This window comes from Acipenser ruthenus, chromosome 11 (genome assembly GCF_902713425.1).
Source record: "Acipenser ruthenus chromosome 11, fAciRut3.2 maternal haplotype, whole genome shotgun sequence".
NCBI classification, from domain to species: domain Eukaryota; kingdom Metazoa; phylum Chordata; class Actinopteri; order Acipenseriformes; family Acipenseridae; genus Acipenser; species Acipenser ruthenus.
Window position 1 is genome coordinate 39,235,674 of NC_081199.1, and position 426,163 is coordinate 39,661,836.

The following is a 426,163-nucleotide window of genomic DNA, read 5'->3' on the forward strand; positions in this document are numbered from 1 at the left end:
CAGCAGGTCTTAATTACAGCTAATTAAAAACAAAAGGAGAATGGCTAATGGATTACAACCTTTAACACCTTTTCAAAATGCCAGAGTGGAACACAAGCCTCCAGCATAAGGAATGCATGCACAGTATAGTCACGTGATTCTTTTCATTTACATTGGTAGAGAGGGTAACCTCATCAGAACACCATTTCAGGTTTAGACAGTGAAGATAAAAATTATAAAAAACAACAACTGTGCACAGAGCACTGATAAGTACAAAACACAAATGAGTACAAATAAGAATATTGGATTATATTTCTTATTTGTTTTAATAATACAAGACAATTTCGTCTCTCAAAAACAAATATCACTGTTATCTTTCATAGCACTGCCAAAAAGTGCAGATACCAAAAAATACCAAGAAACTGTATGTGTGCATGGATGTCACGAAGATGGGTTACACCCGTATTTAGTGTGATAGATGCAGAGCACCCTGTCTTACAGAGCACATTGTTTTAGGAATTGCCTATGTTTTACTATAGTCTTTTTTTCTCCAAAACAGGTCTATTGAATTCCAGGTAATTTGCCCATGCTCAGTTTTTACATAAAAAATGTTTTGTGCTTGCAACAGCACATCCGCATATTCAAGGGTATCCATTAAAAAGCCTTGTCTGTGCTGTGATGTCCTGGCCATTCCTGAATACAGGGAAGGCATTAATACAAGACAACATGAATAGACTCTAGTCAGTTGTCATTGCGTGGTTTCAGCAGTAGAGATCTTCTTTCACACAGGCTTGTAACGTGGAGCCATAATCCCAATCTTTGCAGGGATGTCATCAGAACTGCCACCATCAGACAGTGATGAAAGTTCCCTTAGAAGATAAAGGGGCCTGGGAATACAATCATACCTGCTTGTTTCAGGTCCAGCTCCCTCACTCGTATTTCCAATGAGAAACGTGACCTCTGCCAAGGTGTCAGGCCGCTTACTCTATTCAGGGTTTCTGGTCTGTATCACTTCTTTGATGTCTCGAAATCATAAATCCATGTTTCTGAAAAGCTTTCAATTCTCTGAGTGGCCTCTCTATGTTATTCCCTCAAATGCTACTTGAATATAAGATGACTGCATTGCCCGTGTTTGAAGCGCTCTACTTCAGATGATGCCTTCAAAGGCTACCAAGGACAGTCTCCTCTTCTGTGAAAGATATATGACCTGGGAATAGGAGAAACTCTGTTGTCATCAGCTGGCAATTCATCACTGAGATCAGTGAGTGCTGAAGGGATAAGCCTGTATATCTGTGTTTTTACTTAAATTTGCACTTCCAAGAGATATCTGTGAGTGAACTCTGGCAGAACCAGCTGTTTGACCATCTAAACTGAGCAAATGAGTAAGTGGTGGTTGTTGGTAAGATAATCTTGGAAGAGTACAAGCACACTACACTGACATTAGACTAAGTGGTGGAACGAAAATCTTGACTTAGTCAATAGAATGTTCTACAGTGTATTTACACCCTGGACAATCATGGGCCATATTTTTAAAGCATTTACCCCAGTCTCGTATTTTTTTAAACAGGTAAAACATCTGTTAACTTTAAAAAACTAGAACCAAACAGCTAAAGCCCTGTCCAATTAAATCATATCAGTTGCTTATAAACTGGCTTAAAGGGGCTAAATATGGTTAGCATCTACACTACAGAGCGTTTTATACCAGACTGGAAAGCCGGACTCCAGACCCCTCAGAAGGTGTATATGACCACAGTGCTGTTTTTGTCATGCAGTTATAGTTTCATTTGCAGTTATAGTGTTTGGAGTTATACTGCTTTCTTGTTGTTACAGCTTTCTATTTCTAGTTATATGCCATACTGTTGCATTTTTAACAAGCGCTGTAGCAAACTGTTTACACAGACCCTGTTTATATTGTCTTGCACATTGTGTAGTGAACACACCATTCTTAAAGGTTTCCTTCATTTGTATGCTGTGCAGAGCAAAACATGTTCAGGGCAAAATACGATAAGTGTGTTTGTTTCTCAGCCTCCAAGGCAAGGTGTGAAATGTGTATCAAGTATTTGAGAACCTGGCAACAGAAAAACTTCAAACAGGGAAGAACAAATGTTGGTGTTATATAATAGTATTTTACTGATCGTTATAGAAGTTTTTATTACAAAAATGTGCATTGATTTGCACACTAGTGAAACTGTAGATTAATTAACCAACAGATGACCCAATACTATTGGTATTTTCTGTGGCAAACCTTTATAATGATTGGTTCATATATCCTAGGATATATGAACTAATCATCATAAAGGTTTGCCATATCCTAGGATATATGAACTAATCATCATAAAGGTTTGCCATATCCTAGGATATATGAACTAATCATCATAAAGGTTTGCCATTGAAAAGTGTAGTAAAGCCTAATAAAGCACTGGAAAGGATGGTGCTGCATACTGCAGTTAGGAACTACAGTCATGGGAAAGTACCTGTGTGTTAAGATTGGAAGAAAAAAAACAATGGAAACAGCAAAACAGCACAGAGCAGAGATGTTTTGCTAATTGGTATGGTTTCTTAGTTTCACCTTCATCAAATACAACACAAGCCTAATGTGATTGACCAGCATTTTATTATTTATTTATTATTATTTTCTTGCAGAGCTGAACTTGACAGTTACATCTGCTAGGGGGCCTACATCGCCATCTCCTGGAATCGAACTGAAACCGCAGCAGACAATTTAAATACTGTAGCTCTATTATTATTATTATTATTTGTTTATTTAGCAGACGCCTTTATCCAAGGCGACTTACAGAGACTAGGGTGTGTGAACTATGCATCAGCTGCAGAGTCACTTACAACTACGTCTCACCCAAAGGACGGAGCACAAGGAGGTTAAGTGACTTGCTCAGGGTCACACAATGAGTCAGTGGCTGAGGTGGGATTTGAACCAGGGACCTCCTGGTTACAAGCCCTTTTCTTTAACCACTGGACCACACAGCCTCCTTAACAATGTGATCAAAACAGGGTTTCTTTTCAGGATATTCTCAAAATACATCAAACATGGAATGTTTGTGTCTAGAGCCTGAATCGAGAGCTCAGAACCAGAGGGGTGAAAGTGACATTTTTGTCAAAATGGCATATTATATATCAAATTAAAGCTCTTGATGAGATCTATCTATTGCCAAAAGGACCTGACTACATCGAATAAAGTGAGAACGTAATGAAGACACAACTGCAAAATCTAGGTAAACTTAGTGACAAGAGGGTGTAACTAGCACACTTACACCCCCTGGCACTGAGTGTTGCATTGTGGGATGGCTGAGTGACAGAAGATGAGTCAAAATGGCTGAAAGAAGCAGTAAAATAAAGCTTTGTGTAAAACAATACCTAACTTTTGTGGATATTTGAATTCACTACAGAATAAGAACCAGACCATGTCAATTGCAGAAAATCTTGTAAATTATATTCTACAGTAGTATTTTTTAAGTATAATTTATTGTGAATTGTGTATATGTGAATATTTATATTTTAAAGACACATATTGATTTATTAATTGTTATTAAATTGAAGAAAAACAAGTCTGGGGTAGAACTAGTGAAGAAAACCACACTTTTATCTGCAATGGGTATTCATTGGAAAATCTAACTTTTAAGCAAAATTTCTGGTGCTGTTATTACTTTTTGAAGTTTCAAATTAAAAAAAAAAATAACACTCTTTCATTTTCTTCAAAATTATATTGACACTGTGCATGTACTGATAAATGGCAATTGAACACAAACAATGATGAACAGGCATTTAGCGTTCTATTTGACACCCTCCTAAAGATACATCACAATAACCCTTCAGAAAACTAGTTTTTCTATATACTGTATTTCAATAATTCTTATTTGCTCTCATTTTTCAGTGACATGTATATCCACGGTGAGGTCATGTTATGGCCGACATACTGTAACAATACGGATTACTCTCCCAACAAATGCATCTATATAATGAATGTGCCAATACTGTATATTACTGCATGCAATGAAATACAGTCATCTGCAGTGTAGTCTTCCAACAGCAGAGGGCTCTGTACTCACCTTTAGTTACTCTGGACAGGGATGGAGGGCTTTGCAAAATAACTGGGTTTCCTGATAGATGATCAATGATGGTTTGTCTGCTATACTTGTTGTTAATAACAGCCTTTATTGGCAGGTGACAATATGTGGTGCAGTGGCTTAACCTAAAAAAAAGTAAATAAATAACTTTGTAAATGTATGTTATTAATACGAGTAGTTGTAGTAAGTCGCTGCGTAGTAGGTCGTCAGAGTGACCTCTATATATATGTTTACACGACTTTAGTTACTTTAACGGTACCATCTGCTTCCTTGCTACAGTGTATAGAGATACATGAAATGTAGCCAATTCCATCCCCCGCTCTACGAGTGTCTCACGCGTAGGCGGGACTTTACTCATTACGTCATCGCAAGTCCTGTCAGCCGGTTCGGGGGGTCACAGATAATGGCGGCTAGGTTGAGCCGCTGCTGGAAACTGTTTCGGTTATTCTGTCATTTGTATAGTCTATTACTTGCATCACAACTGGCAAACTGTCATACCTGTAAACATCGCGTACCAGACCCTTCTGAGGTGAGTAAGCTAAACCCTTCACAGTGGGTAGGAGAAAGATGGTATAAGGTGCCTGTAATCGGTGGGGTCATTCAACGCAGGAACCCGGCTAGTGACCAGTGTGATGGGATCAAGTTATCATTTTGCATCGAAACTAATACTATACACGGTACATTTTTAAAGCAGCAAATAAAGTACGTACGGCAATAGCTTCTGAACAGAAATTACATTACGCTGACAACATGTAGTTTCAATTTCATGAGTATTTTGAAATAGTACCGACAGTAGAATCTTTTTTTTAAAAAAATACATTATTAAATAAATAATTTGCCAAACAACCGTTTTTCGTTTAAACAGACACTGTTTAAAAAGAATAAAGTATTTAACAATTGCGATTCTGAGATATTTATATATTGCATACCGCAACGTATGCCAGAGGGTGTGGAGTAAAAAGGGTTTGAACCAAATCTTGGTTCTTCCGTAATGGTTTTATCCTGTACACACGTATTCATATTCTTTCTTGCAAGTTCTCCATATTAAATTAAATTCGGTTTTGAAACGGAAACATGTTGTACAAATAGCTGTCTACAGACGAATTGCCTACCTTTGCCATCTTTATCCCAGCATCTCCACTCCCAGGGTTTTTAATTTACCAGTACATTATTTTGTAAAGGCTTATTCATGTGTGTGCTTCGCTTGCTTTAACGAAGCAGTCTGCCTGGTGTTGTGTTGTATTACATGTGCAGGCTATATTGAATATGGGCAGTGTTGGGTTTGGGAGTCACTTGTCAACAACGGACAATATATAGAGCATGTTTGTTTGAGGCACGTACAGTTGACTCTGCAGACAGGTGTGTTTGTCATTTGTCCAGTGGTGAGATGAATGGATATTCAAATAGAACACACAGGCATATCTGCTCTTTTTTATTTTACTTTTATCCATAGTAACCTTGTTATGACAATATCACAGCAGCGAGCTTAAATTACTGTGATGATTAATAAAGACGTTGATTTCAAACCATATGTAAAATAATGAGTTCATGGGGAAAATACCAGTCACGTGTTACTGTCATTTTGATAAGTGATCTCGTGTATATTATGAATATGTATGCAGTTGTTGTGTGTGTTGGGTTTTTTTTTACATTTATTTAAGACTCCCATTGCATATCAATTTGATCCATTCCTGATTTTACTATGAATTTAATAAGACACACCTGAGCTTGTTACCTATACGCTGTGGCTAATCAAGCTTGTATTAAAACCTGGAATGAGAGAAACTGAATTTTAAAGATAATGTATTTATTTATTTATTTTAACCCAGGTTGTTTACGGAGTTCATTTGGAGTCGGAAAGGATAACCAAGAGAAGTTCTGAGCAACCCTTAAGAATAAAGATCATATATGATTCAAGCATGGAAGAGTAGGTGTTTATTTGTGGAGTGTGCAGTCTTATCCCAAATAAAGTCCATCACAATATCTGCATTGTTAATTTGTATTATTTTTTTCTTTTTGCAGTTTAGTACCAGAGAAAAGAAAACTAGTAACGGTAGGTACAGTATGCTAAACCCACAGTAAAGGCACGGGCAGTGTTGCAGACACAGTGTGGAACACTTTACAATACAAAATACCAAGCGCTGAATTCAAAATCATTTCCCTGTTCTAGATTATTTCTGTATTGTATTCAACTTGGAGTACATTTTGTATTGATTACGTCTTTGTATACGAATGATCTCTTAATGATTATGGGTTGCCAAGAATATTTTTACACATGTTTTTTTTAAAAAAGTGAATTAGTTTTAAAATAATATGCATGTCAACAATGTAAAACAAATCCATTGTTCATTGTCATTCTGTAGCAAAGTCATGTAAATACCCTTACATTTTATTCTGTTTGAGAATTTATTTATTTTTTTATATGTACCCCTTTTAAGCTTTTGCCAATACCTAATGAATGTTTGGTATGAAGTCCATGTGTAAATTAATTCTGTTCTCTTGATTTCAGGATGCACTTTTCCCTCAAGCTATTGATTATTTGCAAAAGGCATTCCAAGTTCGCAAGCAAGCTGGTCCAGTTCTGCTCAGCAGGTGCTCCCTCTTCCACACTATAAATATGAGTTTCTAAAATAGTTTTATAAGAATCATGCACGCACAATACAGCAGAGTAATCTGAGTTGTGTATTAAAAACAAAACATAGCGATATATATTATTTGAAAGCAAGGTTACATGGAAATAGTTCAGCATTCTAAAATCATCTCTTATACAGGCAATGTGCAACCAATCAGTACTTGAGGAAGAAAGATGACCCTCATCGATACTGTCAGGGAGCGTGTGCTGAGACCACACGGTGTGGTCCAGTCATTGTGCCAGAGCAACATCTACAGGTAAGAATAATTATGTTCCCATGGGCTTAGTTGCTTATTTGACTGTTCATGGCTTACACAATCTTTTAATGCCAGATAGCTAAATCACAATGCAGCACTGTATTTTCTACCTGACAAGGTGACATCAATTTGTGGTTAGAAGACTCTTGTATACAATGCAGAGTGTTAATCAACAACGTGTTGTAAATATACCACTAATATCATGTCTACTGCATGGCAATATAATAAACGGTTGTGGAATGGGCTTGTCTTCTTTGTAATTCCTGGGGAGTGCCTGTGTAACACTGCTCTTGGTTCCTCAGCAATGTAAGGTGTGCAGTGAAAATGGCAAGTCTTGTGGGCCTGCTGGAGAGCCTGATGGTGCAGGGCTCCAGGATGCTGACTTTGTGCTGTATGTTAGTGGATTAACCACAGAGCGGTGTGGACAGGAAAACATTGTGGCTTATGCTGCATACTGCCAACTGGAGGCAGCACTGGACAGGTGAGAAATTCAGGATTTAATGGAGAGTCTGTAAGCCACAGTGTGTCTCACTATGTTTTTAGCTACATCTTTGTATGCCGAGTTTATCCACACACTGTAAACGTGTCATGGCCATTTATTGGATGTTATACTGTGTAGCTGTAGGCTGGTCATGGGGTCTACTTTATCATAATACTGATACGTAATGTTTTTTATATCCTTGGTGATATTGCTGACATAGTAGACCATGCTTTTTTTTTGCATTTAGTTGTTTACTAAACTTTTCACCATACAAAAGCATAGTCATAATAAATAAAAATCTTCTAGGACTGAAATGACAAAGAGCACTGATATGCATTTGTTTCAATACCAAACCTTTTCTTCTTTCGTTTAGGCCCATTGCTGGATATGCTAACCTGTGTCCAAATATGATTTCTACGCAACCTCAGGAGTTTATAGGCATGCTGTCCACTGTGAAACATGAAATTATCCATGCGCTGGTAAGAAAGCCTTAACAGTATAAACTGCTGAGCTGGGAATAACCTTCCAGACAACCCTGATCTAATTGTGTGCAGTCTAATAATTGAATAGGTACAGTTTTAATCAGATTGCCATGTGGAGATCCTCTTAGGAAATATTGTAAGGCTATGTTTAGGTATTCCCAGAAGTGAAGCCGTTGTGGAGAGTTTTGTTTTTTTGTAGTGTGTGGGAGGTGGGGGTTGGGGGATTGACAATTATTGATTAGGAGCAGATGAGGTGGCATTCAGTTGCAGTTGTGCAAATGGCAGTATTAAAATATTGTGAAAACTAGGATATACTGCTGGGATCATTAGGTAATATCTCATCAGGGGTATTTGAAATTACTTTTATCTTACACTATAGCAACACTAAAAAAATCTGTGATGAGTGAAAACATTTTCTATATGCAGTTACTTGTCTGAAAGGACCCTCATTGTTCTTGACCAGGAAATTCATGTATATGTATTTTAAACAGGGTTTCTCAGCTGGGCTTTATGCATTTTATCATGATGATGCAGGAAGACCTGTGACACAGAGATATGCAAACGGACTGCCACCATTTAACGAGAGGTATATTTATAGTATTAAAGAAAACAGAAAATGCATGAGAAATTCTTTACTTGCTTATAGCAGCTCTGCTTTGAGACTTGGAAGCTTCATACAAAAATATGTGAAGAGTTTTAATCATTTCCTCCAATAACTGACTCTAACCAGCTTTCAGATAGATTTACTGCTGCTGAACTGGCCTTCTATCATGTCTTCGCTCCACAAAGTTATGATATTATCGAGTATACTATAGAGCAGCAGATGACACTCAAAATAATTAACACTAAAATTGAAGGTATTTATTCATAAATACATTTAAATAAAACATTTAAAGGTGGATTTCTAAATTCTTTCCCCCAGAATTAAACTTTGTATTGTCAGTTTTAAAGGAAAGTGTATGGTAATGCTTCCGATTTCTTTTACAGTCTGGGATTGTACCAGTGGAGTGATCAGGTGGTTAGAAGAGCGTCAAGGTTATGGGATATCCGTGGCAACAGGATGGTGCGTCATGAAGTGCTCCTTCTCGTAACACCTCGAGTCGTTGTAAGCATTCTATATTTCATGTTACAAAACATAAGGTTATATGTAACATATGGCAGCAGTGTGGAGTAGTGGTTAGGGCTCTGGACTCTTGACCGGAGGGTTGTGGGTTCAATCCCCAGTGGGGGACACTGCTGTTGTACCCTTGAGCAAGGTACTTTACCTAGATTGCTCCAGTAAAAAAAAAAAAAAAAAAAAACCAACTGTATAAATGGGTAGTTGTATGTAAAAATAATGTGAAATAATGTATAATGTGATATCTTGTAACAATTGTAAGTCGCCCTGGATAAGGGCGTCTGCTAAGAAATAAATAATAATAATAATAATAATAATAATAATAATATGTATGATTATACAGGGATGTAAATAAGCCTCTTATTGCATTGGAGTACAACTCATTCCAGGTTTTAATATGAGCCTGATTAGCCACAATGTGTATGTAACAATCTCAGGTGTGTCTTATTAAACTCCTAGTAAAACCGGGAATGGATCCAACTGCTATGCAATGGGGGTCTTGCTTCCATCTCTGTTATACTGTGTGCAGGCAGTCAAACAACAGTATATGTTGCATTATGTTTTTAGAGTTGGTGTCTGCATTACTGTCACATTCTAGACAGGATTTCATGTGTAATTTATAGGAAGAAGCCCGAAAACATTTTGACTGCCCAGTCCTGGAGGGGATGGAGCTTGAGAACCAAGGTGGTTTGGGGACAGAGCTCAATCACTGGGAGAAAAGATTGCTGGAGGTACTGTAACTGCTGCTGTTGAAACCTAGCTCTGTGAGCATGTCGTAAAGAACAAAGGATCAGCTTGTTACTGCCACAGTTCACTTTTTAGTGCCTTGTTTGACTGGAAGGTATAAATCAACTGAAAGTGAAGCAAAACAAGTTGATATTTTCTGAGCTGTGTTCAGTCTTAATGTTTGCTCAGTTTCACCGATATGTTGCTAGGGTAAATGAAGAAGTGAAAATGACAGATTATTTTGAAAAAAAAACATAATTAGCTTTTATGTGGTCTGGTTTCCTTATGTCAGCAAAGTGGAGGATGTTTTGTGTTTGTTCACAAAATGCAGTCCAAATGATTTTGAAGCTGAAAACATCATTTTCACTTCCATGGCAATGATATAGACATTAAGTTAAAACAAAATATATTATGTATGCTTAATTACCCTTTCCCTGTACAAAAAACACCTGACGTTTAGTTGACCATTTTAAATAATCTGAATGCTATTTCCTGTTCTCCAGAATGAGGCCATGACAGGATCTCACACACAGAACAGAGTGTTTTCTAGGATTACCTTAGCAATAATGGAGGACACTGGGTAAGCAGGAGGAACCTAAAGTTTTTTTTTTCTTGTCTTCTTTTCCAACATTATTTAAATGTATAATGAAATTATGATGGTGTTCCATGCATTTGCAGCTGGTACAGAGCCAATTACAGCATGGCAGAAAGACTGGACTGGGGAAGAGGAATGGGCTGTGACTTTGTAATGAAGAGCTGCAAGTTCTGGATGGACAAGCAAAGACACACGTAAGTCCTGTAATAAGGTGTAAATGGATACATTGCCACTTTTTTAGTTAAAACTTATCTTGGAAAGCTGTTAAGCATTGTGTGTTATAACTAAGCCAAATCCCAGATATGGACAATCTCTACTCCATTTTAGCACAGCTATTCATAGAACTTTTTTTTTTTTTTCATTAAAAGAAATTGGAACCAAGTGATTAAGCATTACTGATTGTCAAATGCATGATACCCACCTGTGTCGTCTTCTTTGTCTAGGAAGCAGAAAGCTGCTCCTTTCTGTGATGCTTTGAGGAGTAATCCTTTACAGCTCACATGCAGGCAGGACCATATGGCTGTGGCAGTGTGCAATTTACAGAAATATATGAAAAATATACCAGCGGAGTATCAGGTACAGTAATTGGGTATCGATTTCTTGCTGCTTGTTGAGAATCGCTTTGTTTTTGTGGCAACTAGCATTTTTTTTTTTTTTTTTTATCTCCAGTATTTCGATGGCATCCCTGGCATCCCTTTTCAAGATTTGCCTTACTACGGTGGCTCAGTGGAGATAGCCGACTACTGCCCGTTCAACCAGGAATTCAGCTGGCATCTGAGTGGGGAATTCCAGCGCAGTTCTAACTGTAGAATTGCTGAAAACCAGCCAGGTTAGTGGCACAGTGAAAACCTACATACTAACAAGCTGTCTATAAAACGGTTTATTTTGGTGGCCCCCAGTGGTTCACCTAGTAAAAGCACAGCTGATTGGAGTGCAGAGTGAGTCACAGAAGCTTTTGTTCAAATCCTGCTTGCGCCGCGTTGCTGATCTTGGCTGGTGGGACCCAAAGTGAGATCTGAATTGGCCTTTGCTCTCCCACAGGATTAGGGAGGAAAATAGCCTGAGCACAGTCATCCTCCTTGCACTGCATCAACCCACACTGAAGTAAGTCAGCTAATTCTAGAATTAGCTGACTTACTTCAATGGTCCCTTTTTGAACCTGCACTTTTTTCATTGATGTAGTTTGAACTGTTTTATATTTCATTTTATTGTTTTCATGGATTTTATATAGAAAATCCTAAAATGCATAGACCATTTAGGAATTTACATAAAAAATGGCAGAAGGTTGTGCAACTCTGAATGGAATTATTGAATATTTTGCACCACCAGATCAGTCTAGAAACTATGGTGCTGAGCAGTATGGCCCGGACTCTGTCTGCCTGCTGCAGGGATCTGCCTTTGTCATGGAGCAGTGCACAAGAAGAATGGCTTACCCAGACTGGGGTAGTGGCTGCTACAAGGTACTGCTCATTGAACTCAACACACCTCATCAGATAATGTAACATCTATTACATGCACCTATTGACATGCTACAGGTATGGAAATACAGTTGGATTCATGTCAGGTTTTACTTTTAGCTTCATTAACCACCTTTTATTAACCTATAGGTAACAAACCTCATGTATATAAGCTTTAATAACTAGTCTGATAGTAAAACCTGGAGTGGTTTAAACTGCTATGCAATGGAAGTCTTGTTCCCATCCCTGAGCTATGACGGCATCCCTTAAGGCTCAAGGTGGCCAAGTATATCATCCTTTTCCCAATAAAAAGCTTGGCTTGTTTGTTTTTTTTAGATCTCCTGTTCTTCCCAAGGGCTAACGGTTTGGATTCAGGACAATGCGTACTTGTGTAGCCGTGCCGGACAGTTGCTGATCATCAACGTGGAGATGAGTGGCTGGGTATACACAGGAAGCTTGGTCTGTCCATCTTGTTTTGACTTCTGCAGGTCATGTCCTCCTGAACGAGATCCTCCTCCCTTTAATAAGTCAAGACGCATTCCAATAGGTAACTTTTAAAGATTGCTAATTATATATATATAATACAGCGGTTTCAAATAATTTTGCTTTAAAGTCTCACTGAACCGACACATTTCAATTGAAAGCCAGTTAATCTTTTAAATCACACAGTTAGGTTGTGCTGTGTGTATAATCTCCAAAGTGATATATATTCTAATATTCCAGCCTTATAACATGTTTTGAGACAGAATGACATATTTAATGATCTGAATAACAACTACAGTAAGTATATATACTGACGTGGATTAGAAAGTTTAGTCTGGCTTGTGTATTTTTGGCTTAAAAAATATGTAAAACACCCAAAAAAAAAATTGGATCTATTTTAATGATTTAAGTGGTGGTCTATTTACCTCCTTGAGTCTCTTAATGTGAATAAATGTTATCCTGCCATTAAATCAGGTGCTTTACAGTATGCTCTGAAACAATTAACAAGCTGCTGCTGCTGCTGCTGCTTTGTACAGATCCGTGTTCCAGTTCTTCCAGCCTGGTGGTCACCCTGTGGCTGCTCCTGATCAATCTCATCCCCCTGCTCGCTGGATTCCTGCTGTGTGCCTGGAACTAAACCCCCGGTATGGGAACACAGACTGAATTAAGTTGTCTGCACCAGAACACTGCCACTGGTTTCAGAAGAAGCAGAGTTGTTTCTACCCGAAACACAAACAAGGTCTGCTGGAAAAAGCCATCACACTACTTGTAGTGTCCTTGCAAATTATGAAGTGCCACTGTCTTGTATATAGTACGAGATGGATACCTCAGTATAATTTAAGCTGTAAAACCTAGGAGGCAAGTTGTTTTGGTGCTGCTTGTTCCCCCACACACATTGCTGTAATGTGTTTCTTTGAGTATATTTGTGAGAGTTATTGGAGTCGTACCTGATTACTGGATTGAATATAATACAGAGTTTATTAGACATGGGATCGAGTTATTAGATTTGGTTAGGCATCCAGAAGTGAGGATTGCAGATACCAAATTGTTTGATGTACTGTATGGTGAAGGTGTGGCATTAATGGGCATTTAAGCTTTTTTTTATTTATTTAACATTATTCTTTCAACATTGTCTTTTGTATCTCGATGCATCTACGTTTTTAGTCTGAGAACTTTTAAAGGGTTGAATACCAAGGCTTTAATATCCAGTAAAGAACAAAAATAGTATGAATAGTTTATTAAGCAGATGCCTTTATCCAAGGCAACTTACAGAGACTAGGTTGTGTGAACTATGCATCAGCTGCAGAGTCACTTACAACAACATTTCACCCAAAAGACGGAGCACAAGGAGGTTAAGTGACCTGCTCAAGGTCACACAGTGACTCAGTGGCTGAGCCAGGATTTGAACCGGGACCCCCTGGTTACAAGCCCCTTTTCTTTAACCACTGGACCACACAGCCTGGATTGGATTTAAAGCCTTGATCATCACTCCTGTAGGTATCATTGCTGTTGCAGTATAATTTGAGATGTAACTTGCAGACCACAGATTTCAGTGAATCTGGATTGACATATCATAAATTGCAGCTTCAAGTGGAAACACTATTATAGGGCATAGCACATGGGCTGTAAACCTAGGCACTGTATATTTGTAAATAGGGATATGTAACTTTTACAGTTTTTTCAAATTATTAATTAAAGAAAATGCATATTTTAAATGACAACAGTTAGTGCACTAGCAGAAAAAAGCAGCATTTGCTGCACTTTTCCTTGAAGAAAATGTATTCAGTGTGAATATTGTCCTTATGCAGGATTGTGTTTATTTTATATAAGCACAACAATACACACACTGATGTATTTTATAGACTCTGATACTCCTGACTTTTAAGGGGCAGGAGTAACATTTTGCAAGACATTGTTTAGAAATGTAGTGTATTACAGCAGCTTGTTTCTTGCAATACTTGTGCAGTATAGCGTGCTGTACAAGCTCTAAGACAATAAACCTACCAATTATGAGCAACCCCTCATTCCGTCAATATGCCTAATCAATGTACTGAAAATCACTCGCTTACAATAATAATGCCCATTCATTCTCTTAAGCATGCCCCCTTTAACACACTCGGCATGGGCTAAGCCCACTGACTAACACTAAACAAGATTAACATAATGTTGAATTCTGCAAAGCGTTGTATGAAGTTCCTACTGTACAAGTACTCTGAAAATAGTTTCAAGTAAAAGTTTTGACTGTTGTACGTAAGCCTTACATATCTGACAAGGTAAATGTATCCTGGCCTGTCGGATTACTGGGGTTGATGCACTGTTCCTGTACCAGGGTGCCTACAGAAGTGTCATCTTAAGAAACGTATTGCACTCCTGGGTTACATTTATTTTTAAGCAGTTTTTAGTGATCGGTGATTGTTACAGTGAATTGATCTTCTCTTGACACTAAATATATTTGGTTACCTTTCTAGTTCTGTATGAACAAGGACCCAAAAAGGACTCTGTTTACATATTGAAAATATTAGCAATGATTCTTTTTTACAATTTCATTTTTGCACTGGTTTTATCGTAGATGCACATAATAGTGGGATTTCAGTATTACTTTTTGTTGCTGCTTTTTTAAATATTCATTATACTCAATGTAATTACCCTGCAATTTTGTTCAAACTCGCCTGCTTGTAAAGCTCTATGACCTGGTCTTTCTTTATCTGCACAGTGTTATTTACACACCAATATCTACAATGTTTTAAAACTACTGAAACTGTTTTAATTGCACATACCTTTTTAAGTCACATGTTTTATTTATTTTACTCATGAAATGTCTTCTTTAGACAACATTCTCTTTGGAATACAATATGCTTCTGTAGTGTTCCGTAGTGCCAAGCTTGGATAGCATGAAGAACATGGGATTTACACCAGTTACTAGCAAGGGGATCATTTTGTATATTTGTTTCCAGGCCGTCTGCCATACTTGAAGGTTTGTATTCAACAAAATCCCAAATAGAAAAATATATATATGGAGGAAATTCTAGATGGAATTAGTTATTCACCTTGCTAGATAATGTTAACTCATCTTCTACATATAATATGCTCTGCTTTGAAAGTATCATGTGTGCAGTCTAAGGTGGAATCCCTGTATTCTGACCACCTAGAGAGAAGCAGTACTGACTCGCAGCATCTTAAAAACAGCTTTTAAGAGCAAAGAGGAAAGATGTGCACCTTAACTGAGCTAAACCTGAACTTCTGCAAAGCTGGTGCAACTGAGCCCAGGTCTTTAGAAGAACGTGGACACAAGGAGAGTTCACTATGGTTGTATATTGTATTGTTGTAAAGCACCTTGAATGCTGTGAAAGACACTACAGTATATAGCTCCAGAATCTGTTACCAGAGCTTTGTTAATAGTAAATGACAACCTGCAAGGGCTCTGTACTCTAGTCATAGGTTTAGAGTTGTCTGCTATGTAATGAGACCAAAGACATTTCTATAGATAAATCTGAGCTTGCTTTAAAAAAAAAAAAAAAACATACTTCCACAGGATATCATTTTAGAGAAAGAGATGCTGCAATGGTGAATTTAGCCTCTTTGTCCTGCTTATTTTACATTAGAAAAAAAGGGCTAATTCTTTGCGTTGGGACTCATTTATTATTGTTTTGATTTGTAGCTAGTTGTATGCACTATGTTAGAAGTGATCAAAATAATGTGAATGTTGGAAATCTTTCAAATAAATGATTTGAAACAGTGTGTGCCCCTAATTAGTTGAAAATCAAGATTACTGTAATGAAAGACTTGCATATGGGTGTGTACATGGTCCCTATAACAACAAGTATTGGTGAGCATGTTTCTACTTATTGATCACTGCTTCACATGTGGCTTTCAAAGGTCATTCCAGTCCAGGACCTTATCCTCTGTACTTGTATATTATGAACCACTCATACGTCATATATTATTTAACACAATGCTTGAGGTTTTCAGAATCTGGTGGTGACCAGGATCTCTGGCTTGGGAATGGTCGTAATAATGGGAACCTGAATTTGCTCAAACATCACAACTGAACGTGTATACTTGTTTCTCACACCACAAGAGTGAAAAAGCATTTTTATCATTTGAATTCTTGATGGAGAAGTTACTCATAAATGATCAGAGCATCTTCAAAAGACTTGTTTTTTGGAATTCTTGCATGTTTTGTGTTATTAAAAGAAAGCATAAGGCTATCATGCCATTTTATGGATAGCTCTTAGCTTTTGAACCACCCCGGTTTCTTCTAAAAAAAACAAGAGACAGGCAGCAAGTAGGCCAATGAAATGGTTTAATGGTTAAAGTACAAAGCATTTAAAATGTAGGAGAGAACCATGGAGTGGGTAGAGTAGGATGGAGCAGGACCATGTGTTCCCCTGGTCACATGTGCTGGGGGTGGTTCTGTAAGCAAGTAATGAATTCTTGGACTGGCCTGCCCTCAAAGCAAATCAAATACACGGCAGTAAACAGTGGAAATCTGCAGAAAGAGAAAGAAAAGGGTGTGTGTGTGTGTGTGTATATATATATATATATGACACATACATACATACATACAATGTGTGTTACTGGAAGTTTGAGTCTGGCACTGTACTTTCACACTTGATCCCTTTAGAGGGCAAGTCCATACTGGCAGCGTGTCAGAATGATTACATCCCTCTTGTTCTCGAGCTGCACCTAGTTGGAAGCAGGCCAGCAGGGTTTAGTAAATTAAGCAAGTGCCCCCATCACCGAGATATCAGCAGGGCATGTCGCAGTCAGATACATGCCTTCCAATGCTTTTTACAAGCTCAGCCAGGCCATTTAAACAGATGCACAACTTCCACTCTCAGAGCAGCAGTGTGGAGTAGTGGTTAGGGGTCTGGACTCTTGACCGGCGGTTTGTGGGTTCAATCCCAAGTGGGGGACACTGCTGCTGTACCCTTGAGTAAGGTACTTTACCTAGATTGCTCCAGTAAAAACCCAACTGTATAAATGGGTAATTGTATGTAAAAATAATGTGATAACTTGTAAGAATTGTAAGTCGCCCTGGATCAGGGTGTCTGCTAAGAAATAAATAATAATAATAATAATAATAATAATGTTCACTTGTAACTCAGTCACAAGTTTCACAATCTACAGTATATAAGAAATACCTCAAAACTCTTTTGTTTCTGTTAGAAAGTATTTAAGCAAGTTATATATATATATATATATATAGATAGATAGATATGGTTTTATATATATATATATATATCTTAACACTTACTTGTTAACCATATTCTTATTTTTAAGAATCTTGTACACCTCTGTTGATGTTTGGGGACCCTGCAGCTTCTGTCCATTAAGCATTTCTTTTTCCAGCTCCTCTATGGACTAGATAGGAAAATACGTTGTTAGAATCCATACAGATGTATGCTCATAATTTCTCTTTGGGTTCCTGGTAATAAGATGCCACAAATTCTACCCCCATTCAGCATACAAAACAAAGCTCAGGAATAGTGCTCAAATCAGGATGTAGTTTTGCAATATTATGCCAATGAGTCAGACAGCACAACACCTACATTGGCAAAGAATTTAGAAGACAAAAAGTGAAACATACCCGTTTCCAGATGGCACTTACTTTTTTTGTTTTCACAAATGCTTCTGCTACCTTCCTGTTGCGACCTCCGTAGCAGGTGGTGATGAGATCGGCCACTCCGCAGCTCTCCAGGAAGGTGACAGAGGTTACTGTCCCTTTACAGAATAACTTTGCAAAGGCCACCATTTCCATCAGACCCAAGCGAATCACTGCCGCCTTGGTGTTATCACCCAAGCCCAGCCCATCACAGAATCCAGCGCCAACTGCAACAATGTTCTGTGAATGACGGGAAACACAGAGTGAAACGGGCAGCCACTCGTTTAGCACCAAGTCACTTTAAGAAAGTCTAAATAGTCTCAGTGTCGATAAAAAAAAAGGTTTGGTAAAGTTCACTTCTCACCTTCAAAGCACCACAGAGCTCTACAGTATCACATTCTTCCACCACTGTGATTCTGAAGTTTGGCGTCTGAAACAGCTCCTTAAAAATCTGACCATGCTGCACGTTTCTGCATCCTATATAGAAACAAGAAGACGTTCATTCGGTTCTTCTAATCATGACCCAACAAGCCAGACTATATAATTTCAAATTATGCCTCAAATGTGTATTGGGAAGTGTTACATTTGACATTTCTGTGCCAAGAGGGGTACATTAAAATTCTGACAGTGGTTTAAGTGTTCCATTGGAATTTCATGTAAGCATCCAACTATAAGCAATGCTTTATATAGCATAATGGATATTTCTATAATACAAGTAATCAGTCATGCAGTTAAACTTTTAGCAAGCAGTATTAGCCGTGTCTATATATAAAGGATGGAGAGGATACAGCTCCCTTGCATTTTTGTTTCATATGCTCCAATTCGTGTAAGGATTACCTATGGTTGTTTCACAGAACTTCTCATCGGCCACCTCACTAGCGATATTGGCGCCCATCAGCACGCTGACTTCAATCTCCAGTTTCTCTCGAATGATGTTGGAGATGAGCTTTAAGCCATCAGGACCTTCATCCACACCCTGCAGTCAGGAATGAAAACAGCACGTTGAATGGAGGGAAGCGGACTGACACCCCCTACTTCCAGACAGGGCTCTCAGCCTCTCAGGAGGAAAGCTAAACAGAGTTACAGATCGCTAGTTAAAGACTTAATACAATTGCAGTTATGGTTTATAGCTCATGAGCCTAGCAGAAAACCGTGTGCCTGTTTTCCAACCTTAATGAGTGATATTCCAAATGTCTCTGGTTTGATTTTGGGCTTGATCTGATCGCATAGTTTGGAAATAAACTGATGAGGGACAACGAAGACCAGAATATCTGCACCAGTTGAGGCTTCAGCTACATCTGGGACAGCAACCTGGGGAAAAAATAAATAAACATGGATCAGGTGTGCAGGAGGGGGCCACCTCACTTCAGTAGCAACGTTTCACTAACTTGAGTTTCTGCACTCGTTCCCTTAAATGCTGACTCTACTTTCTGCTGGTTTCACAGAGCCTGATTAGCCGCAGTCCTGGACTGTCTTACCTATGACAGCATTAAGTAGTTTATTAGGTATGGTCTGTGAGGACAGGAATTGGCTACACCTGATAAGTAACTATTTGTAACTTTGACTAGTTGCATGTTTTTCAAAATAAGTTACTGTAACTAGTTACAGTTTTGTTCTAGAAACTTGTAAGTGTAATGGATTACTTCCACAACACCGACCAAGTGACTGAGGGAAATTTGTGTTTTTACCTGGATCAGTTTGCTTTGGGACTGTGAAGGACCAATGAAAGCTTTTCAATTGTTATTCCAGAAGATAAACCAGAGTGAACACTAAATGTAATCAAAACTGAATAAGCTTTAGTCCAGTAGATACGGGTTTAAGCATGGGACATCTTCAACAATCAATTGCATTATGCCTTGCTCTTTGTTATGAAATACTGTGCAACAAGCCTCTGGAGCAGAAGTCAAAGTGTTGACAAATTAGACACTGCATCAGCACCATGGGTATTCATACTGCACATTACACGCCTTACCACATTTTTAGGCAGTTTGTGTCCCGGCAAATACTTCACATTTTCATGTTCGCTGTTGATTATCTCCGTCAGCTTTTGGCCATTAACCACCTCTTCAAAAACCCACATGTTCACTATGGGATCGAATCTGTTGGATCCTGTGACATTCTTGCCAATAATTTTGGCAATAGCTGATCCCCTAAAAACAAATGTATAGTGTTGTGGCAGGGAAATGGATTAAATGCAGTCAAGGTTAAAATAAAGAGAAAGATAAAACTGCAACACTGGGCTCATGAGGTTGGCACCGTTTCAAGGCTTGGGTATTACACCAATATAGGGCGAAGAGTAAGTACACAGGGCAAAGGGTGAGTGCTTTGATAAGCCCGTTGATAGACTGGCCCATCCCATGGAGCTCCCTGCTCTCATTACCGCATTAATTATAGTGAACTGTTCTTGAATCCCAAACGCAACTTTAATGGATACAGGAGACCAAGTACAGTAGTTCCACACTACGTACGAGTATAGGCAAATAAGTTAAGAAGTAATTTGGTGGTTGTTAAGTAATCTTTCACAAATTTGTCTGAAGTCTGATAGTCCCAAGTAGCGACAGTTGAAACTCAATCACACATTCGAGTATTAATTTAAAAATAGATATAAGGTGGATTTGTACAGCAACAACAACGAGTCTATAGTAGGTGGAGACAAATAATTTTTGAATGGCATGGTTTAGTATAGCGCTAATCCAAATAAACGAAGGTGCAGCTAAATTAACAACTGTAGACTACTCAAATTAATACAACTCACCAGTTTCCTGATCCAACAATGCAAACTTTCTTTCCAGGCATTTTTGTTACTTTATTTCTTTCACTGGTCGTGTCAGAACTTCACAAAAGTTATACTATATAAGTAGCCTGGGTGCAGCTCAGTACGGCAGTAAACGTCCTGCTTTCTGGTGATTATTCCAGTTGTCGATTAGTGCTATGCAGATCAGATTCCGTAGAGAAATAAAGTAAATTTTTAACTGTGTCAACATTCTGACTCCTCCCACCCACTGCTTCCCGATCCCTCTTACAGCTTTCTGCTTTTGGAATTGATTGAGGAACGGTAATTCCTCACGCCAAATTGTCAGCGAGAACGGACATTCGAGTTTAATGGCAATTTGTTTTGTCAACATGGAAATATACTAGGGAACTCAATTATTTTGACGTCTGTGTTATTTATATTAAACGATTTATTGATATTTTAAAATCGACTAGTCGCACGCATCGCACGTGTTTGGCTCTTTTTTTTTCGATATCTCCACTTTAAATAGCTGGGCACTTTTGATAACTTGGTGTATATTTTCTGTCTAAACTGTGGAAGCATGTACTAAAGATACACCAACACCTTTTATTATATATATACACACACACCACCCACTCCATATATCGCGGGTGTCGGGGTATAAATCCGCTATGTAGGCCTATCGAGGGCCGCGATATAGCGAGAGACCCATAGAAAAACAAATAGGCTAACAATACTGTACAACCACTCCCTCGTTTTTTATCGTGGGCGTCAGGGTCCAGTATAAATCCTTTAAGCAACCTACTTGTTCTCAATTTCCGTATAAAAAGCAGCACCCCGTTTTAATTCGTACAGCGGAATTGCTTCTCATCAACTTCAGTCCAATTAATTTGAGTCTTCCTCTCCTTTCTCAAATGCACAAGATGTTTAATTTGCTTTGTGTTGTTGTGCAGTAGGTGTGTATATGATAACAGTACGATATTAATGCTTTTTAATTGACTTGTATATTGTTGTTTGTGATGTGCAGTACAAAATAATACGAACAGTAATTCTAAGCCTATGTAGAGAGAGAGAGAGAGAGAGAGAGAGAGAGAGAGAGAGAGAGAGAGATGTAATGGGAACTGCAGCCCCAGAACCAATGCTATAGCTTATTTAAAATGTTATTTGATTCATATGTTTTGCTGAACTATAGGGAACTAGGAGGCTGGGTGATTGAGTGGTTAAAGAAAGGGGCTTGTAACCATAGAGGTTTCTGCTTCAAATCCTGGCTCAGCCACTGACTCACTGCATGACCCTAAGCAAATCACTTAACCTTCTTGTGCTCTGTCTTTCGGGTGAGATGTTGTTGTAAATGACTCTACAGCTAATGCATAGTTCACACACCCTAGTCTCTGTAAGATGCCTTGGATAAAGGCATCTGCTTAATAATAATAATAAATAACATTCAAAATTGAACAAATCATACTGTAAGTAGGCACATGGATGGTAGGCTATCCTACAGTAGTACTGTCACAATTAAAACTTGTTTAAGATTTATACATAAATAAATAAATAAATACCCCACTAAGATTCTTCTTGGGGGGGGGGGGGGGGGTTACGGTAATGAACCAGAGAATACCATTAAGCCTTGATTGATGAGTTAGCATTTGAAATTGAAGGTGTGGCATTTAATAACTTGATTATCTTGCTAAGTATGACTCACAGGAGATTTCATTTTACAGTAGCCCTATAATTTGTAAGTACTTTTTGATTGTCTCCTCCTACACAAGTTGTCGTTAGGAATAAACTATGGTAGGTGTGGACGCTGTGGCTGCTAGTTTCAGAGCTAGTTATAGTAGAGCAGGGTTCTACATTCAAGCAGTTAACTCAAGCAAATTGTACATGTGCCATTCCTAATTAGCTTTTTTGCAGGTTTCCTGCTATTTTAATAGTCCACCTCATGGACTGTGTGTTTGCTAATAACTAGGTTGTTTGTGGGGTAATTTGTTGCCTAAGTGAAGAGACTATCAAAGAAACTCAAATTGTGATTGGTTGATTTCTTTTACGTGACTTATAATTAATGATGCAGTAGGTTACGGAACAACATATCCTAATGTCAAAACACTGATTAAGGCATTTACCTAATAATTTACTTGAACTAGGCAAAATTATACCAAATAATATTAGCACTGCGTTGTGATGATGTCATGTCATTCCTTGCATGACGGTGTTGTGACATCATTATTTCTCACAGCAGCATCTAGGGTTATATGATGCATGCGTTCCATAATACGTTTCGTCCTTTATCAAGAATAACAACAGTATTTTTGTTCAGATAATGGCGAACCCCTGTTGCTTTTCTTAATTAAAAAAAAGTCAAATATAACCGCCTTAATGAAAACAATTAACTAAAATTATTCTTATGACATTTTTTCTAATTATCATTATAACATTACGTTGGTCGGATTAGTGTCACAGAGCTGCATTCTATGTCATAATGAGTTCTGAAAGCACTTGTGGCGTGAAAAATATTTGAATAATTAGTTTAAAAAAAATGTTAAATAATACTTGGCATACTTAAAAAAAAACCCGATATTATTAAAACACAAGATGCTGACCAAACCATAGCCTGCACTCACTTAGTAAAAATATAAAATACAGCTTTGTGAGCAATTTGTATAATTAGATAAATCATACGAGTCCAGTGTAGTATCCGTCTTGCGTCTATATGTTGGTGATTATCAATGTAAAATGTCTGCTACATTTCACACATTAACATTCATATACCTTTCGATGACAGACTATGTACCGATGATATTCTATATACATGATAGAATATCTTTGACTGTACCAGCACATCAAAAAATGACACCACTTTTCCGCCCTCCAATAGCTGACCTAGGAAGTGATCATTTGCCCGGAACGCAAAATCACGTGATTCAGTGAATCTTTTTCGAGTCATTTTCAAGGAGGGATGAGAGTAAGGTGCTTCTCACTGTAAAGAGTGATGGGAGTCTGACATTATTTCTGGTTTATACTGTGTTGAAGGTAGTGAAGAACCATTTCTAGCACGGTGCAGCATGGTGGTTTGTTCTACTCTATTTCTGCACCTTTCCAGTCGTTAATAACACACTGTGGAGGCTTGGAAGGAAGAGGCGAGGCCCCGTCGGTGGGGGTGGTGCTGTTTTTAACTGTGCGATACCCGCACAGACCCCTTCTCACTTTATCTGGGAGTTTAATCGGGGGTGATGCAAGCGGAAACGACAGCAATGCCAGTCTCTGAAAGCGAGGAAAAACAGGAGCTGTACAACCAAAATAAAACTCCTGCCGCTCTGAAGGGGAACTCAAAAGACTGGCAGTACAGGTGAGACTGGAAATCGGCCTGCGCTTTGTTTTGTTAAAATGCAGCAGTTTCACATCCCCAAAAAGGTTATCAGATATTTAAAATGCAATTTAGAGAGGCGAAGAGTCCAGGTGAATAACAATACTCATAGAATTGTACTGATGCAAAAACCACGATAGTGATTCTGATTGTTGTCAAGTGCGGTGTGACAGACACCAATAACGTACTGGAAAAATGAGCAGATGTGTCTGTGTAGCCCAGAGGTTTTCAAACTGGGGTACTGGAGAAAAATCCTGTAATGGCGGACAACAGTTTGTTTTTTTTATAACAACATTGTAGTACTTTGCGACTTAGCGATCGAGTTAACAACGTTGCATTTCCTTTCAAATAAAAGCACAGTCGTACTGGTGTACGTTTCCTTTCTGTTGGGCGAGGTTAACTATAAACACCTAACCGGCTGCTGACAGTGTGTGAGCGCACATGGCTAAATTATATATTTAAAACAGCAGGGCGGTGGTTCTGCAGTCTGTAGGCTAAAAAAATGGAAACAAATAGAAGGTTTAAAAATGAGTGGCATGTAACAACATAGGAGTGAAAAACTAAAGGATTAAATAACGGATGAATACAGAAAAACAAATAATTAAGGACTACTGTAGCTCATAAACATCTCATTACGAAAATGCAAACAACTAAGTTTTGAAAGCTTTGAGCCATGCTTAAGAGACAGCATTTGAAAGTATATATTAATGCTGTTGCAATCAGTGTTGTTTATAGTGATGTATAAAATAAATGTGGCATTCGACCTTTTTAAAATGAGTGGAATTTCATGGAATTAAATTATATTTCCTTTCCAATTCAAATTCCAATTCTGTATCCTGAAGGTTTTTTCAATTCAAATTCAAATTCTTGAATTGAATTGGAGTTTACCAACACATTTGGAATTGACCCCAACTCTGTTAATTTATAAATGGTATTGATGGTACTAACAGAAGACAAAAACTGTTGAAATAATACGCCTTGTCTGTTTGTTTCTACTCTATACAAACCAGGGTGTGCGGCACTGTTTACTGTTACAGACGAAGTATACAACTGAGGGTAGGCAACAACCATGTGCAATTGCATTATAAACTTGCGTTCAAAACATGGGTGATTTGCTAGCAATCTGGTGAACGGGTCCTGTGATTTATTGAGACATGTTGCAGAATTATTGCAGAGTGTACTTTTTGCTTGTGATTCCATTTGCCCTTTAAAGCCCTTAGATTTGATAGTGAATGCACAACATTTTCCATCGAAGCACCTACTGTGTGCAGTGAGGTGATTGAATGAGGATTATTTGGGAGGCAGTTATTGCAGTGGGAGCCACAGTATACTACCAGATCACTACAGTATAGTGATCTGGTAGTACTGGCATTTGTTTTGTAACAGAATCTGGACAAGGACTTTTTGAAACTTTTTTCTACATGGTATATTTCTTTTTAAAAGGAGCTATCAGTTGGCAAAGACACACAGGCTTTCTTCTTTGACAGATTTACAACCAGACCATTCTACAGTAGGTTAGGTACCTAGACTGACCAGACTGATTTGTTGAGCAATTGGTTGGACATGGATTAATTGACTTTTACAGTATTGCCGGTTGATTCACATTGATCAATTTTTTAAGTGTTTCTTGCCTATTGTTGTGGGTTCTGGTTAGGGTCTTGCCCAGATTATATTGACCCGGCTCGGATTGGGACCCTTGTCATCTTATGCCACTTTTCCACCTGCCACTGGGACAGACCTCAAAGCAATCTGATATCAGATCGATTCCATCAGCAGCCGATTTGAGATCAAACCAATTTCAATTCAGACTCTTTAGGATCTCTCCAACTTAGATTTGTGGAGGAACTTATTTAATGAGCGAAAAATGCAAAGGACTGAAAAATGGTAGGGTTACAGTAGGGTGGAAGGCCTCTAGTGTAGGAAATAGACCCAGCTTTAATGCTCTCTAATATCTGTTTGATCATTTGGACAGATCACGTGGGGCCCCAAGTCTATATGGGCTTCATACAGCTGTTGATCTTTGTATTGTAAACAGCACTGCTTTTTAAAAGTCGAAGGTTATTTCTGGAGGCACCCAGGACTGTAGCAGTTCCTGGTTAAAGAAAATTATTTTATTGTTATTGAGACTTTAGCCGGGATTATCAGAAACAACATTCCAAACTAAAACAGCCTGGACTGATGGAATAAAATTTTATTGAGATCAATCCTAAAAAAAAAAAAAAATAAGTTAGTGTTTTAGGTTATACAGTAAGCATGTAAATTAAATGTATTTAAAAATAAATAAAACATTGTTAGCAGTTATATTAATGTTACAGTCCCAGCTTCACATAGCAAGACAGTGTTTAGTTATGACCACTAGACTGCACTGTTTACTGTGTTTTTTTGTGTTTGTTAAATACGGAGAGCTAACCAAGGATTTCAAATCAGTTTTGCAGCTACTTCCTGATACATGTGTTGTGCTCACTCCAATGATCCAGCTACAACCTGTGATCTACAGTTAATATTAAAAAGTGAAAAAGATTCTCAGCTCCGTGAAAGTTGAAACATTATGTAAGCAACCTAAAAGCAACACTGACATTATTAGAATCAGTTAAGTCTAAATGTAATATGGTTAAGTACTGAATGGGCTACGGAACTGTCCTGTAAATGTTAAAGCACTGGTTTTTGTACTGGTCTAATGAGTTTTACAGTTCACAAAGATTTTGCTCATGGAGGTTTTAGTTTGCTAAATATGTTAAATCATGCTTAAATCATAAAAAAATGGAAAACGAACTTAAAGCTCAGCCACTCAACCACTCTTTACATTAGTCTTTGTTTTCTTGGCAGCAGCACATTGGCTGTACCAACTAATGCAGCAACGTATTATTTTAACTTTATTACAGGACACTTGTGTTTTATATGCATGTTTTAAAAGATCTCACAGCAGTTTCAAAGGTATGTTTTGAATCACAAAAACCTGTTTGCCCTCAACATTGTTTGAGTTGTCAGAATTCCAATACTTGGATTCGCCAGAACTATCTCTGTTATGAAAGGGTGACAAGAATGTGGCATCAACATTTTATACTGATCATACTCCTGGTTTACAACTATTATTGTATTGTATTCTTCATAGTGATCACATGGAGAACATCTGTGGTTACCTGATGAAATACACCAACCTCGTCACAGGCTGGCAGTATCGGTAAGTGTGATGCACCGCTGAGCGGGATGAAAGAAGCTGATCAATAGTATTCCCTTTTAGTGCCATGTCTCTCATTTCTAAGCTTAGCTCTGTGGCACAGACAGTGCATTACCATCGATCAGCTGTGCTTTAGAAGACAGCGCTGGATTTAACAGGAATGTCAATATGGGCTGATTCCAGATGCTCGGGAATGGGATTATAGGGCAGCAGTGTGGAGTAGTGGTTAGGGCTCTGGACTCTTGACCGGAGGGTCGTGGGTTCAATCCCAGGTGGGGGACACTGCTGCTGTACCCTTGAGCAAGGTACTTTACCTAGATTGGTCCAGTAAAAACCCAACTGTATAAATGGGTAATTGTATGTAAAAATAATGTGTAAAAAATAATGTAATTGTATGTAAAAAAATAATGTGATATCTTGTAACAATTGTAAGTCTCTCTGGATAAGGGCGTTTAAGAAATAAATAATAATAATAATAATAACCAATGTACCTGGGTAATACAATAAGGAAACCACACAAGCCATAATAAATGGAAAGTCATCTGGATGTGAAGGAGATTATATTAAAAACTGTCCTACCTTTTTTTTTTATAAAGTTTGCAATTGTTTTGCTAAAAACTGTTTTGTATTATTTTTTTATTATTGTATATAATGTATTAGTTTAGTGTTAGACATTAAATCTATTCAGTTAGCCTAGGACGGTTATTTTGAGCTCTGAAAGAGTGCTGTTTTTGATGATGCTGTTGTGCAGATTTTTCGTCTTGAACAATGAGGCGGGGATGCTGGAGTACTTTGTGAATGAGCAGTCCAGAGCTCAGAAGCCCCGGGGGACATTGCCGCTGGCCGGGGCTGTCATCTCCCCCAGCGATGAGGACTCGCACACCTTCACCGTCAACGCCATCAGCGGGGAGCAGTACAAACTGAGAGGTAGCAGTGTGGAGGGCTCCTCTCAGGCCAGGGAGGAGAGATGAGGCTCTTAGAACCAGGAGGGTTGGAGGTAGAAGGTGGTTTGACCCAGGAGATCTGGGCTAGACTCTGGACTGGCTCATTGATGGTCAAGCCATTTCAGCTAGAAACAGGATAGTGCATCTCAATTGGGCTGTGTTATTGCTAGATTCAATTGATTTAAACTGAGTTTGATATTAATGGATAAGCTTTTATTTTATTAACAACATTTTTTTTTTTTTTGCCGACACAGTCTGGTTCTTGTTTTTTAGTAGCTCCAGTAACTGGTTCCTATTATGATTTGCTTTCCAGGTACAGATGCAAAAGAGCGACAGCACTGGGTTAGCAGGTTGCAGATCTGCACACAGCATCACACAGAGGCCCTAGGCAAGGTATGCGTTTGTCAAAATTCTCTTCAAAAGGTACATTTAGTTTTCTTCATCGGAGCACAAAAATAATGTAGTTAATCTGTTAAATTCAGATATCACTTAACCCTTTCATGCATGGTGGCTGCATTTTTGGTCAATTTTAATAGTTAGCAGCAAAAATGTCTCTTCTCAATAATTTAAACATAGCATCGTCCTGTGACTGTTACATAAGCTATTAGTGAGATTTCTTTCATACTACATTTTTCATTCTTTTTGAAAATGTGTGACTGTGTATTTCATCGCTCGTTTTATTCCAGTGCAATTCTAAGTCTCTCGGAGTGAAGAATTTCACTGTCTGAAACAGGGAAACTATCTGTACAAGTTAAGCGTCTAATTGCAAGATACGTGTCTGATAGCTTGACCGGCATTTCAAAGTTTTTTGACTGATTCAAATTTCGCTGCAGATGTATTTATTTTCAGAAGTTTTCTTTTGGTTAAGTGGCACAGCCGTGGTCCGTGGTTTTTTTTTTTTTTTTTTTTTTTTTTTTTTTGGGGGTGTGTTTGCAAACCAACTGAATGTGATTTTGCAAGTTGTATTTGGTTGTACAGAGGAGTGGTGAAAAAAATAACTTATGCAAGGCTCTCGTTTCCTTCTGTATTGTGCACGTTTGTCTTTTTTGTGCATGACAGTTCAGTGTGAGAGGTAACGGCTGGACGTTTTAGTTGCACAGTGTTCAGAAATTAGGATTTAAGAGTTATGTTTCTGTGCATGTTGTACTGGTTTTACTCAAAAGTGATTCCTGTTCAGGTATTTATGAATGGGAATAATAAGAGACATGCACTTCTTTCTTGTTTGATGACCAAGAAAAATAACTGCATTTCTAAAATTCAATTATACAAAGGTACCTAATTTTAAAGGTTTGATAAGAACGTCTGTTTAGTTTTTGCAAGTTATTTTATTTACTAAAATTAGTGTTTCAATTTTTTTTTTTTCAGTCTATGTGGTTTCCATCTTTTACATTAATTATTCAAATGAATAAAGGACAGTTTATATTAGGTTTATTTATAATGGTACAGCTTTAAACATAGAAAACATATCTGACATTTTCCCAAGGAGTGCTAATACTGGGCTGCAGTGCCTAATGCAGCTGAACAGGTGGACCTCAGGTAAAGTTTGGGAACCCCTGCAGGTGCCATGTCATGCATCATTATCCTCTAGTGGTCAATGTTAAAATTACAGTGACTGCTTTCTGGACTCCTGTTTTTTTCTCCCCACATTTAACTAATTTAATCATTTGATTTTAATTATTTATTTTCTCTTGGTAGAGTAATCCCCCCCTGAAATCTCGGAGTTTCTCAATGGCATCGCAGAGCAGCAGTGGTTCCCCCCTTTTACTGAGGAGAGCCAGTCAGAACGCTGCCTCCTTCTTCAACGTGTCGCAACACAAAGGATCGTCCTCCTCGAGCAGGAGGACCCTGCAGCCAGACCACTTGATGGCTGTGCGGGAGGTCAGTGTTTTACACAAGCAGTCAGGCTATCATAGACCTGAGATTCTACAGTTTAGTAAAACACAATGATTGGGCATAACCAAATTGGGGATCGGTGGAAATACAAAATATAACTGGTGCGAATCATGCTAAAGAAAAAAAACCTTTACAGACTGTTTATCCCAGTATAGTTTTCAATATAATAATCCAGAAACAGAAAACATTGTTTTCATACCAGCAAACTGTTTCAATGGTACTTTGCTTAATACAAAATGTATATGTACCTATCCACCACCATTTTAGATGCCTGATTGGGGTTACAGCAAATAAGAAATTTAATGGATGATCTTGTGTATTGATTTCTGTATAATTACTGTACTTGGATCGCCCTTTGTTGAGCCTTCAGTTATGGAAGTCTCTCCCTTCATAGTCTGTACTGTTTCAGGTTTTGTCGTGTGTGTGTGTTTTTTGTTTTGGATTTAAGTGTAGTGAGTTTATCCAGGCACAGATCATCCTGGACTCAGTTTATCATTCATCCGGGTCAATGCGCTGCTCTGTAGAGTGATTATGTTTTTATAGAACAGACCTGACAGTTTATGACCCCTGAGTTCTCATGTGTCATTTGTATAGCGATCCGTCCCACCTGCAAGATGTTACCAAGGGCTTTTGTTACATTGCTGTGCCTTTTTGTTAGATTCTTTTCAGGGTTGGGCAGGGAGACTAAAATGTACTTTTATTATTATTATTATTATTATTATTATTATTATTATTATTATTATTTATTTCTTAACAGATGCCCTTTTCCAGGGCGACTTACAATTGTTACAAGATATCACATTATTTTTATATACAATTACATTATTTTTTTACACATTATTTTTACCTACAATTACCCACTTATACAGTTGGGTTTTTACTGGAGCAATCTAGGTAAAGTACCTTGTTCGAGGGTACAGCAGCATTGTCCCCCACCTGGGATTGAACCCACGACCTTCCGATCAAGAGTCCAGAGCCCTAACCACTACTCCACACTTCGCATGTGTGTTCACTAGGTCCAACATTTTATTTATTTTTTTATGTTAAAAATCTTAAAACCATTCTTGCAATCTGCTTTAGCTCATGTTTGAATTAAACAACATTGTAAGCTAGTACAATACTTTTATTGTTGAGTACCATATTTTACTAATGCTGAATTAGGCGCTGTTCGATATGTGGGACTGATTTGATTAATTTGTTTTTTTGTCTCAAATCTTCTTTGCATACTAACTCCTTTCTGTACTTGAGACATGTGTTTTAGTAATGCTTCTTCTCCCCCTCTTGTGTTTGCAGATGATGACCCAGGCTGAAGGGCAGCACAGGGACCTGATCCAGACAATAGCGAGCTTGCCTGCCTCTGGTGGGCTGGCTCCCCTGGACCGGGACCTGCTCCTGCTCAAAGCCACATCGATGGCAACCATGAACTGCCTCAATGACTGCCTCCACATTCTACAGCTCCAGCAAGCAGCCCAGCAGAAGTGCCCAGTCCCAGGTGAGAATGGGCCTGCATCACACTGTAGTGTGTCTGCTCTTCCAGTTTGGGATAGCACAGGGAGTGCGGTGGTTGTCTTAGGAATTCAATCGTTTTCTAGCTAGATGAGACACTGCTTAATGTTATTTCAGTCTAATTTATTATCACGGTTTCCATTTATTTAGTTTAACCCTTTTAAGGGCCGCTGTCAAGTATACATGATGTGGCCCACATGATAACCTGTGGAGCGCTATCGTATTATTATTATTATTATTTATTTCTTAGCAGACGCCCTTATCCAGGGCGACTTACAATCGTAAGCAAATACATTAAGTGTTACATTAACCTAAACATGTATGATTTCCCAGGGAAGCTGAGCTTATGAGATTATCTAATGAGCATTCATATAAGTACTTCGGCATAAAAGCAACCCCAAAAATGGATTCACTCACATGGATAGTTTTGTTGTTGTTTTGTTGTGCATTTTGGTTTCTAGCCTCTAAAGGAAAAGGTACACCTGGACAGACTGGTGCCTTAAAGTGATTCTATGATGAGCCTTTGCAGCCCTCCTTTTTCTGGTGCCTGAAGCTGAACTGTATAAAACATATACTGTTTTATTCAAGGCTAAAATGACAGACTTAATTAGATGGCTTTTGATTTACTTGGTCTTTTGAGGTTTCTGGGGCTCTGTGTAGTACTGGCTTTGAAGAAGGGAGCGGAATATTTCTTTATAATTAATGAGGAATCTTATCCACCTTGATAGGCTAGCTGCAGTAACCAGACACTGGGAGCCGTTTACTGAAAAGGTTGACAGCTTTCCAAATTGTACCCCGGCCTTTCTGTCATTAAACAGTGAAGGGTGCTATTATTAATTCAGCAGCCACTCATTCTTACTTTGTCAACTGAAACTAATAAGTTGTTGGGGTTTTTTTGTTTGCATTATATTTAGTGCTTAAATATCCAGGTTTAAATTGGTAACAATCTTTTTGTTTGGTATCCTCTTTTTATCAACAATTACTGAATTCACTAGCAACCTACCGATTGTCTTATGATACAGCTCACATTGTACATTCCTGCTGTCTGTACCAAGTAACACTTTCTCCTAAACCGAAGGAAAGCGTAATAGATTCGGGCATGGAACAGTTAAATAAGTTCTGAAAAAGCGCTGTTTATTCACGTCTGTCAGCCAGAGTTGGGTGTCTTTCAGGATCTGGTTACTCCCGTTCATATTTCATGGAGCTCTATTTGCATGAATTAAATGTGTTTAACCAATCGGGTGCTGTATTGGTTTGAAGCTGGGCGGGGCACAATGCTGCTGTTTTTTTGTTTTTTTTCCCCATCATTCCGTGTCTTCACTTTCAGGTTAAACCGCTGCCTCTGGTGTTTTGGCAGATGTATAGGTTGAAATTACAAGCTCTTACCCTTTAGACGGTTGTTCAGTGCTAGGGTTTAGGGGCAAAGCATGAGCAAGTTGGAGCCTAAACGTCCGTTCATTTCAGAGGCGACCATCGAGTGGCTGGAGCCCAAGCTGCCTCTGTCTGATCACCTGAAGAATGGCAACACCCTCCAGAGCTTCTCCACCCGGGAGAGCAGCAAGTCGCCAGACAACTGTATGGTCCAGATCAGCCCGGAGCCCTGCCACTTAAGTGCGGTAGGTCTTTGTTAAAGTCTCTCTGTACTAATCTGGTTTATGTTTTTACTTGCATCTGCAGGGCTGTTTTTTGTTTTTTTCTTCGCTATGTACCAGGTGTACTGCACTATTGGTGCTGGTGCCAGCTCTGCTAAAATACATAGCTGCTCCCAGGGCCTGTAGATCTGAAAAACAGCATTTAAAATGTTAGTCATTTCATATGGTGAAACAGGTTAGGGAGCCTCTGTTGGGATCTTTTTCCTATGCTACTATTTAATATCAACTGGTAGATATTACCAGCATTGTGATCAAAATATATCTGAGCAGTTAATGGTATTTATTTGACCGTGTATCATGATACATTTTATCCTGCTAGCAGTAGGTTGTATATCCATTCTAGGTTTTCACTATGAGCTTAATTTTCCTCTGTGACAAGTGGCAAGCTCATGCATGTCTTTAAAACTAGCAAGCACTAGAATAACTTGCATTGCTAGCATAAATGGAATAAAAAATCACTTTTCCACATAGGAAGAGTAAAGTTGTTTTATTGCACTTTGTGATAAATTGTTTGAAAGACAATAGTCCATATTAAACTTCCTCGGTTTTAGCCACGTATCTTGCTTTCTCAAAGCTGGCATCTCTATTTAGGATGTTGGCAGATGTCTACTATACTTTTCCTCTGATCTCATCGGGTTCTAATTTATGATATGGGACCAGCTCCAGGTTCTTAGTCACATTTCTTAGTTTCTTAAGTATATCTGAGTTACTTATTGTAAAGAACAAAGACATTCAGTATGCTGAACTTAATATTGATTTGGTTGCATTCTGGATTCTATAGTGTGTTGTTTTATTATTATTATTATTATTATTATTATTATTATTATTATTATTATTATTATTATTATTATTATTATTTAAAAGAATCTTTCCTTTTGAATCTATCTTTACCAACCATAATATAACAATAATAATAATAATAATAATACAAAAAGTTCTATCTAATGTAAATTGTGGTATCGTGTGTGTGGTGCTTTTAGCAATGGTATTGTTGCCAGGAGACCAGGTCACAAGCCTCTGCAGTTGCCTCTTAATTTGGCTGTCTCAGCGCGAAGGGAGAACTACAGGGTAATGAAAGCACAAGAGATAGCTCTGAGGAGTCTGGGCTGAGTTTCAGAGTTGTTCTAATTCCAGAATAGGTAAGGTTGATATAGGTACACTGTAAATGTATAACAATATAAAGCAACACTAATATGGGCTGGCTGTGTTTGTCAGAGAAATTGTCATAGTATAATATAATGAAGCAACATCACCGATCAGAAGCAGCCTTTGTAGGAGCTGTTACTAAGGGGAAGGTTGTCAGTTGTTCATGTCTTCATGTAGGGTCATGTTAAATGGGAAGTTTAATGTACTGCTCAGCAGAAGAAACAGTACTGATCTGTACTCCAGTGCACTGTTTGTTTTTTTGAGCAATTATGTAAGTATATAAATACCCTACAGGTCTTGTAATTTGACACCATTCATGACTGGGGGAATTCTGAAGCGATTTACTTTAATGTACTGTATTTCCCAAAAGAACAATGCAAACCTAGCTAGAGCCAATAACATCCTCCTCAGATAGTTAATTATATTATCAGAATAAGCTATGACCTCACTTGTGGGATGAGAAGAAAATCCTACTAAATCACCTGCTTATGCTATACAGCCTGTCAAAGTTTTCAAATGAAGCCTGAAGCTGCCTGCAAATAAAGGTTATTATGATGTCACCAGGAGTGGTTCTAAAGCCATAAAGCAGTGTCTGTGATGCTTCTCAATACTGGCCAACAGGGAAGCAGGACCTTCCTTTCCCGAGGCTTTGTATTCAATTCCTGGGTTTAGACCATAATTTAATCCAAAGAAATCCTGGTATTCCTCACAGGAACACGACGACATAGATCCAGAGGATGAGGTCGTGGATTCCTTTGTTGAGAAGGAGGATGAACTGGGGCCCATCGAGGAAGAGCGCAGCATCATCTTACACCTGCTGTCCCAGCTCAAGCTGGGCATGGATTTGACGAGAGTAAGTAATCGAAGCGTGGATCAGGTGATCAGTCCAGTTGGGACGAGATGAGCAGAGGGAGTTAATTTGACTAAACCTGTGTTGCTCCTCACGCATAAAAGAGAATGAACTTTTGTAGCTCTGGGACAAACAAGACCTAATCTTTGAACATCGATGCACTAATTAAAATTCAGTATGTTGAAACCCCTCAGCAGATGGACATACATGTTTAAAAACATGATACAGAGATCTAATCTAATCTACCAAGGTGGATCCCATAGTATTTAAAAGGGTACATGTAGGTTACTGTCTCTAGTTCAGCACGAAATATGGCACTGTACAATATTATCATTGCTTTTTATTTAAAAGATCACTGCAAACATTTTTTGTCTATGGTGTATGTACAAACTGTTTGGTTGTGCTTTGATTATGAAAATATTTGACATTTCTATTTTGTGATCCCAGGTGGTTCTTCCTACCTTCATCCTGGAGAAGCGTTCCCTGCTTGAAATGTATGCAGATTTTATGTCCCATCCGGATCTGTTTGTCGCCATCACTGATGGGGCTAACCCTGAGGACCGGATGATCCGCTTCGTGGAGTATTACCTCACATCCTTCCACGAAGGGCGCAAGGGGGCCATCGCCAAGAAACCTTACAACCCCATCATCGGGGAGACTTTCCACTGCTCGTGGAGGGTCCCCTCCCACAAGGGCAGCTCCTTGTCGTCCCAGGGCAGCCTGAACAAGGCTGGTTTGGAGGGGGGGAAGGAGGCCTCAGACTCTTATCACGTCCGCTTTGTGGCAGAGCAGGTGTCCCATCATCCCCCTGTTTCCGGGTTTTATGCGGAGTGTGCGGAGAGGAGGATGTGTGTAAACACCCATGTGTGGACGAAGAGCAAATTCATGGGAATGTCTATAGGAGTTTCCATGATCGGAGAAGGTAAGAATGCAAGGGTTTGTGTTTCCATGCCTGGATGTTAAACTTTTAATTGGCTGTATTGTACTAGTAGCAGAAAATGCATCAGAGATAGAGCAGATAGTCATGAGCCTTTACTTTACAGTACCACGGTTAAACCAACACCTGGTTTCACAGACCCAGATTAACACTAATCTTGGAGTACCTGCAGCTGGTTTCACAGACCCAGATTAACACTAATCTTGGAGTACCTGCAGATGGTTTCACAGACCCAGATTAACACTAATCTTGGAGTACCTGCAGATGGTTTTGCAGGCTGTGATTCGCACTAATCTTGGACTGCAGCTCTCCTACTGCCCTGATTCTGTTTCCCAGTCTCGTTTTATACCTCTTTCATATGCAGATTGATGGTGAATTCACCAATTACCCCCAATTGGCATCTTCACATGGATTACTTTCTCTTTATCCACGTGCATGCAGACTGCCGCCAGCATGCTCATGAGACTGGGCACTTCACAATGAACTTCAACTAGCAATTCAGAACAAATAAACACGTTTTACATTTGAGGGTTAGCTTCTTACTTGCTAATGGGAGGAGTGCAGCCTACTACAGGCTTCCCCCTCAGCCCATGTGGACCTGGTCATGTGCAGCGGAACTGCCACATATGTACCAATACTACAGTACCTGTACCACAGGCTTGGCACTGTCATCACAAACCTCTAAAACAGTACTATGAGACTTGAGACTGCAGACCTCATCGCAAGATGTTCCACAGATAGTAGATAAAGTCCTTATTTTAAAGTGTTTCTTCAAACACAAGCCACACACTACACATTTCCAACCCCTGAGTGTCTCATGAAATCTATTTCTAGTTTATGTTTGCCTAATTATTATTTGAAGTATTATACTGCTGTTCCCACTAATTTGGGAATTGACAGACCCTGGTCTGTCCCTTGGCTCAGTAGTGAAAGCACCGTGTCTGAGGTCATGTTAATGGTAGCAGTGTTAACAGATCCTCGCCAGTGAGCCACTGTGGTGCTGCTCTGGCTTGTCTGCCTCCTGAGCCAGGCCAAAGTTTAACACCTTTCTTAAATTTGAGGTGGTTTCTTGTGACCAGGTTCTTAGCAGTGTTCTCTTGTTTCTAATTCTTGCAGCATAGCAAATGTGTTTGACCACGTTGCTGCTTCTTATTCTAAAGATGTATCTTTTGGTTAAAGTTTTTTGGGGATTTCCTGCCATTCCAATTTAAGCAATTATTGTCCAAAACAAAAAAAAGGAAAGCTTCTCCCACTCATTTTTTTATTTATAAACACAATTAGGCAACACAACCTCTGAAAAACAAACAACATTTGAAACCAATCACAGTGTTGAAATCAAGTGGTTTATTTGGACATCATATTTATAAAAGTTAAATAATATCAATTGTAAATAAACAAAAGTCATCAACAAATCATTTCTTCCCACTATTATATTTGTTCCAAAAATATGTTTGCTATTCTTTTGCTATTTTTAAAATATTTGTAGTAAAATGAACTTCCTTAATTCCCAACAATATTTTATATTGTTACTAGTAAACTGTATCTGTTACAGAAAAGAAAGGAATTAAATGTCTTATTTCTCCCGGTTGCCCTTAATGTCTTAATGATAATTAACACTTGGTTTCTTCTACAGACTTTTATCATAGACTCTGCTAGACTCCTACAGTCCTTTCGTATTGTACTTGTATATAATGCTTGCAGTGCGTGATTGTTAATGCAGTGCTCTTTCCCCAGGTCTCTTGTGCCTGCAGGAGCACGATGAGGAATACACCTTCACCCTGCCCTGTGCATATGCTCGCTCCATACTCACAGTGCCCTGGGTGGAGCTGGGAGGGAAGGTCAATGTCAACTGTGTGAAGACCGGCTACTCTGCAGCCATTACCTTCCAAACCAAACCCTTCTATGGGGGCAAACTGCACAAGTAAAGTACCGCTAGCCATTAGTTATTTCAGCAATAGAATCCGATGACACGTTCATGTTTGCATTCATTGACTTTATTTTGTTGGTGCTAAGCAGTTGCTGACCGTCATCCAACCACGTTTAAACTTCTGCTTTTCTACCCAGAGTCACAGCTGAAGTGAAGCACAATCCCACCAACACAGTGGCATGTCGGGTGCAGGGGGAGTGGAATGGCGTCCTTGAATTCTCCTACAGCAACGGTGAAACCAAAGTGGTGGACGTCCCCAAACTCCCAGTGACGAAGAAGAGGGTGCGGCCCAACGAGAAGCAGGGATCCTACGAGTCCAGGTGAGAAGTTCACTTACCACTGACACATATCAGGGAATCTTGCACAAAAATAAGTTGGCCAATTATTAGGTTTTCCTTCATTAGGAACTATACCTTACATGTGTTAAACATTGTATTGCAAGAGAGCGTCATTAAGCTTATTTGAGTAAAGAACCAGATTCATGGTTTTCACTTGGGTTTCACATGAGCAGGAGGAATGTTTCAGGTCATGTGAACCTGCCTCTCGCTGCTCCTGGAGATGGATTTTGGAGTGCATCATTACTGCTTCTGTGTTTACACTGGAGTCACACAGTGAACTGTTTTGACAAACTCCAGCACTCCAGTCGGATATAGATAGTGTGTGGGCCCCTGCCATGAATGTCACTGACTTCCTGGAGATTCCTTTCAGCGCTTAATCCTTAAATAGAACTTTCCTTTGTTTCTCTTTTTTAATCCTATGTGCAAGTCACACATTATTAATGTACAAGAAGCATGAACCATGAAAAGTTAAAAGTAAAGAACTAATAAAGCCGTCCTGTACGCAGGCGACTGTGGCAACATGTGACCCAGTCCTTGAGGGAGGGAGATATAGAGAAGGCAACAGAACACAAGCGACTGTTAGAGGAGAGACAGAGGGCCGAGGAGAGGCATCGCACGGAGACGGGGGCAGCGTGGTGCACCAGATATTTTCAGAGTGAGGTAAGTCATTACAGCAGCAAATTAGATTGTCTGTATGGGGGGGGGGGGGGGGGGGGGGGAAGAAACATTGCAAAAATGTTTTTAATGAAAGTAAAAGCAGCAAAACCTGTCCTGACCTGGATACAAAGTGAAGCTGGATTAGGGGTCCATGTTACTAATAAGTATCGCTAATAAAATATATGAACTGATCATTGCTTCTTTCTCCCTCTATTTAGGGTGAAGGTTGGGTATATCACAAACCATTGTGGAAAACGTCGGGAGCAAGCGTTTAAATCCACTGACCCAAGAGTACAATACAACTATTCTTTTGAATGACTGCGTCAGGTTTTAATTTAGCCATAAGGTGTGGGTTTTGTTTTTTAATTATAACAACAAAAAGTTAACTCCCCTTTTTCCCTTAGCAAGGCTGTACTGTGAAAGAGAAAACAATATTATAGGGCACTTTAAATACAACACGACATGAGGTGCATATTTTATAACGATTCATGAATACTTTTGTATGTTCAAGTACTTAATGTCTTTGAATCAATCTGTGTTCTTGTACAGCTTGTACATTATAAGAGGTACTTTACTGATGCTGCCTTAAGATAGGCTAGATTTGAGCAGCTGCGAGCAATGTTGATGCCTTGGTTTTGTGTGATGAACTCTACTTGGAGATTACAAAGTTATCCTATCTGGGAGTTTGTGCACACAATGCGCCGTGTATGAGGAGTGGAAATGACCTGCGCAATTTCTTTTCCACCCAATATATGAAAGAACTGCCTGTCATCGCCAAGCAAATGACTGAGAGATTGTATTGCAAAACAGGATGCCTTCTCACTTTGCGATCAAGGAATAAGTAGCAGTTACTTTCAAACCTGACTTTTAGACTTTTTTTTTTTCTCCTCCATCATTATTGAATCTCACTGATGTCGAAAGACATAATCAAAATGAGAGATGTTTGCTGCCGAGGGATAAACTCCAGCTGCTGTTAAACTGAACTCTGAGATGACCTTCTGCTTGTTAATACCAAGGGAGAGGAAAAGCATATTGTCATTCTTAAGCTTTTTTCATTCTCCCCCACCACGTCCTTCTAAAACTGTATACTGTGGCGTTTGGGATCTGCTAATATCTTCAGCATCATGTTATGCTGTACTGGTGTGTGTGTATATAAAAAAAAAAAAAAAAAAATGCTGAAATGTACTTTTGTTTCAAAAGACTTAATCATATTTTCTATGATTACAAAATATACAATAATGTTGTATTAATTCAGTTCAGTTAATCTGGGAAGCAATCTTCCCAGCCTGATCCTTAGAGTCAAGACACTGAAATGTTTTAGAACAGGTATCCTACTAAACTCATTTATTAATCACCATTATGTGGGAAATTAGCTGTAGTGTTGGATAGATTTGAGGTGCCTCAAACCCCTTTACCCTCCCCACTAAAGCAAAACAGCCAGCCGTTCCCCGATATGTTGGGTCTTGCTGCTTAAAAAATGGGTTTTAAGATCCTGCTGTTCATTGCATAATCGACAGCTTCTGCTTTTGCTTTAAGAAACTAAAAGTGAACCACCTCAGGAAGGTGGTCACGATTCTGGATTAAACGTACACTATGTGATCAAAGTACCTCTTGGTACCTATATGAAAATGAAGGCTTTTATTTTATAACATTAACAGCAACAAACGCACACACACTGGCTCTTAAACTGAAAGTGTGGAGCGTGTTTGCACTGGTTGACGTCAGGCTTTTTTCTGTTTCTTTTTTGTTAATGCGATTCACAACTCAATCTTCAAACAAGTTTAATAGATATGAAGTTGATTGTTCACAAAGGGGAAACGTGGAGGGCATGGTCAGTTTGTATAGTGAACCAATTCTCATGGGGAAAAGGAGGAGCTTCTTTAACTCCACACAAAGAGGTTGGTAAAGGATGGTTTTCAATGTATTGATTTTCATTGTCATACGATACCTTAATCTCTCCAGCGTGGTGCCTTACACTATTTCTTCTTACATTATGTCTTCCAGTCAGTGTAAGTAACATAACCTATCAACTACAGTACTGAGGAAAGTGGTAAGCCAATCTATTGTTTCATCATGGATCATGAACAATATCATGGCGTCGTTTTGATATTTCAGAAATAGCAAGAACATCTACTTAGGGATCTGCAAACTTTAACAAACAAGTTTGTTTATAAAATGTATTCCTGTTACCTTTGAAAATGAGATGCAATTGATGGACATTGACTTTACAGATCGAGTGGTTTTATGCTCATTACTGGGTAAAAGAACCACTCTACGTTTTGCTGACCTGTGAAATGCACTGAAATAAATTAAGATGACACTCCTTGTAGTCTTAGATAAGTGTGAAAAATGAATGACCTATAAATAAATAAATAAAAACCACTCATGTAATCTATTGTGTTTTTTAGTATAACTTTTATACCAATAGCTGTTTTTAAGCTTTTAAAACTTAAGCGGCTATTAACCAGTGTGGTAGTCGTTGTGATGGTGCCCTCTGTTGGCTGCAATTAGACATTACTGTACTGCTTTTGTGGGTCCTTTCAGCCAGCAGAATTTAAATCCCAGTCCATTTAGACAACTGGTTCCCTATTTCTATCTTAAGTTTTCAGACAAAACATTAAGGCAGGGTAGCTCAACATAAGAAATAAGCCAAAATGCCAGCCCTAGAGCCAAAGCCTAAAAAATATGACTGTCTGAAATACAGTGCTATAGAATTGCAAGTCAGGTGGCAGTCCTTTTATTTACAGAAACTGGGCTCTGTTCTGCTTTAGAGGAATCTGCCTATGTTAGTGGTAATTCCGAGATAACCACAGATACTGTAGGTGTTTGATGCAATTCAGGACGATTCCCTAGTGTGGTGAAATGTTCAAATCGACCCGAGTCGCTGAGATATTCTGGCTGTTTACTTGTTCTCCTTACCACTGAAACAAAACTCCTTTGGGTTTAATTACTCATTTGAAATGAAAACAGTAAGAAGTCAAGGACAAAATAAAAAATACTTTATTTCATGAAAAAAATGCTTAATGAGATTAGTAACTTGCAATCTATTATATAAATTGTCACTGAATATAAAATCTGTACAGATGTGAAACCAGTTCACATTAAACAATGCAATCAATTGAGAAAACAGGTCAAATGTAACTTTGCTCTTTCCCCCTATTATACATAAAAACACTGCAGACTAATTCTATATCACTAGCATGTAAAATAAGATGCTTTAAAATGGATTCCAAGCTATCTTACAGAGCAGCATGGAACAGTTAACAGTGAGCTTATCTGATAACCCAGGAACAGGTGGGAAGTGACCTTGAAATAAAACACATTTTAACTTCCTGCTCTAACTGCATTTTAAATTCTAAACCAGAATCTCTGTGCGCTGTCCACTAGGCTGTAGCATATTGCTTTTAGGTTCCTGGGGGGATTAAAAGTTGTGTTTAGTAGGAGGTAATCAAATCGTTCCCGTGCCATCAGGAAAGCTCTCAATCTGTTATATTTAGAATTCACAGCCTGGCAGTGTATTGTTACAATAAATCGTTTGACTGAAGCAGTTTTTTCCACAGGCTGGCAGCCAGCAGAAAGTGCATTGCTCTGGAATACCCTGTGTCAAGCTTTCTCAGCTGAGAGGGAAGCCAACCCCAGACAGCCTGCCAGTTCTGAGAGCCTGCAGTGCTTTCCCACCCGGGCGGGCAGGCATGCCACCTGACTGAAAACAAGCAAATGCAATATAAAAAGAGCTCAACACAGGGTGACTGATGTTTGGTGCCTCAACAACTGTACATTTACCTTGTGGATCCAGTGCAGTTGCCATAACGTTGAGTTTCTTGTCAAGCTACAGTATGAAGTGGGATCAAGTAGGAATGGGCGTCTTGGGACTGGCTTTGTTCCCCGGCTTGGATGGAAGCTATTAGCTATAACCACTTGCTTTCCCTAAAGCTCAAGACTAGTGTACACTGTGAACCAAGGAGACGAGAGAGCTTAGGGCTGCACTGCTGCAGAAAGAACATACAGCAGCAGAGCCTTTAACATGGCATTTAAAGAGGAAGTAGCAGGGCTCCGAAAAATATAGCGGTACACGTCCCCCATGTGGTGCAACATCTGTTTAAATAACATTGTTAACATCCTGACAACGTTTTACACTTATAACTTTAAAGCCTGTTTCAAAGCTCTTTTCAAAATGGCCTGTCCAGTGCACTGGGGTTTGAGATCTGTTCTCTAAATCACTACAGGTGCGTTATTTAAACAGTTGTAGCACCACGTGGGGACGTGTAACGCTATGTTTTTCAGAACCCCACTACTTGCTCTTTTAATGAAGGTACTCTGAAGACCCTTACGTTCAACCACATGGTGAAGAGTATATTTCCAGTACACCGCAGCTCCTCAAGACCTGCAAGCACATTACATGTACACATTATATTAAATATTGCTTAAAATATTCATCTTCAAATTGCAAAACTAGAACAAAACATTTTGCTTTTGGGGTGTTATTATACATTTAAAAGACAAGAGACAGGTCTTCCAGATATAACTGGTGCAGATACTGCACAGACCTGTGGCTTGTTCCTGTCAGCAATCAAGTTGCATGCAATCGTTTACAAAGATTACGCTTTGCATGTTCCACTCAACTTTCCCTAGGTTGCAGCATGTGATTCATCTCGTAATGAGGTGGCATTCAGTAATTTATCACATACATTTTAAGGAGTGCTTTACTAGTAAGCCAATTCAAGTTTTGTGATACTTGATACGCAGCAATAACTGCTCTAGGTAAAAAAAAAGTCTGGATTATCTTCCTGTTTTGAAAGCTGTTATCATTCAGTACAAAATAAAATACAGTTTTTCCCGTTCTAGAGCTTCATGTTGGTTTGGATTGTTTGTGTTTGCCAGGGAGTGACAGCGCTATGATAATTGTTTTTCCACTGACAGTGAAAAATAAAAATGAATTTCCTTTTAATACCCGTTGGGGAAAAGAGACAAGATATACAGTTGCTTTGATGTAGGCCTATAGTTTGACAAATGCACTGCACACTGTTTTTATTTGCAGTTTACTATTTGAACGTAATTTAGTGCTTCAAATAAATGTCACTTTTAGACTAGGTTTGTCTAGTTTTAATAAGGTCTGAGATGAGGTTGGAAACTAGTTGCTTTTTACATGACAAACCTAGTCTTGCACATATGTTAATGATCTAAACTGTGCCAGAATCTTAACACCACGGTGCCACTGCCCTAAAAGTCGTTAAGACATTTCTTCGATGTTGAATCCAAAAGCACTGTTGCCGCATTATACCAAGAGCTTTGATTTTGCAGATGAAGTGTTGTAGATGTAAGGGATTATTCCGATAGGGATACAATTACATATTTGCACAAGAGTTTTACACGTAGTCCCTTAATGCCAGAGTTTAGGCGTCTATGCATTTACATCTGACAACACACTGTTGCACAATATCGGTCTAGGGTTTTATCTAAAAGAGTCCAGCCCATTGAATAAAAGCCTTCAATAAAGCAATGGCCTTTCTACATTTTTTAGTCTTGAAAGAAATTTCTTCAGACATGTGAAGAGAAGCTATTGCTGTACCGAGTGGTGTGCTGTTGGCCCTTTTGTGTGGCAGTGCTCCTTCACACCTCAGTCACCAGTACCCCAGATGGAAACCCCTGGAAGGGTGCTGTTTCCTGGGCATTGCTGTCAGGTTTCCAGGGCTCCGTGCCTGTGGTGCTGACATTGTGATTGTCCTTGTTCTCCATCTGCCCCATCACGCTGAAGCGCTCGGCCACGCAGTGCGCAGTGAGGCGGGCCTCAGGGTCGTGGTCCCAGCACTCCCCAATGGTGTTGCACAGGAACTGCATCCCCTGAGAGAAAGCCCACAGTGAGGAGTCAGGCTAATGAATAACAATCAGGGAATGTTTACATGACAACAGCGAGAAGGTACAAAACGTAGCCATGTGAGCTTCCCCAAAGTCAGTTTTAAAGCAGTCACATGGACAGCTGAGAGGCCTTAACAAATTACATTTCATAACTCAATTACAGTTCAAGCTAAAACCATTTTTTGCCAGAAGAAAAAACGCTAAATAGGAACATATGTATGCTATTATTGCCCCCTGGTTATGGGCATGTTCTATATTATTAAGACATTGAAAATTAAGGCAATTAACGTGGAGGGTTATGGGGGATTCAGGCCCTCTCATACCCCATAATATAATGCCCCTTTCACAGAGAATAATACTCGTTTATAATCCTGGTTTCTCTAAGCTTGTCCTGCTGTGCTCTGTTCTAATCAACTAACCAATGGCAGGCCTAATGCAGCTACCCTTTAATCCTGCTGGTTTCTCCACAGGGGTGATTTATTGACCAATTTAATTTAACATCATGAAATACAATACCCATGTGTGTCTCAATTCCCACCTATTGTGGGTCACAGGCTGCACCTGGGTACATAATATAACTGAACAGCTCAGCACAGTACTCCCCTACCTGGTGTACCAGCCAGCTGCTAGGGATGTCAGGCCGGCCCCGCTCTCGCAGGACCAGGTCCCTCATACTCTCCACACAGGGATGCTCGCACACCTGAGAACCAAACGGCAGCTCGTAGCTCTTCACCTCTTACAAAGGAGACAAAACAAAGAGTGAGTCCTTTATCTTTCCCTAGTACCTTAAAGGGACACTAGCGTTTTATAGCATCTAATGTATTCAGGTGGGAAAGCACATGAGCGTTTTCCTGATACTGAATGTATTATTATATTTATCAACTGTTTACTATCCTTTGATGTGTTCTGCGTAATACTGTCGTGTTGTTTCTGCTTATCTCAAGGTGGGGAAGCATATTAACATTATGCTGCGCACTTAAGCCTGTACAACAATGATATGCTTCCCCGCCTCACTTACCTACTATCATTCTTGATGAGTCTTTTCAGAAGCATTTTTGCTGGAATTGTAAGAAGCATGGCAAATACTGATCTAAGCAAAAACAACAACAGATAATCATACAGATAATGCATAACAGGATATTAAACAGGTAATAAATATAAACATTAGAAAACATGTAGATGATATACAGACGTGCTCAAATTTGATGGTACCCCTCCACAAAAAACGAGGAATGCACAATTTTCTCTGAAATAAATTGAAACTGACAAAAGTAATTGGCATCCACCATTGTTTATTCCATATTTAATAGAAATCAGACTTTGCTTTTGATTTTTTATTCAACATAATATTGTAAATAAGAAAACAAATGAAAATGGCATGGACAAAAATGATGGGACCGCTAACCTAATATTTTGTTGCATAACCTTTAGAGGCAATCACTGCAATCAAACGTTTTCTGTAGCTCTCAATGAGACTTCTGCACCTGTTAACAGGTAGTTTGGCCCACTCTTCCTGAGCAAACTGCTCCAGCTGTCTCAGGTTTGATGGGTGCCTTCTCCAGACTGCAAGTTTTAGCTCTTTCCATAGATGTTCGATAGGATTCAGATCAGGACTCATAGAAGGCCACTTCAGAATAGTCCAATGTTTTGTTCTTATCCATTCTTGGGTGCTTTTAGCTGTGTGTTTTGGGTCATTATCCTGTTGGAGGACCCATGACCTGCGACTGAGACAGAGCTTTCTGACACTGGGCAGGACGTTTCACTCCAGAATGCCTTGATAGTCTTGAGATTTCATTGTGCCCTGCACAGATTCAAGGCACCCTGTGCCAGGCGCAGCAAAGCAGCCCCAAAACATAACCGAGCCTCCTCCATGTTTCACTGTAGGTATGGTGTTCTTTTCTTTGAAAGTTTCATTTTTTCGTCTGTGAACATAGAGCTGATGTGACTTGCCAAAAAGCTCCAGTTTTGACTCATCTGTCCAAAGGACATTCTCCCAGAAGGATTGTGGCTTGTCAATATGCATTTTAGCTAATTCCAGTCTGGCTTTTTATGTTTTTCTTTCAAAAGTGGAGTCCTCCTGGGTCTTCTTCCATGGAGCCCACTTTCACTCAAAAAGCGACGGATGGTGTGATCAGAAACTGACGTACCTTCACCTTGGAGTTCAGCTTGTATCTCTTTGGCAGTTATCCTTGGTTCTTTTTCTACCATTCGCACTATCCTTCTGTTCACTCTGGGGTTGATTTTCCTCTTGCAGCCGCGCCCAGGGAGGTTGGCTACAGTTCCATGGACCTTAAACTTCTTAATAATATTTGCAACTGTTGTCACAGGAACATCAAGCTGCTTGGAAATGGTCTTGTAGCCTTTACCTTTACCATGCTTGTCTATTATTTTCTTTCTGATCTCCTCAGACAACTCTCTCCTTTGCTTTCTCTGGTCCATATTCAGTGTGGTGCACACAATGATACCAAACAGCACAGTGACTACTTTTCTCCATTTAAATAGGCTGAATGACTAATTACAAGATTGGAGACATGTGTGATACTAATTAAAGAAACTAATTAGTTTGAAATATCACTATAATCCAATTATTTATTATCTTTTCTAAGGGGTACCAACAAATGTGTAGAATAAGCAATAATTCATCTCTTTTCACAGCTTCTTTGCTTTATTCTATGACATACCAAAGGCATGCAAGTATACATGATAAAATAGCTTAATTTCATCACTTTTCAGGAGGAATGAAGCATTATTTCAATGAGCTGTAAGGGTACCAACAAATTTGAGCACGTCTGTAAATGAAGAACCCATTACTGCAACACAAAACATTTTACTACAATACTTTCCATTACGTTGTGCAGTCTTGTTTATTACTGTAGTGTTATTTTAGAATAACACTATGCTTGGTGAATATATACTACCTTGGATCAGGTGAAAAGTACCCTTTTGGACTATACTTGTATGCGCCAAAGATACAAGTGAACTCCCACTGGGGTGCCACAGGATCTGTTTTTTAATGAAGATCTGCTACAGCCCTTTTAATTACTATGAAGCATTTTATTATTATTTACAATTTAATAATACAAAGTACAATTTACATTTACTGTATCCAGGACCCTCACCTCCAATTACATCACAACGAGAGGCCATTTCCCACAGGACCAGGGCCATGGAATACACATCCATCTGCTTGAAGGACTCCAGCTCCTCCAGGTTCACACGAGACTCCAGAACCTCAGGGGCCATGTACCGGGCAGTGCCAACCTGACAGGAGGAAAGGCTTCAATGAAGCTTCAGACAAGACAGCTCTGGCTGGCAGTTGACATTCAAATTTGACAGAATTCTGGAACCTTCCAATACTAATAATTAGTAAAAAAATAAATAAATAAATAAATAAATAAATAAATAAAAAACATTAAAAAATACTAGGGTGCGGATCTAAATACGACCGGTGTTTAAATCATTAAAGGGGACTTTGACTAACATCTCTAATGGTGCGTGTGCATCTCTTGTGTAAGTAAAATGACAGATTAGGTCCTAATTTATTTTCAAAATGGTGCCGGTAATTGATTACCACTGTTTAGATAAACTGAACAGGCCCCTTAGGTCTATACAAATATTTCTGTAATTTTTAAATACCAATTAATTGCAATACAATGTAGGTTATACATTATAACTCTAGAATGTACCTAATTCACTGCATTGTACAGTACGTTGTGATAAAAGTGACCCTATATTGTTCATTTACCTGCCCACTGTTGGAAAAGTCCTCTACAGTGAGAGAAGGGTCCAGTCTCAAAGCCAGCCCAAAGTCACACAGAACACACTCCGTCTTGCTCTTCACCAGAATGTTGGAGCTCTTGATATCCCGGTGGGAAATGGGGATTTTGGGAGAGCCATATGCAGTGTAGTCACTGTGGAGATGGGCCACTCCACTCACCAGAGAACCTGCCATTAAGTGGAGCTCCGACCAGCTCAGCACATGGTTGGTCAGGTATTCCTGCAGGTTGCCCAGGCTGTGGTAGGCCGTGATGAGCCAGTATTGCTTCTGCGGGCCTGTGCCTCTCTCTTCGGCCGTCAGGAACTGCAACACGCTCTCATGCTTAAGGTTGGCGTCCGAGAAGATCTTGCGCTCGCTCTTCCAGGAGAGGTACTCCTCTGCAGAGAAGATCTTCACAGCCACAGTCTCGTAATGGCCCGAGGCATTGTGGTTCAGCCTGGCCCGCCAGACGTCTGCAAACCGGCCTTTCCCCACGACGCGGTCCAGCTCGATGGGCAGCAGCTCAGTGTTGTGGTTGATGTTGTTGGCGCAGGTGGACGAGATGTCAGAGTGGCTGTCGTTGATCATGGCAGGCAGCTTCCCATCGTATTCCGCAGGGTCCCTGTTCTCTGGAAGGTCCAGGGTTTGGCGTTGGGCGTGTTTTGCAGGCCAGGGTTCTTTCCTCTGCTGTCGGGTGCGGTACAAGTAAAAGGCCATGGTTGCCATTATGGCCACCAGAATAGGCGGAAGCAAGCTGATCACTGCCACAGGAATGACCTCTTTGCTTTGCAGCTTTGCATAGCCTAATGGGAAAAGAACATGCTGGTCATAGCATTTCTCTAGGATTCACAGTGCAGTTACCATCCAGGGGCTAAATGCAAAGACAAAAGACTGGAAGTATCATGTGATGTCACACTTACTCTGATTATTAACCATCTGCATTGAAACAAGAACATACATAAAGCTGCATTGGTCTGAAACGTATTTAATGTATTTAAAAGTATGATTGTTTAAATATAGAAATAATTCAAGTTGAGTATTTGTTCCAGGAACACCTGCCAAGTATAACATTCAGTGAAATAAGTGCAAGAACACTTTCATAAGAACATAAGAAAGGTTACAAACAAGAGGAGGCCATTCAGCCCGTCTTGCTCTTTTGGTTGTTAGTAACTGATTGATCCCAGAATCTTGTCAAGCAGCTTCTTGAAGGATCCCAGGGTGTTGGTTTCAACAACATTACTGGGGAGTTGGTTCCAGACCCTCACAATTCTCTGTGTAAAAAAGTACCTCCTATTTTCTGTTCTGAATGCCCCTTTATCTAATCTCCATTTGTGACCCCTGGGCCTTGTTTCTTTTTTCAGGTCGAAAAAGTCCCCTGGGTCGACATTGTCAATAATTTTGAATGCGTAGTCTTCTTTGTTCAGGACTGAATAGATTCAATTTTCTAATCCTGTCTGCATATGACATGCCTTTTAAACCAGGTATAATTCTGGTCGCTTTTCTTTGCACTCTTTCTAGAGCAGCAATATCCTTTTTGTAGCGAGGTGACCAGAACTGAACACAATATTCTAGATGAAGTCTTACTAATGCATTGTAACGTTTTAACGTTACTTCCCTTGATTTAAAATTCAACACATTTCACAATATATCCAAGCATTTTGTTGGCCTTTTTTATAGCTTCCCCACATTGTCTAGATGAAGACATTTCTGAGTCAACATAAACTCCTAGACCTTTTTCACAGATTCTTACTTCAATTTCATTATCTCCCATATGATATTTATAATGCACATTTCTATTGCCTGTGTGCAATACCTTACACTTTTCTCTATTAAACGTAATTTGCCATGTGTCTGCCCAGTTCTGGATGCTGTGTATATAATTTTGAATGACTGTTTGCTATTGCAATGGTGTTTGCCACTCCTCCTATTTTTGTGTCGTCTGCATATTTAACAAGTTTGCTTACTATTCCAGAAGCTACATTAATGTAGATTAGGAATAGCAGAGGACCTAATACTGATCCCTGTGGTACTCCACTGGTTACCTCGCTCCATTTTGAGGTTTCTCCTCTAATCAGTACTTTCTGTTTTCCAAATGTTAACCACTCCCTAATCCATGCGCATGCATTTCCTTGAATCCCTACTGCGTTCAGTTTGAGAATTAATCTTTTATGTGGGACTTTGTCAAAAGATTTCTGGAAATCTAAATAAACCATGTCATATGCTTTGCAATTATCCATTGTCTTATTTTTTATTTTAGTCGTCGCCAATTATTTTACCCCGATTTTCACCCCAATTTAGCATGCCCAATTATTATCTGTATCCCCGGCTCACCGCTCACAACCCCCGCGCCGACTCGGGAAACGGAGGCTGGAACACGCGTCCTCCGAAACGTGCTCCTGCCAAGCCGTCATTTTTCGCACTGCAGATCCACAGCGATGCCACCAGACCTATAGTGCCGGAGGACAACACAGATCTGGCGGCACCGCTGCAGAGCCACAGGGGCCGCTGATGCGCGGTGAGCCGTGGATTCCCCTGCCGACCTAAGCCCTCCCTACCCGGGCAGCGCTCAGCCAATTGTGCGCCGCCCCCTAGGAACTCCCGGTCACGGTCAGCTGTGACATAGCCTGGATTCGAACCTGCGATCTCCAGGCTATAGGGCACATCCTGCACTCCGCGCGGAGCGCCTTTACTGGATGCGCCACTCGGGAGGCCCTGCAATTATCCATTGTCGATGTTGCATCCTCAAAAAAATCAAGTTGATTAGTTAGACACGATCTCCCTTTTCTAAAACCATGCTGGCTGTCTCTCAGGATACTGTTACCATATAGGTAATTTTCCATTTTGGATCTTATTATAGTTTCCATAAGTTTACATATAATAGAAGTCAGGCTTATTGGTCTGTTTAACAAAGGCAGACAGGTGCTGCTGTATCCAGTTGTTCTCAGTTTACAAGAGCATAACCAACGAAATCACAGAATAGAGCTATTTTTCTTGGCAGGTTATGCAAAGCCTGGCTACCCTGTACAGTGCTGACATAGCACTACGAAATCAGGCAGCAGTAAAAAAAAACAAGAATCCATGAGCAGGAAGTCTGTTTCCAGGAGAAAATTGTAGTTCTGACCAGTTTTACTGGCTTGAGTAAATTTAGGTCGTAATGCTCTTGTTTTCATCTCTAACATACGTTTCTTTTTTGTTCCAGAAAAAAATAAATAATCAGACTTATTTTAGTGACCTAAAGCACTCCTGTAATGTTAATGAGTTCTCTTTCATTCTGTGATTACTTTGTAGAGCTCCCACTTGGGGGGTAATCAGATTTATTTCTACAGGTCATAAAAGCAACCAAAATAAATACAGCATACAAATGCTGGCTGAGAAACCACATATACAGCATCTCTGAAGCTGGGCATGGCTTCAATGCTATGTCATGGATTGGTGGAAAAAAAGATGTAAGCGGTCGGACGGGCACGAATATTCCAAACACAGACATGTGGTTTGACAGCGGGAGGTAACCTATGTACCCAATGAGACTGGAGTGTACCTTGCTTGTTAGTTTGCCACCCCAGCATCTTAGCAACTGAACAAATTGTTAGGAAGAGCAGTTCTAAGCTAATGTGTACACTTTGCAGTAACACAGTGACCAAGTTATTTTCAAAGGAGATGCTACACGTCTTTTGAAGATCTCTCACCGTTGTCTTCCTTTTCGAATATCAGCTTGTCATTGCACTCCTGTTCACCCATACACCCGCATATGTAAAGCGCTCCCTCCTCTGATGGCTGCTGCACCATTAGGCACTCTCTGGTGGTGTAATTGGGAACCATCGCGTTCTCCACTGGGAGCTGAGGGTCATGGCACATGGTCCTGACACTAATACTCTTGTTGTCCTGCTTCCTGAAAGAAATGCAAACAGACACAATAAAACCCACCTGACTCTGAGCAAAGAAGTAAGAATTAAAGGAGGATGCTAGTCCAAGCCCTATATTGTCTGGTCTCTGTCTAGTCTTGACCACTAAGGGTTACTGAAACGCGAGGAGATGATCGCTCCATAGTGACCTGCAGGAGGCTAATGCAGTGTCCTTACTAGGAGAACCACTAGGAATGATCTGTTTAGTGTTATGCCAATTTTTTTTAACTCATTTAAGTAACTACTGGAAAATTGTTAAATATGAATTCCTGTAAATGTTTGAAAAAATAAATCAAGTATTAGATCCAATTCCCTTCTTTCTTACTCATCGACAAACATAACTGAATTCCCTCCACCAGGTCCAAGCCCTTTCTGTGATGGTTTTGTATTTTTATTATGTGTGGGAGGGGAGTTTCTAATCTGAACTGCCAGCTTTCCATTTGCTTTTCCCAGCAATGTTTTTATGAAGCCAACTGGCTCAATTTCTCTCGCCTGAGTGAGGTTTCACAAAGTGCTGTAACTCAATGTGTATACCAACTGTAGCAATACCAATTGTAGTTTTCTTTCGGAAGACAAGTTGAGAAACAGGGAAGGATGAGACACAGCCTGTGTGTGTGTTGTACAGAGCTGAAATGTGTTTACCTTTGTTTTAGCATGCTGTCACTACACTGCGCTAACATGATATTCTGCAGGGCTCTTTTCTAAGGGACAGCACATACCATATCGCCACACAGATTTCTTTCTGGTATTCACAGAAGGAGCTGAAGGAACAGTTACTGTAGCACACATTGTCTTCACACACCGGGCTGGAATAGTCACACCACTGACATAAATTGCTCACAGGGACGAAATCTGCAAGGGTTAGAGCGTGGATATCTGTAAGAAAGAGAAAGCAAGAAATCTGAAAACGATCTTTCAGGGTATAGTGTAACAAAGAACCTTTTTTTTCAGGTAACATATTCTGTAGAAAGCTACTATGTCAAACCATTTAGGTACTCTGGATTTTGTTAGGTTTATTATTTATTTTATTTATTTCAAATTTTCAGCACCATAATGTACGTTTCTATTTAAAATTATATTATTACACAAAGGATTTCTTGTAGAAAGTTCTGTCTACAGAGACTTTTCAGTACTGCTGAACATTAGGTTTTTAAAGTTATTGATAATCACTTCTTGCTTGGTGTCCACACAGCTGGTTGATGAAAATAGCCTTGATATGATTAAGTTGTTTTGTTTTTGTTTAATCGGTTTAATGCAATATAGACCCAATTCACTCAACATTTGTCTTTGAAGGGTTTTGTAGGGAATGATTATTTTAATATAATTCCAATAGCAGGGGCCATGTTTTAAGGCACAGCATCCAATAGAGGGATTTATATCATCATGCCACAGAGGAATATGGTTCTCATGAGTTAACATGACCCCAAGGTCAAGCAGCAGATTATGACTCAATGCACAAAAGCAGTCCGATTTATGTATGCAGTGGTTTCTTTTTTGTTCAGCCACTTTGGGCATCCACCTCGACTGCAGGTTCTGGTTTTGTACTGGAGTTTAAATGATAATGAGCTTCGCATTGTGTGAGTTCTTGATATGATCCACACATTTGCTCTGCTCTGTCTGTGATTATTGCAACACATTATTTGCAGGACTCCCAATTGCACTATAAACAGGTTTCAACTGGTATTTCATCTTTTTCACCTGCAAATGCTAGGAATTGATGCTGGAGTGATGAGTGTGCAGTCTTTTACTTTGGAGTACAGTATTTTGGAGCTTTGTATGTAATTGTTAGAGGCAGGTATATGGTTTGGTTGTGCACGTTGGCAATGCAGTAATTATAGTAGAAGGGGTAGATCCATTAGCTACACTATCATATACATACTGTATATACCAATTACAGGGCACTTACATATAATATGTGCCAGCAGGTTTGAACCCCTGTTGTGGGAATACCTACCTGTGTGTGTTTTATTCAGACAACGTCCTCCAGACTGCACCCCAAAGACACATAGTTTTAAAATGAAGCACATATATGGATCATAAGAAAAGTGTCTTCCTTTAACCTGAATACCCGAGGGATGTCACCAGTGTTTTTTTCCTCTAGAGCTAGACTTAGAACTCATGTATGTATCTTGCACAGATTTTGGTTCTGTGTTTGTACTGTTAAAAAAGCAGCCAAAAACTCGACTTCCTCCCAAAAGGAGTAGGAGCAAGTTAAAGTTCTCTGGAGCTGTGGTTTTAATCTGGATTCGTTCCTTTGTGCTCTTGTCAGCCAGCGCTGTTCTTCCCCACGCTGTAACAATGCCAGATCTGTGTTGCTCAGTGTTGCTCAGTACCTGTCTTGCTCCTAATCAAGATTGATTCTAGCCTTTTGAACAGGCTTGCGAGCTGCATGCATTCAATTAACTTCCAGGCTCATAGACACAATGAAGCTGTGAACACGCTTTCATAACTCTATTTAGTTACAATACTTTTCAAATGTAACAGGGTTTAGAGTCACGCCTGTACTTTAATGACATTTTGATCAAATGGAAATGTACTCTATATTATTTGGCACTATACTTAAACATTGCTGAATGGATGATAGGCAGCCACTAAGGGGTTTATCAACTGTAGATGATGCTGTTGGTTGTAGTTTGTTTGAGATGGCTGATTTGCTCTTTTTAACATAATGTGTGGTGTTGCTGATACTGAAAGAAATAGATACAATAAGGACCCTTGTTTAAATATAGTACATATATACACAAAGACTCTAATTGGAGTGATATGCCTCTCAGAATGTGTTCTGCCAGTATATAGTTTTAGCTCTCAACAGGATTCCATGGGAACAGGTGGTTTATGCTTAAGTCACCAACTCTCAATCTCAAGGGCTCACATCTTAGAAAGCACTTTAGGGATGTATGTTACTGTGGGTTTTTAATGCAAGTGTTTTAGTGGCAAATTAACTTTTTTGTAGGAACCACAGCATTTATGAATGAATGCTTGCCTTATTATAATATACTATACATAAAGTCAAAGTTAAAGTCATAGGTTTTAGATTACAGGCAGTTGCCAAATTCATGCTACCCCCCAAACAGTAGTCTAGCACAATCACTGCCTGGCCATTTTTTTAGGACATGTCTACCTGATTGGATTTTGCATGACCCTGATGCAAATTAGGTTGAAAATGTGCATGGGTTTGCAGCAGCAGTATAAACATCCACAAGAGCATGCTTGGGATAAACTTGAACGACTCTCCCTACCTCTCTGCACCAATTGTGGGAAACATATCCCTTCAGACCCCTTCCAGCAGCTCAGGCCAAACGGTGGCCTAACCTGATATTGGGTGCAGGTCCTTATAAATTAGCCAGGCTGTTTATATACAGCAACAACTAAATACACACTATGGCTTCTATACCAAAATGAAATATGTATGTAATTAGATCACTTCCTTATACCGTAAAGTTGCCAGATTCAATCTCTAAAGTTTTGTTTCTGGAGAAAAAATCCTTCTTTCATATCACACGATGTATACATGACAGAACTGACATTAATGTCTTTTTTTCTCTGTATTATTTTCTTAGTGGCAAGCTTGGCTTGAAACGAGGACTTAACCAGAAATTATGCTTAAAAATCCAGAGGTTTGTGGCTTGACAAGGGGACAAAGTCGTCTTTGTTTAGAGATGCAGAGATGTGCTCTCTCTGTCTGAAAACCCAGGGGTCCGAAGATAGGGTTTGACTGCCACGTCACCCCTATTAATTCGAATTAAACCCAGATCAACCCCCTTCATATGAAAACTGCAGTGATCTAATAAAGCTGCACAAACATTAAAAGAAACAGTACACATCCATAAAGAGGTTCCAGATGTTACCAAATGCTAAACATCAAAATATAAACTTAAAAAAAAAAAAAAAAAAGCTGGATAAGCAAAAACTTAAAACTAATTAAAATCAGCAGTTACTGTTCCAAAAATAAATGAGATCCATAAGTGCCTGCATGAGCCAAGTAAAAAAGTTCAGTTAGTCAGTGAGGGTTTGCGGAGAATTTCGACTTGGGCCTGCCTGCAAGGAGACTGCTGATGTGGGTCCACCTTTGTTTCCTTTCAGACTAATCAGGTTTGTGCGAAGTGTACCATTAGTGAAGCTGACCAGGGCAAGGCAAACTAATGTTTTGCTTAGAATTCATACATATCTAGAAAAGAAACCTCTACCAGAGCTTTATGAGCTGTTATGAGGAGTGGTGTAGTCCTAAATGTCAAGGTACCGGATATAGATTTTCTTAAACAAGAATTATTATACAAACTTTATGTTTTCTGTGTGTCAGTGGCTTCCTTTGTGTTTGTGTCCACAGTCGTAGTCGATGCACTGTTGCTGTCGTCTTCGTCAGCATTGTTAACCTTCTCAAAGAAGTCATTTGTAATAGAAGAAGTTCCTAATGCTTTTTTTATTGCATGAAGAGGACTACTGACTGAATCAGACAGTTGTGTGGGAGATGCGAGTCATGGAAGTTAGCTTGCCTTGTATTATCTGAGTTCCGGCTTGACTACACCACTGGTTATAAGGCTGCCTGTCTGTCACAACAAATGGATCACTTGAAACTACGTACAGCGGCTCAAGGTGGATATGATATCACCTGTAACATACAAAAACCTGGAGATTGAAAACCACCACCCCATCAACCCCTTCTTTCCAGTTATGATTGCACCTTTACTGTAAGCTGCAGCTGTTTTTGCACATTGTCATTTTCGTGGATTTTGTTTCATCAGTGCATGAATGCGTTGTAATGTACTTCTTTTGTAGGCTTGTTCTTAAAGATGTTTTAATGATCACTTCTTTAAACGTCAACTATGGTAATTAAGGCAAGATTTTAAGGAAATTAATTGATTTTTAAAGGTCGATACTGAAGGGGTTAAGTGAAGTATAATGTACAATTTTCTAAGGATATGTTGCGTATGACATAGGGTGGGATTAGGATAGGTGAGTCAGCGTCCTGCTAAACATAACAGCTTCCCTAAAATGCAACAGAGACAATGCCCATACCTTCCCCCACAAATCAGCTTGTGATTTATGGTTCCCTTGGAACACGAGTAAATGATCTACTGCACGATCAAGATAACAGGTCTGCTCCTTTGATCATTCTACTCCTTTGATCGTTATCTTGTACATACACAAAACAGGTCTGCTTCTTTGATCATCATCTTGTCTGTGCACTGGTCATCATCTTGTCTGTGCACTGGTCATCATCTTGTCTGTGCACTGGTCATCATCTTGTCTGTGCACTGGTCATCATCTTGTATGTGCACTGGTCATCATCTTTTTTTTTTTTTTTTTATTTAGTCGTCGCCAATTATTTTACCCCGGTTTTCATCCCAATTTAGTATGCCCAATTATTATCTGTATCCTCGGCTCACCGCTCGCAACCCCCGCGCCGACTCGGGAAACGGAGGCTGGAACACGCGTCCTCCGAAACGTGCTCCTGCCAAGCCGTCATTTTTCGCACTGCAGATCCACAGTAATGCCACCAGACATATAGTGCCGGAGGACAACACAGATCTAGCAGCTCCACTGCAGAGCCACAGGCGCCCTATCAGCCACAGGGGTCGCTGATGCGCGGTGAGCCGTGGATTCCCCTGCCGACCTAAGCCCTCCCTACCCGGGCAGCGCTCAGCCAATTGTGCGCCGCCCCCTAGGAACTCCCAGTCACGGTCGGCTGTGACATAGCCTGGATTCGAACCTGCGATCTCCAGGCTATAGGGCACATCCTGCACTCCGTGCGGAGCGCCTTTACTGGATGCGCCACTCGGGAGCCCCACTGGTCATCATCTTGTCTGTGCACTGGTCATCATCTTGTCTGTGCACTGGTCATCATCTTGTCTGTGCACTGGTGTAAGAGGTTGTAACTTGTGATTATGTGTCAGAGAACTAACTGCAGACTGCCTGCTTTACTTCTCTCCAGAATTCTGTACAATAAACTTCGCTGTTACATCTACACACTCAAAGGCTATTTTGATTTCTTCTGGGTCCCTACAATAACTAATACATTTGGATTTAACCTCATTCAGTCACCTAATTTCTATGTAAAAGTAAACTGCAGTTACATTTTAAAAGCCAAGAAAAGAAACCATAATATTGTTTATTTGATGATCATCCAAATTACATGAAGGGATGCCAGTTTAACATGGCAGATCAAAAAATTTACACATCAGATGAATGGACAACTTGCAGAATACGACAAGCAACAACATGGGAAGTGTAACCGCATGTGTGGCTCATTGTTGCGACAATGTACTTCTGTGCATTTTTTTCTAATCTCACTGACAATATCTATACATTGACTGAATGAAAACAAATCTAAGGCACATGTTGCAGGATAGCCTCTAGACAGTCTGTTCCACCTCATTGCTTGCAGTTGCTAAATGCATGGCCCCTAAGAGCCTGACATAAGGTAATAAACAGATCCTGTTTGCTTGGTGAAAGATCTCTGTTGTATGTAGGAGGCTGCATGATTTCCTACCCAGCTAGCATGCAGTGTTCATCGTATGTTGTGCTGCTTGAGGTCACACATTGTGGTCTATTTTAATGGTCCAAACGGTGGCTGTTCTTAATACCGCTGCCATACAATTTATAACCCTAACTGTCTGAGGACCTGTTTTCAGTGGGCTCAGTTGCACACAAACTTTTAAAAAAATAAAATAGGAACATTTATGAATGTACCACAATTCATCCATTCATGAACTTTTAAGTTCTAAGAAGCGAACAGTGTTTTTAAACACCAGCTATAGCAGTATGTATCAGCAGCTTGTGAGTGCTAAAGGGTTAGTGCTTTGTGTCTAAGGGGACAAAGATTTCCCTGGTAAGGAACAGACAGTCAAACCGTTACATTCCAATCGAAAAATTACTTTTGGCATCATTTGTTAAAAAAAAATGATTACATGGATGAGTACATAATAAACTAGATGCTGCATGCATGAAAGCATGGTTGTTACAGCAGGAACCTGATATCTGAAATGGAATTTTCCAATAGGAAATACCTCTTGAAGTTTTAAACTATCTTTGCTTGGGTGTAATTAGGGCCACCATTCAATGGGAACACCTGGGCTAGTGACCGCCTTCCAAATTGGGAGGCTTGGCAGGAGAGTGGATAGGAACTGGACCGAGGGCACAAAGGCAACACCAGCACTTTCTGCACAAGCTTAACAGTTTAACTAAAAGGTTTGTAATGATGCTGAGTTCTCCAGGCTTTCAGCTGCCTTTCCTATATACTCAACAATGTTTATACACTGTAGGATCTTTAATCCTTTTATAAACATCATCCCCCTGCCAGGAATAACATTTGAAATAAGGTATATTTTAAGTGCTGCCAAGAATCTATGTGTTACAGCGACAATGAGACGGCTTTCAACAGCAGGGCTTACTGCTCCATCTGGAGAGCTCAGCTCTGGTGGAGTTTGTTTACAAGCAATATGTGGGAGGATAGAGGAACAGGAAATGAGAAGGGGGCATGCAATGCCAGATATGATTCCCTCAGATTGGGCTGATCCTACCCAAAACCTAACCAGGGTTTAGTTGTTAACAGATGCATGCAATCATGGCTACAGATCATCACAGGATCACACAGACACTTTTATTTGAGCCATGTCCACTAATGTATAGTACTGCACCAACATAAAATGTTAGGCTCCACAGATTAATTTACTAAAAACGAGGTACGTTTGTAACATACATATCAGACACCAAGGGTATAGATTACACAGTTTAGGTGTGAGTAGTGGGTCATCGGAAGCACGTAGAATAACACCCTGGCTTTAAGAAATCTGGACTGGTGTCTGTTTTATTGTTATTATTCGTGCTTCCCTTATAAAGGTTTACTTAGCAAGGAGTAATGAAGTGAGCGCATGGTAAATCATACCTACACATTATAAAGAATAATGAGGTATTGTAAAGCATATTAATAAACAGGGCAAACCAGGGTAAACTATGTTAAATGCATCATATAACCAAGGGAAAAGCATGGTGAAACTGCAAATACTGCACATAAATACAGTGGTAACATCTTTTATGGGTTTAATTGTGCTCAGAATCTTTTGGTGCTTCAGTTTTGTTTGTTTTTTTACCTTTATTCAGGACGTGTAAAACCTAGATAAACGGTTGCATACCTTTGCTGTAGGTCACACGGAACTTCTACACACGATGTGATTCGGTAGGAAGCAGCAGCAGCAACTCTACAACGTGCATAGCATTGTCATACAAAGAGTCAACAGAACCTCAGCAGAAGCAAAGGGGGCCGCAATTGTTCCAGTGTTAAAACCCGTTATTCCCCTTGACTCCATGAAGAAAAATCAAAGTCACGGTTTAAACAGAGGTAAAGTTAATGTTATATTGTAACCTTCCGTTATGGGTGGTATACTTGCAGAATGCTATCTTTTATGCAGAGCTGACATATTTAACCCCTGATTGTACCACAATTATAGATCATTTTTCACAGTGCAACCAGTGCTGTAATGGCTAAATGCCTCTAGTCTTACGATTTAAACTCGTAATTGAAAAAGCAGCTTTATCTTTAAAAAAACAAAAAAAAAAAGGAAGAAGAAATAAAACTTCACATTAACTCTTACCCGGTGAGACAATTCTTCCCAAGACTTAACAACTTCCAATACCTCCTTTAAAAACTTTTAGTGATAGAAAGGAAGCCCCTATACTCACTGAAAGAAAGGAACAGCACAGATGTCACACTTGAGCAAGCCCAGCACCCCATCCTCTTGGTAGCAATAACCAAAGATCAAACCCTCAAGATCCGCGGATCACAGCTGCTGTCCGTGCATATGAAACGGAGAAATATGAACATTTAAAGATAGATTCATTCTAGCTTTCTTGGGTTTGGGGTTTATTGGCTGTGGTTCACTGTGGGCGGATCCAGCTGTTTAAGAGCCAGCTGTGTGTGGGGGGCCCGCCCAGGAACTGGAGTTTATTAACATCATCGTTTATCAAACAAAAACTCCAGCTCGCGCCACCCAAACGGGAAAACACTCCCGATCTGCCTTCTTTGAGAATATCCATCTGCTTATTAATAACAAAAAAGCACAGGCTGTGTTTCAAAACCACAATGCAAAGGACTGGGAACGTCAGACTAAATGGCTGGTACAAATAAGTATAAAACAATAGAACAGATTTCATTCAATGTATTTCTAAAACTAGAATGTTAATGCTTATGATAATAATATAGATTACCACACATTTAGTCTCACTTGTGATTATATGTTGTTTCTAGTTGAAGCACAATTGTTAACTGACATATTATTGGGTTTTTTGCTTCATTCATATTATTTTGTCCGCGCGTTTGTCATATGCTGTAAACCAGTCATTTAGTGCAACGTTTGATTCGATTTCATACGAAATCCACACTGATTCACATTGGCAAAAAAACTTTTAACAGGATAAACAGCCATCCCTGATATCACAAAACACTGTAATTTAGTTTGTGCAAATCTACAATCAAAAGAACCACGTCGAATCTCTGTCCAGTGTTCTACCACAAAACAGAGCATTGCATTTGGAACTAATCCGGGATTATATCCCCCTTAATCATTTTAAACAATTTTTTTTCTCCTTAAGTGATCCCACATTTGATAAAAGAATAAACAAATGGCTTCTACAATTGAAAGGGAAAAGGGAGGGTGTGCTTGGCAGTAAACTGCAAACATATTTTATTTCAATCCATAAATTTTGGTAATTGGATCAGCAAATGGCCATGACTTTGTTTGGTATAAACAGGAAACCAAGATAGCTAGATTTAGAAAGGCAAAAGTGCAGTGCACTGTTACATTTACTGACTGAAATCAGTAAAGTGGACCACTAACTCACTCCCACAAAGTCCTGGAAATGTACATAACATTTTCCATTTTGGAATCACTCAGTCAGTATCGGTCATGTTGATGTTGAAACACCACCATTGTTGTATTGATGCAGTAGCTGTAGGGCAACCCAAACTGTATTAATTATTATTAGCCCATGCGCTGCACAATGAAATGATACAAGTGTAGTAGACCAATGCATTCAAGCCACAGCATGGCCTTGTGTGACACGCACATTTATATTATGTCACAACGGGTTTAAACAACGTGCAAAATACAGTGCATTTCATGTATTTGTAATACCATCATTATAACATGTTCAAATACCTACCTTCTGGAAAATCTGTGTTATCTGATTTAATATTATTATTATTATTATTATTATTATTATTATTATTATTATCATACAATTACCTACTAAAAGCGTCAAATAAAACCGGTTGGCAATACGACACTCCGTTATTTTGTGTATCAAACTTTTGTACGTGGCAACCACACAGTAAACTGTGCTGGGTTTGTGATCCAGCCAGAGCGCAACAACTGCAGTGTAAAATACTGTACTCGAGGCTGTGATCAGAAGTGTTAGTCAGTGCGCATGCGAGGTAGCGGAATACTGGAGAGGATGACGGATTCCGGGAACGAAGAGGTAGCAGTGATCGGAAATACCGACCTTACCGCCGCCGACCTACACAACAACACAAACAACACGGTAACTGGATATTACAGTTTAACAGTTAGACATATTGGAGGTGTCAGCCATTGTAAAAACCTTAGGAGATTCTGTACCGTATATCAGAACAGGCCTCACCCCCGTCCCCGCAGTTGCACAGGGCTTCAGCTGGAGCTACTCGGGCAAAGTTGTGGTGGTACTGTCCGCACTCACACTGGGGTCTCCGTTACATTTATTGTGTTGATATGTACAATTGTATCGCAGTCATATTATTTAAATGTGATTTTATGAGGGCGACTAATAATTAAAATGAATGGATATATAAACAGTATTTCGCAGTTTTATTATTAGACTTTACAATCACGCGTTAATGAAATTATAATATTGTTAATATAAATTACATTCAGATAGATTATAAGTCAGTATTTAAAGCATTCTGTGTTATGCAAGCTTGTACTGTTAAGTACTGTAAAGATGTGTAGACTGCCCACTCTCCGTGTCACACCCGGTCATCTGATCCAGTTTTTAAGCAGAAATTAGCTTAAATAGCATATATTTATTTTAACGCCAAACTGGGTATAATATATAAGTGGTGGTAAAAGATTTTTTTTTATATATATATAGATTTTTTTCGACTGCATAAAATATTGTTTCTTTGCAGCAGCACCACTGATCACCGAATGTATGTTAACAACAGAAGACTTCATTTTTAATGTTCATTACAGTGTGAATAGAATACAAATGAGGACGCTTTTATTTACATACGTTAAAAATATACAGACTCGTTTCTCGGGGAGTTCCCAAACAATACATGTATTGCAAACGTTTTATTTAATAAATCAATGAATAAACAATTGTACATTGCCTCTCTGGTTTTTCATAAATCATATGATGTATTGACTGTCAGCGTACACTGCGGAAAGGTCCCAATAAGGCATCATTTCTGAAGAACCTAGCAAAGCTGATCCCTGCAAGCAAGATGGAAGGAAGCCAGTTAGATTAAGCAATAGAGAGCAATGATTAAAAATAATCATTAGAGCAACAATAGCTTGATTGAGAACATAGAGGGGGAGGGTAAAAATGCACTGCAGGTATTGCAATTGCATTCTCTAGCTACGTTACAGCAGCATAAAAAGAGACAGCCCTGTGCTAATTGTTTTATTTATTTACGTATGTGTGTAATGAAAAGTTGTCATCTTTTTGTGCTGTACCAACAGATGACGGAAGAAGGGGTGCCTCTGCTGAAGAAAATGGAGATAAGTGTTTCAGAGGCAGAGAAAAGAACAGGGAAGAATGCAGTGAACATGCAGGAGATCTATACGGTCTACCTAATCGAAACACGGTAGGAGCAGTAACACAGGCCTGAGGTAGTATAGAACAGTGTTTCCCAAACTTTTTGATTGGCGACCCAAATGAACACAGGAATAATGAACCCACGACCCCAAATTATTCACTGTTCGGTATTTTAACTGAAATACCAATCAAAAAGCGACGTTTAATTTATTTGTAACTGCACTACACTAGATAAGCATTCAGGCTTTGATAGTATTACAGGTTGCTAAAATGTTTGCTTTTATCAAATTCATTATTAGTAAAAAAAAAAAAAAAAATGGTATTAAATTAACATATTGTAACGACGAGGCAGACAAACCTGGGTGGGTGTGGGTATGGTGCCACTTTTTGAGTTAAGGGTCCCCATCGTGGAGACAATGGGACTGCAGCTGATCACAGACATGCATTTGCAGGAGAGCCCCAGTGGGGATTAGTGGACTATTTGGGTGTATTGAGATAATGGGGGATGTGACAGGAATGCATGCTTGTGATTGGGGGAGCGCGCACGACAGAGCGAAATGTAAGCCTGTTAGAGGGAGGGGCTGGGTGAAGAGTGTGTTTTGGAGCTGTGGGAGAGAACCTGCTGGGTTGTGTTTTTTTTTTTTAAATTACCGAGTCAGACGAGAGGGGTATCTCTGCAGCCGGGATCCTCCAGCCGTGCAGTCATGCATGCGCAGGTTGTAATAGACGTCATTACTTGTTTTATTTCCTAGTTTCTTCGTCTGCTAAATGTCTGTAATAATAACGTTTTTAAACGATCTATTAAACAAGGTACGGTAAGGTACGACGTAATCATGTGATTGGGGTGTTCAGATGAATGACGGCTGTATTATGGTAAGGTACGATGTGATCGTGTGATTGGGGTGTTCAGATGAACGAAGGCTGTATCACGGTAAGGTACGACGTAATCATGTGATTGGGGTGTTCAGATGAATGAGGGCTGTATTACGATAAGGTACGACGTAATCATGTGATTGGTGTGTTCAGATGAATGAGGGCTGTATTACGATAAGGTACGACGTAATCATGTGATTGGGGTGTTCAGATGAACGAAGGCTGTATTATGGTAAGGTACGACGTAATCATGTGATTGGGGTGTTCAGATGAATGACGGCTGTATTATGGTAAGGTACGATGTGATCGTGTGATTGGGGTGTTCAGATGAACGAAGGCTGTATCACGGTAAGGTACGACGTAATCATGTGATTGGGGTGTTCAGATGAATGAGGGCTGTATTACGATAAGGTACGACGTAATCATGTGATTGGTGTGTTCAGATGAATGAGGGCTGTATTACGATAAGGTACGACGTAATCATGTGATTGGGGTGTTCAGATGAATGAGGGCTGTATTATGGTAAGGTACGATGTGATCATGTGATTGGGGTGTTCAGATGAATGAGGGCTGTATTATGGTAAGGTACGATGTGATCGTGTGATTGGGGTGTTCAGATGAATGAGGGCTGTCTTATGGTAAGGTACGATGTGATTGAGGTGTTCAGATGAACGAAGGCTGTATCACGGTAAGGTACGATGTGATCGTGTGATTGGGGTGTTCAGATGAATGAGGGCTGTATTATGGTAAGGTACGATGTGATCATGTGATTGGGGTGTTCAGATGAACGAAGGCTGTATTATGGTAAGGTACGATGTGATTGGGGTGTTCAGATGAACGAAGGCTGTATCACGGTAAGGTACGACGTAATCATGTGATTGGGGTGTTCAGATGAATGAGGGCTGTATTATGGTAAGGTACGATGTGATTGGGGTGTTCAGATGAACGAAGGCTGTATCACGGTAAGGTACGACGTAATCATGTGATTGGGGTGTTCAGATGAATGAGGGCTGTAGTACGATAAGGTACGACGTAATCATGTGATTGGGGTGTTCAGATGAATGAGGGCTGTATTATGGTAAGGTACGATGTGATCATGTGATTGGGGTGTTCAGATGAATGAGGGCTGTATTATGGTAAGGTACGATGTGATCGTGTGATTGGGGTGTTCAGATGAATGAGGGCTGTCTTATGGTAAGGTACGATGTGATTGAGGTGTTCAGATGAACGAAGGCTGTATCACGGTAAGGTACGATGTGATCGTGTGATTGGGGTGTTCAGATGAATGAGGGCTGTATTATGGTAAGGTACGACGTAATCATGTGATTGGGGTGTTCAGATGAATGAGGGCTGTATTATGGTAAGGTACGACGTAATCATGTGATTGGGGTGTTCAGATGAATGAGGGCTGTATTATGGTTAGGTACGATGTGATCATGTGATTGGGGTGTTCAGATGAATGAGGGCTGTATTATGGTTAGGTACGATGTGATTGGGGTGTTCAGATGAATGAGGGCTGTATTATGGTAAGGTACGACGTGATCATGTGATTGGGGTGTTCAGATGAATGAGGGCTGTATTATGGTAAGGTACGATGTGATTGGGGTGTTCAGATGAACGAAGGCTGTATCACGGTAAGGTACGACGTAATCATGTGATTGGGGTGTTCAGATGAATGAGGGCTGTATTATGGTAAGGTACGATGTGATTGGGGTGTTCAGATGAACGAAGGCTGTATCACGGTAAGGTACGACGTAATCATGTGATTGGGGTGTTCAGATGAATGACGGCTGTATTATGGTAAGATACGACGTGATCATGTGCATTGGTTATATGAGACCAGGAAGAAATCTTGTAAACACCACCTAGTGAATGAATACATTAAGAGAATTTTAGTAATATATACTGAGCATCAAAAGAAATGTATCGCTTATATTTGAGCATCAAAAGAAACATATCACTTATTTGAGCATCAAAAGAAACATATCACTTATATTTGAGTATCAAAAGAAACATATCTCTTATTTGAGCATCAGAAAAAACGTATCACTTATATTTGGATACCATTGACTAGATGTGAACGAAAAATGACAAACTCTGTTTTAGAGCAGGTACAGTGACTTTTTATTGTGCTGATTAACAATTGACATTGCGAAGATGCTGCAAAATGATCTGTTAATCTTGGGCAGGTGTTGTGACTCTTGGTCTCCCAGTTCGTGGCCTGTCATTGACAGAGTGTGTCTGGTTATACCGTCTCGCCAGGTTTGAAATTGCTGGCTGTGAGCACCCTAGACTGCGAGCCACAGTACGCTGCCCTAGTCCAGCCTTCAACATGCCGATTGCACGAAGGCGCTGCTCTCTTCTCATACGTGGCATATTGTTTTTTTTCTGTGATTTTCTTTATTGCTTTTATTCAAGCTTGCAATTCAACAGCTGAAATCACTCCATATCCAGTGTCCAATCAGCTGTCTCACTAATTAGTTGATTAAGTGCATATGCTTCAGTTATAGTCACTCAAGCGTGTCATGGTCAAGGATCAATGATTGAGTGATTAAAAAGAAACCAAAAACATTTCGTGTCTCAAGATGCCAACGGCTTAAGGTTTTTGTGAGCCAGTACAGTACTTCACAACAAATGACTCATGAGGACGCGGATCATCCTCGTCACCAATGTAAGAAAAACTGAAGCTAATATAAGGTGGTAATTGCGAGTGTTTTTTTTGTTTGTTTCTTTGAGCTGTATGTAGGATTAGACATTTTTTCGTTTTGCACCCATTTTAACAACTGTTTTCAAAATCTCAAGTAACCGCACATAAAACGTCACCTTATACTTAATTTTTTTGGTTCATATTTAAAGCAGAAGACTGGTGATAAAACAATACATTGAAGTAACAATACTGCATGTACTATTTCTAGGGCTTCTGTTTTTCAAGTTTTATGTAAATTGTTTTTTTCGGGGCTTTCGTTTTTGATATACTGTATGAAATTAGTGTTTTCGGTTACTTTCCAAAATGCTTTTTTTTTTGTGTGTGTGTCAAAATATGTATAGTAACTCGACAGTACTTGCACACTTAAGTTGTACCTTCTTTCCTTTGCTGTCTTCCACAATTAAATCCCTATGGTCACTGGCACATTCTTCTGGGGATTTTGTGTGTACGTATTTTTGTACATTTTACCACAATTCTGTTTTAAATCCTCCGTGTCTTAACTGTAATACAGCTTTAAATCCTGCTAACAAGCCTCCATCCTGATTGTAGTCTCCTATAGAAATGTAGGAATATACTGTCACTCAGTAGTAGTATGAGGTGCTGCTCTGTTGTCATTATGTTAATATTGATCAGGAGCCAGACAGCATTGCAGCACCTACTCTCTGATGGTTTTTACTGTACATGTTTAGGTTAACAGCTAAAAAAAACATGAATCTTTAAAATACAAGATACTATTGGCTAGTTGAAATGTATCTCATTCCTGTGTGGCTGCTGGAAGACTGATTGACTCCAAGCTCAGCATCTTCCTAAATTAGACACATCCAGTACAGTGTAATATCTGTAGCTTTTGGATGATTGAGTCGTCACCTTGGCCTAAAGTGTTTCTGTTCTTTGTGAAGATAAAAAGCTTTAATCCTCCCTATACTGTAAAAAAATACTTTTGAGCTTTGTAAATGAATCTGAAAAATAACTGAATTCTGAAGCAGGCTCAACCAAACATTGCTCACTGCTTCCTTTATAGTGGATGATACTAACTGTGACGTACTGATGAATAGATTTTGAGGGACACGTGACCAAGGCACTTACTAGACCCTAGAGACCAATTTAAATTTAATATGTAAGGAAGGACTGTGTAGCATTTTTTCCTTTCTTTTCCATTTAAAGGCAGGAAAAGAAAGAATCTGGACCCAATTACGCTTTCTTAAGTATTACAAAGTACAAGACAACTAATTTCAACCCACGCTGCAGCAGAATTCTAATGTTGTAAGATGAGAATTCCAGTATAATTGACTGTTCAGGTTTGGGTTTTCTGGTGCCTGTGCCAACCTCAGACAAATTCAATTGCACAGAGAACAACTTGCTAAAATTGAATGTAGTTTCTAGATCATGGATTTATTTATTCTGGAAATTAGTCATACAAGTAAACACTGCTTCAAATTAAAATTCCTTTTTATTTTATTTTATTTTTTTTTTATCATACCTGTATTGCACAAAGGAATACTGTCGAGTCAACTGATCTTTGAGTCTGTGGGTACTGTTATTTCTGATGAACTGATAGTTTAAAAAGTGATATATTTTGTGTGATTTGAAGTGGGAGGTGAGGTGTCTGTTTCCAAGTTCCGTAGTGCTTCACAGGGCAGCAGTGTGGAGTAGTGGTTAGGGCTCTGGACTCTTGACCGGAGGGTTGTGGGTTCAATCCCCAGTGGGAGACACTGCTGTTGTACCCTTGAGCAAGGTACTTTACCTAGTTTGCTCCAGTAAAAACCCAACTGTAAAAATGGGTAATTGTATGTAAAATAATGTGATATCTGTATAATGTGAAATAATGTATAATGTGATATCTTGTAACAATTGTAAGTCGCCCTGGATAAGGGCGTCTGCTAAGAAATAAATAATAATAATAATAATAATAACAGGGAAAGTCTTAATACTGCTGGCGGTGCTGCCCAATAGTCATTCTGAGTATTTTAGAGCCTTTGTAATTCAGACTCATTTCACCTCAGTGTTTTGCTGCTATCACTGTATTAGGCTGCTGTACTGTAGACATGTTGTTTTGAAGCTCTGTTAAAACTCAGGAAGTAAAACAGAAATAAAAAATGTCCTTTGTCTCCCCCCCCCCCCCACCCCCCCCTTCTCTCTGGCTTTTTATGCTGATAAACATTTAAAGGAGTGCAAACCAATGTTTTAAAGTGTTTCCTATTAATAGTATTGCTGGTCTGCCTGTTATTGTTCTGAGAATATTTTGGTTCTACACTTTTTTTTTTTTTTTTTTTTTTATATTATGATATGCAGATATTTCAAATAACGCAGTATATAGACTGCTGCATCCTGGTACCTTTTCTGTACGTCACAGGCTATTGGATTGAGTTTAAACTGCAATACAAGAAACACTTGCAACTTGATCTGTTGCCTTGTCTTTGTAACATCTGCATATTCCAAATTAAAGTAGACAAAAAAGCAAAGAACCACAAGATCTTGTGTAGCAAAAAAAGGTGATTCTATTACTAGTGCTAATAAGATGTAACAAATTGATTTTAAAATGGTTAGCAGTATTTTATTTGACACACTTGTGGAACTGATATGTGAACTATTTTCAACAGGGAATTACTTTAAATCAATGGTCTTGAGGAATTGGCACACCTGTGCCTATACCCCGCAAACACAGTTTAAAAAAAAAATACCATTACCCTAAAAATAATAATAAATCCTGTTACATTTACATGACCGGCTATTCCAAATATAACATCTTTTTTGACATTCAGCCATGACTGCATGTGTGCTACTAGAGAAGCAAAAGTAACTTCATACTCTCTTCTCAGTTGGCTCAGTTCATTTATCAGGGGCTCTGATAATTGTTTTGACTCATTCCTCCAGAGAGACTCCTGAGGATAATAAGGTTGGTCCTTATTGCCAATAAAATAATGATGACAGCAGACCTGCTAAATAAATCACTTTTTTATTTTTATTTAAGCTCACTCACACTGTTTTAAGTTATTGCAATGAATGTAAAGTTGTCCGTTGCGGTAGCCTTTGAAAATAGAGTTCTGGCAAGTATGTAAAGCCCCTTTTCAGATATTCAGAGCATCCCAAAGTACAGCGAGGCTTCAGCAAAACAAACATTCACATGAAAGGAAAACCCAGTCAATGTTTCTTGTGTGTAAGCCGCAATGAAATATCAAGCTAACAATTTTAGATTTCATAAAATAATGAAAACAATACTGCATCACTCTGTGCATTCAATTACAATGTGGTCGGTGGCACACTACATTTCTTTAAATGTGAAATTGCAGCCTGCAGAGTTTCATTTGTTAAACTTTTCTGACGGCATTTATTAGAAATGTTTTTGTTTTTTTTTTGCCAGTAGGTCAGTCAGGAAGCATAGAGCTATATTGTTGGAATTCATCTTAAAAAGAAACACATGTTTTCCTTTTCCGAATACAGCACAACTATTATATCAACATGCAAGGCCAATCTTTATTTACATTAGGGCAGCAGAAGGGCCATACTGTAATTGGATTCCTCATGTGGTCACGCATATGTGAGTTGAGAATGCCTTGACGCAAAACAGAAGTTTCTTTTTAGCGTGAATGTTAGCATAGGCCCATTATGGGGTTTTGTTTCCTTCTGGGAAATGCAAGTTTGAAAGGGTCATATTTCTTTAAAAACGTCACTATTGTTACATTGTCAGTTTGGGTAATACATGTGGTCTGAAAAGAAAAACAAAAAATGATCTTTATCTCCTAAATCCTATCAGCATAGTTTCCTCACAAACAGTAACAATTCCTGTTTTACTAGGCATTTGAGGTGCAGAGATTATTTAGGTCACAGTTGAACTTTTATAATGTGTTGTGATCTTAAAATAACCCAGTATTGTGTAAATCTTTATTGGCACTCCTGAATTCGTTCTGCCATTTTAGCAAGTATTCAATTGTCAATGTATTAACCCTGCAGACAGCGACTAAGATGGTTGCAAACACGAAAAACAATGGTGACCAAATGTGTGTGATTACTATTACCGTATAAAGCTGAACATTGTTTTCTTTGTGAACTCCAGCAAACCAGCGCTGTCTTCCGCCAGCCAAATCATAGGGTGCCTTAATGTTTTGAGTCAGCACAAACAGATTTTGTCGTCTGTTGCAACTTCTTTAGCAGCTGCACCTATCCCAGCTAAAATAGATTTGGTTTCATTGTTTACCATCAGGAGTTTAAGGATGATTTAATTGTGCAGCAGATTCCCTAGTTAGATGATGAACTGATAATATCTTTTCAGCAAAAGATCAGGCACGGTAATTTAAGACGTTGCCATAATGAAAAACAGTTATGTAAGGTGAGTTTTGTACTAAAGCAGGGTCAGCTGTTGCAGGGAAACAACGTTTATTTCTCAAACTGACCATTTTAAGAAAGGCGAAAGCAGAACACATTTGTTTAAAAAAAAAAAAACTGTTCTGTGTTTTTAAACTGATCATTGGTACAGTCAAAATATTTATTTAAATAACAATAAAACAAACAACAAAAATACGGTGTGTTAAACTGTGTTAGAAACTAAACCAATAACTTAGTGGTTTACAATAAAATAACTGGGAAAAACACAATCCAGGCTAGATTTTGTATAAAATTATTTTTGATAGCATTTTTTAAAAATAATTCTCACCGATATGCTCAAATATTACACTTCACATCCACTGGCGTCTGCTCCTCTTTACAAAGCAAAAAAGTTACCATAAAAAGTTTACATAGCGCAACGTATAGATATTTGAGGTATGTATACTTTTGACGACAACTTAATAATAAAACATAGATATTTACAAATACTCCCCAATATAAACCGTTAATAAATTCAAATTTTCAGGACGCTTGTGTCTCAAGTTGTTCTTCTCTTTTTGTGATGCTGAAACGGCACTGCAGCTTCTTCCTGTTTAGATTCCAAGTGGCACTAGCGTTGTGCGCGAGCTGTCCTAGTCGGCTGAGTTTATGCTGCCTTTCGGACAGACCTAAGCTGGCGCTGAGCCATGTCTTTAGTTGGCCGTTTTTAGGACAGCTGAGAGTAGGCCGTGTGCGTTTACACTGCAGAAAAAAGACCTGAGACGGCCCAAAGCCATCCTAAAAACAGCCAGTGTAAACGCACCATAAGTTACTGTTTTAGTGTCATTTTAGTGTCTTAGCAAGTTGTTGGATTTTAAGATGTTGGTAGCAATTGGATTTGGTGACCCTTTTTGTTTCTGGTGTAGAACAAGTTTGTGTGGAGCCCGGCTTAGTGGTTGTGAACTTTCAGGATCCCTCTTTGAGAAATTCCATAAACAGTCTTTTGTAATTATATCAGTAACCTGAAACAAGTTACAAATAAATATTTGAAGCGATCAATGCTGCAAACCATATATTATTGTTTTGTAAACTAGATATTTTTTTTTTAAACGCTGGTAGGTTTGCATCATTGGGTTGTTTGATATTGTCACTAAGAAGAATCAATATAACTTTCTGTATCTAAGTTACAGAAAGCAGTGTGAGTTTCACTTTTTTTGTGGTGTTTTGGCCAAATTCACTGGAAAGCTTACTGAAATTGTACTGATGTCTTATGTTTACGAAACTGCATTGGAGCAACAGCTGTGTCATTTGGATACAGAAGCAACCACAATGCTGTGATGTTGCCTTGTGGGATAAACATCTTCAAGATCAGCTGTCTGTTAGTGATTTTTCTCTGTGTCTTTTGTCAAGCTGTGTTCATCTTGTTTGTTTTTAATCCATGATGTTGATGTGTAGGAATGTTTATAAAGCACTTCATGTTGTCAGATTTTGCTGAGAAGAGGATTAGAGTCTGTGTGATTTTAATTACCAGTATGAAATGTGCTTGATCAAAAGGATGCTTGGGGGCAAATGGATTAAAACCACATTGAGTAAACATGGCTAATTTAGGCCTATTTATAATGGGAACATTCTTGGTGCTGTTGTCCAAATACTGTATAGGCCAGAAAACATGCATTATTTGAATCCTATTCTAGAAATAAAGTTCATACCGTATTGTATTGAACAGTTGTTAAAGTAAAAAAAGGTTTTATGTTTGTATAGAAAAATAAGAACATTGTGATTTTGTTTTCTTTATTAGCTAAAAAAGCTGTGCACCAACTTTTAACTGATTTTAACTAGATGACTATATACATCTGATTCTGCTTATGGTGTATTTCTTTAATGTTAAGTCTTCCTTTGCATATTAGAAATAGTTCAGTACTTTTTCAGTTTTGTGGTGCCATAGACCAATAATACATTTTTAAGATGAGAAGAAATACTTTACGTGTTCATTTATATAGTAAAGTATAGGCAGGTGTTTTCCGGAAATGAAAAGAGCCCTAAAAAAGAAAGACTTCGGGAACTGATTTTTTATTTTTTTTTGTTTGTTTTTTAAAAAGGAAATTAATATTCATGTACTCATTTATTATGTCTGTTTTTGGAAAAAAATGCGGGCTCTAAAAATCTGATACCTTGATAGCTATGGGCTTCTCTGTAGTGACACATTCTCTTTCCTTCTTAATAGGCCAGTCGACGCCATAACTGAAGGGCCGAGCGCGGCCCCAGACTCTCTCTGGAGGAGATACAGTGAATTTGAGCTGCTGAGGAACTATCTATTAGTTACTTTCCCGTACATTGTAGTACCTCCATTGCCTGAAAAACGGGTAAGAACGATCACCTCTTAATGTTAAACACAATCTTTACCTGCAGTGTGTTCATTGATTCTTTCTTCTCTCATTTGACACAGGCAGAATTTGTCTGGCACAAGTTGTCGGCAGATAACATGGATCCTGATTTTGTGGAAAGGCGGCGAATTGGGCTGGAGAACTTTCTGCTCCGCGTTGCTTCACATTCTGTTCTCTCGAAAGACAAGATATTTTACCTTTTTTTAACACAGGTACTCTTTACGTTTCTCCCAACAATAACCATACAGCAGGAGCAAATTAAGTCTATTGCAATTTTTAGTAAACCAGACGCATTTCTCATTGTTTACTGCAATTACATGTGTCTCAAAGGGAAGGTAGTGAAAGTACTAAAGATTAAATACCTTTTTTTTTACATAGGATGATGGCTGGAAAGATGTGGTGTATGATACAGGCTTTCAGGCAAAGGTAATGCAGCTATTCAATTTGCTTTGTATGCGTTTTGTGTTGCTTAGCTCCGCTTTCTTTTTTCTTCCTTGCACTATAATTCAGTTATGTTCACTAAGACATACATACAAAATATGAAGTCACCAACCAAGGTGAAAAGCCATCAAACTGTACCCTTGATCATATTGTAAAAAGAGCTATTCATTGTGTGAATTCTGTTAAAGTGGAAATGTGGCATTAATAAATACTGACACTTTGTCAAGAGTAATGTTTCAGCGAGGTTCACTACCTTTGAACTTTGTGTGGCCTGGGAATGCCCGCTCAGCAGTGTTTTAACAGTAAGGCAGGCCGGGGGGATTAGATCTATGACTCTGCTGTTCAAAACAATGGAAAAAGGATAAATCCTTTCTCCCCCTTAAAAGCTCCTGCAATAGAGAAAAGCTCCCACTTAGAAATAACAGTGATTTACAGCTTTATAGCGACACGTCTTTATTTGGTCTGCTTTGTAGAGCCATCAGAAATGAACATGGAAGAGTGCTTTCATTACAGTTTGTCAAGTCATCATTTGATTTGTAGTCTGCCAGTGATTAAAAAAAAAAAAAAAAAAAAAGTTTTGTTGCCATGTTGTACCTTACGTTGAATGCAAAGCACAAGCAAGCCAAGGGGGGGAAAAACATCAAGTATGCAAAGGTTTTGCCTAATACATTCATCAGTGATGTTGGGATAGATTCTAAAGGTTTTACAGTATATACAACTATTCAGAGCAGGATATGTGAAGACGTCAGTACTTTGTATTTTTATGTTTAGCAGTTGCGCTCCAAATGTTTAATAATTTTCTCAGGAGACAGGTATCCCATAAAGAGGGCCATTCATCATTTTTTTTAAGGAACAAGTCATCATTGTTTTACCTAAATTTGCTTTGACATGTAAATCAGGTTCACCGGTTACAACAGTTGTCTGGTAATATGTATAGCTACAGTATATGAATTTCTTTTGACTGTTTTTAATAAAGTAATTCCTTTGGCATGATATGAAATGCCATCATTGTTATTCAGTAAAGACACTGTTCTTTTCTCAGTTCTGGGATGCATGTACTGAATCTGGAATATTAGATTAATTCTCATATGTGTAATTGTTATTTTTAAAACTATTAAATAAAAAAATTTAAAAAAACCTAAATAATACAAAATTTACCATGTTCGTTGAAGTAAATTGAATGTTCTTGAGAGAAAAAATAATAAAAGCATTCTGCACAGTACACACTAACTTCTCGTATTTAATGTAACCCTACCTTTGTATACCCCTGGCCAATGAAATCAATGCCATTGTGATCATGCTTCTGGAAGCTTCATGATTGGGTCCATTACTACAAGGAGTAACATTTATGAGCAGTTAGTGGATACACTGATATACTGTAAAAAATTATGCTTGAAAAAGAGAAATGTGTGCTTGCAAGTTATAGAAACAACAAATAATGAGAATGCACGCAAAGTGGGACTTGCAGAGGTCTCCCTCTAACTATTTGCCACTTTGGTGTTAGAGTGTGGACTGTATTTAGTTATATATAGCAAAAGTAAAAGGAACAGGACTTCTTTGCAAGAGAAGATCCCTTATAAACCAGGCAAAGCTATCGAGAATGAAACTTTATTAAAGATAACAGCATTCTACAATGTGTGATTTATTGTTATAGAAATATAATATGCATGGCTTAGGGTTTAACAGAGAAATGTGTTTACACTGGGGCACACACACGTCTGCAGTGTTTGTTTTCTTTGGTAGTAGAGATACAAAATTCAGAGTGCCCAAGGTTTTTACCTTATTGTATCACTTAATAAAGGGCTGAGCATTTTTTTTAAATGTAATGTGGTTTTGTGTAAAACTACACAAGGGAGAACTTTTCCTGCTTTATTAACCTTGTGCTATATTTATGTGATTGGAGTTCCTTCCTTGTAATATATTTCTGGAATATGCATTAATTTCTGAGAGTAAAGTGCACTGAAAACAAATGTTGCTAACGATTTCCATCTGTTGGCCGTAAAGGTTGTGTGCAATGAGTTTTGGTAGTGTTTAGCCCCCTTTCCAGTTTCCAAAATTGTTTAGTATGCAGCCTTAAGGCTGTGTGCATTGGCACAGAGTCAGAATAAGAGTATCATAGTGTTTTATTAAATTATGTACATTGCATTATCAGTGCTAGTGGCACATGTTTAAGCATGGTTATTTTCAGGGTAGGGTTTCCATTGGCATCTAGTAGAAGTGTATTGTCTGCTTTGAACATAAAACCTACAGATTTTGTACCAGAAAATGTAATTAAACTTTAAAGTAAGAGCAGTCTGCAGTCTGATTTCACTGGTCAGTAAAATGTTGTCAATTTAATGGAAATGTTTTTCAGTGAGTATGTAAAGAAATAGAAACACAGTATTGCACATCATACAAAGTTTTTAATAAATTATGTGCAATTCTGTTTTTAGGCTGACTCCAGGTTGAAAGCTCTGAATGCTACCTTTAGAGTAAAGAATCCTGATAAGTAAGTGGTTTTTACATATTTACACAAGGTTAGACAAAGTAAGGTAAACAATATATAGAATAAAGTTTTATATAAAGAGTTCTCTGTTATCTTTTCTGTCTGATGGTTGTTTTCATTCTCATTTTCAGAAGATACACAGAACTGAAACACTACAGTGATGAATTGCAGTCAGTCATATCGCAATTGCTTCGAGTCAGAGCTGTAAGTGTGGTCAAGTAGGTTAATAGTACGTTGTATACGTAGCATGTCCAGGCCAGTCTACTTTGGAGCAGAGTGTGAGTGATGCACTTGACATTTTAGATTCATTTACATACATGTTTGTTTGTTTGTTTTATTCAGATTTTACCTTGTGCATCATATGCAAGTTGCATTTTATTTTACAAAGGGTTTTTGTCTGTCACGAGTGTTCTGACAGTGAATCCAGGTGTTTTAGTTTAAACCAGGCAGACACAGACTCTCTCTGAGATAATTGTAAGCTGCCAGTCATTGTGATTGAAAGGCTGCAACTGGTTTATGTAAAGGAAAGAGGTTAAGTTATCCAGAGGATATGCTCTGATAGAAATATATATATATATATATATATATATATATATATATATATAAAAAACAAAGAATCAACACAGCTGCTTTTGAGCCTCTCTTAGTTTTAGATAGCAAAAAATAAACAAACCAGATTATGCGCGCACCCTTAGTGATCTCTATGGAAAGCCATCTGGGACAAAAATGAACCAAAACGGTGAGTTTTTTTCCTCTTCATTTTACAACGCCATTTCCACGTTTGTTTTATTTGAAGTGTTTAAACTTAAATTTCAGTTTTTCATTTGCTTGTTCAGCTACAAAAAAGCACACGTAAACCTCATGTTATTACTTATATAGTAGTTACAATTAAGGAGAAAATAACTGTTAATGAATGCTTTGTTTTATTTAGACAATTTTAAGTTATTAATAAAAGAGAATACTTTTTTTTTCTAACGACAATGAAAAACATCAGTAAATGAGATACCCTTTTAAAGGACACTGAGAAAATATACAGTATAATTTGAAATGCATTAAGGTGAGTAATATACTGACTCATTATGATTTAGCAGTTGGTTCAAACAATTTAACAGCAAATGCTGGAGTTTTTCTGTATAATTCTGTGTAAATAAATATAAAACTATAAAGAAGGGGCAACAATATTAATCCAGAAATAGGACAACTGTTTTTTTTATGCTGGGTTGTTTTTTCGATGATGATAATAATAATAATAATAATAATAATAATAATAATAATAATAATAATACAATACAATCAAATTTCACTTGTGTAGCGCTCTTCATGCAAGCATTCCAGGACTCCGACAGAGTTCAAACACATTTTAGGGACTGTCGGAAGATTTGCATTTTCTGATCTCGGAACAACTAGGTCCAAAACCATATAAGGCCTTATAGGTAATAATAATAAGAACTTTAAAAAAAAAAAAAAAATAATAATAATAATAATAATAATAATAGCATCTGTAATAAAACAAACTTGAATGAGATGGATGCAGTATTTGTATCAATTAAATATGTGATTAAAACCAAGATTAGCTAAGATTAAAAATTTTAATCACGAGTTTAATCGCGATTCATTTTTTTTAATTGCTTGACAGCCCTGATAGATGGATGGATGAGGCCCACAGGTGAATATTCTTGTTTTTTAATATTATGTTGTTATTTACAGAAAGTAGCAGACCGTCTGTATGGGGTATACAAAGTTCATGGAAATTATGGAAGAGTGTTCAGGTAAGATAGAAATGGAATACTTGGCTAGACAGAGTCTGTACCTTTCACAATATCCTTAATTATTATTATTGTAGCTTTGACATTGGTCTATATTCAGATTTTAAGTGCACATGGTCAATTTTTGGGGTAGTTTTGTACCCCATTCTAGCTTCAGAGGGATGCAAAAAAAAAATATATAACATTTTTCACATCTCCCGGTTACTGGCAGAATAGATTGTTGAGAGGTCCAGGAGAGATGAGGGAGATGTAGAAAATGTGTATTGCTTCAAAAATAATTGATTTAACTCTACATGTATATCTTTTTTTGTCCAGTAGCCATTTTCATGAAAATGTGTGATAATACTGTATTTGATAACTGCAGTCTTTTCAGTGTCCTGCTTATCTGCTACAGTACAGTATTGAGAAATATTATTTTTATTATTTTTGTCTGTCTTTATGGAGTTGCAAAAAAGTTTTTGTTAAATTTATTATAATTTGGGTTTTTTTGTAAAAAAAAAAAAAAAAAAAAGCTTGTGATGTGACACACTTTATTCAATGAATAATATTAATATAAACCAGTTTTGTGTTTTTTTTTTTCTCTTTATAAGTTAACTACATTTATGAATGTGGGGTGAATTTGCACCCCATTCTGCCTGCCATGTGAATCCTATTAATCCTGCTGACGAAGGAAGGGTTAATCACCTATAACCATTACTAATGAACAATTCACATGCTATTGCTTTGTCTGGTAGTGAATGGAGTGCCATAGAGAGAGAGATGGGGGATGGGCTGCAGAGTGCTGGTCACCACATGGACGCGTGAGTACCCTAAAACACACATCAACTCCAGATGGTGTGTGCAGAATGAAGCACTCTGGGTTTTTTTTTTTTTCATTTTGCAAATTTAATGTAAAGCTTTCAAATCCTTTTTCCAGATAAGTTAAAAACTGGTTGAATTTCAATCAGGAGCCGGTGTAACAAGTAGCTGATCGTAGATCCTTAGGGAGTTTTCACTTTCTGTTAAATTTGTTCGTTTTTTTTTCTGGAACGCCACTAGATCTCCTTCAGCCACTGTGCCAAAGAAAACTGGTGACATAACTTAAAGCTGCTGTTTTTCAAATCTGATGAGTTCCAGATTGACAAGCAGTGTCTGATAAAGCCAGGTATCCAATCCAGTGGCATTGACTTCATGTATTGAAGTGAATGGACATACATACCCTTTGACACATTGTTATTTCAAGGATCAGTATTTATTACATTCGGGCATGATCACGTATACCTCCTGGATCCCTGAATTGTCCAAGAAACCTGCCAACATCTTCGGGTACTAATGAATAAGCACACCTTAGAACAGCTGGTTTCCTTTTCCTGTAATAAAAACAACATTATCTTTTACAGGAAATCCTAGACCATGAATAGAAAATCTCTTTTTTTGCAGAGCTGTGCAGACCTTTAAGAAACAGACAGGCAGAAATGTTTATATTAATCTGTTTAGTTTTAACAGAAGTGCTGTAAATCATAATTGGAAACTACTTTCATTATGACCTGAGCATTTGCCATGATTTAAATGTAGTGCTGTGTAACCCAATTTATGACAGAACGTATACTTAAAGACTTTAGTTAAAGAAGATAGGGGCTTCCAAGGAGCTAGATTTATAGCAACATATCTTTTGGGATCTATTGAGTAGATCCAAGTATGTGCGATATGGAACTAGACAGAGGAATTTAAAGGGATTTTGACTCTTGATTATAATAAACAATTATTATTATTATGTATTTTCGTCCCATACAGAAGTAATGTATTGTTTTGTCTTATAAATTGGCGCCTTTTTAATGGTAAAGCATAGAAGGAATGCATGTGTTGTCAGTTTTTCTAACAGAGGGACCCTTCATTCATTTATTTATTTATATTTTAATTCAAATTTTTATGATCCACTCACCCCATAAAATCACCCCTGTGTCGTCCATTACGACCGGAAATGTTAATGCCATAGCTTGAGCACATTTTCACTAAACAACCATAAACTTAGTAAAAATGTAATATAGAACCAAGGTCCAGAGCCCAATTGAAAAGCACTTGGAGGAGCCATCTAGGCTTAGTTTTCTATTTCTCAAATTGTCAAGCAAGGGATATTGCTGTCACAGTAGCAATGTGTGCATGTGAATGTTAGTTTAATTTAATTTATGTTTTTTTTTGTTTTTGTTTTTAATATTTTTAAATATAACTGGTAGAAGATTTATTTTTGTATAGTATATAGTCATTGTAGAATTGTCGAGGTGTGGATGTTTCTGATCCCAGATTGGGTCTGGGATGAGATTGTCTTTTGGAGTGATGTTGTTTTTCTGGATGTGAGGTTGCTGCTGTCTAGGGTTGTTTATCTGATGCTCGATCATATTCCCTTCTGTAAATGTTACTTTATTTGTATTTTATTTTTCTGTTTTTGTGTTTGTCCAGGGACTGCCAAAGAAAATGAGTTCATAGCTAAATTTGGGTGCAATACATCTTATGACATGTCATAAATGTTAAAAATTGTACGTTGCCCGTCAAATAATTACATAAATAAATGATTTTAGCTAGCGCACTAAGTAATGCTATCCAATACAAAATATGGGTGTAAAAGTTATCTGGTGTTATCCATTACTGATTTTAGGTATGCTGCTTCAGTGGATGATATACTGGAAGAAGAGGAGCACTATGCAGATCAGCTAAAGGAGTATCTTTACTATTCTGAAGCCCTAAGGTAATGGTGTCTGATTTTAATAATGGTCCCAGTGTACTGTATTTTAAGATGATGTTGAAAGAAATGCAAATATATCTCTTTACAGCAATGCAAAAGTGACACATGCTATCTTCTCTATCGGCATTTCATTCATACATTTACATTCATACTCCTTACCTTGCCTTCAGATTTTTGTGGCCTTCTTGTGAACTCCAGCAAATGCAACAAAATGAACATACAGTAACCTTTGTTTACATACAGTAACCTTTGTTATTCACTCATGAGTTTTTATATTACATCACGGCATGCAAGAATGGGATGAAAATAAAAAATACATTGCTGATATTCACTGTTGGGTAATTGATGAATTGATTATTACCAAGTATATAATCTCCTAAATAGACTGAAACCTTAAACTGGAACCTCCTAAAATGTTAAATGTATTTATTTAACCAGGATAGAACTCTTGAGATATACATCTAATTTTTCAAAGGGGTCCTTATCCCCAGTAGTGTCCTAAAACATATTTTCCCAATATTTTGAGGAATAATGCCCCTCTTTCCACATATGAAGTAGTAATCAGGGGTGTAGTGCGGGGGGGAGAGGGGGGGGTGCCGCTCCACCACTTCTCTTGGGCAGGGAGAGCACCACTTCCATACTTCACGTGTAGAATATTGACCTGTTTTTGCTCCTATTAAGGAAATATACATGTGTATAACCCATACAAATAAGCAAAGAATCCCTTGAGAGATAAGTAATGAAAAAAGTTTGACTATAGCGTGCCAGGTCTGGAACAACAGGTGTGAATAATTAACGCTGTGCTAAGGTGTCAGCGTTTTACAATTAGATATAATAGTTGTTTATTTATAGATATTAGCGAACCCTTGCTTCTAAATATAGCACTACACCACTGGTAGTAACATGGTGTTTTGCTCCTGTTTGTCATTGCAGGGCGGTTTGCAGGAAACACGAGCTCATACAGTACGAGTTGGAGATGGCTGCTCAAGATCTTGTCTCCAAGAAGCAGCAGCGTGAAGAGTTGGCAACCGGGGTGTGTGTGTGTGTTTGTGTTTTTGTGTGCCATGGGTGTGTGTCTGTGTGTGTGTGTGTCTTTTTTTCCATCTTGCTTTTCAACCACAAGTCTCAAGCAACTTAAGAATGAAAAATGAACGATGCTTGACATAACGGCATACTGACAGCTTAGGGGGGGTGATATGGAGTGCTGGGTAGGATTTAGATTTTCCAGCAACTTCAAGGCTGTTCCTGCCACAGTGAATTATATTGTTTACACAATTAGGTGAAAATCCAGAACTGATGAAAGCTGTAAAGTGCATAGAAATCAGTTACAGTTCCCCAAAAGGAAATTAAGTGTAAGTTCTTTAAGCACATATAGTATGCAGAAATAATTTGCAGGCATTTTGTTTCAATTTTGTTTGTTTTTTATCAGTAGATATGATTTCCATTCAATATTTTCATAACAGTCAAATGATCTAGAATACGCTCATTCCAATAAATAATGGCATATTAAACAAACCATACAATAAGAATAGTGATTTATATTATATATCCCTTTTTAATTTCTCTGTTAAAGACTGTGAGGACATTTTCCCTGAAAGGAATGACCAGCAAGTTGTTTGGACAGGAGACCCCAGAGCAAAGAGAGGCCAAGTTAAAAGTCTTAGAGGAACAAATAGTTGAGGGGGAGGAGTTGGTGAAGACCAGCAACGCAGAGTGCGAGTAAGTTGATGCATGTTCATGGTTGTTTGTAAATAAATCAGATGCTGTACTTGACTTAACAGTTATTTGATACACAGGCCAAAGCTTTGTAGGTTTTAGACTAGTCTTCAATAATTTCTTGCAGCCTACTATCAAAACAAATGTTTTCACCCTATAAATTATGCTTAAAGCTGCACTGTTTGGCTCCAGATTAAAATGTTTACCGGATCCAGCTAACTGCCCATGTGTGCTGCAGCTGTAACGTGCTCCAATTTCTTGACTCATCACTTTTATACAGCTTTATTTACCTCAGGTGGTTTACACGAGTGACCTGCATCCATTCAACATCCCATTTCACAGCACATGCTTTCTTTAACACCAAACTCAGAGGCCCACTTCTTCTTTGTTAAGACCTCAAATTGTTTGCATTCTGTTTCACTGTGAGGTACACTTAAATAGTGTTGCACCCCTTGCGCCATAGTGCTACCCCACACATACTGTAGATACTATATGTGAATTGAAAAATGGCAATCTGACTCTGGGGGTCCTATAAATCTTTTTTAAATTAACATGGGTGGTCTAAAGTAAAATGATATACTAAAAATTGGGGAGCTACCTGAAATGTATTTTTAATGTTTTTTACCATCACTAGTATCATCCTTGTGTAATTTGTTATTTTTCCTTTATCCAGTGAATATGTACGGAATGCTTGGGTAGACATCGATCGCTTTAAAGAGCAGAAGAACCAAGACCTAAAGGAGGCCCTTATCAGCTACGCTGTGATGCAGATTAGCATGTGTAAAAAGGTGGGCATTTTTGTTCTTAATATATAAAAAGTTGCACACTTTTTTTGTTCTGATTTTACAAATACCCAAGTCTTTTACACAGTTGACTGTCAAAACTTGACAAGTTAGAACTTAGAAATTCATAAATCATGGAAATTCAATATGAGAATACCCAAATGGTGTATGTGATAGTATTCTATTGATTTTGGTATTCATTTATTTATTTTTTTACAAATGAATAACACAAACCCAGAATTTTAGATGTTCACTTTGATGTGTACATTTAGAGTTCCATTGCTTTGTAATTCTCCTCTACTGTTTTATAGGTTACAATAATAAGGCAGACAAATCAACCATTTTGATTTGCATTTGTTCACTGAGGAGCTCCTATGTAGACCTATAAACATTTCTCTTGTGTACTTTTCCCACATTTTGTAGCAGAAGCAATTATTTTTGCAGAGCAAGCTCGGAGGAAGTCTTTTGGAATGACTGACTAGTTGGCTTGCTTCCAACGTAATTATTGAGTGTTTATATTAAACCTTTGGTGATTGCACTAGAAGACGATGCTGGGTTTCAAATGATCTGGTAGCAGGGGATTGCATTAATATACCTCAAACTTATCAGATCAAACTATTCCAGCATACAGCACCTTGGCACGCACAGCTGTAAGGTAATATACCTATCCGTAGTGCAAGACATCTTAAAATTGTACATCGCAGGCATGTAAAATAAAAATAAATGTGCGAAGATATGTCCAACAGAATGCAACAGATGTATCGGCTAACTGGATGACCAAAACCATCCAGGCATTGGTATGAATGTTTTAGCCAGTCAGAAATGTGTTATTTAGTACAGCTAAATGTGGCTAAATAGATTGGTTTGAATGCATCGCTGACTAGACAACTTGGTGAGTTGCTCTTATTTTAATTATTCAAAAATGAACATCCCTTCAAAAAAATCCTTTACTGTGATCCCTTTCATATCTTCCTCCCCAATCACCACTTAAAAACATCAACATACTTATATGCTTGTACTGAATGCTACAGAGCCCTCAGATCTGTGCAAGCTACAAAGAGCCTTTATCTGTTATATAGTTTTATTATCATAACCTTTGTCTCAGCAAAGGGTTCAATTAGATAGCAACCACAATTTAGGCTTTTCAAACTATTTTCATTACTAGCTTAAATTAAAGACAGTTTTAAAGATAGTATCCGTTTTCAAGGAATTCTTTACGTAAATAAACATTATTTGCGAACATATTGTCTTTAAACAAAAACAAAAATGCCAAGCACAACTTGGCTAGTGTTTGAGGTCTAAGTAATCTTTTAAATGGAGTTTCTTCTGTACAATGTAATCATAAATTAAGAAATACTGCTACTATTGTAGGATGTCTAGACTCACAGTTTTTATCAGATAAGTCGACTTCACAAAGACTCGCATCACAAGTCAGATACACAACCAACAGGAATGTCACTAGATTTGTCTTAATCACAGAAAAGAAGAAAACATTTCAGAGACAAAATATATTACTGTCATGGTAAAAAGGTAAGTTTTACAAAAAGATGTACCATATTAATTTGAATTAACAGCGCCCTCGAATTAACGCCTCACTCTTATATCAGCTTTTTAATAAACGCCGCTCTCAAAGAAACGTAAAGGTATTTTTTTTCTACCCCTGCTCAAAAAATAAAGAAAGAAACGAGCAACTCTGCTTATGTACATGACACCCCCGAAGAGACTGCAGCCTCAATCCACCATGTAATACAAACTAATGTACACACACCTTAGTAAGCACATTTTATTTTATGGTACAGTCCAGAAAGACAACCCAAGATGAACTACTTACAGCACAGCAGTTCTTCACATGCTGAAGATATCTTCTTGTAGGGGGTTTAGTTATAATAGTTATTTTGTTTTTTATTCAATTGGAATTTTACTCAGTCCTATACAAATATATAAAAAAAATTATATACGAGAAGATTTCGTTTTGGTTTCTCTTACAGAGAAATTACAAACAAGCAGGTAAATTTACAGTGAGAAAAAATAACAGTAGGATATATTTTAGTTTTAACAGAAATCAAACCGATATTGTAGGGGGTTTAGTTATAATAGTTATTTTGTTTTTTATTCAATTGGAATTTTACTCACTCCTATACAAATATATAAAAAAAATTATATATGAGAAGATTTCGTTTTGGTTTCTCTTACAGAGAAATTACAAACAAGCAGGTAAATTTACAGTGAGAAAAAATAACAGTAGGATATATTTCAGTTTTAACAGAAATCAGAGGTAATATTTTTCGTTAAGAAAAACTGCATCACACTCAACTACCGTTTTCTCTCCTCTCCCTGTCCCGCCCCATAGCAGCCAATACACACTCCTGATTCGCTGGTACAGTACTCCCCTGACCTCTCAACTCCCACTTAATAGGCTCTCATTAACTGTCAGTAAATGTACTGTATTCAAGCCCCCAAAAAATATGAGTATATTGCTGCAGATCGGAGGCTATCATGGCGGCGCTTCTAAAATGCCTTAAATCATGTAATAAAATACTGCACCGTTCAAAAACAATAATATTTGTGATAAACGCCACCCTCGAATAAACTGCCCTCAATTACGTGCCGCAGCCGTTTTTAACAATTTAAAATAAAAGCTGCAGCACTAATTTGAAGTAATACAGTATTTTGATTTTTTTTTTTTTTTTAATGTAAGCCAATGTCGCCACCTTCTGGTATGTAATCCTGTTTAACAAAGCTACCCCATACTGAAAGAAGAAATACCTACAGTAATTGAACATACTACTACTGGATCATTATTAATCACGTTTTAGTAAAGGAAAAAAAGTTAAATGGTAAAAAAAAAAAAAGAGAGAATATTTCAAACTAACTTTTCAAATTTCAATACTCATTTAACTTGTTTTCTTGTACAGTGAATAATTATAATCAGTTTTTGTAATTAAATGCATATTAAGGTTACAGTGCCAGCACACATGGCACCCACTGAAAGAACTGAAGGAGAGGTTTTAATTGGCAAATAAAAGTAATTGCTGAGAAACATTAGAGCATAAAAGCCAGTCGTTCAATTGACATAGGACTAGAAACAGTCTGGAATGACTCCAGTTAAGTGTTTCATATTGTTTGTGTACCAGTTCACTGGCTGACACAGAAAGATCACATTTCAGCTTTTAATTAAAAAGTAAGTATTTGGCCTTTCATTTTCCAAAAATGGAAGAATGTTGAGAAATAAATAGTCTTATGTACATGAATGGACAGATTAAAATATAAAAACAGACAAAAACCAACAAACCAAACCATACATCTGTCCAGTATTGCCGGGGCCTATGCATTCATAATCCATCGCCAGCTGCAGCTGAGATTTCCTGGTGATTTTCCAAGCCCCATTGAGAAGCATTGAGCAATGTTTACCAGGATCTGTGTCTGCAGCAGTCATGAGATCTAGCCTTAAGTATTGTTATGCAGTGGTGCCTGCTGCTGCTGTTTCATTTTTAGGTGGTGTAAAAATACAGTACAGCAGTAGTAATCAAAAAAAAAACATTGACTGGAAAGATATCAGACAGATCTAGTTAAATGCAGGCTTTTTCTTGGAGAATTATACCAGTTCTGGTTATTTCCCGTCGCATTAAGTTTCTTGACGGTGTCTTCCCCGAGTGTGGATTTGTTTTAGGTGAATATTTCCACTCTCCTTAAGATAATTATATGTTCCAAACATAAAGCAGAATGGCAAATGTTGTTGTTTCTTATTATTATAATGTACAATCTGGTGCACAAATCTTAAATGTATGCATATTAAACTTACTGCTGTCTTTTATTGAACATGGTTTTCAATATTTATTTTATATGATTTCTTAATGGTAACTTGTCTAATCTTTGACCTTATTATACGTGTTTAACATATTTCTTTATTTTTTTAAGGGGATTCAAGTATGGACCAATGCTAAAGAGTGTTTCAGCAAGATGTGACGCTGATTCCAAATCCTGTAACTTCAGAGGAGCAACAAACCACAGAAGCAAAGCCAATGATTACGGACACCGAGAAAATGTTGATGAAATAACACAAGACCTTTTCAAGTTGAGCACAGTGGATCTTATTTAACGTGATTGGTCCAAATTGTTTATTTCAGAAAAATTATAATTTTTTACAATAAGATGAAATCATGTTTTAGTACCCAATTTTTTCCATAGTTTGTTTTTTTTTGTGCACGTTTTCTGAGGTTTGTAAAGAATGTAGTTTTGGTTGAAAATGTTTCCCTCAGAATGGTTTTGGACTGCATACATATTTAAGTACATGGTTTCCATCATTTTTAAATATGAAAAAAGTTGTTTTGATATGTACTTATGGTCTTAATGATGTTTTGAATCCAGTGGTTTAACGTTGACAACCTATGCAAAAGACGTTGAACAGTGCTGTTTATGATTGACAGCTAACCCAAAACACACAATGAACTACTTCACATTTCAGTTAAAACTGATGAGGATTTGACAGAGATAGCCATTACACTGTACTGTTGCGGCTTACTCCTGATGTTTTTAAGAAGTGTTTAAAACTTTTTACACGATTGAAAGAAGTGCTGAAGGTGTGTTTTTTCCAATAAACCACACACAAGTCTTGCCAAAGTAGCTGGCTTCCAAACACTCTTGAAATAATCATTTTTATTGCAAGCACAGTATGTTCATGAGCACGCATCGCTGTCGGGGTGTTGCAAGCTGGAACAAAATCTTGGGACTGTTTTCCTTTTTATCATGGGAGTGTCCTACTTCCAAAGGATACGTCTCAATTCACTTTTTAAACATGGGTTATATGTTAGACCCATATAGACATAACCCATCAGGCATACCAGGGTGCAATAAATAAAGAATTAAAACTGACTGTAAATGCCAACTTCACAAGAGAACAAACATAGAAAGAGACTGATGCCACAGAGCTACGCCTTAAAAATACAATGTAGATATTTTATTTGATGCAGTTTGATTGCCTCTGCTAAATACAACTGGTGCCTGCTTTTGTTTTGTTTTTTGTTTTTTGTATCTTTTGTCCAGACTTCAAAGTTAGCACTTATTGTCCTGCCTGATTTTGTAGATAGTTGTAGTCAATTAGACAAGGGAAAGAATGTGTACATACGTTGTAAGCATTGTGCCAAAAATGATAAGGAATAAAGCTTCTAAATTGTCAGATTTAGCTTTTTTGTGAAAATGTACAAGATGGTTAAATTTATATATAATAACTACTGTCATATCTTCATGAATAAAAATGAATATTAAAATACATTAGAAACTTCAATATTCAATTCACATTGCATTTAGAAAGGATGTCAAGTTTGCAAGACTGATCTTGTTAAAAGATTGATATTGTATTGAAAAGCATTCTTTGAAGTACTGCAGCTGCCTCTCATACCTGGTTAGGCATTATTTGGGGAGTTACAATTTCCCATGAATCGGCAAAGATGAGCCACAGTTGCTTCACATTGTATAAATGGTTAGCTTTCTATCGGTCTGCAAATCAGCTATTTGGAGAAAAGACAGTAATACTTTTTCACCTTTCAAGGCTTCAATGATTACCCTACTACAGTATATCAACTAAACATACGTTGACAACTGTATGTTTTAACTTGTTTTGAATGTGACAATAGAAAGAAGCAATTCTGAAAACAACCTAGGCCATTTACAAGCAGAACATAGAGACGTTCAGCTTTTTTATTACACTTAAAACATGTGTTTAATATTAGGAATTGAATATATTTTAATTTTATATATATATATATATATATATATATATACGTTCTCCAGAGTATAGCCTTAGGCAGAGCTCATTTTTTTTTTCAATACTCTAGGGTTCTCATACTTTATGTTCCAGATACTGGGAATCCAGAACAGTCGAAAGAAAACGTAACAGTGATTTACATTGTATAAATACTGTACACTGTGTTCAGTAAATGCTGCCCTGTAGTGTCACAGGACGTTTTCAATACATGCAGAAGCTGTGAATGTATAGTTGCAAAAACACAAAATACATTAGCCTTGGGCCTAAGCTACCAGGTCAAGCCACATTAAACTTGTTATGAGCATTTTGAGATTGTGTTTTATTTAGCTCAAGTATTAAACTTTATCTGGCCACACAGCTCTGGGCACCCACATTACATACTATAAAGCAAGTAAAATATGAAAGTAGCCTAATAAATAACCAAAATCATGGTGCATACCGCACACCAAGGGAAACTGGTATGTTAGAGTGCCTGTTTTAGATGCTAATAATATTTGTGTATATATATACAGTACTGTGCAAAAGTTTTAGGCAGGTGTGAAAAAATTCTGTAAAGTAAGAATGCTTTCAAAAATAGACATGTTAATAGTTTATATTTATCAGTTAACAAAATGCAAAGTGAGTGAACAGAAGGAAAATCTACATCAAATCAATATTTGGTGTTACCACCCTTTGCCTTCAAAACAGCATCAATTCTTCTAGGTACACTTGCACACAGTTTTTGAAGGAACTCGGCAGGTAGGTTGGCCCAAACATCTTGGAGAACTAACCACAGTTCTTCTGTGGATTTAGGCAGCCTCAGTTGCTTCTCTCTCTTCATGTAATCCCAGACAGACTCGATGATGTTGAGATCAGGGCTCTGTGGGGGCCATACCATCACTTCCAGGACTCCTTGTTCTTCTTTACACTGAAGATAGTTCTTAATGACTTTCGCTGTACGTTTGGGGTCGTTGTCATGCTGCAGAATAAATTTGGGGCCAATGAGATGCCTCCCTGATGGTATTGCATGATGGATAAGTATCTGCCTGTACTTCTCAGCATTGAGGAATTGAGGAGACCTTTAATTCTGACCAAATCCCCAACTCCATTTGCAGAAATGCAGCCCCAAACTTGCAAGGAACCTCCACCATGCTTCACTGTTGCCTGCAGACACTCATTCGTGTACCACTCTCCAACCCTTCAGCGAACAAACTGCCTTCTGCTACAGCCAAATATTTCAAATTTTGACTCATCAGTCCTGAGCACCTGCTGCCATTTTTCTGCACCCCAGTTCCTGTGTTTTCGTGCATAGTTGAGTCGCTTGGCCTTGTTTCCACGTCGGAGGCCGCAAGTCTTCCATGAAGGCCACTTCTGACCAGACTTCTCCGGACAGTAGATGGGTGTACCAGGATCCCACTGTTTTCTGCCAATTCTGAGCTGATGGCACTGCTGGACATCTTCCGATTGCGAAGGGAAGTAAGCATGATGTGTCTTTCATCTGCTGCAGTAAGTTTCCTTGGCCGACCACTGCGTCTACGGTCCTCAACATTGCCCGTTTCTTTGTGCTTCTTCAAAAGAGCTTGGACAGCACATCTGGAAACCCCTGTCTGCCTTGAAATTTCTGCCTGGGAGAGACCTTGCTGATGCAGTATAACTACCTTGTGTCTTGTTGCTGTGCTCAGTCTTGCCATGGTGTATGACTTTTGACAGTAAACTGTCTTCAGCAACCTCACCTTGTTAGCTGAGTTTTGCTGTTCCTCACCCAGTTTTATTCCTCCTACACAGCTGTTTCTGTTTCAGTTAGTGATTGTGTTTCAACCTACATATTGAATTGATGATCATTAGCACCTGTTTGGTATAATTGTTTAATCATACACCTGACTATATGCCTACAAAATCCCTGACTTTGTGCAAGTGTACCTAGAATTGATGCTGTTTTGAAGGCAAAGGGTGGTCACACCAAATATGGATTTGATTTAGATTTTTCTTCTGTTCACTCACTTTGCATTTAGTTAATTGATAAATATAATCTATTAACATGTCTATTTTTGAAAGCATTCTTACTTTACAGCATTTTTTCACACCTGCCTAAAACTTTTGCACAGTACTGTATATATATATATATATATATATATATATATATATATATATATATATATATATATATATATATATATATGTGGAGGGAGGCTGTTTGGAGTAAAAGAAAAAAAAAACATCTGGGTAATATCCAATATCCATTCAGGAAGGCCTGGTTTACATGCTAGTTTGTTTACATTCACCAAATGTAGTTTTGGCGTAGGGATACAAGTTGTATTGCCCATTGTAACCTTAGAACGAAATAATCGGAAATGATGTTTGAAGTTATATATACTGTACATAAATTACAAAACAACATATAATTAAACAACTATGCGTATGAGAAACAGTGCGGCAGTGCTGGTAAAAAGTGCATTGTGTAATGAAGTTCAAACAGACAGAGAAACAGGGCATGGATTTCGGTTGTTGCGCTGTGGATGCAGCCGCGCAGGGATCTCAGAGATAAAAGGATCGCGACTTCCAAGCAGAGTTGGCAACTCAGCTGCTTGGCATAGATAGCATCATCCGAGTGCATTTTACCAGCTGGCTGAGACAATATGGGATTCAAGCACAAGACTTTTTAAAGCAGCGGGTCAAGCGAAATGTGAAAAATAAAAAGAGAGACTTTCTCTAATCAATAATAGCATATTAAATAAAAAAAAACATACCACACTAGTATTGACAGGAACATAAACAACCAGTAGCGTGGTTTTATTGAACTTTATTTTTTTATTATTTTTATTTTTTAACTGCCAATGTCATTCAGTGCATATGCAACGTCTGCAAGTACCCACCAATGTCATCGTAAAAACAGTTTTTGAAACAATAATTCTCTATAAAAGTATGAGATTGTGATTATCCTCACGTTTAGAAATTGACAAGCATCAGTCAGTACGTTTACATGCTATCAAGTTTTCAGAAAACGAATGTATTCGGAAAACGGAATCCTAAAATTGGGTAAATTCTGTATTTCACTGTTACAATGTTGCCTTCTAACCTACGGTGGAGCTTTAAAAAAAGTTTTTTGTTTTATTTTTTATTTTAAATAGTACAGTTACTACACCGACATTCCCAGCTGCGTTCTCTCTGTGCAGCACTTGTTGTGAGTTTATTTGAGACAATCAATTGCAATGCAGCTTTTTCTGCCTTTTCCACTGTCTCTAAAGATCTCGGAACCACCGTACAGGTGTAGGAGGACTAACACTATTAGCTGCCTGCCCGACTCAATTGCTTGCATCCCACAATGCATTGCGGTCAGAGCCACTGTGGAGCTGGAATGTTGTTGCTGTCAGTGGGAGCTTCACTAGAGAAACTTTTACAGACAAAATATGACTACAAAGCGGCTTTAATAGCTCTTACCAGACCCGGTACGTGACAATTAAACACAAACTACTGGCAGGGCAAGGAATAGTCGACTGTTCCGTTGTGACGTTCGAGCTGTAAAATGGCACTTTTTCGTGTTTGCGCTCCCTGTTGTTTTTTTTGTTTGTGTGTAATAATGATGATGTCAGGCAATCAGGCCTTCGTTTGGATTTCAGGTTCGTTTCCAAAACAACGTGTGCCGATAATAGAGATTCGGAAGATATCGAGTCTGTAGGGAAACGGAGCACTGCAGGGCCTTTGATTTCCTTTGTTGATGCTTTGATATATTTTAAATGCGAGATCATGCTTCTTTGCTAGATACCTAGTACCTGTCTTTGGGCGTGTGACACGGTTGTTTGTTGCAATGTGTGTGTGAAGCAAACAAAAACAAAACAAGGGGGGCCCAGAATTAGGAGCAGCTGTGTTTACATTTTGGCCTTCCGCAGGTAATGCATTGTTTGACGTTTGTATGGGAAGCGCCGATACTAAGAAGTAAGGGTTTGTATCACTTCAGATGCAGTGTGTCGTTGTATTGACTTGCTCAAGTACAGTACAAATAGTACAGTGGGTGCCCTTCAACTGCACTTCCCAAGTGATCAGTTCAGATTTGAATAGCACAAAACCGGATTGGCGTTGGTCAGTTCTGTATTTGACAGGTTTCAATTTCAACTGCATTTAAAAAGCATTTTAATCTATAGAAACGTTTGATCGTTTAGAAACCGTAAATAATAATGTTAACTTACAAAAATTCCGTGGCCTAACCATTTGTTATGTATATATAACAAAAAGTTTGCAGAATTGCATCAGTCCAGTGGGGTGGCAGGATATAGCTGGTGATGCAGTGATGGAATCTAGGCTGCTGTAAATTAGTGTAGAGTGAGATCAGAGGGTCAGAGGGGTAGATCAGCGGGGTCTACAAGTGCAGCCTTCCTGATTGGTGACATAACCAGACAAAACTATGCAAAATCTCATTCGTGAATCAAAATTAATAACTGTGATTTGCACATTCTTTTTTCAATAGAGTAACATAGAGTATTATATTCATGGTATTTATTATAATAATTCAGGAATACATATGGGCATAACAATAATAATGATACTAATATGGAAACCCATCAAGGTCTTTCCATAGATATTATCACATACGTACATGATAGTTTCTCGTTTTCACCTACGGTTCAGGGCTTCCGTAGTAACCTGCATGTGTAACACCCTACCATTTAACTTTGTCTAACCACACCCAAATCTACAATAGACTTAACCCAGCCAAATTTTGAGTTAGACTGTTAGTAAAGGTGCAGTTTTGCAAGGCGGACTGACTTGAAAACGTTCCACATGTTCGATGTGAACAGGAAAAGGTTTTTTGAAATGCTTATTGAGCAAAGCAGACCAGACTAATCAGCTGAACAAGCAATACAGGTTGTCCTGGTCTGTTACGCATTTAGTTAGAAGTGGGAAATACTAAGTTAAGTTGTAGAATGTACTTTACAGATTTTGTGAAACAAAACATCTGTAGGTTGCTGGACACAGACAACATAACGACTTCACTTTTGTAAATGAGAATTGTTATCTCTTGTGCTAGGTAGACACCCTTCACAGTTAGGTTTTGTAACTGGAAAGGGACGGGATGTGTGGGTTTGCAGCTTGCAGAAGGACATTTGGTAAACACGGTTTGTTAATTCAGCTTGTAAGCTGCTGGAGGCTTTGTTTTATATAAAAAAACAACTTGTGAAGACATTAAAAAGCCATCTAAGTCACTGATCGTTTTAAATGGGAAACATTGAGCGTAGTATTAGCCCTTTGTTGCATTCTGAACAATAATATCCTATCCTATACATGCCTGAGAAGCTTAAGGTTTTCTCAACAGTTGCATGCCAGGCGTGACTGATAAAGTGTGCCTCTTCACTATTGTATTGTCTTATTTATCTTATATTAGCCACACCTTGTTTTGGGGTGCTGAAATGGAGTGTGGAGAACCTTCAAACCCTGATTGCACAATGTCAAGAAATGTTCTGGTTGTACTATGTACCACAATGTTTCTGAGCTTGTCTGTATGTCAGTTCATTGACACAGTGGTCACAATGTCACAAGCTCAAGTGTGAATTCACACATTCACATAAAACTTGGAATTGCATGATCAGGTGACGTAAATATGACTAAATACAAATTAAAATGTGGTTGGATCTGGAGCAGTAAATAACAGTTCCCATCACTAAACATAGCAGTTTCTAAGATGAAAAAAAATTGGTGCATTAATTCTGAGATAGCTGTGAAGTGGAATCTCTGCACAGAATTCACAGAATGCATCATGGCAGTATTATGCAAAATGACTGGTTTCAGGCACTCTACTACAATGTATTTAGATATCCACTGATCATTCAATCAGATTAAGGTGTTTAATAGCTTTAATTGCTGGAAATACACCTTTTATTTTATTAACATATTTAAGGCCCTGCCATGTCAAGTCTTATTCTCAGAATTCTCAACTATTGAACTTCCCTTCACAGGAATATTTGTTTCCTACCTAGCAACTCGGCAATAGCGTCCTGTCTTAAAGAATGAACATTGAAGACAAGTTGGAAGGCATTTTTCTTAAATGCAGTAGCACAGCAGAGATGCAAACTCCCAGAGGTCTGGTTGCTCCAGAGCAGTCAATGATGGGTAAAATGGGGTGCCAGGATCCGGGGCTGGGAGAAAGTGACCTCCCCCATGATGTCATTCTGGGTGAGGAGGATGATGAAGACCTACAGGACAGCCATCTGCCTCAACAGGAGCTCATCCCCCACGATGAGCTCATGGTTCACGAGGAGACAGTGAAGAATGATGACGAGGACCAAGAAATGCATGACAGACTTCCCCAGGAGCTGCACTATGACATGCATTTACCGGTAAGATTCCTGTTTACCCCAACCTTCCCTGAGATGAGAATATGCACACACAACTCTGTATTGGAAGCTGTTTGCAGCATAGTGCTCTATCTGTCTAAAAAAACAAACAGCTGGAAAATAAGTAGGGTCCTATGCTGTAGACTTATGTATTTTGATGTCAATACAAAATAAGTACACTGTTCTTTCTTTTCTGTTCAGTTAACTATGGACTCCTTGAACTATGAAATTGTTAATTCTGCATACAACTTTTTATTTATTTTTTTAAAGCATGCAAAGTGTGGCAACGTGTATGTTTAAAAACAGTGCAGTACAACACTGGGCCAGCTTCCAGTGTTTTCTAACAGTACCAGTAAAAAGTTATGTTCAGATTCTTCAGATGCTCTTTCTAGTTTAGTGGCCACGTATCGTGGATGACAATACATGTAAGTAGGCCACAGTATGGCTAAAGTGTTTTATTTCAAGCTTCATTAGGCTAGGAAGCCATGTTTGTTTCGTGGTATAAAACAGTTGGTAAAGACTGTGGTCTGACACAAATACAGTATATCTCTCCATATAGGTGAGAACATGAGAATCTATCAATATGCCTTCCTTTTAGATAATGTGTGGTGTTTTGTAGGTACATGTTAAACAGGAAATAAAGTTATCAGAAGAGCCAGTACAGATGAAAAAGGACAGTAAACAGCCCAGAGACATGATTGATTGTCAGAAAAAGAAGAAAAGAAAACAGCGTTCTCCTGCAAAGGTATATGACCATTTCTAATGGTCATTTTAGCCCTTGAGGCAAGAATGTGTGAACTACATTTTTGGTAAAGGAATAGAAAAAAAGTCTTGTTTCAATACATGAAAATAAAGGGAGTTCTCCTGAGGCTAGCAGCAATTCAGATCAATTTGATTTGTAGTGCAGAACTTTTCAAATATGTTTATAATGATTTTTGGGCAAAATATGATTTGACATATTAAATTTACAATGCAATGTCTGTTTTTTGTCGGGTCATTGTGGTGTAAAGCTACCATTTGGCATTGTTAATACTGCAATGTTAATTTTTTTTTTTTTATTAATTTAGCTTCATGGTAATGTTTCATCATTTTGATTGGGACAATTTAGCAAACCTTCATACTCCTAATGGTTTGTGTTTTCTGTAAATTAGACATGTAAACCTTTGTGTGTTAGGCCTACCTGTTGAATATAGATTGCCCCTAGAGGACTTAATTTTTTATTTAAAATTTGCATTGAAAGGTATTTTATAATGGTGAATGTACTGGTATTCTGAGATTAGAATGCCCTGTAAAAGCCAAAGTATAATATTTATAGATCTGTTTTAATTAACGTTACTGATAAATTAGGCTATAAACTATGTTTTGTAGATTCTTACAATAAATGAAGATGGGTCCCTAGGGCTTAAGAGTCCAAAGTCTCATGTTTGTGAACACTGCAGTGCTGCCTTCCGAACCAACTACCATTTACAGAGACATGTCTTCATCCACACAGGTACTGCTCTCGGCGTGGATTATAATGGCTTTGCAAATAAAAGTAGCAAGACTAGTTTACTTAATAGGTAAAGTGAAAGAAAAACAGTAACACTTTAGTTAAGGATCCAATTTAGACAACTCATGATGCATCTTTAAATGTGTTATAAACAATATTAGACACTTCTTATTAGTAACAGCAAGCTATAGTAATACAGTGTTGTAAGAACATGCCACTATATATATATATATATATATATATATATATATATATATATAAGCTTACTATTTTTATAGCATGACATGAAGCTTTACACAGGTAATATGTTGTTAATAATCCTCAACACATTTAAAAACACGTTTAGAGAGATTTTATAGATGAATCCTTAAAAGTATGACTAGAAAAGATAATTGTTTTTAAATTTGTTATCTAAAGATATTTATGCTCTAAGAGTTGCAGCATTGCATTTCCAGACATACCAAGTCCCCAATTATTGGAGTAAGAGCACTGAAGACTTATTTGAGAATCGTCTAGAACTCGCACATACTTCAGTTTTTGTTATTTATCCAGGAAGCTAACACCCCTGCTGGCATTACTGACTGTTTATATACTGTATCATTTTTGAATGTTAAAAATCCTATTTCCTTGAGCCAGGTTTACATGTTTAATTATGTTAGCCTGGTTTTAGAATGGGAGCAGTACAATCTGTCTCCTATTGCAGTGGGCTGCTATGTAATCACCAAGTGTTCTACTGTTTTAAAGAGGGCAGTGAAAGATCTCTTGTCTTGTTTCAGGTGAGAAGCCATTTCAGTGCAGCCAGTGTGATATGCGTTTCATCCAGAAGTACCTGCTGCAAAGACATGAAAAGATTCACACTGGTAGGATGAGAATGGCTTATGATGTGATTCAGGTTGTACGATTTCATTGACTAAAAAATGTTCATCTCCTAACAACCCATTTTTAGAAGCTGACATTTGAGTATTGTAAGAAGTGAAATGTTCTTACGATGGTTTCTGCAGGTTAAATAACATTTTGTTTTGCAGAGTGGTTTGAAAAACGTACTTGAATATCTTTGCAGGGGTTATGGTTTTGCTTTTCTGCAGGTAGCAGCTATGATGACAAACATTTGCATCTCAGAAAAGTGGTTTAACATTTCTTTGATCTTGCCTGAAAGCCACCCACTCCTGAATTATGTTTTTTTCTTTCAACTCACGTAATCAGAATCCTCTAGTCTTTTACGCTCGAACGCCTTCTCCAGTCTGAATTAGGGGTGCTAGTTTCCGTTTTAATTTCATAAACGTATACAATTTAGGATTGAACATGTTAAAACATTTACATTAAGATATCAGGAATGTTTGATTAATCTGATTAAAACATCATAAGCAACATGTATTTGTGTAGAAAACTATGGAATACATTTGCCTACCCACTTTAAGTAACACCCACATTTGACCTGCATATTTTTGATTAAATGTGTGTGCAAAATTTAATTGGCCCTCTCACAACTAGTCCAACCCCTAGTATCCTGCTTTGACAATGTGCATGAACTGTTAGCTCTGCAGCAAACAATGTACTGATATGTTTTTGTTTTTGTTTTGTTTTTGTATTTAAGAAGAAAAAAAAAAAAACCCTCAAATGTTATTAAAGGAATGGCATTTTTTGTATTCTTAGGTTTTGTGAGTTTGCAACTCACCATACATGTAGCAACTAGGTTAGACAGTTTGGAGTTTGTACACAGAGTAAATTGAAATCTTACGTTAGGGCCACTGAGAAAATTGAATGAACTGCATCAATGATTTTGCTTATTGCTATTGAGCAGTTGTGTTTGAAGGGTCTGTGGATGACTACATTGTTTAAATGTTATTAAAATCCTTTCTGTATATGTTGCTAGGTGAAAAACCATTTCGCTGTGATGAGTGTGGAATGAGATTCATACAGAAATACCATATGGAGAGGCACAAGAGAACCCACAGTGGAGAAAAGCCTTACCAGTGTGAATACTGCCATCAGGTAATCAATATATAAGTGGTACAAAAGATGAATGGTGTTTGCTTCACAATATAAGATAATCGCCCTAGTGAGTGCTTTGCAACAAAAATACAATGTGCTGTAACAGGCAGCTTGTCAAGAGTGTTATTCAGTTGCTGAGATTTAAAAAAAGATATACATATATATTATTAACAAAGTCATAATGTATCTGAATACTGTTAGAATTAATACAATTTTAGCATGCTGGGGTGGATGTCAAGATATACAATTAAGACCATCCATGCAAATTAATTGCATTGGAATTTTATTGAAAATAGACTTCATGTTTAGATGATTACATGACATTTTTTTTTTTTTTTTTTGTTTAGTACTTCTCCAGGACTGACCGGGTACTGAAGCACAAGCGCATGTGCCATGAGAATCGGGACAAGAAATCCAACAAAGCTGCAGCTAAGGCAGGACTCTTGGGAAGTGATGAAGACTTGGGCCTCGCACCTCCCCCGAAGGAAAGCTCACTGCCAAAGAAAAAGAGGCAGAAGACCGGTGAGAAACCGAGGACTTTGGTGGCTCTTCCTGAGAAAGAGGATGGTGGAGAGAACCTTGAGCAAAAGAATGTCAAAAACGACTATTTGCCTTTGTATGCAATTGCCTCCAAAGTGAAAGATGAGTATATGGTGGCCGAGTATTCCGTAGAGCTGCCGCACTCCTCTCTTGGTGGTGGACAGTTGGGTGAATCGTCATCTCAGATGATACACCCTCCTAAATTAGTCCTTAAAAAGGTTACAAACAAGAGAACCCAGAAACAGCCCTTGGTCGAAAACCAGAATATGTCCCCTTTGTCTTCTTCATTTGAAGAAAGTAAAGTTACCAAATACTCTTTTGAACTTGTGGACAAGCAGGTTCTTCTAGACTCGGAGAGTAACGCTGACATGGACCAGGTAGATACCTTGCAGGAGGGTCCAAGCAAGCCTGCAGCCAGCAGTAATAACTATGATGATGCCATGCAGTTTTTAAAAAAGAAAAGGTATTTGCAGGCAGCCTCTAATAATAGCAGGGATTATGCCCTAAATGTTGGCACAATAGCATCTCAGCCCTCTGTCACCCAAGCAGCTGTGGCCAGCGTCATTGACGAAAGCGCCACTGTCTCTATTTTGGACACACAGACGTTAAATGTTGAAATGAAGTCTGGCCATGACAAGAATGTTATTCCAGACGAGGTCCTCCAGACTCTTCTAGATCACTATTCCAACAAGGCAAATGGACAACATGAAATCTCTTTCAGTGTGGCAGACACTGAAGTGACATCCAGCATATCAATTAACGCGTCTGACGTTACCGAGGTCAGCCAGGCTGAGACTGTTGGGACGAGTTCCCAGGCCTCTTCTACAGAAAAAGCCAGCATGCTCCAGGAGTATTCTAAATTTCTTCAGCAAGCCTTAGATAGAACTAGCCAGAATGATGCCTATTTAAATAGCCAGAGCCTTACTTTTGTGACCGAGAGCCAAACTCTTTCCAGCCAACCTTTGTTTTCCACAATTGATAAGCAGTATACCTTGTCTAACCGGTCCGGCTTTCGATCCGGGATGAACTCTCCATTGAGGTCCTCTTCAGAGAAGTCTCACTTTGGGCTAATTGTAGGAGACTCTCAGCACTCCTTCTCATTTTCAGGGGATGACACTAACCACTCTTCTGTCTCGCCTGCGGAAGACTTTTTAGAGCAGGTTACCTCTTCAAAAAAGACTGACACCCAGCCGATCCATCAGGCCTTTCAGATCGGTACTTTTGAGCAGAACTTCAGATCTCAGTTCCAAAGCTCAAGGTCTGGAATCTCTTCCCAGTTCAACACTGCCAATGGACAAGTGAGCCTGCGTGGACATGGGGCTAGCACAGACTTCCCTGAGTTCCCTTTAGTTAGTGTGACTGAGAGCAGAACCCAGATGACTTCACCAGATGCCACAACCAGCCAAACATTTGGTTAAATGAAATCTATATATAAAAGGCACTTTACATCCACACATTTTTTGTTACTTGGGCTGCACTATAATGGGTAAAGTACACCTCAGTAAGTTAGTTTTGGACTCGCATTTGTGGGAAACCTTTTTAAATCTGGCCAACCTACAGTTTAAAAGGGTTTGTTTCCCTTTTAACCTACCATTTCATCCAAAGGCAAGAAGAAAAATACCATTTTTATTTATCTCGCAATAGTTCATTTGCATGCCGCTTTAAAATTTTTTTACTTCTGGGTTTATTTTAACCTTGGATTTCCATACCCCAGATTGTCCTGAATAATGCGACCAGAAGTCAAACCTGCCAGTCCACGGTCCTGTAGTTTCAAGTATGGCATCACTGTAACCCCCTTCCCAAGACAGTTAAGGCTTAGCATTATTTGCAGTTTATTTAATAAAAAAAATATGTTGGTATTTGAACTGACATTTGGTATATTTCTCCTTATCTATTTTTATTTTTAGATTTTTTACTTTTAATAATACAATGTGTTTTTCTTTTTTGTTTTTTTTACTGTATCGTATTGGACCTGAACGTTGTATTTTGGAGACTATCGTACTGATAACTGACACCGTAACTGATGAACAGTTACACTGCGTTTGCTGTGGATTCATATATCAATTATTGGTAGCTGGCTGTAACTCTGGATTAGATCGGGGTAATTTCAGTGGCATTTGTCAGAACCTCGGTAAAGGAAAATATAAAACATATTGTAACTGGGCAATGTAGTATCAGACCTTTTAAATATATGCTGTAGAGGCAGTTATATAATGATTACTGTTGAAAAAGTAGAAATTAATGTTTATTTTGAAATAAAAAAATCAGGCACGTATTTAAAGGCTGATACATAGTAATCAGATTTGATTTAATTGCATTTTAACACTTTTTAAAAACTAATCATGAAAATATTGAAGAAATTGATATGATTTAATTTAGTTTCATTAAGTATGTTAAATACTTAATCTAAAACCCCAAGGACATTGGATTTGCACTTAATTGCCATTTTATATGATACCTTATAAATAAGGTATGTCAGTTCTTAGGGAGTACCACAGAGCATGATAAAACAAGTGCAATTGACCAAGTTTGTATTGCATAGTGCATGATATTTAGTTTCCTAAATGTTTTTTTTTTCTTTTTTTTGTTATGAGATATTATGGTGAATATGATATCAGTATTTTTTTTTTTATCAACTCTTTCAACACTGCAGGTCTTCATAGAGGTTTTGGAAATATATAAAGGTTATAATATTTGAAAGGCTTGTGACCCTTTCAGTCCATTCCAATTATTATTATTATTATTATTATTATTATTGTTGTTATTATTAGTTGTTTATTTAGCAGACGCCTTTGTCCAAGGCAACTTGCATAGACTAGAGTCTGTGAACTATGCGTCAGCTGTAGAGTCACTTACAACAATGTCTCACCCGAAAGACGGAGCACAAGGAGGTTAAGTGGCTTGCTCAGGGTCACACAGTGAGTCAGTGAGTTTGCCGGGATTTGAACCGGGGACCTTACAATCCCTTTTCTTTAACCACTGGACCACACAGCCTCCTATACCATGACTTTAATACGTAATTCAACATTTAAGGTTATCTTTCTGCAAAGTTGTATTTGAGCTTAATAATAATAATAATAAAATGAAACTAACTTTTATAAAATAATGCCAGACATTTTAAATACATTTCAACACAGCCAGTGGCATCAATGGAAAAGATGATAGACAAAATGTGGATTAAAACCAGACTCCCATTCCATTTTGAGCATTCCAAGTTTTCATTTCCCACACATGAGATTATTTATGCAAACCATCCCTACACAATATTCTTCCATGTGGTGGCAGTTGCTATATATCCATGTACATCTATTTTACCATCCCTGCATTGAATCTTGATATATGGCAAGCACTTGTTCAACTGACAAGTACTGTTAAATGCAATTTCAACAATGCACTACTCAGTGGTGAATGTATTTGTATTTCCCCTCTCCCCACATTAAACAGATTTTCAATGATAATTTGTATTCCATTGGTCATGTTAAAGCCATCAGTAGGTCTATGTTGTACTGATCAAATATGGTTTGGTTTTAAACGTGATCTTACAGTGGGAATATGAAGGGAAAACCCTCAAGTGAAGGAAAAGTAGATTTCAAAGTTTTAAAAAAACAGGACAGTTGAGTTTCCTATTAGACTTGTACTGTTGTGTTTTCAGATCCAAGTGATTTTCATGAATCAACTTCTTCAACAATGAGTCACTACACAGATAGATAACCCTACAGTACTAAGTCGCTTTCATTAAAACAAATAGTTTCTGTATATTTTATTTCCTCGACTGCAGTGTTGAAAGGGTTCCATTATTTATAGAAACGTGATAAGGGATAATCTAACTTCTACGCTGTTTGTATGTTCTCCTTTGTCCCATGAGAGTGCCTTTGCATACACAATCTTCATTTTTCATTAAAATTTAATCACTTTTGTTATTTGCAGCATAAAGGCAATGGCATTTTGTTGTATCGGTGCATTTAAATTCAGAATGTGCCGTATGTTCGTGGGAACATTTTCAACACCTAATGTATGACAACCTTTCGGATTCGTTTATAAACCTTATATTTTAAATCCCTTTTTAACTTTTTTTTTTTTTTAATTTCTAGTTTAAAGTCAATGGTGTTATTGATTGTGTACGGTTAACACTTTGCAAATGCAGATATCATCTGGAGGCTCGCTTTTAATAACTTGTCATTAAAGTAGTGCTGTATTCTAGTTTTTCTGTGTAAAAGGCTGTACATGTATCATATCCTTGAAGTGCAGAATTTTGTATAGAGCATAAAGTGTTAACCTCCTGCTATCTGATTTGACACTCTAATAATTGTAAATGTACAAAAAATTACAGTCAAGAGAGCATTTCAGATTCATTGTAAATTGAACTATTTTAGACTTATCTGGGCAACTGTATACTTTGAACACACAAAAAAATACAGCAATTGAATTTTAATTGTTTGGTTGGCCCGTTTTAAATTGTTTAATGCACACTGTTACCATAATGGCTGTTTTGCTTTGAGATGATAACATTTTTATGGCAGTCTTCCCAGTTTTTAACCCTGTGTATAGGTGTATTGTGAGTTATTGTTTTTTATCATGACTTGTACCCAGTGTTGTACTGTCTGTATCTACATTGTAAATATAAGAAATCATGACTGCTTTTTATTCAGACATTAAAATCTGTTCTGACAATCAAGGACAAGCAATTGTAGTTATGCATTCCATTTGGTTTAAAGGTGATTACAGAAGGAGGTTTGTGTTGCCTGTAAATATGTCATGTATTTGAATTTCATACTTTCGGTTTTCTGTAAAAATAACTTGTGTGAAGCCGGTATAATCTGATTTCAATAACAATGACGTGCTTCTGAGCAATAATGTATAAAATGTTTAACTGGATTCAAGCCAAGGGACAACTTCACATATTTAGAACGGACTGAAAATATATGTATTTTGTTAACTACGCAATACTGACTACAGTTACTAACTTGAAAGAAATTTATTTTAGCAGTTCTCACAAATTGACAGTTTTATTATACAGTTTCTACCCTGTTTAATATTTTGGAAACTTTCATTATAAAGTGCCCAAAGTATCTTGTATCCAGTGAATTTATTTCCATTATTGCAGTTCAGTGTTTATTTTTATTATTATTTTAATATTTCGTGTATTTGGCAATCGCATTAGACTTTTGCGTGGGTTTTCATGAGAAAAAAAAAATAACTGGATGAGCTGCATTTAGTGGAATAGTATAGATATTATATATCTATACAGAGCAGCCAGCCCTGCTTAAAATAATTATACTCGCACAAACCACATCCTAAATATGTTACATACATTTCATGGGAATATGTTTTAAAATGCTAGCTGTTTATGTTGTATGTGCTTTACAGAATTTGCTAGTCCTCTTTTTTTCTTTTGTCACTTTTAGTACACTGGTTATCTATCTTTGATCTGTAATGTAAGCTTTTTATTGTAGCTGATGCATTTCCGTAGGAAAAAAATATTTTTGCAGTATTATGTACAAGTTTTGTTTGTTAATCTAATTATACTGGATATCGTTTGCCTTTTTGTCACTGTGACTTTTTTTTTTAAACTATATAAAATTGAAGAGATTGTCAGAATGAAGTGTGATATGTGTGAATGTATATTACACAGAGTTAAACATTTGCTACAGAAAGGTGGTCTTCAGAATTCACCTTTTATAAAAGTATTCACTGACATTGAATGAAGAACAACTTGCAGCCCAATTTTAAAATAACAAGTGTATTACGTGACAGAATTATGAATGACTCTGTCCAAGGAGGCACCCTGGACGTTTTTAAATCATGTTTAACTTTTCTAATAACAGAATTTAGCTAGAATGGGTAATTTTTCATGTAGAAATGGACAAAGAGGAAATGTAGTACAGAGAAAATATAAATATCCATTGGCAATTGGTTTATAATTGGTGGATTTCCTACTTAAGGGAATCTTAAATAAGATGCAGTAGTATAAAAACCTTTCTCCATTAGAAGTAAAAAAGTTAGGTGAAACAATTTCAGTCGTCATTTTAAAGATGTGCGTATCATGCTTTATTTGAAAAGGCTGTCCATTTTTAGACAAATAGTGTAAGTAGTGTAAAGGCACTTTATAAGTCCTTTGATTGTAATCTGTATTGTCATTATGGCTTTTCGTATATTGTCATAAACCTTTAATAAAGTCTAATCAAACTAACACAATATATAAAATAAACCATGGAGGAAAATATGTTTAAAAAAGTAATTGGCATAAAATGACTTTGCAATTATTACAATAGCCGTGCTAGGTTTGAAAATTAAACCAGTCCTGCTCCCAGACCCTCAATGAAGTATATTATTTACATTACTGAGGACCACCAGTTTGAGCATCTGGACCCCTCTGTAAGCGTTGCATGAACAACTCCTAAATGTAAACCTGCAGTCTAAGTGTAGTAATATGCAGTTGATGTTTTGGGAGCTCCTGAAAGAGTTTGTTTAAATGTATAAATATTCCAGCACACGAAGACAAGAACACGAGGCAGATCTTTTACTGCATGTAACCTGTAATCTGAGCAAGGGGATGGTCTGGTTATACACTACACAGTCGTTTTAGGTCACAGGTCAAGGGAAGGGTACCAGCTGTTTTGCTAGAGGGGTTCCATAGCTCTGAAAATCTGAAGTTGCCATCTGAAATGGTTCATGAGATATAAGCAGGTGAAACAGTGGTGGTGGCAGTGTAGTTATTCAAACAGACAAGCCCCCTTAATAATTGCATTTCACAAAGTGTACATTTCACAACCATTGGAAGTCCTCGTTTGCATATTCGTCTCTAATTGATTAGGGCTGCTGCATTTTTTTTCCCCTAAGAAAACTAAAATATATATTGAAGAGGATCCTCTCTATCCACATTTTGTTACACAATGATGAAACAGAAAACAAGGTTTTAACAAAAATGTAAACTGCATATCTGGTCTTAGTTGTGTAAATGTAGACATATTAATATAGTTTGAGGTGGTGCTACTATAATGCAACAGGTGCCGTGCAGGAAACAATGGAATTGTTCTCTGGTTTGGAATAAGACGCTGTCCACAGGGGTAAACTGCCATAAGACATTTTACAAACGTTTTTTTTTTTTTGCTGTGTTTTTAGCGTTTTGCACACCTCAACCTGTTCTTTGTTAGAACTTCACATGACCCCAAAGCAAACCAATACAAATGTGCAAATACAGCAGATATAAATGACCGAAAGCAGTTTACCTGCATGTACACTCCCTGTATCGCATTGGCCGAAACAAACATTTACTCAGTGACGTTTCCTTTAGAACACGTAGCAATGCTGTCTCTTAAAACCTCCTGGGCATATGCATCACACGCTCCGTGTACGATGAGACCATCGCGGTTTTCCTTTTTAATACAGTCTTAAACAGCGACTCCTGTGATGGAATGCTTTTTTCCGGGCGCGTGTTGCCCTCTCCACGCAGAGACTGCGCAGGTGAATAACGTGCACTACTTACTTTCCTGTGGAACTCGGTTTTTTAACTCGTCTTTAGTTGCGCGTTCAAGGAATGCAAGTTGTAAAAATGTATGATACAGTTTGAACTACTATACGGATGAGTGCGTACCTTGCATTGTGGTCGATTTCTTCTCTTTTCTGTAATAATAATGCTAAAAATAATAGGATGTAGTTTTACTTGTAAAACGTATGGGCTATTTTGTATGTTTTAATGTATTAACGTATCAGTTATTATTATTATTATTATTATTATTATTATTATTATTATTATTTATTTCTTAGCAGACGCCCTTATCCAGGGCGACTTACAATCGTAAGCAAATACATTTCAAGTGTTACAATACAAGTACAATAAGAGCAAGAAATACAATAACTTTTGTTCAAGCAAAGTACAAGTGTGACAAATCACAATTCAATAATACAGCAGATAATAGTGATAGTTACATCAGGATATGTTGTGTAAGAGCATTCCAGGTGTTACTGTGTTTATTATTAGGGGGATTTAAGCAATTATTCGACTGCCATGTATTTATTTATTATGTATTTCTTAGCAGACTTATGTATGTATGCTTACACCTGCTACACAATTGATGGCTGAGTATAGCTAATTAAAAACTGTGTTTGTCAAGTGGGAGGTGATATGGAGGCGTGTACCGGATGCGTTTAAACATAGATGGACATTTAAATCCGGCCATCACTTATCGTACTTTTAGTTATCTTCATTTACACAATGGGGAAATTATTTGTTTATTTTAATTCTACTTTTCAAAAAAAGACAGTGTTGCCTGTTAAGTATACTGTGCAGGGCCGATCCCATTGAAACTAGCTGATGCGTTGTCGGGCAGGTATAAAAGGGGAAGGTTTATGTTGATTTTTAAATATCTGTTTCCAGGAAAGTTATGGCCCAGAGCAAGGCATCGGCCGAAACGGTTTCAGCGCAGTGCATAATAAAGACATTTCATTGTAAAACACAGGTGCCTAGTGAATCATTGCATGTAATCAGGTGTTTCCACATCTGTCAAATGAAGCAGGTGCAGACTTCAGCTGGTGTCTGTAATGTTGTCTAGAAGGACTGATTACCAAGGATAGGATACGGTGTTTAGCTGTGTTTTTAGTTCTGATAGCTAGTTTGGTGCTTGTTGACAGATACTGCACCTCATTCAGCAACATGGCATGGCGCGCACACACACACACACACAATCATCTTTTTACACAATACACAAGGAAACCAGGTTAGTATTAAAGAGATAACTGTTGCCTACAATTATATATTTTGTAACCAATATTGTTGTTAACCAGTAAATCATATTTAATACACAGTTATATGTGATTATTCAGCTTTTATTTAATATGTTACTACTACATGCATGCTAAACCAATTTCAAAATGTGTCCTAGGTGCTGACAAAATGTGGACTATTGTTCTAAGAATTCAGCAGTTTGGGGATTCTGGTAACTCAAAGAGCTGACACGTTGTGCCTGTACATCTTCTATTGGGCAATGGAGGGACACCCAGGGAACTGGTCTGCCCTGCACAGAAAGTCTGTGCGGGACAATGGAGCCTTGCTGGGGAATGACAGCAGTAGCAGAACCACTGGGCATGTGCAAGAGCTGTTTCATGAGGATGCACAAGCAAGTTCTTATAAATTATAATAAGCATAAGTTTGATGTTGAGGTTAAAGCAAGTGTTTGAAAGTAAGGCTTAAGTATAAAACAGCAGAGTTCTCTGACTAGCTGTCCCATCACCTTGACTGTAACAGTAAAGTGTGCAGCATCTTCATTTAAGAGCCAGAATGTCTCAGCATTAAAACAATAAGACACAGTGGCACAGACAGCTGCCAATGTGCACCCAACTCAGGATATTTCCACTGCACCACCAAGTCTCCAATACACGCTTTTCTCAGTCCTTTGGGTGTAACGGACACATTTGCAATAGGTAGCCTTTCACTGTATAACATTTGACACGTTTTCAAATATTTAGTTAGATATGGTAATAGTAATCTGTGTCTTCCTTCATCCTTTTGTTTAGAACATGTTATAATAATGGAGTACATCAAGTTAAGGTATATTGCATGATGCAGCAGCAGGAGAAATGGTTGCCGGGTTCATATCTGAATATTCAGGTCTGCACGTACAGTATGCATATTAAATAAACTGTTTGTTTAGGTGTCTCAGGCACAGGGTCAGCCCTGGTGGAAGGTGCAGCTGTTTGTTTGGGAACCTGTGCTGTTCGGGACCTGGGATGGGGTCTTCACCACCTGCATGATCAATATTTTTGGAGTCGTTCTCTTCTTGAGAACTGGGTGGCTTGTGGTGAGTGTTAGACCAAAGCATTGCTTTGGGAGCCTCATGGATAAAGCAAACGACTGCTGAATTCTGATTGCAATGCCTGTACCTGCTGCAGTCAGCCATACTTCATGATTAATTCCCTACGACCTCGTGGGAGAGGTGACCTTTTTAGCATCTTTGGGAATGTCATGCATTAAAACATGTCATGGTATTTTGTTCAATGTGAGATATTACAGGTAAAGCTAGTTCTTAAAATTGGACCAATATGAACAGGTCCAGATACTATTATACCTACCTTATTAATCCTAGGGGAATGACCCTCCAGGACTGGAGTTGTCTACTGCTGAAATAGTATTATCTCTAACAGGTGGTTAAAGATGTGAAGTAAAAGTTAGGGCATCAGTTCTCAGATCAGGCACTTGCTGTATGGTTTGGGGACAAGCTCCCATTGCATAGCAGTTTGAAACTGCTATGCAACAAGAGTCTCATTTCCACCCCTGAATTCTCTGTCCTTCTTTCCAAACTGTGATACTGCTTGCAAATAGACCCCACTGGATTGCTTGCATCTCACCTAAAGATTTCTGTAGGTTTGCAACTTGAATGTCAGGCTATGCCTTTTTGAGCATGAAAGCTACAGTACTAAAATGTATTAGCCTTTGGATTAGCCAATCCCAAAGAATTGCTTGCAAAGAATTGTGGTAGTATTAAGCATTATTAAACTTTCGATTGTACACACTATGCACTAACATTTATTTCTCTGTTTCTAGGGAAACACTGGTGTTTTGCTTGGCATGCTCCTGGTGTCCCTGGTGGTGGTGGTTGCCTTGGTAACCGTGTTTTCCGGGATAGGAGTGTGTGAGCGCTGTCGAGTTGGAAGCGGTGGAGTGTATTCCATGATTTCGACAGTCCTTGGAGGGAGAGTAGGAGGGACAGTCGGTCTCCTCTACGTCTTTGGACAGGTACATTAAACGTAAAGGCTGATCATGTGTATTACTGCTGATTCCTTGCCATGCTAATTTAATGAGCTTCACACATGTGAAGGCAAACGTGAACTATTTGAGTTTTCTAATTTGCTTCTGAACACTGTGTTGGATGCACTGTGATGTTGGAGGTACCGTCCTTCAGGTGAGAAGGTGTTTTACCTCTGTTAGAAAGTCATTATATTCTTTACACTGTTCTGGCCAAAAATATATAATGTATAAAAAGGAAAATCCTAGAGTATGCAAAGTAGTCCACATCCTGCCACATTGGCCACAAGCAGGATTCAGAGGTGGAGGAACTAACTTTGGGGAATGCTATCAAACAGGTCTGCTTTCTGATAGAGTAGAGTGCAGAGAAGACTAATGAAGTAATGTGGCAAACTGACACCAAGGAATAATATTTCAAAATTAAACATGATTGTGGGGTATCAGTGAACGAGGGAGCGCTGCATTCTGTTGATTTGCAAGCGTCGTTAACAGGGGGTACACACCTTAGGTAAAAACATCAGAACATTACTATTCAAAACAGCACCACATCTGACATTAGGTTAATAACAAACAGGCTACAGTAACAGAAGTAGATTATGGGGCTCATTTTCAAAGCTTTTTACTCAAAAGTGTAAATTACTCCATTAAAAACCTTTCAAGTTGCAAAATGATAAACTACTGAACTTGCTTAAACAAATCTGCCGTCTCTGCTCAGGGAGGGGTGAAGAACATGGAATACTGAACAGCCTGCTGCTCCCTACTATATATATATTTGTTATTTATTTGGACATACTCCAAGGTTCCTTCTCTCATTTTGGCCTTGTATATGTTTTAGAAGTGTGAGCCCCAATTGGGCAGGGCTGAGAATGTCTCCAGTGGTTGCTCTGTTTCAGTGTGTTGCAGGTGCCATGTACATCACTGGCTTTGCAGAGTCCATTGCAGAGGTGCTGAACCTCAGTAATATCTGGGCCGTCCGGGGGATATCCATGGGAGTGCTGCTGGGGCTGCTGGGAATTAACCTCGCCGGGGTCAAATGGATTATCAGACTCCAGCTGCTCCTGCTGGCCGTGCTCGCTGTCTCCGCCCTGGACTTCGTCGTGGGAACATTCTCTCACTTAGACCCAGGTACACCTTTCAAGAGAGCTCATCTTTTATTTAGATTTAATAAACGTGCTTAAAGACTTTTGTTTCAAAGCTTCTTCCGGGTGGCAACAAGAGAGCAGCAATACATAAAAAATGCATGAATTTTGAACTAGCCCTGTACCCAGTCCTGTGTTTCAGAACTTAGCCTTGTTTAGGTATCTTATTGAAATGACTCAGTGCCAGGCCGCTGGTACAGTAAATCTGCTCTGAAATGATCGCACCAATCACTGCGTGGTTAAGTCACACTTGAGTCTGTAGTTTTACTAAGAGGAGTTGTTCATGCAGCTATAAGGGAGGAACAATGCGTCTGATAAATCATGCAATGCATACGTGAGACACAACAATGATTTATTCATTTGCACTTTCACACTCCAGCACACTGTAGATGTTTTGTTGTTTTTAATCTCCATCACAGATTGCTGCACTTGTCAGTCTGTGGTGCTAAGAAGCCCAGTACTGAGTGTGTTTGGTTTATGAGACCCGGAGAGGTGAAAATGAATGAATTCCTGTGCTGCATCCTTTCACACAGTACCCCTGTTTTCTGAGGGTTCACTGTGTGTTGCACCACACTCTGTATGATACTTTGAGAGGAGCTGTTTTTTTCCTCAGATTCAGGCCCTGCCCTTTTCCATCTGGAAAACTTGTGACATTTCCAGCTGAAGTGAACCGCAGTGTCCACGTGACAGATTCTCTGAGTCGGAAGGAGCCCGGATATATATATATATATATTACACACACACACACACACATACATTTTGCCGCCTGTATCGCTGCCATTGCTTTCATGTGGTGTTGGACAGATCAACCCAGAACGATACCGCTAGTCCCGCGGTGACGCTGAGCGGTACCGCTCAAATAAAATCCGGAGCGATTTTTTCTGGCTACCGCGCGGTACCGTCGGCCGATTAACCAGTCACAGCCAAGTGCTGACAACACGTGTTTGCCAGGAAAAATCTTGAATGAAAGTGTCTGACCCCTCCCACATTTCATAAAAGGACTGGCAAGTCAGTATTTTATGCATCGCCCCTGATAAACGTCTGTTCTGCCTTTTTTAAATTATTTCTGTAGTTCACTACTATTTTTACTAAATAAATGCCTGTGAAAGGATATGTTTTCTAACACTTTAGTTGTAGGCTACTTGCTGTGAGCAATGTATTATATGTTTCTTTGCTAAGCTCAGTTCGCTCACTTAATACACCTGCATGTACATGACAGAAAAACAACGTTGAAAAACAAACCAGTGTTTTTATTTAGTAGATTATGTGGGGGGCATTACAGCTATGGCCAAAAGTTTTGCATCACATCCTATAGAATTAATAATGTTACGTTGACACATTGAAATTACATATCGCTTTGTAGTTTTCCAAAAATTGAAAGATTTCGAAATCTAACATGAAATACTGTAGGCTACTACTATTGTAGTTTCTGAGATACCATTTTGTAGTTTCTTGTAGTATCGAAATTATGTTCATATAGTTTGATTTTATTTTTTATTTTAATTATGTCTGCATCCTAATATTCTGCTAGGTAATGCAAAACTTTTGGCCATATATGTAAATAATATTCGAGTACATACACCATGGTGTGGTACTGACAACTACTGTACTGTACCTTTCAATTTTTCTATATTGTAAGAAAAGTCAGTCCGGTGTGTCTGGGTGCAGACAAGCGGTATCGCACAGTGAAAATGCCCAGCGGTGCCGTGCCACGCCTCTCAGACTTTAGCATGCAGTTATTTTCAAGTAATAATAGTTCATGTCTTTTTTCTCCAGCAGGTGTCTCTGTTGTCTGTAGTGTCATTTAGAGTGTAGTAAAGGCCACGGTAGTGTGACTCTCCGCCAGCTGCCAGTGCAGTGTCATTAATGCCTGACAGGTTTAGAGAGAGATAAGCGTTGTTCATGAAGTTAAACACGCTGTTACTGCCTTCTGTAAAGCTCCCGCACTAAATATTAGAACTATTGCTGCCAAAGTTCTCCTTCAGTTTGGACTTGATCCAGAAAGTAAACCGAGGTCAAAGATGTGATGATGTTTGATAGGAGGCTAACAAGAAAATAAGGTAATTAAGGATACTAAGGATTTTCCCGAACAAAAACTGTTTTTGTTTCGGCAGATAATACACGTAGTAGTTAACAAATGTGTTTTAAAAAGCAAATCTGTGTTTTTTTTTTTGTGTTTTTTTTTTTAATCTAACTGTAGGCATCAACAGAAATACTGTACTCTTTACTTGCTAGTGGGTTAATGAATTATTTTTATTATTCCATGCTAAATAAATAAACTAATTGCTTAGCACACATCTCAATCCCCAGGAAAGTGTGGGCTGCAACATCCGTCTTCGTTTGTGTAGAAACCTGTGTTTGTCGATGCGTTGATAGGAAGGATGTGTGTGTCAGCTGATGCTACACAGCTGACCCCAGGGTTTGCCCTTTGCCTGATTGCTGACTTCCTGGAGCACAGAGAAGTCCTTCAAGTTGGTTGGTCTGTGTTAGACCGGCTTCACTGCAGGGGTTAGGGGCTAGCGGGGACACATTACTGGACACCCAGGCTCGGAGCCTGTCAACGGGAGTAATACCCATCAGACAATATCGTGCTCGATTCGTGTTTGTTTTGAAAAATGAAAGTAGCAATTTTCGCAGGTTTTTCCAATTATACCTCCTCATTGTATTCATATGACATCACTTTTGAACGGGAGCCAGCCTTTTCTGTGGTTCAGCCTCAGAAATGCATTGACGGAGTGGTTACCTTCCAGTTGCGGAATATGAACTGCTGTGCAGATGTGTTTATGGCTTGATAACATTGTTAAGGAGCCTGCTTTAGGTGCTTGGACAGGAAGGGTGCATTCGAATGGACTGTCAGATCTCGAGACAGGATGGGTTGCTACGTTACCTCTAAGACTTTCATTTAGTTAGCTACTGTGGCTAAAGTAACATGTTTTAGCAACACTGGAAGAACTTAAGCCACTTAACAGTACTGTAAACAAGTTAAACATGCTCTTTTCACAAGGCAAAAACGTGTATTTTATTTGAAAACACGTATATATTTAAATGCCAGACCCTACCCTTTACAATACACAGTATATTTAAGGTGCACTCTAACTCTGATTCCCATTTAATAAATGCCAAACTTAGTCCCACATGAAAACATGTCAGTACAGATTTCCTAAATTCTGAATAGGTTTGCAGATATTCGTGTACTGCATAATCCTTTACATTATTTTGACAGTGGCGTGGTTTTTTCCACTGCAGGACACTCTTAGTGTATGTTAATATTAATGCCTACCTGACCAACCGCAGCTCTAGTTACAAAAGCTTACTAATGTAATTAATAATATTAGTAGGATTGTACAGCCTCTACTGTGTTTAATTTTTTTTTTTTTTTTTTGACCGTGTTCTTTTACTCGGGGCTATTGACAGTAATATTGCACCATTTCTGACATTAAAACTAATCATAGTTAGACGAATCCTTCTTTTGTAAATAATAAATGTGTTTATTTTTTTTATTAAATTGTTCCTCTTTCGAATCCACTCTGTGACTATTTCCAAAATATATTTCAACACATTTTAAAGAACAACGAAAATAAAAACAGCTTAGCTGTGATCTTTTGAAGCTGCGTGTTTCTGGCTTGCTGTCTGTGAAAATGTTCTTTCGGGACCAGAGGGTATGTTTGAAACCATGACTTCTTCACCTCCCTGTGACTATCACGCTCATATTTTAGTTGTGTGTACATGGTTGGTATTCCTTGGGGTACATCTTTCGGAACATGATTCTGGTCATTTGTCTGTACATTTTTTTTTAAACATGTCAAGAATTTTTCCGTTTGGATGCCATGTTGTTTTTTTTTAAATATATATATATAAATGTTTTTCAAGCAGCGGCGTCGGCTGACTGTTTCTAATTAGAACCTCTGTCCTCCCGCCAAACACAACGTTTGTGGCATACATTTTACGTGAACAAACTAAATGACTTTCATTGGGTGAAATGAAATCAAACTGAACAGTCTTGTATTGATTCATCTACCAGCACACGTTGAAAGTAATCGTGCTGGCAGTCTTACAAAAGTACGTTTTTCAACTTGGTGAGAAATAGTTGAGCCACAAGGGAAAACGTTTCGGTCGTGGCGAGCGGCTAGCGGGAACATACGGTTGTGAATCCAGGTTCAAAGAGATCTGATTTAGTCTAGGCATTGAACCAAGTCTATCGTCATAGGTGTCCGATTGTAAAATGACTATCTTTTTCTGTCTTGTTTTTCTTACATTTAAATATGATATCATTGCCATTACCATCTCCTTAGGGCGACCACCTTTTCAAAACGCAAAAACGGGGCTCCTGCCATTTCTTATGCTGGGGTATATTTTCATATTTTTTAAAACTTTTTTTTTTTAGTGTTTCCCCCGGAGAGGGGGGAGTAATGAGTCGTTGTAGTGATTGTGAGTGTAAAATGATTAGAAATGGAACCAGCATAAATAACATATTTCTTGTGAGCTAGATTTTCCTTTAAGTTTGTATTTCAAATATGTTTATTTGTAGCTTTTATTGTTGTGGACAATGGCTGTCATTGCAGCTGCTGTTCTGTCTCGATGGCAGCGCGCTGTGTTAATTCGTTTTTAAAAAGAGAAACTCTGGAAATAACAGAATAATACAGCACTCTGACTGAAACACTTTACAGCATGTTGATGCAGAGTCGTTATCGGCCTCAGATGAGATGTCGGTGTGCGGACCATGTGAAAGATTCCTGGGGGCGCTCCTGGATATATACATACCGTACATTTTTTTAATTGTTTTAACTGGCGACCGAGGGAGTGTAAGGCATTGCAAACTAATGCGGCAGGCGTGGTGCTGTGATGCGCTATAAATAGATGCTACTGTTTGACTGGCGCTAAACTGTAAGATTGCACTGTGTCTACGAATTCGGGACAAATGCCGTCGCAGAGACATTAAGTGCGGGACCGAGACTTGATCCTTACATTTCGGGACTGTCCCGCCCATTTAGGGACATGTGGTCACCGTAGATGTGTCCTATGTAAGTGGCTGGTTTAGCTTTCCCAGATTAGCACTGGTCTTTGACTGCCTTAACCTAGTTAACATTAGGTCGTCCAGGTTTACTGCTAATGGTCTATGAAACCAGCCTTTGGAGCCTAACAACACAACAAAAAAGATAAACCGGTTTATTCAGCTGATCTAAATAGAGACGGATCTAAATGCCTGGTTTCACAGACTCTGGTTAGCGCTAGTCTTGGACGACCATGTCTATGGTAGCATTAGGTTTTTACAAGATTAGTGCTAATCAAGGTCTGTAAAAACTAGCTGGCAGCCTTTTGATATTCTGTCTGTAAAAATATGAAAAAAAAAGCGACACTATTTTGATCTGCCACTGTTTAGGTCATGTGAATAGACCTAGGAGTGTTTAAATTGGATAAAATAAAACATTTGTTTCCTGTTGCGGAATGCAATTTTGAGATTTACTTAGCAAGCGGAATGTTCAGTCCTGGAATGGGAGTTCACACGGACTCCCCTGACTTCCAGTGCTTTGTATTGTCTATGCAGGAAAAACAGAGGCAGATATAGACTGCAGACTCAGTAAGGATGTCCCCAGTGATCCATCCCCTGGAACTGATAAACCCATTCTCACTGTTATTCACTGGCTTGCTAATGGCTTGGGTGTTGCCCTGTTTCACCCACATTTTTTAATCATGAGAAAATAAGATCAGAGATCCAGATTCACAACTGCTCTGACCCTTCCAGTTATTCCTTCCTGGAGCCAGCTCCTAGTCCAGGGCGCTTTCTTCAAATAGAGCACACATTTACCAGACACTGTGACATTGAACTTTTTGTGTATATAGTCTCTCGCTCAACTGAAGCGACCACAGTTGTTTGCCAACAATTAAAACAGACATTTTTTTTTTTTTTTGTATTCACAGAATGCCTGGTATATTGTCTTAATAATTGCTTTATTAGGCTTCCTAGCTGGCTTGGGAAGCCTATTGTTATTGTAAAGATTTATTTTTTGTTTTTGTATTTTTATTTTTATTATTGTCGTTTTTCCTCCCAAAATTAAAACTGTAAAATGTAGACAAGAAATGCATCAGGCCACCATCTTGGTTGATGCAGGAGCACAATTTTTTTGCATCTGAACAATAGGCTTCCCAAGCCAGCTTGGAAGACTAATGATAATCATCATCATCTTAGATTTTGATTTCAAATCTCTTTTAAAAATGATGCACGTCCTCTAGGGATAATGATCATTCTTTCCTGAAGTTTGGGGGTGGAAATCTGCTGTGTACTTTGCTTTCTGGAATTGTACCTAATAGTTTAGTACACTTTTAAGACAGAGTGTCCTCTGAGCACGTACTATCAGCCTTGTATAAAATTATTCTTTTTTAAGCAGTCATGTGAAAGACAGCACATTTACACAGAAGTGCAGTCTGTATGTCACAACTGTTTCCATTTTTTTATGTAAAAAAAAATCTCACTGTAGAAATCATACTGGCAAACAAACAAGAGAGAAAAGATGTTTGTTGACCTTATTGCTTTGTACCGTTTACAACATCTGTTTATCTGAGCCTCTGGGGCAATAATCCAGATGCAATATATTCAGACCTACAGTATTTAAGCCACCACATAAGACATCTGCTATTAATCTACATTTTTATGTTAAAATGTTATGATTGGATGACGGAAGACTGCAATTTTTCAGGACCATTGAATTCAGCTTATTTTGAGGAAAATGCAGATTTTAAAATGTAATTGCACACTCGCTCCTTCATCAAAAGATTTAAGACGGTCGGATTTGTTTACATTTTCAACTTCTTGTGAAATAAATCCCATTTCCATTCCTAAAGCGTATGTTAATTCATTGGTAGGGAATGTTAAAAGACCATCAGATGCAGAATTTATAAATGCTTTACTTTATTTTACACATGGTACTTTCAGACAGCTTGGGCAAGCATATGCAAGCAGGCTGAAAATACTCAAAACTCCAGCAATGGTCAGCCTGTGGCCCAGCTGGTTAGAACACAGCATGGTCTTTTAACAAGCAGGTACGGTTTTCTGTGAAGAAAATATTTTCTCAATCGGTGTTTTCTTGGAAAATGTATCCAATAAAAGCATTTGGAATATGGTAGAATTTGTAGGAGCGAGCCTGTTTGGGTCCCAGAGTGACACAATGCTGAACTGGTTTCAAACTGAGAGAAAAGCATTTGTCTAGGTGGTTTGATCCATCTAATTCAGGATAGTGAAACCAGCTGTTGGAGCCTAACAACACAACAAAAGAGATTAACCGATCTATTCAACTGATCTAAAAGGAGGCGGATCTAAGTGCCTGGTTTCACAGACTCTGGTTAGCACTAGTCTTGGACGAGCATGTGTATGGTAACGCTAGGTTTTCCAAGATTAATGCTAACCAAGGTCTGTATGAGTTTCTGTCTGTTTTTGATCTGACACTGTAGGTCTATTGAATAGACCTCAAGGTGTTTAAAATACATACAGAATTACATTTTGAGATTTACTTAGCAACCGGACTGCCCTGTACTGGAATGGGTGTTCACACTGACTCCACTGACTTAGTAAGGATGTCCCAAGTGTCCCAAAACCCCTGTAACTGACAGACGCCTTTTCTGTGACCAGGCTACAACCACCAGGATGGTCAGCAAGATCTGGTTCCTGATAAAGAGGAGTGCACAGAAGACAGAACTATGGAATAACATTGTAAACAGACCCCAGCAACATATACTTCGGTGTGAATCTGATTGTGGGGCACTGCACTTGTAACATAGCATGTTTTTTGTAAATGTAAACAGCATCCGCTGTGCCGAAGTGTGCTGAAATCTGTGTCTACTTTACTCACGTTACAGTTTCCCACCATCAGGAAATTACATGTTATTCCAGTTCCAATGTGTATAAATGATGTCAGTTTTAATGCTGCAATCATCTACTGATACAGACAGGCCGACACTTCTTCACAAAATGTGCATTGAAATGCGGCAGGATATTTGTGTTTTGCCTTGTTCTTTTAAAATATCCACCGTTGAACAGTTGCCTGTTTACTGACCAGTCTGACTGCATGAAACTTGCGGCTGCTCATACTCTTTCCCCATTATCTAATCTAAGAGTGCCAGACTTATTTATTTCCTGCTTAGTATCCACATTGCTGTTTTAATATAGAAGTCACCAACACCTGATTGATTGCCCTGGTGAAAGTGTATAATATTGATGTGTATGTTGAGCCAGTAGGGTGAAGCGTTTATACAAGCTAGCAAAAGCAGCTGAAGTAGCTGCTTCAGATGGGCTGTTCTATACACTTTTATTATTTATTACAGTTCTTTAGAATCGGGTTTCCGAGCTAATCCACCAGGTGCCAGTGTACTTCAAACTGCTTTTCTATTTAAAGCGTGTTTCCTTCTGTTGTGTGGCACTTTCTAAAAGGGAGAAGCTGTTCCAGTTTTCCCTCTTGTTCTCCTGTTGAGGACAATCGTGGCTGGAGCCCTGCTGTTGTGTACAGGGTTAAAAAAAATCAAGCAGCATGTAGTGGAGCAAAGGCAGGAAGTGGGCCTGTGAAGAGGAGGTCTGGGTGAGCAGCTCCACTCTGAGAATAGTAACTTGGAAGGGATAAACAGGCAGTGCTTCAGATGGGTGGCGACTTCCTTTCGGGTAAACACGTCATTAATCTGAGGGAACGCATTCTTTTCCATCAAAAGATAACCAAAGGGAAATTGCTTTTCTCTGGGTCCACTGTGTGTGTAGAATATTAAGGTGCTGGATAGTGTACTGGACTGTTCTGGGACTTTATTTAAAGCACTTACGTTGAGGGTGCCCTAGCCAAAACATTTGTCAATAAGTCTGTTACAAGGTATACAGAGATGTACTTGTAATTGTGGCAGTGTTACTGGGGTTTTAACACTACTGTGTAAATATTACTACAGTTTATCAAGGTGCCCTCAACTTGATCGCATCTAGTTTGTTGACATTTGGTGTCCCCGATAATTGTTAGTAGAGGTCAGAAATCTGGCCAGGCTAACCCCCACTCCCTTCTAACTGTATACTGTGTGTTCATATTTAATAAAGATTTGAATATCATGATCATCATCATGTACTGACATTCTGCGAGAATTCCTAAAGTGGCTGTAGCCAACAAAATTAGTACATAAAGGTACATCCATTTGTTACCATATATAAAGTAGGTCTGAATTGTGCAGTTTTGAAATAAACACATATATTGTAGCAAGCATGTATTTTCCTTTTAAAACATGATATCTGGTACTCAGTTGGTCTCAGTTTGCTTGTTATGTTCAGGATGCCTGTTACTGATGCACTTCCTAGGTCCCTTCACCTTGTCAGGGTCAAAGCATGTCAGTCAAGGAAGTGTAAGATTACCTGGAGGTTAGAAGATTTCTTTGACCTTGCGTAGTACCACATATCAGTCTTCGTGCACAAAGATTATCTCACATCGGTGCACTTCTTCTTTTTTTTGTAGTAGTAGTCGGCAATTATTTTGTATTATTTTCTCCCAATTTAGAATATCCAACTATTATTTAAGCTCAGCTCACCGCTACCACCCCCACGCTTACTCGGGAGCGGCGAAGACGAACACACGCTGTCCTCCGAAGCATGCGGCTCCAGCCGACCGCCTCTCGCCACATTGCAGATTCACCATGCAGCCACCCCGGAGCTACAGTGTCGGAGGACAACGTAGCTCCGGGCTGCCCACAGACAAGCCCACAGGCGCCTGGCCAGACTACAGGGGTCGCTGGCACACGGTGAACCGAGGACACCCCGGCCGACCCAAACCCTGGACCCAAACCATGCACCCTATAGCCTGGACTCGAACCGCCGACATCCGGGCTATAGGGTGCATCCTGCACTCCACGCGGAGTGCCTTTACCAGATGCGCCACTCAGGAGCCCCCACATTGGTGCATTTCTGTCTGTAAAACTGTACCGTGTAAGGACCCTATATTTTAAGGCTTTTAATGATGCCCCTATTTTTCTCCACCGTTTAGATCAATCGAATAGTTAACAGAGTTAACTTTGGAAAGACATTATCAATTGAAGTGACTTTTCCCTGACACTGAGTCTGCATTGTTCAGTTCAGTTAAGCGCTGAAGCATTTTGCTGTGGAGCATTTGCTTAAACTTAAACTTGTGAACAGGATTATTGAACTTGGCAGCCTCTGAATAATCAGAAACGAGCTCCAGTTTGCACGCATCTTGGCAAGGTCTGTATCCCCTCTGTGCAGTTACATAATGAACTCGCCTCAAATAACCAGCAGCCACTGGCAGAGCATTCCAAGGATCGCTGTGCTCTGACCAGACTTGTTGACTGGTACAAACCACAGCAGTGTGTCCGCTTTCCAGCCCGGACTCACAAACAAGTCCAGTGTGCCGCTGTAGAAAGCTGGGTTTCATTATTGCCTTCATTTTCTTCAGACAGATACATCATTGAAAACTATATGCAACTGCAATCTGGTCTTCTGCTGTTTGGAAGCACACCGTTTACCAACTGTGCCCAGAGATCCCAAGTCAACATTTGGCCTGTCTGCTCTGAAGGTGCTGCCAGCTTCTTTTTCCATGCCCTTAGTAACTAGGTGGCCTGATGCATCTTATTCAGACGCGCCACACTTTAGGTACTGTGTACCAGGCTGTTTTATTGACAGCATACATTTCTAAGCATGGTTGTTTCTCCAGATTTAGCTTGACATTTTGATCTCTTACCATCCTGTGAAAAGTAATCTTCCAAAATCATTATTTGTTTTCATGATCGTGATATCGCATCCCCAGAGCTGTCTTATACTTTACATACCGCACCCGCAGATTCCCAGCGTGTCAGTCGGACTCTGTGGGACGTGATATATAACTATGAATCTTATTTCATCTTCTTCCCCTCACTGTGTAAGTAACAGAATTTGATATACTTTGTTTATGGCTAAATCCATGCTTATTATTCTTTGTTCCTTTTTTGGAATCCATTTACAGTGCATGGCTTTGTTGGGTATTCAGAGGAGCTGCTCCGTAACAACACCCTACCTGACTACACGCCTGGAGAGTCCTTCTTCTCTGTGTTTGGGGTGTTCTTCCCTGCAGCCACAGGTAAGCCTGAGCTCTCCACTGATAACTGTGGTGAGCGGACAGCAGCCACAAAACGAGCAAGGTAATTGTCTAAAATGGTTTTGTGCTGGAGTGAAGGCTATTCTTTATATACAGCAGCAGCACAGGGGACAGGGTTTAGCAGCCCATGTTTTGCAGGTTCTTTTGTACTCGGGAGTCATGGGCCAGTGCTGGGTTACCCCTGATTATTATTATTATTATTTATTTCTTAGCAGACGCCCTTATCCAGGGCGACTTACAATTGTTACAAGATATCACATTATACATTATTTCACATTATACAGATATCACATTATTTTACATACAATTACCCATTTTTACAGTTGGGTTTTTACTGGAGCAATCTAGGTAAAGTACCTTGCTCAAGGGTACAACAGCAGTGTCCCCCACTGGGGATTGAACCCACAACCCTCCGGTCAAGAGTCCAGAGCTCTAACCACTACTCCACACTGCTGACCACAGCAAGTGGCATCTGAAAATCCAACAAACTGAAAAAACAGAGAATGTGAAAGTTATTTCAGGGATCTGGCCCTTCAGCTGTCTGATTTTCTTACTATGATAATGGCTTATTCTATAGGTCACAAGTCTTCTGTCTCTAAATACCCAATCATGAAACCTAATCCTAAAAAAATGTTAAGAAATGTTTTGACTATGTGGGTGTTCAGCAAAAAGGAAGAAAAAAAAATAACCAATGTGGATAACATCTGCATTCAGGCCAGTTCAATTTTGGAATAATGCAGTTTAACTTTCACAACTATTTTTCAAATTTTGTTTTTGGCTATGAAACCCTTTGATTCCCGTCTCTTTCCTTTACATCATCACTAAATTATTGACTCACACTGGCACATATAACCGCATCTCCCCCGAAAATATGCAAAACACAGTTGTAATCTAATACTGTATATGCCCTGGAAAATCCATTAATGCAACTGACCTTTATAGTACAGTAGCTACCTTGGATAGCATTAGAGAGCTGTTTAAGAATTAAACAGCCAATTCATTCTAAAGAATTAAACAGCCAATTAACTTTTACCCAAGATGTGGCTTTCAGTAACGGTGTTGTTCCAAGATTTTTATATATTGCATATTAACCCCAATGTCTATACATTTTCAGATTTATTTGTATTGATTTTAAGATTTTAAACCCCCTATACCCAAACCATATTTCATTTTTCAGATTACTTTGTTATGATATTCCGCTGGGAAACCACTGTAGAGCCACATCGGCCTTGGCGTTGTCATGTTCTGTGCTATAACAGCACTTGCATAATTATTCATGGGAGTGTGGTGCACTTATAAGAACATAAGTTGGTTGTTAGTAGCTTGTTGATCCCAAAATCTCATCAAGCAGCTTCTTGAAGGATCCCAGGGTGTCAGCTTCAACAACATTACTGGGTAGTTGGTTCCAGACCCTCACAATTCTCTGTAAAAAAGTGCCTCCTATTTTGTTCTGAATGCCCCTTTATATAATCCCCATTTGTGACCCCTGGTCCCTGTTTCTTTTTTCAGGTCGAAAAAGTCCCCTGGGTTGACATTGTCAATACCTTTTAGAATTTTGAATGCTTGAATCAGATCGCCGCATAGTCTTCTTTGTTCAAGACTGAATAGATTCAATTATTTTAGCCTGTCTGCATATGACATGCCTTTTAAACCCGGAATAATTCTGGTCGCTCTTCTTTGCACTCTTTCTAGAGCAGCAATATCCTTTTTGTAGCGAGGTGACCAGACCTGAACACAATATTCTAGATGAGGTCTTACTAATGCATTGTAAAGTTTTAGCATTACTTTCCTTGATTTAAATTCAACACTTTTCACAATATATCCGAGCATTTTGTTGGCCTTTTTTATAGCTTCCCCACATTGTCTAGATGAAGACATTTCTGAGTCAACATAAACTTCTAGGTCTTTTTCATAGGTTTGTTCTTCAATTTCATTATCTCCCAAATGGTATTTATAATGTACATTTATATTGCCTGCATGCAGTACCTTACACTTTTCTATATTAAATATCATTTGCCATGTGTCTGCCCAGTTCTGAATGCTGTCTAGATCATTTTGAATGACCTTTGCTGCTGCAACGGTGTTTGCCACTCCTCCTATTTTTGTGTCATCTGCAAATTTAACAAGTTTGCTTACTATAGGGGGCTCCCGAGTGGCGCATCCAGTAAAAGCACTCGCTAGAGTGCAGGATGCGCTCTATAGCCTGGACGTCGCCGGTTCGAGTCCAGGCTATTCCACAACCGACTGTGGACGGGAGCTCCCAGGGGGCGAGGGAGGGTTAGGTCGGCCAGGGTGTCCTCGGCTCACCGCGCACCAGCGACCCCTGTAGTCTGGCCGGGCGCCTGCGGGCTTGCCTGTAAGCTGCCCAGAGCTGCGTTGTCCTCCGACGCTGTAGCTCTGAGGCGGCTGCACGGTGAGTTTGCAGTGTGTAAAGAAGCGGGTGGCTGACGGCACACGCTTCGGAGGACAGCGTGTGTTCATCTTCGCCCCTCCCGAGTCAGCGCAGGGGTGGTAGTGGTGAGCTGAGCCTAAAAAAAAAATAATTGGGCATTTCAAATTGGGGAGAAAATAATAAAAACTAATTGGCAACGACTAAATTATTAAAAAAAAAAAAAAAAAAAGTTTGCTTACTATACCAGAATCTAAGTCATTATGTAGATTAGGAAGAGCAGAGGGCCTAATTCTGATCCCTGTGGTACTCTACTGGTTACCACGCTCCATTTTGAGGCTTCTCCTGTAATCAGTACTTTCTGTTTTCTACATGTTAACCACTCCCTAATCCATGTGCATGCATTTCCTTGAATCCCTACTGCGTTCAGGGACTTTGTCAAAAGCTTTCTGGAAATCTAAATAAACCATGCCATATGCTTTGCAATTATCCATTGTCGATGTTGCATCCTCAAAAAAATCAAGCAGGTTAGTTAGACACGATCTCCCTTTCCTAAAATCACACTGATTGTCTCCCAGGATACTGTTACCATATTGATAATTTTCCATTTTGGATCTTATTATAGTTTCCATAAGTTTACATATAATAGAAGTCAGGCTTATTGGTCTGTAGTTACCTGGTTCGGTTTTGTCTCCCTTTTCGTGGATCGGTATTACGTTTCCAATGTTCCAGTCTGTCGGTACAACCCCTGTGTCAAGAGACTGTTGCATGATCTTGGTTAGCGGTTTGTAAATAACTTCTTTCATGTCTTTGAATACTATTGGGAGGATCTCATCCGGCCCAGGGGATTTGTTTATTTTAAGAGCTCCTAGTCCCTTTAACACTTCTGCCTCAGTTGTTTGTAATGTCTAAAATAAGCATATTTGCAGGGAGTGTACAGAACTACGTGTGGATTGTTAGCAACTGGTTTTTGATTGACATTGTGTTAAAAAGCAGAATGAGCCGCGTGCTGTAATCGCTAAAATGCGCTATTTGGCTGGGAAAAAAAAAAAGGATTTGTTGCATTTTCTAAGTAGACATGGGTTTGCAGCTGGTATTTAACTGTTTATGCGGTGAATGTGCCCCACAGACTTTTCACAGTGTTGACCTGATAGGCTTTGGGACCACTTGTCTCTTTTTAAATGAAATTATGCATTTCTTAAGAGATTAATGTAGCACGTGCACACATAGACCTTCTTTTTCATGATACTGACATCTGTAACATGTTATTTATAGCCTTGATCGTCTTATTATTCAAGGTTTTCTGATGATAATGCCTCTGTATGTGCATTTATCGTCTCTCAAATGCAGGTGTGATGGCCGGGTTCAACATGAGTGGAGATCTCCAGAAGCCGGCGATCAACATCCCAGTGGGGTCCTTGGCTGCCATCGGTACCTCGTAAGTGCCCCATGAAAGTGTTTGCTTGCAGGATACAGAGCGGTAACCCAAATGTGACTAATCATTTTTATATTCCATCTGGAAACATCTGTCAGCGATTCAAACCTTCGTCCGGTGCAAAGCAGAGCTGGAGCGCTGCAGCGAGGATTCGTTACACTTGATTTGGTCGCCATTAACTCAGATCACAGGAATGTTACATTGGATAATAGCACTTTAGAAATGTGCTTGAAAGATGAATCTGGAGAGATACATGTGCAATATTTCCTGGATTCCAAATATTGTATGGTGCACCAGCTGCGTAGACAGCTTGCCAGCCTCACAGAGCTCCTCCTAAATCTAGCCCTGGGCTGAACAAAACTGCACTGGGCTTCACTCAGCCACTTCATTAATTATTATTAATTAGTCATTTAGCAGACGCCTTTATCCAAAGTGACTTACAGAGACTAGGGGTTGAACTATGCATCAGCAACTGCTGCTGCTGCAGAGTCACTTACAATAGGACCTCGGTCTCATCCAGAGCTTCCTAAAGAAAAGAACTAACTGTAAACATTTAGATCCACCGTCAGTTAAACAGGGACACATTTCATTTAGCGATGATGGCACATATTTGGTTTGCACATATTTGTCTTTATGGGCCAGTTAATACGTGTACAAAGCTACACTGTTCTAATTGTGCCTGTTCTCCAGATTCCTTGGAAGCCACAGGCTCCTGTAATTAACCTTTTCTACATGTGTTGTGATAAAAAGACAGCATTTCTGTATTTTAGGAATCTCTCTATCATAAATGCTAAGGTAAGAAATCATTTAGACGTGCCTTTATTAGAGTAGTTCTAGGAATCTACACCACACGCACAGCAGTCAAAGATCAAAGGCTGTTTTTCTTACTGCCAGTAATTATATATCATTTTGTAGTGCAAACTGTATTTCAGAATCTTTTTTTTATTCCATGTGGGAAAACCAATGAGAGTATTGTCTATTTTGGGTAATTGCAGGTGGTTCCTGTACTTGGTCTTTGTGTTCCTGCTGGGAGCCATTTGTACGAGGGAGGCGCTGCGATATGACTTCTTGTTAGCAGAGAAGGTAAACACTGGTCTGTTAATAACTCTGTCTTATCTCATGGTGATAATAATAAAAAACCCTAATAATAAAAACCTCAGTTCAGCTGTTTCCCTCAAGAAATGGGAAAGCATAGGAAGGATAATTAAAGCATTGTAAAAAAAAGAGAACACTGTAAGCACGGAGAAAGAATGATACACTCACATTTGCAAAGCAAATTTACAATTTCTTTATAGTATGGGTGTGTTTGATATACTTGAAGCCTGGTCTTTTCTCTAATGATGTTAGTGCTATTTTAAAGCAGGTCGTAATTAACATAAGAACATAAGAAAGTTTACAAACGAGAGGAGGCCTTTCAGCCCATCTTGCTCGTTTGGTTGTTAGTAGCTTATTGATCCCAGAATCTCATCAAGCAGCTTTTTGAAGGATCCCAGGGTGTCAGCTTCAACAGCGTTACTGGGGAGTTGGTTCCAGACCCTCACAATTCTCTGTGTAAAAAAGTGCCTCCTGTTTTCTGTTGTGAATGCCCCTTTATCTAATCTCCGTTTGTGACCCCTGGTCCTTGTTTCTTTTTTCAGGTTGAAAAAGTCCCTTGGGTTGACATTTTCAATACCTTTTAGAATTTTGAATGCTTGAATCAGATCGCCGCGTAGTCTACTTTGTTCAAGACTGAATAGATTCAATTCTTTAAGCCTGTCTGCATATGACATGCCTTTTAAACCCGGAATAATTCTGGTCGCTCTTCTTTGCACTCTTTCTAGAGCAGCAATATCCTTTTTGTAGCGAGGTGACCAGAACTGAACACAATATTCTAGATGAGGTCTTATTAATGCATTTTAAAGTTTTAATATTACTTCCCTTGATTTAAATTCAACACTTTTCACTATATATCCACACATTTTGTTGGTCTTTTTTATAGCTTCCCCACATTGTCTAGATTAAAACATTTCTCAGTCAATCATAGATTCCTTCTTCAATTTCAGTATCTCCCATATGATATTTATAATGAACATTTTTATTGTCTGTGTGCAGTACCTTACACTTTTCTCTATTAAATGTAATTTGCCATGTGTTTGCCCAGTTCTGAATGCTGTCTAGATCATTTTGAATGACCTTTGCTGCTGCAACAGTGTTTGTCACTCCTCCTATTTTTCTGTCGTCTGCAAATTTAACAAGTGTACTTACTATACCAGAATCCAAGTCATTAATGTAGATTAGGAATAGCAGAGGACCTAATACTGATCCCTGTGGTACACCATGGGTACCTCGCTCCATTTTGAGGTTTCTCCTCTAATCAGTACTTTCTGTTTTCTACATGTTAACTACTCCCTAATCCATGTGCATGCATTTCCTTGAATCCCTACTGCATTCAGTTTGAGAATTACTCTTTTATGCGGGACTTTGTCAAATGCTTTCTGAAAATCTAAATAAACCATGTCATATGCTTTGCAGTTATCCATTGTCGATGTTGCATCCTCAAAAAAATCAAGCAGGTTAGTTAGATACGATCTCCCTTTCCTAAAACCATGTTGACTGTCTCCCAGGATACTGTTACCGTATAGGTAATTTTCCATTTTGGATCTTATTATAGTTTGCATATAATAGAAGTCAGGCTTATTGGTCTGTAGTTACCTGTTTCGATTTTGTCACCCTTTTTGTGGATCGGTATTACGTTTGCAATTCTCCAGTCTGTCGGTACAACCCGTATGAAGAGACTGTTGCATGATCTTGGTTAGCGGTTTGTAAATAACTTCTTTCATTTCTTTGAGTACTATTGGGAGGATCTCATCCGGCCCAGAGGATTTGTTTATTTTAAGAGCTCCTAGTCCCTTTAACACTTCCTCCTCTGTTATGCTAAAGTTATTTAAAATTGGATAGGAACAGGTCGACCTGTGGGGCATGTTGCCCTTTCCTCCTTTATAAAAACTTGTGAAAAGTAATCATTTAATATATTTGCTATTTTTTTCTCTTCGTCTTAGACATTTAACCTCCTCTTTGAATGTTCTCTTGCTGTTATAATATTGGAAAAAAACTTTTTGGAATTGGTTTTAGCCCCCTTAGCAATGCTAATTTGTATCTCTCTCTTGGCCTTTCTAACTTCCTTTTTGACATTTTGAAGTTCCACGTACTCTTTCTGCGTACTTTGTTCTTGGTCCCCTTTAAACGCTCTGTAAAGTGCCTTTATTCTTTTGAATATTTTTTTTTAATTGATCTATTAAACCATTTTGGCAATTTTGTTTTAGATTTAGATTTGTCTACTTTTGGGATGTAACTGTTTTGCGCCTCTAGTACTGTACTACATTTTTAACAGCCATCCTTTTTCCGTGGATGTTTTCTCTATTTTACTCCAATCTACTTCTGTTAGTCTCCGTTTCATACCTTCATAGTTTGCCTTTCTAAAATTGTAAACCTTAGCTTTAGTCATTACTTTTTGGGTTTTAAAAAGCATTTCAAATGAGATCATGTTGTGGTCTGAGTTTGCCAATGGTTCTCTGTCTTCGTTATTTGAAAAGACTAAATCAAGGCATGCCTCTCCTCTAGTTGGTGCCTTGAGAAATTGCGTTAGGAAGCAGTCATTTGTCATTTTCACCATTTCAATTTCGTCTGTTGTGCTCCCCACCGGGTTTTCCCATTTTATATGGGGGAAGTTGAAATCCCCCATTAATATGGCTTCTCCTTTGCTGCACGCATTTCTAATGTCATTGTATAACAGATTATTTTGCTCGGTGCTTGAATTTGGCGGTCTATAGCATGCCCCTGTTGTTATGCCCTTTGAATTTGTGTCCGTTATTCTCACCCATATTGATTGTGCGTTGTTTTTTTCTTCCAGATTTAACACCTGGGCTTCAAGACTATTTTTAATGTATAGTGCCACACCTCTATCTCCTTTGTTCTTGTCTGTCTTTCCTATACAGAATATACCAAGTTTCTGTAACACCTATCACATCGTAGTTACTTGTTAGTGCAGTAGCTTCAAGTTCTAACATTTTGTTTCTGAGACTTCTAGCATTTAGATAAATACATTTAATGGCTGTCTTACTTGAATTGTTGCCCTTGTGTAGTCTCCCTTCTGTTTTTTTGTTGATTTTTTCCCCCTTCCTTTCTAGTTTTAAATGCTTCTGAACCTCCTCAAGGATCCTTTCTCCGAGTAGATTGGTTCCCTTTTTATTTAAGTGCAGTCCGTCCTGACTATAACTAACCCTGCTTGAACGCAGACCACCATACTTTTTACTGTGTTCAGCTATGGTAGTACGAGGATCTGTTTCACCCCAGGGAAAAACAAGAGTGATTAATTAATGTGTTAACCTGGATTTATCCAGCTTGTCACATTGAGATTAGAAGGGTGGCAGTATTTAAATTAAGCTCTGTTTAGATTCTTAAAAAAAACTGTTATACCTGCTGTAGTTACCATATTCCGTTGACCTGAAACATAACTTATAATATGCTGTTAGGCTGACAAAATACATACAGGGATTGAGGATCGTTCATGACACCTGTGTGGTGTTTTATCTGAATACATATACATTCATATTTATTTATTTCTATATTAGAAATTTTAATCAAAAAGAACAGTCCAATACCGTTAAAAACAGAGCTACTTTTATTTTTGGGCAGCAGTTTTATTAGGTTTCAGTGAATTCTTTGTGTTTCAGAGGACAAAGAAAGCAGTAAATCTCGGGGCGGCTGGCTGCTGGGCTGGCTTTGAAAGCTTGTTTTCTTCCATTCAACGCCCTTTCTCTGGGCTCCCCGCTCTCCACCTAATTTGTTTCCTTAAAAAAACAGGACCACTGATGGTGTTATAAGACTTTAATAGAAAGACTTTAATAGGAATATTAATAGCACTGGCATTATCTTTGATATACTGCATGTCACCGTCATTTTAAAATGCAGTCATGTTATAATAGCAGTACTGGAACCCTATATTTCTGCTAATCCCAGACTTGTATTAAAGAATGAAACGTATCCGCGCCTTGGGTATTCCAGCATATTTGTAAAGAGCTGCTTTCAACCATATTCATCCAGTGCGGCCAGCTAGAGCTAAGAGCTTTAATGGCATGTGTCCCACACATTTCCCAGCCTTTGCTCCTTTTTAATAAAGACATTCTCAAGGAATACACTGTTCGGTCACATTTCTATTGATGTTGCACAGAATACTTTAAAGATGATTTTTCCCTTCTTTTTAATTTAACTTCCAATAAGAATACATAACTTTATATTCCTGTTGAAATTCTGCATCGTTGCCAAACATAAGATTTTCAAGATATTAGAACAGGTTAGGGAAAAAAATATATATATCATATTGATTTTCTTATGAAATGCCAATGTTTCAGTGAGAAGTATGTTTATATAATCAAGCAAACAGGCACATTTAAATCAGGAAACTGGAGGTAAGTGGTAACAATGTAAGGATGCAATTGTGGCTTACTGTATACGGAAATACAGCTTTTAAATGCTGTTAGCAGTTGAATAATGGAACTTTGGCATTTGCAACCCTTGAAGATCTCCCACAAAGAGAAGACAACATGCATTTTGAAAATAATGACTTTTCAATTTCTCGTGAAAAACTGCAAGGATTATTGATGCTAATTCTGTATTAAGGGTTAAGGGAGTCTTTCTTCATTAAATTTGTCTTGGGAACGCTGCAATGTCATAACAGGATTAAGGAATTCCCTGCATTCCATATGTCATGTACTATAATTGTCATTCAGTGAAGCATGCTGTTGAGGTATACTGCAATCATGACCTACCAGCCTGCCGCTGCTGTAGCATGACAGCTTCAATGCAGCACGAATCTGTCCTCTGTGTGTCACAGCTCACGCAGTAAGCTGGCATCCCTGACTTTCTGATGTATTTTATTTCTTTGTATTGTTTCCTTATTTAAGTTTAATTCTGTCTACTTCTATGCCTTTGGAAGCTTTTGACGCTTTGGTTCAGCTGTAAAAATACAGTAATAATAAAGAAAGCAATCTTTCCTGATTATTAAAAAGCATATTTAAAAAAGAAACATGAACAATCGAGTCCTGTTTGCAGTATCTGGGTGGTGGATGGATATTATCATATAACAGATACAAACTGGTCTAGCTGGTGTTCAAGTGGGGCTTTCTCCTTGTTTGTATACTGCACTGGAATTGCAACCCTAATAATACCAGATCTTTCACAGATCTTGCTAGGAGTCTATATTTCATGTATGTCACCAGGGAAAGAGATTGCATTCATTTCTGGTTTCTGCATTCACTGATTGAACTTTGCGTGAGAACATGACCGTGAGCGAATGGCTCAGCACTGACTGGCTCACAGTGCTATGGTGCCACTGGGAGTGCCAATGTCTGTCTCTTTGTTTATTGCAGGTTTCCTTGGTGGGGTTCCTGTTTTTACTTGGGCTGTACATTTCCTCCCTGGCGTCCTGTATGGGTGGTCTGTATGGGGCGCCCAGAATCCTTCAGTGCATCGCACAGGAAAAAGTGATACCCATCCTTGGCGTCTTAGGACAAGGGGTGAGTAGATTCAACATGCTGGTCTATACCTTTCTGGATGTATTATATCAAGTATTGTATAAATGGTTGGAATATGTTATAATGTATTCTGCACTGTACTATTGAAAATTATACTTTCCTTAAACTAAAATATTTTTTTCCTAATAGAAATCATACTGTCTGACATGGGTTTTTGTTTTGGCACCTGTGACAAAGTGGTTTGTAGTGCACAGGTGTAGAGGTGATGCAGTGCTTAGAAACAACAGTCCAACATAAGCTTTATTAATGGCTTTTAAATAATAACATTGACTATACACAACGATGTGTAGTCAGTAAAACCACAAAATGATAATAACAATAAACACACACTTTAAAACACGATCACCAGTCCAACAGTGAGTGCGCCGGGTGCAAGTGGTGTTGTGAATACGTGAAATAGTGCTAACAGTGATGCAGTGTAGTCTGGGTTTGATGCTGGCTGAATAGCAACAGCTCCCGGATATTTAGCCGTCTACAATGGCAAATAACAACAGACAATACAGACAAGACAGACAATACAACACTAAACACTCACGGTTTCGTTTCACTCCTCACGGTCATTCTGTAACCATAACAGAGGAACAGATCGCTCGGCCACACACCCTGATATACCTTCAGTCACGCCCCCTTTGGTAGCGAGTGCAATCACGTCTCCTCCAATCCATGATTGACACATCGCCTACCGCAGTAAGGCGCTGACTTCTAGTATTGTGGCTTCACCCTCTTTCTGGATGGCAGACTTCCGACTGACCCTGGAATGAACTGTCAAACCATCCAGTCTGGGGCACACTGTTCCTGTTATAGAGCACCCTCAGGTCAGCAGGGAGATTGTTGCTTTATAATACCTTCTACCTGCTTCGATTGTCTGTAATTAATACATTCAGGCAAGCGTGACTCTGAAATTGAAAGCCATTTATATTCCTTGACGCTGCTGTAATGTTTCTAATTACAGGCCTGTTTGATATTCAGAGGACAGCTGGTCACTGTGGCTGGCTTTCAGGCACCATCTGCTTTATTAAGCAATGGATCTGATTAGGTGATCAAGCTGGGAATTGCTTTCTGATACTAATAGCTGGTATTACTAAAGCACTGCTCTCTGAAAAGGTCGGAGCTCCTAACTTTCATCCCAAGAACACCTGTATTTTCTTAATTGTTCCAGCTGGTACTGTAAAACAAGAGGATTCAGAAGGTAGATTTTTAAGATGTGTTAAATTGATACCCAAAGAAACAAACTTTCATATGGTAGTAAATATTGTTGCAGAAGGATAATGTTTCATACAAGTCAACATGCAGGTATTGTACATTCTTAATAGAATCAGAACTCTGAATATCCCTTCATTATTTGTAGCAGTGTATCTCATGACTGCTTTTCTAGTATAACTTTCCAAAACTTTCTTTAGATATCTCTGAGGCCATCAATGATAGACTCATGCAGCCTCGCTCTTTAGTGAACAGGGACAGTAAATACATTGATTAGAAAGTATACATGTAAAAAAAACAAAAAACAGTGGTTTAGCATGGGCCTGATCACTGGAGCCGAAGCAATTCTGAACAAGGTAGTTGTACCAAGCAGGCCTGGCTGCAGAACAAGTTCATTTGTAGAACGTTGTAAGCATTAAAAATCTATTAACCCTTTACTGCCCTGGGTAAGTTCCCATACCTATTTAATGCCTTTTTTCTCAATGTCACATATGTTGGACACTGGGCAACAAAGGGTTAAACAGGAGGCGGAACATGCAGACTAGTTTTTAGAAATGCAGGAGGATTGAGAATTGTTTTCTGCAGAGGCTGGGCATGCCTGCAGTCACAACGGCTTCATACCATGCCATGCTGCCCACGTACTGTATGCACCAGCTTGTTTCCTGAGCTGACTGAGGATGTCAGAAAGAGAGTTTTTTTCTGCTTTACTGAGTCGGATGCGCAGCCTGGGCTGAAAGAGCGAGTGAAGCCAGTGGAAATTTCAAACAGGAGGGGAATTCCTTCTCAAAGTTATTTTAAAGTAACTTTCCAGGTAAAGGAGGGTTTGCAGAGGAGTCTGGAGGCAGCGTCTTTGCTAAATATCAGAAAACATCTACATTTTGTTTTAAAGGGGGGGGAAGAAATGTTAATAACACCTGCATGGAACAGAAATGTAAATATTCTGTATATAGAAACACAAATGTGGGAAATTCAAGACAGGCATATATACCCACTGTTGTACTTCACAGTTTTCCTGGATAATTAATTTCAGCAGGGCAACAGCCTTTTTATAGCACAAAACGGCTGAATTTGTTAGATTGATGGTATTAGATTGATGGTATTAGGAGGCTGTGTGGTCCAGTGGTTAAAGAAAAGGGCTGGTAACCAGGAGGTCCCTTGTTCAAATCCCACCTCAGTTACTGACTCATTGTTTGACCCTGAGCAAGTCGCTTAACCTCCTTGTGCTCGTCTTTCGGGTGAGACGTAGTTGTAAGTGACTCTGCAGCTGATGCATAGTTCATACACCCTAGTCTCTGTAAGTTGCCTTGGATAAAGGCGTCTGCTAAATAAACAAATAATTTCATCATACCTAGATCAGGAAAAAAAAAAGATTTGGTTGCTCCTCACAATCTTATGTAATGTTCTTTACTTCCAGGCCCAGTTAGAAATCTAACGGCACTGTGAAGAAGATATACCAGGAAGGGGTCCAGAGAACTGCGATTAGTTATTTACCAGAAAATCAGAAACGCAGTAAATCGGTCTTGTTTCTAAACTCCAGCACATCCCCTCCCTTTAACCTTGTCTGCCCTTTGTTGATGCTGTGGTAAAGGCCCTAGACATCTCCTGCAGAATCAAACCACAGTGACAAAGGCAGGAAAAGTATGTTGGGCCAGCCTAGGTGGAGCTGGAACTGTGCCAGCCAGTACCAGGCATCAGAATGAAGCAACACAGTTGTTTGAGGTCCCATAGTGACCCGTCATTTTAATTATTAAACATTCCTTTTATGCCTGTAATGCCTGGTTGTGTATATTGGTATTACGGGAGTGTAATGTTTATGGATTCCAGGATCCCCTTGGGAAAATGAGACGTAGATCTCTAAGAGTTATTATTTAGGTTTCATGTTCTTTTTTTGTTTCTGCAGAGAGGACCAAATAAGACACCAATTGCTGCCATTTGCTTAACAAGCCTCATCACTATGGCATTCATCTTCATCGGCCAGGTTAACGTCCTGGCCTCTATAGTCACCATTAACTTCATGCTGACCTACAGTATCATAGATTACTCCTACTTCTGTGTGTCGATGAGCTATGACCTCCAGATGAAACTGACGAGGCCGCTGCCCAAGGAAGAGTCCAGAACTTTGATCTTCGGCAGACATTCAGACTATGGAACAGACGGTATGGTGAAGAACCGGAGAAACGGGACCTTGCTGGAATTCACAAAGGACATGGACCAGATATTCCAGCCTGTGGACCCTAGCATGGAGAACAAGGAACGAGAAAGAGAAAAGAGAGAGAAGGAAAGCGAACTGAATCGGAAGAGCAAATCGTGGAGAACGCGGAAGCCAGCCAAGCAAACGCTGATGGATAGTTTTCGGCTGGATTTGGAGAGGTCTGCAGCCTCAGTTAAAGAATGTGCCAAGACCTCCAACACTGAGTCAGTGAACTGCAGTGAAGCCGGTGCTGCTGCCAATAGCGCTCAGGAGGAACAAGACCTGATGGCACAAGCCTTCGACAGTCAGGAACAACAGCTGGTGTCTGTGGTTCTGGGGTCTGACCCACGAAATGACAAGGCGGAGTCGGCCTTTCAAAGACAGAGCTCCAGAGACAGGGATGACTCTCAGGAAGGTACGGACCCTGCCACTGCATGGATGTTCTTTATATTCATAAACTTTGGGACAAATTAGCCAACTGATCCTATTACCTTTAAGATGTTTTAAATTAATTACCTGTAGATTGTTCCAGTCATCTAAACCCGATCTCTAAACTTCTACTGTTGTCTTGCATAATTATTGTTGTTAGCAATATTAAATGTTTGTTTGTTTGTTTTTTTTAACATTATTTTAAGTTTATTTCAAGGAGTCATGTATGGCAATGAAAAATAGCTGCCAATAAACACAAATGTATTTGCAGGAAGGAGCAGTTAAATGTTTTTATTATTATTATTATTTATTTCTTAGCAGACGCCCTTATCCAGGGCGACTTACAATTGTTACAAGATTTCACATTATACAGATATCACATTATTTTTACATACAATTACCCATTTATACAGTTGGGTTTTTACTGGAGCAATCTAGGTAAAGTACCTTGCTCAAGGGTACAACAGCAGTGTCCCCCACTGGGGATTGAACCCACAACCCTCCGGTCAAGAGTCCAGAGCCCTAACCACTACTCCACACTGCTGCCCTTTTATACCATGCTTGTTTTATACCATTAAAATGTCTTCATTATTATTCTCGTTTAATTTTCCCTTTTGTCTCCTCACCAGATTTTACTGCCAAGCAGAGACTTCAGGGAACTGAAATTCAAGAAAAGCCAATATCGTTTTACTCCAGGCTCTGCAATCACTGGGTGTCTTTAGTTGGTGTAAGTGAGAGACGCCCCCCGTTTTCTGTCTTTTTTCCATTTAGGTTAATTGAACTGAAAAGGTGCATTATGGGAGGTGGTAGTGCTGTGGAAAAATGTCCTGTAGTGTTGGGCAAACTTTCCAGGCACACCTTTCCGTGTTTTTCCCTTAATCTGAGTGACTTGGTACAGTGGACAGATTGATAAAAGAGGTGGAAATCTATCCCAAACGAGCACATTGTGTCTTTGTTCAATCAACCAAACGAAAACCCATTTTAATGTGTTTTTCCTTATCTGCATGCTTCCATGCCAGCGGTCTACGGGCGTAGTTTTGTTTCAAAGAGTTTCAAGGCCTGTGCAATCAGAGTGCTTATTTTTCAGCAGCATCTAAGGCTGAAAAAACTGCGGCTGGTGATAGGACCCATAACCACTTTACACAAATGAGCAACACAAACCACATCATATGTAATTATCTGCATCACTGAAGCCGTGCATTTGGCATATAACATTTCCCAGATCTGCACAGCATGTTATTATTATTATTATTATTTATTTCTTAGCAGACGCCCTTATCCAGGGCGACTTACAATGGTTACAAGATATCACATTTTTACATTATTTCACATTATACAGATTCACATTATTTTACATACATTATACAGATATCACATTATTTTACATACAATTACCCATTTATACAGCTGGGTTTTTACTGGAGCAATCTAGGTAAAGTACCTTGCTCAAGGATACAACAGCAGTGTCCCCCACTGGGGATTGAACCCACAACCCTCTGGTCAGGAGTCCAGAACCCTAACCACTACTCCACACTGTTGCTCAGACATAACAAGTCACACAGCGCCTCTGTTGCTGTGACAGTGTTATACAGTCTGTATATACAATTGATCAAACTGATCCTGATAGATTGTTTAGCAGCACATAGGGAATTCAGGCAGTAGAACTCAAAGGAATAAACAAAATCTATCTACATACATTTCCGAGGATTGAAGAAGATGAGACTTTGGCTTGATGTCAGTATGCATAGCAATGATTGAACATCTGGTTAAGTCAGGCTTGTCACGTTGCTTTAATCACCTATGTGGTTACTGAAGAGCGATATCTATATCTGGAGTGTGTATTTTTGTATTCTTTTGAACTTGTTGGTTGTGTGGGTGGGAGGTTTATACCAACACTTGTTTGAAGTCAGTTAGGAGCTGAGTAAAATATTTTAGGTGCACTATAATAGTCATATAGACTCCTATATACAGTACAGACTGCCTCCAACACAGGAAAAACATTCCATTCACTGAACATGGATACTGTTAGAGCTCAACATGTAAACTTCTTTTAAAAATGGAATACAAAAATAATATAGAGGTCAAATGATCTCTATATATTTTAATGATTCACACCCCCACTGTCTTTACAGGCAGTAAGCTCAGTTATGATCATGTTTGTAATCCAATGGATCTATGCCTTTGTGAACATTGGAATGGCAATACTTCTCTACTTCTACATTGGAAAAGTGAGCCCTGGTCTGCCTCCAGGTAAGTTAACACCGACCAAGAAACATTTCACAAAAGATAAAATAAATCATTCCTAAAAAGATGATACACAAAGCAACAGAACTCGTAGCAAGATTAGTGACATTCAACTCTATGAGCACTGTGGCTTTTCCAAATTCTAACATAGCAGTTCTTATACTAAGACTGATTCTGTGGTTCCCTTGGTACGCATTGCAGTACCTAGCGGTGATCAAAACACTTTTCTGAGTGTGTGAAACAAAGCCCTGGAATAAACACACATACAGCAATGCTACATGACCCTAAATAGTGTGCCTGCAAAAGGGAAAACAAGCTGTAAACAGATGTCTAGGATCAACACCTTTTCTTTTTTAAATCAATAGAAAAGAAATGGAAGCAAAATAAAGCGCTTTGAGCCGCTGTACTCAACAGTGACTGGTGCTGTCCCCAAGCACGAATTGTCTTGACAGATTCTGAAAAATGAAGTGAATTTAAAACCACACAATGTGTTTGTTGTTTTTAGAGCTGTTAAGCTAATTTCAATGTCTTTGACCTTTCATCTAGTGCAGGACTATCATTTTGCACATGAGATGGATTCTTTTGCGATTATTGTAAGGAGTCAGATTGTCATGTTATGTAGTACAATTAATGGTGCTGTTTCTTATGCAGTTTTTTTAACCCTGGATTCCATCCAGCACTTGCAGTTTTGATATATGCATTATAGAAGTCCTTTTGGCAAGTTGATTTTGTCATTTAAGATGAATTGGAGTACTGTATTGCAAATGGCAACAGCTAACCAGATTTAAGTTATTAGATGCAATAACTGCAAAACAACGGTCCTTTTTTATTCTGGAGAAAAATACTTGCTTTGTTTGAGCTCCAGCTTCGGAACTTTGTTTAAAACATTTTCCAGAGAAGCTCACATGTTGGGCCGGTGTGGTCTCCTGTCTTCTGTACAGAGTCATGCAGCTGCTGCCCCAGACAGCTGACATATTCTCACAGTCATTTTTGCAGCTCTCACTGATATATAATCACCCTTCACAATTTCATGGGTCACAGTTTTTTTACGTCCTGCGTCTTTCAACCTTTGAGGTGGTCAGATAGTACCCAGTGCTGACAGCTGCAAAAACAGCTTCTGTGTGTTTGCTGTAACAGAGGAACGTTAAGGATGGTTGCTGAAACTTAACCAGGTTAATAAAAGTGTATCTAAAAGCCAGGCTCAGAACTAACATTTTGTAATTGAAAACAATACAGAAAGCAATTGCTCCACTGAAGTACAAGTCATTATGATTTATGTATTGTTTTCAATAACAAAATGTTAGTTCTCATCCTGGAATTTGTTTTAATTTGGTCTTAAACGGAACAATCCAAATCTAAAAGGAAAGGGTCAATTATTAGTTAATACACCTATCCCCTAACCTAGAAAGTGTCATGTTGTTGATTTCTGCTTATTGACTTACAGGTGTAATAAAATCCCACATTTCTAATTTGATTTTCCAACAGGAGTAGCTGCACACTTCAGCTTCTTCAAATGGATCCAATCTTTGCTTAAAAACATAGGAAGGTATGTCACCATGTAATCTATGCTTATGTCCATAGTACATACAAATAATTGTGTTACTTTTCTCCTCTATGCATTAAAACTCAAAACACAGCCAAACACAAAGCGCCCCAGTGTTTGTGGCGCAGTGCAAGACATTCTAAACCACTTGCTGCTAGGTGTCCTAGTAGCTCTGATCACAACAACACTGTTGCGCTATTGGCACAGCCAGAATGGCTGGAGACTGAGCTTTCTTCACACTCCATTAGGTTGTCAAGGCTGGGTTGAGACACATTGACCGGTCATTACAGGAATACTTGGCACCATGCTCTGTGGCCTAGTCTGAGCTGCAAAGTCACCTACCGTTTATTTCAATATAATAGAAGAAGGAAAATGATGCAACTGTTACTTACTTTACTTGTTTTGACTGGAAATGTATTAGCGTTACAATTGTACCATTTTAACAGTGAATAAATAAACCATATGCATCTTGCTGGGGCAAAACAAGTATGAGGTCATAGAAATACATTGGTGTCTTTCAAAGGAATGCGCAGACCAGTTACAGAGCTGGTTTTCTGCACTGCGAAAGCAGATAAAACAGCAATTGAATTATAAAGGGGGGGTTGGTAATTGTTATGCAGAAGTGAGCCAGGTGTCTTATCCGTTCATTTCAGGAGAGGACCAACCCCTCAAGAGCAGATTGTCGTGACACCCTCCTTTGCAAGAGTTGGCATGGAGACCACGCAGCTCACTGAGGAGAATGCAGACTTCGCCTCAAGAGACCGCTATCACCATTCTTCCATCATCAGCGCAGAGGAATTGAATCACCCGCTCCATTGAGAAAGAAGCGTCCGGCTTTGTAAGACCGTCTGACACCGGACCCGTTCCCCTTTTCTCAGGCCTGGTTTTACACCGTGAAACTAAAGAAAAGGAATGCTAACAATACTCCCTCAAACTGTTGTTATTTTTTTAGTTCACAGAGGAAAAAAGTCATTGTAAAAACTAATTGTAGAAAATATTGACTACCCCTCTGCTCACTACATGCTCTTCTGAAGTGGCATTTTTTTAATGTCACAAAGGAGCATATTTAACCCAAAAATTTGACTTTCTGTGTGATTCTGATTTTGTATAATTTAATAGAGATGAGATATTGTATTTAAACTATTTTGGTGGCTTTAACCCATATAGTGTGTATATATATATATATATATATATATATATATATATATATAATATGTGTATGTGGCAAATTATTTTTTTGCTATTCAGGAATGTTTTCAATTGAAAAATATGCAAGATTGCACTGACCAAACTGGAGAGTGAAACTCCTTTCATGAGTAATTTTTTTAATTTAATTTCTTTTAACTATACACACTTTTCAAAACCTTGGTGAAATTCAGATTTCCATTTTATGAGTTCATAAACTGAGCCTCAGGCTCTTGTGTGCAGTTGTGATGTGTAGATGAAGAAGATGAAGATGAAGAATGTTGAAACAGGACAATGGCTAACAGGAGGCTTGCTGTACACCTGGTAAAACTCCCAGTGTTGAAACAGTAAAATCCACCTGTCAGAAACACTTTAGGAATGGGAGTTCATTATATTATTGAACAGGGTCATTTTGGTACGTTATCAAACAGAAGAACATTTCAAAAGCATTAAAAAAAAGATGACAGATAAGCCTGCATAATAAAAACATCCAGCCCAGCCACCCATCCACTTGATAAATGCATGTAGTGTGCAGTATTGCAAAACTAGCACATATTGTTGGGACCAGTTTTGTAGCAATTCTACTGTAGCATTTAAAAGAGGGACTTACAAGTTTGAGCTGGTTAGTTGAAATATTGTCTTCTTTATTATAATTAACCTGTAAATAGGTTGGAAATGGCAATAGTAGTTCACTTGGATTTATTTTTTATATGTAAAGCACCGAGTCTGTACGTTTTCCTTTATCATCTTTTCCTGGGTGTTTCTATAAAGAATGCTGGTTAGCGCCTCATTAACATAGTAATTGAATTCTTGTGGGTCTCCATCAGTGTCAGAACAAAGGCCTGCAGTACAATCTCGATTTTAAAGTTATTAAAATGCTAGTCAGCTGCAACTGTAGTAACAGCCTACGTATCTGTGTTCTTTTCTTTTGCAGAGCACAGCCCGCATAAAGGTTTTGGGCTACCAGGATATCTTAAACATTTGTGGACTTGCTAGAAGTTCACTGATGGTATGTCAGCATAGAGATATGAATCATGATGCCTCTGCTGCTGTTGCAGCTTGACTCTGTTACGGACGGAGTGTCGTTGAGGTCAAGGCGTGCAAACAGCGCCTGCTAACTCCAGAGTGTTAGTACTGGTGCAGGTGACATCACAAACCCCGCAATTATGGAAGGTTAATTTGTGGAATACCAGAACACTTTATACACACTCTCACACACATGGGCAACTTCTCTGTGGAAGTCCAGGCTCATTCTTTGAAATATAGTTGATTTCTTGCAATTGTAACACCCATGCAAATAACAAATACTTAATGTTTAGTACTTTTACACATAGAATGAATGAATGAATAAATAAATAAATAAATAAATAAACAATTAAACTAAATTGAACTAAACAGTGTGTAACATGCAAACCCCCCCCCCCCCCCCCCCGAAATACAAATAAAATGAATAACAGTTATTGTTTTATGGTTTATAATTGTCACAGGGATAGCAAAGTAACAAGTTTAACCAAAAAAAAAATAAAAAAAAAATAAAAAAAGGCTCGGTCTACCACTTATTACAATACTTTCTTTTTTAATGACTGCGCTGTAAATTTATTGTAAATTAAATATGTTTTTGATCACTTATAAAATATTAACTAAGAGAGAAACTGTTTTCATTGTTTTTACTTATTTACTTGTATCTATATTCTCTGCAAAAACAGTGCATGAAACATTTAATAAAAATGATATATACACACAATAGCCGGGGTAGCCTGACCTGTGTAGAAAAAGGGTGGTTGCTGCTGCTATCGCTAATGTCTTGTAGGAGGAGTTTGGGTGATCGGATGTAAGTGCTTCTGTGTTTGTCACTTGCAGGACTAAGCCTCCTCTGAAAATGAAGTACCGTTATTCCTTACAATGGGGAGCAAGGAATAGCAACCGCGATTTCTGATGAAGAACGGTAAAAATGGACAGCTTTCCATACACGACCTGAACAAACTGCGATATTATTTATTTGGGGGTTTAAGTCTCGGTAGCCGAGTCCTTCACAGCATCATGGCATCGTGCACTTTGATATACCGAGCGGGTGTTTTTCTAGTGATGGTGCTCGGTCTTTTTAAACCTCTCCGTGCCGAAGCATACTCTAACAGGACCGATGTAGCCAGGGCTGCATCTAGTACAGATATCTCTTATTTTACTCCAAATGTTACGGATGGTTTGAGAGGTAGCACGGATTTGCCATCGGAACCCGGCATGAGTTCCATAACCGCCTCACCTAGCGCCTCCGAAGCAGGCTGGGGCGACTCAACAGCAACCGGCGGCACTGACTCCATCTCCGGCTTTTCAAAGGATAAGGAGCCGCTAGAAGAAGCCAGTACTGGTAAGGAAACTCTGGGAATCATGTATTGTGTTTTATTTGGCATAAACAACATTGCTAAGCCTTTTTAAATGAACTAATTTGATTTGATTAAGAAGCGATTTCTATGTAGCAAGTTTAGACCTCGTATAACTTTTTTTTGTCTGTAAAACCAGAGTTGCATGATTTCATTTCCTTTTTCGATCAAAAACGAATTGCTGTCGAGTCGTTTACAATACATAAGCTGCGTTACAGGAATGCCTGCACACAGTTAAAATGTAATTGAATGTAATTGAAGCCTTATCTGTTTTGTTTTGCCAGCTGCTCAATCCAGCTGGTTTACATTATATTCTACTGCAGGTAAAAATTGAAAAATAATATGTCCTGCTGGAACAATACAAGTTAGATTGATAGTGTGCTGCCCCATGCACTATTAATGTGCGCCTGGTTTCGTGCATATAGCGTGTTTGCCATGATCAGTTGTCAGCGAATCTCTCACAATATCAGTGCGATTTGTGGTCCTGAAATGTAGTCGTCTATCGTTAGATTGAGGACCGCCGACACCAAGTGTTAATGATGGAGCTTCTGTGACACAAGAGCGCGTTGACACCTATGATCGATCTTGACGCCGTAATCCAATGCAAAACCACAGACTGGTGTGCAAAAGACGTGAACCTGAAACACTGCTCTTTTTATTTGTCTCTATGCATCTCTTCATACAGGCGATTTATGTACTTAATACTGTGTTGTAGCCATGCAATTTGCATAGTAACATGATCTGCTTTAGATTTTATACAGGCAATAATTATGTGATCTTTCATATCTGATAAAGCTATACGTGCTTAAATCATATTGTCACTTTTTTTGTTCTGTTTTCAGTTCAAGTAGCTTTCTTTTATAAATAAAATTGCTGAGGTTTTTTTTTCTTCTTCAAAACCTGACTGAAACTATTTTTTCAATGGTTATACTACACATAGTTGTATGTTTTATAGTAAAACAATTTTATTTAATTGGGCATTACATGGGAGCTGCATAATATAGCAGACCACATTTATTTCAAATGTATTGAATATCGTTGGATATACATGTACCTGTTAGGCATAAGTGTAATTGCCATGTTAATGAATCAAGTTTCCTTTTGTATTTCTGTCAATGCTCAGTACCTGTAAACAATACCTGTACACTAGCTGGTGCCAGGGGTACTGGAACTAGGGGTGCTGAAACTAGGGGTGCAGGGGGGGAATTGAAGTGCTGTGCACCTGCTTCCATCATATACAGGGGTTACAGTTTTGTTCAACGGCTTTCAGCACCCCCACTATAAAAATGTTTCCAGCGCCACTGGTGCTGGTGCTGACAACTATGCTGATCTAGCCTGCATTACATAGTAAAAATAACATTGCCAACTAGAGCTGGAGAGCTGCTCCTGAACTGAGGACAGAGTATATTACAATTGAATTAAACACAAATGTGTTTCACTCCCATAAGAATCACTCGGAATGTTCAAAACACAATCAAGAGGTAAGGAAAGTACATACATTTCCCCTGGCATTTACGTAGAATTGCATGTACCCTCCACGGATATTCTTTATATGGAGTGTCTGTCAGAAACTTCTATGAAACTACATAAAACTCCATCTTTATCTGAACTGTACGAAATCACTATAGTGGGTTTAACAAATGATATCAATAATAGCAATTATGATGAGATTTGCCCAAAACATCAGTTATGGTATATCACGGCTATTGTTTGTTTTGCTGTGTATAATCTTTTTTAAAGCCTATAGCGGCTCCAGAATTGAAATGTAATCCCAGCCAGGATGTGCAGAAGCAGGTGTGGACCACACACATTGATAGCATGCGTCCAGGCTTGTTCAGCATTTCTTGACAGTCTTTGTTTATAGCGGTTAGACAATATTGTTGTTTTTTTTTGTTTGTTTTTTGCCATCTATAGGTTTTAAAAACATTTCCTCTCTGGGAGGTACATACAGGGACTTCATGCACTATATGCAGCTCTGGCCAAAGGTTTTGCATCACCCTATATATAGAATTAACTAATTTTGCTTCATAAAGTCGAATGAAACCTGCTGAATAATGTTACGTCAACATACTGAATTACATACCGCTTTGTAGTTTTCCATATACTTAAGGAAAAACTGACAAATTAAAACATGTGACATTTTGTATTGTACATGAAACACTGTAGTACTATTATGGCTTCTGGTAGACTTTTGCGATATCATTTTGTAGTTTCCTTGATTACATGATGTAAATAAATTATGTTCATATAGTTAAAAAAAAAAAAAAAAAATGGCCATAACCCTAAAATTCTAGGTGATGCAAAACTTTTGGCCATAGCTGTAATTTGGGGCTGTTGTCGTGTAATACAGTATTGGGTTGAAATAACACTATATATATATATATATATATATATATATATATATATATATATATATATATATATATATATATATATATATATATATATATATATATATATATATATATATATATATATATATATATATATATATATATGTGGAGTAGTGGTTAGGGCTCTGGACTCTTGACCGGAGGGTTGTGGGTTCAATCCCCAGTGGGGGACACTGCTGTTGTACCCTTGAGCAAGGTACTTTACCTAGATTGCTCCAGTAAAAACCCAACTGTATAAATGGGTAATTGTATGTAAAAATAATGTGATATCTGTATAATGTGAAATAATGTATAATGTGATATCTTGTAACAATTGTAAGTCGCCCTGGATAAGGGCGTCTGCTAAGAAATAAATAATAATAATAATAATAATAATATATTAGTGTGTGTGTACACCCAGTCCCAGGCACCATGGAAGTAGTTGTATTGTATTGTATTGTATTGTACTGTACTTTGAGTGCTTGTAGTAATGTCATCTCCGCTGTGGGTTGATCTGTGTTTTTAAACTTTCAATGAGGTCACATTGCAAACTAGCTGTAACAGAAGAGGAAGAAAGATGAAATGTTCCACCCAAGTGGGAATGGGTTGTCCTTGCTGGGTGGGAATGGGTTGTCCTTGCTGGGTGGGAATGGGTTGTCCTTGCTGGGTGGGAATGGGTTGTCCTTGCTTGGTGGGAATGGGTTGTCCTTGCTGGGTGGGAATGGGTTGTCCTTGCTGGGTGGGAATGGGTTGTCCTTGCTGGGTGGGAATGGGTTGTCCTTGCTGGGTGGGAATGGGTTGTCCTTGCTGGGTGGGAATGGGTTGTCCTTGCTGGGTGGGAATGGGTTGTCCTTGCTTGGTGGGAATGGGTTGTCCTTGCTGGGTGGGAATGGGTTGTCCTTGCTGGGTGGGAATGGGTTGTCCTTGCTGGGTGGGAATGGGTTGTCCTTGCTGGGTGGGAATGGGTTGTCCTTGCTGGGTGGGAATGGGTTGTCCTTGCTGGGTGGGAATGGGTTGTCCTTGCTGGGTGGGAATGGGTTGTCCTTGCTGGGTGCTCATTTGACTCGCAGTCTTTAATGAAAGGCATGGTATTCCATGGAACCCCCGACAGACCAAACTTAATTTCAAGGGGCCGCCCAGCGCACAGGACTGCACCAGAACTATAAGAGTGATCTCCCCAACTGACAGTGAATTGGACTAAGCGGTCCTCTGGGAATGATTTTCAAGAGCCAATTATAAGGTTATAGATTCCCATCTATTAATCTTCACACACTGTAAAAACAAAATATTTCTTTACTCCTAGTATCTTAAATCTGGCAATCATTGACCTTAAACCCGGGAGAAACCTTTGCAGTAACTGTCTGGTCAGGTTACTGCTGTCATTAAATCTAAGCAGGCTGTAATGAAATGCAGTACGCAGTGTGGAAGAGCTGAGAGAGTAAGAAAGAGATGTGTTTATGTTGCTGCCCACTGTACAGGGTCCCTGACACTAATACAAAGCAGTACGAGCCCCAGTGGTGAGTGCTACTGATGCTGTTTAATGATCTAGTACTTTTTGTTTTATTCAAACCCATTTTGTTCTCGCATGCCGTATGAAAATCCTAAGTGGCTATACTAATCCTTTTTTACTTTTTTTAATTTCAGGTACGTGTTTCAGGTACAAATTACTGCTCTTTCCGAGAAGCATTCTTCTCCTTTTTGCATAATCAGCCTGTCATTGTATTTCAGCTGTATTCAGTTATAAGAAAGAAAACACAACCATAACCTCTGGATTGCCATCCTCAGCTCAAATACAGCGCCTCTTAATACCACGGCATTTACATGCGTCAATGTCAGCTGCACGGTGTGGCTCTGCAGTGGAAACACGACCAGGCTCCTCCTAAGCTGGGCTGGCTCGCTTGTACAGTGGAAAAGAGGTGTATAAGTCAGACAGAAAGAACTGTGAACTGAAAGCTCTTTGGAGACTGAAGTTTGTGTGCCTGCCAATGATTTTCTGGAGCTGTAGAATATATCATTTATGTCTCAGAGAGGCAAGGTTGGGGAACGGCATACAAAAAGAGTGACTCATATTCAAGTATTTGTTTATTTATTAGGTATTGAAATCCAGATTTAAAACTCGGAGATGGATAATACCTAACCTACAGATCTGGAAATCCAGTAGAGTATTTAAATACTATATTCTCCGACTAGCTCAAGGTTTTAGTGGACATTTGTTATTGTTCATTATGCATTCCTTTTGAGTTACAGTATTATGTTTGTCACTGCAGTTTTTTTTTTTATTGCTGTTTCCTAGACCTTCATGGGAGGAAATGAATAACCCTGGCATACAGTACTGTATATACCACTCTGCTTCTTAAACAGTAGCTTTTGGGCTATATCCAAGTTAATTTGAACATCTCTGAAACATTTGTGTAACAGATTGGTACAGCGAAAAAATAACCTAAACTACATTTCTACTGGAGACAGTGACAGACACGCATTAAAAAAATCCAAGGGGGAAATTAAATACTCAAGTTTCTTGTTTCAGTACAGTGCAAAATGAAAAGCCAACTATGGCCTAATATGATCTAGGATCTCCCTTGATCAGGCCATCTTGAAAATCTAATCTGAAAATCAGATGTTTTTGCGGATTGAAGCAATCGTGGTATCGAGAAAAAAAACACTGGTGAACAGTGAGACGGTGGTGGATGTTCAACAGTACCTTCAAATAGGGTTTGGACTCGCAGTAGAAATCTGACTGTTTAGGAGCGAGGACATATTGAAGCTTGTTTTTGCATCCTTCTGTCATGAAGGTTATAGGGAGCATATACCAGTAATACTCCACTCCACTCTCAGACCACCATTGAATTCCTCAAATTCACTGTGGTCTGTCGCTAATGAGAAGGAACTTTTTTCTACAGTACACTGAAGTGATAGCACAGGCCTGGGTGGTTTTCCTTGTTGTTGGTATGAAACCTGCAGTGGGGAAAATTCCTTGTTTTGTGAGGTAGCCGGGACACTCCGTTCATCATTGTTGAGGTGTCTTTTTAATTTCAACCCAGGTCTCTAACCCTCAATACCCTTTACAAGACTGTCAGCCTCTTCGTCAGAGCGAGGCTGGCAGGTAGGTAGTCACCAGCGGGCAGCCAAGAAGCCCTGAGGAAACGAGGGTCCCATAGCGCCTCAGTTCTGACAGGAGTTTGGAATTACCAGATAAAGGCAGGCTTGCTGTATGTTTTCGTGGAATAAAACAGATAACTGCAGCAGCTTGTTGCAGGACTGTGTTACTTTTGTAAAATGCCCTAAGGTGAAAAATAACATCTATTATTTTTCTCTCTTTTAATTTTGAGAGTTCTGATAAACATCATGGGAAGAAAAAAAACAAAAATAAAAAATCACCCGCTTTATGAAACTATTTAATTAGTGCCCATCTTGATGAATGGAAAATAAGTTTTATGTTAATCCTTGGGTCACTTGTTGAGGGTGAGAAAGTATGGACACTGAGTTGTGGTATTGCTGTGTATTCTGTAATAATTAGGAGCTGCCCGGCTCTAGTGTTCCACAATAATCATCGCAATCCGCGTGGTCCACCTCCTTGCCATCTGTTGCCCAAATTTAGTTTTACTGGCGCACACTGGGCCACATCAAAGCAGTGCACCCTCTCTGAGGCCCTCCTTTCCACTTCATTCCATCCCAACAGAACCACTGGATAAATACCACCGAGATACCATTATAACACCAGTGTGCTGCCATGAAGAAGCCCCTGCAGAGCCATTAGCAGAGCACAGCCCTGCCAGACGAGCACACTGACCCTGATAATGTAGCACAATGGTAGTGTTGTGATTCCGATTGTACTGGTAAACCAATGTGATAATATCAGTATGTGCTACAGTGGTATTCGCCAGTGGTTCATATCTGTGCCACCATTGTCTTTAAATCATTTTTTTTTTTTTTTTTTTTAATCTTCATTTATCCATGCAGTCAGGCCCATTGTCATGAAAATCTGTTTAAAAAAAAAGATGAGCAAAACTCTTATGAATGTACTGTATACAATTTGTTATTATAAAATTATAAGTAGAGAATTGATGCAGTACAAAAGTTTGAATCCTACAAATAGCTCCAACCCACAGTGAAGTTTGCCTCGAGTCATGTCACAAATTATACTGTGTTCTTCCAGCAGCAAGTACAAATTATATGTGACCTGACAAAAACCTAGCCTGACAGGGTCGACCTAAAGCTGATTAAACCCCAAATGCTGTCAGATCAAGTTTTCTTCCAAAAAGAGTTGAAACAAAGGCTAAAAATCCAACTAAAGTAACATTCAGAAAAGGATTAAGAAAAATGACGCCCATTATAAAGCTGCTGTAGAGAGTTGCAACAAAAGAATAGCCGTGCATTTGAACAAAGGGAGGAGCGGGTGAAGCTCAGTCCGGGTGCGTGTGCGTTTTGAAGGGCGGGAGATCTTTGTCGTTTTAGCTTACTGTATGTGAGTGAGTGGACTGGGCTTGGCTGTTCAACCCTCTCTTCCATGTTGGTCTGCAGGCATTAAAAGCCTTGTATACTTGAATGAAAGATACACCCAAAATGAACTGCAGATACTCTACAGTGACTCTGTTCAACTATTTAACAGATCCCAGTCTTGGGTAGGACCCTGTATAGGTCTTACTTATATCCATGAAAGACACTAATGAAACATGCTGATAGCTTTACTTTACTGGTCTAAGACACTGAACGTATCGAATTGGTTATTGTAGGGTTTCTGTTTTTTTTTTTTTACTGAAAGATGCTGAAATATTTAAATATATTTATGTATCTGTATTGGGGTTATCTTTCTGTAAAATGACTCGGCACTGAAAAAGTTCCTCATGGACATTTTCAATGTAACCTATTTCACGTTTAACACTGGTATGCACCTGTCCTGCAGTTTAAAATAAAGCAGGGTGGTGCTGCTTGTATTAAGTGGGATTTGTCCAGCAAATAACCCTGTCTGTAGTCCCCATTTTCCCCATTTGTATTTTGTGTAAATAACATTACATCCTTGGCTTGGCTTGTTTTTAATTGCAGTAAATAACCGTCTCAGTACATTATCCAGTCAAGGTCCTTATTTTCTGGGCTAGGAGTCCCAGAAAATAATTTACATAAGAGAAACAAGTGCTGATTCTATACAGGGTTATGAAAATCGGCTCCATCTTAAGGGATCCTGTTGGGTAGCATTTTCTCAAAAACATGTCAGCACTCAGGGGGATTAGTGGGTAAAACTTATGCTAAATATTTTGAGCAAATAGAACCTGGGAAAAAAAACAACATTTAGAGCGATTCTAAGAATTTTACTGAATGAAGATATTCTCTTGCTAACTGTTTCTTGTTTGCAAATCTGAAAGCAGGCATTGAGCAGTTTAAACGATTTCTCTATACTTTATCATTCCTCAGGTTTATATACAGGCGGTATCTTGTTTGTAGTCTGAATGCTAAGCATTACAAAAGGAGGTGCATTCATGTAAACAGGCTCTTTGGAGTCTGTCTCCAAAGTGTTTTGTTTTCATTTGGGTGTTGTGAGCAAGTGCTTGTCTTCATTCTCAAGTGCCACTGGATCATCGCAATTAAAGCAGGACATGTGACACAGCACTTAAAATAAGTCGAATATGTTCCCAACCTTACTAAGCCAATAGGAACAGAGAACCATATAAACAGAGACAGAGGAACGGCTGTTTTCCATCATGTGACATTTATGTATGCCCACGAATCCATTACCAAATACCTTTGAATAAGCATTTTGTTTTGCAACTCTATAAACTTTTGAGAACGACTTCTTGTCACAATGTCTGTCACTGAAGTGAGTGTTTCTTCTGGTTCTAGATGCTATTTCATTGTCTCCTTGTCTTTGCAACACCTCTGCTGTAAAATATGTGATTGTCCTTGATCATGCATGCTCTGTTTGGCTGTTCAGTGCTACAGTACATAATTACAGTAGCTTCTAACCCTGGCTGATAAAAGTTTTAATTGAATGCGGGATAGAAAACTGAATTCCCTTTCCTATCATTTCTCGCAGTTGTTTACAGTTATTCCGAGAGTACTAATCCCATAGATCCTCCGGTGTGTCTTTTCCTGAGTCATTGATGCTGTAATTCAGTAAGACATCACTGTGCAGAAGAAGCAACACAAAGGGGACATAAAACAAGCTGCATCACAAGCAGAAATCCATTCTGTCAGGCTCTAACCTATATAAACCGCGTAAAGCTTTGAGGTGAGTTTAGAACTTGTGATTTGTTGTTTTACCAGACTGATTATGTAATAGTCTGCTGTATATCAAACATATGCCATTTGGTGCTTGTCTGAAGCTCTCTCCTGTAGCGCTGTACTTGAAACCTGGCTAGGCAACCTGGCAAGTATTGGATACATAGGAAAAACAGAGTAACTTTGAGCTGAGATTTGAAGAACACCGCAGGGTCCATTCGATTGATCTAAACTGCGGCGGATCTTAATACCATCGCTTTTTAAATCATTAAAAGCAGTGTCTCAAACAGTATATGTGAGGTACTTAAGTGTATTTTTGCCTTTTAAAAGTAAGTACAATACAAAAGTTACGCGCTGTACAATTCCAGTGCACAGGATATTGCATGTTCTTGGCTCATGCAGCCCTAAAACTCAACTGTTCTTTCCTACATTTTGACATTAATAGAGGTGTGACAGCTGGCAGCTCAAAACTGAATTGCAGGTTTGTATTTAAACTACATTAGCTGTGTAGCAAAAACCTTACATTCGATTCATAGCTATAGCACGATAACAAAGGGAAATGCTCTTGTGAACGAGTCCTCATGGATTCTGTCCAATGAGATTAGCTGCCTCACGGTGGTGCTGGTTTTGTGGTGTGGGTCTCAGTCCGCTATTAATTAAGCCCACTGCTGTTCATTTAACCTCAGACAAAATTCTGCTTGTGAACTCTTCTCTGCCCTGCTCACTCATGTTTTACAGCCAGGATGTTTTTTTTTCTTTTCAAGCTCCTGCCTCTATTGTTTCACAGACCCCTACAGCCTAGCTGTGGTGGAGCCCTGCCAGCCAGCTTTCCCTCTGTGCAGTCTGCTAGGCTCCAATACATTGGCTGCAGATCTGAGCAACACTTAATTGAATAACCTTACAGTGTATCAGATTTTGACCCTGTTTACATAATGCAGTGCAGGTCAGGTTTAACACTAGAACAAGGAACATTAGCAGCTGATTTTTTGTCGTCTTTGTATAAACCATTCAAGCCACTGCCGGCCCCCAGCAGAATTTTCTTTTACAGTACATATGTGCAGCTTATACCTTGCAAGGTCAGAGCATGTCACTAAACAGTGTTTAAGTGGCATGCACAATTGAACTGGTGAGCTAAAATGTTCAATTACAGTTAGCATACAGACCGCAACTGTGTTCCAGGTTTCAACACAGGAGTCGAGTACAGAGATCCAGGAAAGATCACTCGGAACAGCAGCCTGGTAAACTGGTCTCGGGTAGAAACCATTTACAGTATAATATTGTGATCATTTTCTCAGTTGAGACACTGTTAAAATCGTTATCTTTTAGGGTTATTTTTCTGTCTGGTTAGTTAGTTAGTGTTGACAAGATGAATTCATGTATGTAGTACAATAGAGGTTTATTAGTTGTCTTTCTGCCATGGTAAATATGCCTAGTTATTTTGCTTTTCCTGTGCTGTATATTATTATTATATATTATGCTGAATCTACATGTTTTAGCCATGCTTTTTACCATGTATGTTGCTATGCTTTTGCCATCAACCCCAAGACTATAAAATTAGAAATATCAAAATACTGTGCTGGTCTAGTTGTAATTATAGTTCTATTACAGAAATAATATATACCCGAGTGTATCCATCAAAAGAGCTTCAGAAATAATGTGCACATACTTGTAGATATACCTTTCTGTTGTATATGCTGTTTCCATTATTTTCTACTGGATTTACTGGATCTAAATCCCAGATTTGGGAAGGATATCAATACCTGTTTGTCGTTCACATAGAAGTGAAAGTATGGTAAAGCATATTAATACAAATGATAAACCAGGGTAAACTATGGTAAATGCAAAAAAAGGGTTTTCTTTTATACATTTTAATTGAGATTTATTTTATTACATGTGAAAATTATACGTTTCCTGTCAATGTCCTAGTAATGCCCTTTTAGTCATAAATAAATCAACAGAAACAAACAGAAAATTATGAACACTGGTTTAAATAAATACACAGTATTAATAAAGAGTAATGATAACAGCCTCTAGTGAATGAATCCCATTTTGTTTTGAACGGCATCAGTACCTGCATGTAATCTCGGTTTGCGCTGTCAGGGTTAATTAATTATTGTGAATGTTTAGCACTCACTCTTGTAGGGTCTGCTTGAGGAAGGAAATTTGAAATCCCACTGCACCCAGTAACCTCCATTTTTAGGGCCCAAGCTTTTGTTAATTTAGCCAGCCAATTGTTCTCCACCCATAATCATTACATCCGCAGCAGCTTCTCAAAACATTCCACAGCACAGAACGTACTTGGTATTAACTGATAAGGGACCAGGCAGAGTCAAGTGCCCTCTAGTGGAGCTCCAGAGGTTCTGCAGGCTGACTGAAGGAGACTGAACCTCTTTTTAATGAGCAGATCTTAAAAGTTGGTAAGCTGGCAAAGTAAGGGCAATTTTGAATACATTCGCTCACTTGTATTATTATTAAGTCTGTGTTTTACTGTGTGTTACATTGTAATAAACACTCTGAATAAACCTATGACACTTAAATACACCTTTTCCATAACAGTGGTCTACATATTTATTTAGAATAAATGTACACAAAAGTTTAAGGAACTTTTAAATCTAACCGTATAATACTATTAAGAAACTACTTGCTTGCAGGTAGGAGTTTTTAATTAATTCAATTTGTGTATTTTTTATTTTTTCCCCTAGCTTTATCTTATAAATCTTTTAAGGTTACAGTGAAGTAAAGGAGCCACAGTGCCAAGGCACACTAGAAAATCTAAATCAAACCCGAGGCGAGAACAGATCCTCTTGAATTGTGTGTGTTATTTTGGCCACGCATTTTCCATCGTGGGCAAGCTTTACTGAAATAAGTAACGGCGTGCACGGGGTCAGCTTGCCCACAGTGGAAGACGCGAGCAGCTGCAGCACTTCTTGTGCTCGGGACGTATTCATATTTGCTCAGGTTGAGGCTGGAACTTTCTAGAGGAAAGCCTGTGGGGGTGGGGAAGAACGTCAAGCAGTTCAGAATATAGATTGCTCTGTATAAGAACTGCAAGACAAAAAGAATAGCAATAACCAAACTAGTGTAACACCCAATACCATTGTACAATATTAATCATTTTAAACATTTGTCTTCTCTGTCCCCAGCCACCGGACAAAGTGGGCAGTCCAGCACCTTCGCTGATCTAGAAAGCTGGGAGTCCCCCTCTCAGACTGACAGCACTTACATTTCTACAACTTTCACAAGAGCCGGGGAGAGGACTTTGTTATCCGTAAGCATGAATAGCACATCTCCCTATACTGGGGTCTCTGACTCCTCACAGCCTGCACAGGCTGATACCACTGATGTCGAGCCCAGTGAAAGTGGGGAAGGCAGCTCCCCTAAACAGTCTGAGTTTGTGGTAACTTCCACAGGACCCACGTCTAGAAATACTTCTGAAGGGCTGATTGAGTCCACCACCGAGCTCTCACAGAACGAAACATCAGGTGGTAGCTTTCCAAATGTAACGCAGTCATCCACTGACACCACGTCAGTCAGCACGCCCAATACCACTTTACCTTTCACTTCTCCAAGCAGTAAAAACACCACCACCACCACCACCAGCAACACTTCTGAACAGACGGATGCTGCCGGTACATCGCTGTCTTCCTCCACCTTAACCACATCTTCCTCATCGTCTTCATCCACCTCGGGTTCATCCACCTCGGAGTCGCTGCCACCATCATCTTCTGGTGACAGCGTTACAAACGGCACGCAGTTTTCAAGCGACTCCTCAGCAGCCCCTGTCACAAACACAGCTGTCGTCACTGAATCTTCACCAGGGTCTTCGTTTACCGGGACGGAGGATTACACGGAGAGGCCCCTGTCGCACACTGTAGAGAACAGCACTGGCTCAGCTGTGACCACTGTCCCAGAAGTGCAGACAGACACTGAGAGGCCGCTTGACGACTCTTCCACCAAACTCAGCTACTCCGGTCGCACATCCACAAACAGCTCATCCGTGGAGCCTTTCCCTACCGAAACCAACAGCACGGCTGAAACGACGGACATCCTCGCTACAACCCAGGGTGGAATCACACACAGGACAACAATCTCTGACACCACGCAGCTGACTAGCACTGCTTCACCCATGACAACCCATCTCTATCTGCCCAGCACAATGGAGGAGTCTGAAACCGACGGAACTACTCCATTCACAACGCGAACGACTTTTGAACCTCAGACAACCGGCGGTGCTTCAGAACATCTTACAAGGACTGACGGTGCAAGCACTGATAGCTCCACAAGCCCTAGTGCTTTCTACACTGATGGGACAACTCTAGTGTTTGAAACGAGCACTGCCACCCCAGGAAGAACCTCCGAAAACAACGAGCCTACCACCGTAACTTATAGGACAACTGCGCCTAGCATGACTACTGAAACGCTGTCCACAACCGCACAACTCACTGAAAAGGCAACGACAGTGGTCCAAGTTACCAGTACCAAAGTGTTAGTGACTACCACAGTTACACCAGGTAAATTTTATGGGCTTACTTTTCTGACATATTAACAGAACAGACCCTCCCATCACTAGTACTGGTACCTTCAGTGAACACGTGACTCGCATAGACAGCTGTGAAATGTGCCTTAGAACATTAGGCTTTTTGCAGTGCTCATGCCCAAAAAAGAGTGTCTGTACCATACGTGAAATATAAGGTACTGTAGCCTCACAGGGATACTGTACCTGCTGAAACCTAGGATGCAGCAGTACTGGTCTCTTTTTAACCAGCCTTCAAAATCTTTAACCTGTGCTGCTGACCAAATTCTACCATCATCTTATGTGGCTATTACAAGAGACATCCAGAATAATAGCATCTTTAACTTTAGAGCTACTGGTATTTAATGACAATGTCTGAGATGTTAATACAAAGTTATTGATTTTCATTTTTTTTGGTAGAAAAAAAACAGATATCAGTATTACAAGACTAGTAAGAAATAATAATAATAATAATAATAATAATAATTACTCTCTGGAGCCATCCATAGGGTTTAAATGCCTGTGTCCTTTTCTATGCCTGTGTCCTTTTTAATTTACAAGGACAGAGACCTTGAAGACATGTCTTTGCCGAAAAGAGCAACTGCAGGAAACGATTATGAACATTTGGATAATTTACAAAATATGCATTTATTTACCCAAGGCAGTATGTATGTTTTCTAGGTTTGAACATCCTTCACTATTCCTACTGTATGTTAATTAATTTAATGTATTGTAAAAAAAAAAATACTGAATAATCTTATTATTCCAATAATAATGTGGCTGATGGAATCTGCTTTGTGAGGTGTTGGTGCATCCTACTACAAGCTGTTAATCATGGATCCCTAATCTATGTTTTGTAAGTTCTTACTGAGCAGCCACTGTGTGAGAGGCCTGTCTCAGGATGTCGATGAAAACCGACACAGAGCTAAAGTACTCACTCCCAATAACAAAGGACTTCCTTCTCTGTCCCACAGGGCTCACACCCTTCCACTGTACTTTCGTCCAAAGTTCACAATTAAATTGACAGCAGAGTTTACAGCCGCAGCTTAATTGCTACAATGAAAAAAAAACACTTCCCTTATAAAGACTGTTTCCCTTATAAACCCACTTCCCTTATAAAAACAGTTTCTTAACAAAATGTACCGGATGATTACCTCAGTCAGAAGGCAATAGCTAGGGGCTCCCGAGTGGCGCATCTGGTAAAGGCACTATGTGTGGAGTGCAGGATGCGTCCTATAGCTTGGAGATCGCCAGTTCGAGCACCGCCCGGAGTGGGGAGGGCTTAGGGCCAGGGTGACCCCTGTAGACTGGCCTGGCCCAGAGCTGCATGGTCCTCCGACACTGTAGCTCTGAGGTAGCTGCATGGCGGGGCTGCAGAGTGAAAAGAAGCTGACGGCACACATTTCGGAGGACGCGTGTCTTCATCTCTCCCGAGTCGGCGCGGGGGTTGCAGCGGGAGCCAGGCATAAGAATTGGGCATTTCAAATTGGGGAGAAAATGGAGTAAAATACAATTGGCGATTCCAAATTTATTAAAAAAAAAAAGTCTTGCATGAGAGGCGTATTACATACAGGCACAACATGGCTTTATCATCGCAGTCCTGACACTGCTGTGTATTGTGATCGACCATTGATGGTTAAGCATCATGCAAGTCCTGAACATTGTTACTTTTTATTGCAGCAAACTCTGAAATTGTCTTTCTTGTTCCTGTTTGTGCATCCGTGAGACAAAAGCATTTAAAACGTTCGAACACAGCAAGCCTTGTTGGAATGAATATTACCAAAAAATGTAAAAAAACCCAAAAAAAAACCAAAAAAAAAAAAGGAAATTCTGTTGCACGCTATAAACTGTTAAAAGTTATTTCTAGGTCTTGCAGTACAGAGTGGGCCAAAAGTTGCTTTCATATACTGTGTGTGTATGTGTCTGAAATAGCAAAGCCAGGAACTTCGTGTTGTGCCAAGGTGGCTTTCTGTTCATTCTCGTTTTATATTAGGACAAATCAGCAGCCCTGCTAAGCAAAGAGAGGTTTTATTTTCCAGCTGCAGTAGTGACTAACTGAAATGGATCTCATCTATGTAGCATTGACTACTGGTAAATCTTGTAGATATTCTGATCATTCTACCTAGTAGGACCGAGGATAAACATTGAATCATTTTGTTTTTCCTTTTTAACAGTGAGTATATGCAAACAACACCCTTGCAACAACGATGGAAAGTGTGTCCTTGAGAATGGAGGCCGTCGCTGCAGTTGTCCACCGGCCTGGCAAGGGGATGACTGCAGTGAAGGTACTGTGTGAATCACTAACCCTTGTGTGAGCAGCTTCATGCCTTGTTTATTTCAGTGTAAAACATGCGTATTTTATATTAACCCATTGTGTTTGATAACAACCAGAAACTGTTAACTGCCTGCATACTATTTAAAGTTAAAGTGCATGTCTTTGATGCAGTCATTTCTTCACTTGGCTCAACAGCTGTCTCTGAGGCCTTGTGTCTGTAACTTATCATTCCTGAGAAACCTTGTGATACTGTGACTCTGTTGGTCCCTCCTGTTGTATGATCTAGTGCAGAAGTGTTTTTAAGCTGGTGTTGACTTGTCTCTTAAAGGATCTGAACATCATAATAACCCAAATTAATTTATAGAACAGTGCCAGTTTTACTACTGTAGGATTTTCACCACCAGTGAACTGAAATCATTGAAATACCACACAGGTTTGTTCAGATTAGACTGTTAACAGTTATGAAGATTTAACATCAGTTTATGTAGCCAAACACTGAGGGAAGAGGTGACACACACTCCTGTGCTCTTTGTGTTAGTTTTGGGTGAATGTTAGCTCTGAAAAGGATCTGATATAGGTCAGTGTCAGGTTTGACATGGGTGAAGCGCCGGTGTTAAATGCAGAACAATTTCTTTTATTGTGTCTAATAATTAGTGTTAGAAGTTTAAAAAGTAATCCATTACATTTACAATTTACTTGAACAAAATTGTAACTAGTTACAGTAAATTATTACTTTTGAAAAAAATGTAAATAGGTTAGCACTTGTCCTTTCACTAAAGGTAACCATGTTCTTTCTTTCACATCAAATTGTAATGCGTTGTCACATTTCATTACCTGTCTGAACCATTACAGTTACAAGTTACTGAAAAATGTAATCCGATTACAGTTACAAGTTACTGAAAGATGTAATCGATTACAGTAATGCGTTACATGTAATCTGCTACTCCCCAGCACTGCTAATAATGAACCTCCTACTGTTTGTGTTGTTCAGATGTGGACGAGTGTTTGTCTAGTCTGTGCCCAGCGGACTCCACCTGTGTCAATACCCACGGTTCTTTTACCTGCGAGTGTCCGCTAGGCTACACCCTGGAGGAAGGAAGGAGATGTGCACTTGGTGAGACACGAATACACAAAGCAGCACCACAAGGATATTACACTTCGCCACAATGTCTTTCAATCTGCAATCTTTTGTTAAAAGTCGTTCACAGAGTCTATTTTAATGATCTAAACAGTGATTCATTCTTATCCCTAAAATGTATAAACCTGATATTGTGCATATTGTATCTCCTTAGTGATGTAAATAAGGTAGTCAATAAATCACCTCCAGGGGGAAACGCCAGAGGATGTAATATGGAGTTAAGAGATGCAGGGAATTCCCTACCACCCTATCACAGGGTGAGGCAGAAGTCAGTGTACAGATGAGATGAACTCATTTATTAATTGATAAACACAAGAGTTACAGATACTGTTCAGACTTGTCCAGTGACTTTTGAATCACTCTGTATTATATACGGTATGGGGACAGTGTTGTACTGTATTATTATTATTATTATTATTATTATTATTATTATTATTATTAATAATAATGTAATTTTATTTGGTTTTCCCAGCCAGGACATTCCTAGGCACTTTCCTTCTAAACGACACAAATATCCGGATTACAGAAACTCAGGAAATCCAAAGAGAATTACTACACATGGTAAGGTCACAGTAGGTTAGGCACACTAATGGTGGTAGACGCTGCAGATGTGTTGCTGGTAATAGAATATAACCCTTATCAAAGTTCACTTCCGTGTAGCAGGATAACAGCACGTGAATCATAATGAGAGCTTGGGAAAGCACAGGCACATATGGTCACAGATGGTAAAACACAGTTTATAAAAGTTGCACTTTCCCCATGCCTTTGCCATAGTCATACTATGCATTAACCATTGTTTACCCTGGTTTGCCTTGTATTTTAATATGCTTTACTATACATCTGTGCTTTACAATGCTTACCTGTGCTTTATCATATCTGTCTGTGCTTTACAATGCTTACCTGTGCTTTATCATACCTCTCTGTGCTTTACAATGCTTCCCTATGCTTTACCATACCTCTCTGTGCTTTACAATGCTTCCCTATGCTTTACCATAACTCTCTGTGCTTTACCATACCTCTCTGTGCTTTACAATGCTTCCCTATGCTTTACCATAACTCTCTGTGCTTTACCATACCTCTCTGTGCTTTACAATGCTTCCCTATGCTTTACCATAACTCTCTGTGCTTTACCATACCTCTTTGTGCTTTACAATGCTTACCTGTGCTTTACCATACCTCTCTGTGCTTTACAGTGCTTCCCTATGCTTTACCATACCTCTCTGTGCTTTACAGTGCTTCCCTATGACTTACCAGACCTCTCTGTGCTTTACAATGCTTTCCTATGATTTACCAGACCTCTCTGTGCTTTACAATGCTTCCCTATGATTTACCAGACCTCTCTCTGCTTTACAATGCTTCCCTATGATTTACCGTACCTCTCTGTGCTTTACAATGCTTCCCTATGCTTTACCAGACCTCTCTGTGCTTTACAATGCTTCCCTATGCTTTACCAGACCTCTCTGTGCTTTACAATGCTTCCCTATTATTTACCGTACCTCTCTGTGCTTTACGTTGCCTTCCTTCTGCTTTACCATACCTCTATGTGCTTTACAATGCTTACCTGTGCTTTTATAAGGGCCAGAGAAACAGAAGTTGTGAAATATGATCGTAACTTGTAGAAGACTGTATTGGGAGTCAGGTTCCATGGTCTGAAAGCATGGACTCTAATGAAGCATGGTAGCTAACGAATTTCACTTTTTATAAATGTCTTTCAGCTCAACACATCTCTCTCCCACTTTAGAGGCTATTATAGATCTACATTTACTATCACCAGGTGAATACATGTTTTGAAACTTAATCATCTTTATCTTTTATAATTATTTACTGGAACACAAATAATTGCAATCAATTCATCTTTTTTTTTTTTTTTACAGGGAAGCTAATTGGCTGAACATTTCTGCTGTGAACTTGTTTTCCATTGCCTCTAATGTGACCTCACAGGAAGTGCTTGCCAGTGTGCAGCAGTACATGAGAAAGTGGAGCCCTACGAATGAGCACAGTGACCTTCTACACAGCCTGGCCTACACAGGTAAAGGCACCTCGGTTTTAAAATGACTGCAACATTTAAACAAATACAAATCTCAAGAGAATGGATTAGACACCAAAACTGTCAATGAAACAATAACCCAAAGTAGATATACTGGGTGGGGAAAGACGTGCATGGGGACTCTTGAATAGTGCATGTGCTGTTGGGTGGTGGGTTTTAATTGTACGCAGCATCTTACTGGTAAATGTGAATTCAATGACCATTTCATATTACCTACAGCATCCATTGGATAGAATGTTATGGCTGTAAATATTCTGAATAAAATGCTGCATCATGCATCTGTGTATGCTGATGCCGTGCAATGAAGTTTAATGCATATCATCTGTTTGTTCCCCCCCCAGCTGTAAGTCTGTGCAGCCTCAAGGTTCCTCGGTGCGACTTGGATACGTCTCAGTGTTCTGATGCCTATGGGATTGCATTCTGTCAGTGCAAGCCGGGCTACTTCAAATACAACGACAACGACCACTCCTGCAGAGGTGAGACTTTCCAGTGCAGGTCCACATGGAGGCTGCACCCTGGAGCAGAGCCCTCACTGGAGCCCGGTTATATAGCTGCTCTGCTGACACACACATTGTGCTCTGTATTAAATACAGTTCTTACTGTCTGATACATTAAACATTAAGGGCAGCGAATGAGGGCAGGGTCCTTGCATAGTAAAGTATAATAGATTCAAAAGTAACCATGAATAAACCAAATTGGTGAATTATCCAATCTTGAAATAAGGGAGCACTGTATTTTTTGTTGTATCACATGATGTGTACTGTACTTTTGTAGTTTTGGATAATCAATTTTTAGATCATTTAATGACAGCTGCAGCTCTGTGTATGGAGCGACAGTCTATCTCTGGAGGTACAGTATCTGCAAAGCAGCCTGAGCTGTCAAAGATGCCAACGAAACTGTCTAATAATTCAGCACTGTGCGATTGATAAACGTGGTGTTCGGCTTTCAGTGCTGTCAAATGTTCCATTACAAGTCTTTTTCTCCAGAGTTTATGGTAAAGGATCCTGGACAGCATTTATTTATTTTTTGATAAAATTATTATTTTCTTTTATTTCCTAGCATGTGATGATGGTCATAAACTAGAAAACGGTACCTGTGTAAGGTAAGGAGAATAAAGAAAGTCTTTAATACAGAATAAGATTCTTGTACACAAAGCTCTCATACATTGAGGTTGCCATGTTACATTCTTATCAATGTTTCTGGATGAACATATATATATATATTTTGTGTTGTGTTCATTAGTAACTTGAAGTAGACTTGATTCTATGCTGTATTTGTTTATACTTCCTTTCTACATTCCTTATCCAAAAAGACAAAAAAAAAAATAGTTCTTTATAAAGCAGTATAACCTTTTAAATATTTGTGAAAATGAAGTATTTACAGTATTTAAAATGTCCACACTTTTTAGCATGTTGTTTTAACAGATGTATATGGTTATTTTACAGCTGTCCGTTTGGTTTTGGTGGATTTAACTGTGGAAACCGTAAGTAATCCATTTGGAAATATGATCTCTTTGCCTTTCACTTTCATAGATTCCAAACCCAGTTGTCCTGTGATAATGTCAGTGTACAGTTTGGACAAAGGGTCCACTGACAACATGACAATTTACAGATTTGAATTCTACACTGAATGATATACATGTAGAGATCTGATATGGTGAGGATAAAGAACATCTGACAGGATTCTGTTGATTGTCGCATGCAAAATGCCTTCCAACATCACACTATATACTATATATATATAGATATATAGATATAGATGGATGGATAATTGAAAAACAGCAAACAGCTCCATATCCAAGGAGAATCAGGATCCAACAGGATACCCATCAATCTCTAGAAACACTTAATGAAAAGAAAAGTGAAAACACGTTTTTTTTACAATGCTATCTGAAGAAGGGGGAAGCTGCATTGCTGTAGCTAATTATTAAAAATAGTGAGTTTGCATTTTATCTATTACTTTTTTTTCTTCATTATTTATATATATATATATATATATATATATATATATATATATATATATATATATATAATGTGTTGTCAGTGAGTGAATTAAGAATACTGCACCACCTTTTTTTATGTGAGTTGAGTGAATGTGTAAGCAACCTGTGTGATGAAAATGTGCCTTTATTTACCAGACCCGTCTGTCTTCTTATTTTTAGCTTACAAATTGATCACTGTGGTATTGGCAGCTGCTGGTGGAAGTCTGCTGTTAATTCTGGGAATATCTCTCATAGTTATATGCTGCAGGTAAGTAAAGACCTTTGCGATGGGCTTTTTGACTTTTGTTTGATTTTATAATAGGTAATAAAACAGTAAATTGCACCTGTAGAACTCTGTGTGTTTCCACAATTTTTCCAAACGCTCCATCGTAAGACACATCACATATAGACCTTGATAAAAACCTCTTGTCAAAACTCCTGTCTAAGATTTTACTTGTTTTCTATTCAGTACTTCTGTGTATTTAGCTTCAATAAGAATCTGTGAGGCTGCTGTACTGTAAAATGCATAGTTGTGTGATTTTGGCATTGGTTTAGTTAGACCAAAGACTTACTGCACGATTTGAGAGAAGAATTCGGATTCAGATCCATGAATTTCAATGCACACGGGACTGTAATCAAGAAGAATGTGGATTTCATTACTCACGTCACAGTACTACTGTTAATGATCAGGTGTCCCGAGCCAGGTGTCTCTCTGACAGGTAGCTCAAATGATAAGTAAATATCTTGCGGGAGCAATGTCCAATTCCAATTGTACTTGCAACAACCTTTATTACATTAACCTCCATAAGCAAACAGACTAGAATGCTAATGGTTGTACGTGTGTTATCAAGACAAAAACAGAAGCAAATTTTAAATGATTGTATATTTAAAGTATTTATCACCAGGTCGTACATATACAGACCACCACTATACTTTAACCTAACTTAAAAATATCTTCACAACAATAATTATCAGTGTGCAGATGGAAGCTCAGTTGTGGTTATATTAAGCAAGAAACTGCTCAGAATGAATGTGCCCTCCTACTTCTGCCTCTTTCTGGATAGTTAGTTTTATTTTTGTAATCCTTTCAGAGAATGGGATTTTGTCTTGCACTCTCTTCAAAATAGAGCCCTATACTGAGTCATGCTGTGGATGTGAAGACCTTTTCAGTAACGTATAGATCAGTGCAACCTTCACTTGAACCAGGTTTTTTATTTACTGCTTCACAGGAAGGACAAAAATGATATCAGTAAACTAATCTTCAAGAGCGGAGAGTTTCAAATGTCCCCGTATGCTGAACATCCCAAGAGCAACAGGATTTCAGTGGAGTGGGGCAGAGAGACCATAGAAATGCAGGAGAACGGCAGCACCAAAAACCTCTTGCAGATGACGGATATCTATTACTCTGTATGTATCCTTCTGTTTAGTACCACCTTCCTCCTCTGGGGACATGCTTATCCCCCCTCCAGCATTGCTTTAAGAAATGACATCTTATTTAACATGATATGCTAGTGCTAGCTCAGTGTATTCTAATTCACTAATGCAGTTAGTTCACAATGTTGCCTATGCTGTCAGTACTGCATTGACTGTATAAGTACCCTTCACTAATTCACTTTCCATAATCTACCTCCAATTCTGTGACAAGTCAGATACCGAAAGGAGTACTGTATCTCTTAGGCATTGTGAATGGACAGTACAACACAGATAAATTGTTAACAAATGAAGGGGGTTGAGTTTACAAAGCCCTTGATTTCATGCTGCTTAATTTCAAAATCAATATAAAACTAAATGAGTGGATTATATTGTGACAGTAATTTGGTCGAAAATAATGCTTCACTAGTTTGATATGTCATATGGAACAACAAAAACAAACAAAAAACAACAATGTGCATGTTCTGGAGTCTTGGTCTTGGTCTTTTTAGGAGATGAATTAATGAGAGATCTCTGTAAAAAAGTGGGTAACAAATTCTAAAGTTTATTTCTGTCCCCCCTTCTTCAATGTAGCCTGGCCCCAGGACCCACGAAGTGGACAGAAACGGCCTCTTGCCTTACACTGGTTTACCTGGCTCTCGACATTCTGCCATCATCTACCCGGGACAATACAACCCTTCTTTCACCGGCGATGAAGCTCGGAGGAGAGACTACTTTTAACAATGACAACAATTAGAGATGTATTTCTGACAGGGTCTCTTTAGAAAAGAGAAACGAAAATAAGCCCAGTTTGAGAATTGGGTTTGTCTGGGTCAGAATGAAGCCTAACTGGAGTGGTGGTTTCAGTGTTTGAATCTGCACTGTGAGAGAACGCTGCTGAATGCTGCCGTGAAGGACGGTGCATCTGAAGGAAGAACACGGCACCACCTTTTTGATGCGAGTTGAGTGAAGAATATGGAAAGAATTTCTGGATTGCAAAGGTTAAAGAGTAAGTAGCGGGGTTGCGAAAAATATAGCTTTCTACATCCCCACGCTACAACTTTTAAATAAGGTACCTGGAATTTTTCTTTTCATTGTTAACATCCTTTTTACACTTATAACTTTCAACTCTATTTCAAAGCTGTTTTTAAAATGGCCGCTCCAGTGCACTGGGGTTTGAGATTTGTCCTCTAAATCACTGCAGGAAGAGCGATTACAAAAAATAATCCTTACACTGTCAATGCACTAGAGGGGCCATTTTGAAAAGCGCTTTGAAACAGAGTTTAAAGTTCTAAGTGTAAAAAGTTGTCAGGATGTTAACAATAAAAAGAAAAATGATACTGTATTTTTCAGAACCCCGCTAAGAGGCTCCTGATTGGCCCTGAGTTAGCCCTGTGACACGGGCACGTTACCCTCTTTGTGCAATGCGCGTTTCCTTTCAATTACTACAGTACAGAGAGACTCAACTTTCACCCTGCAACACTTTGTAAGATTGGTTTTGTTTAATATGATTTCTTTGTAAATTATAACTTTTTTTTATTTTATTTTATGATAATCAAAATGCCTTCACTAATAATAAATGTTTATTTTTTTCAGTTTTTTTTTATTTTTATATATATACATGTTTTAATGTAATTTATATGAATTTCTTTCCGTGACCGGATTTCTTCTAGGGTTATTTAATCCCTGTTGAATTTCATCTCATTGTAAATACTTCCCTTCAACCAATGTGTCCTATTGATCCTTAGATTCCAAGAATCTTAATCTCTGCCTGCTTTTCAGAAGTGGACCTCTTCAGAACAGCTAAACCAGTCCTTCTTACAAATACTATTTTCAGGAAACACTAATATTATTTCCCTCAAAGACTCTTCACACATGTTACAGTAAAATGAAACATGACAGTGTTCTGGATCCAACAGTAAACGGTAGCATGATGGTGGTTTTTGTTTTTCTAATGTGTGTTGTTTGTTTACAATATAACTGGAACATATTTGTGATTAAATGTTATTCCTATGACCTTCCATTTAAAGTCGTATTCATGGCTGGCCAGTATTTGAAAATGGTTTCACCTTGTGGACTGGGGACTCCTGTGTTATTGAAAGACCCTGCCATATAAAGTCATTGCCCCATGGGCAGCCCATATGTGTTTATGTTTATTTGTTTTGTCTTCAAATATCCAATAAAAAAAAAATATATATATTATTTGAGATGTTCTATATTTCCAGATTTTTTCTGAAAAAAAAAAAAAAAGACCCGTGTTTGTATAAATGATCTAACAATTGATTCTGGCGTTGTAGTCAGCATATAAAAATAAAGAAATAATGGTAAATATTCAGTCCTTGCCTTTTATTTCCTGATGCCTTTATAAACGATTATGAAATTATGCCAGTGGGGACTGGCAACTGTGCCATCCGTTACCTCAAGTGATCTTATCTGAATGTAAGTGGTTCCTACGGCAGGCACAGAATTGCAAACACCTTGAGCGCGGAGAGGCAAAATGGCAAGAATAACTCAGCAAAGCTGTAGAAAACGGTCTGAAAGCAGTGCCTCCAGTCTAAATGCAGCCTTCTTAGATCCATTGAAGGTGGATTAAGTTAATTGATTGCCAAACCAACTTGTGCCTGCATTTCTCCTTTTCGGGTACACTGTAGCACAGGAGAATGTGGCTCCCATACTACTAACCACTGACCCTTTTATTTATTTTTCTTAGCAAGCAAGGCTTAGTACTGGCAAGGGGGTCCACTCACAGCAGTATCTATTATCAGGATCTGTTGTACCTACAGTAGGTCAGGACAACAACCAACAACCAGAAATGTCAGAAACTTCAAATGTGTTGGGTTATTTTTTTTTTATTTAAAAAAAATAAAAATAAATAGGACTTAACCGATGGCTTCAATTGAGTCATTTTTTTAACAGACTTCATGTGCTATGTAAAGTAGATGTACCGTTTCAATATGGTAAAAATGTGGATAATCGTATGTGTTTAATAAGTGTCTATATGCAGTACCTGTATGTGCTCTTCCTTACTGTAGAATACCTAATAATATTTCAGTGGCTCAGTTTGAAATATATATGTACATGAAAGCAGTCTTGTGTTGTGCAACGAGGCCAGTGTTTCAGGGTTTTTTCCATTTCATGTATTTAAGGCTAAAGTCTAGGGGAGGGGCTAAAACCACATCTCACAGTTACTTGTTTATCACGAGTCAGATTCTGTACACCATTTTAATCTCAACATTGATAACACTGTATACTGGTACAATAAATAAATGTTCAGAATTTTTAAAGGACTCATCATAAATTGTTGAGTTGTGAATAAGATGCCAAACTTTATGAATGAAAGTTGCGTTTCTACTGTTGATGACCCAACTGCTGTTTTATACAGGATGGGTCAAAAGTCAAGCAGTACAGTAGGCCTACAATAAAACATGAAGCTACCAATTATCTGATAACTGTCAGGGAAGTTTTAAAATTATAGTAAAGCAAACATCTACAAATTAACCTCAAATGTATCTCTTTATAATAAATGAAACAGAAATAAAGTGGAGATCCATGATAAAGCAGGTTTACTAGGATCAACCGCTGTTCAGATCATTAAAAAATAACCTAATTATACGTTTGCATTTTCTATATATTTTGTAATAATTATTAATAGCAATCTGTTTTTGCTGCTGGATTTATTTACTCCAAACCAAATGCTTCTAATTGTCTATGTGGACCTCCTACTGTACCCTTTGTAATCAACTTTTTATCAATATCAGAACTTCTACCACAGAGAATTGTGAGGGTCTGGAGCCAACTCCCCAGTAATGTTGAAGCTGACACCCTGGGATCCTTCAAGAAGCTGCTTGATGAGATATTTTAGTAACTAAACCTCCCATGGCTAAAACACTTCTAAAACTACAGCAGGTAAATACATATTGTCCAGTCTATAGTTGTGCTTGGTGGTTCACCACAACTACTTAATCTGGGGTTTGTACACAGATCACAGGCTAATGCATGGAATATCATGTTTAATGATATGCATTCATTGTGTAAGCAACTAAAACAAACGGTAAACGTTTATAAATTAAACTACAACAATAAAACGGATGCAACTGTTATTATTTTATTTTCTTACGCATACAGTAACTCTGTATGGTGCTGCAAATCAAACTGTACAAATACTGTTTAAAAAAAAAAGTTTTTCAAAGCTTGGTCATTTTTGTTGATTAAATCTCTGATAATAAATCGAAAAGCAATACATTTTTTCATTTGAATTTTCATTTCATATTTACGTAATAAACATAACTTCACTGAGCAAAACACAACATTATATTTAAACTGAAATACAAACGCACAGCAGATGTATTCCTTCAGAATGATAAAAGTGAGTATATTAACTCAAAATCCACTTAGAATGTTTAAGAAAAAAAACAGGCGATGAGTGTTTACTTATTGTACATGTATGTTTACACGGATGAACACATGAGAAAGAATGTTTGTCAACTTAATTGAACTATTTAAGATACTTGCCTAATCCAGGAATGGAAATAAGACGCCCACTGCACAACTGTTTCACCCATTGCAAGTTTACTGTAAGTTAGTCTTCCAGTGAAAGGCACAAACAGTCTCACAGTAAATGCAAAAACTGGCATCAACAGCACTGTGATGGAAGCATTATTTCCAGTCTGTGCTTCACTATTTGTAAAGCATTCACAGGTGTAGTGACATTTTTGTATTTTAAAAAGGTTTGGTATCTGGGAAAAAGCTGAAAGAAAAGAGTGAAATTACTTACAGTAATACCAACATTGGAAACTAGTGTATAAAATTATTTTTACATTGTACTGCTTTGAAAGGCTTGAATAGCATATTGCTAAAATACTGCTTGGGTTGCATGTTGCTTTTATAATTCTACTGTATTTAATGGTAAACGTAGATAGCACATTAGTGTACCAATAAAAAAAAGCTCAAACAGCCAAGTTAAGAACTTTTAGTAGTACTTAGTTTAATACACCTGATTTGGCTAACAATTTATTTAACAATAGAAAAATCCCAGAACATAAATGTCCTCCCTAAAATGAAACAAATTATTATTATTTTTTTTTTGATGTATGCAAAAAGTTTTAAATGATTAAAAAAAAAACTTTATTTGCGGCTGTTTCAGACAAAAGCCTGTGTAGACAGAAAAGTAAACACAGTGCAGTAAACTTGTGATTTTTCAAGAATTCTGTGGATGATGTCACAATAGAATGTTCATTCCAAGAGGTTCCTAAGTTTCTAGTTTGAATATATTATTATTATTTGTTTATTTAGTAGACACCTTTATCCAAGGCGACTTACAGAGACCAGGGTGTGTGAACTATGCATCAGCTGCAGAGTCACTTACAACTACTGTACGTCTCACCTGAAAGACGGAGCACAAGGAGGTTAAGTGACTTGCTGAGGGTCACATAATGAGTCAATGGCTGAGGTGAGATTTGAACCGGGGACCTCCTGGTTACAAGGCCTTTTCTTTAACCACTGGACCACACAGCCTCCTATAGATAAACTCACATGTTCCCTTTGTTTCTGAGCAGTATTCGTTCCATAGCACTGACTGATCCCACAGATGGCGATGTCTTCAGCAGTGTGATTAGCATTGATGAAATGTCAGGTTACTTGAAATATAAGAAGGTTATACAAAAATTAACAGTAACGTTACATCAATGGTGAGTGGTGGACGTTGGTTTATGTTTTGAAATACTGTACCTAATCTGCATTTTACAAAGAGAATAATGTTTCATGCCTATTACAGCTCCGTTCAGCTTTCAAGGATACAGATGGCTACAAAGAGACAATTATGTTGCAAATGAGGTACTGTGTGAATACATTTGTATGTATCCAATAATAATGATATTGGATTGACAGTGAATTGTTTTAGAGTGGCCATGATCCTATGGTAGAGATCCGTCTTCAACAGTTTAGTAAACAATATAAGCTAACTTTAATATGTGACCTTGTCTGGACCCTTATACCTGTTCCAAAATCCCAAACCAGTAAGTTTACTTGTATATGTTGTGTGTGGCAATACATTGATACTGTTCATTTACACACTTCTATGCTTCTACTTTAGTTACAACTATAATTTCTTGTATGTATTTAAAATATATGACTATAGGATAAGTTACCAGAGGTCCTATTTACAGTATGTGCAGTGAGTGAGTCTGTTACATCTGCTTGTTACATCCCTACTAACCAGGGTCTGTGAAACCAGCAGTATGTGTCCACTAGATGGCGCGTAAACTAAAGTTTTTCAGACAAAAAAGTAGTGGTCCATTAGAATAGGTACTGGAGAGCCCCTATCCTGCAGGTTTTATAGGTGTCTATGTCATCAATGGCTAAAGTTCTAGAACACATGTTAATCTTGACTAATTAAGCCAGTAATTGGTGCAATTAAATAACTGAGAGCTCGGTCAAAACGAAAACCAGAAGACCCAGTAGCTCTCCAGGACCAGGGTTGGAGACCCCTGTACTACACTATCTCAACTGATAGAATTTAGTCCTGGATACATTGATTTCAATAGCTTTACTCAGAGTCACCGTACAGTCTGTGTAGGAGATGTGGATCTCAATAGCTTTACTCAGAGTCACCATACAGTCCGTGTAGGAGATGTGGATTTCAATAGCTTTACTCAGAGTCCCCGTACAGTCCGTGTAGGAGATGTGGATCTCAATAGCTTTACTCAGAGTCCCCATACAGTCCGTGTAGGAGATGTGGATCTCAATAGCTTTACTCAGAGTCAGCATACAGTCCGTGTAAGAGATGTGGATTTCAATAGCTTTACTCAGAGTCCCCGTACAGTCCGTGTAGGAGATGTGGATTTCAATAGCTTTACTCAGAGTCCCCATACAGTCCGTGTAGGAGATGTGGATCTCAATAGCTTTACTCAGAGTCACCATACAGTCCGTGTAGGAGATATGGATTTCAATAGCTTTACTCAGAGTCACCATACAGTCCGTGTAGGAGATATGGATTTCAATAGCTTTACTCAGAGTCACCATACAGTCTGTGTAGGATGTATAAAATATACTATATTTTATTATATTAATGATATAATTAATAAAGTACAGTTGTGGTTGAAGACGAGTGCAAATGCAAGGCGTGGTTGCTAAAATCTTTTGGAAATTTGCAAAAAATCTACCATAGCATGATAAACTGTGTTAGTAAAATTGATAAAAGACCATATTTAAGTCTTGTATGTGGTACCAGCTTTTCTTTTGCTTTTTCTTCAACTAGTCTTAAGTCTCCAAACACTTATAAATAACCTATAAGGGTATATGTTGATATATCACATGTATATAGAGAAACAGTCTAGCACATGATTAAAAGGTTCTTTTGTGGTTCGTGTTATAAAGTGATACACGGTGTACTGCGCTTGCCCGGGCATGCATGATTATAGCTTAAAACAAGGAAATACCCATCTGAAGGGGGTATGATGTACTGAGTTTGGACCTTAAAAGTCATTTTTAATATCATTTTTTCACAATTCAGCAAATGTACGTGTCTTTAACTGATGAGCAACAAATTGGGCTATCTAAAATTGTAACTGTATACGATTTTGTCTTGTTCGCATTGATTTGTGCAGCAGCCAATCACAGCACTGGCAGCGTACCATTTTCTGGCATTAAACGGATACACGTACCACATTCTGATGATGTACCTGTATCCACCTGTATATTTAACCACAGATGTGGGATTGATGCAATCCAGGGTGGGCCAAGTGTTGTAAAAATGCTAAAAAAAATAAATAAATAACAATCAAATAAAGGTCTGTTTATACTATATCAAACCCACACCAAAATTACAAGCAATCACAATTATTACCATTTGTTCTCATGCTGCTGGTAAATAAGTGTATCATGTTTTTTGTATAGCTGTTTTAGACAACTTCAGTTCACACGTTTTAAAAGTGCTCGATTCTATCTGAACTAGCAGTATATTGGAGCCATCCACTTCCACCCCTCCCCCTCCCGCTAAATGGGCGGAGATTTCGAATCCCCTCTGTGCGCTTGTCCGATAAAACTTTGGTCTGTGGCTGAGAGGACGAGTGAATGAGCTGGGAATATAACATTAGCGAGAAAAAACTAAAACATATTTGCAGTGCCAGTGTGTTTAAAAGTAAAGGAAAAAAAATACTGCCGGCCTCGTCGACTAATTCACTTTTTGACGAAATATATATCCAAAGCAAAGGATTACTTCAACAACAAAAACTTGTTTAGCTGGTTGTGCTTGTTTTGATGGGTTGTTTAATTTGGTTGACACAGCGTTTTATATCTTTGTTTTCTAGCGTTGTTGTCATTATGATTCCACTGGATACTTTGCCGGAGTAGAAACGGGCGAGGGGGGACTTGTTTCAATTTCCTAACCGAAAATTCGCCAGCTGCACACAGGAGTGAGGATTTAATACAGCTTCTAGTGTTTGCTTTCAACGCAGTGCCAGAGAAAGACAAGTAATCAAGTGTATACACACCGCAAATCCAGGCATCTCTGAACACCAGGCTTAACTTTCAACCAAGGAACTGCACAAGCAATCATGTTGGAAAGGAAAAATGTTTCTCATGTTGTCTTAGTTACCTATTTGGTTTTGGAATTATTCATTCAGAATGTTAAAGGTAAGACCGGCGCTGGAGGGGGGAAGCAACTTTAATTTCTTACATAATTAAGTTCGTTAAGTTAAACTGAAGTTTGAACGCAGTCGTCTCACAGTTTGAAAAACAATAGACTTTTATTATATCTTATTTCGGTTACCTACAATGTTATGCAGCTGGCAGAATGATGTCTACACGCCAAGGGCCACACCAATGGTTATATAACTCTCCCAAGTGCTGTACCAACAAAAGTAAACACGAAGCCGGCTGCGTCTACCCCAACGCGTGATGAGCCGGCTCCGTCTACCCCAACGCGTGATGAGCCGGCTCCGTCTACCCCAACGCGTGATGAGCCGGCTCCGTCTACCCCAACGCGTGATGAGCCGGCTCCGTCTACCCCAACGCGTGATGAGCCGGCTCCGTCTACCCCAACGCGTGAAGAGCCGGCTCCGTCTACCCCAACGCGTGATGACAGAATGTTTGTATCTGAACCTCTGCGGCTGGTTTCACAACCCCTACACCAATTGAGCTCTACCTTACCTAAATTAACACGAGGTCGTCCACAACTTATCTGGGTCTGTGAAACCAGCCATTGAACCGTTTTTCTGTTTTTATTAACATGATTAGTATTAATGACGTGCAAGTGTCACCAGTGAATGTGCCAGTTTGTATAATCCATGACCTGTCTATTTAGCCTATAAGGTTGTAAAAAAAAAAGATGACATAATTGTACTAAACAAAGTGCTGTAAACTTTTCTAATGTATTACAAGTCACACATCCCTCTGCTTTCTGTGAAAGGTCTCAATATTTGCATGAGTGGCAGTGCTACCTCTTGTGAAGAGTGCCTTCTCATCCATCCAGACTGTGCCTGGTGTGCCCAAGAGGTATGACCCTGCTTCTGTTTTCTGTCTTTAGTGTTTTCTGGCATTAAAACAAGTACATTAATCTAGGTGATATGTATAGTGTAACCGAGCGACACTCACTCAGGTTCTTTTCAGCACAGAAACCCAACCCACACAGAACTTTTTTTTTTTTTCTTTTTTAAATACTGTGCATTGGACAGTGTTTTTATGAACAACAACAAAAATAAATAAAACAAAATTAACACCTAGCTTCTTCGGAGCGATAACTAAATGTTTGTCAGGAACCTACTCTAATAAAGCGGACAGCTAAGCTGTTTACTGGCTGAAAAACACACAGTTCTGTGCACAGTACCTTTTTCATTGGTACCACTGATAATACACACAGTGGGGCACAGCAACCCAGAAGAGACTGCTCTCCTTAAATACTCTGCACCTGGCTCTAATTTACAATAACAGCCAGGTGCAGGTGATAATTAACAATTAAACATTTTAGGGCCAGGTTTTCTGTCTGACCCTTCCCCTATCCTTTAAAAAATCCTATCCTTTTGTGTATATATATATATATATATATATAGATAGATAGATAGATAGATAGATATATACAGTATATATTACACACACACACACACACATCTAGCTTACCTAGCAAAGCAACCATCTTGCATGGCCCTTATCTTTTCTCTGTAGATGATTTAGGTTATTTTTTTGCTGCCATCAAACTATTCATTAACTTCAGGGATGGGAATAAGACTCCCATTGCATAGCAGTTTGATCCATTACTGCTTTTACTCCAGTAAGACAGACCTGAGCTTTGTACCTATATCCACTACTGCTGATCAAGCTCTATGCAATCAGTCTTATTTTCATCCCTGCTTGATATCATGAACTGCAGTGACTGGTAGCAGATCCTCCATCACATCCTCCCTGTGCTCAGATCAAGTGCTTGGACCACATTTGTTTTGTCAAACAGCCATTAAAGAACAGCTTCTTATTTTTAGCAGTGCAGTCAAATAAAATCTTCCTGCCTCTCGCCTACAAACCCACAAACCCCAAGTAGCTAACATTTCCTTTTAAAAGGAGCTGGAAAGAATTTTTAAAAATGAAACCAACGCTTATAGTATGGAAAAATCCAGTTATATTAATTTTTCTAGCATATAATCATACCATAAAAGAAATAAAAACCCTTTAATAAAATGAGTGCGTACTGCAAATACGAAGGAACCTCTTGAGAGGAGATTTACTTGCATGCTCATTACTGTTTCCTCAGTTTTTATTTTTGTTGCATATTTATTTCTGTATTCATTCATTCATGCAGTCAGGGAGACAGCGGTCTTGTTTTCACTGAAGAGTTGGAGATCACAGAGTTCAGTGAATATTCAGAAGTGTAAAAGCGGCTTCCTTTTCTTCTTCCATTCCTAGGAATTCGGCAGTAGGAGGACAGTCACTTCAAGATGCGACTACAGGGAAAGCCTGATGAAGAGGGGCTGTGAGAAGCACTTTATCCAGAGTCCTAGCAGCAGCATGGCCGTGCTCAAGAATATGCCTTTAAGCTCCAAGGGCTCCGGTCCCACCCAGTACGATGTTATTCAGATAATGCCTCAGAAGATTGCTCTCAATCTGAGACCCGGTAAGGTGAAAGTTCACGGGGATGTGGAATAGTAGTTTAATCTATGCTTTAATATGGAAAGAAAGAAATACGCAGTGTAGGTACCCAGTGTAGTGCAATACGTTTACTTTAGTATCATAACTTCCAAAGCGACAGGGATACATAGTCTCAACAGAGAACCAATCCTCTTCCAAAAAAGAAAAAGGGTGTACTGTCAGAGAGCGTGGACTCAATAGGAACAGGTCTTTATATTGATCTGGTCTGACATTGTGAAATTGCCTGCTTGGATACAGTCAATTTGTTAAACAGGGACACAATAAAATCAATTGTATCCAGCCCCCTCTTCATATAAAAAACAGACGTGCTACTGCTAAAATCAATGAATAGTCATCCTACTGGCACTGAACTGGTGGGTACTGTCTGAGAGACCAGCTGTACTGCAATGTTCAATATGCTTTATTCAAAATAACCATGCCTTACCCCTCTTGAGGTCTGTAAAGGGTTGTGAATATGGAAAGACTTTGTGACTCATTAGACGCTGTAGCCTGCACACATGGTATAACATCAGTAATATAAAAGCACTGTGATGTTGGATCATTTTCCATAACTGTGTGCTCTGAGTAATATACTCTGAGGAATATAGACATGAACATATTCATTATGTGTATGAACAGCTAAATCATAGGGGCTGGAGGAACGGCTATGAACTGGCGGAACTGATGCTGGAAACCGCGTGCTTGCCACTTTGAGACCTGTAATAGGAGTTCTGCTTTGTTCCCTTTGCGGTAGGTGACCAGACCTCTTTTGGGGTGCAGGTGCGGCAGGTGGAGGACTATCCCGTGGATCTCTACTACCTGATGGACCTCTCCCTCTCCATGAAGGACGACCTGGACACCATCCGCAACCTCGGCACCAAACTGGCAGAAGAAATGAAAAAGCTCACCAGCAATTTCCGTCTGGGCTTTGGCTCGTTCGTGGACAAAAATATATCCCCGTTCTCCTACACAGCGGCAAAATATCGGAACAACCCCTGCAACGGGTGAGTGAGCAGGCCAGGGCCATTCCTGGTTTTCAATTTACAATTCCCTTTTAATCAATTCCAACACTGATCAAAATTGCAATTGGGAGTGTTCTGTGAAAATGAGCTTCTCACAGTGGCAACAAATTACTTAAATTGAAGTCATTGTTAGTCAATTAAATTGGCTCCAAATTAAAGCAGTTGCACAATCACAGAAATGTTTCTCTCTCTAAAATATCAGTTCCAATTCCTTTTCCTTTGAAGGAATTGGAAATGGAATTGGAATTGGCCGCAACCCTGTGAACAAGGCACTTTGCACAACTTAATGGACAAATGTTTCACTGTGTAAATACTTCAACTTGTTACTTTAGGGAGCATTTACCCTACTTTAAGATTTTAAAAAGGGAAAGTTTAAAGGGGAGATTTTGTTTCAATAGCTGTGTAAACACTGTAGAGTGATCTGTATACATGTGTTGCTCCAGTTCGGTGGGGGTTAGACAGCATCAGTGTTTGGCACCATTGTGTTTGAGTCCTCCTGGTGCAGCCCGCTTTCAGAATGTTTTATGGGACTATCTGGTCACACTAAGACCTGGAAGAACCTGCTTGTAGAGGGAAAGGAGTCTCATCATTGGAACAGTGAGCTCTTCATCATCGAGAATTGTTTCCCACACTGGGGTGCTGGAGATGTAGAACAGGTTGCCCTGTTTAAGCTTTCAGACTTGACAAAGGTCATCCATTTATTAGAAGGATTCGGGCCAGCTACTTTGCTGTCACAAACATGTAAACACAGTAAAGAATCAGGTTGAAGCTGATAATTATTATAAACACCACTGTGTTCATCCTGCTCAGGGCTCTCTTTAACTATCCAGGGAAGGACAAAATAGCCTTCAGCATTCCTGACTGTTTCATTATTGCAGACACTAAGGACTATTGCTCCTCATCCTAAAAGTACCACAATATAGAGTTTGTCCAAGCAGAAGTATTAAGCAAGAGTCAAGGGATGACACTTCCAGTCCCAGCTTGGTGCAGGTAGTAATGTGGGCTAGTTCTGCTAGTTCTGCAGGCTGCTGTCACATGTTTATTGATGCATCAGCAGTTTGCTCTGTGGACATGCTGTGGAGCACGGTGCTCGAAATGAAGCTTCTTGGTTCAGTGGTGTGGCGGCCATGTTGAATAACCTAATTAACACACAAATGTCTTCTCCAAAACTGCTAATCTGATCGAAGCAAAACTTGGCATACATGATCCAAGTATGGTTTTCTTTAAAGTTGCTACAGTAAAAAAAACATGGCTGCCGTGGGCCAATCAAATTTCAGCAGTGCTCTAGTTGCATAAAATGAACAAAAACTCTTGAAACGTCTACAACTGAGTGAATGGCAACCAATCAAATTGCTTACATTTCCCAATAACTCCTTGGAAGCCGTAAAGTTGCTAGCAACTTCTAGTTATTGTTTTCCTCCTAGAGTTTTCAATATATTACTTTCTCATTGCTCTGTGTTATCAGCACCCGTTATAAACAGTTGATTTGCATTAATGTCTGATAGAGTGGTCTTTCCCTGACCGATCATGGACTGCGGTGACAGTTACAGGTGGACCACTGCAGAGGATATGAATGCCATTTTAATATATGATTGTTTGTTGATGAAGCATACTCAATAAATGTATTTTGACTACCATGGCCAAGTGCTCATTTTTCAAGTGTCATTTTTTCCCCAACGTAGTCCTTTTAATTATATCATAATCTGAAAGAACAGTTTAACCTGCATGGAATTTTTGTGTAATTAACAATGACCCTGAATGTCACTGCCCTCTGGTGTGATTACCTCACAGTAACTCACCCCCTGTCATGCCTCATTGCATAAGTAGGTTATGCCCTTGCCCTTATGCTTGAAAGCATGAACATTGTCAATACATATAAAAACCTGTGGGGATGCATTGTAATGAACACATCTTCTCGCGTTCCAAACTTCCATGCCAGGAGTTCAATTCATATTCAAGTGAAAACATACTGACCTGCAGCTTTTGTGTGTTTTTTTGTCTCCTGCAGATACAAGCTGTTCCCGAATTGCGTCCCGTCGTTTGGGTTCCGCCACCTCCTATCCCTGACTGACAAAGTGGACCGGTTCAACGAGGAAGTGCAGAAGCAGATGGTGTCTCGGAACAGGGACGCGCCTGAGGGGGGGTTTGACGCCATCCTGCAGGCTGCGGTGTGCAAGGTGAGGCAGTCTATTGCACCGCCTAGCCATTCTAGCACACCCCTGCAGCTTAAATGTTTACTATGGTTTGTATGTATGTTCATATGTTTGTGTTACACTTTCTTTTGTAAAATGTGCTCTTTATATTTCAATCAGCAGGTAAAATGTCTCAATAGGTGGTTGAGCTAATGTGATTGTATTTATAAAGAATCTGCATATATATTCATGCTAATGCCTAGTACATCTTTTTAGGGTTTTTGTTAGTCTAAGGTAAGCACTGCCCCACCAAGAAGGCAACCACTCTAATCCCTGTGTTTGCTGGAAACTTTGTTTATTACCCATCAGCCACGAGTGTGCCGTGCCACAGTGGCTGATGGGTAGTGTTTTTGTACAATAGGTGATCTTTAGAGAAAATAGATATAATTAGAACTGCAAAGGTGTTCATTGAAACGTTCACCAAAAGCAGCTAATTGTAGGATCCTTTTCTGAAATGTGTTTGTTGATCGCCTCAGTCGCATGTCAGGATGTTCTCACAAATTACATGGTATGTTTTTTAAAATTGAGCTGGGGATTTCAACAGAACCATTCAAGATAACAGCACTTCCGACTGTTTTTATTGTTGCAAGTCCTGAGGACCGTTGTTCTTCATCCTAAAAGCACCACAATATTGAGTCGACAGCAGCAGAAGTATTAAGCATGTGTCAAAAAATTTAACTTTTTTTTGGTTTTTTTTGGATATATATTTGAAACTTCCAATTCCGACTTCGTGACACGCACAGATAGTGACACATACAGACGCAAGCTGAAAAGCTACTCTTTTTTTCACCAGTGCCATTCACGATGACAACCAAAATGCAGTTTTTGCATTGCAGACAATATTTTTCCACTTCCTGGTTGATTAACCAGTCAGAAATATACTATTAAAAGCCACTGTGTAAATCTTCCAGTAGCAGGTGTGACCTCTAATGACAGTATGCTTCTGGCATAGTACCACATTCAACCTGGTCCAAAACAGTGAGGCCTCTGGTTCGGTTCAGTTCTTGATCTTGACCAGAAAGGGATTTGAATCTGATCGGGTGTTGCCTATAATTCAGGCAGGCATTGGGCTGTGAAATGAAACAGCAAAGCCAGCACTGTGGATTGCTGTTTATGTGAAGCACTATCTTGTTCCTTCACTCTATATTGTCTTAAAGTCAAATCTTGCCTTCCTTTTGCTACTTTCTCATGAATTTGTAAAACAGCACTCCATAAAACAGCACTCCATAAAACAGCACAGCAAGCAAAGTCTGGTCTGTGCCAATGCACTTTGAAGTTCTAACAATCTGTCTGTTGATTTACATGTTGAAAGCCGAAGTTTGATTGAAACGGTGCTGTGATACAAAACAACAAACAATGACATGCATTAAGTGCCCTGCATCTCTTGCACTATACATACGTGAAAAAAACCCTCTTCTAACTGTATTTGTTTTATGTGAGCTGAGACATTCTTATGCATGTAACTTATTGGAGTCATAGTCTGGGAATATAAAGACATGTCCTTCAGTCTTTAAATATGTACTTATGTCACACTTGCTTTTATTTAGAAAACCACTTATCCATTTGTAATAAAATTGTAAATACAGCTGCTGTCAGCAATCAAGTGGTCTGGCTAGTGCAGTACTCACTACCTTCTCTCTGTATATCTTCTGAATAACACATTTTTGAAGTGTGTTATAACCAAGCTGGTAGATGTTTCGTGTATTAAAATAATAATAATAATAATAATAATTTGGTGGAGCAGAGACTTGCTGCAGTATGCGCAATCACTGTAGGCTGTAAAAGAAAAACATGCTTTTGGAAAAAATGTTTGTGATGATTCAGCTGGTGTCGGTAAACTGTTACAGCTCAGGTCCTGTGCCTGCAGATGCACTCCACTGTTTTTTAGCACTCTGTGACATGGCTCTTTGTAGTGTGCCAGATGGTCTTGTTTGTGAACGAGATCCATTTTTATGTTTCCCATTGATTTATGGTGGAAGCAAGCTGTTAGATAGCTCATTTGGGGCTTCAGAGGATTAGTTACTGTGGGCAGCTCCTATTATTTAAATGCAGATCTTCTCTAGCTCAAAGAGTCACAGTGAGCTCAATAATTAGAAGACCATTTAGCAAGCGATCGTTAGTTTATTGCTTCCTGTCTTTCAGATCTTAAGGGTCAATTTTCGGCATGCCTGCGTTAACCATTTAATTTCTAGCATGGTTGCCACCTAATAAACATTTAGTTTAAATGCCTACAAAGTTAATTAAAGGAGCAACCTACCATTAGCTGAAGGTAGAAACAAACAAAGTGTTGGGACAAGTTTGTGAACTAGAAGGACACACACATACTGTGTGTAGCGTGAATGTTGTTAAATACAAAACTAGTTATCTCCCACCCTGAGTAGAGTTCCCACATGGCCACTAGTACAATGAGTGATGGTAGCTTTTCCAGATCCAAAGTCCAAGTCTTGGCTCCAACTTCCCTGAACGTGACTCTATTTGACCCCTGCAGGACAAGATTGGCTGGAGGAAGGAGGCGTTCCACTTGCTGGTCTTCACCACGGATGACGTTCCACACCTTGCGCTAGACGGCAGGCTGGGCGGAGTGGTCCAGCCGCACGATGGGCAGTGTCACCTGAACGAGAAGAATGAGTACAGCGGCTCCACAAAGATGGTGAGGGACTGTGGCTTTACTTTGCTGTGTTGTGTGTTAGCTGAAGCAGGAGATGCTATTGCAGGTTTTCTCCATATATTAGGTGAACAAGGCCTGTTGAATGTGGGTTTGAAGAATGGCTCACTAGAGAGCACCAACATGTTGTGTGGCTGTTTAGGCTTGACGACTTATGGATGGAAACATTAATGCCCTTCCTAACAGAATCATAGGATGAGTTTCAGAAGTTCTAGTAACAGGGTTTTTCTTTCCTGAAGGAACTGAATGCACAAGGGAAAGGCAGATACTGTAAATACTGTAATCACAGTGTAGAGCGACGACTCCCCTCCCTAATTGCCTTGGAAAAGCAATGTCCCTGAGCTACAATGGGAAGGATGGGTGTATTTGGTATTTATTTATTTTTGCCTCTGCAGGATTATCCATCACTTGCACTCCTGGGGGAAAAACTAGCAGAAAATAACATCCATCTCATCTTCGCTGTGACAAAAAGGCTCTACGTGATTTACAAGGTAAGGCCCTGAGTGGCCTGGGGGGTGTCAGTCAGTGAGAGGTTACTGTAAGACATTCTGTATGAAAGCAAACCAGCGTATTGGGACAGCTGGTACACATTTCGTGTGTTTGTGTTGGTTTGTTTTTGGCCCATGCATTTTTTCAGCCCTGCGAATATCGGAGACGTGAGCGGAATAATGACCTTTATTGGTTTTGTTTGATTTTGTTCCCCTTTTGAAAAGAACTTTACTGCACTGATACCAGGGACGACTGTGGAAATTCTTGACCAGGACTCCAAGAACATAATTCAGCTGATCATCAATGCCTATAATGTAAGTATTTATCAAACCTGACCATGGAATATGAACTTTGGAATTTTACAATTAAGAGCCGTTTTACATGTGCCGCATGTGTTCCAAAAGGATGTCTTATTATATTTAGTGATACTGATAACAGGGTTAATAACTCATGAGGATGCCTCAGTTAGAGCTAAAGCACAACTGTATTGAGATCCACTGCTTTGCAGATTAAGAGATCCCTGTGTCTTTATGCATCTTGGTGTCACCTTACTAAAGCAAGTATAAAGTATAAATGGTCTTGCTTTTCATTAACTTGGTAATAAAGATGAACCTTTTTTATGTCACCTCACTTAATATCATACCCTGTTTATTGTCATGATCTTTCAAAAACCACCATGCACCATAGGTTCTTTGAGAAATTACCTCTCTTAATATCATCTCACAAACTCGCTGCTTGTCACGTTTTGTGCAATTTCAAATGCTGCGTGGCCGGGCTTTACTAAGTAAACACAGGATATAATTAATTTCCAACTAACAACCAATAATCACCTCCGCTGATGAACTGACATTATGTGCACCCTGTCAAATGCTGCGTGGGTCTTAACAGAATACAATTCAGTTCCAAAACACCAACATCACCACATTTTTCTTCTTTAACATAGTCAGTCATACAAATGCACACAAAAAAAACACCGAGTGCAACGCCTAATTGACAGCTCTCATCATTCGACAATTCATGCCTTTTTTAGATAATGACACTGTTTCGTTCCAGTTACAACACGTATTTGTCCTGTAGCAAACTATATGCATGTGTTTAAATGTAAAGAATGTGCAGTATTAAAACACTGCTCTTTAATTCACTGCTAGTTTTCTTTTTTTTTTCGAGCAAACGTGGAACCCGGTTTATGTCATGAATGATGCCTGCACGGCAGTCGTGTTATAAAGAGGGTTCATCTGTAAATTGAATTAGAGATTAATTAATAATTACCCTTAATTTTGCAGTTTCCTAATACAGCAGTAAAAATGATTGTTATGTTTAGGGTAATAAAAAAACAAGTACTGCATGTTTGGAATATTTTATAATAATCTTTTTTTAATTTTTTTTTACTGGCAATTGAGCATTACAACAGACACTTACAACACAAAGATCCAACTGTATTAAGCAATTAGTGAGGTCCATTTCACTACCCTTCTATATATACAGTAGTATATTGGAGTTAACTTTCCTTTCTCTGGCCATTGAAAGGGCTGGCCTGTCACAGAGGAGTACGACATGAAAAGCTTATTGGAGAGAATAGCAGCTGCAGATTGTGAATCCCACTCATTTACACAAGCTGCCATCCCATGTGCTGCCTTGCAGTCTTGGAGTCTAAAGCAGAAGCTGCACAAAGTTTGTGATGTACCCTTATGAAGGACAGCCTGAATGGGTCACCTTGTGGGGTTCCACTTATTATTTAAAGACTGAAATCTTTGTGGGCTAAATGGCACAAGCTGTACTGATGCATCACCATTTTGATATGTGGCTCCTGCGTTTATACTGATGCACTTTAAAATTGACATATTTGGCAAGAATGTTTGTTTTGCATGATTGTGGTTGTGGTTGTTGTTGTTGTTGCTGCTGTCTGAGGAGGGGGGAGGAGGGAGGGAGGGAGGCTGGTTTAGTTATTTGGTCAAGTAAGAAATAACATTGCCTGCTTATCCTCTACCCTGATTAATGTGCTGCTTTGCAGTGCTAGATATTCCTGCAGGTTTGCTAATGGCTCTTTGCTGTGGCCCTAACCTGCAGCTCACGTGCTAGCCTGCAGTGAGATGTGAACCTTGTGAAAGTCCCAATGGAAGTGCACCCCCAGACAGGAAATGTCTTCCAGCACTGCCTGTGCTTGGTACACTCAAACCGGGGTACTGTTTGACTCGGGACCTTGGATTGAACAGAGAGTACTGAAACAGAAGGATCGATTCATACAGTCAGTGCCATGTAGTATGGGCATGCTCGTATACTGTGGCAGTAAAAGCAGACACTATGAATACTGTGATCTCAAACTCCTGCTTTGTCACTTGACCTCCTGTTGAGTGAGGTACGGTTCACACACAGGTTAAAGGAGGGAGTGTTGCTGTCCTACTGCATAGCTGTACCATGTTGCATTTTACTGCCTTGACCACACTGAATGGTGACATTGTGGGCTCTTTGGATTATTCCTAGAAGTATTTGTAGCAACAGTAATAGGTGGTGTGTTTTTTTTTATTGTCATTTGTTTGTGTAAGGAGTGCTGTTTGTGCAATATGGAGTAAACCCATCCTGTTATTAACCCTTTGTGTTGCTGTGGATTTCCAGAGTATCCGTTCTAAAGTGGAGTTGACTGTCTGGGATCACCCGGAAGACATTAATCTGTCCTTCACAGCCACTTGTCAGGACGGACGGCCACGCCCAGGGCTCAGGAAGTGCGGGGACCTCAAAATCGGGGACACTGTAAGTTTTACTGGTTTGGGCTTGTACTGTAGAAGCTGTTTATTGTAACTTTTTCAAGATTAATATAATTTCTTTAAGTGGAGAAAAACAGCATTGAAAATGTCTCCCTTTCTAATAGTACTGCAGTCCTCTAGGCTCTGCCTACTTGGAATAGTCACTTTGAATTGAGCCGTGTGTTGGCAACTCCTTCAGAAGCCTTGCAAATATCAGCTTTCTGCTGAGTGTGTTTATTAAATGCAGTGTTTTCCTGTGTGCTGTAATCAAAGCTGTGTTTACAATTGGGAAGTCTGAAACAGACAAGTACAGTTCAGGAGGATCTCTTATTTTGCCACTTGGTTGCAAAACTATCCAAGGCAATATGATGATGTGCAGAATTCAGGGACTGCGCATGCCAGGAAAGAGGTTTCTGTGGCCGGCAGTTTGAGTGAGAATGGGGACAGTAGATTATTTAGAAATGTCCACCATGTGTCAAATGGGATCCTGTGTCCATAAATATTTATAGCTGAAGGAATCTATAGTTCTGAAAGCAGGAGTTTCAGCATGAAACTTTAGAATGCATCGCAAAAGCCAAATTATATTTTCAATATTCTTAATTTTTATGACTATACCGATTTTACATTGCAAAATGAACGTTCCTTTGTCCCAAGTTGGCTGTGTCTCTTGGCTTGGTGCTGTGCTGTTGTCTAGTCAACCGGACTTTCATTTTGTGGCTGAGTATACATACATACATACATACATACATACATACATACATACGTGCATACATACATGGTATAGTAAGATAAAGGACAAAACTTTAAACTAGGTCTGGGCTTTTGATAGAATTAACGGTGGTCTGAGTTACAGTCTTCTGTGCATCCTGCTTAAGGCTAGATTTCCAGCTGTGCATTGTGGCTGAAAAGTGGATATTTTATTAGTACCCAGCAGAGAAAAGACCTGGCTGTACTTTAAACATTAATTATCTTATTGTCTGCCATCACAACAGGGGCTTTGTCTCATCACCATCTACTGTAGCCTTCAAATCCCATGTCTTCAGTGATACAATAGGAGCAGCTTTTAGTCTTTGCCAAAACAAACTTCAACCCCGGTTATTTTCAGTTTTTAGATTTTTGCTTAATGTTAGCACCCGTGTGAGTTGACTGCTGGTTGTAACCGGTTAATAACATCACATACTATAAAAACTGTGAGACTTCAATAGAACTATGATGACTGCGCTTGTTCTGTGCTTATCACTAGAACTACATTCAATGAAGATACACTTATGCACATGCCACTTGTATTTAACAGACCTGTAACCAGGTTAAGCAACTTATACAAATTGTCTTGAGGACTCTCTCGTTTTCATTGTGCACAGTCATCAATAGAAATCGGTCGGACATGTGCAACTGAACAAAGTCATTGGGTGGAGGGTAGAGGTTCATATACAGAAGGCCATCCAATATGGACATGACCTTCAGCATATCTTTCTGAATGTAACACTGGTACTTTAATTGGGAGCTGGGCTGGATGTATTGTGAATGCTTGAATAGCTGAACCCATCTGTTCCAGTGGAGGAGCGTTGGTTCCCAAACAGAAAAGAGAAATCACATGCCCCCTGTGTGTCAGTCTTCCCAGTATGGAAAGCCTAATCAGATAAAGGATTTGGCCAAAACCTCGGTGTCACACAGACCAGTACAATAGCCCAGTTCTGTATGCAGAATAAGTCTTAATTAACACAGTCTGAATCTAAATTTCTTTTGCTGTGAGTGAGATTAAAACAATAAAAAACATGTATCCTTTAAGCTAATGCAGTAGGAAAAAAAATAAGTGTTTGAGCTGACTTTTTCAGACAGCTGTTCAGTTTAGTTTGATGAGTTAGTAAACAGGAATGCACTGAAATTATATTTTGCCTATAAAGTCAGACGCTTCCCACGTAAAATACATATTTTATAAAGACTGGTACTCTCTCATTAGCCTCCAATGTCCTACAATTAGAAAAAAAACAAACAGAAACTTCCTGCATGCCTAATCACAGAGCCAGCAGGCTTACAGGCCCCTGCTTTATTCTATTTTGCTGTGAAGCATCATTCAGTGCTGTTTGGCCCTGTGGTGCCCATTCTCAAGGACCTGATTCAATTTCCTATACAGCATTCTAACACTTAGTGTTAGGCATTGTTAAGAGCATAATATGGAAATGGCACACACTGCCAAGATAGTTTCAAACTACAGATTGATAAGCTGCCACTAGAAAGAGAACGTAAAAGTAAATCACAAAATCAGTGGGCATAGTCTCAATGTGAGGTCTTGACGCTGGCATGTATGTTATTAATTAGTTGTTGAAGTTACTCGGCTTTATAGTTTTGAAGGAAAAATGAAATAAGCAATCCTCAATTTTCACCACAAGTTAAGCAACCTTGTTTATGTCTCTTCAAATCTGCTGTGGTGTAAAAATGCATGCAGAACTGAACTGCGCAGAAAGGCCCATTACCAGTCACTTAAAATTGAATGTGTGCATTTCATCTGGCTAAAGGTGTTTTTTCAAAAAAGAAGCGTCTGCCTGATGCAGAGTTTCCTGAATCACTATAGCAGTGCTTCCAATGTTTGTAATGATTCCCTGTTCAAAGACTGAAGTGCAGCATTACAGCCAAGCCTGAGACATTCTGCTAAATATATACTGAACCATCCAGCCATATCTGCATGCCCATGCTGCATAGCTGTTGGGTTATGTGCGCCTCTGGCAGGCTCTATTTAAAGCTGAATGTTACTATCCCTCCTCAGAGCACAGTGCTGTTGTCCCTTTCTTTCAGTAACTCTCTGCATACAGGCTGTAGTAGCTCTGTGCGTGAGCTGAGGGGAGCAGAGAAAAGTGTGTGTGGGGAATCTTTTAGCAGAGTCTTAAAGGACTTCTCTGCAAAGAAACAATGCAGCCAGTGCCACTGGCAACTGAGGAGGGAAATTTAAATGCTAGTAGGTATATAATCAGTAATTCACTAACAGAACTTGACAGGAATTGACTTTAGCCCTGAACCCAGTCCTGGATTTCAGAACTCAATGAAGTACATTATTGAAATGCTCTGTGAACCTGCAGATTCCTGCTATGAGCAGGGCAATCAGTTCAGAGCATATGTATTGTAGAAGGGACACTATTGCTCAAACCCAGTTTCGAGCCCTGCACTAATAGATTTTTAATGCATTGAATAAATGCAGCTGAATGGGTGGAACTATTCTTTTGTCCAGCTACATTCTATATGAATAAAGGCACACCCAACCCTTTGAAGATGGGTGAGATATTTAACACCAATTCTCTTTGTTTTGGGGGGTGGGGCAGGAGACGGTTTCAACACATAGTTATGATTCTGATAATTATTGGGTGCAGTTATGTTATGTCTTACTACTTTGACATAGACTGTATTGTACGTTTTATAATCTTCCTTTCCAATCCTTGTTCTAACAGCATGTAGCTTTACACATCAGATGGATTAATTGGGTGAGCGTGACTTCACAAAATACAAGTGTAACCGTTTGAAAACGGGCAGCATGCCAGAAACCCTGCTGTGTCTCTGTCGGCATACCAGCAGCCCTGCTGTGTACGTTTCAGAAAAAAAAAAAACTGTATACATTTCCTCCAAGTGCCTAGCTAAATTGCTGACCACAACGAAATGATCCCCATACTGTCAGTAAAAGCTATTTAACAATTATTATAGGCTTTTTAGATGCTAATTGCACATTTGAAACATTAGGTCCCACTGAAAGGAAAACTCCTGCTAGAATAACTCTTTGTTGCTTTGTTTTCTGTCAGGTCTCTTTCAATGTATCTGTGGACGCCAGGGGCTGCCCTGCTGAGGACACCAGGCACAAGTTCACTATCAAACCCGTCGGCTTTAAGGATACTCTGGAGGTCACTGTCAACTACAAGTGTACCTGCGGATGCACCACAGAGACAGAGAACAACAGCACCAAGTGCAGCAGCATCGGCACCTACCAGTGTGGCATCTGCAGCTGTGATCCTGGGTACCTGGGAGCCCAGTGCGAGTGCCAGGAGGGCGAGGACAGCATGTACCAGACCATGTGCCGGGAGGCCGAGGGGAAGCAGATCTGCAGTGGCAGGGGGGAGTGCAGCTGCAATCAGTGCCTCTGCTATGAGAGCGAGTTTGGGAAGATATACGGGACATTCTGTGAGTGCGACGACTTCTCCTGCGCCCGGCACAAAGGCATTCTCTGCTCAGGTGAGAGGCAATAGTGCTGTTGGTATGCTGGGCACTGCTTTTTCTCATGTCGGTTATTGGTCCCCCAGATTCTTCCCTAACCTGCGACTTGGTTGCACATTGGAAATCTGCTCGGGTAAACCTCTCTCGTTCCTGGTTTTTGCTGTTTGCCTGAAAATACTTCTCATTTAGAACAAATGAATTTATTTAAACGAAATACAGTAGGGTTGTAAACTGGAGTTCTACACTGCGGTAAACTCCTCGGTCTTCAGTGCGTTTCAGGAAGCTGTTAATTTACTCATACACTCCATGTTAGTCAGACTTTCAGTTACTGGTATATTTATTTTAAAAATACAAGCTTTCAAGACCACATAGGTTCCTTCCACTGTCGCCTCTTGAAGGGACCTTGCCTTGCTCTGTTTGCTTGTGGCTAACATGGCAGGACTGCACTGAAACTTCTACGCTGTTACTGATAGACAATGCAATGCTGAATACTTACTTGAGTGGTTTTATCATAATGTGCCTGCCACAGTTGAAAGTTATTCTGACCCTGGGGAGAATGCTGTGTCTTAAACATTATTTAAACAGACAATACGTTCTTCTTCCTTCAGGAAATGTATTGTAGTCACAATCAAATACCTTGCACATTCCATTGATTCCATTGCCACAGTCTGCACACAATCCTGTCTAACCAGAACATCCGGTCGATGGCCTTCAGAATATAGGTTTAACTTCATTGGCATGAAATGAAGCACTGAATGATATTCTTATAGTACATTAAATATTTTTGAGTAACAAACACATTAATAAGGACATTTGTATATTACACATTGTTTATACAGTTTGCAACTTCTCCTTTTAGGCCCACCATCTAAAACTCCCAGTGGTTCCCCAAAGAACGAACAATGAACCCCTAGATTTAAAAAATCTATTTTTTATGGATTTAAATGACACCCATAGTTCTCATGTTACCACAGTGTTACTGGAATGTGATACATTTTAAATGAATGCTTTGTTTGCTCTGCATAGCCACTGATTTCACAGTGTGGAGACTGGCACAGAGTCTGGAGTGCCAGCTTGGGCCCGTGCCCGGTAATTAAACCAAACGGCTTCCAGGTCACTTCTCCAGCACGTCGCTCCTTGTTGTTTGGTTTCTTTGTTTATGTATAATTATTTTGCAGGGTAATGAGTAGGGATTAATGTAGTCGAATACACGATAACACGAAAATAAAAAACTATTAGAATAGCATATTACATATTGGAGTACACAAAAAACGTATATTAGCTACTAGTATAAGTAAACATGTCTTTTTTTTAAATGCTGACGCTTGACAAGTGTTCAAAGTCCATGTTAAACCCAGCGCATTCATGTGAATGAGATTGGCATATTAAACGTAACGACCCTAATTAATCAAGCAATGCTTGTAACAGCAAAATTCTACAGTTCTGCTTGAAATTGTTGCCGATTTCATTGCCTTGTTTTCAGCTAATGTTAACAACAGATCTCCCGCTTGAGTTCCTCTGTGATGACTGCACACAGCCGCTGTTGCTAGGCAGCCGTGAAACAGCTTCCGGGAGCATGGCACCAGCTAACTTTAAATTGGTAAACAAATGGATGTAGCAAGTGCTGAAAAGGAAGCCTAACTTTAGTAACATTGAAATTAGAATGCTAATTTAGCTTTTTGTTGAATATAAAGACATACTAAATGCTAAGCAGAACACCACAATGACTGGGAAAACAGCGTGGAAATAGTTTTTTAGCTCTGTGGACTGCAGTACAATGTAAAACATCTTCTGTTGACTTTCTGTGAATGGATGGAGTAACGTCAACATTTGCACTGACCATTAAAAGTACAACCTGGTATGTTCCTTGTTTTGAATTATTTACAGGTTATTGAATATACCAAGTAACTTGAACAAAGAAATCTCATCTTGGACGTTGTTTGTACACTTTGTGAACCCGGTCGGCCCCTCCGAAGAGTGAACTTGAACTTGAGCGGCTTACGCTTTTTATGCTGTCTGCTGTAGGACACATACGTATTTGCCTTTTATTCTTTATTCCTGGTATTTTAATACACGAAAATGTTGGCCCCTGTGTATTCGAATAGGAAACTATTGGAAATTCCCATCCCTAGTAATGAGTCAGTAATGGTTTCTGATTATATCCATGGCCTGCTTTTGCATTCAGTGCACTTGTTGTGAAGGACTTTATTGGTATACTCTGTCCCTCTAACTGCAATTTATTAGTATACTCTTTCCCTGTAATTGCAGGATCCCCGCACTGTACCTGCTTATTGGCTGCAGTTTAATCCCACTATGGTTCCAATTGCAGCTATGCTTCACCTCCTTCCAGACCCCAGTAGACTCCTATCTCATCTTGGTGACCTCCCAGCTGCCAGGCACTTACTGCTTTCTTTCACTTTAATTACTTGACTTTCACATTTGTCTTGCATTGTGCGCACATTGATAGCTAGAATACTGTGTTACGATGGTCAAAAATTAATTAATTGGAGGAATTGAAACTGGTGATGTGGCTGGAATGTAAGACCGTGATTTTGTTTTTTCTGAGACTTCAAAGAAACTCCAGAAGTATTAAATACAGAAATGTTGAGGTGGTTAAAGGGGCAGAATAAGCTTATTTCGTAATACTTTGGTTATAAAGACCGCTATGAGACAGCTGTTACATAGTGTTTTGAGAACATGTTGAGGTGGTTAAAGGGGCAGAATAAGCTTATTTCGTAATACTTTGGTTATAAAGACCGCTATTAGACAGCTGTTACATAGTGTTTTGAGAACATGTTGGCTTAACTGAGGCATTTATTAGAAACCATATAATAAATGTTTTGTAAATCAAAAAAAGTTTAATAACTCCTTTTATAGATGTTGTATAAACAGATCCTGAAACGGAAGTGTGACCTGTTATTGCTAAACAAACTTGCATGAACCTTGGCTGGAGAATGTGACTTGGAGTCTGGGAATGCAGGAGTCATTTTGCCCATTCCTTTGAGGGGATCCAGCCTCTCTCTGGACAGTTTGTTTCACAACCAAACAGGAAGGTGAAGCTCCACCATCTGTTCCGTGTCAGTCTGATTTGATTAGCAGTTTACCAGGGCAACAGTCGAGGTATAACTGGTGGCATGTCACACAACGCTTTGCTCAGGATGAAAGCCAGCTGGAGAAGTCAGCTGCCCTGTTTGCTTTTAACAACTGGGCAATGGGTTAAAGACCCATTAAGAGACTTTTAGAAAGGCCTTCCCTGGTTTTGCATCTAAAAATATCTCTCCAGCCTTAATTTGAGGCTTCCTCATTTACACATGAATGTATGCTTTCAAATATTTAATGTTGATGTGGAATACAAATTATTGTTATTTGCAATAAAATACCAAGTTCTGCAAGCTTTACATAATTTGTTTAACACTAGAACTGCCGCGGTTATACCCCTAGCTAGAACCGCCGCGGTTATACCCCTAGCTAGAACCGCCGCGGTTATACCCCTAGCTAGAACCGCCGCGGTTATACCCCTAGCTAGAACCGCCGCGGTTATACCCCTAGCTAGAACCGCCGCGGTTATACCCCTAGCTAGAACCGCCGCGGTTATACCCCTAGCTAGAACCGCCGCGGTTATACCCCTAGCTAGAACCGCCGCGGTTATACCCCTAGCTAGAACCGCCGCCACCGGTCATACGACAATTACGTTTTAAACAACCTCAATATTAAAATGAAAAACACACTATCAGTTACAACTCAAAAGTACAGCCGAAACGCTGTATTTAAATGAACAATTAAACATAAAAGGGTTTATTTTCTAACTTACCACATATAAAGAACTACTTCAAAAAATGAAAAACTGTAATAAAATAAACATCATAAAAAAAGAAAATAACTCAATACCATTATGTAACGTAAATGCACTTTCAGGGAAATAGACTTCAAAGCAGCGCAATCCACACAGATGTAACGCTTCTCAACTTGTCCTGTGCATTTACCACATACTGCACTTTCACATTGGGCACAGATATCAGAAGTTTTATTTTTATTGCATTTAATTTTAGTGTAACTGGGTGCAGCACTGAATCCAGGTTGGATGCATTTGCCTGCTGCTTTGCAGTTTTCTGATCGAAATGTTTGTGCCGAAGCTCTGTGGCTAGCTTCAAGATGATATCTCTCCTTATCAACAGTCCCGATGGCAACTGACTTATGAAGGGAGCGGAGAATAATGACATTCTTTCTCGGCTTGCATTTGTAAACAGTTAGCGTAGTGCAGTCACTGTGTTTCAAAATTGTACTGGAGTACAGTTGTGGAGATTTGTGCAGATAGTGGAATCTCTCTTCTTGCTTTGTTCATTGTTCCAACTAGGCTGTTTTTTCAATTGCAGTGAAGTAAAAAAAAAAAGGTCAGTGTTATGTTTACAGGATTGCAATAAACGCTTCTAATTCCTCTAACGACGTTGCCTAGGAATCATAATTTTGTATCCTATGTGCCTCTGCTACAGTACAGCGTTGAATGTGGTGATCAGTAACTGAGAGTGCTATCGATGTTGCGTTTTGCATACGCCGTGGGAGCTGAGGTTTCAGTCAAAACATTTTGTGCAGCCCATCTTCCCACAGTGTCAACACCGGGATTTACAATTTCCCAAATAGTGCCTGTTCGTGCTGGCGAAGCAACTGGAGTCGCTGTCTTTGGTACTGCTGCGGGTGAAGCGGTAAGCATATCAATCTCTTTTTTGAGTGGTCATGCATTTCTTTGAGCCATTTTGAGTTTCAGCCTAGCCTCTGTCAGTCTACCTGGTGAGAGTAAAATAGTAATACTATACGACAGCAGACTGTATATGCTCACGTGTAAGCTCAGTGGGAGTAGAGATAACAGGCTTGGCTATAACAAAAAAATGAATATTGTAGGTTATATTCAAAATAAAAACATGTATTGTAAAAGGCAGTCAAAATGACTGCTTTGGCGGTTCTAGGTGGGCGGGATTATAACGTCCTTATTTTCATGATTACAGCCTTTCAGGGTATTTAATACATGTATTTAGGAAAGGTCATAAACGGACAACGTCAGAACTTTCAGAGACGCAAAGTAATTTAAATTTGAAAACCTGAAACCGTCAACATGACTGCTATGGCGGTTCAAGTGTTAAAAAGAAAACTGCCCTCTGTTTTTGACATTTATTTATTTATTTATTTTTGAGAAACTGGACATTCTGCAAGAAATCGTTTTAGAATTGTCACTATTCTGTATGTACTGCAATAAATAGACTCAGTTTTTATGGTTTCCTGTGTGATGCAGTGAAAGCTGTTTGTGATATGAATCCACATTCTTGAATGCTACAGTAAATTGCTTTTGCGATTCTTTCTTTGTGGCGTGGAGGCTGTGTAGAGGCTGTGTGCTGAATGGCATTTCCTTTACTGTTCAAATCAGCAGATCTAAACTCCTCCAGAGGATTATGAAGTTAAATCCTAAACCCCCTAATTGCAAAAAGATTCCCTCGTACTTCAGCATGATAATTAAATATGCAAACAGATTCCCTCGTACTTCAGCATGATAATTAAATATGCAAACAGATTCCCATATACTTCAGCATGATAATTAAATATGCAAACAGATTCCCACATACTTCAGCATGATAATTAAATATGTTTACAGGTGAAATGTCACACACAGTTTAAAAAAAGAGTTTCTACTCCTTTCAAAAGACTGTTATGTTGAAGCCTGTGTTGGAAATCCTGGTTACTGTTGGTCTGTGGATTTTTGTCAATGTAATGAAAAATAAAAAATGAGGTTCCTTATCCTAAGGCTACAAAATGGAACGTGAACATGGTCTGCCACCTCATTTCGTGCACAGATAACTGCATTTAGAGAACATTACGGAAGAATGCAGTGCACACACACTCCAAGAAATTACACTTTTTATATAATTAATAATTCAACTTTATTGTGGGATACTTTGAATATGGATGGAGAGGAGCCCACCAGCTATCTGTTTTAGACTGACCGTGAATGCTGAATTCCTAAGTTACTGTACTTTGTTATTGTTTTGCAGAGCTTCATAATCACATTCATGTCTCACCTCGGGGTCCAATTCGTTTGCTTAAGGGATTTGATAGTGGTGTGGAATGAGTGTCTGCTGAAAGTCACTGTGCTAAGCTCTTGGAGGTTTGTTGTGACATCAATCAGCTTTTCCTCAAGAGTTCCCTGCTAAAGATAGCAGCCTCTTATTCACTCCGGTAAGAGTGTCAAGGACAAGGCTTAGCATTGAGAGAGTATTAAAACATCCAGGTCAGAGCAATTCAATTGTGGGGGGGTTGCAACAGGACATCTGTATATACTTCATGTATCTGTTCTGGGTCTGTCAGCAACTCTCTGCTTTACCATTGCCATGTGTCAGTGTATGTAATACAGTATTTGAGGGCTATGTAGGTTCAATTTAACTTCAGAACTTTAAACAACATGGACAAGCGTGACATGGTTGCCGTGGTGCATAATCCTCAAAATCGCACTAATCAAAACCGCACGAAACTCAAGGCACATAGCTGGCAAGATTTGGGTGGAGCTGAATAACAGTTTCCTGAGTTTTCAATTGTGTGCATACAATTTCTTAATGCTGTTTTTATGATTCATTTTAAAAAAGTTTGATATTAATGAAATATTTCTATACTTTCGACGGCTTTGTCAAAATGTGCCCAGTAGAAGCTGGAAGCCAGCAGCTTAGCCGCAGGAGCAGTGGGGTTTGTGTATGTTGGCAGTCACATCCACCTGTATTGCACATTCCACTGTCTTAATCGTGATTAATACGAGCATTTACAACTGCTTTTCATCGCTTCAATCTCTACTCTGCTCTCTGTTTTCTGTACAAAATGAAAAGCACCTGTAAGTGGATGGCACGGTCAGTGGTGTCTTATTTCAGTAACCCTTATCGGCTTCACTGCTTTAAAATGTGTCGTTTCTTTCCAACGCCCTGTTGAGCACAGCCAGGTTTAGACACATCACAGTAACTCTAGCCGTGAGGCCTGCAGCTGTTGTGGGGTAGGGGTGGGGACACGTGGGACACACGTGGGACACACGACACAGGACACGGCTAGTTATTGGGTGTCATTCTGGTGTTAGGATAATACAAAAAAAAGAATATGGTCTACATAAAACCATATTCTTTTTTTACCACACATACATATATATATATATGTGTCTGTGGTACAGTAAGTTAATGTTTCTTTATTGTGCCTTGCATGTCTCTCAACGTCTGTAAAAGACTTACATAAGCTAAGAGGAAATTGCAGGCTTCCCAGAAGGCAATTAAATGCAGCTGGATGTAGCACAATATGTTCCAGGTATGAATATTATTATTATTATTATTATTATTATTTTTTACTGCTTTAAAAATGTCTGTGCATTTCTAGACAATGCTCTGTGCCAAGTATACTTTGAATGGAGAAGCAAACTATTTCTAAATACACCTGCTGATTAAATCATGTATTTATGAGGCAGCAAAATCTCTGCTTGTGCTAAATGACCCGTTAGCAATTGAAAACACATCGCTTTTTTACTACTGCAAATGCAAGTGGAGGGAGAGTAATCCTACATCCCCAATGCCCATGCATGCTTTGTGAGGTCAGTGCTAACGAGGTAGGTTCAATTCTTTGCTTTGTTTCCTCTCTGTTGTGTTTTTTTTTTCCAGAGTTGTCTGATGATGTGTGGCATGCTATTCTGCTGATTGTAGAGTGGCACATGCTGTACAGTTTTCATTTCATTGTTTTGTTTTACTCGCAGTGCCTCCTCTTGCAGCGACATTTTGTTTTTCTTGAAGTGCCTACAAGTTTCATGAGAGGAATTTTTTGTGAGAAGTAAAATACGAACAAAGCATTATTTAACTGGCTTCAGTAATCGCACACTGTTATCACTCACTGCAGTGACTTCTGCATTTTCTGGTAAAAATAGGACACAAAAAATGAAATTCCTGTTTAAACCACAAGCAGAAAAACATACACTGTGGGGTAACGAAGCCAACATTCTCTGGGAACTTGGTCATAAGTGTTGATTCTATCCAAAGTAAATGCCATCTTTTTTTATATATATATAAACAAATTAATATTTTGGCTGTACAGTATTTCTCTCTGTATTTTTATCTACCAGATTAGTTATGGAAGTTTTATTTATTTATTTTTTTGTGTTCTAAGCCTGTCCAGTAAAACCCATACTTAGAAACACAGCCGTGGTATACAGCAGTTGAGACACAGCAGACGCTGGCTTTGCTTGCATCTGCATGACACTACATGGAAGTTATAAAATCTAGACTTTATGAGCCCCAGTGCCCCTTACAGCCAAGAATAGTCACAAAAGCACAAATCACTTTGAGCCATGGCTTTGCATATTGCATTGCTTTATCCCCTCAGACCTCGTGTCTGTGTTTTATCTGAACAATGCAGCCACGTCCTTGGGGAAATAACAGGCTTGGGTTTGTTTTATTTAATTGTGAAGTTGTTTCAATCTCTGCACAGTGATTTTAGGCAGGTGGCAGTCTGTACTTTCGTGATAATATAACCTCTCCCCTTCGGTCACTGTGTGCATAATAGTTGTACCATGTTAAGTCTATCATTTTATAATTTTTTTTTTTTTTTTTTTTTTTTTTTCTTCAAGGTTTTGGCAGGGCAACTTCTCAAACTCGATTTAGAGTTCACATTTGACCTGAAAAACAACTTTGTTTACAATCCATGTGGATCAGGCACTAAACATTTAAGATACACATAATAGAAGCAATTTGTCCTTCAGTGTGTCACAACAGCAGATTGAGCAGCACACTGTTTCTGTGCTTCATGCTGGCGTTTGGGGAGATGGATGATGTCGAGGTTTCACTCACAACAAGCATGCGGCCCTGCGCTATCTCCAATAAATACTGCACTGAGTTTAAGCCATGATGTGCTTTTACTTGGGACCAAAATAAGTGTTATGTTGCAGTAGTGTTCATTTCTGTTGACTAATTCTCTGGAGTTAAGGGGGAGCAGACAGTTAAGAAGCCAAAAATAATAAAAACTTGCAGGCCAGTGCTTTGCCAAGGTCATTCTGTGCTAATTATAATACAACCTCCTTAGATTTAGATTATGGGGAAAACAAAACTCCTACCGGCGTTAGAAAAATCTGATTGTCTGCTAGACCAATGGTGTTGCATGCAGGGAGACCGTTCTGAGTGGTGGTTGTTGCTTGAAATGTTGCAGAATGCCTGAAAGGTATTGGTGCATCCCACGGCTAACACCACGTGTGACAGGGTAGCCGAGGCGGTGACATCAGGCCAGGAAGTGAAAGCAGCACAACACACAGGTACTCGGGTGCAAAAGCGCACTGCCGCGCCGTTTTTATTAACACAAAAATAATTAAATATTTAAACAAAAACAATACTCGGAGACCAAAGAAAGTTTTTAAACCAAAAACAAATCACGAACACAAAATAACCCCCACCTAAACAAATACGGTGCTGGGGCTTCCAGCACCCATAGCAATTGTTTTGTTTTGTTTTGTTTTTTCTTTCGCTTTGCTTCTCTCCCGTCTCGCTCGTTCCTCCTCTCAAAAACCCACCTCGATCAGGGAGAGCTGCAGGCTTTTATATGGGTGACCATCTCCCATTTAGCAACAAATGAATCAATTACTTAACTCGGGAGATGGTCACCTTCTGCACGTGGTTTTGTGGGATGGGGCTTTCCCATCCACGCTGCCAAACAATAACACACAAAAACACTAGTTTTTACAAAGATACAATACATGCACCCGTTCTTAATAAAAATAAACACATTTTATATGTGCAGGGCTTTCAACTGCCCTGCAGCAGCGCATACAGCTCTGCCAAGGGTCCAAAAGCCACACATTGAACTAATGTGATAATATAGAAATAGATTGTTTGTATGAAGTAAGGAATACTGCGAAACATGTGGACAACATATATTGCTACAGACATCCTGCATCTGTAACAATTTCAGTTCTGATCTTGTACGGCCTTACAAACTAAAGCAGGTTTGTGCCTGAGGTGATCCTACCATGTGCCACTACCCTCTTGAAGGACCTGGGGAGGAATTTAATTGAACATCTCCTGAAAGGAGACCTTGCTCCAGAGTGGATCTGTCCTGTGTATATATTTTTTTATAATTCCTGTACGAGAATGCAGTGAATTAGTTACAGTATTTTTCGGTGTGTTATCCCTGCCCGTCAGTCTGTTTGCGACGGATAACAGTTGCCCCTGGCTCCACCCTGGTGAGGTCAGTGCAGTGATGTCAGAGGAGCGCGGTCCTGGATACCCATAGGCTGTCCCTCGGCCCAGATAAAAAGGACTGTGTGATCAGTCAAATACTGCACACAACACTAAAGCTTGGTCTGTGCATGGGAACTGAGACACGTTTGTAAGACTGCCTTTTGGCACAGTGACTTTTCTCAGACATGAAATTAATCAAACTTCTTATACAGATGCTTGTTAGCATAATTTGAACACCCAAGTTCACAGAACAGTAAACTACTTTTAGTGTAGCTGCAATTAGTACTGAGCTAAAATAATTTTAAAAAGATATACATATATAAAGTATAAATAATCCTTTTGCTTCCAGAGCAAACATTTACAGACTTGTCTTTATACTGCGCATCGCTAATAGCAGAGTAGAGCAGCGACTTGCTAATGCCATAGATGTGAAATAAATAAAATGCTTGTCTACCCTTACTACTGCATTGCATGGGTGACGCTGTGCAGAACCTTGCATCCCTTTGCATTGTAACTTAAGGTTGACCCATTTACTTTACTTATTTGAGACCCATGTCGCTGCTGTTTTTTTTTTTTTTTTTTTTTAAAGGAACATATCCATGAGGAAAACCAAATAAGTATTTGAAACAACCGAAATAAATACAATGTAAGCAAAACATCCCATGCAAGACGAGAAAATATGAGGAAACAGGCAATACTAGCCGTGACTCTTAGTCAGAAGAGGAAATTAAATTTAGGAAACGCAAATATGAAGCAGTGAAATACAGATAATAAATAGTTTCAATACCTGTTGGTAATAATTGCTTTTATATATTTTTTTGTGTTTTTAAAAGAAAAAGAAAAACCTTTTAGTAATGCTGTGTGTTTGCTCAATATTAATATAACAGTATATTTATTTCTCATATCGGATTGTCATAATAAGTACCATTTGTTATGTTAACTGAACTGAAAATGAATCTTTGCTGTATTGATTTAACACAGACACTCATACTTCTGTCCGACAACTAGAGCAGCATGTGTATGTGAAGCAGAGGCCCTGCAGGCTCATGATAACTAAACCCAGCGACCTCCAATCTAGGAGCTCTGGGCAATTTAACGCAACGCAGCAGTTAATATATATACAGTGCAAAGGAATGTGAGGTTGGCGAGTGGGGTGGCATATGGAAGTCATTTGTTAGGCATGTAAATGAGAAGCCTTTTCATTAGGGTATATTACAGCAACAGAAGTGCTGAATGTCAGTGTTGCCGCTGGGTGCATGGCTCTAACAAAACATTTTAAGGTCAAGCGTTGGAACATTGTGGCTGTTACAGCTTTCATCATTTCTGGAATTTTAGCCACGAGCATGGATTTCTTTTGCATTTCTCTCTCATTTTGCATTGTTTCACAGAGGTGTTTTATTAAGGGAAACTGGTTCAATCAAAACAAACTAACATTACAAATCCACATGCATGCAACTGGTCTGGGACTTTGCTGTTTTAGCAGATTTGAAAAACACTTGCTTTTTTGTAACGGAGATTACGGTTCTGGCTTCCTTGAAATAAAATGTTGTCAGTTAAACTGAAAACTCAATTTTATTTTATTTTTTTTCCTGGCAAAAAAAGTTAGTTCTGAGCATTTTCAAAACAATAATTAAGTGGCTGTTTCATAAAGTACTCTAGTTGTACTACAGCATCATTAATTGGTGTGGAAAATTCTGTAAAAGTTTTAATATTTGCATCCATTGATGAGTGACTTTGTGGTTTGGGTTAACAGTGCATAGCCAACTACAATGCTACATAAAATAGCTAAAGACAGACATCAAATGCTGGTTTTGATTTTTTCTGTAACGGCACAAATTTAACTATCAATTGATGTAAAAAGATCAGGTGATTTATATCCACCCCTCCAGACTTCAAACTGTTTTTGTAGCAACTTCAAAAACGAAAGAAGTTTAACCTTTGGCTCAACTCAAAGGGGAGCTCTGCATTGTGCGTCTTAATCCCTGCTGCCCTGCTCTCCTGCTCAGGCTCAGATCCAAATTGAAGATGTGGGATTGGCAATTGCTTTTAAGGGGGAGAGAGATGCTTTCTCTTGCGTCTCACAGCCAGATGCTGATTAACAGAAGCTTCTGGCAGGCGTTGATTTCAGGGAGTCGGCTCGTATCCTAAACCTATTACTGCACAAAAATAATTCTAGGAGAGATTTTACTTATTAAACTCTTTATTTTAGCTGTTAATCTTACAAAATCTCCAGCTAATGTAGGATTGAGAATACGTTCTTCATTGGCATGTCATTAAAAAGAAATGTTAAATGGAATGAGGGTCTGTTTGTGCTTTCTGAACGTTGCCTTGTATTGTAGCCATCGAAGGGGAAAGGTCCACATTCTTCTGAATTTGAGTATAGAGAAAGGAGGTTTACTTGCAGTTTGTTTAAATTTGTGTACCCTTCTGGTCACCAGTTCAGTCCTGGTCACACAGGAAGTGTTTGAAAGATATGAGGTGAACCTCAAGGAGGTGTTTTGAGGTTTTAGTCAGGATGAGTCATTGGCTGCTCACTTTCACACGGTTATGAAATAATGCACAAGATGCTTCGAGATATTATTTACATTCTCTGCTTCTCTTGGTCAAATTTTGTTATGGGTTTAGTTCAGTTTACCAGTGATCATGCGAGTCAGTCAGCTTCTGGAACGTGAAGACCATTCATTTATTGGTTTCCGATTTGATACACCCCTGTATTCTATGAACCTGGAAAAGCTCCTCCAAATTACATAAAACTGCAACGGCACACGTGATTGTAAGATGGTTTGTGATTGTGCGTGTTGACGTGCAGCGTTTGGATAGTTGTAATTTTTGTAACCTTCATCCTTTTTTACATTTCTTTTGATTCCTTTTTGAAATATTTGCTTGCTGTCCATGAACTTCCTATAAATCAATCTGCAGTCTTTATATTTTCTCTTAACACATGACTTTCTATCCTGCTAGTGACTAATAATGCATGTCCTTGGTAACCTCAATCTGACATGGGTCCAGTTCTGTATCTCACTGTTACGCTGATGACATGGCCAAACACAGCTGTTCCAGTCTGATGCCCTTACAAACAGCAGCAGCAGCCAGCTTTTGACCTTGATGTGTTTTTTTTTTCTTTTTTTTTTTTTTTTTTATTCTGGCTGCCTCTGTATGGTCTAAAAATGTTAGCTCCTGGTTGCTGTATTTATTTGAAACAGATATGCATCTAAACAGTATGCTTGTTAGGGGATTATTTACGCGGCGGTGGAAACAGCAGATCGGCAGTGGCTGTGCGTGCACACAGAGTCTGCAGGGTCACAGGCTGTTCTAGGAGACATGCTCCAACAAGGCATTTCCTCTCTCCTTTGACAGCAATACTTTACTGATGCAAGGATATGCTGGCAATGGGGGAGGGATGCAGGAAGAGGGCCAGCAGAGTTCAACCCAAATCCTGCAGAACTGTCAGCTGGTGGACATTAAAAGGATTATATTCTGCAGGTTTGCTTTCCATGCACCCATACATGATATAGGGTTACTTTTGCAGTAGCCTGGAGACTGGGCTGAGCGCATGTCTTCTGCCTTGTGATACTGCAGGTAGATTAATGTGCTTTTCAGATCGCTCCCTGCTATTTTAGTGGCTAGGCACCATTAGTCATATATTTGACAGCATTGCATGCTTGCTCTTTGGAAGAAGTGGTTTAAAATTGCAGGCTGTCCAAATTGCAGAAATGGTCGAGCACGGAAACATTTGGTTTATTTATGGGTGTTTATGAAGTTCTTGCTGGCTGTGCGTTTCTTGGTCTCAAGTCCCTGTTTCTCTTCCTCTTGGATTCGTCTTCCGTCCCTACAGCTTTTAACACTCACAGTCAGAATGGCATGCAATTAAAAAACTAAACCTGTTTATACAAGCATGTGTTGAAGTCTGGCCCTGTCAACTATGCAGGTATTGCAATATACAGTCCCTTACTTGGTTTAATGTATTCAATTGAATGATTCCTGTAGACCGAAGCCCCTTTTCACATCCAGGGAGCAGGCTCTGTATGGTGTGGGCAGCACATTGCTAACACTCCTGAACCCTGCTCTGGAGTGTCCTATGAACATACATTCATTCATTCATTCATTCATGATTCAGTCCTGGTGTATCTGAATAAAGATTGTTACAGTATAAACATGGAATAAAGTAAAATGAAATGTCTGCTTTCTACATCTGACCATGATATTAATTAGCAAGGCTATTAAAGGGGGAAACCACAAACAAAAAAACAGAACAAGAATCGTCTTGTTTTGCTTACTTTGCATTTACTCTAGTAAACCAAGTTAACAGCATTATCCTGTTAACTGAAAAAAAAATACCTAACTGCCACGGTTGTTTGCGCTTCAGTTCTGCGAGTCCCATCAGGGTATTGAAATATTTCATGTTACAGCTGGCTGTCCTGATGGAGTTCAGAGACCAGATGGATATATGGCTCCATGCTTTGGCTGACTTCCTTATTTTGCTTGATTTTGACCTCAAACCGCACAGGCAAAAAAAAAGAAAAAAAACCACAGGACAAGCCAAGCTTTTTTTAGCCTTTTGTTAGCATTCTGTATTATTAATGATAATAACCATAATAAGATTCATATATTAATTGCACGGATTGATATCAGATTGACTGCAAGGCTGAGATGTGTGTGGTGATGGGTCTATCCTAATGTACTGTCCGTCGAAGTCTCTGGCTCACAAGCAGTCAGATATCAATGGTTTATCCAATGCAACAGACTTTACATTTTCATGGAATGGCTCCTTTGCTCTGGTTTACATAAATAAATGCAGCATTCATAGTAACTATAGCAAAACACTGTTTCCTAAAAAACAGACCCAAATGCTGACATGTAGATTGTGCAATCAAAAACAGCCTAATAACATGTTGCAGAGAATGTAAAGTTAATCTCTCAAAGCGTCTCGGTGCATTTTTCCATGACCGTGTTGCTGATAATTCTTACTGAACTTCCTGGCTAGAATGCTTCATCAGCCTAAAAGACATCACGGCTTGTGATATTACAAGTTGATACTGGTGTCGGTGTGTGCTGTCTTTATGTAGCCTTGCCTAAGGGTTCACATGAGTCCTGTAAAAAGAACTCTGTGAAAGATACAGTGTTAGTTATGCTGGGTGAAAAAGGTTATGTGTTGTTGATTCTGCATGCTATCAAGCACATCCAGGATAGGTATTGTGTGCATACAGAAGAGAAGCTGTGTAGCTCCTGTCCAATGTGGCGTTCATCATTGTTTCATTTTGACATGAAGAGCAAGATTTCCGCCACCCTTCTGTGTGTGAGTGTGAACTCATGACATAGTACAGAGTCATAGTGTGCACGCTGAAGTTCATCTGCTACGTCAAATTACTTTCTAAACAGTGTGAAGACTGCACAACAGGAGTTTAAGACTCTGAGACTTTCACTGGGATTCGGTTTCCTTATCTCCTGTGTCGGTGTGTCTCCTTGCATTAGGACTTATTGGATTTGATGTGTGAAGGCTTTTCTAATCTGACTCATCCTGTAAAACAGGTGCCACCCTCAAGGACTGACATCTGTGAACTGCAATCCGTGAACGGTCTGACACTGAAGGCTTCATTCAGATGTCCAAAAGCATACATGGGTTTAACTTTTCCCCCTCCCAGAGACTGCTGCAACAATAAGAGACTTCCAAAGAATAAGCTGCTGTGTACTGTTACATAAAGGCAAAAAGTCAACAGGAAGCTGTCTGTGCACACGGATATATTGTAATGCGAGCATCATTTTCCTCTACTGGTAATGCAAATCCCTGACAATAGGGAAAGTGGATGTGGATGAATACATGTACAGAATTGCTTATAATATTACTGCACCGGTATTGGTCATATGGTAGTAGATCAGTTGACCATTTGCATCACCTTTGAATTCCAGGAGTTCTTTGTGAGCGGCTGATTTATTAGTGCTATTTATCTCCAACAGAATGCGCTTGCTTAGTTTTTCCGCTACAGTTCTTTAAGGAGCGATCAGGGGCTCTCCGGCAGTAAATCTGTGTTGTGGGTTTGCCGGAGGTGGTGATGCCATGCGGCTGAAATGACTATTGCAGGTGGACTCGTATCCAGAGGGCAAAGCTTCCCAGGTGGTCTCTCTGAAACAGATCCAGACTTCCTCCTTTGGGGGCCCTGTCAGCCAGCCCTACCAGGACAGGCTAGGACAGGGATTCCCATCAGAGCGAGGCCTTGCTTAACTTCAAAGGACATTCAGTTTCTAAAGATCCCTTATTTTGTTAACTAGCAAGGTGATGACTTGATCACAGGTTCTGGAGGAAAACTCAGAAAACTTACTTTTTATTTGTTTGGGGTTTTTTTACCTGCAAGGTAATTGTGTGTAATAAATCATCAAGATCATGTAATTAAATAACCACTATGCTTTTTAACATATAGTTTTCTGCTATGGAATTCAGTATGGTGGTATTATTTTCCACTTATCTGTTTAATAAATGTCACCCCCCAGAACAAAACTGCTGCTATGTACTCACACACACACACGCGCACACACAGACATACACATGTACCTGCGTCAGTCTAGCTCAGGTAAGACACTACAAAGAGTGCTGAACACTCATTCAGTGAAATAGGAAAGGCATGTGGGCTTTTATAGTTAGGAAGTGCAATTCTTTGCAGTCCTGTGTTGTTATTTCTGATGGTTCTATTGGTATTGATTATCACTGATAGTCTCGCTCTTTTTGCTAGATCTAGTGATTCAGTTTATAGTGATTTGCAGCAAATGATTCTTCGAATCGTGTTGAGCAGATTTTCCAGCAGGCTGCTCTTGTCCGATTCCTCTGAGTGCTGCCAGCTATCGGAGCTCAGGATATTCTACAGACTGCTGCTTTATCTGTCAGGCCTGCTGGCTGAGCAGTTTGCTTCCACCTCTTGAGTTGTGCATGATGGCGGTGGTCGATTTTGTAATATATCTATGGTTGTATGACCATTTTTCAAGTTTTGTAACATATAACGTGTTTCAAAGCAAAACTTTTTACTTGAGAAAATACATAGTGAAGATCGCCCATTGTATGTGTTTAAGAAATGTTCTTTTAGAATGTTGCATGGTCTGTAAGCCTGTATTTTTTCTAAACAAATCCAACCACTTGAGATGTAATGTTCTGGCTTGAAAATACACTACTGCCTATATGTACTGTAACGTGGTGTGAATTTTTTAATGTTCCTAAATACTGTACAAGTGGGTTATGATTTAAGGGAGGCTCTGATTACGCTGAAGGATAAATGCAGATGTTGTTGTATTATTACTTGTACTGTTACACTTAAAATGTATTTGCTTACGATTGTAAGTCGCTCTGGATAAGGGCGTCTGCTAAGAAATAAATAATAATAATAATAAAAGTTTAATTTGTGGATGTCGCTGAATTCCAGGGGCTCTAAATGTATACATTGGAGCGTTGTACAGTATTATCCAAAGAACAACGCTGCTTTGGAGACTCGTATGCAGTTTATAACAAAACAACACTTTCCATTTTAAAAGATTGATATTTACTTTGGAATGGTAAACATCAGCTGCAAGGTGATATAATAAGAATGAAACAGGACTTCTCTCAGTGAGAAACGTTTAATAATATCGGCAGCAGTCAAATGTATTTGTTTAGTTAAATATTCTTTCCAAATGTGTAACATAAAAACGCAGTGTTCTTGTGAATTGTTCAACGTCTTCATAGGATTGTTCCCAATGGGCAGACAATGGCCTGGTTTGAGAATGGATCTCTGTACAGACCAGCCTTTATGCACAGTCTCTCATTGATCTGCAGGTCATGGGGAATGCCACTGTGGAGAATGCAAGTGTCACGCCGGCTATATCGGAGACAGCTGTATCTGCTCGACAGAAACAGATACGTGTCTTTCCAATGATGGTCAGATCTGCAGCGGCCGGGGGAACTGTGTCTGCGGGGAATGCCAGTGCAGCGAGCCGGGAGCTTTCGGGGACACCTGCGAAAAATGCCCTACCTGCCCTGACGCCTGTGGCACAAAGAGGTACCTTTTTATTTTTTAATTGCTGCTCTACCAGACTTCATCTAGAATTTGTTTATAAGAGGAAAATGCTTTTGTTAATGTACAATCAGATTTAATAGAGCTTGCATGTCGTCATACTTAAGCCAGTTGGGTTTTTTTTTTAAATTTGTAGCAACCCCCACCCCAGAGTGTAAGTTCTGATGGTCTCCCACAATTCTTCATTGAGGAGACCCCCACACAGTGTTTGGAATCCTGACCAAAGGCTACCACTGCCACAAAAGATGAGAATACTGGATACAGAGAGCTTAAGTCTTCAGGACCGTTTGTCATTCCGGCTCAAGTGGGCCAAATTCTGGGAAGGTGTTTCCTCCTTATGAGGAGGCGGATGATACATAAAGCACATGTGATGGGAGAGAAGGTCTCCATGTACATGCAAGATGTCTGGTGGTAAAAATACCTCTCCAAGGGGGATGACCTAGACAAATAGAGTTCGTATTTGTGTGCAACCCCTCTTTGGTTCAAGTATGAAAATGATCTACATGCAGCTGATGTTTTCAAATTTAAAAATGACACAGCTGCTGTCAGCGCTGCATGTGGTACCCTGCTGCTTACAACATAACTATTATTTGTTTATTTAGCAGACGCCTTTATCCAAGGTGACTTACAGAGACCAGGGTGTGTGAACTATGCATCAGCTACAGAGTCACTTACAATTACATCTCACCCGAAAGACAGAGCACAAGGAGGTCAAGTGACTTGCTCAGGGTCAATGAGTCAGTGGCTGAGGTGGGATTTGAACCGGGGACCTCCTGGTTACAAGCCCTTTTCTTTAACCACTGGACCACACAGCCTCCTGTTTTATTAAAAATGTTATATCGGTATACTGTTTCAAGCTGACAAATACTGTTGAGTGACCCAATTTGATCTCAAACAGCAAAGGAGCTCTCTTGCTACAAGTGTTATGACTTGAGCAGTAAAATGTGTAACTATCAGTAAAGTCTACCAGTGCCTTACACTGGTACCAGCACAGCTGCACTACAAGATCTTATTCTGAAGGGAATTCTGATCTCTGGGTAAAGTTGAACAAGGGCTGAAGTGTCTTGGAAAAGATTTATATGTTTTATGAGCCGTGTAAAAATGTTGGTGTTACTACGGAAGGCAGGTGGAGGTTTGCTTTGATTCCCCACCAACTACATTACAGTTATGGTAACAGGCTTCTAAATATTCTGAGCAAACTTTTAGAACTGGTTCTAGTTCTGTAACGTATGGCGGTGGGGGGGAGTGTATGGAAATATGTATGAAGTGTGTTGTCAAGGGTGTGAGATATGTGACTAAGTGTGCTGTGAGCCATCCAGCAGACAGATGTCAATTGTGTTTGAATGATATTGTGTGATGCGGTTAAAGACACACCCAGCTGTGCAGACAAATATTTGCTGTCTGTGTCAGACTTGGCTAGAAACGAAGGCCGCCGTAAGAACTAGTCTGGGAGATCAGGGACCAACAACAAAATATTATTTTAGTATATTAGTAATATTATCATGTCTGGTGTTCACAAGGACAGCCCATATTCTAGTCATGCTATTAGAAAGTCATTTATTTACCAAAGGTTTTTTTTTTTTCTTTCTTTCTATTTCAGTAAGCAAAGGCAGAATTGTTCCACTGTTTAACACAAAACAAAGAGCAGAACTCATTTTTATCTGGAGACTTCATTTTCATGCATAACTAGGGATTAATGTGCTTATGAGTCAAATAATAACCCTGCATGTAAACAAAGACTGTATTGATAATATTTTGGTACAGAAAAAAAAAAAAAAAAAAAAGTGTAAGTATGCCAACTGGTTTGTTTTCAGATACATTTTTTATGAGCTTTGAATGTGGGCTGCTAAACAGTAATTTGCCAGTCTTGGCAAAAAATTAAGAAAATTGCAAACGACTGTAGCAGCTGCCGGTAAACTACATGTGAAAATCCAGCTGTCTGTTCACGCAGCATAGTGCTGGTAGTGTATGTAACTCTGCTAAGCGCAGCTCCTCGCATCTCTTGGGTGTAAACGTGAAGATGTGTCTCTCTTATCATCTTATCAGAGACTGCATTGAGTGCAGGTTATTTAACTCAGGAAGGCTTGCCGACAACCAGACCTGTCACAGACTCTGCACGGATGAGATCATCACAGTGGACACACTCAGTAAGTACAGTACTCCTGGGTGTCATCTAGAGGGAGGATGGGCTAGCTTAAAACTACGTTAGCGTTCTCTAAATACTGGTATTTCACATAAAACCAATTCATAATAATTACATTGACTGGACCCCTTTCAATGACTTTTTATAAAAATCAGTCAGTGTTTTAAACTAGATAGGCTTGTGAATATTTACAACTTCAGATTTGATATTGTTCAAATGATGCTGCTTCACCTGGGTCTACTGGCTTTCTCACCAGGAGGCCCGAGTTCAAATCTAACTGTGAAAACCACCACACAGTTTATAAGTCTGTGCTTGAAAGGCCCAAGGATATGTGGGAGTATCTCTGACTGTCACCAGTGGCAATGCTGCTGCCACTAAATTTAACAAACAGAAAAACTAAAGAAAGAGAACTACACAGAATCTGAAGTAACTTCTCTTGAATTCATAATGAAAGTCAAAGATTATTATTATTATTATTATTATTATTATTATTATTATTATTAGGAGGAGTAGTAGTAGTAGTATTTAAAAATGATAATACTAGTCATAATTTATCTTTATCATTGACATTTTAATTGCTATCATGTTCTGTTTGCTGCCCATCCCTTGTTCACATTCAGCTAGATTGATGCTCTGTTTGGATGTATGTACAGTAGTGGGTTCAGTGAAATAATAATCCATCATTGTGCTGTGGGAGCTATCATGCCATAGTAACTGCACACTCTGCCTTTTAGTTGTGCTGTTTCAGCCCCTGCATTCTCTGGCCTTGTGGTTGTGTAATGAGTGACCTTGTTTTGGTGTCTGAGAGTCTGTATTTAACTACTGGGCCTGAATTCCACTCTGCTCCTCTCCATACCAAGCCCAGCTATTTCAGATGTCTGACTCTACTTCTAATGGATGCCATATGTACATTCCGGAAACTTCATACATTGGGGGGGGGGGGGGGGGGGGGGATTCTTATTTCCTGTTATAATCAGAGCACCAAGAAAGTTAAAAATAAGAGAAGTTAATAATATATCTATATATTTCAATGTGTACAGATGAGAGAAGTGATTAATTCAGGAGTGATATTTCAGATTGAATAATGCAATGTGAAGGTTTGAGACGCTCCAGGCACGATCCTGCATGTGTGCTGTGCGTGTGCATGTATGTGTGTGTTTACAATAATGTGAGGTCACTTCCTGCTTGCTGTTTTTGTTACTGGGGGCTTGAAGTGTTTTGGTTTATTTTTCTTCCAGATACAGATGACCAGAATGCAGTTCTGTGCCTGTATAAAACTGAGAACGATTGTGTGATGAAGTTTACGTACTCGGAACACGCCAGCGGCCAGTCGGTCCTCGCTGCACTCAAAGAGCCTGGTCAGTGTCTGTAAATATGTGAAATGTACGGTGGCTCATTGAGGACATGGAGGGGGAAAAAAAGATTAAAAGAGAATTGATCTTGTGATCTCAACATAATGGTTTGAAATAATTGGATGCACCCTCCTTCATAATAAAATAAAAGTTATGGGTATATTAGTCTTGTGTGTAAGTGCATGTCTAGTGCATCCGTTATTTATATATGATATTTAATACTACCACAAACTAATTCCAGATGTTTTTAAACCAGTCATAACAGAAAACTGAGAATAACTAACATTTTATAGATTTCTTTAAATAAGACATTTTAAACACCTACAACTGTAACAGGTATCCACATTGCCAAGGGGTACTACTGTATGCTTTTTCCCCCATTGACTGAGCTAGTGAAGCAGTATTATTTCAGATCAGGGCTGGCCTTCATACCTTGTGATAAACATGCCATATAGTACATTTAAGCAGCTTTAATAATTAAGACCATAAATCTACATTACTGCCAACAATAACATTTTAAATGCAGATAATATCTACAGAATTATAAACATGTGTACATTGGGTCCAAACATCTGAACTGACCCTTATCTCTTAGACACTTCTATGAAATCAAATATTGTGTTCTGCCCGATGGCACTAACTGAAGTGCTGGTGGTGACCCAGATTTTGATTTGCTTTCCCTACAGCGAAAACCTGAATGTAGACTATGCACTCATTGTGCTTTCCAAGACAGTAGACTGGTTGTATTTTAGTATCCTTGCTTAATAACATGCGAGTGCTGAAATCTTACAGCCATGCAGCTGTTTACTAGTCAGAAGTACACACTCATAGGCTGCCTTTAAGAGGAAGTTTGTCAATGAGCAGTGCATATGACTGGGGGAGAGGAATCAAACTACATATCTATATATAATTAACAGGCAAACATAGCTTTTAAAGTAATATGATCACAGTTTTGAGGGAGTCTTAACTTCGCCATAAAATGTCACTTCGACCGCTGTGTTTCCTTTTGACAGTACACCACTGGTGACTCACAATGGCACAATTTTTGCTTTTAATATCTGTTTCTGGTAAACCACCACCCTGCCCTTCTGTCTGCCTCACGACTGCTGACAGTTGTCCTGACATGGGGATTGCGTGGCTGCCACGCTCAGGCCTGGGGACCGGGATGTGCAGTCATGGCACGTGTGTGTTTGTGTTTGCAGAGTGCGGCACTCCTCCGGACGCGCTCACGGTGCTCCTAGCTGTCGTCGGCAGCATCCTGCTGGTGGGCATCGTGCTGCTGGCGATTTGGAAGCTCATCATCACTGTCCACGACAGACGGGAATTTGCCAGGTTCCAGAGTGCCCGTTCCAGAGCCAGATACGAGATGGTACGAGTGGGGAAAGAAACAGCAAACACACTGCCAGCTTTCTTTTATTAATGAAAAACTAGTGGCAAACTACTCTGACTGCTCCTGTTTGCAACTACTTTGTGCTTTGTATATATACCATTACAATTGTCTTTCAGTTGGACTATATTGATATAAAGGGCATGTATCAGCATTTAGTAACAAGTACTATTTCAGGTTTTTTTTTTTTTTTTTTTTTTTACATACAGTTACTGTATTACTGTAATATTTGGTATATAAGTCAACACTCTAGGTGTTTGTTTTTGTTTTTTTAATCTTTGAAATCAGGAGGGGGAAGGGAGGGTCAGACTTGGGTACCAGTGTGCTAGCGTCCTGCGTGGGTCCTATTTTTACAACCCGCTTCCGACCCAGACCCGCAACCCGCTGCAACACCGTCTTCTTACCCGTGACCCAACCCGCTTTAATAAGACATGCAACCCGACCCGAACTTGCAAGCGTTTGTCCTTTACCTACTGCCTGTGCCAACTAACTCTCTCACGCTCTCATTCTAGTGGTCTGAATATATTTTAACATTGTAACATTAACTATCTCTACTTACTTTACTATAAAATACCTGTCTATTCCTTTCGTGCCACCAGTTGAAAGGGAGCTACACCTGTGCTTTCACAGAAAGTTTTGTGGCTGTTGTTTACAAAAACATAATGGCAGGTTTTACAAGCAACGAATCCAGTCACATGTTCATTATTTTCATTCGCTATGATTCCAAAAGAATTCCACACTTCTGTTATCGAACTATTATCCACTACGCGACATAAACCCTGCACTATCTTTTGTTTCACCTCGTTCACAAACATTTTTAATATCACCAAGCAGACGTGATAAAAAGATCTTACGACGTATCAAACAAGCGAGAACAACACTGCTTAGTCAGCTGACTGCTTTAGTGCTGGAAATGCTGGTACATTTACCTTTTAGTATGTTATTTGGGAAATGGTTACAGACGAGTCCGCTGAAAGGACAGAAAACATTTTAGGTGATTCAAATTAAGACCCCTGCGGGTACCCTGATGCAGGACTCTACAGTGTGCTGTATATGTGGGTGTAGTTTTTTGTGTGACTGAGGCTTATGAAATATAAAACAGTAGTTGCTTAAACATTATACATGCAATTACTGACAGTTGAAAAAGAAGAATTACATTGTAAACATATCTACATTAGATTTCAATAGAAGAGTGGTACTTTCCTGTAACATCAAGCCCAGGAATGGTGCAGCTTGTGCACTACATTTTACGGCAGAGATCTGTCATGCTCTGTTCTATGTGACTGCATTGGGGATCATCACAATGTGTTGAGCCCTTGTGAAAATGGTCTGAAAGTCATTCATATGGATTCATATTCATCAGTGTTGCTTTATATTACTACCCCTACTTGTGCATTTTAATTACAAGCAAAATAAATGTGTACATTTGTGTAACCCAGTTGTTTTAACAGCAGCTAATGAAGTAGAACTCAAACTCTCTTGTGGTCTATTGTACATTCTCCCTGTAATGCTTTCCGTTTCTTTTCTGTTTTAGGCATCCAATCCCCTGTACAAGCAGCCTATCTCTAGCCATGCTGTGGAGACTGTGTTTAACATGCAAAACAAGTCATACAATGGCACGGTCCACTGATCTGCTGAAGGAAGAAATCAAGATGTACCACAGTGAGGACCAGAGTGGTGCAGACAGTGACCCAGATGCAATATTGACTGGAAGATATATTCATCTGTGAAGAGAATAAAATAGCAAAACTACAGTCTAAGGAGTTAGAACATGATGGCATTTTGAAAATGTCCAGTGGTGTGCACTGTGCAGTTGAGGATACAAAACCAAACTGACAGATTTGCTTTTCTATTATTGCTTAATCTGGAGAGGAACATATTTAACCCTTTATTTGCTGTGCCATATTGTAGAATTCTGGTGTAGTCTGGGATACAAAAAAGGGTTGCAGGAGTTGAACTTTCAGACAGTGTATTCACTGAAACGACACATGCTTTTGCATGGGGGGGGGGGGGGGGATGATGTGGAACAAAAGGCTTGCTGGAAGTATTTTGTATACATTTTACCTGTTTATTGGACTTGAAAGGAATGGCATGCCTAATTCTCTTGTTACAGTAGCTTGCCCATTCTGCTGTGTAAACTATGTTAAATGACTTGTAAACATTATTAGCAATGATATGGATTTTGCTACAAACAGCAGGACATTGTTTATTATATACATTATACAGTATATTTTAATTTTTGGAATGCATTCCCATGCAACAGCAACAAGACCATGCATTTTTCTATAATAGCAAGTAATTGTGTACTTATTTTTGTGCATTGATATCCCTAATATTTTATGGAATTATGAAAAAAGAACTGGCTGATTACATCAGCGTTTTGGTACTAATGTAAAATATGTTTGTTCTTTTATGTTTTGCACACAAGAAATATTGGGTAATTGCCATGTATAATTGGCATTGGTTTTACATTGCAATTGGAGTATGATTACCTCTGCACTATGATGTTGCCTTATTTCGATCTGGTAATTGTCTTGCCTTGTCGTTTCTGTAACTCTGTGAGTGCAAATGAAATCTAGGTAACCAGTGTACTCTGAAGGTGAAGGCTGGCATTTCCTGATGTTAGAGCTTTAGTTTCTTAGAATAAGTCTTCCCCCTATTCCCATCACCACCCAAGATAATAAAATGTAGTACATAGCAGATATCTGGAGTCAGTGTTGTTAAATAAAATTTGGAAGGACCTGGTATCTACAATGCCACATTAGTATCTCATTACAAATGTACAATCAGAAATGACGCTTCAGATTTCAAAAACCTGTTACATTCCTGTTACTCTAGTCTATTACATTTCTGAAGATACATCATTGGAACATATATAGGTCATTTTATAACTTCAGATATAACTCCACTTTTCAATGCTGTTGAACCATTCCTTATCCAATTTAAATGTGTTAATAAGTGGGTCAAATAAATGATCCCTAAGGGGTAAAGACCCATAGAAAGTTCTGCTTAAGCTTCAGTCATGAACTTTCAAATCAAGGACAGTTACTGACCCCACCTGCTGAGTTAGACTCTTTCCAGGTTTAGCTTTTGAATGATTCTCTGACGATTCTGTTTTAACCAGATCTCACCACTATTCCATCATTAAGCGTTTTGGACAGACTTTTTTTAGACTTGCACAGATGTCCTCCTCCGCTTGCCACCCACTCTGGTGAGACGTGGTACATGTGCCATGCATCGTCATTTCCTTGCATGCCTAGACTCCCCTGGGGCTGGCGAGCCAAGTGGAGATGACAGTGGAGATGGGGTGCAGGCATGGCTGTAAAAACACTTTTTAATTCTTCATGGTTATCAGTTAGATTCTAGCCCCAGATCATAAACCCAAAAGATGTCTGTTTGGAGAGGCTGTGGAAAATGGGTTCCAGCGGCCCGAGTGTGCAGACGTGTACAACACAGATCCAGCATCATGGTTGGCTAGCAGAAAGGGCATTGGATGTCAGTCCCTCCAAGAAGCATAGGACTGAATGCCATTACAATGACTTGACTGTGTCTCAGGGTTTACAGGCATAGATTGCAGGAAAGCTTCTTAGAAGTAGGACTGAGCAATTAACTGCATGAATTCAGAAATGTTTTATTTGTTTTCCTGTGCTTTTATTGTGCATGCCATCTTTTTAGGTTGTATATGGTTATACTTGCAAACTAAATTAGACCCTGAATTTATTTATACGACATGTCGAACCAGAGAAGTTCCTGTTTCGGAATCTCTGTATCGCTGTGTACTTGTTTCTTTTGTCATGCTTGTGATCCCTCTGACTTCAATGCGGGTATCATTATACAGGAGTAAAGTGTCCATGCTAACGAGTTGTCTGATGTATGGTAATTAATCCGCTGGCCCCCTCACATCTCCCCTGTTGAGGACCCTGGGTAAATAAGGGTATTGTCAGAAAATAATCCCCATGATACGAGGGGTGTGTGTGAAAGAGCAACTGTCTGGATTGCAGCCACCACTCTACTCTGTAGCGGTTCAGGAGCTAAACCCCCAGCAATTACTCAAAACCGCAAAACCCAATCCTAACATTACCATCTTATTTCATTTCTACTTGCTCTTTGAGATTCTATTTAGTGCCATCTACTGGTAAAGGCAGGCTAGTGTCTCTAGGTGCCAAGGTTCTATTTTTGTTGTTTCCTGACATCTGCAGCCCTCATCGTACACTCTGCCAGTCCTCAGTCTTCACACTTTGATTCTAACCAGTTAAAGCTACCAACATGTGACTTGTGGATACAGAGAACCACCTTATACTTAAAGCTTCCTGTAACCACACACGCCCAAATACTTTGCACTTATTACTTTTATAAGACTTAAGTTATTATCCGTGACTTCACTTAAAATGTGTTTTAAACATCCCTATTGCAACACAAATGGAATTTCTTTAACCAGGCATGTAATTGGTATCAATAGTTCACATTGTTTTAAAGTCCTTGTCTGAACCCTGGTTTTGAAGTCACTTGCAGCAGATCCATTGTGTGTAATAACATCTAACAATTAGTGTTAATTCCTAACAATTGTAGCAATTTTAGAAACGCAGGAATTAGTAAGACCAGATGCTAAAATGAGGAAGCATGAAACTTTGTCTCGCATCTAAACCTTAGTTGACATTTTGTCTATGTAGCAGTAGTTGGTGTGTTTTATGAGCTGCACCTATCTAAGTGCTTACAGATGAACGCAAATGCTGCAATGTACATTTTGAATCAGCCTGTCATTTATGTGTCTCTGTGTTTCGAAGCATTGACGGAGTGTAGTTTTTCGTGAGCTTTTAGAACATGGAGTTCTGTATAGGCAGTGCAGACCAATCATTTGGAACAAAATTTATGTAAAGCATCTGCTGTCTCAATTATATATATATAAACTGGCTACTGAATACTGAAGCTATTATTACCAAACATTGTGTTAAGTGGTTCCACTGCAATAGTATTTGTCTTAAGAAAATTATATGGCTTAATATGCAGTGTTTTACATCGGGTGTTTCTGTCGTTTCCTCAAATACCTCTGCTGACTTGCAGGCAGTTGAATCTTTAAAACGACAACAGCTGGAAAATACCTGGAAAACAAACCCAACCACATCATTTTAAATGACTTCCCGTCCCACGAGAGCCAATAGCTGCTGCCAGACGCACCCGACCCAGAGCTTCTGGCTCTGGACATTGGGAATTGTCAGGAATTCATTCATAAGACCAAGTTTTGGGTGCAGTGAATTCTAGTAAGGCATGCACAGTAATACACAAAACAGGCAAAGTGCAGCCTGTAAGATCATGCTTTCACTAGTTAAGCATGTATTTTGCTACTTCAAAAAGTTGTTTTTCTTTTGTGTTTTTTTGCAGGGGTTGGAAACAGCACGTTGCTTAGACAGTCCCTCCCTATGTACTGCACCAGCAAAGTTTACAAAGTAGTCCCTAGCTACTGCTTAGATTCACTTTGAGACCTTAACCACGCCTATATTATTGCTAACTCAGCGTGGCAGACAAACAGCAAATTGCGTCACACCCAGATGCTATGCTTTTGTGACCCGGTGAACTACATTTAAAACTGCGATTGTTAAGTGTGGTCTAGTTATCTGTGAACTGGGAGAATGCAGACCTGCATTTTTACTGTTTTTAGGGATCAGGCATGCAACTCTCCAGGGAAATGAAAGCATACCCTTTTTGAATGGTAATGATTTGAAGTTGATTGAATAGAATGAGCTGTGCTGCTCCATATAAAATAAGTGTTGTACATACATATTCAGCTGATCCAGATCAAGTGTATCTGTGACTTGCTGGTGAAATTATTCCCCGTCTAATGTCGCACTGACCGACTTGCAACCTGCCAGGTGAAATTAGCATTTAACTGGAACAGAAGAACAGGACGTTTTGGTGACAGGTTGTTTTTCTAGATTTCACCAAGCGTTTTGCTCTCGGGTGCTTTTCTAATGAATACCGTACGAGGTTCCTCCAAAAACACAATTCATTCAGAGCTGTTTTGCAAAGATCACATTCTGCTTACTTTGGCTTAAAATGAGCCAAAAAAAGAAAAAGGAACGCATTTTTTCAGTTATTATTTTAGCTCAGAGTTACTTAAAACACTGTAAGAATCTCATGAATAGATCAAAATGTTAGGAATTAAAAAAAAAAAAAGTTATGAAAAAAAGTTGGACAACGGAGGGTTTACATTAAAAATGCGTTTAGTTTTTTTACGAAAAAAATAACAAATATGTTGAAAACTAACTGTTTACATTAAAAAAAAACAAAGTAAAAAAAAAACTTGGTTTGTATTGATGTTGCTAAACAAAATAAAGCTCACTTCATGAGTAAACACCCTGCCCCCACTTCGTTCTGCTTTGGGGGTTACTAAAAGGTACAGCAACTTGTTTTCCTTCAGATTAAAAGCTCATTATAATGCAAATGCATGTAGCAGACTATGGCCTAGTTCCCATGTTAGGCTCACAATGAGAATGAAGTGGAATATGCATCTCTTCATGAAAGCTTGTGCCCGGAGAGTCATTTGTTCACGCCTGTGATTTGTAATACTGGTGTGTATGTCTGCCCACAATGTATATACCGGGCCCTCAAGTTTGGAACATATGGCATAAGTGGTTTATGAAGTGGCTGTGTGGTCCAGTGGTTAAAGAAATGGGCTTGTAACCAAAAGGTCCCCGGTTTAAATCCCACCTCAACCACTGACTCACTGTGTGATCCTGAGCAAGTCACTTAACCTCCTTGTGCTCCGTCTTTCGAGTGAGACGTAATTGTAAGTGACTCTGCAGCTGATGCATAGTTCACACACCCTAGTCTCTGTAAGTCGCCTTGGATAAAGGCGTCTGCTAAATAAACAAATAATAATAATTCAAATATGTGTTACAAGATAGCCTTAACTGGAGTCTAAAGAAATGATCTGGCTAATCCAGTCAACTGTGTTCCAGTCACTCTGTGGTTGTCTCTGCATAAGGAAAAAAAAAAATCAGAAGGGGAATACAGAGCTTTGTGCCAGTTTGTCTTTCTTTTTCAAAAACAAACAGTTATTTCAAATTAGTTAATATTATTTGAGAAAATGATTCTACTGTAATCTTGAAATAAAAAGCTTTTTTGGCAGTGTAGGGTTAGGGCAGTATTGATTCAGCTGCATCCATTCTACGTGCCTGCTATTATATTCTAGAATATACATGGAATATTTCCTTTTTAACAGCAGAAGAGCTGCGTACATACCCATAGCTGGTTCTCGTGTTCCCACCCCCTGTAAGCTTAGAGGTAGCCAGTCTTGTTTTGTAAACACAGTGGATTGTGTTGTGTATATACGGCATATAGATTACAGAAGCTGTAATACATCTACATGGGCACCTGTCAAAACACGCACACACGCACCAGAATGTAGAATTGACTAAAGGCACGACTTAGTGCATGACAGTCTGTGTGCTGCTCAACACAAAAGGAGTTATAACAAAATCAAGGTATGATTCACAGATATGATCAATTCAAGATGTAGCTTTTTATAAAATATGACGCTCTCTCTACCTCGTACATTACAATTAAACACGCATCAGGTAACATTAAAAACCTTTTCAACACGTGACACCCAATCTTGGTTGTCTGTTCCAGTCAGTAATTATTTATTTATTTATTTATTTTCCCTGTATTCAGTAGGCATTTGAAACAGACCCTCTATTGCCATCTAGGTGTTTTCAGTAGAATAGCGATCAAATCGTGATTGCAATGCAGACTGTGTACAACATGGATGATAATTTGTATATGGGAATGGTTATTTTGTCAATCCGGAATATTTCAATCTAGTTTTATTCATTTAAAGATTAGTGTTGCCATCATACCTGTTCAGAACATTGTGGCTTTTGTTAGTGTTCCGCTTACAGAACACTGTAATTGTTTTGTTTACATGTAAGTGTTTTGTTATTCCAAAAATACTGTATACAATTTGTAATATATACTACTGTGAGTCTACTATATTATATTCTGATTATTTAATTTTAAATGTAACTTTAAATTCATGAAAAATAATAAAATAGAAAAACCTGCACAAATGACCCTGTAAAACAGAACTGAGATGCTGGATGGATTTGGTGCCCTCTGCTGGACAGGGGAAAGATCCTGATCATGATAAACATGAATTTGGAAAATCAGTATTTAAGCCTATGGGTCTACAGCTGAAAAGCTGACAGTTCTTTTATTGTTTCTCTAATTTTAAATCTTTTACTTGTATCGAACAAGTAAGCAACACAAGTCAAGGCCTCTCAAGCATTCAGAAGCTGTTTGTTCCTCATGTTGTAACTTGGAGTCAATTACAGGAATCAGCAGCTTTGAGAATAAGCTCTGTGGTACCCTAGGAAAAGAAAATGTTAGGGATTTCCTCTGGAATGTTATTTTAACAAAAGAGCAACAGGAGGAAAAAAAGAGAACCGCTTTTTCTTTGGCTTCACTAAACTACAGCAGGGCTTCCAGCTGATCATCACAACCTGGAAGTGATAGGAGTTAGGAAGCACGATACCTGAAGCTGGCCTATAGGGAATATAAGCTACATCTAAAGCTCGTCCATCGAAAGTAGAATGCGCAAGCAGGGTGAACTGTTGGATTCATGTAATAGAGTCACCAAACAATCATATTGTATTAGAAAACCAAACCTGTGTTGTGGGACTCTATACTGTAGCTTTAATACTGGTACTGTGGATCTTCCAATAGACCCAGAGATGCTGTGAGCTGCCAGTGCTGTAGAACTTCCTTGTTCTCATAAAGGACGCTGCTGTCCGTTGTACTCCCTCTGTGGGTTGCATTACAGAAAAGGATGAGCACTACAAGCCAGCTGGGACACAGTACGAACAAGCTAGCAAGTGTAAAATGACTCTGAACTCGTGCAGACAGCTCGGATTCAAACCTTTGTTTCTTTTTCTTGTCCAACTGCCCCTCGTAAAATTCTCTTTTGGTAAGTATTAGTATTATTTATTTTCTTAGCTGATGCCCTTATCCAGGGTGACTTACAATTGTCACAAGATATCACATTATTTTTACATACAATTACCTATTTATACAGTTGGGTTTTTAATGGTGCAATCTAGGTGAAGTACCTTGCTCAAGGGTGCACAGCAGCAGTGTCCCCACAGGGGTTTGAACCCACGACCTTCCGGTCAAGAGTCCAGAGCCCTAACCACTACTCCACACTGCTGCCCTTTAAGTGTAGAGTTCTGTAACTAGTATAGTTATTTCTAGGTTTCATTAGGTAAGTGGAGTTCTGTAACTAGTATAGTTATTTCTAGGTTTCATTAGGTAAGTGGAGTTCTGTAACTAGTATAGTCATTTCTAGGTTTCATTAGGTAATTATTATTATTATTTGTTTATTTAGCAGACACCTTTATCCAAGGTGACTTACAGGGACTAGGGTGTGTGAACTATGCATCAGCTGCAGAGTCACTTACAATTACATCTCACCTGAAAGACGGAGCACAAGGAGGTTAAGTGACTTGCTGAGGGCCACACAATGAGTCAGTGGCTGAGGTGGGATTTGAACCGGGGACCTCCTGGTTATAAGCCCGTTTCTTTAACCATGGGACCACACAGCCTCCTCCAACACAGTCTCTAGTGCAAAGTACTAAAATAACAGAAAATAAAGACTGCATAGCGCAGGGCTGGCCAACCCTGGTCCTGGAGAGCCGCGGGGTCTTCTTTAAAAATGAATCTTTAAAAACATGTTTGGACTTTATGCAGGGCAGAATCGGGTAATAATGTCTTCATGATTTTTAGCAGTTCAACATTTTAATTGTGTTTCACTCGGTCACAGCAATGCAAGCAAGAGAGCGGATTGAGAAGGTTCTTTTTTCCATTCCACACATTCTTTGTTGCCTGCGTTTATTGTTTTATGAGAAAGGACAATAATAAAATATATACATCATTTGCTAGGAATTGTTGACAAAAACAATTAAAAAACAGAAGTCTTTCAGACATTATGTTAATTATGAGCAATTGCAGAAGCTGTTACTCAGTTTAAGCAAGGCTGGTGACCTCACAGCACTAATTACAGTCGAGCGGGCAGCCCCCTGTATAAAAGTCTGGCAACCATATGTTTCCTGAGCACAGCAAGAGCTGCTTCTGCACAGTCCCTCTCCAGCAGCATTGCTAACACAGGGATTCCAATTGCAAACCGTGGACATGTTAGCGTTTCATCTCATTTGTGCCATTTTTTTACTCTTGGAAGAGACCCAAGCCTGGGGATACAAGGATGGAATACTGCACAACTCCATATGGCTGGGTAAGACTTATTTTTTTATTCTACTACAACCAGTATATACATCAGCTGTCAACCAATCCATTAAGATCTCAACAAATCTGAATTGTATTTGAAGGCATTACATAAAGTGTTTTTCCTTGTCTCTTGCTCATTCGTATTCATGAAACCCTTTTTCTGATGGATTGGATGTGGTTTGTTACTCTTTAAAGATATTCTTGTTTTTAAAGTTACTCTACCCATAAATATTTATTAGAATTTAGAATGTCTTCAAAACGTTTCAAAATATGGGGTAAAGCAACTTCAAATTCAAACATATGTCATAGGTACTAGCATTAAAAAACCTAGCATCAGCTTAAATTAACTTCCCTCTGCCTTTCTAAGACAGAGGGGGAAGGCACTGATACCCTAATTATAGACTTTGACAAGTATATATATATATATATATATATTAACTACACGGTGATTAGGTGGGAAGTGAACCTGGCAAAAATGCTAAAGAAAGTTAGAAAATGAAACACTGTGCAAGCAGTTTGTAGTGTCCTTTGAATGGCCTGATTAGGTAAAGAAAATGAAATAATAACTGAAACACTGTTAATTAGAGGAAGCCATTCAACTTTGAGACTGGTCCCTTTCTAGCAAACTATTTGCCCCAGGGCACAATTGAATAGTTTCTTGAATGACCCCAGTGTTATAGCTAAAACCCAGTAAACTATTCCACACTCTCTGAGTAAAAAGCAATTGCTTCTAAATTTCCACCCTGGACCTCCAGTTCTGTTTTCTGAGCTGAGTGGCACAGTAACTTGGTTTAACATGGTCTATACCACTTAAGATTTGTCCAACTTGCTTCCTTTGTGATTCAGGTTCAGTTTTATTTGGAAAGATGATGTGCTGGTTCGCTGTTGTGCAACAGTACCGTAGCAATTACCAGCCTGTGGAAGGAGGCGGTAGGTTAGGGCATATCGAAACAGCAAGCAGCTTCAGATTACTTTTTCATATTTGTTTTCTCCTGCCCCCTTTCCTTTTGATTATGCTTGCCTTCATTCTGAGCGGCTCTGATCGCTCCAGTACTGTGTTTAAAGTTGTGTGAGCTGAGCTCAGAAGCTGCTGTACCATTCTAGTTGCAAACCACAGACATGCCAGAAAGGCTAGACCAACCAAACTGTCTCTGTGTTAGCAAACATCAGAGCCCTCTAGTTACACTGTGTGGATTGAGTTGTGAACACTTGCTAACATGAAGACATTGTGGCTGATTTAGCCTGTGTTACATGTGTCTATGACTGGCAAGTAAACATGAAGAACAGCTTCTAACCTCAGGACAATAACAGCCACTGAGAAATAATTGCAAACATCATAAAGGGGTTAGGGCAAAGTAAAAATAACTCTGAAAATGTCATTTGAAACTACAGTACCCTTCATCTCACCTGGAATAGTTTCCCAACATTTCTAACAGAAGTGTTTAACAAATTTCCTGCCCCAAAACTCGCCTCTTCCGAAAGTGTACCGAACTGTCCAGCGTGTGGTGTTTTTGTATCAGCGCAGCTGGGGAGGCAAAACCTTTTTTTTTTAAATTAAATAAAATAAAAAAATACAATAGAATTTTAATGGCAACATCCATTTAATGAATTACGACATGCCTTCACTGGACATCTGGAATCAATAACCTGCCACAAGCATTTTGTATTTACAGCAATGCTAGTCCTAAATTAATCAAATTACAATACTGCGTCACTGGTGGAAAGGCAAAACCCTTGAAGAGTAGGAACGTTCACTAAGAGTAAACAATGGATGAATTGTGTAAGCGAAAATGTGCTACGGATTTGAAATGTGTTCATATCAGTATCAGTGACATGCCCAGTAAAGTGGTACATTGTTGTTTGCTTTCCCTGAGCTGCAGAAGAGCGTCGCATTCATAACCTCCTACTGCTGTAGGTATTCCAGAAGGGTGCCAACCTGTTTAGTTGACCCAGTGAAACTCTGTTTAAGAGGGGTTAACAAGGTGTAGTCAAGTGCTAACAGCAAGTTAACTTTGTTAGTACTGTTATAAACAGTCTCTATTGAACTGAACACAGTGATTGGGAGTCACTGTAGCTTTAGGCTGGCTTGACCTTTGTATTTGTAATACTAAAGACTTTCTTAGGAAGAGTGCAGTCTTATCACAGAACATTTGTAATATTTAATTACCTTGTTTTCAACAGAACAAGCTGCAGGAGTTTACCACCGAGAATCACGGAAAGGGAGGTACCAGCTGACTTACAAAGAGGCGAAGGCTGTGTGCAAGTATGAGGGTGGAAAACTAGCTAGCCATGCACAGCTGGAGGCAGCTCGCAAAATAGGTTAGTGAATCTCTTGCAGCCAGCCAGGCTCTGGATTTTCCTGATGGGACGGAATGCTGTTTCCCAGTGTAAAAATGATACAATGCTTCAAATCAACATTTTTCATAGACAGTCAATCAGACTCAGTTAAAACTAGTAAATACTAAAATATCTATAGAACAGTGCACAAAGTTGCTTGTTGAAATTGGTTATATTTTATACAGTCGCTGCTTTTGAAAAATACTTCTTATTTACCATACATATTGGATTTACTCAGCACAAGAAACCTACTGATACAGTTCTTCAGCCCACTTCAAGGTCTGCATATTCAGTGAACGATGGATAAACCAATGATTACAATATAACGTTTTCCTTGGACAGTGTTCAGGGAAAAGTGCAGCTTAGTTAGTAATAATTCATATCTATGCAACCTTTAACAGACCTCCCCATATGCATATGAAACCTTATATTTACTGTAACAACATGTGGGATTGCAACACTGGGGAAATGGATTGGAAGTAAATCTGTCGATCTTCTGCCAGCTAGAAGTTTTGCCAAAACCAATCAGTGTGTTCAGTGATGCATGTTTCTCGTCCTGTAGTCAGTGTGTTTAGGTTTTTAAATGTTCTACACGTTTCATAGTAATTACGTGATTTCCATTAATTGTTTGGACACTACAATGTAATAATTGAGTCCTTGTGTTATACTGTAAGAGTCAGGTAATTGTATGGGTGCTTATACTTTATATTCCAATTTAACGTGTAATAATGTCATAATTACATTATTATAACAACTAGGAATGTATGAGCACAGAAAGTTCCCTCTCACAGAAAGATAGCATTTCGTTACATAGCTACGTTAATTGCAGTGTGTTTTAACAGTGCTTTGGAATGCTTTTACTACAGCAGTACAGAATGCTTTCTATAAGGTTGGGAAAACTGTTCTTGCATGTGCTCCTCACAGAGGCCAGAATAAAACTCCTTCTTGCCTTCCTTCAAACATTCCACCACGTCGCTCTCCGGTGGATTTGGACTCCACTTTAATGAGCAATATCAGCCGTGCCTTGTTGCTCCTCATTTCTTTTCCACTGCTCAGGCTTTCATGTGTGTGCGGCTGGCTGGTTTGATAAAGGAAGAGTCGGATACCCCATTGTGAAGTCTGGCTCCAATTGTGGATACGGGAGAGTTGGCATCATTGACTACGGTTACCGTCTCAACAAGAGTGAGAGATGGGATGTCTACTGCTACAACCCTACTGGTTAGTGACACACTGCTGCAGTTATAAGTGTGAGGAGAGTGCCACACCCTTATAAATACAAAGAGTCACACACTGATGCATCAGGATTATTCATGGCAGCCAGGACATGAATAATCATTTCATTTTAAAAATGACTAATGCAATGCCATCATACAGTACAGTACAACAAGTACAGTACAGCATTTGTTCTTTCCATGCAGACCAGTGTGACTTCAGTACTATTAACTTAGAAGCTCTATAGTCCCACACCTAATTTCGGAGATTTCTGTGACAGCATGGATAGCAATACTGATAAATTCCATGTTAAACATTACGATCTGTGTGTAGGACTGCTAAAAGCTAAGACAGAAATACAAACATAAGAAGGGAATTACCCCTGGCGGCTATTCCTTTTCTAAGTGAAGCACCCATGAAATCATCATTTTGCATTAACAGAGAAAGCAAAGGTGTCCGTTTCTGAGATCTGTTTTATTTATCCTAAGCAGTTATGAATTAGTCATTTAGCAGATGCTTTTATCCAAAGCAACTTACAGAGACTAGGGGGTGACACAGGGGTGTCTTATTGGCCCACGCATTAATATTACTGCATACAGTACAAATGGCATCATATTTTAGGGCAGTTTTAAGTTTTTGAAATGGATCCCATTGTGTGTGTGTATTGGCACAGTTCCACTCAGGAACCGCCCTCGGAGAGCACACTGTTCCAGGTCCCTGCCCCCTCCCCTAGCTCTGCTCCTCAAGCCAGTTCATTCTGTATAGTCTAAAGACGAAGCTATAAAATGTCACTTTGAATGCAGTGTTATTTGTTAGGCTTTCCTCAGATTCTTGGTTATAAAATTACCACACATTGCAGCGAATTAGGTTCTGCTTTTATTTATTGATATTAGATCATCTCAGATTTATAAAGTATTATCCAGTATATTACAGTATTGTATGGGTTTTACAATAATTCTGAGTGGTTCCAATATCAACAAATTTTTTCTCTGAACCTGCCTTTTCCTGCCTTTGAGCATGTCTGCATGTGACCTTTCAAGAGAGTTGAAAGGTCACCTTATCACATGATTGGAATGGAATGAGAATGTCTGCTCAGCAGCAGCAGTTAGACTCTCTTGGCAAGTTCAAAGCCAGGTAAACACAAATAAAAATATCAATAACCCCCAAAACACACAGAATGATTGCCATCCTCATAAATATGTCATTGAAAGGTACGTTTCAATTCAAATGAAATCTGGTGTTACTTACTATGCTATAAAGTATACAGACTGAATCAAAGCTGACCAGCTTTCACTTCTTACAAAAGCAAAGCAATGTGGGGGAGTCCTGACGGATCAGAGGCGGTTTATACAGTCCCCTGGCTACCCAGACGAATATGAAGACAAGCAGATCTGCTACTGGCACATCAGGGTGCGCTATGGCCAGCAGATCCACCTGAGGTTCCTGGATTTTGACGTGGAAGATGACCCAGGCTGCCTGGCTGACTTTCTGGAAGTGTTTGACAGTTATGACGACATCTCAGGCTTTTCAGGAAGGTATATGCAATGTTTTCCAGTTAGAGTTTGGATTGGTTTTCTTTAATATGTTTTATTCCCAGCTGTACTCAAATTTCGTAATAAAATTAGAAAACATTTTCCAAAGGAAAGCTTTAGTTTTCATTGCACTGCGGTGTTGTAAAATAATGCAACTCCAGGCAGATTCTTATAAGGAGTAGTTGTCTATGTGGCATTGAATATTAAGGAAGCATGCTGGTTTTAATCTTGCATCAAGAACACACTACCATGTCATGTTAAACTCTTTATTCTAAAACAAAGCAAACTATGCAGTGCAAGACATCTCTGCATGACACATATTGACAGATATGTTTGTCTTCCTTTCCAGATTCTGTGGAGATGAGCTACCAGAAGACTTTATTAGTACAGGTATCATTTTTAAGTATAAAGGGGGTTAAGGTGGCTTGTCTCGTTATGTGTTGTACCACTGGGAAAATTAATATCACAGGGGGGTGGTACTGCATTACTTACAATAGGGCCATTTTGCAACCCAGTTTTAAATACTGACACTTCCGTTTTATGAGTAACAGTTTATAAGCACTTCCTGTCTTGGAGGGCCATTCCACTAGAGGATTAATAGGGAAAATAAATTAAATACTGTTTTAGGGTCTGGATGGAGGTGTAATTAGTTCAATTAAACAATTTAGAGCATGATTAGATTACAGATGAAGAACTTTGCCTGCACCTACAGTAGGGATAGGGGGATTTCACGGCCCTTTATGCAGCTGTGCACACTCTTTGATAATCTCCTACAGCTTGCTGTTCTACCCTTCTTCATTTTGTAATTTCCGGTACCCAGTAAATGTTAAGTTAAAGAGAGGAAACACTGGGTATGTACACATATTGTGCTCTGACCATTTCAGTGAAGCCATGCAGTATGTTTTTCTGCGCGATTCTGTTTGTCACTTCGTCTGTATGAAAATTCAGTTTAGTACCCCTGACTGCGGAACCGCTCTGCTTGAGGCTGGTTTCCCACAAACAACACTGATGGTTACCAGGTGCAGCAAGCACTTAAAGCACCAGGGCACACATAATTGCTTTTTGTAAGTTTCAGGTTTTATTTTAAAAACAAAATCAGGCAAAAAAAACAAACTGATGTTAACAAGGCTTGCGGAAACAAAACATATAATGCACTATATTGAAAATGCTGTCTAATATGTGGACTTGTGTATTACAATATATTTGGGATTTTCAAGTATATAATGTGTATTATACGATAGGTAGAATTTCTTTGCCATTTACTTTTATTGAGATTCCCAATAATGTTATCCTGTGACAGCCTGCCACAGAGCCAAATAACTGATCAGCACATTTTATTAATAACTGATCAGCACATTATATTAATAACTGATCATCACACTTTATTAATAAGTGATCAGCACATTTTATTGAAAAGACCAAAACCCTTGTCAGATAATAACTACTTCATCTGGGATTTGATAGCCTAATATATATGTTTGAAATAATATATCATATTCCTCCCTGTGACCCCGAGGGATACTTTTGACCAGCGGGATATAATGAGCAACACTCATATATAGGGTTATATATCCTCATCAGTGAGTCCAAATGAACAGTACCCTTTACTGTGTTTCACAGGAAATGTCATGACACTGAAGTTCCTGTCAGACTCATCTGTGAGTGCCGGTGGATTCAAGCTTGAATACGTTGCTGTGGCCCCAGCATCGACGATGAGTAACACAACCATTGCTGCAAATGAATCAACACTGCCAGATGTGTGACTGTACTGAGCTTCGATCAACGCTGATAAAGTGCTTTACAAAGTTACTGCAATGCGTAAGCGCTGAATAAATATCATGTGTCGTTTTGAACAGCACTACTGCAAAGAAATGTGACCTTGTAAACCATTGTTTGTCCCTGATGACCTGTTTTGGGGGCCTTATGCAATCACATGGCCATGTTTGTTAGAGCAACATGTACTGTGAAATAAACACTTGGTGACTGATGTGCAGTTTTAGCAAATATTGTGCTGAATTGTGTTGAAGCTCTTGTTTGTCTATACATCTGAACTGCTCATGCCTGCTATCTGCCTTGTAATTCTAATGAAAGCTTGCTCGTCTTGATTAAACTTTTCATGCACATTATCGCAATACATTATTTAAATATTATGCTCTCCATGTATGTTCTTATCCTTAACCCAGCGTTGGTAAATTTGATAAAAAGAAGTTGTGGATTTGATATTTTCTGACAATCTGTTTTTGTTTTTACTGTTTGCCGTGCAGCTATTCTGTAAATTATATATATTTTTTAAAGGGTCGGTTTGTACAGTGGGTTTAATACGCATTTAAGACTTGGCTGCACAAACTGTACTGGACCCTATGATGTTTCCTCTCAGTGGGTCTTTTCCTGTTTAAAATTAATTAATTCATTAAGAAATAATTAGCTTCCAAAGCCAAGAGAGCACTGCGGGGTCCCAGTTCATTCCGATCAATTCAGCTGTGTATTAGGAGCCAGACCAGCAGGCAAAATAGACCACTATTCCAGGAACTCGACTGTATGCTCCACCTATCTGCGTCTTTCTGCAAAAGCTTCCCTAGTTAAAGAACATCCAAAAAGTTATGAATGAGAGAGCCAACAATGCTTACACTATTCTTCGTAGCTGATTGATCCCAGATTTTCGTCTTGTGGTCTCTGAAGAAGGCCAACAACACGGCAGCAGCATCATCATCATCATCATCATCATCATCATCATCACTACTTTCTGTGTGGAAGTGTCTCCTAGCAGTACTATCCTCTCGCCTACAGCAAGCCAAATTATCATTTAGAGATATTTAGAAATATTTATATCTGTATCTGTATAAATCTATATTTATTTATTATATATCTGTAAATGATTTGCTAAAAATGAAGTAGAGATATCTCAAATTGATTTACAGATATCTTTAAATAATGTTTTGCAAGCAGGAAGTTATTTTGAGGTATCTTAAAATTATTTAAAGATATCTGAAGGTTAGATATCTCATTTAAAGCTCCACTTAAAGATATCTGGAAATCATTTTGAGATATCTCTAAATGTATTTTAGATATCTTAAAATTATTTAGAAATATCTTTAAATATTTTAAGATATATGGAAATGACTTCCATAAATTATAATTTGGCCATACTCTAACGGTCCCACTCAATTTCCAACTGGCCTTAAATCTTTTTTATCTGTATTTTTATCTCTGACATCCCTAAATACAAAAAAAAAAAAACCACAACATTATTATTATTTATTTATTTCTTAGCAGGCGCCCTTATCCAGGGCGACTTACAATTGTTACAAGATATCGCATTATTTTTTACATACAATTATGTTAAAGAACATCCAGGTGCATTTCTCTGAGTTCCAGCAGCACATGAAATACATTATTAATGAGGCGGGCGGGCACCTGTAAACAGAGGGTGGGGTACGTGGTCCATCAGGCCTGGAGAGCAAACTGAAAACGATAAGAATTATTCATTCAGTTGTAAGGCAGGGTATGGATATTTAAATGAGCGAGTCTTCCTGAAGGATTTTGACCCGCAAATTGGGCGGAGCTTGGTAGTCCTATATACATGTTACTGAATTATTCATAACCAGGCGGTGCCTACGTGAGGTGAAAGGTGAGAGTCTTGTTGGCTTGCGCTGTTTAGTTTGGCGCCAGCGTTTTCGCGGGGAGCTTTTGAGTAAAAAAAATTAAGAGCACAAAATAAAACAGTATGTTCACGATCAGTTTTTAGGTATTAGGCAATCGTATTTTAATCTTGTAGTTTTCGTGTTCGTTATAGTAATGTTAAGATAAGAAAGTACTTCTTCTTTATGACGAACAACGTTGTTATCCCAGACTGACTGCACTTTCGTAAGTAAAGTTAAGGATCGTTTTTTCTGTTTTGATCCGTTGTTTATTACTATTACATTTCTTTGATTATTTATTATGCCTGTTTATAAATATGGTTGGTAATTTTCTTCGGTTTGTTCAGCTGTGTACCAAACTTAGTACATTCCTATAAAGTCAAATGCAAGGGGGTACGGATAACTTATTTACATTTACACTCGGAGAGGGAGGTTTTTACTGTATTTTATGTGTAGCGGTTGCCCATAATCCTGACACATGTATTCTTAAAATATTCTAAGACGGTGAACGTAAAGGTTTTCTGTGTCACAATGCTGTGCAAATGGTGTGCTCCGGCCTTAAACATTCTGCTGCTGAAAGGGCCTTTTTTTGTTACGTTGCTTATTATTCATATAGTTTGAGTGTGCACGATAACGGCTGCTACAGCGTTATTTAAATAAGTGCATGTGTGTGTGTACATATAGAATCTGTTTTTGTCCCTATTGCAAATCTTGACAGGAGGAATTTGGACTGTGCAATAGTTTCATTGTGGCGTGGTATATTCAACAATGTGTTTTCTTCCAACTACGTATTTATAATGACAGTTATTTGTGTATATATATAAAGACCAAAACACATATTCTGGTTCGTCATGTCAGCCCTATGGCTTTTAAAAGTCTCACTGCAGTTGGCATTTGGCATAATACGTTTTTGAAAATAAATGTGCTTTCATAGCACAACTTTCTTCACTGCAGCCAGACATCCGCTTTTAGATGATGTCCACGTTTTGGTTGTAATAGTTAGGACTGTGTGTTCATGTTCAGCTAGGTATAACTGTAACTAAACTGCAGTTTCTTTAACTCCAGAACATCCTTGAATATTTAATTGTGGCTGAAGGGCTGTGATCTTGAATGCAGAAGGATACCTCCTTTGTTTGGGTGATCCTCTGTATAATCCCTTCCTATCACAGAAATCATGACAAGGGGCAGAACTTATACCTTGTAGTTTGTTTCATTGTTTCTTTGTTTTATTTATTATTATTTTTTTATTTATCAATGCCCGTTTTCTTAAATCATCTGTATTGCAGGTATGTAGGGTAGGTTTCCCAGCTCAGACTTTGAACGCCTTTTAAGACAAAAACTTCTAGTCAAAACCTTTGTCATTAAATTAGTTTATTTCAGTATTCTAGACTTAAATGTAAGATATTTGAATATACCATTATCCGACACCCGTTTTTTGTTAAAATGAAGTGGTGTTAGGGATTATTTTAATTTGGAGGTTTATAATATTTAATAATGCGCTACTGTTTAGTGCATAAAACATGAATATGAAGGGGTGGGGGGAGAGTATTATTATTATTATTATTATTATTATTATTATTAGTAGTAGTCGTAGTAGTATTAGTAATTTATTATTATTATTATTATTATTATTATTGTTATTATTATTATTATTATGATGGGTGCCTCTCAGCTAATGTTCTCAGTTTGTTCTGTCCATGTATCCTTGTGTCTCTAATAACCGTGTCATCCCTCCATTTCCTAGGGCTCTGTGTTTGAAGATGATGGCTACTGTTCTCTCTTCAAGTTCTAGCATGTTGCCTCTCCTGGAGACCCTGGAGGATTCCACTGTATCCCTGACTGAGCAGACTGATGCCTACCTCACTATTGCAAAGTAAGTGCCAGCAGAGGCATTGTCATGGCTCTGCAGTGCCCCTGCCACTATGAGCGGGGTGCTGCACTCAGGGCTGGTGCTGTGGTTCTCAGCGAGATGGGCACAGTGATTGTCATCAGCAGCACCTCCTGGAAGCCTGGGCTTGAATCCATTTAGTGATCTCGGTAGCAATTGGTAAACTTCAAGGTTGGGGGTCAATTTTTTTCAATTCCATTTCCTTTTTAAAACCAATTTCCAATTCCCATTACCTTTTAATCCATTCCAATTCAAATTCCTTCAAATGAATTAATTTGAAAGACTTGGAATTGAGTAAAAGGGAATGGGAATTGGGGGAGGAATAGACTCCGACCCTGGTCAATATCAACAAAACCACCACAATAACCAGACCAAACGGTTTCAGAACTGCAAAAACACTTGGGATGCATGTACTGTAGGAGTCCTTTAACTTCCTGAGTAACATTTAGTAGTTTCATTTGCAGTTTAATGCAGGTTATTAAACTACATTAAGAAAATGCTTTTGCATTTTGAATTTAACCTGACGGTCAATTGATTGCTTCTAGTATATATAATGCGATTTCCCTTAGAATTACTGTTAATTTTATTTCGTACTGTAAGATACACATCACCAACAAAAAAATACAAAACAATTAAAAACAAAGCATTAATATCATACTGTCATGTACACACGCATTGCACAGTAATACAAAGCAAATTAAATATCTACTTGCTGAAGCGGTTTTTATTTTAGCAGATGAGTTGTTCAGTTGTAGCAGGCAGCAATGTAGCAGAGTCACAGGGCAGCGACGTCACCTCCCCAGCAACAAGCCTCCTATGTTGGGAATGGGTTCTTTCAATGCAGCGGGTTTGTGCATTTGAGAAAGAAGAGGAAGACTCGTGAAATTAGTTGGAGACAAGCTGATGAGAAGCAATTGCCCTCCGCAGTACAAATTAAAATGGTGTGCTGCTTTTTATGCGAAAAATTTGAAAAACCAAGCCAACAAAGTTTACAAAAATATTTCCGATCTATTCATACGTGAAATGGAATTAATACACTGGGCCACAGTCAGACGATAAATGGGCTGCAGGTTGGGTGTCCCTGGTTTATAGTATCGTATATTCTTAACGGTTTCACTTGCTAACCGCCTTTTCTGTTTTTAACCGCCTTTTCTGTTTAATTATTTTTAGGCGTCTGAGTGGGGAGGATGGAAGACAGTTTATCCCTGTAGTTGGAAAGCACTTTACACGTCTCTGTAAAGCTTTTAAGGTGAGAGATTACATTTAAAGGGGTCTGTTCAACAGAACATCGACTGGGGATTGAGTCAGTGGGTGCTATACGTGGATTTAACCCCATTTAGTAATAAATGGTATAGGTATATATTCTCTGTTCCATTGCTTAGCATATAAAACATGCATGTGTGCTCAGGGTCTTTAGAAAGGATATATTCAGTTTACTTTGCATTAGGTTGTTGCTGGGAGGTAGGCAAGAACCATATTTCTCTCAGGAATATCTTCAGATTCTTAAGTGAATATGCCCAAAATCAAAATACTAAACTTCCTGCCAGAATCTTGGGATAGTAGGATCACTGTGCCTGTCTTAACATACCGCTGGGTGTTACTCTAGCATGTTTACTCGTATCTAGAGAGCCACTTACCAAAGTGACACTCTTTACCCCAAGGTATTGAGAGTATCGTAATCTGGGGGACATATGATGGCATCTGTACTTGTCATTTATACTAGCTCTGGATGTCTTTCATCATATTGATGGCTCTAATTTCTTTGTATTGCTATATGGAGGGGAAGTTATGTTACTGACATGCTTATTTATGTTTGTTTGTTTTATAAAGGGGCACATTTCGAGCCAGAATTCTGAACTCTGCCAGGCAGCACTTCAAGCATTGGGTTTCACTGTTTTCCACAGCAGCATTGTGTCTGGGTTACCAGGTATCCTCTTTCTTTAGGGTTCTGTTTCTTCCCAGTTTCATCAAATCGATTTGTTCAGCAGAATGTAACGCACAAAATTACTGTGCAAATACTAATTTAATTGAACATTCATTTACAGTTATTATACCTCTCCAAGTCCTTAATTATCGTACAAGAGCAGTGGCTTTATTTATTTTCCTTTAATCTATGATATATGTTGACACCAGCAACTTATATTTTCTTTTGGGAGCCCTCTTGAGCGTGAACGTAAGAGTACGCTTGCGCATCTGATGTGCAATCAAAAGGTTAACAGCATTTGATGTTTTTGAATTAGTTTATATTTCATCAGTATAAAAGAAAACTGTGCTATACAATATTAACATGTCATCTCTATTTTTCTTTATGCAGCAAGTTATGTGGAAGAGCTGATTTTGGCTCTCAACTCCCTTGCTGTTAAATCCTGCGACAAGAATACTTGCACCCGGGCACTTTGGGTGATTGCTAAACAGAACTTCCCAGCTGAAGCAGTTGGGAAGAAGGTAGGTTTTAATTTGTATTTCTCAACTTCTCAATATACTAACTCTAGTACTGATGTCCTCCTGGTTGCATTCAGAAGCCAAGCAGTAATAAATAAACCATGGTCCTGTGTAACCCTATTTTAAAACGCATAACTTTGTGTATTATAAATCCATTCATATAACATTTTTTTTTCTAGGTACCAGATATTCTAAAAACGTTAGAGACTGTACATGCCAGGCAAGATGTGCAGTCGATGGTGATGGAGCACGAAGCACTAAATGTTGTTATGAGGTAAGCAGTTTATTATTATTATTATTATTATTATTATTATTATTATTATTATTATTATTATTATTATTATTATTATTATTATTTAAAGGGGTGTGTTTTATTTATTTTTTTTGAAAGGGTCTTAGGAAGAGGGAGTCACGGCTAAGCCTAAACCAAGTTTCACTACTTGGAGTACTTTGCACTTTTGTTTTGTATTGCAAGAGATTGCAGTAGATAGTAAAGTACTGTGGCTGCCCCCCATGAATGCCTTGCTGAGCTGCTTTTAATAAATCAAATTGCCCCGCAGTCTGTAGTATTTGTAAATTGACATTCAGACTAGCATAACATGCCGAATAACAAATGCTGCATATTTTCACGATGTTAAGGTATTTCAGTGTAACTTGCAAATGCTTCAGTGTCCACCAGAAACAAAGCCTAAAACAAACTTTATACCAAGAACTATGACTGCAGTAGCTATTTCAACAAATGCCTCAGACCAAATTTCAAAGCCATCGTCCAATGAATTGGTGCAGACTATGAAATGGAAGAATAAGATTGCCTTTCTTCTGATGTAAATCCGTCTATGCAAACTTTCTTTACCCACAGTTGTTTTTTGTATCCTTCATTCAAAACATATTTGCAAGATTAGCATGAATGCTTGGTCTGTGGCACTAGTAGCGTGATGCATGAAAAATGTGCATTCACTGGGGCAAATTGAAGTGACAAATACGATTTGCTACTCCATTCATTCAGTTGTGGAATGTGGAGGCTGGTTTACAGAGTTATCTGTCTTCTGTGTATTTAGGAATCCTTGCAGTTACATAATTGCTTTGTGCATATGCAGTCGCTCACCCATGATTTAAATTTATTTATTTTCTTTTTTTTTTTTTTAACTGAAGTGACATTAAAAGTATGCTGTGTGACAATTCTGAACTTGCTATGTTTAAAACTTTCTGGCACTCCACTGCAAAGCAAGGGTTTCTGAGGACGAAATTGCAGAAATGCTTAATACTGTATATTGGCATTATGTTGCTAAGCATAATAGGTGGTCATTTGTTATCAAAAAAAGATCTGTTAAGTGTGTCTGTTCTGCTTTCAGGCTGTTGGAGCAGACTCCAGCTCAGATGGGGGAGGGTGCAGTCACATGGGCTAAGCTTGTGATTCCATTGGTGGTTCACTCCGCCCCCAAGGTGCGATTACGGGCAGCAGCAGCTCTGGAGCTGGGTATGCCCCTTCTGATCGAGAAGCAACAGGAGGTGGCAGCCATCACAGAGGCCCTCATGTCTTCGGTACGTGCACACTGTTCTCTTCCACCGGTATTCAAGACACTTTCAGTGACCAGACAGTTGCCTCCACACTGGGCTATGACAGCTGAAAATCGATCCACAAAGTATTTACCCAAACAGCTGCTTGTTATAATTTTGGAATGAAAAAGAAAAAGTCCTGCCTGAATCGCTCATTTCTGCTTTTCCTGTTACAGAAACTGATACCAGAACTACAGAAGCTGTTTTCATCCAAGAATGAGACTAATGTGCTGAAACTGTGGCCCCTGTTTGTGAGGTTACTGGGAAAGGTAATGCTCTGTTACTAACTTATGTATTTCAATAACATAAACACAGACCCCACTCAAGCTGCACAGCATGTGTTAAGTTTGTGAAATGGTTTTATTTTCCAGACCCTGCACCGTGGAGGAACTTTCATTAACTCGCTGTTGCATTTGGAAGAGCTGGGTTTCCGCAGCAGTTCTCCAGTAGTGAAGAAAATCGCCTTCATCGCCTGGAAAAGCTTGATTGATAACTTTGCATTGAATCCAGGTAAGTCAAGGGTGTTCTCTGCCGCCCTTTGTACAGTGCACACAATAATTCTAAACTTGAATCTTGTACGTGACATAGCAGTAACACTAACTTATTCTTTCAAAGATATCCTTTGTAGTACCAAACGTCTGAAATTACTGATGCAGCCTCTCGCCTCAATCCAAGTGAGAACTGAAGTGCTGCTGCTGACTAAACTGGAGGTCTGGTGGTACTTGGCAGTGAAACTTGGTCCGCATTTCACTGCTAATTTTGAACAGGTATGGGAGCTTTACTTTGCAATGCTCTTCAAACTAGAAAAAATAAACAGTCACAAGCTAGTAACTTGTAGATTGGGGACAGCTATTGTTAAAGCACAATCTCTGTTTAAATCACTCACTTGCAAGAACAGAAGATGCATTTACACTTGCTTTCCAGAATCCTTCCGATTTTAGGATTCCAGAACAATATGTTTTTACACTTGTAAGAAACAGCAGGGGGTACTTCACTCAGGACAAGAGTCTGAGCATGTGTACTTTGTAAACTAAAGATGTGCCGACGCTGTGCTGTAATGACGACATCGAGTGCCATTATTTGAAAATACAGATGAACCCGTTTTATGTCACCTTGCTCAATATCATACCCGTGATTTTTCAAAAAACCACTCGCCATGCAGGATATAATTAATTTCCAACTAACAACCAATAATCACCTCAGCTGATAAACTGGCATTATGTGCAGCCTGTCAAATGCTGCGTGGGTGGTCTTAACAGGATACAGTACAGTTACAAAACACAGACTTCACCAAATTTCTCTTCTCTTAATATAGCCATATACAAATGCACAAAAAAAGTGCTGCCTACTTGATAGCTTGATAGGTATTTGAGGCATTGTGCAAATTACTTTAAATGCAATACTGAAATGGAAGAATTGCCTTTCGTCTGATGTAAATCCGGAACACATTCGCTAGCGTTTACACTACTAAAACATTCTGGAATACGTCCTCTTGTCCGCTCGTTTCGTAATATGTGTACTAGTGTAAACGCACCTAGAATTTCACCAGGTTAAAATCCAAGATTTTTCTCTCAGGCTGTGCAACTAAATGTTGCAAGGCCTCGTCCTAGAAACAGAACAAATAAATAAATGGCTTGCCGTTGTTTTGATTTGATGTGTAAGCATTTAAAAAACAAAATGCATTAGATTGTATTGGTTCCATTTGTATTTGTGACTGTTACACAACTTTGCACATATGTATCTGTTAGGTGGGGATTCCTTTGGTCCAAAGCACAATGATCACAGATTCTCCTGCGATATCTCTGGGGACTCCTGCAAGAACAATGGCAAACCAGTCCATCAGCGCTGCTCAGACTACCCCCAAAACTGGTACGTGGCTGGGAACAATGTGTCTTGAATGTACTGTCTTCTGTCCTCCTCATTTGCTTTCTCTAGCAAGTCTTCAGTCAAACACTGTTTTGCTTATCCTGTTAAGTCTGTGACCTTCCAATCCAAGATTGTGTTGCCATGTTTACAGTGGGAGTATAGGAACTATATGCAACAAGTATCTTCATTTTCTAACTAATTCTTCCTTTTTTGTGTGATCTTCCTTCTTCCAGGCCCTAATGCTTTTGCAAGCCCTGCTTCGACTCCTCGGCTCAGTCTGAACAGCAGCGTGCATGCATCAGCAGTGTACCCATCCATTCAGCTGCTGGGGCTGGAGATGCTGCTTCACTTTCTCTTGGGCCCGGACATCACCGCTGCTGCTGCACAGAACAAGCTCCAGCTCAGTCTGGGTAAGCTGCTGTTCTGCACCTGGGCCGTGGTGTTCTTTCAGGGTAGACGTTGGGAGATTGCTCTGTGCGCCTTTAAGCAGGGGAGCTAACAAAGTGTCAAAGTTAGCTCTGATGTAAATGAAAACACACCTGGAACTGTTCTTTCTATAGGTGTGCATTGGTCTCGAATAGTGGAGAAAACATTTCTAAACAAAGAAATGCATACTGCAGCATGCATCACTCTTGGGAAATTTAAGCAAATGTCATCTTTTACATTCTCTTGGTTGACATTTGTTTTTGTGAAAATCAAGAATTGTAAATGTAGTCAAGGTGTTTTTTTTCCCCTATATATTCCAGAACCACTTGCAAATCCACTAATCACCAGCCCTTCATTTTTCTGCAAGCATGCTGGAGTTCTCATAAACTCAGTGCGAGACGGGCTCATTACTGTAGGCAAAGAAGCTGCAGGTAGGCCTAGTCAATTCAAGGACCATACTTTCAAATTGGCTACATTGCTTTATTATGTACTTTAACATGAGGTGTCACTTTTATCTCTGGTTATCTATAGATGCCACACTTAACCTTATCTGGAAGAATCTAATTGGCTTTGTGACCGCAGCAATAGAAACAGGTGGGTGTAACTTTACAATCTTATCTGAAGTTCCAGTACAGTTTGTAAAAAGATAACCTGTCTAGGTTTTGCCCATACGACAAGTTAATGTCCATCTTGATTCCCTCTTTAAAATTGGGTAGAGGACCACTTGCAAACAATGGCTCAATTGGGCTTACTCTGGTAAAATAAACTCTTGATGTTGGCTAAAGTGGTAAGAAATTTGAAACCTCAGTTTAAATGAATAGACATATATTAATTCTGCAAGCATAACTTTTAGTGCTAACTGGGATTTGGAGCCATACCAGCCTCCTTTAAACATGCTGGATTATTTTTCTAAGATGTGTGAGATTTATTTATTTATTTATTTATTTATTTATTGCTATTAAACACCTGCATCCCATGTGTGTCTTAATGCCAGGCAATAAAAAGGAGCGGCAGGGCTCGGAGGTTTTGACCCTGTTCTTGCAAGCTTTACACACCATAGTAACTTCAGAAGCACTTCCTGCACATCGAGCATTGGTAAGATATTCTGTAAAGTCTGAACAACCATAAAATATATTCTGTAGTCTGAACAACCAACCATACAATGCATCTCAAAGTGAATGAATCTGTTAAAACTGCTGTGTCTGTGGCACTAAAGAATGCGTAGCTTCATGCTTTTTATGATGTTTACCATCATGAAGTTCTGTTGCTCCAATATTTTTTTTTTTTTTCTTTTCCATCACAATCCACATTGCATTCAGTGCCCATGCAGAGAGTACTTGCTGATTCCAGAGTCATTGCATGATGCAATGCTTTGCACATACTGTAGTAAATGTATGAGGAAGCTTAGGTTAGCGGAGTTGAAAGGTCACTATGTGAAGCTACTTGCCTTTTTATCCCCCTCTGCTATAAATCTGGGAGCATTAGTTTAATTAAGCAGCATGATATGATTAAACCACGAGTTCCTTTCTAATTAACACTTTTTTAAAACCCTTTTCTTTGACTGTTTATGCACATTCTACATTTAGTTTCAGAAAGCTTACAAGTGCTTTTTGTAGAGATTACTTTATATAATGAACATATTGTCTTTGACATTACACCTTTCAGATTCTCCTTGAAGCCACTGTGAAGGGAATCCCTCCAAAAATACTGGGTTCCCCAGCTTACCAGGTAGCCAATATGGATGTTTTAAATGTAAGTCAGAACCAGAAACTATGGATCTGTATTTTAAGTTATTGTTTGAAAAGGGGATGTTGCTCATCCAAAGCTGAGCTCTGTCTCAAAATCCAGCGTCATGTTCAGGGCTTCCTGTATTATAGCCATGAGGAATGGGAAAGGAGTGCTTTGCAGGAGTGGGTGCCAGCTGGAGTAATACACAGCGGGCTGGTCCCAGCTTAACAGCTGCAGAGTTGTTCTACATCCATACTGTTGGATGCTGTTGTAGTTATTTATAGTATAGGATGCTGTGGTTTTATGCACCAGAACCTTTTATTTTATTTTTTTTGCATACTTGTTTAATATAACTAAATAAGATGTCATTGCATAAATATTTCAACATTTTGCAAAGGCTCATTTCTTGCACCCTTTTGTAAGATGTGGTTTGTTTTCTCCTAGGGAACTCCTGCACTATTCTTGATGCTCTTGTTCTATCACAGTAGCTTGTTGGAATCCTTTGTTACTGAGGAGAGGTGAGTTTGTCTGAATGCATTATTGTTACAGGAGTGTTTCCTATAAAAGTTGAAAGGTTTTAGGAACACACACATAAGAAAATAGCTTACAAACGAGAGGAGGTCATTCGGCCCATTTTGCTCATTTGGTTGTTCGTAGCTTATTGATCCCAGAATGTCATCAAGCAGCTTCTTGAAGGATCCCAGGGTGTCAGCTTCAACAACATTACTGGGGAGTTGGTTCCAGACTCCCACAATTCTGTGTTAAAAAGTGCCTCATATTTTCTGTTTTGATCTAATCTCCATTTGTCCCCTGGTCCTTTTTTCTTTTTTTAGGTTGAAAGAGTCCCTTGAGTCAACATTGTCAGTACCTTTTAGAATTTTGAATGCTTGACCTCAGATCGCTGCGTAGTCTTCTTATTTCAAGACTGAGTAGATTCAATTCTTTTAGCCTGTCTGCATATGACATGCCTTTTTAAACCCGGAATAATTCTGGTCCCACATGTTCTGCTTTTATTTTTTTAGATGTATAAATAAGTCACAAAACCTACCATCCCAATTCATTAGCAATGACGCAGATTAAAAAGATCAACAAATTAAATGTAATGTTTGCAGATAGCTTTTGCAAAATTGCGTCTGAATTCTTGTTTCACAGGTTTTTCGTAAGTGTGGAGACACTAGTTGGCTGTGGTCTGTCTGGTCCCACGTCTCCGCTGGCGTACAGCGAGTCCATTCTGAACGTTATCAATCAGAGGGCCACCCTGGTGGTGAACAAGGAGCACCTCTGGAGAATGTGGAGCATCGTAGTTAACCCTTTAACAGAAAGGATCACACATGTAAGAATCCTTTTAAAAGCACAGGAGAGAAGCTTCATTGCTGACTCCTTCCCTAACTTGTTCAACTGCTGACTCTTTGCATTTCAAAAACAAAAGCAGCTTTTACTGATAGCATTGGTTTACGTTGCTTGAAAATACTTTTAATCTTTATTTTTAAATTGATAAAGATGCAGCAGAAGGGTAGTAACTGGTATGTTTTCTTGGTCCGTTGCAATTATTTATTTTTTTCATTTTAGACAAATGAAGTCAATCAAGGAGATGCCTTAGAACATAACTTCACTGCTGTGCACAGTGCTCTGATGCTGCCCATAACTCACCTCCTCACAGTAAAGGGATTCCCACAGGTAAGCAGCTTTGTTTTGGCTAGCCAGACTTACCAAAACAAATAACATACTAGCTACAAGAATATCTTACTGTTGTATCTGCCATTTAATAAGATATATAGCTAAGCTATTGATAAAGAACTGCTTGTTTATTTAATTGTGAAAAATCGTATGTTACACTTCTAGTCGATTTCTTGCAACATGGGGATATATGGAAGAACCTGCCTGTATTTGCATATGGTGGGTGTAGGTCATGGTGATGTCCTTTTTAATGATTTGTAGTATTGTCAAGGTAATTCTCGTAGTCACTGGAGGGATAGATGAAAACCTTTCTGCTTGATGATGTACATTGCATGTTTTAATGTGTGCCCTGCTATGCTTTCACTAGGGCACGATGAAGCCTCTGTTGCGCACCTGGGCAGAGCTCTACAGGGTGTTTGCACGCTGCGCTGCTCTGGTGGCTACAGCTGAAGAGAACGTCTGCTGTGAGGAGCTGTGTGTTAAAATGACACCAGTCCTGGGAAACGATGCTCTGTCGGTGAGTATCAGGAGATTGCTACCTAGATCAATAGCTTCTCCACCCTAGTCTTTGTACTACGCCTGCCTGTTAAATTACTTTGTGGATGCAGCACATTATAGCCCTGTGTAATGAAGTTGGGAAATCTAAACTGTGTTTTAATTTCTGTGCCTTGTATTGATGCCCCAATTTGTTATTTATTTTTAGATTTACTGTGTGAAATTTGAATAATGTACAAATGGTTTCTGAGTTAAGTTAACCTTTTTTTTGTGTTTTTTTTATTTTTTTATTTTTTTTAGCATCCGTTGACATTGGAAGCAGTTGTTAACGTTCTAACCGTCATTATTGAGTGCGTCAACTTTTCACCTTACACTCCCAGGTTTCAACAAATTATAAATTGTAAGCAATTTTTAGTAATCTTACATCAGAAATTATTGCTACTGAATATTCCTGCTTATCAAACCTTTTTTTAATGTAAAAATTTTGGTGTGTAACGTCAGAAGCAAGTTTTTTGATCCATTGAAAGGGTTATTGCTAAAATGTTTTTATTTATTTATTTGTAGCTCCACATACACCTTCTAGCTGGATGCGAAAGAAGAATAAGCCCCTGGGAAACCTGACCTCTTACATGAAGCTCCTGGTGCAGACTGTGGACTCGTTCCACTCGCAGGGTGATTCAGAGCCCCTGACTGACACACCTGCCTCTTCCATGGTTTTAGTGGGGACTTCCATCATCAACATTCTGTCAATGCTTTTCAGCAACCTGTCGCTGGCCACTGCCATCGGAGAATCCCTTTCAAGCCTCACCAGACCCATATCCACGTTTTACCAAAGAACGGCAAAGTATGTCTGTTTAATAAGCAAGGCACGGCTTTCGTACTGTTCTCTTTAAAAGTAGAAGAAACAACTACTGAAACCAAGTTTGCCTCTTGCATTGCTCTTTATTGTTTTAACTCTGCTCTGTGGATTCAGTGCAAGTAGTGGCAAAATATAATGTAAGAAAGGCTTAACAATGGAATAATGTAGTACAAGACAGAAGTGATGGTTTTGTGTACATTTTCAAAAATGACTGTGGGACACTGCAGCTTTAATTCTTTATTTTTTATTTAGGCCCCAAGCTGATGTGCCAAAGGTCTATGCAATTCTTGCACACAAGGTCAGTATTGCAAAATTGCCCTTGCAGAAATAATAATTTAACATTTGCCACTGTATCTGATGCATGTCGGATTATACTGAGATTATGCTACAAGATACTGTGAAATAGAAATTGAAATACATGGATAATATTGATATTTGTCAAATTTGACATTTTATACTTGTTTTAATATTATGACTTTCCTTTTAGCTGGAAAAACTATTGGGAGAGATTCTAACCTGCTTGCAGTCTCGATATGCGACCGCCTATGATGATGAACTGTTGGAACAGCTGGCGCCGTTGCTGAGTGTTCTTTTCCTTCATAAGAACAAGCAGTTCCGGAACCAGATAGCTCAATTTTGGAATGCCACATTTGCAAAGGCTGCAACATTGAACTACCCACAGGAACTCAAGTAAGCCAGTGTGAGAATGTTTCTGGTGTGGTTTCTGTGGATTTGGATGGGGGCAGACGGTGGAGTGGAGACCTTAATTTCTCACAAATAGGTTGTGGTGTTACTCCTAGAATATCTTTGTTTAGGTTATTTTGGAATTAAGCTAATTGCTCCTCTTTCTGTGTGCAAGCTCACATTGCAAATGTACTGTGAGGTATGTGTGTATTTAACCCCCTCCCCTTTCCCATGTTGCTGAATTAAGTCATGCTTTCTAATTTTGTGTATGCTGAACAACTCTATCCTTTGGATTAGCAACTAAAGAATTTGGCTTGTTCTGCCCTGCGTGAGATGCATATCTCTGGCTGCATGTATGTAACACTTGGGTCCTACCTATTTCTAGAAAACCACATGTCCAATTATGAAACTTTCAGACCTTTTTAGTTGTAGTTATTGAGAGCATATGATAATTAGGGGGAATATGGAGTCTTAAGTTGCACTTACAATTTTTTATCTAGAGAACAGCACTTCATCATTATTTTTTGCAGGCCTGTTCTGAACCAGGTAAAGCAGAAACTTCTCATTATACTGCCTGGTTTTGAAGCTGTTGAGGTGGCTGTTGATGAGTCCAATGGACCTTACTCTGATAATGTAAGTATTGAACAGTTATTTTATTAAACTGTGAAATTACAGATTTGTGTCATTTTTTAACAATTCATACCATTACCAGTGTGCTGTTCTTTCCTGCGGAAGAGCTCTTTTCTGTTTTGCTTATTTTGGTTGTTCGGATGTTCTGCAGAGTGAGTGTTCCCAGTTGGACACAAAGATCAGTGGCTTGGAAGTGAAGTCTGCAGGAAAAAGGGATTCCTTGCTTTCCAGAGCGGACGAGCTAAAGGAAAAGCATTCTGCACCAGTGGCGGTAAGGAGAACAAATCATTGTGCGTCCTAGTCCAGGCTTTTGTTTTCCAGTTTCTGGAATATCTTAAAAATGTTGCAACTGTAATTGATCATTCTATGTGTTTCTGGCTACAATTACACATTCCAACGGATTTCCCTTCAGCAGTTTTGTGTGTTTTTCTTTGGGGAAAGGAACAATTCCAAGACTATCATATCGCAGTTCCGAGATCCTTTTATTATTTGTATGTTTCAATCACTGTTTCAGGTGAAACTGGACTTTGGCTCTCCCAAGCCTTCTCGTCGGGAACTTGTGTTGGACGAGGAGAAATCTGTGGACTTTGTGTTTATCCCCCCAGTGCCCAAGCAGAGAGTGCTAACTGAACACCAGAAGGAAGTTCTGAGGACAAAAAGGTAGGTGAGCAACTTCCTGAAATGTTCAGTGTTTGATGCTGGAATGTCAATTTTATTTATTTATTTCTTAATTCCTTTTATTTATTTTAAATTGGATTTTCTTGGACAATAAGTGTTTTTATATATTTGTAAAGTATTTGGCTTTCCAAGCTGTCTTAATGATCCATTGTTTCTGGATTTAAACCAGATGTTGTGTTTTGTTTTTACAGGGTTGATATTCCTGCCATGTATAATAACCTGGATGCTTCTCAAGACGCCACCTTGTTTACACAGTACAGCCAGAGCCAGGAGGACTCTACGTGCGTTTACCGATTCTTTACTTCATACATTGTCGCAAACTAGCCCTTCCTGGCTGTCTTGAACCTGTCCTCTTTCTGTTTGCAGGGATAAACCAGCCCCAGATGAGAAGACGGAAGAAGCCACTAACACACCAGAAGCCACTTTAGAAAAACAAGATCAAGCTCCTGAAGAGAGATCTGAGGTAATTGGATAACTGCTCCAGCTCAGTATTTTGCAATGGAGTTTAATAGTAGTCTAACCTGATGTCATCAGTTGATGAGGGAGATGTCAAATATCTAACCAGGTTAAAAATAAGCCTGCTTCTAAAATGAGTACCCCAGGGAAGGTATTTGATCCTTGGGGTTTTTTTTTGTGCACATTTTAATGTTGAATGATTTCATAACTTTTTTCATAATTGGTTTAAGTAACACTTATTGTGCCTTTTCCTAGGACCAAGATGAAAAGATGGAGAAAGCCCCTGATGCAGCGCAACCAGACACAGAGATACAAAATAACGAAGAAAACAATGTGGGTTCCAAAATGGAAACAGAGTCAGATTCACCTAATCCTGAAATGGATACCCCTGAAGACCTTGTTGAGACTTTAAAAGCTCCAGATGTTTCAAAGGAGGAGCCCCCTGGGGTTGAGGATGTTGCCATGGAGACTGAGGACAGCAGTGTCAACGTTAGCAACAGTTCTACCTCTTCAGATGTGGTGTCAGGGACTCCCCAGAAACCATCAAGTCGGCGGCAGTCTTTTATCACTTTGGAGAAGTTCACTTCTTTAGATGGAAATACCTTTAGTCCTGTTAGGCTCAACACATTCATGGGGTCAGATAGCAAAGCCTTAAAGTCTGCTAGTCAGGAAGCTGTGGAGGTTGAACCAAAGGAGGCTGAAACGCCCCTGGAGAGAAGCCGAGACACTGCAGTAGACAATACTATTCCAATGCCCGAAAAGCCTAAGCGTGGGCGTCCGAAAGGCCGTAAAAGTGGCAGCACCCCTGTAGTGGCATCAAAACTTGAGAAAAGCTCAGAACAGTCAGTGGAAGAGAAGGAAACAAAGCCTAAAGTGGAAAAAAACGATATTAGTAATAGTGACGGAGCAGAAGAGGACTGTATCCCAGATACACAGCCAGTGAAGCCTGACTCTTCTGAGTGTGTGAATGTAGAGGAAGTAGAGAAACCCCAGGAAAACCTTGTGTCTGCAAAGGAGGAGACTGTTTCATCTGTTGAGTCCAAGGAGAATACGCCCCCTGGAGAGTTGGAAAACCAGGACAACGAAGGTCAAGCTTCTGAAAGTCAGTCTAGTCAGAACGAGCCTAGGCGTTCCTCGAGACGGTTTAGTCAACCATCGCGCTCTTTGGATTGCTCAGAAAGCCAAGAGAGTGAAGAGAAAGGAAAAATTAAAAAGAGAGGCCCAAAAACTATGGAGGAAAAAGCCATTGAAAGAAAAGCTAGTCTATATAATGTGGGCCAAGCCCAACATCAGCAGGCATCTTCTCCAGCTGCAAGTCAGACGGATACTCAGTTACAGGGGGAAACCAGCAAGAGGAGCAATAAAGCTCCAGGGCGAGAGGACAGGGTTACCAGGAGAAGTGTTTCCACCATTGCAGTGGAGACTGCATCTCCCTGTGAGGCAGAGGAAGGGAGCAAAGAAGCCTCACAAGGGCGTAGCAGGTACCAGACTCGGAGATCTTCTCAGGGTCTGCTTTCCAGCATCGAGAATTCTGAGTCTGATGGCTCAGAGACTCGTGATGATGGTCAGAAGACGAAAAAGAGTGGAAGAGGAAGGAAGCCTAGCAAAATTGCAGACTCTTCAGACTTTAAAACTGAAGGCAAATCCCAAGTGGTGGAAAGTGCAGCAGTAGCAGATCAAATGGAAATTACTGATGTGGAAAATGCCATTGAGCAAGCAGTGGCTGAGGATGGCAGTACAGTGGTTTTACAAGTTCCAGAGACAAAGAACACAAATGAGACCTCTGCAGTCCTCGAGCCTGCGGATGTGTCTGGAAATTTTAAGAATGAGCAGAGTGTTTCTTTTGATCAGGAAAACAAAACATACAGTATAAACAGAACTTTAGATACAGAGTCTTGTTCAGAGCCCATGCAGGAGAACAAGACTTGCATGATAAAAAGTGAAATGTCCAGTATGTCCGAGAGTATGATCACAGAGCCTAGTATTGGGGACTTTTCCACGGCGCACTCAGATGTCTTCAGTGCTTCTGCAAAGAGCGAAAATCTGCATTTCTGCTCTCACAGCAAGCGGGGACGTGGACGCAGGCGTTCCAAGGTCTGCAACCGCTGTGTGGCAGACCTTCAGCAGGATAAAGACCTCTCTGGCGTGCAAGATTCAGAAAAGCAAGTGTTAGACCCGAAAGAGCTTTTATCTGGAATGTCCTCTGGGGGCCAGCAGTTTGACGACAGTATTTTTGACCCCAATGCTATGAGCACCCCACTGCTGTCCAAGGATCCAGTGTTCTTTAGCACCTCTGTAAACCAGCTGGCTTCGGGAAATGAGTTGGAAGAAGAGAAAACTACCATCCTCGGAACTGTGACTTTAATAGAGGGAGTTGAACAGGACACCTTAGTTGCTGCCACCAGTGAGCTCTCTGAGCAGACAGCAGTTGCCATAAAAGAAACGCAGGTTGAAGGGCAGCAGGTTCTGGAAACAAAAGAGGTTCAATCAGAAACTAAAGAACACCCAGAGCAAGAATCTCCAACCAGTGAGGTAGAGGAAGAACAGCAGTTGGTGCCCCTTGAGGAATGGACTGAGGATCAGCAGCCCATGCCAGATCAGGAGAAGAAGCTTGAAGAAACTGTGCAACCACCAGAGAAGCATCCTGACGAGGTGCAAGGGGTGGTGGAGGAGATCTCTGAAGCCACCCAGCTAGAAGATGATGTCTTCCCTACTGGAGTAGTTGCTTCTTCACTTGGCCTGCCTGAAGAGTCTTTGGTGCTTAAACAAGCAGATTCTGAAACATTAAATTTGGACTCTCCACCGAAGCAGAAGGGTTTTGATGCAGCTTTTCTAATGGAAATTGGCCAGAGCCCCAGCGGCACAAAACCCCGTGGTGTGTGGTCCCCTACAGCTTCCCCTTCCACAAGCATCCTGAAGAAAGGGTTGAAGAGGCCACTGGAGGATGACTCTCCTTCACCTCTCCACAAGGTAAACTACGTTTACATGCAGAATCCATGCCATGCATGATACCATTTAAAAAAAAAACTGTCTAAATGTTAAACTTGTTGTCCTAGAACCGTCGAGTGTCCTTCGCCAACCCAATCTATCAGCAGGAACTGGCTGATGACATTGATCGTCGTAGCCCAGTTGTAAGGCCATCTTCAAATGGCTCCCCTAGATCCAAAGGCCATAGTGCATCAATTACACAACAGAAGGTATAAGAGGGGTTTTGGGGTGGGAGTGTGGGGGGATTGATGAATAGCTGACACTTGCATCATAATTCTTTTTATGAATTTTTTTTTTTTTTTTTTTTTTTTTTTTTAAAGTTTGTTACCACTCCAATCAAGGGCTTGTTGTGCCTGAGCCCCCGCAACCTCCATAGCCCTGGATTCAAAAGCTCCAAGAAATGCTTGGTATGTAGTTTATATTGCAATGTAAAGTCCTCATGCTTGCACTTCATGATTCAGTCTTTTGAATGAGTGTTGTAATATTACTTGTATGTGTTGTGCAGATATCGGAAATGAGCAGAGAATCAAAGCCTATCCCCAAGGACTGTGTGTACCCTTCTCTAGTGGGTTGTTCGGTTCCCGTGGAGGCGATTCTGCCACAGCTTACGTCCAGTATGTGGTGAGTGCAAATTACACAGAACCCTGTTAAAATAGTATTTAGACTAGATGCGGGACGTTCAGAGTTTGAGGTACAGGCAAACAAACAAAAGGTTTGACCGATGCCTTCATCAGTGCAATTACATAATTGTTTTGAAGGTATGTGAAAATCTAAGACAAAATTAAAGCTGTATTGCCCTTGGGTAGTTTTAATTGCTAACTGAAGCACAAATTAATTTTTCTAGAATATTCATACTTGTCCTAGTGATTTAATAAATGTTGCTGTTTTTTATTTGATAATTGCATTTTTCAGGGCGCGGGGATTTGGCCAGCTTGTTCGAGCCAAGAATGTAAAGACAGTTGGTGACCTGAGTGCTCTCACTGCTGCAGAGATCAAAGCCCTCCCCATTCGCTCTCCAAAACTACTCAACGTGAAAAAGGTGCTCAGAACGTATCACGAACAACAGGTGAGACACATTTTAAAGCTTTTTTGGTAACTGCTTGCATTTAAATTTAAAGGCTTGAGAGTGACAATTGTGGTGTGACTGCATACATGTGCTGACCCTTTTTTTTTTTTTTTTTACACAGAGGAAGTTGCGTGGTGATGACTACCTCAAAGGATTTGATGAAACGGAGAAAATGACTTCTGAAACTGAGGACAAGGAGCCAGTCCTGAATATTGAGGAGGAGGAGGAGAAGCTAGCAGCTGGTGAGTGCGACTTTCATAGCATTGAAGGTTGAATAGAAATGTGTTGCCCTGCTGGAACATCTGAATGATTCCTATACATAAGCAATTGGGTAAGGAAGTAGAGGATTTTACCCTTCCTGCAATGCAGTACTATTTATTCAACTATTAATAACATGCCAATTACTGGAAGTTCAACCAAAATGCAAATGTCACAGTACCTATGTGGTAGCTGAATAAATAACAAACAGGACTACAGCATAACATGTAGAGGATGACATTTAGGACCCACGTGTACATTTTATTTGATTTACTTTATCCCTAGAATTTGTTGGTACGCCTGTTCCAGCTGCAGTTATGAAGCCACCTTCTGACCTGCCCTCCGATGTGGAAGCTCTTAACACTCGGTTCAGCTCTGAAGACCTTGGGAAGTACTCCGGCAGCCAGCTGTTCACAATGCACCAGCAGATGAGCGGCATGTTGAACAATATTGTGAGCAATCTGCACTCCCGCATAAGTTCTCCATCGCTGGAGAGCTCAGACTGACCTGTGGTCAATCAAACAACTTCAGCGCATCTCTTTTTTAAATAAAACCAATCCAAAAATAGTGAGTTTTTAATAAGACACTCGAATTTTTTTTTTTTTTAAATGGTGAACATCTCCAGTTGAGCACTGTGCTTTGACTGAGTGACATTATGGGCTCAAGAATCCAGTGGATGAAGAAGGGAATGCTACACCACCTTCCTCTTTTTATATATTGTATGGTTCATGTTGTTGTTTTTGAAATAAACGGGGAATACGTTCCTATTAGCTTTTTTTGACTAAAGGTGTGGTTGCTCTCTTCAGACAAATTACACACAGTTCAGTATGAAGGCCCCCCCCCCCCCCCTCCCCCTCCAAAAGGATGTTTTAGTTCTTGGTATTTTCTCCACCTAAGTGAGCACTGCACTTTTAGGACTTGTTACATATAAATAAAATCTACGTACCTTTGTTTGTTTGAGTACTGCTTTATACATAGTATAGTTGCTGAAAGTGTCCTTGCTAAATTAGGATGTGTGTCTACATATTTTAAAGGATTGGTTTGGTTTTGTTTGGTTTTTTTTGAGGAGAGGAGGTTCTCCATATAATCACATCTGCATGCATCCACAGTAAAATATTCTATTTATAACTAGCTGTTGGGCAGGGCAGGTCATCTGTTAGCATATGTCAGGTTTTGTCCTAATCTTGCTGTTTCTGAAAAGATGTACAATGTAATACAGTAGATACTAATACTTGTCATAAGTAAAGGAGATGGGGTGCCAATGTATTCATAATGTGTTTTCTGTTAAACACAAGAGACAGAGACGTACACTGCAGAAACACTGTACTTTATTAGCCACTCTTACAAGGAACAAAGCATTTTTTTTTTTTTTTTTTTAACCCCACCAGACCTAGATCATAAGCAGAAACAAAACACACATGCAGTAGTCACCAGTATTCAGCAGGCAGAAGAGGGAGAGGTTTGTCTCTGGATCTTTTCACTTAAAACTGGTTTGACAGCAAGAATAAACACTTTAGGTGGACCTTAACCTCTGGGTTAAGAAGGGAGAAGTGACGTTGGATGTTCTTTATATAAATAGTGGTTGACACAGTACAGGCAAGTCTCCAGTTAATCCTTTCATTTTGTAATAGTTTAATATTTTGCCCATGCTGGGATCAAGTCTTTCTCTGGTCTTGTGCAAATGTCCACATCTTAGACATTCTGTTGATAATTAACATGTTTGAAGGTGTACAGTGGGTGACATAACAAAGAGAAGGTTGCTATTGTTTGCATCGGGTACCATGGAAATGGTTTTAGTGCGTCTAGGATTAAATCGGTTAAAATTGTTTTTATATGCAAGGTTCTGTTAATGGGTCTCATAAGGTACATACACAGGAAGAATAAGGCAGCTTTAAAATCTAATAGGGGCCCAAGATGGTATTTAATATCTTAAGTATTTGCTATGAAATGGATTCTAGGATTGGGCTTTACAAAGGAAAAAATAATTTTCAGTGTTGTGGCAGTGCCCTATTTAGTACCATGTGGATGTGACTTATGTCCATTAAATTGTCTCTTGCCAGTTTTAGATGGCTTCCACGTAGTTTGCTGGCAACATGCCAGTCTTTCCAGTTCTCTGCACAGTTCCATACATCCAGCCTTCATCAATCGCCTGTACGTTTACAATGGTATCTCCGTCTTTGAAGGAAACCTCATCGGCGTCTGCGCCTGTGTAGTCATACACGGCACGGCAAGCTCTCTGCAAGCAAAAAAACAGGTTGTGTGAATAGGGCATCTAGGAACATGGAAAGACTACACACTGCAAAAAGGCATTTGTATATAATAAAAATAAAAAAAATCTTCATGCCAAAATGCAAAGCATCTAAAAGTAGGAAGGCATGGAAGTAATGGGCTGTGGGAGATTTGGTTTAAAAACGTTAAATCCTGCAACTCACTCCAGCCTTATTTCAAAGAACTAGCCCACAAATCCTCTGGGCTATCGGCGTTCGGTTATCACCTGGCACTAGGGGACTACTGAGCATTGGAGAAACCACATAGAAAACGTCCTATGCCTTCCCACCTTTGAGTGACAGTTTCCTTGTTGTGTAAGATAATGTACTTACTCCAGTGGTGGATGGGTGAGAGGGGACAGATGACACAGTTGTCTGCTGGGTAGCAACAGAGGAGGATCTCTGCTGAGGTAGTTCAATGGTTTTGGCTTGCTTATAACCTGTAAATGCAACGCAATTCTGCTGATGTATCTTAAAACCCCCAGGGTGGCAGAATAAGTGTAATGTACTGAAACTCTGACACATCTAAGTGGTGGCGGTATTTAGATGGCTAACTTCAGATTAAATGAACACTAAACACCTCCGTTTCATCTCAAAAGACCAAATGGAAGAGAAAGGCATCATAAAATTATACTGCTGAAATGAATACATTTTGTCAGCACATCAACATACAGAATATAAAGAAAGAAAGAAAAAGTATAGCTTTGTAATGTTTTGTTGGGTCCATGTTATATATTGATGGCTATGTTAACAATCTTCTCATTTACGGTTTGTTACAGTATATAGTGTATTGGATCTATGCTATTGAAATGTGTCACATCAGAACACTGCTCCAATCTTCAGTTCCGAGTGGTGCAGCGGGCACGTTTTCTCTGTAAGGTGCCCCTTTCTTACCTGTTGTAGATACAGTGAAGAACCCTCCGTTGCTGTACTGAGAGAGGTGGTGCTCTACATTCTCTGAGGTCTCAGACTTCTCATCCCCAGCGCTGAGGCTCAGGGCACTAGTGGAGCGGGAGTGCTCACGGCTGCGGCGCTGGGCTTGAACTGAGGAAGACAGAATCACACGGCAGTAAGTGATACATAACTCTGCAACTCAAAGCACCAGTATAGGAACTCACTATCTGTCTGTTAGGTGGCCTTTCTCTATTCCCCAATTACTCTCTTGAAATGAGCAAGCATGCAAGCCTTGAAAACCTTATTTAACACAAGCCAATTAATCAGCGTTTAGTACTGTGTATTGCAGAGTGCCTGGTGGCCCTAGTTTATTACTGTGTCACAAACATCCCAATCGTGTTCCGACTGAATTGTGAGGTTTTGAGTTTAATTCACAGCCTGGTGAGACTATGGCATTCAAATGTGGGTTGTCATTGTAAACTATAAACTCCAAGGCCCCTTTCCTCAGTTTTGTTTTGTTTTTAATTTCACTGGTTAATGTCGGAGATGGGGGTCCTACCAGACATGATATGTAGACTCCTTGACTGGATGTTGTCCTCGGCTGGGTCATAGTCAAAGACTGAGCCAGGATTGGTACGCCACACGCGCAGATCTGTTGAGAGAAAAAAAACAACGTTCTGATTGAAAGCGCTACGTGGAAAGGCATTCGATAGCCGTGTTTTAAAAGAATGCACAACACTGAAGAGCAAATAGAAAAGTGGAGCACTATAATTAACAGCGCGCTCTTTCCCATTCCATTCGAGGCTCAGCTGAGAAGAGTCGTGTCTCTGGTGCACTTGCCTGTGGTAGTCTCCTGGTCGTGCTCAGCAGCTCTGCGTCTCTCCATTTCCACCACGCGCCGCTGGATTCCACGGTAGCTGATGTCACTGAAGTCCTGCATGTTCTTCTTGACACGCTCTGTGATGGGGTCAGAAACCACCGGGGTGAAGCTGCCCTTGCTTTTCTCAAATTCCTCATGGTACCTCACCTGTGTAGGAAACAGTGCAGGACATTACAGCAACGAGTGCGGTATCAAAAGCACTATACGGATTAAACACCCCAAAAATTTGGGTTTCGAACCCTAAAATATACATGAAAAAGAAGCCTAAATATTCCCACGACATGAAGTGTAAAGCTAGTGTATACCGTTTCATTGTGTTTGGAAGAAGTTCTTTCTGTGCCAAATGAAATGCAGAACGATACAAAAGTTAAAATTAGCAATTTTAGTTCATGTCATCAATATTTAATGCGCAAAATCTGGGCATGCTGACATTTGACATCCTTTGTTACAAAGTGTTTAGACTGCTGTAGGTAGGGCAGTGCTTACAAAGGTACCACGAAATGTTCCTGGCAGGACAACTGAGGAAGTCCGCACCTCCAGTCACTTTTTTTTTTTTTTTAAAGTAACAAAAACACTTATTCACTGCCAAACATGAACTACTTTAGATGTGTAATGGCTGCAGTATAGGATACTGACCTTAAGGTTAGGGTTTCGGTATAGGGAGAGGATTATTCTTTGTTTTATTAACTATATGATAGCCAATCAGAGTGCAGTGTCCTGACAGGAGAATTTTGTGTTACTTTTGTAAGGACAGTGTAGGTAGGACAGTGGGAGCAAAGTGTTTCATTTCTGCTGGGTTATGTTACAGCACATTGGTAGAAATACTAAAAATTCTAATTGTAATGAAATCAACACAGTAAGATTTTTATTATCCTAACTAATTTGGCTCGGGCTGTTCGGATAATCGAATTATCACAGGGACATTTCTCAATCAAGAAACCTAAAAAAGATCAACTTCACATTCTTGCCTGTAAATACAGAACTTGCACTACTGCACTGTACTGTACTGCACTGCACTTGCACAACACACAACGAGACAGGTTAACAAGGGGCTGTTTGGGTGATAGAGGTGTTTGGATAATCAGCTTTACTGTAGCAATCTCTTACCGCTGAGATGTTGCGCTGTGTCTCCTTGACACGCCTCATCTCAGGTGTATCCAGGTAGAAGGCTGCTTTGCCCTGCACCTGTTTGCGGAAGCTGTCAGAGTACAGCACCTGTACAAAATACAAAGCAGAAATCATTTCTGGGAAGGAGAAACTTTTCAATCTTCTCATATATACAGACCTGAAGGAAGCCATGAAGATGTTACAAAGACACAATAGATTACTGCAAACGGGAGCCCGGGGGCGTCTGAGGGAGGTGTAAAGTTTTTTGAGGTCTAACCAGAAATGGATTAGAGCATCCGAATTAAGAGAGTTAACGTTAACAAGCGGGTTTGGAGAGGAACACGGTAAGCTGTTAGAAAGGTAAAATAAAATCACCACGCTTGGCAATAAATAAACAGAACGGTTTTGTTAATTTTAATAAAGGTCAGGCTAAAACAAGGAGTTAGTGTTATGTAGGTTTTTGTTTTGTTTCTAACCACAGACATCTGCAAGAAAGTACCGAGCTAATGTGTTCTTGATTGCGCTTGACTCTCTCCATCTCTGGAGTGTAATCCATTGGGGTTCCCCTCCCCTGATTCTCCTTATACAACACCTGTAGAATACAAGGTAAGCCCCCGGGGAAAGTAGTGAGACACGTACAATAGATGTGACATTACGATTACAAAAGCTAACATAAAACATTAGTCCAGTGATCCTTTTTACAATCTGCATTGACTGAACCACAGTATACAGTCCCTGAACCCAGGAACCAACAATTACCAGGATTAATAAAGTTAATAACTGAAATTCTTGTGCTTTTTAATAGAACTTGGCATTGGTATAAAACGGCATGTTATTAATGGTAAGGTCTATTTTTATTTGGGGGGGGGGGGGGGGGGATGTTCTGAAGAAGGTTTTGCTACTGCTACAGAAGAGAGCAGAGGTGTTTGTGAATCCAGAGTTTGCTGAAGCTTGCTTCTAAGCAACAAGGCACTATTGCATGCATGCATTCCTGGTAAGAATATACAAACCTTAACCTTTTCTCACAATTAAAACAAAGTTCCTTGCTGTAGAATACAAAAATAATTGTTAACACCTTTTTACAATATTGAATACTATACATTACTGATAATGAACACTTGGGGAGATGGATATTATTTAAGGAATATGTATTTAGTGGAGATTTAAAAAGCATACTGTATAATGGTTTTAGTTGGGTTTTTTGGGGGTTTGGGGTTTGGGGGTTGGGGGTTGGGGGTTGGGGGGGGGGGGTATATTAAGAAGAGGTGCATAGTAAGAGGTTATGATGATGAAAAAGTTTTTCTTTTTAAAAGGTACCATGAAATGTACCAATCAGGACAGGAAGAAACTATAAACAAGAAATGTGCTGTTCATCAGCCAATCAAAATCCACAGAATCCTTCCCCTAGCATCCATCCCTCCTCCTTCCAGATTCTCCAGCTGCTGCTCATTCTATACTGTAGGTTCTTCACAGCTTGTGCTAAGAGTTACACATCTTTTAGTTTTTCTTTCTTTGAGGAATCAAAGGTGACGTTAGTTATGACAGGGGCCCTGTGGTTGACAGCTAAAGTGCATGTCCTGATTGGCACACAAAGGGCTCCTTTTCTTTGCAGTTTTTTTTTTTTTTTTATAGCTTTTTCTTGTACTGACAGGGAAATGCTGTGATCCTTCTATAGGATGAGGGATGAAAATTAAGGGGGTGTGGTAATAAATACTACGTGAGTTTGTTAATTCTAATTATGAAGGATGTTTTATTTTTTTATTTTTTTTATTTTTTTAATTTTTTTTTTAAAACACAAACATCTTCGGGAAAGTACCAAGCTAATGTGTTCTTGATTACGCTTGACTCTCTCCATCTCTGGAGTGTAATCCATTGGGGCTCCCCTCCCAACACCTGTACAATACCGGGGAAAGCAGTGAGACACGTAGCCGAGACATTTCTGATTAGAAAAGTTGTTTCAAACTCTGACTGAAGCATAACAGAGTGCATTCGATAATTCCAGGGACTGAAGGGCCTTGTGTGTGACTATCAAAACTGAAATCCGGGGCTCCTATAGCCTGGACGTCGCTGGTTGGAGTCCAGGCTATTCCACTGCCGACCGTGGACGAGGGCTCCCAGGGTGAGGGGGGTGAGGTCGGCCAGGGTTTCCTAGGCTCACCGCACACCAGCGACCCCTGTAGACTGGCCGGGCGCCTGCAGCATTGCCTGTAAGCTGCCCAGAGCTGCTTGTCCTCCGACGCTGTAGCTCTGGGTTGGCTGCATGGTGGGCCTGCAGAGTGAAAAAAAGTGGACAGCTGACGGCACACGCTTCGGAGGACAGCGTGTGTTCGTCTTTATCCCTCCCGAGTCAGCACAGGGGTGGTAGCAGTGAGCTGAGCCTAAAAATGCAATTGGATATGTCAAATTGAGAGAAAAGCGGGGTAAAAATTAATTGGCAACCTACTAAATAAAATAAATAAAAAAAAAAAAAAAGAAAAAACCTGAAATCCAGGCATTTGTGCCATTGGTTTGACGCGAAGTGCATTTTATTAGTGATATGTTTTAGTGTCTTGAGTTATCGCAGCTGCACACCAGATCAGTGCTTCAGCCTAGGTTGGTGTTTGAATCACTTGTTTTGAATTCACTCAGATTTGGGGGAGATCAGAAGGAATATTGCAAAGCATACAGTACAGTAATTCCTGGGATCTAGGATGTGAGCACTCTAACACAAGACCAAAGGAAAGAAGAAACACATCATAAAATGGTATTGCTGAAAAGAAGTACATTTTGTCAACGCATCAACATACAGAATAAAGAACGAAAAAAAAAGACTAGCTTGTAACGTTACGTTGGTGTCTAAAAAGATAATACAAAAGCTTTTTTAAATGATTCTCAAGTGAGTTTATTGTTGCGTATGTTTGGAAAACGAGGTGACGCTATTGGAATAGATACAATAGAAGAACGCAGCATTGCTGGTCATTTGTTCTTAGGTTGTATTAATGGAGGCAGCGGTCAGGACTCGGGTAGAAGGGAGTGGTATTGGGACTGGTCAATGGGAATGGAAGGGTTCAGGCTATTTGGGTTAAATAAAAGTGCTGTCACTACCAAGCTGATGTTCTTCTGAGTGTCCTTTACTCGTTTCATTTCGGGGAGATCAGGGATTGCTGTTCCTGTTCCAACAGCTTCCTTGTACTTTATCTAGTGCACCGTCATCACAATGAAGAACAGAAGGGCAGACAGTAAGCACACAAAGCAACATGAAACAGATCTGCACAACACAGAAAAACAGGACTAACACAATGGTACCTGCAGCTGCTTTTTGTTTCACACACACATTTTATATATATATATATATATATATATAATACAGTGCTATGATATTAATTTGTAAAATAAAAATTGCATTAGAAACATCATGTGTAAAATGTAATGTTTTTATAAATGTTTTTGGTTAGCAAGTTAGAACCAGGTCCACTTAGAAAGTTAGCAACCGTAGCAGAACAAATACAGAATTATATTAAACAAGAACCTCAAATATTATTTAAGGAATTGTTATTATTATTTTTTTTTTTACAATGTTAAATGGGAAGGGAAATTGGGAGGATTATTTCATTTTATATAATGGGTAGGAGGGAGGCGCTTGGAACTCGTAATTAAGTTAAGTTAAAAATAGCATTAGCTCGTGGTAGTGGGGTGGGGGGCTGGATAGTAGTGAATAGGAAGGTGATTGGGAGAATGATAAAACAGAATATACCGTGCTGATCGCCTGCTGAGTTCGCTTAACTCTCTGCATCTCGGGGGTGTCTTTTAAAGAGGTTCCTGTTCCCACTTCCTCTTTATATAAAATCTTTAAAAGGTGCAAAAGCAAGACAGCAGCATTATCAGCTGGACCCTTACACACGTTTAGCTGCTTCTGAACTGAAGTAACCTTTACAAAAACTGTCTCTGCGTTTTATAGAGAACGAGGTTTGTGTTTCTACTGTATTACACTAAAGTCATGGTCAGACTGTAAAGCTAAACAGAAACACTGAATAAATACATCAATATACATTTATAACGGATAAGACAGACAATGGCACACAGATTTGAATACATCAAACACATAAAATAGAGAGAAACACGATTGCCATTGATTCACAATACTGTACGCTGGATATGTTAGCTAGCAGACTGTTTAAACGGAATTTGTGTTAGCATAAAGCTTTAAAAAAAAAAATTAAAAAAATTAGAAAATATATATCAAGATTGAAAGATTCTTAAGCCAGGTTTTAAAAAAAACACATATAAAACAACAGCCGATTCATAAATATATATAGATAGATAGATAGATAGAGAGACCGGTGAGTTTTTTTTTTGTTTGTTTGTTTTATAATTTTGCGTTTTATTTTTCTCAAATTGAGTTTTATTACAGATACACATTATTAAAACAACTAAAATAGATTTATAGCAATCAGTATAGTATACATCCTGGTTTAACTACGTACATACTTTTTATTAACATTATCTGATTTTAGTTTCTTTACATTTTGACATAAACAGACCTCACACAGAAAGATAATTAAGTATAATTTCTCATTAGCGGCAGTAATGGAAATGTACAGTCCCCGACTCTTTAATTAACTGCATGTTTACAATAAATACTGGCCATGCACTCAATAATATCAAATAAAAAATATATATCTACCCATGAAAAAAAAATAAACGATAGGAATTGTATTTCAGTCCCATTGCACTGAAGCAGGGCTCCAGTATACAAAATCCTGAGCAAGTCACTTAACCTCCTTGTGCTCCATCCTATGGATGCGATATAAAATCAAGGTCCTACTGTAACTTGACTCTGCATATAATGCACAGTTCACAGCCTACCTCTGTAAAGCGCTTTGTGATGGTGGTCCACTATGAAAGGCGCTATATAAAAATAAAGATTATTATTATTATTATTTGCTCCACAGTGCAAAGTTTGAACCACTTGTCGACTCTCGTTTCAGCCGACAGTTGCAAAATCTGCAAATCGTCATTTTGTCATCGTCAGCTACATGCACCCCCTCTGCAGTGCTGTTTAATTTTTATACACGGTATATCGCATTTTAGAAACAAACGTCTCTTCTCTTCCATTACAATTTTAATTCCCAAACGACTCGCTCCAAATTATCCGCGCAAGTGCCACTGCTAGTCAGAGCTTCCGTTTCCCTTCATACCGTGTCTATATGACGTCTATGGCAACGGCTGAGCCTTGACAACTAAGATTGGAAGTATTTATTTACAGTATTTCTTTAAAATGTCATTCTATGTTTGCTTTGTAATGATTTTTTGTTTTATTCCGTTTTATATTTGCATTCCGTTGTATATGTTGCATTTCGTGCTATTTCGTATTTGCGAAAAACACGGGTCTCTCTCTCTCTCTCTCTCTCTCTCTCTCTCTCTCTCTCTCTCTCTCTTTCTTAGGTCAAAGAGCCAGCTGCCCTATTAAAAAAAATTATTAGGAGGGTTAGCTGTTAAAAAAATAAATGTTTTAAATTTACAAAAAAGTAGTACCGAGCTGAAATTCTTTTGATTTTCTTTAACGCGCAGCATTTCAGGAGTGTCTTTCACCACTGACACTTTCCCTTTACTGCTTTTAAGGTCACTCTGGTACTGAAGCTATAAAAAAAACAAGTACAAAATAAAATACAAAGTTAAAAAATATTTTCAAGAGAAAGAAAAACTGCAAAATATATATAAAAAAGCTTAAACAGTACTTATAATATAATATGATATAAAAATACAAATTCAGTCATTTTGTCTTTAAAATGTCTTCTGATAAGAGTAATGATGTTTCAAAGTACTTTTGCTGAAACTTTTTTCAAAGAAATGCTTTTTTCCTGTTTCGATTTTAAATGTTGTTTTAGCTTACTATCAAATGCTCTTCACAGATGGAACCTTTCCTGTCTTTTTTAATATTGTACATTATGGTGGCTCATTGAGGACATGAATAAAATCACGAGATCACAAGATTATCTGAGAAACTCGACATTTCAAACCGTTATGTCAAAATCACGAGAAATGACGTCAGGATTAGACATTGCATATTTACATTTTTTTCCATGACTTTAACGAGCCATCGTAGTACATATTTTGCGTATAAAATAAGTATTTGTTGTTGCTAAATAACTTTAGCAACAACACAAACTGGCTTAAAATAAAGTATTAGTCATAATACTTTTACATACAAGAGAAACACACAGTGGGAGTGGGAGTGGGTCTTGGTTTTTCACTTACACTGCTGAAGTTCTTTTGATTCTCACGCACTCTCTGCATCTCAGGTGTGTCCACAACTTGCACATAGTGAGACATGGTCTTGTCAGCCTCCTCTCTGTATTTTTTCTGTCCAGCACAAATAACACAACATTATCACCCTGTAATACACCATTGCCAGTGTGTCTGTTTTGTTCTGAAGAATGGAATCTCACCTGGGTTTGGCTGTGCTAGGGTTGTTTCTTTTTAACTGTCAAAGTTACTTCAATTTGTTTCTAAGTTACTAACGTTGTTACTAACTGTACTGTCTAATTTGTTGTATTTATTTTTTTCATGCATTCTTATGACTTGCATCTTCCGGGAATGGGATTTGAACCACCGTCTTCAGGGAGAGAAAGCTATGGGATTAGCCCACTGCACCACCAGCTCCACCTGGATTTGAACCCAGTGCTCCAAGGACAACAGCACAGCATGTTAGCGAATTAGTCACTGTGCCATCTCACTCTTGGAAAAGCCTCCTTTCTCATTGTCTATATATGAAATTCTCCAGTTCTTTGAAAATAAAGGAAGGAATCAACTGGATTTTAACCCATAGCTCCAAAGAGAACAGTACATCATACTGGTGAATTAGCCCACTGTGCTGTATCACTTCCATAGTAGAGCTTGCTTCTTCAAGTCTTTGAAAATAAAGGGAACGCCACTAGATTCAAACCCATTCCCACCAGAAGGACCAGCTCAGCACACTAGTGAACCAGCCCACTGCACCACCAGTCTAGCAGTCTAACCTTGTATATGACATTAACTTCCCTTTTCAGAGATTGCACACTTCTAGAATTGAGATTCCTGGATCTTATTGCACAATTGCAGAGTTTCATGCCACTGAAGAGAGGAGGGATTATTAAACCAAACCTATTACACAGCAGGTCTATGAGGTAAATACCAGGGATACCAGGGTAATGCTATGAGTGTTAAAACTTATCATTTATATTATATAAATATATATATATAACAATAAATAACCGTGCTGGCTTCCATAGGAAAACCTGTTTTTTATGTTGTGTTCCTTTCCAAGCTGTGGAATCTAGCTGTGCAGCAGAAATAATTCTACTTTTTGCACAGTAAAAGTTGGATGTTTCTCTTGCCATTCCATTTTGAAGTAAACTTTCATACTCCCTACTACTGTACTACCTCTACTTTTAATTCATTATTACTGATGGTATATCACTGCAAAGGGGGATTGTGCACAATGTCAGATACATTGAGCCTACTTAATCTCTTACCTTGCTCACTATGTTCTTGACCTGCTGAGCGTGGATAATCTCAGGGGTATCAGTCACTGAGGTGTAGCTGGATCTGTCCATCTCCGCAGTGTGCTTGTACTTACTCTGGGGGACACAACAGAACAATCCAATTCGGTACTTGCATTTCACGGGAAGCATCACATGGTGATGCGCAGCAATGCACACTGCTGCTGAAGTATAGCTGCAGTGAGAGTTCAAGGGCTGCTGACTGCTGCATGCTACTGAAACAGCCATGCAGGTGGGGGCCGGGGGTCTTGTTAACACACTGACCTGGCTGAGGATATCTGTGGCATTCTTGGCCCTCATGAAGTCAGGGGTGTCAGTAGCCAAAGCCAGCATGCCTCTTCCTTTGATCTCCAACGCCAGAGACTTCTTATATTCTTTCTGCCCATGGCCAGAAACAAGAGAGGATTAAGAACTTCAATCTAAACAAAGCACCTGAGCCACAGATTCTCAGGACCTGGCCTAACTGTAGATAACACCTTCAATCGTAATTATTGCTGTTGGAATACCAATATGACCCCATGACAGATACTTTAAATACGTTGCTTCACCATCTTTGCAATCACTTTCCATTTACGCAGCTTACATATACAAAGCCCCTAGCTTTGTCACACAATGACTGCTTGGCAGAAACCTGTACATTGTTTAAAGTACTTTGAGTGAAAATGGAATATGTGATACATAACTATAACCTAAATACTTTTTTTTTTTTTGAAAAACAAAAGAAAAAAAATCAGTAGTAGCATGTGATTGTTATTATTTGCAGGATACCAATGTAAGAGTATACATTCAATACAGTACTATTATTAGAAGGCTGTTACAGGCGGAACCCCCCCCTCCCCTCCCCCCCCCCCCCACCACTGAAACATTAGGATGGTTAGAACACAGAGCTGTATTAAGAGTTGTTAAAACAGCTGAACATAGGGAAAGATACTGCAACACAAACAGTACGGGTTGTCTCTCTGGGACGGATGTCTGACACTCCAAGGTAGCAGCATTTGTTTTAGCAGACCATTTTGTTTTAAGGGAGGTACACCTTGTTAATAGAAACTGAAGGTTCTGTTAGAGAGAATCCATGCATAGCGGTGTTGTTTATGCTATGGACAAGGGAGAGCTCTGAGCATTAGTCCCACGTGGAAGCTGAATCAGATGCGCTGTGCCAGCTCTGCAGGGAGTCCTACCTCATTCAAGATGTGAGTAGCATTCTTTGCTCTCAGCATCTCAGGAGTTTCCTCCAGCCCTGTTATCCCTCTACCCTTGATGCCTTCTTCTAGATCCCTCCTGTACTCTTTCTACAGGAACGAAGAACAACAGAGACTGCAGAAATACAACACTCACACACGCACATATTTCTGCCCCTTTTTTGTACACCCACAAAAAAGCCCCAAAATGAGGAAAAACAGACAGCAAAGACACATGAAAAGTGGCAGCTTTTAAGAGTTGATGGGTTTATGAAAGACACATTTAGTACACACTGCAGTAGCACTGGTGTAATAATAGATAACAGGTAGACACATTTAAAGAGTCACAGTTAACAATCAATTGACGTGCAACATGAAACAGGACAGTATCGATTTTAATAGAAGGCTAAAATGAACAGAATCGTGGTTGAATGACTGACAGACGTTAACTAATGTGGAACTAGAGGGCAAGGCAATGCATTTCATTTTGGTGATTAGTAAGATTATATAGGACTGGGGTATATGTATCTATTTTGTACCTCACTTGCTATTTTAGTTGCATATCTGACATGTATTGATGCTGGTGTGTCCTCCAAGCCAGAAAGGTTTCTGCCTTTCATAGACTCTTCAAAGTCCTTCTTATAAGTTTTCTATCAGCAGCAGAAAGAGAAAATATAATACGTTGCATAAAACAAAAGAATTATACCATTTTAAAATACAAGCACAGTGGCTGAGAAGTCTTACTTTCAGTTGTATACAGTACAACAGTTTTGTTTTAAGGGACAATACATGATCCTCAATATGTAAACACACACTATTATTATTATTATTATTGGTGGGGGCTATTTAGCCTCTAAAAGAAATGATGTATTATTACTGATACTATACTACAGGGTACTCACTACAGGACAAAATACAACAACAAAACAATACAACCTTATACAGGTCTATCTTTCACCTGTATAAGTTTATTTGCATTCGAAGACCAACAGTGAAAAGCGTTCAACCTAGACAGAAGGCAAGAATACATACAGGAGCAAGAAAGCGTGAGAAGTTTTCTGTTTTAGACTAGCAGTGACTGAGAACTGTATTGAGAGAGAGAGAGAGAGAGAGAGAGAGAGAGAGAGAGAGAGAGAGAGAGAGAGAGAGAGAGAGAGAGAGAGAGAGAGAGAGAGAGAGAGAGAGAGCTTGCACATCTATAGACCTTTTCCACCAAGGATGGTTATAAACCCGGTTGTACTCAATAGTATTGCATTGTATGGCTACAGCAGAGTTTACTGAATAGTTGAAATCGTTGAATAATTGATTGGAAAAAAGGACATGAGCTAACATCTATTGGAATTTTCGTGTTCTGAAACATTTTCTTTTTTTTTTTTTTTAATTTAGTAGTTGCCAATTATTTTTTGTATTTTCTCCCAATTTAGAATATCCAATTATTTTTAGGCTCAGCTTACCGGCTCGGGAGCAGCGAAGACGAACACATGCTGTCCTCTGAAGCGTGTGCCGTCAGCGGACTGCTTCTTTTCACAATGCAGACTCACCATGCAGCCACCTCAGAGCTACAGCGTCGGAGGACAACGCAGCTCTGGGTAGCTTACAGGTAAGCCCGCAGGCTCCTGGCCAGACTACAGGGGTCGCTGGTGCGGCGGTGAGCTGAGGACACCCTGGCCGACCTAACCCTCCCTCCCCCCGGGTGGCGCTCAGCCAATTGTGCGCTGCCCCCTAGGAGCTCCCGTCCACAGTTGGCAGTGGAATAGCCTGGACTCGACCCCGCGACCTCCAGGCTATAGGGCGCATCCTGCGCTCCACGTGGAGTCGTCCAGGCTATAGGGCGCATCCTGCACTCCACGTGGCGCGCCTTTACTGGATGAGCCACTCGGGAGCCCCCTGTATTTATTTTTTCTCTTGAAGGGTAAACCAAATCTTCAGTTGTCTGCCCATCTCTAATCGTTTATAAATCATCTGAAGGGAGGATTATTGTGGTGAAACCTATTTGTGAAAAACACAAGTCAAACAGTCCAGCTATGTATTTTATAATACATTCAAAAAATAAATTAAAATAAAGAACTGTCCTGACATGTACACAATAGCCTTTTGACCATCTGCCCCAGTTTGTTAAGGTGCACAGCTGGCTTAAAGCTGTTTAAAGCTTTTCAAGATAATGTCCTGTATCCCACATCTACACAACCACATGAAGGCTTCTCATCAAAACTCTTGCTAGATAATTTCCCAGGAGTACGACCGTGATTTCCTAGAACATTTCCAGCTATCTGAACCTGACAATGATTTGATACCAGAAGACTCCAGCTCCTCTTACCTCGCTCTGCATGTGCTGTGCCTCCACGGCAGTGACATAGGTGGGGGTCTCAAAGTCCAGCATGGCCTTGCCTCTTTCTTTCTCGTGCTTCTCCTTGTATTTCACCTGTTAACACAGCAGAAATAATGTCAAAGAGGTTTAACTGCTGGGGTGGGCTCCGGCACTCCAGAGCTGTTCCAGTGCAGGTCTCTTTATTCCAAGCCAATTCCAGGTATAACCTGTCCAAGATGATCACCCTTGGTTCTGGAATAAAGTGGTACTTTTACAACACGCTGAGGTTCCCACAACAGATTATCTATAATTAACCTATTAACTCTCCTTAGGTCGTAAATATGCTCTTCGTAGTTAGATTGTACTTATTTAACCTGGGGGGGGACGGGCGGGGGGAGGTCAAACAGTTTCTCTTCATTTACAGCGGGTCCCATATGTACTTTTACACCACAGACATACAAATGATACATAATATAATATGTCATTCAAATTTGGTATAGATCAAGTACCTTGATGTTTCCACCATTAGCACTTAATAGCTTGCTACAGATCTTAGTCTGAACCCTAAAAGGTGTGATGGAGGACTTGTACAATAAGCCACCTATCTCACTGCTGGATCTAATCAAGACAACCTTGTTGGAATGAGCAGAATAGGTACATAGATACGTTATGATATCCTCTACAGATATCCCCAAAGGGTTATTATTGCTGACAACAGACTCTACTGTAAAATAAAGTTACTGGAGAGCTTGTGAATTATACAGGTATAACTTAGTAAGGTATTAGTATCTAATAAACAAAGAGATGTCTGGAACCAAAAGAACACACACACATTTAGTCACTCTCGCAAACTTGAGTCAAATTAAATCACTTGATGCTGTGTTAGCATATCAAATTCTTAGTGTGAGATCAAGGAAGTGTTACTAAATGAGAATAGTAAAATGTTAATCAATCAATCTTTCTTTCTTATTTAGCTCCTTTCGTGATGAATCACTTCAAAGCGCTTTACAGATAGTACACAAAACAATTCTGCCAATTCTCTGTATCCACGGAATAATATGCAAACCACCCTGCGATCTAAGAGAACGACTTATGGGGTCAACAAATGTTTTAGGTATAGGGGAGCAAGGCTGTTAAAGCTTTGTAAGTTAAAACCTGGACCATAAAACCAATCCTGAACTGCACAGGAAGCTAATGTAAGGCTGCTAACACTGGGGTCATGTGTTCATGTTTCTTTTTTCTTGTTGAAACTATGGTAGCAGGTAAAAAGTTAGCGTTCTTTCAAAAAAACATTTCTCTCAAGCAAGATCAATAAATCAGTTTGTACCTTGAAATAAAACCCAAACAGTTTGTTTGTGAAGTATGAGGTGGGGGTTGGGGGAGTTAAACATTCAGGTCAGTAGTACAGCGTGTAAGTTTTGGAAAAGAGACTTATCTTTGGTGAGAAAGAGAGGGTACACTCAAACAAAAGAGTCTGTGGAGTGGAGGCAGACTCAACGTCCACTTGCCTCCCCTGTAAATACTTACTTGACTTTGGAGTTCTGAAGCCTCCTTATGGTGAATCTGTGCAAGGGTATCTGGCACCATGAGGTAGTGACCTCTACTGTCCTCAAATTCCTTCTTGTATCGGTACTGAGGGGGAATTCCCAAAAAGGACCTCAATAAATACAGTTCAAAAACATCTCCTTCAAGCACCAACAAACTCATTTAAAAAAATAAAGAAAGAAGAAAAAAATAAAAAATAAGAAGAATCCCAATTTTAAACACATGGTTCTTCAAAAAAAGAAATACACAAAATGAAAAAAATCAGGATTTCAGTGAAATTGTTGTAATGACAAATTGTTTGTTAGTCTGGTTCTCAGCAAACCAGCAGAAAAAAAGAGTTTGGGATGGCAGCGTATCCTATTGAAATACTTATCAGATAATTCAGTATTAAAGTTAATAATTAATGAACGCTCCACTGGGCCCATCAACACTCCATTCAACCCATCAACACTCCATTCAGCCATCAAAGCTCCATTCAGCCCAAATGGGAATACCACATTTTATTAATTACATCCATTTTAAAAAATACATAAATATGTGTGAATTAAAGGCAATAGGACATAAAAAGCATTAGCTTGCTACAATATCATTGCTCAGCCAAAAATAATGAAAAAACGGCAAAACAGTTTCTAAACTGGTGAGAACAGCACTATGAGGAATCATTAAAACCTAAAAAAAACAACAAAAAAAAACGGTTACAATTGTGGGAGGTTTGGTGATCATTGGGATAAAAGTGATGGAGATCAGAAAGAGGAGGCATTGGTTAGTTTTCAGAAAGTAAAATATAAAAAAGCAAGACAAAAAAAAGAGAAATGCAAAGAATAGCTGGCTGCAAAATAAAAAAGAAGGGTACAAACTGGTGCTAGTAGAAGGAGGTTGAGGGTCAAAAGAGGAGAGCTGAAGGTCACTACCCTATGATGTCAAGCATTGTGGCAAGAGAGTATGAAAGAAAGAGCTGTGGAACTGTCTGGAATGGGACAGTGTGCACTGAAAGGAAAGTGCTGCTTAGTGGCTGTGCTTACATCACTGGCCAGCTTGCTACTGCTCAGGTTATGCTGCATCGACAGAGACTCAGACATGTCTGTCACAGGCTTGTGGAGCTTCTTCAGATCCCCTTTGTACTTCACCTGGGGAGAAACGAGACAGAGAACAGCAAACCATTTGCAACTAAGCCAGAGGGGGCACTTCTGTTATACTTACAGTATATTGTATATTTACAGCAGCTAAATGAGCTTCAATACAGCTTCTACATGCATGTGATTGTGCTCAATGTCACATTCGATTCCTGTGTCAATCCTTTACCATCTTCCACGATGATAAAAGAATACAGGGTACCACATTAGAATACACTGCTATACAAAAATCAGGTAATTACATTGAATAACTGTAGAAATACCCTTGATCTGTGAGTGTAACTACCCTTACATGGTAACTACTGTACTGGTGGAAAAGTGTGTAATTACATTGGAATAGCTGGTACCATGAAGTACTGTATTTACACAGTAGTTACATTATAATAGCAGGAAGCATGGCTAATTACATAGTTAATTACAATGTTATTATATCTATTTATTTACTGTATTCATACTTACTTCACTAGCAAGAATATTTGCATCTTTCATAGTCTGGTAATTCTTACTGTCCTTCAAGTCAAACTGTGGTTTCCTTCCCTTCATCTCCTTATCAAACTTCTCCTTGTACTTCACCTAAAGTCAAAATAAATCCAAAGCCAAAATCATTTCGGACCCTATCATGAGTTGTACACAAGTGCACAAATGCAATGCTGTTAATACTGATGATCCAAAGAAGACACAGGGAGACAAAAACAAAAAACAATTGAAAACATAACATTGCAAGGATTATAAGTTGTCCCACGGGAGATGCAATTCAGTAAGCATTACATTTACAAGCTTTCCCTTTTGAGGCAACCTATAAAAAGACTGAAAAACAGAAAAAAACACGTAGAACAGAAATCCTCGTATATAATGATGGCTGTGCTCTTGTTTGTATTGTCTTATTGCCTCAATGAATTGTTTTCTTTTTACCCTTTTGTTTTCATACGTAGCTTTAAATGATCCACCGTTTGGTAGAATACCATTCAATCAGTTTTGTGGCACAGCCCTAATATATGTGACGAGAAAGAGCTCATACACTGAGACATGAACTCAGGGTTTAGTATGACAAAAAATAAAGTAAAACAAGGGGTTCTGGCAAGGTTTCCTTATTTGAAGAGGTTTCTGCAGCACTTTTCCTAATGATAAAACATCCTCAGGCACAACAATCACACAGAGCTATTTGGAGTCTGCAAATCCTTCAGAATCGTATTTGTTTTTAGCACATCTCAGTCAGGATATGGAACGCACTGATGTCCAGCCAGTAACCTTATTAGTTCTTACTCTCAGTTTTTACAACACGAGCAGCAGAAAGTTAAAAGGAACTAGGTGCCCTGTTCACAAGGTATTAAAATACTGCTTTTTTAAAAGCCCTTTTTTAAGAATGAAATATGGTTTGCTATTCGTGAAACAGTTGTAGACTGTCATTTGCTTTTTTTTTTTTTTAACAATATATATGCAAGTTCCTTGAATGCCGAACTTTAGTTTAATTCATAATTACTAAGTTCCATCAGCTCTTCTGAAATGAATAGTTTTGTTTGATGTGCTTTTCAGGGATTAGCACAGTCCAAATAACGCACATGAATAAGAGGACAGCTGGACTAGTCATGTTCACTCCTTATCAGAGTAACCATATTGCGACTTGCCATTCAACACAATGGGACACTGGGAGGAGAAAATGGTAGAAAAAATAGTAATATGTGAAGTATTTTAACAAAAACAGGCAGGCTAAAAACAAAATCACGTAAAAAGTCATGTGATGTGAACTCTGATTTGTCACATCCTTTAATACTGCTGATGAAACAGACAGAAAAGAGCACAAGAACAGAAAAAAAGTTAAATTTACACCAGAGGTTACATTCCATAAAACAAGAAAAAATAAAGTAAAATAAAAAAACAGCTGACATTAGAATTAACATATGCATAAAAATGGGGAGCATCTATTAAAAGATACCGTACTGGATATCCTTTATTGCAGCAAAAAAAGGAAGAGAGAAAAAAAGAAGAAAAATCCATTAAAGTGATTTTTAGTGTCAGAATTTCAGACTTCAAAGTGTTGTGCTTGGCAACTAGGAATGGCAAAGAGAGGCAAATACAATGAAAGACAAGACTGGCAGACAGGTCCAGGCAGCAGGACCTCCTTACATTACTAGTGAGGGCACTCATTTTCTTCAGGTGTCTCATCTGAGGGGTGTCATAGGAAGCAGCTCCATGCCCTGACTTCTTTTCAGACTCCTCCTACAAAGCGCAGCGACATAGCAAGATCAGAGAAGCATTACAAAGCACACAGGCATGGCTTCAGGGAGGAAGGGTACACTGCAGCCAGCAAGACCTGAATCAAATACAAGTGTAGAGCACTGCCATAGCACTACATTTTTATAATGGCGGCGCTATCCTCATAGCTGCATTTCAAAAGTTTTAAAAATCAACAAAACAAATAACAACTGTGATAAGGTTAACTGAAGTTTTTTTCCTGGGGGGCATGGGGGGGTATTCTCTGCTGTGTTAGCATATAATAAAATAATTGCACTCAGTTATCACAGTCTGAATGTGTTAATTGGTATTTTTAAAAAGCTGCTATAAGTACAGTGGCACCAATCCATGAGACTACTAATAGATACAGCAGTGCCATGATTTCATGAAGGAAAAACTTATGTTACATAGGATGACATGTCATGTACCAAAGCTCAGCATTATTGCTTTCCAGATACTATATTGTCACATTGTACGTATGACTAGCATAACTTCATTACAGGTTTTCTACATAATCTCTTTTTTTATGTGGGTCGCATTCAATTATAAAATATTGTATTTTATTTATATGCATATTTATCAAGATTGAAAGATTCTTAAGCCAGGTTAAAAAAAAAAATACATATAAAACAATAGCTGATTCATATACAGTATATATACTGTATATACTATATATATATATATATATATATATATATATATATATATATACTGTATATACATATACTGTATATATATAAGTAACCTGCTAAATTTGCAAACTTCTAAAATAAAATAATTTGGATGAGACTAATCTGGAATTTAAGGAAACAGATCTCACATCATGATCATTTGAGCAGATAGATCACAAGAATGTATTCCATAATAATTTTTTTGGAAAATAAATACAAAATGAAAAACTGAATTAAAAACAAAACATTTATATAATAAATCTGCAAAGTATAACAGTAGCTGATGGTGTGGGTTCATTAAGCCAACAGAAATAAGGGCTCACATACCTTACTGGTCAGCTTGGACACCTGCTGGGCCAGTTCAATATCTGGACGGCCAACCATGGATACTCCGCGGCTGGCTTCTTGGCGAGCTTTAGCTCTGTACCCAATCTGTGGGACACATGATGATAACAAGCCTGACTCAGTGTACGATTATGTGAAGACATAAGCAACAGTATACTTATTAATCCCCCGTTAATATAGCTTACATCGCTGATGAGTTTAGCAGCCTGGGTGGCCTTCTTAATATCTGGACGATCGGCAACAGAGGTGTAATGCAGCTGAGCCTTGGCTGCCTGTTTGTAGGCAATCTGCAGAAAGAGTTGAAAAGATTGAAAAAACAACACCACAGAAAACAGCAAACGTTCACTTTCACTGGGGCTCCAAATCCGTTTCTCCTGTTTTAGCAGGGCACAGTACAGTTTGGATAAACACATGTTCAAAAGGGTCTACAGTGCAGAGTCAAACAGCTGATTCGGTTTAATTCAAAAACCAAATACAGAAATTAAACTATTGTCATATAATAGATCTAAATGCAGGGTGTACATAGTGTACTTGCTCACAACAGTCTCCCTTGCTATTATAACACTCTTAACTTGTATCCCTTGTACTCCTGCCCTGTGGTTATCACTTAAATAATAATACAAGTAATTCACTCTTCAAAATGGCAATTGTATTCTTTAAAAAGACAATGCTGTAAGCGTGAAAAGGAGAGTGGTAGTACTCACATTACTCTGACTCTTTGCAACATCCATTGCGTGTTTCACATCAGGGGGGGTCTGCATGTTAGCATAGTTGGACTTGCCTTTCTCATTCTCAAACTTCTGCTTGTATTGTTTCTATATACAGAAGAAAAAAAAATCATTTGCCACATTTAGCTACAACTACAATAACATGACTGCAAAATGAGTCATGAACCATGCTTTAAAGCTATAAATGAAGGTACAACATCTCAAAGTTGGCAGTGGTAAGTGACAATGGGGTCCCTCAGATCCTTGTAGGAGTGTGCTGCTATTTGCCACTTCATCTTTGTCCCTGTGCTATAAGCAAGCAGTCCATTTGTCTTCTGAAGTCCCCTGTGAATCCTGAGAAGCTCAGAAGCCACTGACTCACCTGGCTAAGGATGTTGGAGGCTTCTTTGGCACGCACAGTGTCGCGGGTCTCAGACAATGTGGTGAAGGATCCCATTTGTAGCTCCTTCTTACTGGCTTGTTTGTATTTAGACTGTTGACAAAAAAGCAAAAGGTACTGTATAAAGACACTTCTGATGCATCGCATCGAGAGTTGCTTAGACCAATTCAACCTCAGTTAACATCTACCCCTTTTCAAAGCAGTGACACCTGTTAGTAGATACGGGAATTGAGCATGTGTGAGTTCCACCCCTAACCCTAACCCTAAACCGAACTCTAAATCCTAACCCTAACCCTAAACCCTAAACCGAACTCTAAACCCTATCCCTAACCCTAAACCAAACTCTAAACCCTAACCCTAACCGAACTCTAAACCCTATCCCTAACCCTAAACCAAACTCTAAACCCTAACCCTAACCTTAACCCTAACCCGAACTCTAAACCCTAACCCCTAAACCTAAACCGAACTCTAAACCCTAACCCTAACCCGAACCCAAACTCTAAACCCTAACCCTCACCATGTCAGTGACAGCTACTGGTTCAATACAGTGGACTGATGCAGAACAGTCAACCTGCAATATCATTACCACCTAGCTTAATCAAGTCCATTCTAGTCTATTAACACAAACCAGTTCATTCATTATTACCAGTATTCTGACAACTCTGTTTCAAACAATTTTCCAGTAATAATATTAAGATGCTGTCTGTCTGCAGTGATCAGTACCTCTGACACCAGGGAGCCAACAGATTTTGCATGGAGCATCTGAGGAGTGTCTGCCACAGTCTTGTAGAAGCCTCTGGCTTTCTCATACTTCTCTCTGTATTTCACCTGGAAGGAAGGGAATATAGTATCAGTACAACACAAAGGCGGTAATATCGCCTTCAATATTTCAGCTTTGATTTTGTTTCTTTTTACATTTCATAAAACATTTTGGTTAAATGGAAGATAAAATACAACTGCCCTGGCTATGCCTTAGTAAGATGCAATCATCTTTATTTCCAAAGTCTTAAGTAACAGCTATTATATATAAAATGATATCTATATTTTATGTGAGAAACATTTTTCCAGGTCATCGTTTACAAGTAAGACCATCAACAACAAGGTCACTGGAACGCCTGGACACTCACATCACTAGCCATTTCATTGTTCTTCATCGCCAGCATCATGGTCTTGTCATCAGTCACAGACAGTTTGCATCCTTTCAGCACCTCTCTGTCATACTTGTACTCAACCTGAGGAATAAAGAAGGAAGAGGGGAGCATTTGGAACAAGTCATAGATAGATAGATAGATAGATAGATAGATAGCTAGATAGATAGAAATTAGAAGAAAACAAATTGTAATAATTATATCTCTATATAATACAGATAGATACAGTGTTTAATAATTCTAGTCACTACTGTGCTGGTTACAAAGTGACGCCCTTTACTCCTCAATCTTAAAAAGTTCAGCTCTGCCCCAGAGATGAGTTTCTCACATCGCTCTGTTGGAAGGATGTCTTCGCAGCCTGAACAAAGTCAGGTCTGTCAACGGTCCAGATCCATTTGGCTTTAGTAGCTTCATACTTCTTCTTGTAGGTAAGCTTCAGAAAAGAACAAGACATGACGCATGATAAATATCTATTCCATAGAAAGACAGAAAAAAGATTCTAATCAATTTACCTAGCACTGTTATAACAAGTATACCTTTTTTTTAAAGCTAAATAATGTATTTTAAGGGTTATTTTGCATAATAAATGTACAATTAATTTTGATGAGGTGCACACGACGGCAATTGCCAGTGTTGTTTTTACTTTAGATTTGAATTTCAATTCTTGCACTCAGTAATGACCACTAGGCTGTACAGACATCACTGCCTGTCTCAATATCGCACTGATGGTAAGCACAGGACTTACGTTGCTGATGTTATCATAAGCTTCCTTTGCAGCCTTGATTTCAAAAGCACCCGGGTCGATCGTGACGTGAGCCTTGTTCTTCTCATACTCCTCCTTGTATTTCAGCTGGAAAAGAAGAACAAATCACAGTTAATACATCCCAGTATCAAGGATGCAAACAGCATGTGGTGGAATTAATAACAAGGAGTTGAATGTTGAGAATGTTAAGCAAGCAACAAAAACACACTTGAACTTAGGTCACAAGTTCTATCTTTTTTTTTATTTGGAATCACCAATTTTGTTTTTTTTTTTCATTTTCTCTCCAATTTGGAAAGCCCAATTATTTTTTTATTTCAACCCGGCGCACCGCTGCCACCCCCGCGCTGACCTGGGAGAGACAAAGACATACACACACGTCCTCCGAAACATCAGCCGTCCGCTTCTTTTCAGTGTGCAAGCCTGTTATACAGCCACCTCACAGCTACAGTGTCAGAGGACCAGCTCTGGGCAACTTACAGGCAGGCTCGCAGGTGCCCGACCACAGACAGAACAGCCTTTTCTGTGTGTTTAGGATGCATTCCTGTAGTTCGGTTCATGAGGGGAGTCGATGTGTTTCTAAAGGAGCTTACCATGCTGAGTCTCTCCTTCACCTTCTTCATGTGCTGCAGCGATGGGGTATCGTGCCCCAGGGTGTAGCCTTTGGCCTTGGTCTTATTGTGTTCCATCTTGTAAATGATCTATAAAGGCAATAATAATATATATTATTATTTTTTTTATTTTTTTTGAGAAATTCAATTGTCACGAAGAACCCTGTTTCTTCAGCTCAAGTCTTTGACAATCATAGAAACAGTAATACTGTGAAGTCTTCCACTAGTTCCCCAGTGTACTTGTTTGTGTTGTGATCCAAGGCTACGGAGTCTTGTGTCTCAGTTGGTAGCTGTTATTTATTATCAGAAGGGGAAAGCTGGTGTCAGCCACTTATTCATCGTTTGAGACAAAGTTTAAAGAACTAAGGGGTTCACTAATGCAGCAACAAGGGAATCCCTAGAGATGTATTGAAAAGGGTCATTAGGTTCTAGAACAAGGGAATCCCTAGAGATGTATTGAAAAGGGTCATTAGGTTCTAGAACAAGGGAATCTGTAGAGATGTATTGAAAAGGGTCATTAGGTTCTAGAACAAGGGAATCCCTAGAGATGTATTGAACATGGTCATTAGGTTCTAGAACAAGGGGATCCCTAGAGATGTATTGAAAAGGGTCATTAGGTTCTAGAACAAGGGAATCCCTAGAGATGTATTGAAAAGGGTGATCAGGTTCTAGAACAAGGGAATCCCCATTACTCACGTCGCTCAACTGCTTGCTGACTTTCTGAGTGCGAGCATGTTCAGGGGTGTCCAACACAGAGGTGAACTTGTCCTTTTCCTTCTCATATTCTGCCCTGTATTTCCACTGGTCAAATAAATACATTAAAAAAACTTATATTAGTGAAAAGATTAGTGAAAATAGCAAGATGGATTATGAAAACCTGACTCTACTTGGGGTTAAATCTTTATATCTCTAGCCACTGGAAACTGTATAAAGTGACACTGCTGTTTTTAAATGTATTGTCTAACTACATCTACGATGCAATTGTTTTACACTAGCTCTGATCTGAACTGTGAGGTTGGGTAGGGTGTTTTCTAGAGAACATCCACTACACTGATAACATAACATAAAAGGGGGTGGGAGAGCAAACAGTTGCCTGCTAACTTGTTAATAGGGCAGTACATAAAGATACAATCCTACCAAGCTGGAAAAGTTTAAATTTATAAATAAAAACTAGGCAGTTTTTTTTCTGTGGTAAGCTTTAAATAAATAACAGTGACATTAACTTTGGGTCTAGGTTGCTTTGAAAGTCAAACTGGCGTTGGCCACCCCACTGTTAGCTGAGCTCTAAACTATGGCACTATGGTTCATCAAATAAAATCCAAATAAATTGAACACAAAAGGTTCATGCAGATTCTGTGCACACAATATATGGAAAACATGCCAATAGAAAAGGTGCACAACACATGTCTGAGCAACACAGACTAATGAACACGATGCATGCGATTATGCTGAAAGGTAAAGTTAACCTCAAGGGTAAGGAGGTCCCTGGTGTCTTTGAATTAAAGAGAGGGCAGCACAAAACTATGCATTTCAAAGAAGTGTATGTGTACAAAAAAACCTTTTACATATGTAATGGGCAGTGTTGTGTGATGCCCTGCTGTTAGGGATTCGGCCGTCCTGTCGGTGAGAGGAGATGAGGTTAAAAGCTCTAAAACCACGAATGCAGTCGAGCCCGGCTCTTTTGAATAGCGGTGAAGACGCTCTCTTGCAACGCGCAGGGCTGCCACTTCACACCCAGCCTCGCTCTGTTACACTTAGGAAAATAGTTTATGTTTGAACTTTCTCATTTCTAGATCATAGCTATGAATTTGGATCTAGCAATGGCAATGTAGAATAAAAAAAATTACTCAATATCCTTTCTACTCATTCCTTTTTACTTCCACCTTTTTCGCTTTATTCAAATATATTATCCTTAAGGTAAGTAAGTTAAAAAAACACAAAAGCTTTTCATTTCTATTTATTATATTTCATGCATTCTTAGCGCCGTTAGGAAGAGTCACCTCAACAAATATGGTAATTTGTTAACATTCCCTCACATGTTGCATTAAAAAAAAGCGAGGTAAGAAAGTGTTGGGTAGAAGCTAGAACGCTACAGCCAAAACAATTACGAGGCTTTTGATGTGTAAAGAAAGGAGAGTTTCGCGATTTTCAAAGCCAGGGAAGGCAGGAGGCTGCAGTGTGGACACATGTCCGAAGCAGTGAGCTGTTACCTGGCTCCACAGGTTTGTGTTGTAAAGTGCAGTCAGGATATCCGGCCGCAGAATTTCATTGCAACCCTGCTGCAACAGCTTCTTGGCCACAGACTTATACTTTTTCTGTCAGTGAAGACATGTAGCATGCAAAGGAGGAAGCAACATATAAGAGACAGAAGAAGACAGTGAGGAACATTGAATCCCCAGGTGAACCTCTGCTGTATGTACTCCATGAAGAACCCGGATTCATTTGAGAGGGAGCTGCTGCATGAGAAAGCTGAAACTCTCATTCTGACAAGCACCTTGTCACTTTTATGACCAGGAACTTTATGTCTTTCAATTCGAGGAGGTACCAGGACTGCAAACAAAACATTTCAGGGATCATTCTAATACCCAGTTTGTAGGGCAGGAAGACCAGATTTGGAACAGATCCTGTTAGGCATGTATTTGTTGCATTGCCAAGGATCTTTTATTAAAAGCTAACTCACTGATAACAAAAATGAAAAGGGAACTGCAATGGAGTACATAGAGTCTGGACGGGCACACACAAAGTGCCGGAGGGCATTTTGGGTGGCAAAAGACTGGACAAGATCTGCCAGAAGAGAGACGTGAATGTTTGACCTCATGCATGGAACCAGGTCCGTGCTGGAGGTGCGGTGGAGACCACATGGCGGAAGCGTCTGGCCTTTGGTTTTACCTGGCTGCGATTGTTGGCCTCTTTGGCCAGGATGTTTCTAGGATCATCAACAATAACGCTGTACTTATCCTTCCTCTTCTCATATTCAGCTCTGTACAGCTTCTGCTCAGAATGTCACAGGGGGGTTATAGTGATAAAAGGACTACCAAACACTGTAAACGCAATCTGTGCAACCAATACGGAACTTTATATTTCTGCATTGTTAAACTTTATCAGGAATAAAGGCTCACTTTTCTTTTTTTTTGTGTTGAGCAATTTGACCTCGTATTTCAAAAGATGTCACAGATTTATATGGCAATCAGTGCTTTGATTATTTTTTTGAAAAGCAGCAATCCTGCAAGGAAATGACTAATATCACACTGCAGCAATATCGTGTCACTATTACCCATTGCTCAACTGCACTGAAAGGAAATACCTGAAGCAATTTTATGAGCACATCTTGTACAGGTACACCAAGCCTTGTGTTACAGTTATGGCTTAAACTTTCCTTTATAAGCAGGTTAACACAAACGCTCCAACACTCTCAGGGTGCCTTCTAAACTGTAAAGCTTGGCTTATTTTTCTTTAAGGATTTACCTTAACAGCTGTAAAAGGATCCCTTATAGAAGCATTGAAGAGATAAAACACAGTTATAACAGTTATACAGGTATTACCGACTTAGATACTGTTCACACATTCTCCATCTCCATAGTAATTAATCTTTTCTACTCTTGGATTTTACATTGTTGTTTTTGTGTAAACTGAAGACTCTATACAATAAACGGTATGTAAATATAATCAATAGTACTGTAACTGTCTGTATGTATTTAAATTAAACAGCTTTCTTTTAAAAATATTCCCCTCCCTACTGTCCTGTATTTGCTGAGGGTACCTGATTGATGAGCTGAGCTGCGTGCTTGGCGGTTTCATACAGAGGGTTGTCCGCTGTGTATTTGAAGTTGGCTTTGTTCTTCTCAGATGAGGCTCGGTACTTGTTCTGTTTAAAAAAAAAGAATGCACCGATTATCCCTACAATAGTGTTCCTTTGAAAATACCCAACAGCCCCTGGTTTGAATAAATAAGAATGAAATCAGATAGAAAAGTCAAAGCACCAATAGATCTAGATCTTACTTGGCCTTACATAATATATAGTGTGCAGTATATGATTTATATAAAACTACAATAGAGCAATGAATATGATAAGCGTTACATGGATTAGAAGACCAAAGGGAAGCCAAACATAAATCAGACGTATGTTATTTTTTCTAGATTCTGAGCAAATTTATATATATATATATATATATAAAACATGCAATACCATATATAAATACATACAACTATGCATTTGTGTCCAAAATCTAAAAGTGTAATAGTGAACTGAATACACGTCTTCTTTGTTATTAGGTCCTGGCAGTACTGTCACTGAACGTGGCTTCTCTGCTGTGCCCAGCTTAGTGTTGCACACAGACTAACGAAGTCTCAGTGAGGAGGGAGTCTCAGTGCACCGTTCCATACATACCCCACTGTAGAGGCTTTTGTTGTGCTCGGCCAGGACCATTTCCGGAGTGTCCCACACGTAGCACCCAATGCCCCTCATCCAGGTCAGGTCTTCCTTGTATTTGACCTGGTAGGATGTGAAGATACAATGAATATATTTCTAAAGGATCTCATATGCAGAGTTCAATCTGCCTAAAGTTTTGCAACTACAGTAGGGTTTTTAATGAAAACCTGATTTCTTTGTGTATTTTACTATTTGTCTTTATCCGCGTGCAGTACATTTCTATGTACCTTCAAATTCTTTGCATATTAATGGTAACAACTTCAAGTCATCAAAGCAACTAGTATCAGCTGACTCTAAATACCCATTATTTTCTTGAACCGAAGTTCTTAAGCACACTGAACTGCCCATTTATTTTGTTTATTTTTAGACGATTCCGAGTGAAAGGAGTGCGGCACGTACATCACTGACAGCTTCGCCAACCATGCGATGATGGAAGTTCTCTGGGCGGTCGGGAATAGACCTCCACAGCCCCAGCTCGTTCACATACTTCTCTCTGTATTTCACCTGGGAGAAAACAAAACAAAAAAAGTCAGCATTGAGGTAAAGCCCTTATGAGACAAAGGCAAACGCATGCACATTTAAAATCTGCAGAACAACTTCAAAGACGCAGCTTCCGCTTGGCTTAGTTATTTAAATACAATCCTCACGAAGTATAGCCAAACCAACGAATTCTTTTTTTTTTAATTATTATTATCTTGGATGATATATTAAAAGAACTAATAACAGTAAATTGAACCGTTACAAAAGTTTACCATGTTATTTTTGCAGCTTTATCATGCTTTTCCCATGGTTATAGTTTACCCTGGTTTGCCATATTTATTAATAGGCTTTAGCATACCTTGCTTTTCTTTATAATGCTTACCTATGCTTTAACCATGCTTTCAATATGCTTTATTATACTTTGCTATGCTTTTACTATGGTAAACTATTATAAGGGACAGGTCTACTATTTATTGAAATGCTCAATAACACAAGGATTCGCTAATACTAATGCAGCACACCTACAGCACATTTAGCTGCATCATACTTACTTCGCTGATGTCATCAGTGACCTTGCGATGATAGATGATGTCCAGGGCATCTTTCACGCTGTGGTAGTGTCCCTTTGCATTCTCAAACGTTTCCTTGTAGCGCAGCTGCAGGACGAAACATAGTTTAGAATTGTGAAGTGTCATTGTTTACTGTAAAATTCCCTGTTGATGTGTATGGGTTTCAACACTTTACTGTATACATACATCACTGGCGTTGAGGTAAGCCTTCTTGGCTCTAACCAGGATGGGAGTGTCTGAGATGGGGGTGTACTTGTTCTTCATCTTTTCATACTGCGCCTTGTATTTATTCTTACAAACAAAAGATAAAAAAGGAAGACATCAATAAATACATTTTTAAAAATCACACAGCCCACTCATTTGGTTGTTTAAATGTATCAACATGGCTCTAAATACAGTAACAGAGTAGAAAACTTGCAAACACAGTATTGTTTCTTCAAAGCTAAAAATAAAATTGAACTTTGTAGACATTTAATTACCGTATTTACGCATTTCTCAGCAAACTATTCCTGAAGACCTACTGACCAGGAACCAATCCAACATAAAACATTCCATAATCTCAAAACCAATGCAAAATTCACCATGTTAGCGCCAACAATGTAAGACAAGGTTTCATTTTAAGTTTTAAAAAAAAAGCGGTCCTCAAAAGCTATGCCTCAATCTCACCTCGCTGGTCACCACTTTCATTTGTCTGGCGTGTTTCATGGCTGGTGTCTGAGATTCAGAGGTGAAGTGAGGTCTCTCCTTGGTGGCCAGTTCAGTGTACAGGTACTGAAACAAACACAAGCAAAAAAGAAACAAAGTTTTATAAAGTTCAATTCAGAGATGAGCGTCAACAATATGCGTGAAGATCAAAGTATTTCCATGCATGTCACAGTTTAGAAGTGTAACAGGAAGTGTTGTGTGACACACTGCCATTACGGATTCTGTCTTGTCCACTGTCTGTGAGACAAGATGAGGTTAAAAGCTGTAAAACCTTGAAAGCAGACTCGCATGTGGTTAAGATGCTTGCTCATTGTGCGCAGGGTCGCTGGTTCACACCCAGCCTCTGCCCTGCTGTGTAAGAGTAGTGCAGCAGTGTGGAGTAGTGGTTAGGGCTCTGGACTCTTGACCGGAGGGTTGTGGGTTCAATCCCCAGTGGGGACACTGCTGCTGTACCCTTGAGCAAGGTACTTTACCTAGATTGCTCCAGTAAAAACCCAACTGTATAAATGGGTAATTGTATGTAAAAATAATGTGATATCTTGTAAGTCGCCCTGGATAAGGGCGTCTGCTAAGAAATAAATAATAATAATAATAATAAGAGACACGTTCTCACACCCTACCTGGCTCTGGAGCTGTTGGCCCATTTTGGCCCTCTGGATGTCAATGCTGTCGGACAGTGCAGTGTATTTAGTCTTCATCTCATTACCAGCAGCTCTGTAAACCAGCTAAAAAAAAAAAATTCAACAAAATGAATAACAAGTCACTGTATTGCAACACGTCTAGAACAGTTTTTACTTGAACACCTCACTCATAAAACAAACACTTAGTTACAGCAGCTTTTTTTCTATGAACAGTAAAATATATTTTATACATATAATAAAATACTACGATGCACATTATACCAAACAAACGTTAAAACAAAAGTCGTTTTTATCAGTGCTGCTAACAATGCTTAAGGCCAAAAAAAATCCAATCCTGGTACTTACCTGACTCAAGTGTGTTTTGAGTTCTGTTGCAGTTCTGTATTCAGGAGTATCCAGCACAACAGTGAATTTATCATGCATCTTCTTAGCTGCAGTGGTATATTCAGACTGAAACGAAAGAGCAAAAGTGAGCAAACTGCAAGGCGTTTTCTTTGCTCTGGATTCAACAGCAACAGAATGCAGAGTCTTTCTACTGTTAAAGCAAAGTTCACCTTCAAAGTCAACGAATAGCTGTTGCATATAAAATTGTTAAGTTTTCTTACACAGCAAGTGTTTCTTGTTTTATTTTTTTTAAATGCATTCTAATGGCCATTTATCTGAATATGTGCTTACTAATGCAATGCAAGGAAATAAACTTCATACATTACAGATAAACAAATATAAACATACATTTTTTTTTAAATTGTGTTTTGTAATAGTAACTGCTCATTACAAACATTATTCTTGCATGTTGTCTGCTTCCTCGATGTATTTTATTAATCACCCCTTTGTGTTTCTTCAAGGGCATCCTCTTCCCTGTTAAGCTTGCTTCTCTTTCAGGTCTACCTGCTGTACACTATATTTTTATTTGATATATGCTAAGACAGGTTAACTTACCCAGAGTTTAGACACACCCCGGGCGCGGACCATTTCAGGAGTATCATACAGGAAGCATCCCATTCCCTTCAGCCACTGCAAGTCCTCTTTGTATTTCAACTGAAATGGGAGAAATGATCACTGTTACAAATAAAGGGTGCATGTACCATTAATGTTTTGAAATTATTTTACATCCAAGCACATAGTACAAAAAAAAGATAAATTAAAACATACAGAAAATGTCTGATCATTTTTCTTTAAAACTCGGAGTTAATGCTACATACAAATCACAACACAAGTACTTACATCACTGGTGATTTCATTAACGTAGCGGCAATGCACCAACTCTGGGGTCATAGGCATTGAAATCAGGTGCCCTTTCATGTTGTAGTAGTTTGTCTTGTAGGAGATCTGTAAAACAAAGAACAGTATAAACAGAACGTTAGGCTAGATGATCAAGTTAAAACAGCAGACGTTTTTTCCGTACCGTTATAAAAAAGGTAAATTGTCTGGACTAGTAACACAGAATTGATCAAAGCTGTAAAATGTGACTCACATCACTGACTGCTTCCTGAGTGGCTTTGACTTGTCTGATTTCAGGGGTATCGTAGGTTGTATGGATCTTGTCCTTCTCATGCTCATACTTTTCACGGTATAAACGCTGTGAAAGAAAAAAGCTACTTCATTCCACGAGCAAAACGATTATGTAAAACACAACAGAGGCGATAAGTTTAATATACATTTTTTGGTGGGGCTAACAAACAAAGTCACACTGTGCTTCAGTTGACTAACCTATATACTGTGATATGTTTTTTTTTTTTTATTATTCAACATTTGGAATGACACCATACATTTACTCTGTATTCGTTTTACTGGGATTGACGTATTACTGGTTTATGATATTCTCATTGGGATACTTTACGGCTGCCCCACTTATTTTTTCACCATTTGGCAGCAATCGTTCCATCTTTATTGGTCCCTTAACAGTGAGGAAAGGGAGCATGAGCATTCCTGCAGATTTCCAGTGACTCTTAGACTGTCTTACCGGGTTAATGACAGTGTTCGTCTTCCTTATATTGACAAAGTTCACGCTGTCTGGCAGCAGAGTGTAGGACTTGGCTTTCATGTGCTCATAGGCTTCTTTGTACTTATGCTGTGAAAAGATGAAGGGGGATAATTAAACTAGCTACATTTATGGGAAGGAAAAAACAGTTAACATTTTACTATTGAACTCTTAAAAAAATATATATACAGTATATATATATATATATATATATATATATATATATAGCAGATCAATTTTCAAATAAATATTTAACTTGTTTTCAATTAGCCTGTTCTTAGGAAACATGATCAGCAATTTTTTTTAAATTATAAAAGGAAATGTAAAACTGAGTCACACCTGACATCCTGCTTAACTCACATCACTCACGAAAACAACAAAATACCAGAGCCAATGTGTTTGTAATTGGTGCTTACGTCGCTCTGGACGATGCTGGAGTGTTTTGCTTGTCTGATGGCTGGGGTGTCAGAGGGAAGCGTGTATCCAGTCGGCATCAATTTCACACTGGCTTCTTTATACAGATTCTGTGGGGAAAAAAGAAAATATATGAACTCGTTTTCCTCTGGGGTTCAAAAATGAATGTCTGGACTTAGGGTCAATAAAACCACAGGTACTGAACTGAAATTGACAGATAAGTTAGAAAAAGCTATAATGCAACCACTGCTAAATCTAGGTTCATCTCAATGTAAAATAAAAAATCAGTTCTTAAGACAAAACGCTCTTCTGAATGTCATTAATTATCAGAGCAAGAGCAGTTAAACGCTTTTTCACTGGTGATACTTGCTCATATTTAAAACTTTCTTTTTTTTGGATATATGGGCTGTGTTTTATATACAATGTGTCAGTATCATTGGGTTATATGGTAGTCTGTATAAGAGGTGAAGGTGATAAGGGATGTATCCAAAGGCAGCTGCTCAGTCATGCGTATTCTAAACAGGGTGTGTGTTATACTCTAGAGTTTATGGTGTGCGCTGCCACGGTTCAACCTACGCTGCTCTGGATCTTGTTAGCTTCACGCGCTCTCTCCAAATCTATAGAGGTGGCACAGGAAGTCATTGTGCCTTTGACGTTCATCACATAGTCATGACGATAGACAAGCTAAAGAGAAACAGAGAAAAAAATACATTTTACACTGTCTATTACATTCATTTACATTTTAAAACATACGCAAACTTGGTTGTAGGTTTTTTGCGTATATTATTCTTAGAAAAAAAGAATTACTTACGTCGCTCATCTGGTTGTTACTGATGACAGCTTGAACATAGGTAGGAGTGTCTGTAACCACGGTGTAATTGTTCCTCATATAATCAGCTGCCTTAGCTTTGTATTGTACCTAAATGGACAGAAAGAAAATGAATACATACTGTACATGTGTTTTCTTAGATTGGCTTAATAGCCACTCTTCAATGTTTTCCAAAACTGGGGTTCAGTACATTACTGGAGGTAATAAACTGCAAACTATTGCACTACACGAGAATCTGGTTGGTCACCAGCAGAAGGCAATCACTCACGTCACTTTGAAGATTGTAGGCGCTCTTGGCCCGCAGAATCTCAGGGGTGTCATAAACAGCGCAGCCAATGCCCTTCAGCCAGGTCAGATCATCCTTGTAACAAATCTGAGGAAAAAGAATGAACAGCAAAATTCACTTGCTACGTACGTTTACCGTTGGGATTTTTAAACACCTTTTGTAAGGGTTTTGTAAAGCAAGTGGATTGGGGTAATAATAAGACGTCACTCCACTCTGCAGGACCTGGTGTACTTTTGAGGTGAAAGGGGTGCTTTATGAAGTGAATCTAAAACAACAACACTACATTAGTTAACTCAAGATGTTTTATACCCAGAACAAGGTGATCTGTACACAGTAATTCACTGATCGAGTGCTTTAGGACTTGGTCAGCAGTTCAGTTGCTTCAATTAAATAATTAAGGACCCCAAGAAGATATCTGGATGAGAACAGGTGAAAAGCAAATTACTTCAGAACCATTAAGATTGATGGGAGTTACAATGTATATGTATATATTGTTTCTTGGAGTGATGATTTTGAAATGTGCGGTAATGGATTCTTACATCACTGAGCTGGTCGTTGACCTTCCGGGCATGGATGTAGATCTGTTGGTCTGGCAGGCAGATCCATTGATGGAGATGCTTGCGGTAGTCAATCTCGCTGATCATGTTCTGGGTGTTCTTTGCAGCGACAATCTCCAGCATATCTGGGACTATGTGCACCTTGGCCTTGGTCTTCTCATAATCCGCCCTGTATAGGCGCTGTAGGAAACGAAAAAGACAAAGAATCACACCCCTACCACCCCATTGTGCACACGTGCCTGTGTTAATTCATGAACTTTAATATTACCGTATTGAGTACTCACATCGATGCCCAGTTTTCCAGCTTTAAGGCATCTCGCTGTGGCGGGGTCGTCCTCCACAGATTTGGGCAAGGTGTACAGAGCCTTGAACTTCTCGTAATCCGCACGGTACTTCAGCTGAAATAAAGCAGACAGCTCTGGTCGAAACATGTTTTCAGTAAATACACCTGCTTTACCTAAGGAAGCCCTCTCGTCAGCTTCTACAATTACAAGCTGCAACTGCAACATCATTTTAATGAGATGTGGATAAGTTCAATAAACAAATAATATGTTATCGTGCTCATTTTTCACAGCTACTTTAGACTTCACGTTTCACTGTTACTCTGTAGTAGTGTTATCTAATGCTTTGCTTACTGAGCTGCCAATGGTCTTCTGCTGTTTGGCGAGGGCCATTGAGAAGGAATCGGAAGGCAGTTTGTAGCTTGTAGCTTTGATTTTGTCCCAGGCATCTGTGTAGAGTTTCTAAAGAATACAAGGGAAGTGCATTTATTTAGTAACAACAATTAACAACTGACATGACAAAACAATGTGAATAAACAAGAAAATAAATGTTTTAAAACCTACATTGCTGTAAACGGTCTTCAGACCCTTGACTCTGGTGTAATCCACAGTGTCCAGAACGCTGGTGTACTGTTCTTTGGTCTTGTGGTAAGCCGCCCTGTATTTCAGCTGTAAAGAAGAAAACACAAATGAGAAACAGGAAAACAAAAAAAGGTTGTAACTGGTAAGGAAACCAGGCTCTTTTTGAAGCCCGTTAAGAAATACAAATGTGAAATGTACTACTTGAAATAAGTAATTTAAAGTATTTACTTCATAGGGTAAAAATATTAGCTATTAAACAATGTGCAACATTTCAGCTACTGTAAATGCACAATTATTATTATTATTATTATTATTATTATTATTATTATACTTACGTCACTGGAATGCTGGGCTGATGTCACTGCAGTGACATACACCGGGGTATCCGTGACAACACTATAGTTCTTAAACTCTGCGATTCCAGCAGCTTTATAGAGGGTCTGAAAAAAAAAGAAGACTTGATAAAACTTGAGGAAATCTCCATAGAGCACCACAGATCATTAAAAACAAAGCCAACAGACAATTCCTTGTCTGCTACTTGAAGTTTATAAAGTGTGTTGTGTGTGTAGGGTGTCTCCTATGGTACAATGAGAGACGTCACATTGTTGAACGAGCTCCATTTATTTTGCTTGGGTTCGTTCTAATAACACTGTGTCTCTGTAAATGATCAGACACGAATGAACCGGTGGTGGTTCTGAAGTTAACCACATGTTCAGGTACACAAGCGATTGGCTTTCTTCCAATCGACTGGGTTATGGGTTTACAGCTTAAATGTAAAGTACAATGAGGCTTGAGAGAACATTGTGAAAGCAACACATTACTGAGAGCATGAGTCAAAGTGGGTGTGAATTCTTACATCACTCTGGAGTTCGTAGGACTTCTTGGCACGCATTATCTCAGGGGTGTCCCAGACAAAGCATCCCATTCCCTTCAGCCAGGTGAGGTCTTCCTTGTAATACACCTGAAACAGGAATAATCAAGTCTGGTTAGAGCAATGTGATAAACTGCTTACCATTGTTTAGATACCTTACACTTCTAAAGAGGACCGACAACACAGCAAAATGCATTCAGAATCCAGACATACCGCACTCACATACTGTAGATATTCTGTTAACCATTGGAATCAAGTTGATTTAGTTCCCTTTAGTATTGTTCAACCAATTGGATTGCAGGATTTATTTTAGAAAAAAAAAAAGTCCTGAAGTCCTCCACTGCAGCATTGTGGACACAGTCCTCCATGTTAAGTATGCAATAGCCCTCTAGTGTGTGGCATTAACTGTTAATACTGTGTTATACTGAAGCAGCACTTTCTTGTGAGGACCCATTTGTTTGCATGTGTAAAGTGTTCAATTAGAACGATAGGAAAAGCTGGAGATTGCTAAAAACCAAAGATACTACACATAAACTTACATCGCTGAGGATCTCGTTGGCCTTTCTGGCACGTATGACATCGTGCTGGTCGGGCATGCAGGTCCACTGGTGCAGATAAGTGCGGTACTCAATCTCACTCAGGATCTGCTGGCATTTCTTAGCCATGACGTGGCTCAGCATGTCATGAGGAATATGGATCTTAGTCTTGCTGTCATCATAAGCCTTCCTGTAAGCCATCTGCAATACAATGTCAAAAATGTCAAAACTGCCCAATGGCAACAAACACAATGCAAAAAACCCTGAAATGCAAATATCTATCTATCTATCTATCTATCTATCTATCTATCTATCTATCTATCTATCTATCTATCTATCTGTCTATCTATCTATCTATCTATCTATCTATCTACCACAATGCTTGTTATTAGAGGTGCAAACCAATATAAGGCAATTTATATATTGAAAAAAGTCTCAATAAAGATCCAAATGCTTTTATCGCTGTTGGCAAAGGCTTGTAGCTTGATAGTAGACATTGTAGAGACGTCTTGGTTGCACACTCATCATATAACTTCTATTTATAAGAACATGACCACTACACATTACTTATTACATCTTCAAAATGTCATTTTATTGTTAAAAACAAAAGCAGCACACATTCTTTTGGGGAAGGTTGTCTGTTGTTGAGCTCTGGTTTGATAAGAGATTAACTTACCAAGCTCTTCATCTTCTCAACAGCCATGGAGCGGACAACGCTGGGGAACTCACTGATATCCTTACCAGCCAGGTAGTGCCCCTTGGCCTTCTCATGTTCCTCTTTGTATTTCACCTGCAGCATAGTGACAAATCAGTGACATAGCTGAGGGGTACCAAATGTATTCGTTTCATGGATTTTAAGGGAAACGTGAGTACTATTGAATATGACTAATCAACATTACAGTTTTAATTGTTATTTCATTATTGTTATTTTTATTAAGTTTTTTATTTTAATCGAATTTATGATAGTAAAATTGCGTATAAAGATACTGAAGAATGTTTTTTTTTTCTACTTACATCACTGACAATCGTCTTTGTTTTTTTAGCAATCACAAGTGGCAGGTGATCTATAGGTAGCTGATAGCCTGTAGCCTTGCTGTTATCCCACTGTTCTTTATAAAGTTTCTGCAGAGTACAAATAAAAACACAAACACAATAAGAAAATGAAATGCTGCTTTCAGTACAATACAATTGTGTGCTTAACAACTCCTTTACAACACAATGTTTTTTATATTTTAAATGCAGAATATTCTAAGCATGTATTTAGCAACTAAAATTCAAACCAATCTCAATGTATTATTATGAACAGCTGTCGGGATCAATATATGAAACCTCAGCTAATCAGGTTCATGAAGAATGTATTAGCATTATCCCATGTCAGATGCCCTCTCAGCCTAATTGGGCTACAGCTTGGGGTACATGGAGCTGCCATACACTGAACAGTGATAAATGGCACACAAATCGTATACCCACTTTTAATTGATTTCATTTTAGTAACTGGTATACAGTACAGGCCGCCTCAACATTGAAGTTGACATTAGTTTTAACACAAATAACATATACAGCCTAACAACTATACTTATATTAATTATGCAGTGCCATATAAGCTATTTTTTACATTCTGCTGTATTATATTGTTTGTCATATTAAGCTTAAAAACATAAAACATTTATGATGTCCTTGGAGGTCCCAGAGCTCAGGTGTGGTAATAATCTGATTTGAACTGTAAGTTCTAACTGTCCAGGTTTTGGTCCTTCAGAATGTGTCCATACCTCACTGATGATCTTGGCGGCGTCCCTGGAGTGAGCCAGTTGAGGTGTGTCTGCTGCCCCAATGTAATGGCCCTTCTCCAGATTGAAGGACTCCTTGTACTTCAGCTATGGATATAAAACAAAATGCAGACAGGTTTCCAACCAACATAAAATACAACAAACCTCCATACATCAAATGGTTATTTTGTTCTACTTACGTCGCTCAGATTTGCGTTATTTATCTTGGCCAGAACAATTTCTGGAAGATCAACCACGCTTGTGAACTTTGCAAAGTTATCTACGGCATCCTTCTTGTAGTGTCTCTGCAATTCAAAATAAATAAAGAAATACATCGGATGTTTTTAGGCACAATACCTGAATGAAAGAAAAATGACACAAAACAGAAACCAAACTTACACCGTTCAGGATCTCCTGTGCTTTCCTGACTTTCTGATGATCAACCGAATCCATAGCGATCCAGCCACACCCGCGAATCCATTCCAGGTCAGCTTTGTAGATGTACTACAATACACAATGAAATTCAAGCCAATTCAAAACTTCTACTGAACGTACAGTGCATGAAACCTAATCACCAACAGATATCCGATCGCACTCACGTCGCTCTGGAGTTCATAGGCTTTCTTTGCCTGGATGACGTCATTCTGGTCTGGCAGACACGTCCACTTGTGCAGGAGATGTTTGTAGTCGATATCGCTAACCTGGATCTGGTTTTTCTTAGCCAACTCAAAGGACAGCATGTCTACCGGCAGGTTGAACTTAGTCTTGGACTTGTCAAATTCCTTCTTGTACTCTGCGTCACTAGCGATCTTGGCAACGTGCATGGACCACACCAGCTTGGGATCGTCCTGGATGCTGCGGCAGCCCACATGGTGTCCTCTCTGCTTCAGGTAGTCAGCTTTGTACTTACACTGAGAAAAAACAGAAAAGGGAAATGTGAAAGATTAGTGACTGGCAGTCAGTGAACAGTACAGGTTAGCCTTAATCTCCAGGCAGTTTGCCAGGGCTAGTTTTATCAACACATGAAAGACATTAAAACAATGACATAGTTGACTTGCCCAGCCCATGTATCCTACAGTAATTTGGTACAGTTAAATGTGAAAATAAAAAGACATACCTCACTCTGAATGTTTTGTGTTTTTCTGGCTTGCTCGACAGAGATAGCATCTGCTGGAATAAAGTAGCTTGTGGCTTTCATCTTGTCCCATTTTTCTGTGTACAATTTCTGTTGAGAAAAACAGTGAATAGCATTTAAAATTAAGAATTTCACAAAAGAGAAAATGAACTCATAAATATGCAGCCATTTTGCATCCTGCGCTGTCTAGCAATTCTAACAGTGATCTGTGTCACTACTGCATTAGCTGGAATAATTCTGACCAAAACAAGTAATGTCAACTAGTTCTGGATTTGATTAAGTGTCATATAGACTCTTAACCATGGCTCCTCACTAGTGTTATAAAGGGCCACTGAAATGAGGGTATAAATCAGTTTGCTTTAATTTAAAAAATAAAACACACAACAACAACACAACAACAACCACAACAACAACAACAAACAAGTCACTATTCACCTACCTGGTTAAAATTATTAGCTATTTCTCGTGCCGAAACCAGTTGTGGCGTGTCAACCAGAGTATATTTGGTCTTTACGCTATTCCAAGCCTCACGGTACTTAGCCTGAAAAAAAAAAAGTATTTTGATAAGTTCACCTCAAACAAATTGCAGCAGATTTTAAACTAAAAGCATGTTACCAAGACTCTGTTTTTACTCACATCATTGAGAATCTCAGCTGCCTGCTTAGCAGTGACATAATCCACTCTGTCAGTCACAGCAGTGAACTTAATGCTGTCTGCTTTGGTGCGATAGTGTGTCTGAAAATAACATGAAGAAAAAGAAGAAAATGTTAACCCGTGTCACAAAACCACCACACAATTTGGAAGAACTGTCAGTTTCTACTTGAGAGAGACCCCTGGACTGAATCACAAAGGGATATTCAGGGCAGGTGAAAAAAATGCATTCCAGCATTGTACAAACCATGATACAATACGGTATATGCATCGCACAGTATAATGATGGGAAAAGCCTGGGAAACGACAACATGGTGAAAACATAGCACGGTAAAGCGCAAGGGCTATGTAGGTTGTGATGATTCTGCAGTAGCAGGCTGCGGCCCCTTTAAGAGTCGTTACGTATTTCCACTCTGCCCTTCTGCATGACTGTATGCAGTGAGTATGTGCAGGAACAAAGAATGCTTCAACCCTTAGGGGTGTAACGGAAGAGATGAGCTCCATATAAGCGGGAACCATATTCCTACTTGTGAAGGAATTAAGTGCTGATATAATATAATGTATTATTCTAACTGGAACCTGCCTTTACCCTGTACGCTCAAATAAACGCATCATTACAAGATGTATATGACTGTACTTACATCACTGATGATGTCTTGGGCATTCTTAACTTTCTTGACCTCCAGGGAGCCGTCTGGCATCCAGCCAATCCCACGCAGCCATTCCAGATCAGCCTTGTACACCACCTAGTGACAGCAGAGGAACCAGCATTTATTCTCTCGCACATTCTTCTTGTATTTCTACAGTATCTTAGACAACAATATATTTATATTTCACATGGCAAGCTGTCAGTGCAGCTATTAGAAAATACAGTGTACTGCACACAGAAACCTCGATTACAATCTTCCGGTTTTGAGGAACTTTTAACTACAGGTAGTGTGGCTTTTTTTTGTTTTTTTGCTGGTTTGTTTAAATAAAAATAATAGATAAATGACTAATAAATGTAAGGACAAAAATGGCAAAATGTAATATTATGGGGCTGCATATCTTAATGCTCAAGATGCTTTTGCAAGTAAAACAATATATTGGCACAGCATCAATATCACACTAATGATAACTGTATCCACGATGCTTATTGCAGATATAATAACTAATTGTTTAATCGGTCCGATCGCACTCACGTCGCTCTGGAGTTCATAGGCTTTCTTTGCCTGGATGACGTCGTTCTGGTCTGGCAGACACGTCCACTTGTGCAGAAGGTGTTTGTAGTCGATGTCGCTGACCTGAATCTGGTTTTTCTTAGCCAACTCAAAGGCCAGCATGTCTACCGGCAGGTTGAACTTAGTCTTGGACTTGTCAAATTCCTTCTTGTACTCTGCGTCACTTGCGATCTTGGCCGAGTGTACAGCCAGGAGAAGTAGGGGGTCATCTTGGATGCTGCGGGCTCCAATGTGGTGTCCGGTTTGCTTGCGGAAGCCTGCCTTGTACTTGTACTGTTAGAAAATTATGTAAATTAGCGTTTCAGTCTTAATATACTGTGGTGCATATTAATATACACACAAACAAGGTGGCCAACTTACGTCACTAGCAATGTCTCTGGAAGCCTTGGCCTTGGTTATTGCAATTGCATCAGCCTTGATGCTATAGCCCTTTGCCTTCTGGTCGTCCCAGGCCTTTTTGTAACAGGACTGCAGAAAAAGAAAAAGGAAAATAGCTTTTACTACAGTAACTAGTAGCTAAAGTATATAACACATTCTAAACTGTGAAATTAAGACAAAGAGAAGGCGAGTAAGAACACTTGCAATCTGCTCCATTTACAGGAGAAACAAGGGAGTGATAAGTATGTTAATGCACAATACAGTGTACTTGTGGACACACTTACTTCACTGATATTAATGGCATTAGCTTTGGACAGCACAACGGCAGGTGTGTCGGGCATCACATGAATGGTGGTCTTATCCTTGTCCCAAGCTTCTTTGTACTTCCACTGTTGAGAGAAGAGGAAAGCACTTCGTTTGCGCATTTTCCTGAGCATTCTGTAAATGATTTCGACAGTATGTTTTGTAGCCAATTATATACACATTTATTGCCTGTTATTGTATTCACAAAATCAACAAGCTATTATATGTCCAAAGGCTGTTTAATTGGATAAAAAAAAACATAATACTGTACATTAATGCATCATAGACTACTAGATACAATGTTATATTATTGAAGCGCCAGTGAACATCTTGACTTAAAATGGACCAGTCCATTGGTACATTTTAAGGACCAAACCAGTCTACATTTTTGGAAAAATGAATCAGCCAAATGTTATTATTTATGCTGTTTTAGGTCACTACCTAAGAGTGTACAGTATGGTAAACAATACTGACTTGTGTATAAAAACAATTGTACTTATGATACTGATACTAAACCAAAAAAAAAAGTTTTTAAATTCTTACTTGACTGAGCTGATCAGCATTGGCTTTGGCCAGCACAATGGATGGCAGGTCGACCGCACTGGTAAATTTCATCGTACTAGGAGGCTGACGGTATTGTCTTTCACTCAGGTTATCTTGAGCCTTCTTTACTTTCAATACATCCAGAGAGCCACTGGGCAACCAGCCACAGCCTCGGATCCATTCGAGATCAGCCTTGTAAATAGCCTGAAAGGCAGGAAAACAGCTAATAAATGAGATTGCCAACCAAAATATATACATCCTAACATTACAGAAAACGTAAAGGCAGAGATAAACTCACGTCACTCTGGAGTTCATAGGCTTTCTTTGCCTGGATGACGTCGTTCTGGTCTGGCAGACACGTCCACTTGTGCAGGTGGTGTTTGTAGTCGATGTCGCTGACCTGGATCTGGTTTTTCTTAGCCAACTCAAAGGCCAGCATGTCTACCGGCAGGTTGAACTTAGTCTTGGACTTGTCAAATTCCTTCTTGTACTCTGCGTCACTTGCGATCTTGGCCGAGTGTACAGCCAGGAGAAGTAGGGGGTCGTCTTGGATGCTGCGGGCTCCAATGTGGTGTCCGGTTTGCTTGCGGAAGCCTGCCTTGTACTTGTACTGTAAGAAAATAATGTGAAGTCTTTCAATGATTCATTCCTAATATACATATCAGAACTAAAAAGTGTACTTTATACCCCACTGGTGTTGTATTTCTGCAAGATTTTTACAGAACAGACTAGGTTTTTTGTTTGTCACTTTCATAAAATAAAATAGTAATAACTTACGTCACTGGCGATATCCCTGGAGGCTCTGGCTGCCTTGATTGAGATGGCATCGGCACGCAGGTCATAGCCCTTCTTCTTGGACTCTTCATTAGCAAGTTTGTATTGTTTCTAAGAAAAGAGACATCATGCACATTATATAAAAATGACTTTAAATGATTTTATATACAAAAGAAACTTTGTTTTGCTGGTATTTGATATCACCCACCTCACTGGTGTTGATCTTGTTCTGTTTGGCGAGGATGATCTCTGGAGTATCAGGCATGACGTGAATCGTGGTCTTATCCTTGTCCCAGGCCTCAGTGTACTGGCGCTGAATAAAACATTTAAAAAAAAAGTGTAAATCCTTTGTGCATTGTAAAGAGCACCCAATGTCTGTAGAGAAACAACAGTCTTGGTTCTGCACTGACAGACATCTACGACTTTACTGCAGAGCACATCATATTAGGACTTCCCTTGTTTATGGTTAGTGTTTCTATTCAATGGTTGCAATTAATAAACACCTGGATAAAAACCCCAAAACAATTCTGGTCTGTGGTTCTGGATATCAGTGGTGTCCGCTCTGCAAATGGCTCACCAACAGAACTTAACACTGGAACTGAACAAGTTCAGGGCCTGGGATGTGTTATTAATGCTTTTAACCAGCATTTTACACAAGCTAGTAATGCATTTAATGGTGATTCCTGTATGAATGTAAGTGCAGATATAAGTAAAGATGACTCAATACAGCTCTGTAAAGGCATTTGTGCATAGTTCAACTATCTTAAAAACGTGCTTTTCTTTTTCGACAGCGTAAAAACTTCACACTCTAAAGTAGAACTCATGTTATTAAGAGCTGTATTTTTCCTTTGTTTGATTATGGTGATATTTCATTTTTACATGCCTCTGCCGAGCAATTCAAAAAACCGGATCGCCGAGTGAACAAAGCAGACAGATCTCTATTAGAATGCCACCCTCAAACCCATCACTGCCAGTTACTGGCTTCTTTAAATTGGAAGTCACTGAATTGTAGAAGGCAATTGCACTGGGTACTTTTTGTATGTAAAACTGTAATAGGTTTGTTGCCAGGTTATCTAGGCTCGTGTTACAGGTAAATATACCAAAGTATAGTTTATGATCTACTGTATCACTTAGTTATTAAGTGCCTCGCAACGGTCCTGGCTAAACAGCATTTAGTTACAAGGCCCCTATGGCTTGGAATATCAGCTAAACATAAAATAATTACTAATATTACATTTATTTGTTTCAATGTATGATGTTGTCTTTTAGAGTGATGTTGTTTTTAATTATATGAAATTACTGCTGTCTGAGAATGAAAGAATGAATGAATGAATAAATAAATAAATAAATAAATAAATAAATAAATAAATAAATAAATCACTATTGAACATTCTAACAGTTCCACTGTGATGTCAATTAATGGCAGTTCTATGTAAATATTAATTTAGTTACATCAAATTCTGGTGTGGAAACGGCTAATTGTTTGGCAAGATGCAAGTAAGGATAGCTGACCTTGTTCATAGTTTGTGCATTGTTCTTTGCCAAGACAATTTCCATGGAGTCTGTCACGCTGGTGAATTTGACGGTGCTTGGATGTTGGCGGTATTTCCTCTCGCTCAGGATCTCTCCGGCCTTCTTGACTTTCTCAACATCGAGTGAACCCATGGTGGACCAGCCAACGCCCCTCAACCACTCCAAGTCAGCCTTATACACAGCCTGGGTACAGAGGAATAGACATTCAAAACAGCAAGTATAAAAGTTTAAAGTTTCCCCATAACAAGGCTACTTCACTTTCAGTGCTTCATTTTCTCATCGTTCTTATTTGCTAAGCTACTGTAGTGTTATTAATCAAATTTCTTAATTAGTCATTCAGCTGTGAAAGAATATGCACTCACGTCACTCTGGAGTTCATAGGCTTTCTTTGCCTGGATGACGTCGTTCTGGTCTGGCAGACACGTCCACTTGTGCAGGAGGTGTTTGTAGTCGATGTCGCTGACCTGGATCTGGTTTTTCTTAGCCAACTCAAAGGCCAGCATGTCTACTGGCAGGTTGAACTTAGTCTTGGACTTGTCAAATTCCTTCTTGTACTCTGCATCACTAGCGATCTTGGCCGAGTGTACAGCCAGGAGAAGTAGGGGGTCGTCTTGGATGCTGCGGGCTCCAATGTGGTGTCCGGTTTGCTTGCGGAAGCCTTCCTTGTATTTGTACTGTGAATACAAAGTTTCAATTTAACTGAACAGTTCATGTAATATATTACTTTAGAATCCCAGTCCCTTTAGCCATCTCCAGTCCCTCCAGATCTTACTGATAAACAGCTAAATACAAACTATAAATATGGGGTTGTGTGAACAAAAACAAAGCATTCCGAGGGGCAAAATGCAGAGGGAACAGCACTGAGGCATCATTATCCGGAAAGCAATAAGTCACATGACCACAATATGGCAGCCATATTAGGTCAAAAAGAAGGATACTGTTACATTCTTGACTGAGAAGTTTCCAGTACATTTTAAATATGTAGTTGCCATCTTAAATGTTTATTGTGAGATATGAGCAGTTCAAGAAGTGTCGATGACAGATTTACAAACACACATAGGCTTCCTGTACAGACGGTCTATACATTTCTCACCCTGCCTAGCTCTGATGTCTAACCTTTACTGTATTTCAGAGGAACCCAGTGTATACTCACATCACTGGCGATATCTCGAGACGCCCTCGCAGCTTTAATTGAAATTGCGTCGGCTCGCAGATCGTAACCCTTCTTGAGAGAGTCATTCCAGCCTTTTTTGTAAAGTTTCTGAAATAAAAAAATGCAATATTAAAAAAAAAAAAGCAATGGCACTCTAATTCACTAATGGAAATTCAAATCGCAAGTATCGTGCCTTACCTGAAAATAGGGCATTTTCTGCCTATTTTCTGATAAAATGAAAAAATGAATGCCCAAGGAGAAATACATACCATGCTAAAGGGGCGAACCTGAATCTCTGATAATCAGGGAGACGTGACAAGGCTAATAAACACATCTGCATTTCTTGCATTGACATATGTTTGAAACAGTAACACTTGTAAAGCAAAGGCGAAAGTGGTACTTCCTGTTTACAAAATTCATGGCAGCCTCTATCAGATGCATTCTGTTACTTGTTATACACACTTTGCAACAAAGGATTGTTTAGTTGTATTGCTGTGTTTTCAAAAAGATATTGTGCTACCGCAATGTGTTCTACTTTAAATATTAACATTACAAAGCTATCATAAGCAGAGGAATGCTGCAGTAAGGTTGTTTTCAGGAGCTTAGAAACAGCTTTACAGACCAGGATGAAATTGGCAGCGATTTTTCTATGTACATTAAAAATAAATAAAACAATTAAAAAATCTGTTTTTCCAAAAGTAGCATTTTAGCAGTTTCACCCTATAAGCAGGTAAGGGAAGGTATGTTCTTTAAATGCACCATTTAATTTGGCGGGAAAAATGTAGTTTTTTTATAAACTCCATTCATTATTTAAAAGCGGAACAAACTGACAATTCAGGATTTACTGAAATAATCAAACACTTATGAAAACTGCAAAACAGATCATTATTTTAGTAATTGACAAATGAAAGGAAAGCATGTGACACAGAAACTTTTTTTTTTTTTTTTTTTTGCTAGGTACCTCGCTTATGTTGATGGAGTTACTCTTCGCCAGCACAATTTCTGGTGTATCTGGCATCACATGAATATGCCTTTTCTCTTTCTCCCAAGCATCTCGGTACAAATGCTGCAATATAAAGCACAAAACAATACATTAGCTTACAGTTCAACTGCTGCATTTTGTATTATTACTTTCAGTTACACTCATTAACAATATTAAATAAAAAAATGAATCTCATTGCATCCAGACACAGTTTATTACTATACATAACCATAGTTATTACCAAGCATAGGAAAAGTCTGTTATTAAAACACACGTCATGCTCTTTGAAATTTCACTAGAATTTGAAATATAAAGCACAGCCAAAAAAATAATTACTAAATCACAATCAGCTATTACTTCGATGAACTAAACCCCCTCCACACAAAAATAACACTGATCAATCAATTTTGAAAAACAGAATACTGCATTCCTGCCTGTAGCTGTATTTCTTTAATATGTCGTTTTTAAAAGCCAAAACCAACGACTTTAAATTTGCTCTAACCTTATAATAATATTAATAATAATATTAGCAAATGATGGAAGGTATTCTTACATCGTTGATATTCTGCGCACAGGTCTTGGCCAGGACCATTGGGACAGAGTCAGTGAGGCTGGTAAATTTAAAATTGTTTGGGTGCTGACGGTAGTTGCGTTCACTGAGAATTTCTCCAGCTTTCTTTGCTTTCACCACGTCCAGCGAACCAATTGGAACCCATCCAATGCCTCTCATCCAATCCATATCCGCCTTGTAGACAGCCTGGAAGGGAAGAGGCTCACTTCAGTTAGCACACAAAATCCACAGTGTCTTTTTAAATGTATTTATTATATGTAAAAGCACATTTTTTCAGATTGGGTTTTACAAATGAATGCTCCAAAAGAGATGTCTTACACTCTTCTGTACTGTATGTTTTAAGCTATTTCTTGCATGTAAAACTTTAAAGGGTCCTAATGCAAATAATTTCAATGGCATAACCCCAGCTGTAACAAATTGGTTGCGGGTACGATCTGTACATCTATTGATGGTTGTAGATTTGTGCTTGCTTTATGTCATTCAAATAGTTGTATTCCTTTTTAAAATACGTGCCTTTGCACTTGTTGATAAATTCAGCCTAAAATATTTTATTCCTTAACTGTGGAGCTCAACATTTAGTCAACACGATTGACTAAAACAATGTGCTTGATAGAGAAAGGTGAATCGGGTAATAGAAATATTCCTCTTTGATACTCACGTCGCTCTGGAGTTCATAGGCTTTCTTTGCCTGGATGACGTCGTTCTGGTCTGGCAGACACGTCCACTTGTGCAGGTGGTGTTTGTAGTCGATGTCGCTGACCTGGATCTGGTTTCTCTTAGCTAACTCAAAGGCCAGCATGTCTACCGGCAGGTTGAACTTAGTCTTGGACTTGTCAAATTCCTTCTTGTACTCTGCATCACTAGCGATCTTGGCCGAGTGTAAAGCCAGGAGAAGTAGGGGGTCGTCTTGGATGCTGCGGGCTCCAATGTGGTGTCCGGTTTGCTTGCGGAAGCCTGCCTTGTACTTGTACTGTAAGAAAATAATGTGAAGTCTTTCAATGATTAATTCTTAATATACATATCAGAACTAAAAAGTGTACTTTAACTTACCCCACTGGTGTTGTATTTCTGCAAGATTTCTACAGAACAGACACCATTTTTTTGTTTGTCACTTTCATAAAATAAAATAGTAATAACTTACGTCACTGGCGATATCCCTGGAGGCTCTGGCTGCCTTGATTGAGATGGCATCGGCACGCAGGTCATAGCCCTTCTTCTTGGACTCTTCATTAGCAAGTTTGTATTGTTTCTAAGAAAAGAGACATCATGCACGGTATATAAAAAATGACTTTAAATGATTTTATATACAAAAGAAACTTTGTTTTACTGGTATTTGATATCACCCACCTCACTGGTGTTGATCTTGTTCTGTTTGGCGAGGATGATCTCTGGAGTATCGGGCATGACGTGAATCGTGGTCTTATCCTTGTCCCAGGCCTCAGTGTACTGGCGCTGTAAACCAATATTAAACAAACATATTAGTTGAAGACATATTATATAAACTGCATAAGATAAACGGTATGGCAAGCTAAAGGTAAGGATAGCTGACCTTGTTCATAGTTTGTGCATTGTTCTTTGCCAAGACAATTTCCATGGAGTCTGTCACGCTGGTGAATTTGACGGTGCTTGGATGTTGGCGGTATTTCCTCTCGCTCAGGATCTCTCCGGCCTTCTTGACTTTCTCAACATCGAGTGAACCCATGGTGGACCAGCCAACACCCCTCAACCACTGCAAATCCGCCTTATACGCAGCCTGGGTACAGTCGGGTTAAAGAAAGAGAGAAGGAAAGTCTCTTATGAAAAAAAATCAGGACCCTGGAAAATATCTCTAACAGTAACTACTAAATATAACATAAACAACATATATTGTACACTACCTGGAGCTTTTTTTCATTTGTAACAAAAAAAGTCGCAGAACAGTTCAAACTCATGCTTGTCAGTCTTATATGCCTGGGTAGTCATAGAACATTTTTTTTTTTTTTTTTTTTTAGGCTCCGTGACACCGAATATGTTTTATTTAATTAATAATTTATTTATTTTGTATTTATAGAAAACGTGCCTGGCAATTCAAAATCAATATTTAATTTGTTAATAATTTTTGTGCTTCCTTTTCTTATTGTTCTTATTTGCTGAGCTACTGTAGTGTTATTAATCAAATTTCTTAATTAGTTATTCAGCTGTGAAATCATTTGCACTCACGTCACTCTGGAGTTCATAGGCTTTCTTTGCCTGGATGACGTCGTTCTGGTCTGGCAGACACGTCCACTTGTGCAGGAGGTGTTTGTAGTCGATGTCGCTGACCTGGATCTGGTTTTTCTTAGCCAACTCAAAGGCCAGCATGTCTACCGGCAGGTTGAACTTAGTCTTGGACTTGTCAAATTCCTTCTTGTACTCTGCGTCACTTGCGATCTTGGCCGAGTGTAAAGCCAGGAGAAGCAGGGGGTCGTCTTGGATGCTGCGGGCTCCAATGTGGTGTCCGGTTTGCTTGCGGAAGCCTTCCTTGTACTTGTACTGTGGAAAAGAAAACAAAGTATTTTTAATTAGATTCACCACGTACTATAACTGATAATTAAAATATTTTTAACCCTACTGTAATACAATTCTGCTTTTACTATCTCAACACTGCATAGCTCTAAAGAAGTCTAAGGAAAATACCTCCACCCAAGACAGGGGGCGAGTTAACTGGTCTGAGTCTTACATACCAGTATGTCCCTAGATCATTTTTGTATGAACTATTGCCATACAAGACACTGAAGCTATTTGATTAGTTATATTGACTTTTTGCAAAGTTACTTAATACAAAGTTAAGTAGGATTCCAAACCTACACACATATGGACACCAGCCTCATTGGGTGTGTCCATATGTGTGTATATTTCTCAGTGCAGACAAAATGCACAATTATATTGTATATCATTCTCAATTACAGAAAAAAGAAATGAAAATAGTGATAACTTACGTCACTGGCGATATCCCTGGAGGCTCTGGCTGCCTTGATTGAGATGGCATCGGCACGCAGGTCATAGCCCTTCTTCTTGGACTCTTCATTGGCAAGTTTGTATTGTTTCTGCAGATATATAAATCACTATTTATTGCAGAGTCCAGTTCCAGTTTAATATGGTGTAAATCAACTAAACTGAAAAAGCATCTTCATGTGTAAACTATTGCACAAAATCAAGACAAAAGAGCACTTACCTCACTGTAGGTGACTTTGTTTTTTTGTGCCAACGTGATCTCCATTGAGTCGGGCATGACGTGAATCTTGGTCTTGTCTTTCTCCCAGGCTTCAGTGTACAATTTCTGCAGAGAGATTGTGAAAATAAGTTATTTCTTAACATGCACCAGATTCTCCACCATGGATAAGAATGACAAATTATAATTATTACTATTATACTGGAAAATCTGCAGCAAAATAAAATGTTTACCTTGTTAATTGTGTGTGCGTTGGCCTTGGCCAGGGCTAGTGGCATTGCATCAGTTTTGCTTGTGAATTTCCACGTGCTTGGATGTTGGCGGTATTTATTCTCACTCAGGATCTCTCCAGCCTTCTTGGCTTTCTCAACATCGAGCGACCCGATGGGGGTCCAGCCAATGCCCCTCAACCACTGCAGGTCAGCCTTATACACAGCCTGGGTACAGCCGGATACAAAATAAATGCATACATTAATTCAGGATCCCGAAAGATAGCTCAGTAACAGAAGGTAAATATAGCATAAACAACATATATTGTACAATACTTGCCGAACAGTTCAAACTCATGTTTGTCAGTCTTATATAGCTGAGTAGCATCATAGAACTGCTTTTTTTGTTAATTTTCAGCCTCCCTGACATCAAACATGTTTTGTTTATTTTAATTTTTTTATGTATAGCAAAACTAGCATGGCAATTTAAAATTAATATTTAATTTCTTAATAATCTCAGTGTTTCCTTTTTTATCTTTCCTAATGACCCTTTATTTGTTGAGCTACTGTAGTGTTATTAGTCAGATTTCTTAATTCCTCACTCAGCTGTGAAACAAGTTGAACTTACATCGCTCTGGATGTCATAGACCTTTCTGGCTTGGACAACGTCGTTCTGGTCTGGCAGACACGTCCACTTGTGCAGGAGGTGTTTGTAGTCGATGTCGCTGACCTGGATCTGGTTTTTCTTAGCCAACTCAAAGGCCAGCATGTCTACTGGCAGGTTGAACCTAGTCTTGGACTTGTCAAATTCCTTCTTGTACTCTGCGTCACTAGCGATCTTGGCCGAGTGTAAAGCCAGGAGAAGCAGGGGGTCGTCTTGGATGCTGCGGGCTCCAATGTGGTGTCCGGTTTGCTTGCGGAAGCCTTCCTTGTACTTGTACTGTAAGAAAATAATGTGAAGTCTTTCAATGATTAATTCTTAATATACATATCAGAACTAAAAAGTGTACTCTAACTTACCCCACTGGTGTTGTATTTCTGCAAGATTTCTACAGAACAGACACAATTTTTTTGTTTGTCACTTTCATAAAATAAAATAGTAATAACTTACGTCACTGGCGATATCCCTGGAGGCTCTGGCTGCCTTGATTGAGATGGCATCGGCACGCAGGTCATAGCCCTTCTTCTTGGACTCTTCATTAGCAAGTTTGTATTGTTTCTGCAGATATATAAATCACTATTTATTGCAGAGTCCAGTTCCAGTTTAATATGGTGTAAATCAACTAAACTGAAAAAGCATCTTCATGTGTAAACTATTGCAAAAAATCAAGACAAAGGAGCACTTACCTCACTGTAGGTGACTTTGTTTTTTTGTGCCAACGTGATCTCCATTGAGTCGGGCATGACGTGAATCTTGGTCTTGTCTTTCTCCCAGGCTTCAGTGTACAATTTCTGCAGAGAGATTGTGAAAATAAGTTATTTCTTAACATGCACCAGATTCTCCACCATGGATAAGAATGACAAATTATAATTATTACTATTATACTGGAAAATCTGCAGCAAAATAAAATGTTTACCTTGTTAATTGTGTGTGCGTTGGCCTTGGCCAGGGCTAGTGGCATTGCATCAGTTTTGCTTGTGAATTTCCACGTGCTTGGATGTTGGCGGTATTTATTCTCACTCAGGATCTCTCCAGCCTTCTTGGCTTTCTCAACATCGAGCGACCCGATGGGGGTCCAGCCAATGCCTCTCAACCACTGCAGGTCAGCCTTATACACAGCCTGGGTACAGCCGGATACAAAATAAATGCATACATTAATTCAGGATCCCGAAAGATAGCTCAGTAACAGAACAGTTCAAACTCATGTTTGTCAGTATTATATAGCTGGGTAGCATCATAGAACTGCTTTTTTTGTTAATTTTCAGCCTCCCTGACATCAGATATGTTTTGTTTATTTTAATTTTTTTATGTATAGCAAAACTAGCATGGCAATTTAAATTGAATATTTAATTTCTTAATAATCTCAGTGTTTCCTTTTTTATCTTTCCTAATGACCTTTTATTTGTTGAGCTACTGTAGTGTTATTAGTCAGATTTCTTAATTCCTCACTCAGCTGTGAAACAAGTTGAACTTACATCGCTCTGGATGTCATAGACCTTTCTGGCTTGGACAACGTCGTTCTGGTCTGGCAGACACGTCCACTTGTGCAGGAGGTGTTTGTAGTCGATGTCGCTGACCTGGATCTGGTTTTTCTTAGCCAACTCAAAGGCCAGCATGTCTACTGGCAGGTTGAACCTAGTCTTGGACTTGTCAAATTCCTTCTTGTACTCTGCGTCACTAGCGATCTTGGCCGAGTGTAAAGCCAGGAGAAGCAGGGGGTCGTCTTGGATGCTGCGGGCTCCAATGTGGTGTCCGGTTTGCTTGCGGAAGCCTTCCTTGTACTTGTACTAAGGAAAGAAAAACATTTACCAAAAACTTTAACAAGTGCAGTATTCAGATGTTTAACCTAATCTACCTACTACAGCCTGTAAATAGGAAAGACCAACCCCGCCTTCCACACCCAAGCATTCCTCTTTGCAACCTTATCTCTTTACCTTAAACACCCTACCGATACAAGGGCATAGGAAATATGAACTAGGCATGTCAAAACCTGTGCACCTACCTTATTTAAAAAACATATCCTAAACCAATGCAAGGGATATGGCCAGTACATATAGGAGGGAGGAATAACATACACACAACTGTATTAAATAGGGCTGTCATTCCACCACAGAGTTCTGCACTGGTTTCCAACAAGCTTTGTGTGAAGTTCATCCATGTTTTAATGTAAAAAGCATGACGACCCAGGACAGCAATGTTGTATTTGTTCAAATGCATTACATTACTTCTTAAAAGATCTCTTTATTACTGTCATTATAAAATAAATAAAAATCCAATCATTCTTACATCACTGGCAATGTTACATGATGCCTTAGCAGCCTTGATAGAAATAGCATCAGCTCTAAGATCATATCCCATCTTCTTTGAATCTTCCAGCGCCAGTCTGTACTTTTTCTGAAATGAAGTAATAAAAATAAATTAATAAATCAGAAACCAAATAAAAACAAAGGAAAAGAAAACTATAGAACACATTAATACAGCTTTATATCAATAACACTGTCTGCCATCTTGTCTAGTTTATGTTTGGAAGGAAATATAAGTCAGCAGCCAAAAAGCTTAAAACCAAAACCATTCACTGTATTATTTTACAGTACTGCACCGGCCTGTTGTTGAATTCAGAGGTTTAAACTTCAGGGCTGGTAACCACTGTTTCCAACAATTGATACCTGTAGACCATTTCAGAACTCCTAAGATCGTATACTCAAGGTGGGGTACTGCTACTCTGTGAATGTATGGGTGGTGATGAAAGATGCAGTTCACACATGAAGCAGTACTAATTATCTGTCCATTTTATTTATTCCACACCATGCTGCTGTGTAGTACCTCACTGGTGTTGACAGCGTTGAATTTGGCCAGGATGATTTCAGGTGTGTCAGGCATTATATGAATCTTGGTCTTCTCATTTTCCCAGGCTTCACTGTACAGTTTCTGTTAAAAAATGTAACATCAAAACATTATTTGTAATATATTCATTATCACTACTACTACTACTATTACTACTTAGTAATAACAATTGCTGCTGCCATGTTAGAGTTTTTCTTTGCTTGTAAGAAAATACAGTACAGCTGGTCACCATGCCCTAAAAGACAACATGGCCCACAGTGTGCAGAAACTCATCCTCACACTTAGAATTACCTTTAAGAAGTATTTCAAATCATCAGGTATTAAATAAATCCATTGATTTCATGTGTTGATTTCAAAACACAAAAATCTGTCCTTCCCTCATGTTTACAATTGACTAACACTCAACAGTAAATCACTTCCTGTTTGAGTGTTTAAAAGCCGATTGGAAGGTTATTTTACTCTCACCCGAGGCACTGACATTTTTACTTCCATTTACGGCCTTGGCACACTGGTATGGCAGTAAAAATGTCAGCGCCCTGGATGAGTGGAAAATAATCTTCTTTTAAACACTCAACGTGGATTTGCCATTGATTGTTACTCAGTTGTAAACATGAGGGAAGGACAGCTTTTCGTGTTTTGAAATCAACACTATCCTTGGTTAAGCAGGTTTGAGGTCAAGGTTAAATGTGACCTGCACTACCCAGGCTGTGAGAGCTGTTCTGCACTACTGGATTGTACTATGAAGAATGACACTTACCTTGCTCATTGTCTTAGCATTGGCCTGAGCAAGGACTACTTCCATGGAGTCAGTGACGCTGGTGAATTTAATGGTGTCTGGAGGTTGACGGTATTTCTTCTCGCTCAGAATCTCCCCGGCCTTTTTGGACTTCTCAACATCCAGCGAGCCAATCGGGACCCAACCCAACCCTTTGAAATAGCTGTTGTACTCAGATTTATATTCATTCTGAAAGACAAAAGAATAACATTTATAAGTGGAGAATGTCAGCCATGTCTTCACAGTAAAATGAATTAAATATTTAATGCAGAATATTAATAAAGAAATATACCTGTCCTAATCTGTTTTTAACCATAAAATACCAAGATCATTGCTTGAAATTATATTTTTCTTTGTCTATTCACGACTTACATCACTCTGGATGTCATAGACCTTTCTGGCGTGGACAACGTCGTTCTGGTCTGGCAGGCACGTCCACTTGTGCAGGAGGTGTTTGTAGTCGATGTCGCTGACCTGGATCTGGTTTTTCTTAGCCAACTCAAAGGCCAGCATGTCTACCGGCAGGTTGAACTTAGTCTTGGACTTGTCAAATTCCTTCTTGTACTCTGCGTCACTAGCGATCTTGGCCGAGTGTAAAGCCAGGAGAAGCAGGGGGTCGTCTTGGATGCTGCGGGCTCCAATGTGGTGTCCGGTTTGCTTGCGGAAGCCTTCCTTGTACTTGTACTGTAAATAGAAACGTACAAGGAAAACAATGTTATTATTTTTTTGATCATCTACTAAAGTATTGTAAAAGGATGTCCTGAACTTAAAGCAGTTGCTTTATTCCTGAAATAATTGGAAACTACGAAGCTTGAAACAAAGCAAACAAAGGTCCATACGTCGCTAGCAATGTCCCTGGAGGCTCTGGCCGCTTTGATGGAAATTGCATCAGATCTCAGGTCATATCCTTTCTTCTTAGATTCCTCCCAGGCAAGTTTGTACAATTTCTGAAATTTAAAAGACAAAAATGTAGTACATGAAATAGCATTTATTGTATTACATGTATAGCTGTTAAAATGAAAATGAGAAGCGACAGGTTTGTACATGACAAATGCACAGTAAGGGTTAGTGATGCTGCTGGCAGGTGTTAACATTTTGAATATGTACACACCTCACTGATAGCCACTTTGTTCTGCTTGGCTAGCACGATTTCAGGCAAGTCTGACGTGACGTGAGTCTTCCCTTTCTCAGCCTCCCAGGCTCCTGTGTACAGATGCTAATGGAATAAAAAATAAAACATGAATAAATGAATCATATTCTAATGTAAAAGAAGAAACAGTGTTTATTTTAAGGAAAATGCAGAAGCAATTCCCGTGCAAATGGTTAACTTAGACTGCAGTGTTAAAAACGCAGCACTGTGATGTATGTAACGGCACGAACAGACTGCGGAAGATAAAAACAAAACTTCAATTTTTTTTTTTTTTTAAACTCAGGGCTTTTTAGGTCACAATAATCATGGCTCTGAAAAAGCTTGTTGTTTTTTTTTTTTTTTTTTTTTTACAGTTTCCTGTAAGAATCATATATGTTCTCGGATGTATTGCTATTGCGTAATACCATGCTCTACAAAGATGCAGGGGGGTGTAAAATGAAGGTCTTCATCTCTTACCTTATTCATGGTCAGCGCATTTGCCTTGGCTAGCTCCAGGTCCACGGAGTCGGTTACGGAGGTGAACTTCACGGTGCTAGGGTGCTGCCGGTACTTCTTCTCGCTCCTGATTTTAGAAGCGTTCTTCGCTTTCTCCACTTCCAGGGAGCCTATCGGTACCCAGCCCATGCCTTTAAACCAGCTGTTGTAATCGCTTTTGTAAGCATTCTGAGGAAAAAAATAACAGGTGCAGATTTCTTAACATACAGACTGCTAACTCTATACTAGCAATCGCCCAACCAAATCTGCAGTATGTTATATTTAGGGCTTCTGATTTTCGGTTTTAACCGATAAAGCCCGATAAAACACCCCTGATACAAAAAAAATGAAATCGGTAGATAGCCAATAAACACCGGAAAACACCTGAAAAACTGTGGAAATGGTTAATCAATTCATGCTGACTTTACCCTATTCCCATTAAAAAATAAAATCTACTACAAAAATAATAATAAATACATTTCCCAGTGCTGCTGGGCAATGTCCCACCTTCCTGACTTGCATCTATCATTGTTTGTTCCTGTGTTCTTTGTTTTGTGTATTAAACATGCACATATGCACTTAAACTGCAGCTTCCTTGTCTCTGAGTCTCTTTCCTGCCAATGCCATCTGGGCCACAGCCCTAGCCTGTTACATGGCTAAATATCCATGTCTTCAGAAGCAGGAGTCAAATCCAATTCATACGCCACAATTGGCTTTCTATCCCCTACGTTTCATACATTCACACCAGCATGAGAAGGAGAAGACGCTTACATCACTCTGAATGAAGTTCATATTCCGGGCCAGTTGCACATTCATGGAATCAGGGAGGAGGGTGTAGTTGTGGAAGTGCTGCTTGTAGCTGGAGTTGGTTATGACAGCCATGGCCTGCTTGGCCTGATTGACGCTGACCGTGTCTGCAGGAGTGTGGTACTTGGTCTTGGACTTCTCGTAGTCCTTCTTGTACTCGCGCTCAGACTGCATCTTAGCCACGTTCATGTAGTGGACCAGCTTGGGGTCGTCCTGCAGGCTGCGGAAGCCCACATGATGGCCTCTCGCCTTCTCATAAGCCAACTTGTACTTGTACTGTTATGTTTTTAGAAACAGTTTATTATTAACATGGTAGAATACGCAGCAGTACTAAAATACATAAGAAAACATTCAGAAAGACAAAAAGTTTGCCAAAGAATTTTACTGTTTTCTATGTAGCAATGAATGTATTTGTGGTTACAATTCAACAGATCAATGTTATTTGATCAGCAATAAATAAATAAATAAAAAACAGGAAAACCAATAAAAAAATGATATATGGTATATTCAGAGTGTAAATATATGAACATAATGCAAAAGCAGAATTATTTAAATTTGTGTCTGCCAAAAGAGGTCTGGGAACATTGAACTGTATCTTAAATAGCACAGAACAGAATAAAATGAAGTCCAAAACACATACGTCACTGGCGATGTTACTTGAAGCTTTAGCAGCCTTGATTGCAATAGCATCCACTCTCAAATCATAACCCTTCTTCTTAGACAATTCCATCCCCAGCCTGTACTTTTTCTGAAATTTAGGAATAAAAAAATAACAAATCAGAAACTAAATAAACACATGTAAAGAAACATACAGATCACATAAATACAGGTTGATCTCATTAATGCAAAGATGTTTAAATATACTTGTGATTTGGGGTCGACAGCAAGTTTGAGCATGTGATTATACAGAGATACAGTTTAAAGACTTTAAGAAAAGGGAAGGTAAGGTACTGTACAATGCATTCGTTAAAAAATCATTCACAGCACAACGTTTCGTAACCAGACTAGCTGGAGGCTGTGTGGTCCAGTGGTTAAAGAAAAGGGCTTGTAACCAGGAGGTCCCCGGTTCAAATCCCACCTCAGCCACTGACTCATTGTGTGATCCTGAGCAAGTCACTTAACCTCCTTGTGCTCTGTCTTTCGGGTGAGACGTAATTGTAAGTGACTCTGCAGCTGATGCATAGTTCACACACCCTAGACTCTGTAAGTCGTCTTGGATAAAGGCGTCTGCTAAATAAACAAATAATAAATAATAACAATACTGCACTGAGCTTGTCCTGCTAATACTGACGTGGTATTTGCAGTGCACTGAACGTGATAGGACTACTAGCTTCTGTGACATTTCATTTAACACGCACACACACACGCCTTCAAAATATTTGTATTTTAATGTGGGTTAATACATAATCGACTGTGTACATTAGTTGCAATAACACTTACTGACTCCTTAAATATGATGCTCTAACACAGAAATGCAGTATATCTACTCTCTTAGTGAAGGCAAATAGGTCTTGGCATACAAAGATAAGCTCTAATTTGTTTCACCAGTCTAACAAAGCTCAAGACACATAGCACAATACTGTATAAGGATACCTCTCCTCTGAACTGCAAACACGATTCTCCAGGGAGAGCGCAATCTGCTCATACTCACCTCGCTCATTACAATGGCATTTGCTTTAGCCAGAACAATTTCAGGTGTGTCGGGCATGACATGGATAGAGGTCTTCATTTTGTCCCAGGCGTCTGTGTACAGGTGCTAAAAAAACAAAAAAAAAACAAAAAGAAACATTTTACTTAAAATATTGTACTGCTGTAATTATTTGAAAATTACAACCATGTCTGATATTAATTGAGACGTATTGTTAAGCTAAAATAAAAAAAAAACATTTTAAAAAATTGCATACGTTATTCAATTATTATTATTATTACTATTATTATTATTTAAAAATACAAGAACACTGACCTTGCTCATTATCTTAGCATTGGCCTGAGCCAGGACTACTTCCATGGAGTCAGTGACGCTGGTGAATTTAATGGTGTCTGGATGTTGACGGTATTTCTTTTCGCTCAGAATCTCCCCGGCCTTCTTGTTCTTCTCAATTTCCAGTGAGCCGATTGGGACCCAACCTGTTCCTTTGAACCAGTTGTTGTAGTCAGATTTATACGCGTTCTGAAAGAAAAAAAATATATATATTACATAGGTTAACATTCAAACTCATATTTATATTATTCATATTACAGAAACACTTTAACCCTTTAAGGTACAAGGGACATATGTGTCCCTCAAATAAAATGAAGCTAACTTTCTTATTTTTGCATTGAGGTACACAACCCAGGGTTTACAATTTACTGGCAGGTTGGATCTGGTCATCTAAATAGTCAGTTTACTCCTCGTGATACTTGAGTCACTCTCAAGAGCATTTTAGGAAGAAACCGTTTGCACAACAAGTGTGCCATTCCTTGTGTACCTGAAGGGGTTCATATACAAACTAAAAGATTTGTGTATCCAGACATTTCAGAAACACAGTCAATGCTGAGTAACCGATTAATGCTGGCCTTTACTGTATTAACAAACAACACGTTTATAACAAAGTTATTAAGTGCTTGTATTTGACCCAACGACTGCTGCCTTTATATTTATATGTAGAATTAGATTTCTGAATTAGTTTATTTGCTAGAGCTACTCCAGTACTTACGTCACTCTGAATGTGCATCATGTTCCTGCACAGCTCCAGGTTCATTGCATCAGGCAGAACCGTGTAGTGGTTGAAATGCTGCCTGTAGCCAGTATTGGAGGTCACATTCTGCGAGTTCCTGGCAGCAATGACACTGAACATGTCTATGGGAGTGTGGTACTTGGTCTTGGACTTCTCGTAGTCCTTCTTGTACTCGCGCTCAGACTGCATCTTAGCCACGTTCATGTAGTGGACCAGCTTGGGGTCGTCCTGCAGGCTGCGGAAGCCCACGTGATGGCCTCTCGCCTTCTCATAAGCCAACTTGTACTTGTACTGTGAAAAGATAATGCTGTTCAATACACCTTACACGATATACATTCAACATGTAATATGTACACTCAACCAAAACGTGTACAAGCACATATGAAACAGCTGTACAGTATGTGCAGTATCTTGCTGGCTATTTTACTTCAGAATATGGTTCAAGACTTCAATGTGTATTGATGTGTAGAGCGCATTCAATATATGAAAACAATGTCATTCCTTGTATATATCTGTATGTGTTTATGCTGTCTGGGTATATACTTATAATATATTCCTAAATCAGCGTGAATAAAGGGAAAATACATTTCAATCTGTACTATTACTGCCTAGTGACCCCATACTGGCTGTTGAATAAGTACCTGAGCAGAGTTTATACTTTATTACTGTACATAGATTCACTGATATGTGAAGAAAAAAAAGCAACACTCACGTCACTTGCAATATTACTGTTAGCCTTAGCAGCCTTGACTGAAATGGAATCAGGTTTGAGGTCATATCCCTTCTTCTTCATTTCTTCCAAGCCTTGTTTATAGGCTTTCTAAAGACGAAACACAAAGTCAAAAACAAACACATGAAAAGAATGTAAAGTACCTTCCGTTAAACAGTATATACAGGCTTGTGCCTCTGTTAATATTGGAATATTGACCTAAACAAAATTCTTATAGATTGAAAGATAATGCTAATCTACAGAATTCAATTTGTTAGCATACCTCGCTGACATTGATCTGGTTGGCTTTGGACAGAATTATTTCAGGAGTGTCCGGCATGATGTGGAGCTTGGTCTTCTCCTTGTTCCAGACATCTCTGTATGCTCTCTGCAAAAACAGCAGCAAACAGTGGATTACATGTTATGTTGATTGATAGAATGGGTATTGAAGCGGCAGTATTAGACTAACTTGAAATTCCTTTTTAGGACATTCTTCAAAAATGTTGCCTCCCTGCACTCTACTTGTACCTATCTACCTATTTGTAGTCCTCCAGACTAAGCCAGCCTAAAGTTTCATAGGTCTGGTTATAATTTACCTTGAGAATAGATCTTGCAGCACCAATGCAACTAGGAAACAACATTGTCAAGGCTGTATGGGAAGCACTCGTGGGCTGTATCTAACCATATAGGGTCCTACACCTTTAATACTTTACAATAGGAATACCACGTACCATATTCATTGTCTGAGCATTAGCCTTAGCCAGAACAAGGTCCATGGAGTCCATCAGTTTGCTAAATTTCAAGGTTTCGGGGAGCTGACGGTACTTCTTCTCGCTCTTGATTTCAGAACCTTTCTTTGCAGTTTCCACTCCAAGAGAACCGATTGGCACCCACCCCATCCCTTTAAACCAGTTGTTGTAATCACTCTTGTATTCATTCTGATGAGAGTGAGAGAGAGAGAGAGATATCAAAATACAAGTTACTAATGCACATCCTTACAATGAAGGAAGACAATAACCCAAGTTTCTTCTTACAGTACCCCTGATTTTCTTCCCAATTTAGAATGTCCAATCATTTTTTCCCGTCACCGCTGCAATTTTTCCCACAGAACTCAGGGGAACTGAAGGTTCAGTGGGCGTCCTCCAATCCCACGACCAAGCCAGCTTCCTCTTCTACACCCAGGAACTCGACAACGAAATTCAGCGAGCTAGCGGCCTCTGGAGGACAAAGGCCAGCCCTGCAGGTGTCTGCTGAGCTCACTGGGCACCTGACCTGTAGGGTGTGCTGCAGCGCGACAAGGAGAAACAGTTCCTTCCAGTTTTGCCTCCCAAACCTGCGGGAGTGCCAAGGCCAATGGGACGCTTCCTCTGGAATCCCCAATAACCCAACTTTTAAGGGATAAGTAAAGCAGTATGCATAAAGGTTCTAAATATTATTGACATTAGAACTTAAACCATGGTTCTGGTGGTACACTATATATGACAACATTCGGACAACTTACATCACTCTGAATGCGCATCATGTTCTGGGCCAGTTGCACATTCATGGAATCAGGGAGGAGGGTGTAGTTGTGGAAGTGCTGCTTGTAGTTGGAGTTGGTTATGACAGCCATGGCCTGCTTGGCCTGATTGACGCTGACCGTGTCTGCAGGAGTGTGGTACTTGGTCTTGGACTTCTCGTAGTCCTTCTTGTACTCGCGCTCAGACTGCATCTTAGCCACGTTCATGTAGTGGACCAGCTTGGGGTCGTCCTGCAGGCTGCGGAAGCCCACATGATGGCCTCTCGCCTTCTCATAAGCCAACTTGTACTTGTACTGAAGAAAGAAAAAAAAAAACATATACATATTGTTATTGTGCATTTCAAATATATTGAGATTCAGGGTTTCAGTCTCACTAACGTTATACATTTACCTTTTGAGTAAAACAAAAGTAATAAATAAATACTCACATCACTGGCAATGTTTCTTGAAGCTTTAGCAGCAAGGACAGAAATTGAATCTGGTTTCAAGTCATATCCCTTGGCAAGATGCTTGATCCAGCTCTGCTTGTAGTAAGACTAAAAGAAAAACAAAACAAGTCATTGATGAAAGCTTTAAATCACTGCTTCAGAGATCCAACTCATGTATTTTCACTCTCTGAGAGCACAAATGTTGTCGAATGCACAACAGCAAAAGGGTTTTTGTGGAAACTGTTAAATCAATATTCCAATGTATTGCATGGCAGTAACATATGGGGGGCCATGGCCAAACCATGACCAGCATTAATTCATAAACCAAAAAAAAAACAATGGTTTGTTCAGGTTGGGAAGCAAATTACAGCTTTGTGGGCCAAATGGAAAATTGACTATGATGATGATGATGATGATGATGATGATGATGATGATTGTATCAGAAAGCTCAACAACTGCACCCTCTTTCATGTGTTTTTAAGGCAAGCAACCAGCACGTCTGGAATAAGTTACCTCACTGATATTCAAGGCGTTGGCCTTAGCCTGTAAAAACTGCGGGCTGTCCGATGGCAGGTGGTATTTATGCTTCAGTTTCTCACCAGGGGCTTTATAGGTGATCTGGGGAAAGAAAATGAGAACAGCAAACGGTTAAGTACATTTCTGGGAGACCTGTGGTGTCATCCCTTTTTAGCTGTATCTTTCATTTATTATTCTTTTTTTTTTACCTCTGCTGACTGTTCAAGTTTGCACCTCTATCTGTTAACCCTTTGCTGCCATTCTCTCCACTATCAACCCAAACTACTTTGTTTTGCCTTTTGGTTGAGTGCTATGAGTTTTAGCTGCTTGTTATAAAAATGTTTAATCTGCTTCACTCATTTACCCATTGCAGGATGAATTATAATACAGAGTAATGCAGCATTCAGTCCAGATGGTGTATATTATATGTGTGATACAATATGCAATACTGTAAGTAAAGACTATTTGTTATGCCTGCTTCAGTGGTTAAGCATTTTCTTGAAGGTCCCGTACTTCACTGAGTTGTTTGCTGTTGCTTGTTGCAAGGACCATGTTCATGGAGTCAGTCACGGAGGTGAATTTGATGGTGTCTGGGTGTTGCCGGTATTTGCTCTCATTCAGAGCTTGCCCTGCCTTCTTTGCTTTCTCTACATCCAGCGACCCGATCGGGACCCAACCAATACCTTTGAACCAGTTGTTGTAGTCAGACTTATACTCATTCTGCAAGAGAAAAGAAAGCACCGTCACACAGCGAGTAATCTTTTAACCCTTTCAGTCTGATCTTAGCAAAGTATGTTTAGATATTCCGTCGCAAATTACGTTAGAACCTCATGGGGCTCCCAGGTCCCATTCTGAAGTAGTATTAATAGATATAAAAAAAAAATTCCTGTTCTCAGGTATACTCAATATAGGAGTTCCTTCTTCAGCTCAACAAAAATATTTCAGGACTGAAAGGGTTAATAAACGTTTAGACTAGACGTCTTTATAAGTGTTGGTTCTAGGATTACCTTTTGCAGTACATTTAGATATTGGATACACCCTTGACCATAGTATTAAAATTCATCAATCAAAGGAAAAAAGCATGTTTAAATACACAATGTCGCTAACAATTTGTGTTTCAGGGCTTCTGAACTCCTTAAACAAAAAGGTATCTTTATAATCATAATGATAAGAGGGCTGGGTATGGTCGTGGTGCAGCATAGTGTATGAGAGCGTGGCTTGGATGAAGAGCGAGCTTACGTTACTCTGAATGCGCATCATGTTCCTGGACAGCTCCACGTTCATGGCGTCGGGGAGAAAGGTGTAGTTGTGGAGCAGCTGCTTGTAGCCGCTGTTGGTAGCCACTTCTTGAGATTTCTTGGCTGATGTGATGCTGACCATGTCTACAGGAGTGTGGTACTTGGTCTTGGACTTCTCGTAGTCCTTCTTGTACTCGCGCTCAGACTGCATCTTAGCCACGTTCATGTAGTGGACCAGCTTGGGGTCGTCCTGCAGGCTGCGGAAGCCCACGTGATGGCCTCTCGCCTTCTCATAAGCCAACTTGTACTTGTACTGCAAAGAGATGAAACGTTTCACAATTCATCAAGACACTTCACAGGCTGATAGAATCTTGAAAATCAACAGCACTCTATTCATGTTCTTGTTATTCAATTATATTGTTTCAAACACATGACAATTTATTTCTAAATACACAATAAAACAATATGTATTAGACTAAATTGTTTTAATTGTAAAAAATAAACTAAATAACAAACCGTTTATGCAGAATTGTTTATATAATTCGCCCAATCTAGAACAATGTAAAATGTTTTTATTATTTTGGCCCTATAAAAAAAAAGAAAACTGCATGTAAAATATCCCAAATGTTATCGTGGTAACTGGTATTTAAAATATCTTTAAAATATAATTAGCTTTAAAATATGAATTACTTTAGGGGTTTATCAAAGGTGTGTAATATGTTCAAGTGTGCGTGTATGTACTGTACTGGAAGCCAGCAGCTGCTCGGTACTGTACTTACATCACTAGCAATGTTTCTGGATGCCTTAGCAGCAACAATAGAGATAGCATCCTGTTTCAGGTTGTGTCCTTTAAGCAGGCTCTTGTTCCATTTCATTTTGTAGCATTTCTGCAATAAAAAGAGTCGGTTTTAGTGTTTCAAATCACATATTAAGGTATGATGGCTCTCAATACATTTATATCACCCACTGCATGTCCTCACCCACCTCACATTAAACATAGCAAGATGTTACAACTAAAGTACGTATTGCTAGCAAAGCTAATCATGTACATCTTACCTAACGTGAATTACTATGGTTTCAAATGTCTCACCTTTTCCAATACAAAAGAGGCATCTATTAGGGTAAAGGTTGTGCAGCACTTACCTCACTGATGTTAATGGCATTGCATTTAGCCTGGATTAACTCCGGTGCGTCGGCTGGGAGGTGATACGTGTGCTTTATCTCTTCAGCGCCAGCTTTGTATTCTTTCTGTAATAAGAAATGAACTGCATTACTCCTAATGACATGCAAACTATAGAAGCATATTAATATACCGTAAAAGGCTGTTGGTGTTTTGGGGGGGTTCTACCACTGAGGGCAACATGAATACTAAATGTGAACAGAAGCACTGTGGCTCAGTTGTTAAAGCTTAGGACTGGGTTCCAGAAAACACTGGTTCTAAAGCCAAACCCAGCTGCTGACTCACACTGTCAAAGTAGGCACGTCAAGTTTGAAATGCTCACGCTATGGCTAGATAAATAAAAATGGCCTTCAAATGATTCAGTTGGGCTGTGACTACGGTATTTGTTTTGTTTAACAGCATGCAATATGGAACTAGGAAGCCCACCGAGTTCTGGATGTGCTATCAATGAAGCCCAGGCTGGGGAATACATCTACAGTATTTACAAAACTGGATGGAAGACAATCCTTTGACTTGACTCACGTCGCTGAGCTGGTGAGCGTTGAGTTTAGCCTGAACCATGACAAGGGAGTCGGTCACGCTGGTGAACTTGATGGTGTCGGGGTGCTGTCTGTACTTCTTCTCATTCAGGGCTTCCCCTGCCTTCTTGGCCTTCTCCACATCCAGAGAACCAATCGGGATCCACCCTGTTCCTTTCACCCAGTTAGAATAATCAGCTTTGTATTCATTCTGTGGAAAGAATGGAATGAATACAATAAACAGCAATTTGTTTAATTACAAAAATACATTATCAAAGGCACTCACTTCACATCGTTACAAAAAGACAACTTCATTTGTTTCTTTATTTTTACTGTCTACCATATAAAAAAAAAGAAAATGAAGAACTAAATAAAGTCATCTTAATTTTACAAAATGCCATTGCTTAGCTTTTCAACCACGTAAGACAATCCGATTTGGGTTCACTTACATTGCTCTGGATTTGCATCATGTTCTTGGAAAGCTGCAGGTTCATGGCGTCGGGCAGGAGGCTGTAGTGATGGATCAGCTGCTTGTAGCCGGTGTTGCTGGCGATGTCCTGAGCCTTCTTAGCGTTTATCACGTTAAACATGTCTATGGGAGTGTGGTACTTGGTCTTGGACTTCTCGTAGTCCTTCTTGTACTCGCGCTCAGACTGCATCTTAGCCACGTTCATGTAGTGGACCAGCTTGGGGTCGTCCTGCAGGCTGCGGAAGCCCACATGATGGCCTCTTTGCTTTTCATATTCCTTCTTGTACTGGAACTAGTGAGAAACAAACAAGGAACAATGTTAAATTTAAAGAATTTCATTAACCAAAACTTTTCATTTCACCGGCTCTTAACGTAGTCATTGATGCAATCCTCTGGTTCACAAGGCTGCCTCATTGACACAATGTAGCAAAACATTTACCGCAGACCATTTATAGCCACATTTATAGATGTCAAAGTTTAAGAAAATAGCAGCGTGGACATACAGATTATTTCTAAACTGTTCTCAAATTAGTACCTAAAGTTAGCTTCAATCAAAGTATGGGAAGATATTGCAGTGAGAGCTTTGGCCATGTTCCTTTAAGAATGGGAAGATAAGCACTTACATCACTAGCAGCCTTGCGAGCAGCCTTAGCAGCAATAATAGGGATTGCATCAACCCTGAGGTCATAGCCTTTGCGAATCGTATCCTTCCAGTCAAGAGTGTAGCAGCTCTGCAAGAGAACAAAAAACATTGCAGTCAAGATGGCAAAAATATCTCCACTCAACACAACAGACCGTACAGAGAGGAGAAGGCGTCTGGTTCATTGCCTGTTCTTACCTGGCTGATATTGACAGCATTGACTTTAGACTGGATCAGTGCGGGTTCATCTGGATTCATTATATATTTGTGCATGACCTTCTCGCCCGCTTTCTTGTAGTTCAGCTATAGAAAAAAACAAGGGGGATATTCCAGTTGTTAATTTATTTTGTAATACTGTGTAGATTCAAACAAAACAAGCATATGCACATTTTTCACATGGCAACTGCCGCAGGAATGGGTCACAGAATACAAGGTGACTTACATCACTCCTCTGGTGTTGGTTGATCTTTGCCTGCACCATGATTGGATTGTCCTCAATCGCAGTGAATTTAATAGTGTCTGGGTGCTGGCGGTACTTTTTCTGAATAATAAAAAAAGAATGCTATGAATGAACAGTTTACCACAAAATAATATAGACTGACATACATGCTGTAGGAAGTATCTTATATAAAGCCTATATCTCGTATCTCATAAGGGGATATAAGGCGATTTTGTGATTGGGTTTATACCCCACAATTGAAAGATGATCAGTTGGGTGGCAACAAAATAAATAAATGTAGTGCAAAGTAAACACAAGTGAAGAAGCTCTGGGGTTTTATCATTCGTCCAGTTTTCAGTCATATTACCTTTTTATTGGTATGACTTAAGTAAGGATGTGGAAGCAAATGTATTTATAAAATTTTTTGTCACCAACAAAAGGTGTTATTGTTTAAAACCATTGCTGTGTCTATAAAATAATTCAGTCTAGCTAGAATAACTACAATACAGTACAGGAAACATCTGCCGAGCCACCTTTTAATAACTGGTACGCATTGCACCTGGTGCCCCTGGAGTACAGCACTGGCACCCTGTCAACAGCTACGTCAATCACTTCACTGTGTTCATTTTAACATCCAGTATGGATTTTGAGCCCCAGGGCAGACTTGCCTCGTTTAGGATCGCTCCAGCTTTTTTGGCATTTTCCACTTCCATAGAGCCATAAGGAACCCAGCCAGTGCCCTTGTGGTAGTTATTGTAATCCGATCGGTAATCATTCTAGAAACAAGAAAAAACACAGGATAACAAGCTGAGCAAACTGAGCAAACCTCCCTGGGCTTCTCTGCAGCTGAAGTTTCCATCACTGCCTACACACAACGGCATGAGCGCACTGACCCCAATGCAGAGAGATCAGCGCAGGCTGCACTACACGAATACATTTACACAATGTCAGCTTTACATTGCATTCTAACTGTATTTCTGCATTGTCTTTAATATCTGAGAAAACAATTTGGGGGCAAAAAATGTTCAAATAAAAATGTTCAAATGTAGCGGCTAGCTCCAGAAGTTGCCTGTTGGGGTCTCTTTGTCATCTCGCTCCGGGATAACTTAGGTGAGGTTCTTCAATTCCTTCTTACTTATCTGTAATTGCTGCGTGCTTTAATAAACAAGACTTCATTTAATTAGTTGTCTCTGAGACCTTTCCTACATTATGAATGAATAACTGAAAGGGAAACTATTAAGCTGACCTAATGGGCAATCCCTGGTACGTGTAACTGGTACACCCATGGATAAATAAGAAGCTCATTTAGGTAACGCAGGTGATTTGCCTACCTCGCTCTGCATGGTGTAAGCTTTCTTCGCCAGCTCCACAGACATGCTGTCAGGGGGGTAAAAGTAGCTGTGGTGCAATTTCTTATAGTCTGTGTTGCTGGCAATGCTCTGGGATTTCTTCGCCAGGGTAACCAGGATCATATCCAGTGGAGCGTGGTATTTGGTCTTCATCTTTTCATAGTCCTTCTTGTACTCGCGCTGATATCAGAATGAACAAAAACATGTTATGAGCATTCAGTCTTACTGTATATATAACATGAATGTATCCATAGATAGACAGAGATCCAGTAGAAAGCCAATCGACACAAAAGGGAAGAGTTTGTACAGTACAGCTGACAGATTTCATATAACTTACTTCACTTTGGATTTTAGCCACATGGACAGAATGTAAAATCTTGGGATCATCTTGAATGCTGAGAGCTCCCACCATCTTCCCTCTGGACTTCTCGTACTCTTTCTTATACTTCACCTGAGAAGGGATCACGTAGAAATAAAATAACAGTTTGAAATGTGAACGGGATTTTACCATCAATTGCAATTATGAAAATGGTGTCCATTTTCAAAATATAACAACAGATACATCCCTTATAAAAGTTTAGTAAAGCATATTTAAAAACATGGTAAACCAGAGTAAACTATAGTAAATGCACAGTACTGTATGGGAAAAGCGTGGCAAAAGAGAAAAAATACTGTGGTAAACTTTTATAAGGGATGAGATTTAAAAATATATATTTCTGCATGCAGTTCCGATGACACTGTGCTGAAACTTACATCACTGGCGATATTAGTGTGAGCTCGAGCAGCAAGAAGGGGAATCGCATCCACTTTGATCTCAAACTTCTTGGCTTTTGTTTTGTCCCATTCATACTTGTAACAGTTCTGGAAATCAGGAAATGGAAAGTAAAAAAAAACTGGTGTTAACTCAAGCTGGGATGAAATCCAGTGCCAAGATGCCAAGATTATTAAATACTACATACTAAATAGGACCTTGCAATACTGTTCCTATATTTGTATATACAAGTACAATATGTGCTAAATCAGGGTTTTGCTGTTACAAGGGTGCACATGCTAATGATCACCATTGTATATAAATGCAAAATCCTTTTCTTCAGTTAAAACAGAGTCGTAACGCACAGTTTATATGAAACTAATGAAGTTTTGCTTGCACTCAAGATTGTTCAAGACTGTTTACTGTTTGTAAAATACTTACGTCACTGAGGTTGAAGGCATTGACTCTGGACTGAATGAAAAATGGATAGTCGACAGGCAGGGAGTATTTGAATTTCTCTTTCTCATATTTTTCTTTATAGTTAAGCTGTAAAACAAGTGGACAAAAAAAGAAACAGAACAGAAGATCATTTAGAAGACCGTTTAAAAAATGTTGCTAGAACTGTCTGCTTAGCAGAAGCTGCGTGTTTAAGATACTTACGTCACTTAGCTGTCTTGCATTGATTGCTGCTTGTACTGATCCTGGGGAATCCGTCACTTGTGTAAATTTAACAGTATCTGGATGATGTCTGTATACACTCTGAAAGAAAAGAGAAAGTTAATGGAATCATATAAAGTCTATTTAAAACATTTAAAACAAAAATGTGTGTGAAAATAATCTTAACTGCACATAAAGATTGCCCTGGTTGGTATATGACATTTATAGAATCACAAAATAGTAGGTTCTATTAGAAAACGGTCAACTAAAAATAGCATGCTCCTAATAGTTAAACAATCCTAAACTGATCGTTAATGACACAATATTTGTCCTACAAAGACTTACAAAATCAATGGTGTTAATTCTCACTTGTACTTCACATTGTAACCACTGGATGTCAGTATAGACATGGCTTATGATTATGGCGTATCCCTAGCCAATCTTGTATGATATAATATCCTCTATTAACCGATGTATTTCTGGCATGTGGAATTCACTGAACACATGATGCTGGTACCGATTGAACAGTACAGATGGAAACGGGTCAATACACATTTTATTACGGGTCTAAAACAGTAACAACTTTTACCAGGACAGAACAGATTTAGGTGCATATAAAAAAATAAAAATAAAAAACAGGTGCCATAAAGACGAGATGGGTATTTACATTCTAGCTGTCACAAGTTAACGTAAACTAAAACAGAACTAAAAAGCGTGGGATTAATATAATTACTGTACCATTAAAAAGATGAAACAACATTTTTTCCACAAGTTTGCCACCTTCAAAAGTATGTGCGTGTTTCCTTTTTTTTATTATTATTTTGAACTCCATTTCTATCTCGGATTAACACTCTTTCGTTGCAAAAAAAGAAATCGTCTAATCACTTTGACATGGACTGAGAAAGTACAGTTTTAGCCACATGGACAGCGCTTTGTTTTTGATACTGAATTTGTGTGCAGTAATCTTTACTGATTTTCTTTGTATAGTACTGCTGTATCTGACGATGTTTATTTATAGTGCCCCGACGTTAATAAAGCAATTGCAATGTAGTATAACGACTCCCTCTGAGACAGACTTGTTCACATATCCGATGGACCCCTGGAACCAATGACATCGGATATGACAGGTTCTACTGTCAACACTAATGAGCTATTTCAGAACACTTACATCTTTACACTGGTATGATTTCTTTATAGCTTCATATTCGGGAGTAATAGTTTGAGCAAAATAGCATCTTGTCTTATCCGCTTCATAATCAGCCCTGTAGTTTTTCTGAAAAAAATGAAGAAGAAAAAAATGTGTTTGGAGGGTATTTTTTACATGGACCCACTATTCATAAGTCTATAAGGTTTGAAACATAGCCACAAAGAACAAGCAAATGTAAAATATAACAGTATACTACTAATTATAGAATTAACGTAACATCAAGAACAGGCAATCCAATCACTCCCAACATTGTTTTGTTTTCCTTTTTAATATTTGTTCATAAAGACTGCTGATCTGGGGGCTCCCGAGTGGCGCATCCAGTAACGGCACTCAGCGTGGAGTGCAGGATACGCCCTATAGCCTGGAGATCGTAGGTTCAAATCCAGGCTTTGTCACTGCTGACCGTGACTAGGGGTTCCTAGGGGGCGGCGCACAATTGGCAGAGCGCCGCCCAGGTAGGGAGGGCTTAGGTCGGCAGGGCAATCCACGGTTCACCGCACACTAGCGACCCCTGTGGCTGATAGGGTGCCTGCGGGTCTGCAGTGGAGCCATTCAGGACTGTGTTGTCCTCCGGCACTATAGGTCTGGTGGCTTCGCTGTGGATCCGCAGTGCGAAAAATGACGGATTGGCAGGAACACGTTTCAGAGGACGTGTGTTTCCCGACTCACTGGGGGGTTGCAGCGGTGAACCGGAATAAAAATAATAATTGGGCATTCCAAGTTGGGGAGAAAACCGGAGTAAAAACCATTTAAAAAACATTGTTGAACTTACATCACTCTTCAGCTCTTCCATCTTCTGACAGTGGAGCATGTCCGGGTTCTCATAGCTGCCCATATAATGCCCCTTAACATTCGTCTCATAAGCCTCTTTATATTTGACCTGTAACAAAAAAAAGACAAAAAATACAAATATTAAAAGTCGAAAGAGTAATTCAGTAACGTTTAACTACGTGCAAAGGTTCACTCCTATGGAAATGTAATTGACAGGATTGGCATCACTTACGTCACTAAACTGCTTCAGCACGTTATCCATTTTAAACTTTGGCGTGTCGCAGTAGTTAATACTTTTTCCTCTTGATTTCTCGTACGAGCCCTTGTAATTTTTCTGAAAGAATAAAAAGAGAAGACAAATGTGTCAATGGGACGACACTTAAACTTGAAAATGAAACAGTAGCAACACACGCACCAGGCCATATCACCAACATTCGGTGACTCCATTTGCCATGGCGTTCCTATTTGCTGTTTGTAATACTTACATCACTCAAGATCTTCCCAGCGTATCTAAGCTGCCTCAGCAGAGGATTCTCTGTAGCAGGAAGCACATTATAATCTGCAACACTTTTGGTCTTCTCAAAATCTTGTCTGTATTGCACCTATTAAAAAAACAGGGAAAAATGCTTAGTAACTTGCACTTACCTACCTTAAAGAAACTAAAGAAAATGTTATAAGGGATATTATAATTCTGGTTTAAACACTGATCTCTACATTCATCTGTTTACTTGGTTTCCACCACCAGCCCCTCTACTGAGGGAACTGACTGTCGCCAATCACAACTGAGATCATCTCAGGGCTTTGCAGTCCCAGTACTAGCATGACAAAGAGTTTGAAAAGGTTCTCGTGTATTCGTGATTCTGAAGGTCAACTCAGTAGCATCTCATAAGCATGAGCTGTGGGACAGTTGAATTGTAGGGCTTGGGGAAGGTTTAGTTCAGGGGCAGTGAGTCTAAGCTCTGGGTACGTACCGTGCTAGCAGCAATCCTTGCCTTCTTGTTCATGTCGTACTCTTGGGTATCTGTTTGCATGAAGTAAATCTGATCTTTCATATCCTCGTAAGCAGCCTGGTACTTTTTCTAGAATTACAAAGACATATATATAGATAGATAGATAGATAGATAGATAGATAGATAGATAGATATACATACACACAGTATAACATTCTAGAAATATATCTTCACTGCCTTTCTGTAATATTCACATTGTAATTTAACATTTAAATAAAATATAAAACAGATTTAGACAGTACACTTACAAATTACTAACTCCATAAATATTTTCTCAAAAGTTAAGTTAATGTTTTTGATTAGATTTTTTCGGTTTTAATTTGCATTGCACTGTACATATTTCAAGGAAGTACAGTCACTTAAACTAAAATGCTACTTGCTTGGCGTGGAATCTTCATTGAAAAAATAGAAATGCATCAGGGACTGGCGTAAAGCTTTGATAAACACGGCCCTTAGCTGTGATTGGAGTAATCATTAGCATGCTTCTGTGTTTTGTTCATACTTACACTGCTGAGGTTGTCAGAGACCATTCTTGCAACAGCAACCTCATAGCAAGGAGTCTGGCTCCACTTGCCCTTCACATTCTTATTATATTCCTCGTGGTACTTGAGCTGCAGAGAAACAACAAGATCACTGCAATGCTCTTTTTATAGTCTGGAGAGAAAAGAACATTACAACCAGTACTTGCACACTATACATATATTTATATCTATACGCTCCACTATACATGTATTTAATCCGACATACTAAAAACGGACTTGATCTGAATTCAATGAGCAGGGTTTTAACTGTTAAAATGCAGTTATCTGAAAGGGGGAGGCAGCTGTGTGATGGTTTATATTCACAGGCTCACAGTACTTACATCACTGTGCTGTGTGATGGGTTATATTGGTATTATCATTGAAAGGCTCACAGTACTTACATCACTGCGCTGTGTGAACACCTTCTTGGCGAGGATCACCTCAGGGGGGTCAGCCAGCGAGGTGTACTTGGCCTTGCGTTCATCATGTCCCTTCTTGTACTGAATCTATATGAAGTGAGATTGAAAAAGAGATCATCAACTAAACAGAACAAGCCCTATTACTGCTCCAGTACTAGATACTGCTGGTAACCTGTCTCAAGTTTTAGCTGCTCTTGCAATTCAATCGAATTCTCACTTGTTCTTAGAGAGCAATAGTATTTGAGTAACTGCAATAAGGAGCACTCCGAATGATTGCAAACACCATGCAACGGCAAGGAGATGGAAACACTATAGAAACAGCAGCTGAACTTTCTTGCTTTTAAGACTAAATACAGAACTGCACCTGTGTGCTGCTTCTGAAGACAGTTGGATTAATTGCACAAAAAGCCAATTTTACTATCAGCTAATGTCAACACAAATGTCTAAGTTATTAGCAATGTGCATTAACCCTACAATGTCTTTCTAAAATGGACTACCTGTATTCTGCACATTATGTTTAAGAGACCAGTATCATCTGTCTTTATGATTGTATTGCTAAACTATTATTTCAGAGATAACTGTGAATTACAACGTACATCACTCATTATTTTCTGGGCTTTTGCAACCCTCCTGAGCTCAGGGCTGTCACTGTAAGGGTAGTACATAGTCTTATCCTCATCCCAGGCTTCAGTGTACAGTTTCTTTAGAAAAACAAAATGAAAAACCATGGTTAGCATTTCAAATAACATAACATTGTGTTCAGCCACTAAACAACGTGCTAAGCACATTTGTAGCATAAATGTTACCTGCTGTATTATTGAATTGTATTTTGTCACACTTGTACTTGCTTGAACCAAAGTCATTGTATTTATCTTGCTCTTAATTGTATTATTACTTGTACTGTGATACTTGAAATGTATTTGCTTACAATTGTAAGTCGCCCTGGATAAGGGCGTCTGCTAAGAAATAAATAATAATAATAATAATAATAATAAACAACATGTACACAAGCCCTTAATTGTTTGGCTGTTGATATTGCTTTTTATATTCACTACCTGTATTAAAGGTAAAGTTCACTGTAATTTTTTTCTGCTTTAATTATAAAAAAACAAACAAAAAACTAAACCAAATGTATAACTTTGAATAAAATGTAAGGGGTTTAACAGATATAAACAATGATGGGGTTTAACTGACAGTGATTTACTACATTAATAACTGTAAAACTTATTTTTTAGGAAGGATGTTAAGACTTGCTCTAAAGAATAAAGAAAAGTGACAGCAGCCACAACTAACCCCAAACCCATACTTTCAGACACGGCATTCATTCACTAGAGTCCAAGATTTTACAGACATTGATTTCGCACAGGAACCTTTTATTTTATAGTTACCTGACTGAAGTTAGCAGCATTCTTCACAGCTCGCACAAGTTCAGGGGCATCTGGGGGGAGCAAGTACCTGTCCTTGATCTCATCCCACTTCTGCCTGTACAGAACCTGCAATACACAAGGAAGGTTTTTAATGGCAAGGTTGTACTGAGGGCATTCCTACAAGACTGCAACACCAAGTTAAAGTGACTGCTTCAAGTTTATAAAGGTTTAGCCCTAAGTCTGGTACGGATGACCAGTAATTGATCTAATTTAAGTTGTTTTATTTTTCTTTATATGTAAGCATTTCTTGTTTGAAGAATATTGAGGCTACAGGGGTGTCTGGATAAAGATGAGGTTGGGACCACATTTTAAAGGCACAGTCTCAAGTCTCTGCTCTCTCTCTATACTCAGGGCATCCCTTACTAATCAAAACCCTTATCCCTCCGCCCTGGGAGTCAAACACCTATAATAATCCAAACAAAACCTGATAACAACACCCATAGGACACTTACCTGTCAATCATACCCCATAACCCTCTAGAACTCAGACACACACACACTGGTGCATTCCAATACTGCAACTGGGAACTAGAGGGTCCCTAATGCACGTTGCAATATGTATACTTGGAGTTTATGAAATATTTGGACTCACCTTGCTAATAAGCTGTGAAACCTTTTTCACATGCTCAACCTCCCTGGCCGTCCCGTCAAAATTGCACATTGTCTGAGATTTATGACCTTCCATACGGTACTTGACCTAGGTTAAAAAATAATAATAATTAATCTCGACTGGCATTATTGGCATCTGCCGTGTACAGACAGTCCCTTGGGCATAAAGCAGCCAAATTATTATAATCGTCCTGTAAAGATTTGCAGTATGAATGCTGTTATACAGGAATTTGGAGCTGCATCTCCCTGGGGCCCATCATAAAATAATAAATACATGACTACAGTCTGATTTACCTCACTGAGCTGTTCCTGAGCCTTCCTGATCTTGCGAAGTTCTGGGGTGTCAGTTTCAATCCCATAGGGTTTTCCTCTCTCCTTTTCATAATTCTCCTTGTATTTGTTCTACAAGGAAGATGAAGGACAGCGATTAAGTTCAGGGTTCCTTCCAAGACACTCCCACCCTCTGATTACATCAGTGATCCCCCCATACCCTTACCTGACTGAAGAGCTCCTGCATTTTCTGGCTGTGGGCCAGGTAAGGGGTCATGAATTTGGATGTGTCCACCTTCTTCTTCTTCTTCACCTTCCTCACAGGCAGGCCCACCTGGAGGTCACTTCCTGATGACTGGAATCAAGAATTACACGGGTTAGCTTTACGAGATTTCCAGTCCCAGGTGCCTCAACTACAGGACACAAGAGACTGAAAACATGATTTACAAACCGATTACAAAATCACAACAGCTCTAAAAGAAATGTTCCAAACCAATGTTGTGAACCAAAGGGATAAATCAGGGGTTGGCCAAAGTTGTCCCTTTCAGTCCTGGTCTTCTTTATAACCCTGTTCTAAATTTTTTAATTAAACCAATTAAACCTCCATCCAGACCCTAAAGTAGTTAATTATCTAATTGTATCTGTTAACCTGGGGCGGAATGGCCCTCCAGGACTGTGATTGGACAATGTTCTAAACCAAAGGGCCCGAAAACGAAAACAATAACCTTCTACTGTTATACTGTGATTGTCAGTTATGCAAGCCATAACAGAATACAGAAAAAAAATACAAATTGTAACTATACTTATCAAATGGCAACAAAAAGTGCACTGTATTCTACTTCACTTCTATTTTGACGAGAATTATATGGAGTCATTTTTTACTTTGGAAGTATGGAGAACTATCCAGATTATTAGCAAGAACCCGTCTTTATCTCACTTACCTACTGGATGTTCTTCCCAAGTCCAGAATTGGAATTATTTTTAATGAGCATGCCACGAAACAAAATTAGCACTTAATTAAATAACAAAAAGGTTAACTTCACAATGCTGGGAATGCAAACATATCTTCCATACACATTAGAAACATTTGTATTCAAATTGAATTGAATAAACAAATTATAAAAAAACAAACAAACAAAAAAAAAACACAGCCAAACACAGCATTGGTCAGCTTGTAAGACCTGACAGCACTTCACAATGGCACTGATGCATCGAACATACAGCATGCTTACCTGTAACAAAGAAATATTAAAAGCTTATAAACAATCAACCACATGTTACGGTCACATGCAGTAACTGTGTTTGCGTATTATAACGAGCTTGGGGATTGTTAACGTATAGGGCTAACACATTATATTATACTTTGATATGAAGGTTATTTCAGGGCTCTGCTGTAACCTCAAATGCATCTTTCAAAATTCAGCTATGTGCAGTTCAGATTTTCAACATTTCTTTTTTAGAAATGGGACGATGTTGACATGAAATATACAGCTCTCTTTGTGGTCATAATAAACTCTATGCAAGACAAGCTGCTGCATTTGTGAAATAACCTTCAAAGCATAGACTGTTGCACGTGGTTGCACCATGATCTGCATAGAGGCACTGGTTTACCTCGATGACCCTTGTATGCTGTATGATCTCTTCTTTAAGCTCCTGTAAATATAGGACAAACTCCCTTGTTTCAAAATGGGGATCAAACACATATCAATAAACAGTAAAGTTGCTGTGTCCTTTTCCAGCCCTGGATGAACTTCCATAGCAGTTCTTTCTTTCCTGGTGTGATAGGCTAACCTTGGTTCTTCTGCCATTGCCCCTTCATGACATGTGGGTTTCCCTTCATCTGTGACATTCTATCAGACGTCATGGGGCATTCCACAGACCCGCAAAAACTAACCATTGAAAACAGGCTAAAAACAGTAGATATAATGCAGGTCACTACAGAGAGAGCAGATCTATATTTTCTAAATGGAATCCTTCCTCTCTTGGAATTTAATGATTTGTAGAGTGTCTGGACAAGGGCAACTAGTTCCACCAAGGGACAAGCTGGTTAACAATGGATTTCTTCAGAGATGATGACATGGAAAATCTTGACTTTAACTAACTTGCAACAACTAACAAAACACCAAAAACAACAGCGAGTAAGTAATATTTTTAAACAGCCCTGGCCTGTGTCCCAGCAACTGAGGGGACCCACTGATATTCTATCTGACCAGCACAGCCTCTGACTGACCTCACATCTGCTCTTATTTGCTGTTGCAGTTTATTGTCATTATGAGATGGTTCTGTAAGCGATGCAAACACGCAAGCCCACAGGAACACAGCAGGCTTTCCATGTCACATTTCCATGAGAATCAGTGTGATTTTCTAGCTGACGTTCTGTCTCTAAATCCGCACACTTGAAAGTCACACATCACGATTATTCGTGATATTTCTGATGCTGGAACTTAAGTCAGCATCGCATTTCATAAACAACACCTTTACCTAATGTTATCCATCCTAAATATTAAGTTTTTAGATTTGAATTTGTGCCTCTGTGAAGTTCTCTAGCTGCTGTTTTATTTGTCTATTGTAACTCCCATTGTTACCATGATTGACTGTTATGTTAGCGGACTGTTCCACATGCATGTAGCTTGACCCCCGAGGGCTCCGGATACAGTGTGTATGAATGCAGCATTAGCTCCTGCTCTTTCCCTCATTAAATCTGCCTGACATTCCAAAGCTGCTGACTAATGAGGCTGTATAGATTGCACCCAGAGCTGGAAAAAAAAGGACACATACGCCAGCCGCACCAATTCAAATAACACATATTTACGTATCTGTGGCAACATTCGTCACAACCACCAGATATGGGGGGCTCTATGCAGTCCTGAATATTGCAATGCAGTTTGGCTGCAACTCAGTAGAATGTGCCTAACTGTGCTGCACATGATCATTCTCATGATGGAACAGTGGCTGTTTGCAGTTCAGCTTGGCTTCATGTCCAAGTCATGGATATAAAAAGAGCTTTTCAAATATGTGTCAAATAACCAGCCATGTTGTTAAAACAGCAAGTCAGGTTGATAAGAGCAGCCACTGTGGATGAATGGCTCAGTGTAACACAAGGATAATCTACTTGTGTTATGAACTCATAACAGCCAGCATGGCACTGTTTGATTATTACCGGGGCATGGACGGAACTGGAGATTATCTAGCACAAGTATAAAGGCTTCCAAAAGTAGGCTGGCTTTGCTGAACGTTGCCACAGCATAGCCATCATTTTCACCTGTTTATCAGCCCAAAGGGAATGAAGTCAGTGACAAGGATGGCCAGAATAGAGTGAAAATAGATGAGTCACAGTATTGTAATCTTAAGAGTTTGTGAAGACACGGTATGCTCATATAATACTACGTGCCTTTTTCTATAAAAATAAATAAACAAATAAATAAATAAAATATAAATCATATATATATTTTAAATAAAAACAAAACAATGTACCAGCAAGTACGCTCTTAAATGTAACCTCATTTCATATTGAAATAGGATATTAAACGGTTAAGATTTTGTTTCACTCTGCGTTACGGGGGAGGTGTCAGGTATTTTACGAGGATGAAACTTCATTTTAACAGTAGTTGCTGCAAGCAAATAATGATGTCAATTTCTGCTTTGGTCAAAACAGAACAGGCGACAGACAACAGACAACAAACAGGAGACAACAGACACCTGGAAGGCTTGAATGAAAACTGACTGCCAGTTCTGGAATTACTTTCAATTTAAATAGCTGACCAATGGCTGGTGCTTTTTAACAGAATGTATACAAAATGTAATTTCCATGACTTTAAAGTAAATATAGGAAATCTAAGTTTTATTTCACTAAAAAAAATACATGAAGGTTTTCTTTAATTCTTTTCAATCATTTGGTAAAGGCTAAGGGCCCGATATATAAATCTGTCTTCGATTTACTACATTGCACAGGTAAAAATAACACACAAGTTAATGCTTGATGGAGACCATAAACTACAGATTATATAAACATTACGTCTTGGGTTTCCTGTCCATTACATTTTGGGTAAACAAGATTCTTATATTTTCCCTAGTTAAAATGTAAGATTTTCTTTTTTATATTTACATTTCAAAATAGAACAATTGCTCACATATGTTTATCTCTTTCCATTAACTCATCTTACGATTGTAAGTCGCCCTGGATAAGGGCGTCTGCTAAGAAATAAATAATAATAATATATATAATAAACAACAAAGCATGGTCAGGTGTGTGGTCTGCTAGTTATACAACCAAACCCATCTTCAACCATGACCTTTCAGTCTCACATCCATTAAATGGAAGTTTGTTTATTAAACACACTAAACTTCACTGCATTTTAGTGAAGGCATAACATGTTGTAGTTGGTCCTTGCATTACAAACTACTGTGTGTGGTTTTTAAAAATCCCAGCCTCCATTAAAATAATAATACAGAGAGATAGGAGGACTGGGTGTGTGGATTTACACAGCACACTTTCAAAAATATACTAGTTCTTCTGACATATCAAGTGTGAATGAAGCAATACGAGAACATTGCAGAACAAAGATAATAGCCAGCTAAATATGTATTCAGAATTGTGTTATGTTTTGCAGCACATTTCAACTAGAACAGGCCGCTGCACGTTCTCTGTGATCTTGTACTGCACCATACACGATAAAAGGTCAGAAATCGATACGAAACCGCTAGAAGTTTAGCTGCTGGATGAATTACTACATGACGTTGGAAGTGCTAGCCTACATGCAGAGAGGAACCTATTTGAGATGGGATATGACATTCCTCTGAAATGCTTAGAGGGACGTTTCTGGACTGCTGACTGCATGAGTATCTGAGTTAAGTATAGACAGCTTGTAATCAATTTACAACAGAAATACTCAGCAATAGACCAAGCTTGGTTAACTACCTTCATTATTTAAATGTTATATACCCCCCAAAAAGAGAAATAACGGTATGGATACCAAACTTCATTTTACATTGAACAGCGTGTTTTAGATAGTTAAACAAATAATAATAATAATAATAATAATAATAATAATAATAATAATAATAATAATAATAATCTGTTTCAATGTTCAACATTTCAATGATTCAATAAAATGATTTCCATATAAATGTATCTTACCTGCTCCACAACCTCCTCTTCATACTCTTCATACTCCTCCTCATATTCGACTTCCTCCGTTTCCATACTGGTTAAGTATTAAAGATCTAGACACAGAAACACAGATTCTTAATATGATAAACAACGTTATGCACCAAACATGTAGCATCTCATGTAATGCCTGCATGTAAAGTCTTTTCATTTTATTGTTGTTATTTGCTTCATGTCTTTCTTTTCATTGTTTATAAATGGGACATGTAACCTTTGCTGGGGTATTGTAGGTAGGTCTCCTAACAGACATTTGATCTTGTGATTTTCAATGGCATCCTTCTTAGCTCTTTCGTCTTGTAGAATATGCATGTCAGGTAGTTACTGTCGCTATAAACTGCAGTTTACATTGCAGCAAATAAATAGAATAATAACAAAAATATATTTACAGCGTAAAAGACTATTATGATATACAGAGGACTTCGGATTTCCAAATGTTACCAATTTAAAAAAATATTTTGCTCTCTCTCACTCTCTAATTCATGATATATATATATATACTAAAAATGGTCATACCGTGAAAAAAAGCCAATAACAAAATGATCAGCAACCTCAAAATAAGGAAGCTGGGCTTTTTCCATTCACCGTGGACTTAAACAGATACCCCTTTTTAGTCCTTTCTGCAGTTTTCCAAACCTACAAGAACAATGAAAAAAATTCACATATTCTACAAAAACAAGAAAAGTGTTGTATGCTTCTGCTTTTGTCATGGAATGCTTTTGCCAGGTCTTTCAGAGTCAAAGCATCAGATGCTTGACACCCAAGACCGACGAGCCACGACAGCTGGTAGCGGGTCCTGAAGTTATTTCTCATGTAAGCTAACGCTAGCCTGTGATTGGCTGGTTTGGTTTAGCTTTCTAAGCTGCAATTCCTTCTGAGGCTGCAGGTTATATATAGGAACGCATACTGTTGTCCCCTTTTTAGTACAGGTCTCAGATATACACCATCAAATGAATGACTTTAAAATACAAAATACAAAATTAAAATTAAAAATGCACAAAAAACTTTACTGACTTGGGGGGGTTATAGTGCTAGTATAAGAATACCATCACCTCTGGCTCACCTAAGCTCAATTCAGATGAAGATACAGAAAGCACTTGCTATCTAGAGATCATTTAGCTAGGTTAGCTTAGGAAAATTAAAAAAACAATCGGCCTGCTGCCACTTCTATGATTTTTGCAAATGTAAAAACACCCAACTCGTAATCAATGTGCATAAAGAAAAATAGGAATATAATGCTTACCAGTGATTTAAGTAATATTTTTTCCAAGCAGCCAAACCTCTCCAACTCTTCCCTCCTGAGAAAGGCAGGGTGAGAGCACACAGCTGCCCCAGCTCCTAAATTATCATGTGGCTCGCCTGGCCAATCAGAAAGCAGCTTTCTCAGGTTTCAGAGGCTAAATATACCTAGTGACCCCCTTCGGAAGACCACCTGTTCAGCAAATCGTAAGAGAAACACAAATAAAGAGTGAGGGCTTGCGACTGCAGTGAGGTGGCAAGCAAACATCCAAACACACCGAGTAGGATGGCGTGATGGTCTAGACCCGTCTAACCAAGCAACCACGATGGTTTTTTATTCATATTCATTGAATCAAGATACATCGGCGAAAAAATGATTTTAAATCATTTTACAGTATCGGAGGTAAAAATAATATTCTGAAAAAAACAAAAAAAACATTGCCAGGCTGATGCCTACTCTTGTCCTGTAAGTTTGGCTTATTCTAGATCAGAGCCAGAGCTCCTAACCCAGCAAGCAAAGGTATTTTTGTTTCTCACGCCCTCAACCTTTTGCATTGTCAGCTTATCTTCATGCCAATTCAGTTCAGTGTAAAACGAGACGCAGCTATTTGAAGACACTTTAATGTATTACACACAGGGAGATTACAAAGTTAGCTGGCTGCTTGGCGCTGCTGGAGCTGAGAAGACATCCCTTAACCGGACTGCAAGATGTATCAAGAAACAGGGATGGAAATAAGACTCCTGTTGCATAGCAGTTTCACCCATTCCAGGTTTTAATATGTGCTTCCTTCGCCCCAGTGTATCGGTAACAAACTCAGTTGTGTCTCACTAAACTCACAGTAAAACAAGGAATGGATCAAACTGCTATGCCATGGGAGTCTCATTTCCATCCCTGAGAACTGTTGTTTAAATGCTGCACTGCTGTTTTTAATGCTATCTCGATGAGGGTTTGGGAGGAGCTGTGGTACTTGGTTGAGGTGTGTTTAGGATAACATTGCATCTATCATTTATTATATCTCTGTGAAGGTAATGGTTACCATATTTACGACTTAATGCTATAATTCTTATAGGGGTCTGCTACAGCGCCCTCCCTGACCACTGGTGGCAGTACAAGAATATTGTTGACAACATATGGTGCCTCCACCTGCCTGGCTTTATTGCGCTATAATAACTAGTGAGCAATTTTTTCAATGGGCTCCTCCAGTTAATACAGGAAACACACACTCATTATCAACAGCAACAGAGTGCGACCCCAGCACGAGCTTTCAAACTGAAAGGAATTCTAGCCGGGGAAACAAAGTAAAAATAGTGCATGGGGTGGGGTGTGATAAACCTCGGGGTGGGGTGCTTGGGTGCTTCCAGGACACTCTTGTGAATCAGATGCTTCACCACAACAGATCTCTTCCTGGTGAAATATTGTAAAACTAGTTAAAGGGTACATAAGGACCTTTTTATTTTATTGGGAAATGTAGTTCTGAGAGGTCCATGCGGGTACATGGGAAGCCATCTTGAGGCAGGGAATGCAATTTAAAAGTTTTAAAAAAGTGGTCAAAATGTAAAAAAAAAAATTAAAACAATACACACACCTTACTATTATTATTTGTTTATTTAGCAGATACCTTTATCCAAGGTGACTTACAGAGACTAGGGTGTGTGAACTACGCATCAGCTGCAGAGTCACTTACAACTACATCTCACCCGAAAGACGGAGCACAAGGAGGTTAAGTGACTTGCTGAGGGTCACACAATGAGTCAGTGGCTGAGGTGGGATTTGAACCGGGAACCTCCTGGTTACAAGCCCTTTTCTTTAACCACTGGACCACACAGCCTCCCAAAACAGCTAAACAGCTGTAGTAACACATAGGAACATGTAACACAATAAAATAAAAAGGTCCTTATGTATCATTTAAATTACTCAGCCAGTCTGTCTACTCTATGTCATGGTAGAATATGCTTTATTTTACTTAAAGTTGCTTATTAAATTTTCAAAGGCAAATTAGCATGGAAGAATCTCAGTAGACACACACACTAAGCAATAATGAGGAATCAGACTTACTTGTTATTTGATTGATGAAATGTATGCATTTATTGACAGATAGATGATGAAAAGGATGAAGTGCAGTGAAGAATAAACATAGTGCAAAACAGGCATTTCACGCTTTCCCAGCAATGTCTTTAATTCCAGACTGTAGCAGGAATTCAGGTATGTCAGCTCTGCACTGGCTTCCAGTTGAACCCTAAAACTGGTCTTAATTCTTTCTACTCAATTACCATATCAGATAAGAGACGCAGGAAGAACTCTGAAGTCAATGGATGACAGCCTCCATGCTATTCCACCTCCTGTATCAGCAGGTATAGATACGGTAGGGCTTCAGTATAGAGACGCTGTTTAACAGTACACTAACACCCTACTTCACAAGGCTTTCGCTCACTAGTTTTGCTATACTCAAAAGTGTTTTATTCACTAGATAACATCTTCAAAAGCTTTTTGTTTTGCATAAGAATTTAACTCTTTATTTTGGAGTCCTTATTAGTAGCTTACTACGTTCTCAGCCAGGTCAAATTAATGTATGCAGTTATTGTCAAAAGAATAGAAGTTACAAAACGTTTAGTTTATTTCAAAAACTTCAGTGGACTAGACAAGCTGTTTATGTTGGTACTGAAGCCATTGGAAAGTAGAAGTGTTGTTCTACTCGTCTGCACTCAGCTGGTCAGGTTTCTTTAGTCCAGATTGCTCTGAAAGCCCCCTTTAAAACAGACGTGTCTGTGCCGATGGACAGACAGAGACAGCTGCAGGGCTCTCTTTTTGAAATGGTAGCATCAGCACTGCGGCCTTGGGCAGGACTGCAGTTCCTAAAATCCCTTCGGCTGTTCTAACAGTGGGAATTCTTTAACTAGCAAGCTGAGAGGGACGATGGAGCAGCTTCCATAGCATTGGGATGAACCCATGTAAGTACTGAAGATGTTAGACTTTGACCAGTTCATGAAGTGGGATTAAAAAAGATTGGGTTTTATCTGCAGTGCTACAGAGTCCTGTTATCTAATCACTTCCTGTTCTGCAGGTCACACCGGGAAGCATCAGCAAAACAAACTAGCAAAGACCCAAATATATTCTGCTTATGGGTTTTATCCAGTGAACTTGATGAAGTGTTTCTTTGCCCTGTTACATTTTATGATGTGAAACTTAGGGTATAATAATTGATAGATGAACTGGTAGCCATATTAGTCCAGTAATGATAGACTAAGAAAAGGAAGTGTGATACCTTTTATTGGACTAACTAAACAATAACTAATCACAAGCTTTCAAGACCTCAAAGGTCTCTTAATGTGAAATCCTTCTTTCCTACGTTCACCTGAAGAAGAGACCTTTGCGGTCTTGAAAGCTTGTGATTAATTATTGTTTTGTCCAATGAAAGGTATCACATCTTTCTCTTAGGGTATAAGAATAAAATGTCTAGATTAAAACAACATTGTAAACATGCTTAGAGGGACTGAAAATAGAACATAATGTAAAAAACTTCTGAGATTAATGTTGTTGTCTTTAAATGCTCGACAAACAAAACGCGTCAATGGCGTGCACACAAGTTAGCTCAGTCACGCCTACTTGACCGCTCTTCTAAATACATTGATGTTGTCTATTCTATGACTTAACTTTTAATTATAAATTGTTAGCCTATATGTAGCACTAGCTACATGAATGCAGCATAAGTAATTTGCTGCCTGCTGCTCTTAATTGAGTATCAGAATACCTGGCCAGGTTAAGTTAATTCTCTATTAAATTGCTAAATAAGTAATTTTGTCCTCGTTTCTAAAGTGGGCTTTTCAGATTCATAAGGTAAAACTTAGGTGAAGCTATATCAATTTACTGTCAGTTTTTGGTAAGGGGTTTATCTCTGCACTGGTCTCTCTTGTTTTAACTGAATGATCATTTCCTAAATTTCCACATGGAAGTTCTAATTAGAGTCAGGTGTTGCTAATTGCCTTGGCAAAGGGCTTATTGATCTTGATTTATCATTGTCTAAGTATAATTGGGAACCCTTTAAATATGGCTATTACTTCCTGGGCAGGGGGTGGTTCCTTTTCTGGGTGATTCTTTTTTGGGTGTGGTTCAGTGTGGATGCAGAGTGTTTGGAGGAAAGAGCAGGGTTTTTTGAAGAAGGTTGTTGTCTATAAAAGAGAGATCAGGAAGCAATGATCGGTTGGTTGTTAGAAACAGTGTGTTTTTTCTAATCTGCCATTTTCCAGTTGGAAAGTAACCAGTTATCTAATCTCCTGCCCAATGGAAACTATCTACATCATTCAAATTATTTATTTTTTATCCTAAGAGCAACAACGGTGACTAATCCATTTATTATCCAAATCATCACTTTTTGTCTCCTTACCTGGTTGGAAACTCCAAGCTCGACAGGACCAAGGAAGAACTGGGTGAGATCCCCTGATGGGGAGGAATCTTATTTTTCTGCTGCTGGATTATCTGTTTGGTTCTGACTGTTTGGGATTATTATCATTTGGTTTATCTATCGGGGTTTAACGAGCACCTTGCATAGAAGTCTCATTTTGTTTTTTGTTTTTTTTGTTTTGTGTTTAAACTGTTCTATCTTAACCTGTATTCTCAATATGGACCTGATAGAACAGCTTGGGACTTTAAGTATTGCTTGTGGTTGTTTCATGGACATTTTTTTTTTCTATAAGGACTGCCTAATGGACTCTGTGAAACACTTTAATCAACATGGACATGTTAGGCTGTACATTTACTAAACGCTTGATCTGTCCTATATGATTAGTATTAATGTGGTCTCTGCTGAACATTTGTGAATGGTCCAAATGCTGTCTGATTAAAACTCATGTAAATCAAATGTTTGATACCTCTGTTGACAAGTATAATATTCCACACATATTCAATAACATCTGCTATGTGAATTCTGGTGCTGTCTTCTGATAAAATTTTCTTGATATTTTCTATGTGTTGTAAACAATCCTGCCTTACCCATCAATTTTTCTTGGTTCTGTCGCGCAATCCTACTACTTTGGAGAGTTTATATTGTTCACGGTAGTTTACTTGTAATTCCGTCTCAAAATACTAGTTCTTGGATGTTGCTTAAGGATTGGGATAGTTACATATATAGCAATAGGTGCTAAGATGCCAGGTTATTTAAAAATATACCATTCGTGTTACTGGCATGTGTCGAAACATAACTGAAACATAATCTATGAAAACTATAACAGCCACATGTATTTGTGTTTATTTTCCTATTTCATGAAGCCTAGCACCTGACCGACGTGGTGTGCAAATGCAAACCACAACGACAGAAAAAAAACAGTTTATTACTGACATACAAGCAAAGTGAAACACTAACCAAAACATGCCATCATGACTGACTCCCTATCGAAGCACTGGTGCTCAGAATTCTGATATTACGACAGAAAGCGAGGTGGGAGGAAACCCATTCTGTCTGTTCAGGTCATCTGAACTAACTTTACTTATTTGTTACACCCTACTCTGCAGATTCTTTTGACTCATTTTCCTTTCATGTGGAGTAAATGAGATACATACCGGTAATGATATGTTTTACTGTAATTACAAACGTACAGTGCGATATGTGAACATAAAATAATTCCTTTGCTTTTTTTTTTGTCCAACGAGGTGTTTTCAAGTGTGCGTATTTGACGCATCACATGCTTGCAGTTTAGCTTCAAATAAAAATCTTCTTGTGTTTTGTCAGCTTACATTTGTATGATGTTTGCGATCATTATAATGGGTTATTATAGTTACTTAAATCCAGTTTCTTTATTGGTTCAGGTACTTTGATTGCGAGTTCAGGAGCTGCTGTTCACTTCTAGTTCTTTGCCAGAGATAAGTTACTTGGCTGAGACCAGACAAAGTCTTATGCACAGCTGGGTATTTCTCTGCACTACAGCAATCACAGTTATAAAATAGCATTTACAATAGTTTGACTGTGCTTTACATAACAGCATTGGAAATACATGCGGTCCCGACCAGCCTGGCTAATCCTGTCCAGGCAGATTTTTTAGCCTGACTGAATCTGGCTGATCAAGCTACTGTTTAGAAACTAACTGATGACTTGGCAGTTAACAATCAAAGTAGATGGGTATGGTGGCGGTCTGTGCTGTATGTCAACTGAAATACACCAATGCAATCTGGTAACTGTATGCCAATATCAATATACATATGTGAATGGAGATTAGCTAGAAGAAAAACCTAAAATTTCAGTAACACTAGATGAAACCGAATACTGTGGGCTCTCGTATGAAACAGTGAAACTCCTCCAAGTAAACAGTGTATTGGGCGCCCCCTAGTGCCGTTCATGTTAAAAGCAAAGATCGCTTACGATTGCGAGGAGAGAAGACAACAGCTGGTGGCTGATCCAAAGCTGGCCACATGGATCTTATTCAGGTTATGATACCACACCACATTAGAAACAATCAATACAGTAAACAATGATACAAATTCTAGAACTAGTAATGTTCAAAGGCTATTGTTACTTGTTTCTTTTACAGTAATGCTACAGGAAATATGTAGTGTGTTGGTGATACAGGATCAATTCAATAAACTTTTTTTTTCTGAGGGGAAAAAAATAGCATTTTAGGAAGTTATACATTCATGCTACATGACCTTTCTGATTATTTTAGAAGCCAGGATGAATAACTGAAATGAATGCGGAGAATGTTTTAGTTTGGTGCCTTATTGATTGAAGTCAAATCACACAAATATCTGCACATTTATGTTTAATAATGTATTTTATCATTGAATGCTTTTTAACTAGCTAATTGAATCTGGCCCATATTATGCATGACAACCAGCACGGATGTAAACTGCATTTGAAGTTGCCCATGACTATGATGTATGTTACAGAAACATTAAAAAGTATCACGTGAAAATAAAAAACAGCACTCCAGCAACGGTGCAGTCCACTCAAAATTCAATACAGTATTTTTTTTTTTTTTTAAATTCACACACATTAATTCATTAAGCAACTTTTAATTAAATAAGATTATGCACTTTGTGTGTACAGTATATAAAACTGAATAATGTTACATCACTGAGCACAATCCCCTCAGATCCAAGGTGTGCGAGTTTGAATCTTGTGAATGTGTCGCAAGATTTAAAGTACCACAAGCCTACCTGTAACATGAAGGACAAAATACAAATACTGGTATATACATATATATTTTTAAAAAAAAATCACGCGATTCACTTGCATTGAAAGTTCTCTATTCCCGCTGCAACATCATATTTATTGCCCTATAATTCGAATTGTATCAGGATATCGTTGTGAACATTTGTTGCTGTTTTAGATTCTGGTTTTCTTTTTATAATACTTGCAGCTGTGCTTCATGGTGTTTCTTTCTGATTTCTCAGTTTGCACTGTACTGCTGTGTATTCCTGTACTGGACAACAGAAAACACCGCAGTGGAAACTCAGAACCTGAGTGGGGGCTACATGGTTCTCTTTGGCAAACTGCTGCCCCAGCTATCACGTGTCACTTTCACCATTAAGGCTTTTTAAGGTGTTTAAGACATTTTTGGCAAGCCGCACTGATGTTTAAAGACAAACCCACAGAAATGTTACATTGCGCTTTGAAAAATAAGTTTGCTGAACAATAAGCAACTTTTCATTTGTTTTAATGCATGTCTACACAAATTAAACTCTGATTTAATTAATGATTTTTGCAACACAGGGAAATCACATAAAATACACATCCACTGTATGTGGAACTGAATCTCACAACAAACAAATCATGCACAAGGTAATCCAAATTATACATGCAAATCACACATTTATTTTATATATATAAAATCATTCCATAGCTTAGCCAATTAGGCACCAGTAATGTGAAAAAGTGTAGCTCACAAAGATCTACATTCACAGAATGTGGAATAACCTCCTGTAACAAATGAGCATTTCTGAAGATATAGCCTTCATCTGCCCAACCTACTGTACCACAGGCCAGACCACATGCAAAGTTAGCTCAAAGTAACATAATAGATTCTGAATTTGTACAGTCCATAAAAAGTTTAATCAAAATATGACTAAAATTAAACGGCTGTGACACAGGTCTGGATATATGTGTGCCGCCATTATACCCGCGTCACATTGTTCTATTAGTCGAGATCTTATTGAATACTGCTTTAAAGAGTTCAATTAAAGATTGTCCTTGGTTTTCAGAAAGGTTTTTTTGTAACCCTCCCTTTGCAGTTGATTTTAAGCAACAGTCAACAGCCACAAAAAAAGCAAACAGTTGCATTTAAAGATATGATAACCAACTTTGACCGTTTCTTCATATTAACATTTTAAAATTTACAGCCAAATGAACGCTGACAACATAGAACTACAGACCAAATTACTGGAACGCTTGTAAAGGATCTGGTTTTAAAGTTTAATCACAACAGATGTAAAAGCTCCACATGTAAACCATGTAACAATGTACAGTACACATTGTTGGGGATAAGTCTGCCCACTGCCCACCCGCAGTCTGCTCGCTGTCATGGCATTCCAGGCTTCTTGTGACAGAACACGATACAACCAGGTACGCAAATAAAATAAAAAGGCGGAAAGGAACAAGGTTCATCAAGCTTTGAAAAGCAGAAATACCTTCCAAGCTAGACTTCGATCCCGGAACATACCCCCAAAAAAGAGGAAGATACCTCTTTAATTACAATGCTGGTCATTCACAACAGCAATATATATATACACACAAAACTGTGGTTACTGCAATAGCGCAGCAGATAAGAGTTAACATTTGAGATTGAGAGGCCAGGTCACAATACTTATTCACCCACCCCTCTGAAAGAATACAGAGTACAGTACAGCACACTTCTTAAAAATACATACAAAACCTTGTGGCTGGACGCTACATATACTGACCATTGCTGAGTTACGTTATCTTCCCTCCCTTGGTCTCGCAGAACTGTCTGCACATCTTTGATAGGTAAAAGGGCTTTATTTAATGATATTTTACAAGACCAGCTTCTTTTGTTATCTTTGAAGGGTTATGAGGCAGGCACAGAGTAATGCTAAATACTGTAAAGACAGAGCAATAATTATTATTCTTTTCCAATACTTACCAAATGCTAGGTCTACCCTGAGCTGAATTAAACTGGGATACACAGTTTACACAGTCCTAGTGTTCATTTCCATCTTTGGAAGGACAGAAATAAAACAAGTTGAAAAGAACGTGTCCTTTTCTGTTAAAACGTTTTTCGTTCACGGTTCTGAAGAGGGGCACGTTCATTTAGTCTGTATAATAAATAGCCGTCAGACCCACTGGGGTTCACTGAAGCCTTCACAGAAAGGCAAGCAACAGAGGTTCATTCAACAAGAGGAAACTGTCCATCTACGGGGTCAGTTGAGGTCATCTGACTCGAAGTCTAGACATCATCCATTCCAGTCCTTGACAAAGCCTGTAAAAAGGTAAACACAAAAACATACAACATTTGTGAGAAATATATATATCACACCATTACAATTAGGCAGTAACATAACAGACAGTACCTGCTAGATAACTGATTGAGGTGAACTACAGATCAATAAGCCTGACTTCTATTATATGTAAACTAATAAAAACTATAATAAGATCCAAAATGGAAAATTATCTATATGGTAACAGTATCCTGGGAGACAGTCGGCATGGCTTTAGGAAAGGGAGATTGTGTCTAACAATGGATAATTGCAAAGCATATGACATGGTTTATTTAGATTTCCAGAAAGCTTTTGACAAAGTCCAGCATAAAAGGATTAATTCTCAAACTGAAAGCAGTAGGGATTCAAGGAAATGTATGCACATGGATTAGGGAGTGGTTAACATGTAGAAAACAGAAAGTACTGATTATAGGAGAAACCTCAAAATGGAGCGAGGTAACCAGTGGAGTACCACAGTGGAGTACCACAGGGATCAGTATTAGGTCCTCTGCTATTCCTAATCTACATTAATGACTTAGATTTTGGTATAGTAAGCAAACTTATTACATTTGCAGACGACACAAAAATCGGAGGAGTGGCAAACACTGTTGCAGTAGCAAAGGTCATTCAAAATGATCTAGACAGCATTCAAAACTAGGCAGACACATGGCAAATGACACTTATTGCCAGGTACTGCACGCAGGCAATACAAATGTGCATTATAAATACCATATGGGAGATACTGAAATTGAAGAAGGAATCTACTAAAAAGACCTAGGAGTTTATGTTGACTCAGAAATGTCTTCATCTAGACAATGGGAGGAAGCCATAAAAAAGCCCAACATAATGATTGTGTATATAGTGAAAAGTGCTGAATTTAAATCAAGGGAAGTAATGTTTAAACTTTACAATGCATTAGTAAGACCTCATCTAGAATATTGTGTCCAGTTCTGGTCACCTCGCTACACAAAGGATATTGCTGCTCTAGAAAGAATGCAAAGAAGAGCAACCAGAATTATTCTGGGTTTAGAAGGCATGTCAAATGCAGACAGGCTTAAAGAACTGAATCTATTCAGTCTTGAACAAAGAAGACTACGCAGTGATCTGATTCAAGCATTCAAAATTCTAAAAAGTATTGACAATGTTGACCCAAGGGACTTTTTCGACCTAAAAATAGAAACAAGGACCAGGAGTCACAAATGGATATTAGATAAAAACATTAAAATAGCATAAAGATAAATACATTTCCAATCATATTTAAATAAAATTTTTAAAAAAACAAAGTCATAAAAAGACTAATAAAAGGGCCTGTGCTATAAATAAGTCTCCAATCTCGTCTTAAAAACAGCAAGACTCCTAGCTTCTCTGACAAAAAAAGGCAGAGCGTTCCATCATAAGAAAAAGCCCTTCCTCCCATACTATTAGTATTTACCCTTGTAATAACGAAGAGCCTGCATCCTGAGATCTAAGATTCCGCTTAGGAATGTATGGGTTCAACAGCTCTTGTAAATAACTGTGTGCCAATCCATTAAGGGCTTTAAGTTCAAATCTGTGTAAACATGCTATTTAAAAATATATGCATTGTGTAATTTATATAAATTACTTAAAGAATAAGTGCAGCATGCAAAATCACTGCCTGAGACTTGTCCTTATCAGAGTGAGCCAAGAACTCCCACTGAAACACTTTTTTATATATATATATATATATATATATATATATATATATATATACACACACACATATATATATATACACATTTATATATATATATATATATATATATATACACATATATATATATATACACACACATATATATATAAAAAAAGACCCTATGCAATAGTCAGCGTGTCCGCAAACAGCCAAGTAAGATCAATTTATGCCCGTGCCCAAATTCCTTTGAGGACCCCTGCTCTAGAGTGACACACGTCCACTCACGACAAGGTTATTTTTCTTCTACTAGTGTGTTGGTGAATACAGAAAGCAAACACGCCTTGTTTAGCTAGATAATATGTCAGTGATGGAAAAGCACAAAACATGCTATTTTCAGTAAACCAGTATTGTGCAACACTGATCACAATCACCAGTTGAGGAAGGTCAGACTAACGACATTGACTTAACCCACCAAGCCAAATATACTGCTAAAAGCTTTAAGTGAATATATAGCCTATACAACCTATTGCTTTGTGTGTGTGTGTGTGTGGTTTCTATTATCATACCCTTCTCCAGTAAGGGCACAACAAGCCTGAATGTGCCACTGGTGATCCTTAACAGAGGTCAGCTTCAGGAACTGGGAGATTTCAGCTACTGACATGCAGCCTTTGACATCCTGTTTGTTTGCAAATATCAGCAACCCTGCTTTTTTAAGATCCTAGAAGAAGAGAAAGATATACAGTATTAACTTTAACAACAAAACAAAAAATAAATGTACAGTACCTGAGCAACCAAACCTTGCGCTTAGCTTAGCATAGTATAGGACTGGATCGAATGTTACCAAGAACACCACAGCTACCTCGTGAATGTTACCAAGAACACCACACCTACCTCGTGAATGTTACCAAGAACACCACACCTACCTCATGTGCTAACATTCTGTAGAGTTCATCTCTTGTTACGGAAATCCTCTCTCTGTCTGTGCTATCCACGACAACAATTACAAACTGAAAAACAAGTGAGAGATTTTAATCAGACCTGAATATTCTGTTGTACTATTGTATTTTGAGTTTTCATAAAGCTCCCTAAAATGTCCTTCCCTTTTCTTCTTCCTCCTTACCTCTGTGTTTGCATAGTAGGTATTCCAAGAGGATCGCAGAGACTCCTGGCCTCCAATGTCCCACATTAAGAAATGTGTATTATTGACTACAATCTCTTCGACATTACTGCCTATGGTCGGGGACGTGTGTACCACTTCATTCATTGAACTGCAACAAGGAAGAGTCTACAAATCAGGAGTGTGTCCTTAGGAAATAACACTTTTTTTTTTTTAAATGTAAAATTTAAAGGAGACAAAGGCTTAAACATTTAAATGTTAAAGGGAAATAAAACTCTAAACGGCATAGTATTCCACTGCTTACATGTTTAACCAAAATGCTTTGACTTGCAATTTGTTTAAAAAAGTTTAATAATTGACTGCAGCTTTATGCATTTCTTCCTTCTCACTTTCAGTATACTGCTTTTACACCAGGGCTTGAATTTCAGCGCGGGATCGCGGGAATAGTTGCTACCGCATATCTGCCACTTTCAGTGCAGGCAAATCCGCAGAAATATTTTAAGACACCAAGCTACTGTATTTTCCACCCAATTTTGAATGCCTGAAATGCTACAACAATCTCTAAAGTAGTAGGTGTCAGTGATGAAAGCACTATGAGCCGCATTCTGAGTAGTTCTGGTTAAAATAAAAAAATTAAAAAAAAGTAGTGCTGGATATTTTAAGTGCCGCGAGACTTTATTCTCTCGTACGTGATTCTCGGCCGCTATCTTTAAGCATTATAGAAACTCGGTACACTGCAGCAAGTAAATAGTTTTGAAAAAAACTATACGATTAAGTCTATCTAGGTGTTTTGCAAGCGGTGACTTTCGCTTGAATTCTTAAAACTCAGCCTCATTAATTTTGGGGTGCCAGGGCACCAAAGGTTACGCACATATTACTCAGGCACCGTAAAAGCCACCTACCATGGCTTGTTTAAAAGTACAGACTCAGGGCTTTCCAAAGACATATTCAGTGTGTGAATGCGGTACTCCTTAAGCCTCTCATCATGTGACAAAGTTCACAGCTTAGGTTTCATTTTGAGTCTATTGCTCAGCCATTCAAGCAGCTAGACTGAAATGTTAATTTCATATTGCGGTTCAATGGTGCATTTTTTTTGTTTGTTTGTTTTAAGCCATCTACGATTACAATATATATAGCAGTGACCAAAGATGATTTTTCTGCAAAAGCATATATTCTCATCTCTACCACATATAGTGCCTGATCTTGTTGCAACTTACATAATATGAAAGGAAATTATGTGGACTTCTGTTTGATATGTTACATGCATGCAGTACAAACTATCCAGTAGTTAAACATACATAAATGAAAACAGTAAAAAAACAGGTGGAAATAGGGCTGAGTGTAAAGAGTTAAAAAAAAAAGAAATGGAGCGCTGGTTTAAAAGAAAAGCACCTTTTTCTTCTGCTGCAAAAACTTCACGTCAGCTTATTTTAAAGCAACACCAGTGTGAATGATGATGCAGTAAAATATATATAGTTTTTTTTATATGCAAAAGTGACTTTTTTTTTGCCATTCCCCCCTAAAAATTTGGAATCCCCCTCCCCCCATTGGCTGCAGCATAGGGGGGAAATCCCCCCCAGCACACAAAAATGAAATTCAAGTCCTGTTACACTGCAGTTTAAGCACTACTGGATTCTAGTTTCACTTAGGCTTCCTCCCTAAACTGCTTAGTATATTACTGTGGCAAGGCAGTAGCCCTTCTGCTTTAAATAGTAACCCCATTCCTGTCAGCAATCACAGGTGTGGCCATTCCCCAGTTAGGTAATTGGTGCCAACCCTAACCCGCCCCAAGCCACCTTTAAAGTCTGCTTCAGTATTTATAATGTCTTTACAAATAGCAGTAGCAGAGTATGAAAATGACAATACTTACAACTGATAGAGAATTGTTGTCTTTCCAGCATTATCCAAACCCACGATAATGACTTTGTGCTCTGAAAAAGAAGGGGGGGAGGCAGAATTAAGGGTTACATTTTCCAATTACAAATGCTCTTACAGTAAACTTAACGAGCCTAATTTTACACTCTCTGTAATACATTTACAATGGAGAGGGCAATTTGCCTGCAATGTGTCCAAGTGGAAAATACAGGCAAATGTGTTTTTAGTGTTCCGCAGTATATTGATACCCATATTATGATAACAAAATCCTACCATACCTAATATGGTATGGTTTGTTTTTATCTTTTAAAACATGTAAACATGTAAAAATGCAATTACTGCGGCAGACAGCAGTAATGGTGAATGCGGGAAAAAGAAGATTGGTTTAAAAAGCTAAACCCACAAGCTTGGTGTGGAACTATTTCGGAGTTCATCCAGATGACAACAGCAATCTGGAGGAAGGCAGATCGCATAAATGTTAAGAGTAAAGAAGTGAAAAACAAGGGCGCAAACACAACCGATTTATTTAAACATCTTTCAGATCGCCACCCCCATCTCTGTGCCGATGTTTACTTTTTCTTTGATGGTAGTTTCTTTAGTTCTTTTAGTTGAAGTGAATCCCAGTTTATTACATATTAATTTTGTAGTGACAGGTGACATTCTGTGAATCCCAGCTCTCCTTCCAAAATTCAAATCATGCAGTCCATTTGTAAACAGTAAAAAGTTGTAGTACAAGTATGTACAAATAACAAATAGGCTAATCAGTTTCAGTTTGGAGTTTATGAACACTTTATATGACAACAATCCCTACAGATGCTAAACACAACTGCAACTTCTTAGTATTACTGTAGTTTAACTGTAGTAAACTCAGCAGACAAACAAAAGTTTACACAACACAGACTTTTGTATTAGAACTGCAATAAAAAAGGTCACAGTTCACTGAATAACACCCCAGTACTTACATCACCAGGATCCTTTATCTAGCCTATTTGCCACATAAGCACATTCTAGGGATTACAGTCCTAAACAGGGCACACACTTCACAGTACACAAAAACATTTATTTAACATTATCAAGTTAAAGCAAACACATGTTTTTATATAATTATGAAAAGTCCACAGAGAACAACGATTTTCAAAGGTGTGCAGTCCAATGAAATAAAATCACTCTGTCAAAAAAAACATGTATGGTTTTTTTTTAAGAAATCACTCTGAAGCAAGTGGGTATTTGAGGTTTCACACAGTGTGTTCACTGTGTATGTATCTAAAGACCAATGAAATTATTTTGAAATATATTTTAAAGCTTCCGCTATACAATGTTGCAAACAGTGACGACCCTCAGTTCAGCTACAGAAAGTGAGTTCTGGGAGAGAACAGAAAAGAACCCTACGGAAGAACATGGGATGGTACGCACTTCCCCTTCGAAAACTGTCACGTGAAATGAGCAGACACTGCGTGCAATGCTTTATAGATTTAATCAAGGACACTGTTGAAGAGGTGGGCTCCATGCACAAACAAGCTGCTGTCCCAGCTAAAGACCCTTTATAAAAAATGCACACTTGACACTGTCACTGTACAGAATATTTCTGTACAAAAAAGATGAAACTAAATGATGGAGTATCAGCAAAAGAGACATGTTCCAGTAAAAGGTCCATGTGTTAGATCTAATAAATCTTCTGTCATTCAAGCTGGTTGCACAGCACATATTAAACATACTGTCCACCCATATATTCCAAGGAAATTGGATCACAACTCAAATCATGCCTCCAGACTAGAATATCTGAGTCCATGGTTGGCCGAGATGTAAGGCTACCGCAAATCTAATGAAACTCTACATCATTCATAATGAATGAATACATATCAGATGCACTCTACAGAGCTAACACACAAACATCAGCTGCATGGAAAAGATCTGGTAACATGCATAACCAGCAGAGGGTTCCTGTGAAACACTGCCTTATTTTTTTTCAATGACAAAGACCAACCCTACAGACAATACACCCCTGTAGCCTCCAAAACAATGTACAGTAAATGTAATGAGAATACATGCATAGTTACTGTACCTTCTGGGGTAATTCCAAGCACTCATGACATATAATACAACAAGGATTACATTATGGTACCTATATAGATGTTTTGAAGTCACTTCCCTTACAGGCATCCAGTAGTAAAATAACTGGTATTCCTTTGAAAGACTTGCTGTCATTTCATTTTCATGCAATTTGTAAAGTGAATTCCATAGCTTACTGCATTCACTTCTAAAACCTAACATGCTATCCCAATTGTTTACCTGAAATCGAATAGATTTTCATATTCACTGTGAAATCAATTGTTTTGTTGCTCAGTCACTAATTAGACACAAATTAATGTGTCACACTTTTGCATGAAACAAACATACTATATTATAACGGGTATTCCTTTCATTAATTACATTTAGTAGAAATAAGTACTTAAGCCATCCATAACTTACTACTTCACTGTTTTTTAATACCCCATACCCCATTTTAGGTGGCAACGTTTCTACAACTAGACACTGTTTTGAATGCTCACAGTTGGGGAACAAGCACAGCTGCACTTCACAATTTAGAGAGGTCTACGTTAGCGCGTGTTGTTATTAGTAAAACACACATTATTGCTTACAAAGGATATGTAACAAAAACTATAAAAATACATTTTTAAAAAAAACTAAACAAAAACAACATCTGAGCTTTGTAATGGTCAGTGTCCTGGACTTCAAAAACAATATACCGGTACGCATCTGTGCATTTGACATCATTTTTTTTGTAAAACATCAAATATAAACGAAGTAAATTAACAGCGGTTGTTTTATTCCTCGTGTTCACATATTAATACCGTCACATCCTCTCCCAATGTGAAGTACCGGTAATACATAATAATGACAATAACATAACAAGCTGCACAATGTCAACACTCCCCTCCCCTCCATTTGAACATCTCCAACCCATCCTTTGACAATGTGAATTTTTTCCCCCCCGACATAAACATAAAGAATACGGACAGGCTAAAGCAACCGGGTAGCAACCGAATACAAAAAGAAACCACGTCTCGACTCTACCTTGATGGTTAAACAGCCTCCATAGTTTGGTGAAGAGGATTCCCATATCTGATTGTAGGGCCTGCAGCAGCAGCCACAGCCTCGGCCAACGTGAAAACAGCTAACGCTGTGTACTGTGGCAGTCTGTACACTAATACTGCCAGCTCTGTCAATGCGACCAGTACCTGGCGAAACTGACAACCTGGCACTATTTTACAGCACACTGGAAACTGAACACAAAGGCATTTGTGTATGACACCACCGCCATAGAAAACACCGACTCTTCGACTATGTATCCTGGGTCATGTCTACCGTGTTTGAAGTTCTACACTGAATATATGAATTGGGGGAAACAGACCCTTCCTATCCCACTTGCAGCTACCCCTTCCCTCCGGTTATAGAAACAGCACGGATCTGATGCAGTGTCACTGAGGCTGGCAGGGTTAGAGTCAACGACACAGACATGCGCACTAGTCATGTGTAGCCGGAAATTGCGTGTTGAATGGTAACTTTGTGTTTGGGGTGGGTATTGGATTGGATTGGTCTTGAAACGAATCAAAATACCATTTTTATTTACATAGGGCCTTCCACACAACAAAGTTGTATTATTATTTATTTATTTATATTATTATTATTATTATTATTATTATTATTATTATTATTATTTTTTATCAAAGACGGTCTGGTCACACAATTACCTAAATTTGACAAATGCCATCGGTATATTTGTTACACCACCACGGCAGGTAATAGAGTTGCAATTTTGCATGTTCTAAGTCCATTATTTTGTATTTTACATGTAAGTTTACCTGGTGAACCGAGATAGTCGCCTAGTAAATTAATGTGTCATTTTTATTAGTGAGGCGAGATTGGAGAGGGAGTTCTCAAATATGTTTTGCAGATTAAAAAAAAAATAATAATAAACAGTGGAATGTGTTCATTTTAACCACATTCTACCTTATATTCCAAATATACCTGATACTGTATTTGAACTTGGATGCAGGTTTTTAAATTTAAATAACAAGCCGCATATCAAAAAGAACAGTACTGGAAACAAATAAGATTTTCACGACTGTGTTCATACACAGTGCGTTTACATGAGCATAAGAATTCCGATATTTTTCGGAAAACTAATTCCGATATCAAAAGTCATGTAAACACAGTTTTCGGAAAATGTATCGGAATATTCCTTAGGTCAGTTTTCGGGAAACAGCACCTAGAAATTTACGATTCAGTTCCGAAAACGACCCCAATGTATATCATGTAAACGCACTTTTCAGAAAACTTATTCTGATCGTGTAGTGCAAACTTTGACCTTCATTCCTGCACGTGGTTTTAGAAAACAGGGAAAATAATAATAATATGTAGTCAGTCTGCATGGATCCATTTGCTCCGTTGAATCGTATTTTGTCATATACTTGTATTTGTAGAACCGAAGTCATTGTATTTTATCTTGCTCAATTGTATTAATACTTGTACTGTGATTCTTGAAATGTATTTTTGTTTACGACTGTAAGTCGCCCTGGATAAGGGCGTCTGCTAATAAAAAAAATAATAACAACAATAATAATAGTAATAATAATAATAATAATAATAATAATATTAAGTTAGGGATAAAGTAATATGTGTCCGTATGTATTTTTTTAATAGCGCATGCTGAAGCAGCACATGTTTTCCAGCTTTAAAATTACGTGATAATTTAAAATAATGTCTGCAAAATAAACTGGTAATATAGAACCGGATGAGCTGTTTGAAAGGCTGGGGAATCTGAATAGAGGTATAGGATAGTCATCTTTGAATTTAAGACCTGACACTTCGATAAAGCACTTGAGTTATTGGATTGGTCTCCGTTCTATCGCAGAAAAAAATGTCCGGTCTGTTCAAATCGTACTTAGGGTACTACAGTACTTTGCATGCGAAAATATCCTGCGTTTTCTGAAAACTTCAATCCATGTATACAGTTGAATTCTAATTAGACTTTCTATCGTTCATGTAAACACAGAAAAGTGACGTTTTAAGAAAATCCGTTTTCTGATTCAGTTTTCCGAAAATATTAGTTTTCGGAAAACACTTTGTCATGTAAACGTACTGACATATGTCTTTCACATAGGGATTTTTTTTTTTTTTTTTTTTTAAAAGGTAAATCTACACTTGCCATACAGTTTTTGAAATGCGAATCTCGCGAAGAGAACAACGCTGTGAAACAAATCAAGAGTAGCATTTCTGTGAATGGAAACAGAAGCTGAACCTGCAATCTGATGCAGTGACCTGTAGTGACTCTTGGAAAGGATCCTGTTCTGTGTTTTACTGAATGCAGTAGGTCTGCTGGCTTCAGTTCTGCTCGAATCCTCTCATCACTTCACCTCAGTCACAGATACTGTACAGTAGCTGTCTCTACTGCATGTTAACAGCAACTGTCAGCGTTATCAACAGCAATGGGGCATTGTATGGTGAATGGTTCCATATTGTCTGCATGGCAGTGGCCAACAGCAAAATGTTTTCTTGGCAAACGCACTGTATGTGTCTTCTTGATAAAATCGGTAGTCCTGGTTAATTATTATGCACAAGTCATACACGAATAGGTGATTTCCCTGTGCACAGATTGTGCATGCCTTAAAAGATGCACCAAGGAATTGCTCCAAACCTTTATAAAGATTTTGTAGTGAACTGGTAGTCATGTGCCCTAAACCAGCAGCTTATTAACTTCTTGATTGTGGCCATGGTTGTGAAATACTTTAACAGAGCTAGCTCTGTTGTGCAGCGATATCATTTAGGTTTGACACAGGAGTGTTTCAAATGAGATTTTAACATCTGCAGTTTTGCAGCATTCAGGGAGTACTTTCATACCCCTGTCAGAATCAGCTGCTGACATGCTCTGTTGGCTTGTAAGCAAGGCTCCAGGAAATAACAGTTCCACTAGCAGAGTCACACCTCTACTGAGATGATTGTATGTTATGTGCATACTCTACATGTAGAGCAGTTAGGCTATTTCTAATGGTTCAGTCACTAAAAAGGAAATACATTTAAAACAAAATTAAATACACAAGAGCCTCACCTTTTCAATGTTATTACACTGGCTGGGCCAAACGAAACAAGACTGCAGGCAATTCTAGTGCCTGAAATGTAGTTCAGTAAATCACTCTTGATGACACTGAACTACACACCTAATACTGCACATGCATATTTGCTTGATACTATGTTTTGGTTGCATGTATTGTATACTTCAGTTTTTCATATGCTGATATTTCAAAGACAGCACTACGTGTGAAAAGTTGTTGCTTCCTGGTATCTAATCACTTCATGTATTGCAGTCCCTCTAATGGTAGATCATGGTCTGTGACCTACAGCACCAGGAGCAAGTATTTGATTTTTTGTATATCTTGAATTTAATATTCTCAGCATAATAAAGGAGGGACTGCTAAAGCACAGGATTTCTTCAGAATGCAGCAGTAATTCGGTCATTGTGATGGTTACTAAGTTTGGAAGTGTAACTAAAAACTCAGCCCTGTGAGAAGCCATGGAAAGGACTTACAGACCTTGATTTTAAAGATTAAAAAGAAGAGCCGCAAACACAGATTTTTAGAGAGTTCCTGTTTATTTTAGAAAAGAAACTTTAAATGCAGCTAGATTATTTTTTTTACACATCTAAATCCCATAAAACATTTTTTCTTTTTTAAATTTCAGAAATTAAAATGTTACATTATGCATGCAATTTGCATTTCCTTTTTAAATGTCTTCTTCCACAAAAAATAACAACACAATTTCATTTGAACTCTGATGAAGCTGCTAAGTAGCATAGGGAGAGGTAAGCATCAGCATGCAGCACTGTACACATTTGCATAGTAAATGATTGTACCTTTACCAGCATGCCTTTTATAGAATACTGCACATAATTCAGATTTTACATTAAGGAACAAAAATAAAAGGCTTCAGACATAAAAAAATAAATAAAAATAAAATAAAGCAAGCGGTCAGCTGGGCTGCTATTCACAAACACCAGTTCAGCTGTTTTCACATCAGAAATTAAAACACAAATTATTTCATTTATTTTTTGTGACTGGGTTAAAATTAAAATATTAAAATATTCCAGCTTTAATCCATCAACAAGGGTTTGCAGTTAGGTTAAACATACACATTTCTTTAAAAACACAGTAAAACATTCGAGCCAAATTACCATTTACCAAAAAGAAAAAAAAAAGATGCAAATATACAAAAATAAAATAAATAAATCCTGACAAACTACTGCGATAAACATGCAATATCCACTTACTGGGCCAAATTAAGGCTGTTTTTTACAAAAAATATTCATATATATAGTGAAATCAAATAAAAACCAAAATTAAACACAAACTATTATAGAGCAGCCATACAACAGACCTTCTAAATATATATATTAATAAAAAACTAAGTGTCCGAGCAGATTAAAACACATTTCTCTCCGCTATATATATATATATATATATATATATATATATATATATATATATATATATATATATATATATATATAGGTTTTTTTTCTATGTATTTATTTTTTTGTCTAGTTTTTGTTTTCTGCTGGACAGGCTAGAATTACAGTACTCAGAGAGGTATTTCATAGCATACAGAACTCTAGTTCTCGTCAGTGTTTTAGTGGTGGCATACTTGAAAAATATTCATTTACAGTGTAAAATCAGTTTTAGCAGTGTAGTGCTTTGAAGATAATTAGAACTACATTGCCTGATTCATTAACCTTTAGAGAGCTGGTGAATGTAATGCAAGTGCTGTAAGTAATGAGAGAAAGAAAAGAAATATATTAGTAGTATGTAAACAGTCACTTGTTTTTTGCCAAGGACTGGGTCTGAACAAACAGTGCCACGCATACAGACCCTGGTTACTTGTACTCAACCCACCAACTCCCCTCTTAAGAGCTGAGATCACCAAGCATCAGAGCAATCCTCTCCTAGATGGAAAATATTGAATGAAAAAAGGGTTAATTTGACAGAGATCTGTCACCGGCAGCCAAATACCTTTTGTCACACAGGGGTAGACCTGTCTAATCCGGTTCTTATCGTAACTCCTAAATAGCCAAATTACGTGGTGTGTGTTTAAGAGTCATACAAAAGTGAAGAAAACATTCAATACTGGGCCAGGTGCCAGGTTCACATTCATGAGATTGATAACTTCTACCATGAGAACGGCTAGAACATCTGACTGGTGCTTGGCCAGGATGAGTGGCTAATGAAAAAAAAAAAAAACAATGGAATTTAGGAGAGAGAGAGAAAGAAAGAAAGAAAGACATACACTATATTGTTCAGGGGTTCCGCTGTACTTAACGCACACAACCATTAGATTCCCAGGACCTTTCATAAATGATCATTTGTATCCGACAACGTGCAAAACAATTATCAAGGGGCAAATTGCAACAGGTACATTGTTCAGGGGGCAAATGGCCCTGTGTTACCCACTGGATACAACTGTCTTGCACAAGTGTAATCTAAATCAAAATACGGGGATTAAAAAGGTAAATGACACCATGGACAGTTATAAACCACTGCCTGTCTGATTCTGTTGTAGGTCTATACACTGGATGTAATAATATAATGTGTTTGTTTATTTTTTGTTTAGGGTTGCAAAAGCTAAACCTGTATTAGCTTTTAGCTCTCAGTCCCTAGTGCCAAGCATCATTAGGCAAATGGAACAGCAGCTCCGGATCAGCAATAATCGGCTGGCAATAATGCAGTGCTGGGAGCAGTGGATCTGATATACACAACATGAACCGATGTCCAAAAATTCAAGCAGGAATTATTGAACGGTCAGTGGCAATTTAAATATGCACCCACTGAAAAGGTTTGACCACTACAAAAAAAAAAAAAAAAGGGATCTATCTATATAAGATAACAACCAGTTTGCAAAGGTCTCCTTACCAAGTGGATGCAGCACCACCTCACAGCAGGACTTTCAAACATAAAGCAAGTGATTTTCTTTAGAAAATACCTGTTTCAAACATATAGCACCGGCACACTGGAAAGGTAGGAAAGGAGGATGCAATAATTTAAATAGATTTCTATATGCATGTATTTCTAATATCATGCAGATGTAAATCAGAATGAAGAGTTACAGAAAATACGCATTTCAAAAGAAATGCCTTGAGCTTGACTAGAGAAATATTACACTTTGCTCTAATGTCTAAGAGACACACTTATTTACATCTCTGTAAATATCTATTTGTCACCAAAATCAACCCAGGGAAACTACTCTCTATTCTAACTTTGTGCTATCCCTACTCCAGAATGTGCTCTTTATCCACATTTCAAAATTGTTTGGTGAAGAAAAAAAACCCAACAACATTTATCATTGTAAAATCTAAAGGATTTACTGCAAGCTTGCGGACACAAAACCATACTGCTCTAACAAGGCGTTTGCAGTGCAAGTCACTGCATCCAAAAATATTTTGATTGAAGAAGCACATCACATCTTACCCACCTTCTGAACACAGGCGATTATTATGACAATCTCAGTAAGAAGAAACAGTGTGGATCAAACTTCTCTGTCTCATTCTGCTCTTGTCTTGCCAGATACCCAAAGTGTACCTGCTGTAAAACTGACTACAATATGAATACCATAGAAACAGGTCAAACAGGCATGTTTAGTAAAATCGGCTGGTTCCTGAAACATTACTACATTTAACAAAGAACATATATACCAAAAACAAACAAAGATTAGATTAAGGCAGCATCTTCCTGCATTGGTCATTCAGTTTTGGCAGCTGTAATTAGAAGCTGGCAAGAAAGGACTACAAAGAACAAGCAAAAGCAGAGGAAAAGCAGGTCTAAAAAGCATTAACAGCACAATTAATAATACAGGTTCAGTAATTCATCTAGTGTGGCTCTTAACAAGAAACTAAGAGTCAACTTATTTGACCTGCACTAAATCATATTGGAGAAGTATTTCACCGCAGTTGAATTCCTTTGGCCTGGGATCAATACTGTACAGTACGAAGATAAAGAATAAAGGTTAGATAAGACTAGGAACAGGTGCGTAAATCTAGCAATTTGGGTAACTAGGCATACATCAACTGTTTTACCTTAATGCATTAAAAAGGCTGTATCTCTAACATCACCTTTTAAATGCATTTTACCAGACGATTACAAAAGTAAAGCTGATAAGTAGTCACATTAGTCTAATACAGGGGGGAAGTGATATCATTCAGGTTTGTGTCGACAGACTATTTCTCTTTACAGGCATGACATGGAAGACTTTTCAACAAGGCTTTTAAAAAAAGAGGCACTAAAAACAATTTAAAAAAAAAAAACACAACTGTAAAGTTAACAGCGGGAAAGAAAGGTGTTCTATCACAGCAGGAAACGCACACACTGTTGCCGTACAGCAATGCACATCAAAAGGTGCAGCTCATTTTCACTTATTTTTTGTGTCAAAAAGCAGAGTTGCCGCCAAGTACACAAACATAAGAAAGAACAATGTCACCACTCTATACATTCGACTTGAGATAGTGTTGATTGGATGCTTTGCTTCATGCCCTGGCCAATTTCAAGCAATGGATGCCCCTTGGCACCTTTAAAGCTTTTTCAAACACTCCCTGACTTTTATAACACCGCAAATTCTCTGTCGTCCATTTTTTATAGTGGGGGTGCTGCAAGCCAGTTTAAAACATAACTGTAACCCCTGTATATGATGGAAGCCATGCATTGGGTTGCTGTTATGTTAAACATGGTAATAAAACGAAGCAGCATCAACACCAACACCTTTTTATCTAATGAAGGAAAAAATGCTTTAGCCACAGTCATTGCTATAATGTTTACAACATGCTTACCATAAAACATTCAGAGCAAACAAATAAAGTAGCAGAGCATACTGTTATGATACACTTAAATACTGCAATTTAGAAATGTTTACTTCTAAAAACAGGTGGAGCAGCTGTATGTTATTTACAGTAGTAGTTGTAGACAACGACAGTCACAATGTCACTGTGTCGTGTGTTTTTAGTATTGCTCCGCAAAGCAGCACCATCCAGTTAGCTGCATTTGTGACGAGCTGATTTTAGCAGGTGGTGCCGCTGAGAATTTACAAACTAATGCGATATTCTTTTTTGGGACATTTTCAATCACTGTTCTACTGTGTACAAGCTTCTCATGGGTTCCAACTACTAACCGACTCTCGTGAGATTGCAATCGTGCAATTTATCAGATATCCCGCTCCTGTTGTGACAGTCAGCGCTGATTGGTCTATTATCGTTTGTGTTCAAAAGCAATCTAGAAAGGCACAGTGCACTGCACACACAGCTTATAAGATTAACGAAACTAGCAGGATTTACCATTACACCAGCAGGTGCACAGTACCCCTGTACTTTAAGCCAGGGGTGCCACACCCCCAGCACCCCTAGTTCTCGTGCCCCTGCATCTTCATCGTCCTCCATTGTGGAAACTGAGAAAACAAACAGGGACAGCAGATATAAAATACAAAAAAGAATTGTGTTTGAGTAGAAATGTACAACACCATATGCACAGGAGGCAGCAACACTGAAGTCAAGGAGTGTTTGTTAACCCTTCAACCCTTGGACATCAACCTAGAGGCTCCCAATTCCCTCTACTTGTGAATTGGTCAATTCATTTTTACAATAAGGTTGACCATCTGAGGGTTAAAGTGGGAAATGTTCACACCCTGGCTTTTGGGTCTTACAGACAATAAGCTGCATCAACCGTAGGAAAGGACTGACATCAAAGCCTAAGTGTACTGTACTCTATGGGGCTCCTTGGAGTCTGGGGCGCACGCTGGGGTCACGACCCGTTTCTCCTGAACCCCTACAGCAGGCGAGCAGAAACGGCGTACTGTACAAGTCTAAAGTTTGTTGGCAACAATGTGAACAAAAACTAATTAATCTAGCCTTTGTGGTTTGAACTAGCCTACATTCTACGGGAAGATCTCTCTGTCTTCCCAAATTCATGGCATGTATACTGTAACACCCCTTCTAATATTTATGTAGGTTAATTCCCTGCAGCCTTGAGGCAAGCCACAGCCTCCTCCAGTCTAGTCAAACCGGGTTTCATTCATAAAACATAACCCTGCACTGCAGCGCAGGACACATGGCAGCTACGAAGAGAAAGAATGAGATGCAAATGACGTCAATCCACAGGGAGGTATGAATCATGCCGTTACACGTCAGCACCGCACCTCCAATGTTACACCCCATTTAATCATCACAGAGCATGACTGTTTCAACAAAATTGAACAGAAATGAATGTATTATAGAAGGTGAAGGTCTGAATGCATTGGGTTTTGCTTGGGACATAGCACTGTCCACCAGCTGGCTGTAACAAAGCAAAGCATCTGCTGGTTCAGCCAAGTGCTTGGCACTTGGATTACTTTAAATGGCAGGCTATGTTCCGTTTTCCTGTGGGAACCAACAGTGTTTCTCAAGCCAGATAATAGTAACACGGCACTACATATATTCAGTAGTAGAAAGTACAGGGGTGGGGGGGGGGGGGCGGGAAGGGTCAAAACCCCTTACAGTTCATTCAAAGGTTTGGCAAGCTTGGCCTTACAGATTACAGAGAATACTAAACTTTAAATGAAGAGAATTTTAAATCAATTAAGGATGTTAAGACTGTGTTATACCCCGTTTTCCATTTGCTCCACATAGCATGCGTTTATCCCAGGATGCATCTGTGTGGGAGTTTTTCCATCACACTGGCACTGGCTCAGTGTGTGTTGAACACAGATCCGATCAGCCTGGTTTTAAATCCGGCCGAGTGCTGGCTACAATGCAATTCCAGAGCGTTTAGCTCTGCAAAACAAACCTGGAACTGTAAATTCCATCACAATCATTTGTGACTTTTACAAGCCAAAACAACACAACAGACAGTTCTATTTCCAGTACACCCAAAAGCCAGGGATAGAAATGTCTGGCTCCCATGTGTTGCTTAACCGAAACTGGTATTCTTGGATTTGTCCACAGGTCAATCCTGTGTGTAGATGAGCCAGTGTCAGAGGGAAACGAGGTATTACACTTGGCAAAGTCACATGATTTGGACAGGACTGTCTTAGCTCTTCAGTACTGGGTTGTGGAGAGGAGAGGCCTAGCAGGTTTCCCATAAACTCAAAGCCTGTGCCTTGAGTCGTGGCTGTAGCCGCCAGGAGAGCTATGGGTGCGGTGTGGTTTGTACGTGTCCTGGTAGGAGTCGGAGTACTCTTCTTCCACCAGCGGGTAGTGGTCCCGGCTGTGCTGGGAGCCCGAGGACAGGCGGTTCCGGCTCTTTCTTGCCCTCTCGCTGTGGTAGTTCTCGTCTGAGGTCATCAGGCTCCGACGCTCGATTGGGGAGTGGTCTCCAGAATGGTTGTTGTGCCTCATTCTTTGGCCCTAGCGAACACAAGCACAGAAATAGCAGCTTGATTAACTGGTCCTCTATGCTCACAAGTGCCTGATAATAATGCAATAATGCTATTCACGTCACAAGTACTAAACAAGTACACGTTATTTGTTAAAGGGTGATTGATACAGTGCAGTGTAGCTTGGACCTCAGAGATGGCATTTAACATGCCTATCAATATTGGATTTTGCTGTCCGTCAGTAAGATCACCTGTAACCCAGAGATAGCTGTAGGATACGGGGAGAGTGCCGTGGAGCCCAGGTTCCGCCCCAGCAGAGGGTTCATGGGAGTGCTACTGGGGGCATGTGTGGCACGCCAATAGGCTTCCAGGTACTCGGCCAAGTGTTCGCAAGCATCTTCCAGCTGGTTCTCATCCAAAATGATATCAAACATTTCCTGCAAAGAAAAATAGGACATTTCTCACATATTTGATGTTGTTTTTAAAGTTAAAGAACATTATATCTTTACTAAATCATCACGATTCCTAAGGCACACTGCAGGGTTTTTTGGTTGTTGGTTTGTTGTATTTGTAATAGGAATTATTGTAATATAGGAAACATTTTGAACTGCTTTTGTGACCTCAAAAGTCTCTTTGGCTGTAAGATTTTAAATTACAAATAAAGACGACAGAAACATGTGGATTATTAAATTATAGTTACATAAAATGTCCTATTACAATTACTGCAGTATTCCTAGTTTTACTGTAGGAGGTCATATACCAAATACGATTGAATCTTTTGTTTGTTATTATTATAAGGGAATGAATTTTCGTATATAAAAGTTATACGTACCGGAGGGCATTGTGCTAGCTTGTCAGCGGCCACCAGCTGGACATTCAGATGTTTGCTTTGGGATTTCCCTCTGGATTTTATCAATCGCTGCAGAACCTAGCAAAAGGAAATAAACACACAAACTGACAAGACTGCCGTGGGTTTGAAACAAGTGTGCTTGAGAACTGATACAGTAGGTGCCTTCCCCTGGGATTCCCCACAGAGCCGGGGGATCCAAGGAACAAGCGCAGCTATTCCCAAAGGGCACAAGAAGGGAGGATCTGGGACTGGGTTACAATGGGGGATAATGGCTTAAAGGGAGGCTTGGTATCATCTGCATTGTCCTAATACTGTATTTCATTTCTTATCGTTTAACATCCCCACAGTGTGTACTTTAAGATCCTCTACTGTTGTTTCTGCTAAGATCATTATTTTGCCATGTTTACTTACTAACGCTATTCCACCCGAAAATGCTTCTGAAAAGACTCCTCAATAAGGCAGATTTGGAGCAAGTAAGGTGACAAAGCAAATCCCTGTTTCACAGGCTTCAGTCACTGCACTATGATTGACTTACTGGCTGGTTGATTTTTCTCTAACAATCCAGACAACATGCAGAGGGTTTATTCAATCACACTGTGAGTGTCACTCCAGCAGATGAAGACAAAAACCCTTAAAGACATTTTCAACATGTTACTGAATACAGTATACAGTAGAGGAGCAGGACAAACTAACCAGAGTGATAAAAACAGATTTCAAATGATTCATCGTATGTAGCAAAAGCCAGTAGGGAGCACTAGGATTGCATTTGTGTTAGACTGCACAGAATCACACGGAACTTGAGATCGTCACTTTGTTAACAGTTAAACAGTTCATAAGAATTTTAAAATATACAGTTTTTCAGGATTAAATATACCAAGTGGTAAAATACCTTTACCCGTTTCTTGAAATGCTGTATGATGAACTAATGTAGTACTAACAGCCACAGACAGTATAACATGCATTATTATAAGGACAGAGACATATGCATTTTCCTAACATTTAGATAAGGGCTACCTGAGGTCATTTTTAAGAAGCCTCTTTTTCCTTGTTGGCACGTACCTTTGGTGATGACACTTTGACATGGACGATAAGAGGTGCTAAAGATGTCTTGATAAGCTGTGCTGGGTGGTTTATGGTATCAGCATCCAGAACTACTAACTGGAGCGACCGTGCCAACTCGAAAATTCTTTCTATTTCACTCTGCACCTCAGCTACAAGGAAAGCAGACAGAAGCTTTATCACACCAGGCTTTACCAGAAATGTTTGACGTCTTCTAGTTTGACTGCAGAATTGTAGAGTGTTTGGAGTTCTGGATGTATGCAAGCTATATTAGGCAAAAAATATTATTAAAAAAAAAAAAACAGTTTGGAAAGTTTTATGGAATTTCACCACAGAGCAGGAGAATTACACAAAATCAACCTGCTAGGGTTTATTATCAATAGGATTTATGTACTACAATATTTAGACAAGTAGGGGAATACAGACAGACACACGTAAGCTCAAGCCAGGTTCAGTAAAACACTAAACGCACCACATTTTCCACTTACCTAAACTAGACCTGGTGTTTGACCGCTCAATGATGGCTCTCTTGCTGGGGTTGTTGAGCACAGACCGCTTGGCAAGAGAAATGTCTGCAGTGACTCTTGTTATAGATATCCTAAAAAAACAAAAACAAATACAGACACGCTGCACACCTCAATTCAAGCTTTTTGAAAGAGTTAGTGCAGGGGTGGTCTTCCAGTCCTGGTCTTTGTTCCAACCCTGTTCTAAATTGTTTAATTGAACAATAAACCTACATCCAGACCCTGAAGTAGTTAATGATCTGATATTACCTGTTAAACCTGGAGTGGGGTGGCCCTCCAGGACCAGGATTGGATCCATTATATACTCCTTTTGGGGTACGTGCATGTGAGGAAAGGGGGGGGGGGGGGGGGGGGGGCATGCAATATGTAACAGTTAGGCTGCACATGTTAAGTAACAACACTTGTAAAAGAACAGCACGGATGTTCTCTCTAACCATTTTCTCAGGAGGCTTTACTCTATCATGAACGAGCATCTCTGCTCATCTGCTGAATATCTGAAACAATAATTACAACACAATGAACAACAAACACAGATGACACACAGGCCTAGAGGCCCATCAGACTCCATGGGGACATAAAGGGTCGATTGCCCAATATTAAATATTCTTCCTGTGCACCGGATTTTAAAACAGAGAATGTCTTTCTTTTTAGGTGAAGTTTACTTGGTACTGAGACACGATTCTTTTCACGGTCGGGATTAACAACCCATCCGCTCCGCACTCTCTTGGCAGTGGAATGCTGTTAAAGGTAAATGGCAGCACAAAGACAGGGCAGCTTACGGACAAAGACAAGCACTGGAATACACAGACACTGGCACATGCAGAGGCAAATCCCATCCAAACAAGAGTCATCTCATGTTAAATGATTTGCTGTACATGGCTTATTAGGTTATGTGCAAAAGAGACAGATTCTTCTTTTTAATTATTGAAATGTACCTCTGCAATGCCCAAAGCATTTTAACTCTGTGCATTGTGAAATGGATGTGGTCTGTGTGGTTCGGTTAGGGGGTGTCGGGTAGTGACTGCAAGCTTTCCTGTACAAAGAAATGTGAATTCAACCACGCCATACACATATTCAGCATATACAGTATATATATTCAAGTGTGTTTTTCTCTTTTCTCTCACATATACAGGCGATAGCATAAAGTGTCAGTTGCCTCACCTTCCATCAAACCTGTGCTTCAAGAAGTCAAAGAGAGCTTTCTGCATCATGTCTGTCACCTGGGTAGGGATTCAGGGAGAGGCGGGAAAGTTTTGGCAGGAAGAGAAAGAAGGAGAAAGTTAAGAAAAGAAAAAGGAAACCAGCTACCTCTCTGACCAGCTCAGTGTCGGAGTCACACCCCAGGGTAATGAATCTCACCTTCAACTGAAACATTAATAAACTCCCCCCAAATTAAACAATGTCATCTGTGTAGTGACTCAATTCCTACTCCGGACTGTTCATTGCCTGAGCACAAGAGGTGCTGTATTTCTTGATACTAAAAACAGTGACAGAAACAAATTAAACAAACACAGACACAGACAGTGAAGCTGAACAGCAAAACTATTTTCCTGTGAAACTGCAAGTTGGCAAAACCAAACAGCAAACCAATGTTCAGAGTTGGTTAACAGCCATTACACCACAGTTTATGAAGCTCTGATTTGAGTGCACATTAGCAGATAAAACATCACTGGATTTTCCCCTAACGAACGGTCAGATTTGCTGGCTCAAGTCTGGCTCTATTTAAATGTCAAATGTGATTTCTGGCTCAATAGTGCTCAAACCATGCCGGACTGCCGCATAACAGAAAGTCATTGATTGGATGGATTCGTTGGCCCTGGACCCTCACTTCTGTGAAATGGTCTGGGTAGAGTATCTCCTGTGTGGCAGCAGCTAATAGGAAATGCTATCTTACATAGAAGCTGCTTGATGAGATTCTGGGATCAATAAGCTACTAACAACCAAACGAGCAAGATGGGCTGAATGGGGCCTCCTCTCGTTTGTAAACTTTCTTATGTTCTTATGTTCTTATATGTGCAAATAAATAATAAAATAAAATAAATAGGTTCAATCAAAAAATACAGCAACGCTTTATGATCCACGTAATTCAATTAAACATCCAGACATAGGAGGGCACCACCCAAGCACACTGGTTTTCAGGTTGCGAGTTTCCTTTTCTGGACTAATCTTTCCCTTGAGTCAAACATGTAACTTTCTTGTCAAAGTAATACAGCAACAGTCAAATGTCATAATGACTATTTGACACTGTTTGTGTTTGTTAAATAGGTCAGCTTATTCTATTTATGGGTCATGTACCACGGTCATCTACCATGGCTCAAACATGCATGACTGAACACTAACCGAAAAGGAGAAGAGTGGAAACAACAAACAGGACAAAGAGGTAGAAAAACATATACAATAGGTGGAAAGACAAGACTGGTTGGTCTATAGATGAGCATACCAGCGTAGCACTGTAAAGGCTAAGGGAAGGGGATGGAATGAACAGGGCTCTGGCTGTCCGGGAGAGAGAACACTTGACATTGAGGGAGACGGGTGACCCAGGGCTGCTGTATCACTCACCTCATATCCTTTCAACGACGGGCCGACCAGAACCACGGGCCTCATGGAGGGAACCACGTCATAAGGAGGAATGTGCTCTGTCTGTAGCGGAATTCAAACGTTAGCAGTTTTTAAACATTTCCTAAGCTGCTAGAAAAAGGAGGCTGTACAAAAGGAGGCTTTCTTTTGTAAACTGGCGGTATGGGTGAAAGCTATGAAGTATTAGCACTGTGCTCTGATGTCTCTTGCAAAGAGCTTCTGGTTCTCAACCCCAGCTCAGAGACTCACCCCCTGGACTTTAACTTGAAATTCGGATTACAGTGAAGCTATTGATGCTGATGATCGCATGGCTGTGTGAGGAAGGAGCTCTTTCTAATGCAATGCACGTTTAATTCCTAGTACGATTCTTATGATGAGTGACATCCAGAATATTAGCATAGCCACCCCTCCTTAACTCCTTAAGGTACACAAGGAATTGAGGGGTTGCGCAAACAGTGTCTCCTTAAAATGCATTTGAGAGGGACCAGATCCAACCTGTCAGTCATTTTTAAACCCTGTTGCGTGCACCTCTTTGCCAAAATAAGAAAGTTTGCATTGTTGTTTTTTTTTTTGTTTTGTGGCACATATGTCCCTTGTACCTTAAAGGGTTAATTACCATAAAATGACACCCACTGGCACGACACTTCGAGGTTTGTTGTGAGCACATGTCATCATAAAGAAGGCCAGGGTCAAGGTTATTTCTCTCAGGAACAGTAACACTACAATCAAAGCGGGCCACCTCTATTTCTGGTGTAAACATAGCCAATGTTACCAAACGAGTCACAAGGAAACCCTTTGGTGCCCTGTATATTAAACATACATCGGGATGGCTGACGCTTGTAACCAAACTGTTTTTTTTAATATGCAAAATACAAATGAAAATACACTCACCACTTTCTGTTTCTGCTTTGCTGTAAAAAAAAAAAAAAAAAGAATATTGTAAAAAGATGAAAACAAACAATATACGTAGGAATATTATTATTAAAACATTAACAAATCAAGATCAAGTTTTTGATAATGTTTTATATTACCCAGGTAATACCAAACATCACATTTAAAGAAATCCCTACAATAGTCATTTTAGAATCAAAATTGATTATTTTGCGGGATCATTCAATTTAGCAAAATAAGCTTTCACTTAAAGTAGCTGTTGCATTCGGTTTCAGCAAATGCATTCATGTAACATTCATTCAAGCACAGTTTCAGCTGTTGCTCAACCGGCACGCATGCATCTTTTGACATCCATTTGGAATCTATTTTTAATACAAAAAGGGAAAGTAATGTTGAATGAATGATTTTTCCATCTTTCCTGAGAACATTGGTGCCCGCAGTAGTCTTATTTTTAAGTGCCCCCAATTTTAATTTTGCCATATACTTCATGTGCATTTAATTTGTGTATAGTAAGAAACCCTTTCTTGAATTACTGGTACTGGTGTTCTTTCTAGTCACTGTGTGGAGTGGGCGGGCGATATGATAAAACACCATTCCAATGTATTGACAAGTTTAACTAAGAGCATTGCATTTTTCTGTATGAAACTGTTAAATATAACATAAACAAGAATCATTTCTTTGGAAACATGAATTATTCCCGTAATCCTATATTTGTTGTTTTAATGCATCATCTTAATATTAATTCTCAGTCCCTGGCTATCTGTGACAGCAATGCTGCATTTACTGGGAGTAGTGGTTAGGGCTCTGGACTCTTGACCGGAGGGTTGTGGGTTCAATCCCCAGTGGGGGACACTGCTGTTGTACCCTTGAGCAAGGTACTTTACCTAGATTGCTCCAATAAAAACCCAACTGTATAAATGGCTAATTGTATGTAAGATAATGTGATATCTGTATAATGTGAAATAATGTATAATGTGATATTTTGTAACAATTGTAAGTCGCCCTGGATAAGGGCGTCTGCTAAGAAATAAATAATAATAATAAATAATAATTTACAATCCACAAACACCACAGCTGCAGCTTGCACTGCCACTTTATAATAACTAAATGAGGTGAAGACCAGCGCTGGTGAGAAGCAGCCGTATGAACAGGGAGGGGTATCATGTGACTAGGAGAGAGCTGGAATGGTTATGGCGAATGCCCGTGACAGAAAGGGACCTCAGTGTATCACGCAGCACAACAATAACAGTTTACTTATAGAGTTACCCAATTTAGCGATTCTCCCCTTTTTACTGACATGAGCCTCGAGGTCCTTTTCTATGAGCTGAAATGGATGCCTGCTGACGTTGTCAACAGCATAGCAAAATGGCAAATGTATTTTATAGTTTTGTTACTCACAACTCACGGCAACAAAGCTGTTGATTTGTGCCATATAAAGAACAGTACACTGTAAGTAGTGCAGTTGGTACAGTAAAGACTATAATACAACAGTGACAGACAAACATTCAGATTCCCTAGCTGTGTGATTCTCCAGCACTCTCTGGTATTTCATTACTGTTGCTGGTTCACCCTTTGCTGCCCAGTGCCCAATATATTTGACATTGAGAAATAAGGCATTCAATAAGTATGGGAACATACCCAGGGCAGTAAAGGGTTAAACATAACGAGTAGTATTTTAAACACTGGATCAAACATACATCTAGAAAGCTTTTGAAAAGGACAGATATTCCTGAACTGTAATTGATACTGGTACATACAGTAGCACATTGTCAAAATAATTCAGTTGGGAAGCTCTGTTTATATGAAGTCAACCAACTGGCTACCTTTTGTGTAATTAAATGAAATTCTTGGTGTTGAACGATTTTGAGTTGAGTATACTTAACATCGGCAGGGCTGCAATTCATTCTGTCAGGGTGGAGGCTTTGAATTGAATAGTTCTTGTGTGCTCACCACAGATTGTTGCTTGTTCTGGTCCTTACTAGTTTTGTTACGCGTGGTTGTTTTTTCGACTGACCCTCTCTATTTTATCCACCAGCACCCTTTCAATAATCTCACCTGCGGAGGGGGGTGTAGCTCTGAACGTGCCAGAGACCATCTCTCCTAGACTTGAAGAGGAATTTCCACTGGACTTACTAAAAAAAAGGGACATTAGAAAAATAAAAGAGAACATGAATACAGTATAAAAGACATCATTAAAATAAAGCTGCTAAAGGGATGTAAAAAAACACTGTTTGCTTTTTCATGGCATTGTTATCTTTTGCTTGAGCCATTCAAGCTTCAATAGACCTCTGTTTGCTGTAAACCGGGTACAGATAGGAAGGTGCAGCACCGAAATGACACTCAATAAACGAATGCCCAAAGAGTCTGGTATCTATGCAAAAGTTCTAGTGAGCTGCTTGAAAATAAAAAAATAAAAAGTAGGACATATTTTCACAGCTGACCCCCGTCTGTAATTGACTGTACTTCTATTTGTTTTTAAAGGAATTACAGACTAAAGTGAGCACTTTAGTCCTATGCGATGTTACTATTACATTTAAAACTCATGCCAGGGTAAAATCTGTGCTGCCACAATAGCTGCAGTTGACTCATGTTTGAAATCCCGCACTGTCACGGAGTCAGGTGTATAAACGAAGCAGTGTTGCATTGTTTTTCACACCTTTCTTGTACTGCACGTCAGAGGATTCTATGGCTAAGTCATGCCTTGTTTCAATTTCTTTATGAAGTTATGGCCTGCAGATATTTTGCATTTGCCACTAATGTATATTGTTAGTTTTTTTAAGTACAATTTCAAACAGCACGGTACAAGAATCCAGAATGAATTGAATACAAAACCAATGTGTGCATTATGAAGAGTATGTAGAAAATAAAAACACCTTAAAACTGAAAGTGAAAGCAAGATTCAAATCAACATGGCTGTTTCAAAATGCTATATATCAAGGTTATGAAAATCAAACATCATACCGTGCAGTTCTCAGCTGCGTTGTGTGTTTCTGTCAGCAACAATACATAAAGGGAGGGTCCCTGTTTCAATTACTTAAATGATGACGGGTTTAGATTTGTCAGCGTTTAGATCAGTTAAATAACCCTTCATGCAATATTTTGACATTAGGTGGGAAGCAATCAAGTGGTACAAAGAGCATTAATTGAGACTGCTTTGTTTGGTGTCCAGAGTTTGTGTTTATAGAGCTGGGGTGTGCTTGCTCTAAAAGTGTTACTCAATGTGATTTGTGAGGTAAAATTTTAATTTTACTTAAAAAAAAAAAAATCCATGCAATGATAATAATTTTAGATTAAAGTGAAATCAAGTGTGAAGTATTTTTCTAGGCTAATCAGCCAAAAATAAATAAATACCAAGTGTTCTTGTTTGGTTTTTTCCCCCAGTCTGACCGTTGTATTGTTTTAAAGGATCAGAGTGAGGGAGGTCGAGCATGGATTCAGCATCTTCTTTACACTGTCACCTGGTGACAGCTCAACAGTCCACAGAGGCACACAGCTTTTAATCTTCACTTTTAAAAGGGCTGCAATCTAAGATCTGCTGGCCCTCCTTCGGTTTATTTAAAAAGGAAACAACATGGTGAGAAACGATCTAATAATCTAATGATATCAAGCAATTCAAGGCAGCAGGAGGCAATTAATGGAAAGGGTTTCCTGTGGTGAGTATTATGTAAGGGATAAACACCACCACACTGTGAAATACACATTTTTTGGTCACATCGAGGTACCTTCAGTACAGACCATGACAGTAACAGACCACAAGCAAATAACTTTTTTTTTTTTTTTTTTTTAATGGTCTGAGATTTACATTATATAATCAATGTATAGGATGTACAGTATTATATAAATATTTGCTATAATCTTAAAAGATGACATACATCTGCTTTTTACAGGGTCTCTAGTAAACATGTTGCTAACTGCTAATTATTATTACAACATAGAATTGAAACCTAGCCACATCCAATTCCAAATAAATATAATCCAATTTCCACTTTTTATCTCCCAATAAAAAATAGGACAGCAGTATCTTGTGTAATACTGTACTTGGCTTTGATAAAACTAGTCATACAAAAGTTTTACACATATGCTTTTTTCAGAGTGTACCTATATATATATATATATATATATATATATATATATATATATATATATATATATATATATATATATATATATATATATACACACACACACACACACACACACACACACACACATACATTATTATATACTGTATATAATATATATATATATATATATATATATATATATATATATATATATATATATATATATATATATATATATATATATATATATATATATAATCAGTTGTAGTCAAATGTTTACATACCCCAATGGAAATTTATAATTTCTAGAAACTTTTCAGAAACAATCAATTCTAGGAAAGATCTAGCAAAAGTTACAAGAAATAGCTGTATAAAATTATTTATTTCAGCATTTTTTTTTTTACAAAATTCCAAAAATGTAAATTCAAAAGTGTTCATATCCTTTGATGCTATTATAGTATTGTCTACAAGGTGCTTGAAATTTCATTATAATAATGCAGAACCTAATTCTATAAAAGTCTAGAAAATGCTGGATTGTAGGTGAACATTCTTAGAGAGTATATAAAAGGGTTAGGCATAGGATGATTGCTGTCATTACCAATAAGTCAATATGGGAAAAAGTAAAGAGCTATCTGGGCAAAAAAATAAAATTGTCATAAAGCTGGAGGTTAATAACAATCAGAGATTGACTGCCAAAAATATTCAAAGTGAACTGGCTGTAAGTGGGACTGGGCTTTCCATTTCAACCACATGTCGAGTTTTGCATGGTGAAGGTCTCAATGGTCGCAGGCCAAGGAAAAAGACACTCTTAGGAAAACGTCAAGGACAAATCGCTAAGTTTGCAAAACGGCATTTGAATGATGGATATGAGTTCTGGTCAAAGGTTTTGTGGAGTGATGAAACAAAAATGAAGCTATTTGGTCACGCTGATAGTCATTATGTTTGGAGAAAGTCTGGTGAGGCGTACAAAGAAAACACCATACCTACTGTTAAGCATGGAGGTGGTAATATCCTTCCATGGGGCTGTTTTTCCTCTAATGGCACAGGAAATTGAGTTCCAATACATGGTAAATGGATTCCATAGAATACCAAAAGATATTGGCCAATTATCTGAAACCCACCGCTATAAAGCACAACTGGACGTTCCAACACAACAACAATCCAAAGCACACATCAAAATCTACTTCAGAATGGTTAAAGAAGAATAACATCAAGGTTCTGGAATGGCCAAGTCAAAGTCTGAGAATCTTTGGTATGAGTTGAAGGCTGTGCACCAGAGAAGTGGAACTGGAATGAACTGGAACAATTTTGTGTTGAAGAATGGTCAAGAATCACTAAAGAATCATGCCAAAAGCTCACTGACAAATATCCTAATCGTTTAATAGAGGCTATTACTGCTAAAGGTGCCTCAACTAGATATTAATTTCATTTTCCTTGTCAGGGTGTATATATATATATGTGTGTGTGTGTGTGTCCATAGTTGTAAACTGACTAACACAGTCAACAAAATACCCCATATGAAAGAAGCGCAGTGATTAAATGTTATCATGTAATTACAGTGACAACAGCAGTACAACTACAAGAAGTGCTGTAGCTAGACAGTACGTTTCAAAGGATTGTTTTCAGGCCCCCCTCTTACCCGTGGAAGCGCCCCCTTTTCTGTTCCTGCTGGATTCGGATGTTCTCCAATTTGAGGGGGCTTGGTATAAATCCAATCTCACAGCCCTCCTTCACCAGGCGTCCTATCCACCAGTCATTGTTGTACTTCTGTGTGGAAATAACCACACTAGAGAGGTTAGAGGGGTTCCAGTTTGAACATCAAAGCACAGTACTGAATGTTTAACACTAAATTAACAGAAATGTAGGACTCCAGTCCTATATTAGCACATCATATACTTTCATGTGTGTGGTAGTGCTAATTCCATCACATGTTTTGTTCTTGTCAACCATGCAGTTTAAAACGATCAAAGATGCAACTACTGCATCAATATTAAATCAAGAGTCTGTTAGAATAAAAGTTAAAATAGAATAATAAACTTTCACTCATTGGTAATAAACCCATTTGCTGTCAAGTGATACAGCAGGAGTTAAGAAAACTCAAGTGGATGGATGTGTCTGCCTTGCAGTTTCTTCTGCCCTGAGTGTGCTTCCCCTTGTCTGAGTGCAACTTCAATACACTCTGTGTTCTGTAAATGATGCAGCCTTCTTCCACTGCTATGGCATTTTTAAGACCAGCTCTTTCCTGAGCTGTATTTTCAGGAGTATTCAGGATCATTTGTCTCTCAGTGTCTGTATTTTTTCGATTTTTACTAAACTAAACATTGTAGATCTTTTAGGAATTCGTAGAACGGACAGCTCTGTTAGAAAGAAAGAAAGAAAGAAAGAAAGTTTCACAGTGCTGGTGAAAATGTAATACTATAACGCACCTCTTTAATGTGTAGAAAGTCCTTGGCATCGAAAGAAATGCCAGTTCCTGCTACCGGTACATCCTCATCCAGGGCGCCGCAGTAACTGACATTGGTCTTCACTGCGAACGCTACCGCCTTGGCCTAAGAAAAGAGCACACTAGAAAATATAAGAAGGCCTCCATTACCTTGTGGTCTCTTCAGACAGGAGGCTGTGAAAGTGAGCAGTGCAAAGTGGGCAGGGTAGTGCAGGTACTGTAAGGGGCTGGGAGCGCTCACCTTGGCCCTTTCCAGCTGCAGTGCCGCCTGCTGCTCTCGCTCCTGCCCGACTCCCTCCCGGTCCTCTTCCAGAGAGACATCGGAATCAGACGGCCTGCTAGTGTAGGAGTCTGCTGAACCCTGGCAGGTCGACATCAAACAGCAAGCCATTAACAAGCACAAAAGAAACCAGCACAGCCTGAGCAGAACTCAGCTTCTTTAAAAGGAAGGGTTTTTCAAAATCCATCCATTCATTCCTGCTTTACCTTCACTAACATTTTCATCACTCCCGCTGCCCAGCAATAGCCTCTTTTCACTTGTCGAACCGGTGCAAAGAATGTAGCCAAGCTACTGAATCCTAGACAAGTCACCCAGCCCGGCTATAGTCACTGCCTGGCTTTTTCAGGCACCTGACCAGCAGGGGTCTCTGAAGTGAGAGGAGGTGAATTATCCCAGACTGATTGTCTCCCTAACCCACGGGAGAGTGAATGAAAATGCAGCTTTCCCTGTGGCCCATGCAACAGAGCAGCCCTCTTGGTCTGAACTAATAAGAGCCCTCAATGCTCCACTCGCCTTTCCAGGTAGAACTCCAGTTAACACTACTGGATCTGAGGGACAGGCACATTTGCTTGCAACGTACTGATGTCAAAGCAAACACTTGCCTAGTTGTGTGCAACTACTGCAGCAACCTTCCACCATATGCAAAGCGATTTACAATCAAGCAGCTGCTGTGAAGTTGTCTAGCATGACTGGTGAAAAAACAGGATGTACAGAAAATGTTATTTAGCAGACCCAGCCTCACACAGGCCCCTCTGCAGAGACTGGAGCTGCACTGAGCATTACTGGGACAGTGTAGGAAACTCTTGCCCTTCTTTTGTCTTTTCACAGCCAAATTTGGAGTTTGTTGCACACTGCTCATCTGAATTTTAATTAGGTACTTAAACAGAGCATTAATTATAAAAAAGGGGCAAATAACTCAAGTGTTGTCTATGAAAAATTATAAAGAGCTTAATATAGTAAGCTCTTGTAACAGTACCACTTTCTCTGGAAGAAAAAAAAACACAAGAACAGTACGTTAGTAACATTCATCCCCTTCCACAGCACTGTGTCCCAGCCCTTCACCAGGGATATGCATCCTCAACAGGAACACGAACAACAACTGCAAAGATGAACAGGTGTTAATGAAGGGCTGCTACAAACACACCTGGACATGTCTGCATTTTTCAACCTTTGGCCCAAATTATTTATATATTATAAATATATAAATATATATATATATATATATATATATATATATATATATATATATATATATATATATATATATATATATATATATATATATATATATATATATATATATATATAATATATATATATATATATATATATATATTATATATATATATATATATATATATATATATACACACACACACATACACTAATGCTATTAAAACAGGTATCACAAAAAACAAAACCTTGTTCATACATGTTTGTAAAATACAATCCTTTTAACCAAATCCTATCCCCAGTTTTACAGTACGCTTTGGATCACGGCTCCTTGTTTGCAATTGTCAGTTTGCAGCGTGTTGTGACGGGGAAGAAGGGCCAGCACAGCGTCACACTGAAATAATATCAAAGCAGCTCTGATTAAAGCAGGCAAGTTCAAACATATTACGAGCCTTTTGAAGCTCTCCACCGCCCTACGAGTGAACTGTTAAAATAATTAAACAAGAGCCAGGAAAACAGCGACAAAGTAAATATCGCGTTCGAGAACTCGACAGTTCTTTACACTTAACACAATTCAGCAAAGCCTTTCGCAGCTGGCTTTGTAACCGCTTTATAATACAGCACCGCAAACACACTGCACAAGGGTGCCTTACATAAACTACTGGACACTGAAACAGTGTTGTCATTCATAGGAATGTTTGATAAATACCGCGTTACTTTTAGCAATAAAAAGAAGAAACAAAAAAATCTAATTGGGAAGGGCTTGGCAGCAAATGTAGGGATAATTATTAATGACTAAGGGAGCCCAAACCTAATAAATGAATTGATGAATGAAATGCATTAAATTCATTCATTTTAACTTACATTTTTGTTATATTTTTTTAAATCCAATTTGCAATTTGGCAACCAGCTCAGTGTCACTCATAAAGTGAAATGTTTCCTTCCACTTTTTAAAGGTGTAATGATAGCCAAGCCTTTGCAAATTGCACACTGTGCTTACCTTACTCAAAACCTAACCCATATACAGCTATGGAACTGTACGGGTCTACCAGCTAAAATCTCAGTTTACTTATACGGCACACTCCACAACTGGACATGAAAAAAAGAAACCTTCTAATTAACTCAAAGGGCATATTTGTTATGCTAATAATTATTATAATTCAGGAATGCATAAGAATAGATTATTATTTATTTCATAGCAGACGCCCTTATCCAGGGCGAATTACAATTATTACAAGATATCACGTTATGTCACATTATACACATCTCACATTATTTTTTTACATACAATTACCCATTTATACAGTTGGGTTTTTACTGGAGCAATCTAGGTAAAGTACCTTGCTCAAGGGTACAGCAGCAGTGTCCCCCACCTGGGATTGAACCCACAACCCTCCGGTCAAGAGTCCGGAGCCCTAACCACTACTCCACACTGCTGCTCATATACCTCTATGTGGTACAAGATGCCTGCTCTATAACTATTCTAGTTATCATGTGAACTGGTTTACAGTGCTGCTGCTAGCATCTTCCTGCACACTGCTTGTTATACAGATGGCATTTAACTGCGCTTGAAGAGAAAGCAGGCTCTGAATATGAAAGGTACAGAAGGATCTCCTGTTTATGTCAGCGGAACACGGTTAGTTGTCGGGGGGATTTCTGTAATCTGCCCTTGAATTTCTGAACTGGGTGTTTTAACCTTCATCTGCCCCCCTGGGTATCGTTCTACCCCAGGAGAGTATATGCATTACCTTGCTATTCCAGGGTTTTTAATTAGATGGCCCGAGTACTCTAATCTTGTGATTTCAACAGAACGGTTTGAAATGTCAGGTTTCTAAGATAATTTATCTCATGATCTCGACATCACACATTTCTATTTATTTTTGTATTTATTCACTGTCCTTAATGAGCCACACTATTACTCACCCTTCCAATCCTACATATTTAAATTCTCTACCTGGGTTTTTGTGTGACTAACTTTAGAAGCCAGGTATGGCATTTGAAATTTTTGTTTGATTTCTGAACAATCAGGATTCTATGCGTTTACTGTAGTTAAACAATCAAAAATTAAACTTATCAAAAATACCAGTACAGTTAGATATTATTATTATTATTATTATTATTATTATTAATAGAATGTTTGATAAGTTCAGGTATATAATATGCGCCAAATAGATTATTATTATTTATTTATTTTTAAAGGAAAGCCCATCTTTATGATGAGAGACATTGACCACAGCAGTAATGTAGGTCATTGATCATGAAATCAAAAGCTTCTCAGAAAGTAAAAGGTTGATTATCATTCTCTCAAACTCCATTCAATCCCGTTCAAGATTTATTTGTACTTTTGTTTTAAATTAAATTTGTGTCTCTGGTTTACAGACATAGAAAATAAATATAAAACAGAAAAATCATACAGTCGGTGCCAGTGTGTGAGTCTTTACAAAAGCATCACACAACATTGTGTAACTTTTCAAACATGGTCACAGTTTACTCATTTCTGTGCACTGAATATTTTAGCAGAAAAAAGGCTCCTTTATCATCTGATAACTACTCCCTTGTTGAACTGTCTTTGGGGAAAATATCCAGTTAGCCTTCCGAAGAGGGACAGATTCAAAGGGACTTTTATTTAAGAACATAAGAAAGAGAAGATTTATGAATGAGAGGAGGTCATTCGTCCCATCTAAGCTAGTCAGGTTCCTAGTAGCTGATTGAGTTCAGAACTTTGTCAAGTTGGGTCTTAAAGGATCCAAGTGTTTCTGCTTCATCAACATCACTACTGTAGGTAGTCTATTCCATACATAAGAAAGTTTACGAATGAGAGGAGGCCATTCAGCCCATCTTGCTCGTTTGGTTGTTAGTAGCTTATTGATCCCAGAATCTCATCCAGCAGCTTCTTGAAGGATCCCAGGGGGTCAGCTTCAACAACAATACTGGGGAGTTGGTTCCATACCCTTACAATTCTCTGTGTAAAAAAGTGCCTCCTATTTTCTGTTCTGAATGCCCCTTTATCTAATCTCCATTTGTGACCCCTGGTCCTTGTTTCTTTTTTCAGGTCAAAAAAGTCCCCTGGGTCGACATTGTCTATACCTTTTAGGATTTTGAATGCTTGTATCAGATCACCGCGTAGTCTTCTTTGTTCAAGACTGAATAGATTCAATTATTTTAGCCTGTCTGCATACGACATGACTTTTAAACCCGGGATAATTCTGGTTGCTATTCTTTAAACTCTTTCTAGAGCAGCAATATCCTGTTTGTAACGAGGTGACCAGAACTGAACACAATATTCTAGGTGAGGTCTTACTAATGCATTGTAAAGTTTTAACATTACTTCCCTTGTTACTTCTCTGTGTTAAAAAGTGTCTCCTTCCCTCTGTCCTAAGTCTAAGTCTATCTCCAATTAATTTCCAACTGTGGCCTCTGGTCCTAGTTTCTGTGCTGTGCTTGAAGTAATGGTTTGGTTTGACTATGTCAACCCTTTTTAAGATTTTAAAGACTTCAATCAAGTCCTCCCTGACTCTTCTTTGTTCCAGGAGCTTTCAGAAACATGAGATTGATAGGGGAAGCTGGTGAAATGACTTTGGTAGCAATGCTTAAGTTGATTAATAGACATGAAGATAGAAAATATCAAACCAATCATAGTCATGTTTTAAAACAAATGTCAGTAATAAATCTTAAGTATTCAGGAGTCTGCAACAGTAAGAAATAAGGATAGTACTATACTGTAAAATATTATGGGGGTTCAGTAATGCAGCAGTTCTGATTAAAGTCTCAGCTGATTAGTAGCCCACTGTTGATGATTCAGAAGTGGCACATCAATCAATACAAAACATTTTAAATACAAATGATCTTTCGATAAGTTTAACGCCTTTCTCTCGCCCTCTGAGCTTCCTCGCAGCAATTTGTTTGAATTTGATTTTACCAGTGGGTAAAAGTGTGCACGGATCTGTGCTATTTTTAACAAGAATTAAAATGGAAAATAAACCAAAATAGCTGTAGTCTGTAAAACAGCTTTGTGCTCTTCTGGCTCTGCTTTGTAATATTTCTACAATATATTTTAGCAGGCACAGGCCATAAATGTCATTTGGGAATGCCACAGAAATGATGGGGAGGGTAGAAGTTCAAAGCTGTTTGTTCTTCCAACAGTTTTCAGACTATAGCACACAAAACACTGTAACGATCTCAGTGTCAACAGCTTTAAAACTCGTCGTTTAGTTTTACTGTAGCGGGCTTGAACGAGGGGGTCATGAGATTTGACATACGATGGCTTTGGGTGTTTGTGGTTTTGATTATGTGAAGCATCAGTTTATCTTTATGATACACAGGGGTAGACCAGGAATCATGTGTGGTTCCACCTGCCAAGTCTCATTGCTCTCCGTTTGTTTTTCGACATCAGCACACCCTGTATATAACTTGATGTACTAGATATAACCTGGTTTGAATAATCGCACAAGGTATCTGATGGAACTGAATCCAAACGTGAAGCCTTAATCTGGCAGAATGTGCCCATGTCCATATGAGGTAACGTCTGTCAGTATCTTCAGACAGGAGTCCTGGACAATGTCATTAGTCAAGACCTGTCGGAGAGCAGCCACACCACCCCCTGAGATTCCTTCATCACGCCACACTTCCACTGTCACGTGACCGCTGTTACATAAAGCACACCAAAGTCAGACAAGATAAGGATGCCGGGCTGCAGCATGCGAGATGACATCAGACTCCACAGTGATTCATTCTGTAAGGCACTCCCAGTTCAGTGACTAACACGCTTTCAGAAACAGTGGGAGAGAGACGTGAAACATCACATTTCAATTACCCCACAGTGACCAGGATACCTGATCATTCATTTCCTCTACTGTGCTTCTGTTTTTTGCTTTTTTGTTATATTTGCAGATTTCGGTTTTTCAGTTCAAAATTCGTACTTTGTCCCTTTACTATTTCAGCTCTTTGTTCACAAAACACTGGAGTTCTTCTAGGAAGGGACACCAATACCAATGGACTGCAGTGTACCCTGAGTCCCAATTACAGCACATTCAAATGAAATGGCGTAGCATTGTGGTGTACAAGTCCTTTAGTAAAACTAACCATCCCACAATATAGTAATCACATTTCTGGATATCATTTCCTGTTGTTATTGAAAAACCATCTTTGTCACGAGCAGTCGGGAATCTACACAAAACCTCAACCCGTAACCCAGGCCGACGTTGAGAATGTTGTTCTACATGGATGCTGATGCAATGCACAGCTAGGTGGATCTCTCCCCAGGGAATGAAAGGATGCCAGTCCTCCAATACCACAGGCTCCAATTCCAAAAGGTTTGGAAAAATACTGCTGTCACTTCAGAGTTCAGATCTCGAAGAAAAAAATACCAAAACACAGCCTTCGCAAAAGAAGAAATCAAGCAGCAATATAATGCAGTAAAATAGTGCCAAGAGCCAGACAGCTCTGGGATGCGGCAGGAACGTTACTAACTTTGTTCCTTCGGTTTTCATAAATAGCCCCATGTATTCAAAGCCCTGAGCTCAATTCAACTTGGTCGCTTTTACAGCTTTGTGGAAAACCTGTGCGAAACAGTTACTGCGTATTTTAAACAATTGACACAGATCCTCGTAGAAGCACAAGGATATCTGTTAATGATGTACACAGTGGCAGGACTAAATACTGCTGCTCATTAACTCAGTATTAGTTTCCCTGGGGGTGATTTATAGAGCAGCTTGTTACCTACATTCAACAAAAATACAGTGAGAGGAGGTTTATAAATGTAAGGCTGTGCCAAGACTCCGATGACTGCTTGTAATACAGCTTTGTACTGTACTTGACTGTCACTAGCTAGTCCTATTATTAGAAAGCTTTAATAAAAATGCAATGTACAGCCTGAGCTACAGCCACAGTGCCACACATAGATTTTATGCATGTCAGTACAGCTCGCTGCTACTGTAATAGGCCTAGATATATTCATGGTTATACAAAATGTTAATGTGAAGCAGTTTGGGATGTCTCAGTGTTGCACCTAAAATACTGACTGATGAAAGAGATGTTGAACTTCACTAGGCTTCTGCTTGCTAACTACTATGTCATTGATGTGACTTGCAGTTTATTGGGTTTTTGCATTACTTGGAAATATATAGGTATGGGGTAATGGGGGTGGTGTCCCATTATGACTGTATAATGAAAGAGTCAAAGTTTTTTTTGATTGAATCTACACCTTCGTAGTTAAGGTGTTTTCAATAATAAGACTTTTGTTACAGTAATCACCAGGCACGTGAAAGAATGGCCATCTTATTTGGTTTTTTGACCGATGCTCAGCAGATAACATCGTGCCGTATTTGAGCACTGGGGTTGAATGTTAACGCCTATATAAATTCTATTAAAAAAGCACAGATGTTAAGCTGCAAGAGCTGAAATCCTGTTTTCGCCTCCTTGTATAATAATGCTGCTGGTGTCAGTGTGATGCCACTGTTTTTGCAGGCAAAGCACATTTCTCTGTCTATGAAGCCCTGAAGTTTAAAATTATTATCTCCAGCAATGGTGGACTCCACAGTTTACAAGCTTCAATGTCAACGTGCTCCCCATTGCAAACATTTAACTCAGGGAGGAGAAAATAAGAACATTAACCCAAAGGATATTACATTTACTAAATATGTACTGTACATACTGTAGGTTTTTGTTCAGATTCTCACCTTCTATTTATGGGAGAAAAAAAAATCTGTGGCTCCTGAGTAGGATAAAACCTTTCAAACGTCTATAAAATCTAAAGCCAAGAACTTGCCAAGCACACATCACGGAAATATGCTTTAACAGTACAACACTGCTTAGAAAAAGAGAAAAAAACAGTAGCAATCCACTAAGATTTAGGTGAGCCAGACGATAATGATTAACTACGTCAACCTTGAATCTATACATGCACTGACGAAGAAGATTCATTTATTTTATTCCAGCATATTACTCTTGTTGAACTGCAATACTGGATGTTTCGTACCATACTGACCTAGGTATAAAAAAAAACCACCTATTTGTAAAGATGATAACTGCATGCTAAGCATGTGTACAACAAGACTTTGAGCAGGTATTAGAAGGTCATTATTTTAGCAGCTTTTACTCCTTAAAAAGACCATTTACAGATGGAGAAAACCTGTTTGCCAATCCTGCCCATTGTTTAGGGTCCTCATTCAAAAATGGGGACCCTCATACGCTGATCGTGTTTGTCCGTCGGTCTGTCACACACGAGAACTGCCTTCATTTTGCACCAATCTTCACCAAACTTCTGTCATACACTCCGAGCCTGCTGTAGACGTTTCTGATTACATTTGGCTATAAAATTGGATCGAACTTTACTTATTCAATTTAATTTGAATATTTGTAACCTGCACATGCACTCATGGATGGGATAGTTAGTGGTTCTGACACACAGTAACTATCCCACATCTCAAGTGCAGTTGTGTTTAGCTTCCGTTTCGCACCTATTTAAACATCCCATCCTATAAACCTAGTATTCCACTGGGAAGATCAGCAATATTGAGGGAATATAATATATACTTAAGTCCTTATCACCGTATATATTTTACTAAAATGCAATTAGATCTCTACTATATAATTCACATTGAAACTACTGTTTCTATGTACAGAGCCAACTCTCTCCACTAGGGAACAAAATGCCTTGTCAAAAACAAAGTATCAAAAATATTAAAAGGTAACTGTATATTACAAAAAAAATGTAATTAAAGAAAAAGTGTTTAACGCAGGAATTCCATCAGATCGTTTCAAATTATTATACAGCGTTGTTATAATAAATCTATTATTCTCTCTTAACAATGCTACGGTCTTCTAACTAACTAGATTGTCACAAATAGGCTCCGGTAAATGATTGACAGATGCTTCTTTTTTGGGGTTGCCTGTGCACACATGGGAGTGTACTGTGTGTCTTGTTTCTCAGGTACAGTGTTCCTGGTAGGTTTGGAATGATACATTATTATTATTATTTGTTTATTTAGCAGACGCCTTTATCCAAGGTGACTTACAGAGACTAGGGTGTGTGAACTATGCCTCAGCTGCAGAGTCACTTACAACTACGTCTCACCCAAAAGATGGAGCACAAGGAGGTTAAGTGACTTGCTCAGGGTCACACAATGAGTCAGTGGCTGAGGTGGGATTTTAACCAGGATTTTAACCAGTTCCAAGCCCATTTCTTTAACCACTGGACCACACAGCCTCCTTTAGGCACTGCAGCACGGGTCTGCAGTTTAGGGTTTCACACTGCTGCACTTCAGCCTTTAGCTACTGTACTGGGCACAGACTTTAGTGAGGTTCAGTCTTCACTAGGGGCACAGTGCTAACCAATTTCAATTATATAGCGTCCTTATAGCACATGCAAGCATCCTAGGGCGCTTTACAAAAAAAAAGCAAGGCAAAACAGCTCAAACTGCTAACTAGTGAAAAGCCACAGTCAAAGAGCTATGTTTTGAGCCTAGCATAAGATTTGGATGCGAGTTCCAAAGTGAAGGAGCTTGAAAACTAAAAGCCCTTGAACCATAGGTTTGTAATCACGTTCTTGGAATAATCAAGAGGCCATCATTTGCCGATCTCAAGGTACAAGTCGGTTTATAGGGAATAAGTAACTCATGCGACTAGGCAGGACCAGAACCATGAGTACCCTTGTAAGTGAGGCACAGGGTTTTGTAATCAACTGCTTCACGGGAAGCCAATGTAGTGACCTTAAAACTGGGGAAATACGGCAAATAGAATATTCTTGCTGTGGCATTTTGTATTAGCTGCAATCTATTCAGTGAGGCATCGGGGAGACCAGCAAACAAGGAAATACAACAATCAACTCTAGAGGTTACAAAAGCGTGGATCAGGGTCTCGGCATCAGCCTGGGACATCACAGGGCTCAACCTGGCCAAAAAGAAATCTTAGTAATTGAACGTAAACGGTCCTCCCTTACCTGCTAAGGAAGGGAATGAGCACAGTAAGAGAATCTAAGGCAATCTAACTGAACAAAAAAGGACAAGCTCTTCAGAAAGTCTGTCTTCATCATCATGATTTCAACACTATGTCCTAAAAAAAATAAACAAAACAGGAGATCCAGTAAGTTTTAGAGTAGAGCACGCTTGTGTAACAGTGTGGGGGCTGGGACAAATCGCCGACCCCACTGCCAGCGAGCGTCTAAACTGCTATGCAAGAGAGCCAGGCTTATCTCATCTCATCTCATCTCACCGACACTAGGGATCAGAAAGGAAGCTACAGATCCAGGCCTTTGCCAAAGGACACAAAGTACACCGTGCAAAGCCTCCTTGTGGAAATTAATCCAGGAGGACCAACATGCAGGCCATGGATGGGAAAGATTGGAATGAGCAGTCAATCAGGGCCTTCCCGTCAACATCCCGTCAAATTAATAAAGCTTCTGAATACAGGCTTTGTTCATGCTTAGGTTGGCTTTGTGGGAAACCAAAGCTTTCAGATATCAGATAGGTTTGCAAAATTACAACTTATCAGGCCAGGCTATCGCGGTGGAACACCATTAGTACAGCTAGCAGTGAAACTCATTTCATTTTGTGTGCTGGTTTCCAGCACACAAAGTTTACCAGACTAATGACAGCGCAATTACCCCTGGGACTCGGGGACTGCCACAGCTTCAATATTACTGCTGCACTTGCACACTTTATGTCTTCATTTTGCTGTTGCATGTGCAAGAGGACACAGGCCTTCGCTCTGGCTAGAAACATCGCTAACCACAGCTCACAATGCTCTGCTTTCTAATGGATAGGAGATGTTCCCTCAGTGCAGTGACTCTGATGTCTCTCTGCAAGCCCAGACATGCCATAGAACGAGGAGGATTCATGGTTAAAAGGGTTATTTTGTCTTTCTGCTCAAAGCAATGTAATAAAATGAATACTACTACTAATAATAATAATAATATTCTTACAGCAGGAGATGTGCTGCTGTACTAGTCTACAGGATGAATTAGTTCAGATGTGTAATGCATGCTGGTTCTCCAGTTGATAATGCATGCTGGTTCTCCATCTGATAATGCATGCTGGTTCCCCAGTCGATAATGCATGCTGGTTCTCCAGTTGATAATCCATGCTGGTTCCCCAGTTGATAATCCATGCTGGTTCTCCAGTTGATAATGCATGCTGGTTCTCCATCTGATAATGCATGCTGGTTCCCCAGTCGATAATGCATGCTGGTTCCCCAGTCGATAATGCATGCTGGTTCCCCAGTTGATAATCCATGCTGGTTCTCCAGTTGATAATCCATGCTGGTTCTCCAGTTGATAATGCATGCTGGTTCCCCAGTTGATAATGCATGCTGGTTCCCCAGTCGATAATGCATGCTGGTTCCCCAGTCGATAATGCATGCTGGTTCTCCAGTTGATAATGCATGCTGGTTCTCCAGTTGATAATGCATGCTGGTTCTCCAGTTGATAATGACTGCTGGTTCTCCAGTAAAAAGGCACATCAGCATTTTCCCTGGAGGATAATAGCAGCTTCTCTTTAGCATTTTCCAAAACAAGTGTATGAACTGTTGCCTCCTCACACTTCTCAATATCAGACTGACCTTTGTGCTTAATAACACGCACCTCGTTTCTGTCCTTGTAGCCTGTTGCAAAAGATCAAGCAATACTCCTATAGAACCCTGTATAACAATAGTGGAAATGCTGAGAGCACTCGGACGGGTGCCGCAAAATGACCATTTCAAAAGTAACTTCAGGGAGAACTAAATTGCACAGCAAAGGATTTCAGGGTTGTTTATTATTATTTTTGTTTGTTTGTTTTATTTTTTTACATTGCATAAATTTTTCATACCATTTTTGTTTGATGTTGCAATTAAGCAAAGCTAAAGCAGTTCTAATGCCCAGTAGAAACTGTTACGTGCTACAGTAAATCAGAGACGACTGCTATTTTCAAACTTATCAGAAAAAATATAACAGTCATAGGCCCATAAATGATAATGATGGACAACATTTGACAAACTAAAATGTCTACCCAGGGCAAATGTGACTGTAGATCAGTGGGAAAGTCCTTGGCCATGTTCACAATGTACAGGACAGCAGTACACTTCCTGTTAAATACGTACTATATGAATACAACCTCCTGTGTCCTTTTTCCAACAATCACGCTCATCCGATTCAATTGACTTGCACCACGTGGCCAGAGTTGCCTAATTGAGTTGTTTAATTTCTGTTTAGTTTCTATTGCTGTAAAAAAGCAGGTAAAGGGCACTGTCATGTACTGTACAACACAGTGTCTGCAACGTCTACTATATTGATTTGCCACGAGGGACACTGAAAAGGGTAAACCATGCTTGATTCTAAGGGGTTACTGGATATAAACAAGAAAACACAGAAAATCTCATATCTGCAGTCAAGTTTCCTTGCTTGAGACACTGAACCCCTAAACTAGGCCAGGTACACCAAACGTTGCCTTGCTTATTATTTTTAAAGCACTTTGACAAATGCTAATGTCTCCTGTGCATTCCCCTGGGTGTTAGCATAAGTGTTCCAGTACTGCATCCCAATTTAAATACAGCAAAGGGGTCGTCCTTAATGAATCAGCAAGTGTTTCTTAGAAGAAACTGAGAAACTTTCTATAAGCAGTTCATTATAGGAAAAAAACAACATCTCCTAACTTTCTACAGTCCTTCTTAAATCAAGTTTACCTTTCTTTCTAAAATTATTTTATTTTCAATGATCCCTTTTAAGACAATAAGTCACATCTACATTTTAAAACATTTAAATCATAAAACTTCAATCAAATCTCAGGGTAAGGTGACCAGACGTCCCACTTTTGGAACACTGGTCCCAGTGTCCGCAGAAACTTTCTTGGGACGCTCACTTCGTCCCGTTTGAACACTTTGTGCATCAAAATAGCTCATCACAGCAACAGGAGGGGCTGTAAAACATGACAAAAGTATTTGGAAACATATTTTCTATTGAAATAAGTCTGTATTCACTTTCAGTTCAACACAGGTACCCTCTAAGAAACATATGTTAGCAAATACAAAATAGTTATTTTCAAAAGTTTAAGAACATTTTTATTTCTTTAAGCATACATTTTATGTTGTTTTCAGCAATAATTAAATACAATCGTTTCCAGTCTCCAGATGCCCATTTCATTTCTTTAAAAACATTATTTACATTGATAGTTGAGTGCTGTATATGATACAAGTAGTTTAAAACAATTACAAAAAAAGAATCATGTACTTGTTTCACTTTACCTTTCTTTTTTTAAAAAATATCTAAATATGCTGCCTTAGCAGGATAAATCTCTTTTCAATTTGGTGACCCCTTATTTTTATTTGTGTTAAATATATTATAGAAGTATATTTTATCCTGCAAAGTTTAAGAAACAAGTAGAGACAAAGGAGTATTCATATTTAAGACTAGCTGAAGTACCCGGCATTGCCCGGGGAAATTCAATATTTCTGTATTTCCTGCAAATTGGGGAACGGTATCCTTATGGTTTCCTATAAATTTACCGATCTTGGGTGTCGCACAATGCGCTCAGACCCCTTTCTCTTTTTTTAACTTTATTTTTTTTTTACATAGGCTAATGTGTATGCTTCTATTAAGGAAGATTAAATGGTATTTGTTTTGTAAGTAAAGAAGTGACAGCATTTCATTTGATCAGTAAAGAAATATGATTTATTCTTATTACACCTTGATCCATGTCCCAGCCTATACTGTTGACTCCAAAAATTAAACAGCTAACATCAGCAAAGAAATTAGCCTTCAGAAAATGCAAAGTTATCTAATTTAGCTTGTCAGAATACGCTTTCTCATGATCATTGATTGGTACCAAAAAACTGAATAAGCAGAACATTTTGTCATGCAATGAACACATTTTTAACAGGTTCCTTTCCGTTTTAAGCAATGCCTGTCAGCTTGTTAAAGGAGGAATTTGGAAATACAGCTATTTGGAGAAACTTAAAGGGTTTGCCTGTGTGGATTACTATTTACAATACTTAAGAACTACTTCAGAAGGAAATTCCTGTTTCTACAACCAGGGCAACTTCTAAACAAAACTCATATATTGCACACAGTCAAAAGATAAAAGAATATTTAACACATTTCATCCCCTTTAATAGTAATAGTTTAATAGTAGAAAGTGGCTGAAAAAAATTCCTAGTATCTATTAATTACAGCACACTAATGAGCCAAACAGAAACTGCAATAGAAAAAAATATATACAGAACAAATACCATGCCATATTAAATTTAAATTTAAAAGAAAAAAAAGATTCTATTCCATTTAATAAATAGAAATATTGAGATATGTAATGTTTTCATACAGGAAGGGCCTGGTTTGCAGATTGGTCACTGGAGGATAGCACAGAGATAGAGATAGAGTGAGATGGAAAAGGAACTAGATTTGCAGCAGTAATCAGCAATAAAACAGAATCTCAGAATTTGATATTATTGAATTTGCTACTGTGTAATGTAATAACAATACTTGTTGTGTAGAAATTAAATTACAAAGACAATAAGATCATTTATTCACAAAAAAGGTATTTGAAAGTAAAAGATTCCACTCTGAATATCACCACGAGTCTCTGCATTCACTTTCAATATGATATTAGATGAAACATTGCCAAAGTGAAAATAAAAACCCTAGCCTTCCCCGTAGCTTGGATGTTCTTCCCAATATTTCCATACTGTCTCAGTTTAAGGACTTAAAAATCTGATCACTTTATCTCAGGGCAATGTCAAATGTCCGACTGATGACACTGACTCTTAGGAAAGATCTGACTAAACAACTGATCAGTATTATATATATATACACATATATATACATATATACACACACACAGTATATATTATATATATATATATATATATATATATATATATATATATATATATATACACACATAGTATTATTGTTTTCTGTGAATTCACCCAGTTTCCTACCCCTGCTCAAACTTGCTGTAGCTACCTACAGCCTTAAGCTTTGAAATCCATATGCTGTTGGCATTAAATGGGTAATTGTATGTAAAAAATAATGTCATTGTATGTAAAAATAATGTGATCAATTGTAACAATTGTAAGTCGCCCTGGATAAGGGTGTCTGCTAAGAAATAAATTATAATAATAATAATAATAATAATTAAACTTGGTTGTACTGCATTACCAGATCAATACAGCTAGTTAAAGAAACAAGTATTCACTACAACTCCTGCTGTCCAATCCAAACAATTATGCACCATTCCTACTATATGATATATATGGGGACAGTCCTTTACAGAAATGTAACCCAAAATAACCAAACCGACCTGATCCCTTAGATAACAGCAGAATCAGAGTGCTTAAACAGCAATGTCCACAGAAACACCACCAACTTGTCACTGTGTTGCAACATTCCATTTTACAAGTCAAAGCTGTATCATAGCAATGGGATCTTGAAAATTAGATGTCAACGTTAAGTTATTTCTTTCTTTGTAGATAGCACGTCAAAAATAATAGTGAGAATCTTAGTCCATAATCTGATAGCTAGGGCAGATCCATTAGTCACTCTGGCACTTGTTTTGAATGCATGCACTTATCTTTTTATATTCATATCGGCTCTGGGATTTAAAAATATATATTCTGAATCATCCATCTGCATCTTGTCACATTACTGATCTTGCATCTTTGTGTTTGCTGCGTCATTTTTATTAGTAATATTATTCTATCCACCAATTGTGTTGCACTTACAGATAATTCACAAACAGGTTTCAGCACTTTAGTAAATGGAACGATTAAGAAAAAAATGTAATAAATGGCGCTCCTTTGTGTTTTGTATGGCCTGCTGTGAAAGGCGCTATATAAAAATGATTTCATTGATTGATATACTGATTTTATTATTATTATTCCATTCAACAAAAATAACTTTAAAAAAATGACCAGGAAAGTAAAGAAATTCCCTGTTATATCTACGGTTCTTATTGTCATAAAAAAGTCTTTTTGAATTCCTGAGTTACAGTGTTATACATAGCTTCTGTACCCACAATATACATAGTTACTGCAGTCTCGGCTACAAGGGCATAGCATCCTTATAGCTAGATCATAGCCTTTACTGTAATGGCAAAACAACCCCCACCTAAAAGGTGGTCACATTTTAAATTGCAAATCATACCAAAGGAATAGTTATTTCACATGAAATAATAACTTGCTGGCACTGCGGAGGAGGTCCACCCCACACAATGTGAGTCAGCATGGGGACTCGTTCGCTAGGAAACGGCACAGTGTCACTGCTGCTGAAGTGATGTGAGGAATCACTCGTTTCAGTGCATCTTCCAAACTGTTCCCCTGCCCGGACAGTACACAATCCACTGCTTCTAGGAACAAACCTTCAAAAGGTAATCATCTTTTTTTTTGTAAATCCTATCTGAATCTGAAAACTTTGATATTTTGGGGGTTTTTTGCATTGCAGTGCAGGGAACTTTGAAACAGAGAGCAAATACAGCACACCTACCATATCAGAATCTCATCCTCCTGCCTCGTTTAACTCACTAAGAGTGCTGTTTATTTAATCTGAAGGCAGGGTCAGCAAAGGTAAATGTGACCTCTGGCCCCATTCGGTAAGCTTTAACTCAAAATCTAAATAACGTTCTAGACTGTTGTTGGCTTTAAGAAATATTTTAGAAAAGACAGGACTTTATTTTATCCCCACTGTTAATTCACTGAATTGAGTGAATGATGCTGTGCGCTGGTTGAACTGCGGGTGTGTGTAATCTGGGAGGGGTGCGCTGGTTGAATTGCTGGTGTGTGTGTAATCTGGGAGGGGTGCGCTGGTTGAATTGCTGGTGTGTGTGTAATCTGGGAGGGGTGCGCTGGTTGAATTGCTGGTGTGTGTGTAATCTGGGAGGGGTGCGCTGGTTGAATTGCTGGTGTGTGTGTAATCTGGGAGGGGTGCACTGGCTGAATTGCGGATGTGTGTGTGTAATCTGGGAGGGGTGCACTGGCTGAATTGCGGATGTGTGTGTGTAATCTGGGAGGGGTGCACTGGCTGAATTGCGGGTGTGTGTGTGTAATCTGGGAGGGGTGCACTGGCTGAATTGCGGATGTGTGTGTGTAATCTGGGAGGGGTGCACTGGCTGAATTGCGGGTGTGTGTGTGTAATCTGAGAGGGGTGCGCTGGGTGAATTGCGGGTGTGTGTAATCTGGGAGGGGTGCGCTGGTTGAATTGCGGGTGTGTGTAATCTGGGAGGGGTGCACTGGCTGAATTGCGGGTGTGTGTGTAATCTGAGAGGGGTGCGCTGGTTGAATTGCGGGTGTGTGTGTAATCTGGGAGGGGTGCGCTGGTTGAATTGCGGGTGTGTGTGTAATCTGGGAGGGGTGCTGCTTGTTCGGTTTTGCGACTTCCCTTTCGGTTCATATGATTCCCTGTTAAATTGTGAATCAGGATTTACTGCCTTTATTACATAAAGAGATCATTATTGCTCTACTCAGTTTTGGAGTAGATTGCCAATACCCTGCCTTTTGGGTGAGGTTACTCCAAATAAATCAAAATGCTAAATTTTGCAATAAACAGGCGAAATCTTAAAAGGGACAATACCCAAATCTGAATAATTGGCACAACCCCACAATAAACCCTTACCAGTTTCTTATATATAATCATTCAAATGGGTCTATATGACCTGCTACGCATCCCCAGGAAAATAGGGTAACTATGGCTGGAGAAACTACCAGTCCTGGTCTTTGGCCCAACCCTGGTCTAAATTGTTTAATTGAACCAATAAAATGTCCATCCAAACTCTTAAGTAGTTAATGAGCGCCTTTTACCTGTTAAACCTGGAGTGGAATGGTCTGGAGTATTCCATGCTTGGTGGTTACATTTCAATAGAAAAAGTTTTTTTTTTTTTAATGAACAATAAAACGTGATGAAATGTCTAATCAGGGTTGTGTATCAATGCCAACGTGGGTGATTTCTCCCATCCAAGATTCACACCATTCATGTAAATGATTCTATAAATATATTTTGTTTCAGGCAGGTCTGCTTGGTTTTAAAATAATTCTGATCTCGTTGGTGGTACCATGGTAATCCCAATTCCACACTCACTCAGTCAGAACCTGTTTAAATGGAATGCTTGTATTTCCCAACCCACTTAGGTCAGGACACTTGAGCCAGCTTCCATCCTCTTAACAGCAAATTACCAACAGTGTGCGAGTTCACTGTACAGTACTATATATAGTGCAACACTCCCTAAAACATTGCCATATAAATATATATATATAGATAGATAGATAGATAGATATAGATATTATATATATATATATATATATGAGAGAGAGAGAGAGAGAGAGAGAGAGAGAGAGAGAGAGAGAGAGAGAGAGAGAGAGAGAGAGAGAGAGTGTGAATGCCTGCCTACTTCTGAGCCAGAAACAGACACAGGTTTAAAAGGACATCAGTAACAGCATGTGTTTACATTTATTTCTGGTGTTTTATTGCTGTTGTTATGGTAGCGACTGACCATTACAAAACAGTGACAATAGTAACATGCATATTTGGGGAATGACTGGGTGGGTGAATGTTGTTTAATAAAGAAAGTCGACGCAGCTCTGCTTCAATGTACACACGACCTCGCACATGGGCACAAAAATTACTGCAAAACATTAAGAGTACAAAATCAACATAACACTGAAAAATACAGTATCTCCAAACACTATTTCCAGCGGCCAATTAAGCTTGTTTTTCAAACAGCTTTGAATTCTGACAGGCATTCAAACGGACTGTCAAGTATTTTTTTAAACACCTGCACATGATTTTCCAAGAGATTTTATTTCGGCAGAGGAGTATTTTCAGTTCGGTCTGCAAATAGTCTTGTATAATATATAATATAATATGGAAACCCAACTGACTCACAAACAATCAGCCTCAATTCCCTGTACCTGGTTCCACAATTTTGAAACAAATACTAATTTAAACAGAAAAAAGGAGGGGTGTGGGGCTAACAAGATGCACATTTTTAACCAGGGATGTTTCTGAAATCAAGGAAAGGGCAAGGTTTTCAATAGAACCTCAGTTTGTGATACATACATTATAGTAGCAGATACTGGAGGCATGAGCCAAAGCTGGAACAAGAATTTGATCTTCCTTCCAGCAAAACACATCCCCATATCTAGTGCTCTGAGGGTTTAAAACAGGGCACTGTGTTATGACATTGGAGTATTGTCCCTTTAAGTGGAAAATAAATGCAGCCCATTACAGGGGGCTGTAAAATTCTAAATGAACAAATCAATATCCTACAGGAACAATCGGGCTGCACTTGATTAGGCAAAACTATCCTGACCACCTTGTATTTCATCCTAAAAGCATCCCGGTGATGTAAGACATACAGTAGAAGCACCCTCCATCTAATCTGTTAAACACAGCCTGTGACAGGCTCGTCTTGCCTTTTTTTTCCATGCACATTAAAAAATGAATGGCCTGATAAAACAGCATTTAATGGAGGATTGCTGCAGGTGACACTGAATTACAGGCATTCTCATCCGCTGCGATGTGTAATAAACACCATGCTTTATTTTACCTAGTCGTCCTCCCCCGTCTCCCCTCCACCGGCCCTCCATAACACAGGCAAACCCTATCGAAATACTGTTACCCAGAGATCACAATAAAAAAATGTATAAGCACTCACCGCCTCCGAGTCTTCGAATCCATGCAGGTACAAATTGTCGTACATGGAGGTTTAATATTCCAAGAAGCACCCCTTGACAAATGAAAAAAAAAATGACATAAAACTGAAAAAAAACCACAGAAGGATGGAGAGGAGAGGGGAGGGAGGGGTGACAATAACCCAAAACCACTGAAAAAAAAAAGAAGAAGACGACAAATAGGCCTACACTGGTTTTCTTGAGCCTGCTAGTGAATTGTATGCGTATCCCCCAAGCTGAGATGCTGTTCATTCACATTATAAGAGAGGAAGGTTATCCCTAGAGGCAACCCAGACCTGGCATTTTATCTGCCTTCCAAATACTGAGCAGGAAAGCAAATCCTTCCTCAATAAGATCCTGATGACAAAGCGGAGAGGGAGGCAGCCGATTGGCTGGGCTGTGCTCCACTCAGCAGGAAGAACATTCTCCTTGACTGTGAATAAGAAAAAGAAAGCAGCCTTTTCTATCGCCTGCTGCCTGTGTCCCTCTCCCTCTCTGTCTCTCTCTCCTCTCCCATTTCCTGGAAAGACTGATAAAATACCATGCTTGAGATTACAGTGGCATGTAGCATTCCGTCAGACTACATCCACATGATTTCATGTCTACAGAAGCTCTCTTGTTAATGCCAAAGCAAAATTATCTGAATGTTACTGACTGAAAATATATACATACAGTATATTATATATATATATATATATATATTATACACACACATCCATTTTTTGCATGATGTGAAAGCCCATACACTCCTCCCTCTTTATACAGCACACTGCAGATTAGCTTCAAAATATGCTGGTTTGCATCTGGATCATAATGCTGATTTTATTTTGCATCTGATCATCTGATCACGCAGTACTTCAGCAGCCACCTGAATCATCTGAGCAGTAATGGTACAAAAACACCAAGACTGGTCTAAAATTAACTCACTCATCTTTCCAGAGATGTGCATACTGAATTTTGCTAAAGCCCTAGTATTTAGCCTAGTATGAACCACAATTATTAAATAAATCTGAATTAACAGTGTTAATACAATCCAAATGATGTGCACGAAAACATTCTTTACAGCTGTATTTAAAAAGTAACAAATAACAAAACAAAAGGAACAACTTGCAGTGCTTGCATTAAATAATAACACACACTTATCATAGTTTATATATATATTTTTGTTGGTAGTTTGGTAAATACAACAAATAGGATAACAGCGCCCTTATTAAACCCGCATCCTAGGGCCACAGTCTAAATAAAGTGACCAGTACAGTATGTGAGCTGTTAACTCAAAACCACTTTGAGGATTTTATTACTGACTAACTGTGTTGAGGTTCCATGACAAATAATATTAGAACAAGATTTTTTCTTTTATTTCAAAACTGTTATACGACAACAACAAAAATGCATGCCTGTATATTTTGCGATGTACACCTCAATGGCATGTAGAAAACGTGAGGCGAGATAATGTTAGTGAGTGGATTAAAATAAATCAAGTGTGCAACGGCTGGTTTCACAGAGCCCAACGAACACTCCTCTTGGAATACCTCCCCTAAGGTAACATTCGGCAGTCCAGGATTAGCACAAATCAGGCTCTTTGAAACGGGGGAAGACATTAATCTGTCAACAGAAAGATAGCAAGCATCCTGTCAAAAAAAGTGTCTCATTCACGGGTACTAGGGAAGCAGAAAGTTGCGAGATTCATCTTCTAAACAATCTGGTTTTATTGATTTGTCCAGATGCCAGTCCCAGAATCGACAATGAGGCCAACAACTACAATAAACATGGTGCAAGAAACCTCATTCACCTGCACACACACACAAATCCCAATGAGTGGATCCAAATGAGCTGATCCAAATGAATGGATTCCTCTGAACCTCCTTCTGCCACCCACAGTCCTTAAACAGAATGAGTTCTGCATTGACCCCTCCTTTTAATTGTGCCAATCCATTGATGTTATCTAGGACTGAAGTACCAGTGCACACTAGAGTCTTTACATTTTATAAATATTGATTGTGGATCCCATGAAGAGAGGGTATGAGCTGAAAAGACTGACCATAGAAGGATAGGTCAGTACAATAAAGGATAAAGAAACACATTTAAAATAACGACAAAAAATGTATACACAAATATATACTGTGTACCATGTATCTGTACTGTTTTCAACACAAATAAAATCATTCTTTTTTAAAGTTACTGCATTAATATTACCAGCAGGGGGCACTAGAGTAACACACAACTGCAGAGACGTGCACAATAAAGTCCTTAAACTGCTAGGACAATTTAATTAGCATTGCAATACTAAAGCCACCTCTTTTGGTTTTGTTTACCCTTAGCTCCTAAACACTGCTCCTCCATTGACCTGACTGTGCATTTGCTATGAATCAAGATAATAGTTTAAATATGAATTTTCAGTTCATTGGTTCTCAGGTACGGTGCTTTCTGTACCTGTATTTTGTACAATGTGAAGAATGCTTCGACATTTCTTTTGCAAATGCTTTTAAATCAGATAAAGCAAAGCTGTTGCTAAAGGCAACCCCAGGTGTTCAGAAACAGCCTTGCACCGCTCTACTGTAGAATATTAGAAATATAAATAAAAAACTCAAACCCTGTTCTTCTTCACCTCGTCGTTATTACTGTACGCGGTGCTCACAGTTACCAAAACTGCAGGCCCTTTTCTTAACAGAAATCATCAAAACAGCCGCCACTAACACATCCATCAAGGCAAGACTTCTCTGCACTTAGACACCATAGTCGACAGCGTTTTCAGACAGTGCGTTTTTTTGTTCTTGCAGTTCACATAGACCTGCCCTGCCTGTTTTTGGACAGACACTCTGATTAAGGCCTTTTCAGTTAAGTGCTGCAGTGGTAAATAGGCTCATTAAATGAATCAACAGATTTTATCTCCTAATGAGGTAAGCAGAGAAGGCTGACAATCTAGAAAAATACAGCTCTATGGGACTTTTTAGTTTCTAGTTGAATGTAGGATTGTGGGTTTAAAGGTATGGAGCATCCTGTACAGCCTCTCACGTGGGTCTGAAAGGTTATCTCAAGTTCTGAACAGAATCTATAATGATCAGTCTCATTAGGTGCTCATTGAGGTGCAACCAGTAGCAGAGCAGAACTGAATTTGAACTGCATCAAGAATATTTTGTGAAAAGACCGATTTGTATAGTGCTTTCCTAGGGCAGCGATCCCTGGAAGATGTGTGAACTATATGACACTACAGGAAGTACTGTTCTCAGCACCCTTCTGTGTCAGCATCCTGTTGTAACGATTGCCCTCACAGGCAGGTTCATTGATTGCTAGTAAAGCATGCTCACAGCTGGTAGATCACACAGGGTTCAAACAAGAAAGGGCCTTGGAGCCGGGGCTGCTGTTGGAAATGACAACTAAATTAAAACTACACTACAGTTTTTGAAATTTAATTAAAAAAAACATAAAATCGTCCATCTCATCAAGGCTGACAGGTGGGGAAGGACATTAGCGTTACACTGCAGGTCAGGCGTTGTGCACAGAAGCTGGTTCAACACGGCCATTCTTCCCCACCTCACTTCCCCCACAATGCATTTGTTCTGGAATAGTCAGTGAGCCTGGCAAATACTGATGTAAGCAGAAACAATAACAGAGAGTCATAAATAACAGGATATTAAACAGGCAATGCATTAAATGTCAGGGAAATGTAGATGATGCAGCGTTTCTCTTTAAGTACAACAGACACAATAAATGAGGCACCATATATAAAAACAAACAGTAAGTTATGCTTTTCAACAGGCATTTATCATCTCAAACAGTAAGTTATGCTTTTCAACAGGCATTTATCATCTCAAACAGTAAGTTATGCTTTTCAACAGGCATTTATCATCTCAAGTAGTTCTCTTTTTATGATTTACATGTGGTTTCAAGCCTAATCTACTCACTGAGCAAGCAAAGCTATAGTCTGGCTTTTCAACCCTAATTATGTTGTTGCTATGGGAACCATCTACATTTCTAATACTCCTCTTTTTGCTATGTGCTACTTTTGTGAATAAATAAAAAACAAAGCTCTGTGTTACCATGGAGACACAAACAGGTCAGAACATCTGCTGGACTGGATTCAGTGTAATTCAGCCAGTCGAGGGAGGATACAAGTTCTCCTGAGGATTCCAGGCCCAGAGGCTCAAAAACCACTTACTAACACATTTTCTTATATAACTCAGATACTCTCGCACCTAAAGAACTTGAGGTGAATTAAGTTTAATTAAAAAGACCGATCGACCCACAAATTCACAAATGCAGCCAGTGTCGTAAAAAGTACTCTCTCAGGCGTTTGTCTTACAATTGAATGCAATAGCTATTGATGAAAAGCACTTCCCTTAAGGATAGTTCTCAGGGCAGACCCCAACATTTCAAAATAACTGGAGCCACAGACATAGTGCAGCTAAACAGCAGCCCAACCCCAACGCTGCTGTGTGTAGATTCACTGCAGTCAGTTCTATTCATACGTGTAAGTGGCTCTCCCCTCCTCACAATCTGTCCTGTTCACAGCATCTCTAGTGTTATTACAGTTGATACAGTTATCCTTCTGACAAAAATCTACAATTAATGTGTTAGCAGCATCAGTGGCGAGAATGAATGATTGCGTCAAGCTCACTAAACAAAGTCCAGAAGTGAAGTGTGCAGGCATACGCAGTGTCGACAGAGGAGAGCTTCAGATTCTTATGACTAATAATGAGTCTACCTGCCCAGGTCAGCAGCAATGTGATAGCAGCAAACTAGACAGTGAATCAGTCATGAAACAGGGAACAAGTTTAATTCCAGGACTCATCTGTTACTTCTTTATATTATTGAGCACAGTAACTTCGATAATGGGTTGTAAATGTTTGGCTCTGGATGAATCCGTTTCAGATATTTATTACGCACCTTAAATCCGGAGTACGGTGAGGTCAGCTACGAGAGAGATGAAACATGTCAGCTCACCAGGGTAGTGTGAAATAAATCCACTCGACAGTGATTTTTTTGTGTTTGCATGTGGACCTGTAGTTATTTTGAACAGGGACGATACAGTCCCTCTCTCATTAAACGTGGGGGTCTAAAGTAGATGTTGGTGTTTTGGGAGATGTCTGTCTTGCAACAGCTAACAAACCATTATCCGGAACTCCCTGACATGTTTTGCTAACCAAGTTGCTAAACTGGGTCCCTTGCGACTGGCACATTCATGATAGAATATCACACTTCAAAATTGCTTAGTGTATGCTGGGGGGGATTGGGGGTTATATTGCCTATGATATTTTCTTCCCACATACCTGTCCAATATCTGTCCCTGGGTGTGAAGTACAAAGCATATCCACTCATCCCGGTCATTGTGGACGATGCTTTCTCACAATAATCTGGACAGTAGCAGATCTCAATACCACCTCCTGAAAGTTAATAAACCTGAGTAAAGAGCTATATGAAGACCAGAAAATGATGTATTGTCATAAAGCTGGAGGATACAAGAAGATTTCCAAGCAATTGAGTATCCCAATTTCAACTATTGTTTCTATTATCAAGAAGTACAAGACTCATGGTACTGTCACAACGCTCCCTCAGTCTGGAAGAAAGAAGGTTCTTTCACCAAGAACAAGTAGAAGAATTGTGAGGAAGGTTAATAACAATCCGAGATTGACTGCCAAAGATATTCAAAGTGAATTGGCTGCAAGTGGGACTGGGGTTTCCATTTCAACCATAGTCGAGTATTGCATGGTGAAGGTCTCAATGGTCGCAGGCCAAGGAAAAAGACACTCTTAGGAAAACGTCACAAGGACTCACTTAAAGTTTGCAACACGGCATTTGAATGATGGATATGAGTTCTGGTCAAAGGTTTTGTGGAGTGATGAAATAAAAATGTAGCTATTTGGTCACGCTGATTACGTTTGGAGAAAGTCTGGTTAGGCGTACAAAGAAAAGAACACCGTACCTACTGTTAAGCATGGAGGTGGTAATATCCTTCTATGGGGCTGTTTTTCCTCTAATGGCACAGGAAATTGAGTTCCAATACATGGTAAACGGATTCCATAGAATACCAAAAGATATTGGCCAATTATCTGAAACCCACCGCTATAAAGCGCAACTGGACGTTCCAACACAACAACGATCCAAAGCACACATCAAAATCTACTTCAGAATGGTTAAAGAAGAATAACATCAAGGTTCTGGAATGGCCAAGTCAAAGTCCCGATCTAATTTTGCGTTGAAGAATGGTCAAGCATCACTAAAGAATCATGCCAAAAGCTCATTGACAAATATCCTAATCGTTTAAAAGAGATTATTACTGCTAAAGGTGCCTCAACTAGCTATTAATTTAATTTTCCTTGTCAGGGTATGAATACTTTTGAATTTGCATTTCTGGAGTTTTGCAAAAAAAATTGCTAAAATAAATAATCTATTTCTTGTAACTTTTTCCTCATCCACAAAAGCAAAACTTTTGCTACAAAAGGTTTTTCCTAAAATGATTTGTTTTTGAGAAATTTCAACTTTCCATTGGGATATGTAAACTTTTGACTACAACAACTGTATAAATAGATTTTGTGCACCTGAGCTGTACAATCCCTTTCCCTCCGTCTCTGTTGACCTTGCCTGCAAATCGGAGCCTCATCTCATTATTTTACTATTTCCCACGGGTTTCAAATATAATTGGAAGCATTTGACTCACAGCTGTGCTATAGATAGATAGATAGATAGATAGATAGATAGATAGATAGATAGATAGATAGATAGATAGATAGATAGATATGTTAGTGAGGAACAAAAATGGTTTTGTACAGGTAACAGAGAGTAACATATATCCCACAATCACAGTACAATAAACACCTGTGTCTACCTGCACAGGTACTGCTATAAGTTTGTCAGAACACATCTAAATGTAATGTGTCAAAACTGCTGTCAATGTACAGTACTCAAGGACTTGCATTTCTGTTGGATAGAAAAAACACAAAATGAGATCAACAGAAAACAGTGGGCTTTAGTTATCAGCTGTGACCTACTTTTAAAGTATGCATAGCTGAAAACCATCTGATACCCACAAGAACTAAAAGAATAGCTGATGATGTTATTTCTGCGAGTCATGCGGGGCTCCCTGTTGTGTTCAATATTCCAAACAGGCGTCTATATGCTGGAATATGTGAAACTAAACCACCTGCAAACAGCAATCCCAGTGCAGCTGTAACTCGTGATAATGATGCTACTGAAATATCTGTAGGTTACCGTGGGGAAACATTAAAATGAAGGGTGCGCTCCGAATGATGTTAAAGGTGCATTGTCCCTGTGACAGAAATACAGTGATTCTTGGTGGTAATTCTCCCTCCTGACCTGTGAGGGCACTAAGTAGTCCCATCTCTAATTGTTGATTATTGTTATTAGTAGACAGCTAACACATTCCGGAGCTGTCGCCAGAGGCCAGCACGAACCCGGACCTCACTACACCTGTGTCACGATAATTATTGTATTTGCACCACGAGCACTACAGCACGCACCCAGGACTGGTGACCGTGTTTGTGTATTTTGCGTGTGCTACTGACTGTGTTTATTATTTGGGACTGCAACCCGTTTATTTATTCCAGTGCATTACACATTGCTGTGTATTGCCTGGAATTAATGTTTGGTCCCCAAACCCGGATTAATTAAAAACCTGTTAATTGTGGACTACAATTGTCTGTCTCCTGATTACGGACTGCATCACTCCTGCACCTGCACACTGCAGCCACAGTCCCATAAAACTTAAAAACATTGATCGTATGTTTCTAAGTGTCCCATGGTCTCCTCTGGTGGAGCACTGTCCCAGAATACAGTACTGAAAAACATGGACTGTATGTTTCTAAGTGTCCCATGGCCTCCTCTGACCAAGTTGAGAGTATATTTCTCACAAACCGTTTGCTGTGTCAGGCTCACAAGTGAAACAAGTTTATTGCAAGTCATTAAAGCTAAAAACGTATTTAATCTGTTTATCTACATTTATACTAGGAGCAGCAATGTGGAGTAGGGGTTAGGGCTCTGGACTCTTGACCTGAGGGTCGTGGGTTCAATCATAGGTGAGGGACACTACTGTTGTACCCTTGAGCTAGGTACTTTACCTAGATTGCTCCAGTAAAAACCCAACTGTATAAATGGGTAATTGTATGTAAAAAATAATGTGATATCTTGTAACAATTGTAAGTCGCCCTGGATAAGGGCGTCTGCTAAGAAATAAATAATAATAATACTAACTTAGCTGCTTATATGTTCCAGTGGTGTCATGCCTTTTAATACATATTTCAGCGATGGCTACCATATGGGAGTGCAGGACCAGTGCAGTCTCTGTGCCCATCCAATCCTTCACCTTCCTGCAAAGTTAGTGAATCACAGTGGTTTATGCGAAGTGCGAGACCAATAAACATACAGTACTTGAGATCTTAGACAGTATTCAAACCCTGGCCTCTTGAGGTTAAAAAGGCTAGCGCATTAACCTGCTGCACCTGTGTGATGCACTGCCTATACGGTGAGATGAGATGAGGTTAAGAGCTCTATAACCATGCATGTAGATGAGCCCAGCTCTTTTGCACAGAGGTTAAGACACTTGCTTGCGGTGCACAGGGTTGCCGGTTCACGCCCAGCTTCTGCCCTGTTTGACGCAACAAACCCTGGAGTTAGAGAAATATTTATGAAGATGAGACGAATGCATATTGTAGCGATCATTCATAATGGTAATTGTCCCCCTCTTCTGTTCTCTTTTAGGCAGATTTCTGAAACCCTGTGCAGGGCTTGGCTTGCTCCTCTCCTCTCCTACCTGTCTCAGAATAAAGCTGGTGGAGGTGGTGCTGCCATCAGATCTCTTTAGTCTGCTTCTCCTCGACTGGGTTCCTCTAGTCACCTAGGTAACAAAAGTAAACATGCTCATGTATACAGTGAAACCAAGGGAGTTGGTGTCTATAAATGGAATGTCTGAATAACCCCAGTACAGTCTGGTGGGGGGCGGAGGGCAGGTGTTGTTACTGTGGGTTTGTGTGGAAGGAACACACCTGAAGTATCAGTCTTGACTGTCCCTCATTTCACGGCCATTACAGCAGCTTGTTTTTAAAAAGAAGCAAAAAATCAGAACTAGGTCACCACCCATTTTTCTAAACTTGATTCACACCAAAACAGCTGTGTGTGTATTTTTATTTTATATACTGTGTAATTCACACTCAATTGAATGTGGCTCCTTTGAGAGCCATGCTGTTAGTAAAGCAAATCAGGGTTTACCTTGCACTTTTTGTGATTTTTATCTATATCTGTGATATACAACACAATTTGTATAGTCATGCAAACTACTTTATATGCATAACCACATCATAACTTCTTATGTGTTTGACACTGGCCGCATCACATTATGGATCCAACGCAGCATCCCTAAACATTGAAACAACAGGAAATGCAACACAAAACGTCGTTTTCAATGGGATACATTAATTAACCAACACTATGCACGCATTGCACACCTGTCACAAACACGTTCAATGTTTTGTTTATTGTTTGTGTTACAAACAATAAATCGTAAACCGTAAATGCGTTAAACGTGACACAGGCGTCAAAATGTCCTAACAGCTGTAACTTCACTCAGAACAGCCATTAACAGAGATCTATAATCTCAGGTTCTATCTTTTAAAAATATGTTTTAACCAAAAGAAAAATATTTCTAGTGGACACTAACAGCATAGCAATTTACGGTCTTTTCTTAAGTGCAATAGTAGCATGCCTAATTTGTTTAGTTTCTTTAAAACACGTTTTTCTGTTGTACACACTAAACTTTTATATATTGTATTGCTCAACAAACCCTGACGAAACATTTTTTTTATTTTATTTTTATTTTTGTCTGTTGTAACCAACACAGAAAGCAGCCACAAAGCAACAACAACCAGCAACCCGTTTTTTTGTTTGTTTTTTTTACCTGAAAGATGGGTGTTTGCAGTCCATCTCCAATCATGTGTCTGGTGTAAAGCTGTCTGGACATCTCCGATAGATCATTTGTCCAGGTGGGAGATTCGTTTTTTCCCCAGACAAACGGTAATTTGAGAAGTGAATTGTCAGTCCCGGCCTCTGTGTCTGGTATTACACCGGCGAGTGGCTGCGTGTGGCTGTGGAGCTTCATTACCTGAGGCTGCCAACCATCGCTGCTAAACTGCAGTGTGCACGACATTTCGAAACACCCAGATGGTGTCAGCGGCACTGCTTTATACGCACATTTCCACGTGGACTCGATCGTGGATAGTGGACATGTGCAACAGATTATTTCAGCCTCAAAAATATTTAACATTTAACATTTAGCTCCTGTCCCGCCCCCTTTTACTTTGGAGTTCTACACTAAAATATAATTCCTTGGTCTCGTTCAGCGCTATCTGAAAACAGACCTTTTTGTAATCCTGTTTGTTTACATTCCCCAAAGGTAGTTACTGCAGCAGTATGGCTGTAAGACGATGGACCCTGGTTACAGCATTTCGGTTTTACATTAATGTGCAGTAAAATAGCAGCAGCAGACATAAGTTCATGATATAGAACTAAAGGAGAGACTTAACGTCGTTTTCTTAATATTGTATTTCTTACGTGTTTAATTTCTTATTGTTGTTTCACAAGATTATTCACTAGATTTTCAACTGTCCTTTTTTCCAATACAAGAAGGCTGCTTATGAAAAGACTTTGAAAAGTTGAATTTCTGAAGTGAGGTTATTTTGAAGATCTTGGGGTGTGCTGCTTCTCACACTGCTAACTGTCTTTAAGAAGTATTTAATCGGCAGGTATTAAATAAATCCATTCATTAATGCATTGATTTCAAAACAACAAACGCTGTCCTTCTCTCGCCTTTACAACTGAATGCCGAGCGAGGGCAATTAACCCTAGAAATGACTAGAGGTGTGAATCTGTGAATCTGTAAATTCTCTGCTAAAATCTCTTCAGAGGAACGACAAATTACAGTTTAACACCCCATAGCTGGCAAGATGTTATATGCTGGTGTATTTAACGGCCCAAAAGGTAGAACTAATTTTAGGCTGACTTACCACTTTCCAAAACGTTTTTTTGGAAACACTAAGCACATTTGTTGCTAAATTCTGTTCATGAATGTTTCAAAATGCATTCGCAGTGCAGGGAAGTGAGGAGTATCTGTATTCATCTTTTAGATTCTGTTCATGAATGCTCACAGGTCTATGCAATACAGGTCATCAGATTTAGATTCAAGGTCAATGATGCCAAAATTAAAAAGCATATACATGTTTTTTTTTAAAAAAAAACAGAATAGTCTAGAGGAAAAAGTGAGCCAGTTTGATATACACTATAGCCTTCTTTTAAGAATACCCCCACCAATCATATTTCAGAGTTTTGTTATCACTGGATTTTATTTTATTATTTGTTTAACAACTGGAATTCAAAAATGAGTTGTGCATACTAATTCTAGACAGAACATTGGGTCAGTTCTACAGTGTCTCAATGGGGGGAGGAACAAAAGAAAATAAACAATTTTGTAAATATGAGTTCAAAGCAAACAATTGATTTGTATATTGAGGGAACAGAGAAGTACCTCTGATAATAGGAAAAAAAAAAAAAAAAAAAAACACATCCTCAAAAATGTTTTTGCATAATTGGACAGCCTAAATTTAGACATAGACACTACAACATAAGCACAGGACGCCTCGTTATTCAGACCTGCTTGAGTACATGTAAAAGGCTGAATACAAGTGCTGTTTCATTAGATTAAGCAGCAACAACAGCTTTAAAGTAACTAGCAACATCTTCATTATATCATCTGTTTTTCACGTTTTAAATGTACAGAAAGTAACAAGCATTGTAGGAGTATGGACCCTGAACTGCCCTGTTCTAAGGGGTGAGAGTCTGCCTTCAAGGCAAGTATGAGGCAAACTCATCTGGAGTAGCTCTGTGGATCAAGAAGTGATTTTCCATCGTTCAAAAGTTAATCAGAAAAAAAGACAAGTCATTTAAACCCACTGAGGCAGCCTTTACAACAACCTGCTAATACAGGAGACATTTATTTTAAAGGCTTCTTAGTATATACCAGTAATTACAAATGAAACATTGTACAATGCAAATATAACAAGAGATTAAGAATTTCAATGTTATAAAACATGGTTCACAAGAATATGTGCAAGCACTGAATAGAAACTTCCAAAAGAAACCCTACATATGACATAGCTTATCATTTACAGCAGCTTTTCAAATGAACCCCTCTTCTGCTTGTTTAAAAGAAAGGAAGGCAGCCAGTGGCTGAGATTATTAAATATTTTTTTATAGATCTATATAAAGATAAGGTGCAATAACAACAATGTAGAATACCTTAAATCTAATGCACAAGACTTCACTGTGTCAGGAAAATAAATGTTTCTCAGAATTTATATAATTAAAATATGACAGACGAAATGAACATAAAGCATACTACAATTTAACAGCAACTGCGATCAGTGTTTGAAACATGTTTGCAGACCTCCTCCTTCGGTGCCTCTAAAAAAGAACATTTTCCCCCAAGTTAACTATAACACAATGTTCTTTTCATAGTCAAATTTCCAAAAATGGGTGGCAATAATACCACAGTAAGTATTGGCAAATGATATATATCCCGCCCCCCCCCCCATGTCAATTTTTTGTTGCAATTTACTCGTGTTCCTTGAAATTAAATGTGGATAAGAGGAATGTTATTCCAGTGAAAGAGCGTGCCGATTTAAAATTAAATCCAGTTCTGATTTGCATACTGACAGTAAAGCAATTACATATACAGGTATTTATCTTTTTCAAAAGAACACAAAGTTATGTCACGAGTTGTCATTTACAAATATTAAAATTAACATTAGAACTAGAGTTTCCATCTCACTGTGCAGAGTAAACTAGTCTTTGCATATCAAAATGTGTACTCTATAACCAAACATGCCCATTCAATGCTGTATTATCTAGGCCATGACAGCAACAGCTTATAAAAAGATGCCCTGCCACTGCTAGTTACCGATGTCTATATGTGAAAGTATGTGTCTAGAGTGCACAGAATTAGGGCAGTAGAAAGGTTGGCTGCAAGACATAGACAAGTAAACAGCTGAATGTGAAAATCAGTTGTGCAATATTCCACTTCTGTACAGTTGGAAGTAAACCATGCACAACAGGGTGGAATTCTGTAGAATGATTATCAGAGAGCACAGATCTTTTACACTTCTAATTCAGATAAGATATTTCGAAGAGGATTTTACAGGGTATACATTCTGGATAACAAAACAAAACAAAATAACAAGCACCCAAACCTATATTTCTTAACATAGTTACTTTATGCGCTAACACAGGACACAGATTAAGTGTATTAACCCAAGTGAATCTTGCCACAAAGAAGAAAAAAAAAACACAACAACAGAAAAAGAAAGTACACTTCATTGTAATATCTCAAAGTTATGTGACATTCTGACAGCCAGGTATTATAAGATCTTCATGATTGCAAAGTTGATTAAATTTGTTATCAAGGAGGGTCAGCAACTGGTCTGTTAATTTAACCACACGTTTCAATCCCGATGTCACTGGGTATGTTGAAATTCTGAAAGCACATAAAATCAACAGAAATCTTGGGACACAACCGGCTAACTTGTTAATGAAAAGCCGTATTGTATGCAACTACGGTACACATGTGGAGCCTCAAAAATGCAACAAGTCACAGTAGTGGTTGGTTCTTATTAACAATGCGTGGGGGACGAGGGGGGGTGGACCACAGTCAATTCGTCTGGTTACTTGATTGACTGCTGTTTTTCAAAGCCTTTAGGATTGACAGCGGTCATTTAGTTTAAGATGCCTTTTACCTTCACAATGAAGGCTTTGAGAATGGCAGGAGAAACCTAGGGAGATATTGGTTTCAAATTAATAAACGTTTTTAATTAAAATAATTTAAAAACTGAACAGGGACTCATAATTGTGCATGGGCCTTTCTGCACCTGGTTTTCATTCCCGACTTCAGACAGACAACTTTTCACTAACTTTCAATGTCAACACTGACGTCATGTGCTAGGATCTGCCAACTATAACAGGAATATTTCAATGCCATGATTAAAACCATGCGATCTCACTTTTTTTGTTGTTGTTTTAATTGCTTTCAATGAAATGCACTAAAGTTTTTTTGTTGTTGTCTAAAGGAGAGGTTGCTGGTAATAGTTAGCTTGCTGCTGTGGGGCGGGATGAGCTTGAGTTGCCATTGGATAGCTGGATGCTTGAGTCATGTTGGGATTACTGTTCTGATAGGATGACATGTCCATGGCCACTCCTACTTGCTGTGGGTAAGAGGCGGGGCCACCCGGGGCCTGGTTCATATAAGCTGCATTGATACCAGCGCTGTGTAAAAAAAAAAAAAAAACAACACAAAAACAAAATTGTACAATTTCAAGTTTGGACAATTACACTATGTTAATGAGAGACAGACAGATATGAGACAGACAAATATCTAGGTATAAAAATGCATGCAAGTTACGATAAAGAATTCAGCACTGCCAAGCAGGCTGTTGAAAGATAAAACACTTGAGGCTGTACCTCTTGTGGTCTTGCCCTCACTGGCAGGAATACATTACTGCAGTAACTATAGGCTTTAGGTATAGCAAAGATACCTCATGTATGGCGTCTGGCCAGGCTGGCTTGTTGAATTAACAGTTGGAGGAAGTGACCTCAGAGGGCCAATCTGGTCAGGTCCTAAACTGTAGCCCTGGCCGTGAGTCATTTGAGGAATGCCTGAAGCCATGTAAGTTGCACTTTGAGCCGCACCAGGGTATGCCTGCAGAGAAGGAGAGAATACAGGGAAATCTTTAAAAACAAACACAAAAAAAAAAAAACACACATGCCGTGTAGAAAACACCCCAATAATTATCATGAATTTTAGGAACAAACCAGACCCTTTCAATAAGGTCAACACTGCGCTTGCCATTTGTTTTATACTTGTATGCGACTAACATATTCCATTGTAAATTCTGAATTAAAAAGAAAGGAGACAGTTAATGTCATACAACAAAAATTACATTGAATCACCCCGGGGCCCCTTTCATAAAAGCGATTTGCGAGGAATCGCAGGGCTGCGACGTCACAGATTTTCACTAGAAACCTGCGACTGCTGTAGCAATTTCCATCGCAGATCCTGTTTTATGACATACCATGGCGCCCATACTACTAGCTCACGTGGAACTGTACGCTTTATTGAACGGTTTTCTCAGGTAAAATATTCTGATGACAATATGAACTTGTCTCTGTATTTTATAACACCACCACACACAGTATACTTTTTTTTTTTTTACAAAAGGTTTAAATAATTACAAAACAAATGTATGTATTTAAATGACGTGACCCAAAGTTATGTGGGTGAAAAATAACAGTAACTGAGGCAAAAGTAAACACAGATCAGTACACTTTTTTAAAATACGTTTGCTACACAGCGTTGATTTTTTTTCTACACAGCTGAAGAAGGGCCTTCCTTATGTATGTATAGAACTTCAAAGTACAGCCTGTCACTGTTCACAGCTCCAAATCTCTTGTCAACAGTGAGTTATTTTGGTTTTCCTCAATCAACTTTATAGCTATTTCTTTCTTATTTCGGCTACTGTTCTTTGCACGTCCCCAACAGTGTAGAATGGATTTGTGTCGACCAGCTCCACTTCAATAACTGTATCATTTTTTTGTTCTTAAAAAAAACGTGCTTTCCTTTGCAACCCTGCTATTGTGTATTTACCTAATTGGTCACTTTGCCTTAAAATGGATTACCGAGTTAGTGATTTCACTCATCGCAGATCGCAAGAGTGAGCACAAGCGACGGCACTTACAAAGTGCTTTATGAAACGCACGCAGCGCCAACCTCTGCGTCTTCGCAACCACAGACTTATAAAACGGGACCCTGGATTGCAACAACTTTCCTAAGATTACAAAATACTTATAATAATACTCTGCTAAAAAATACCCCACACAAACTTCTTTAATAATTGTCTAACCCTTCCATCCTTCATTTCTCCTGCTATATCCACAGAGGAGCTCTGACCTGCATTGGGACACCAGCTGACGTCTGTGGGTAATGTGCCTGAGGCTGCATCTTAGAATAGACGGAATACATTGGAGTCTCATGCATTAGCTTGTTGTAAAGTTCCAGGGCCTCCAGAACTTTCACATTCAATTCTGATAACTCTGAATGTTTTCTGAAAAAAAGAGAGTTTAAAAATGGATAACAGAGCAAAGGCATTTTTATTCACAACCCCCCCCCCCCCCCCCCCCCAAAAAAAAAAAATCTGTTCCACTGTCATCTTCACAATTTATTCTAAAAATTGCACATTTTACTGTTTGCTAACAGAAGGACACCAGCAACCATGATTCTAAGCTGATTTGTACAGTCAAAACGTGCATGCAAATGTCTGCTTATTTATTTAGTCAGGTAAAAGGTGTGGGTTGCAACCTGACCAGGCAGTAAACCGGTAAGCAGGTCTATCTAAGTCTCACAAATTCAGCACACAAGTTGGTTGGAAATGAACTGTGCTCTTAAAGTAAAACAAGGACCCAGATCCAAAATTCCCTCACTACATCTGGTGACGATTAGGGATTTGTCTCCAAGATCAATTATTAAACCATTCCCACATTAATGGATATCACTAGACCAGTCAGTTACACATTCAATACAATGGCATAGTAAAGAAAAGTGTCTGAAGTCAGAAATAGTGTGCAATTTTACTTACCTGTCAATCTCTTCTAATTTTTCATCAATCATTGGACCCATCTGTTGACAAACGTCTTTTGGAAAAATGAAAAGCTACGTCAACAATAGGGTGGGCTAACACCTATGAGCACAGATTAACATCAATACAGTCTACTATAAATCAAAACCTTCTCTCTGTGGATCACAACCATGAACAGAAAACACCCTGCTGGAGCACACCATTATTCATTTGAAGGGGGAGCATTTCCATTCTTTTTTTTTTTGCAGGGCGTGATGAAAGGATATTGTAGGTAAACAATATACTGTACATATTGCCCTAATAATGGCCAGTGCTAGGACAACCGTTAATAGCATAATGTTAGCATTAAAGGCTTTGTAATATTATTTATTATTGGAAAGCAGGATTTCCTTTATAAAAAGATAAGGGAAATATTAAATAACAATGATTCTTTTTAGATTGCCAGGCACTATCCCAATTACCTTCCAAATGTATCAATTCTGCAGAGTCAGGCTGTGTATCTGCAGGGTCAGTGTTCTGGAGTAAGTGCTGGGTTCGGTCCATCTTTTCCTGAACACACAAATGAATGCCCGATATAAGTACCATCACTTTCAAAATGACACATCACTGGCTGGTTTCACAGACCAGCACTAACCTTGAAATACCTTATCCAATATGAAGTGCTACAACACCTGCCTTCCGTAACCACCAACGTTAACACTTCAGCATGCAACAATACCTGCATTTCTATAAAAAAATATATTATTTATATATTATATATATATACACAGACGTGCTCAAATTTGTTGGTACCCCTCCACAAAAAACGAAGAATGCACAATTTTCTCTGAAATAACTTGAAACTGACAAAAGTAATTGGCATCCACCATTGTTTATTCCATATTTAATAGAAATCAGACTTTGCTTTTGATTTTTTATTCAACATAATATTTTAAATAAGAAAACAAATGAAAATGGCATGGACAAAAATGATGGGACCGCTAACCTAAAATTTTGTTGCACAACCTTTAGAGGCAATCACTGCAATCAAACGTTTTCTGTAGCTCTCAATGAGACTTCTGCACCTGTTAACAGGTAGTTTGGCCCACTCTTCCTGAGCAAACTGCTCCAGCTGTCTCAGGTTTGATGGGTGCCTTCTCCAGACTGCAAGTTTCAGCTCTTTCCATAGATGTTCGATAAGATTCAGATCAGGACTCATAGAAGGCCACTTTAGAATAGTCCAATGTTTTGTTCTTATCCATTCTTGGGTGCTTTTAGCTGTGTGTTTTGGGTCATTATCCTGTTGGAGGACCCATGACCTGCAACTGAGACAGAGCTTTCTGACACTGGGCAGTACGTTTCGCTCCAGAATGCCTTGATAGTCTTGAGATTTCATTGTGCCCTGCACAGATTCAAGGCACCCTGTGCCAGGCGCAGCAAAGCAGCCCCAAAACACGAGCCTCCTCCATGTTTCACTGTAGGTATGGTGTTCTTTTCTTTGAAAGCTTCATTTTTTCGTCTGTGAACATAGAGTGTGACTTGCCAAAAAGCTCCAGTTTTGACTCATCTGTCCAAAGGACATTCTCCCAGAAGGATTGTGGCTTGTCAATATGCATTTTAGCAAATTCCAGTCTGCCTTTTTTATGTTTTTCTTTCAAAAGTGGAGTCCTCCTGGGTCTTCTTCCATGGAGCCCACTTTCGCTCAAAAAGCGACGGATGGTGCGATCAGAAACTGACGTACCTTCACCTTGGAGTTCAGCTTGTATCTCTTTGGCAGTTATCCTTGGTTCTTTTTCTACCATTCGCACTATCCTTCTGTTCAATCTGGGGTCGATTTTCCTCTTGCGGCCTCGCCCAGGGAGGTTGGCTACAGTTCCATGGACCTTCAACTTCTTAATAATATTTGCAACTGTTGTCACAGGAACATCAAGCTGCTTGGAGATGGTCTTGTAGCCTTTACCTTTACCATGCTTGTCTATTATTTTCTTTCTGATCTCCTCAAACAACTCTCTCCTTTGCTTTCTCTGGTCCATGTTCAGTGTGGTGCACACAATGATACCAAACAGCACAGTGACTACTTTTTTCCATTTAAATAGGCTGAATGACTGATTACAAGATTGGAGAAATGTGTTTTACTAATTAAAGAAATGAATTAGTTTGAAATATCACTATAATCCAATTATTTATTATCTTTTCTAAGGGGTACCAACAAATGTGTCCAGGCCATTTTAGAATATCTTTGTAGAATAAGCAATAATTCATCTCTTTTCACAGCTTCTTTGCTTTATTCTATGACATACCAAAGGCATGCAAGTATACATGATAAAATAGCTTTTAATTTCATCACTTTTCAGGAGGAATGAAGCATTATTTCAATGAGCTGTAAGGGTACCAACAAATTTGAGCACGTCTGTATATGTGTGTATATATATATATATATATATATATATATATATAGGAATGTCTGCTTTATCACTACAAGTGTGCTATACCAAGACACTGTGATAAATGATTCTTAAAAAAAAACTTCTGAAAACAACTTCCATCTTAAAAGCTACTACTACATAATACGCACCTCATCTATGAAAATGGGTTCAGGTTCCTCTTTAGTTTCTGGTTTTGTTTCTTCTGGTATGCTGGTTTTCTCTACAAATACCACTAAAAAAATGAAGACTGTATTAGGTGCTTCAAAGCACTCTACTTTAACCAGGACCCAACACTTCCTATCATTATAGAATATATATTATATAAGAATACATGTCAAGTAGTGCAAGCTTGAAGTGCACATACTGCTTTTATACCTTTGGATGGATTTCTACCTTCAGAATAGTGGGGGAACAAAACATTCCAACAGAAGTGTGTTACATTAATGCTTTCCCCTTTAAACATTTACATATCAGGGCAAAACTCCACTGAAACACCCCATCGTTCAATGAGAACCAAATGAGACACAGGATAAATGCAAAGTTATGTTTAAGAACAAACCTATGTAGATTAGGTATGTTGTTTAGGACTAAGATACATAGCTTAGTTATGTTGCCAGGAAATACCAACCATTAGATTTAACATTTTATTTGCTACTTTTGTACAGGCATCTCCACTGATTCACTTTAAGTATGGGAATCTGTCAATCTCATATAAGATTCAAGTACATGTTAATGTTCTCACCTGGTTCAGGCTCTGCGTTCAGGTTAGTTGTTACAAAGTTAGAAGGAAACAGTCCAACTCCTCTGTGGTTCTCTCCTTTCCACCAGTTTGGGTCACTGATTAAGGGAAAAAAATAAAGTGTGTATATATATATATATATATATATATATATATATATATATATATATATATATATATATATATATATATATTATATATATATATATATATATATATATTATATATTATATATATATATATATATATATATATATATATATATATATATATCCTCAGAGCCAGCATTGCATGATAATATAAATATAAGTTTATATAACGTAAAGTTAATTAGAATTAACACTGACTTTAAGATAGAAGTAGAAATGATGTCCACAATATATAGAACACCATTACATCGTGTAAGAATAAATCATGGATTTGAATATAAACAATAACAATTAGTTGTCATGCCGTCAAAAACCTATAAATACCTCCAATGTTTTGATTCAAACACAGGCTCCCTTGAGAAAGATATGTACAACATATCGAAACATTGGGCAGCTGGCTCTTTGAGCTAAAATATATACATACATATACATATATATGATAAAATCATTTTACCATAAAAAATTCCGTTACACCGGTTTAAAACAAAAAAAAACCTTTCAAGAATGAGAATAATTTCCTAGGAGGAAGGTACCTGTCATCTTGAACAATGAGAAGTTCTCCTGCTTTAAACGTGAGTTCGTTGTCTTCCACTGCCTCAAAGTCATAGAGGGCACGGACTTTTCGAGAGTCTTTATTGTTATTGAAGGGTGGGTCTGCTGGCATAGCAAGCGGTCGAGTCTCTGGCTGACGCTGTTGTTCCTGCAAGGACAGCTCAATAGCTACAAATGGGGAGTGGGGGGAAGAGCAAATGACATGCATGTTAACGTAGTTATTCAATCAATTATTAGAAATCTTACAAAAAAAAAAAAAAAGATTTGCCAAACCCTTACCTTTTGCTAAATCATCATCTGCAATGTTGTTTGGTGAAGGAGTACTAGTCTTTGTAGAAGCTGTACTCTGTAGTTATCAAAACAGCAGAAATAAACCCATCATATTACAGTTTGTCATTTTACAGGATAACAATACACCAACTCAGGTATTCGCATACATTCCCTCATACTCTCAAGTACGATTTAGTTGGAATATATGCAGCCATGTCAAAGTTCAAAGGTCAAAAAGCATTTCACATTTCAAACTTATTGTCTCTTATAATGCATCTTTCTCCAATAATCAAAGGCTGTTTCAACTCTAGTATCTATCAACAACAACAAAAAACACTAGATTAATTGTCTATTCACCTTGAAACATTTTTTTTTTATTTATGGCAAATGCAAATAAATGCAGTTACTACTGCTGCTGCACAAAGAACACCACATAAAAAAGACAATAAGGCAATGTTTCACTTTATTGAAGTGGTTCTAGTGTAGAAGCACCACCTAGATGGCCTAAACTGGCACTGAAGCTAACATTTTAAAGCACTAACAGCAGGTTCACACTCATCCTGCTGTTAACTATTTCTCTTTAACTTCCCTTCATTTGGGTCATTCCTGAAAATCATCCAGGAACTGACATTAATCTTATTCAACTGAATTTATACCAGGAAACCTTATTCAACTGAATTTAAACCAGGATGCAAATTCTTCCCAGATTAGCAGAGGAGCATATTTGCAAATAGATTTGCATGCAAACCAATCAGTTACTCTACAGCATAGTGGCTACAACTTCACTGTTCAACTGTAAAGCTGTCCTAAAGGTACAAAGATCTGTACTAGATAAGAGCCAAACTCTGGGGGGTTAACTAGTAACACCAAGTAGAAGACAGACTTGTTAATGGAATGCAAAATAAAAGTAAGAAACTTACTCATGTTTTTGAAACCCACATTTAGGAGGAAAGTGCCTCTTAATCAGTAGACAGAATGTATCTTTTGACGGTTCCCTGTGGTTGTCATCATTGTTTACTAAAATAAGCTGCTGACCCAGGTACCAGAAAATATACACCGAACTTTTTAAATGAAATAGATTAGGCAAAGTGATTCATTTATGCCTTAAAAATAAATGAGAAAATTCTGAAGAGAGGGATCCACCCTTGAGCTGTTGACCCCTACTCATGTGACTGAAATCCGGTACCTGTGAGCCAGAGCTAGGAAAAGTCACCCCCTCCTCCTTCAGCGATTTGATAGTTGCACCAATGAGGCTGAGCTGGGGGTCTTTCTGAAACTCGTCTGCACACTCCACCAGTAACGCCTTCAGCTTCTCACAAACCTTTGGATGAGCCTAAAATGAAAAGTGTATTTAAATGTACATGGCAGTGGCATAGCCAGGATTTTGTTTTGGGGATGGATGGAGATTTTTTTGATGACGGTTAGTAACACTGGCGTAGCAAGGATTTTGTTCTGGGTGAATCGTCTGGATTATGTTTCGGGGTGGGGGTGGGGTTCTGGTGAGGGATTGAGATTTTTCCACATGGCTGATATTTTTTATTGTCCCAAGTAGATAAATAATTCATTTAAAGGGGGGGGGGGAACCACCCCCATAGCTACGCCACTGGTACATGGTACAATTAAGTAAATTGTTTGTATTATAGTATAGTATCTGAGAGGGGTATTAGATGAGTCATATGGCCTCCTCTCGTTCGTAAATTCTATTATGTTCTTATTAAAATAGACCTTACAGAACGCAGACTATCTTAACTTCCCACAAGTTACATAACTTACCATGAGTTTTTATTTATTTTTTTACAATATCTATGAACTATTAAACAGTATAATTTTCTACAGAGATCATAACTATCCTATATTACAAAAAAGATGGGATTGTATTTTTTACTGTACCTTATTTAATATGCTCCGGACCTCACTGGAAAAGTCTCGAGAACATATTTCTAAGTGAAAAATCTTCCCAGAGTTTGAAATACAGGCGCTCAGCAACTGAAAATATAATATTTTCTCAATGTTAACCTTAAGGTGATTTATGGAATGAAGATTGTATACAGTTAATATTACACATAAAACAGTCAGACATTAAACTAGTCAGATTAAATAATCATGCTCCTTTGATATGTAATCCCCAGTCGGAATTGATGAGAGTCTAAAACAAACACTGTAGAGACATGCTGACCAGCCAGTAGGGGGTACAGGGACCAGTCCTATACATGGCACTGGGAGTAATAAAGCATGGGAAAGACCAATCTCATTGTCCAGCAGATATGACAGACATTTGAACTCACACTTTCCAAAAATAAAGTGAAAAAAAAACTAGGACCTGCATGTTGCTGATGACCGTAAAAAGTCCAAGATTCATAAAGAACGCCCCTGAACTTTAAGATCCTTGACTTCAGCAGAGCCATTTAAAATTCTGGTAGGGTGGATATAGGACAACCTTAGCGGAGAGTGACAAGTGGATCTGATTGGTCTGAATTTCCAAAAAGAAACCTGAACATGAATAACTCTCATGCAATCAGGATTTTGCATGCCGGTAGAATAAATGTGTGCGTCAAATTTCTTTGCCCAAATAAATGTTTATGAAATGCAAAGCTAATCTGCTGGACGGAGTATTTTTAACACTGCGTGACATTCAAGGCGCGATCTTCAGTAGCAAAACATAATTAGTATCTGACACTTACACTCAAAGCCTGCATTGCAACATGTGGAACTTTGTGGTTTACTCTCTTCATGATGGATTTCAAACATTCTTTAGCTCTGAAGGTTTAACAAAAAAACATCATTAGAAAACAAATGTCAAATAAACCTTAAAAAAAATTGACAAAAGCTTGTTATAACAATCATTGTGTGTTTGAATGTTATGGATAAGCCAAACAAGTTCTGGCTAAAGGTTTAAATGTGCTGTACGTTATTTTATAATGGATTTGAGTACATTCAGACAAGATTTTTTTTCCATATAATCCAGGTACAGTACTGGAGAATTTAATTTCATGCAAAGTATGCTAATGTGGTGGCAGTTTAATGAGGGCTGAATTGAGAGCTGTCAATTAATTTACTATCAGGGCAATATTGGAAGCAGGTCAATTAACTGACAAATAGGAGTGGATTAAAAAACACAGCCTTTGTAAAACATCTGATTGCAAATGTATTGTGCTGCAGATAGAAGCACTGGCAGCCTCAGTTTAACTGCTTTAAGAATTAGATCAAATTTAACAGACTGGTTTGGAATTGGAATGTTTTACCTGCGAATTATTCCATTACGTTAAATGGGTATTTGATATTCTTAAACTCCACCAGCATAATTTACCTTTGGGACTGTCTCACAAAACAGTGAGTCTGATAAAGGTTTTCCATGGGAAATGTCAAACAAACACACTGCGTCATGGGGGGAATAAATTACTTGTGCACACCCCTAGTAGTCATTTTTATACTGACTTCATTACAGAAAGTCCACCTTACTCAGGCTTGCACAGTCTGCCTCAAAGGTAATGTATAATATGCTGGTGTGAATACCCATGAGTGCTGAAACAGTAATAAAGATAATTAAGAACACATCGAACTGATGACAAATTAAACAGTATTCATACTGAAAGGTTAGGTCAGTTATAACCTTTTCCATTAACAGAAGTTATACTTGTATCATACCCATTAGGTGTCGTTCCAACACGATCACAGATGTCCATAATAAGGCCCCAGTCCTCTACTGTGTTGTTTTCATTCGTTGCCTTCTCTGTGAAGAAGCAGTTAACAAAAATAAAATACCAGCTACCAAAAAAATCTGAAAGAACGTCTCCCTGCTCTGCTTTCAATCAGCCATTTCATACAGTTTTAGATTATTAATTTCTTAGCAGACGCCCTTATCCAGGGCGACTTACAATTGTTACAAGATATCACATTATTTTTACATACAATTACCCATTTATACAGTTGGGTTTTTATTGGAGCAATCTAGGTAAAGTACCTTACTCAAGGGTACAGCAGCAGTGTCCCCCACTTGGGATTGAACCCAAGAACCTCCGGGCATTAACATTTCAGAAAATCTGTGATACTGGAAGCCTTGCTCATATTCATATTCATACTCATATACGTTACATACGTCAAAACTAGAGGTTACTAATGGAAACGTGTTACTGTATTTCAGACTCAGTATGATTTTGATTTTTTTTTTTTATTTCCCATACTCTATTTTGCACAAGTTTGTCTCCCTGAATGTGCATTCATATTGCTATCAATTATGTTCTGTGTCCAAACACATATTTACCATTTAAATGAAAGCTGCACGGTACATTGTGTGAGAGAGAGAGAGAGAGCTGTATATAGGCGTTGTACTGGTGGATGTGCTTTGCATTTTCTAATTCTCACGAGTGAGGGAGTGAGTGAATGGAACCGAGTCACTAGATACTGCAGCAGTCCCCAAAGCACATCCATCACTCTTTGGGAAAAAGAACATCAATATGTCGTGGCCTTTATAGAACAGTAGATTCAAGCTTATGGATAGTATAAACACTTGAATGAACTTAAAGGAGTTTAAGGAGCACGTCATGTACTGTTAGTGCCTTGACGTCGTCGTCGTCACATTATACTACAGAATGAATAAGTTAGTCGAACCTTGAATAATGATTTTAAATACCACAGTTACACATAATGGTTTATTTATGGTATACTTTGAACATATAAGCAGCACAATTACAAATCAGCTGGCACATACTGATGACGTTACATTTAGCAACAGCACAGAATGCGAGTGGGGTACGACAGGTAAAGCACCACTACGTGAGGGAACTGCATCTTTTCCAAGCGTCAACAATCCAGCATAAATGTTCATGTTTGTCAACAAAAACTAGTTATACAAGACGCGCATTTTAGAAATTGCAATCGTTTTCCCCGCTTCCTTTTCACAACATAGTGACAATATTGTCATTGAAACCAACGCTGTTGTTTGTTTTTAATCAGTAGAATCAACGAGGCTGAGATGAGCGCACAGTCACTGGACTCAGCTGTACAGGCCACCAGGCCACGACACTAAAAACATTGGACTTACTTCCAGTGGGAACGCAGCGTTGAAACCCAAAACATACACACTGCTTTGACTTACCCACATCCTGGTCAAACGGATTCGCCGAAAACAAAGGCATCGTGATCCCTTTAAAGCAGAACACGGCGTTTCGTTTTTTTGTTTTTTTTTAAATACAGTTTGTTTATGAAGAACTCAGACAAATCCCTTCCGCATCCATCCAACTCCGCTCACTTTCACCAGTTGATAGTCCGTAAACCCCACCGGCTAACCCACTGCCTGAACAAAAGTCTGCCTCTGTTCTTACTGTAGTATTGTTTTTCAAATGCTATGCTTGGAGTTTTTTTTTTTTTAATGATTTTCATAAACAATTGAATACTAAGTTTACTTATAATTTGTTTTATTTCGGTAAGATTTTTGCACAGGCAGTTAATGAGGCACCTCAGCAGATCTCTTCGAAGTTACGAGAATGCCCTCCAGTGGCAACCATAAGTTTGGCGGTGATACTAACAGACTGGATATTATTTACACTGTTTTTGTGACTGCGGGTATGGCTATTTTAGCCTGTCACCTGCATACGTAAGGTCCAAGTAGGCCTGGCTACACAACGCATAGCCCAGATACCATTGCATAAAGGTGTATGGTGCGGTTATACCAGTGTAAGTTAACCTAAGCAGAACTATTAGCATCGCAATCAATGCCAACACAGTTTTGAAATAAAGCCACACATTTAAACTAATAGAATATCTTTATTATTTTGTGTGACTGGCTTGGGTTCATATAGGCAACACTGTTTTGAACCTTGGGCACTGTTGAGACCATATAGACTATTGTACCAGTAGTGGACTTGTGTTCCCAAATCATTGTAACGCCATTGGTATATGTAGATGTGTGTGGCTGAGGACTTCTATTGCAGCTGCTTCAACACTAACCCAAACATCTTAATACAACAAAATGCATAATTGCAAAAAAGAGCTGACAACCAAAAATGGCCCCTTCCCATTATGCAGCATGGTGGTGTTTTAAGCGTCTTGTACGGGACCTTTTTTCATTAGTTGATGATGCAATCAATAATAAAATGGTTAATACAAACTGATTGTAGCAGCACTGATTAAATGTAACATTGTAAGGCATCTTGGTTTTATATAGGGATATTGTTTAGGCTGGCCATCATATCAGGTTAGCAGGGGCGGAGCACTTCTGGGTCGACAAAAATCTGAATTATTTGTATTCCCAGAGCAGCACTTGTGGATGCAACTGTATTTGTCTGACCTTCCAACTATACAATGTGACAACAATGAAAAACCAGCAGAGCCAGTATATGCGCC

The 426,163-nt window shown here is 38.9% G+C and overlaps 15 protein-coding genes across 45 annotated transcripts; 9 read left to right on the top strand and 6 right to left on the bottom strand.

The window, feature by feature from the left end:
• The first annotated feature begins 4,366 nt into the window (after positions 1 to 4,366).
• On the top strand, positions 4,367 to 16,027 carry lmln (leishmanolysin-like (metallopeptidase M8 family)). The gene is made up of 17 exons (XM_034045334.3): positions 4,367 to 4,590; positions 5,891 to 5,988; positions 6,084 to 6,114; positions 6,571 to 6,653; positions 6,833 to 6,950; positions 7,253 to 7,431; positions 7,805 to 7,910; positions 8,405 to 8,499; positions 8,901 to 9,018; positions 9,654 to 9,761; positions 10,260 to 10,336; positions 10,435 to 10,545; positions 10,795 to 10,927; positions 11,021 to 11,180; positions 11,681 to 11,811; positions 12,145 to 12,355; positions 12,828 to 16,027. The coding sequence occupies exons 1-17, from the start codon at positions 4,465 to 4,467 to the stop codon at positions 12,926 to 12,928; spliced, it is 1,986 nt and encodes a 661-aa protein (XP_033901225.1). The 5' UTR covers positions 4,367 to 4,464; the 3' UTR covers positions 12,929 to 16,027.
• Positions 16,028 to 16,577: 550 nt separating this feature from the next.
• Positions 16,578 to 20,864, bottom strand: LOC117427007 (glycerol-3-phosphate dehydrogenase [NAD(+)], cytoplasmic-like). The gene is made up of 8 exons (XM_034045336.3): positions 20,652 to 20,864; positions 19,869 to 20,046; positions 19,067 to 19,207; positions 18,734 to 18,872; positions 18,261 to 18,373; positions 17,903 to 18,136; positions 17,549 to 17,655; positions 16,578 to 16,780 (listed from the first exon to the last, which is right to left on the bottom strand). Exons 1-8 carry the CDS (start codon positions 20,690 to 20,692, stop codon positions 16,684 to 16,686), a joined length of 1,050 nt encoding a protein of 349 aa, XP_033901227.1. The 5' UTR covers positions 20,693 to 20,864; the 3' UTR covers positions 16,578 to 16,683.
• A 2,661-nt stretch (positions 20,865 to 23,525) lies between these two features.
• Positions 23,526 to 41,410, top strand: LOC117426993 (oxysterol-binding protein-related protein 11-like). The gene is made up of 13 exons (XM_034045296.3): positions 23,526 to 23,973; positions 27,104 to 27,172; positions 27,921 to 28,096; positions 28,427 to 28,506; positions 29,809 to 29,991; positions 31,300 to 31,498; positions 32,977 to 33,128; positions 35,023 to 35,163; positions 35,608 to 36,082; positions 37,832 to 38,018; positions 38,162 to 38,344; positions 38,869 to 39,022; positions 39,238 to 41,410. Exons 1-13 carry the CDS (start codon positions 23,858 to 23,860, stop codon positions 39,292 to 39,294), a joined length of 2,172 nt encoding a protein of 723 aa, XP_033901187.3. The 5' UTR covers positions 23,526 to 23,857; the 3' UTR covers positions 39,295 to 41,410.
• A 586-nt stretch (positions 41,411 to 41,996) lies between these two features.
• LOC117426292 (TGF-beta receptor type-2) lies at positions 41,997 to 61,386 on the bottom strand. Of its 2 annotated transcripts, XM_034043731.3 has the most exons (7): positions 61,214 to 61,386; positions 53,254 to 53,410; positions 52,319 to 52,521; positions 48,621 to 49,435; positions 47,995 to 48,136; positions 45,483 to 45,610; positions 41,997 to 44,860 (listed from the first exon to the last, which is right to left on the bottom strand). In XM_034043731.3, exons 1-7 carry the CDS (start codon positions 61,263 to 61,265, stop codon positions 44,630 to 44,632), a joined length of 1,728 nt encoding a protein of 575 aa, XP_033899622.2. In that variant the 5' UTR covers positions 61,266 to 61,386; the 3' UTR covers positions 41,997 to 44,629. The 2 variants fall into 2 exon arrangements, with proteins under 2 accessions (XP_033899622.2, XP_058889877.1); XM_059033894.1 differs by lacking the exon at positions 53,254 to 53,410 and having other exon boundaries at positions 61,214 to 61,385.
• A 1,524-nt stretch (positions 61,387 to 62,910) lies between these two features.
• LOC117427171 (sorting nexin-4) lies at positions 62,911 to 89,770 on the top strand. The gene is made up of 14 exons (XM_034045595.3): positions 62,911 to 63,070; positions 64,249 to 64,373; positions 74,431 to 74,569; positions 74,653 to 74,802; positions 74,969 to 75,016; positions 77,464 to 77,519; positions 77,648 to 77,720; positions 79,224 to 79,285; positions 80,017 to 80,082; positions 81,915 to 82,004; positions 82,935 to 83,034; positions 83,575 to 83,720; positions 84,391 to 84,505; positions 88,418 to 89,770. The coding sequence occupies exons 1-14, from the start codon at positions 62,957 to 62,959 to the stop codon at positions 88,463 to 88,465; spliced, it is 1,332 nt and encodes a 443-aa protein (XP_033901486.1). The 5' UTR covers positions 62,911 to 62,956; the 3' UTR covers positions 88,466 to 89,770.
• Positions 89,771 to 93,444: 3,674 nt separating this feature from the next.
• LOC117402686 (zinc finger protein 148) lies at positions 93,445 to 106,187 on the top strand. Of its 3 annotated transcripts, none has more exons than XM_034004069.3 (7): positions 93,445 to 93,688; positions 96,191 to 96,571; positions 97,188 to 97,313; positions 97,937 to 98,060; positions 98,834 to 98,917; positions 99,931 to 100,049; positions 100,397 to 106,187. In XM_034004069.3, exons 2-7 carry the CDS (start codon positions 96,242 to 96,244, stop codon positions 102,005 to 102,007), a joined length of 2,394 nt encoding a protein of 797 aa, XP_033859960.3. In that variant the 5' UTR covers positions 93,445 to 93,688; positions 96,191 to 96,241; the 3' UTR covers positions 102,008 to 106,187. The 3 variants fall into 3 exon arrangements, with proteins under 3 accessions (XP_033859960.3, XP_058889878.1, XP_033859969.3); XM_059033895.1 differs by lacking the exon at positions 93,445 to 93,688 and adding an exon at positions 93,706 to 93,859; XM_034004078.3 differs by lacking the exon at positions 93,445 to 93,688 and adding an exon at positions 93,899 to 94,129.
• A 3,961-nt stretch (positions 106,188 to 110,148) lies between these two features.
• Positions 110,149 to 144,166, top strand: LOC117426671 (solute carrier family 12 member 8-like). The gene is made up of 13 exons (XM_059033430.1): positions 110,149 to 110,196; positions 110,240 to 110,386; positions 111,130 to 111,321; positions 112,224 to 112,455; positions 123,437 to 123,550; positions 127,308 to 127,395; positions 128,388 to 128,475; positions 133,800 to 133,946; positions 137,065 to 137,770; positions 138,414 to 138,511; positions 139,917 to 140,034; positions 141,514 to 141,574; positions 142,225 to 144,166. Exons 1-13 carry the CDS (start codon positions 110,149 to 110,151, stop codon positions 142,388 to 142,390), a joined length of 2,205 nt encoding a protein of 734 aa, XP_058889413.1. The 3' UTR covers positions 142,391 to 144,166.
• Positions 144,167 to 144,571: 405 nt separating this feature from the next.
• Positions 144,572 to 169,280, top strand: LOC117426109 (protein HEG-like). The gene is made up of 13 exons (XM_034925558.2): positions 144,572 to 145,121; positions 156,863 to 158,230; positions 160,407 to 160,517; positions 161,499 to 161,621; positions 162,118 to 162,206; positions 163,361 to 163,419; positions 163,520 to 163,674; positions 164,034 to 164,168; positions 164,752 to 164,794; positions 165,138 to 165,175; positions 165,854 to 165,941; positions 166,903 to 167,080; positions 167,678 to 169,280. The coding sequence occupies exons 1-13, from the start codon at positions 144,692 to 144,694 to the stop codon at positions 167,822 to 167,824; spliced, it is 2,964 nt and encodes a 987-aa protein (XP_034781449.2). The 5' UTR covers positions 144,572 to 144,691; the 3' UTR covers positions 167,825 to 169,280.
• Positions 169,281 to 175,085: 5,805 nt separating this feature from the next.
• Positions 175,086 to 218,500, top strand: LOC117426884 (integrin beta-5-like). 3 transcript variants are annotated; one of them, XM_034045047.3, is made up of 15 exons: positions 175,089 to 175,714; positions 176,490 to 176,575; positions 177,974 to 178,181; positions 178,950 to 179,199; positions 181,226 to 181,394; positions 183,898 to 184,059; positions 184,470 to 184,565; positions 184,788 to 184,877; positions 187,177 to 187,311; positions 191,090 to 191,516; positions 209,523 to 209,745; positions 211,807 to 211,907; positions 213,142 to 213,261; positions 214,458 to 214,624; positions 216,177 to 218,500. In XM_034045047.3, the coding sequence occupies exons 1-15, from the start codon at positions 175,636 to 175,638 to the stop codon at positions 216,270 to 216,272; spliced, it is 2,409 nt and encodes an 802-aa protein (XP_033900938.3). In that variant the 5' UTR covers positions 175,089 to 175,635; the 3' UTR covers positions 216,273 to 218,500. The 3 variants fall into 3 exon arrangements, with proteins under 3 accessions (XP_033900939.3, XP_033900938.3, XP_058889879.1); XM_059033896.1 differs by lacking the exon at positions 176,490 to 176,575; XM_034045048.3 differs by lacking the exons at positions 211,807 to 211,907; positions 213,142 to 213,261; positions 214,458 to 214,624; positions 216,177 to 218,500 and adding an exon at positions 209,897 to 211,357 and having other exon boundaries at positions 175,086 to 175,714.
• A 6,231-nt stretch (positions 218,501 to 224,731) lies between these two features.
• On the top strand, positions 224,732 to 232,143 carry LOC117426822 (tumor necrosis factor-inducible gene 6 protein-like). Its single transcript, XM_034044889.3, has 6 exons — positions 224,732 to 224,924; positions 227,099 to 227,236; positions 228,311 to 228,472; positions 229,773 to 230,001; positions 230,348 to 230,388; positions 231,619 to 232,143. Exons 1-6 carry the CDS (start codon positions 224,825 to 224,827, stop codon positions 231,759 to 231,761), a joined length of 813 nt encoding a protein of 270 aa, XP_033900780.1. The 5' UTR covers positions 224,732 to 224,824; the 3' UTR covers positions 231,762 to 232,143.
• A 1,438-nt stretch (positions 232,144 to 233,581) lies between these two features.
• On the top strand, positions 233,582 to 254,109 carry LOC117426821 (telomere-associated protein RIF1-like). 4 transcript variants are annotated; one of them, XM_059033906.1, is made up of 36 exons: positions 233,582 to 233,626; positions 235,381 to 235,509; positions 236,695 to 236,773; positions 237,355 to 237,451; positions 237,839 to 237,969; positions 238,146 to 238,240; positions 239,319 to 239,508; positions 239,700 to 239,792; positions 239,895 to 240,033; positions 240,139 to 240,290; positions 241,272 to 241,392; positions 241,623 to 241,799; positions 242,136 to 242,246; positions 242,347 to 242,409; positions 242,810 to 242,910; positions 243,481 to 243,567; positions 243,988 to 244,061; positions 244,696 to 244,876; positions 245,113 to 245,220; positions 245,588 to 245,737; positions 246,016 to 246,115; positions 246,280 to 246,559; positions 246,827 to 246,872; positions 247,062 to 247,264; positions 247,789 to 247,891; positions 248,040 to 248,159; positions 248,403 to 248,548; positions 248,758 to 248,847; positions 248,933 to 249,029; positions 249,278 to 251,992; positions 252,079 to 252,219; positions 252,331 to 252,417; positions 252,516 to 252,631; positions 252,923 to 253,076; positions 253,198 to 253,318; positions 253,620 to 254,109. In XM_059033906.1, the coding sequence occupies exons 2-36, from the start codon at positions 235,397 to 235,399 to the stop codon at positions 253,838 to 253,840; spliced, it is 7,002 nt and encodes a 2,333-aa protein (XP_058889889.1). In that variant the 5' UTR covers positions 233,582 to 233,626; positions 235,381 to 235,396; the 3' UTR covers positions 253,841 to 254,109. The 4 variants fall into 4 exon arrangements, with proteins under 4 accessions (XP_058889889.1, XP_033900776.3, XP_033900775.3 ...); XM_034044885.3 differs by lacking the exon at positions 233,582 to 233,626 and adding an exon at positions 233,633 to 233,871; XM_034044884.3 differs by lacking the exon at positions 233,582 to 233,626 and adding an exon at positions 233,633 to 233,862.
• A 296-nt stretch (positions 254,110 to 254,405) lies between these two features.
• On the bottom strand, positions 254,406 to 339,203 carry LOC117427004 (nebulin-like). 22 transcript variants are annotated; one of them, XM_059033897.1, is made up of 138 exons: positions 339,091 to 339,202; positions 338,399 to 338,483; positions 337,821 to 337,906; positions 334,295 to 334,336; positions 332,910 to 333,038; positions 332,708 to 332,815; positions 332,397 to 332,501; positions 331,767 to 331,871; positions 330,975 to 331,079; positions 330,361 to 330,465; positions 329,945 to 330,049; positions 329,400 to 329,507; positions 328,914 to 329,030; positions 328,661 to 328,762; positions 328,430 to 328,537; positions 327,619 to 327,723; positions 326,454 to 326,552; positions 326,235 to 326,339; positions 325,796 to 325,903; positions 325,380 to 325,493; positions 325,025 to 325,222; positions 324,362 to 324,469; positions 323,697 to 323,795; positions 323,453 to 323,557; positions 323,238 to 323,345; positions 322,595 to 322,906; positions 322,150 to 322,356; positions 321,591 to 321,695; positions 321,227 to 321,334; positions 320,449 to 320,760; positions 319,723 to 319,929; positions 319,207 to 319,311; positions 318,694 to 318,801; positions 318,248 to 318,559; positions 317,478 to 317,684; positions 317,030 to 317,134; positions 316,750 to 316,857; positions 316,017 to 316,328; positions 315,284 to 315,490; positions 314,972 to 315,076; positions 313,961 to 314,068; positions 313,285 to 313,596; positions 312,496 to 312,702; positions 312,001 to 312,105; positions 311,729 to 311,836; positions 311,262 to 311,573; positions 310,872 to 311,078; positions 310,094 to 310,198; positions 309,557 to 309,664; positions 308,746 to 309,057; positions 308,187 to 308,390; positions 307,957 to 308,061; positions 307,721 to 307,828; positions 307,238 to 307,549; positions 306,634 to 306,837; positions 306,404 to 306,508; positions 306,168 to 306,275; positions 305,410 to 305,721; positions 304,760 to 304,963; positions 304,558 to 304,662; positions 304,352 to 304,459; positions 303,869 to 304,180; positions 303,193 to 303,396; positions 302,619 to 302,723; positions 301,658 to 301,765; positions 300,867 to 301,178; positions 300,484 to 300,687; positions 299,180 to 299,284; positions 298,975 to 299,082; positions 298,496 to 298,807; positions 298,198 to 298,401; positions 297,636 to 297,740; positions 297,334 to 297,441; positions 296,935 to 297,246; positions 296,395 to 296,499; positions 295,739 to 295,837; positions 295,542 to 295,643; positions 295,085 to 295,192; positions 294,567 to 294,878; positions 294,367 to 294,471; positions 294,168 to 294,272; positions 293,971 to 294,075; positions 293,216 to 293,323; positions 292,878 to 292,991; positions 292,205 to 292,402; positions 291,651 to 291,755; positions 291,130 to 291,234; positions 290,777 to 290,881; positions 290,567 to 290,674; positions 290,216 to 290,329; positions 289,914 to 290,111; positions 289,357 to 289,461; positions 289,071 to 289,178; positions 288,836 to 288,943; positions 288,262 to 288,369; positions 287,828 to 287,935; positions 287,339 to 287,443; positions 287,089 to 287,193; positions 286,804 to 286,902; positions 286,210 to 286,314; positions 285,844 to 285,948; positions 285,185 to 285,289; positions 284,705 to 284,809; positions 284,501 to 284,605; positions 283,869 to 283,973; positions 283,428 to 283,532; positions 282,801 to 282,905; positions 281,251 to 281,355; positions 279,737 to 279,841; positions 279,023 to 279,130; positions 278,415 to 278,519; positions 277,998 to 278,102; positions 277,649 to 277,753; positions 277,245 to 277,349; positions 276,504 to 276,614; positions 276,119 to 276,229; positions 275,600 to 275,701; positions 275,397 to 275,501; positions 274,291 to 274,383; positions 272,626 to 272,739; positions 272,056 to 272,160; positions 271,016 to 271,120; positions 269,498 to 269,602; positions 267,720 to 267,830; positions 267,181 to 267,291; positions 266,267 to 266,380; positions 265,976 to 266,080; positions 264,720 to 264,824; positions 263,997 to 264,101; positions 262,216 to 262,308; positions 261,567 to 261,659; positions 258,982 to 259,074; positions 258,483 to 258,590; positions 257,336 to 257,522; positions 257,055 to 257,147; positions 256,496 to 256,645; positions 255,935 to 256,041; positions 254,406 to 255,570 (listed from the first exon to the last, which is right to left on the bottom strand). In XM_059033897.1, the coding sequence occupies exons 3-138, from the start codon at positions 337,884 to 337,886 to the stop codon at positions 255,397 to 255,399; spliced, it is 18,852 nt and encodes a 6,283-aa protein (XP_058889880.1). In that variant the 5' UTR covers positions 337,887 to 337,906; positions 338,399 to 338,483; positions 339,091 to 339,202; the 3' UTR covers positions 254,406 to 255,396. The 22 variants fall into 22 exon arrangements, with proteins under 22 accessions (XP_058889880.1, XP_033901203.3, XP_033901204.3 ...); XM_034045312.3 differs by having other exon boundaries at positions 338,364 to 338,483; XM_034045313.3 differs by lacking the exon at positions 281,251 to 281,355 and adding an exon at positions 281,930 to 282,031 and having other exon boundaries at positions 338,364 to 338,483.
• Positions 339,204 to 346,714: 7,511 nt separating this feature from the next.
• On the bottom strand, positions 346,715 to 356,723 carry LOC117426260 (ADP-ribosylation factor-like protein 5A). Its single transcript, XM_034043665.3, has 6 exons — positions 356,229 to 356,723; positions 353,149 to 353,209; positions 351,282 to 351,429; positions 351,085 to 351,168; positions 350,728 to 350,879; positions 346,715 to 348,509 (listed from the first exon to the last, which is right to left on the bottom strand). The coding sequence occupies exons 1-6, from the start codon at positions 356,272 to 356,274 to the stop codon at positions 348,461 to 348,463; spliced, it is 540 nt and encodes a 179-aa protein (XP_033899556.3). The 5' UTR covers positions 356,275 to 356,723; the 3' UTR covers positions 346,715 to 348,460.
• Positions 356,724 to 361,431: 4,708 nt separating this feature from the next.
• LOC117426960 (voltage-dependent L-type calcium channel subunit beta-4-like) lies at positions 361,432 to 409,169 on the bottom strand. Of its 2 annotated transcripts, XM_034925480.2 has the most exons (14): positions 408,929 to 409,169; positions 407,789 to 407,872; positions 379,183 to 379,302; positions 378,925 to 379,047; positions 378,138 to 378,265; positions 374,490 to 374,566; positions 372,435 to 372,454; positions 371,526 to 371,606; positions 370,128 to 370,186; positions 368,931 to 369,040; positions 368,443 to 368,594; positions 367,366 to 367,461; positions 366,785 to 366,970; positions 361,432 to 366,564 (listed from the first exon to the last, which is right to left on the bottom strand). In XM_034925480.2, the coding sequence occupies exons 1-14, from the start codon at positions 409,127 to 409,129 to the stop codon at positions 366,304 to 366,306; spliced, it is 1,698 nt and encodes a 565-aa protein (XP_034781371.2). In that variant the 5' UTR covers positions 409,130 to 409,169; the 3' UTR covers positions 361,432 to 366,303. The 2 variants fall into 2 exon arrangements, with proteins under 2 accessions (XP_034781371.2, XP_033901125.1); XM_034045234.3 differs by lacking the exons at positions 407,789 to 407,872; positions 408,929 to 409,169 and adding an exon at positions 399,006 to 399,360.
• Positions 409,170 to 410,986: 1,817 nt separating this feature from the next.
• On the bottom strand, positions 410,987 to 425,112 carry LOC117426999 (signal transducing adapter molecule 2-like). The gene is made up of 14 exons (XM_034045303.3): positions 424,917 to 425,112; positions 423,467 to 423,551; positions 422,503 to 422,578; positions 421,712 to 421,807; positions 421,008 to 421,154; positions 419,831 to 419,897; positions 419,533 to 419,719; positions 418,854 to 418,948; positions 418,261 to 418,343; positions 416,168 to 416,255; positions 415,707 to 415,761; positions 415,022 to 415,175; positions 413,610 to 413,773; positions 410,987 to 413,340 (listed from the first exon to the last, which is right to left on the bottom strand). Exons 1-14 carry the CDS (start codon positions 424,954 to 424,956, stop codon positions 413,139 to 413,141), a joined length of 1,539 nt encoding a protein of 512 aa, XP_033901194.2. The 5' UTR covers positions 424,957 to 425,112; the 3' UTR covers positions 410,987 to 413,138.
• Between the last annotated feature and the right edge of the window lie 1,051 nt (positions 425,113 to 426,163).

Bases quoted from the DNA above. Each gene is read 5' to 3' on its own strand.
- LOC117426960 (XM_034925480.2), bottom strand. From the start codon at position 409,129: ATGAAGCTCCACAGCCACACGCAGCCACTCGCCGGTGTAATACCAGAC. The intron at 407,873-408,928 runs GTAAAAAAAACA...TTTGTTACCTAG, and splicing joins TGCAAACACCCATCTTTCAG to GTGACTAGAGGAACCCAGTC. The intron at 368,595-368,930 runs GTAAGTGGAAAA...CTTTCCTTGTAG, and splicing joins AAACACCAGGTCTAGTTTAG to CTGAGGTGCAGAGTGAAATA.
- LOC117427171 (XM_034045595.3), top strand. From the start codon at position 62,957: ATGCGAGGTAGCGGAATACTGGAGAGGATGACGGATTCCGGGAACGAA. The intron at 63,071-64,248 runs GTAACTGGATAT...CTGTACCAACAG, and splicing joins ACAACAACACAAACAACACG to ATGACGGAAGAAGGGGTGCC. The intron at 83,721-84,390 runs GTAAGTTGATGC...TCCTTTATCCAG, and splicing joins ACCAGCAACGCAGAGTGCGA to TGAATATGTACGGAATGCTT.
- LOC117402686 (XM_034004069.3), top strand. From the start codon at position 96,242: ATGAACATTGAAGACAAGTTGGAAGGCATTTTTCTTAAATGCAGTAGC. The intron at 98,061-98,833 runs GTACTGCTCTCG...GTCTTGTTTCAG, and splicing joins ACATGTCTTCATCCACACAG to GTGAGAAGCCATTTCAGTGC. The intron at 98,918-99,930 runs GTAGGATGAGAA...ATATGTTGCTAG, and splicing joins ACATGAAAAGATTCACACTG to GTGAAAAACCATTTCGCTGT.
- LOC117426821 (XM_059033906.1), top strand. From the start codon at position 235,397: ATGATGGCTACTGTTCTCTCTTCAAGTTCTAGCATGTTGCCTCTCCTG. The intron at 237,452-237,838 runs GTATCCTCTTTC...TTCTTTATGCAG, and splicing joins CATTGTGTCTGGGTTACCAG to CAAGTTATGTGGAAGAGCTG. The intron at 247,892-248,039 runs GTAAGTATTGAA...GATGTTCTGCAG, and splicing joins ATGGACCTTACTCTGATAAT to AGTGAGTGTTCCCAGTTGGA.
- LOC117426999 (XM_034045303.3), bottom strand. From the start codon at position 424,956: ATGCCTTTGTTTTCGGCGAATCCGTTTGACCAGGATGTGG. The intron at 421,808-422,502 runs GTAAGTGTCAGA...TTATATTTTCAG, and splicing joins TTGCAATGCAGGCTTTGAGT to TTGCTGAGCGCCTGTATTTC. The intron at 415,762-416,167 runs GTAATTGGGATA...TTTTTCCAAAAG, and splicing joins AGAATTGATACATTTGGAAG to ACGTTTGTCAACAGATGGGT.
- LOC117427004 (XM_059033897.1), bottom strand. From the start codon at position 337,886: ATGGAAACGGAGGAAGTCGAATATGAGGAGGAGTATGAAGAGTATGAA. The intron at 284,810-285,184 runs GTGAGATTGAGG...TTTGTTTGTAAG, and splicing joins TGAAAGTGGTGACCAGCGAG to AATAAATACAAGGCGCAGTA. The intron at 276,615-277,244 runs GTACTGATCACT...TTTTGTCAACAG, and splicing joins TTGGCTCCCTGGTGTCAGAG to TCTAAATACAAACAAGCCAG.
- LOC117427007 (XM_034045336.3), bottom strand. From the start codon at position 20,692: ATGCCTGGAAAGAAAGTTTGCATTGTTGGATCAGGAAACTG. The intron at 18,873-19,066 runs GTTGGAAAACAG...TCCTGACTGCAG, and splicing joins TTGGAATATCACTCATTAAG to GGTGTGGATGAAGGTCCTGA. The intron at 18,374-18,733 runs GTAATCCTTACA...GTTTCTATATAG, and splicing joins GTTCTGTGAAACAACCATAG to GATGCAGAAACGTGCAGCAT.
- LOC117426671 (XM_059033430.1), top strand. From the start codon at position 110,149: ATGCAGCAGCAGGAGAAATGGTTGCCGGGTTCATATCTGAATATTCAG. The intron at 112,456-123,436 runs GTACACCTTTCA...ATCCATTTACAG, and splicing joins ATTCTCTCACTTAGACCCAG to TGCATGGCTTTGTTGGGTAT. The intron at 141,575-142,224 runs GTATGTCACCAT...CGTTCATTTCAG, and splicing joins TTGCTTAAAAACATAGGAAG to GAGAGGACCAACCCCTCAAG.
- LOC117426822 (XM_034044889.3), top strand. From the start codon at position 224,825: ATGTTAGCGTTTCATCTCATTTGTGCCATTTTTTTACTCTTGGAAGAG. The intron at 224,925-227,098 runs GTAAGACTTATT...TGTTTTCAACAG, and splicing joins GCACAACTCCATATGGCTGG to AACAAGCTGCAGGAGTTTAC. The intron at 228,473-229,772 runs GTTAGTGACACA...TTCTTACAAAAG, and splicing joins CTACTGCTACAACCCTACTG to CAAAGCAATGTGGGGGAGTC.
- lmln (XM_034045334.3), top strand. From the start codon at position 4,465: ATGGCGGCTAGGTTGAGCCGCTGCTGGAAACTGTTTCGGTTATTCTGT. The intron at 7,432-7,804 runs GTGAGAAATTCA...TCTTTCGTTTAG, and splicing joins CTGGAGGCAGCACTGGACAG to GCCCATTGCTGGATATGCTA. The intron at 9,019-9,653 runs GTAAGCATTCTA...TGTAATTTATAG, and splicing joins TCGTAACACCTCGAGTCGTT to GAAGAAGCCCGAAAACATTT.
- LOC117426109 (XM_034925558.2), top strand. From the start codon at position 144,692: ATGAAGAACGGTAAAAATGGACAGCTTTCCATACACGACCTGAACAAA. The intron at 161,622-162,117 runs GTGAGACACGAA...TGGTTTTCCCAG, and splicing joins AGGAAGGAGATGTGCACTTG to CCAGGACATTCCTAGGCACT. The intron at 165,176-165,853 runs GTAAGTAATCCA...TCTTATTTTTAG, and splicing joins TGGATTTAACTGTGGAAACC to CTTACAAATTGATCACTGTG.
- LOC117426993 (XM_034045296.3), top strand. From the start codon at position 23,858: ATGCAAGCGGAAACGACAGCAATGCCAGTCTCTGAAAGCGAGGAAAAA. The intron at 35,164-35,607 runs GTAAGTAATCGA...TTGTGATCCCAG, and splicing joins TGGGCATGGATTTGACGAGA to GTGGTTCTTCCTACCTTCAT. The intron at 38,345-38,868 runs GTGAGAAGTTCA...TCCTGTACGCAG, and splicing joins CAGGGATCCTACGAGTCCAG to GCGACTGTGGCAACATGTGA.
- LOC117426260 (XM_034043665.3), bottom strand. From the start codon at position 356,274: ATGGGAATCCTCTTCACCAAACTATGGAGGCTGTTTAACCATCAAG. The intron at 351,430-353,148 runs GTAAGTATTGTC...TCCTTGTTGCAG, and splicing joins ACAACAATTCTCTATCAGTT to TTCAATGAATGAAGTGGTAC. The intron at 348,510-350,727 runs GTATGATAATAG...ACCTTTTTACAG, and splicing joins TGTGCCCTTACTGGAGAAGG to GCTTTGTCAAGGACTGGAAT.
- LOC117426884 (XM_034045047.3), top strand. From the start codon at position 175,636: ATGTTGGAAAGGAAAAATGTTTCTCATGTTGTCTTAGTTACCTATTTG. The intron at 176,576-177,973 runs GTATGACCCTGC...TTCCATTCCTAG, and splicing joins GTGCCTGGTGTGCCCAAGAG to GAATTCGGCAGTAGGAGGAC. The intron at 213,262-214,457 runs GTCAGTGTCTGT...TTGTGTTTGCAG, and splicing joins CGCTGCACTCAAAGAGCCTG to AGTGCGGCACTCCTCCGGAC.
- LOC117426292 (XM_034043731.3), bottom strand. From the start codon at position 61,265: ATGGGGTGCTGGGCTTGCTCAAGTGTGACATCTGTGCTGTTCCTTTCT. The intron at 53,411-61,213 runs GTGAGTATAGGG...TCTTTCTTACAG, and splicing joins TGTGCTGTTCCTTTCTTTCA to ATATCCACGCTCTAACCCTT. The intron at 44,861-45,482 runs GTAGGGGAGTAC...GCTTTCTCTCAG, and splicing joins GCAGCTGGCTGGTACACCAG to GGGATGCAGTTCCTGTGCAA.